Below are 549,742 nucleotides of genomic sequence, written 5' to 3'. Positions count from 1 at the left end.
CTCAGGACCTCTTGAGACTGTAACTCAGGCTCAGAATAAACATCTTTTTTTTTTTTTTTGAGACGGAGTCTTGCTCTGTTGCCCAGGCTGGAGTGCAGCGGCGCGATCTTGGCTCACTGCAAGCTCCGCCTCCCGGGTTCAAGCCATTCTCCCGCCTCAGCCTCCCGAGTAGCTGGGACTACAGGCACCCGCCACCATGCCCGGCTAATTTTTTGTATTTTTAGTAGAGATGGGGTTTCACCGTGTTAGCCAGGATGGTCTTGATCTCCTGACCTCATGATCCACCCACCTCTGCCTCCCAAAGTGCTGGGATTACAGGCGTGAGCCACCGCGCCCGGCCAGAATAAATATCTTTAAATATTTTACAGAGTTTGACTTTTTTTTTTTCAGTGACAATCCCAGGTTAGCCTGCCCGAGAGCTCCGGGAGGTGGGTCATCCCAGGGCCCCCAGAGGCCTGGAGGGTGGCCATGCATTGGCCTAAGGGGGCCCAGGTGCAGACCAGCCTGGAGAGGCTGGAAGTCAAACTATGATGTGTCCACATGGTGGAGCGCCCCTCCATCCCTCATTCCCTTATGAGTCCTGTGAATCCTTTAAACACTGGATAGAATCACAGAGATTAAAGACGGAGTGTGCCTGCAAAAACCTGTATCATTCTATTTGAGAGACAAGTCACTCTCCTGTTTTCATGCGCGTCCGTGTGAAGAGACCACCAAACAGGCTTTGTGTGAGCGATAACAGCTTTTAATCACCTGGGTGCAGGCGGGCTGAGTCCGAAAAGAGAGTCATCGAAGGGAGATAGGGGTGGGGCCGTTTTATAGGATTTGGGTAGGTACAGGAAAATTACAGTCAAAGGGGGGTTGTTCTCTGGCGGGCAGGGTGGGGGTCACAAGGTACTCAGTGGGGGAGCTTTTGAGCCAGGATGAGCCAGGAGAAGGAATTTCACAAGACAATGTCATCAGTTAAGGCACAAACCGGCCTTCTGGATGTGTATGTGCAGGTCACATGGGATATGATGGCTTAGCTTGGGCTCAGAGGCCTGACACCTGTCATCACAACACAGCCCATGGTCAAATGGATGTTCCCAGAAGCATGTGGATCCCCAGGAGCTGGGATGTTGTCAAGACCTACAGGCAAGTCCAGCAGAGGCCAAACCATGGGGTTGTGTTGGGGGTGCCAGGCTCTGTCCTGAGGCTCTCCAGCTCTCTCCCAGGCCCAGGAGAGATTGGCTAGTCATCTGCGTCCCGGGGGTAGAGCCCAAGCCATCCTTACTCCTCCTTCTTGTAGCTCTCAGTCCTCTGCAGGGAGCCAGCTCTCCTCCCCTGGGGCACCCAAGGGCTCTGCCTCCAGGCCGGCACCTGCAGATGGTCCATGGCTCTCAGGGCACACCTCACGGCTGCTTCCTCCAATCCTCCCTGCACCTGCCCTCACCAGGGCCCTGGTCCCCACAATGCAGAGCAGGTGGAGAGAGGGGTTCTTCCACCTTAGCCAGCTTTCCTTGGGGCTGCTAGCTAAGGGAGAGTTACTCTGAGCCTCAGCGCTAAACCTGTGGTTTTTAGCCTCTTTGAGTCAGGAGGGAATGATTTGGGGAAGCCCCCTCCACGGAAAAATGTGCTAGCATGGACTCTCTGAGCTCACCTCTAAGAACTGGATGATCTGTGTTTATTTGCATTGCAGGAACCTGCAGAACCCTGGAGCCCACCCTCTGTGTGGCTTGTAGGCAAACAGGGCTATGGACAGGTGTGGGGAGGATGGAGTGGGGTGCCAGCCAGGCGGAGCAGCACCAAGACAGACAGAGGTGGGACCCTGGGGGGAAGCTGCAGGAACACACTCCCTAAATCCTGGAAGGCTAACTCTGGAAGGAGGAGCAGGAGGTCTTACTTCCTCCTGGAGGCCCTGGGAGTAGTGAAGGGTTCTGGGCAGGAGAGCAGCATGCAGGAAGGGGGCTGTGGGAGGAAGTCTCCAGGAGGGCCCTGTGGGAGCCTGCCTACCGTGCTGCCACCAGGTGAGCATTGCTTTTTTGCAAATGTTTCCCAGAAAGACAGGCCTTGTCTTCCAGGACAAAACAGGAAGGGCAGGGTCAGGAAGTCAAGTCACATTTAGAAGGAATAGAGCAATAGGCCCCACCTGGTGCAAACCGAAAGGTGTTGGTGGGGGCTGGTCAGCAGAGTTTAGGAAATGAGGACTTGGCAGCCAGCACTGTTAGGCGGAGAGGGTGTTCTCCCCAGCAAGTCCCCTGGAGGGGATGGACCCTCAGCTTGCAGACACCAGCCTGGGGGCGGGGCCCTCACCCCCAGCGCTGTGTCCACACTCAGCGGCTACCTTGGTTGTTCTTTAGCTTCTGCAGTGGATTGAACTGTGCCCCTCAATAGACATGTGTGCCTGGACCCTGTGAATGTGACCTTATTTGGAATAGGGGTCTTTGCAGATGTAATAAGTTAAGGATCTTGAGATGACATCATCTTGGATTTAGGGTGGGCCCTAAACCCAATGACTGGACTCCTGATGAGAGAAAGGGGATTGAGAATGAGATCCAGGCTGGGCACGGTGGCTTGCGCCTGTAATCCCAGCACTTTGGGAGGGTGAGGCGGGTGGATCACTTGAGTCCAGGAGTTCAAGATCAGCCTGGGCAACAAAGTGAGACCCCGTTCCTACAAAAAATTAAAAAATTAGCTGGGTATGGTAGTGAGCGCCGTGCTTGTAGTCCCAGCTACTCTGGAGGCTGAGGCAGGAGAATGGCGCGAACCCGGGAGGTGGAGCTTGCAGTGAGCCGAGATCACGCCACTGCACTCCAGCCTGGGCAACAGAGCGAGACTCCATCTCAAAAAAAAAAAAAAAAAAGAGAGAAAAGATCTAATGTTCAAATACATTTGAGAAACACTGTGTGAAACTAGAAATTTCTTTGCTGAGGAACTTCTCTGAGCCTTTAAGAGGCTAAAGAGCTTTGTGAATCACCAGGGGAGTGGGGGAAGGCCAGTACTGCACACAGCTTTTCCCAGACTTATTTAACCCGGGAACCCTTATGTATTATTCAGCTTGGGCTACCATAACAAAAACCACAGACAGGGTGGCTTAAACAACACAAATTTATATTCTCACAGTTCTGGAAGCTGGAAGTCCAAGATCAAGGTGCCAGCAGGGTTGGTTCTGGTGAGGCCTCTCCTGGCTTGCAGACGACTTCCTTCTCCCTGTGGCCTCACATGTGGCCTTTTTTTCTGAGCACGTGCACTCCTGATGTCTCTTCTTATGAGGACACCAGTCCTACTGAATTAAGGTCTCACCCTTATGACTTCATTTAACCTTAATTACCTCCTTAAAGGTCCTATCTCTAAATACAGTCGCATTGAGGGTTAAGGCTTCAATATATAAATTTGGAGGTGGGGACAAATTGTAGCCCATAGCATCTTACTTCATGGGACTGGTGTCCCCAGATACATCTGGGAAAATGCACATTTAATCACCTTGAACTCTATCCCAGGAGTATGGGATTACTGTTAGTTGGCAAGTGCCTGCCATCCATTCCTGCCTATTTGTAAGGATATCCTTGGTGGTAGAAACAGAGGAGACAGCATGTGGAAGACATACTTTTATCATCTATTTTTTTTGAGACAGGGTCTTGCTCTGTTGCCCAGGCTGGAATGCAGTGGCACCATCTTGTCTCACTGCAAACTCCACCTCCCAGGCTCAAGTGATCCTCCCCCCTCAGCCTCCCAAGTAGCTGGGACTACAGTCATGAGCCACAGTACCTGGCTAATTTTTAAATTTTTCTGTAGAGATCAGGTCTCACTATGTTGCCCAGGCTGGTCTCAGACTCCAAGCTCAAGTGATCCTCCCGTCTTGGCCTCCCAACTTGCTGGGATTATAAGGGTGAGCTGCAGCAACCCGGCCAGATACTTTTTTATAGTCCACGACATTTTGCAGCTCCTTTTTCAAAAGATAGAGTCTATTTTCTCCACTACCTGAATCAGGGCTTGGCCTTATGAGTTGCTTTTGTCAAGGGGACAGTAAGGAGCATGACACAAGCAGAGGCATAGAAAGCATTTGTGTTCATCCCTGAGAGGTCTGAGAATAAAAATAATAGGAAAAGCATTTGTGTGCTGGGGCTTGGCCTCTCTTTCTTCTTTTGGAGCCCAGCTGCCGTGTGAAGTCTGGTCTGCTTGATGAGGAGATTAACCTGGCTCTGGTTGCCCCCACCATCCCAGCCAAATGCAGACATGTGAGTGAGGCCATCTGGGACCCAGACCAACCAGCTGCAGCCCACCTGCCAGCTATGGCCACATAGTGAACCAGGTGAGACCAGCAGAAAAACTGAGGAGGAGGTAGGAGTTGACTCTGGAAGCAGGGCTCAAACACCTGACCAAATTGAGGACTAGCTAAAACAGGTTGGGGGCAGAAGCAGCTTTCCATAAGACCCTCCCACCAGCGTGCCCATGTTAGTTTACCATTGCCATGGCAACATCTGGAATTTACCATCCCTTTCCATGGCAACAAGCCAACAACCCAGAAGTTACCACCCTCATCCTAGAAATTTCTGCATAAACTTTGTTTGTTTGTTTGTTTTGAGATGCAATCTTGCTCTGTCGCCAGGCTGGAGTGCAGTGGTGTAATCTTGGCTCATTGCAACCTCTGCCTCCTGGGTTCAAGTGATTCTCCCACCTCAGCCTCCCAAGTAGCTAGGACTACAGGCGCACACCACCATGCCCAGCTAATTTTTGTATTTTTAGTAGAGATGGGGTTTCACCATGTTGGACAGGATGATGTTGATCTCTTGACCTCGTGATCTGCCCACCTCGGCCTCCCAAAGTGCTGGGATTACAGGCGTGAGCCACCATGCCCAGCCAACTGTTTTTTAATTTGCATGTAATTAAAAGTGGGTATAAATATGAGTGCAGAACAGCCTCTGAGCTGTTATTCTGGGCACCCTGTCTATGGGGCAGCCCCACTCCACTAGGAGCAGTACCTCTGCTGCTGCTGTGCACGGCTGTGTCAATAGAAGTTGCTGTTTAACACCACTGGCTTACCTTTGAATTGTTTCCTGGGCAAAGCCAAGAACCCTCTCAGGCTAAGCCCCAGTTTTTTTTTTTTTTTTTTTTTTTTTGAGACAGAGTCTTGCTCTGTCACCCAGGCTGGAGTGCAGTGGCGCCATCTTGGCTCACTGCAAGCTCTGCCTCCTGGGTTTACGCCATTCTCCTGCCTCAGCCTCCCAAGTAGCTGGGACTACAGGTGCCTGCCACCATGCCTGGCTAATTTTTTGTATTTTTAGTAGAGATGGGGTTTCACCGTGTTAGACAGGATGGTCTCGATCTCCTGACCTCGTGATCCGCCCGCCTCGGCCTCCCAAAGTGCTGGGATCACAGGCATGAGCCACCATGCCTGGCCCTAAGCCCCAATTTTGGGGCTTGCCTATCCTGCATCAGAAACACTCAGCTGAGCCCAACCCAAATATAATAATAATAATAACAATAATAATAATAATAGTAGTTGCTTTTTTTTTGAGACAGAGTCTCACTCTATCACCCAGGCTGGAGTGCAGTGGTACAACCTCAGCTCACTGCAACCTCTGCTTCCTGGGTTCAAGCGATTCTCCTGCCTCAGCCTCCCCAGTAGCTTGGATTACAGGCACCCACCACCACACTTGTCTAATTGTCTAATTTTTGTATTTTTAGTGGAGACAGTTTTCACCCTGTTGGCCAGGCTGGTCTTGAACTCCTGACCTCAAGTGATCTGCCGGCCTTGGACTCCCAAAATGCAGGGATTACAGGCGTGAGCCACAGCCCAGCCGTTGCTTTAAGTTACTCAGTTGTGAGGTGGTTTGTTACATAGTAAGGGCCAACTGATACCAAGCATCTTAGAAGAGACCTGTGACTATCATTGCTTTCTTTTTTTTCTTTTGAGATGGAGTCTTGCTCTATCACCCAGGCTGGAGTGCAGTGGTACGATCTTGGCTCACTGCAACCTCCGTCTCCCAGGTTCAAGTGATTCTCGTGCCTCAGCCTCCCTGAGTAGCTGGGATTACAGGCACCTGCTGCCATGCCTGGCTAATTTTTGTATTTTTAGTACAGATGGGATTTCGCCATGTTGGCCAGGCTGCTTTCGAACTTCTGACCTCAGGTGATCCTCCCACCTGGGCCTCCCAAAGTGCTGGGATTACAGGTGTGAGCCACCGCACCCAGCCGACTATCACTGCTTTCTATGAATGGTTTTCTCTGGCTGCTCCCATCTGCACCAAGTTAACCTTTTCAGTATTATAAAGAAACATTCTTGGATGGGCGTGGTGGCTCACACCTATAATCCCAGCACTTTGGGAGGCTGAGGCAGGCAGATCACCCGACATCGGGAGTTCGAGACCAGCCTGGACAACGTGGTGAAACCCCATCTCTACTGAAAATACAAAAATTAGCTGGGTGTGGTAGCATGCACTTGTAGTCCCAGCTACTCGGGAGGCTGAGGCAGGAGAATCTCTTGAACCGGGGAGGCGAAGGTTGCAGTGAGCCAAGATCGTGTCATTGCCCTCCAGCCTAGGAAACGAGCAAAACTACGTCTCCAAAAAAAAAAGAAAGAAACATTCGTCGTTGCCACCAGTCTTGCTATTAAAGTTTCCTAGCATTTTAAAGACATCAGCATAATGAGTATCAGGTGAAAAGTCTTAAAATTAATACCCCACAAAAATAGGATGTGAGCTTTATTAGGCCAACTCCTGAAATTACCCATATGGATTGTCTCAGAGGAAATTCAAAACATGTTTTAAATTATGGAATGTGTTTAACATGTAAAAACTGGTCTTGCTTGAATACTCTTGAATATCCCACTGGAAGGAGCTGGTGGAACACTCAGGTTTTACTTGCAAAAAATTTTCCTGAAAGAAATGGCATCATCTTCTGAAAACCAAACTGATAAGACTGTCTTGGTAGGGTTGGGCAGGGGCAAGAGAGTGGGGGTGGGTGGGAGGAGCCCTGGATATGGGGAGAAACCCAGATGTCCTCCCCAGCCAGATCCAGCTCTCTGCTGCCTCCAAGTGCTGGTTCGATGGCATCTCAGGAGAGCGCAGCCTGTGATTCTATGGGATGGCTGATCCCTCAGACTTGAGTCTGAACCCCAGACCCCAAGTGGCAAGGTGAATAGGAGGTCTGTGCTCTGTACCTCACTCCCACCCTTACCCCAAAAGCTGCCCATTCACTGTCATGCCACAAGGTGTCCGGTGACAGGAGATCAGGAATCATTAGCAACCACTGCCTCTTCCAGAGCAATTTAATTTTGGGGTCCGGTTAGCATTGTATTCAATACACAGAAGGTCATCCAAACCCCCCACTAAGTGTGAGTTCCATCTGCAGTAATTATATAACAGTTGAATTGCACTGAAATTGAACTTTTTGTTTTTGTTTTGTTTTGGTGGTCAAATACACATAAAACGTACCATTTTAAAGTGCAGAATTCAGTGGTATTAAGACCATTCACAATATTGTGCGACCATCACCACTACTTAGTCCCAGAGCTTTTTCATCACCGGATGGCAACCCATACCCATTAAGCAGCCACTGTATTTGACTTTTGACATAAGGTTACAATTCCTAGACACTTAAACATCTATTAACTTTGAAATGGCATTTTAATTTTTATATTTGGAGTCAATTAATTTTTTTTTATATGGAGATTCACTCTTGTTGCCCAGGCTGGAGTGCAGTGGTTCGATATCAGCTCATTGCAACCTCCACCTCCTGGGTTCAGTGATTCTCCCGCCTCAGCCTCCCGAGCAGCTGAGATTACAAGCACATGCCACCACATCCTGCTAATTTTTGTATTTTTAGTAGAGATGGGGTTTCACCATGTTGGCCAGGCTGGCCTTGAACTCCTGACCTCAGGTGATCCACCTGCCTCGGCCTCCCAAAGTGCTGGGATTACAGGTGTGAGCCACTGCACCCGGCCAAGAGTCAATTAATTTTTTAAAAGTCACACACATTTTCACAGGACCTTCAAAGCTGTAGGCTTAGGTCTATGCCTGGAGGGTCTGGGTCGGAGGAGGCCAGAAGAGCCCCTCTCTACTCCCACCTCCCCATCCCACCATGGGCTTCTGGGACTTGGGCCCTACTGTCTTCCCCACAGTAGCCCTGCCTCCCTACATCACACTGCCATTGGCCAGTGATTCTTCTCAATATCCCCATGCAGTATAATGATTTTTCCAAAATATGAAAGTATTACATGGCATTATAGATAAGCTGGAACGTGTAGATGAGCATAAAGGGGAATAGCCACCCTCCCCAATTCTACCCCCTTGAGAGAACCACTGTTAACATGTGGGCATGCTTTTCCCTCAATCCCTTTTTCTAGAGAAAATCGCCACTCAATTCTGGGCTTTCTGCATTTTATTTTTTAAAAAGTGCCCAAGTGCCGGGCATGGTGGCTCACGCCTGTAATCCCAGCAATTTTGCAGGCTGAGTTGGGCGGATCATCTGAGGTCAGGAGTTCGAGACCAGCCTGGCCAACATGGTGAAACCCCATCGCTACTAAAAATACAAAAATTAACTGAGTGTGGTGGTGTGTGCCTGTAATCTCAGCCACTCAGGAGGCTGAGGCAGGAGAAATGGGCAGCAGAGTGAGACTCCATCTAAAAAAAAAAAAAAAAAGCCAAAAGTAACCATTCAAATGACCATACTTCAGCCAATATATATACAAGTCATATTTGCATTTACAATATTGAGATCCTGATGTACTTTCACTTTTAAACTTTGCTTTTGTTCACTTATGAAAATGATATTTTGAGCAATTTTTATCTTTAAACAATTTTAATAGCTGTATAAACTTAAATATAAATTTAATACAGTTTAAGATATAACTTTAATAGCTGCAGGCTGGGCACAGTGGATCATGCCCGTAATCTCAACACTTTGGGAGGCCAAGGCAGGTGAATCACCTGAGGTCAAGAGTTCGAGACCAGCCTGGCCAACATGGTGAAACCCTGTCTCTACTGAAAATACAAAAATTAGCCGGGCGTGGTGGTGGGTGCCTGTAATCCCGGCTACTCGGGAGGCTAAGGCAGGAGAATCGCTTGAACCCAGGAGGCGGAGGTTGTAGTGACTCAAGATCGCGCCATTGCACTCCAGCCTGGGCAACAAGAGCAAGACTCTGTCTCAAAAAAATAAAAATATGTAATCCCAGCACTTTGGGAGGCCGAGGTGGGTAGATCACGAGGTTAGGAGATTGAGACCATCCTGGCTAACATGGTGAAACCCCGTCTCTACTAAAAACACAAAAAATTAGCCGGGTGTGGTGGCTCGCGCCTGTAATCCCAGCTACTCAAGAGGCTGAGGCAGGAGAATCCCTGGAACCCGGGAGGTGGAAGTTTCAGCGAACTGAGATGGCACCACTGCACTCCAGCCTGGGCAACAGAAAGAGACCCCATCTCAAAAAATAAAAATAAAATTAAAATATAAAAAATAAAAATAAAAATAAAAAAATAAAAAAAATTACTAGCTACATTCTCATCATATAGGCACATCATACTTTATTTAACCAATTTATCATAGGATGTTTTTTAGTCAGTTTTCACAGGGTTAAGCTGTGATAACAAACCATCCCAACATCTCAGTGGCTCACAATGATAAAGGCTTATTTCTTGCCTGTTTTTCATTTTTTAAATTTTATTTATTTTTTCAAGACAGAGTCTCACTCTGTCACCCAGGCTGGAGTGCAGTGGCGTGATTTCGCCTCACTGGAACCTCTGCCTCCTGGGTTCAAGTGATCCTCCTGCCTCAGCCTCCCAAGTAGCTGGGATTACAGGTGCCCGCTGCCACACCCGGCTCATTTTTGTATTTTTATTTTATTTATTTATTTATTTATTTTTTTATTTTTTGGAGATGGAGTCTCGCTCTGTCACTCAGGCTGGAGTGCAGAGGCATGAACTCGGCTCACTGCAAACTCCGCCTTCCAGGTTCAAGCAATTCTCCTACCTCAGCCTCCCAAGTAGCTGGGATTACAGATGTGTGCCACCATGCCCGGCTAATTTTTGTATTTCACTTGAGACGGTGTTTCACCATGTTGGCCAGGCTGGTCTCGAACTCCTGACCTCAGGTGATCCGCCTGCTTCAGCCTCCCAAAGTGCTGGGATTATAGGCGTGAGCCACTGTGCCTGGCCCATTATTATTATTATTATTATTATTATTATTATTATTATTATTATTTTTACAGTCCAGAGGTCTGTTATTTTTTTTAACACCTATTATGCCATGAATTCATAAGGAAGAGGTTCCAGCAGCTCAGGGTCCTTCCCACTGGTTCTCACAAAGTGAGCAGGCTGGCGCTTCGGTTGAACCCAGGTATCTTTCTCTGGCTTCTTTCTTTTTCTGATAATTTTCATTCATGTGTTTCAGGAAGCTATCTCGGCTCTTAGAGTGCTTAACGTGCTCAATACGCACATTAATTGTCTTGGCAAGAATGTTGCCCTGAACTTGTTTGTTTACAATGCCAACAGCATGCTGGGGAACACTGTAGACTCTTCCAGTTTTGCCATGGTGACACTTGTGGGGCATTCCTTTTTGAACAGTACCGTTCCCTTGGTGTCCACAATATCACCTTTCTTATAGATTCGCATATACATGGCCAAAGGAACAACTCCAGGTTTTCTAAAAGGCCTGGAGAACCTATATCGGGTACCTCTCCTCTTTCCCTTTGTGTTCGTAATTTTGGCGAATTACAGGAAGATGGCTACAGGAAGATGGCGGTTCTGGCCAAAAGGAGTCATTTTTGTATTTTTAGTAGAGATGGGGTTTCTCCATGTTGGCCAGGCTGGTCTCAAACTCCTGGCCTCAGGTGATCTGCCTGCCTTGGCTTCCCAAAGTGCTGGGATTACAGGCGTGAGCCCCCGCTCCAGGCCTGTTTTCTTTCTTTCTTCTTCTTTTTTTTTTTTTTTTGAGACGGAGTTTTGCTCTTATTGCCCAGGCTGGAGTGCAATGGCACTCTCTCGGCTCATCGCAACCTTCACTTCCCAGGTTCAAATGATTCTCCTGCCTCAGCCTCCCGGGTAGCTGGGGCATGTGCCACCATACCTGGCTAATTTTTGTATTTTTAGTAGAGACGGGGTTTCTCCATGTTGGTCAGGCTGGTCTCGAACTCTCAACCTCAGGTGATCCGCCCGCCTCGGCCTCCCAAAGTGCTGGGATTACAGGTGTGAGCCACCGCGCCCAGCCTGTTTTTCATTTCTTTTGTAGGCTAGTTGTGGCTGGGCTCTTCTTGGCTGTGTGTCAGGTGTGGTTGTAATTCTTCTTCATTCTAGACTGCAAGCCAAAGCAACAGCCCCCATGTGGGATACAGTCTTGTGGCCAAGGACAAGAGCAAGTGAGCAATGGCACTCAGTTTCTGCTCTGAAGGGGCACGGCTCATGTCCACACATGTGCCCTTGGCAAAGGCCATCATGGGATCAGTGGGGCTGGATGAATACTCCTTCCCCATAAGAGAGAAGGTGGACTCAGCTTTCAGGAAGGGGGAGTGAATGATTGGGAACAATAATACAATCTTCCACAGATGTTTCCATGTTTAAACGATCAGGGAAGAGCTGTTGATTTCTCATTTTCAATGTCATTAGAGCATATATATACTTTTTTTTTTCAGACAGGGTCTCCCTCTGTTGCCAGGCTAGATGGTGTGCGGTGGCACAATCTCAGCTCACCGCAACTTCTGCCTCCCAGGCTTAAGCGACCCTTCTGCTTCAGTCTCCCAAGAAGTTGAGACTACAGGCATGCACCACCATGCCCAGCTAATTTTTGTATTTTTTTTTTTTAGTAAAGTTAGGGTTTCACCATGTTGGCTAGGCTGGTCTCAAACTCCTGGGCTCGAGATCCGCCTGCCTCAGCCTCTCAAAGTGTTGGGATTATAGGCATGAGCCACTGTGCCCCGCCACATCTTATATAATTTTATGTATTTATTTATTATGTATTTATTTATCTTTACTTTTCTTTCTTTTTCTTGTTTTTTTTTTTTTTGAGACGGAGTCTTGCTCTGTCGCCCAGGCTGGAGTGCAGTGGCGCGATCTCAGCTTACTGCAAGCTTCGCCTCCTAGGTTCAAGCAATTCTCCTGCCTCAGCCTCCCATGTAGCTGGGAATACAGGCGCTGGCTGCCACACGCGGCTAATTTTTTTTTGTATTTTTAGTAGAGACAGGGTTTCACCATGTTGGTCAGGCTAGTCTCAAACTCCCAACCTCAGGTGATCCTCCCGCCTCAGCCTCCCAGAGTGTTGGGATTACAGGCGTGAGCCACCGTGCCCGGCTCAGGTAATGTTTTTTAAAGCCAAATAATTCTATAGGGCTTATTAAAAAAACAAAAACAAACAAAAAACCCAGCAGCTTCCTCCACCCAAATTACCACACCTCAACCAGTTGATAAGGAATTTTTTTCAGTCTTACTGTGTGCCAGGAATTGTGCTAATTTTCCCAAGTATATCACTTAATCTTTACACCTACCCCAGGAGGTAAATTATGAAATTTGGCTGAAGAAGCAACTTCTTACCATCAGGGGGCAGACTTGGGACAGGAACCCAGGACGCTGACTCCAGATGCAGAGAGCAAAACTTGAGCCTCAGCAGTTCTCAAGGCATGGTCCTAACCTAGCAGTAGAGTGTCGCTGGAGACTTCCTAGGCATGCGTGTTCTTGGGCCTGCCGCTGCCTGGCTGACTTGGGAACTCGGGCTGGGCCCAGCTGTCTGAGTTGCAATCAGCAGTGAGGAGACTCTGGGAGACACCAACGATTGACCACTGGGCTCTCCTTGACAGCCGGCTTTCCTTCCTGCCCAGGAAGGCACCCTGAGCCCCTTCCGTTTCCCCCTTTCCCTGACTTCAGTGACAGCCCCATCTGCCTGCTGGACGCAGATGAGAGCCACTGGAGATGCTGCCCTGCCCCTCCCAGCTTCAGGGACTACTCCAACTGCCCCAGCGCCTGTCTGCAGCATGGCCTCAGGGTGCTTGTGTGAGGGCCAGAGCCCCTCCCTCACAGTGAGTGGGGGTTCCTGGTCCGCAGTTGGGGTCTGTGTATTGGAGAATCCGGCGTCGGGCGGAGGTGGAATGTGATTCCGAGGGGAAGGTCTCAAGTCATGGGCGCTTCTGGACTAGAACGGGGAAAGCCTAGGGTGAGAGAGTTAGGAAAGGGGTCCCAGGCCAGGAGAGGAAGGAGCACCCACGGTCAGGTGGGAAACCCTCGGGACTGTCCTCCTGAGGGGTTTTTCTGAACAGACTGTGTGTGCCTCAATGGAGTGTCTTGGAAACAGCAGGAGAGGTGCCCACTCTCCTCCCTGCCTGAAGCCTGGTGGCCCCTCTGCCCTGGGACACTTGCTCTGGACTTTGAAGTTGGCTGGGCCCTCTTGGGTCTGTGTTCCCGGGAGACCATGAAGGACCTGGCCTGCTGGGTGGTCTAAGACCCGTTAAGACACAGGCCCAGGGCCTGGGGAATCCACCCAGCAACTGGGTTTGGAGCCGGGCCCTTCAGGGGCTTGCCGAGGAGGAGCAAAACCAGGACACCAGAGCCTGGGCTGATGGTCGAATTCATCCGGTCTAGATATCAGCTGTTTCAGATCGAGTCACTTCATTTGGTAACTGTACCCATTTCATTTGGTTCTCTCATGGGCATTCATTTAAAACATCACTTTCAGCCGGTTGCAGTGGCGCACACCTGTAATCCCAGCACTTTGGGAGGCCGAGGTGGGCGGATCACTTGAGGTCAGGAGTTTGAGACCAGCCTGGCCAAAATGGTGAAACCCTGTCTCTACTAAAATATGAAAAATTAGCTGGGCATGGTGGCACGTGCCTGTAATCCCAGCTACTCGGGAGGCTGAGGGAGGAGAATTGCTTGAACCCAGGAGGCAGAGATTGCAGTGACCCGAGATCGCACCGCTGCACTCCAGCCTGGAAGACAGAGCGAGACTCGGTCTCAAAAAAACAAAAACAAAAACAAAAAACAACATCACTTTTGAGCCAGACCTCTGGACCCTTGACCTTCCATGACCCCCTGGCCTGACCAAGCAGTGCCCCTGGTGTGTCTCTCATCTCTACCTCCAGCTAAGCTGGGTATTTATATTTTCCATCTAGGAAACAAGTGGAATAAATACCAAGCCTATGAATGTTAGAAATTTCCAAATTAAGTTCATTGCTGAGCTTTAGAGGGCTTACTTTTGGCCCCCAATTTCCACTCTTGGTGGGTTTAATCTCAGCCCTTGAGGGCTCTCTCCTTCCAGGTCATTCCCGTGCTGAGGCCAGGGTGGGTGGGCAGCAGGTCCCCAGTCAGTAACCCACACCATGGCTGCAAGATTCTCTTTGGCTGTTTTTTTTTTTGTTTTTTGTTTTTTGTTTTTTGTTTTTGAGACAGAGTTTCACTCTTGGTGCCCGGGCTGGAGCGCAATGGCATGATCTTGGCTCACTGCAACCTCTGCCTCCAGGGTTCAAGTGATTCTCCTGCCTCAGCCTCCTGAGTAGCTGGGATTACAGGCGTGTGTCACCACGCCTGGCTAATTTTTGTATTATTATTATTTTTTGAGACAGAGTTTTGCTCTTTGTTGCCCAGTCTAGAGTGCAGTGGTGCAATCTCAGCTCACTGCAACCTCTGCCTCCCGGGTTCAAGCAATTCTCCTGTCTCAGCCTCCCGAGTAGCTGGGATTACAGGCGCCCACCACCATACCTGGCTAATTTTTGTATTTTCAGTAGAGACAGGGTTTCACCATGTTGGCCAGGCTGGTCTCAAACTCCTGACCTCATGATCCACCTGCCTCGGCCTCCCAAAGTATTGGGATTATAGGCGTGAGCCACGACACCCAGCCTTTTATTTATTTATTTATTTATTTTGAGACAGTATCTCACTCTGTTACCCAGGCTGGCAGGCTGGAGTACAGTGGCAGATCTCTGCTCACAGAAGCCTTGACCTCCCAGACTCAAGCAATTCTCCCACCTTACCCTCCCAAGTAGCTGGGACTACAGGTGCACAACACCATGCTCAGCTAATTTTTGTACTTTCTGTAGGTTTTGCTGTGTTGCCCAGGCTAGTCTTGAACTCCTGACCTCAAGTGAGCGGCCTACCTCATCCTCCCAGAGTGTTGGGATTGGAGGCATGAGCCACTGTGCCCAGCCTCTCTTTGTCTTTCTGCCAGATTCTTGAAGGTCAGCTGCTCCCCACAGCTTGGGGCTGCCCTTGGGCCTCAGGACTTCTTTGACGTGGCCCTGGGTCCTCTTCCTGGATGTCTCAGGGCAACAGCATCCCTCTCTTCGTCTCGCCTCATGTCCAGGAGCAGGACCCAGGAAACAGGCCCCCTGCCCTCCTACTCTCGCTGCTCCTTACCTCCCCCCTGCCCATCTTTCCCTCCTGTCCTCTAACTGGGGGGAGAGGACCAGAGGACCTTGTCCCCTGCTTCCAGTCAGACACTCTGCCCTTCTTTCCTTCTACTTGCTCAGTAAACCCTCCAAGTTCTCCTGAGACCTTCAGCTTTAAGAAAACAAAAGCCAGAAGGACCTTCAGGGAGGAAGAGGCCCTGCAGAGTGGGTGGCCTGGGGTGGCGTGGGAGGGCAGAGGCGGAGACAGCTGGGAGGCTGAATCAACAGGACTTACTGTCTGTGGATGGTGAGGAGAGGAAGACGTCAAAGCCGAGCCAGAGAGTCCAGGAGGTCCAAACTGGAGACGTGAAGAAGCTGTCCTCTTCATGGGGAAAGTGAAAGCTGCGGCCTCGCCTGTGGGCGTGTCCAGAGGACCATGGAAAGGACAGTGGTGGGAAGAAGCAGGGCCAGGGGAAGAGCTGAGCCTGGATGCTGGGCCTGGAGGGAGGGCAGGGGCAGCCTTGGTAAGGACCACCCTGCGGAGTGAGAAGGGAGCCTGCAGAGGGAGGGCAGAGGGCCAGGCCTCGCATGAAGACTGCTTTATTTAGGGGATGGAGGCAGAGGAGCGGGAGAAAGGGCTGGGAAGGCTTACAAATAGTGGACAGGGACCAGCCTGGCCCACAGCCCCACGCGGGCAGTGGGTGGGAAAAGGAATCGAGATGTCAGTGTGTCTCCAGTGAGCCCTGTGTGCAGTTGGTGCTGGGCATGGGTGTGTTGGCTCAGTATGAGGGCTGAGTATGTGCTGGCTGAGTACACAGACGAAGGAAGGAAATGTGTGAGTCTGGTGAGGCTGCTGCAACAAACTGCCACAGACTGGGGGGCTCAAAACATAGCAATGAATTTTTTCACGGTTCTGGAGGCTTGAAGTCCAAGATCAAGGTGTCAGCCGGACTGGCTTCTTTGGAAGCCTCTCTCTGGCTTGTAGATGGCCACCTTCTCTGCTTCTTCACGTGGACTTCCCTCTATGAGTGTCTGTGTCCTGATCTTGGTTTTGTTTTTTTTTTTTTTTTGAGATGGAGTCTTGCTCTTGTCACCCAGGCTGGAGTGCAATGATGCGATCTCTGCTCACTGCAACCTCTGCCTCCCAGTCTCAAGCAATTCTTCTGCCTCAGCCTCTTGAGTAGCTGGGACTACAAGTGCACGCCACCACACCCAGCTAATTTTTGTATTTTTAGTAGAGATGGGGTTGTGCCATGTTGACCAGGCTGGTCTCAAACTCCTGACCTCAGGTGATCCGTGCACCTTGGCCTCCCAAAGTGCTGGGACTATAGGCATGAGCCACCATGCCTAGTCCTGATCTTGTCTTCTTATAAGGACTCCAGTCATATTGGATAGAGCCCGCTCCCATGACCTCATTTAACTCTACTTCTTCAAAGATCCTATGTCCAAATACAGTCATACTAATTGAGGGTTAGGACTTCAGCTTATGAATTTTGGGATGACAATTCTGCCCATAACGAGGAGCATCTACATATTGTCAGGGAGAGAAAATATACACACTTAAGTAATGGACAAGATAGTGTACAGTTATTTGCTAAACTGTGTGCTATAAACAAATGAGAAAATAAGAAAGTATATAAGAAATGACTACACATGGAGACACTGAAGAAAATATAGTTCAATAATGCTTTGAACCCTCAACCAGCTTTAAATAAGAGCAGAAAATCTCTGGGTGCTGGGAATACAAAGGGAACATAAAATGAGAGAGTTAGTGGGAGGAGAAGTTGAAATGGCTCATGGAGTTTTGGAGCCAGATGTTGGCCTTCAATGCTTTGGGCAGGGGTTTTGAAATTACAAAGGGGACCAAGAAATTAGCATAACTGGCACATCTCGGCAGCTTGAGAGAGGCAAATGCAAAGCCTCTCTGTAGGATTGTTTCTACAATTTAGGAATGAGAGACTCCCATGGAAAGCATCCCCCACTGAGTTGAGCTCACAAGGGGTCAAAAATTAGAAAAGCAACAGTCAGAAGGAAATAGGAAGAATAGCCTCCCAAGGAATATAATTAATAGAAAAATCTAAAATGTACTCTAATGCAAAGTGTTTAAAGTGTTCACAGGAAAAAAAAAAGAGCTATAAACCATAATGTAAGGACTGAATAAAATGAAAACAGGATAGGCAGATTTGAAAAATAATTAAACAAAAGTTATAGCTATAAAAATACAACTACAGAACAGGAAAAAACATCATTGGATGAGTGAAATGGTATTTTAGACACAGCCAAAGAAAGAATTAGTGAATTAGAAAACAAAGCTGAAGAAATTTTCCAGAATGCATCACAATGAGGTAAAGAAATGGAGTTGGGAGGAGAGAATGAAATGATGCAGCAGCCATTAAACAAGAGTTCCAGAGGAAGAGAATAACAGAATGAGAGAGTTCATACTTGAGGAGCTAGAAATGGCCAAACCTGTGCTAAATAATGTAAATAAGTGTTACATAATTAAAACAAGAAAAGAAAAAGACCAATTTCACTTTAATGCAACCACTTATAATAGAAGACCCATATAGTGCTTGCTACATGCCAGGCATTGTTTTAAGCACTTTACATATATTAACTTGTTTTCTAGAAAATAATACTTCAGGGCTGGGCATAGTAGCTCACACCTGTAATCCCAGGGCTTTGGGAGTCTGAGGCAGGAAGATTGCTTGAGGCCAGGAGTTTGAGATCAGCCTAGGCAACATAGTGAGAACCTGTCTCTACAATTTTTTTTTTTTTTTTTAATTAGCCAGGCATGGTAGTACTTGCCTGTAGTCCTAGCCACTCGGAGGCTGAGGTGGGAACCCAGGAGCTTGAGGCTGCAGTGAGCTATGATCATGCCACTGCACTCTAGCCTGGGTGACAGAGAGCAAAACCCTGTCTTTAAAAAAGTTTTTTAAAATAAAAAAAGAAGATAATACCACAAAGATGAGAGGAGATTGGCATTAAAATATTCTAAGTTCATTATATTATTTGAGAAAAATATGGAGATTTTAATATGTTTAAATATCGGTTCCTTCTGTATGAAGAGGAATAAATATTGAACTCAACTTGATTTCTTTTTTCTTTTTTTTTTTTTTTTTTTTTGAGATGGAATTTCACTCTTGTTGCCCAGGCTGGGGAGCAATGGTGTGATCTTGGCTCACTGCAATCTCCATCTTCCAGGTTCAAGTGATTCTCCTGCGTCAGCCTCCCCAGTATCTGGGATCACGGGCATGAGCCACCACACCCGGGTAATTTTGTATTTTTAGTGGAGATGCCGTTTCACCATGTCAGCCAGGCTGGTCTTGAACTCCTGACCTCAGGTGATCCACCTGCCTTGGCCTCCCAAAGTGCTGGGATTATAGGCGTGAGCCACTGCTCCTGGACAACTTGATTTCTTTCTTTTCTTTCTTTTTTTTTTTTTAGATGGAGTTTTGCTCTTGTTGCCTAGGCTGGCGTGCAATGGTGCGATCTCAGCTCACCGCAACCTCTAGCTCCCGGGTTCAAGCAATTCTCCTGCCTCAGCCTCCTGAGTAGCTGGGATTACAGGCATGCACCATCATGCCCAGCTAATTTTGTATTTTTAGTAGACACGGGGTTTCTCCATGTTGTTCAGGCTGGTCTTGAACTCCCGACCTCAGGTGATACACCCGCCTTGGCCTCTCACAGTGGTGGGATTACAAGCGTGAGCCACCACGCCCAGCCCCAACTTGATTTCTTAATGATGATCACTGGACCTCCTTCTGCTCCCTGCCTTCTGGGTACTTGGCAGGATGACATTTCCTGGCTGTCTTACCATTGATTAGACGGAGCCATGGGGCTAGTTCTGGCCAATGAGTAGAAGTGATTTGACATCCAGGCTAAATATTTAGTTACCAGTACCCTCCAGGGCTCTAATAGAGTGATGTTCAACATGGTGGTTACTCCATCAGCATCAGCCCATCGGTGACATAGATAAGAAGAATACCCCTCTTGTCTCCCTGTAGAGACCCTGAGAAAGAAAAACTTTTATTGTGTTCAGGGCTGGACTAGAAGCTTCATAGTATCACCAGAGACTCATGTTTCCTCTGCCTTTCAGCTCTGCCATTCTTAGGGTGTGATGTCTAGCCTCCAGATCACTTCAGGGTCCATGATAGCTGCTGGACCTCCAGCCATCACATCTGTATTCTAGAAAGGAATTAGGAGATGGAGGCTAAGGAGAAGGTATAAAAATAGCTTTCATCAGCTGTCTGTCCCCAACCCTCTCTTTATTTTTTATTTTTTTGTAGCAACGGGGTCTCATCATGTTGCCCAGGCTGGCCTGAGCTCAAGTGATTTGCCTGCCGCACCCTTCCAAAGTGCTGGGATTACAGATGTGAGCCACTGTGCCCGGCTAGCCTCTTTTTTTTTTTTTTTTTTTTTTTTTGAGACGGAGTTTCACTCTTGTTGCTCAGGCTGGAGTGCAATGGCACGATCTCCCCGCTCACTGCAACCTCTGCCTCCCAGGTTCAAGTGATTCTCCTGCCTTAGCCTCCCGAGTAGCTGGGATTACAGGCATGCACCACCACGCCTGGCTAATTTTGTATTTTTAGTAGAGACAGGATTTCTCCATGTTGGTCAGGCTGGTCTCGAACTCCTGGCCTCAGGTGATCTGCCTGCCTCGGCCTCCCAAAGTGCTGGAATTACAGGTGTGAGCCACCGCGCCTGGCCTTTTTTTTTCTTTTGAGATGGAGTTTTGCTCTTGTTGCCCAGGCTGGAGTGCAAAGGCACGATCTTGGCTCACTGCACCCTCCGCCTCCCAGGTTCAAGCGATTCTCCTGCCTCAGCCTCCCGAGTAGCTGGGATTACAGGTGCCCGCCACCATGCTTGGCAAATTTTTGTATTTTTAGTACAGGCAAGATTTTACCATGTTGGCCAGGCTAGTCTTGAACTCCTGACCTCAGGTGATCCACCTGCCTTGGCCTCCCAAAGTGCTAGGATTATAGGCATGAGCCACTGTGCCCAGCCTCCCTCTCTCTCTCTCTCTTTTTTTTTTTTTTTAGAGACATAGTCTCCTTCTGTTGCCCAGGCTGGAGTGCAGCGGCTATTCACAAGCATGATCTAGCTTACTACAGCCCAGAACTCCTAGGTTCAAGCAATCCTCCAAGCAACTGTGTATGTCTCTCTTAAACCGTTTCCTCATAAGTCCCACTCTACAACCTCTGAATGGCCTCCTGTAGTTGGGAAATGTAGTCATTTAGCTGAGACATGCAGTGTAAATGGTCACTTGGAAAAACAAACAGTCTAGGATCTGTCAGTCAGGAAATAGGGAGAGAGGAAATGACATTGGGTGGGCAGCCTGCAGCCTCTGCCACAGGTCCCAGCCCAAATCTCCTCTCATCTCTCGCAGTCCAGGTTCCACTGAGAAGCCACGGTGATTGTTTAATTTTAAGGCAATACGTGTACATGGTTAAAAAAATCTAGCAGTGTAGCTGATATGATGGTAAAATCCATCCCCTTTTCACCCCATTCCCCACCCTCCCACCCCAGAAACAATCTCTTAAATTTTCTACATGAGGATGAGACCACATCCCTTCCGTGACTCTCGGAGTTGGCCCCTGGGCCCTGCCTTCCTGTCTGCCTTCAGCTCAGGCAGTCCAAACTGGCTTACTTCAGTTCCACCTTGTTCAGTGGCGAGGTTTTCTCCTCGGGCTCCAACCTGTATGTGTCTGAGTCTGCCTCCCACCAGTCAGGAGCTTAAAACTCTCGGACAGCTGCGTGCCAATGCCATCAACCACTAAGGGACAAAATGGGGCCAGCCTAGGGCACCGTGGGAAAATGGGGAGGGACTCTGACCCAAACGTGAGTGAACTTAGGAGCTGAGGAGCCATTCATTCATTCAGGGTACATCAGGTGCTACCTCCTGTGGGCCTGGTACTAGGGAGACACAAGAGAGTAAGTTGGGCCTGTTCTCCTGGAACTTACAGACCAGAGGGGGAAGACAGACAATAAATAGGAAAATAAGCAAACAGAAAAAGATAGTTAGTTTCACATTGTCATTCCTCTGCTTTTCAGTTCTGCCATTCTTAGGGTGTGATATCTAGCCTCCAGAGCACTTTAGGGTCCATGATAACTGCTGGACCTCCAGCCATCACATCTGTATTCCAGAAAGGAAGTAGGAGATGGATGCTCATCTCTCCTACTGTTGTAGGAGAACAGGCTCATCTCATTCTCTTGTGTTCATTGTTCCAAAAGGACATACACAGAAGATGTTATAGAAGGTTTGGGGGCAAGATGTCAGGACACGTGGTCAGAGCCCTAATGGATGAGAAGGTGCTGGGCAAAGAGCCAGGGAAAGGGAATCTCAGCAGGGCAAACAGCACATGCAAACGCCCTGAGGTGTCAGAGAGTGACCTGGCAGGGGCACAAGAAAGGAGAAGGGGAGTAGAGGTGGGCAGGGCTGGGCCACAGGCTGTGTTGGGCACTGGGTTTATTCTGAGGGTCCTCAGGAGGATTTTCAGCAGACAGTGGCGTGATCTGGTCTGATTTATGGGAGAGCTGGACTTTGCAAGTCCTTCAAGTGGTTTCTGTAATTTTCCATTTACAGTGTGGACTTGGGATAGCTTTGTGGGGATTATTTTTGGTTCTCTGGCCATTTTGGTCAAACCAACAGCAGAATGCGTTTTCCAAGCATGGAGCAGCAGGGCAACTTTCAGCAAATGCCCCACCTGCTCCTCCATGACCTCGAGGGCCGTCTCCCCTGGAGACACCCACACCCTCCGAATGGTGGACTCCATGCTCTTGGCACACGGACACCCAGCACCTCGCATGCCTGCCTTCCATGAAGGGTAGATGTATCCCTGTGGGCTCTGCAGAGAGACAGAACCAACAGGACATGCACACATGCATGTGTATGTATACATATGTGTATATCTACATATATTATTTATTTCAAGGTGTTGGCTCATGTGATTGTGGGGCTGGCAGGCTGGAGTCTCAGGCAGGAGTTGATGCTGCAGCCTTTTTTTTTTTTTTTTTTTTGAGATGGAGTCTCACTCTATTGTCCAGGCTGAAGTGCAGAGGTGTGATCTCAGCTCACTGTAACCTCTGCCTTCCAGGTTCAAGCAATTCTGACACCTCAGCCTGCTGAGCAGCTGGGATTACAGGCACGCACTACCACACCCAGCTAATTTTTGTATTTTTAGTAGAGACAGATTTTCACTATGTTGCCCAGGCTGGTCTCAAACTCCTGAGCTCAAGTGATCTGTCCACCTCGGCCTCCCGAAGTACTGGGATTATAGGTGCGAGCCACTGCACCTGGCCAGTGCTGCAGTCTCGAGGCAGAATTTCTTCTCTGGGAAAAGCCTCAGTTTTTGCTCTTCAAACCTTCAACTGATTGGATGAGGCCCACCCACATTTTTGCAAGTCATCTTCTTTACTTAAAGCCAACTCATTATAACACCTACTCTCTACCCACAAAATTTAAAATTAATAAATAGGCCAGGTGTGGTGGCTCGCACCTGTAATCCAAGCACTTTGAGAGGCCGAGGTGGGCAGATCGCTTGAGCTCAGGAGTTTGAGACCAACCCGGGCAACATGGTGAGACCCTGTCTCTACCAAAGAAAATACAAAAATTAGCTGGGCATGGTGGGATGTGCCTGTAATTCCAGCTCCTCGGGAGGCTAATGTGGGAGGATTGCTTGAGCCCAGGAGGTCAAGTTTGCAGTGAGCCATGATTGTGCTGCTGCACTTCATCCTGAGTGACAGAGTGACAGCCTGTCTCAAAATAAATAAATAAATAAATAAAGTAATTAATTAATTAAATGCAAAAAGAAAGTCAACTTATGGTAGATGGTAGTTACATTTACAAAATACCTTCACAGCAGCACCTAGATTAGTGTTTGAATTAATAACTGGGTACCGGCAGCCACAGAGGCTCACGCCTCTAATCTCAGCATTTTGGGAGGCCAAGGCGAGCAGATCACTTGAGTTCAGGGATTTGAGACCAACCTGGCCAACATGGTGAAACCTCATCTCTACTAAAAAAATAAAAATCAGCTGGGTGCGATGGCTCACGCCTGTAATCCCATCACTTTGGGCGGCTGAGGCGGGTGGATCACGAGGTCAGGAGATTGAGACCATCCTGACTAACACGGTGAAACCCCATCTCTACTAAAAATACAAAAAAAAAATTAGCTGGACGTGGTGGCGGGCACCTGTAGTCCCAGCTACTCGGGAAGCTGAGGCAGGAGAATGGCGTGAACCCGGGAGGCAGAGCTTGCAGTGAGCCGAGATCGCGCCACTGCACTCCAGCCTGGGCGACAGAGTGAGACTTTATCTCAAAAAAATAAAAAATAAATAAATAAACGAATAAAAAATTAAAAAAATAAAAATTAACTGGATGTAGTGGTGCGCACCTGTAGCCCCAGCTACTTGGGAGGCTGAGGCAGGAGAATTGCTTGAAGCTGGGAGGTGGAGGTTGCAGTGAGCCAAGATTGTGCCATTGCACTCTAGCCTGGGCAACAAAGTGAGACTCTGTTTCAAAACAACAACAACAAAAACAAACAAACAAAAACTGGGTACTAGTTATTAGCTTGGCCTAGCCAAGTTGGCATGTAAAACTAACATCTCAGTAAAATATATAAAACATAAAATCAAAATCCTTATTATATGATCAACTCCTGCAATCTTTGAGCCAGCCTGAGGCTCTCTGGTGTTGTTGCTCTGAGCAACCCTGTATGTGAGTGTTGGGAACATTAACATTGACCAACTGTCTTTGGGTTGAAGATGAGGGCGTTTGACGGAGGCTGAACAGGGCTGAATTTGTGAAAGAATAAAATTCCGGGCATTCATTTCCCAATCTCTGCCTGGAGGCCAGTGGCGGAGGCCGTGTTGAGCCCATAGCTCTCCTCTCTGCCTTTTGACTCTTGGCCTGTGCTTAGGGTGGCGGTCAGTGAGTTCACAGCCAAAATGACAGGGGCCTCGCTGGGCAGAGGACGCCTCATTGCACTGGTCCCTGTGCCTCCTTTCCCCTTGTTATGGGCTGAGCTACATCACCCCCAAATTCCTGTGTTGAAGTGTTAACCTTCAGTACCTTGGAATATGACTGTATTGGGAGATAGGGCCTGAAAAGAGGTAATTACGGTAAAATAAGTTTACAGGGGTGGGCCTTAGTGCAATATGGCTCACGTCCTTATGAGAAGAGATTAGGACACAGATATGTGTGTGCACAGAAAGACCCTAAGAAGACCCGGGAGAGAGAAGATGGTCGCCTGCAAGCCAAGGAGAGAGGCCTCCGGAGAAACCAAATCTACCGATATCTTGATCTTGGACTTCAGTCTCTAGAACTAGGAGAAGATAAATGTCTGTTGTTTATCCACCCAGCCTGTGATATTTTGTTGTGGCAGCCCTGGCAAATGAATACACCTCTTCTGTGAGGGGCCAGAAGGGTGTTCCTGGTTCCCTAATTTCAAGTCTTGGCTGTGCAATCTTTGCCTTCTCTTAATCGGAGAGTTGAAGATCACAGTCAAGGAGTCTGACCCTTCCCACAGACTCTGCTGAACTCTGCCCCACACCCTTCCGTAAACTCATTTGTCTCAGTCTTGGTGGTTTGTGTGGTCAGATACAGCCCAGCCACAGGAAGAGGCAAAATAAGCTTCAGGGGAAGTGAACACGTCCCACACAGCTTGCCTCTGGGGTAAGGGGCAGTGACAGGGCCTGACTGTTTAACGGTCCCTGCTACTGTTCCCAGGCCTGAAAATGTGTGTCAGCCTGTGTGCAAATCACATCAGGTGGATGCCTGATGGCTGAGGACAGCTCTGTGGCTGTTCTTGACTTTGCTCCACGCCTTGGGCAGTCAGCCAGGGGGACAGCACTCCTGGCCAGTTTCCCTACAGACAGGGCTCAGGGTCAGCTCTACCCCAAGGGGTTTCTTGATTTCCAGCCCAACAAGGGGGATTGCTGTGGCTTGGGTTTCTTCAAAAGGAAGACCTGGAAGCATGAACTTGATGAAATCGTTTATTTGATACGTAAGCCCAGAAAGCATGGTGAGGGGGTGGAGGAAGAGAGATAACGAAGAGAAGAAAGAAAATGAAGTGTGCATTCTGGCTGGGCCCGGTGGCTCACGCCTGTAATCCCCGCACTTTGGGAGGCCGAGGTGGGCGGATCACGAGGTCAGGAGATCCAGACCACCCTGGCTAACACAGTGAAACCTCATCTCTACTAAAAATACAAAAAAAAAAAAAAAAAAAAAATTGCAGTGGCCGGGAGCGGTGGCTTACGCCTGTAATCCCAGCACTTTGGGAGGCCTCGACGGGCGGATCACGAGGTCAGGAGATCGAGACCATCCTGGCTAACATGGTGAAACCCTGTCTCTACTAAAAATAGAAAAAATTAGACAGGCGTGGTGGTGGGTACTTGTAGTCCCAGCTACTTGGGAGGCTGAGGCAGGAGAATGGCGTGAACCTGGGAGACGGAGCTTGCAGTGAGCCAAGATCACGCCACTGCACTCCAGCCTGGGCGACAGAGCAAGACTCCATCTCAAAAAAAAAAAAAAAATCGCCAGGCATGGTGGTGTGCACCTGTGGTCCCAGCTGCTTGGGAGGCTGAGACAGGAGAATGGCGTGAACCTGGGAGGCGGAGCTTGCAGTGAGCCGAGATCGCGCCACTGCACTCCAGCCTGGGTGACGGAGCGAGACTCCGTGTCAAAAAAAAAACAACAGAAAATGAAGTGTGTATTCATTCCCAGGCCAGTCAGGACTATGGGCAGGCAACACGGTGGGGACCCCCTGAGATACCCTGTGGAACATGGCTTAGAATTGTCCCGCCCAGGGACAAGGAAGCTGTGGTGCATTTGTTACCTATTTTTATTTTTATTTATTATTTATTTTTTGAGACAGGGTCTGGCTCTCTTGCCCAGGCTGGAGTGCAGTGGCGTGATCTCAGCTCACTGTAACCTCTTGCCTCAGCTGCCAGAGTAGCTGGGATTATAGGCATGTGCCACCACACCCTGCTAATTTTTGTATTTTTGGTAGAGACAGGGTTTCACCATGTTGGCCAGGTTGGTCTCAAACTCCTGGCCTCAAGTGATCCACCCGCCTTGGCTTCCCAAAGTGCTGGGATCATAGGCATGAGCCACTGTGCCTGGTGTATTTTTAAAAACAGTTTTATTGATACATAATTCACATACCCATCGAAAGTGTACAGTACAGTGTTGTGTTTGTTGTTGTTGTTTTGTTTTGAGACAGAGTTTCGCTCTTGTTGCCCAGGTTGGAGTGCAGTGGTACGATTTTGGCTCACCACAACCTCCACCTCCCGGGTTCAAGCGATTCTCCTGCCTCAGCCTCCCCAGTAGCTGGGATTACAGGCATGCACCACCATGCCTGGCTAATTTTGTATTTTTAGTAGAGACGGGGTTTCTCCATGTTGGTCAGGCTGGTCTCAAACTCCCAACCTTAGGTGACCCACCCACCTGGGCCTCCCAAAGTGCTGGGATTACAGGCGTGAGCCACGGCACCCGGCCAAGTGCAGTGGTTTTTATTGCCACCATCTATGTACAATCATCATCATAGTCAATTTTAGAACATTTTTATCACCTCGAAGAAACTCCATTCTTTTTAGTGATCACGTCTATTCGTCCCTCCCTCAGCCCTAGGCAACCACTAATCTGTTTTCTGTCGCTATAGATTTTCCTGTTCTGGACTTTGCTATGAATGGAGTCATATAATATGTGGACTTATGTGACTGGCTTCTTTCACTTTTCAAGTTTCATTCAAGTGATAGCATATATTACTACTTTGTTCCTTTTTATGCTTAAATAATATTCCATTGTATGGATATACCACATTTGTTTGTTCATTAATCCATTGTTGGACATTTGCATTATTTCTACTTCTTGGCTATCATGAATAAAGCTGCTGTAAACATTCATGTCTATGTATAGGCACATGTTTTCATCTCTCTTGGGTATATCCAGGAGTAGAAGTGCTGGATCATCTGGCAACTCTATAATCATTTTAGGAACTGCCAGCCTGTTTTCCTAAGTGGCTACACCATTTTACTTTCCCACCAATAGTGTATGAGGGTGTTAGTTATCCATTGCTCTATAACAAATAAGCCCAAAATATAGCAGCTTAAAACAATTAACATTTACTATCTCACACCATTTCTGTGGTAAGCTGATGGTTCTGGCTCAGGGTCTCTTAAGAGGCTGCAATCATCTTGAAGACTTGACTAGGGCTGTAGGATACTCTTCCAGCATTGCTGGGTGGCTCACTTGCTTGGCAAATTAGTGCTGGCTGTTGGTAGGAGGCCTTGGTTGCCTGCTGTGTGAACCTGTCCACGAGGCTGCTTGAGCATCCTCACAACATGGCAGCTTGGTTCCCCCAAAGCAGTGATCCAAAAGATTGTAAGGTAGAAGCTGCAATGCTTTTGTTTTTAAATATTTTTAAATTGTCATAAAATACACATAAATTTTATCAACTGAACATTTTCAAGTGTACAGTCAGTGGCATTTAGTACATTCACATTGTTGTGTTACCATCACCACTATCCATCCACAGAATTATTTTTATCTTGCACAATGGAAGCTCCATACCCATTAAATAACAACCCCCCATTTCTCTCCCCCAGGCCCAGGCCACTACCATTCTACTTTCTGTCTCTATGAATCTGATTACTCTAGGTATCTCTTACTGTATTTGTCCTTTTGTGACTTATTTCACTTACCATAATATCCTCAGGCTTCATTTGCTTTGCAGCATATGTCATAATCTCCTTCCTTTTTAAGGCAGAATAATATTCCATTTTATGTATATACTACATTTTGTTTATCCATTCATCTGCCAATGGACAGATGAATGGGTTGTTTCCACCTTTTGGCTTTTGCTAATGATGCTGCTATGAACATGGGTGTATAAATATCTCTTCAAATTCCTGCTTTCAAATGTTTTGGGTATATGCCCAGAAGTGGAATTGCTGGATCATATGATAATTCTATTTTTAATTTTTGGAGGAACTGCTGTGCTGTTTTCCATTCTAGTGATGCCATTTTGCATTCCCGATGACAGCGCACAAGTGCATAAGGGTTCCAATTGCTCCACATCCTCAGCAACTCTTGTTGTTTTCTGGTTTTTAAAAAATAATAGTCAACCTAATGAATGCGAGGTGGTATTTTGTTTTTCATTGTGGTTTTGATTTGCATTTCCCTAATGATGAGTGATAATGAGCACCCTCTCACGTGTTTACTGGCCGTTTGTATAACCTCTTCAGAGGAATGTCTATTCAAGTCCTTTGCTCAATTTAGTTTTCACAATGCTTTTATGATCTAGCCTTGGATGGCATATGCTGTCATTTCCTCAATATCCCGTAGAACAGTTCAGCCCTGTTCAATGTGGGAGGCAACTACACCAGGGTGTGCACACCAGGACGCGGGGATCGCTGGGGCCATCGTGGATGCTGGCTGCTCATGGCGCATTTCTCTACTAGTGCCACCCCTAGAAGGAGCGTGTTCCTGGGTGTTAACTCCCTGGCACTCTGGCCTAAATCAGCACATACAGAAGACACTCCACTGTGCTAACTAGCGCCCCCAGGCGGAGAGAGGAGCTGTCAGCACGTTCAAGCCATGTCTGCAAATGTCTAAGGGAAGCCAGTGATCACATCGAGTCCCACAGTGGGTCTCCTGTGTCCTCCATCCTCACTGAGAGGCCACCACAGCTCAATACTTGCTCTGATGCCAATATCCATCCCCTCCTGTGCATGAATATGCCGTGCCCTTGATCTGTTCCCAATCTTGTGGTCGAAACTAATTCTTATCTGCTCCTCCTGTAGTTGGTCCACAGTTATTTCTGCAGATGCCCCAGGACTTCTTTTTTTGAGTCGGAGTCTCGCTCTGTCGCCCAGGCTGGAATGCAGTGGCATGATCTTGGCTCACTACAAGCTCTGCCTCCCGGGTTCACGCCATTCTCCTGCCTCAGCCTCCCTCCAGGACTTCTTGAATTACAGTTGACTTTTGAACAAAGTGGGGGTTAGGGATGATGACCCCATGTGCAGTTGAATATCCGTGTATAACTTTTGACTCCCCTCAAACTTAACTACTAATAGCCTACTGTTGACTGGAAGCCTTATAGATAACACATACAGTTGATTAACATGAATTTTGTATATTATGTGTATTATGTACTATATTTTTACAGTAAAGCTAGCTAGAGAAAAGAAAACGTGACTAAGGGCCAGGTGAATGCCTGTAATCCCAGCACTCTGGGAGGCTGAGGTGGGAGGATTACTTGAGCCCAGGAATTCGAGACCAGTTTGGGCAACATAGCGAGACCCCATCTCTATGAAAAATAAAAAATAGGAGGCCGAGGCAGGTGGATCACGAGGTCAGGAGATCGAGACCATCCTCACTAACATGGTGAAACCCCGTTTCTACTAAAAATACAAAAAATTAGCTGGGCATGGTGGCGGGCGCCTGTAGTCCCAGCTACTCGGGAGGCTGAGGCAGGAGAATGGCGTGAACCCGGGAGGCGGAGCTTGCAGTGAGCTGAGATCGCGCCACTGCACTCCAGCCTGGGCGACACAGCGAGACTCTGTCTCAAAAATAAATAAATACATAAATAAATAAATAAAATAAAGTAAAATAAAAAATTATCTGGGTGTGGTGGTGCACCTGTAGTCCCAGCTACTTAGGAGGCTGAGGCAGGAGGATGGCTTGAGCCTGGGCGGTCAAGGCTCCAACGAGCCGTGATCATTCCATTGCACTCCAGCCTAGGTGACAGAGTTAGACTTTGTCTCAAAAAAAAAAAAAAAAAAGGCAGCCTGGCCAACATGGCAAAACCCCATCACTACTAAAAATACAAAAACTATCTGGGCATGGTGGTACATGCCTAGAATCCAGGCTACTCAGGAGGCTGAGGCAGGAGAATCACTTGAACCCGAGAGGGTTGCAGTGAGCTGAGATCACATCACTGCACTCCAGCCTGCGCAACAGAGCGAGACTCTGTCTCAAAACAAAACAAAACAAAATGAAAAAAAAAAAAAAAGAAAAAGCCCACCCTGTAATTTACATATCTGAAATCCAACCCTCCATGTCATTACATTCTTTACAGGTTTCTCTTGGCAACATACCTTGCCTGGATGCCTTTCCAGGACAGCCTGTGTGGCCTGACCTCCCTCCTTCAAACGCCTGCACACCATTCCACAGCACTGGTGTCCCATTATTGTCTGTTCTCTATTGATAAAGATAGCAGGTGCCTTTGGGGTCCCTGTCTCCTCCCCTTGGTGGGACTTTGATTCCAGCTGCATCTACAGAAAAAGAGTCCCAACTCAGCTTGGCGCCTTGCATCTTTGCTTTCTGCCCCAGGACCTTCTCTGATACCCAGGAGCCCTCTGGACCCTTGTACAAACACAGCCAGAAAGGGCTGCAAAGTTAACATCTCTGGAGGAAGTCAGTTATCCACAAACTATCTGATCTTTCAGGGAGACGGTTCTAGCAGGCATGCGGGACACTCTGCTTTCAGAAGCTAAGACAAAGACAAGTCTCTAGGGGGCTAAGACAAGGAAAATTCATGTGGTCTCCAATTTTTCCCTATCACAACAAGGTTATAACTAGTACCACTTATCTCTCTATATTTGAGCTACTATTTATTTATTTTTGAGTTGGGAGTCTTGCTGTGTCACCCAGGCTGGAGTGCAGTGGCATGATCTGGTTCAAGTGATCCTCCTGTCTCAGCCTCCTCAGCAGCTGGGACTACAGGCACGCACCACCAGGCTCAGCTAATTTTTGTACTTTTTGAAGTAGAGTTGGGGTTTTACCACGTTGGCCAGGCTTGTCTCGAACTCCTGACCTCAAGTGATCCGCCCGCCTCAGCCTCCCAAAGTGCTGGGATTACTGGTGTAAGCCATTGTGCCTGGCCTGAGCTACTATTTTTTTCTGTAAATTTCTACAGGTAAAGTTTCAGAGCCAAAAGGATAGACTTCTATATATTGGTAGCTGTTGCTAAACTTGTCCTCTAGAAATGCTGTCATTCCCATGTACAGTGATGGAGCGTGTTTCCTTCTACCTGGGAGCCTGGGTGCTATGAGAAGTGTGTCTATGCAGTGAGTGGGCAACAGCTCAGAGTGAGGATTCAGATTAGGTTAGGAGGGGTCTGGTAGGGGCAGTGATGGTAGCAACGGAAGGTGAATTACACACTGAGGAGGTTGGCCCAAAGAGGAAATATGGCGAAAATAACAGAAGACGAGTTTCTTCCTCTCAGGGAGGTGTCGTAGGGATGAATGCTGTGGTGTCAAATTGGAATTACAGGTACTGATGTCAGTGCATGCTTTTCAACATTTATAGATAGATATAAAAATAAGTATCAGGCTGGGTGCAGTGGCTCACGTCTGTAATCCCAGCATTTTGGGAGGCCAAGGCGGGCAGATAGCCTGAGGTCAGGAGTTTGAGACCAGCCTGGCCAACATGCTGAAACCCTGTCTCTACTAAAAATACAAAAATTAGCCGGGCGTCGGCTGCCCCGTCTGGGAAGTGAGGAGCGCCTCTGCCTGGCTGCTGTGCAATCTTCCAAGTGTGAAGTGACAGCCTTTCTGCAGGTGTACCCAACAGCTCCGAAGAGACAGCGACCATCGAGAACGGGCCATGATGACGATGGCGGTTTTGTCGAAAAGAAAAGGGGGAAATGTGGGGAAAAGAAAGAGAGATCAGATTGTTACTGTGTCTGTGTAGAAAGAAGTAGACATAGGAGACTCCATTTTGTTCTGTACTAAGAAAAATTCTTCTGCCTTGGGATGCTGTTAATCTATAACCTTACCCTCAACCCCGTGCTCTCTGAAACATGTGCTGTGTCAACTCAGGATTAAATGGATTAAGGGCGGTGCAAGATGTGCTTTGTTAAACAGATGCTTGAAGGCAGCATGCTCGTTAAGAGTCATCACCACTCCCTAATCTCAAGTACCCAGGGACACAAACACTGTGGAAGGCCGCAGGGACCTCTGCCTAGGAAAACCAGAGACCTTTGTTCATGTGTTTATCTGTTGACCTTCTCTCCACTATTATCCTATGACCCTGCCACATCCCCCTCTCTGAGAAACACCCAAGAATGATCAATAAATACTAAAAAAACAAACAAACAAACAAAAAAAAACCCAAAAAAACAAAACAAAATTAGCCGGATGTGGTGGTAGGTGCCTGTGATCCCAGCTACTTGGGAGGCTGAGGCAGGAGAATCGCTTGAACCCGGGAGATGACGTTGCAGTGAGCTGAGATCATGCCACTGCACTCCAGCCTGGGTGACAGAGCAAAACTCCATCTCAAAAAAAAAAAAAAGTATCAATATATATGTGTGTATACATACAGTATATATAGTATGTGTGTATATATCTATATATTTATACATACATATATTCCCTAGCTCTGCCCACTGGAGGGTCTGGGAGCAGCAACAACCCAACAGTAATGAGCACACTCAGCACCCAGATCTTGAGCACTGATTTCATTACCACCAGATCTGACCCAGATCTCATGACTATTATTACATATATATATATTTTTTTAAGCAGAGTTTCGCTCTTGTTGCCCAGGCTGGAGTGCAATGGTGTGATCTCAGCTCACTGTAACCTCTGCCTCCTGGGGTTCAAGTGATTCTCCTGCCTCAGCCTCCCAAGTGGCTGGGATTACAGGCAAGCGCCACCATGCCCTGCTAATTTTGTATTTTTAGTAGAGTCGGGGTTTCACCATGTTGGTCAGGCTGATCTTGAACTCCTGACCTCAGGTGATCCACCTACCTCGGCCTCCCAAAGTGCTGGGATTACAGGTGTGAGCCACCATGCCTGTCCTTTATTTATTTATTTATTTATTTATTTTTTGAGACAGGGTCTTGCTCTGTCCCCTACACTTGTGTGCAGTGGTACAAGCATAGTTCACTACAGCCTTGACTTCCTGGGCTTGGGTGATCCTTCCATCTTAGACTCCCAGGTAGCTTGGGCTACAGGCATGCACCACCACACCTGGCTAGTTTTCGTATTTTTGGTAGAGATGGGGTTTCACCAAGTTGCCCATGCTGGTCTTGAACTCCTGGGCTCAAGCAATCTGCCCGCCTCGGCCTCCCAAAGTGCTGGGATTACAGGCGTGATTACAGGCGTGATTACGGGCGTGAGTCACTGTGCCCGGCTGATCTTGGTTTCCATCATTCTCCACTAAAGGAGCCAGAGCTCCTTGGAAAATGGCTTATTCCAGGATAGCCCAGAGAAATAGGAGATGAGCCTAGAACATTGTATTGTGCCAGAAAATACAAAATATTCATAATGACACATCAAAAGGATATACGATCCAACTTGAAGGGGCTCCCACTGGTCAAATCTGGGACAAATCTGAACATCAACACAAATAATGATAATGAATTAGTATCCTTTGAATAGAATAAGAAATCATGGGTCCACATGGATATAAATAAAAGTGATAAGAGGAAGTTTCTCCTTCTAGTCACAGTCAGCTCGGAAATGAAGGGATGATGGGGTTTAGAATCACCATTTGGCAGACCATCATAGTAATAATTTATGCATACAAGAATCATACACAGGCCAAGCACGATGGCTCCCGCATGTAATCCCAGCATTTTGGGAGGCCGAGGTGGGTAGATCCCTTGAGCACAGGAGTTCGAGACCAGTCTGGGCAACATGGTGAAACCTCATCTCTACGAAAAAAATAGAAACATTAGTGGACATGGTGGTGTGTGCCTGTAGTCTCAGCTACGCAGGAGGCTGAGGTGGGAGGATCAGCTGAGCTTGGGAAGTCAGAGCTGCAGTGAGCCGTGATCGCACCACTGCACTCCAGCGCCTGGGTGACAAGCAAGACCCTGTCTTAAAAAAAAAAAAAGTCATAAACAGATGCTAAAGTTCTCCTGGGCATCTTTTTGCAAAATGGTTTTGCCAACCTTATAAGCCTGCTGGGACAAGCTGTCCCCCAACCCTGGGTCTCACAATGCCTTGTGACTCCATTGTGCTCACACTAGCCGTCTGCCACCCTCTCTGAGGCTGGGTGCCTTTGACAAGGGCTTGAATCCCTGAGTGGCAGGGTCATCTGTGGTTTGTTCTGGCTGCTTGGCACCTGGGCTGTCTGCCAGGGGCTGTGGATGACCCACTGGGTGGGGAATCTGCCCCTCCTCCCCTCCAGAAGGCTGCAAGACCCATGCTCACCCCACCCATGCAGCGAGAGTGCAGCAGCAGGACCTGACTTTGTAGCATCCTGTCTCTCACCCCGGGGCAGGGGGTCCAGGGCAAGTGCTTCAAAAGGCGGGGACATGGTCCCAGCCTGGGGCCAGTGTCCACGGGATGCCGGGTCACAGTGCCAACCCTTCTAGCTGCAGCCCCACCGTCTCCCTGCCCCTCCAGCCTTCTTGTTGATTCTGTGAGCTGCCGGATGTTTTTCAGGAAATCCGGCCTAAATCAGCTGGAGCCAGTTTTGATTTTTGAAAACCAAGATCCTTACCTGTTGCAGTAGCTTACACCTGTAATCCCAACACTTTGGGAGACCGAGGTGGGTGGATCACTTAAGGCCGGGAGTTCAAGACCAGCCTAGACAACATAGTGTAACCCCGTCTCTACAAGAAATACAAAAATTAGCCAGGCATGGTGGTGCATGCCTGTAGTTCCAGCTACTTGAGGGGCTGAGGTGGGAGGATCGATTGAGCCAGGCAGGTTGAGGCTGCAGTGAGCCGAGATCGCACCACTGCACCAGCCTGGGTGACAGAGTGAGACCCTGTCTCAAAAAAACAAACAAAAACAAACAAACAAACAAAAAAACAATTCAACAGGAGGATCTTCTGGCACCCTGTCTTTCAGTCTTCACATACCTGGCCTTCTCTTAGCTTTAGGCCAACTGTGCCCATGCTGGTGCCCGCTCCTCCATCACACACCCTCAGTGCACCTGCCTTTGGTCCCCTTTCCCTGTGTCCAGCAGTTGCTGTTGATAGGCCCAGCACTGTGTACTTACCTCCTGATTCAGTCTTTGTTCCTAAGAACACCCCAACCCTAGAAAGACGCATTCCGTATGCATGCACCACTGTCATTTCATCACCACTTTCCGGTTCTTTGATATATTTCCTCCAATTTAATGTTATTCCCTTTGTAATGCTGACCTTCCTCGCACTCTGAATATTTACTGCTTTAGTATCTATTGGCTGTGGCAGCAGCCTGCCTTGGGAACAGGCAATAATGGAGAAGGTTTGGAAAAGAGTTGTTGAACTGACTAAAAGTGGCCTGCTTTTTAAAAAGTGGCACGATGTGCCAGTGATTCTAAACAATGTTGGTGATAAAATATTACTCCTGCCAGGCGGACTGCCTCCTTAACACCTACTCCCTGGTAGGCTACTGCCTATTGGACAGGGGGAACTAATGGTATTCATAGAACACTTCTAAACTCAACCAGAACAGAAGCATTTAGTGGTAAAGAAGCATTATGTCTGCAACTGACTCTCATAGTCCCCCAAAAATATAGGAATCCTTTGTATTATTCTTTCAACTTTCCTGTAGGTATGAAATAATGCTAATATAAAAGGTTAAAAAGGTCAGGGCTGGGCGCGGTGGCTCACACCTGTAATCCCAGCACTTTGGGAGGCCAAGGTGGATGCATCGCCTGAGGTCAGGAGTTCAAAACCAGCCTGACCAACATAGTGAAACCATGTCTCTACTAATTAGCCTAGTGTGGTGTCACGCACCTGTAATAGCAGCTACTTGGGAGGTTGAGGCAGGAGAATTGCTTGAACCGGGGAGGTGGAGGTTGCAGTGAGCTGAGATCACACACACCATTGCACTCCAGCCTGGGCAACAAGAGTGAAATTCTGTCTCAGAAAAAAAAAAAAAAGTTAAAAGGGAAAAGAAAAAAAACTACTAAATCAAACACAGCAAACTGCTGCAGACTAACAAGTTCCTGAGTCCTGATGCTGGTCACCTGTTGCAGGGGGAGAAACTTTTGTTCTGAAACCTCCCTCTGATCATGACTATGAGAATTTATAAATGGGAAGACCCCAAGAGGAGCTTCTGTAACACACCCAAGTGTGGTGTGTTAGCTGGGAAGGCTGGTGGACTTGAGGGTGGCCTTTATTGCTTGGAGGAGTAGGTGCCAGGAGCACCCTGTGGGCACACAATAAGATCTGGCCCCAGTCCAGGGTGGCATGAGGGACACACAGGCCCTAGACATGAGAGACACAGGCTTTTTCTGGCCTTCTCACTGTGTGACTTGAACATGTCCTCCCTTTGGCCACAAGCGGAGGTTGGGGCCTGGTACACAGGCTGAGCCCCTGTGAGGAGGTGACCGGCTCCCTGTGCCCAGCACCCTGCCTGAAGCCTGTGAGCTGGCTGTCTCTGGGAGAGCTCAGGAACAGGCCTCACAGCCCTCAGGGGGCAAGGGGCTAGACAGTCCCCAGTGGTCCCCTCTAGGAGCAGGAGAGGCAGGGGCGATGCTCCCCGGAGGTCTCCTCCGCTGCTGGTCCCCACCGGGCTGCAGGGCCCCGACTGCCTGCACTGTGGCTGGGCTCCCTGCAAGCCTGTGTGCTCCTTTCCACTGGGACTCAGCTCTCCTTCCCGGGGTGCTGGGGACCTTGCCCTTCCAAACCCTACTAAGGACAGCTCCCACCCCAGCCCTGCCTCCCAGCAGCTTTCTGGTATCTTCCAGAGAATTCCAGGCTCTTCAACCCTGCACTGAGTGCTTAAACCCACATTATCACTCTTAATCCTCATGGCATCCCTGAAGGACAGGGGCTATGTTTGTGTTTTACAGGCAAAGAAGCTGAGGCCTGAAGCGCAAAGTGGCTTATCTGAGGCCACGCTGGCAGAATGCGGAGTCTCACTCTGGCCTCACAGCCTCCAAAGCCTGTACTCACCATGTTCCCTGCCTGGCTTGACCATCTCTCCCACCAGTTTCTGTGAGCAGACCAGGGCTGGTGGCTCAGGGAGCATGGGTGCATGATCACACAAAAGCCACGTGGCTCCCTGAGGTGCAATCCCAGCCCCCAAGTTCGGAACCCCATCACCTGAGGGGCCCAGACCATCCTCCTCTAGCTCCTGGCCATGGCCAGGCTGGGACCCCACAGAGCAGAGCTGGGTAGGGAGCTCTCTGACCTTGGGAGGTGCCCAGATGGGTACAGCGACTCTCCCTTGCTTCGGATATTTACTGTTCTTGTTCTCCATGTTTGCCCAATGAAGCCTAGTGATGGGGGTCCTGGGTGATCCCCATTGCCCAGGCTGCAGAACAGTGCCTCCCTCCTGTCCAGAGCTACAGTGTCCCCAAGCTCATCTCATCCTCCCTGCCTCCCCTCTGTAGGCAGTAAGTGGGGTGGGGTTGGGGCGTTTCTGGGGGAACCATGGGCTTGCCAGGAGCTGCGGGTCAGCCCAAGGCTGAGAAGGTTCTGGTTTAAGCCTGGCCTGAGTTTAAGCAGCCCCTCTTGGCTCTCAGGGACTCAGCAGGATGAGGAGGGGATACGGAGCTACTCACATGCCTCTGGCCCCATGAGTCCTGCACACGCCTGGGACTTGGGTGGTATCTCAGCAGCTCCTGGAGGTCCCAGTGGCCCTCCCTGAATGCATTTGCTGTTGTGCAGAGTTGGGTCCTTGGCCCCCTCATCTGGGCAGACGCCCACCAGCCAAGCTTAGATGGATGTGTACACCCAGAAAACTGGGGGGTGCCACCTCAGGACGGAGCAGGAGCAGCAGGATGTCATACGTTTCTGATGGGACACTACCGTGGTGGCCTTGAGCTCAGGCCCGGAGGCCAGGGCCCCTAGGGCCCTCTGCACAGTGCGGAAGTGAGGGCCACAGCCATTGTGGCCACTGAGCCTCTCCTTTTTGGGGGCTGCTCTTTAGCCTTTGATGGCTGCTAATGTTATGTGAATGATGCAACCCGCTGTAGGAATTCCTGACTGGCAAGAGTCATTCTGCCTCTGCAAGGCTAGGTGGGTCCTTCCCCATCCCCTCCAGGGCTGTGTGAACCAAAGGGTCCACGGGGACTTTCGGACTGCTCAGAGTCTGTGCAGAGTGGTATGTGTGTGCGCGTGTGTGTGGTGTGGTATGTGCAGAGTGATGTGTGCATGCATGTGTGTGTATGTGTGTGTACATGCATGTGCGTGTGTGTGTGTGTTCCAGTGAAGGGCTGGGGTCCAAATGCTCCTCACTTGCTAAGAGCAGCCTGTGATGCCACAGTGGTCTCTGATGCTGAGTGATGTCATCCCTCCTTGCCCGTCTGTTGTGCTGGCAGCCCTGTTACTGAGGATTTCTCCTGGACTAGCTCATCAGGGGCTGAGTAGTTAATTCCCAGGGCACCACAGAATCCTTTCTCCCAAGGCCCTGAGGACCACGTGCCCCTGCACTTCCCACAACCGTCCCCTGCCTGGGACTCTGTTTACATGTGGAGTTCCTGGGAAGGCCGGCCTGGTGCAGGCTCCTTGAGGGCCTAACTCCCATCCCCAAGCCCAGACAGTGACTTATGGAATTGGGGGGCAGTGGGGAGGAGGAGGGTGCAGGAAAGCGGGGGGAAGGAGGAGCCTCCAGTTGCCACTAAATGGTGACAATCCCACCCCACATTTCTTGAGTGTTGGCCATGTGCCAGCCCCTGTGCTGAATCTTGACGCTCAGTGTCTCATGTCACCTTCACAATAGTGGCGATGGTGGTTAGCCCATTCTACAGGAAGGGGAACTGAGGCACACAGAGCTTCTGAGCTCACGGTGGCCTCTCGGGGTCCTGTGGCTTTGTAACCTCTCCTGGTGCTCCTCAGTGTGATTCTGGGGCATGGGGCTCTCCAGAGGGCGTTTGTCAAACATGAGGATTTCTGGGCCTTGCCCAGGCTAAGGAGACAAAACTCTGGGCAAAGGCCCCGGAACCAGCATTTTACTCTGTGTGATCCGTCATTTCTAGGGTCCCTAGAAGTTTCTGATGAAACAGCTTCCAGCTAAGGAGCTGATTGCAGGACTAGGGAGTGGGAGCAGGTGAGGCACTGGGATTTGCATGTGGGCAGTGTGGGGGAGCAGGAGGCTGTGGCTGGGCATTCTTAACCCTTCCCTAAATTCCCTCCATCCTTGTCTATACCCCCACCCTTGGTACAGTGATGGGGGCAGAAGAACATTTGAACGGATAAGGGGGACAGTATTTGGGGCTGAGGACAATGGTGAGGAGAGGGTGGCCCAGGGAGGCAGGTGAGGAGTGGGGAGGTCCACCCCCAGGCTAGACTTTGGTGTGCTCTTTTTCAGAAGGCAGTGGGGGGGCCCCAAGGAAGGGTTTCGAGGGGGTGATGGTCGTTGGTGGCTGTGGGAGGATGGACTGGAGGGAGAATAGGGGGCTCTTGCCCAGTCCTGCAGGGCCGAGCGCCTGGACTCAGGGACTGGAGGCCCCGAAGGGAGCAGCGGGTGAGAGGGGCTGCGGAGGCTGCAATCATGGGCCTTGGGACAGAAGAAGAGGCCTGGAGCCTGGGAGGATGAACCGCACCGGGGCATGTCGACTTCAAGGGGCTGGTGGGCCGTCCCTGTCCTTGGAGGTGGGTCTGAATGGGGGGCAGGAGGAGCTGGAGGCCGCAGGGACACCGTGACGGCGTTAAGCTAAACTCAGCACGCTGGAGGGCGGGAATCACATGTGAGCCCCAGGTCTCTCGGGCTCCTCCTCTGCGGCTCTCTGAGGCTCAGTTTTCTCATCTGTAAAACGGGTTGTTGTGAGGGTTCCGTCAGATAACGCTGCTTGTGGAGGTGTCGCCTCCACGCTGCTTGTGGAGGTGTCGCCTCCAACGGCCGCGTCCTCCGCCAGTGCGGGAGGGGGCGCCGCCCGGGCTGCGGGGACTGCACTGCCCCCTGGCGGCGTTCCCGGCCGGACAGGCGGGGCGTCGGGGCGCGGGCTGGGGCCGCTGTCAGTCAGTCCACTGGCTCCCGCGCCGCGTCTGTGTCCGTCGCTCGGAGGGTGGAAGCCGGGGTCTCGCGGGCCGCGGGCCGCATGGTAGGTGCGCAGGCGCCGGCGTGGGCTAGGGCGCGGCAGCTGGGCCGGGGCTCGGTGCGGGCAGGGTCGTCCTAGGGCGGGAAGGGTCCGAGGGCTCCGTCGGGGTGCCCCCCGTCCCCGCCACCGGGGAGCCTCGCAACTTCTCGGGTCATTTGTGTCTTCCGGCCAGGGGCGCCGGGGGGCTGCGGGCTTGCGACCCTTCCTCGAGGACCAGGGCGCCTCCCTTGAACCCGGGCTGGCGCCTGCGCGTTCCCAACTGGTTCCCGAGGCTCCCGCGCTGCTGTGCAGCGGGGGTGAGGGCGGGCGGGAGGAAGGGTGTGGGGCTCAATAGAGGAGAGGGAACCCCAGAACTGGCAGTGCCAAGGGCGTCAAATATGGAGACTGAACAGTTCAGGTGACAGAAAACAGAAAAAAGAATCAACTTGTGGATGAAGCATTTGTAGTGTGTAGCCTTGACACTCCCTCACTTGACTCTCATAGTGACTGGGTCCCCAGAGCAAGGGGGTGATCCCCGTGCCCTTCCGTATGCCAGGCAGGCCCTGTGTTAATGTCTTTAATGGATTAAACTCCCTGGATCCTCCTAATAGGGAAACAGCCTCAGAGAGGTTACCTCGCTAAAGGTCACACAGCCTGGAACTGGGGAGGCTGGATTCGAATCCAGGCAGTTGCTTCCTGAGCGCTTGCTCTTGAAGACCCTGCAATACCAGGCATTGTGCCCATTTTACAGATGCCCAAACGAGTGCCTCATCTAGCATCATTGCTTGAAAGAGGAGACACCCAAGATCTGTCATTTACTCAAAGGTTCCAATAGATCATGAAATTTAAAATCAAAACCCCACGTGTTTTTTTTTTTTTAAATGTAGATTTTTACTTTTTCGTTGTTTGCTTTTTGTTTTTTTGAGACAAGGTCTTTCTCTGTTGCCCAGGCTGGAGTCCGGTGGCACAATCTCCGCTCACTGCAACCTCTGTCTCCTGGGTTCAAACAATTCTCCCGCCTCAGCCTCCCAAGTAGCTGGAATTACAGGCGTGTGCTACCACGCCCGGCTACTTTTTGTATTGTTAGTAGAGACGGGGTTTCACCATATTGGCCAGGCTGGTCTTGAACTCCTGATCTCAAGTGATCCGCCTGCCTCGACCAAAGTGTTGGGATTACAGGTGTGAGCCACTGCACCAAGCTTATTTTTACATCTCTGACTTGTGGATGGAAGAGTTTTTTCTTTCTCAGTGGTGCCTAAAATAATGGTCATCATAGCGCTAATGTCACCTTTGGCTTGATGAGTGAGGACAGAGCCAGCATTCCCTGAATGATCTTTCTGGGCATCTCTCCCCTCTGTTCCACAGACTCCTCTCTGCCTCAATTGCTCTGTCCTCCCTGGAGACCTGTACCCAGGGGGTGCAAGGAACCCCATGGCTTGCAATGGCAGTGCGGCCAGGGGGCACTTTGACCCTGAGGACTTGAACCTGACTGACGAGGCACTGAGACTCAAGTACCTGGGGCCCCAGCAGACAGAGCTGTTCATGCCCATCTGTGCCACATACCTGCTGATCTTCGTGGTGGGCGCTGTGGGCAATGGGCTGACCTGTCTGGTCATCCTGCGCCACAAGGCCATGCGCACGCCTACCAACTACTACCTCTTCAGCCTGGCCGTGTCGGACCTGCTGGTGCTGCTGGTGGGCCTGCCCCTGGAGCTCTATGAGATGTGGCACAACTACCCCTTCCTGCTGGGCGTTGGTGGCTGCTATTTCCGCACGCTACTGTTTGAGATGGTCTGCCTGGCCTCAGTGCTCAACGTCACTGCCCTGAGCGTGGAACGCTATGTGGCCGTGGTGCACCCACTCCAGGCCAGGTCCATGGTGACGCGGGCCCATGTGCGCCGAGTGCTTGGGGCCGTCTGGGGTCTTGCCATGCTCTGCTCCCTGCCCAACACCAGCCTGCACGGCATCCGGCAGCTGCACGTGCCCTGCCGGGGCCCAGTGCCAGACTCAGCTGTTTGCATGCTGGTCCGCCCACGGGCCCTCTACAACATGGTAGTGCAGACCACCGCGCTGCTCTTCTTCTGCCTGCCCATGGCCATCATGAGCGTGCTCTACCTGCTCATTGGGCTGCGACTGCGGCGGGAGAGGCTGCTGCTCATGCAGGAGGCCAAGGGCAGGGGCTCTGCAGCAGCCAGGTCCAGATACACCTGCAGGCTCCAGCAGCACGATCGGGGCCGGAGACAAGTGACCAAGATGCTGTGTAAGTGTCACGGCTGGGAAGAGGGGCTGAGCCAGGCACTGGGTATGAGTTTGGGGCTCCTGGGGCCTGGGAGAAGGGGCTGAGTATCTGGGTTTATGGGGGACGAGGAACTCCTCTAGTCTCGTGTGTGTGTGTGTGTGTGTGTGTGTCTGAGTTGCACTCCTGTGTACTCTTTTAGATTACCCTACTAGAATCTTACACCAAAAATACCTGTTAATGGCTAACGGTAAGATTGTGTAATTTGTGGAGTCCAGTGCAACATGAAAATTCAGGGTCCCTTTTTCAAAAATGAATAAGAATGTCAAGACAGCAACAACAGAGCATTAAACCAAGCCCAGGACCCTGCTAAACTTGGGGCCCTGGCTCTGGAACCAAAACACAGAAAGGGCAGGGCATGTGGTTGGGCTCCAGGATGACAGAAAATGGGATCTGGACCCTCCAGGTCTCAGGTCTCTCCTCTTCTTTTTTTTTTTTTTTTTTTTTTTGAGACAGGGTCTTGCTCTGTCACTCAGGCTGTGGTGTGACCACGGCTCACTGCAGCCTCAACCTCCCAGGCTCAAGCGATCCTCCTACCTCACTCAGCCTCCTAAGTAGCTGGGGCTACAGGCAGGTGCCACCATGCCCAGCTAATTTTTTCATTTTTGTAGAGACGGGGTCTCACTATGTTGCCAGAGCGGATCTTGAACTCCTGGTCTCAAGTGATCCTCCCACCTCAGCCTCCCAAAGTGCTGGGATTACAGGCATAAGCCATTGCACCCGGCTCTCTTTGGTTATTAACGTGTCTTGGCCTTGTTCTTCTCGGCAGCAGCCTGTGAGGCATGGCCACCGGCACGCCATCTTCTTTCCTGAGGAACTGCTGTCTTTCCTTAGAGATGAGTGAAAAATCCCAAGAAGGATTCTGATGGGCGTGGCCTAGGTCATGCCCCACCTCCTGAGCCAGAGTGGCAGGATGCCGAGGTGCACAGCCCCCAGTGGAACTACACAGTGAGATCTGGGGGGAGCAAAGTCCCCCAGAGAAGGGGAGGAGGGTGTTGGAGAGGCCAGGTGCTGAATTTCCCCCATGCCATGTCTGCGGTTCCCTGGGAACCGCAGGAGAGACCATTTGTCTAAACAGCCCCATCCCGAGGCGTGTCTGTGAAGGCCGGGCTCAAGGCACAGGGGATCAGGCCAGAGGCCTGCGGATTAGGGCAGGCTAAGGTACTGGGATGAGGCTCTGGATCTCTGTGGCCTGGACCTGGCTCTTTTTCAAAAGCTGTGGCCCTGGGGAAGCAAGACAAACTGATACTAAGCCGATCAAAGATCCGCCCCATCCACCTACCTGCATCCCAGCTCAGCCCCACCTCAGCAGAGCCTGAATCAGGCCAGTGGGGTGAGCCAGGTCAGCAGAGGGCCACTGAGACTTTGGACAGAGCCAGCTAACTGGGGGCCGCCCCATCTCCAGAGTGACTCGCTCCTCTCACCCCTCAGACACCGTCCCAGAGCTCAGTCTCTTGTGCAGCTCCTGAAACGAGGCTGACCCCAGAGCTATGTGCATGCCTCCCAGCTCTGCACGGTGAAGCCTGTGCTCAGGACCAGCTGCCCACTGCCGCCCTGCCTCCTGCCTACTACCCCGTCCCCTCCCTGAAAACATGGGTGGGCAGAGTCTGCAGTAGGTGCTTAGCTGGGGTGGCTCACCCCTGGAAGGTGGGCTTCCTGCTTGCTGGCCTTCTCTCTTCCCTCCCTCCCTCCCTTGTCCACTTTCCGCTGGCCCTCTGTGCACCAGGCCAGGGGCCAGGGAGGTTGTGAGCAACGTCCTTTTTGAAATCTGGGATTATGAGGAAAACCATGCTAGGGTATGATGGGGAAGACACTGCCCAGGAAAGCTAGTGAGTTGCAGCAGCAAACCCAAGAAACAAGGAACAAAAATCACAGCTGACCCTGTGGCAGAGACCCAGGGAAGGGCATAGTTGGGTAAGAACAAGGCAGGAGGGATTTGGGGAGAAAGTGAAGGTTTGCCAAACTCTCCTACCTTTTGTTAGGGAGGGGGTGGGCAAGGGCCTGGCAAGTAAGATGGGGGGCAGGTTAGTGCAGGGCAAGACATTCAGATGGGCCTTGGGGAGCTGGGGGCTGGAGCTGAAAAGGCCGGGGCCAAGGCAGGCAGTGTGTGTGTGTGTGCATGTGTGTGTCTGTGTGTGTGCATGCATGTGTGTGTGTGTGCATGCGTGTGTGTGTCTCACTCTCCCTGGCCCCATGACCTCCGGTCTGCCGCTCTCTGAGCACGTGCCCCATTCTTCTTTTCTGTACTTATGCATCAGCAAGCATGGCCCCCAAGTGGGCATCCAGAGTGGCCCTAGCCCCACAGCTTGTATCACCCCAGAAGCTCAACAGCCACAGCTAAGTGTCACCCAATTTCATATTCCAGGGTGAGAGAATCTGATTGGGCCGGCTGGGCTTAGGTGTCCACACCTGGTCCAGTTGGCTGTGGTCAGAGGCAGGGATATGCCCCATTGCCCACAGTCAGTGACCATGGTGAGGGCAGCCTCTCTGAGAGAGGCATGGCCAGAACAGGCAAATTTCCAGAAACTTCCACCTGGGTGATAGGTGAGGGTGGCCTGTGGGATAGGAGAGGATGTGAAAATGGGTGACCCAAACTGAAGCCCGGGAAGGCAGCTGAGGGGCCTCGGGCGGGCACTCGGCCTCCCTTCTCTGTCCCTGCAGTTGTCCTGGTCGTGGTGTTTGGCATCTGCTGGGCCCCGTTCCACGCCGACCGCGTCATGTGGAGCGTCGTGTCACAGTGGACAGATGGCCTGCACCTGGCCTTCCAGCACGTGCACGTCATCTCCGGCATCTTCTTCTACCTGGGCTCGGCGGCCAACCCCGTGCTCTATAGCCTCATGTCCAGCCGCTTCCGAGAGACCTTCCAGGAGGCCCTGTGCCTCGGGGCCTGCTGCCATCGCCTCAGACCCCGCCACAGCTCCCACAGCCTCAGCAGGATGACCACAGGCAGCACCCTGTGTGATGTGGGCTCCCTGGGCAGCTGGGTCCACCCCCTGGCTGGGAACGATGGCCCAGAGGCGCAGCAAGAGACCGATCCATCCTGAGTGGAGCCTTAAAGTGGCTTCACCTGGAGGGGCCAGAGGGTCACCTGGAGCTGGGGAGACACATCTGCCTTCCTCTGCAGGGATGCCTTCACGTACTGTCCCTAGTTCAGCCTAGAAATTCTGACCAGCACCTCAGTTTCCCTCAGAGGGAAACAGCAGGAGGAGGGATCCCTGACTGCTGAGGACTCACACTGACCAGACGCCACACCTTGTGCTTCTTATCTGTCCACTGCCACTCCCCCAGTTCAAATCCTTACCCTGCAGAAATATCACAGTTAGCTGGGGCTCAGCAGTCCTCCCTCTGGGGACTCCCTGCCACCACTGCCAGTTTCTGAAACGGTCCCACTGGGTCCTCACTGTCCTTCCCAGTTCCTGTTCAGGTTCTGGCAGGGGCCCAGGGATCCAGGGGACCTGGTTCCAATCTCAGCCCTGCTGTCACCACCTTGTCATGCACCATCAAGCATATCAGTCTACCTTTCTTTTTTTCTGAGACAGAGTCTCACTCTGTCGCCCAGGCTAGAGTGCAGTGGCGCGATTTTGGCTCACTGCAACCTCCGCCTCCGGGGTTCAAGCGATTCTCCTGCCTCAGCCTCCCGAGTAGCTGGGACTACAGGTGAGCCCCAGCATGCCCAGCTAATTTTTTTTAATTTTTAGTAGAGACGGGGTTTCACCATGTTGGCCAGGCTGGTCTCAAACTCTTGACCTCAGGTGATCCGCCGACCTCGGCCTCCCAAAGTCCTCGGATTACAGGCATGAGCCACCACACCCGGCCAATCAGTCCACCTTTCTAGGCCTTGGTTCCTTGCCTGAAAAATGAAAGAGGCGCTGGCTTTCCACAGTGTCATGCTTTGGCACTTTAGCTATGGTTTTCTTTCTGTGTGTGTGTAAGCCACTGCTTATAATAAAACCAACAATACCCTCAGACTGAAAGGGCGGAAGTTATTATCTGCATCTTTATCAACCCCAAGCCCCACTTCCTCCCTGACCTCCCCATGCCCTCCCCAGCCTCTCCCAGCACAAGTGGGGCAAAGCCAGCATGCAAGCAGACCCCACCACCACAGCCCACCTCCGTCCTCACATACGTGCAGGCTGGCTCGGGAGTCCAGTGAGCAGAGCATTGGACTTGGCTGGCCAGAGGGTCTCTGAGGGCAAGAGACATGGCCAACCAAGGGCAAGGAGTGACCCTGTGGAGGGTTCTGCCGAACTCAATGCAGTGAGAAGAGGGACAGGGACAAGTAGTCCTTGAAACTGAGCCCCATTCTGAATCCCTGCAGGCCAAGTCATTGCTCAGCCAGGACTCAGTTCATGGAGGAAACTTGTCCTGCTGCAGTCCCTGAGTCTTGTCCTCCTGAGAGGAAGCCCTGGCTTCCAAGGCTGGGAGCTGGAGGATGACCTTCGGTCGGTCTGTCTGGGTTCTCCCTGCAGACAGCTTCCTAGCTCATGCCCATAGCTCATGCTCCCTGCCGAGAAAGTGGAGGACGTGGTACAGGGTTGCAGATGTTTAGTTTTAAAAATTCAATTATAAAAATAATAAATGCTCATGATAGAAAATTTGGAAAGTGCAAATAAGCAAAAATGAAAACAATTTTAAAAATGTAAAACCTCTCTTGCCAGGGAATGGGGGAAGGGCAAGTGAGGAGTTCTTTAATGGGTGAAGAGTTTCAGTTTTGCAAAATGAAAAAGTTCTGGAGATCAGTTGTGCAACAATATGAATATACATAACAATACTGAACTATACACTGAAATGGTTAAGATGGTACATTTTATGTTATGTGTATTTTACCACAATTTTTATAAAAAGAGGATTAAATCTAAAGGAAAGAAAAAATTAAAACCACCCATAACTTTACTCTGAAGCAGTAACAGTGGCATGTTTCCTCCTAGTGATGTGTCATATGGTGGTTTTATTTTATATACACAATACACATAGACAATTTTGTATCTGGCCTTTTGTCCAGTGGATGTTCTATCCAAGCTCACGCTTGCACTCATTTGACTCATGGGATCCACTCTGATGGGCCTTGGCCAGCCCTGGGGGAGTAGGACTTGCATAAACCATCTGGGTGAATTCCCAGATGCTGGCCAGGAAGGCCTGGATGCCCCCTGCCTACTAAGTCCCTGGCTCGGGGGAGGAAGAGCCGTCCTGCCTGTCAGTCCTGCCCAGTGGACAAGTTCTGGGAGAAGCACAGGGGCTCCCGGACAGAGAGCAACAGAGGCTGGGGGTGGGGAGTGGGGACACTGAGGACAATGGGAGAAAATGGGAGAAGTGGGGACCTCGTGGAGGCCAGAGAGTGGATGAGGGAGCTGAGGGGAGGCTGGTTGGCGGAGGTGGTTTCCTCAGTGGGGGGCCCTGAGCCTGCCCTGACTTGAATGCACAGTCAAGCCCTGAGTGGGGACAGCTCCTAAGAAGTGGGCCTTGGGGGAGGGTGGGGGATAGGGGAGGGGAGTGACTGCAGGGACAGGGAGATTCTGCAGAGAAAGGAGCCTGTGAAAAGCTGTGCAGAGCCGTGAGCACCTGAGTGCTGCCCCTGAGCTCCCAGGGAAGTAGCCTTGGGGTGGGAGGGGGAGATGCCGGATCCCAAACTGCAGGCTGGACCCTGAAGTTGTTTCTCAAGACCAGCTCTGGACTCCCAGAGGCCTGCTTCAACCACAGTCAGAGGCACCTCATGCTCGAGGCACCCTGGACAGCATTATGAAGGGCCTCCATGTGCAGGCAGCAAGCAGACGGGCAGTGGGGTTGTTAGAAGGGTGCCCTCTGGGCCGGGCATGGTGGCTCATGCCTGTAATCCCAGCTCTTCGGGAAGCCAAGGCAGGTGGATCACCTGAGCTCAGGAGTTCAAGACCAGTCTAGGCAACATGGTGAAACCCCCGTCTCTACAATACACACACACAAAAAGTAGCCAGGTGTGGTGGCATACACCTGTGGTCCCAGCTACTTGGAAGGCTGAGGTGGGAAAATCACCTGAGCCCAGGAGGTCGAGGCTGCAGTAAGCCAAAATTGTGCTACTGTACTCCAGCCTGGGCAAATTGGAGTGAGGCCCTGTCTCAAAAAAAAAAAAAAAAAAAAAAGAGAAAAAAAAAGAAGGGTGCCCCTTTGTGAGCACCATGTATGTCTCCGCAGCACGTCAGCAACAGGTCCTGTCAGTCACTGGTTCCCATGGAAAACGGGAATAGCAGATCTGAACTCACCCCTTGAGAAACAGGGATGGCAATGGAAAGGGCAGAAGCAAGACCTGGCAAAAACACCGGTCATGCTGGGGCTGCATTCTCCTTGGTCCCCAGTGCTACTCCCAGGTCAGGAGGCCTCCATGCTTCTCAAAGTATCTAGCTCATCTGGGGCTCAAGTCACCTCCCCTTCCGACTGAGGTCACCATATCCCTCCTCCTCCTGTGGAGTTCAGGCCCTTTCTACTTCCCCTCTTCTCCACTCCTGCTGCTTTCCTGGGTGACGTCAGAGTCCATGGGTGACCCCACTGCTGCTCTGGGTGCCAGCTACTGATGGTTCCTGCAGCTCTGGAGACCCCACCCCAGTCTCCTAGCCCCTTGGTCACATCCTCACTCCCTGTGCCTCCAGGTGCTCTCCCATTTCAGAAAGTGTGAGCTCTTGACTGCTACTGCCTCTATCCTGCTCTCTGCTCCTATGACACATTTATTCTTTTATTTTTGTTTGAGATGGGGTCTTGCTTGGTCACCCAGACAGGAGTGCAGTGGCACAAACATGACTCACTGCAGCAGTCAACCTGCTGGCCTCAAGCAATCCTCCCACCTCAGCCTCTCAAGTAGGACCACAGGTACACATCACCATGCCTGGCTAATTGTTTTTCTTGTGTTGTAGAGGCACCGTCTCGCCATGTTGCCCAGGCTGGTTTGAAACTCCTGGGCTCAAGCAATCTGCCCACCGTTGGCCTCTTAAAGTACTGGGATTACAGGCGGGAGCCACTGCATCCGGCCATATTTATTCTTTAACCTCATCTAGACTTCCAGGTTCTAGACGGCTTTCTCCCAATCCATCAGCCTCCTCTGAGCTTCACTTCTTTTCTGATCCCACCATCAGTTCATCTACCCTACTCTGCCAGCGTTCCTGAGGGTGAGTACACTGGAATAATTCTTCCCTTCTCAGAAAAAGGCTTAATTTCCTTGAAAATTGAAAGTCCAAGATTAGTCTCATCAACAAACAAAGCTGCATATGCCTACCCTTCCTTCTGTTAGGCATCTACTCAGCAAAGGTAAAGTGTGTAGCACTACACATCTGTTCTCTTCATTACCAGGTGGCATTTCCAGATCATTCCTGGCATCTGGGAGCCTATCTCATTTTTGTACACTTCTCCAAGTCTTCCCCTTTCCCTATTCTTGTCTTCTAATGGATCCATCAGGTTCTTGTTCCAAATTTCTTTGTAGCGTGCTGGCTTCAGCAGCACATATACCAAATTTCCTTGTAGAGAGGAGTTGCCTTGTGGGGGAGAGGGGGCACACCCTAGCATTTGAACTCCTTTCTTATTGGGGGGAATCTCTCATTGTGTGACTCAGTGGAAGACTAAGCCCAGTCTCCCACTTACAGGGGTGAAAGAGTTCTGGACACTCTCCACTGCTGACATCTATTGGTACATGATGGACCAAGCCAGCTGGGTGACCCAACGTGGGACCTGTATCTGGAGCAAGTGACACTAAGACGCACAACAACAGGGGCAGGCGTGTCCAGGGGCAGCAGCACTGACAGCAGTATCCTGCCCAGTCTGTCTTGGGTTCCGCCCTTTTTCTCAGCCAGTTTTTCCTGCCTTCCTGTTGATATTTGAGCTACTGAGAGCATTTCAATAAGTTCTTTTTCTGCTGAAGTTGGCTGGAGTCATTTGCAACCAAGAACCTTAACTGATCTATCCACTGGCTTGAAGGTTACACATTCTGTTTGTTCTACTAGCAGTTATCTTTACAGTTTCTAAGATTAGCAAATATTATTGATTTCTTTTAAACTGCAAACTATAGTCTGTAATATTCTGTAATTATTCTAATCCCCCTCCTCCTCCTGGCAGGAAAAATGAGGACAGATTTCAGAATTTGATCCTAGAAACATACGTACACTATTTTATTTTATTTTATCTTATCTTCTTATCTTATTTTATAGAGACAGGGTCTCACTATGTTGCCCAGGCTGGTCTTGAATTCCTGGGCTCAAATGATCCTCCTGCCTTGGCCTCCCAAAGTGCTGGGATTACAGGCAAGAGCCACTGCGCCTGACTCATACTTACATTTTTCTAACAGTCTAAACCTCTTCAGCACAAGAAAAGAACCCCAGTGTGCTTCTAACACACTGTGAGTTAGTAGAGTGGAGTGTGGAGGTGGTGAGCAAGGACTCTCTGGTTGGGCTGCCCAGCTGTGACTCCTGGTTCTGCTGCTAATTATCCTTACATGTCAGAATGACCTAAGGCCAAAGTCAGACTGGACTGAGAGGTACTGACATTTCTAAAGAAAGAATGTACAATCTGCCTGCACACAAATGAGACTCAGAGGCAAACACTGACAGTCTGCAACATCGTTCCAAATGGTGTCCAGGTTTCTAAATCTACAAGGTGTAGTCTGAGGATGGTGGTGACTCTCTAAAGTAAATGTTCTTTCTGTGGCCCCTTCAAGGCAATACCCCAACCTAACATTCAAGTTTCTGCACAAGGCAGGGCAGGAAAACTGGGGACTGGGCAGGATCAAAGGCCTGACGCATAGGTGCGGGACAGTGGGGACTCAGGGAAGGCGAACTTGGGTAAGTGCGCCCTGGTCAATAAGAAGAGGCCATGGGCTGGAATTAGACTGGAGAGCCTGGAAGCTGCAGCCACATCCTATGGAACATCCACAAGAGTTTCTGGAATCTTTTAATCTAACATTCAAGCCCCTTCTTCAGCTCTAAGCAACACAGGCATCATTCATCCAACATTTATTGAGCACCAACCATGTGCCAGGCACTTTTCAAGGCTGAGGCGGGGTGAAGGAGAGGGCAGATAAACATACTGGCATATAAGTGCTTTGACAGCTGGAACTCAGGCATCGAAGAGAGGCACCTGCCCCAGCCGAGGGAAGGCTTCCAGGAGGAGGTGATGCGCCCAAGTCCTGGGGAGAAGGGTCTGACTGGCCCCTGAGCTTTGGCCAGGGAAGCAGTTCCACCAAAACTGAATCAGGGGAGGAGGTGGAGAGCCTAAAGGGAATGAGGGATGTCAGGAGGCAGAATGAACACTGGACAGGCACACACAAAAGCAAAGCAACTGAGGTCCACTATCATCACTGCTGGCGCGTGGACTTCCCTGGCCACCCTTCCTGGAACTTGGACTTGGAACCTTCCCTCCAGTCTTTCTCCCTGTTCGTCTCACCTCCTTTAGATGTGTTCAGGCAGGATTTCTTTTATTTGCATTTCAGGAAATTTGAAAAAAGTACAAAAAACCACCAAAAAAAATTACTTCCATTCCCAACACCCAAATTAACTGCTGTTAACATTCTGGCAATTTGATTCCATCATTTTCCTGCATATTACCCCCCTTCAATTTAATGAGTAGGCTGGGCGCGGTGGCTCATGCCTATAATCCCAGCACTTTGGGAGGCTGAGGCAGGCGGATCGCCTGAGGTCAAGAGTTCAAGACCAGCATGGCCGACGTGGCAAAACCCTGTCTCTACTAAAAATACAAAAATTAGCTGTGCGTGGTGGCACGCGCCTGTAATCCCAACTACTCAGGAGGCTGAGACAGGAGAATCACTTGAACCGAGGAGGCAGAGGTTGCAGTAAGCTGAGATCGTGCCACTGCACTCCAGCCTGGGTAACAGAGCAAGATTCCGTCTCAAAAAAAAAAAAAAAATTTAATGAGTAACAGATTATCCCCAATCATTTGCTTTGTAAAACAACACTGCTGGCCAGGCATGGTGGCTCATGCCTGTAATCCCAGCACTTTGGGAGGCCAAGGTGGGCAGATCATCTGAGGTCAGGAGTTCAAGACCAGCCTGGCCAACACGGTGAAACCCCATCTCTACTAAAAATACAAAAAGTTAGCTGGGTGTGGTGGCAGATGCCTGTAATCCCAGCTACTCGGGAGGCTGAAGCAGGAGAATCGCTTGAACCTGGGAGGTGGAGGTTGCAGTGGGCCGAGATCGTGCCATTGCACTCCAGCCTGGGCAACAAGAGGGAAACTCTGTCTCAAAAAACCAAAAAACCAAAAACCAAAACCAAAAACAAAAAAAAAATGGCCTAAAACCATCTAGTGGAAGGTTGATGGTTATCCTGGATGGATCAAGCTGGCAACACTCAAATTGTCTGATCAATTTTAACACCACTGAATGTGGAACAACCAGATCTGAAGTGGTTAAGTGCCCCCTAGAGGGACATTACAGAAGTACACAGCACCAAAAAGAATTCTTGCAAAACAGCTGAACCTGAATCTAACCAAGCCTCTAGTTTACAAAAACACTGATGAAGGAATATGGTAAAGAACCACAAGATTGTCAACCAAGTCCAGATTAGAGACAATTCTACAGGACAACTGACAGTTTCTCCAACAAATAAAAGGCATTTTTAAAGGGGAGGTTCTCGATTATAGGTTTTCAAAAGATTTAACGGCCAGGCGTGGTGGCTCATGCCTGTAATCCCAGCACTTTGGGAGGCTAAGGTGGGAGGATCACTTGGGCCCAGGAGTTTGAGACCAGCCTGGGTAACAGAAGGCAATCTCTTCTCTACAAAAAATGAAAAATAAAGAAACTTGGCGTGGTGTGGTGGTGCACCAGCTACTTGGGAGGCTGAGGTGGGAGGACTGCTTGAGTCCAGGAGGTCGAAGTGAGCCACGATTCAGCCACTGCACAGCCTGGTGACAGAGGGAGACTCCAGCTCAAAATTTTTTTTTAAAAAAGAGACATATCAACTAAATGTAATGTGTAGATATTTTAAAATCCTAATTCAAAACAAACCAACAATTAAAAGACACTTTTTATTTTTGTTTTTTAAAGACAGGGTCTCACTTTGTTACCTAGGTTGGAGCACAGTGGTGGGATCACTGTAGTCTCAACCTCCTGGTGGGCTCAAGTGATCCTCCTGTCTCAGCCTCCTGTGTAGCTGGGACTACTGGCACACACCCAGCTAATTTTTTTTTTTTTTTTTTGGTAGAAATGAGATCTCGCTGTGTTGCCCAGGCTGGTCTCAAACTCCTGGCTTCAAGCAGGAGGATCCCTTGACCCCAGGAGTTCAAGACCAGGCTGGGCAACATGGCAAAAGTCCATCTCTACAGAAACAACAACAACACCCCCCCCAAAAAAAACCCCAAAAATTAACCAATGCATGCCTGTGGTCCCAGCTACTCAGGAGGCTGAGGCGGGAGGATTGCTTGAGCCTGGGAGGTCAAGGCTGCAGTGAGCCATGATGGCACCACTGCACTCCAGCCTGGGTGAGAGCAAGTTCTTGTCTCAAACAACAACAACAACAACAAAAAACTCCCAAAATTTGCAATAAAGATTAACGTATATGTCTCTCCAGCAGTTTGAATGCTCTCTATGTTAGACACATGCAAGTGGATTTGCTAAAGGAAGGAATGAGTATTTTTACCTTTACTAAAACTGCCAAATTTCTCTCCAAGTGTTTGTAACAATTTGCCCTTTTACCAGTTTCTCCACAATCCCCAAACACTCGTAATTTCTGTCACTCTGACAGATAAAGTATCTTATTAAGTTGCATTTCCCTAATGGTTGTATAGTTGAGCATGTCTTCATTCTTTGCCACTCAAATTTCTCCTGAAAATGGCTTTTCATATCCTTCAGCCATTTTTGTTTTTTTCTTGATTTGTATTTCATTCATATTACAATATTAAATTTGTTTTGTATATGTTACAAATATTTCTAATTTGTTCCTTATGTTTTAAACTGGTTTATAGAAACTCCTGCATCCAGCAGTTGTAAATTGTAATGTGGTCAAATCTGTCATCATTTCGTTGGTAGGGGAGAAAATATTTTCCTCTCCCATCTTAAGGGTTATGGCTGACACCCCTATAACAAGGTTAATGAGAGAAAGGCATAACAAATTTAAAGTCTTATGTGACACAGGAACCTTAAGAAACGAAGACCCCATGACCTAAAGAAAACTGTATTTTTATGCTAAGTCTGATGAAAGAAGTAGATAGTTGTGCAGAAACATGATTGGACAAAAGGGGCATCATCTAATGGTCATACATAGGGGTGGGAGGAGACTTCGGCATGGCCCGTTTGCTCAGATTCTTTCTTGCGTCTCTGCATGACACTTCTCCTCCCCAGGTATGGCACAAGACTCCTCTGGAATGAGGGTCTTACAACCTACTTCACATGAGGTAGGCCAGTGAATTCCTTTATGACCCTGCTTTATGGGAGGGAGCAGATTACTTACAGAGACCTTGCTTCTGTGGTTTTCTCAACTGCCAAGGTGCCATATTTTGGCACATTTATGGATTTTGCTTGTGACTTATCCTGTCCTTGTTATTGATTTTAATAATACTTCCTGGCAGGGAGTGGTGATTCAATTTGCTAATACTTTATTTGAACCCTGCATCTGTTCTTAAATGAAATGGGCTTTTGCCTTTTCTTCAGTTGTTCTTGATCAGATATATATAATATTTTCTTAAAATATTTGGGCTAATCTCATAAAGTTAGCTAGGTAACAAGAGTTTGGTGAGGTACCAAATCTAAAACAGGTAGGCAGATTGTTTTTTCTATTCTCATTCTTTCCCAGTTTGGGTCTTTCTGAAGCTAGGATAAGGCCAGGGCTCCTTACTCAAGATCACCCTTCCCTATCCCCTAAAAACACACACAATATCCCCAAAGTGTCACTGTTCAAGTTCCAACATGGGGCTAACTCCGAGGAGCTTGATCCTCCTACTGGGGCTACTGGTGTTAATGGCCATGAGGCCTTGTGAGAGCACATGTTCATGACAGTCCAACTCAAAAAACTACGAGAGTATTAAGTGATGGAGAATTAAACCTTAACTACCGAGCCTCAACTTCTTTAAATGAAAAATGAAACTTTTACCATCTAAGTCACACGTGTGTTTTGAGACGTCCATGATAAAATTTTGAAAAAGCACCCAGTACGCTGGGTGGCACAAACACGCAGCGGGCGAGGGCCCCTACAGCAGCGACAGCCTTAACGGAGAGACCCTCAGCTGTCGTCTCAGTGCCTCCTTCACGGCTGGAAACGGCGAGGACGCTAACATAGCCCTCACTGGGCGGGACGCGACTTAAACGGTTTAACGACCCCGAGCGCTGGGGTCCGTAACGGCGCCGACACACGCGCCCTTACGGACTGGTCGCTTTTAACGAGTGCTATTCACTTTCCGACTGCCCCTCCGCCATGGAGCGTCGCACCGCGTGACCGTCACCAACTCCTCGAACTCTGGGGCACCTCGGCCTTCTCCCGCGCCAACCTGGCGCGAAGACCTGGGACACCGCGCGCACCTGGACCAGCGAACCCAAAACCCCGCCTCCCGCGCTAGACCGCAGCAAAATGTCCGCTCCACGCGCAGGCGCAGCACGTGCGGCCCCCCCTCCACCCCGGCTCAAGACTCACGCCCCCAGGCTCCCGCACCGCCCGCCCCTCCCAGGGTCGCGGCTCAGGATTGGTTCAGGGGTTGCGCGGGCTCTGATTGGGCGAGGCGGAGTCACCAGGGCGCCGTATCTTTACGTGGCCGTCTTCCCCGCGCGCCTTGGATCTGGGGCAATAGCTGAGAGGGCGTCACCAGCGTGTCGGCGCCTGCGGTTTTCTTCGGGCTGTCCCCAGGCGTCGTGCCCGCGTCCGTCACGCGCGGTGGCTTGCAGGGGCGCACCGCGACAGCCTTAAAGGAAAACCTGTTAGGGACAAGGGCTGCTGTGGGCAGCGAGGGTTATAGACTCATGTGTGTTCTGAATTCTGGTGGGGGTAGTGATGGACGCTGACCCAGTTCACAGAATTATCTGACTGGCGAAGTAAAGGTACTTGAATTGCAGGTACTGTTTTTGGCCCTTTGTCCCCTGTATTTTGGCCCAATGTGCTTCCATTTGAGTAGTCTGTAGTGGAACTATATATATATTTTTTAAACAGTTACTTGAAAACACGTGACGGATCAGAATGAGAGGAATAGGAAGGAATTCCTGGGAATTTGTCTTTTTTTTTTTTTTTTTTTTTCTTAAGGAGTTTCCACTTATCGATTGTGGCAAAAGAAGAGGTATGGGAGACCTCACCTACAACATCAAAAATCACCTTTTGTATTTGTTTTTCTGTTCGCTGGTGTGAGTAAAAGATACCAAATGAAAATTAAAAGTTAAGATGAGGCCTAACATAAGTTTATTCCAAATGCCAGTTTACTGTTGGAAATACCAGAGACAAAACGTGCCTGGCTTGGAATGTGTGAAGGCCTTGTCATGTGCCTAATAATAATCTTGTCTATTTTGAGCAGGAAAAAAGGTCAAGGTGAACTGAAGAAAATAAGTCTTTCCCCAAAGGAGGTAGAAGATGGGGAAGATGAGATGTCAGAAGCTAAGGACAATGGCAGTAGAGATGAGGTAATTATATGTACAGAGTTGAGCAGAGTAGAATTTATTATTAATGCCAACAATTAAAATCCAGAGTAAAGCAGTTAAACTGCATTGTTTAATCTCAAAAGTTGGCCGGGCTGGGTGGCCGTCGCCTGTAATCCCAGCACTCTGGGAGGCAGAGGAGGGTGGGTCGCTTAAGCTCAGGAGTTTGAGACCAGCCTGGGCAACATCGTGAAACCCGTCTCTACTAAAAATACAGAAATTAGCCGAACGTGGTGTCTCCCACCTGTAGTCCCAGCCACTCGGGAGGCTGAGGCAGGAGAATTGCTTGAACCCGGGAGGCGGAGGTTGTAGTGAGCGTGCCACTGCACTGCAGCCTGGGAGACAGAGTCGGTCTCAAAGCAAAAAAACAAAAACAAAAACAAAAAACACAAACCTCAAAAGTGCTATTGCAAACACTTTTCAACTAGTATTACAAGTCCACACTAAACTGGATACCAAAACCTGACCAGGTCATTTTGAGAAATCACAGACCACTCTCTCTTTAATGAGCATAGATACAAAAATTCCAGAAATATTAGCAAATTGAATATCAATGTTATGCAAAGAGTAATACATCATAATGTATCGTGACCAAGTGTGGGTTATTTTGGGAATGCCAAGGTGTTCTTTGTTTGTAAAGTGATACTGGTTTTCTGGTAATACTGGTTTAAATCTCTTCATTCTTTAAATTGATTCATTAAAATCCATTCATTTATGGCCCAGGAGGGCGGTGCTTTCCCTCAGCCCTGCCTGGCTGTTTTAAATTAAAAAATAAAAAAGAAAAAAAAAGTCTATTACTTTGTGTACCTGCCAAACATGTTTTCATATTTCTTCTTTTGACATAGTCCTCACTATGTTCTTCTGAGAGTCTCTCCTTTGGAATTTGAAAATAGATAGGTTTAAGTTGAGTCCTGAAAGAATTAAGGTGGGTTAGTGGGTACACAGCTAATGAATATGGAATGTTTCACATGTGCAGCCATTGTACAAGGGCTTTATGCCAGGGGTCCCCAAGCCCTGGGCCACAGACTGGTCTATGGCCTGTTATGAACCAGGCCGCACAGCAGGAGGTGAGTGGTGGGCAAGTGAGGGAAGCTTCATCTGAATTTACAGCTGCCTCCCCATTGCTTGCATTACTGCCTGAGCTCCGCCTCCTGTCAGATCAGCTGCAGCAATAGCGTCTCATAGGAACACAGACCCTATTGTGAACTGCGCATGTGAGGAATCTAGGTTGTACGCTCCTTATGAGAATCTAATGCCTGATGATTTGTCACTGTCTCCCATCACCCCCAGATGGGACTGTCTAGTTGCAGGAAAACAAGCTCAGGGCACCCACTGATTCTACATTATGTTGAGTTGTATTTCATTATATATTACAATGTAATAACAGAAATAAAGTGCACAATCAATGTAATGTACTTGAATCATCCCTCTCCCCTCCCACCGGATGCATGAAAAATTGTCATCCACAAAACCGGTCCCTGGTGCCAAAAAGGTTTGGGACCACTGCTTTATACATTGGTTCATTTCATCCTCACTGTGACCGGGTTAGGTAGGCATCATATAGCTCCATTTTTTAGACAAGAAAGTGTGCTCGCTTCGGCAGCACATATACTAAAATTAGACAAGAAAGCAGATTTAGCCATTAACCAGCTTGCTCATGTTTCCAGAACTAGTAAGTGACAGCCAGGGTTATACATAGGTCTGCTGAATCCAAACCCCCTATACCTTCCCCATTCATTTCTCAGTCTTCTCCTAAGCAGCTTGTTCTGAGAGGCAGATAGCATTTATTTGTTGTCCATTTTGAGCAGCTGGTTGTGTGATAGAAACTTTCTTCAACCCTCTTCAGTCTAATTGTTTTAATTAATCAAATGTAAAAGTGGGTTTTGGGTGCCCTTGTCACACACACTTATTAGGGATGATGGACTTGTTAATTTACTTGACTGTAGTAACCATTTTGCCATAAGTATATTAAAACAGTTATACACTTTATACAATTTTTTAAAAAGTAAAAGTAGGGAAATCATGAAAATTATCCATCCATACCTTTTGATTTTAATTTAAGACATTATGTATTCTTTTGGCAATATTTTGATACAGGACCAAGGCCTTATCTTTGAGTCCACTGCTGGAGTAGCTTATCTTCCCTGCATAAAATACACACATAATGCATCTTCTGCAATTTAAAGTTTGTTTCTTTAAAGCAAAGGAAAACTCTAACATCCTAGTAAGTAAAGCAGTTTGAATACAGATTCCCACAGTTTTACAGCTTTTCCCATTCTTTTATGGTTGCTCATGCACCCTTAACTTGATTGCAGTTTTTTAAGCTTTATCAAGTACCTCCAAAGCACTGAAGTTTGTTTTCATAGACTCAATAACTTTTTGCACTTATTTTATTTTATTTTTTGAGATGGAGTCTCACTTTTGTTGCCCAGGCTTGAGTGCAATGGCTCAGTCTTGGCTCACTGCAACTTCCAGCTCCTGAGTTCAGGTAATTCTTTTGCCTCACCCTCCCAAGTAGCTGGGATTACAGGCATGTGCCACCACGCCCGGCTAATTTTTTATTTTTAGTAGAGATGGGGTTTCATCATGTTGGTCAATCTGGTCTCGAACTCCTCACCTCATGTGATCTGCCCGCCTCGGCCTCCCAAAGTGTTGGGATTATAGGTGTGAGCCACTGCACCCCACCCTTTTTGCGTTGATGGTATTGGTTTATGTGATGTTTAGTTAATTTTGCAGTTGAAACTGCAAATACAGGTTAGCAAACAACACAGCGGGTTTTTATTAAAGATACAGTTCAGCTCACAGGCATAGAGACATCACATTAGTAGGAGTACCACAGAGTGGCCCACTCATGCTTGGGATTTCATAAGCATCAAGTTATTATAGTAAGACCTGTTTGGAATTGAGACAGTCATTTAATCCAGCCAGTTGGTTACGTTGACATAGATAAGAGAGCATGTACTGTATCGGTTGAGTATCCCTTATTCGAAATGCTTGGGACTGGAAATGTTTTAGACTTCAGATTTTTTGGATTTTGGCATACTTGCAGATACATAAAGAGATATCTTGGGGATGGCACCCAAGTCTAAACACAAAATTCATTTATGTTTCATATATACCTTATATACATAGCCTAAAGGTAGTTTTAGTTTTCCCTCTGGTACACTGAATAAACTGTTTTGCACCTGCATTTTGACACTGACCCGTCACACAGAGTCAGAATTGGGGCTCTAATGACATGAATAATTGATGTATATTCTCCTGGGTCAGTAGCGTCCCTACTTGTAGAAATCTGGATGCTTCCCTGTGGATATTCTGGTTTGTTAGTGCTAAGTGAAGTCTGAGAATTTTTCTTTGTTTTTTTTTTTTTTTGAGATAGAGTCTCACTCTGTCACCCAGGCTGGAGTGCAGTGGTGCGATCTCAGCTCACTGCAACCTCCACCTCCTGGGTTCAAGCAATTCTCATGTCTCATCTGCCCAGGTAGCTGGGACTACAGTGTCCACCACCATACCCGGCCAGTTTTTGTATTTTTTTTTTTAGTAGAGACAGGGTTTCACCATGTTGACCAGGCTGGTCTTGAACTCCTGGCCTCAGGTGATCTGCCCACCTTGGCCTCCCAAAGTGTTGGGATTACAGACATGAGCCACCATGCCCAGCATTCTGTTTTTTAATTTTCTTTCTTGAGACAGAATTTCACTCTTGTTGTCCAGGCTGGAGTGCAATGGCATGATCTCGGCTCACCACAACCTCCGCCTCCTGGGTGCAAGCAATTCCCCTGCCTCAGCCTCCTGAGTAGATAGGATTACAGGCATGCGCCACCACGCCCAGCTAATTTTGTATTTTTAGTAGAGACGGGGTTTCTCTATGTTGGTCAGGCTGGTCTCAAACTCTCGACCTCAGGTGATCCACCCACCTCCACCTCCCAAAGTGTTGGGATTATAGGCGTGAGCCACCGGGCCTGGCCTTGTTTTTTTTCTTTAGACAAGCATGTCAGGTGATTCTGGTGCTGGAAGCTTTTTACTACATTTCTCTAGGAGAAATTCATCCTAGAGAGTTGAAATAGTTGTTGACTTACATGCACGACCCGAATCTTGCACTTAGTGACTGTGCAGTGTGATGGTAGCTTCATGAAGAGGCATCTTTTCATTGTTGCTGTTTCTCCTCCAGGTTCTTGTCCCTCATAAGAATTGCAGGAAGAATACCACTGTCCCGGGAAAGAAAGGGGAGGAAAAGTCTCTGGCTCCTGTGTTTGCTGAGAAGTTAATATCACCAAGCAGGAGGGGAGCCAAGCTCAAGGACCGTGAGAGCCACCAGGAGAATGAAGACAGGAACAGTGAGTTGGACCAGGATGAGGAAGATAAAGAATCCTTCTGTAGGGGGTTCCCGATGAGTGGCTGTGAGTTAGAGACAAGCTGCTGTGTGTGCCATTCTACAGCACTTGGGGAGAGGTTCTGTTAAAAATCCATCCCTCTGAAAACTGCCTTGGCAATTCCCGGCTGATTCTTCGGGATGGGCCTCATTGATGGGGAGTCTCAGTGGATGTTTGACTTTTGCTTTCTACCTGACCCTAGTCAGAGATTTTTTCTTTTTCCTTTTTTTTTTTTTTTTTTTTCTGAGACAGAGTCTTGCTCTGTCACCCAGGTTGGAGTGCATTGGTGTGGTCTTGGCTCACTGCAGCCTCTGCCTCCTGAGTAGCTGGGACTACAGGCGCACACCACCACACTGGCTAATTTTTGTATTTTTAGTAGAGATGGGGTTTCGCCATGTTGGCCAGGCCATCTTGAACTCCTGACCTGAAGTGACCTTCCCACCTTGGCCCCCCAAAGTGCTGGGATTACAGGCATGAGCCACCATGCCTAGCCCAGAAATTTTCTCTTTGAATACTATACATTGATGAGTTCTGTCTTTATGCTTATGATCCACGCAGGTAGGTCGTCTCAGATTTAATTTTCAGTGGTTTTTTTCTGTCTTGATGGAGTCTGTGTAACATTTAAAATATTGCTACCAAAGCAGTAATTCTTACTATAGTTATTAAAATGCAAGAACAATATATTTAAAATTATTTCATAATAAAGTTAAAATGAGGCTGGGTGTTGTGGCTCATACCCTGTAATCCCAGCACTTTGGGAGGCTGAAGCAGGAGAATCGCTTGAGGCCAGGAGTTCAAGACCAGCTTGGGCAACAGGGCGAGACCCTATCTCTACAAGAAATTAATAAATTAGCCAGGTATGTGGGCATGGTGGCTCACACCTGTAATCCCAGCACTCTGGGAGGCTGAGGTGGGCGGATCACGAGGTCAGGAGTTCAAGACCAGCCTGGCCAATGTGGCGAAACCCCTCTCTACTAAAAATACAAAAATTAGCTGGGCATGGTGGTGCGTGCCTGTAATCCCAGCTACTTGGGAGGCTGAGGCAGGAGAATCGCTTGAACCCAGGAGGTGGAGGTTGCAGTGAGCCGAGACTGCACCACTGCACTCCAGCCTGGCAACAGAGTGAGACTCCGCCTCAAAAATAAATAAATAAATAAATAATAAATTAGCCAGGTATGGTGGCACACACCTGTAATCCCAGCTACTAGGTAGGCCGAGGTGAGAGGATGGATTGAGCCAGGGAGATCAAGGCCTCAGTGAGTCGTAGTCTCACCACTGCATTCCAGCCTGTGCAACATAAGTGAGACCCTATCTCAAAATAAAATAAAAGTTAAAGTGGCTGTGAATTTTTTTCTTAGATATTTGTATACAGCCAGATATAAAAGAACAATTGTTCTCTGAGAGGAGAATTTGTCATTCTTAACTAGTCTATGTAATAATTGATTAGGTGGCTTCCCTTGCGATTCTAGGGGTGGGGGAAAAGATAAAGCTGGGATGAAAGTTAGAGAAGACCTTCCCATGAGGGCTGAAGATGATGAACAGGATGACGACAGTGGCAGTGGCAAAGGCAGTGAGGAAGAGGAGGAGGGGGAAGGTCGGATGATCTGAATCAGCCCTGTTAAGCAGTATGGCTGGCATCATGGAATGCTAGTTGTAAGTGAAGCCCATCAGAAGGGGCTGTTGTATTTATTTTATTAATTTTAATAACTTTCTTATTAATGTAGAAATGCTTTTAAAAGTACCCTGACCAGACTCAACTCATGAGTCTTGTGACAATTAAGTGTAGCTTAGGAATGATGTTTGTGGATAGCATAAAAGTTTCCAGTTTACTCATTAGTGGCCCAAGCAGTTGATTACAAATGCAATATTCTGGCTTTCACCCACAGAACCTATCAAAGAAACACCTGATAAACAAAAGAAGGAAATGGCCAATCAGAAAGAGTCCCCTGGAGCCAAAAAGCAGAAATTAGAAGGTAACAGGCCGGGCACGGTGGCTTACGCCTGTAATTCCAGCACTTTGGGAGGCCGAGGCGGGCGGATCACGAGGTCAGGAGATCAAGACCATCCTGGCTAACACAGTGAAACCCTGTCTCTACTAAAAGTACAAAAAATTAGCCGGGCGTGGTGGCGGGTGCCTGTAGCCTCAGCTACTCGGGAGGCTGAGGCAGGGGAATGGCGTGAACCCAGGAGGTGGAGCTTGCAGTGAGCCGAGATTGCGCCACTGCACTCCAGCCTGGGCAACAGTGCCAGACTCTGTCTCAAAAAAAAAAAAAGAAAAAGAAAAAGAAAAGAAATTAGAAGGTAGCGTGTTGGCCGTGGTTTAAGGCACAGGAGATGCATGGAGAATGTCACATTGGCAAAAACTTAGTCTCCATTAGCCCAAATGAGCAACAATGGGATTTGCTACAGAAGCTTGGTGTTACAATTTTCAGTGGATTTTCTTTTAGTGCTACTTTTTCTGAACTGAGTTCTTTTTTTTTTTTTTTACCTTTTTGTGTAGCAACTGAACCACGTGTAGCATTCCAACTGTTTGTTGGAAACCTGAATTTCAGCAAAACTGCTGCTGAACTAAAAGTTGGCCTCAGTGAATTTTTTGCTAAAAATGATCTTGAAGTTGTTGGTGTCAAAGTTGGCTTGTCCAGGTAAATACCAATCAACTAAGAAGGTTTTTAAGAGCATATCAGCCCAGCACTTACTATTCCTGGAGAATTTAGATGTTCCAGTAGCTTTGTAGTACTTCATGATGGTTCATAGGCTGCTGTCTTCTCAGGTCCTTTTGTTACCTGCTCTTCACCCTTTGGTGGGATTTTACCTCAGTCACTCGCAGTTTAAAATGAATATGTAAAATCCTTCAGTGGCTCATGTTTAGTAAATCTGTTATATTAAACTTTGCTACCCCATTTTCCCAACCAAAATATTAAAATAATCCCAAGATCTTCCAAGTCTTAGAGACAGGGTCTTGCTATTTTACTCAGGCTGGTCTCAAACTCCTGGGCTCAAGTGATCCTTCCACCTCAGCTTCCCAAAGTGCTGGGATTACAGGTGTGAGCCACTGTGCCCTGCCTATTTCTTAAAAATTAAAAAAAAAAATTTTTTTTTTTGAGACAGTCTCCGTCTGTCGCTCAGGCTAGAGTGCAGTGGTGCGATCTCACTGTGGCCTGCCTGTTTCTTAAAAATTCCAAAAAAAAATTTTTTTGAGACAGTCTCCCTCTGTCGCTAGAGTGCAGTGGCGCGATCTCAGCTTACTGTAGTCTCTACCTTCCAGGTTCAAGCAATTCTCCTGCCTCAGCCTCCCGAGTAGCTAAGATTACAAGCGCCTGCCACCATGCCCAGCTAATTTTTGTATTTTTAGTAGAGACGGGGTTTTGCCATGTTGCGCAGACTGGTCCTGAACTCCTGGTCTCAAGTGATCCGTCAGTCTCAGCCTCCCAGAGTGCTGGGATTACAGGTGTGAACCCCTGCACCGAGCCAAAAATAAATACATAAATAAATAACTTTTTTTGAAACAGGGTCTCACTCCGTTGCCCAGGCTGGAGTGCAGTGGTGTGATCATGGCTCACTGCAACCTCTGCCACCTGGACTCAAACAATCCTCCCACCTCAGCCTCCTGAATAGCTGGGACTACAGGCACACATCACCATGCCTTTTTTGTACATGAGGTTTCGCCATGTTGCCCAGGCTGATCTCAAACTCCTGAGCTCAAGTAATCCTCCCACCTCAGCCTCCCAAAGTGCCGGGATTACAGGTGTGAACCATTGCGCCCAGCCAAAATTTGTAATTTCAAGCCACACTTTCTATAGCTCTTGGTTAAATTTTGTCAGTTGTTAAGCAGAAAACCAATAGAGATGTCAATAGGCAAACTCTGCACTGATTCTCAGTCCTTGCTCTAGAACGAGGTCTCTTGACTTCAGCATTACTGACATTCTGGGCTGGACAATTTTTTTTTGGAGACAGGGCCTCTGGCTCTTTCATCCAGGCTGGAATGCAATGGTGCGATCTCGGCTCACTGCAACCCCTGCCCTCCAGCTCAAGCCATCTTCCCACGTCAGCCTCCTGACTAGCTGGGACCACAGGCATGTACCACTATGCCTGGCTAATTTTTGTGTGTGTGTATTTTCTGTAGAGACAGGAAATACATGTTGACCAGGCTGGTCTCAAACTCCTGAGCTCAAGCAGTCTGCATGCCTTGGCCTCGCAAAGTGCTGGGATTGCAGGCATGAGCCACTGCACCGGGTCTGGGCTGGGCAGTTCTATGTTATGGTGGCTGTCCAGTTCATTGTGGGATGTTTAGCAACCTCCCTGGATTCTACCCATTAGACACTAGATGATTCCCTGTTTGTAACAGCCAAAAATGTCTCTAGAGATTGTCAAGCTTGCCCCCTGGGTAAGAACTAGTTCTCCATAGTTACTTCATAGTACTGACTGCCAGTTTGTGGAGCCTTGCTTTTAAACTGTAAATTAGGCAGCTGCTCGTGACTTAGTGCTAATTTCTATTCCAACAGCTAGCGTGATTAGCTAACCAGAGGCATATGCTTTTCATCTTACCTGTGTGTGCTTTTTCCCTTTTCTTCTACATCTCTGTAGGAGATTTGGTTATGTGAATTTTTTTTTTTTTTTTTGAGACAGTCTTGCTCTGTCGCCCAAGCTGGAGTGCAGTGGTGCGATCTTGGCTCACTGCAAGCTCCGCCTCCCAGGTTCCCGCCATTCTCCTGCCTCAGCCTCCCAAGTAGCTAGGACTACAGGCGCCCACCACCACACCCGGCTAATTTTTTTGTATTTTTTTAGTAGAGACGGGGTTTCACTGTGTTAGCCAGGATGTTCTCGATCTCCTGACCTCGTGATCCACCTACCTCAGCCTCCCAAAGTGCTGGGATTACAGGCGTGAGCCACCGCGCCCGGCTGGTTATGTGAATTTTAAATCTGCTGATCAAGAAAAAGCCTTGGAACTAAGTGATACAAAAGTCCTTGGGTATGAAATTAAAGAAACCAAAGGGAAAGGAAACAAAGGTATGCAAACAAGGTAATTTGTTCAAAGGTATCCATGTGTCTAGAAGATTCTGGGTCAGGCAGGAATATCACATTCTTTCTAATTTGATGCAAGTAGTCCTCAGTTTCCGACAGGCCACCTGCCTCCGTGGCACCTTGCCCTCTCTCCTGTGCTTGAGCTGCATGGCTCACCTTTCTCTGTCATAACATTCTTTCCAGGACTCAGTCTCTGGCTACTTGAAACCCATCCATCCAGTTTTAGCTTAAATATCACTTCCTCAGATCAGAAAACTCTTTCCTTACCCCCACACTAGGGTAAACTTCTCTACTAGACTTCCTCATTGCCCCTTTTACTTGTCCATCCTGGCACTTATCGAAGTTTATAACTACATGACCCTCATTTACCAGTCTTCTCCAACAAGAACACATTCCTGAGAGCAGAGGCCAAGTTCGTGTTTTCACAGCGAGCATGTAGCACAGGCCCTACCCCAGAGTATGTGTTCAAATATTTGTTAAACTAATGAAGATGTATTGTTTCCACTTTGCAACTCTTTGAGGGGTATTTTTTCTTTTTTCTTTTTTTTTTAAAACAGAGTCTCGTTCTGTCGCCCAGGCTGGAGTGCAGTGGTGCGATCTTGGCTCACTGCAACCTCCACCTCCCGTGTTCAAGCCATTCTCCTGCCTCAGCCTCCCGAGTAGCTGGGATTACAGGCACGTGCTACCACACTCGGCTAATTTTTTGTATTTTTAGTAGAGACGGGGTTTCACTGTGTTAGCCAGGATGGTCTTCATCTCCTGACCTCGTGATCTGCCCACCTCGGCCTCCCAAGGTGCTGGGATTATAGGCATGAGCCACTGCGCCCCACCCGAGGGGTATTTTTTCTATCTTAGGGGACTTTTGATGCTTACTAAATCTAAACTCACCAAAAATATTCTTTTGTTTTTATGTAGATCAAAATGCCAAAACACTTTTGATCAAGAACCTGCCTGACAAAGTCACTCCACATGAATTAAAAGAAGTGTTTGAGGATGCTTTTCAAATCAGATTAGTGAGCAAAGATGGGATGAGTAAAAAGTATGTTTTGCACCTCGTACTGAATAAGAATGTATGTCTACTGGATACAAACATAATGGAATTTCCTTACATTCTCTCAAATCTTTTATGCCTGATTTTAGAGAAGGAAAGAGTAGTTATCCAGATTTCTGCCAGTAGGCATAAAAAGCCAAAGGGGACATCATAAAGGGACAGCCAAAACTCCTAGAAAACTGTAGTGGTGCTATAGAGAAATAGAGACTTCATCTGCTACCAAGTACAAGATTGAAGATTGGAATTTATTCATAGATTATGTACATTCTGTCTTCTCTCTCCAGGGCTGACTCCACTAGAATAATGTACTTAGTAACTTGCTTGGACAGGTACCAAAATAGCACATAGAATTGAATTGTTAGGTTTATGTTGTAACCAATTAATGAAACACTGTCCTTAGATATCTAGGCTTTGGTAGAGTAAGAGAGTGAATATGGTGAAATTAGAGAGGGTGGAGTATAATATATTTTGAAGGGATTGTCATTGAGGTGAAAATTGAGTATTGGGTTTACAGATACATTTGAGCTAAATATGTTGGTGTAGGTGAACTCTAAAATAATCTGTAGCAGTATGTTCTGATGAACATAATCTCTAGAAAGAATACTACAGATCTTCAAGCATAAGATAGAACTGTATGTATTGACCTGGAAAGCCATGATAAATATGAGGAAACAAATCTGAAAGAATAAATTCCAAATTGTTAGCAGTGTTTACTAGGAGGAGATTTGGGAGCACTCTGCCTATAGTCTCCAGAAAACCAGCAAACAAGTTCCTGCCAAAAGCTATATAATTTCTCGAAGTTTAATTAGGTTTTAATTAAATATACTTAAATCTTTGTAATCATTTCTCTACCTGAAGAATTACTGTATCACTTCTCAGCCTTTTGGCTAAGATCAAGTGTAGTATCTGTTTTTTCAGTTTAATATCTGATATGTCCTAAATTAAAAATAATAAAAAATAAATAAAGGGGAGATAAGAGAAACCAGAGACTCCATGGCCATGTGAAATAAAGCATAGTACCTATGCCAGAAAAGAGTGTGGTGCAGGCTGGGCATGGTGGCTCATGCCTGTAATCCCAGCACTTTGGGAAGCTGAGGCTGGCGGATCATGAGGTCAGGAGATTGAGACCATCCTGGCCAACATGGTGAAACCCCGTCTGTACTAAAATACAAAAAATTAGCTGGGCGTTGTGGCACGCTCCTGTAGTCCCAGCTACTCGGGAGGCTGAGGTAGGGGAATTGCTTGAACCCGGGAGGCAGAGGTTGCAGTGAGCCAAGATTGGGCCACTGCACTCCAGTCTGGTGACAGAATGGGACTCCATCTCAAAAACAAAACAAAACAAAAACAACAACAGAATGTGGTGCATTATGTTTAAGAATCTGACTCAGACCAGGCACGGTGGCTCATGCCTATAATCCCAGCACTTTGGGAGGCCGAGGCGGGGGGATCACCTGAGCTCAGAAGTTTGAGACCAGCCTGGCCAACGTGGTAAAACTCCGTCTCTATTAAAAATACAGAAGATTAGCCAGTCATGGTGGTACACACCTGTAATCCCAGCTACTCAGGAGGCTGAGACAGGAGAATCATTTCAAGCCAGGAGGTAGAGGTTGCAGCGAGCAGAGATCGTGCCACTTCACTCCAGCCTGGGCAATGAGCAAAACTCTGTCTCAAGAAGAAAGAATCTGACTCGATATGTCCTTATTCATACCTTTCACCAAATTAAATTACAGGTTCATTAGAGATTTCATGTAAAATATGAAACCATAAAGTATTAGAGGAAGACATAGAGAATATTTTTGGGTTTTATTTGTTTTAATAATCTTCAGGAGAGGAAGGCCTTTTGAAGTATGACACAATCCTGGAAGTCCCAAAAGAAAAGTTATATAAATTTGGCTAGGCACAATGACTCACACCTGTAATTCCAGCACTTTGGGAGGCCGAGGCGGGTGGATCACCTGAGGTTAGGAGTTCCACACCAGCCTGGCCAACATGGTGAAACCCTGTCTCTACTAAAAATACAAAAAAATTAGCTGAGCATGATGGTGGGCGCCTGTAATCCCAGCTACTCGGGAGGCTGAGGCAGGAGAATCGCTTGAACCCAGGAGGTGGAGGTTGCAGTGTGCTGAGATCATGCCATTGCACAACAGCCTGGGTGACAAGAGCGAGGGAAACTCTGTCTCAAAGAAAAAAAAAAAAGATATATAAATTTGACTGCAGAAATATATTTTTACATGGAGGAAAAAAAAATCCCCATAAGCAAAGTCAAAAGACAAGTGACACACCAGGGAAAAATATTGGTAACTCATCAAAACTGAAGACTGGTTTTACTGATATAAAAGTGCACCAGAGGCCAGGTGCAGTGGCTCACGCCTGTAATCCCAGCGCTTTGGGAGGCCGAGGCAGGCGGATCACCTGAAGTCGGGAGTTTGAGACCATCCTGGCTAACATGGTGAAACCCCGTCTCTACTAAAAATAGAAAAAATTAGCCAGGCATGGTGGTATGCGCCTGTAATCCCAGCTACTCAGGAGGCTGAGGCAGAAGAATCGCTTGATCCCGGGAGGCAGAGGTTGTAGTGAGCCGAGATCGCGCCACTGCACTCCAGCCTGGGCGACAAAGCAAGACTGCCTCTCAAAAAAAAGTGCACCAGGCCAGGCATGGTGGCTCACGCCTGTAATCCCAGCACTTTGGGAGGCTGAGGCAGGTGGATCACCTGAGGTCAGGAGTTCGAGACCAGCCTGGTCAACATGGTAAAACCCTGTCTCTACTAAAAATACAAAAAATTAGCCAGGCATGGTGGCAGGCACCTGTAGTCCCAGCTACTTGGGAGGCTGAGGCACGAGAATCACTTGAACCCGGGAGGCGGAGGTTAGTGAGCCGAGATTGCACCATTGCACTCCAACCTGAGCAACAAGAGTGAAACTCCATCTTAAAAAATAATAATAAATAAAAATAAAGCATGTCCCCACGATGAAACCTTCTGAAGGCCAGGTGTGGTGGCTCACGCCTGTAATCCAAGCACTTTGGGAGGCCAAGGTGGGCAGATCACCTAAGGTCAGGAGTTCCAGACCAGCCTGGCCAGCATGGTGAAACCTGTCTCTACTAAAAACAGAAAAAATTAGCCAGGCGTGGTGGCGGGCACCTGTAATCCCAGCTACTCGGGAAGCTGAGGCAGGAGAATCGCTTGAACCTGGGAGGCGGAGGTTGCAGTGAGCCGAGATCGCGCCATTGCACTCCAGCCTGGGCAACAGAGCAAGACTCCGTCTCAAAAATAAATAAATAAATAAAATAAAAGTGCACCTAACAAATGAGTAAGAAAAATACCAACAATTTAGGGGAAATACAGGCAGGCTACAGACAGACAGGAACGGAGTTTTAAGCATAGGAAAAGATACTCATCCTCACTCATAGTAAAACAATTTAAAATAAAATCTACACTGAGATACAACTTTTTACCTATCAAGTAGTCACAGATCGAAAGGTTTGTTAGCACAGTGGAGAAGAGAGTAAAGAAACTGGCATGCTCATAGTTTGTTATTGGAAGTGAAATTGGAGAAATCTCTATGGAGATTAGGTACTTAGCCATAGCTACCAAAGTTACGGTTGCAGTTACCATTTTATCTTGCAGTTCCACTCCTAAGAATTTATCCTACAGATAGTCTCAGACAAGTGTGAAATAATGTATTGCAAAGTTGTTTGATGCAAAATTAGAATTAACCTGAATATCAAGCAACAGGTGGTTAAAATTGTCTGGCAGATCCATAAGATATTTTTCTATATAGCTGTAAAAAGGACTGAAATCGCATTTTGTGTACTGAAGGGAAATAATCTCCAGTATACATTATTAAGTGAAAAAAGACAAAGTGTATATTAAGTGAAAAAAGACAGTGTGTACAGTATTCTGCCTTTTATGTAAAAACATAATGGAGAACACACTGTACACAAAAAATAACATGGATCAAAGACCTAAATGTAAGAGCTAAAACATAAAATCCTTAGAAGAAAACACACTTTGTGCACGACGATTAAAGAAAATTGAGAAGTTGGGCTTAATCAAAATAAAAAATGTTTGTGTTTCAAAGGCCATATTTAAAAAGTCAAAAGAAAATCTGTAGACTGGGCCGGGCGTGGTGGCTCACGCCTGTAATCCCAGCACTTTGGGAGGCCGAGGCGGGCGGATCACGAGGTCAGGAGATCGAGACCATCATGGCTAAGATGGTGAAACCCCGTCTCTACTAAAAATACAAAAAAAGTTAGCCGGGCAAGGTGGTGGGCGCCTGTAGTCCCAGCTACTCGGAAGGCTGAGGCAGGAGAATGGCGTGAACCTGGGAGGCGGAGCTTGCAGTGAGCCGAGATAGTGCCACTGCACTCCAGCCTGGGCGATAGAGCGAGACTCCTCAAAAAAAAAAAAAAAAGAAAAAGAAAATCTATAGACTTGCCGGGCACAGTGGCTCACGCCTGTAATCCCAGCACTTTGGGAGGCCAAAGTGGGTGGATCACCCGAGGTCAGGAGTTAGAGACCAGCCTGGCCAACATGGCAAAACCCCGTCTCTACTAAAAATACAAAATTAGCCAGGCGCGGCGGTGAGCGCCTGTAATCCCAGCTACTTGGGAGACTGAGGCAGGAGAATCGCTTGAACCTGGGAGGTGGAGATTGCAGTGAGCCGAGATTGTGCCATTGCACTCCAGCCTGGGCAACAAGTGAAACTCCGTCTCAAAAAAAAAGAAAAAAAAAAATCTATAGACTGGAAGAAAATATTTGCAAATCATATATCTGATAAGGGACTTGTGTCCAGATATATAAAGAACTCATATTACAATTCAACAATAAAAAGGCAACCCAATTAAAAAATGGGCAAAGGATTTGAATGGACGTTTCTCCAAACGAGGCATATGAATGGCTGATAAGCATGCAAAAAGATGCTCAACATTAGTTGTTAGGGAAATGCAAATCAAAACCATGATGTGATACACTTCACATTCATTAGAATGGCTAGAATAAAGAAGGCAAACCGTAACAAATGTTGACAAGGATGTGGAAAAGGTGGAGCCCTCATATGTTGCTGGTGGGAATGTAAAATAATGCAGTTGCTTTGGAGAAGTTTGATAGTTTCTCAAAATGTTAAACATAGAATTGCCATATGGTCTAGAAATTCTCTTAAGTATCTACCTCAAAGAAAAGAAAACATATGTTCACACTCTCCTGCAAATGTTCATGTCAGCATTATTTAATAGTCAAAAAGTAGAAATGACCCAAAATGTCTGTCAGTTGATGGATTGATAAAGTATGGTATGTCATTCTGTATATGACATGTCCAGTATAGCCAAATCTATATAAACAGAAACTAGAGCAGTAGTTGCTTGTGGCTTGGAGTGAGAATGGGTTGGGAGGAATGAGGAGTGACTGCCGATGGGTACTTTCGGGGACAATACAAATGTTCCAAAGTTAGTTTACAATGATGATTGTACAGTTGTGTAAACGTATTAGAAACCGTTGTAAAGTTTAAATGGGTGGATTTTATGATATGTAAATTATATCTCAAGCTTTTTAAGAAAAATTGTGTGTGCATATACATTTGCTTTTATATACACAGAATGTTCCCTCTGTGGTTAGAAATTGGGTGGCCTGGAATAGGAATATAAGGAAGACTACACCATATCCTTTTTTTTTTTCCTTTTTCTACATGTTCTAAACCATATCCTTTTCTACTTTTTGGATTTTGAATCTTGTATATTACTGATTCAGAAGACAAATAACTGTCTGTGGCCCTAAATGCTGACTGTTCTTCTCTCCCTCACCTCATCCCCACAATTGCAGGATTGCATATATTGAATTCAAGTCACAAGCTGAGACAGAGAGAGCCTTGGAAGAAAAGCAGGGAACAGAGATTGATGGGCTTGCCGTAGTTCTCGACCATATTGGAGAGAAAAGCCAGGGCCAAGAAACTAGAGATAGAAAGAACAGCACCTGGAGAGGTGAGGGGTCCCAGAGCTCTGAGGATTGAGATTTACCAGGGTTGTCACAGGTGGATCCCAAGGGATCCTCTGGTATGAGGTTAGGGGCACTCGGCACTTTATTTTTTTATTATTATTTTGAGACAGGGTCTCACTCCCTTCGCCCAGGCAGGAGCGCAGTGGCACAATCATGGCTCGCGGCAGTCTCGATTTCCTGGGCTCAGGTGATCCTCCTACCTCAGCCTCCCGAGTAGCCAGACTACAGATGGGAAGGCCACTCAGCACTTTATTTTTTATTTTATTTTATTTTATTTTTATTTATTTATTTTTTTAGAGGGAGTCTCTCTCTGTCGCCCAGGCTGGAGTGCAGTGGCACAGTCTCGGCTCACTGCAACCTCTGCCTCCCAGGTTCAAGCGATTCTCCTGCCTCAGCTTCCCGAGTAGCTGGGATTACAGGTGCCCGCCACCACACCTGGCCGAGATCACACCACTGCACTCCAGCCTGGGTAACAGAGCCAGACCTCTTGTCTCAAAACAAAAAAAAGGAAACCCATCAGTTTATTTTTTCTTTTTTGGGCACCCTCTAGGATTTTGTTTGAACAAGCTCTTATATCTGTGGTTTCAGAATTAGATATTTAATTCTCTTCAGATATTAATTTTCTTCAAGTAGTGTTTTTGCAGGTTTAAACAAGTGACCCCAAACCAGTGTCCCTAATTTGCCTTATCTGATTGGCAAACATGTTGGCTTATTCTGTAAGAGACCATTGAATTTGTTATGAGTATTTCAAAAAATTTCACATAAACCCCTGGATTTCCAGCTTCTTTTGATACAACAGAAAATCTGCCCAGGTGCAGTGGTTCACACTTGTAATCCCAGCACTTTGGGAGGCTGAGGTGGGTGGATCGCTTGAGCCCTGGAGTTCAAGACCAGCGGGGCAACATGGAGAGACCCCATCTGTAAAAAAAAAAAAAAAAAAAAAAAAATTAGCTGGGCGTGGTGTTGCATACCTGTAGTCCTAGCTAACTCAGGAGACTGAGGTAGGAGGATTGCCTGAGCCTGGGAGGTCGAGGCTACAGTGAGCCATGATGGTGCCACTGCACTCCAGCCGAGGGGACAGAGTGAGACCCTGTCTGTCTCAAAGAAAAAGGAAAGAAAATGCAGCCATGGTGGCACCGTGGCTGCATTCCCACATGGCAGCAGTTGGCTGGCGATGAGAAGTAGCTGCTTCCTTTTAGGTGTGGCCTTTGCTCTTGTTTGCTGGTAACCCCCACAGTTCCTGAGGGTCTCCCCACCAACAGCGGTGGGAACAGCACAACACTTGCACTTTTAAACATAGAGTTAGTACTTTTTTCTTAGAAAATAGCCCTTTTTTTTATAGTAAAGATGACATGGCTGGGCATGGTGGCTCATGCCTGTAATCCCAACACTGGGAGGCTGAGGAGGGCAGATGATGAGGTCAGGAGTTCGAAACCAGCCTGGCCGGCATGGTGAAACCCCGTCTCTAACAAAAATTAGCCGGGTATGATGGCACATACCTGTAATCCCAGCTACTCAGGAGGCTGAGGCAGGAGAATTCCTTGAACTCGGGAGGTGGAGGTTGCAGTGAGCCAAGATCGCACCACTGCACTCCAGCCCGGGCGACAGAGCGAAACTCTGTCTTGGGGAAAAAAAAAAAAAAGGATGACATTTTAATATTTCTTATGCATTTGTCTCTTCCACAAGTGGAAAGACAAAGTATAGAACAAGACATCCACACTTTTCAAGAAAAATGGGAGAGAGCCTATTTTTTTTTGTGGAAGTAAAGAATGTTCCTACATGTTGAATATGCAAAGTCTGTCTGTGTTGAAAGAGCATACCCTAAGACACTATTATGAAACAAACCATAGCAAGAACCACGATGGATATACAGAAAAGATGCGTGACAAAAAACTTAACAAACTGAAAAAAAGACTGAGATTTCAACATGACTTGCTTTTGAATGTGAATAAAATAGGTGATGCTGCTATGGAGTGTAGTTATATATTAAGTGAGAAAATTGCCCGGGCATCAAAACCTTTTACAGATGGGGAGTTTATAAAAGAATGCTTGTTGAATGCAGCAGAAATTATGTGCCCTGAACAGAGACAAGCATTTGCAAATATAAGACTAACTGGTAACATTATTGCTCAGCATGTTGATGATATGGCTGAAAACTTACAGGACAGGTTTCAAGAAAAAGTGAAATCATTTGTGGCTTTCTCTATCGCAGCTCATGGGAACACTGATATAAATAATGCTCCCCAGTTGGCTGTGTTCATTCGTGGTGTTGATGAAACTTTTGATGTGACCGAAGAACTTTTAGATATGGTACCCATAACAGGCACAGCATCAGGAAATGACATATTTTTATGTGTTGAGAAAAGTCTTAAAAAATTTAATGTAGACTGGTCAAAATTAGTAAGTGTTAGCACAGATGGTAATTCTGCAATGGTTGGTGTTAAACAACTTGTTACAAAACTAAATCTAAGGTGGCAGGGCTTTGCAAAGGCACAGAACTTAAGTGTGTGCATGGCCTCATTCTCCAGGAATCACTTTGTGCTAAAAAGTTAAAAATGGATCACGTCATGGACATAGTAATTTACAGCATAACCTGGATACATTCCCATGGCTCAAACCACAGAAAGTTCAACACTTTGTTCAGTGAGTTAGATGCACAATATGGAAGCCTGTTCTGTGACATGGAAGTGAAGTGGCTGAGTCGTGGTATGGTGCTAAAGTAGTTTTTTGAACTGTTGGAAGAAATTGACTTTTTCATGTCCTCTAAAGGAAAATCTGTGCCTCAGCTCACTAGCAAAAATTGGGTCAAAGACTTAGCCTTTTTGATTAACATTACAACACATCTAAATACATTGGATATTTCTCTGCAAAGACATTCACAAGTGGTTACACAAATGTATGATTCAATTCACTAATTCCTAGCAAAATTGTGTCTTTGGGAAACTCATTTGACAAGGAACAATCTGGCCCACTTCCCTACACTGAAATTAGTTTCTGAAAATGAAAGCGATGGCCTGAACTATATTCCAAAAATTAAAGAATTGAAGACTGAATTCCAAAAAAGATTATCTGATTGCAAACTTTATGAAAATGAACTGATATTGTTCAGTTCACCTTTCTTGATGAATATTAATCATGTGAATGCAGAGCTGCAAATGGAAGTTATTGAATTGCAGTGCAACACTATACTGAAAACTAAATATGATGATGTGCGAATCCCAGAATTCTACAAATTCCTAGGTAGTGGTTACCCTAAATATAAAAAACATTGTGCAAAGATTCTGTGCATGTTTGGAAATACCTATGTTTATGAGCAGCTATTTTCTCTTATGAAACTAAGTAAAACTAAATATTGCTCCCAGTTAAAGGAAAGGTGAATTCTCTGCTGCACGTTGCTATGCAAGATTCACAACCTGATGCTGATTGATATCTTGGGCCCTAAGAAAGGAATGTTAGATTTCGGATTTCAAATCTGAGAAGTAATAAATTACGAAACTTGGGATAATTATTTCTATTTTCAAATTATATTTTTTCAATATGAAGTTTAGAGTACAATCTCTGGCATTATATATGTTTGTTAAATCTTATACCATATAAAATAAAGTTGGATTATACTTTTGGTGGTTTTTTACACCTCACCTTTCTGGCCTTTTTTCAAGTTTATAAACCTCTGCCCTAAAAGAAGCCACATTTTTCTTAAAGGCACTTGTGAGCCTGGGATGTGAACAAAGGAGTCAGGTGGATGAACTGAATGTTTGGACACCTTGTGCGACCCTATCCCTAAGCACGACAGACCTGCCACAGTCATCTTGGGGTTCAGGCCAGGGTAACTAACCTCCTTCCCTGTACAGGCTGGGTGTCAGAGCCATTGGACTTTTTTGTGGTGCTTCCATTTGGATTTACACACTTCTTTCGAAGTTCCAACATTGTTGGTCAGCTTACAGTTAGTGTGGCTGGCCCAGAAACATTCTGCCTCTTACAGGCAGGGATGCTTGTTCCTTTGGCATTGGGGCACCCAGGGGAGTGCACAATGGGGTGTCGATGTGTGAAAGAGCAGATGAGCATTTTTCCAGGGAGAAGGCCTGTAGCTGCCAGCAGAGTCTTAGGTCTGTGACTCAAACAGTGTTTTTCCACTGACATAGCGAGATGTCTACTCACTACTGTAGAAGCCATATCTTAAAAAATTAGTCTAGCCAGGCGTGGTGGCTCACACCTGTAATCCCAGCACTTTGGGAGGCCGAGACAGGCAGATCACCTGAGGTCAGGAGTTTGAGACCAGCCTGGCCAACATGGTGAAATCCGGTCTCTACTAAAAATACGAAAATCAGCTGGGCGTGGTGGCAGGCACCTGTAGTCCCAGCTACTCAGGAGGCTGAGGCAGGAGAATCTCTTGAACCCAGGGGGCAGAAGTTGCAGTGAGCTGAGATCACACCATTGCACTCCAGCCTGGGTGACAAGAGCAAAACTCTGTCTCAAAAAAAAATTAATTATAAAAGTAATATATACTTATTGTAGAATATTTGGATATTATAAAGAAATTTGGGCCAGGCACGGTGGCTCACACCTGTAATCCCAGCACTTTGGGAGGCCGAGGCGGGTGGATCATGAGGTCAAGAGATCGTGACCATCCTGGCTAACACAGTGAAACCCCGTCTCTACTAAAAATACAAAAAATTAGCTGGGCGTGGTGGCAGGCGCCTGTACTCCCCGCTACTTGGGAGACTGAGGCAGGAGAATCGCTTGAACCCGGGAGGTGGAGGTTGCAATGAGTGGAGATTGCGCCACTGCACTCCAGCCTGGTGACAGAGCAAGACTCTGTCTCAAAAAAAAAAAAAAAAGAAAAATTTTGGGAAAATACTTGTAATCTCAGCAGAGGTAAGTCCTGTAAATATTTGGGCATGCTTTCCTTCAATTTTCTTTCTTTTTTTTTTTTTTTGAGATGGACTTTTGCTCTTGTTGCCAGGCTAGAGTGCAATGGCACGATCTTGGTTCACCACAACCTCCGCCTCCTGGGTTCAAGCGATTCTCCTGTGTCAGCCTCCCGAGTAGCTGGGAGTACAGGCACCTGCCACCACGCCTGGATAATTTTGTATTTTTAATAGAGACAGGGTTTCTCCATGTTGGCTAGGCTGGTCTCGAACTCCTGACCTCAGGTAATCCGCCTGCCTCGGCCACTCAAAGTGCTGGGATTACAGGCGTGAGCCACCATGCCTGGCCTTTCAGTTTTCATTGTGCGATTTTATGTGGTTGAACACATTATGGATGGACCATAGTGTATCCTGCTCTCTGCCCTCCCTCCCCCACTCAACAGTAAGCCCTAAACAGCTCTCAGTCTTAAGGCTCAGGTTGTGTTTATTTGATTCCTCAGGAGCGCACTGATGGGCTTTGCTAGCTGGTGAGTTCTCTCAGCAACATGTGAGCATGGCTGAGTTGATTTCTCAATGTAGGGTCCCTCTTCCTTTCTGCCAGGCTCATAGAAGGCTGGAAAAAAACCCTGCCTATTCCAGGAAGGAAAGGCAGATCTCACCTCTGGAGATCCTCAGGACAGCCTCAGTGCAGAGGTCTTGGGACTGCTAATGAGTGTGAAGCTGAGCTCCAACAGCCACAGCAGAGCAAAGAGATTAAGACGGAGTGGCTTTAGGGCAGGGTGGTGAGGTCTTGGGGCTCTGGTAGCCTCTGAGAAAGCCAACTTAGACGGCAAACCCAGATTCAGATTCCCTTCTTTAATAAGAGAGACTTGACTATAAATGTGGGTGACAGTGCGGTGGTGAGGACCAAGTGGGCGCTCACAGCAGGCCTCTGGAGGATGAGTGAGATGGCAGGGCAGGGCCAGGCTCTTCTGCAGAGGAAACTTGGGGACCATTTCGGAAAGGATGAGTGACTAAAGGTACAGAGTGACTTTGAGGATGACAGTGCAGCCGATGACAAGGCAGGGCAGTGGGAAGAGGGCCCAGGCATGGAGATCAATGTTGGGGTTAAGGATGGGGAGACTGGCTAGGCAAGGGGCCTCTGAACGTCAGGTCATTATGGTTGAGCCTTTTGGCTCTGGGTGAGCGAGGCACAGGCCCAAGCTCTGCTTTCAGCTGCGTTCCCCTGTAGGAGTGGAAGCAGTCAGTCTCACAGCTGCACTCTTACGCGTCTGACTCCTGGCTCCTCGGAGGCTCATGCCATCTGGCCTTACCCTTCCCCACTCAGCTGTGGTCATCTAGAACCCTATCTGGCTTTTTTGTTGTTGTTTTTTGTTTTTGTTTTTGTTTTTAGACAGGATCTCACTCTTGCCCAGGCTGGAGTTCAATGGTGCAGTCACAGCTCACTGCAGCCTCGACCTTACAGGTTCAAGCTGTCTTCCCACCTCAGCCTCCCAAGGAGCTGGAACCACAAGTATGTGCCTCCATAGCTAGTTTTTTAAAATTTTTGTAGAAATGGGGTCTTGCTATGTTGCCAGGCTGGTCTCGAACTCCTGGGCTCAAGTGATCCTCCTGCCTTGGCCTCACAAAGCGATAGGATTACAGGCATGAGCCACTGCACCTGGCTCCCTATCTGTGGGCAGCAAGCCACACAGGTGCTGAGGCAAGAGACCGAGGGCATGAGCTGTTGCAGTATTACAAAATATATAAAATAAGAATAGTTATACTAGCTATAGATCATAGATATGATTATATATGAATATCATTAATCATTAGTTTGTAGCAATGACTCTTTATTCCAATATTATAATAATCCTTGCTCTGCAATCATAACCTAGGAAAAACCAGGCCTTACAGAGATAGGAGCTGAGGGGACATAGTGAGAAGTGACCAAAAGACAAGAGTGCGAGCCTTCTGTTATGCCCGGACAGGGCCACCAGAGGGCTCCTTGGTCTAGCGGTAACGCCAGTGTCTGGGAAGACGCCGGATGCCAAGTGGACCGTGGTCTAGTGGTAGCATCAGTGTCAAGGAAAAACACCCGCTACTTAGCCGACTGGGAAAGTGTGGGGGGGGGGTGGTCTCCCGTTCCCCGGGGGAGTTTAGAGAAGACTCTACTCCACCTCTTCAGGCCCGCCTACAGTTATCCGGAGGCCTAACCGTCTGTCTCCCTGTGATGCTGTGCTTCAGTGGTCACGCTCCTAGTCCGCCTTCATGTTCCATCCTGTACACCTGACTGCCTTTTAGATAGCAGTAGCAAATTAGTGAAAGTACTAAAAGTCTCTGATATGCAGAAATAATGGTGTAAGCTGTCTCTTTCCTCTCTCTCTCTGCCTTGGCTGCCAGGCAGGGAAGGGCCCCCTGTCCAGTGGACACGTGACCCATATGACCTTACCTATCATTGGAGATGGCTCACACTCCTTACCCTGCCCCTTTGTCTTGTATCCAATAAATGTCAGTGCAGCCTGGCATTCGGGGCCACCACTGGTCTCCGTGTCTTGGTGGTAGTGGTCCCCCGGGCCCACCTGTCTTTTATCTCTTTTTCTAGTGTCTTTATTTCTACAATTTCTCATCTCCGCACATGGGGAGAAAAACCCACCGACCCTGTGGGGCTGGTCCCTACACCTATCTGGTATTTGTTAAAGAGCCTAGACCCCTGGCTCATGGGCTTCTTTCCATCCCTACTTCTGGGACCTCAGCCTCCCAGCTGGTCCTGGATATTCAGGTCCCAGGTGTTTACCTGCCTTAAGAAGTCCATAGGTGGGGCCTAGCGTGGTAGCTCATGCCTATAATCCCAGCACTTTGGGAGGCCAAGGCGGGTGGATTACCTGAGGTCAGGAGTTCGAGACCAGCCTGGCCAACATGCAGAAACCCCATCTTTACTAAAAACACAAAATTAGCCGGGCATGGTGGCGCATGCCTGCAATCCCAGCTACTCGGGAGGCTGAGGTAAGAGAATCACTTGAATCTGGGAGGTGGAGGTTGTGGTGAGCTGAGATCGTGCCATTGCACTCCAGCCTGGGCAACAAGAGCGAAACTCTCTCAAGAAAAAAAAAAGTCTGTAAGCGTTCCTTCACCCGTGAAAATGTGAATGGGACTCCTCACTCTCAGTTGCTTGCACTATTCTTAGGTTCTTTTCCCCTCAATAACATCTCCAGCTCTCTGATTTCTCTTTCTCCCAAGTCTGTCAGTCCCCTTCAAAATCTCCTTTCGGATGCATCCTGTCCCACATGGACCAACTTACCACTCTTGCCAATATCCCTAAATCTCTGGTCTTCCCAGCCCCTCTGTCACCTGCTCCATAGAAATTTCTATCCTGAGTCAATTAATACATGTCCCATGCTCCTCCCCTATTTTGGGGTGCTAGCAGAAATCCTACCTCGGGCTGGTTGGTTTCATTCTAAGCTTGTGGCTCCAGTCTCATCTGGGCCAGCAGTGCTCCCCTACAAGCTTTTATTTCCTTTGTCCTCCTGTTCTTCCCTGGAGTCAGAGCCACCATCTCATTTTTATTAGGTAACTTCATCTCCTGATAAAAGCCATTTGAGAGAAATCTCCCCACCACCTTCCTGCTCCCGCATACTCACCCTACATGCTTGCCTGCTCTGACGTCTCCAGCATCCTACCTCCTGTCCTCAGTGGCCTTCCTCCCAGCCGTGGCAGCTCCCTCTCCCTACGCTCCACTCTCCATCCCCTGCCTTCAAGGGCTCAAGGACTTCCCTCTATCCGCTGTCTGCTTTCTCTCTGTCTTTTTAGAAATTTTGTTTCTACTGGCTTTTGTAACAATATGCCCACATCTCTGGCACACTCCCTTTACATGTCTATTTTAAAAAATGTATAAAATTGACACTACTCAAAATTCAATAGGTACAAGTGGAAGTCTCCCACTCATCCTCTAGCTACCCAGCTCCTTTGTATAGAAGGAGCCAATATTATTGGCTTCTTCTTGTCTTCCACTGTTCAAGACAAGGAATTATGTATTCTTTTCCTACCGATTTTGTTTTGTTTTGTTTTGAGACAGAGTCTTGCTCTGTCACCCAGGTTGGAGTGCAGTGGTGCAATCTCCGCTTGCTGCAACCTCCGCCTCCCGGGTTCAAGCAAGTGTCCTCCCTCAGCCTCCCAAGTAGCTGGGGCTACAGGTGCGTGCCACCACGCCCGGCTAATTTTTTGTATTTTTAGTAGAGACGGGGTTTCACCATGTTAGCCAGGATGGTCTCGATCTCCTGACCTCGTGATCCGCCTGGCCCAGCCTCCCAAAATGCTGGGATTACAGGCGTGAGCCACCACGCCTGGCTTCCTACCGATTTTTGACACATAGCAACAAGCTATAACACATTTTCCTATACCTTGCCTTTTTGTCGTTGAAAGTATTTTGGAGATCATTTCATATCTGTAATGAACAGCTGCTCCCTTTGTTTTTATAGCTGTAGTGCTCCATTGCATGGAGGTACAAGAATGTCCTTAACCAGTTTATTAGGTTAACTCTACCTGCTATAGTGGATGGACCCCAGTTCTTAGCAGTGCAACACAGTTAAGTGTTTGTTTCTCACTCATGCTACATTCAGAGTGGGGTATTCCTGGGCAGGTGGCCTTCTGTGTGGTCATCTGGGGACCCAGGCTTCCTCTGTTTTGTTCCTCTGTCCTGTTCTGGGTCATTGGAAAGATCTTCATTCAGCAAGTAGATAGGAGAGAACAAGGAGGATCCAGTGGGAGCACTTGGTGCAGGCCAGGCCTAGATATGTTTTCACCACTCATGGTCCTGTGCCACACCTCTAGTCCCAAGGAGGCTGGGCAGGTGCTGCAGCTACACATCAGGAAGAAGAGGGAATGGGTTGGCTGAGCAGCTAGCCTGTCTCTACTGCCCTTGGCTCCTGTTGAGGCTGCCATGTTCTCAAGAGAATCCAGAACCAAGCCTCTCCCTAAGCGTGTGCCCCCTTCCAATCCTGCCCTCTCCTTCTGTTCACAGCCAAAGGTCTTGGAATAGTCCCCCAATTCCCTGACTGCTGTTCTTCATCTACAACTCCTCTGTGCACCTGTGACACCTGTTACGTCTCCTCAGCCCCCCATCAAAACTCTTTTCTCAAGGACACCAGGGACATCTGCAGCAAAGGCTTCTAGAAAGATGGTTTTTAGATCTGATCTTAATCTCGGCAACATCTGACACCGCCACCCTTTCCTCGCCCTTGAAGTCTCCTTCTTCTCATTTCCCTCCTCTCTGAAGGCTTCGCAGGCTGTCCCCTCCCTCTACTGTCCACTCCATGCTGATGTTCCTCTGATGACTTTCCCCACAGCTTGTCAGAGGCTTTGCCTTTTGGCTCCACAAGATGTTGAAAGCTCAGCTTGTACTTTCCTTGCCATAGCCCTGGAAATATTCGTTTCTTCCAGAGTCTTGGTGCCTTTTATTGAGAACAGCATTCAAAACCAAGATCTGGCCAGGCACAGTGGCTCATGCCTGTAATCCCAGTACTTTGATAGGCCGAGGCAGGTGTATCACCTGAGGTCAGGAGTTTGAGACCAGCCTGGCCAACATGGCGAAACCCTGTCTCTACTAAAAATACAAAAATTAGCTGGGCGTGGTGGTGGGCACCTGTAATCCCAGCTACTCAGGAGCCTGAGTCAAGAGAATTGTTTGAACCCAGGGGGTGGAGGTTGCAGTGAGCCGAGATTGGGCCACTTCACTCCAGCCTGGGTGAAAGAGCGAAATTCCATCTCAAACAAAACCAAACCAAACCAAACAACAACAACAACAAAAAAAACAAGATCTGGGTGTTGGGTGAGTTCAGTGGTATTGGGTGTTAGTACTTTTAGGCCCTTCCAGTGGATAGAGTTAGGAAATACATGTCCACACATGTGCATCTCTAAAGCTCTTTCTATATCTGTATGTATTTTAAAAACCAGGAGTTCACAGTGATGTCTCCAATGCCAGTCCAACACCATAATGTTCATTCTAGCCTACTCTTCTTATTAATTTTTTAGAGACATGGTCTCACTATGTTGTTCAGGCTGGACTGCAGTGGTGCGATCATAGCTCACTGTGGCCTTGAATTCCTGGGCTCAAGTGATCCTCTGCCTCAGCCTCCCAAGTAGCTGGGACTACAGGTGTGCACCACCACACCTGGCTAAATTTTTTATGTTTTATCTTTTTTGTAGCGATAGGGGTCTTGCTATGTTGCCCTAGCTGGTCTTGGACTCCTGACCTCAAGCAGTTCTTCTGCCACAGCTTCTCAAAGGGCTGGGATTACAGGCATGAGCCACTGCATCCATCCCCTTTCCTTATTTTTAGCCATTTTCCTGATGGTGAGAAATCTGGCTCTTGCTAGCTGCAGTATATATACTTGCTCAGTGCCAGAATCCACATCAAGTAGTTCATGGATTTCTAACTCACACCTCTGTGAAAAAGAAAGATGTGAGTTAGATGTGAGATGTGTGCTCCTCTACCAACGGCAAAATATTGTGCAGTTTTTCTCCCCTTTAGTCATAGAGCATATAGTCAAAACACTGTTTCTAAAGCTACATAGGTCACTGCTCCCCTAGGATGCCCGAGTGCACGTTATTCATTTGTAAAACAGCAAGTTCACTTGTTTCTGTTCGTATTCCATTTTGGGCCATCTCTACCACCCTTCTCCAATTCCTTGTTGATTTAAATTTTTTTTTCTATGAAACACAAATAGTTCTATAAGTCAGAATTATACAAAGATGTACCGTTGACTCTTGAACAATGCAGGAGTTAGAGGTGCCAACCCCCTGTGTAGTTGAAAATCCACATATAACTTTTGATTCCCCAAAAACATAAGTACTGATAGGCTGCTGTTGACTGGGAACCTTACCAATAACAGGAACAGTTGATTAACACATATTTTGTATGTTATATGTATTACATACTGTATCTTACAATACAGAAAATGTTATTAAGAAAGGCCGGGCACAGTGGCTCATGCCTGTAATCCCAACACTTTGCGAGGCTGAGGTGGGCAGATCACCTGAGGTCAGGAGTTCAAGACCAGCCTGGGCAACATGGCGAAACCCTGTTTCTACTAACAATACAAAGAAAAAAAAAATTAGCCAGCCATGGTGGTGGGTGCCTGTAGTCCCAGCTACTCAGGAGTCTGAGGCAGAGAGAATTGCTTGAACCCAGGAGGTGGAAGTTGCAGTGAGCCAAGATCATGCCACTGCACTCCAGCCTGGGCAACAGAGCAGACTCCATCTCAAAAAAAAAAAAAGAAAATCATAAGAAAAAATTTACTATTCATTACGTGTAAGTGAATTATTATAAAGGTTTTCATCCTCATCTTCACATTGAGTAGGCTGAGGAAGAGGAGGAGGAGGGGTTGATCATGCTGCCTCAGGGGTGGTCAAGGCACAGACATGGACCCACAGTTCAAACCTGTGTTGTTCAAGGGTGAGTTGGACTCAGAGAAGTGTTACCTCTCCTGTCCCTTCTCCCCTCTCCCACCTTTCACAAGAGGGAATCCCAAGTAGCTGGGATTACAGGTGCGTGCCACCATGCCCGGATAATTTTTTTTTTTTTTTTTTGTATTTTTAGTAGAGATGAGGTTTCGCCATGTTGGCCAGGCTGGTCTGGAACTCCTGACCTCAGGTGATCCACCCGCCTCGGCCTCCCAAAGTGCTGGGATTACAGGCGTAAGCCACCGCGCCTAGCCATGATTCTGTTATTTCTAAGGGCAGGGGAAATCGTAAACATTTTGATAATCAATTTTAATACAAGGATAGAGGCTATAAAATCTAGGCAGAAAAGCATCCCTCTCTTACGGAAGGTCTTTCATATGGTCTGTATATCAAGAATCCCCACAGATACCCTGCAAAGTCGATCCTATTCTTCCATTTTACAGATGAGGGAAGCCTGAGCCTCAAAGAGGTGAGGTAACTTCCCAGGGTCGCACAGCTGGGAAGTCGCAGAGCAGGCGCAGACCACCTGATTGCTCTTGCCCCACCCCCCACCCCCACGTGCTTTTGAGTCCACACTGCAGCCGCCTCTGCTCCACCACCTTCTGTCACCCACAGCGCCCCCACGCTGGGTCCGCGGGCCCCCACGTCCAGACCGCAGGAAGGGACACTGGGAGGGCGGGAACCTGCGCACCCGCTGAAAAGACACAGCCTGGGAAACCGCACCCCAGAGGCAGCCTCCGCGGCCAGCCCAGGGGCAGAGGGGCTCCGGGTCTCAGCGTCTGCGGGTGGCAGGTGGCGTCAGGTCTGCACGACGGATGCTGGGAGGCCTGCAGACGCCCCGAGGAGCCACGGCTTCCTGAGCACACTCGAGAGGCCCGCGCCCCGGGCAAACTGCATGGACTGTGCTCTGCAGGCGCCGCGGCCTTTCCCCGTTCGCTCTCGAGGCCCCTGCGGCCCCCGTCCTACCCTGCCCCAGCTCCTCCAGCAAAGGTCCCCGAACCCGAGGCTTCTGTGCCGCCTTGACAATGGCAGCCCCCTCCTCTGCCACCGCGGGGAAGTCCCGGAACTCCTAGACTTTGTTCTCTTCTTTTCCCGCCGGGGCTGCTAGGGAAGCACTCTTAGGGCCGGCCTCCAGCCTTGGGTTCCCGCCCGGGCCTCGCCGCGCGCCTTCCGCTCTCCACGGGGCCTGCAGCCCGGGACCTGCTGCCCGCCACCCGCTACCCAGGGCTTCCTGCCGGCCGCCAGCGCCACCTGACCCTCCGACGAGAGCCCAGCACTGCCCAACCCAGGCCTTCTGTAGGGTCCCCTCCTCTCCACGTATGGCCCCATTATCCCCACGTGGTCCCCCTCCTCCCCATGGCTGCCCCATGCCCATGTAGGGTCCCCGTTTTCCTTGCGTGGGTTCTTCGTCCTCCCCATGTGGGGTCCCGGCCCTCTCCAGGCTTCTGGAAGGCCGGTGAGCTGGAGACAAGCATGGTCAGGGAGCCCCGGGAAGGCTGAGCAACGGCAGGAAAGGGACGGGCTCAGCGCATTTCTGGGAAGTAAAGTGGCGGGATCCCGAGGCAGCAGGAGTCCTGGCACCCAGGACCACAGTTTGAGAGGCCTGGCGCAAAATGAAAATGCAGGGCTCCTGCTCAGCAGTAACTCAGACGTCAAGATGGCGACAGCAGAGCTTCCACCCAAGCCCGGAGCCCCGCCAGGTGCAGGCCGCACACCCGCGAACCCGCCCTGCTGCATCTGCGAGTGGGGCGCCCAGGGAGGCGAGGGGCTCTGGGGGCTGCCTGGAGAGGCCTGACCCCTTCCTTTCCCGGAGGCCGCTCCCGAGCTATGCCAAACCCGGGCTGCCGCGGCGCTGCCACCTGCTGGCCACCTCGGGCCCCTGCCGCGTCCCTCGGAGAGAAGGACCTTGTGTGGAGTGGGCAAGCGGCTTGGTGGCCCGGACCTCACCTTCACAGAAGAGAAGCTAGCCGGGGAGGGAGTTCACATCGGCTACAGCACCCCAGTGACGGTGGCAGCACGTTACTGTCGCTCTTGAACTGTCCTGTGCCTTACATCAGTAAGGTAGAGATGATGACCCCCCACTACAGGTAAGGAATTAAGAATTGGAGTTTTCTGGCCGGGTGCGGTGGCTCACGCCAGTAATCCCAGCACTCTGGGAGGCTGAGGAGGGTGGATCACCTGAGGTCAGGAGTTCGAGACCAGCCTGGCTAACATGGTGAAAGCCCGACTCTACTAAAAACAAAACAAAAATTAGCCAGGCGTGATGGCGGGCACCTGTAATCCCAGCTACTCAGGAGGCTGAGGCAGGAGAATTGCTTGAACTCGGGAGGCAGAGGTTGCAGTGAGCCGAGATCTCACTGCACTCCAGCCTGGGTGACAGAGTGAGACTCTGTCTTAAAAAAAAAAAATTGGAGTTTTCTGGCTGCCAGAGGCAACGGAGCGGCCTCCCATGACCCTTCTCTGTTCTCCATTTCTCCCCTGATCATTCTCTGGGTACCCGTCTCCCCCGCCACAAACCCCAGTGCTGACTCCCTGGGCTGGGGTGGGGCAGGTGGCCCAGGATCACACTGACATTACCATAACTACTACCTTGCCTGGGCACAGGGGTGAGGCTGTAATCCAGGGACAGTCTGGGGTACTCCTTTGTGGGAGATGGCTTCTGGGAAAGATGTTTTCTAGCTCCCTCTGGACTCTAAGATGTGTAGAGATGAGATTCATTGCTTGAACCACAGCAAGAGACATTCTGCCACCATGATGAAAGCTGGCCTGAGATGACGCTGACACAGAAGTGGAAAGAAAGACAGGAAGATGGCTGCAGGGTGACACCTGTGAGCTGCTGGATCAAGCCGGGCCTGCAGGGCTGAACTTTGCAGTGAATCCCCTGGACTGTTTAAGTCATGCTGACCAGCCACTTGTGATGAAAGGTGTCATAACTGACACTCTGCCCAAAGCCTCCCAAGTTAGACCCAGGACCGAAGACTTCAGAGGCCACAGTTTATCCCACGGATAATGTGCTGCTTGGAAGATTAATTACTGTCTGAGAAGAACAGCAGGGGAACAGGTGGAGAATAGGGCAGGGACTTGCCTTGGGTTCAGATGCAGCTCCATACAGAACAGTGACACGGGCAGTTTGTCTTCACCCCTCCCCTACACTGGGGTCCTTTGCCCACTTGCACCTACCTCCCCTAGCTCCAACCTTTCCCCTGCCTCTGTGTCATCCTCTCTCCACCTGAGGGAGGGAACGAGCTGTGTGTTCGTGGCAGCTTCTTCGTGAGACCAGCAGCTCTAAGCTGGGCGTTGAAGAGGTTGGTGAGTGAGCAGGGCGCGGTGGCTCACGCCTGTAATCCCAACACTTTGGGAGGCTGAGGTGGGCGGATCACTTGAGCTCAGGAGCTCACGAGCAGCCTGGCCAACATGGTGAAACTGTCTCTACTAAAAATACAAAAATTAGCCAGGTGTGGTGGCAGGCACCTATAACCCCAGCTACTTGGGAGTCTGAGGCAGAAGAATCACTTGAGCCCAGGAGGTGGAGGTTGCAGTGAGCTAAGATTCTGCCACTGCACTCCAGCCTGGGTGACAGAGGGAGACTCCGTCCCCTCCCCCCACCCATAAAAAAGGCTGGTGAGTGAAACTTGGGCCCCTGCAGGAAAAGCACTGTGGTCCCAGCTGGCTGATGGGTACAGGGACACAGCCCAACCATCAGATGCTGAGCCCCCTGCCCACTTGGAACCCAGCCCAAGAGCTTTTCTTCAGCCCTGGACCCCTGGCGCTGGTGAGCTCTGGTTTCTTCCTGACCTCCACTGGCCACCGGGCTGGAGATCCCCTGTGGGATCCCACCCCAGCCCTGGGGAGGGGCCAGAGGGAAGCTGGAGGCAGAGTGGGCAGCTGCTGAACTCTGAGCTGCCAGAGGTAGTGAACAGGGTTGTCAGACTGTTTCAACTCAAATTCCAACACAGACACAAAAAACCAACAACAATTATAATCCCCAATAAATAAATTTAACATTTCGATCTTTCCCTTTTGTTTTAGAGATAGGGTCTTGCCCTGTTGCCCAGGCTGGAGTGCAGTGGCACAATCACAGCTCACTGCAGCTTTGATCTCCTAGGCTCAAGAGATCTTCCCTGCTCAGCTCCTGAGTAGCTGGGACTATAGGCGTGCACCACCACACCCAGCTAATTTTTTTTAAAAATGTATTTGTAGAGACCAGGTCTTGCTTTGTTGGCCAGGCTGGTCTTGAACTCCTGGGCTCAAGTGATCTGCCCACCTCAGCTCCACAAAGTGATGCTATTACAGGTGTGATCCACTGCACTTGATCCAAAATGTTTAAATTACATAAATCACAAATGCAGGCCTGGCACAATGGCTCACACCTGTAATCCCAAGACTTTGGGAAGCTGAGGCAGGCGGATCACTTGAGGTCAGGAGTTGAAGACCAGCATGATGAAACCACATCTTTACTAAAAACACAAAAGTTAGGCCGGGTGCTATGGCTCATGCCTGTAATCCTAGCACTTTAGGAAGCCGAGGCAGCAGATCACATGAGGTCAGGAGTTCAGGACCAGCCTGGCCAACATAGTGAAACCCCATCTCTACTAAAAATACAAAAATTAGCCAGGTGTGGTGGCACATGCCTGTAGTCCCAGCTACTTGGGAGTCTGAGGTAGGAGAATTGCTTGAACCCAGGAGGTTACAGTGAGACGAGATAGCACTACTGTACTCCAGCCAGAGGGTGACTCTGTCTCCAAAAAAAAAAAAAAACAAACAAAAAAAAAACCAAAGGCAAACCCTAACCCTATTAAGAAGAAAATGAGTCTGTTTCATCTCCCCAGCCTCCTCACTGCCCCATCAATTTCCAGTTACATTTTGTCACACATTATATGGGAAATTTCCCAGTAATCCACATTATAGCCAAGAGTTTCAATTATGTTGCATGACCTCTTGATTTTATTATTATTTTGTGATTTTTTTTTTTTTTTGAGATGGACTCTCTCGCTCTGTCACCCAGGCAGAGTGCAGTGGCGCGATATCTACTCACTGCAGCCTCCCCCTCCCAAAGTGCTGGGATTACAAGCCTGAGCCACCATGCCTGGCCTATTACCTCATCTTTTAAAGCTCACGTCTTACTATCTAACCAAATCTGCTGTTACCATCAGTTTACTTACGCATCTTTTCACGGTGGTGATTGACACAGGAGGTAAAAGGGAATATTGAAGTGGATTTAACAATGTGCAATGGCGGGAGGTGTTTCCTCGGGGGAGCCTGCTGACTCCTGTAACAGGAGGATCTGAAGGGAGCTTTTTCTTTCTAGACTCCCCGTGTCCCCTGGGCAGTGGCCACAGCCACTTCATTTTTCCGAAGCTCACCCTCTAATCCAGCTTCCATGAAGCACCCAGAGGGATCTTCTCAAAATATTATATAAGATCGTGTCACTCTCTGGCCTAAAACTGTTCAGTGGCTTCCACTGGACTTCAGTCCCTCAAACCCCTACCTGCCTCTCCAGCCCCATTTGCCACCTCTTCCTATCCCGTGGATAAGATTGAGTTCCTTAGTCTTCAAGCCCCTCAGTCTCCCTTGAGGCTCCGAAGGTCCCAGTCCTCTCTCTCAGGCTGCCTACAGCGCTTTCCTCTCCCCTACCAGGCTGACAGATCCCACGGCCCTTCCAGGCCCACCTGAAATGGCATTTCCTCTACAAGCCTCTCCCTAATTCTCAAGTTCACTCCAGAAATGCTTGTGGAGCTCCTGCCCTGTGCCAGGCATCGGACTAGGCCCGAACCCTTCGTGGAGAGCATTGTAGATGCTGGTGATGGGGGCGGAGAGGTGGTGGGAGTCAAATACTCACACTCATGTTCTTAGAGGGAGAATTGAGACTTGGCGCTGGCCGTGAGTGTGGCTAGGTGAATCGGAAGATTTAAAAGACAGCCAGTGAGGCTGGAGGGCAGAGAGTCAGGGGGCAGTTGGGAGTGGCTGGAATTACCCTGGTAGTGCAAAGGTGTTGAGACCGGTTAAAATTCTGGAGCTCCTGTGGAGGTAGAATCGACTGGCATTACATGTTTGCCAAGCTACCTTCTCATTCAGCCTCTGCTGTAGGTCTGCAAATAATCCAGTCCTGGTCCAGTGAGAGCTGTATTTCTCCTTGAAGTTAATACATTTTTTATATGAAAATTTTTATTGTAATATAATTCATAACAGTAATAGCCACCCTCTTAAGGGTACAGTTAAGTGGGGCTTTTTGGTATATTCACAAAGTTGCACAACCATCACAACTACCTAGAACGTTTTCATCGCCTCAAAAAGAGACCCCATACCCATTAGCAGCCACTGCCTATTCCCCTCTGCCCCTGGCAACCACTAATCTGCCCTCTGTCTACAGACTTGCTGATTCTGGATATGTCATATAAATGGAATCATAAAATATTTGGTATTTGCATCTGGCTTCTTTCACTTAGCATGTTTTCAAAGTTCATCTACGTTGCAGATCAGTACTTTTTTTTATTGCTAAGTAACATTCCACTGTATGGATATATCACAATTTGTTTATCCATTCATCAGCTGATAGACATTTAGGTTGTTTTGCTTTTTCTTTATTATAAATAATGCTGCAGGGCTGGGTGTGGTGGCTTAACGCCTGTAATCCCAACACTTTGGGAGGCAGAGGTGGGAGGATCGCTGGAGCTCAGGAGTTTTGAGACCAGTGTGGGTAGAATAGTGAGACCTCAATTCTACAAAAAATTAGCGCAGTGTGGTGGCAAGTGCCTGTAGTCCTAGCTACTTAGGAGGCTGAGGTGGGAAGATCGCTTGAGCCCAGAAGGCAGAGATTGCAGTGAGCTGAGATCACGCCACTGCACTCTAGCCTGGGGAACAGAGCAAGACTGTCTCATGAAAAAAAAAAAAAGTTGCTATGAACATTTGTGGACAAGTTTTGTTATGGACATGTGCTTTCATTTCTCTTGGCTATATACCTAGGAGGAGATTTGCTGGATTGTAAGGCTACTCTGTGTTTAACCATTTGAGGAACTGCCACACTGTTTTCCAAAGCAGTTGCACTATTTAACATTGCCATCAGCAGCGTACGAAAGTTCCAATTTCGGCTGGGTGCAGTGGCTCACGCCTGTAATCCCAGCACTTTGGGAGGCCAAGGTGGGTGGATCACGAGGTCAGGAGATCAAGACCATTCTGGCTAACACAGTGAAACCCTGTCTCTATTAAAAATACAAAAAATTAGCCGGGCATGGTGGCACGTGCCTGTAGTGCCAGCTACTCGGGAGGCTGAGGCAGGAGAATCGCTTGAACCCAGGAGGCAGAGGTTGCAGTGAGCCAAGATCGTGCCACTGCACTCCAGCCTGGGTGACAGAGCGAGACTCCATCTCAAAAAAAAAAAAAAAAAAAAAGAAAAAGTTCCAATTTCACTACATCCTCACCAATACCTGCTTTTCACTGACTCTTTTCTTTTTGCAGAGATGGGGTCTCATTATGTTGCCCGAGCTGGTCTCAAACTCTTCAGTTCAAGCGATCCTCCCATCTCAGCCTCCTGAAGTGCTAGGATTACAGATGTGAGCCACTATGCCCAGCCTTAGCTGACTTTTTAATTATAGCCATTATACTGGGTGTGAAGATGTAGCTTTTTTTTTTCTGAGATAGGGGTCTTGCTATGTTGCCCAGGCTAGTCTTGAACTCCTAGCCTCAAGCAATCCTCCTGCCTTAGCCTCCAGAGTAGCTGAGATAGATGTAGTTTATTGTGGTTTTGATTTGTATTTCCCTGATGGCTAATAACGTTGAGCATCTTTTCATGTTCTTATTCACTATTTGTATATATTTGGAAAAATGCCCTTTGCCCATTTTACAATTGGCTTGTTTTTTTGTCATCAGATAGTAGGTCTTTATATTCTGGATATTAACTCTTTATCAGATATATGATTTGCAAGTATTTTCTCCTATTCTGTAGATTATCTTTTCATTTTTTTCTTGGCCATTTATTCTTAAACTTTTATATAAATTTTAGGATCAGCTTGTTGATTTTTAGGATCAGCTTGTTGATTTCCACAAAAATCAATTCCTGAAATTTTGACAGGAATTGTATAGAATCTGTTTATTAATTTGGGGAGTATTGTCATCCTAACAAAATTAAATCTTCTGATCCATGAACATAGGAAGTGTTTCCATTTATTAGGTCTTTATTTCTATGTTGTTTTGCAGTTTTGAATGTTTGTCTTGCACTTCTTTTGTTAACTTTATTTATAAGTATAATGTTTCTTTTTGATGCGGTTGTAAATTGAATTTTTTTTAATTCAATTTTTGATTGTTCATTGCTATTGATAGAAACACCCTTGATTTTTACATATTGATTTTGTATCTTTTGTATCTTGCTGAACTTTTTATTAGCTCTAATAGTTTTTTTTGTGTTTGTGTATCCCGTTGGATTTTCTATACACAAGATCATGTTATCTGCAAATAGAGATAGTTTTATTTCTTTTTTTTTTCTTGCCTAATTGCCCTGGATGGCACCCCCAGTACAATTTGAATAGAAGTGATGAGAGCAGATACCTTTGCATTGTTCCTGATCTTAAAGCTTTCAGTCTTTCACACTGGGTTAGATGTTTTTGTAGATGCCCTTTATCAGATTGAGGAAGTACCCGTCTACTGTTTTGTTCAGTGTTTTGCTTTTTATTAAACATGAAAGGGTGTCAGTTTTTGTGAGCTCTTCCTGCATCTGTTGAGATAATTATATGCCTTTTGTCCTTTATGGTTAACACATTTTTATTTATTTATTTGTTTTGACACGGAGTCTCATTCTGTCACCCAGGCTGGAGTGCAGTGGCACAATCTCAGCTCACTGCAATCTCCGTCTCCCGGGTTCAAGTGAATCTCCTGCCTTAGCCTGCCATGTAGCTGGGACTACAGTTGCAGGCCACCATGCCCGGCTAATTTTTGTATTTTTGATGGAGATGGGGTTTCACCATGTTGACCAGGCTGGTCTCGAACTCCTGGCCTCAAGTGATCCGCCCACCTCGGCCTCCCAAAGTGCTGAGATTACAGGCATGAGCCACCATGCCCAGCCGGTTAACACATTTTTAAAAGCAGTTACCTAGACAGGGTAGAGAAGTAGGAACGAGGAAAATGGAAGACAAGCGCAAGAGAGACTTTTAACTGTCTTTTATTTATTTTATTTTATTTTATTTTGAGATGAGGTCTCTCTATATGCAGTGGCTATTCGCAGGCATGATCTGGCTTGGCTGGAAGTGGTAGCTCACACCTGTAATCCCAACACTTTGGGAGGCCAAGGCAGGCAAATCATGTGAGGTCAGGAGTTCGAGACCAGCCTGACCAATATAGTGAAACCTTGTCTCTACTAAAAATACAAAAATTAGCGAGGTGTGGTGGCGCATGCCTGTAATCCCAGCTACTTGGGAGGCTGAGGCAGGGAATTGCTTGAACCCAGGAGGCGGAGTTTGCAGTGAGCCAAGGTCACGCTAGTACACTCCAGCCTGGGTGACAGAGTGAGACTCTGTCTCAAAAAAAAAAAAAAAAAAAAAAAAAAATGATCTAGCTCACTATAGCCTTGAACTCCTGGTCTCAAGCTAGTCTCCTGCCTCAGCATCCTGAGCAGCTGGGACTATAGGCACACCACAGCACCTGGCACCTTTTATAATTTTTGGTTTCTTGGATGTATTTATTACACAAAAAATTAAATAATAATAATTATTATTATTTTGAGATGGAATCTCGTTCTGTCGCCCAGGCTGGAGTGCAGTGGTGCCATCTCAGCTCACTACAATCTCTGCCTCCCAGGTTGAAGCAGCTCTCCTGCCTCAGCCTCCTGAGTAGCTAGGATTACAGCCACCACACACAGCTAATTTTTCTATTTGTAGTAGAGACGGAGTTTCATCATGTTAGTCAGGCTGGTCTTGAACTCCTGACCTCAAGTGATCTGCCTGCCTTGGCCTCTCAAAGTCCTGGGATTACAGGAGCGAGCCACCACTAAATTATCTTTAAAAATTTTTATATATGGTACTAGATGTATCCATGAAATAAATATTTTGATAAAATTAAATAAAATGTACTATCTTAACCATTTTTAAGTGTATAGTTCAGTATAGTCACATTGTTGTGCAACCTATTTCTAGAACTTTTTCATCTTGCAAAACTGCAACTCTTGGGCTGGACACAGTGGCTTATGCCTGTAATCTCAGCATTTTGGGATGCCAAGGTGAGAGGATTTCTTTTTTTTTTTCTCTGTTGCCAAGGCTGGAGTGCAGTGGCCCCATCTCAGCTCACTGCAACCTCCGTCTCCTGGGCTCAAGCTGTCCTCCCACCTCAGCCTCCCAAGTAGCTGGGACTCCAGGAATGCGCCACCACATCTGGCTAATTTTTGCGTTTTGTTTGTTTGTTTTTCGAGATGGAGTTTTGCTCTTGTTGCCCAGGCTGGAGTGCAATGGCGCGATCTCAGCTCACTGCAACCTCTGCTTCCCAGGTTCAAATGATTCTCCTGCCTCAGCTTCCCGAGTAGCTGGGATTACAGGTGCCCGCCACCATGCCCGGCTAAGTTTTGTATTTTTAGTAGAGACAGGGTTTCACCATGTTAGGCTGGTCTCGAACTGCTGACCTCAGGTGATCCACCTGCCTCAGCCTCCCAAAGTGCTGGGATTACAGGTGTGAGCAACTGCACCCGGCAAAATTTTTGTATTTTTTTGTAGAGAAGGGGTTTTGCTATGTTGCCTAGGCTGGTCTCAAACTCCTGAGCTGAAGTGATCTGTCCGCCTTGGCCTCCCAAAGTGTTGGGATTACAAGCGTGAGTCACTGCGCCCAGCCCAGGAGTATTTCTTGAGTCCCCAGTAGTTCAAGACCAGCCTAGGCAACATACAGAGACCTTGTCTCTACTAAAAAAAAAAAAAAAGAAAAAAAAAAAGAAAAATTAGGTGAGCGTAGTGGTGCAGACCTGTAGTCCCAGCTACATGGGAGGCTGAGAGGGGAGGATCACTTGAGCCTGGGAGATAAAGGCTGCAGTGAGCCAGGACTGCACCATTGCACTCCAGCTTGGGTGACAGAGTGAGACGCTGTCTCAAAAAAAAACAAAAACAGAAAACAAAAAAATACCCCTGAAAATGTGTACCCATTAAACACCTCCCATCTCCCCAGCCCTTGGCAACCACTATTCTACTTTCTGTTTCTTTGAGTTTGACTACTCTAGATATCTTCTATAAGTGAAATCATACAGTATTTTTTTGTATGTGACTGTCTTATTTCACTTAGCACAATGTCTTCAAAGTTCATCCATGTTGTAGCGTGTGTCGGATTGGATTTCCTTTCTTTCTTCTCTCTCTCTCTCTCTTTCTTTCTTTCGGAGTCTCGTTCTGTTGCCCAGGCTGGAGTGCAGTGGCACAATCTCTGTTCACAGCAACCTCCACCTCCTGGGTTCCAGCGATTCTCCTGCCTCAGCCTCCAGAGTAGCTGGGTTTACAGGCGTCCACCACCACCCACGGCTAATTTTTGCATTTTTAGTAGAGATGGGGTTTCACCATGTTGGCCAGGCTGGTCTCAAACTCCTGACCTCAAGTGATCCACCCACATCGGCTTCCCAAAGTGCTGGGATTACAGGAGTGAGCCACTGTGCCTGGCCTTCTATTTTTAATTTTTGAGGAACTGCCTTACTGTTTTCTCTGGCAGCTGCACCATTTTACATTCCCACCATCAATGCATAAGGATTCCAATTTCTCCACATCCTCACCAACAACTGTTATTTTCCTCTTCCTCCTCTTCCTCTTCTTCCTCCTCCTCTTCCTCTTCTTCCTCCTCCTCTTCCTCTTCTTCCTTCTCCTCTTCCTCTTCTTCCTCCTCCTCTTCCTCCTCCTCTTCTTACTCCTCTTCCTCTTCTCTTCGACAGAGTTTCAGTCTTCTTGCCCAGGCTGGAGTGCAATGGTGCGATCTTGGCTTACCTCAACCTCTGCCTCCCAGGTTCAAGTGATTCTTCTGCCTCAGCCTCCTGAGTAGCTGGGATTACAGGTGCATGTCACAACGCCCACCTAATTTTTGTATTTTTGGTAGAGACGGGGTTTCACCATGTTGGTCAGGCTGGTCTCGAACTCCTGACCTCAGGTGATCCACCCACCTCAGCCTCCCAAAGTGCTGGGATTACAGACATGAGCCACTGCGCCTGGCCCCATCTCTCTTGACAAAAAAAAAAAAGCAGCAGCTCACAGTGGAGTGGGGAGACATGCATGAGCATGCTCACCCATGAGTGTTGTGCAGCTGGTGCAGTAGCACAAGGAGGAGGACCTGACCCAGCCTGGGGATTACAGGGAGGACCCCAGGAAGGTGGTTTAGTCCTGAAGGACGATCAGGAGGCCAGAGATGGAGGGGGTCATCTCAGGCAGGGGAAGGAGCACAAGAAGTGGTGGAGGTGGGACAGAGGCCAGCGGGCCCCCTGGAAGAAGATGGATAGTCCAGTTGGCTTGGAGTCTGGGCACAGGACCAGGACTAGGGTGAGATAAGTGAGGCAGTTGTCTTGCACACAGAATTTAAGGTCCCAAAGTCAGTGATCAATATAATATTTTAGTGCAATATTTAAAAATAAAAATGCAAGAAAATCCATGATGAACAAAATATCAAATTTTAAATGACACAATCAGTGACAGTGCTGTGCAAGCCACAGTGCATCCTGAGGCAAAAGAAATGTCAGTGATAGTGATCTGTGTTCATTTAAAAATCTGATTTTAAGCAGGACATGGTGGTTCATGCCTGTAATCCCAGCACTTTGGGAGGCTGAGGTGGGTAGATCACCTGAGGTCAGGAGTTCGAGACCAGCCTGGACAACATGGTGAAACCCTGTCTCTATTAAAAATACAAAAATTAGCCAAGCGTGGTGGCGGGCGCAGTGGCAGGCGCCTGTAATTCCAGCTACTCAGGAAGCTCCCGCTTCAACCTGGGAGGCGGAGGTTGCAGTGAGCTATGATTGTGCCACTGCACTCCAGCCTAGGTGACAAAGCGAGACTCCATCTCAAAAAAAAAAAAAAAAAAATTAGCTGGGCATGGTGGTGGGCGCCTGTAGTCCCAGCTACTTGGGAAGCTGAGGCAGGATAATTGCTTGAGCCGGGGAGACGGAGGTTGCAGTGAGCTGAGATCGTGCCACTGCACTCCAGCCTGGGCGACAGAGTGAGACTCCGTCTCAGGGAAAAACAAAAACAAAATTTAAAAAACACATAAAATAAAATTCTGATTTTGACTGGGCGCGGTGGCTCATGCCTGTAATCCCAGCACTTTGGGAGGCTGAGGAGGGAGGATGACTTGAGCCCAGGAGTTTGAAACCAGCCTGGGCAACATGGCAAGACCCCATCTCTACAAAAAATTAAAAGATTAGCCTGGCATAGTGGAACATGCCTGTAGTCCCAGCTACTTGGGAGGCTGAGGTTGGAGGATCCCTTGAGTTTGGGAGGCAGAGATTGCAGTGAGCCAAAGTGACAACACTGCACTCCAGCCTGGGTAACAGAGTGAGACTCTGCCTCAAAAATAATAAAATAAATAAAATTCTGACTTTTTTGTTCATCATGGATTTTCCCCAGTAATTAAAAAATATTGCATTGAAATATTATTTATCTTGATGATTGAGTTTTTTGGCATCCCTTAAGTGTTGTGCCTGAGGCAAGTGCCTTACCTCACCCTAGACCCCCTCTCTGCAGCAGGAAGGGGTTTTCTTTGAGACAGAGTCTTGCTCTGTCACCCAGGCTGGTGTGCAGTGGTCTCGGCTCACTGCAACCTCCACCTCCCAGGTTCAAGCAATTCTCCTGCCTTGGCCTCCCGAGTAGCTGGGACTACAGGCACACGCCACCAGCCCTGGCTAATTTTTGTATTTTTAGTAGAGACGAGGTTTCACTATATGTTGACCAGGCTGGCCTCGAACTCCTGACCTCGTGATCCACCTGCCTTGGCCTTCCAAAATGCTGGGATTACAGGAGTGAGCCACTGGCCTCAGGAAGGGGTTTTCAATGTGGGTTGAGGCACTTGGATTTTCTCCTGCTGGCAGTCAGAAGTCACTGAAATCCCTTAATTAGAAGAATGTGTTTTTATCTGCTGCTGAGGAAAACTGATGTGGCTGCCACATGGTAGGTTAAGATACAGGGCAAGACAGGTCAGGGTGGCTGACTTGGAATGGCTGGGTTAATCCAGGCAGGAACTTGAGCAGGGGCAGTAAGAGAAGGGCGGTGGAAAGCAGAGTGGACCCACTCCAAAGACACTCGAAGCCCAGGCTGGGGTGACTGGGAGCTGAGGGAGAGGTCAGGGTCTAGACAATGCTATGATCTGAATGCTGGTGTCCCTCCAAATTCATATGTTGAAAGCTAATCCCCAAGGCAAGAGTATGAAGAGGTGGTGCCTGTAGGAGGTGATTAGCTCCGGAGGCTCCACCCTTGAGAATGGGATTAATGTCCTTTTAAAAGGGGCTCACAGGAGCCTGTGGACTCCTTCTGCCTCTGAAGAAGCAGCAAAAAGGGCACCGTCTAGGAGAGAGGTCTTCACAGACACCAAATCTGCCAGTGCTCTGATCTTGGATATCCAGCCTCCAGAACTGTAACACATTTCTTTTTTTTTTTTTTTTTTTTTTTTTAATTTTTTTTCTTTTTTTAAAATTTATTATTATTATACTTTAAGTTTTAGGGTACATGTGCACAATGTGCAGGTAACACATTTCTGTTGTTTATAAAGGACCCCGTCTAAAGTTATAGCAGCTCCAGCAGACTAAGATAACGTACTGGCTCTTGGCTAGGTAAGCTGGGAGCTGTCTCTCCTTTATTGAGGTAGGAAAGACAGCAGTTCAGGGGTGGAGGAAGAGGCTGAATTCACAGTGGGACACTCTACTTGGAGTCTGAAGTTTTATAGGGCACCAAAGGGAGATGTCTGCTAAGCCACTGGGTTAATGAGGAAGAAAGTTGCTCCTGAAGAAACCCTGATTTGGGAACCTTCAGATGGCACTGCCCACGGGAAGGTGGAGCCGCTGTGGAGGAGTGGCCCCAAGTAGGTGGGGTACACACAGATGGTAGCTGAGGCCACCGGATAAGGGTGTCACCAGTGAGAGAAAGTCAAGGGGAGAGAAAGGTGCAAACACTCTTCTTTGAGAAAGGAAGAAGGTAGGCAAAGAGGAAAGAGGCCAGGAGAGAGAAGTGTCAGGGAGGCAGAGGGGAAGCTCCAAGGAGGATGTGGTCAAGAGACAGAAGCTGCAGAAGGGTCAAGAGACATGAGAGAGAAGGTCTGCAAGGGGTCCTTCTGGCTAGCAACAAAGAGCGTGTTGTAGGGCACCTACAGGGGCAGGGTTGTAGGGCACCTACAGGGGCAGGGTTGTAGGGCACCTGCAGGGGCTGGGAGCCTGGGGGACCTGGTGGAGCTGGGAGCAACTGTTGTCAACTCTTCCCAAGAGCTTGTTCCTGAAAAAGGCAATGGAAGGGAAGGAGGTATTGAAATGGCAGGTGGCAGGCCAGGCGTGGTGGCTCACGCCTGTAATCCCAGCACTTTGGGAGGCTGAGGCAGGCGAATCAGGAGATCAGGAGATGGAGACCATCCTGGCTAACACAGTGAAACCCTGTCTCTACTAAAAATACAAAAAATTAGCCAGGCGTGGTGGTGGGTGCCTGGAGTCCCAGCTACTCGGGAGGGAGGCTGAGGCAGGGGAATCGCTTGAACACAGGAGGCGGAGCTTGCAGTGAGCCGAGATTACGCCACTGCACTCCAGCCTGGGCAACAGAGCAAGACTCTGTCTCAAAAACAAACAAATAAAAAATACAAAAAGTAGCTGGGCGTGGTAGCAAACGCCTGTAGTCTTAGCTACTTAAGGGACTGAGGTGGGAGGATCACCTGAGCCTGGGATGTCGAGGCTGCAGTGAGCTGTGTTAACACCACTGGACTCCAGCCTGGCCAACAGAGTGAGTCCAAAAACACACACCCACACCCCCACACACCCACACACCAAAAAACACAAAAAAGTGGCGAGTGACAGCTGAGGAGATCACTGTAGTGGGAACCCCAGGAGGGGGTGAGGAGGGGCTCGCTGGCACAGGGGAAGGGGTGCTATAGAGAAAGACTCTGGTTTCCTTGGGGCTTTGGAGTGGCAGAGAGAGCTCAGGATGTCTGCAAATGTATAGAAATCAGAGGGTGGGAATCCCTCTGGGAGGTTTGTCCTTCCCTATGAAGGAGAAGATAGAGTAACTCTGTTGACAGGGAGGGCAGAGAAGGAGAGGTGAGGGGCCTGAGGGAAGAGGCTTGGCATAGAGGCTGGGGAGAGGGAAATGAGAGCGTTCAGGAGCTCCTGGAAGATGATCTGGGCTAGCAGCTGGGGCTGCTACCAGGGCAGCTGCTGGGAGGGCAGGGCATTTGGAGGCCCCAAATCTGCATCATCACAGATTTCTCTCCAGCAGGGCCCAACCTCCTGGATGGAGAGGCCTGGGAGGTGCAGCAGGGAAGTTGGGGATGACGTTGATCTGGGGCCCACAACACCCTCCTCCAGCAGGCTCAGGGGCCTGCAGTTGTTGGCAACGGGCTGACTCTACCTCTGGGTGAACAGGTGAAGCTTCTCGGGCTGCCTCGGGAAGACAAAGGCTGGGTTCTCTGGCTCCGGCTCCTGGGACCCTGAGACACAGATGCCTCCTCTGGGAAAGGCTCGCTAACACACTAAGCAAGGCCTGGCAAGGGAGGAAGAGCTTAGGGTCCCCCTTTGACATCTGGGGGAAAGTGTTGGGGAAGATCTGGGCAGTATCCAAAGGCCTCAGTGAACCCAAAGACAGAAGGAAGACAGAAGGAGGCTGGACTGGTAAAGGGAACTTCATAGCAGACACCCCAGGCCTTCACACTCAGCAGACCTGGAGCTCTGGAAGCTGAGGCTGTGAACTCCCTCCCGGCCAGCTGGGGTGCCCAGCCCTGCCCTGCTCGGCCTACATGGCAGGGACTCACCCTGCAGGCTTTGTGGGCTGGGTGCTGGCTGGGTCTGGCCAGCCCTACCTGCAACTCAGGGGGAGGAGCAGGGGAGACACAGGATGTCCCCAACCTCCTGACCTTCTGAAGCTTCCCTGGCATCAGCCCGGGCCCTCATCATAGCCTTCAGTGGAAGAGCCTGGAAGGGGGGCAGCTGCTTCCTGCTCAGTCCCCTCGGCTTCTCAGCAATTCTATCCCTCATGTCACCACGTCCCTGCGCTAAGCTCCCTCTTTTTTAAATACTCAATGTGATTTTTCTTGGCTAGTTGGAGCCTAACTGAGACACTTATTTCCTAGAAGCCCAGTCCTGGGAAGTGGAGTTAATCCTTGGAAGCCTGCAGACCCCCTCCAGTGGGCTGTCAGATCCTAGCATGAGTATGAGGCCCACTATGGCCTACTGGGTCTCAGGGGTCAGAAGTGCCCATGGGTGTCCCAAGTGGGTGCCTCACTACACAGGTTTCATGGGGGGCAGCCAGACCACAGCAGCAGACAGAGTTGGGCCGGGTCCATGCAGGCCCAAAGAAGCAGCCAGTGGCCACTCAAGGCAGTGGTATCCCTGCAGCTTCTTGGCTGGTGTCTGAGACTAGTCACACTCCCCACAATAATTAGAGCCATGCTCACACCTCTCACCACCATCTAGTTCTTCCTCTGCTAAAACGTGGAGCACTGTCTCCCAGCCTTGGAGCTCAGGGGCAGCAGATAATCTGAGCCAGCTGGAGCAGGTGGGGTCGCTCTTGGCTGGAACGGCCATGGAAAACCCCAACCAAAGACAGCACTTGGGAGAACATCTATGAAAATGTGAAAGTCCATACCCTTGACCCAGCTGTTCTACAGATATGATTTGTGTAAAATAACGTAAGTGAGAATATTTGCTATAGCAGTTTGTAATGGCCAAACATAGCAAAAAACCCTAACTATCCAGCAATGGTGACTAGATAAATTGTGATCCTTCCACACAAGGAATGCCATGTAGCTATTAAAAAGAATGAGGCAGCTCTACATGTGCTGATGTAGGATGAGTTACAAGATACATATAGTTAACACAAAAGAAGAGCTCAGAACAGTGTATATGATAGCGTTTGTATTAAATATAACAAATATACTTGTCTATTTGCACGTACGGCTGAATCTGGAAGGATATACAAGAGACTGCCACTGCCTTGAGACTGGGAGGCCTAGGGGACAGGAACGGGAGGGAGACCTTTTATTGTGCATCTGTTTGAATCTTTTGAATTTTGCACTATGTGTATACTTTACAATTCAATAAATACTCATGTTTTCAAAAGAAAACAAAAAAGCATTTAGAAACAAACAGGCCAGACGTGGTGGCTCACCTTTGGGAGGCTGAGGAGGGAGGATTGATATAGCTGGGGATGTCAAGGCTGCAGTGAGCCATGATCCTGCCACTGCACTCCAGCCTGGGTGACAGAGTGAGATTCTGTCTCAAAAAAAAGAAACTGGGATGACACAGCAGTGTCTTCACTTATATCCTACGCCTCCACTGCTAGCTATGCGACCCTGGACAAGTTAATTTACCTCTATGTCCCAGTTTCTGTAAAACAGTGGTAACTTTTTGGAAAGGTTATTTTGAAGAGTAAGTTAATTAATATGTAAAGAGCTGGAAGAGCGCCTGGCACTGAATCAGCATTATGAAGTGTTAGATATTGCTATTTTGCTGCCCCAGACCAACTCCAAAGCAACGCCACTTGAGCCATGCCGGCTCTCCCTGCTGCTGCTTCTACCTAAATACTTCATTCATTTAACAAATAATTTTATTTTCTTTCTTTTTTTTTTTTTTGAGATGGGGTTTCGCTCTTGTTCCTCAGGCTGGAGTTCAATGACGCGATCTCGGCTCACTGCAACCTCCGCCTCCTGGGCTCAAGCGATCCTCTCACCTCAGCCTCCCGAGTAGCTGGGACTCCAGGCGAGCGCCACCATGCCCGCTAATTATTTTTTGTGTGGAGACAGGGTCGCATTATATTACCCAGGCCGGTCTCAAGTTCCTGGACTCAAGCGATCCTCCTGCATCAGCCTCCCAAAGTACTGGGATTACAGGCATGAGCCATCGCACCCGGCCTTAACAAATGCTTTTCTTTCTGAGACGGAGTCTCGCTCTGTCGCCCAGGCTGGAGTGCAGTGGGCGATCTCGGCTCACTGCAACCTCCGCCTCCCCGGTTCATGCGCCTCGGCCTCCCAAAATGCTGGGATTGCGGATCTGAGCCACCGCGCCCGGCCTGAGGTGATTTTTAACAAGTACAGCCGTAGCTGCAGATATCCTGGTTCTGTAGGAACAATGAGGTATGGATGGATCCATAGCTGGACCTATGGATGGGATGGATCCCCGGCAGGCCCTGGACGGAGGGAAATGCTCTGGTTTGCTAAGCCCGGCATCGAGTGAGACCCACCCACAAAGCTAACCGTGGAAGTCACTGGCGGCCTCCTTCGCCCTGCCGCCGGGGAACCCTGCCGGTGGCTCTCGACCTGCTCCCGGGCCATCTGGTGACACTGACTTCGCAGCCACCACCTTAATTGGCGCATTCGACCCAAATAATAACCAGGGAACCTGTGGGCGGTCAAAGGCCCGGCTCTGCGGTCGGCCCTCCCAGGCCCCTCTCCCTGCCCTGTGAGGCCAGAAAGTTACTTCTCCGAGGCCGTTCCCCATGTCGAGAAATATCTCCCGCTTGAGGTTCTGTGGGGTAGGGGAGGTTCGTGCATTTCTCACAGAAAACCTCGCACAGACCCGCGACTGCCTTTATTAACAGCTCTCAGGAGACTGCCTGCAGCCGGGGGGTGCCTCCGGCCCCATGCTCGCGGGCAAGCAGGGATAAGCTGTGCCTCCAAAAGGGCCAACGGGAACTCCGCGGTCCCTGAACTTCCGGTGCTGGCGGACTCCTCGCTCCAGGGCCACCAGGAGCCGCGGCGTGAGTGCGTGCCGGGACCGAGCGCGGGGTCTCTGAGGAACTCCAAGGCTGCCCAAGCCTACGGACCCAGCCACATTGGCGAACCGGAGACCGCCCGATTCCACCACCCCCGCGCTCCCCTCACAGCCGGCGCCAAAAACGCCAGTCCCACGACGCAGGCCGGGACCCGCGCGCCCACGGCCCAATCAGCGCGGACCTTGCACAAAGCGAGCCCCGCCCCCACGGCGCCGTTGCCAGCCCCTCCCCCTCCCGTGGCCGCCTCGGCCCGCCTACTCCCCGCCCCGCGCCGTTCACGGTTAGAGGCTCGCGATTGGCTCATGGGGACGGCCGCGAGCTTTGGTTGGTCGGCGCGGAGTCACGAGGGCGCCGTCGTCGCCTTTCCACAGGCGATTACTGGGCAGGCTCAGTCTTTCGCCTCAGTCTCGAGCTCTCGCTGGCCTTCGGGTGTACGTGCTCCGGGATCTTCAGCACCCGCGGCCGCCATCGCCGTCGCTTGGCTTCTTCTGGACTCATCTGCGCCACTTGTCCGCTTCACACTCCGCCGCCATCATGGTGAAGCTCGCGAAGGTAAACGGCCTTGAGCGCGAGCGCAGACGTGTAGGCCTGCTTTCCGAGGGGCGAGCGCGGCGCCGCGGGGAGGAGGGCCTGCGCGCAGTCCCGGGCGCGTTCTAGGGCGCCATGCTGCGGGAAGTCTCGCGCGATTAGTGGGGAGGTCTCGCGGCTTCTGGCTACTTGGTGGCGAGGTGAAGAGCTTCTGCAGGTGCTGGGGGCGGCGAACGCGGCGGGAAAGACAGAGTCACTGAGCGCGGGGAGGGGGCGCTGGGCCTCGGGGTGGAGAGATGAGACCAAACTTTTGCGACGCGTACGAGCTGGGACTCGACTCCTGACGCACGTGCCCGGGAGCGCGGCCTGCCACGTGGGCCGCGCCGCGTGGGTCCTGGAATCTCCAGAGGGACCGGGTGCCTTGGGCCGGGAAATGGCGGTATCGGCCCTAGTCGGAGTCCCGGCTGCGCTCGGATGTCTCCGCCCCGGCCTGGCAAGCCGACACGTGGTGGGCCCCGGAAGGTGGCTCTGCCGCGTGCCTTTTGCGCTGTGTTTCGGGCACGTGGTGGCCTACCAGGTACCCCCACGTGGCCGCGCCGCCTCTTTAAGGGGCGGGGTTGTCTCGCTGGGAAAGGCATAAGCTTCATGAGAAAATCAAGGTAGTCATTTTTTTAAGTGCCTTAATGATCTTCACCGTTAATTTGGATTCAGATGAGGGTGGTAGAATAAAGTACCGGGATTTGTAGTATTAAAACACGGTTGTGCTTAACTAAGGTAACGGGAGGAGAAATCATTTCCTCAGGTTGACTTTTTACCTTAGGGCAGGTTTTCTGTTGGTAAAGCCTGGGAGGAAAAATGTGGGCGGTTGAGAGTAGTCCCTCTTGCATTGCCATCAGGAGTAGTTTCTATGTTAGTTGTGGTGTTTGGCACTATGAGAAATGGATCTGAGGACGGAGATGATGGCGTATGAACACTAATGGCAAAATATGAATGGCCTGAAATGTCGAGGTGGAGGTGTAATGATCTATTTGTGTCCATTTTAGGCAGGTAAAAATCAAGGTGACCCCAAGAAAATGGCTCCTCCTCCAAAGGAGGTAGAAGAAGATAGTGAAGATGAGGAAATGTCAGAAGATGAAGAAGATGATAGCAGTGGAGAAGAGGTAATTTTATCCAACTTAATGCAGAATTATGTTAAAACTACAAAATGGAGAGTTAAGACATGAAATTGGATATCTGTGGCAAAAATAAGATTTTATTCAGGTATGTCTTATTGTAGTGGTTGAGTGTTTCACAAGCTCTTCATTGACATGTCAAGATGTCATTTGGCTAAGTATTTGAATGTGAGTGTAAGACGAGATCTGGGAATTTCTTTTACATGTTCCTCTGCAGGGCTTGGAGTGTGATTTGTTGTGTTAAATCATTACATTTTTCCAGTTTCAACATGTTAGCCTCACCCCCACATGTAGAGCTGGGCATTGTATTCAGAGCTGAGGATAACCTTACCAGATTCCTTTCCTAGCCTCCAATTAAAATTAATTGGTCTCCATTCCATTATATATAAACTTTGTAATACTACTCACTGTGTTTTATAGTTATCTCTGGTGTAGACTGAGGGCTGCCACCTCTCTTTGTGTTACCATTGACCCTCTTTAGCACTCCTGGCCTTTTATTTGCTCACTATAAAGACAGCTGAGCACTGAATTGTGCTCAGGTTTCTCGTTGAGAACTGAATGAAAGTTTTACTCTTCCACACATTGCCTGATAAAACTACGGGATTTTAATGTAGCTAAATGATGACTTTTATCAAACTACCATGCACACTCTTTGATGTGTGATAGTTTTGTAAGGAATATTTATATTTAGCCTATTCATTTTTTGTCTCAGGTCCTAAGAATTGAGCTTCACTGGGCTTGGTACCGCCACCCACTGTAGGAGCCCCAAATGATTTAATAAGTTAATGCTTGGAGCCTCCTATGTGTAAGGTTCTGAATAATTTACACATAGCAATTCATGATCCTTAAACATGTAAGGATGATACTATTACCATTTTCAGATGAGAAAGTTGGGGCTTGGGAAAGTATGAGGTGTAAGAATTCAGAGGGTCTGGTTCAGAGGTATTTTTAAGTGTTCAAAAGAGTTCCTTATGTCTGGGTATTCACCTTATGATAGGGGCTCTGACTTAAGACAACATAACAGAAGCCTGGAGTTTAACATGCTAATGTGTCTAGTGCATGTGGTCTTGAACCAGAGGCATTGCCAGAGTCTAACATCTCATTGGGACCATGGTTATCTTTTTGGGTGTGGGGCTGGACTTACTGGTTTGGTTTTCATTTATTCTCAAGGTCGTCATACCTCAGAAGAAAGGCAAGAAGGCTGCTGCAACCTCAGCAAAGAAGGTGGTCGTTTCCCCAACAAAAAAGGTTGCAGTTGCCACACCAGCCAAGAAAGCAGCTGTCACTCCAGGCAAAAAGGCAGCAGCAACACCTGCCAAGAAGACAGTTACACCAGCCAAAGCAGTTACCACACCTGGCAAGAAGGGAGCCACACCAGGCAAAGCATTGGTAGCAACTCCTGGTAAGAAGGGTGCTGCCATCCCAGCCAAGGGGGCAAAGAATGGCAAGAATGCCAAGAAGGAAGACAGTGATGAAGAGGAGGATGATGACAGTGAGGAGGATGAGGAGGATGACGAGGACGAGGATGAGGATGAAGATGAAATTGAACCAGCAGCGATGAAAGCAGCAGCTGCTGCCCCTGCCTCAGAGGATGAGGACGATGAGGATGACGAAGATGATGAGGATGACGATGACGATGAGGAAGATGGTAAGGAGTTGTCTTGGTAGTTACTGGGCTTCTGATTACAAGGTATCTTGAGATTCTGGGATCAACATATTCCTTCCACGACAACCTGGAGATGAGATTAGAATCCTTGTGGGAATTCTCTGGGTTGTTGTGGTGTGCTAGACTTAATTACCCATGAATGATTTTTGTGCCTCTTGAGAAAATTTCAATAGCACATTCTATTAGTGTTTTTTATAATGTAGGATTTTGTTTCTAAGTGATTTTTTTTTTTTTTAAATTTTTTTGAGATGGAGCTTTTGCTGTTTCCCAGGCTGGAGTGCAATGGCGCGCTATCTCGGCTCACTGCAGCCTCCATCTCCTGGGTTCAAGCAGTTCTGCCTCAGCCTCCCGAGTAGCTGGGATTACAGGTGCCCACCACCACACCCTACTAATTTTTGTATTTTTAGTAGAGACGACATTTCACCATGTTGGCCAGGCTGGTCTCGAACTTTTGACCTCAGGTGATCCACCCACCTTGGTCTCCCAAAGTGCTAGGATTACAGGCGTGAGCCACTGCGCCCGGCCCCAAGTGATCTATTCTTGCCATGACTGTTAACTAAACATGGTGACAGGATTGCATTTTCTTTACATTAGATTTGAAAACCGATGTTGGTTTTGGGAGATTGCTGCAATTTTTAGGTGACTTCTCTTTCAGACTCTGAAGAAGAAGCTATGGAGACTACACCAGCCAAAGGAAAGAAAGCTGCAAAAGTTGTTCCTGTGAAAGCCAAGAACGTGGCTGAGGATGAAGATGAAGAAGAGGATGATGAGGACGAGGATGACGACGACGACGAAGATGATGAAGATGATGATGATGAAGATGATGAGGAGGAGGAAGAAGAGGAGGAGGAAGGTACTTAAATTAGATTCTGACATACGACATGAGTTATGTTTAAAGGAGGCACTTAAGTGTTTGTGGCTACTGATGTGTGATACATTGTTTGACATCTTGTCCAGAGCCTGTCAAAGAAGCACCTGGAAAACGAAAGAAGGAAATGGCCAAACAGAAAGCAGCTCCTGAAGCCAAGAAACAGAAAGTGGAAGGTAACTTGCAGAATTAGGGGATATGGGGGAGATAAACAGCACAAATGATGAATAACAAAGGGACTTAATACTGAAACCTGATGTTACATTGTAGTGTGCTGATGTGCTGTGTATAGAAATTTTGCTTTGGAAACTAACTTTTTACCACACTACAAGTAGACTGAGTTGAGCTTTTTTTGTGCAGGCACAGAACCGACTACGGCTTTCAATCTCTTTGTTGGAAACCTAAACTTTAACAAATCTGCTCCTGAATTAAAAACTGGTATCAGCGATGTTTTTGCTAAAAATGATCTTGCTGTTGTGGATGTCAGAATTGGTATGACTAGGTAAGTGCTTCACTGCACGTTACATACACGTGGGTCTGTTAATGCTTTTCCTTCCCCTGTTAGCACAGTTACTTTAGCCTGCTACTGTTAAACATGAATACTGTAAACATCTTCAAGGATTAGCATTAGTGAACTAAGTTAGAATTAAACTGTAGATCCCCTAAGTTGCAATTTCCATAATCAGTCGTAACTTGGTATAGCACAGAATAATTTTTAGTAAGTTTTTTTGTTGTTTTTGTTATGTATTGAGACGGACGCTGGCTTTTGCTCAGGCTGGAGTACAGTGGCGCAATCTTGGCTCACTGCAACCTCTGCCTCCCGGGTTCAAGCGATTCTCCTGCCTAAGCCTCCCAAGTAGCTGGGATTACGGGTGCACTTCACCATGCCTGGCTAATTTTTGTATTTTTAGTTGAGATGGCATTTCACCATGTTGGTCAGGCTGGTTTTGAACTCCTGACCTCAAGTGATCCACCCACCTCGGCCTCTCGAAGTGCTGGGATTACAGGCGTGAGCCACCCTGCCAGTAAGTTTTAATAATTTGGTGTTAGGTGGGAGAATCGCTTGAACCTGGGAGGCAGAGGTTGCAGTGAGCCAAGTTCGCGCCACTGTACTCCAGCCTGGGCAACAGATTGAGACACCGTCTCAATTTAAAATAATGTTTATTTTCTTGGAAGTACCTGAAACTATTAGACCTGTCTAGTCATCATAGTGAATACTTTTATCCAGACAGGATTCTCCTGTATTAGTGCTTATAGGTGTTCTTTTGTCAGCTGCTACTGTGAATTCTTATAAGCAATTTAGCTCCATGATGAAGACCTCAAACGTGAATGTGCATGTCATATCTTCATGCTGAGACCTTGTTCTGTAGCTGCAGTTTGCAGAGCCTTGACTTTGTTTTGCTAATACTAGGGGTGCTTTTTAAAATGTGATCTTTGTTTGCACCATCACATTTGTCTAGAATACATATTGTGGATTTTGATTTGTGTTTTCACCTGTTGTAATTTTGCCCTCCTCTCCACCTTGAAGGAAATTTGGTTATGTGGATTTTGAATCTGCTGAAGACCTGGAGAAAGCGTTGGAACTCACTGGTTTGAAAGTCTTTGGCAATGAAATTAAACTAGAGAAACCAAAAGGAAAAGACAGTAAGAAAGGTATGTAAGGCTTTATGAGATTATGCAATGAACTCAGGAGCTAGACTGCTAGGGAAAATGCTTTGTAACCCATTTCCCTTGGTTTCCTCTTATTTTTTTAAATCATTTTTTTCCTTTGGTTTCCTCTTAATGTGGGAATTAAATGAGCTACAGTGTTTACAAGAGTACTTGGCACTGCTTGTCAGTGTTATAGTGTAAATTCCTGAGTTAGGCAAGCAAGAGCACTTTTATACAGAACAAGAATTATTAGATGCACCTAAATTAACGTAAAGGGATCTTTCTTCACTGAAACTAGATTAGGTCCCTAATTACTCCCTATATACAGTTGTAATGTTTTGAATTGGTACATTCACTTTTTTTGTTATGCGCGTCTACTCTAGGTTGAACTCCAGTGTACCTAACAGAGAGTTTGACATCAGCTGTGACAACATGGAGGGACCACTTGTGTGTTGACACTGCTATATCTCCATATTTAGCACCGAGCCTTGTACATTATAGGATCTCAAATTATTTGTTGAATAGAGCTATGTGTGTTTTTCCCCTCTTTTTGTTGTTGCCCCCCACCTTTGGTTTTTCAGGCCACAGAGCTCATTTTTGTTTTTTTAATCTAGAGCGAGATGCGAGAACACTTTTGGCTAAAAATCTCCCTTACAAAGTCACTCAGGATGAATTGAAAGAAGTGTTTGAAGATGCTGCGGAGATCAGATTAGTCAGCAAGGATGGGAAAAGTAAAGGGTATGTTCTGTCTATTGAAATGTAAGGGTTTTATTAACATTAATGCACTTTCCTGCTTTATAAAAGAAATATTGGTTTGATTTCCTTAGGCGTGTAATCTTGGACAGTTTAACCTGTAAGTTTGTGCCTCAGTAACCCATCTGTACCATGGGGATAATGTACTCATAGGGTGATTTTAAAAGACAAGCTAATACTTACAAAGAAGCAAGAAATGTGCCTATCTTACAATAAATACTTTGTAAGTAGTAGCAGTTCTTTCAGTGAGGTGAGGTTACTATGAAAAAATTCCAAGTATTTGTAAAACTAGTGGGAAGTAAGAGGGAAGCTCGAGTTTTGATTGAAAAGTGGCATAAAACTAAGGGCATTTATTGTACTCAGATCTGAAGCAAGTTCTGTGTTGCTGAGGTAAAAGCATTTGTGTTAATATGGTTTTAAAAACCATGAGTTCTTCTCCCTCCATTGCAGGATTGCTTATATTGAATTTAAGACAGAAGCTGATGCAGAGAAAACCTTTGAAGAAAAGCAGGGAACAGAGATCGATGGGCGATCTATTTCCCTGTACTATACTGGAGAGAAAGGTCAAAATCAAGACTATAGAGGTGGAAAGAATAGCACTTGGAGTGGTAAGAAATTAGGCTTGTTACAAGGTTTCAGAATTGGTGGAGGGAACTCCTTTGTGTCTTTGTATTTCATAAGTTTATAAATACTTTTTAATCAAAGTTACTCAAATGTAGGTGAAGATCAAGGACATGATACCCCAAGTCATACTCTTATTTGGAATAGTAATTTCCAATCTTGAATGAGAGCTCTAAAATCATTTTGCATTGGAATACAGTAGGCAAATCAAGCTTCCTTTGTAGGCATGTTTTATACTTTAAATGACTTGACCATGTGCGTTTTGAACTCAGATGATTCTAGGAAAACAGACCAGTCATCAGCCTATGTAAGAACAACCAGCAGGACATTGCAACACGTACTAGGTACTTAATATGTTGAGTAACAGAAATGGATTTAGCTTACGTCATGAGTATTTGTATATTAACTCAAGCACTGAAATTCTTAGGAATAAGATATTACTGTTGTGACCGAAGCTGGGAACCACTGTTTCAGAGTCTTAGGAATGTGGCATCTCTATTTGCAGGTGAATCAAAAACTCTGGTTTTAAGCAACCTCTCCTACAGTGCAACAGAAGAAACTCTTCAGGAAGTATTTGAGAAAGCAACTTTTATCAAAGTACCCCAGAACCAAAATGGCAAATCTAAAGGGTAAGATAATACCTTTGTATCATCAGTTATAGGCTATATATGTCTTAGAGGTCTAAAGGAACGTAAGGTCATGTGATCCTGTCAGAAAAGCCAAATAATTTTAGCTACGTAAATGAGTGTAAAATAAAGATCATCATTTAGGTACCAACTTGAGAGAAGGGGCTTGGCAGCATCATGTGACAGTGAAGGAGCATGTGCCTGGTAACTTACTCTAAGCATTAACTGTTCATCCTCAGGTATGCATTTATAGAGTTTGCTTCATTCGAAGACGCTAAAGAAGCTTTAAATTCCTGTAATAAAAGGGAAATTGAGGGCAGAGCAATCAGGCTGGAGTTGCAAGGACCCAGGGGATCACCTAATGCCAGAAGCCGTAAGTTCACCTGGTTAGGGTGCTGTGGTTGGGGGTAGCACTCTCGGTGCTTTGTTTATTTTTTGCACAAATTCTGTGTTTCCTGTTGCTACTGAGTGAACAATAACTGGATATGATGACTGATTACCTGAGAAATAATTGATGAAATCTCAAGAAAATTCCTCTAGATAGTCAAGTTCTGATCCAGCTGTGTCAACTCAGAGTAGCAAGTTTGCCCATGATTTCCTGCCCCATCCACTGGGCCCCACCTGCTTGGGTTGCTTCTCCCACTTTCCATAGAAGATCTGGGGCAGGATATCAACTATGCAATGGCAATTAAAAAATGTAAACCCAGAATAGCCTTTACTTTAATTAAGGACTAGTTGGCTTAGTTGCTTTTAACTGCTTTTTCACTATAACAAGTATTCTTGGCTAGTAGTCATACTAGGCATTGTGCAAATTCAGTGTTACGAACTGTGACTTCACATAAAGTCACATTTTTTTTTCCTTCCCAGAGCCATCCAAAACTCTGTTTGTCAAAGGCCTGTCTGAGGATACCACTGAAGAGACATTAAAGGAGTCATTTGACGGCTCCGTTCGGGCAAGGATAGTTACTGACCGGGAAACTGGGTCCTCCAAAGGGTAAGGGAAGGAAGCGTGAGTGCTGCTTCCACTTGAAGGGGTTTTTGTTCTGTGCAGACCTTGAGTCTAATGTGTCTTCTCATTGAGCTCCTTTCTGTCTATCAGTGGCAGTTTATGGATTCGCACGAGAAGAAGAGAGAATTCACAGAACTAGCATTATTTTACCTTCTGTCTTTACAGAGGTATATTTAGCTGTATTGTGAGACATTCTGGGGTTCAAGCTGTCACACCAGTTAGTTTTCCATAGAGAGCTACTCTGTCACTGGTATCTTTTCCCAAATAAACAAGGCTACTTTCTGTGGGATGGCTCCCCAGCATGTACAGTTAACTTGGGACATGTGTAGTAGGTGCTTTTTATAATGGGCAATTTCATTTGGTGTTCTAGGTTTGGTTTTGTAGACTTCAACAGTGAGGAGGATGCCAAAGCTGCCAAGGAGGCCATGGAAGACGGTGAAATTGATGGAAATAAAGTTACCTTGGACTGGGCCAAACCTAAGGGTGAAGGTGGCTTCGGGGGTCGTGGTGGAGGCAGAGGCGGCTTTGGAGGACGAGGTGGTGGTAGAGGAGGCCGAGGAGGATTTGGTGGCAGAGGCCGGGGAGGCTTTGGAGGTAAGGCACGCAGAGATAATGACACCACATAGCATGTGCTCTTCAGACCCTGTGCCCTGTCACGGTTCCTAATCACTGGGGAGGAGGAGCTTTGTACCCATTCTTTTAACAGTGTCTTGCCTTCCTCCTGTAGGGCGAGGAGGCTTCCGAGGAGGCAGAGGAGGAGGAGGTGACCACAAGCCACAAGGAAAGAAGACGAAGTTTGAATAGCTTCTGTCCCTCTGCTTTCCCTTTTCCATTTGAAAGAAAGGACTCTGGGGTTTTTACTGTTACCTGATCAATGACAGAGCCTTCTGAGGACATTCCAAGACAGTATACAGTCCTGTGGTCTCCTTGGAAATCCGTCTAGTTAACATTTCAAGGGCAATACCGTGTTGGTTTTGACTGGATATTCATATAAACTTTTTAAAGAGTTGAGTGATAGAGCTAACCCTTATCTGTAAGTTTTGAATTTATATTGTTTCATCCCATGTACAAAACCATTTTTTCCTACAAATAGTTTGGGTTTTGTTGTTGTTTCTTTTTTTTGTTTTGTTTTTGTTTTTTTTTTTTTTGCGTTCGTGGGGTTGTAAAAGAAAAGAAAGCAGAATGTTTTATCATGGTTTTTGCTTCAGCGGCTTTAGGACAAATTAAAAGTCAACTCTGGTGCCAGACGTGTTACTTCCTAAAGAGTGTTTCCCCTGGAATGTCACTGGAGAGCATGGCAAAGCCAGCTCTGCCACTTGCTTCACCCATCCCAATGGAAATGGCTTAGTGCGTGTTTCCAGTATCCCAGCCCTAACTAACTTGGTTGAAATGCTGGTGAGGGGACCTGCTCCTGCAGCCCTGGTGCTGACTTGAAGGCTGCTGCAGCTTCTCCTACTTTTAGCAGGTCTGAGGATTATGTCCTGAAGACCACTCTGGAAAGAGGTGCAGGAACAGATTAGTCAGGTTTCCTAGGACAAGGAAGAGCTTCAGGGAAGAGCAGTGGCTAACTCCTGTAATCCCAACACTTGGGGAGGCCGAGGCAGGCAGATCAACTGAGGTCAGGAGTTGAAGACCAGCCTGGCCAACATGGTGAAAGCCCATCTCTACTAAAAATACAAAAATTAGCTGGGCATGGTGGTGTACTCCTGTAGTCCCAGCTACTCAGGAGGCTGAAGCGGGAGAGTCACGTGAACCCGGGAAGCAGAGTGAGCTGAGCACACACTACTATACTCCAGGCTGGGTAACAAAGCGAGACTCCCATCTCCCAAAAAGCAGTTCTGGAATAGAACTCACGCTAGATGGATAGACCAGTGGACACTTTGGAACCTTGGGGCTGGGGAGGAAACTGCCCATCCAGTAAACCCCCAAAAAGCCATTTGTTCTGCACTACGTATATTGCTTATTCTTTCTGGTCTTAAGTACTTGCCTCTCAACCTCCCTTTTTAGTAAAAGACAAGGCCACGTGAGAGGCGGGACTATCAACATTGTGATGAATTTACTTGAAACCCAGTGCCCAAAATCAATGTAGGTAGCCAAGTCCAAAAACCTGTTCTAGTCCAACTAGTGAAATCAAACTGTGATACTTGGATAAGCTTAGAAGGAAACGTGAAGAATACGTAGCTGCTTTGGGTTTACTCTGGTTCAGTTGGGCTGTTGAAATCTTAACATCCTTGGGCTTATCACCTACTGCTTGTCAGCCCTGTTCCATGTCCAGGGGATGGGGGTGGTGACAATCCAGTTCCAAGACCCTCATGCTCTAGAGAGGAAGGTGGCCAGCCAGGGTTGTAACTACGATGAAAAAGCAGTGGGAGGGTCTCCTATGAGGCAAGCCTAAGGACAAAAAGGAAGGCCTTGCAGCCTGTATTCTGGATAAGGAATTAAAAGCTCAGTTAATTGAAGCCCATCAGGCGTGTTGTGGATTAGGTCTGTTAGCTCTTAAATTGCAGCAAAACACATAGTATGAACATAAGTATGAATTTATCTCCAGTGGCTTTCAAGAAAGATCCCGTGAGGCCGGGCACCGTGGGTCATACCTGTAATCCCAACACCTTGGGAAGCCTGGGTGTGGAGATGGCTTGAGACCAGCCTAGACAACAGTGAGACTCCCATCTCTACAAGAAAAATTAGGTGGCCGTGATGGCATAAGCCTGCAGTTCTCAGGAAGCTGAGGTGGGAGGATTGCTTGAGCCCGACACTGCACTCCAGCCTGGGTGACAAACAGCTTGAAAAACCTTGTGACTTGGTGTCTAGGTCTTCTGGAATCTATGAAATGATGCCTCCAGGGCTCTCCTCGGTTCCCTGCAGCCTTCATCCAGGTGAGAATGTGCTGCAGCTGGTTTCTTTGGGAGGCCTGTGGGTTAAAGTAAGCGATAGTCTATATGCCGTGTGGCCATCTACGAATAAGGGCTGGGATTGCTGGTGGCTCTGGTGCAGCACAGTCACTGCTTTTTCCATACTTGGAGAGCCTATGGGAGTGCGATTTTGATAGGGCTTGAATTGCAGGAAGAGCCCATGGCTCCCAAGGTGGGGCTTGCATTTCTATCAAGTAGCTGTTAATAATGGGGCAGTTGCTGGGCAACTGTGTGCTCAGCAGCTGGGCTTTTCCCTCAGCCCCTCTACTAACCTGCTGTGAGGCAAGACAAGGGCAGGACACTAACGTTCCTGTCTCCTGATTCTTTTTCTTTACCATTCCTTAAGAGAAGGAAAGCAGAGACGGTCCAGTCCTGTGATTTCTCAGTGCTTGTTCTAATCATATGTGCTGATTTCCTGTTGAATGAAGATGAAGGCCGGGTGCGGTGGCTCAGGCCTGTAAGCCCAGCACTTTGGGAGGCCAAGGTGGGTGGATCACCTGAGGTTTGGAGTTTGAGACCAGCCTGGCCAACATGGTGAAACCCCATCTCTACTAAAAATACAAAAATTAGCTGGGCATGGTAAGTGGGCGCCTGTAATCCCAGCTACTTGAGAGGCTGAGGCAGGAGAATTGCTTGAACCCAGGAGGCAGAGGCTGCAGTGAGCCGAGATCGCGCCATCGCACTCCAGCCTGGGCGACAACACTGTCTCAAAAAAAAAAAAAAAAAAAAAGATGTAAGGTGGGTTACCCTGCAGGGCCAGAAAGAGACATTGAGGCTTGCGATTAGGGACTGAAGTCAAATTCCCAGTCTTCCCTAGTACCTGTCTCTAGTTTCTGATTTGGAGGTGTTTGGAGCCATTTTAGAAAAGTGATAGTTTTCTTCTGCAAATGGTTGTCGCCACATTTGTCATGTTTCCAGCAGGTGGCAGCATAAGTCCACAAGGATGTGGAAACCTCTGCCGGAGGGAGGCCTGGTGATGAGCTGATGGCAGGCCTTCTAACTCCAAACTCAGCCTCAGATTCCAGACCAGTGGATAGGCCCAGGGAGTCTCCCACCTTGAGTGATGCTGCACAACCCCTGCAAAAGGGGTTTCCAATTGGATCCTACAGCTAAGATTATTTGGAAGCATGTCCTGTGCCCTTTCTCTGAGAGTTACCCCGTTATCTTTGTGTGTCTCACTGTCTCTCATCAGGCTTAAAAAAAATACCAAAGCTTTTCTCACCCCAAAAGACTGTCTCCTGACCTGCCACCTCACACAGTTGTCTCTTCCCTTCATTGCCAAACTTTCAGGATGAGCATACTCTAGCCTTCTCGAAGTGTGGCTTCTGTCCCCCTTCCCCCAGGTGCCAAAGCCAGGAGTCAGCCTTCCCTAGGTTCACCTACTTCCCTGCAGCATCTAACAGACTATCCCTCCTTCCTGCCGAAACTACTCCTCCACCGCTAAGAATTTAGGCAGTAGGGCCAGGCATGGTGGCTCACGCCTGTAATCCCAGCACTTTGGGAGGCCAAGGTGGGTGGATGACCTGAAGTCAGGAGTTCGAGACCAGCCTGACCAACATGGCAAAACCCTGTCTCTACTAAAAATACAAAAATTAGCCAGGTGTGGTGGCAGGCGCCAATAATCTCAGCTACTCCAGAGGCTGAGGCATGAGAATCACTTGAACCTAGGAGGTTGAAGTAAGCCGAGATTGTGCCACTGCACTCCAGCCTGGGCAACAGAGCAAGACTCTGTCTCAAAAAAAAAAAAAAAAAAAAGGGGGCCGGGTGCAGTGGCTCACGCCTGTAATCCCAGCACTTTGGGAGTCCGAGGCGGGCGAATCACGAGGTCAGGAGATGGAGACCATCCTGGCTAACACGGTGAAACCCCATCTCTACTAAAAATACAAAAAATTAGCTGGGCGTGGTGGCGGGCGCCTGTAGTCCCAGCTGCTTGGGAGGCTAAGGCAGGAGAATGGCGTGAACCCAGGAGGCGGAGCTTGCAGTGAGCTGAGATCGCGCCACTGCACTCTAGCCTGGGAGGCAGACAGAGCGAGACTCTATTTCAAAAAAAAAAAAAAAAAAAAAAAAAGGGAATTTAGGCAGTGACCTAGCACTGTGGGAGGCTGAGGTGGGAAGACAGCATGAGCTCAGGAGTTAGAGACCAGTCTGAGCAACATAGCCGGACACGTGTCTCTACCAAAAAAAAAAAAAGAAAAAAAGAACTTAGACACACTAAGGGTTGAAGTGGAGAGGAAGGAAAAGAACAAATCCTCAAGGATTGCAGCCATTTAAAAGCCCAGTTCCATCCAATTCATAGATGGGAACAAATGGCTGTCCCCACTGATCAGGTCACCAACCCAGTAATGGGGGGAGTAAGAGGCCAGGAGGGTTACCCTATTTCTGATCCCCGTACATGGAAACATGAAAAGAAATGCATGCTCCCTCTGACAGGGGGGACTTTGTTTTGTTCACTGTGCTGTTCCGAGCCTAGAAGAGAGGCTAACACATAGTAGGTGCTCAGCAAGTTTCCCAGGGGAAACACCTTCCCCCCAACTTACTGTAAGGTCAGGTAGCAACAGGAAGGGATCATTAGGCCAGGAGTTTTATTTTTAAAGATACTTTTAGGCCGGGCGCGGTGGCTCACACCTGTAATCCCAGGACTTTGGGAGGCCGAGGCGGGTGGATCACGAGGTCAGGAGATCGAGACCATCCTGGCCAACACAGTGAAACCCCGTCTCTACTAAAAATACAAAAAATTAGCTGGGCGTGGTGGCGGGCGCCTGTAGTCCCAGCTGCTCGGGAGGCTGAGGCAGGAGAAATGGCATGAACCCAGGAGGCGGAGGTTGCAGTGAGCCGAGATCACGCCACTGCACTCCAGCCTGGGCAACAGAGCAAGACTCCGTCTCAAAAATAAATAAATAAATAAAGATAAAGATACTTTTATTTTTAAAATTTTTTATTTTTTTACATATAAGGTCTCACTCTGTGGCCCAGGCTGGAGTGCAGTGGCACAATCATGGCTCACTGCAGCCTTGGCCTCCCGAGCTCAAGCAATCCTCCTACCTCAGTCTCTCGAGTAGCTTAGTGGTGGGGATTACATATGTGCACCACCACGCCTGGCTAATTAAAAAAAAAAAAATGTTTTTATAGAGACAGTGTCTCACTGCATTACCCAGGCTGGTCTCAAACTTCTGGGCTCAAGCAGTCCTCCCGTCTTGGCCTCCCCAAGTGTTAGGATTACAGGTGTGAGCCACTGCACCTGGCCAACATATTTTTAAAGTTATTTTTACTTTATTATTTTTTAAAATGAGATGAGGTCTCACTTTGTTGCCCAGGCTAGAGTACAAAGATGTTATCATAGCACAGTACGGCCTTGAACTCCTGGGCTCAAGTGATCCCACTTTAGCCTCCCCAATAGCTGACTACAGGCACATACCACTGCATCCAGTTTAAATTCTTAATGTTTTTGTACCAAGGATTCTTTTGGGAGTCTGGTGAAGCCTTTGAACCCTTTTCAGAATAATATTTTCTAAATCACTTTAAAATATAAAAGGAATACAAGGGAGACCAATTATATTGAAATTAGTTATTAAAATATTTGAGCACAACTTATGTGATAGAATTATAGATATGTTCATTAATGGATTAGGTAAGATTTATTTACATTGAAAACACAGGTAGTTTGGTTCTGGTAGTGATGAAGTGGCTTATAACAGAGTAATCCTTCTGTTGATGACAATTATAAACTCTGGTTAGGCCAGACAGGTGGCTTATACCTGTAATCCTAGCACTTTGGGAGGCCAAGATCTGCGGATTGCTTGAGCCCCCGAGTTTGATACCAGCCTGGGTAACATGGTGAAACTCTGTCTCTACAAAAAATACAAAAATTAGCCAGGCGGGCCTGGCGCAGTGGCTCACACCTGTAATCCCAGCACTTTGGGAGGCCAAGGCGGGCGGATTACCTGAGGTCAGGAGTTCAAGACGAACCTGGTCAACATGGTGAAACCTCACCTCTACTAAAAATACAAAAATTAACCGGGCATGGTGGCGTATGCTTGTAGGCCCAGTTACTCGGGAAGCCGAGGCAGGAGAATCGCTGGAACCTGGGAGGCAGAGGTTGCAGTGAGCCTAGATTGCACCACTGTACTCCAGCCTGGGCAACAGAGCAAGACCTTATATATATAAAAAAAAAAAAAAAAAAAAAAATTAGCCAGGCATGGTGTCACGCTCTTATAGTCCCAGCTACTAGGGAGACTAAAGTGGGAGGATCACCTGAGCCACTGGGGAGGTTGAGGCTGCAGTGAGCTGTGATTGCACCACTACGCTCTAGCCTGGGCAACAGAGGGAGGCCTGTCTCAAAAAAAACAAAACAAAAAAACTCTGGGTAAACTATTTATTTATTTTATTTTTAGTTTTTTATTTTTTAATTTTTATTTTTGAAGATGGAGTCTCTCTCTGTCACCCAGGCTGAAGTGCAGTGGCACAATCTCAGCTCACGGCAACCTCTACCGCCCAGGTTCAAGCAATTCTCCTACCTCAGCCTCCTGAGTAGCTGGGACTACAGGCATGTGCCACCACGCCTGGCTAATTTTTTGTACTTTTAGTAGAGACAAGGTCTTATCATGCTGGCGAGTCTGTCTCAAACTCCTGACCTCAGGTGATTCGCCTGCCTCAGCCTCCCAAAGTGCTGGGATTACAGGCATTAACCATCGCACCAGGCCCTGGGCGAAATATTTAAAGATCAACTTCTAAAGTTGATTTGTCTTCCAATAATACCAGATAGAAAACTGGAGCAACCCAGGGAAGATGGTATCGATCCTGGAAAGAAGGGAAGCACACTGGATGAGACCCATGTTTAACCAGCTTTTCCCCTGAGGGCATCACCCAACTTGCGTGACTCCGGGGGAATAGAGCAGAAAGTGGATGTCTTACTGTGCTGAGGAATCAGGTTGGAGTGTGAGTCGGAAATTTTGGGAAATAATGAAAATGAGGGAGACACAGAGGAGGAAACCATAAAATCTGCATAGAAATTGCCTTCAAATTCCTTTTTTCTTTTAATTTTTTCTTTAATAGAGACAGGGTCTTGCTATGTTGCCCAGGCTGGTCTCAAACGCCTGGGCTCAAGTGATCTCCCGCCTCAGACTCCCAAAGTGCTGGGATTATTGGTGTGAGCCACCACACCTGGCCAGAGCAACCTTTCTTTCTGAGACGGAGTCTTGCTGTCACCCAGGCTGGAGTGCAGTGGCTCACTGCAACCTCCATCTCCTAGGTTCAAGCGATTCTCCTGTCTCAGCCTCCTGAGTAGCTGGGACTACAGGCGCCCGCCACCACACCCAGTTAATTTTTTGTATTTTTAGTACAGACGGGTTTTCACCATGTTAGCCAGGATGGTCTCAATCTCCTGACCTCGTGATCCGCCTGCCTCGGCTTCCCAAAGTGCTAGGATTACAGGCGTGAGCCACTGCGCCCGGCCCAGAGCAACATTTCATAATGAAAAAAAGGTAAATTTACTAGAAAGACATAGCAATCTTAAATGTGCATGCAAACAATAACAGAGTTTTATAACCTGTGAAGCAAAAAATTGATAAAGAGAAATGGACAAATTTTCAATCACAGTTGGAGATTTTAACACCCCTCATTTAGTAACAGATAAAGTAAATAGACAAACATCAATAATGATATAGAAGAATTGAAAACTGTTGGTCATTTAGGTCTAGCTATTGAAAAACACATCTTCTTTTCACGTGCACATAAAACATTCACCAAAATATTCTAGGCTCCAAAACAAATCTCAAGAAATTTCAAAGGATTGGAAAATATACAATCTGATATAACAGAAATAAATTAGAAATGAATAATAAGATACCTAGAATACTCCTAAACATTTGTATATTAATTACATTTCTGAAAAACACTTCTGAATGGATCAAAGTAGAAATCACGGGAGAAATTAGATACTATTTCAAAATGAATGACAATAAAAACACATTTTGGGATGCAGCTAAAGCAGTTCTTAGATGGAAATTTATAACTTAAAATACTTTAGAAAAGAAAAAGAGTTTTAAAGTTAACTGTCTGTTTCCAGCTTAAGCATGTAAAAAAGAAAGAAGAAATACATAGGAAAAGGAAATAATAAAAATAACAATTAATGATGTAAAAAAATCAAGACAAAAATCAGTTCACTGAAAGGATAAATAAGATAAAATTGATAGTCCTCTAGCAAGACTGATCAAGAAAAAAAGAAGACAAAACACAAATAGCCATTATCAGGAATGAAAGAAGGGGTATCATCACATTATAGATTGTACTGATTATTATTATTATTATTATTTTTTTAAGAGACAGGGTCTTGCTCTGTTGTCCACTGCCCAGGCTGGAGTGCAGTGGCATGACTGTAGCTCGCTGCAGCCTGGAACTCCAGGGCTCAAGCGATCCTCCTGCCTCAGCCTCTCAAGTGGCTGAAACCACAGGTGCATGCCACCATGCCTGGCTAATTAAAAAAAATTTTTTTTTTTTAATTTTTGTAGGAATGGAGTCTTGTTATGTTGCCCAGGCTGGTCTTGAACTTCTAGCCTCAAGTAATCCTCCCTCCTTATCCTCCCAAAGTACTGGGATTACAGGTGTGAGCCACCATACCCCATCCAGATATTCAATATAATGAAGGAATATTGTGAATAGCTTTACTTCACAAAATTTAACAACTTAGATAAAATGAGCAAATTCTTTGAAAACATAAGTTTCCAAAACGTACACAAGAAGAAATGGAAAATATGAATAATCCTACATGTACTGATGAAATTGAATTAATCATTTAAACTTTCCACAGAGAAAACTCCAGGCCCAGATGGCTTTATGAGTAAATTCTAAAAAATGTTGAAAGAAGAAATAATACCAATCTTACACAAACTATATTTCAGAAAGGAGAAGAAAAGAAAACTTTTTCCAATTTGTTTTATGAGTGCTGATACCAAAATATGACAAGGACATTACAAAAAAAGACCAATATTCCTCATGAAACATAAACATAAAAATTTAAAAAATATATTAGCAAGCTGGGGCCAGGCACGGTGGCTCACGCCTGTAATCCCAGTAGTTTGGGAGGCCAAGGTGGGCAGATCATGAAGCTAGGAGTTCAAGATCAGCCTGACCAATATGGTGAAACCACATCTCTACTAAATATACAAAAATTAGCAGGGTATGGTGGTACACACCTGCAATCCCAGCTACTCAGGAGGCTGAGGCAAGAGAATCGCTTGAACCCGGGAGGCAGAGGTTGCAGTGAGCCAAGATCGTGCCACTGAACTCCAGCCTGGGCCACAGAGCGAGACTCCATCTCAAAAAGTAAATACAATAAAATATTAGCAGGCTGGGCATGGTGGCAATAAATAAAATAAAATAAAATAAAATAAAATATTAGCAGGCTGGGCATGGTGGCAATAAATAAAATAAAATAAAATATTAGCAGGCTGGGCATGGTGGCTCATGCCCGTAATCCTAGCACTTTAGGAGGCCGAAGCAGGAGGATTGCTTAAGTCTAGCAGTTTGAGACCAGCCTTGGCAAAATAGCAAGACCCCCGTCTTTACAAAAAAATTTTAAAAAATTAGCCAGATGTGGTCGGGTGCAGTGGCTCATGTCTGTAATCCCAGCACTTTGGGAGGCTGAGGTGAGCGGATCACCTGAGGTCAGGAGTTCGAGGCCAGCCTGGCCAACATGGTGAAACCCCATCTCTACTTAAAATACAAAAATTAGCCGGGTGTGGTGGCAGGTGACTGTAATACCAACTACTTGGGAGGTTGAGGCAGGAAAATCACTTGAACCCAGGAGGTGGAGGTTGCAGTGAGCCGAGATTGCACCATTGCACTCCAGCCTGGGGGACAAGAGTGAGATGTCTCAAAAAAAAAAAAAAAAAGAAAAAAGAAAAAAAATTAGCCAGATGTGGTGATGCACCTGTAGTCCCGGCTACTCTGGAGGCTGAGGTGGGAGGATTGTTTGAGCCTAGCAGGTTGAGGCTGCACTAAGCGATGATCATGCCACTGCACTGCAGCCTGGGCAACAGAGCAAAACCCCATCTCTAAAAAAAAAAATTACTGGCTGGGTACAATGGCTCATGCCTGTAATCCCAGCACTTTGGGAGGCTGAGGTGGGCAGGTCGCCTAAGGTCAGTTTGAGACCAGCCTGGCCAACATGGTGAAACTCCATCTCTACTAAAAATACAAAAATTAGCCGGGTGTGGTGGCAGGCGCCTGTTAATCCCAGCTACTCAGGAGGCTGAGGCAAGAGAATTGCTTGAACCTGGGAGGCGGAGGTTGCAGTGAGCAGAGACTGTGCCATTGCACTCCAGCCTGGGCGACAAGAGCAAGACTTTGTCTCAAAAACAAAAAAAAATTAAACTGAATCAAGACATATATAAAAATGATGATCATCATGATCAAGTAGGGTATAGTCTCAATTCAAGTTTAGTTAACATTTGAAAAATCAATGTATTATGTAATTGCAGTTTTTGCCATTATTTCATTGGCAAAACAGCAATTACTTTTCCACCAACCTAATAATTCACCATATTATAGAATTAAAGGACAAAAATAATACAATTGTCCAAATAAAAGTAGAGAAAGCATTTGTCAAACTTCAACAATTAACAGTTGTGATAAACAAAACTCAACAAAATTTTAACAGACTGATAAAGAACACCTATGAAAAACCTAAGGCTAATATCACACTTACTAGTAAAATATTGAACAGTCTCCCACTAAGATCATGAACAAGGCAAGGGTGTCTGTTTTCACTATTTCCAAGTAACACTGTTGGAAGTCCAGTACAACAAGGCAAGGAAAAGAAATAAAAAGTGTAAAGATTGGGAAGAAAGAACTAAAACAGTCATTATTCATAGATAATATGATTACATATTTAGAAAAATCATTGAGAATCTACAAAAAACTGTCATAATAAGCAAAAGTACCAAGGTTTCAAGGACATAAAATCAATATGTAAAAATTGGTTTCACATATATACCAAACAGCAAATGACTGGAAAATAGAAAATTTTTAAATTATTGTAATTTCACTAAGAAAAACAAAATACTGAGGAATAGATTTAATACAAGGTGAGCAGGGCATTGTCGAGGGAAATTGACTAAATAACTGGAGAGATACACCATGTTTGTAAATTAAAAGACTTAATATTGTTAACGTGTCAGTTCTCTCCAAGCTTATTTACAGATTCAACCCAATCAACATAATCTCAGAAAAGCTTTGAATAGAAATTGACAAGATGGGCCGGGCACGGTGGCTCACACCTGTAATCCCAGCACTTTTGGAGGCCGAGGTGGGCGGATCACAAGGTCTGGAGTTCGAGACCAGCCTGGCCAACATGGTGAAACCCCATCTTTACTAAAAATACAAAAATTAGCCAGGCATGGTGGTGGGTGCCTGTAGTCCCAGCTATTCGGGAGCTGAGTCAGGAGAATTGCTTGAACCCAGGAGGGGGAGGTTGCAGTGAGCCGAGATCCTGCCACTGCACTCCAGTCTGGGCGACAGAGTGAGACTCCGTCTCAAAAAAACAAAAACAAAAACAAAAAGAACTTGACAAGATGATTTGAAAACTTATATAGAAATGCAAAACACTAGAATAGCCAAAACAATCTTTTTTTTTTTTTTTTTTTTGAGACAGGGCCTCGCTTGGTTGCCCAGGCTGGAGTGCAGTGGCATGATCTTGGCTCACTGCAACGTCGACCTCTTTAGACTCAAGTGATCCTCCTGCCTCAGCCTCCCAAGTTGCTGGGAATACAGGCACACACCACACCTGGCTGATTTTTGTATTTTTTTGTAGAGACAGGGTTTTGCCAAGTTGCCCCAGCTGGTCTCAAACTCCCGGGCTCAAGTGATCTGCTCGCCTCGGCCTCCCAAAATGCTGAGATTACAGGTGTGAGCCACTGTGCCTGGCTCAAAACAATCTTAAAAAGTAAAAGAAACAAAGTTGGAGGACTTATACTAAATGATTTTAAGGTTTAATATAAAGCTACAGTAATAAAAAATAGCGTGGTATTGTTATAGGGAAAATATATACATCAGTGACACAGACTAGAAAGTCAATAAACCATTCCTCATATATATAGTTAATTTATTTTTAATAAAGGTACGCAGGTATTCAATGGGAAAAGAGTCTTTTCATCAAATAGTGTTTTGAAAACTGGATATTCATATGGGCTGAGTGCAGTGGCTCCAACCTATAATCCTGGCACTTTGTTAGGCTTGAGCCCAGGGGTTTGAGACCAGCCTGTGCAACATAGGGAGACTCCATTTCTACAAAAAATAAAATTAGTGGGGCATAGTGGCGTGCACCTAAAGTCCTAGCTACTCGGGAAGCTGGGCAGGAGGACTGCTTGAGCCCAAGAAGTCGAGGCTGCAGTGAGCTAGGATCACACCACTGCACTCCAGCCTGGGCGACAGAGACCAAAAAAAAAAAAAAAAGGTATTCTTGGCCAGCCTCAGTGGCTCACACCTGTAATCCCAGCACTTTAGAAGGCCCAGGCAGGTGGATCAGTTGAGGTCAGGAGTTCGAGACCAGCCTAGCCAGTATGGTGAAACCCCATGTCTACCAAAAATACAAAAATTAGCTGGGCATGGTGGGGCATGCCTGTAATCCAAGCTACTCAGGAGGTTGAGGCAGGAGAATCGCTTGAACCTGGGAGGCAGAGGTTGCAGTGAGCAGAGATCGAGACATTGCACTCCAGCCTGGGTGACAGTGAGACTCTATCTCAAAAAAAAGAAAAGAAAAAAGAAAAAAAAAAGAGCTTTGTCTTTCACTTCATATTATATACAAGAATTAATTTGAGACAGGTTATAGATATAAATACAAAGCCTAAAATCATAAAGCTTTTAGAAGCAAAGAAGAATATCTTTATGATTAAGGGTAGGGAAAGATGTCTTAGAGAGGATACAAAAGGCATTAACCATAAATGAGACAAAAAAGATAAACTGGACTCATCAGAACTAAAATGTCTGCTCATTAGAAGACACTGTTGAGAAAATGAAGAGACAAGCCACAGGTTGGGAGAAAATCTTTACAATGCAATGCAATACTTTTTTTTCTTTTGAGACAGAGTCTTTTTCAGGATAGAGTGCAGTGGCATGATCTCACTACAACCTCCGCCTCCTGGGTTCAAGCGATTCTCCTGCCTCAGCCTCCCCAATAGCTGGGATTACAGGCGTGTGCCACCACGCCCGGCTAGTTTTTTTTGTATTTTTGGTAGAGACGGGGTTTTACTGTGTCTCAAACACAGTTTGAGGCCAGGCTGGTCTCAAACTCCTGAACTCAAGTGATCTGCCTGCCTCAGCCTCCCAAAGTGCTGGGATTACAGGCATGAGCCACCTCGGCTGGCCCAATACCTATTTTTGACAAAGCATTTGTATCATAATATATAAAGAATTACTAATCCATAATAAAAAGACAATTGATAACAAAATGGACTAAAGGCTTGAACAGATACTTTATAAAAGAAGATATCTGGACAGCAAAAAAAAGCACAGAAGGCCAGGTACAGTGGCCCACACCTGTAATCCCAGCACTTGGGGAGGAGGCCGAGGCAGGAGGATTGCTTGAGCCCAGGAGTTCAAGACCAGCTTGGACAACAGAGCAAGACCTCATCTCTTTTTAAAAAATTAATTAATCAATTAAAAAAGAGGCCAGGTATGGTGGCTCACACCTGTAATCCCAGCACTTTGGGAGGCTGAGGCAGATGGAACACGAGGTCAGGAGTTTGAGACCAGCCTGGCCAACACAGTGAAACCCCGTCTCTACTAAAAATACAAAAATTAGACCGGTCACGGTGGCTCATGCCTGTAATCCCAGCACTTTGGGAAGCCGAGGCAGGCAGATCACCTGAGGTCGGGAGTTGGAGATCAGCCTGACCAACACGGTAAAACCCCATCTCTACTAAAAATACAAAATAGGCCGGGTATGGTGGTGCATGCCTGTAATCCCAGCTACTTGGGAGGCTGAGGCAGGAAAATTGCTTGAACCTGGGAGGTGGAGGTTGCGGTGAGCTGAGATCGTGCCATTGCACTCCAGCCTGGGCCACAAGAGTGAAACTCCATCTCAATAAATAAAATAAAATAAAAATACCAGCTGGGTGTGGTGGCTCATGTCTGTAATCCCAGCACTTTGGGAGGCCAGGCGGGCAGATCACCTAAGGTTAGGAGTTTGAGACCAGCCTGGCCAACATGGTGAAATCCCATCTCTACTAAAAATACAAAAATTAGCCGGGCATGGTGGTGCATGCCTGTAATCTCAGCTACTTGGGAGGCTGAGGCAGGAGAATTGCTTGAACCTGGAAGGTGGAGGTTGTGGTGAGCTGAGATCACGCCACTTCACTCCAGTCTGGGCAACAGAGCGAGACTCAGTCAAAAAAAAAGAAAAAAGAAATAAAGGAAAGAAAGAAAAGAAAAAAGAAAAGAGCACATGAAAAGGCATTCAATGACCAGGAGTGGTGGCTCACGCCTGTAATTCCAGCACTTTGGGAGGCTGAGGTGGGCAGACTGCCTGAGGTCAGGAGTCTGAGACTAGCCTGGCTAACATGGCGAAACCCTGTCTGTACTAAAAATACAAAAAAATTAGCCTGGCGTGGTGGCGTGTGCCTGTAATCCCAGCTACTTGGGAGGCTGAGGCAGGGGAATTGCTTGAACCAGGGAGGTGGAGGTTGCAAGCAGCCAAGATGGCGCCACTGCACTCCAGCCTCGGTGACAGAGCGAGACTTCGTCTCAAAGAAGAAAAAAAGAAAAGGCATTCAACATCATTAGTCACCAGAGAAATACAAATTAAAGCCACAATGAGATACCAACATGCACCCACCAAATAGTTCAAATTAACAACACTGACAATGCCGAATGTTGACAAGGGTGTAAACAACGAGAACTCTCATATATTGCTGTTAGAATATGAAATGGCACTGTTAGTGGTGGTAGTTACCTGTATGAGTCTGCGGCGACCTCCGTTCTTGCCTTCTCAGAAGAAAGAATTCGACTGAGGGCCGTAAGGCATAAGGAGAGAGATCAAGGCAAGTTTTAGAACAGGAGTGAGTTACTAAAAAGCTTTAGAGCAGTAAGGAAAGGAAGGAAAGTACACTTGGAAGAGGGCCAAGCGGGCGACTCAAGAGACCCTAGTGCACAGCTCGACGTCTCGACTTGGGGTTTTGCACATTGGCCTACTTCCGGAGTCTTGTTCTCCCCATTCCTTGGATCTTATTGGAAAGCTGCTGGTCACCAATTTCAGGTGTTTTCCATCTATTAAGAGACGGCCTTTCCCTGCACTGGCTGTGATCAATTATTACTTTAGAGAGACAGTTAACAACCACCTGACCATCACCTGATGGTTGCCCGACACTCCTAGTGTGTGTGGGGAGCCTTCTCCTGGCCTGCTCATACCTGACTAGCTACCTACTGTAGCGGCTCAGCCATTTTGGAAAAGTGTTTGACCATTTGTTATAAAGTTAAACACACACCAACTCTGACAGTTTATAAGAGTATAAACTTAAATGTATACCTACTCTTATGACTCAATTCCACTCCTAAATATTTTCTCAAGAGAAGTGAAAACATATGTCCACAAAAAGACTTGTGTAACAATGTTTGTAGCAGCTTTATTCATAATAGCCCAAAACTGGAAAGAACTCAAATGTCCATCAGGAGGAGAATGGATAAACAAGCTGTAGTATATTAAGGCAATGGAACATCACTTAGCACATTTTTGTTTTTTTGAGACAGGGTCTCCCTCTGTTGCCAAGGCTGGAGTGCAGTGGTGTGATATCAGCTGACTGCAGCATCTACCTCCTGGGCTCAAGCAATCCTCCCACCTCAGCCTCCCAAGTAGCTGGGAACACAGGTGCACGCCACCACATCCAGCTAATTTTTAAGTTTTTTTAGAGACGGAGTCTCCCTATGTTGCCCAGGCTGGTTTCAAACTCCTGGTGCTCAAGTGATCCTCCTGCTTTGGCCTTCCAAAGTGCTGGAATTAAAGGCACGAGCCCCTGCACCCAGCCTACTTAACAATTTTTAAAAACCTACTTATTCATTCAACAACGTGGATGACTCAAAAATCTTATGTAGAGTGACAAAATCTAGAACTAACAAGAACACTAATCACTGGTCATAGAAATCAGAAAAGTGGTTGTCAGAGTAAACAGAAAACCTACAGAATGGGAGAAAATATTTGCAAACCATGCAGTCGACAAAGGTCTAATATCCGGAATCTATAAGGAACTTAAAGAATTCAACAAACAAAAAACAAATAACTCCATTAAAAAGTGGACAAATACACGAACAGACACTTCTCAAAATAAGACAAGAGTGGCTGGGTGCAGTGGCTCATGCCTGTAATCCCAGCACTTTGGGAGGCTGAGGCGGGTGGATCACCTGAGGTTGGGAGTTCGAGACCAGCCTGAGCAACATGGAGAAACCCGTCTCTACTAAAAATACAAAAATTAGCCAGGTGTGGTGGTGCATGCCTGTAATCCCAGCTACTTGGGAGGCTGAGGCAGGAGAATCGCTTGAATCCGGGAGGCAGAGGTTTCGGTGAGCCAAGGTCATGCCATTGTACTCCAGGCTAAGCAACAAGAACATAACTCCGTCTCAAAAAATAAAAAAACAAACAAACAAACAAACAAATAAATAAGACAAGAGTGGCCAAAAAACATGAAGAAATGCTCAACATCACTAGTCATCAGAGAAATGCAAATCAAAACCACAATCAGGGTCTGGGCCAGGTGCAGTGGGTCACACCTGTAATCCCAGCACTTTGGGAGGCCGAGATGGGTGGATCACTTGAGGTCAGGAGTTTGAGACCAGCCTGGCCAACATAGCAAAACGCCATCTCTACTAAAAATACAAAATTAGCCAGGTATGGTGGCTCATGCCTGTAATCCCAGCTACATGGGAGGCTGAGGTGTGAGAATCACTTGAACCTGGGAGGCAGAGGTTGCAGTGAGCTGAGATGGGACCACTGCACTCCAGCCTGGACAACAAAGCGGGACTCTCAAAACAAAAACAAAAACAAACCACAATGAGATAACATCTCACACCAGTCAAAATGGCTATTCCTAAAAAGTCAAAAAACAACAGATGCTGTCAAGGCTGCGGAGAAAAGAAAACACTTATATGCTGTTGGTGGGAATGTAAACTAGTCCAGCCACTGTGGAAAGCAGTTTGGAGATTTCTTTTTTTTTTTTTTGAGACGGAGTTTCACTCTTGTTGCCCAGGCTGGAGTGCAGTGGCTCGATCTCGGCTCATTGCAGCCTCTGCCTCCCGGGTTCAGGCAATTCTCCTGCCTCAGCCTCCCGAGTAGCTGGGATTACAGGTGCACACCACCACGTCCAGCTAATTTTTAGTAGAGATGGGGTTTTGCAATATTGCCCAGGCTGGTCTCGAACTCCTGACCTCAGGTGATCCACATGCCTCAGCCTCCCAAAGCGTTGGGTTTACAGGCATAAGCCACTGCGCCCGGCTGGTTTGGAGATTTCTAAAAGTACTTAAAGCAGAACTACCATTCGATCCAGCAATCCATTCCTGGGTATATATATTATTAAAAGAAATATATGTAAATATACATAAAATATATTTTTCTTTTTCTGACCTTCACCAGGAGGCAGAGCTCGGAGTCCCGATTTTCTCCTGTAGCTGTGGCCTGGACATGGCGGCTCCTGGCCCTGTGACTCCAGAGGTCCCCTTTGAACCATGGAAGCCCCCAGTCATTTAGGGGTTTAGCTCCACTGTTTACAGCAATCCAGAGAGTTTCAAGGAAAAATTCCTTCACAAGACCCGCGAGAACCACATGGTACCCAGGTTGCCTAGGCATGGCGACCGCCCTCACCTACGGCCTCTACTGCTTCCACCAGGGCCACAGTCAGCGCTCTCAGCTCATGACACGCACCCGGATCGCTGTCCAGGGCTTCACAGTCGCAGCCATCTTGCTGGGTCTAGTCACAACTGCTATGAAGTCTCAATCCTGAGCCCATGGTCTGGCCTTGAAAGCTCTGCAGAGATCATTCCAAAACCCAGGAGCAACCACTGGCCCTGCCGTGGGACTTAGTCCTTCCTCCCCTTTCAGAGGCCCCAGTGTCGTTGGGGGTGGAAGTGATCCTTTGTGTACCCGCAACTAAAATACTTTTTCAAAAATCCCAGATTCTGTTGTTTGAATGTTACATACCTCTATTTGTGCCACATCTCTTCCACTCCCCTGCTTAATAAACTCTAATCCACTTATAAAATATATATAAAGTTATTATTTTTGAGACAGAGTCACTCTGTCACCCAGGCTGGAGTGCAGTGGTGTGATCTCAGCTCACTGCAACCTCCACCTCCTGGGTTCAAGCTATTTTCATGCCTCAGCCTCCCAAGTATCTGGGATTACAGGCGGCCCCCACCATGCCCAGCTGATTTTTGTATTTTTAGTAGATATGGGGTTTCGCCATGTCGGCCAGGCTGGTCTCGAACTGCTGATCTCAAGTGATCCACCTGCCTTGGCCTCCCAAAGCACTGGGATGACAGGAATAAGCCACTTTGTCTGGCCTATATAAATATATATAATATATTAAATTATTATTATTATTTGAAATGGAGTCTCACTCTGTCACCCAGGCTGTAGTGCAATGGCGCGATCTTGGCTCACTGCAACCTCTGCCTTCCAGGTTCAAGCGATTCTCATGCTTCAGCCTCCCGAGTACCTGGGATTACAGGCCACCAAGTCTGGCTCACTTTTTTTGTATTTTTAGTAGAGACAGGGTTTCACCATGTTGGCCAGGCTGGTCTTGAACTCTTGGCCTCAAGTGATCTGCCCGCCTCGGCCTCTCAAAGTGCTGGGATAACAGGCGTGAGCCATTGTGCCCGGCCATGTTAAATTATATGTATGTGTGTGTGTGTGTGTGTGTGTGTTTATATATATATATATATATATATTTTTTTTTTTTTTTTTTTTTCCTGAGATGGAGTTTTGCTCTTGTTGCCCAGGCTGGAGTGCAATGGTGCCATCTCGGCTCACCGCAACCTCCACCTCCCGAATTCTAGCGATTCTCCTACCTCAGCCTCCCGAGTAGGTTGATTAGGCTGGTCTCGAACTCCTGACCTCAGGCGATCTGCCTGCCTCGGCCTCCCAAAATGTTAGGATTACAGGTGTGAGCCACTGTAAATTATATATTAAGTATATAATATATTATACATATTAAAATAAAATAAATCATTCTACCAAAAAGACACATACACTTGTATGTTTTTCACACCGCTATTTACAATAGCAAAGACATGGAATCAACCTCAGTGTCCATTAATGGTGGACTGGATAAAGAAAATGTGGTACATATACACCATGCAATACTATACAGCCATAAAAAAAAAATGAATGAAATCATGTCCTTTACAGCAACATGGATGCAGCTGGAGGCATTATTCTAAGCAAAGTAACTAAGGAACAGAAAACCAAATACCACATGTTCTTACTTGTAAGTGGGAACTAAACATTGGGTACTCAGGGACATAAAGACAGCAACAATAGACACTGGGGACTACTAGATGGGGAAGGAAGGAGGAAAAGGGTTGAAAAACCAACTATTGGCCGGGCACAGTGGCTCATGCTTGTAATCCCAGAACTTTGGGAGGCTGAGGCAGGCAGATCACAAGGTCAGGAGTTCCAGACCAGCCTGGCCAACATGGTGAAACCTTGTCTCTACTAAAAATACAAAAACTAGCCAGGTGCGGTGGCAGGCGCCTGTAATCCCAGCTACTTGGGAGGCTGAGGCAGGAGAATTGCTTGAACTCGGGAGGCGGAGGTTGCAGTGAGTCGAGATTGCACCACTGCACTACAGCCTGGATGACAGAGCAAGACTCTGTCTTGGGAAAAAAAAAAAAGAAAAACCAACTATTGGGTACTATGCTCACTACCTGGGTGATGGCATCAATTGTACCCCAAACCTCAGCATCACACAACATATCCATGTAACAAACCTGCACGTGTACCCCCAAATATAAAATAAAAGTTGAATTTTTAAAAAATTTATATTTATTTATTTTGAGATGGCGTCTCACCCTGTTGCCCAGGCTGGAGTGCAATGGGGCAATCTCGGCTCACTGCAACCTCCGCCTCTCAGGTTCAAGTGATTCTCCTGACTCAGCCTCCCGAGTAGCTGGGATTACAGGTGGGCGCCACCACACCCGGCTAATTTTTTGTATCTTTAGTAGAGACAGGGTTTCGCCATGTTGGTCAGGCTGGTCTCGAACTTCTGACCTCATGATCTGCACACCTTGGTCTCCCAAAGTGCTGGGATTACAGGCGTCAGCCAGGGTGCCCGGCCACTAAATTTTTTTTTTTTTTTTTTTTTTTTTTTTTGAGATGGAGTCTGCTCTGTTGCCCAGGCTGGAGTGCAGTGGTGCAATCTCGGCTCACTGCGACCCCGCCTCCTGGGTTCAAGCGATTCTCCTGCTCAGCCTCCTCAGTAGCTGGGGTTACAGGCGCCCATGACCACGCCTGGCTAATTTTTGTATTTTTGGTAGAGACAGGGTTTCACCATGTTGGCCAGGCTGGTCTGGAGCTCCTGACCTCAGGTGATCTGCCTGCCTCAGCCTCCCAAAGTGCTGGGTTTACAGGCATGAGCCGCCACACCCGGCCTAAAAGTTGAAATTATTAATAAAGAGTCATGGCGCAGGCAGAGGAAGATGTTAGAGATTACAATTTGACTGAGGAACAGAAGGCGATCAAGGCCAAGTATCCGCCAGTCAATAGGAAGTACGAGTATTTGGATCATACGGCGGATGTGCAGTTACACGCATGGGGAGATACTCTGGAGGAAGCATTCGAGCAATGTGCAATGGCCATGTTTGGTTACATGACAGATACTGGGACAGTGGAGCCCCTCCCAACAGTAGAAGTAGAAACCCAAGGAAATGACTTACAGACTCTTCTGTTTCACTTTTTGGATGAATGGCTTTATAAGTTCAGTGCTGATGAATTCTTCATACCCCGGAAAGTGAAAGTACTTAGTATTGATCAAAGAAATTTCAAATTATGATCAATTGGGTGGGGAGAAGAGTTTTCATTGTCCAAGCATCCTCAGGGAACAGAAGTCAAGGCAATAACATATTCAGCAATGCAGGTCTATAATGAAGAGAAGCTGGAAGTTTTTGTGATCATTGGCATTTAAGACACCAAAAAAGAAAAGACTCCTATGAAGAACTGTTTTTTTTTCCTCTTCCTTTTGAGAAGACAGTATGAATTAAATTCTACAGCATCTTTTGATATATGGAAATTTGTAGAACAGAAATGTTTTAAGTGTGACTTTCAGAAAGGGAAAATCAGGGCACAGCCTTGCTCTGTGTTCCCCAAATATTCAGACTTTAAAGAATTCTTCAACCCCCAAGGGAGAGTTATGGTCCTTTGATTCTCTGCTGTGGCAGTAGGTGCCTCATGCCCTTCCAGTGCAATGCAAGCCCTCCAGCCTCGCCCCAGAGAGGAGCACTGTTGTCAACAGCAGCCTGAGGCTGAATCCAGGTTGAAAAAAGAATAACCCCAAGTTGGTTAAGACATATATTTTCTTTCTTTCTTTCTTTTTTTTTTTTCTTTTTTTTTGAGACAGAGTCTCGCTCTGTAGCCCAGGCTGAAGCGCAGTGGCGTGAGCTCGGCTTACTGCAAGCTCCGCCTCCCGGGTTCACACCATTCTCCTGCCTCAGCCTCCTGAGTAGCTGGGACTATAGGCACCCACCACCACGCCCTGCTAATTTTTGTATTTTTAGTAGAGACGGGGTTTCACCGTGTTAGCTAGGATGGTCTCGATCTCCTGACCTTGTGATCTGCCCACCTTGGCCTCCCAAAGTACTGGGATTACAGGCATGAGCCACCACGCCCGGCCACAAGACATGTATTTTCTATATGTACATCAAGGGAGGTTGTGTTTTAGGTTGCTGTAGGACAGAGCTATCCTGTATTCCAGTTGGTTTTTGTAGAGAAACAATTAGACTTCTCTACATGGAGCCCTGATTTTTCTCTCATGCTTTCACTTTTTTAAAAGCACCAATGATATTTCCTGTTTTCTCATAAGAAAAAGTCAATATTATGCCTTACAAAGAGACCTTTCCTTCTAATATAGAATTTTATTTGAAAGTGAGTATGTGTGTATAACTAGAGAATAAAAGAATTTTTGAAAAATTAAAAAAAGAAATTATTAATAAATAATAATGAGAAAAAAATTTTGAAAGTGATAAAAGAGAAAAGTGGGTGTCTCCAGGGGTAGGGTAGAGATTGAATGGAAAGGCACCCAGGGAATTTTCTGGGGTGTTGAAAATATTCTATGTCTTGAAAGGGGTGGTGATTACACAAGATGTACACAATTGTCAAAACTAATCAAACTGTATGCTTAGGATTTGTGCATTTTTTTGGATGTAAATTATACATTAATTTAAAAAATATAGGCTGGGCATGGTGGCTCATGCCTGTAATCCCAACACTTTGGGGGGCCGAAGTGGGCATATCATTTGAGCTTAGGAGTTCAAGACCAGCCTGGGCAACATGGCAAAACCCCATTTCTATAAAAAATACAAAAAATGGCCCAATGTGGTGGTGCATGCCTATAATCCCAGCTATTAGGGAGGCTGAGGTGGGAGGATTGCTTGAGCCCAGGAAGCAGAGGCTGCAGTGAGCTGAGATCAGGCTACTGCACTCCAGCCTAGGCGACAAGACAACTTGACCTTACTGTTTTAGGCTGGCCCTCATGTCTGTGTGCGGCGGCTGCCACCACTCTAATCCTTTTATAAAGGACCTCAAAATCACAAACTCTGCTCAACTCACTCTCTACAGTTCTCATAACTTTCAAAATCTATTTTCTTCCGCACACCTGACACATCTACTTTCTGCTCCCCGGCTCCTTCAGCTATACTCACTCTTCGTTGAGTCTCCCACAATTACCACTGTTCCTGGCCCGGACTTCAATCCAGCCTCCCACAATATTCCTGATACCACACCTGACCCCCATGACCGTATCTCTCTGATCCACCTGACATTCACTTCATTTCCCCATATTTCCTTCTTTCCTGTTCCTCACCCTGATCACACTTTGGTTCATTGATGGCTGTTCCACCAGGCCTAATCGCCACTCACCAGCAAAGGCAGGCTGTGCTATAGTGTCTTCCACATCTATCATTGAGGACACCGTGCTGCCCACCTCCACTACCTCTCAGCAAGCTGAACTCATTGCCTTAAATGGGACCCTCAGTCTTGCAAAGGGACTGTGTGTCAATATTTATACTGACTCTAAATATGCCTTCCATATCCTGCTCCACCATGCTGTTATATGGGCAGAAAGAGGTTTCCTCACTACGCAAGGGTCCTCCATTATTAATGCCTCTTTAATACTCTTCTTAAGGCCGCTTTACTTCCAAAAGAAGCTGGAGTCATTCCCTGCAAAGGCCATCAAAGGACCTCAGACCCCACTGCTCAAGGTAACAATTATGCTGATAAGACAGCTAAATAAGCAGCCAGTATTCCTATTTCTGTCCCTCACAGCCAGTTTTTCTCCTTCTCATCAGTCACTCCTACTTACTCTCCCACTGAAGTTTCCACCTATCAATCCCTCCCCACTCAAGACAAATGGTTCTTAGACCAAGGAAAATATGCCCTTCCAGCCTCACAGGATTAGGTCTCTTCTTCCTTACTCTACTCTTTACAACAAGGCTTTATGCAGTCACCCCCTCCTTCCTGGCGTCACCCCCTCCTTCTTGGACTGCACCTCACAAACTTTTTCATCCCTGCTATTTTCCTCTTCACCATTCTCACCTACTCATAAATGCCCTGCTCTTGTTTACACTGACAGTTTACACCTTTTCTCCAAACCATCACAGCTGATATCTCCTGGTGCTATCCCCAAACCACCACTCTTGACTCCCTTTTGGAGTGGATGGAAGATCTTTGCTGGCAGGGCACACTCCAATACTTTCACCCTGATGAAATCCTATTCTTTACTTTTATACTCACTTTTAACCTCAATTCCCATTCTTATGCTGCCCTCTACCCTTAAATTTTCTTTAAGGTGTCCACACAGTCCTGGTCACGCTTGAAGCAGTCCTGAGAAACATCGCCCCTACGCCAATAATCCCCGGAAGAAACTTACATTTTCTTTATCTTTTCTTATAACTGTATATTTTATAAATAAAAAGACCGGAATGTCAAGCCTCTGAGCCAAAGCTCAGTGTCACGCGTGTCCATGTGAAAAGAGTCCACCAACAGGCTTTGTGTGAGCAACAAGGCTGTTTATTTCACCTGGGTGCAGGCGGGCTGAGTCCAAAAAAGGAGTCAGCAAAGGGTGGTGGGATTATCATTAGTTCTTATAGGTTTGGGATAGGTGGTGGAGTTAGGAGCAATTTTTTGTGGGCAGGAGGTGGATCTCACAAAGTACATTCTCAAGGGCAGGGAAAATATCACAAAGTACCTTCTTAAAGGTGGGGGAGGATATTACAAAGTACATGATCGCAAGGGCGGGGAGGGTGTATTGTCATAAGGTCAATTGATCAGTTAGGGTGGGGCAGGAACAGATCACAATGGTGGAATGTCATCTTCTGTGGTTCTTCAGTTGCTTCAGGCCATCTGGATGTATACGTGCAGGTCACAGGGGATATGATGGCTTAGCTTGGGCTCAGAGGCCTGACAGTCAGCCATTATAACCCCTGTGACCTGCACATATAAGTCCAGATGGCCTGCAGGAGCCAAGAAGTCTAGAGCAGACGAAAAATCACAAAGAAGTGAAACAGCCAGTTCCTGCCTTAACTAATTAATCCACCTTATGACATTCTACCATTATGACTTTTTCCTGCCCTGCCCCAGCTGATCAATTGACCCTGGGACATTCTTCTTCTGGACAATGAGTCCCATGATCTCTACACCATGCACCTTGGGACCCCCTCCTCTGCTAACAATAGATAACCACCTTTAACTGTAACTTTCCACTGCCTACCCAAACCCTATAAAGCTGCCCCTTTCTTATCTCCCTTCGCTGACTGCTTTTTCAGAGTCAGTCTGCCTGCACCCAGGTGATTAAAAAGCTTTATTCCTCGCACAAAGTCTGCTTGCTGGTCTCTTCACACAGATGTGCTTGACAAAAATCAAGTGCTCCAACTCTCTCTCTCTTTTTTTTAAAGAGATAGGGTCTTGCTATGTTGCCCAGGTAGGTCTCGAACTCCTGGCCTCGAGCTGTCCTCCCACTTTGGCACTCCAAAATGTTGTGATTACAGGTGTGAGCCCCTTACACCTGGCCCCAGCTATTTTTGAATTGAGCTTTCCTTACACAAAAAAACCCTTGCATCTTTAAATGCATTTTCAGAAGGGATCCTTTTCATTTTGCTGGTTTCCTTCTTCCATTCACAAGAATTTTTCAGCACAAAAAACATGGTGGCTTTTGTGGACTGTCATGTTCATTGCCAAAACTGAAACTGGATAATACGTATTTATCATATGTCTCTTTCTTCAATACTACAACTGTAATGTGGTATGATAGTGTTGTAGGAGTTAAGAAATTATTTTAGGCAGATAAGAGAGGAAAAGGGGTCCCTGGGAAGTTTTCGTTTTTAAAGCAGCTCTTAGAGCCAGGCCGGCAACCTTTGATATGCAAATGAAGGCCATTAGAAACTGGGTCCACCCAAACATGGCGATTCCTGCGAACTTCTTGCCCTTGCCCCACATGTTCCTGGCAACATGGCCACCCCTACATATCCCCATGTGTGTAGAACATCATGGCACCCTGCGTTTGCATATTAAAAGGCTAGGGTGGGAGGGCCAGCTTTTTCACGGGCTGCATGAATGACATGCCTGGTCAAACCAATCCCCTGAGCCCTATGCAAATCAAACACTGCTTCCTCCAGCCTCTACATATACCTGGCTGGTATCCACCACACTTGGGGTTCCCTCTTTGGACTTTGGAGCCCCCCTCCTTCTGTCTCTGTATGGGGGAGCTTCTTTCTGTCTTCTCCCTTTCTTCTTGCCTACTAAACTCTCCGCTCCTTAAAACTACTCCATATGTGTCCATGTCATTCTTTTTTTTTTTTTTTTTTGAGATGGAGTCTCACTCTGTCGCTCAGGCTGGAGTGCAGTGGCACGATCTCGACTCACTGCAACCTCTGCCTCCCTGGCTCAAGCGATTCTCCTGCCTCAGCCTCCCGAGTAGCTGGGATTATAGGCATGCGCCACCACACCCAGCTAATTTTTGTATTTTTAGTAGAGACGGAGTTTCACCATCTTGGCCAGGCTGGTCTGGAACTCCTGACCTCGTGATCCACCTGCCTCAAAGTGCTGGGATTACAGGCGTGGGCCACCATGCCCGGCTGAGCCTGCCTTCTTGTTTCAGCTCTCACACTGTAAACATGTGTCCTTTTGGTGGTCTATTTAGTGCCACTTTTTTTTTTTTTTTTGAGACAGAGTCTCGCTCTGTCGCCCAGAGCTAGAGTGCAATGGCGCGATCTCGGCTCACTGCAACCTCTGCCTCCCAGGTTCAAGCAATTCTCCTGCCTCAGCCTCCCGAGTAGCTGAGACTACAGGTGCGTGTCACCACACTCGGCTAATTTTTGTATTTTTAGTAGAGATGGGGTTTCACCATGTTGGCCAGGCTGGTCTTGAACTCCTAACCTTGTGATCTGCCTGCCTCAGCCTCCCAAAGTGCAGGGATTACAGGCGTGAGCCACCACGCCCAGCCAGTGCCACTTTTTTTGTATTTTGTGCTTTTTGTTGCTGGTTTTCTTGCTTCATGTGGCCCCCAAGTGAACTGCTGATGAGCTTTCTGGTGCTCCTAAGAGCAAGAAGGATGTGATGTGCTATAGGGAGAAAATCTGTGCGTTGGAGAAGCTTCATTCAGGTGTGAGTTATGGTGCCGTGAGTCCAATATTAATGAATCAGGCTGGGCGTGGTGGCTCATGTCTGTAATTCTGGCACTTTAGGAGGCCGAGGCAGGAGGATCACCTGAGGTCAGGAGTTAGACCAGCCTGGCCAACATGGTGAAACCCCATCTCTACTAAAAACTACAAAAAATTAGCTGGGCATGGTGGCACATGCCTGTAATCCCAGCTATTCAGCAGGCTGAGGCAGGAGAATGGCTTGAACCTGGGAGGCGGAGGTTGCAGTGAGCCAAGATCATGTCATTGTACTCCAACCTGGGCAACAAGAGTAAAACTGCATCTAAAAAAAAAAAATTAATGAATCAACTGTATATTAACTTCAGTGTCTTTAAACAGAAACAAACATAAAAAAAGGTTATGCGTTGGTCGACTGAGGAAAATATTGTGACTAGGCCGGGCATGGTGGCTCAAGCCTGTAATTCCAGCACTTTGGGAGGCCGAGGTGAGCGGATCACTTGAGGCCAGGAGTTTGAGACCAGCCTGGTCAACATGGTGAAACCCCATCTCTACTAAAAATAAAAAAAATTAGCCAGGCGTGGTGGCACACACCTGTAATCACAGCTACTTGGGAGGCTGAGGCACGAGAATCACTTGAATCCAGGCAGTGGAGGTTGCAGTTTGCTGAGAATGCACCACACACCACTGCACTCCAGCCTGGGCAATAGAGTGAGACTCGGTCCAAAAAAAAAAAAAGAAAGAAAGAAAATACTGTGACCAGACCCTCACAGGTACCTAAGGAGGAACCTAATTTCTCCCAGGAGCAAAGCTTCAACATTCACTAATCCAGTGTTTGTGGTGATTTTATAGAACATAACCACCACGAATCAGGAGCATGGGCTGTACCTCCTGCTGGTTGTGTTTCTCTGGTTGCGATCTGACTGATATAGTGACAAAGTCACAGAACTGCTAATACTATTGTGGTTTTTTGCCACTACCTTAACAAATTTTGAAGAAAAGTTAAGGGTTGGTGAAAACAAAGATGTCTATTTATTCCCATCCATGCATATGAGTCCCCTGAATGCTCTCTGTGGACCCTGTGGGCATTCGTGGACCCCAGGTTAAGACCACCTGCAGGTTAACAGAGGATAATGCAAAGGCCCACACCAATCATGGTGAAGGGTGGAGGTAGCAATGTTCCCACAGGCTCTGAGGAAGCAGTGAAGCTGGAAGGCCCCACCGGGGAACTGGAGGCTGAGGGCTCAGCAGGCCTGTGGGCTCTGCTCCCCAGCTGAAGACACGGTACCCCTAGTTCTTCCTTAAGCTGTGGTTGCCCCAAGCTAGATCCATCCGAAAAAACCATGGCTGCCTACGGGTGTTGAGGAAGCGTTGTTTGCAAGGGCTGGGGTTTGCCCCAGTGGCTCTGAGGCCTCTCCCTCTCCTTGCACTAAACTCAGACAATTCTGTTCTTCTCCTATTATTCTACCTGTGATTTTAAGTGCTCCTCGTATCTGCACAAACTTACCCCCATCTCTTTTTATTGAAAAAGCAAACAGATCCCCTGATTCTTTGGGTCTGGGATGATACTTTGGCTGACTATCTGTGCCCTCCACCCACTACACCCTCCCAGAAAATGAAATTAATCTACTTAGGTTCATCACAAAGGTGGGCTGGTCGACCCAGTGGCAGACCGTCCCGCCCATGTCACCATACCAAGCGCCCTTCTGCTTCAGGTCCTGGGAGGTCAGGACTTCCTGGTGTCATCCTCAGACGGCGGGACAAGGCTGGGGCTGGATTCTTCCTGTCTGGGTTCACCTCCAATTGCTGGTGCTTCCTTAAGCACAGCACTATTGCCCCCATGTTTATGAACGGGAAAGGATACTAATTAGAACCAGCCAAAGGAAGAGACACAGGGTAGAGTCCAGGGAGGGTCCTGATGAGGAGCTGGCAGCCACCGGTGTGGCATCACCTCCTTCTTGCTGTGATGTGTGACAATTCGCAGAGTACCGCCAACGGGTGTGGCATCACCTCCTCCTTGCTGTGATGTATGACAATTCGCAGAGTACCGCCAACCACGGAAGCTTCCCCGGGCTTTGATGTCAGAATTTGTGTTGCAGTTTCCCTCTGTGGGCAGGGTGATGGAATCATTGCCTGTGAGGTTGAACTGGGTCTCTAGCTTGTTTCTTCGCCCCGGGGGTTGCTCTGACAGCTCTCGCCCTCAGGGGCCCATCATGAGTCACCTCATTAGGGTAACGGTAAACCATCAGGTGTGGTCTTCCAGGAGCCAGGACAAAGGCACAAAGGCCAGATCTCTCTGGGGAGAGGGAGCGTGTGAATTGCTTAGTACACAGCTCCTGACTTTAGCCTCCTGCCCCTCAGGCTGGTGCTTCCCCAGCTCTGACTACACATTCTGCTTTGTGAGTGATTTTACGAGTCTCACCTGGCCTGGAACTGGCAATGGGGAAATTGCTGAGGCAGGTGGCTGGCTCCAGGGCCTGGCTTGAAGATGGGCAGGAAGGCACTTACACTGCCCTCTCATGAGCCCCCCGGTACCCCCTTACAGCCCCAGACCCCAGTGATGTTCAGGCTTTTGGAGCAAGCCCTGTTGCTTTCTGCAACCTCTGTGGGTGGACTCGGACTCCTGACTGGTCACTTGCGGAAGAGAAGACCAGCGGCTCCTCTCCCTCTCGCAGGAGACTGAAGGCTGCCACCTCTGAGACCTCCTACCCTTTGGCTCCCCTTCTGGGAACCATGTGAAAGTGGCTGTCATGAGCCACATCCTGTCCAGCTGAAGTCCTGCTTGATGTTGGCAGAGGATGTGGTCGTTCAGAGCTGGGAGGACAGACCAGACACCAAGCAAGACCAAGAACTCTCCACTATTTCTGACTCTGGATGAGCGGGGTGCAGGGTCTTGAGGAGTAACTGGGGAACGGGACTGCAGAGACTACAATTCCCTCAGGGAATGTGGCTGTGGGATGAGAGTAGGGACACAGCTGAAGAGGTTCATGGGGTTGAAGGAGTTTCTTGTTTTTGTTTGTTTTCAACACGTAAAAGTCTTGAGCCCATTTAAAAGGCCATGGAGCTAGGCGCGGTGGCTCAGGCCTGCAATCCCAGCACTTTGGGGGGCTGAGGTGGGCGGGTCACATAAGGTCAGGAGTTCGAGGCCAGCATGGTGAAACCCTGTCTCTACTAAAAATACAAAAATTAGCTGGGCGTGTTGGCAGGTGCCTGTAATCTCAGCTACTTGGGAGGCTGAGGTGTGAGAATCGCTTGAACCTGGGAGGCAAAGGTTGCAGTGAGCCGAGATGGCACCACTGCACTCCAGCCTGGGCAACAGAATGAGACCCCGTCTCAAAAAAAAAAAAAAAAAAGAAAAGAAAAGAAAAGAAAAGGCTATGGAGAAGGATTAGTGGAGCAATGGATGTTGACCACAGAAGAGAGACAGTGGTCCTAAGCGCTTGGGAAGGGTGGGCTCTGAGACTCAGGTGGAGGCAAGCAGGGGATGGGTCTTTTGTTTTTAAACTGGAGGTGCTCTTCCCACGAGTCCTTCCACGTGCTCTTTGAATTAAAAGGCAAGGTCATCTGATGAAAAGAGGGGAGATGTCAGAGTCAGAGGTTTGAGAAGTGCAGAGGTCTCAAATGTGCCCAGGAAACATGGAATTAGACCCAAGTCCACACGATAATTCAGTACGTAATAAATCTGCCACTTCCACTGGTGTTGGCGTAACTGGAATACCATCTGCCTAGAGGAAAAATTATATTAATATCTTTTTTTTTTGAGACAGGGTCTCACTCTGTCACCCAGGCTGGAGTGCAGTGGTGTGATCATGGCTCACTGCTCCCAGGTTCAGGTGATACTCCTGTCAGTCTCCTGAGTAGCTAGGACCACAGGCACACACCACCACTCCTGGCTAATATTTTTAGACTATTATTTGTAGAAATGGGGTGTCACTATGTTGCTCAGGCTGATCTTGTGCTCCTGGAATCAAGTGATCATCCTGCCTTGGCCTCCAAAAGTGCTGAGATTACAGGCATGAGCCACCACGCCCAGCAATACCTCATGTCTTATATTAAAATACATTTCAGGTGGATCAAATATGTTAATGTAAAAAGTGAAATATGACAGTACTAGAAGAAAATATGGAAAATTTATTTTATAACTTAAAGTTGGAAAGAGCTTTTTAAATTTAATTTTTATTTATTTATTTTTTCCAAGACAGAGTCTTGCTCTGTTGCCCAGAGCTGGAGTGCAATGGCGCGATCTCGGCTCACTGCAACCTCCGCCCCCCAGGATCAAGCAATTCTCCTGCCTCAGCCTCCCTAGTAGCTGGGATTACAGGCATGCGCCACCAGGCCCGGCTGATTTTTGTATTTTTAGTAGAGACGGGGTTTCATCATGCTGGCCAGGCTGGTCTCAAACTCCTGACCTCGTGACCCACCCGCCTCGGCCTCCCAAATTGCTGGGATTACGGGTGTGAGCCACCACGTCCAGTCTTGTTTTTAATTTTTAAATTTTCAGTGCTTTTTGGGTAGGAGAGGACTTTCTAAGAATAACGACATAGTACCTAGAAGCCATTAAGGAAAAGATGGAAAATTTACATTAAAATATCACTGTATCACAGAAAAATTATGAACAAAGTCAAAAGATAGATGACAAATGGAAAAATATTTTCAGTGCATATCAGATAAATGTCTTTAATGAACCCCTTCAACAAATAAGTAAAAGTCAATCCCATTTTAGTAGGTGTCGCAATGGAAAAAAAGACAAAGACAAAGACAAATAAGCCAATAGAAAAATAGGCAAAGGATATGAACCAACCGCGAAGCAGGCTCACCGTGCGCGGCTTACCAACTTGTCGGCATCTGGTGAGACGGAACACACTCACATGTACCCAGTTACACGATGAGGATTTATTACAGATTGGCAGCAAGGGGCAACAGAGGCCTAGGATTCATTCAGAGCCAGTTCCCCAGGCTCAGGCCAGCTGCCCAGGGCTGATGGAATCTTGACTTCATGCGTCCCACCTGCACCATGGCTGAAGAACCCTGAAAAGCAGCCTGCCCTGAGCTTTATGCTCTGTGAGTGGCTGAGCTACAGTGTTGAAGGACACCCTGTTTCTTTTCTTTTTTTTTTTTTTGAGACAGAGTCTCGCTCTTGTTGCCCAGGCTGGAGTACAGTGGTGCGATCTTGGCTCACCGCAACCTCCACCTCCCGGGTTTAAGCAATTCTTCTGCCTCAGCCTCCCGAGTAGCTGGGATTACAGGTGCCTGCCACCATGCCTGGCTAATTTTTTGTATTTTTGGTAGAGACGGGGTTTCACCATGTTGGCCAGGCTAGTCTTGAACTCCTGACCTCAGGTGATCTGCCTGCCTTGGCCTCCCAAAGTGCTGGGATTACAGGCATGAGCCACCCTGTTTCTAAGGCGGAACTGGAACAGAGCCTGAGCAGTTCTGGCCAGCTCCCCCTTATCTCAAGATGTTGCATTTCTAGCACATTCTACAGTTAATTTTCAGAACTACAAGCAAGAAAGATGGGAGAACCGGGCTGGTTTAAGGTCACCTAGAAAATTGTCCTGTACAAATCTTTCTCAGGAAAGGAAATATGAATGATTCAAACACATGAAAAGATGTTAATGTCACTCAGAGTAGGAGAAATGCAAATTAAAACAACACTATGTGCATTTTCTTACCTGTTAGATTGGTGATGATCACCAGGTTTGCTGACACATTTCATGTACCTGCTGTTTGGGACAATTGCCAGGGAGGGTGAGTTGGGAATAGCTAGTTATCTGTTATGGACTGAGTTGCATCCCCTCAAAATTCACACGCTGAAGTCCTAACCTCCAGTACCTCAGAATGTGACTGTATTTGGAGACAGGGTCTTTAAAGAGGGAATTAAGTTAAAATGAGATTGTTAGGGTGGGGCCCTAATCCAATATGACAGATGTCTTTATAAGAAGAGGAAATTTGGACACATACACCCATAGAGTGAAACTAACTCTGCCAACATCTTAATCTCAGACTTCAGCCTCAGACTGTGAGGAAATAAATTTTCCGTTGTTTAAGCCACCCAGTCTGTGGTTCTCTGTTATGGCAGCCCTAGCAAACTAATACACCAGCAACCTTGAAACTGACCTGAAAATTTGACTTCTAGTAACTTATACTACAGATAGACTGGCATGTGTTCCTGGCATGTGCAGGATATGCGAGGGTATTGTTTGTAGCAGTCAGGGTTCAATCAAGAAAACAGAAGCCACTCTAGGTATTTTGAGCAGAAAGAGAAGCATTGGAAGGGCTGGGAGAGGAAAGGCCAGGAAAGTTCTAGAAGTTAGGAGATGGCAGGGAAGTCATCACCAGTGATCCTCGGTGCTGGCAGGGCCAAAGCACATGATGCCCAGGGGGACACCTGGAGCTGCCGGAAGCTGTCACCAAGGATCTCAGGCTGGTCTCGAACTCCTGACCTCAAGTGATCCGCCAGCCTTGGCCTCCCAAAGTGCTGGGATTACAGGTGTGAGCCACTGTGTCTGGCTGGATCTCAGCTGCTTATAGCACTGCAGTGGGGGTCATGCAGGGTGATGCCCAGAAGCCGAGGAAAGGAGTCTGCCATGAGTTTTGCTGCCTAACCATAGTAGCTGCTGGAGACCAATGGCTTCTGCTTCCTTCATGGGCAGAATTCAGCCTAGGACATACTGGAAAGGGGCTCTGGAAATGCAGGGAGATGTAGAAGGGGATGGGAGTGATGTTACATTAACAAGGACTGATCTAGCACCGTCCATCCACAGAGGCTGGTTAAATACACCATGGTTTGTTCAGACGGAACACCAAGCAGCTTCAAATGGAATGCAGAAACTCCGCATTTTCTGCCCGGTGACCCTCAGCAGTGTGGGTGGCCAAATGGGTGGCCCACAGACTCTGAGAAGGCCCGGAAAGGTTGTGAGGACAGAGCCCTGACCGAGGGACAAAGCAGTCCCTGTCAACCTGGATAACAGCCTCAGCCCTCCTAGTCCCCAGAGTGAGAGGAGCGGGGCCAAGAAACAAGCACTTTTAGCAACACCAAGGGCTTCAAAAGTTCTGTCTGGAGCAAGAACAGGAGCCAGCCTGGGACTGGGGTCTCCGTAGGCCACTGCTTTTCCTCCAGCGCCAGTGAGGTGAGGCTGGCACTCAGGCTGGTCAAGGAATGCAGAGGAAGACAAGTCCCCCATTCATCCCCTGAAAAGGGGGCTGCACCTGGCGCAGGAGTGTGTCCAGGCTGCTGGGGTGCTGGGGCCCTGCCCTCTCCTTCACCCCCAGATTTCAGTCCAGATGACCCTTTATGAGCTCATGCTCTTTGTCTGCTACTTTTTTTTTTTTTTTTTTTTTTTGAGACAAGGTCTTGCTCTATTGCTCAGGCTGGAGTGTAGTGGCACGATCATAGCTCACTGTAACCTTGAACTCCTGGGCTCAAGCGATCCTTCTGCCTCAACCTGCTGAGTAGCTAGGGCTACAAGGGTGCACCACCGCGTTGGCTGATTTTTGAATTTTTTGTAGAGATGGAGTCTCACGATGTTGCCCAGGCTTGTCTGGAACTCCTGGGCTCAAGGGAGCTTCCCAAAGTGCTGGGATTACAGGGTGAGCCACTGCACCCAACTGCCTGCTACTTCTTGTTTTATGGAGGTCCTTTTGGTTTCTCTTTTTTCCTTTTTGAGACAGGGTCTTGCTCTGTCATCCAGGCTGGAGTGTAGTGGTGCAAACATGGCTCACTACAGCCTCGACTTCCTGGGCTCAAGCGATCCTCCTGCCTCAGCTTCCCTGATAGCTGGAACCACAGGTGTGCACCACCACGCAGGGCTCATCTTTTAAATTTTTTGTAGAGATGGGTCTCCCAGGCTGGTCTTGAACTCCCAGGTTCAAACAATCCTCCCACCTGGGCCTCCCAAAGTGTTGGGATTACAGGTGTGAGCCATTGTGCCCAGCTACTTCTTGTTTTTTAATTTTAAAACACATAGGTCGAAATTGTTTTGTTTGTGTGTGACTTTAGACACACATTGTTCAATCTAGCACACCTACCATTCTGAGTTACCTGGCTCCTCCTAGCTTTTCTGTTTAAGTTGGCTTATCTTTTCCTGGCTATCTCATTCCTTTACCTTTATTATTTCACTTCTGTATCTTTTTTTTTTTTTTTTTTTTTGAGACAGAGTCTCTCTCTGTCGCCCAGGCTGGAGTGCACTGGCGCGATCTCGGCTCACTGCAAGCTCCGCATCCCGGGTTCACGCCATTCTCCTGCCTCAGTCTCCCGAGTAGCTGGGACTACAGGCGCCCGGACCGCGCCCAGCTAATTTTTTTTTGTATTTTTTTTAGTAGAGACGTGGTTTCACCATGTTAGCCAGGATGGTCTCGATCTCCTGACCTCGTGATCCACCCGCCTCGGCCTCCCAAAGTGCTGGGATTACAGGTGTGAGCCACCGCGCCCGGCCCACTTTCGTATCTTTTTTTCCTTGAATTTTGCACGTCCTTTGGCAATTTCAACCCTTGGGTATTTTAGCTGAATTACGGTTTATCCTTTTAATTTTTGTGCATCTGGTTTCCTCTGTGTCAAATTACTTACTTCGGTGGAGGATCCTGGGGTGGAGGGAACACGAAGCTTCTCCCTCTGACTCCGCTGCAAGGTCCCCAACCCCAACATCAGAGGGAAGGGCCTGACCCCACAGGTCTTGGGGGACAGCCACAGTTAGCCCTACCATGCAGCACGTGCCCTAAGGGAGCCTTCTGGTCCACAGCTGGTCAGCAATGCCCCTGAGTTACTCAGGGGGAACCTAGATGGTCCTAGAAGGGTCAGAGGCACCAGTGGTGGGTGAGCAACAGTAACCTGTGTGCAGAGTCAATGACACTGACGAGAAGGTAGTGGGTGAGGTTCAGCCGTGGAGGGAATCACCCAGGAGACAAACCCAATGGGTATTATCACCCAGGATAATTTGAGAAGAGAAGGCCGGATCTGCCCCTGACAGGGAGACCACTGATCAATAGTGAAGCAGGATAGTTCCTTGAGCCCTTCTCAGGACTTTGGACAGGGGTGCCTAGTTTACTTAGCCCACTGCTCTCAACTGCTGGTGGGAGGGAGCACACAGCAAACGAGGCGGGAACTGGAGCGCAGGAGTGCTGGAACCAGCCAGCTGTTTCAGTGCGGGCGGGATCAGACTCCACTCTCTCAGATCCACCGCATTCCGACCCTCGTGAAAGGGAGCACACAGTTGAGCAGGTGCAGGAGCTGGAGCGAGCGCTTTTGGGCGCCGGCAGCAGTGAACTTCGTTCAGGCCCCACAACAGCGTCCAGGCAGGGTGCCTGCGACTCCCGGGGCCCCGGAGGCCATGTTAGAGTGCTCTTTTAGCTCTGCTGTCCACGGACGGCTTAAGTGTTAACAGCTCTCAGTGGGCCCATGGCTGCCCTCTGCTAGCGAGGGCGAAGGGCCAGTGTGACAGCCTTTCGTATCCACACTTGTGGCTCCTAAGCTCTTGTCCGGCATCCAGGAAAAATGAGGTCACACGAACGAATTGAAGGATAGTAAATGTGGGAGATTTTATTGCCAATGAAAATGGCTCGGTTTGGGCACCGTGGCTCACACCTGTAATCCCAGCACGTTGGGAGGCTGAGGCGGGCGGATCACGAGGTCAAGAGATGGAGACCATCCTGGCCAACATGGTGAAACCCCATCTCCACTAAAAATACAAAAATTAGCTGGGTGTGGTGGCGCGTGCCTGTAGTCCCCGCTACTCGGGAGGCTGAGGCAGGAGAATTGCTTGAACCTGGGAGGCAGAGGTTGCAGTGAGCCGAAAATACAAAAATTAGCTGGGCCTGGAGGGCATGTGTCACTGCACTCCAGCCTGGGCGACAGAGTGAAACTCCTTCTCAAAAAAAAAAAAAAAAAAAAAAAAAAGGCTTTCAGTGGGAAGGGGAGCTGTTAAGGGGGATGTGGGGTAGGTAATCTTCCCCTGAAGTCCGGCCATCTTTGGCAGATTCTTTTTTTTTTTTTTTTTCCCGCCTCATGTCCCTGTCAGTAGGATTTAGGAACAAATGAGGAGCCAAATACCTGAAAGCTATGAGACCAGGATAGCAAGGCGGCTTCTGGCTACAATGCAGTTTGTGGGATTCAGGGGTAATTTAACTGTGCTCTATTTGCTGGCTTTGGGATCAGTGTTATATTAATTTCATACAATGAATTGGAGAGCTTGTCATTTTTTGCCATGGCAAAAATGGGCTCATAGGCTAGAACTAGTTGTTTCTTGGGAGTTTGAAAGACCTTACTGCCTGAAAGAACTTACTGCCCAAATGGTCTCCAGAGACTCTGGGAAGGTGACTGATAACTCTTTCCAATTGTTCCTGGATTATGAGAGCATATGGGTTTTCTTTATTTTTAGAGACAGGGTCTGGCTCTGTCGCACAGGCTGGAGTGCAGTGCGATGGTCACAGCTCACTGCAGCTTTGAATTCCTGGGCTCAAGTGAGCCTCCTACCTTAGCCTCCCTAATAGATGGGAGTACAGGTGTGTGCCACACCTGGCTTCCTTTCTTTTTGACTCTATTCCTTTTGTTTATTTGAACCATACTTTTCTTTTTTTTTTGAGACAGAATCTCACTATGTCACCAAGGCTGGAGTACAGTGGCACAATCTCGGCTCACTGCAACCTCTGCCTCCCGGGTTTAAGCAATTCTCCTGCCTCAGCCTCCCAGGTAGCTGAGACTACAGGTGCATGCTACAATGCCTGGCCAATATTTGTATTTTTAGTAGAGATGGGGTTTTTCCATGTTGCTCAGGCCACATACTTTTCAACAAGATTTAAAATCTACTCATGGCAGGGTGTGGTACCACATGCCTGTAGTCCTAGCTACCCAGGAGGCTGAGGCAAGAGGATCGCTTGAGCCCAGGAGGTCAAGGCTACAGTGTGCTATGATCGCTCCACTGCCCTCCAGCCTGGTTCGACAGAGCAGGACTCTGTAAAAAAAAAAAATTAATTTTAAGAATAAAAAATTAAAAATCTATTCATATATGAATTATAATTCTTATACTTTTACACTTTAAACTGCATTTAATTAACTTGCTAATTACACTTGTCTTTCATTAAATTTGGCATAGGTTTAGCTATTTTAATGCTTTTTTAAAAAAATAACCGACAATTTATCTACTCCTTTCAAATTCATTAAATTTGACTCATCTCTCTTATGTCTTTATTATTTCTTTTTTCTGGTTTTGTTTTACTCTGCTTTAAAGTTCTTTTCTGGGCTGGTCGTGGTGGCTCACACCTGTAATCCCAGCACTTTGGGAGTCCGAGGCGGGCAGATCACCTGAGGTCAGGAGTTCAAGACCAGCCCGGCCAACATGGCGAAACCCTGTCTCTACTAAAAATACAAAAATTAGCTGGGTGTGGTGGCAGGTGCCTGTAATCCCAGCTACTCAGGAGGCTGAGACAGGGGAATCACTTGAACCCAGGAGGCGGAGGACGTTGCAGTGAGCCAAGATCACACCACTGCACTCCAGCTTGGGTGACAGAGCAAGACTCCGTCTCAAAAAAAAATAAATAAATAAAGTTCTTTTCTGGCCCAGCGTGCTGGCTCGTGCCTGTAGTCTCAGCACTTTGGGAGGCTGAGGTGGACAGATGAATTGAGCTCAGGAGACTGAGACCAGCCTGGGCAACATCGCAAAACCCTATCTCTACCGAAAATATAAAAATTAGCTAGGCCTGGAGGGCGTGCCTATAGTCCCAGCCACTGGGGAGGCTGAGGTGGGAGGAGCTCTTCAGCCTGGAAGGCAGAGGTTGCAGTGAGCCAAGATGGTGCCACTGCACTCCAGCCTGGGCAATGGAGTGAGACCCTGTTTCAAAAAAATAAATAAATAAAAATAAAATTCTTCTCGTGCAATGTTGAGTTGAAACATTAGTTCACTTGTTTTTATTTTTATTTTTACAATAATGAATGCATTTATAGTTGTTAAATTGGGCAATGTTCAGCAGCTACAGCCTTAAGCCCAAGGCCTGACACGTAACACCCCTTGAAGTCAAAATGAGGTAAACTGACATTATTCCCTTAAATATAATTATGTGGTCTTCCCGATTTCAAAACAATGAACCATTATAGTTTTTACTTTCTCTTTGACTCAACAGTTATTTAAGAAACAGGCTAGGATTTTTGTCATTGTTCTTGTTTGGTTTAATTTTGTGGGTAATTTCTGATTTACCGTATATTGTGGACATAGAGTTTGGCCTGTTTAATTTCTGCCTTGGGGGATAGTTGATGTTGTCTTTCCTTCTAATACACATACATGGTAAAGGTTTCATATGCAAAAAGAAGATACAAGCTGTGTGTGGTACAGAATTTGATACAGATCTTTGATTCAAACTACTCATGGTATTGTTTGGGTCTTTGATGTCTTTGGTTTATTTTCATTTTTATTTTTTTTGAGAGAGTCTTGCTCTGTTGTCCAGGCCAGGCTGGAGTGCAGTGGTGGAATCTAGGCTCACTGCAACCTCTGCCTCCCGGGTTCAAGAGATTCTTCTGCCTTAGCCTCCCAAGGAGCTGGGATTACAGGTGCATGCCACCACACCCGGATAACTTTTGTATTTTCAGTAGAGATGGGGTTTCACCACGTTGGTCAGGTTTGTCTTGAACTCCTGGCCTTAAGTGATCCACCCACTTGGCTTCCCAAAGTGCTGGGATTACAGGCGTGAGCCACCCTGTCTGGCCTGATGTCTCTGATTTTGGTAAGTTAAATCTCTTCTAGGTTGTTAAATAGTATGTTAAAGACTCACTATATTTGTGTTTCTGGCAATATCTCTTTGTACTGCCAACATTTTTCTTTTTTTCTGAGTGTTTAGGTTTTTTCTTTTTAACACAACATCCATTTATTTTGCCACAGTCCCACAGGTCAGGAGACCAGTACAGCATGGCTAGGTTCTCTGTCCAGCTGCATCCCTCCCCTGGAATTTAGGGTCCTCTTCCAAGCTCATTTCTATTACTGGCAGAATTCAGTATGAAGTTCCCATTTCCTTGCTGGCTGCCAGCCAGGGGCTGCTGTTAGCTTCTAGAATTTGCTATCATTCCTTGCCACCTTGTCCCTCAGTCTTCAGGTCAACAATGGCATGTGAATTCTGCTTCTAGTCTGACTTCTCCTTCTGCCACCAGTGGGAGAAAGCTCTCTGCTTTTAAGGTCTCATGGGATTAGATGAGGCTCACCCAGAATATTTCCCTATTTTAAGGCTAATTGTGCCATGTAACCTAAGCTAATTACAGAGGTGACATCTCATCATGTGCACAGACGGGTTCCAGGGAGCCAGGCAGGACATCTCTGGGGTGCTGGATTTACTGTGCTGCACACTAGAGAAGGTACATTTTTATCAGACACCCTCTATTTTCTTTTTCTTTTTTTTTTTTTTTTTTTGTTTTTGAGATGGAGTCTCACTCTGTGGCCCAGGCTGGAGTGCAGTGGCGTGATGCCGGCTCACTGCAACCTCTACCTCCCGGATTCAAGCAATTCTCATGCCTCAGCCTCCCGAGTAACTGGGATTACAGGGATGTGCCACCATGCTGGGCTCATTTTTTCTATTTTTAGTAGAGACAGGGTTTCACCAAGTTGGCCAGGTTGGTCTTGAATTCCTGACCTCAAGTGGTCCACCCACCTCGGCCTCCCAAAATGCTGCGATTATAGGCATGAGCCACCGCGCCCAGACCCACCTCTATTTTCTAAGTGCTAAACAACATGGCTCCAAAGCATAACTGAAAAGCAGGTTAGTTGCTCATCGCATGCAGAGTCCAATGAACAAGCGCGAGGTCTGGTGTAAGAAAAGTGAATGTATTCCAAAGGTAGCTTGGGGAAGGGACACAACGCGTCCTGCCTTTACATGTGCTGCTTCACCTTTGGAGCAGTAACATGGACACTTTTATAAGGTCGGGGGTGAGCAAGTATGCAAGGCAGGCGTTCCCCTGTTGCCCCGTATCTTATCTACTGGATAATTGAGTTGGTGCCTTCCCAGGCAGAAATAACTTGTAAAAGTGGCCAAGCGGGAATGCTTTCGACATACCCTCCTGGAGGATGAAGGTCACTTCCAGTTTGCAGAGCAGAAGTTCTAAGGTCACCCCATGGAGGTAAAAGTTCCGTGGCAGGTACGCTTCAGTCTGGAAATCAACTGTCAGCAAATCGACTGTCAGCTCTCAAGGAAAAGATCTGTCTTGGAGCCGTTGAAGAAATTGCCCTGAAGGGAATTACCCTGAAGGGAATGTCTAGGGGGAGGTGAACGGTTACATTTGCATTTCTGAAGGGCTGAGTAGGAAACGGGAAGGAGGGAAAGGGGAGAGAATAGAAAATAATAATTAAAAAAAAAGTAATTCATTCCGTTTTTCTTAGAAAAAATGGGAGCATTTGGTTACAAAAATACATAAAATCTAGCAAGAAACATTCGACTAGGTCTGCGGGAGCTGAGCTATCTGAGCTGAGCCTGGCCTCCCCATCAGCGCTTAGCAAATTGCAGGTGGTCTTAACAAATTGCAGGCAGTCATGGTGGACAGGCAGCTGTTTCCAGACTTGCCTCCATCCTCCAGACCCTAGCACGTGTCTGAGTGGTGGCTAACATGCAGCTTTTGCAGTCAGGCCACCTGAGAGCAATCTCAACCTGCCCCTTTCCAGCTAGGCAGCTCCAGTATGGGGAGTGGCTGTTTTATATTTCTGTCCTGCATCAGCCCCTGAGGCAGGCATCCCTGTACTTTCACTTCTGTGAGCCCACACATCTCCTTGCTGGTCGCAACCAGTTCGAGCAGACTTTCTTTTTTCCTTTTCTTTCCTTCTTTTTATTATTATTATTTTTTTTGAGACAGGGTCTCATTCTGTCACCCAGGCTGGAGTGCATGGGCACTGTAACCTCAACCTCCCAGGATCCTCCCATCTCAGCTCCCCTCCGCAACCCTCAGTGGCTGGGACTACAGGTGCTCATGCCACCATGCCTGGCTGATTTTTGTACTTTTTTGTAGAGGTGGTGTTTCACCATGTTGCCAGGCTGGTCTCAAACTCCTGAGCTCAAGCGATCTGCCCATCTAGGCCTCTTAAAGTGCTGGGGTTACAGGTGCGAGCCACCAAGCCCAACTGAGCAGAATCTCATGTCACTTGAAACCAAACATATCCTTACCATCGTTGGCTTTATATATTAAGATTTTATGAAAAAATGATTATTGTGTCATTTGTCTATGAGATCAGATACTAAACAATTAGAACAGCAAACTGTATCCTGCTATCCAAGGCCTTAGTTCTGACCTCACCAGGCCTCTGAGGGTGGGCCCCCAGTAGGGATTTTTGAGGTCCTGAAGGGGCTGCACTCACCTCCCTGGCCGGTGAAACAAGATCATTTCTCCTTCCCTGGTAGAGGCCCCTAAGGTGGCCCTGAGGGTCTCGAAGCCCCCTCACTCCCTCCGAGGCTGTCGGGATCTCGCACATTTCTCCTAAGCCTCAGGCCTGAGCTTGGTGGAAAGGCTCACGGAGGAAAGTCTTCCTTACACAGATGAGCCAGAGAAAGGAACGAGCAGCCCCTGGAATCTCAGTGCCAGGAAGCAGTTCCTGTTAACAGCTTGGTGTGGCGCTTTCCAGCTTAAATCCGCATAAAAAAGATGCCTTGGGGTACAAGTAATGGAGTTCCAGATTTCACACAACCTGCTCAAATCGTGCAGTCTCCCATCCACCTCAGCGTCACGATGCCCCCGGCGGTCAGTTGGGGGCGCTCCCTGCCCTCTTCTGGGATTGCCAGGGCGGGGACTCACCCAGCCCTCCAGCCCGGCCAGCCCCTTGCTCCTCGCGGGGCCCCGCCCCGACCCGCGGCCCTGCAGCCGGCACTGGGAGGTCTACGCCGCCTTACCCCACGCCTCGCGCAGCTCCGCGGGCTGGTCTCGAGGGGAGATGCCCTCGCTCGGGGCGCGCACCGGGTGGCGCCGAGATGCCCACCTCCTCCGCAGGCCCCCGGGATCCATCGGATGCCACCCCCACCACACACACAGGGCTCCCCCACCCTCGACAGCCGAACGCGTTGTCCCCTGCACAGCCCAGGCGGGTTCCGCGAGGGGCTCTGGGTCGCACCGCGCCCCGGGACGCCCGCGCCCACCCAGCAGCTCCTGGCTGCCCGGCGACGAGGAGCCGCGGGGGGCAGGCGGAGCCCGAGGGGGGCAGCTTCGCCATGGGTGAGGGCAGGGATTCCACGCATTCCTGTGGGATTCGGCCGCACCGAGGAAAAACAAAGCCAAGGTGATTTGTGATAGGTCACAGGCTGCACGGCAGGGTCAGTCAATCCCAGCCCAGGCCGGTAGTTCCCAACTTGAGTCACCTGGGAGCGATAAAAAATGCCTGGGCTCGCGCCCCACCCACTCACTCATTCGGATTCATTCTGTCTGGTTGCGATCTGGACTAGATATTTTCTCAAATTCCCGGGGGGCAAAACCCTCTAAAAGGATTGAGCTCTAAGCTTTGGCTCACTTTGGAAGGGTCTTCAGTGAGTATACAATGTATTCCAAGATTCAAGTTTTGTTTTAGAAATATAAGCAAAAATTGCATTCTGTTCGATAATGTATCTGTGTTCATTTTCACATAAAGGCAATTGGTAAAAGACAATTTTCAGAAAAAGGTAGATTCATGACCCTTGTTCAGAAATAAAAAATGAGCATGTATTAAAGATTTATTTTACTCATAAAAAGGACAAGGTAGATGTTATATCTGGTTCAAAGGAGACATCAAAAAGCACAAATTTATATGGAGTGAAGGAATTGAATTGCAAACAGCGGCAAACTGGTTTTTCCACCGTGGGGGTGTTGGTGGGGGGTGGAAGAGAAGTCAATGGAAGCTTCACCTGACAAGACAGTTTGCAAAGCCCTCAGTACTTGCAACTTAAAAAGAGGTGCAAAATAGCTCAAAGACCGTGAATGGGGCTGGAAGCAGACAGGTCTGGCTGTGCTTTAGATAATGTATAGTGTTTCACTGGAACAGAAAAGTTTTTCTTCACAATAGCTTAAATAACTCTCTGGAAACATTTATTTCTTACAGCCCTAATAACGCTGGGCTCCCCCAACCATCACAGTTTCAATCGCTCATTGGACATAACATTTTCCTCCTTTTAGACAGAAACAACAAACACAGATATTTGTGACTAAGTTACTGCTAAGGAAAAAGGATGGGAGGCTGGAGGCTCTTGGGAGACAGTAGAGTATGGGGGTTAGGTGTGCAGGGCACAGAGTTCAAATCGTGCCTGTCACACAATAGCCGTGGGATCCTTCTCTTAGAGCCCTCCATTTCTTACTTTGAACATGGTGTATAACAGGATTCCAGAAGCTTCCCCCTGCTCCTTCTCAGTTTAGGTGCACAGAATAAGTCACCTAGGAACAGCTTTCTTTGTTAAGAGTAGGATTCTTTGAGTGGTCTCCTTTAGTTATGTAAATGTGGCTGAGTAGGCACCCATTACCCTGGGGGAAGAGTGGAACTGGACTTTTTGAGGACTGACAAAGGCTACCCCTTTTCAAGGCCCCTTGGAATGCACAGCCAGTTGCCGGGGAGGAGGGAACCATTTTGCAAAGCCAGGGCCTTTGAGGAGGAAAGAGTTAAGACCCTGGGACCAACTAAAATCTACTGTCTAAAAAGTTGCTTCACCAGGCCAGAGAGAACCTGAGTCTGTGGGATTCCCCCACAGACTGTGTAGCTGACTGGGGGGCCACAGGACCCAGCACCCCTGGCATGCTGCTGCTCTCTGGGGAAAGGTCGTTGAGCTTGTGAGGGTGACTGAGAGAAGGGTAACTTTGTTTTGGAAGCATAGGCCCCACCGCAGCCTGTGCAGTGAAGGTAGCCAAGCCTCAGAAGCCACAGGACTGTGCAGGCCCGCTGTTCCACAGCGCCCCTGTGTGGAGAGAGAGGGAACAACTGGAGATGACTGCTCAGACTTTCCAGAGAACCCTCTCTTTGGAGGAGGGAAATCCCTGAGGTTCTTGGACAATTTGAGAGTGGGTTCCAAGAGGCTGATATTGGATTTTTCTGCCAATAATGGTACATGAGGGATTTGAGCAATCAATGAGAAAAATTAAAAAGTAACCATATTTGTACCCTGAGTTAAAGTCATATTGACTACACGTTAAATGTTTACCAGGGTGCCTGGCATATGAAATGTGCTCCATAAAATGTCAGTTGTTATCATTACCAGGAAGCAAAACTAAATGCCTGATTTTCCAGAGTGGGGCCCCACTGGAGCTGGCCAGAATGGGCCAAAGTGCGCCAGAGGGAGGGGTGGAGGTGCCTCAAAACTGCCCTCTGCTCCCTCAGGCTGCCGTGAACCCCTGCTCTTTGTCCCTTTGTGCTCAGGATAAAGTTAAAGTACTCCTGAACCTAGAAGACCTGAGAAACTGCCCTGCCTGCCTCCCAGCCTCCCACCCCTTCTCTCACCCCAGGTCCAGCCCCGAGAGGAGCTCCTTTCCGCTTCAGAATGCATCCACCCTGCTCCCAGCAGCCCTTGGTATATGTGGTTCCCTCTGCCTCATCCTTCAGGGGCAGCTGAACCCATAACCGTCTCTGGGCCTCCACCTGGGCCTGGGTCCTGTGGCCTGTACACCTCCATTTTCTGGGTGTCCCTGGGCTGCCCTCTCCCATGCTGAACTGTGAGCCCCAATCCCCTCTCTGCAGCCCAGAGCAGGACCTGGCTTCTGAGGATGAGGAGGGGCAAATAGGGCTGGCATCACAGTCGCAGGCCTCCCTCAGAAGCTCCCAGCACTTGGTTTAATGCTCAATGCTCTGCTGTGGCAATCTTAAATTCTTTTTTTTTTTTTTTTTTTTTTTGAGACAGTGTCTCGCTCTGTCACCCAGGCTGGAGTGCAGTGATGCGATCACAGCTCACTGCAGCCTCGACCTCCTGGGCTCAAGGGATCCTCCCACCTCAGCATCCCGAGGCAATCTCTGGCAACCTTGGCCCCAGACAGGTGCGTGCCACCACTCTGAGGTAATTTTAAAATTTTTTAAGAAAAAAATTAGCCAGGCGTGGTGGTGGGTGCCTGTAGTCCCAGCTACTCGGGAGGCTGAGGCAGCAGAATGGCGCGAACCTGGGAAGCAGAGCTTGCAGTGAGCTGAGATCGCACCACTGCACTCCAGCCTGGGCGACAGAATGAGACCTCTGTCTCAAAAAAAAAAAATTTTTTTTTTTGTAGAGACAGGGGTCTCTCTATGTTGCCCAGGCTGGTCCCAAATTCCTGGGCTCAAGCCATCCTCCCACCTCAGCCTCCCAAAGTGTTGGGATTACAGGCGTGAGCCTGACCTTTAAAATTCTTAATACCTTTTTAAAACCAGGGTCCTGTAATTTCATTTTGCACTGGGCTCTGCAAATTATGCAGCCGGCTGGCCAAGAGAGAACTGTGGGAAGACCTGTGCTGAGGAGGGAGAAATAGCAGTGTAGCAGGATGAGTCGCAGACAAAACTCCTCAGACACCAGATTAAAGAAGGAAGAGGTTTTTATTCGGCCGGGAGCGTCAGCAGACTCGCGTCTTAAGAGCCGAGCTCCCCGAGAAAGAAACTCCTAGCCCTTTTAAGAGCTTACAACTCTAAGGGGTCCACGTGAAAGGGTCATAATAGATCAAGTAAGCGTGAGGAACGTGACTGGGGGCTACACACATCAGCTAACAGGACAAAAAGTTTTACGGTGCTTTCTCACACAATGTCTGGAATTTACGGATAACACCAGTCGTTTTGGTCAGGGGTTAATATTATTATTATCATTCTAACCACCAGGGCCAGGTGGTGGCGCCAAGGTCGTCTAGCTATTTATCTTACTTCTGTTTCTTTCCAGCTTTTTGCTTTCTCCCTTTTCTCCCGTCTTATAAACTAGGGAAAAGGGGAGGTTGGGGAGAAGCTGGGAAGGACAACAGGAGAAGTGGTGGTCTCATTCCCTATTTCCCCCCTTTGAGAATTTTCACTTTTTAGTGGGAGTTCTCACTCTCATCCTCACTTTTTGAGTCTCTTTGCGAGATAGAGCGATAGTGATTCATATAATTCACGTGTGCTGAAGTTTTCTGATGAACCAAAGTAGCAACAATACCTTTTATCATTTGAAAAAGCAAGGGTAATACACAGGGGAGCAGCAAGCAAGTTCTTATTACTAGCAATACACCTACAATGAGGGTTTTAAATCCTCCTATAGCTGGAAACCATTTTCCAAATAAAGACTCAGGATCAAACTTGTGCCAAACCTGTATAGGCGTGTGTGCCAACTTTGTCATGTCCCTGACTATGTTTTCAATCACCTGTCCTTGATCATCTATTTGTAGGCAGCAATTGGTTAAGTTAAATTTTCCACAAACTCCTCCTTCAGCTGCCAGCAAGTAGTCCAAGGCCAGTCTATTCTGATAGATAGCATTCCTCATTTGGGTTTCCTGCCGAGCTAAAACAGTCAAAGCTCTGCCAGTTTCATTAGTAATTATTTCTAAGACGGTCTGCAACCGTATGATCTGATTGAGCATGTAGATGGGGGTTTGGTATCCCCATGAGCCGTCTTGTACCCATGTGGCAGGCCCATAATATTGTATGATCCTTTCAGGGGGCCACTCATTATCTTTCCAGTTTCCTATAACTATGCCTCTCTTTTCTCGGGAGGTATAGACACGGAAACCTAGGAGCTCACCCGTTTTTATGGGTAATAAGAAAAAGGACAGCTTAATAGTGCCAATAACACAACTGCCTGCCCATTTATTAGGTAACTGAATGTAGGCTGTGTGCCCACATATCCGGTATAGTCCGGTGGGAGCCGTCCAGTCCTGATGAGATTCTGGATGAGCCCAGGCAGTTTTTAATTTAGAAAATTTACTAAATGGGTTCTTTTCAGTGTGGTTTAGGCCCCACCAAGTAATTGTCTTTGTTGTGCTGTTGTACAACTTCTGTCCTATACAATTAAGCTTTTCTACAGGGACGATAAAGTCTTTCCCTTCTCTAGCTATACAGTATTGTCCAATAATTAGGATTTTAGGACCCAGAAGTTGCTAGCTTGGGCCTTCTGAACTGGAATTATATCAGGAGCTGGATCAGTAGGCACCAACTCTCGGGCTTCCCAAGGCCATCGGTCTCCGATAGTGGTTCCCCTGCATACATAACAGGAAGTAACATTAAGGGAAAGAGCTACATTTTCTGCTAATTGGAGAAACAAATTTTTTGTCTTTTTCGGAAGTTCTGGTGCTGGCAGATTCAGCTCCTCATAAAAGGTTTGAAACACTGGTTTGGGAGAGTGCTTGTGGACCTCCCCTCTAACTAAAATGGCAACTTGGGGGTTTATCCCTGTCCCATCGATCCCCAGGGTTACACGTTCTCCCTTTTTCCAACGGGGATCTAGGGGATTGGTAATTATTAGTTCTAGTGGGTTACAGTGACCGGCAGCACAGGAGGGGTTGGCGTCCCCCTTCTGAAGATGAACCAGGTCCTTTTTGTTCTTTTTCCAAGTAGCCCAAATAACACATGGCCAAAAGGCACAATTTTCACAAACCCCTGACTCATGACAAACATATTTATTTTCTACTCTGTAGCTCCTTTCCCAGTTAAGAGAACCACATCCTGTTCCTAGCTTGTTACTATTAATGGCTGCATAAGCATCAAATCTTAAAGTTACTTGTTTGGGGATTCCTTTTTCTTCTGTTCTAGTTATTATTTTACTTGTATCACCTGGGAAAAGGCCAGTTCTTAATCTTCTGTCAAAAACAGTGGTTACAGGGGGCTCAGATGGGTTATAACACACATCAGGTTGGTCATTTCCCGGGCTACATACCTTGTACTGAGTTGCATTATACAATCAAGTTTCTTTTAACGTGCCCATACATTCATAATAACTATAGAACAGAAAGATTGTTTTAATTTGCTGTCCTACGTCAGTGACCTGGTGAATACACTGGGAACAGTCCCCACTTTGAGTAAGGTCAGTTGAAGCCCTTACTGTGTAAGTCCAAAATGTAAGAAAAATGAATCCCACGATGAGCTTCCTCATGCTTTGGCCGTGCGTGGACCAGTCAGCTTCCGGGCGTGACTGGAGCAGGGCTTGTCGTTTTCTTCAGGGTCACTCTGCAAGGGTCCTCTGGGCTTGGTCTTACCTCTGAGGTTTCAGGCACTGCAGGTTTTACACGGCTGTGGTGGATCCAGGCTGGGACTCCTTCTACCTTCACAGCGGTGGGAGTGGTCAGGATGACAGTCTGGGGTCCTTTCCACCGTGGGCACAAAGAGGCTACGTTCCAGTCCTTGGGGAGAAAGGGTGAACTGGGGAGAATAAGCTAACAGGGCATCTCTCATTTACCCAGGCTGAGATTGTTTGTGTAATTTTTCCTAAAGCCTGTAGCTGTCGCTGTAACTCAATTTCACCTAACTCTCGGGGAGTGCCTGGAAGTCCCCGCAATATGGGAGGGGGCCTATAATATTTCATAAGGGGAATATCCTGTTCTTTTAGAAGGGGTACATCTAATTTTAAATAATACCATAGGGAGAGCCTGTATCCATTTTAATCCTGTTTCCTGACATACTTTCCCTTAACTATTTTTGATAGTCCAATTCATCTGCTCTACCTTTCCGGAACTCTGAGTCAGCACGGGAATTCCCCAAGCCCACCAAGGTGGAAGCTCGCTGGTGTCCTCTGCAATGCATAACTGCCACCTTGTGGGGTTTCCATACGGCTTCTAATAATTGCAAGATTTCTTGTTGATATTTTATGTCCTTTCCCCCAGAGTTCAATAGGCCCTTTTCTTTATATGATGCTTCATGCACTTGAAGGGTTAAAAAGGGATACCGAGAGTCAGTGTAAATGTTTACAGTCTCACCTTCACTGAGTTCTAAGGCCCGAATGAAAGCAATGAGTTCAGCTTTCTGGGTGAAGTGGCCTGGGGCAACGACCTGGCTTCAACAACAGTGTCCAGGGTTACCACTGCATACCCTGCACCTCTCTCTCCTTGTGGGTTGATGAAGCTGCCCCCATCCATGTATAGTTCCCAGTCTACTGGTGCCCAAGGCTGGTCCTGGAGGTCAGGTCTGCTAGAGTAGACTGAGTCCAACACTTCTACACAGTCATGCTCGACAGGGCCCTCTGATACCAGAAGCAAGGTAGTGGGGTTCAGGGTGTTACAAATTTCAATGGTTATACGGGGATTTTCACAGAGCAAACTTTGGTACTTGGTGAGTCTAGCATTTGTTAGCCAATGATGTCCTTTAGTATTTATTAAAGTCACCATAGCATGGGGGGCCTTTATGTTCAGGTTTTGCCCAAGAGTCAGCTTAACTGCTTCTTGTACTAGCAGGGCAGTTGCTGCCAAGGCCCTCAAACATGGGGGCCATCCTTTAGAAACCCCATCTAGTTGTTTAGAGAGGTAGGCCACTGGCCTCGGCCAGGGCCCCACAGTTTGGGTTAAAACTCTAACTGCCATCTTTTCTCTCTCTGACACATACAATGTAAAAGGCTTTGTCAGATTGGGTAGCCCCAGGGCTGGGGCTGACATAAGTTTTTCCTTTAACTCACGAAAGGCTTGCTGTTGTTGGGATCCCCATTCGAAAGGTTCCCGGTCCCCCTACTTTGTGACCTCATACAAAGGCTTGGCTAATACTGCAAAGTTTGGGATCCACAGTCTGCAAAACCCCGCAGCTCCTAAGAATTTTCTCACCTGCTTTCTGCTCTTAGGCTCCGGTAGAGTGCAAATGACCTGCTTTCTTTCTGATCCCAGGCTGCGCTCCCCCTGTCGGATAGTAAATCCCAAGTAACGTACCTGCGGTCGGCAGATCTGAGCTTTTTTCTTGGACACCTTATACCCACAGTCCTCCAGATGCCGGAGTAGAGCATCCGTTCCCTTGGCGCACCCGACTGCCGTGGGGTGTCCCAGCAAAAGGTCATCAACGTACTGGAGCAACACGCAGCCTAGGTTTCTGGTGGGACACTTCTGGAGGTCTCGAGCCAACTCCTCCCCGAAGATGGTGGGGGAGTTCTTGAACCCTTGAGGAAGCCAGGTCCAAGTGTACTGAGTAGTGACACCTGACTCCGGATCTTCCCACTGAAAGGCAAACAGCTTCTGGCTCTCAGGGGCGAATCTGATGCTAAAGAAAGCATCTTTCAGGTCCAAGCAGGTGAAGCAGCTGTCCTCAGCTGGCAGCAACCCCAGCAATGTGTACGGGTTAGGTACTGCTGGATGTAAAGTCACTGTAGCCTGCTTAACCAAGCGCAAATCCTGTCCCGGCCAGTAGTCCTTGGTCTTAGGCTCGGGAACAGGCAGGAGGGGAGTGTTCCATGGAGACTGACAAGGAACTATCATTCCAAAGGTTCTTAGGCACTTGAGAGGGACCTGAATACCTTCAAGAGCTTCTCTGGGGACCGGGTACTGTTTTTGCCTAACTGGCTGGGCCCCAGGCTTAACTTCTATAAGTATGGGGGCTTGGTTGACTGCCAACCCTGGAGGGTTGTCTTCCGCCCACACTCTTGGCCACCGCTTAGCCAGAGCTGGTCTTATCTCTTGGCCTGACTCAGTTAAGAAAAGTCTCCATTCCTCCTCTCAGGGGACCGTAAGGGTCATAATGACTCCCGTTCCAGGTAACTTTAGCAGCAAAGAGCCATGCTCTGTAAAAGAGATAGTGGCTCTCAGCTTGCAAAGCAAGTCCCTTCCCAACAAGGGCAAGGGACAGTCAGGCATATATAAAAACTGATGAATCACTTTACGTCCTCCTACAGTACAAGTCCGGGGCAAGCAGAAAGCTTGTTTTGCTGAAATTCCCATGGCTCTGATTATGTCAATAGTCTTTTTGGAGAAGGGGGCGACCGGGGCGGTTACTACTGAATGTTCAGCACCAGTATCTACAAGAAAATCAATGTCTTTACCCCCGACTGTCATCCTGGCCATAGGCTCTTTGGGGGCCCTTGAGCCCGGTCCCCCTCAGTCCAATAACTCTTCTGCCAGGTTGAGCAGGGCCCCTTCCTCCTTGTCTGGAACCTCCTGCTCCAAGTCACCTTGTTTTCCTTTTAGCTGGGGGCATTTGTTCTTCCAATATCCTATTTCTTTACAATAAGCACACTGGTTACACTGCAAGCTCTGACAGCCAGGCTGAGTCTCTTTCCCGGGTCCCCCCTTCCCTTGCCTCTTTGAGGAGACCCCTCCGACTGCTGCAGCTAACAGCTCGGCGTTTCGCCGGGCCTGACGTTCATTCTCTCTGCGGTTTTCCTTAGGGCTTACTGCATCCCTGTTTACAAACACCTGGTTAGCTACTTCTAATAACTGTGATGTGTTCGTCCCTGCAAACCCATCCTGTTTCTGCAGTTTTCTTCTAATGTCTTCTGCGCTTTGACTAACTAAAGCCATGTTAACCATTCGCTGATTTTCAGGGCTAACGGGATCAAAGGGAGTATACATACGATAGCCCTCACACAGTCTCTGGTAGAATTGTGCTGGACTTTCTTCTTTTTCCCCGAATGACCTCAGAGACCTTGTTAACGTTTGTGGCCTTCTGGGCTCCCCTCTTTAATCCTTCCAAGACAGCTTCCCTGTCTCGGTTTAGCCTTTGCATATCCTCTCTTTCATTTGGATCCCACTGGGGGTCAGTTCCTGGTAACTGGGTCCTTACACACTCTTGGGGGTTTTGGTAATCAGCCGGTGCATGTTCCTGTACCCACTTAGTTGCTGCTTGGAGCACTCTCTGCCTTTCATCTGTGTTAAAGAGGAACATGAGCAACTGGTGGCAATCAGCTCAAGTGGAGTTATGGGTCTGGATAATAGTTTGGAGCAAATCAATTAGAGCTTGTGGTTTTTCAGTATAGGACAGGGTATTGTTTTTCCAATTGAGAAGGTTGGCAGAGGTGAAGGGCTGGTACACAAAAACACGCTTCTCCACCATGTGACCATCCTCCTCTATCCCAGTATACCGCTGCTCTCTCAGGGGCATTTGTATCCCAGTTTTGGGTCTTAAACAAGCTGCCAAGGGAGGGGTTTCTCCTGAGGCTTCACCTCCTCTCTTGTCTACTCTGGGTGGCCTAGGGATATGTTTGTCTTACGGAGGCACAAGCACTGTGGGCTCAAAAGTAGGGAGCCTCTCTGCCTGGTAAGGGGAGGGCAGCACTGGGATCACTGGTGCCATCTCCTGCAATGGATCTTCTGATGTTGGGTCGAACAGAACTTCAGGAGTTGATTTCCCCCAGTGGGTAGAGCGGGATCCTTCCTTGGCTATCTGTCCCTTTGCTACTAGCACTGCTGCTGCCTGCCCTCTTAGCCACTGTGGGGGGTCTTGCACCAGCTGTAGTAACCAAGTGTCTATGTATGGGAACTGGTCTGAGTGTCCTGACTTACCAGTTACCTTGTGCCATACCTTAGAAATAAGGGACCTGTCCAGGCTTCCTTCTGATGGCCAACCCACTTCTAATGTTGGCCGATCTATTTCACACAAAATTCTGTTTCCCTGGTGTCATAGTAACCCCATAGTCTCCGTTAAATCCCTTCTTAAAATTTTTCAACATAGTTCCTAGCGGAGTAGGCTTACCTTGTGTCTGACCCGTGTTTCCTTGAGACAAAACACCAAGCTCACACCGCACGCACACCACAGAACAAAGAATGGGTAAAAAGGGCACACACACACTTTTTCAGTTTACACCAAACCAGAATCAAAACCAAACCCAGAGTATCCAGAAATCCAAGCCAGGTCAAAACCAAAACCAAAGTATCAAGCAATTCAAGTCAAGTCAAAAACAAAAACCAAAGTGCCGGTACAGGCACACCGTGGGTGATCAGGACATGCTTCCACTCAAATGGAGTGGGCAAGTTCCAAAGACCAGTCTTACCAAGTTTCAGATGTCCGGGCTCCAAGTGCCCGTTCCTTCAGCCACTGTGCTGATCCTCCACGGGGGCCTGCCACACACTGCTCTGACGAGGTGTTCCACCCGTCAAGAGCATTGCCTACCCGGGAGTGCTCTCAGGATCTGCGTAGCTCAAGCTGGCCACAGTCCCCCGCAGGGATGCTCCACAGGGCAGGCCTAAGCCGCCTAAGGGGCCGCCTCGACCGTCCGTCAATTACCTCGCTTCCCGGTCAGGGAACCAAGAAATGTAGCAGGATGAGTCCCAGACAAAACTCCTCAGACACCGGATTAAAGAAGGAAGAGGTTTTTATTCGGCCGGGAGCGTCGGCAGACTCGCGTCTTAAGAGCCGAGCTCCCCGAAAAAGAAATTCCTAGCCCTTTTAAGAGCTTACAACTCTAAGGGGTCCACGTGAAAGGGTCATAATAGATCAAGTAAGCGTGAGGAACGTGACTGGGGGCTACACACATCAGCTAATAGGACAAAAAGTTTTACGGTGCTTTCTCACACAATGTCTGGGATTTACAGATAACACCAGTCGTTTTGGTCAGGGGTTAATATTATTATCATTTTAACCACCAGGGCCAGGTGGTGGCGCCAAGGTCGTCTAGCTATTTATCTTACTTCTGTTTCTTTCCAGCTTTTTGCTTTCTCCCTTTTCTCCTGTCTTATAAACTAGGGAAAAGGGGAGGTTGGGGAGAAGCTGGGAAGGACAACAGGAGAAGTGGTGGTCTCATTCCATAGCAGTAGCGCTGTCCCCTTTTCCTTCCTGGGCATCTGAACCCCCTGGGATTCCCCTGAGCTGGGTGCAGGCACGGAGCTGCTGGCTGGCTTGCTCATACTGCTGTCTGAGTGACTCTTCTCCTGGGGGTAGCTCCCTCCCCACCCTGGAGGTCAGCAGCTTGGGCCAAGGTCCCTGGCACAGGGCCATAAGCTATTTCAGTGCTTTCAGGTTGCCTGGAAGGGATGTCAGGGAGCCCACCGGCCTCTGTACGGCCGACCTAATCTCACCCACTGAAACATTAGCCTCGGGGCCAACTCTGGCCTCACCCTTGGCAGGGACAGGAAGGCACTGGCTCACGCTAGAGCCACAGCTCGGCTGTCCACCAGGGCACAGTCAAGGGCTGGGTGCATTGCTAGCTCCCAGGTTTTTCTGTTGCCGTACTCCCATCCCCACTTTAATCCTAGCACTCAGCCCCGTCTAAATCCCTTCCAGAAGTCCTTGTGCACCCACCAGCCAAGAACAAGGAACAAGCTGTGTCTTCAGAAATCTCTGGCAACCTTGGCCCCAGACAGGCTCTCTGATGCAGCTGGGAACAGGAAGTTTCACACCAAAAAAAAAAAAAAAAAAAAAAAAAAGTCCCATTTTATTGAGAAAATAGTGTCAATCCCTCCATCTTTCCTAGGTGACTCCCGCTGAGGTAGGAGGTGGCAACCTTCTGCACCCACCCCCACAGCTGATCCATCCCTTCACCGGGGCAGATGCTGGTCTGCTAGGCCCTGGAGAAGCAGGGTGCGGTGGGGCAGGGCTCTGGAGGGGGCTGGGCTGTGAGGGGCCTGGGGGTGCTGAGGGCAGGCAGCTGGAATGAGGGGAGGGAAGGGAGGAGGGCCAGGGAGGACACCACCCCCTCCTGAAGCCTGGAGCCTTCTCCCTCCAAATTCTTCATAAATAAAACTTCACAGTAATAGAGGAATGTCCACTTCCAGGGCCAAACCGGCTGCTTTCCAGCCAGGGAGCCAGGCCTGGGGGTGTGGGGGCTGCGGGAGAGACTTGCCTGGGGTGGGGGTCAGCAGCTCTGGGACTTCGGGGGGCCAGGAGCGCTGCTCTTCTGCCCTGTGTCGGGGTGGGGTAGGGCTGCAGCCCCAGGGAGATTCTGAGGGGCGCTGAGGTAGTCAGAGCGGTCGCCCTTCCAGACCTTACAGGACACAGCCAGGAGTGGAGGCCCTGTGGCAGAGGCGGCCCGTCTCCAGGCAGGCCTGGGGCTGCGGAGAGCCGGCTGGGCCCTCTCTCCCAGGAGACCAGGGTGTGGACTGGGGGGTGCCTGTGAGCCCGCACAGGGTTGAGTTTCTCCTGCCAGGGCCGCCCGGCCTCTGGGGAGACTGAGGCATTTCACAGAAGACTCTTCCCTGTGAAGACGAGGGGCGGCCACAGACCCATCAGGCCAGGCCTAGCCCAGGTACCTGAGCACAGCGTTCCTCCAGAGGTCACCAGGACCTCCCACCACATCTGAGGGGGCCAGCAACGGACCCAGGTCAGGAGGGCTGCCAGGGCCTGGCGCCTCGCTCCTCAGAGAGGGCCTCCAGACTGGGCAGCTCCAACCGTTCCTGGGCCTCAGTTTCCTAGAATTATCCACACAGGGAGGTCCCTTTCTGGCTACCTGCACCCCACCACACCCAGTGGCACGTAGGCCTCAACCCTCCACCTCCCCTTGGGGACCAAAGGCTAGGCCTGGGCACTGTGGCTCCAGCCCCAATACCATGGGGGCTCAGGAGCAAGTGCCCTGGCCTGTCCTAGTAGCCCGGCTGGGGTCAGAGCACCTGGAGCTTGCGGGAGCAGGTGAGATTGCTGTGCACCAGCCCCCACATGGCGAGCAGCTCAGGGGGCAGCAGCTTGTGCACCACGAGCATGGCGCGGAAAAAGCACGGCTCCTTGTTCATGCGGCTGTTGCGGTTCCGGGAGATGCCGAAAGTCTTGAAGCCCTCGTGGGCCGTGGGCTGCACGCCCAGCACCTCCAGGCACATGCCCAGAAAGACGTCGTCGATCGGGTAGAGCTCCAGGGTGTCGCAGGCATGGTGCAGGCGCCGGGCCAGGCTGCCGGCCATGAGGAAGCCACCGCCGCCTGCATACGGCGGATAGCTGGCCTTGCCGTACAGGGCCCCCGGGATGTAGTATTTGTTGTCTTTCCTGCGAATGGGCCGAGCGTGCTGCAGGACATCGCCCACGAACAGGTTTTCCTGTGGCTGCCGGTCAGCCAGAAATTCTAGCAGGTTGGTGGGGTTGACGAAGACGTCATCGTCGCCTTTGAAAATGAAGGGGACGTGGGGGCAGTAGATGTCCAGCCACTTGAGGAAGTGGATCTCCTTGAGGGTCAGGTTGAAGAAGGTGTCGAGAAAGCCCCACTGCAGGATGTCGCCGTAGAGGCGGTCTTCGTAGGCCAGCAGCTGCTGGTAGTGCGTGCGCTCCTCCTGCTTGGAGGCCGTGCCCAGCAGGAAGAGGGTGCGCACGGCGCCTCGGCCCCCACCCGCGGACTGCCGCTCGCGGCCCCAGGTCTGGCGGATGGCCTCGCGGCGGTCGTGCTGCGTGATGACCGACTTGACAACCACCAGCAGGTAGACATCGCCCCTGCACTTCTCCGGGTGGTTCAGCAGCATGGGGAAGTAGCGGCAGTGGCGGTAGAAGAGAAACTGCCGGAACTGCGGCTCCAGGACCTGGAACCAGGGCTGGTGGGTCAAGTTGATATTGGCTGAGCAGTTAGTGGTGGTCACGTCCCAGGCCTGGGGCCCCTGAGAGGCCATGGGCGTGGGCGCAGCCACATCTTTCGGGTTCTTCCAGAAGTTGTTGGGGTTCACCAGCTGTCCATTTGGCTTCTGGGCCTTCTGTGGCTCCAGGGTGGGTGGCGGAGGCTCCTGCAGAAACTGACCAGGGGTGAGACTGCGTTGGAACACCGTCACGGCCACGAGCAGGGCCAGGGCCAGGCACAGACTCCGGTAGACGGTTTTCTTCCTGTGGGGGAGAGCGGACAGTACAGAGGAGAGAGAAAAGATGAGCCCAGGGCTCTCCTGGCGCCCCCCTTGGGAGGCTGGGTGGTCCCAGACGGGCAAGTGGACCTGGGCACAGGCTCAGTCCCGGAGTCCCTAAGCTGTCAGGGTAGGGTCCCGCTTCCTCTCCCACCCTGCCCTTTCTTTCTCCCACCCTGCCCTCTCCTCAAGGAGCACTGTGGAATCAGGCCCTGACGCTTACAAGCTGAATGAGTGGTTTACAACCACTCTGAGCCACGATTTCTTCTTCCCCCAAATGGGGCTAAAACACAGGATTGGAGTGCTATATAAAGTACCAGGCAGCGGGTGCACAGTTAGGGGAATGCTGTCACCTTAACAGGAGGGCCTCAGGTGGAAACCTCTGCCCTGTTCCCCACGCCTGGAACCCCAATGCCTTTCATTTCCCTGCGGTGTACCTACCCACAGCAGTAGGTATCGGTATCATTAGGTGACTCAGAGCCAGAGTCATTGAGAGGGCACCCTCTGATCCTCTGTGCCGCCCGGGAGCTCCATCACATGTGGGGCACATTGGAGAGTGGCTCGAGCTTGGGACCTGAGGAAGACTGGCCCTCCTCCCCCTTCTCCAGTCTGTCTCACCCAACAAAGAGCAGCCCTCATGGTTGATGGAGGCCCAAGGATGCAGTGAGCACCTCTAGCATGGCACTGCCCCTCACCCCTACCTTAACATCCCCAGCTCATAACACCCCATTAGAAGACATGAGGCTACAGCTCTACTCCCTGGGAGGGGGCACATTTGCAGCTCCAGCCCTTGAGGGACCCTTCTTGCCCAGAGACCCCCCCACCCCAACCCCGGTCCACACCCATTTCGGAAGCAGAAATTAGAGCTCTCTGCCAGGAGTGCTGGTCGTCCCAAGCCCTGGGGCCTGAGCCCCTGTCCTGAAGGACCTCCTCTCTTCATCTCACCCTCCGGGGGCTGCCAGGACACCTGCCCCACCCTCCCCAGTGGAGACCTGGGGGCTGAGAGCTCTGGGGACAGCAGAGTGGCCTTCCAGGGCCAGCCTAGCAGAGAGATGGCGCTGACCTCCAAGGGGGAGGAGCAGGGTGCCAGGAGAGACAGGCAGCCCGTGGAGACGCCTGGGTTGCCCTGAGGGCTGGTCCGGTTGCAGGTCCAGGCCCCAGGGTGAATGCAGGCTGAGCCCCATAGAGCGACATTTTCCCCATAGGGTCCCCAGGTTGCTGGGGCATGTGGTTGGAGGAAGACAGGGGCACCTTAGGTGCAGGCTGGGGGGTGTGACCCAAGGTCCAGCTCTCCGGGGAGGAAACGGAGGGCTCCGGATCCGGCCCTGCCAGCCCTAGGGGTTCCAGGGAAGCCGCCCACCGAGGCCGGGACGGGGGAGGTCGGGGGGTGCACCGGGAAGGCGGCGAGGCCCTGGGCTGCGGGCGCTCCACCTGCCGGGTCCGCTCCATTCGTAGGGAAAGCCCGGGAGGGGCGGAGAGGGGCCGGGCGGGCGGCGGTCCGAGGTCCCGCGGAAGGAAGCCCCGAGAGGAGGAGAGTGGCCCGGACGCAGGGGGCCCTCAGGGGTCTGGAAGGGAGAGGGGACCCAGCTGCCGGCAAGACCTGGGGTCCCAGCCGCCAGGGTCCTGGAGCGGTGTCCAGGGCCGCGGGGCCGGGGAGCTGAGCGCGGCGCCCCGAGACCCCTCGACGTCCCCCACGGGTCCGGGGCCGCGTACCGCGAACATCTCCCGCCGCCGCCGCCGCGCCCGCCCGCCCATCCGCCCCCGGGAAACTGAGGCCGGCGCGGCGCGCGCGGGGGCATCTCCTATCCCGGGAGTCCCGGCGCCCGTCTGTGGCCACGGAGGAGGGGGAGCCCCGGGCCCACGCCCCCGCCCAGGCCCCCGACGGCCCCCAGCCCCACTCACCACAGCGACATGGCGGCCCGGGCCGGAGCGGCGGAGGGGCGAGCGGCTCGCAGCTCTGGGCGCCACGGCTCGGGCCGGCGGGACGGCGGGCGGGTGGGGACGGAGACCGGGCCGCGCCCCCGCCGCGACTTTCCTCTTCCCGGCCGCGGGAGGAGGGGCCGGCAGGGGCGGTGGCCCAGGTGCCTTAACCCCTTCGGCGCCCAGGGCCCGCCCCGCCGCCGCCTGGCGGGGACCACCCCATTTCTCCGAGACGGCCCCTAGGCTCCCCAAGCGCGCCTAGTAGACAGTGCATGGCCGAGGCGGGGCTTCGGAACCCACGGGGGTCACCTCCAATCCCGGGGACGCCTGTCCCTGGCGGAGCCTCCCGGGGCGGGGGGAGGGCGGTCGCCGGTCCCTCCTGTACTTGTGCGAAACCTGAACACCCGGTCCCCTCCAAGACCCTGGGGCACCCCAAGGCCCAGCCATTTCCCTCTGGCCCCATTCGGACTTGTCTTTGGGGCCAGAGGCAGACAGGGTGTCCTTTTCTCCCTCTGCTACCTTCTGCCCCTGCACCTTTCCCCTGACCAGACGGACCCCTTGCCCAGCTGTTGGGCTACCTAGGGCCAGGAGCAAAGCCAGCCACTAGGGAAAGAGGCCGTATGAGACTGGGCTCCATGTCAGGACTCGCCCAGGCCTGTGGCTCTGGAAGCTTTTTTTGTGCCCCCACCATGTCCCTCTCTTCACCTCTGGGGTTCCTCCCACCTCTGAGGGCTCCCCACCACCAAGGGAAGGCCTGTTGGCCCAGCCCTATCTCCTTTCTTTTTTCACTTATCACTCAAAACCCTTTTTGTCCTCAAGCCTTTATTAGTCTGCTTGTGCACATCAGGCCTAGCGGCTCTGGGGAGTGGGCTGACAGAGAACACGGAGAGGGCTTGGTCCAGCCAGGTGACTTCCAGAATCCTCCAGCAGGGAGAGCCATCGCTGGTCCTGTTGTTGCTCAGGTTGTTCTGGTCTTGTTCCGGGTTGAGGTTTCGGTGCTTAGCATCCAGCAGGACCTCCAAAAGGCCCACAGAATTGAAACGGAAGCACGTTGTGGTCCAATCATAACAGCTAACGTCCACTGAGCAGCTACAATATGCCAAACCTGGTTCTCGGCCCATGCATGACTGGCTCACTTAATCCTAGAGACATACGCTATTATTCCCACCTTACAGGGGAGGAAACGGGGGTGCAGAGGGGAACTCCCAGCCAGCTCAGAGAACAGCGAGCCCAGAGTTAGTAAGCACATCCAGGAGGCCTGCATGGCCTGAAGGCTGGCTCTGAACCCTTCCTGCCTGGTCTGAAGGCTGGCTCTGAGCCCTTCCTCAACCTTTTTTCCTTTCCCAGGGACAGCAGTGACATGGAGCTACTTTCCTGCCCAGCACACAGGGAGGCTAGGAGTCCTCAGCTGGATCTTAAGCCCTCGAGGCCAGGGTGAGGAGCCCCTTCTGCCCTATCCTTAAGGTTCAAGGGCCCTTTGGAGGGGGAGGAGAAACTTAAGGTACCATAGAATGTTCTGGAATGTTGTAAGTGCCAATTAGGGAATGTGAAGGGCCTTTCAGGCAGAATTTCAGAGGAGTATCTTGGGGCTGATGTCCTTTGTAATGGCCCTCCAAAAGTTCCAGAGCAGGGGAGGGGCTGACCTGCAGCCCAAAGCCCCTGTTGGCCTGGCTGCCTGCCACTGAGGGCCACCCGCAGATTCTGCAGCTCCACGGCTCCCTTCATCCCAGTGTAGCCTTGGCCACCGGTTCCCGCAGGGCACCAAGCATTTTGCTCCACTGCCCAGCCTTCCGAGTTCCCCACTTCACCCTGCAAGTGTGGCCCTGGCTTCCCTGGCTCCACACAGGTGCCCTGCTGAGAGCTGCCTCCCTGGCTTCAGCACTGACCTCTCACCCGGTGCTGTGGGGTCTCCTCCTCCTGCTGAGGGGTGGACACAGCCGTCCCTGGGAAGGGGGTTTTGAGCCCATGTTTGGGGATGGCAGGCATGGGCGTTGGGTCAGAGTCTTGCACTTCCTGGTTGTCACTGGGGGCAGGTGGCTTTTCCCCTTGAGACCTCAATTTCCTGCCAGCTCAGGGCCTTGTGAGATGACGCCAATGAAGCACAGACATAGGCATCCCCTATGTAAAGAACTTGGTGGCAGGCCGGCTACTGTTAGTGTTATCATTGATGTCCAGCTACTCCACAAAGCCCCAGAAGCACAAGGGCCAGAGGAGGTGGGAGCAGAGGGAGCTGCCCAAGGTCAGCGGAGTGTTTGCCAGTGGAATCTGGTCAGTTGAGACAGGCAGTTTGTCATCATGGAATCATTTGATCTGTGCCTAGTTTGAATTCAGAGAGGGGAAATGAATGACAATTAAATGCGAGTCCCTGATGGTGGGGTGGGGGTGGGGAGTGTGGAGCCGGGCCAGGCTCGGGTCAGCCTCCCCTGTTACTCCAATGTGCTCCCCTGTGGGGCAGCTGGGCCAGTCCCTATGGCAAGCACAGTGGTCCCCCCACCGCCAATCTGGCCAGTTCCACCTGCCCCAGCCAGAGGGCAGAGCCCCAGCAGATTCCTGTGGATTTAAGCGAGGCCCTGAGGAAGGCAGGCCTGTCTGCGATGGGATCTGCCTACCTGCTGTCCCCAACCCTGGCTGAAGGCAGAGCCCAGAGGTAGAGGGAAGTTCCAGAGTGGCAGATACCAGGAGAAGAGGGTGGGTGACGGATGAGCTGGCTGCATAGGCTGCAGGAGTCCCAAGCCAAGGTGGAGGTGGGTTCTGTGTCCTTGTCACAAGGCCACTCTGTGCACCTCAGGTTGCTCCCTTGGAGGGGGAAGCTCGTGAGCCAGGACGTTGGAGGACCCCAAGAAATGCCCCCTTCCCCAGTACATCTTTTGGCCCCTCAGCCCATCCCTACCTCCACCTCCACTTTCTTTTATATCCCACCCCTTCAACCTTCCAGAATAGGTTGGAATCCGACCCTGCTGGTAACCCCAGCACAGGCCTTTGCCCAGAGGCGAGGGCTGCAGAGACCCAAGGGTGGGAGTATCTGACTGGCCAGAAAACACACTGGGTCAGTGGCTTGACTGGACAAGGTGGGGGCCAACTTGGGTCAGAGGGACCCCCAAAGCAGAAGGTGAGGAGTCTTGCGTGCCTTGCAGAGAGGTGGCCATCGTGGGGCGAGAGCGCGGAGCCCAGCAGGGGCCACGGGCAGGCAGCTATGCTGGCTGTAATCGCCTCAGTGCTGCTGTGATTTTGTGAGCGTGTGAGTTAAACTTAGTTGGTGTTTTTGAAAGACCCTGAGCAGCAGTCTACACTCCAGGGGCAGCCACAGCCAGCACTTCAAATGTGGTTGTCTACTGTCACAGCAGAGGGTCTGTACATTAACACGGGAGGGTCGGAAATCATTGTTCTGTAGTAAAAAGAGTGTTGCTGAAGATGTGTGCCTGGGAAGAGGCACCGCAAGTCCCCTCTGCCTGTGCCTGGGCAAGTCCAGCCACCAGCAGGGCAGTGCCCCGGGTCTAGAACTTTCTCTGAGTGGTTCTGGGCCCCCGCAGGTGGTGCTCTGACTGGAGGTTAGCTAGTCATGGTGAGCATGTCCTTGAATTCACCCTGACAAAAGCTGTTGTGACAGGACAGAGTGAGACTTCCCTGAGCTTGTGGGCAGGGGCAGGGTGTCTGTTTCTGTGCTTCGTGCTAACAGATGTTTCCAGTAGGGTAGCCGTTGGGTCTGAGAGTTGATTTCATTATAATATGCCACCCGATGGGGAAGGGTGGGGTGAGACCTACGCTTTCTCAACTACCTCTGGTCCTTGAAGGCCACCAATATCCTCTGCAGAGAACCTGACCCATCCTGCAGGGCAGTGCAGGAGGGACCTCAAGGCTGCTGAGTCAAGGGGCTCACTACCCAGACAAGCACTGGGGGAGTGCCCCCAGGTAAACTGATGTCTCCCAGAAATGGCTCCTGTGTGAAGCCAAGGCAGTGTGTGGATCTAGGGCAGGAAGGGAAGTAGGGATGGAAAATGAAAAGGGAGAACACATTTCCCTGGGGGACAGGTCTTCCTTTGAAGGGGTGGGAGGAGGAGAAGGCCAGGATGGAGCAAGCAGCGAGGTAGGAGGAGATGACCGTGTCTTCAAGGTGTGGGTGGTCTGGAGTCTGGGAACTCCCCTTGCCCAAGGGAAGACTGGGCCAGAAAGAAGCCCAGATCACAAGGCGTTGAACTGAAACAGGAAGAAGTTTAAAGAGGCTGCATGTGGCCGGGCATGGTGGCTCAGGCCTGTAATCCCAGCACTTTGGGAGGCTGAGGCGGGCAGATCACTTGAGGTCAGGAGTTCAAGACCAGCCTGATCAACATGGTGAAACTCCGTTTCTACTAAAATATAAAAATTAGCTGGGCGTGGTGGCGGGTGCCTGTAATCCCAACTACTTGGGAGGCTGAGGCAGGAGAATCACTTGAACCCAGGAGGCGGAGCTTGCAGTGAGCCGAGATTGTGCCACTGCACTCCAGCCTGGGCGACAGAGTGAGAGACTCCATCTTAAAAAAAAAAAAAAAAAAAAAAGGCTGCAAGCAGGGCTCTCATAGAAGCAGCATGCCAGGCAGCATCCTGCTGCGGGGAACCCTGAGGTGCCCTTCCATGGCCCAGTCCTGCCCAATAAAGCCAAGCCCAACAACCAGGAAGACACCTTGCCCTCCCAGAGGAGGTGCTTCTTACCAATTCCAGAGCCTGCATGCAAGGATGCTGCCTAGGAGACTGTAATTTCCCAGAGATTCCCAGTGATTCTCAAAGTGTAGGCAGGTTTGGGAACCACCGGTTTTCAGCCCTCCAATCCCTGCTCTCTTGGTGGGCCTTGAGCCAGGGCCAGAGGAGGGCCACTGCGTCATTGAACCTGGGCAGGAGGAGGACAGAATGGGGAAGCGGCAATGGAAGCAATTGGGGCCAGAAAGGAACGAGTTAAGGAAGTTAAAATTTCCCACTGAAATAGGTGGCAGTTGAGGAAGCAGAAGTGGGTTTAGAGCTTGAGGAATGGAAGAGGGTGTCCACAGCCTCTGTGCAGGATCTGAGAAGGCCAGGGAGGAACGATGAGGCATGTCGAGGGCCAGGCAAAGGTGCTCCCTGGAAACCCAGCTGTGTGGTTCCAGGCACGGATCGCTCAGGGCTCCTCTGGTTGTGAGAGACAGCAGCCCGACCCAAGGTGGCTCCAGCCAGAGGGATTTGTTGGCTCATATAACAGGATCCCCTCTCCCTCCACAGCCTCTCTCTCTGGACAGTTGCCCAGCCCCTAGCTCTTCCCTAAGGTCTGCGGACTTCTTCATGAAGAGCAGGAGAAACACAGGCTCGCAAATGGGCTGAGGCATTTGTCACCTCATCTCAGGGACCTCAGAGAAAAGAGAGGTTTTTCCCTGTCTCGGCCTCCATATACAGATGTCTAGGGAAGGACTCTCACTAGTCTCACTTCAGTCATGTCCCCAACCTAGGCCAATGATCACGTTGCGGGGGGGCGGGGGTACCACAGTGGGCCAGGCCTGGGTTATGCATTCCCTTCTGTGGTTGGGACAAGTCCTGAGATTTGCAGCCCCATGAGAACAGCCTGGAGTGGGCAGATCCGTCAAAGGAAGCTGCTGTTATCAAGAAAACCTGGTTCCAGAGGCTCACTCAGCAGCTGCAGAGATGCCTGGGCCTGGTCTCCCACTCATGCCAAGCCCCTGGGACTCTCAGATCATCCAAAACAGAGCCCTAGATGAGAGTCCCAGAAGGCTGGAGAATCAGGTGAGAGGTGCTGGGAAATGCCTCCACATGTGCTCCTGATCAGCCCTTCTTTCTGGGGTGGGGAGGAGCCGCAGGCTGGCCAGTGGAGGGAGGACGCAGCTCCTTCTGGGGCTGGGCAGCTCTCTGGACCCTTTCCTGTGCCCAGGCACCCATTGGCTGCTCTGAGCTTTTTGGGTTTGGGACCCAGGAAAGTCAGGGTGGAGCTGGGCAGCCAGAGAGAGAAGCTGGAGTTCAAAGATGCCCAGGAACTGGAAGCCCAGCAAAGAGGGCTCAGAAGGCAAAGAAGAAGTGGAGCAGCGCGCCCCGGACACAGGGCGGCGGGGCTGCACCTAGGCTGCTGTCGGCAGGGGCGTTGGTGGGCACACATAGACACACACTCTCACAAACACACGCACAGAAACACGCAGGCATACGTGTGAACCCAGACGCATGAACACACACACTCAGGGACATGCATACACATACAGACACACACGCATATTTGGAGAGACACAAACCATGCCTATACACATAGAGGTCAGATACACAGACATGCATGTAACCCTCACACACCTGAGATACATGCACACTTGGTAAAAAACACACACACACACACACACCCATCCACACACAGCCAGAGACGTACACACACACACACCATGTCCATGGCCTTTCCCAGGTGGAAGGGGCCTCCCTGAGCCAGCTCATCTGTTACCAGTGAAACTCTGCCTGGTAGGCCCTTGGGAAGGGGCTGAGGACCAGGCAGGGCCCTGTTACATCCGTGAGCAGCCCTTGTGATCTTTGCCCAAGTTCTCAAGTCTGTGCCTCCCATCACCTTCAGGGCCCTCTGGGCACTGTCCACAAACCCTTAACACCACCCGCATCTGCCCCCAACCTCAATCCAGCAACCCTGGTCTCCGTTCACTCAGATCCCAGCCTTCCTTCTGCTCAAATGTGCTCTCTCCACCCGCCTTTTAGAATCCAGTGAGTTCCTGCTCATCTTTCAAAACCCACCTCAAATGCCCCCTCCCTTGGAGCAGGCGCTCCCTCCTTGGCTGGCGTTCCCCTGCACGAGCCTCCTCTGTCTGTCCCTCCTCCACCTGTCCCACCACACGGGGCACCACTAAGAGCAGGGACCGGCCTTTCCGTTTTCCTGGTGGGCAGCACGCAGAAGGGCGGGGCTGATGCCCACTGGCTGAGCAACTACGGGACCACATCGCCAGCATGGCAGCCTGGAGACCTGGGCAGGGAGGAGGGGCAGCCATATTCAGAGGGCAATGGGGTGTGCCCACCCCAGGGAGCCTGGGGCGGCTTGGCCAGATGTGCAGAGCCTCAGCCCCACCCCCAGCACATACTGCCACATATTCACCCGCGGTGGGCATTGTGCCCCTCGCCCTGGACAGCTGGGCCCAGGCAGCACCCTCCCCCAGGCCACCATGACTCACATCCCGCCCACCGGGCGGCCAGCCTGGGTACACACAGCCTCCTTTCAGCCCCTCAGCCCCAAACACTAGCTTAGTCTTCCCTCTCGGGCGCCTCCCCTCCTGAGCTGGCAGCTCAGCCCCACGCTGAGGCCACACGGAGGCCTGCTTCCTCTCCGGAGCACAGGGCTCCCTGTCTCTCGTCACCCGGCTGCCGTCCAAGCTGGCCCTGAATGGCTGCCTTTTCATGGAGCAGAGCCTGACCAGGTGCAGGCTGGGCAGCCCTGCTCCCACTAGGCCCGCCAGATCTCTCTGCCCGTGGCTCTGCTGCCCTGGGAGAGAGGTGGGCTGGAGAGCTGGAGGGCTCCAGAAGTCCTTCCCAGGCTCTGGCCAAAGGCCTCCTCACACACGCGAAGCCTCCTCTTCACACACACCCTCCTCTCTGCTTCCCCAGCAGCCCTACAGCCTGGCCAGGCACAGATTCTTGTTAGTCCCATTTTACAGAGAAGGAAACTGAGGCAGGTGGGTGGTGGGGCTGGGACTTGGTGCCATTAGAGTAGCGTTAATAATGCAACCCGGCCAGGCGTGGCGGCTCACGCCTGTAATCCCAGCACTTTGGGAGACGGAGGCAGGAGGATCACTTGAGCTCAGGAGCTCAAGACCAGCCTGGGCAACACAGTGAGACCCCCGTCTCTACAAAAATTTAAAAATTAGCAGGGTGTGGTGGTGCGTGCCTGTGGTTTTGGAGGCTGAGGCTGAGGTGAGAGGAGGCTGAGGCTGAGGCGAGCCTGGGAAATTGAGGCTGCAGTGAGCCATGACTGCACCACTGCTTCCCAGCATAAATGATAATAAATAATATTATTATTATATATTTTCTAAAAAAAATAATAATAATAGTGTGACCTCCCAGGGTTGCAGTGAAGCACTAAGGCAGCAGCCTCCCTGAGCCCCACTAGCAGGGTCCACAGGTGGCCCCCTATGATGATAATCACAACATCATTTCTGGCTTTGTAGCTAGCACCTGTCTCCATCTTTTAGTAGAGACCTCACTCCTCTAGTCTCAGGGGTGGCCTCTTGGCCAGGTTGGACCAGTCATGGTACCTTATACCCCTTGCACCCCAACAATGTGCTTGGTCCAAGGGATGGGCCTGTGACCCGAGCTGGGTCAATCAAGGCCCTTCCCTGGGGATTTTCAAAGGGCACTGGTCTCTGATCATCAGGGTTTTTAAGGTGTGACTCTGAATATATTGGGGAAATATTGTGCTGTGCACCCCAGGCCCCTTCACTGCAGGGAAAAGACTAAAACAACACGCAAAGCAAAACAGAGAAACCAGAGTCTGAACAGGGCTGGAATCCTGGTTTCGAGGCCCTGCAGTGGGCAAATGAATGCTCTTTCCCCAAAGATATCCATACCCTTGTCCCTGGAACCTGGGACTATGTTAGGTCACAGGGAAAAAAGGGCCTTTGCAGATGTAATTAAGGTCATGGACCTTAAAACAGAAAAATTATCTTGGATTATCTGGGGTGGTCCAATCTAATCACACGAGTCCATAAAAGCAAGGAACTGTCGCTGGCTGCAAGCAGAGGTGATGCAGCAGAAGAGAAAGTTAGAGATTCTGCGCATGAGATGGCTTTGGCCTCCTTTACTGGACCCATATTTGGTCCAGAGACTCCAGAGGGGTCCTTGAGGAGCCAAGGACAGCCCTGGCTGACACCAGCCAGGAAACAGGAACCTCAGTCCCACACCCTTGAGGAACTGGATTCTGCCCATGCTCTGATGAGCCTAGACCCAAGAGCTTCCTGAGCCTCCCAGTAAAGCCCCGGTGGCTGACAGACACCTTGATTCCAACCTTATAAAATTCTGAGCTGAGAACTAACTGAGCCGGCCTGGACTTCTGACCTGCAGAAACTGTGAGATGGTCAGTGTGAGCTGTTTTAAGCCACTATGTTTGTGTGGCAATTTAGGTGCTACCCTGCCTCCCCTGGTTTGGTTACAGGAGCCAATAATTTTTCATTTGTGGTTTTGGTCACTCATGACTAAAGATTCCAGACTGATGCTGTTATTGTGATCTGTCTCCCACAAACGGCTTGCCCTAGCAGATGGGGAGGAGACAGGGGCACCAGAACATGGGGAAACTTTTGGTGGGGGGCAGCAAAGACTGTGAGAATGACAAGTCTTCTTGAGCATCAGAGCTTGCTTTCTTTTTTTTCTTTTTGAGACATGGTCTCACTCTGTTGCCCAGGCTGGAGTGCAGTGGCACAATCTTGGCTCACTGCAGCCTTGACCTCCTGGGCTCAAGTGATCCTCCCACCTCAGCCTCCCAAGTAGCTGGTACTACAGGCATGCGCCACCACCCCCGGCTACAGAGCTTTCAAAGGTTCTTCTAGAAGACCCAGATCTACCCCTTCCTCACCTAAATAGATGGACCCCTTCCTCCACCCCAGCAGGTCTGGGGTCACTGGGGAGAGAGAGCACACTTGGGAGCCTGAGAGAAGTGACTTGTCTGAGAATGTTCTATGGTGGTTTGGTCAAAGCCTGCAAAGGTTGGCAGGGTCAAAAGACAGAAAATCATGATTCCGAGGAAGATTGGGAGCAATAGGAAAGAAAAGGTTGGTGCCTTTACTACATGCAGAGGTCCCCTACATGGATAGACAAGAAGACCCCAGGAGAGAAATAGGGCAAAGAGTTCACAAAAGAGATGTAAAGCCAGCTTACAAACAAGCAAGCAAGAAATAAAAAGAAGGTAGAAATAAAGAAGGAAGGATGGACAGGAGGAGAGGAGGGAGAGGAAGGAAAGGAGAGAGATGCCACTTGCCACCAATGGCAGGAGAACACAGCATCCAAGCTCCCAAGTTGCACCTCCCTGCCCCAGGCCTGCCTTCGCAGCTGCAGCCTGTCCTGCTCACCTCCTGGGACATCTCAAGGTACTACCAGTGTTTCTTCAGCCCTCTGGAGCCATGTCTCCTCGCACCTCTAGTCTTCCTTCATCTATTGCCAAAGTCCCGTGGCCAGCCTGCCTCAACCTTTGCTCTGCCGGACACAAGCACTGATTGAGCAACAGGGGCATACATGCCTAGGGCCAGGCACTGAAATGGAAACAAACATTTCTTAGATACAACACCAAAAACGTGATTCCTAAAATAAAAAAATTGATAAATTGGACTTCATCAAAATTAAGAACTTCTGCTCTTTGAAAGACATTTGGAAAAGCATGAAAAGACAAACCACAGACTGGGAGAAACTGTTTGCAAAGTACATGTCTGATAAAGGGCTTGTATCAAGAATATGTAAAGAACTCTCAAATGTGATAAATAAGAAATAAACAACCCAATCGAAACATTAGCAAAAGATTTGAACAGACACCTCACCAAAGAAGTCATTTGGATGACAAATACTCCCATGAAAAGTTGCTCAACATCATTAGTCATTAGGGAGACATGAATTAAAACCATAGCGAGAAAGCACTACACACCCATTAGAATGTTTGAATTAGAAAGACTGACCATACCAAGTGTTGGTGAGGATGTGGAGCAACTGGAAGGAATTCTCATACACTTCTGGTGGGAATATAAATTGGTATAACTTTGGAAAACAGTTAGATGGTTTCTTTCTTTCTCTTTTCTTTTCTTTTTTGTAGAGACAGGGTGTCAGTATGTTGCCCAGGCTGGTCTCAAACTTCTGGCCTCAAACGATCCTCCCATCTTGGCCTCTCAAAGTGTTGGAATTACAGGCATGAGCAACTGCACCCTGCCAGGATGGCTTCTTAATAAGTTAAACGTATACTTTTATACGTTTTGAAGAGAAACAAAATGTGTGTCCATACCGAGATGTGTACATGAACGTTCACAGCAGCTTTATTTGTAGTAGGCACATATACCAATTGTGACATATCTGTACAATGGAATACTACTACTAATAAAAAGGTCTAGGCCAGGTGCGATGGTTCACACCTGTAATTCCAGCACTTTGGGAGGCCGAGACAGGTGGGTCACAAGGTCAGGAGATCGAGACTATCCTGGCTAACATGGTGAAACCCCGTCTCTACTAAAAATACAAAAAAATTAGCTGGGCGTGGTAGTGGGCGCCTGTAGTCCCAGCTACTCAGGAGGCTGAGGCAGTCAGAATGGCGTGAACCCAGAAGGCGGAGCTTGTAGTGAGCTGAGATCATGGCACTGCACTCCAGCCTGGGCGACAGAGTGAGACTCCATCTCAAAAAAATAAATAAATAAAAATAAAAATAAATAAATAAATAAAAAGGACTAAATTATTGGTACACACCACAACAGGGATGAATCTCAAAATAATTATTCTGAATGAAAGAAGCCAGTCAAAAAAAGAATATATCTTGTGTGATGAGGTGTCTTCACTGTGGGTGAGGGCAGAGGGGCAGGGGCAGGGGCAGGGCCAGGGCAGCGTGCTGCAGGGTCTTGGGTGTGGAGACAGGGCTGCCAGGCCAGAGCCCCCTGGGTGGGGTATGAACCTCAGCCAAGGCATTGCAGCGCCTGCCTGTCCCCACCCACCTATCTTGCCTTACCTTGTATGTATAAAATTCTAGAAAGTGCAAACTAATCTATCATGACAAGAAATGTCAATTGCCTAAACATGGGGTGAGGTGGGAGGAATTACAAGGGGCCCAGAGGAAACTGTTGGGAGTGACGTTGACTGTGTCGATCTTGATTATGGCGATGATTTTATGGTTGTTTACACACGTCAAAATTCACCACATTGTATACTTTAAACACATAGAGTTGACTGTTGTCAATTATACCTCAATAAAGCTGTTAAAAAGACGTCTGTGACACATGTGCTGCCCTGGGGAGTTTGTGGTTTTTGCAGAAGGCAGAAGCGAGGCCCAGTGGTAGCCACAGCCCGGAGTGACCCCAGCGTGTGGTGAGCTCAGGAAGGGACCCTTGCATTGCGACCAGAAGCTGAGCAACATCGACAGCACCTGGGCTCCTTAGAGTGCAAGCTCTCAGGCCCGCGAGCCCTGCCCAGTGACCCATATGCACATTTAAGTTTGAGCTTGTGCCTGGCCCCGACAGGACACCGTGGGAACAGTCCCAGGCCCTCCCTGCCCTCTCAAAGCAAGGGCCTCACAGTGTGTTCAGTGACAGGGAGGGGAAAGGTCTGAGAGCTGGAGGTGGAGAGGGGCAGGAAGCTGAGGAGTTGAGGTCCCACAAGAGCCTAAAGGTGGCATGCGGTGGCATTGGGAGGAGCAGGCAGGGACCAAGGCATGCAGGGGCTGTAGGCCAGGGGGACGGAGGCAGGAGCCAGGGCTAGGAAAACCCAACTCCGCATCCCATGGGGTCAAGACCTCCCAGAGGGTCCCTCACACACCTCAGCTTAGCACCTACCTTCAGGGCCCTCCCTGGCCCTAGTCCAATCCCCGTCTTGGCTCCCACACCCCCGACTCCCAGCCCGCTGCCTGGCCCTGGTCTTCCTTCCCTCCCCTCCATGCTGAGTTAGGGGAGAGTCTTGGCTTTGCTGCCACTGCGGCTGGAGCCCTTGGCCCCGGCCTAGGACAGGGACTCAGAAATGAGGATCCTCTGCCCAGGAAAGTGATAATGCCATTTTGGCCCAATCGCAGACTAAAATTCGGAACAGCAGTTTGGTCTTGCCCCTGAAATCATATTGGTTTAATGCCAGCTTTAGGCCCATGGCGCCATCTTGCTTCTGGGAATTTATGGAGCCAAAGGCACCAGGACAAGAGGAGGAGCAGAGGCTGGGCCCCTCCTCTCATCTCTGCTTAGACCCTCTCGTCGCTGGGTGGAACCCCTGTGCCCTCTTCTTCTTGGGCTGTCATCCCGCAGGAGTCAGGGCTGGAAGGTTAACGGGAGCCCTGGGTATACGAGCGGGTGGCTGGCAGGAAGAGGGTCACTGATGGGCTGAGATGAGGGTGGGAGAGATTCAGGGCATTTTCAGAGCCAGAGGACCCAGGATTCTGGAGAGTGGAACTGGGATCTATCCTTAACATGGGAGGGTGACATCAGGAGCGGGGGTGGCTACTGATGGTAGATGTTGGAGAACCAACAGAGCAGAAGAGAAAAGCTCAGTGCTGGGTTTGCTGCTGTAAGAGCAGAAGGCCGCTGTAACGGGGACTCAGGGCGTTTGGTGACAGGCCTCGGTGAGAGAACTGGAGCCTGATTCACAGGTGACAGGCGTCAGCTTTTGCTGTGTCTCCATCGCTTTGGAAGGCTATGAGGTTTGATGCCACGTCTGTCTGGCTTGGGGACCTGCTTTGCTCTCTGACCCCTGAGACCAGCCAGAGAGTGGGTGAGGGCAGAGGGGCAGGGCCAGTGCAGCGTGCTGCAGGGTCCTGGGCCTGGAGACAGTGCTGCGAGGCCAGAGCCCCTAGGTGGGGCACGAAGCCCAGTCAAAGCATTGCAGTGCCTGCCTGTCCCCACCCACGGCCACTGGTCATGGAGCCTCATAGTCCAGCAGTAAACTTTCCATTAGCCAAACCACTGTGTGGGAAAAAACTGTGGTGTATTTCACCCCTGGGCCAGATCGAGTTTCTGAGTTTTATTTAACTACAATTATGACCGTGAACTTTTCAGTCCAGTTTGCTGGGCCCACTGCTGCCTGTGCCTGATGGAGACCTTAAAATCCTCAGCACGAACCTTGGGCCTCATGGCCGAGGCTGTGGCCCAGGTATCATCCACCAAAAGAGCCCAGAGCTGAGTCTGGACCTCGAGCCGGGCACTGCCACTGTCACCATCTGTCCCACCTTTAATCTCTGTGCTGAATTCCTTAATCACAGGCCACATCATCCCCTCTTTTGTTCCTTCATCATCTTACATTTATACACGACACCAAGAGAACCCTCACGATTTTGAAATAAAAGTGAAGGTGGAAACTTGTTTTCCTGAGTGGAGCAGAGAGTGGAAGATGGAGTGGAGAAGAGTGGAGGAGACAGTGAAGGAGGGAGTGGAGGATGGAGTGGAGGAGAGAGTGGAGGATGGAGTGGAGGAGAGTGGAGGATGGAGTAAAGGAGGGAGTGGAGGATGGAATGGAAGATGGAGTGGAGGAGAGAGTGAAGGAGGGAGTAGAGGAGACAGTGGAGAATGGAGTGGAGGAGGAAGTGAAGGATGGAGTGGAAGATGGAATGGAGGATGGAGTGGAGGAGGGAGTGGAGGATGGAGGAGGGAGTGCAGCAGGGAGTAGAGACAGTGGAGTATGGAGTGGAGGAGAGAGTGGAGGAGGGAGTGGAGGATGGAGTGGAGGAGGGAGTGGAGGAGACAGTGGAGGAGGGAGTGGAGGAGGGAGTGGAGGAGACAGTGGAGGAGGGAGTGGAGGATGGGGTGGAGGATGGAATGGAGGATGGAGTGGAGGAGGGAGTGGAGGAGGGAGTGGAGGATGGAGTGGAGGAGGGAGTGGAGGATGGAGTGGAGGAGAGAGTGGAGGATGGAGTGGAGGAGACAGTGGAGGATGGAGTGGAGGATGGAGTGGAGGAGGGAGTGGAGGATGGGGTTCAGGATGGAGGATGGAGTGGAGGAGGGAGTGGAGGATTGAGTGGAGGAGACAGTAGAGGATGGAGTGGAGCAGGAGTGGAGGAGGGAGTGGAGGATGGAGTGGAGGAGGGAGTGGAGAGGACGACGGAGTGGAGGAAACAGTGGAGGATGTAGTGGAGGATGGAGTGGAGGAAGGAGTGGAGGAGGACGTGGAGGATGGAGTGGAGGAGAGATGGAGGATGGAGTGGAGAAGAGAGTGGTGGACGGAGTAGAGAGTGGAGGATGGAGTGGAGCCTGGAGTGGTTTTGAACTCAACGAAAGAGGAGTTTGCTCCTAAGCAAACCGAAGGGGCCCAGCCAAATGCTGATTTCCCTGGAAGCACCCGAGCCCTGGGCATCCATCGGCACCTCCCGATGGAAGGGTAAAGGGCCTGTGGAGCGTTGGAGGTGGTTTCATAGTTAAAAATTTAAGGACCGGAGTTACACTGGGCTTGAAGGTGGGTTTTGAAGGAAGATGGGAGCAATGTGGCACACAAAACTCAAGCAGCAATCCCAAGTCTGAGTGACCAGGGTCAGTGTTTAGGTTATAAACCTTTGGATTGCTAGCGACACCCAACCTGAAGCATCTTTTTTATTTTAAAGGCAGGGATTTATTGGCTCAGATAAGCTGAGCGGGGCCGGGTATTGCTGGAAACAACCAGATTCCACCGGGCGATCGGCCCCTCTGCCTCTTCCTGAATAGCGGCTCTCACTCTCCTCCTGTACCATGGCTTCCTCCAGAGATGGAGGCCCAGCCACCGGCAGCTCTCATCTCAGCTTTGTCTTTGAAAGGGAAAGTGGGGGGTCCCATCTGCTCCCGACCAGGGCAGTCGGGCAGTTCCCATGTGGACCACATGGCAAGAGTAGGGAGGGGAGGCCTCTGCCTGGAGGGAGGCCTGCTCAACCCTCACCCTGGCCAGGCAGTGCCGCAGCTGCTGATGGCTCTGGGATCCCAGGCCACACCAGGGGATCCCCACGGACGGGCTCAGCAGAGCACCAGGATGCCCTGAAGCCCAAGTTCCAGGTGTTGTGTGATGCCACTCTCCACCCACCCTCTCCACATCACGGCCTCGGCCTTGGTGGCCTCTGGAAGCGCCATTGTTGATCGTGGCCCCCCTTACTGGCTCTAGTCGGCCTGACTCATGGACTGATTCTCCTTGAGATCTTTGTATTGACAATGGCCACTCCCTCCATTCTTCCTCTCAGCCACGGGAACAACAAACATCCAGTTGCCTGGGCCTCGGCCTCACCCCAGAGGATGGCCTCACCCTGCCTGACTCTGCTTCCTTTCCTAGGATGGGGGTTATTGGTCCTGGGGTCTCCTAGTACCCCAGCAGCCTTGCCCACTCACGTGCACGCATGCGGCACAGTAATAGCCGTGAGTCAGAGAGCGAGGTCTCCTCCCTGTCACTATTTCCAGGGTCTCTGGGGGAGGGAGGTTTCACAAAATCTGAAACTTCTCTCCTCTTTGGCCTGGTTTTTGCATTTTTCCACCTGACCACTACTTCATGCCCTTTTTGGAGTCTTGGCTGCTGCTGGGGTCTCCCAGGGATGCTGATTCCCCGTCCCTGCCTCCCTCCCCCTCCCCCAGCCTCCCCTGTCTCTGCGGCAGCCTCCTGGGCCTTGTCCAGGGTGCTCAGCGCACAGCAGCCGCCTCCTTGCTGGTTTGCCACACAGCCCCAGGGTAGTCATCCCAACAGGGCCCAGGTGGGATGCCCGAGGCCAGGGAGGGCCATTGGCCTATCCTCAGACCCTGGGGCCAAGGGCCTCCCTGGAGGCTGTGCACACATGCTTTTTTCTCTCTGTCGCCTGGGCTGGGGTGCAGTGGCACAATCTCGGCTCACTGCAACCTCCACTTCCTGGGTTCAAGCAATTCTCCTGCCTCAAGCCTCCTAAGTAGCTGGGATTACAGGCGCATGCCACCATGCCCGGCTAATTTTTGTATTTTTGATAGAGACAGGGTTTCACCATGTTGGCCAGGCTGGTCTTGAATTCCTGACCTCGTGATCCGCCCACCTCGGCCTTCCAAAGTGCTGGGATTACAGGCGTGAGCCACCGTGCCCGGCCAGCTGTGCACACATTCTAATCATGCTGTTCCCCTTTGAGGCGCTGAAAGACTGGCCTTCGGCTGGGCTTGGTGGCACGTGCCTTTAATTCTAGCACTTTGGGAGGCCTCACAGGAGGATCAATTAAGGATAGCCTGGGCAACATAGCAAGACTGTCTCAAAAAAAAAAAAAAAAAAAAAGACTGGCATTTGGCTGAGAATGGCAATGGTAATGGCGTCCCAAATCCAGGCCCCAGCCCTTCAGCCCCACTCTTCTTGCCTTTGGCCGAGGTACTTTATCCAGCCTCTACCCCACCTTCCCTCAGTAAACCCAGGGTCCCTGGTCCTGCCCCTCAGGGCCTATAAGCCACTGGGACCCTCTGCCTGGCTTCTCCCTTGAAGACGGTGCTGCCTGAGTTGAGGCCTGACTTGGCATAACTTGGAAACTTGCTGGTCAGAGGGTGGCACCCTGTATGCCCCTCCCTTCCAGCCTGGTCAGTGATCCCTACTCCAGGCTGTTTGAGACCCAGGCCACACTATCATGTATCCAGTGAACTCTTCCCCCGCCGGGAACTGGTGACTCATCACTGAAGACTTGTGACAAAGAGCAGCTCCACACCTGTGCACACTTGGGGCAGGCGTGTTTCCAGAGGCCCAGAGGGACAGCGAGAGCGTGAGCAGCAACACTGTGCCAAGCAGGAAGGTGTCCAAGTGACACCCAGGACAACTGGAAGAAGCCCTCGGTGATCACAGAAATGGGGAGAGGCTCTGAGCCAGATGCTGGAAGGTGAGCTGACACAAGTGCTTTGGGCCAGTGCGATCCCTGAGGACCTGTAGAAAGAGATTTGGGCAGAGTCAGCCGCTACCTCTCCATCGTGCATGCCACACCCTTGGCTTTGCTATTTCAGGGATGCACACTGCCTTGCTTCCTCTAACTCTCCCTGACATAGTTCCTGATCCACCCAACATCCTGCCTCTGAGGCTGCACCGTCTTGCACGGCTTCTGCCAGTGGAGTGCTGGTAAACATTTAATAACCGGCTCTTGGGGGTGGGGGCTAAAGCTCTGGTTTGTGGTGCTTGCCAATTTCTGTGGTGTAAATACCCCCACCATGGCCAGTTTCAAGCTACCAAAATGATGTCACTGAACACAGAGCTGGGAAGAGATGTCCAGCAGCCTTTGTTAATTCTGTCATATTTCCACCATACAGATGCAACAGATGTGAATAACCTCCAGGACTGAGGACAGTGGATGCAGGAAAATCCTTAGGAAAGGATGTTTTGAGTATTTATTCCCTTTGTTCTTAATAGAATTTATTTTACTGTAAGTTTATATAACTTAAGTTTTGGTAATGGCTATGTTTAAAAGCAGCTCATAGAATTCCCCCAAACTGGGCCGGGCGCGGTGGCTCATGCCTGTAATCCCAGCACTTTGGAAGGCCAAGGTGGGCGGATTATCTGAGGTCAGGAGTTCGAGACCAGCCTGACGAACATGGTGAAACCTCGTCTCTCCTAAAAATCCAAAAATTAGCCAGGCATGGTGGCACGTGCCTGTAATCCCAGCTACTTGGGAGCCTGAGGCAGGAGAACTGCTTGAACCCGGGAGGCGGAGCTTGCAGTGAGCCGAGATCGCACCATTGCACTCCAGCCTGGGCAACAGAGCGAGACTCTGTCCTAAAAAAAAAAAAAAAAAGAATTCCCCCCAAACTTAGGAATCAGCTCTGTGAGCTGTCCCAAACTGGCCACACACCACTGCCTCCTGCCCAGGGGCCAGAGGAGAGCCTGGTGGACTCCTTGCTCCCCAGCACCCCTCAAGATCACAACTTTGAGGCCTTTGCTCCAGCCTCCCTTCTTAGAGCTCATGCCACCACTTCCCTGTCTTCTCTGGGTCTCCCCTCTGACCTCAATGCCTTTGGCATCCAGCTCACCGCCTTGACGGGCACTGGTGCAGGCTGACCTCTGGCCAGTGCTCTAAGGAAACTGCTCTCAAGCTGGCCTTAGCCTGTTATCTTCTTCCCCACCTCCTCTATAGCCCGACCATGGTGACCGCCCTCCATCCCCTGCTTTCCTCCCTGGGTTCCAGAGCTTGCATCCTTAGTCCTCCCCCTGCATTCCAAGTCCTCCTCCCTGCATCCCTAGTCCTCCTCCTCCTCCTTCCTTGAAACTCCTGCACCTGCCTATCGGGGAACCTGCCCCAGTAATCACATAGGTTCTTTTCTATTTTTCCTAAGCGTCGGCCGGCTTGAGAAATAAAGGGACAGAGTACAAAAGAGAGAAATTGTAAAGCTGGGTGTCCGGGGGAGACATCACACGTTGGTAGGATCCGTGATGCCCCACAAGCCACAAAAACCAGCAAGTTTTTATTAGGGATTTTCAAAAGGGGAGGGAGTGTGCGAATAGGTGTGGGTGACAGACATCAAGTACTTAACAGGGTAATAGAATATCACAAGGCAAGTGGAGGCAGGGCGAGATCACAGGACCACAGGACCAAGGCAAAATTAAAATTGCTAATGAAGTTTTGGGCACCATTGTCATTGATAACATCTTATCAGGAGACAGGGTTTGAGAGCAACCGGTCTGACCAAAATTTATTAGGCGGGAATTTCCTCCTCCTAATAAGCCTGGGAGCGCTATGGGAGACTGGAGTTTATTTCATCTCTGCAGCCTCGACCATAAGAGACGACCACGCCCCCGGGGGAGGGGGGCCAGTTCAGAGACCCACCCCCAGGTGTGCATTCTCTTTCTCAGGGGATGTTCCATGCTGAGAAAAAGAATTCAGCGATATTTCTCCCATTTGCTTTTGAAAGAAGAGAAATATGGCTCTGTTCCGCCCGACTCACCAGTGGTCAGAGTTTAAGGTTATCTCTCTTATTCCCTGAACAATTGCTGTTACCCTGTTCTTTTTTCAAGGTGCTCAGATTTCATATTGCGCAAACACACATGCTGTACAATTTGTGCAGTTAATGCAATTATTACAGGGTCCTGAGGCAACATACATCCCCCTCAGCTGACAGGATTAAGAGATTAAAGTAAAGACAGGCATAGGAAATCACAAGGGTATTGACTGGGGAAGTGATAAGTGTCCATGAAATATTCACAACTTATGTTTAGAGACTGTAGTAAAGACAGGCATAAGAAATTACAAAAGTATTAATTTGGGGGAACTAATAAATGTCCATGAAATCATCACAATCCACGTTCTTCTGTCATGGCTTCAGCCAGTCCCTCCGTTTGGGGTCCCTGACTTCCCACAACACCTGCTGTCTTCTTTCTCACCCCCGGGTTCTGTCCCCAGTTTCCTATTTCTCTAGTCCCCCTTCTGAGATCCCATCCACCCCCAGGCTTTAGTAGACACCTTAAGATGACGACTCTGGATAGGGCTCTGTAGCCCTGACTTTTTGCTAATTTTGCAACCATTTCCTAGAAACCTGCCTGATGTTTCAACCTGGGGCTGGTGCTCCGGCCTGGACCATGCCATCCGAAAAGGCCAGAAATTCTCCCTAGAAGATGGATGGCAACTTGAAAGCCAGTGGGACCATGTCTCCACATCTGACACACTGCAGCCCCAAAGAATATATTTGTTCAATTGAATCTAAATGGAGAGGGTATACCACAATGGAAAAACAGCCCTAAAAGATTTGGTCCTGCAAAGCTCTGAACAGCATCTATGTGGTAGCTTGCAGCAGTATTGCCTCTGGTTCATTCGGGGTCCCTGTATCCACATCCTTTCACACAGACTTGGGCCTTGGCCATGTGGTCTGCTTTGGACAATGGGAGAATAGTGAACGTGATATGAGACTTGGGCTTGATTTCTCTAACTGCCATGGGAGCCCCGAGGCCACCATGTGAACAAGCCTAAGCCAGAGGAGAACCAAGGGCTCAGCCAACAGCCAACTACCAGACATGAGCGAAGCCCCTGACTGCCCTCTGACCATAAGACATAGTTGAGTTCAGCCAAGCCCAGCAGAAGAATCGCCTGTCCGTGCCCAGCCCCCATCACTGATCCAAATCATTATAAAGCTAATACATTTGTTGGTTTAAGCCACTAAGTTTCAGAGGTAGTTTGTTAATATGCAAAAGCTAACCTAATCACTTCTTAGAACAGCACACCCCAAATAGTATCTGGAGAGATAAAGCTAGGCAAACAGGCACACCACCAGCCCCAGGCTGTGCTATCAGGCACTGTGGGAGGGACAGGAGGATCCCCCAGATTCTAGGCCAGGAGAGAGGGGTGAGGTATTCACCTTGCATACAAAATTTAAAGGGCTACCCCAAAACTCAGTAATGAAGACACATGATGTAATATTTTAATGTAATATTTAAAAAAAATCAAATTGGTATCTCTGGTCCACGTCCCAGCTGCCTATTTTGTAAATACAGTTTTATTAAAACTGGGGCTGGGATTAGGGTTAGACAAGCCAGGTGGGGTCATCCAAGTACAGGGCCAGACTTGTTTTTATTAAAAAGTTTGATATTTTATCATGGATTTCTTTTCTTTACCTTTTCTTTCTTTTCTTTTTTTTTCATGAACCTTATTTGTTCAACTATTTTATTTTTATTTTTATTTTATTATTTTTTTTTTAGCTCTTTTGATTTGGGCCAAATCTTTCCTCACCTATTGACTAATCTCTGGCATCTCACTGGATCTCAAACCTCCACCTGCCTATTAAAGTCCCCACCACAGGTCCTAATTTAAGCTCTTGCCAGACAGTTCCACCTTGCTGTGAATGCAGAAATGAGATCAAGTCCCACTCAGAAGAAACCAGAAGATGTGAGGTAACCAGAGGGGCGGCTCAGCCTCCAGGGCAGAGGAGCCATAATCTACCTGGGGCCTTACCATTTTCCAGAAGGTCCAAAGATCCCTCTCTGTGGCTTCCTTGGTAGTTTTCAAGGGCAAACCTTAGGCGCCATCTGCTTGGATCTCCATCTGGAGATCTGGCCTTTAAACAGGTTTACTTGTGTTTTAGATTCTTTCCCCTTAGACTGGGGTCATACCCATCCTCAGCAAGCTCATTGGAGCTGGTAGATAGTTGGAATATTTGTGAATAAGTTGTTGGTATTTTACAAAGTATATTTCTAGCTGTCAGCCTTGGAATGCAGAGGCGTGAGCCCAGGAGTGTACTCTCCCAGGGCGTGGCGCAGAGGCCTGGGTGATATTTTCAGCACTTTCCTGGAAGAACCACACATACCCCACCTGGTAATCTCAATGTATTTTTTTTTTTTTTTTGACGGAGTCTCTGTCGCCCAGGCTGGAGTGCAGGGGCGTGATCTTGGCTCACTGCATCTTCCATCTCCCGGTTCAAGCTATTCTTGTGCCTCAGCCTCCTTGAGTAGCTGAGATTACAGGCACCCACCACCACATCCAGCTAATTTTTTGTATTTTAGTAGAGACGGGGTTTCGCCATGTTGGCCAGGCTGGTCTCGAACTCCTGGAGGCCTCAAGTGATCCATCCGCCTCGGCCTCCCAAAGCACTGGGATTACAGGTGTGAGCCACTGTGCCCGGCCTAATCTCAGTGTATTTTGACCCTAAGTTGGATACTCCCCACTTCTCTAAAAGACTATCTTTTCTTCTCCTCAAACCATCAGACATCTACAGATCAGACTTTAGCTCTTTGGTAGGCTTGAGGGAAAAGTAGTGGTTGACTTCAGACGAGGGAGACACTGACCTGACCCCGATGATTCTCCCACCCCCGCTGGACTTCTGCTGCTCCCACACCAAGGGCGGGAAAGGCTGTGCCAGCCAGTGGCATCTGAGGAATCCGTAGGGGAGTGGACTTCTTGTGGGGAGCAAGAGAGATTTTTCCATTCCACTCCTTTGCTGTTTGTCTGCAACCACTCTACACCTTTTCAAAGTCTCACCACGGAGGAGTTGCATTTTGCGGACCCTCTGCTTTTCCTCTGTCTGCACCACTGACACCAGGGGCGAGCTTTGTGTTTGCTCCCAATGCCTCCGGGTCAAGTGAGGAGTTCAGAGAGGGCCTGGTGGCTGACAGGTCAGGACGGCAGCCTTCTTCCCTGAGCACAGAGTGGACACATTTCCAGAGAACCAAGAGGTGGCCACCAGGCCAGTCACATGACAGCATCTAATGTGCCCAGCCTGGAGCCGCTGCCAAGAATTCACGAGATGAACCAGGGTCCCGGCCCTGGATGAGCTTCTGGTCATCTCATGGGTAACCTGGCCTCCTGTTTACCTCCTCTGCCTGCGCTCCTGAGGAGTCAGGGGGCCATGGAAAAATCCAGCGCTTAGCCTTTATTTACGACCATTGGGACCAGAGATGTCCCCATTGAAGGGTCTGTGGGCAGATCAGGTGCCTGGGGGAGGGCACGCGACTTTTCTCTGCTTTCCATTTCCCTTCATACACTCATACACACACACACACACACACACACACACACACACACACACACACACACACACACACCACTAAATACTGATGGGTTTTATTTGATTTTAGAGCTTGGGTAACATCCAGGACACCTGTGACTTGCTGGTCCTGAAGGCAAACATCCTTCCTCTGTCCTAAGACTGGATTCTGATGACAGCCCTGGTGAGGGGCGTGCGCAGGCCTCCCCCGCGGGATGGGTCACTTTGCTGGTAGAGCTGTTTATGTTTATGGTCCCAGTGCAGGGAGGGAGGCAGAGGGTGCTCCCTGGTCACACTGGTGGCCTTTTTAAGGCCTTCAAAAAACGTGTGCAGAAGAGCAGAGCTTTGAAGAGGCTGGAACACACCATATTCTCAGAATTTTTTTTTTGGGGACGGAGTCTCGCTCTGTCACCCAGGCTAGAGTGCAGTGGCACGATCTCGGCTCACTGCAAGCTCCGCCTCCCGGGTTCACGCCATTCTCCTGCCTCAGCCTCCAGAGTAGCTGGGACTACAAGCGCCCGCCACCACGCCCGGCTAATTTTTTTGTATTTTTTTAGTAGAGACGGGGTTTCACCACGTTAGCCAGGATGGTCTCGATCTCCTGACCTCGTGATCTGCCCGCCTCAGCCTTCCAAAGTCCTGGAATTACAGGCGTGAGCCACCGCACCTGGCCTTCTTTCTCAGATTTTAACACAGGAAGAAAACACCAACTTTGCTGCTGAGACGCAGGCTTGAGAATAAAATGAGCTTCACCCTGAGTTCCTTCTGGGTCCTGGTAGTCAGCCCAAGTGAGGAGGGCTGGCTTCAGCAGCCTTGGAAAAGCCCTGCTCCAGGCTGGCCCTACACTGTCGCCCTGTTGGGGCCTGGAGGGCCAGGGCTGCAAATCCAGCACCTGCTGTTTCTGGGGCCAGAAGATCTCCTGCGGGCAAAAGCCACCCCTCTCCTCTGTGTGTGAAGGGTGAGCAGGAAATTCCCCTCTCCAGGAGGGCAATGCCAGGCTCTCCCCAGCCCTCCTTGGTGGCTCTGCCCTGGGAGAAAGTGACCCGGCTGGCGGGGCTGCGATGGCCTTGCTCTGGTGCTGCCTGGAGAGCCGGCCTCCCCTCAGCTCCCAGAGTCTTGTGGACAACTGTCCCTTCACATCCATCACCGGCAGCTGCTGCCAGCTGAGAGCGGGAAGCTGGCTGGTCCTCCGGCAACGTGATGGGGACACCCGGGGACATCCTTACTTCCTGTGAGACTGGCTGCCTGGAGAGAAAAGCCAGAGCAAGATGCCAGTGCTGTGTGGTCTCCGCACAGAATCCCCTCTGTCCCACTCAGTCCCTCTTTCAGCCGGCTCAGAAGCGAGGGAACCTTCCCTCTCCCAGGTCACCTGTTCTGTGGCCTGGGCTCGACTGGCGGGCCGGCTCTTTCCTCACAGGAAGCAGGCTGCTTGGTGCGGGTCACTCAGTCAGCTTTGCTGGCAACAGCTCACGTGTTTGTTGAGCCCACAGGACACACAACGCCCATGGCTGGCTGAGCTGTCCACACCGTGGCCACGCTATGCTGCTAGATGTGGGGCCAGGCCAGCCACCAGCTGCTGGTGTCACTGTTGCTATGACTGGGGATCCCTGCCCCAGTGGCACCTTCCTCCTGGCCGAGCCTCCCCTGGATTTGCTGCACCTCCTCTGCGCCTGACCTGGGCTGCGACTGGCTGGGCTGGGGTTTTGGGTGTGTTTCCCAGTGGGAAGTGGGAGGGGTCCCAACCTGGCTCCCCAGCCATGGCCATTACCCCCACTTCCAACCCAGCGTGTCCCCAGCTGACCAGAGCGCCCAGGGCCTGGCCAGGAAGGTAGTAGGGTGGGGCGGGCTGGGGGCGGCCAAAGAAATGCGCATATCCTAAGCGGGACTCCTTTCGTCCTGCCTGGCCTTTTGTTCTGTCCTTTTGTTTTCCCTGTGTTTTGGTAAAGCCCTCTAGAAAGGTTCAGCTCAGTTGGGGCGTGGAGGTGGAGGGGCTATCAATTGGCAGAGGCTGGAAGGGGACAGAGAAAGACAAAGAAGTGGTCCTTACAGTGAGCCTCAGGTGAGAGGGTGAGAGAGAGGCCCCAGGGAGAGAGTGGGGGCCCTTGGGCCCATCCCATCTTCAGGCCCTTCTGGCGGCCCCTCCATCCAGCCTGCGAGCAGACACCCGCTTCTGTTTGACCTGGGGGTGGCCTGACCGAGGCTGGGCCAGGCAGGGACACAGTGGCTGAACCAGGGGCTGGACCACCTCCCACCAGGGCAGGTCCGAGTTTCAGGGCCAACCCCGGGGCAGCAGGGCCAGCTCAGGGCCAACTCTGTGAGCTCCACAGAGGGAAGTGGGGAGGGGCTTCTCTCTCAGTGACCTGCCTGGAGGTCTCACTCCTCAGCTTGAGTTTGAGTCACTGAGGCCAAAGGGAATTTAATAGGAAGGAAGATTCATGCAGAACCGGTCCCTGGAGGAAAGGAAGCCACCTGCTGGGGCCTGGTTGTGTGGGGAAGGGAAGCAGGCCTTCTGCCCTTCTGGCCTGGCCTGGTACACACAGGAGCACGGGGCCAAATATAGCAGCAAAATGCCCTTCCCTGCAGGTTGGCGGGTGGCCAGGCTCCCACGCCAGTGGGGCCCAGGCTGACTTACTCGGCAGGCCCCTTGTGGAGGACGCTGTGGAGCCGGGGCGGCTGGCCTGCTGGGGGCCACACGAAGAGAACAGAGGGGCCAGAACTGACGCCTTTGCCTTGGGTGGGTTCCAGTCCAGCATCTCTGGAGTGCAGGGGGCCCGGGGCTTGCAGGTGAAGGCTGATGCACATTCCCTAGAACAAAACGTGCAACCTGGAGTCCCAGCTACTACAGCATTAGAAACCACAGGAGGGGCCGGGTGTGGTGGCTCCCGCCTATAATCCCAGCACTCTGAGAGGCCAAGGCGGACAAATCACCTGAAGTCAGGAGTTAGAGACCAGCCTGGCCAACATGGTGAAGCCCCGTCACTACTAAAAATTCAAAAATTAGCCGGGCGCGGTGGCGGGCACCTGTAATTCCAGCTCCTCAGGAGGCTGAGGCAGGAGAACCGCTTGAACCTGGGAGGAGGTTGCAGTGAGCCAAGACGGCACTGTTGCACTCCAGCCTGGGCGACAAGAGCAAAATTCTGTCTCAAAAAAAAAAAAAAAGAAACTGGCTGAGCATGGTGGCTCACGCCTGTAATCCAACACTTTGGGAGGCCGAGGCGGGCGGATCACCTGAGGTCAGGAGTTCGAGACCAGCCTGACCAATATGGTGAGACCCCCGTCTCTACTAAAAATACAAAAATTACCCAGGCATGGTGGCAGATGCCTGTAGTCCCAGCTAGTCAGGAGGCTGAGACAGGAGAATTGCTTGAACCTGGGAGGCAGAGGCTGCAGTGGGACAAGATCACGCCACTGCACTCCAGCCTGGGTGACAGAGTGAGACTCTGTCTCAAAAAAATAAAATAAAAAAAAAGAAAAAAAAGAAAGCACAGGAGGAAGGAGACGATGGGCATAAGGTGGGGAAATGCAGGCACCCATGGGCAAGAATCCCCATGCCATGGAGCCTTGGGTCCAGCCCCACCGCTCTCCAGATGGTGATTGCACGGGAGTTCCCTGACACCTTGGGAGCCTCAGTTTCCCTGCCTGTAAAATGTCTAAGGAACAGCTGTGAGAATTCAGTGAGGACATATCCTGGGCCCAGTTGTTAGCACCCCTTAGATGGAAGTATAGTTCTGGGAAGTAGGACTTGGGAGGAGACTGTGGGATTCTTTTGGTTTGATTTGTTTCTATATGCCTTTTTTTACATTGATAACATATCACTTTAATAATTAGAAAAATAGGCCGGGCGCGGTGGCTCATGCCTGTAATCCCAGCACTTTGGGAGGCCAAAGTGGGCAGATCACAAGGTCAGGAGTTCGCGACCAGCCTGGCCGGCATGGTGAAAACCCATCTCTACTAAAAATACAAAAAATTAGCGGGGCATGGTGGTATGTGCCTGTAATCCCAGCTACTTGGGAGGCTAGGCAGGAAGATCACTTGTGCCTGGGAGGTCAAGGCTGCAGTGAGCTTTGTTCACGCCAGGGCCCTCCAGCTTGGGCAACAAAGTGTGACCCTGTCTCAAAAAATAAAATTTTTGTATCACTCATAACACTATTCCCCCAAATATTTTCCATATTCTACCTTTTGCCTATGTGACATTGTTGCTTACTTGTGGGTACAGTTACAGGCTCCTGTTACCACTCTGCTTTTATGAGTCTCATCCCACCCTCTCCACACATCCATGCAGCCTGTCGTTAGCATTTACAAGAGTTGGGTATTATTTCTTCTGATTGATATACTCGGATTTAATAAATGGATGTTCTCCTTTTCTTTCATTCATTGATCAAGCTCACGCGTGCTGAGAATTCTGCTAGGGGCTGGGGATCAGAGATCAGGATGCATTTCCTGATGGGATGAGTTCACAGATACGCGGGGCTATCTGACCAGGGAACTGGGTTGTAAAATCATTACATGAAAGCTTTGCTGATGCTTTTTTCACACATACAAAGGAGCTTTGTACGTGGTCTAGTGAGGTGGTTTCTTTCTTTTTTAAACTGATAAATAATTGTACATATTTATGGGGTACAGTGTGATATTCTGATGCAGGTATAACGTGTGTAACCATCAAATGAGGTGTTTTAAAATTATTTGGTTCAAATTTTTATGTTTTACTATTCATATTTTGATATTTTGTGTCATTATTATAATAGTTAACTTATTTTAATTTATCTTTTTTTTTTTTTTGAAATGGAGTTTTGCTCGTTGCCCAGGCTGTAGTGCAATGGTGCGATCTCGGCTCATTGCAACCTCTGCCTCCTGGGTTCAAGTTCTCGTGACTCAGCCTCCCGAGTAGCTGCAATTACAGGCGCCCGCCACCACGCCCGGCTAATTTTTGTATTTTTAGAAGAGACAGGGTTTCACAATGTTGGCCAGGCTGGTCTCAAACTCCTGACCTCAGGTGATCCACCCACCTCTGCTTCCCAAAGTGCTGGGATTATAGGTATGAGCCACCGCGCCCGGCCAGTTAACTTATTTTAAATTGTAGTAAAATATCCATAATATTTACCATCTTTATCATTTTTAAGTGTAGCCCTGCCATATTTTAAGAAGGAACAACAGGAAACCTAGTAAAAACGACTCACATGAACAGCGGTACTATTCCCAGCACTGGTAAGGGCAGGGGTTAGTGCTGGGTTAGCCCTAGGACCATCGCATGGTCTTGGGGACAGGGCGGCCAGCACCAGCTAGCCTGGGAGGCAGCCCTCAAAGGCAGCCAGGGTCCCCCAGGGTTGGAGGAACTGGCAGTGCAATTCCAGGAGGGATAGCTGGCTTCCATATGGCGCCTTAAAGCCGGCAGGCAGCAAGGTCAAGTTGCAGGGTCAGGGTCAGCTGAGGTGAGTCAACAAGAAGCCCAAGGAGAGAAAGCCTGGGCGGCAGGGCCCAGGAATCCGTAACGTCCCACCTCAAGGATAACTGGAAGAGGACACCATCTTTTTGGAGAGCAATTTGCCACTGGGCATCAAAGCCCTTATGTGATGGTTATTAAAAATAATTTTTTAAAATTTGTTTTGTTGGCCGGGCATGGTGGCTCACGCCTGTAATCCCAGCACTTTGGGAGGCCGAGGCGGGGGGATCACGAGGTCATGAGATCGAGACCATCCTGGCTAACATGGTGAAACCCCATCTCTACTAAAAACACAAAAAATTAGCCAGGCGTGGTGGCGGGCGCCTGTAGTCCCAGCTACTCGGGAGGCTGAGGCAGGAGAATGGCGTGAACCCGGGAGGCAGAGGTTGCAGTGAGCCGAGATTGCGCCACTGCACTCTAGCCTGGGCGACAGAGCGAGACTCCGTCTCAAAAAAAAAAATTTGTTTGGTTTTGTTTTGAGACAGAGTCTCGCTCTATCACCAGGCTGGAGTGCAGTGGCATGATCTTGGGTCACTGCAACCTCCGCCTCATGGGTTCAAGCAATTCTCCTGCCTCAGCCTCCCGAGTAGCTGGGACTACAGGCACCCGCCACCATGCCCGGCTAATTTTTGTATTTTTAGTAGAGACGGGTTTTCACCATGTTGGCCAGGATGGTCTCGATCTCCTGACCTCGTGATCCACCCACCTCGGCCTCCCAAAGTGCTGGGATTACAGGCGTGAGCCACCGCAGCTGGCCCAATTTTTAAAATTTTATTATTTTTTTAGAGGTGGGGTTTTGCTAATGTTGCCCAGGCTGGCCTCACACTCCTGGCCTCAAGAGATCCTCCCACCTTGGCCTCCCACAGTGCCAGGATTATAAGCATAAGCCACCGTGCCTGGCCCGTAATGGTTATTTTTATGTGTCAATTTGGCTGGGCCATGGTGCCCAGATATTCGGTCAAATATTATTCTAGATGTTTCTGTGAAGTTCTTTTTTGGACAAGATGAACATTTAAATCAGTGGACTCTGAGTGAGGCAGATCACCCTCCGTAACATGAGTGCCCCCATCCAGTCAGCTGAAGGCCATAATAGAAAAAGACTGATATTCCCTGAGCAAGAAGGGGTTCTGCCAACTGATGGCCTTTGGACTTGAACGGCAACTCTCCCCTGACTCTCCAGCCTGCTGGTCTACCCCATCAGATTCTGCGCTTGCCAAGCCTCTCCAATCACATGAGCCAATTCCCTAAAATCAGCCTCTCTGTTTCCCTGGAGAGTCCTAACTAATACACCTTAAGCCTGTCCCCCTCTCCCTAGGACATGACTGTGAGGGGTGGGAATGAGCCTCCTCAGACCGGGGCTCCCTCTGCCTGGCCCCTCCCACTGGCACTGGAGAAAATAGCTGAGGCAGGAGAATCGCTTGAACCCGGGAGGCAGAGGTTGCAGTGAGCCAAGATCGTGCCACTGCACTCCAGCCTGGGTGACAGAGCGAGACTGTGTCTCAAAAAAAAAGAAAAAGAAACGACACATGAAGCCCCAGGAGGCCGAGGAGCTTGAGACGTGTCGCCAAGTGTGTGCCCATGGCATGGGAGCTGTGTGTGCGGCTGGGTCCTATCTGCTGTGTGTGCGGCTGGTTCCCATCTGCTGTGTGTGCGGCTGGTTCCTATCTGCCTTTATCTGCTGTATTCTGTTCTGGCCCGTTTCCCCACCTCTGCCCCTTTCTGGGTTTTCTTATAATCCAGATGAAATGTCCGCAGCAATAACTGAGAGCCGGTTATGAACCCTCTGGGCAGAGTCGCCTAGGGGCCCTGAATGCTTTTCTTTGGGCTTAATGCAAACAGAAGGGACACAGGATCCTCTGCTGGGTGATGCTTAGCAGCCGGATTATGACTCAGCAGCATTGCAAACACAGGGAAAGACTCAGCATCTCCCGAGGCATTTTATGGCTCTTCCCTCCCAACACAATGTTCCTATTGATACGCTGAGATCATATAAGGGCCAGGCTGCTCTAATAAACAATCGCCTACCTTGCAGAGCACCTCCCAACTTTCCCGTATATCACCCTTTACATTTTTTCCAGGACTCAGTCCCATGCGTTTCTGCGGCACGTGACTTCCCCTATGTCATAGGTGACTGCCGTCCTGGACTTCCTTTCCACATGGTTTCTCTGCTCTGCCCTAATCTGGCCTCATCTCAGGCCAGACCAGCGCCATTTCCTGGCCCTGGCTCCTGGCTGCCTCCAGGCTGCTGAGCTCACCATGCTGGGAGGATGGAGGGCCCTGAGGCCACCAGGGGCTCAGCTGACACTTACCAACAGCCGTCCACCCCACCTCCCACTGCATCCTTCCTAGAGCAGCTGGAGCATCCAATGATAGGGGCCCAGCCTCCTAGGTCAACACAGGCACTGCCTGAAGCAGCCCCCAAGGTGGTCAGGGTGCCTCACGGGGTGGGCTCTGCCAGGCCAAGGGGCAGCTCCCTGATGCTCTGCCGAGGGCCACTTTCTTTCTTTCTTTTTTTTTTTTGAAATGAAATCTTGCCCTGTTGTCCAGGCTGGAGTGCAATGGTGTGATCTCGGCTCACTGCAACCTCCACCTCCTGGGTTCAAATGATTCTCCTGCCTCAGCTTCCCGAGTAGCTGGGATTACAGGCATGCACCACCATGCCCGGCTAATTTTTGTATTTTTAGTAAAGACAGGGTTTCACCATGTTGGTCAGGCTGGTCTCAAACTCCTGGACCTCAGGTGATCCGCCCGCCTCGGCCTCCCAAAGTGCTGGGATTCCAGGCATGAGCATGTGTTGTTTCTTTAGCTGGATGCATGAATGTGCCATTGGGAGCTGCTGTCCATCCTCAGGGACAAACGTGAGGGGAAAGGCATACATGTAGACATATGTACAATCTCTTCTCATTTTAAAAAAGTCACAGCACTTGCAAAAGAATCACTTCTCATCTGTGGCAGGACAAGATTTTTGACATTTGCTTCTGATCCTGTCCTGGGCCTGAGTGCGAGGAGCTCCTCAGACAGAGCCACCTCCCTCACCTGTCCTCAGGCCACGTGGAGGTGAACTTCCAGGCACAAGCACCCCACACCTGGCTGGGGCTGCTCTTCTGGAGTGGCAGGGCCATGCTGAGAAGGACTGACAGGTGACAGTCAAGGCAGCCCTGCCATCACCTTCCTGCACATTCCGGGGTGCAACTCAGCCTCTGTGGTCTGGACTGACATACTTCTTGGGATGCACTTTGGCTCTTCGCAGGATAAATGCATTTGTTTCTTAATAAATACATCTTTAAAGCTGGTCAACATTCGTTTTATCCTGCTACTTAATCTAAGGAGTCTAAGAAGCTGACAAAGGAAAAGGAAAATTTCACCATGGGGGTTGGGGGAAGGCACCATGATTGTAGGGTCTGGGCTTTTTTTTTTTTTTTTTTTTTTTTTTTGAGACGGAGTCTTACTCTGTCGTCCAGGCTGGAGTGCAGTGGTGCGATCTCGGCTCACTGCAACCTCTGCTTCCCAGTTCAAGCGATTCTCCTGCCTCAGCCTCCCAAGTAGCTGGGACTACAAGCACGTGCCACCACGCCCAGCTAATTTTTGTATTTTTAGTAGAGACGGGGTTTCTCCATGTTGGCCAGGATGATCTTGATCTCTTGACCTCGTTGTCCGCCCGCCTTGGCCTCCCAAAGTGCTGGGATTACAGGCGTGAGCCACTGCGCCAGGCAGGTCTAGACTTTTATTCTCTAGCCTCCGAGAAAGTAATTTTACAGCAAGACAGTTGCTGGAAGTCACTGGCACAGAGCTTGAGTGGCCATTATCCTTAAAACACCTGAAAGCCGGGCTAAGTAAACAGTGCCATCATTCAGTCTACCACTGACCCAGACCTCTGCCCCAAGGGCTTCCTGGGCTAAGTAACAGTGCCATCATTCAGTCTACCACTGACCCCAGACCTCTGCCCCAAGGGCTTCCTGCCCATCCACCAATTCTTCTTCTGGGTATGAGACCTCACCTGAAAGAGCAAGAGAACAGAGCTCGGGGAAGTTGAGGGGACAAACGTTCCCCACCAAAGCCACATAGAGAACCACTCTTTCTCCCTTTCTCCTACTTGTTCATCAACAAGTACTCTAACCACCTAGGCCAGGTGCAGAAGCACAGCACAGATGCCCTGCACTCCTGGCACTCTGTGCACACTCCTGCATGCCCTGCATTCCCTGCACTCCTTGCACACTCCCTGCAGCCCTGCACTTCCTGAATACCTTGCACACTGTGCACACTCCCTGCAGCCCTGCATTCCCCGTATACCCAGCAGGCCCTGCACGCTCTCTGTGCCCTGCACACTGCGCTTGTCTCTGAGGCAGTGAGAGGCAGCCACATGACAACACAGTGGGGTCTCCGCCCCGTGGAGGGACTGTGGCTTCTGTGAGCCTGGCAGAAGGGCGTGACCCGCACTTTGGGGTCAGGCAGGAGGAAGGGATGCTTCAGTGAGACCTGAATTGGGGCTGAAGTCAGCCTGACAAGAGATGGCCACTTGTGATTTAGAATATTACAGCATTCTAGATGAGGTATACCATATACATATGAGGTATATATATATCTCTCATCTAGAATGCCGAAATATTCTAGATGACGTTGCCAGTGAGGGAGGAAGAGGAAGATGGAACAACTTGTACTTCTCCCTCCTTCCATCCTCTTCTTCCTCACACTGAACTCCCAGGCTTAAAATAAGAGCTGGCTTCAGTGACTGACACCAAGGGGAGGGCACCTCTGGGTTGGACCCTGAGGGGTCTTTGTGCTCAGTAGAATCTTGGGGGGCCAGCTAGGCAACGCTGCTTGATGTAATGAGGTCCCTCAGGGTCGGCTGCCTACCTACTGTGAAAACAGTTATTTCTGGGGAGAGAGGGCTGTCCCCAGTGGAGAGCCTCAGAAATGAACTCAGCATTTGCAGGAAGTAAAAAGAAGTGGCCTATACCGGAAGCGTAGGTTTGGCCTGGCTGAACCGCAGGGGAGGATCCAGTCTGGACTGGGGGCATGAGATAGCTCTAGCCCACTCCTCAGAGGTCTCTCATTTTGAGTCCCCATTTCAGGGGGATGCTGAGAGCCTGAGAACCCCTGGTCTAGCTGACAAGCTCCTCTTCAGCCACAGAAAGAGGGGAGGAGGCCCAGGTAGGGGAGGTAGGTCCCTGGGTCCCCAGGCAGGTTGGCAGTGGAACTGGAGGAGTCCAGAGGCTTGGCCCCTCCCCCAGTAATGCAGCCACCTTTGACCCCGTGCTTCTTAAAGATAGCTGGGACTGCCCCCACCCTTCCCTAGCCCAGGTCTTGAAGTCCTTCCCATCCTTCCCACAGTTCCGATTTCGGCTTCTAGCCCATCCCACCCAAGGAAGCTCAGCACACTTGTCTGCGCCCCCTTTCTCTTACATCCTCCTCCTGTCTGCCACTCCCCATTGATTTCTCTTCCTGCCTCTTTCTCTCTCCGATTTTCTCCACCAGTGGGTGCAGGTTCTGCTCAGTCTTCCTGCCTGTCCTCTCCGGGGGCCCCCAGAACTAAGCTGAGCCTGCTCCAGCCCCATATTTTACCGCAGGAGGTTGGCTTCCTTCATGGCCAGGAGGAAGTGGTGAGGGGCAGCTGGCATGCCTGGTGGTCAGGGACAGGCAGGGTCTGAGACCCAGGCCAGGCCCCTCTCCCTGAGCAGGTTTCTCCAGATCCAAAAGAAAGAGCTGGCGAGATTGGAAAGGTCCTTTCTAGACCCTAAAGAACCCCTAATAACCCACAGGGCCAGTCTGTGCTCACGTGGCACAGTGGAAGAGAGGACACTATTTTTTTTTTTCTTCTGCTCGGGGGTCCAGTTTTTTCTTTTCTTTTTTTTTTTTTAGTTTTTTGATTTTTTTTTTTTTTTTGAGACAGGGTCTCACTATGTTGCCCAGGCTAGTTTCAAACTCCTGGGCTCAAGCAATCCTCCTGCCTCAGCCTCCCAAAGTGTTGGGATTACAGGCGTGCGCCACCACGCCCCAGCCTGGAGGCCCAGTTTCTGTTTCAGGAAGTGACCTCTGAGCCAAACCATTTACTCACCTCCTTCTCCATCTTTCTGCCCTACAGCCCACTTCCTCCAAATGCAAAAAGCTGACAGGACACTGTCCCTAAGTCACCCCATCACCCAGCCCTGGACAAGTCCGCCTGGCAGTTTTGAAAACTAGTCCCATGGGCATGCTTCTGAGTGCTGTGTCCTTCCCGTCTGACTGATGGCTCTCAGGCAGCACAGCCCTCCGAGGTGGTCAGGAGTGGCGGCTGCACTCCGCTGGGAATCTTGACACTGCTCCTTAGCCTCCCCTGTCAGAGGCTGGGCCTCAGAGGAGCCTTCCAGGTCTCCTGGGTGCTCTGCATCCGGCGTGGGGCGCCCACTCCCAGAGCTCCGAGAGTCAGGTTCGAGGCCTTGTGATATCCCCCTTACCTGGTGGTCACTCCATTGCCTGGGTCCTGGGGCGCCTCCCTTGGCTGGCGGGGGGTCCCCGTGGGGGCTGGGCGAGGCTCTTCCTGGCGTCCTCTTGGGAGCCACTCTCCTGGCTTGGCGATGATGGCTGCTGGGGAGGAGGAGAGAAAGTTCAGTCCACATCTGCTCTGGAGCCCCTCTAAGGATGCCCTCTCGTGGGCTGGGTTGGAAAGCCAAGAAAAGCACGCACCCCAGGCCAGGCCCTGCGGGCTCCCTGGCGCCTGTGGCTTGGGATACTTGTTTACTCGTGCAGCCCGGGAACTTGCCAGGTAGCGGGGGATGGCAGGCACACTGCTGGTGGTGACAGGCACAGCCCAGGGAGGTTCAGATCACCCTGGCCGCTCAGCCTTCCTGGCACCCCTCAGCCTCTGGAAAGCCCTCAGAACAACAAATTGTCTCCCTGGGCCATGGCTAGGCGCCCCCAGACAGAATGTGGAGGCCCATTTGCTTATCTGAAACTCAAATGTAACTGGGTGGTGTGTAGTTTTATTTGCTAAAACCAACAACCTGAGAGGTAGGGTGCTCCTCACCGAGCAGCCCAAGGCTCCTTAATGCTGAACCACTCGGTACACCCAGGGTGGCCAGGAAGTGCCCTAACTCCCAGTGACTTGTGCTGTAGCTGATGCCCACCCAGAACCAGGCCACCCGGGACACGCAGGAGCCCTTCACGGGGAAGCAGACGGAGAATCCCAGATAGCATCATAGCATACGGAGGGCTCCCCAAGGGCCTGGGAACAGATGTTCCTGCATCTCAGATGCCACGCACCCCTTCCCCCACCCCGCCTCTCCTCTTCTCCTACAGCTGAAGGGGTCCATGTCACTGCTGCAGCGACACTGTGACAGAGGCTGCATCCGTGACTCCCTTAGGCCAAGCTCCTCTCAGCTCTTTCATTTTAGCAGCTCCTCTGTGGCTTTGCAATGTGATCTGTTTAATCTTAAATATAAAGGGATCTTCCCTGCAGGTTTCCCTGTAGCAAGGGGCTTTGACTTCCAGATAATTCTCTTTTGACCCAAACGAGAATCTATTTCTGATACCAGAACCCAGCGGGTGGCACTGGGCGGTCTCCACCTGGATCTGGGTCTAGAAATAGAGCTTCAGGACAGGAGGCACATGCTCAGTGTGCTTAGAATAAGGCCAGGAGAAAAAGCGTAGGTGTACAAGAGAATACTTGAGTGAAGTCACACCGAATTGCTGGGCTACACGCAGGGGAACCCCATTACAACGTGTGGAGTCACAAAGCTGTGCCCACGCCAGGCAAGTCCTCTAGGACCAGGACCAGGAGCTTCCCAGGGGGTGTGAGCGTAGGGGACGGGGTGGTCATAAAAAAGGAGGAACTGAGCTGGAGTGTCCCAAGACCATGAGGTGGTCTTGGTTCAACTGTCCCCTTCTCCTCTCCTACTTCCTCCAGCACAGGCCACACTGAAGACTTTCAGAGGTCCCACCAAGAACAAGAGACCAGCTGAGCACGGTGGCTCACGCCTGTAATCCCACCACTTTGGGAGGCTGGGGCAGGCAGATCACTTGAGGCCAGGAGTTTGAGACCAGCCTGGCCAACATGGTAAAACCCTGTCTCTACTAAAAATACAAAAATTAGCCGGGTATGGTAACACATGCCTGTAATCCCAGCTACTCAGGAGGCTGAGGCAGGGGAATCACTTGAACCCCGGGAGGCGGAGTTTGCAGTGAGCCAAGATCGCACCACTGCACTCCAGCCTGGGTGAGAGAGCGAGACTCCATCTCAAAAAAAAAAAAAAAAAAAAACAGGAGACCCCCCTAACTAAGACAGCCAGGAGCTAGGAGATGGGGCAGCCATGGGTGTGCACCGGGGTCTTCCTGGGACAGTAGTATCTCTTGCCTGCTGGTCCATTTCAGACAGGGCTGGGCATTTTAACTCCCAGGGCTATGAAGTCCCAAGGCATGTGATTTTGATATTGAAGATAGTCCTGGTTGGTGGGGAAATGAGAATAGCTTTCCTTAGGCCAACGTTCTGCAAAATGCTAAGCCATATTATTGGCCTTTTCCCTTGGGAACTATTTCCTGTTGGCATTTGGGGCTGTCTTTTGCCTAGAATGTACTTTCTGGGCCTGCACTCAACCGATCAAGCAGTTTGAGGGTCCAACAGGTTCCTCCTCATGAGTTTTCCCTGCGGTGCTGACTGAACGCAAAGCGCAAAGGCTCTTCCTCAAGAAACTCAGCGTGAAGGTGGGGGTTTCCACGGGGTCTCTGGGTGGGGCGTTAGTTCCCAGCACAGGCCAGACTCAGCAGCGAGCTGTGTGCAAGGAGACCTGTGGGGAGCGCTGCCTGGGGCCAGGATGGGCCTGGGGCAAGGTGAGTGAGAGAAGGGAAGTGGAGGGGGCCCCATGCCTGTAATCCCAGCACTTTGGGAGGCCGAGGCGGGAGGATCGCTTGAGCCCAAGGGTTCAAGACCAGCCTGGGCAGCACAGAGAGACACCTCTCTCTACAATCAATCAATCAATCAATCAATCAATCAATTGAAGTGGAGGGGAGGGATGGAGAAGCAGGACTGTCTGGAGGAAGTCAGAGCAAGCTCCTGAGCAGGGAAGGAATGAAGCAGAAGGCAACATGGCTCAGGGGTGCCCATGCCCAGCCCAGCACTGCCCACTCCCTGCTGTCCCTGCTGCTCATCCCCCTCCCCCTCATTCATACCCTGGCTTAATGGACTTAACCGCAGTCCCCCTATCTGCAAAGCCCAGATGGAGCACAGAAGCAGAGGGCTGTTTGCCATCCATCCCTTAGGCAGAGGCAGGTGACAGGACAGGGAGAGGGGCAGGGAGGCCAACTGGGGAGACGCAACAGGCCGTGGGCAGGCCTGTCTGAAAGAAGGTCAGAATGGAATCTACTCCAAGCGTGGCAAAGGCTTACTCATGACCCAGAGGAAACTGCACCTGGGGCTTGGTTTTTCCAAAGGAAGAACTTTTTGTCAAGTAAAAGGATTTTAAAGGAGACTAAGAGGGCCAGGCATGATGGCTCACGCCTGTAATCCCAGTGCTTTGGGAGGCTCAGGCAGGAGGATTACTTGAGACTAGGAGTTCAAGACCAGCCTAGGCAACAGCAAACTTCGTCTTTACAAAAAATAGAAAACCACTTTGCCTGGTATGGTGGTGCATCTGTAGTGCCAGCTACTCAGGAAGCTGATGCGGGAGGATCGCTTAGGAATGTGAGGCTGCAGTGAGCTATGACTGGCCACTGCACTCCAGCCTGGGGGACAGAGTGAGACCTTGTCTCAAAATAAAATAAAATAAAGTAAAATAAAATAAAATAAAAGGAGGACTAGGGGTGTTGGCCTGAGGCTCAGAGCGGGCCTGGCAGGGCCAGGGAGGGCAGTGACTATTCCTGGTCTCTGGCAGGTGGAGAAGGGCAGGGCTGCGTGGGTCCGTGTCCTGGGTCCCAGCCAGGCTGAGCCAATAGGAGCAGGCTTAAGGAAGGGACACTCAGAACACGGTCTCAGCATTTGGGGCAGGTTAATGGGGGCACTGACAGCGGGATTTGGGAAAAGCACTGCTCTGCCTCCAGCCGGTCCATCTGGGGGCTGGTGGGCAGCTGCTGCCTCCCTAGGAAGAAGCACTGGCAACCGCCCGTGACCACCAAGGCTGAGTGTCCTGGTGGGTGCCCACCCTGTTCATGCAAGAACCCGGAATGTGCCTGGGCCCAGACTTTGTCAGGGCTAAAGTAAACTGTTCTTGAAAACAACAATAACATCAACATTGCAGCAGCTGCTCCTTGGCCATTTCCATCCATGCCAACCTCAAGTGCCTCCGCCCTGCAGGTAACAGCATGACAGCTTCCCAAAGGCACGTCCAATCAGTGCAAAAATAAAGGGCCTCTCAGTGGTCATTTTGGTAAAGCAAGGATGTTACCGCTACGTTACCCTGAATGTACTGTGGAGCCTTTCAGGAAGTCCAGGCCTAAGAACTTGAAATGTTTTAACTCAATGGCATTCAGTCAAATTGGCAAAACTTTTCAGACGCCCCCTAAGACCTCCACCCTGGCAGCAGAAATCTCTGGATAAATTACTAAGCTGCTCACCTTTGGAGAGCATATTAATATTTACAGCTTTAGTAAAGCACATGTAAAATAACTGATGATCAACGCTGGCAAAACCTCTGAAACTGCTCATCACCAAGAGACCCAGGAGTTGCAAATAACCCAGCCAGTGCTGACTCGTCACTAGCTACCGCTCTGCACCTGGGCCTGGAAGCGTCTGAATCCAATTGTGAGCAGATGCAAGTTCTCAGATGTTTCTCAGACAGGAATCCAACCCGTTCCTCTGTTGTTTTTCCTACTCAAATGGAAATTAGAGTCTTATCTGAACTGCTCATAATCCTTTTAATTTCCTTTCAAAAATTAAAAAAAATACTTTGTACATTTCTGATTCAAAGTATATATATTTTTTCTGGCATCTAAAAAATACTTTTATCTCCCATCAGCCTCTGGTTAACTCAGCTGGAAGTTTCAAAGGCGTTTGGATCCCAGAGTTGTTTGTGCTCTTAGTTGCACATTTCTGCCTCCGTCCAGCCTTCCAGCAGGCGGCTGGCCTTCTCTGCACCAGAATCTGAGCTATCAGAATCAGGGTCACAGATCAACATCAGCCCGGCATTCCTCCTCCGAAATTTCACATTAAAGCCGGCTTTCACCAGTCAGAAATCTTGCCCCAGGAGCTCCCAGACGGGACAACAGGCAGTGCTCTGAGAAGGGGACGCAGAGGACCAGCCCAGCATGGGTCTGGCTGTGGGCTGGGAATCCCGTGAGCCTCTGTGACACGGGGCTGTTGCTGAGACCAGAGGGCTTCCCAGGAGCAGACGTGCGTCTGCCACTCCTGCTGCTGTTTTGCGTAGGTTCTAGACATCACAATCCCAGAACTGACCCAGTGTGCTGCCCACATTCTTACATGAAGAGGAGACGCAGGACTCCGGGGTGCTGGGCTTGCCCTCCCTGTAGACAGCCTCGTGAGCGGCTGGCAGGGCCTGCGGGTGGCCGTTTCTGGCGTGCTGGGCTGTCTGGGGAGGTGTGTGTTGGTCTTCCACCCTGGAGAAAAACATGAAAAACGGCAGTGAGTACAGCCAGCCAGGAGATTCGGACTGCCGACTGCCGACTGCAGCATCACAAATACAGGAGGGGGCGGTGCCTCAAAGTCTTGTTAAACCATCATTAGCATATCAGACCTTCTAAAGGGTCTTGGCAGGAGCCAGGAGGCTGACCCTGTGAGGCAGTAGCCTCCCCTTGTTCCTGTTAGCCCCCTTCTGTATTCACAGTGATACATGGCGTGGTGTATTCCTAACACACAATTACGTGTTACGACCCTGGGTGACATGGGACCATGACATTTCAAGCAAACAACGTAAGGCACGGATCTGCTGGTTTCTCCAAGGATGAAGCAGATGAATGAAGGGATGAATCCAACCAGAGAAGACATAACATGTCATGTCAGCCGTGGCAAGTGTTGGCCAAGAACGAGACTGCAGAACTTTCTTCTTTTTTTCTTAGAGACAGGGTCTCACTCTGTCGCCCAGGCTGGAGTGCCATGGTGCAACCACAGCTCACTTGTAGCCTTGACCTCCCAGGCTCAAGTGATCCTCCCATCTCAGCCTCTGGAGTAGCTGGGACTACAGATGGGCGCCTCCACACTCAACTGATTTTTTTATTTTTTGTAGAGACAAGGTCTCTCCATGTTGCTAGGACTGGTCTCGAACTCCTGGGCTCAAGCAATCCTCTCACCTTGGCCTCCCAAAGTGCTGGGATTACAGGTGTGAGCCACTGTGACTGGCCTAGAACTTACTTTCTTGTAACACTACCTAAAGGATGTGTGCAGAACAGCTCCTTTGCAGTGCCTAATGTTGGCACCCAAGCTGGGGGAGACACCTTCGCCCAGCAGACAAGTGCTGAGAGCTTCATTGCACCAGATCCAGCCAGTTGCAAGGGCCAGCTGGCTGGGACAGCCTCATTGGGTCAACCTTGACCACAGATCCCCGAGGAAGGCCCTCCAGTTATCTGTAAGGCAACGGAGCCCTCGCTCCCCCTTCAACAAGGAGATATGGGCCACCTAATCCAACAAGGGCTCAGTGGGGAACACACGACAAGCTCATGCCTGCCTAGGGCTGGACCCTGCAAATGGTTGTTTTTGAATGTCAATTTCATATGTCTGGCTAGGCGTGGTGGCTCATGCCTGTAATCCCAGCACTTTGGGAGGCCAAGGCGGGCAGATCACTTGAGGTCAGGAGTTTGAGACCAGCTTGGCCAACATGGTGAAACCCCGTCTCTACTAAAAATATAAAAATTAGTGGGACGTGGTGATGTATGCCTGTAGTCCCAGCTACTCAAGAGGCTGAGGCAGGAGAATCGCTTGAGCCAGGGAGGCGGAGGTTGTAGTGAGCCAAGATTGCGCCATTGCACTCCAGCCTGGGCAACAGAGTGAGACTCTGTCTCAAAAAAAAAAAAAAAAAAAAAAATTCACATGGCTCAACCCAAAGTCAAAGATAAGGAGACATGTAACCAGCCTGAGGGGGGCAGGAAAGTCTTCCCGAGGTGCGCAATCAGTCTTTTTTTTTTTTTTTTTTTTTTTAAATGGAGATGAGGTCTGTGTTGACTTGGCTGGTTTTGAACTGAGCTCAAGTGATCCTACCACCTTGGCCTCCCAAAGTCCTAGGATTACAGGCGTGAGCCACCACACTCCTAGCCAACTCAGTTTTGAACTCTTTTCTGAGTTTTGAACTCAGTTCTGCCAGGTGCCAGAAGAGGGAAGGTTTTCCAGCAGAAGTAACACCATGAGCAAGGTGAAGAGGGGAAAAAAATCTATATATCTATATATGGTGTGTGTGTGTGTGTGTGTGTGTGTGTGTGTGTGTATATATACATATATGCTGCATTGTTACAGAAAGATTTAAAACATCACAAAATATGGATGTCCCCTACCTCCCTCTCCTGAAAAGACCTGTGCGACAGTAGTGTGGAGGGGGCAGGGTGTCCTGGGGGGCTCTGATGCTTGTGGCAGGGGTGTCAATTGAGAAGCAGTCTGTAAGGCCTGGATTTAAACTTGATCCCCAAGTAATGGAGAACCAAAGGAATGACATTCCCTGCTAGAAACATCATTCCATCCACAGTCGTGGAAGGTGGCCGGTGGCAGGGAACACTGTTAGGAGGAACTCCCTGAGCCGTGAAGGCCAGTGGTGGGCAGGACGGGGTGGGAGGAGTGTGCAAACCTGCTGGACTCTGGCTTGGCTGTTTGCGGGCACTCATGCCATGCCCTGAAGCAGGGGACTTTGCTGCAGATCCAGGTTCTCTCTGCTGGGATTCCCTGGCCTTCCTGGTGTGGTTTTGCTTTTGTTCTTAGAATTGTCACTTTGTGGCCGGGTGCAGTGGCTCACACCTGTAATCCCAGCACTTTGGGAGGCCGAGACAGGCGGATCACGAGGTCAGGAGATCGAGACCATCCTAACACAGTGAAACCCCGTCTCTACTAAAAATACAAAAAAATAGCCGGGCGTGGTGGTAGGCGCCTGTAGTCCCAACTACTCGGGAAGCTGAGGCAGGAGAATGGCGTGAACTGGGAGATGGAGCTTGCAGTGAGCCGAGATCGTGCCACTGCACTCCAGCCTGGCTGACAGAGCGAGACTCTGTCTCAAAAAAAAAGAATTGTCACTTTGTGCAAATAGGATGGCTGCAGGACCTCCAAGCATAGCATCTCAAGCAACAGTCAAAGCCCAAAAGGGGAAAAGAAAGTACAGAGTTTCTCAAGCCCTTCATAAAAGTTGGAAAATCTTAGATCCCATGGCTGGAATGGATTGCATGCCCATTGAGATCATCATTGACAAGAGGAGTTAAATTTAAAGGTCTCTTGACCTTGTGATCTGCCCATCTTGGCCTCCCAAAGTGCTGGGATTACAGGCGTGAGCCATGGCGCCCGGCCAAATTTTTGTATTTTTAGTAGAGACGGGGATTCACCATCTTGGCCCAGGCTGGTGTGAGCCCCCGCGCCCGGCCTGGGAATGTAATTTCTAATTTTATGAATAATATTGCAACAAATAACCTTTTGTGTGTATATATGGTTATCTATTTATCTATATCTATGTCTACCTACCTACCTACCTATCTTCTATCCATCTATCTACCTACCTATCATCTATCTATCTATCTATCTATCTATCTATCTATCTATCTATCTATCCTGTGAACATCTGATTATTTCTCAGTATAAAATCCTAGCAGTGGGTGCGGTGGCTCACGCCTGTAATCCCAGCACTTTGGGAAGCCAAGGCGGGCGGATCACTTGAGGTCAGGAGTCCCAGATCAGCCTGGCCAACATGGTGAAAACCCGTCTCTACTAAAAAATAAATAAATAAAAAAATAAAATAAAATAAAATTAGCTGGGCGTGGTGGCAGGCGCCTGTAATCCCAGCTACTTGGGAGGCTGAGACAGGAGAAAGGAGAATCGCTTGAACCCAGGAGACCGAGGTTGCAAGAAGCTGAGATCGTACCATTGCACTCCAGCCTGGGCGACAGAGCAAGACTGTTAAAAAAAAAAATCCTAGCAGTGGAATTACTGGCTCCAAAAGTACTAGTGGCTGGGCTGGGCATAGTGGCTCACACCTGTAATCCCAGCACTTTGGAAGGCTGAGGTAGGAGGATTGCTTGAACTCAGGAGTTCAAGACTAGGCAACATAGTGAGACCCTATCTCTACAAAAAATTAAAAATTCAGCCAGATGTGGTGGCGCATGCCTGTGGTCCCAGCTGCTTGGGAGGCTGAGGTGGGAGGATGGTTTGAGCCCAGGAGGTCAAGCTGCAGTGAGCTGTGATTGTGCCGCTATACTCCAGCCGGGGTGACAGAGCGAGATGCTGTCTTAAAACAAAACCAAAAAAGTCCTGGTATTCTGAATGTGTGCAATACATACTGTCATTGTGTCCTCAAGAGGACTAAGATTCTAGATGTATCCACACTCCTGGCAACAGGATACCAGAGGGTGCTGGTGGTGAAGGGAGGGTCATAATTTTTTTTTGTTTTAGTTACGAATATTTATGTACTTACTGGTTCACCAAGCATATAATAACTCCAAATCAGTAAAAACGAATGTCAGAAATGGCAGCATGGCTATATAAATTATGGTATGTAAATATAATATAAATCATTAAATCATCTTTTACAGGATGTTCAACAATGCAAAAGAAAACAAACAAAAATCAAACTGCAAACAAACCATATATATATGTAGACACATACACAAACACTAAAAGGTTTCTCATTTGCTAAAAATATATGTAGGAAAAAACTATACTAAATGTAATACACTAAAATGATGATCATAATTCTCTCTGGCTGCTGGAATAAATAATTTTTATTTTCTTTATATTTACTTGTTCCATACATGTTTTGGACTACAAGTAACAAAAGTTCAACACCACTGGTTTAAACGGTAAGGGAAATGTAATATTCAACATAAACAGAATTCCAGAGGGAGCGAGTACAGGGTGGGGAATGCGAAGCTGAGTGACTTTGCTGCAGATCCAGGTTCTCTCTGCTGGGATTCCCTGGCCTTCCTGGTGTGGTTTTGCTTTTGTTCTTAGAATTGTCACTTTGTGGCCGGGTGCAGTGGCTCACACCTGTAATCCCAGCACTTTGGGAGGCCGAGACAGGCGGATCACGAGGTCAGGAGATCGAGACCATCCTAACACAGTGAAACCCCGTCTCTACTAAAAATACAAAAAAATAGCCGGGCGTGGTGGTAGGCGCCTGTAGTCCCAACTACTCGGGAAGCTGAGGCAGGAGAATGGCGTGAACTGGGAGATGGAGCTTGCAGTGAGCCGAGATCGTGCCACTGCACTCCAGCCTGGCTGACAGAGCGAGACTCTGTCTCAAAAAAAAAAAAAAAAAAAAAAAAAAAAAAGAATTGTCACTTTGTGCAAATAGGATGGCTGCAGGACCTCCAAGCATAGCATCTCAAGCAACAGTCAAAGCCCAAAAGGGGAAAAGAAAGTACAGAGTTTCTCAAGCCCTTCATAAAAGTTGGAAAATCTTAGATCCCATGGCTGGAATGGATTGCATGCCCATTGAGATCATCATTGACAAGAGGAGTTAAATTTAAAAAACTGGGCTAAATTAATCAAATCCAACCTCCAGGGCTGAGAAGGGTCCTGACCTTCCCTCAAGAACATGCCCACCATTGCCTTGAACATATGAAGTTTCTTTTTCTTTTTCTTTTTTTTTTTTTGAGACAAGGGTCTCACTTTGTTGCCCAGGCTGGAGAGCAGTGGCACAATCACAGCTCACTGCAGCCACGACCTCTGGGACTGAAGCAATGCTCCTGCCTCAACCTCCCAAAGTGCTAGGATTGCAGGTGTGAGCCACCATGCCTGGCCTCAGGTTTCTCCTAGCAAGGAAATGTATCAAACAAGACCTAAAGGACTGGAGAGTCATCCTGTACTTGCACACAGGATGGCTGTCTTCATTTTCTACTGCTGTTCTAACAAAGTACCGTAATATTTTTGTTTTAATTTTCAACTTTTAAGGCCAGGCACAGTGGCTCACACCTGTAATCCCAGCATTTTGGGAGGCTGAGGCAGGCAGATCGCCTGAGGTAAGGAGTTCAAGACCAGCCTGGCCAACATGGTGAAATCCCTTCTCTACAAAAAATTTAAAAATTAGCCAGGTGTGGTGGCGGGTGCCTGTAATCCCAGCTACTTGGGAGGCTGAGGCAGGAGAATCGCTTGAACCTGGGAGGCGGAGCTTGCAGTTGCCAAGACTGTGCCACTGCACTCCAGCCTGGGCAACAGAGCAAGACTTCCCCTCAATTTTTTTTTTTTTTTTAGATGTTTGTGGGTACAGTAGGTGTATATATGTATAGTATATGTGAATTGTTTTGATACAGGCATGCAATGTGTAAGAATCACATCATGGAGAATGGAGTACTCATCCCCTCAAGTATTCATCCTGTGTGTAAAAAAAATTCCAATCATACTCTTTTAGTTATTTTAAAATGTACAATTAAATTATTATTGACTATAGTCACTCTGTTGTGCTATCAAATACTAGGTCTTACTCATTTTTGTTTTAAGTTGGGGGTCTCACTCTGTTACCTAGGCTGGATTGCAGTGGTGTGATCTCAGCTCACTGCAACCTCCGTCTCCCAGGTTCAAGTGATTCTCCTGCCTCAGCCTCCCGAGGAGCTGGATTACAGGCACTCGCTACCGCACCTGGTTAATTTTTGTATTTTTAGTAGAGACAGGGTTTTACCACGTTGGCCAGGTTGGTCTCGAACTCCTGACCTTAAGTGATCTACCCGCCTCGGCCTCCCAAAGTGTTGAGATTACAGGCATGAGCCACCACGCCTGGCCCATTCTTTATGTGTTTTTTTGGCACCATTAACCTTCTCCAACTCCCCTAGCCACCACCCCCAACCAACCACCCTTCCCGGTCTCTAGTAACCATCCTTCTACTCTCTATCTCCATGAGCTCAATTGTTTAGATTGTTTAAGTAAGTGGGAACGTGTGATGTTTGACTTTCTGTGCCTGGCTTATTTCATGTAGCATAATGATCTCCAGTTCCATCCATGTTTTGCAAATGACTGGATCTCATTCTTTTGCACTGAATAGTACTCCATTGTGTATATGTACCACATTTTCTTTGTCCATTCATCTGCTGATGGACACTGAGGCTACTTCCAAATCTTGGCCCCTGTGAACGGTGCTGCAGCAAGCATGGGGTGCAGAGCTATCTTTGACACATGGACTTCCTTTCTGTTGGGTATATACCCAGCAGCGGGACTGCTGGATCATGTGGTAGCTCTATTTTTAGTTCTTTGAGGAATCTCCAAACTGTTCTCCATAGTGGCTGTACTAATTTACATTCTCACCAACAGTGTATGAGGGTTCCCTTTTCTCCACATCCTTGCCAGCATTTGTTATTGCCTGACTTTTGGAGATAAGCCGTTTTAACGGGGGTGAGAGGGTATCTCAGTGTAGTGTTGATTTGCATCTCTGATGATCAATGATGCTGAGCACCCTTTCATAAGCCTGTTTGTCATCTGTGTGTCTTCTTTTGAGAAATGTCTATTCAAATCTTTTGCCCATTTTTTAAATCCAACTATTAGACTTTTTCCTATAGAGTTGTTTGAGCTCCTTTTTAATTCTGATTATTAATCCTTTGTCAGATGGGTAGTTTGCAAATATTTTCTCCCATTCTGTGGGCTGTCTCTTCACTTTGTTGATTGTTTCCTTTGCTATAGAAGCTTTTTAACTTGATGTGATCCCATTTGTTCATTTTTGCTTTGGTTGCCTGTGCTTGTCAGGTATTACTCAAGAAATATTTGCCCAGAACAATGTCCTGGAGACATTCCCCAATGTTTTCCTGTAGTTGTTTCATAATTTGCAGTCTTACCACAAACTTAGTGACTGAAAACAACACAAACTTGTCTCATAATTATGGAGGTCAAGAGTTTACAATGGGTCAACAGGGGTGCATTCTTTCTGGAGGCTCCAGGAGAGAATTTATTTCCTTGCCTTTTCCAGTTTCTAGAGGGTGTCTGCATTCCTCGGCTCATGGCCTTGCGTCACTCAGACTTCTGACACAGTTGTCACACCTCCTTTTGTTTCTGACACTCCTGCTTCCCTTCAGTAAGGCCCCTTGTGATTACATTGGGTCCACCCAGATTATCCAGAATCATCCATCTCTAGATCCTTAACTTAATCACATCAGCAAAGTCCTTTTTGCCATGTAATGTCATTTAGTCACAGGTTGTGGGGATTGGGATGTGGACATCTTTGAGGGACCATTATTCTGTCTTAACATATAAAATTACTATGATGTAATGCTGCACAGTGACTTAACATTGCAAAGATTTCAATCATCTCCAAAACATTACATAAATTTAATGTGATACTAATCAAAATCCTAAAAGGATTTTTTAAGGAAGTTGCCAGACTTATTTTTAAATGCTTACAGAAAAATAAAGGTCTCTACATAGTTAAATCAACTCTGAAAGAGAAAGCCAAAGGCAGGCAGGGAGAGAGGATTTTTCTATGCAATATTTAGATATGCTAAGAACCTTTGCAATAAACACTGGTGTGGCAACAGGCAACTGGACAATGTGTCAAAATAGAGAGCTAGGGTGACTGGAGGGGATATAGAATTAAAGTGGCGCCTTGAATCAGTGGAGAAATAATGAGCTGTTTATAGGTGGTGTAGAGAAGAGTGGCTCTCTACATGGAGAAAAATAAGCTAGGATGCCTATCTTACATCACATATGGTAGTCTCTTATCTGTAGAGGATGATGTCTAAGACCCCCAGCATTCAAACTTTGTAGAGGTGAGCTCGAGATGCAAAGGACAGAACTACAAATTTTGCACATCAGCATCGTGTAGCCCGTCTGGAGTACCCAGTGTAGCTGGGGAGAGTGCCCACTGCATTCCATTGACCACCTCTTTCCCTACCACACAGCTTGGTCTGTGTGCTTCTGAGGGCAGGGAGTCACATCTTATTGATTTCTGCAACCCCAGCAATGAGAACACCATATGGCAGAGAAGTGATAAAAATGTTTGTTGAGACCTGATAAGGGAAGCTGGTGACGGGGCGACTGCATCATTATAGTGGGAAGGTCCATGGTTTCAGGAAAATGAGCTGCCCTCATTACCTGGCAGCTTGCCACAGTCAAAGATCTTGATGGGGCCACCCCCACATATCAGAGGGGAGATAGATGTGCTCCCAGGCATGGAAAACGTCCTCAAATTTCTCTTCAAAGAAGAACACCTGACCCAAGAATTAACTGTGCCCACTGGTTAGCCCCATATTTATTAGATTCCCTATCCTTATCTCTGATTAAAATAGCCTTATGTCATTGTTGCCTCTCATGAAAGCAGGGTTTTAATTATTTTAAAAAATAATTGAAAAATACTTTTAAGACAATGATTCAGTGTCCTCTTTCCCATGTCAAGCAAGAGGAATTTTATTAGTTCCTGTTGCTACTTCCATTTAAAAAGGTATTATATTTATCAACTAGATTTACTAGTAATTGGTAACTGACCGTATTCCTGGATGAAAACCAAATGACCCAAAACCACTCAGATGTAAAGAACCTTTAGGGGACAATTAAGGAATACTATAATACTATATCCATATTATTACTGTCAAATTTCTTAGCTGTGATAGTGGGGTTATGTGCAAAAGTCTGCAATCTTCTCTCAGATAGTTCAGCAAAAAAATGTATACGCATGTAAATTATGTATCATACACATAGAAGGAGAGCAAGAGAGAGAGATAGGGCACACAAATGTTAATTGAAAGCTCTTGAGTGTAATATTCTTTTTTTATATTTTTTGAGATAGAGTGTCACTCTATCGCCCAGGCTGAGTGCTAGTGGCGAGATCTCAGCTCACTGCAAGCTCCGCCTCCTGGGTTCACGGCATTCTCCTGCCTCAGCCTCCCGAGTAGCTGGGACTACAGGTGCCCGCCACCATGCTGGGCTAATTTTTTGTATTTTTAGTAGAGATGGGGTTTCACCACGTTAGCCAGGATGGTCTCGATCTCCTGACTTTGTGATTTGCCTGCCTCAGCCTCCCGAACTGCTGGGATTACAGGTGTGAGCCACCACGCCTGGCCATCTTCAGTGTAATATTCTTTAACTTTTCTGTAGGTTAAAAACACTGATTGTAAGTTTAAGAGAGAAAAGGGCATGTACTAGTTTATACATCAGTAACTAAAAATAAACACCTAGAAATATAAGCATATCATACCTAATTATGAAATCAAACCAAACAGATCTCAGAGCACTCATCTATGGCACGGGCCCTGAAACATTTATAGGACAAATCCCAGATGGGCAACAGAACTCATCAAGGAGCTGGGTCTGTCTTGCCTGGTGTCCCTGGTGTCCGTGGCAGCACAGAGCTCCATGAGGGCAGGCATTTCTGAGTTTTGTTGCTCAATTCCGTTGCCTGGTTGTTCATTACAAAATTGCAATAGAGTAAGACTGGAAAAAATAAAGTGCCCAGTTTCAGGGGATAACTAAGTAAAACACGGTATATTCTTTTAAAAATTACACGGCCATTATTTGTTGAATGAATATATGGAGGTTTTTAGCCTGCTCTCTGTAATATTTTGCTGTAATATTCTCTCTAGACAGGAAAAGAGAGGCCACCCAGACCACAGAAGTGGCTTCTCTACCGCCCACTGGACTGTCTGATCTGGGGCTCCTTAGCCCACAAGGGGTCTAGGCCCCCAGGGAGACCAGAGGCTCTACGTAACGAGACTAAAATTTCATTTCTATAAATGGGGTACGAGCAAGGCTATGGAAGATGAATAAGGCTCGGCAGCTAAAACAGCATCCAGTTGTTCCAAAAAGTCATCTAAAATAAATTGATTTCGAGTCTTAAACTGTAACATTCCAATCCCAACACAGGGCTTGGTGCTGTGACGAGAGGCCACAGAAAAGGCACGACAGGAGTCCTTCTGGAGAGAGCCCGATTCCTTTCAGGTCCCTTCTTTTGAAATTACTCTGGCCAACATTTGTCTTCTGAAGTGGCCCTGGAGATCCTGTAATCCAACCACTTCTCCTTCTGGAATAAAAAAATCCTGGGGGAAGGGAGAAGGACTCAACCTCTTTCCCTCCAAAAATCCCCCAAAAATAAAGAGATAAATGCTTTTCAAAATGAATGCTTTATTTTGAATTTTAAAAATACATACATCTTACACTGTAATCAAAACAAAGCTTAAGAAAGTCAATTCCCGCTTCCTTTAGCCCTGACTTACACTGGGTACCCGTTTCTGTGGCCGCCGGGGGTGACGGGCCTTTGCAGGGGCTCATCCCCGCTCCACTGCACATTAGCCAGCCCCTTCCGCCTTGTCTTCCCCGTGTTGGTCATGATCTGGTGGAAGGAAAGAGAAAAAAGGGCTGGAGAAATATCTATTAGAGAGCTGACCTAGAAGTCAAGCAGAATACACTGAATAAACTACTCTATAATGATAAGAAGCTTTGCAAATAAATGAGGAAGGATCATGTCACAAATTATTCAGGTAAACAGAAATTGTGGGGAAAAACCCTTTTTTTGCTAACGGTTTGTGTATCACACCATTTAGCAGTATAAATTAAAACAAAGTCAAACCCTAGGAAAAGGAAGAAAGCGGTTGATCTACTGGAACTCATCACATCTCTGAAAAGGACTGGGTTTGTAAAAATGAGAAGGGAAAAAAAGATGGACATTTGATTTCATAAAAATACGAACATTTCCACATGCGCAGTATGTTAAAAATAAACCAAATCAACAGGCAAACAACAAACTTGGAAGAAGTATTTGAAGCAAATTTAACAGATTAAAGGTTAACATTTTCATAGCTAAGGAGCTCCTACAAATCAGTAAGTAAAACACTAAATTGATAATCGGGCAAAGAATTCAAACCACCATGTCACAAAATAGAAAGTATTACTAGTAAGTAGAAGAAACAAAAAAGACCAACTTTACTAGAAATTAGAAACTACAACTTTACAAAACAAGGTGGCATTCTTCAACTATTATAAGAATGACAGAAAAACGATCCCGTCCACTGCTCCCAATAGTTTAAAACACTAGTTTAATGATTAACACTAATTAGAGAGATTGAAATTTGAGACAAGTCTTGGAAAACAATTTGGCATTTTATCAAGAGTTGTAAAAATGTTCACACATCCTTGAGTGTAAATACTAGTGAATGAATCCAAAACATGGAAAGCGTAAGATAAACAAGGTTGTTCATTATAAAGTTATTATAGAGTAAAACTGAAATGATCTAATGTCTAGTAACAGGGGAGTAAATAAGTAAAACATGGCATATTCACTTGATATATATATCATATAGCCATGTACAATGATAAAGAACAGGTTATGCAGAAATATATTTATTTAAAACATTAAATAAAAATCAGGTTATAATAATGTACATAAAGAATGCTTTTTTTTTTTTCCTCGAGACGAGGTCTTGCCATGTTGCCCAGGCTGGAGTGCAGTGGAGTGATCTTCCTGCCTTAGCCTCCCCAGTAGATGGGATTACAAGTGCACGCCACTCTGTCCAGCTAAACAATGCTTTCAATTGTGCTAAAAGTGCACAAAAAGACCTTGGAAAGAAATGAACCTTAACATGATTAGGGTGGCTCTACAGGACAGTAGAACTAAGAATATTTTTTTCTGCCACAATTTTTTGTAATATGGTTACTATTATGTTAATACTTAAGAAAAACTGTTTAAAAAGGAAATCACTGTCAAACTAGTGAAATGTGAATAAAGTCTGTGGATGATACCAATGTCAGCTTCCTGGTTTTGCTATTATTATGCTATAAATTACATAAGATATTAGCACCAGGGGAAATTATGTGAAGGGCGCCTGGGAACTGTCTGTGTTACTTTTGCAACTTCCTATCAATCTATAATTATTTCAAAACAAAAAGTAAATAAAATAAAAAACAAAAAACCAAACTTCTTGAACATTGGAATTTCATCTTTGATTTCTGCTGAAAATTCCTTTGTGTTTATCTAGTATCTTAGGCAGGGAGAGGAAGAAAAAAAGGGCCAGTGCCTACGGGATTCAGTGAGCCTCACTGGACCCTGGGACAGTTCTCAGCCAGGGAAGTGACAGGTGGGGTCAAAACCTGCCCTGGTCCGGGTACAGTGGCTCACACCTGTAATCCCAGCACTTTGGGAAGCCAAGGTGGGTGGATCACCTGAGGTTGGGAGTTCGAGACCAGCCTGACTAACATGGAGAAATCCCATCTCTACTAAAAATACAAAATTAGCTAGGCCTGGTGGTGCATGCCTGTAATCCCAGTGACTCAGGAGGCTGAGGCAGGAGAATCACTTGAACCAGGGAGGTGGAGGTTGCAGTGAGCCGAGATGGCACCATTGCACTCCAGCCTGGGCAACAAGAGCATCTCAAACAAAAACAAAAACAAAAAAACCCTGCCCTGACTAGGAGGTGGGGAGGGATGGAAAGAAGAGTGAAAGGGAAAAAGCCTGGGAGAGTGAGAAAGTGGGAGGCACCCAGCTTCTTGGGGGAAATGGAATGTAACTAAGCCACGTAAATAAAAACTAAAATGCAGTTGCGTCGCCTTTTCTGTCTCTAAAGAAATCTACCAAGGCAGGATATTTTCACTGCAACCACTTAACACTGCTGTCTGCTTCCACTGTAACTTCCCTTCCACCCCACTTCCCCGATCCAGGAGGATCTAGGGTCGGCTTTACACGCTCTCATCACGGTGCTCCAGGGTGACTCCTGCCTTCTCTTTTTCCTGTCCCTCATGCCAGAGGACCCCTGAGCCCTCCCACAGAGAAACACTAAGAAGGCAACTGGAAAAGGGGAAACAGTCAACATGCGGGTTTTCTCGAGCCTGTGACTAGTCCTCTGCCTCCACTTCCCCACTGTCAGCGGTCATCTGAGCTCGCTCCTCCCAATGTCTTCCTGGAAATGACAGAACATGTCACGTATTCGAGAATATTTTAGACTCTGCCAGTTATTTCATCTCCTTAAACTACAGAAACCTGGAAAATAATTTAAAGTGGGTGGCATTTTTCCTCTCCAGTGGATGGGGAAACTGCGTCTGGCCTGCGGGCCAGCACTGCCTGGTCTGTTGCAAAAATGCCTGAAGAAAGGCCCTCAGTGGAGCGGCTTCAGTGTGCAGGGCCTGGCAGTGCAGCTGCTTCCCAGCCTGTTCTTGCTGGCCTGGGCTTCCCCTCCCCTTGCTTGCAGTGTGAGCCACCCAGCCTACTCTCGGGCCCCTCAGTTGCAAAGAAGCCTTTGTGGGCTGAAGGATCTTAGAGGGTATCTTGTCCAACAACCTGCTGAGACAGAGCTGTTTATACTGAGTTCTGCAGAAATGCTTTGGGGTCTGGGGAGAGAGGAGAGCAAGGGCTCCTCACATCCACCTGTACTCATTCAGAGAACCCGGCTTTCATCAGTGTTACAGACGGAGATTATTTATTTGAAAGAAGGTTCTGCTACTAAAAAATGCAGCATATTTAAGCACAATAAAAAAAGAGCATATTATTTAGCTGAATGCAATTTACTCAGTAGTAAAAGTTGGTCAACATGTCAATTTAGGTAAAAAAAATTTCTTACTAATTGGTTTTGAGTATTTGTGAATCACTTAAAGACATTATAAAGCAGTATGAATTTCTGTAAAAAAATACAGGTATACTCTATCTATCTATCTATCTATCTATCTATCTATCTATCATCTATCTATCTATCAATCAATCATCTATATCTCTGTACACATAGAAAATAATCTGAAAGGGGAGGCAGACACTGTTAGCAGTCTACATAATATTCACCCTCTCCTTCCTGACCAACAGAACTGATTTTGTCGGCACGGCAATGTGTCTACTTAAAAATACTCACCTCCCAGACTCCCGTGCAGCTAGGGGCCATAGGACCCAGTTTTGACCAGTTAGTTAAGTGGAGGTCACCAAGTGGAGCTTCAGGAAAGCACTGTAGGGGCAGATTTGGCTGACCTGCACATTTGGCTTTCTTCCTGAGTTGATCACAGATTTGTGCCAGGAAGTGTACCCGTCATCATATGATCAAGAGGCAACAGGCATGTGAATGAAGACATCAAGGCAGAATTACCAGAGCTAATGAAACTTAATGTGTCACATGGTCATTTTATGTATGTGTAGGTTTTTTAGACAAGGTCTTGCTCTGCCACCTAGGCTGGAGTGCAGTGGTGCAATCATAGCTCACTGAAGCCTTGAACTCCTAGGCTCAAATGATCCTCCCGTCTCAGCCTCCCAAGTAGCTGAGACTACAGGCATGCGTCACCATAGCTAATTAATCTGTAGAGACGGGCCTTCCTATTGTTGCTGAGGCTGGTCTTGATCTCCTGGCCTCAAGTGATCCTCATTCCTCAGCCTCCCAAAGCACTGGGATTACACACGAGCCACCATGCCCAGCCCTACACTTGTTTTTTGTTTGTTTGTTTGTTTGTTTTGAGACGGAGCTTGCTCTGTTGCCCAGGCGGCAGTACAGTGGCGCGATCTTGGCTCACTGCAACCTCCGTCTCCCGGGTTCAAGCGATTCTCCTGCCTCAGCTTCCCGAGTAGCTGGGACTACAGGCATGTGCCACCATGCCTGGCTAATTTTTTGTGTTTTTAGTAGAGACGGGGTTTCACTATGCTGGCCAGGCTGGTCTCGAACTCCTGACCTCAGGTGATCCACTTGCCTCAGCCTCCCAAAGTGCTGGGATTACAGGAGTGAGCCACTCAGCCTGGCCTTAATTTAGATTTAGTGGGAAAAATTTCCATGATTCACAGTACCTTCCATGCATAGTCAAATGATTGCTATCTGTCCTGGTGTAGGAATGGTCTCTAGTAATTCTCTATGTTGTTAGAGTATTTGTGAATAATCAGTGTGCAAGAAAACTTCAAATGCCCCCAGTTACAGTTAAGGGGTGGCAGAATATGCCATTCCAAAATAAGCCACTTTGGCTTAGGATTATTTTGAGGTAAAGGCGCTTGATGCAAGAAGGACATTCTAATCTTCCTCTTTTCTTCCTGAAAACAAGCGATAAAAACTCCCATGTGAAAGATGCTCTCCGGGTACCAGAAGAAAAAAACCACATGTTGTCAGAGCTGAGAGAATTCTGTACAAACAGACCTGGGTAACATGATTCTTGTCTTCCTTTAGCCTCCCCATATAATTTGGTAACTTTTCCACCATTGCCTCTCTTTGTTCAACCTAGTTTAAAAGCATTTAGGTTCTGCCAGTTCTTTTCCCTTCGTTTCTGCAGGAGAGCTCCCATGTCACATAAAACTTATAGAATGTATATGCTTTTCTCCTGTGTATCTGTTTTACATCAATTTAATTCTCAGGCCCAGCCAAAAATGCTAAGGGAGAAAGGTAAAATTTTGCCTCCCCTATATAGTGTTTGCTGTTGTTGTGGTTGAGACAGAGTTTCACTCTTGTCACCCAGGCTGGAGTGCAATGTCGTGATTTTGGCCCGCTGCAACCTCTGCCTCCTGGGTTCAAGCGATTACTCCTGCCTTAGCCTTCCAAGTAGCTGGGATTACAGGCATGTGCTACCACGCCTGAATAATTTTTGTATTTTAAGTAGAGATACGGTTTCACCGTGTTGGCCAGGCTGGTCTTGAATTCAGGTGATCTGCCCACCTCGGCCTCCCAAGGTGTTGGGATTACAGGCGTGAGCCACTGCTCCCGGCCTAGTGTTTTTATGGAAGAAACTTGAGGATGGTTTTCTCAAATTTAATAACAAAACGGGTCATGCACAGTGGCTTACACCTGTTATCCCAGCACTCTGAGAGGCTGAGGCAGGAGGATTGCTTAATGCCACCCAGGAGTTTGAGGTGCAGTGAGCTATGATTGCACAACTGCACTCCAGCCTGGGTGACAGAGTGACATCATATCTCTAAAACAAAACAAAACAAAAATTTACATAAACATTTTCTTTTGTATTATTTTTTATTATTTTCTACAGGTGTTGATTTAAATTTTTGTCTTTTAAAAATACATATAATTTTTTTTTTTTTCACAAGACAGAGTCTTGCTCTGTCGCCCAGAGCTAGAGTGCAATGGCGCGATCTCGGCTCACTGCAACCTCTGCCTCCCAGGTTCAAGCAATTCTCCTGCCTCAGCCTCCTGAGTAGCTGGGATTACAGATGCACACCACCACGCCTGGCTAATTTTTGTATTTTTAGTAGAGACGGAGTTTCACCATGTTGGCCAGGCTGGTCTTGAACTCCTGACCTCGTGATCTGCCCGCCTTGGCCTCCCAAAGTGCTGGGATTACAGGCGTGAGCCACCACACCCAGCCTATACATATAATTTTTAAGTAAAAAGATTTACAGGGCATTACCATGAACTAAATGTGAGGCCAAAACAAAGTTTTTTAATCAATCAATATTAAGAAAATTTGATCAAATATGTTACAGGAAAGGCTAATCTTTTTTTCTTTCTCGGTAGAAAACATTAAAAACATCTTCATATATGTAGACAGAAACATTACATTTTTATGTTTATGCTTGTAAAACATTACTAATTTGCCATATACAGAAGCAATCAAAGGGCATAAAACAGAAGATATATGAAGAAAAACTATGAGGTGTTTGCCAAGCAGCTAGTTAATATAAACATTATTTTTCTAGATTTTATAATGTTTGTGTTATCTGCCAATTTTTAACATTTGAATTTGTACTTGGGGGGCTGAGGTGGGAAGATCGTTTAAGCCTAGGAGGTTGAAGCCACAGTGAGCCATGTTTGCTCTACCGCATTCCAGCCTGTGTGACAGAGCGAGACACTGTCGCAAAAAAAAAAAAAAAAAAAAAAGTGAATTGGGGCCGGGCGAGGTGGCTCATGCCTGTAATCCCAACACTTTGAGAGGCTGAGGCAGGTGGATCACTTGAGGCCAGGAGTTCGAGACCACCCTGGCCAACATGGTGAAACCCCATCTCTACCAATGATACCAAAATTAGCCAGGCGTAGTGGCACATACGCCTGTAGTCCCAGCTTCTTGGGAGGCTGAGGCTGAGGCACGAGAATTGCATGAACCTGGGAGGTGGAGGCTACAGTAAGCCGAGATTGCGCCACTGCACTCCAGCCTGGGCAGCAGAGCAAGACTGTTTTAAAAAAAAAAAAAAAAAGTGAACTTCACTATGATTTATGTTCTAATTCTCATTCCACAGAAGCACTCGCTTTGATACCTAATTTTGCATTCCATTATTTTAGAGGACGCCTCCCAAGCCCTTGTAAGCTGGAGGACCCACAAAGCCTAAATCTGCCCTTCTGGCAGGCAGGGCCACGCTAAGAGATGAAAAGAGCCTGGGCTCTGACAGCCCCCACCCGCCAGGAATTTTTAGCTGGATTGATAAGGTAGGACTCTCTGCTATTTGCAGCTCAGCCCAATCCTAACTGATAAGGAAAGACAACAAGAGATAGTGATTACCTCTGGTTGGGTAGACTTAGGGTTGGTCTTTACGTTCTGTTACTTTGACTTTTTAGAATAAGCATACATTTCTTTTGTAATTAGAAAAAAGAATAAGAAACAAATGGCAAACGAAAAGGATTCAAGATATTTTGGGGTTTGGGATTTTTCCCTGCTTACTTGGTTGTGTTTTCATGCACAAGAATATAGACATTGAGGCCGGGTGAGGTGGCTCACGAGGTCAGGAGTTCGAGACCAGCCTGATCAACATGGTGAAACCCTGTCTCTACTAAAAATACAAAAACTAGCCGGGCGTAGTGGCGGGCGCCTGTAGTCCCAGCTACTTGGGAGGCTGAGGCAGGAGAATGGCGTGAACCCGGGAGGTGGAGCTTGCAGTGAGCCGAGATCCCGCCACTGAACTCCAGCCTGGGCGACAGAGCGAGACTCTGTCTCAAAAAAAAAAAAAAAAAACAAAAATTAGCCGGGCGTGGTGGCGCGCGCCTGTAATTCCAGCTACTCAGGAGGCTGAGGCAGGAGAATCCTCGAACCTGGGAGGCGGAGGCTGCAATGAGCCAAGATTGTGCCACTGCACTCCAGCTGGGACAACAAAGTGAGACACTGTCTCAAAAAAAAAAAAAAAAAAAAAAAAATATATATATATATATATATACACACACACGTATAGACATTGAGTCAGTTCCAACAAATCCCCTAATAAGCAGAGGCAATGGCTCTTCAACCATTACAGTCACACAGGGCAGGAATAATAGACTGAAAAGGGATTAGGAAATGCCCCAAAGTGGAGACATATGTGAAAAAAAACCCGAAAAGTAATATTTGGAAACAGAGGCCTTTTCTCCTCTAGTTTTGGTTTTTGTTGTGAGCAGAGAGGGGCAGGAGCTCTCAGGGCCCGCTGCAAGCCACCTCATGCTTCTGCCCCTCTAGGCACAGCAGGACCGGGTACAGCAGGATCCCAGGGCCCTCTCCTGTCTCCAGGGGCTCGCCCAGGTCTGAGCCCAGCCTAGGAGGGCCTCAGCTCTGCACGGTGCCATGCTGCAGAAGACAGGCTGGGGGCAGCTCCATGAACACCCTGAGTTCTGTCCAAATGGGCCAAGTCTCCAGGGCCCAGACTCCTGCTTCAGAACCACTTTAGGGGAAAATAAAAACGCACACTCCTGGGGCACTGCCACAGCCTCAGATTCTCTGGATGTGGGGCCAGGAACCTGCACTTTAACCAGCCCTTTCGGGGATTCTTAGGAAAACTAAATGAATTTGGGTTCTCACTTGATGGAGGGGAAAGGAAGTGTGGAAAGGGAGCAATTAGCATTCACTATAGGCATTTCCCCCAAAACTGAGTCTGTGACGAAAACATAGATCATATAGTTATTACGAATATGTCACACGGGTCGCAGCTCTCTCAACTTGCAAGTACAGAATCCACTCACCTGACAACGGCCAGCGCTGCTGCAAGGCGGCCCGGCTGAGTGGTAAAAGGCAGGTGGGCTCAGGTGACGCCTGGAAGCGACTCAGCCTTTCTCAGCCTCAGCGCCCTCCTCTATAAAATGCAGATACTAGTGGAAGATGCCCCATAAGTTTGCTGGGAGGATTCAGTCAAATGGAGTTGTGTGAAGCAGTCAGCACAGGGCTTGGCCCATGGCATGAACTGAATTAATCTGAGATCTGCCTATTACTGTTAAAGGTCACTATGAAATTAAAAAAAAAAAAAAGCTGGGATTCTATGATTCTGTCATAAATGTTTATATCCTTTAACCCAGGTGATGGAGCTATTTAAGTCAGGGCATTCTTCTTAAGAAGAATTGTTTTCTATTTGTATTTGTATTTATTTATTTTTATAATAATAATTTATTTATTTATTTTTGCACTCCAAGGCTGGAATGTAGTGGTGCAATCACAGCTCCCTGAAGCCTCCATCTCCTGGGCTCAGGTGATCCTCCCACCTCAGCCTCCTGAATAGCTGGGACCACAGGTGCGTGCCACCATACCTGGCTAATTTTTAAAAAAATTTTAGGAAAGACAAGGTTTCCCTACATTGCCCAGGCTGGTCCTGAACTCCTGAGCTCAAGCGATCCTCCCACCTCGTCTCTCAAAGTCTTGGAATCACACGCGTCAGCCACCGCACCCGGCCAGAGGCATTGTTGATTACTCAGCACGGTATGCACGGTACTAAAAATTTCACAAATACTAGAGGCAGGAGAAGCAGGAGGAAAGTCAGCAGTCTTGAACTCTGACGTTCACAGCCTATAGCAGAACACAGCACATGGCTTCACTAGAATTACGAGTAAGCAACACATCTCATGGGGCCATCGCTACTCTCCCGCAAGCCTTGGAAGCATGACCTATTCTCTGTCCCTAGCTTTCTGAGATCGCCGTGCTCTTCAGCATTTTGCATAGCCTGTGCTCTGCAGAGCAGAGGAGCTGTGGGTAGACTTTGAGGGTGGGGACTAGCAGTGTGGCCCTGCAGGGAACAGGTGGGCTACTGGTCCAGGATCCTGGGAATAGCTTCCTCCCATCCCCGAACACTCTGGCGGACGCCCCAGTCGCACCTCCACCCTTACTCCCAAGCTGCTGGTTGGTTTTTAAATTACTGGCGTGCACCATGATTGGTTCCTGGGATTTGGTCAGGAGGTATAGGGTAGGGCCTAGACTCTATCCTTAACCCAGATTCAGTGGTCTGGGACTAGCTCTCACCCTGCAGGATCACACCTGCTGGCCACTGACCAGCTGTTATCTACCCCACTCAGCAAGAGCAGTTTTATCTGTTTGGTGCCTTCTGAAAACTTCTTGACGGTAACAGCTGTGTCTTAAGCCTCTTCGGCATTCCGCTGTGTTGGGCAGATGGCACAGGTTCACTCAAAGCTTTTTGAATACAATTTTCTGACAGAATGTTTCAAAACGCCAACATCTTTAGAGTCATCTTGAAAAATCTGCAATGTACCCAGTACATCGGAACAAGGGGCCTGGATCATGACTTTCAGGCACATATTTCCCAGTGAAACGTCTTCTATCTTGGTCAGAGCTCCTCAGCTTGGCACACACACAAAACGCGACAAAAATGTGAATTTAAAGGCTTTTCACGCACCACAAGAGCAAGGGCATGACAAGGTGGGAATCCCATCTTCTGAGATCCCCAACCCGGCACACAGAGGCTGGCAGGCTGGCAATGTCAGATCACAAGACCGGGTGACAGGGCGGTGGGGGATGACTCATGAACAGGGGCAGTGCTGGGAGTGCATCCGGCCTCAGCGCTTACTGCTCCACGTTAAATTTTCTAATCAAAATATTCATGAGATCCTATGGTGACCTGGTGTGGTCAGCTGAATGGTGGCCCCCAGAAGCTATGCCCATGTCCTGACCCCTGGAAACTGTGAATGAGTTTATTTGGAAAAAAGACCCTTGTAGATGTAATAAGGACCCTTGAGAGGAAGAACTCATCCTGGGTCACCCGGGGGAACAAGTGTCCTTACAAAAGACAGAAGAGGGGAAGGCCATGTGAAGGCAGGCCAGGGATTGGCATGTTGCAGCCACAAGCCAAGCATGGCCTGGGGCCACCAGAGGCTGGAAGAGGCAAGAAGGATCCTCCCATAGAGTCCTTCGGGGGAGCTGAGCCCTAAGGATACCTTGATTTTGGATTTCTGCCTTTCAAAACGAAGACAGAATACATTTCTGCTGTTTTAAGTCTGCAGTTAGTGGTGCTTTGTTACTGCAGCCACGGGAAATACCAAATTGTACTGGCTCTTCCCATCTTCACAGTGGATTCTTTCTGTGTTTCTCAGTACTCACATGTCCACCCATGGTTTCCTTCTAGTAAAAGGATCATCCATAAACATTTAGGAGGTTTAGAACTGCATATTATGGTAAGATGGTACCATTTCCAGATGCCATTAAACTGGGGTTACTGATTGATTTGAAAGCTCTGTGCCTTTGCGCCTCACCAATCTGCATGATTAAACTAGCAGTCTCACCACGTTCTGCACCTTGCTTTTTTGTTGTTACTGAAGATGTTTACCATATCAACAGAAGATCCTCCCCCATGGCATTTTGCCGGGGAGAGGTCCTCTAGATTATTAACTGAGCGCTGTATTCAAGCTTCTGTCTGACCTGGCTGCAAATGGCCATCCTTGCTCATGTTTACGTGCCTGCGTGTCTGTCTGTGCGGTAGTGTGGTCAGGGGTACATGCGTCGCGGTCTCAACAGGTATCAACACGTGCCCTCTGAGGAAGCCCCACCAATTTGCCTCCTCTGTTTTCCTCACCGCCTGCCTGTGAAACCAATCACACGGAGCCGCGTCTCTGACAAAACCAGCGCTCTTCCAAAGGGCGACAGAGGCCTAGTCAAGCCTTAGGCTTCCATCAACAACTTGGAACCTTGACGGCTGCACTTCTGACCTTTCCTGAGCACCTCCCTGCTCCACCTAATGTAAACAGCTCCACAGCCAATTAGACTACTTTAATCCTTGAGATGTTCTAAGGAATGGCAGGTACTGCCCAGCAACCCCTATCCCTGAAGGGGTTCGCGGTGGTTCCCCGCCCCCCAGCCTCCATCAGTCACCTCCCTGCCTTCACAAAGCAGCAGAGTGAAAATGTAGTGGATATGTTAGAACATGAGTCAAACCGAGTCACTTCCTTGCTCTCACCTCCAGTGGCGTCCTAGCTCTTGTAAATAAAATCCCAAACCCTTGCCATGACCTACAAAGCCACATGATCTGGACTGTGGCTCTCTCTCCAACCTGAAGTCCCACCACCAAGCACTGCACTCCAGCCTAGAATCCCTGAAGTTCCACAGATGATGAGGAAGAGATGAGGGCCAGGTGACCAGGGGGCCCAGTGTCCTGGGGAGGTGCCAAGGGTCTGGGTTGGGGGTGGCAACGGGACCTGGCAGGCACTTTCTGCTTCCACCTGCTCCCATAAAGCCTCAGGCCACCTGCATGCATCGTCTTTCTCCTTCCCAAGGCTCTGGCTGTGCCAGTCAACTGTTGAGACGCTGGCTCCACCCTTCTTCTCCAACACCAACCTGCTGGCCGTGAGGAAGACTTTGGGGTCCAAACAACTGACTGAAGCAACCACCAGCTTCAAAGTTCTAGGAGCCTCTTTTAGTGACTCTTCTACCCTATGTGCTCAGCTGTCCCACACAGGGTTTCAGTCTGAATTGGTCCTGGTTCCTGGCAATTGCTCCTCCCTTCCAGACCCTTACACTCCAGCATCCCACCAGGCCCCCCTACCTGCTCTCTGAGATATCTGCGGGCCCTGGCACTGCTATCCTCTCCTGAGGAGTGGCTGCTTCCTCCTGACTCACATCCTGCCCTATTTAGCTGGTGGGTCGTAAGCCAGTGGTTCTGGAGCTGGCTGAGCATCCGAGCCAACGGGAGCTCTCACAGGTCAGCTTAAGGACCCATCCCAGATGGTGACTCCACAGGCCTCTTGGATGCTTGCACTGACCACTGGCTCCATCCTGAAACACCTCTCCCTTCTGTTTCCATAACCCTCTTCAGTTCTCCTGAAGACGCAGTGACTACTCACTTTCTGGCCTTCTCGGGTCCTCTCCTTTCTCCCACTCCTGACTGCTGGAATGCCCCTCCTTGCTCAGCCCCCACTCTCTCTCCACACTGTGCTTCAGTGGGTAACCTCATGGGCTATGATGGTTTCAGCCAACACCTCTGCGCCAAGGACTTCCAAGTCTACCTCAGTATTCCCTTCCAATACATAAGGCATGCAGAAATTAAAAAGTGGGATGGTAGGCAATTGCTACTGGGGCCAGGCATATCTTCTGATGTTCCAAAGGCCCCTGGCATATGCCTTCTAGTTATATCTTTCCCCAATCCGTACACCTGTCTACTTGTGACAGGTAGCTAGGGCCACAGTGCATTTCAGGGCCACTGAGAGCAGACTGGCTAACATGGACCTTCTCATAAATACAGTATGGTAACAAACCAAACTAAACCCTCTGTGTCACTGAAAACACGAAATCCATCAATGTCCATCTGGCCTTTCTGTTTCAGGATCCCCACCCTTTGTGTGGCACTTACCCCCAGGTACTCCGTGGTCAGAAGCTTCTCTCCTGAGAGTTCTCCGAGCTGGGGCTGGATCAGTTCGTCTTTGTCCAGATCGGCTTCCATGATGTCATGGTCCTCCTGTTTCAGGAGACATGGGGTGAATGCCATGGACACCCTGACACAAGCTCCCAAGGCGTGGCTCCCCAGAATGTGTAGCTGTCATGAAACAAGAAGGCCTCGGCCAATCACAGCAACTTGCAGGCTTATATTCCAAGGGGGCTCAGGGGCAGTCTGCCTCTGCTCCCAACCTCTCCATGAAGACCAAAGGGACAAGGCCAACCAGCCTCTTCAGGAAGCTAGGGAGCTAGGGAGCCTCCACTGCTTAGTTGTGCGGAGGTTCCAGAAGGCTCTTTAAAGTCTCTCCTAATCACAGTTCTCAGAACTTCTCTCTCTGTGAGATCAAGGCACCATATAGAACAGCCAGTCAGTCATACACAGGCCTTATGGGGGATAGGGAACTCTAGAACAGGTCTGCTCATCTCAAGAACGTTTACAGCCAATAAGTAACAAGACTCAGCAAAAAGGGCAGCACCGTTCTGCTTCTGGGAAGACCCAGTGGATGTTCCTTTCCATATTCCTCCCACTACGTACAACCAAAAACACTGGACACTACCTATAAAAGAAACATAAAGTGACTCTGAAAGATGGAGAGATGAAAGCAGACTGCCTAGGGGCCTTGAGACCCAAGGATGACAGCTGGTGACTTCCCTGGGTTTTCTTTTCTTTTTTGAGATAGGGTCTCGCTCTGTCACCCAGGCTGCAGTGCAGTGGCATGATCACAGGTCATTGTGCCCTTGACCTCCTGGGCTCAAGTGATCCTCCCTTCTCAGCCTCCCAAGTAGCTGGAACTACAGGTGTATGCCACCACATCCGGCTACTTTTTGTATTTTTTTGTATAGACGAGGTTTTGCCAGGTTACCCAGGTTGCCTGGGTTTTCTTTTTGTTTCATATATGCCACACCTGGAGCCCAAGAAACCAACAACCCAGAAATGTCAATGGTGAAAACAAAAAAAGCCCCCCAAAGCCTGCTTCCTTTAGCCAAAGCCTGCTTCCTTTACCCAAAGCCTGCTTCCTTTAGCCAAAGGACCTGACAGGGGAAGGCTGGCATGACAGGAAGATTTTAGGAAATAAACACTGGAGAAAATATGGTAGCTCCACTCCCACCTGCGCCAGCAAGGGCCTCAGGAGCCCCAGCTGTACCCTCACCAGGCTGGGCCGCACACCCCAACACCCCTGGCGGTGGGTTCTCTATACCAGAGAAGGCTGGGTAGGCAGCAGTTTCATCCCTGCTGGGTGGTAAGGAGGCCCCCACCCCACAATGTAAGTGAAGACCAGGTGGGAGCCCAGACTTCTACCCACACTTGGCAGTGACCAGATGCCCCTCACACCCTTCCTGGGGTGGTGTTGGAGGAGCCATGTGGGGCGCAGTGAGTGACGGGGCACTCTCGTCCCTTCTAGGCAGGGAGGCATTAGTGGAGGCGTAGTGGGTTTCCGGGACCCCCCATCATCTGGTGTCAACCAGGCCAAGCATGGAACCTGGAATTCTACTCAAACCTGGCAGTAATTAGAAGACGAAATTGCGCCATCGTACTTCAGTCTGGGTGACAGAGCGAGATTCCGTCTCAAAAAAAAAAAAAAAAGAAAGAAAAAGAAAATTGAACACGCTAAGACAATTTTGAAAACAATATGGTAAGAATCGATCTACATGATTTCAAGCTATAGTAGTCCACATTGTATGCTACTGGCAGAGGGGCAGACACATAGATCAATGGAATGGAACACAGAACTCCAAAATGGACCTACACAAATATGTCCAGTGGGTTTAAGACTAAGGTACAAAAGAAATTCAATGAGAAAGGATAGTTATCTCATCAAATAGTGCTGGAGAAATTGAACATTTGTAGGAAAAGGAGTCCTGACAAGGCAAGAAAAGCAAATAAAAGCCATACAGATGAGAAAAGGAAGAAAAACTATCCCTATTTGCACATAATATGACTGTCTATGTAGAAATAAGGAATCTACAAAGAAACCACATACACACACAAAAAACCCTCCTAGAAGTAATGAATTCAAAAAGCTCACAGGATATAAGAAAGACATATAAAATCAATTTCTGTATACTAGTAAGGAACACACGAACATTGAAATTAAAAATACAATGCCATTTACAAGTGCTCAAAAAAAGAGAAATAGGCATAAATCTAACAAAACATATACAACATTTGTATGCTGAGAACTACAAAAATCTAGTGAAAGAAATCTGCCGGGCGCGGTGGCTCACACCTGTAATCTCAGTACTTTGGGAGGCTGAGATGGGCGGATCACCTGAGGTCAGTAGTTCAAGACCAGCCTGACCAACATGGTGAAAACCCATCTCTACTAAAAATACAAAATTAGCTGGGCGTGGTGGCGCATGCCTGTAATCCCAGCTACTCAGAGGCTGAGGCAGGAGGATCACTTGAACCCAGGAGGCGGAGGTTGAAGTGAGCCAAGATCACGCCACTGCACTCCAGCTTGGGCAAAAAGAGCAAAATTCTGTCTCAAAAAAGAAAAGAAAAAAGAAATCAAAAATTCAAATAAATACAGAACCACACCTCGTTCATGAATCAAGAAGACTCAACATAGTTCTCCCCATATTTATTTACAGGTGTAAAGGAATTTCTATCAAAATCCCAGCAAGATATTTTGTAGTCATAAGTAAGATTATTCTAAAATCTATATGGAAAGGGCAAAGAAAATTAAACACGTTGGCCGGGCGCGGTGGCTCACGCCTGTAATCCCAGCACTTTGGGAGGCCGAGGTGGGTGGACCATGAGGTCAGGAGATCAAGACCATTCTGGCTAACTAACATGGTGAAACCCTGTCTCTACTAAAAAATACAAAAAAAAGTAGCCCGCCGTGGTGGTGGGTTCCTGTAGTCCCAGCTACTTGGGAGGCTGAGGCAGGGGAATGGTGTGAACCCGGGAGGCGGAGCTTGCAGTGAGCCGAGATTGTCCCATTGCACTCCAGCCTGGGCGACAGAGCAAGACTCCGACTCAAAAAAAAAAAAAGAAAAGAAAAGAAAAGAAAATTGAACACGCTAAGACAACTTTGAAAAAGAAGAACAATATATGGGAAGAATCAATCTACATGATTTCAAGCTTAGTAGTCCAGATTGTATGCTACTGGTAGAGGGACAGACACATAGATCAATGGAATGGAACAGAGAACTCCAAAATGGACCTACACAAATATGTCCAGTGGGTTTTAGACTAAGGTACAAAAGAAATTCAATGAGAAAGGATAGTCCTTTCAACAAATAGTGCTGGAGAAATTGAACATTTGTAGGAAAAAAACTGAACCTCAATCTAATTCTCGTATCTTACATAAAAATCAACTCGAAATGAATCATGGACTTAAACGTAAAACTAACACATTTTTAGAACACCCATAAAAGGAAAAAATTGATAAAATGAATTTCATCAAAAAACTTAAAAACTTGTTCGGTGAAAAGACGCTGTTAAGAAGATAAAAAGGAAAGTTATAGACAGGGAGAAAGTATTTGGAAACCACATATTCAGCAGAAGACTAGTAACTAAAATAAAGAACTCTCAAAACTCAACATTCAAAATACCCAAACAATCTAATTAGAAAATGGGCAAAAGACATGAAGAGACATTTCACCAGGGAGAATATACAGATGGCAATAAGCACATGAAAAGATGTTCAATATCATTAGCCATTAAGGAAATGCAAATTAAAACCACAATGAGATATCACTACATGCCTATTAGAATGGCAAAAACAGGCCAGGAGCAGTGGGTTATGCCTGTAATCCCAGCACTTTGGAAAGCCGAGGCGAGCGAATCACTTGAATCAGGAGTTTGAGACCAGCCTGGGCAACATGGCGAAACACCGTCTCTACGAAAAAAACAAAAATTAGCCAGGCCTGGTGGCATGTGCCTGTAATCCCAACTACTTTGGAGGTTGAAGCATGAGAATCACTTGAGCCCGGGAGGCAGAGGTTGCAGTGAGCCGAGATCATGCCACCGCACTCCAGCCTGGGTGACAGAGCAAGACTCAGTGTCAAAAAAAACCAAAAAAACAAAAACAAAAAAAGCTAAACATGCAACTACATTTCGGCAATTTCTTAAAGAGGTAAACATGCAACTATACAGAACCAGCAATTATACTCCTGGGCATTTATCCCAGAGAAATAAAAACTTGTTGGCATACAAAAATCTGTATATGAATGTTTCATGGCAGCTTTATTCATAATAGCCCCAAACTGGAAACAGTAGATGCCCTTCAACAAGAGAACAGGTAAACAAATGTGGTACATACACACCACAGAATACTACTCAGAAAGAAAAGGAACTACTGATGTACACAAGCCTGGATGGATCTCCGGAGAATGATGTTGGTGAAAAAAGCCAGTCCTCAATGGTTGCATACTATATGATTCCATTTCTATAACATTCTGGAAATGATAAAATTATAGAAATGGAGAACAGATTAGTGGTTGCCAGGTGTTAAGGAGGAAATGGCGGTGGCTGTAAAAGGGATCCTTCTATGAGGGATCCTTGAGTGATGGAAACGTTCTGATCTTGAATTAAAAACAGAAGAGTTAAAAATTAAAAAACGAGCATATGTGAGATGTCACAAGGCTCTGTATACTCGAACGCCGACCGAACGGCACACACAATCATGGGGGAGCGTGCACTGCCCCTTCCTCGTCCCTGCCAAAGCTTCCGGCCAACCTTAGACTGTCCTTTGCAGGTTAAATTACAAAGAGCAATACAAATATTAACTCAGAAAGAGGGAAGCTGCTGGCTATGGAGGGAAAAATGGGAAGGAGGGGCCCTGGAGGAAGGTGGCAGCCAAGTGCTGGAGTGGTCTAAGGGTGCAGGGGGAGGGCAGGCCATCATCTCCTGGTGACAGTGTTCCCTAAGATCATCTAGCCAGTCCTTCCCTTTGACTCCTGGCCCACCCAACAATCTAATGACTATAATTGGCTCCTTGACACTTGCCAACAGGCAGAGAAAGCTCTATTCTGCAAAAATGAGTACCCTGTCTTCATTTCCGACTAATTTCTAGTTATTCAGGATGTTCTGGTCTTTGGTGAGTTTGATTTGCCCCAGTCAGTTTCCAAGGAATATGAAGGCTCAACCTCCTGGGCCTGGAAGGCAGGTTGTGGCTGGGAACTGGGCCTTGAAATGTGATGCTGCCTGTCCTAGGGCTGCGCTGGGGGAAGCTACCCCGCCTCTCCACTCTCTCAACCACATAGTCAGTGCCACCTGCCATCACTAGATGGTGTCACCTTGGGATGGGCTGTCCTAAGAAAAGGGGATTCGACTTACTCTAGGCTGTCCCCAAAGACAGGCCTGAACCAGCAGAATAAGAGGCAGGCCCCAGATCAATCCAGAGCCTTTTCCAACAATCAGCACCATCTTACTCAGGGAAGGGGCTACTGAGGAGATGCTGCTCCTGCTAGCTTGCATTTGGGGGCATTTATTTGATGTCCCTTGTCATAGAATAATTAAGGAACCCACCTTACATTTCCATAGCACTTTACATCTTAACTTTCACAATGGCTTGGTGTGGATTTTCCTGGTGTGGAAACAGAGGCCCAGAGAAGTGACAAATCCACAGCAGTAGCCCAGCTCTGAGTCTAGGAATCTGGACTTTAAGCTTGGGGCAGCCCCTTTCTGCCCAGGTCTTTGACTTGGCCTCTTGGGGCCCCACAGAAGAAGCCTGTTTCTGAGGAGGTACAGGCTGGACAGCTTGGGTCCCTGCTGCCTGGCTAAGACTGAGCTCAACAGGACACAGAGAGTAATGGGAGGGAGGGCTATAGTGGCATCTGAAGTTCAGGGTCTCGTCCCTCTCTCTCCCCTTCTCTTGTCTAATCACAAATGGAGAATCCACTCTTGCCCCACCCAGGGCCCAGGCTCACAGTTACCACTGCGATTTAAGCTCTAGTTGGGACTCATGCCCTATGGTGAGGGCAGCCACCTTCTTCTGCTGCTGCACCTGAGTTGCCAGCTCTGCCAAGTGCTAGCAGACCCGCTGTCCTGAAATTTCCTTAAAGGTAATCCTGTTGTGAGGCCCTACCCCAAGTCAACTCTGGGACGGTTACGGAAGATTGAGGTTGTTGCCTTGGCTTAGAGTACTTCACCAAAATAACAACATCTCAGTGATCAAAGGGTGTGTGTGCATTTTATGATGAATTTTAGGAAAATGAGTACTCCTTGTGAACCAAAGCAGCAGCTCTGTGGTCTGAGTGAGTGGCAGGGAGCTCTGGGCATGGAGTAGTGTTTCACCTCTTCTCCAGGGGACAGAGCCTCAGAGGCCCCAGCTGGAAATGGGCATTGGAATCACAGTTTCACCAAGGTATTGGTGAGACACTACTTCCCTGCCAGGAGGGAATACGAAACATTAAGAAACAAAATAAATGTCCATATTCCATTTCAACGAGAAACACATAGTCAATGGCTAACTTCAGTCAATGCCAGCAAAAGTGTTTCTTTATCCTGGACAAGTACATATGTAAGACCCATTTACTTGCAAATCAACTTACATAAACACAAACTAGCAAACAACACATCTCAATCACAAGTTAAAGTTATTTATTCCATTTTATTTTATTTATTGTTATTATTTTCTGAGACAGGGTCTCTTGCTCTGTCTCCCATGCTGGAAAGCAGTGGCGTAATCAAGGGCCCCATTGCAGCCTCAACTTCCCAGGCTCCAGTGATCCTCCTACCTCAGCCTCCCAAGTAGCTGGGACCACAGGCATGTACCAGTACGCCTGGCTAATTTTTGTATTTTTGGTAGAGACAGGGTTTTTCCATGTTGCCCAGGCTGGTCTCAAACTCTTGAGCTCAAGTGATCCACCCCTCTCGGACTCTCAAAGTGCTGGGATTACAGGCATGAGCCACTGCACCCAGCTCGTTTTGTTTTAATTAAACAAAATTTTTTTTTTTGAGATGGGGTTTTGCTATGTTGCTCAGGCTGGACTTGAACTCCTGGGCTCAAGCGATCTTCTGCCTCAGCCTCTGAATAGCTAGGGTTATAGGCGTGAGTCACTGTACCTGTCTTCATTTTGGTTTATTTTATTTATTTATTTATTTAGTTAGTTATCTATTTAGAGATGGAGTTTTGCTTTTGTTGCCCAGGCTGAGTGCAATGGTGTGATCTCCACTCACCACAACCTCCGCCTCCTCGGTTCAAGTGATTCTCTCGCCTCAGCCTCCCGAGTAGCTGGGATTATAGGCAGGCGCCACTACTAATTTTGTATTTTCAGTAGGGACGGGGTTTCTTCATGTTGGTCAGGCTGGTCTCGAACTCCCAACCTCAGGTGATCTGCCCACCTTGGCCTCCCGAAGTGCTGGGATTACAGGCGTGAGCCACTGTGCTTGGCCTTTTTTTTTTTTTTTAATTAAAACAAAGCTGTTTTTTAATTAAACGTACTTTATAGGCCGCGTGGCCTATAATCCCAGCACTTTGGGAGGCCGAGGTGGGCGGATTACGAGGTCAGGCGTTCAAGACCAGCCTGGCCAATATGGTGAAACCCCGTCTTTACTAAAAATACAAAAATTAGCTGGGCGTGGTGGCGTGTGCCTGTAGTCCCAGCTACTCAGGAGGCTGAGGCAGAAGAATCGCTTGAACCTGGGAGGCGGAGGTTGCAGTGAGCCGAGATTGCACCACTGCACTCCAGCCTGGGCAACAGAGCAAGACTACATCACAAAAAAAAAAAAAAAAAAAAAAGTACTTTACAATTAAATTTGCTGAGAATTGATAGGCCCTCCCTAACCTCCAGAAACACAGGACAGTTTCTGCATTTGTTCCTAATATTTGCTACCCATTAATAAAAGTTAACTTGAATTGCAGCTTAGCAGTGTGAGCAGGGGGCCTGGGGCAGAACCAGGGCCCCGCAGCTGACCTGCTCACAACAGGGACAGTTGGCTTCCGCTGCCTCAGTTTCTCTAGTGCAACATGCAGGCAAACGCTATTGTTATTTCAATGTCAAATGCATAGATGTAAGAAAACTGAGGTGAAAATCATCACCAAATTGATGGTTCTTGGTTTAAAAAGTTTTGTACCAAGGTTCTAATTCAGAAAGACATGATTCTTGTCAGCGCCTCATTTTCTCTAGCTAGTAAATGGGATCACTTGGCTGCCTCCTTTAAAATCATGACTTACTGATGGAAGAAATTTCTTAAATTCTCTGCTTTTGGAACGCCATGATACTGTGTAGATATAAACAAGTCACTGCCATGGTTTCTGAGAAACACTGAAACCGGCGAAAAGGGAACGGAGGCATCCTTAGGGCTTGGGAGGGGAGAGAGCGGAAGCAAACTGAGCTGCGCTAGTTGAGGTGGGAAGGGCAGCTTAACAAAGAAGCCAGAGCTTCATTCAACCGTTCCCAGTAACACCTGCAGGCAGAGGAGCCCACTACCTGCGGTGGGAAATGTAAGCAGAGAACCTCCCAGCAATGAAGCTTGCTGATAGCAGGCGCTTGCTCCACTTTCTCAATCAGTGCCAGGCAGATGAAAACAACTCTGAGGATGTATCTGGACTTTTAATAATGGGCAAACCCAGAGGTGAGGCCAAGAGGCACCCTCTGAGAATGCCAACTCAGGCCTTCCAGCTGGGAGGGGAGCCACTGCTGCCATCAGTTCTCCCCCCATTTTTTTTTTTAAGAGACAGGTTTTTGCTCTGTAGCTCACGTTGGAGTGCAGTGGTATGATCACAGCTCACTATAGCCTCTAACTCCTGGCCTCAAGCATTCCTCCCACCTTAGCCTCCTGAAGTGCTGGGATTACAGGCATGAGCCACCGTGCCCTGCTCGGGGAAAGAATTCTGCTAGCCTCTCTCAATGCAAGCCTGGCAAGGTGCTGGGTGCACTGGGCGACAAGGGCACCAGCCACTGTGCTAACTTGTCTGAGCTGCTTGTGAATTCCAAACGAAACGACATATTTTAAAATCTACTTTGTGAAGTAAGGGAGTGATGGATAAAGAAATACTCAAGAATAAATGCCTCGTTAGGGTGGGTCTTAAATACCATTGTTGGAGGAATTTGACTAAAATTACTGGTCTTTATGTACCAGAGCAGAATGCATCAGATTACTAATGTTAGAGCTCAGTGATAACTGATTACTTCAAGAAATTAAGAATGCCTCATAAAAAAGGCGCTCGAGCTGAGATGAATTTAGATGTCCTAATGCGAAGCTTCCCCATGGCAGCTTGGTGACCTTATGACATTACAAGATGCTTAACTGGAGGCTTTCGATACATAATACTCCAGACAAACCAGATTCTAAGCAACTGGCCTGAAAACAAAACTAAGGGTGACCACTAAATGCATTTGAAAACTCAGATTCTTACAGATAGAATGCAGAGCAGAATGTGTTCAGGCGGTTTTACACATGACAAGTGAAAGTATCCGGTGTGCTTTCCACTTGAAATAATTATAAGACTTCTATAAGTAGTTTAAATTTGAGACACCTTCTCAGAACGCTGAATTGTAAATCTCACTCTTTGTGAAAATAAGGGAAAAACACTCCACATGGGAGAGCGAGGGTGGACTGAGGTGACCAGGCCAGGCAGCGTGAGGCGCTGACTTCCCCAGTGGAATGGGCCCTGGCCACGTGTGCAGCTTTCCTCCTGAGCACGTGCCCACGACTGCAGATGGAAGCACGTCCGGGATCCTTGAGGGCTCCCCGCGACGCGGAGAAGTCTCCCTCTACATTCATTTCCCCATTCACAAAAATGCAGCCCAGGGTATGACAGTTGGTTTCACAACCAGACCAGTTCATTAAATAAGGATATGACAGAAACCGGAGAACCCAAACAACCTTTACTTCCCTAATTCTCCCAGTCTCTTGCTTTCGCCGCTCAGTTTACTTGCTTAAACTTTTTCTGTACTCTAAGCAAAAACAGCAAGAAATGTGGAGATGATGGCAAAGTCGCCCTAGGAAAAGCAGGGCTTATCGCAATATTTAATACACCCAATAAGAGAAGACCTGGAGGCTCAGTGGGACAGGAAGTGAAAGAGCAGAAAGCTTCCATGAGGTTAGAGGGAGAGGGACCCAGTGCCCCAGCAGTACCACAGACACCGCGCTTCACATGGAGAAGAGGAAGAGGGTAACCGAAATCAGGGCCCCTTCCAAACAGGATCCTAAGAGTGTGCTCAGGACACAACGGGCAAAGGGGAACAAAAGACCTAGGGACCAAGGCAGGGTATGTCCCCGCCCCAACCTGGAGCAAGTGAAGATGGGCTAGTTAAGAAGAAACCACCACTCCAGGACTGGACACACTCCTGACCCAATGAAGGGATTTTCTTACATGCCAGCAGGAATGTCATAAAGACAAAAAAAACTATTATTCAATATAATGTCTATGTTCTGAAATACTGTTTAGATGAATCTTAAAGTTTCACAGAAAAAACCTCAGGAAAAACTCCCAGGCTGCTGCTACCCAAAGTGTGGCCTGGGACCAGCCTCCTCCCACCCCTCCTTTCCCCACTGAGGGTGCTCTACTTCTCTGCCAGCTGCTTTCCATCCCCGCTCCATCCGGGCCAGCCCTGGCCTTGGCTCTCTCTAATTCTGGCCAGGCAGCACATGAGGAACCTCCACTCCAGCAGACTTCGGCTTGCCTCTAGACCAGTCAGGCCAGTCTGTCTCTAGATCGCAAGGGCGGCGTTAAAAACAGCTGACAGGCATTGAGTCTGCCTGGCACTTGACATGGATTGTTTCATTTGATCCTCACAAGCACCTGATGAAAAGGGTATTAATATTCTCGCTTTACAGATGAGAACACTGAGGCTTGGTGAGGTTCACCAGCTTGCCCAAAGCCACACACAGCTGGTAAGTTGTCAGGCAGGACTCAAACACAGGGAGTTAGCTTCTGAACCCTTTCTTGGTGTTCAGATTCTGCCAGTCACTGACTCGACATTCAGCAAGTATTAACCATGCATCTATCATTTTTGTGGGTCTCTGGCAGGTATAGAGAGGCTTCCATGCTTGGCCCCACCTGTTCCCTGTTGCCTTGGACTTGGAATAAGGACAGGAAGAGCATGCTGATCAAATGCACACATGATACAAGACAAGGATGTGATCCAATACCTCAGTGAGCTGTGACCATCAGCTCACCTGCCAATAAGATGCCTACCAGGGATTAAGACAGGTCCCAGCCTTGGCTTTAATGCCACCCCCTGCCACTGCCTTTTCTGGATTAGGCTTATTCTATATAGCTCCAGAAGAAAGACCAGCGAGTGGACACTATACGGAAGAAAAGGAAGGAAAGGACACTATCTTTTTTTTTTTTTTTTGTCCATGAGGGGCCACAGATGAACTTGCTGTTCACATCTCTGTCATGATGATTTATCCCTATTTTTACAGATGAAAAAACAAATATAAATAAAAATATAAAGGTAGACAGGGTCTTAATGAGTGAGGCTTTGAATACTACCGTTAGCAACTTGAGATTGTGCCAAGTGATGGGGAGCAAGAAAGTGTTTTAAAAGGCATCATGTGAATGTGCAAATGGGTCAGCCCTTTGGGGAGCAATTTGGCAGGATTTAGTAAAGATGAGACCCTCATCCCCCTGCATCAGCAATTCAACATCTAGGTGTGAGCTGCAGAGAAGCACTCAAGGGCATATAAGGACACGAGGATGAAGAAGCTCTTTGCTGCACTGTGGAAAACACAGGAAAGGAAGGAGAAACACACAGGGGCTTATTCTGACAATGAAATACTACATACAGCAGCTAAGTGGGTGAACTGGGTATTGGGATGAGTAAACCTCTAACACATAATGTTGAATGAAAAAAGCAAGCCAGTAAACAATTCATATAATACTAGCCACTTATGTAAAATTAAAAACCATAACAGTGTATATTATGAAAGTACAGAATCATCTGTGGAATTAATACACCAACTTCAAGATAGTGGTTAATTCTGGGGAGAGAAGGAGGGGAGGGAGAGGAAGGGATACAGCCACAGCTGTCTGTTATATTATTTTCTGTTCTTTCTGAAAAGTTTAAAATGTTCCCTAATTTAAAAATTAAGTGATCATGTCCCCGTGTGGTCCAAGCTCTGCTTTAAGAAGATGGTCTGGTGGCCACATGCAGGACAAGCTGGGAGGGCCAGAGACCGAAGGCTGGGAAGTTAGTACAGAGAGGGGTGTGAGGCTTAAGCCAGGATGTGGAGCAGAAAGGAAATGAAGGGGAAGATGAAAGTGACTTCCAGAACGATGAGCCACAGTGTGTAGACACCATCTGGAAGATGACAGCAAAGTGTAAGGGAGAGGAAGAGTCCCTGGTCACTTAGCAGTTTAAGGAGCATGGGCGCCTGGGACCGCCAGGTGATTTATGAGCCTCAGGTGTTTGTTATGCCCACATCTGGGTTAGAACCCCTTACTAGTGCCTAGCATGGGGGTGAGATGCTGGGCTGAGCATTGCTCAGGTTCGTGGCAGTTAGTTTTAGCCCATTTAGAGAAACTAAGGCTTGTACATGGCAGAATCAGGACCCGAACAGGGCTCCTGATCCTAGGATGGGGGACACTTGGCAGAGCCCAATGGCCACTTCCACCTGGATGTTCATGAGCTCTACAAGGCTACCTGGTCCCAGCGCCTTTGGGCTCAGTTCAAGTCCCAGGAATAGCCCAGCCCAGTCAGTGACTTACTGACCTCACTCAGGCAGTTTTATTTCTCACTGTAAATTAGTAAACTAGCACTTTGATCACTTAAAAATGAAAGTGACCTTCTAACAGCTTCCCTCCTCTCTCAGGATAGAAGCCAAGGTCCTTCCCCAGGCCCTAGGTGATCTGACCTCATATCCAACTCCCTCCCTGCTTCTTCCTGTTCCCGCAAGGCCCCCAATATGCTTCTGCCTCAGGACCTTGCCACTTGCTCTTCCCTCTGCCCCACTGCTCTTCAAAGCACTCATGGTCACCTGGCTATCATCTCTGCTTATTTGTTGAAGGCTTGCTTTCTCCAAATAGGATGTCTGCTTTGCTTTTACCGCTATATCCCTAGGATCTAACGACTTCTGGCCCTAGGCATATACTCCTGTTCCTGGAACAGGAGTAGGTCAGGCAATTCCTCTCTACAGTTATCAAGTGCAAAATGTGATACGTTTACTAAAAATAATCATTCCAGGACACTGGAAAATGACCAATGGCAGGCAACAACTTAAGCAGTACTTGCTCAGTGGGGAAGTGCTAGGGCACTGGGTGAGAACTGTGTGTTCATGGCCTTCCTGCCTGGAGGCGTTCCCATCGTAGGCAGTGACACCCCAGGGCCTGGAGGTGTGAACGTGGTAGAGGGCAAGTGGCAGGCACAGCTGCTAGAAATTGAAGGGGGACAGCTGGAAGCAAGAGGGCTACAGAGGTTAAGAGATGTTACAATCTCCCCACATCTCTGACTGCTAAACTACAGGTACATGCAGAAAACCCAAGGAACCCAGAGGAAGCTAACAGTGTGGGAAAACTTGCAGATAATTTTTTGTGCTTGCAAATGTATTCCTCAATCCACACACAGCTCAAGCAGCAGAAGGTGGAAACCTTACTGGCTTCAGGCATCTGAGCACAATTTCCATCCCAATCAACAGTTAAATTATGGAGGGGAGACCCTGGGATTGGAGAAAATGATAGACACACTCATGGCTGCCTTCTACAGGGGAGACACATTTCTCAGTTTAAGAGCAGGCAAGTTAACTGCTTACCAAACAAATGAAAGCAACAGCCCTCAGGAGAGCAAAACGTAATCTAGAATCACGACAACACGTTATCTATAACGTCTGGTTGTCAACCAAATGCATTACTAGATACAGCAGAAACAAAGCGTGACCTGTCCTTGGGGGAAAAATAGACAAGAGAAACTAACTTTGAGTGGGCCCAGATGTTAGATTTAGTAGAAAAACACTTCAAAGCAGCTATTATAAATATGCTCAAAGAATTAAAGGAAAATGTGCTCAGAAGTTTTAAAAAAAATACTGAAAATCAGTGAAAAACGGGAAATCTCAACAGAAAAATAGACACTATAAAAAGGAACCAAATGGGAATTCTAGAGCTGAAAAGTACAATAACTGAAATGAAGAATTCAATAGATGAGCTCAACAGCAGATACAAAAGGGTAAAAGAATCAGTTAACTGGAAGGACGATCAACAGAAAGTATCCAGCTCAAAGAAGAGAACAAACATTGGATAAAAATGAAGAAATCCTCAGAAATCTGTTAGACAATATCAGCATTCTAACATGTGTGCAACTGGATTTTCAGGAGGAGAGGAAAGGGGCAGAAAATAACACTTGAGTAAATAATGGTTATACACTACTCAAATTTGGTTTAAAAAAAAAAAAACCCCAAAACAAACACACACAAAAAAAACACTGTAACTTATAGATCCAAGAAGTTCCAGGCCGGGTGCAGTGGCTCACACCTGTAATCCTAGCACTTTGGGAGGCCAAGGCAGGAGGATTGCCTCAGGTCGGGTGTTCGAGACCAGTCTGGCCAGCATGGTGAAACCCTGCCTCGACTAAAAATATAAAAATCAGCCAGGCATGGTGGCAGGCGCCTGTAATCCCAGCCACTCAGGAAGCTGAGGCAGGAGAATCGCTTGAACCCAGGAGGCGGAGGTTGCAGTGAGCCACGATTGCGCCATTGAGCTCCAGCCTGGGCGACAGAATGAGACTCCGTCTCAAAAAAAAAAAAGTTCCATGAACCCTAAAAAAGATTAACACAGAAAAACCCACACCTAGGTACATCATAGACAAACCGCTAAGAACCAAAGAAAAAAAATATTCAAAAGTAAGGGGAAAACAACCCATTACATACAGGGGAGCAATGATAAAATATGCAATTAACAGCTGGCTTCTTATCATAAACAATGGGGCTGGGCGCAGTTTGAGACCAGCCTGGCCAACATGGTGAAACCCCATCTCTACCAAAAATACAAAAGTCAGCCAGGTGTGGTGGTGCATGCCTGTAATCCCAGATACTCAGGAGGCTGAGGCATGAGAATTGCTTGAACCTGGGAGGTAGAGGTTGCAGTGAGCCAAGGTCAAGCCACTGTACTCCAGCTTGGGTAACACAGTGAGACTCTGTCACAAACAAACAAAACAAAACAATGGAAGCCAGAAGACAAAAGAATGACCTATTAAAAGTGCTGGGGAAAAAACACCTGTTGACTAAGAATTCTTTTTTTTTCTTTCTTTTTTTTTTTTGAGATGGAGTCTTGCTCTGTCACCCAGGCTGGAGTGCAGTGGTATGATCTCGGCTCATTGCAACCTCCGCCTCAATTCAAGTGATTCTCCTGGGTTCAAGCGATTCTCCCACCTCAGCCTCCCAAGTAGCATGTGCCACCACGCTTGGCTAATTTTTTATATTTTTAGTAGAGATGGGGTTTCACCATGTTGGCCAGGCTGGTCTCGAACTCCTGACCTCAGGTGATCCACCTGCCTCGGCCTCTCAAGGTGCTGGGATTACAGGCATGAACCACTGCGCCCTGCCAACTAAGAATTCTATATGCAGTGAAACTATGCTTCAAAAATGAAGGTGTTTTGACCAAATCAAGTAGCAATTAAAAAGAAGGTGAACTAAAGAAAATTCCAGATTAAAAAAAAAACAAAACAGAATTTGTTGTTAAGAGACCAGCATTACAGAGCACTGGAAATGGTAAATATGTAGGTGGAGATACACACACACACACACACACACACACACACACATACATACACACATGTTCCTTCTTTAAATGATACATGACTATTTATAGCACCGGGTTGATAATAAACATAAATGTAGCAAATATGGCAACAAGAGCACAAAAGAGGAACAGAAATCGAGCCTACTGATGCAAAGTTCTTCTATTTGACCAGTAATAAATCAGTATTAACTCAAAGTAGTTTGTGACAAGTGAAAGATGCATACTGAATCCCTAGAACCAACTTACAAACAAAAAGGCAAATACGGCTAAAAAGTTAGTAGAGTTATTAAAATGGTTTACTAAAAAATATTTGCTTAATACAAAGGGCAGCAGTACATATATTACTTAATACAAAAGAAGGCAGGAAGGACAGAGTAACAAAGAGATAAATAGAACACTGATAGCAAATGGCAGAATTAAACCCAACCGTATCAATTATTACATTAATATGAATATTAAACAAAACAATTTTGAAAAAGAAAACAAAGTTGAAGAACTCGTGTTTTGAAACCTACTATAAAGCTATAGTAATTAACATCATGTGGTACTAGCATAGAGCTAGACATATGAATCAAGTGAACAAAATTGAGAGTCCAGAAATAAATTCTTACATTTGTGGTCAATTTATTTATTTATTTATTTATGAGATGGAGCCTTGCTCTGTTGCCCAGGCTGGAGTGCAGTGGCACAATCTCGGCTCACTGTAACCTCTGCCTGCAAGGTTCAAGCAGCTCTCCTGCCTCAGCCTCCTGAGTAGCTGGGACTACAGGTGTGCGCCACCACGCCTGGCTAATTTTTTTGTATTTTTAGTAGAGATGGGGTTTCACCATGCTGGCCAGGCTGGTCTTGAACTCTTGACTTCGTGATCTGCCCACCTTGGCCTCCCAAAGTGCCGGGATTACAAGCATGAGCTACTGCGTCCAGCATTTTTTTTTTTTTTTTTTGAGATAGAGTCTTGCTCTGTCACCCAGGCTGGAGTGCAGTGGCATGATCTTGGCTTACTGCAACTTCTGCCTCCCAGGTTCAAGTGATTCTCCTGCCTCAGCCTCCCAAGTAACTGGGACTACAGGCATGCACCACCACACCCGGCTAATTTTCGTATGTTTAATAGAGATGGGGTTTCACCATATTGGTCAGGCTGGTCTTGAACTCCTGACCTCATGATCCGCCTGCCTCGGCCTCCCAAAGTGCTGGGATTATGGCCACCGCACCCGGCCAATTTATTTTTTACAAAGGTGTTATTTGACAAAGCAATACAACGGGTTGAATAATAGTCTTTTCAACAAATGATACTGGGGCAACTGGATATTCATATGCAGGAGGGTGAATTTAGATCTTTATCTCACATCACACACAAAAATTAACTAAAAATGGTCCTATACCTAAACATAGGAGTTAAAACAACAAAGCCCTTAGAAGGAAACATAAAAGAAAATCTTTGCAATGTTGGCCTAGGCCAATGGTTTCCAACTAGGAGTAATTTTGCCTCCTAGGGGACATTTAGCAACGTCTAGAAACATTTTTGGTTGTGACAACTGGGAAGAGGGGTGGATTAATACTAGCATCTAATGGGCAGAGGCCATGGATGCCGCTAAACACCCAATAACGCATAGCACAGCCTCCCCAACAAAGAATTATCTGGCCCAAAATGTCAATAGTGCCAAGGTTGAGAAAGTCTGGGTTGGGCAAAAAGTTCTTAGATACAACAACAAAAGCAGAGACCATAAATGAAAAAATGAAAAAGATAAACTAGACCTCATCAAAATAAAAAACTTTTACAAATCAAAAGACACTATTAGGAAAATGACCTGGCGCAGTGGCTCACACCTGTAATCCCAGCACTTTGGGAGGCCAAGGCGGCGGATCAGCTGAGGTCGGGAGTTCGAGACCAGCCTGACCAACATGGTGAAACCCCATCTCTACTAAAAACACAAAATTAGCCGGGCATGGTGGCGCATGCCTGTAATCCCAGCTACTTGGGAGGGTGAGGCAGGAGAATCACTTGAACCTGTGAGGCGGAGGTTGTAGTGAGCTGAGATTGCGCCATCACACTCCAGCCTGGTCAATAAGAGTGAAACTCCGTCTCAAAAACAAAAAACAAAAAAAAAAAAAAAAAGAAAAGATGGCTGGTGTGGTGGCTCATGCCTGTAATCCCAGTACTTTGGGAGGTCAAGGTGGGAAGATCACTTGAGCCCAGAAGTTTAAGACCACCCTGGGCAACATAGTGGGATTCCGTCCTACCAAAAAAAAAAAAAAAAAATTAGGCAGAAGTGGTGGCACACACCTGCAGTTCCAGCTACTCAAGGAGGCTGAGGTGGTAGGATCCCTTGAGCCCAGGAGGTGGAGGTTGCAGTGAGCCGTGATTGCACCCCTGCACTCCAGCCTGCGTGACAAGAGTGACACCCTGTCTCAAACAAACAAAAAAAAGAAAATGAAAACACTAGCCACATGCATACGATATAAAATCTCCAGAAAAGGCAAATATCTAGAGACAGAAGCAGATTGATGGTTACCTGGGGTTTGTGGGGGTGGGGGACCCAGGCAAGGGCTGACTACAAATGTGCACAAGGGAGCTTTGCAGGGTGATGAAAATATTTTAAAATTGAATTGTGGGGATGGTAGCACAACTCTATAAATTTACTAAAATTCATGGAATTATACATTTACTTAAAACAGATGAATTTTATGGTATATAAATTATATCCTCAATAAAACTGTCAAAAATGTGAACACACTAAATAAATACTCCAATCAAAGGCAGATTGTCGGACTGGATTAAAAAAGCAAAAGCTAGCTATATCCTGTCTACAAGAGAAGTACTTTATATTAAAAGACACGAATAGGTTGAAAGTAAAAGAATAAAACATGTCATGCAAACAGCAAGCATGAGAGAGCTGAAGTGGCTATATTAATATTGGACAGACCAAATATTCTAGAGACATTATTAGAGACAAAGGACATTTCATGGTGATAAAGGGTCAACACTGTTGGATGATAGAATTACAAACATATATGCTTAAAGCAAATGAATTCCACAATAGATGAACCCAAAACTGACAGAATTGAAAGGGAAAATAGGCAAATTCACAATTTAGTTGGAGATTTCTATACTCCTCTCTTAGTAACTGGTAGAATGAGTAGACAGAAAAAAACACTAAGGATATAGAATAGACCTGGGCATATAACAGGTGCTTGATACATATTTGTTAAATAGATGAATTCTAGCCAAGTCAGTTTTTACAACATTCCCAGAGCTTGATCCACTCGGGAGAACTAGGAGGAAACAAAAAAGCAAGCCTGAACCGAATGTATACTATACACCCAAGGCACTCTGTTCAGGATAATATACAGATTAGTTCATTGAGTCCTTACAATACTACTTTTTTGTTAGAAAAAGAATGGTAACGTTTCTGAAATTAAGAACTGAGGATAGAGCGTGGTAAGGCCAGGGTAGTATAAGACTGAAATAGCCAGCTGGCTTTTCCCACCTAGTAAGGGCCAACATAAATGTCAGTTTTGATCACCAAAACTCTAACTTCAATTGGAAAAAAAAATCTTAGATTTTGCAAAAAAAAAAAAAAAAAGTGTGTGAAACTGTAAAAGGCTGTTTTGCACACAAAGACTATCTTCAAACGGTTTGTTCGGAGAAGAATCTCCCTGTAGCAGACTGTTTAACCGCCACAAACTCCTGCCATCCTGGCAAGGACATCCTTTTGCTATGTGGCTTTGCCACTCATCCCATGCAGGGAAGGGTCTATTTTTCTAATCCTTTGAGACTGGGCTGGCCTTGTGACTTTGACAGTAGAATTTGGCAGAAATGAGGCCCTGAGAATTCTGGAGCCTCAGCCTCAAGAGGACTGGAAGCTTCCAACTTCAACCTCTTGGAACTCAGAGATGCCCAGTTCCAGCTCACTGGAGGAGTGAAGTCACGTGGCGGAGAACTGAGGCACACTGCACTGGCAGCCTGCACCAACTGCCAAACCACCTCGAACCTTCCGGCCCAGCTGACATCCAGCCGAATGAAGCCACATGAGTAAGTCCAGGTGAAACCAGCAGAGGACCTGCCAAGCCAACCCACAGAATTGGGAGGAAAATATTATTGTTTTTTAAGCCACTAAGATTTGGGGTAGTTTTTTGGGGGTTAGCAAACATAACATTGATCAAATGAGCCAGACACATGAGTATATTATACTGAATAACTCCATTTATATAAATTTCAAGAAGAGGTCAAGAACTTGAGGGGGTGGGTGGTGTCTGAATTACATAGGTATATGCACTTTGTGAAAATTCTCCAGGCTGGGATTGGGTGAATCTGCCTTCTTACATTCCTCTGAAGGGATGAAGGGATTCTCTGCGGAAAGGAACCATCAGAACCCCTGCACAATATTTTTTTTTTTTTTTTTTTTTTTTTTGGCGATGGAGTCTTACTTTGTCACCCAGGCTAGAGTGTAGTGGCACGATCTCGGCTCACTGAGAACTCCACCTCCCGGATTCAAGCGATTCTCACTCCTCAGCCTCCAGGGTAGCTGAGATTACAGGCGCATGCCACCACACCTGGCTAATTTTTGTACTTTTAGTAGAGACGGTGTTTCACCATGTTGGCCAGGCTGGTCTCGAACTCCTGACCTCAAGTGATCCGCCTGCCTTGGCCTCCCAAAGTGCTGGGATTATAGGCGTGAGCAACTGCGCCCAGCAGAACCCCTGCACAGTGTTCTATACGGGGCACATGCTCAGTCAGCAAATACCTACCCCACCATTGGTATGTGCCAAGTGCTGTGCCGGTAGTGAGGAGCCTCTGGAGAACCACACTGATACGGCCCTGTCCCAGCAGCACTTACAATTCACTAACACAGAATAAAAGGTAGTGTGAATAGCAGCAAAAGAAAAAAAAATGACTCCACCAGGAAAGAGGATATGAAAATAAATGCCAGAAAGTAGCACACAGCCGGCTGCAAAGTGAGCTGCATAGCAAATTCTCTGCAGTGTCCCTCCCCACACAGCAACATTAACTTTCACTATGCTTCTGTCTTTTTCTATTTTTATTTTTATTTTTTTGAGACACAGTCTTGCTCTGTCACCCAGGCTGGGGTGCAATGGCACAAATTTCAGCTCTCTGAAGCCTCAACCTCTTGGGCTCAAGCGATCTTCCCATCTCAGCCTCCCAAGTAGCTGGGACTACAGTTACGCACAAGCACACTTAGCTAATTTTTAAATTTTTTGTAGAGATGAGGTCTCATCATGTTGCCCAGGCTGGTCTCAAACTCCTGGGCTCAAGCGATCCTCCCACCTCAGCCTCCCAAAGTGCTGGGATTACAAGCATGAGTCACTGTGCCTGGCCTGCTTTTCTGTCTTTCTATTTTAAGTGAACTTACTCTGCTTTTCCCCTTAAAGATTGGACTGCCCCTAGCAGCAGATCACAGCTTACCTTTTTTTTTTTTATCTTTTGAGACGGAGTTTCACTCGTTGCCCAGGCTGGAGTGCAATGGCACAATCTCGGCTCACTGCAACCTCCGTTCCCCCCTACCCCGGGTTCAAGCGATTCTCCTGCCTCAGCCTCCCAAGTAGCTGGGATTACAGGCATGCACCACCACACCTGGCTAATTTTTGTATTTTTAGTTGAGATGGGGTTTCTCCATGTTGGTCAGGCTGGTCGTGAACTCCCGACCTCAGGTGATCCGCCCACCTCGGCCTCCCAAAGTGCTGGGATTACAGGCGTGAGCCATTGCACCCGCCCATAGCTTAACTTTACCTTTTTTTTTTTTTTGAGATGGAGTTTCACTCTTGTTGCCCAGGCTGGAGTGCAATGGCGCGATCTCGGCTCACTGCAACCTTGCCTCCCGGGTTCAAGCAATTCAATTCTCCTGCCTCAGCCTCCTGGGTAGCTGGGATTACAGGCATGTGCCACCATGCCTGCCTAATTTTGTAGTTTTAGTTGAGACGGGGTTTCTCCATGTTGGTCAGGCTGGTCGCGAACTCCCGACCTCAGGTGATCCTCCCGCCTCAGCCTCCCAAAGTGCTGGGATTACAGGCGTGAGCCACCGCGCCCGGCCCCATAGCTGAACTTTAATACACCATGCCTAACAAATGCTTAATGAATGACTATCAGTTAGTTATGTAGTCCTCGTCACTCCACTAAACCGAGTATGGTGCATTGCTTACTTGCTCACGATTAACAGAAAATTGCTTCTATTTCTATGTTTTCTATAACAGACATGCTCCATATTTTACATAACATGGATGGCACACAGAATTTAGATATAAAATGGCTCAATTTGAGTAAACAGACCCTGAGCTCTTAAAACCAAGCAGCGATGCAAGCCAAGAACCTTGGTCAGGATAGTATAAGACTGAAATAATTAGTTGGATTTTCCCACTTGCTAAGGTTCAGCATAAACATCAGTTTTGATCACTTAAACTCTAACTTCAATTGGAAAAAACATCTTAGATTTTGCAAAAAAAAAAAATTGTAAAAAGTGGTATATGGCCTGTTGTCCTTCCAACTTCAGAATTCAAGACATCTATGCCCTAGATGCCTCGAATTCTGAAGTTGCAAGGAACAGCAGGCCATACACATTTTTTCTCCAGTCATATTTCTAGACCCAGACGCTAAGCATTTCATCTTTGAATACCAAGTGATAGTGATTTGATCAAATGGATAGAAACGTATTTATTTATTAAATAAATATTGTAAAATGAAATAATGTAGAATGCATTTATTTATCAAATAATGAAAAACTAGAAATATGCTTCACTACATAAAATGTACTATTATTCCCAAATTCCGTGATAACAGGAAAAACTCATCACTGCTTTGGTAAAATTTTTAAAAAATCAGATAAGAGAGAAAACCTTTTCTGCACCTGTTTCCAAGGCAACCGATGTTGGACAAATAGGGTTTATAAATGCCTAGGAATCATGAGGTGTCTACAAGCCCTCACCTTGTTTTGAGCCATCGGATGTCTATTTCCATAGAAACCAGAGTGGAAATGAGGGCAGGAGCCATGAGTCAGCCTGCTGGGTGGTGCATCCCAGCCAGGGTCTGAGAGCACACGAGCAGTGTTGCAGAAATAAACGAATTTAGAAGCTGAAAAGGTACCAGAAAGAAGCAAAAGCCTTAATTGGGAAACACTGGTTTCTTTATTGACTTGGTTAAATAATGGAAAGGTCCTGCAAGTAACACAGACATAAGACAGACACTTCTTTACTCATTAGGTAACGGGGATTAGAAGCGTAGCCTGTGCCACGCCAAGCGAGCTGGCCATGCCAAGCGAGCTGGCCACGATGGGTGACCCATCAGAGGTGACTGATTCATGGAGAGCAGCTAGCCTCTGGCTCTCTGGACATGCACCTAGAAGCAGCTTCAAGTGGGTCCACAATCTCACAGGTCACGTATGAAGGTGGCCGAAGAGAAAGGAGGCCCCAAACCCTCAACAGTATGTCTCTGCGTATGGAATGCAAAGTCACCTGGAGGAAGGCTGGTCAGGAACTGTCTGGTTCTATGCCCTATCATTTTCCGTTCTAGCCACATCATCTTGTTGTGCCTCCTGACACGTGCAAAATCTAGTTTCGCCCTACACATGATCTGCTCTTACCCCCAGCCTGTGTTCCCCGTATTGTTAATGGCATCGCTATCCTCCCAGCTACCTAGGGTCCAAGGTTACCAGCCTTTGGTTACTCATGTCATGCCTCCTGAGTTCCCAACTCCTGCAGGTCCCACCTCCAGGAGCACCCTCTGCCATCAGCCAAGCTCAGCCCCACTCCCGCTGCAGCCTGCAGGCTCTCACGCCAGCCTGGGCTTAAATCTCTGTCCCACCAGCTACTGCCTTGGGACCCTAGACAAGTTTCTGAACCTCTCTGAACTTTGGTTTTCTTATCCATAAAATGGGGCTAAGAATAGCACACACCTGGCAGAAGGGTGAGGGGAATACACGGGAGAAAGCCAGGGAAGCTCTTGGCCCATGCCTGCACACGGAAGCACTGGGAAAATACTGGCTGTGTTGCCGCACTAAGCTCTTCCGGTCCCCAGTGAACTTGAACACTGATGCCAGAGTAGTCCTCTGAAGGCATGGCTCTGCTCACGTCTCTTGGGCTCACAAATCTTCAGTGAGTGTCCACTCTTTACTGTCTGGCTCCAATTCATCCTTCCAGCTTTGTCTCCCACCCTTGCCCTCCATACTCCCTGAGCTGTGGCCAAAGTGAACCCCCCTTGGTTAGCATCAGGCTGGTGCCTTGGCTCCTGCTGCTCCTCAGCTGGGATGTCACCTGCTCTGCAGTTTCAATCTGGAACCTATGCTTGAACACCTCTCTTATTTGCTAAGTTTCTTCCTTTAGTTTTTAATAAAAGTTCCTTTTGAAAGACTTCAGTTTTTGTCAATTGGGCTGAATAACAAGGGGAGCAATGTCAACGTTATGGCCAGATGCCTGGTGGCAGTCAACTGTCCCTGCTCTGGAACCTGGTTGACAGCAATGATGGGATAAAGGAAGTGGGAAAACCAAGAAGGGGGGTTTGGGGCCATGTAAGGTCCCTGGAACTCCTTCAGGCCCAGAGTCCATTTCCGAGAGGAGAGGGAGATGAGACTAGATATTCAGTGAGGCCAGGCTGTGGAGGTTTCATGTTTTAGCCATGTCTTCCATTCCCTCTACGCTGATGCTTTGATTGGAGCTTGCCTGGCCCTGGAGGGACTGCCCCTTCCAGAACTAGTCAGCTCTTAGGAATATTAAAACATTTGCCCCCAAGTGTGCTTTCCAAATACAAATCAACCAATCCAGAGCTCACACCCCAACCATCTCCTTTATTGGGCTCTTACACGCCTGGCCATTATCCACCTGCCCTAATCACCCCAGGGCTAGGTGCCAGACAAGTAGGGAAAGCCCCTTTGCTCGAGAGCCCACTGAAATTCATCCAAACGAAACAGTCCTCAGCATGCTTATGCCACCTCACCTATACTTACCCCTCTCTCAGCCTCTTGCTCCACCCCAGTGCTTCCTTGTGTGACTCCCTGTGGTGTGGCACGCCCCTGCCCCTGGGGCACTGTGAGCAGCAAACTGTCTTTTCCATGGAGCAGAGCTGTTCCCAGGCAAAATTGAGATGGAGAGGGGAGAACACCAGGGCAAGGGAAAGGAAAACCAGGGGCACCTTGAGGTTTGCACTGGAGCCCTCTGGAGAGGCACTCTCAGAGGAACTCAATGATCCAGCCCTGAGCACCATCCTTGGGCCAGACACCCTAGAGCTCCACATCCGTGCTAAGGCCACCTGTGGCTCTGGTCAAGAAGGGAAGGAAGAATAAGATTATAAAACTCTTGCTTTGTGTTAAGCTTCACTGTCGCTTCCCCTGTTGTTCAAGACTCACTGCCCAGATCCTCTGTGTGGATTACAAGTCCCATGTTGTTTCTTATTGTCTCCTTGCCTGAGTTCTATTTTTTTTTTTTCCTCCTTGCCTGAGTTCTTAGGCCTCACTTGGAAGATCTTGTTACTCTTGACTGCTTGGACAATTAGCTTGTTCCTATCTTGTTCAGCCCATCTTCTTGAATTTAACTTCTTGCTCTCGAGATGTATACAAGTTCCATGCCCCGGTCTAGCTAGTTCTGATTGCACTTTGTTGGATCTGTCATGCTGTGTTTCATTACAATTCCATTATAGCACTAATGTGACCAACAGCCACATTTTTCTATTTCTTGTCTCAAATTCTAAGAAAAGTATCGATTTGGCCATTATACTGTTCTAACTCTACCAATTAGCTTCTTCAAATGATTCACATTTGAATTTATTCACATTGGATTATTCTCCAAATGATTCTGGATATTAAAAAAAGGTGGCAATGACTCAAGTCTTTATGTATCAGGTATTTAAATTAGATTTGAAGCACAGTATAAAAAGGCCTCAAAACAATGGAGACATACTATGCTCATGGTATAAAACACTCAAATTGATTTATAGATTTAATGTAGTCCCAATCAAAATCCCAACTAGTGGCAAGAAGGAGGGAAGTAATAAGGGAGGGAAAGTTCTCTGACTCATGGAAGGGAGGAATCTATTCCAAAGAAGCTGGATGAAACTGCCAGTAAAAAATAAATATGATGAAAGCTGTCTTTCCCTCAGTTTTACAGATGTCAATAATTTACCTTATTGTAACTTATGTAACAGAATATATTTAACTATGTCAGTTAAGTTGGAGTGTAAACGTCAGTTAAGTTGGAGTGCAATTTTGAGACCAATCATTCGGAGTTTAATGAAAAAGAATTTGACTATTTAAACAAGATGAGTTTGTTTAAATATTGATGAGTGATGAGTTTATTTAAATCGTGATGAGTTCTTTAAAAGTGAGAAATTGAACATTTGTTTTTTATCACTTTTCAAACTAGAAATTAAAAAGCCACTGCAGCTGTATGATGGGTAGACAGGAATCCTCTCTACTATTTTTTTTCTGTAAATCTAAAATTATTCTCCCCCCACCACCCAAAATTTTAAAACACGGCCAGTAAAGAACCTTGCAGGGTAGGTAAGTTATATTGCCTTCGCTAGAGAAACACACACGATAGCCTTGTACAGCTGCCACTGCTGAATGCCTGCTGGATGGAAAGTTACAAAAGAAATCACATTAGTGTCACTTTCCAATGAAACAATAGCCTGTCGAATTAAAGATGAAGCTGTAAACGTGAATGCTGAGTTAATATCTCATCTGCAGAACTACGCCTGGATTTGTTATTTTGCTTGTAATCTTCCAGTATCAACAGTCACTAATCACAAAGATCTCTTATGTAAATACTTGGCAACGAAGCACAAGTAATACTGGCTGAAATACTTAAAGTGTTGGATGCTTTACTGACTTTCATGGTTTATCCTGGAACAAATGCATTGACATTTCCACTCATGATACAAAAGCAATGATGGGTAAAACCACTGGTGCCTTAGCACAAACCAAGGCAGCGATCTCAAACTCTAGTAGCAGTCACTGTATTTCACCATAGATAAATACGGGGATGATGATAGATGATAGATGACAGGTAGATAGAGTTTCATTTAAGGCTGTCCTTGATGAACTGGTAGGAATTAATTTTATTAACTCTTAACCCTTATGGCCCATCTTTTGGAATGTACAGGCAGATAAAGCAGTACTGCTATACTAAAGCGGATGGTTATCTTCAGGAATGGGACTTGTGAGATAAAGTTGCAAGCCACTTTTTTCAAGGAACACCATTTTCATTTGAAAGAGTAACTGACAGACTATGGTTATTTAGACTTAAGTATACAGCAGATGTCTTCTCAAAAATTAATGAAGTGAGCCTGTCACTTTAAGGAAAACAACCAATAGTATTTGTCAGCAATAATACAATTTAAACTTTCAAGAAAAAATGAGAATTTTGAGAAACCTATATCTGCCATTGTGAGCTCAATAGCTTCCCAATACCTAAAGGCTTTTCTGATGCTATTGGTGTTGATAATACACAATTTCTTATGTTATATAATAAAATGTATCAACATTTGGGGCTGGGCACAGTGGCTCACACCTGTAATCCCAGCACTTTGGGAGGACGAGGTGGGCAGATCACCTGAGGTCAGGAGTTCAAGATCAGCCTGGCCAACATAGTGAAGCCCTGTCTCTACTAAAAATACAAAAAATTAGCCAGGCGTGGTGGCACATGCCTGTAACCCAGCTACTTGGGAGGCTGAGGCAAAAGAACCACTTGAACCCAGGAGGCGGAGGTTGCAGCTGGCCGAGAGATGGCACCATTGCACTCCAGCCTGGGCGATAGAGTGAGACTTCGTCTCAAACAAACAAAAAATTTGGAAAAACTGTAAAACTTGGTAAGCCAATATTTTCCAAATGATCAATGAATTATAATACAAAATCCTGCATGGGTAAAAGAGCTATTGAAAATATGAAACAGGCAGGATGCCAGTAGAAATTGGGAAGTAAGAAAAGCAATATGATAATAATAATGATTATTATTATTATTGAGATGCAGTCTCTGTTGCCAGGCTGGAGTGCAGTGGCGCGATCTCGGCTCACTGCAACCTCTGCCTCCTGGGCTCAAGCAATTCTCCTGCCTTTGTCTCCGGAGTAGCTGGGACTACAGGCGTGCGCCACCACACCCAGCTAACTTTTGTATTTTCAGTAGAGATGGGGTTTTACCATGTTGGCCAGGATGGTCTTGATCTCTTGACCCAGTGATCCATCCACCTTGGCCTCCCAAAGTGCTGAGATTACAGGCGTGAGCCACCACGCCTGGCCATAATTATTTTTTTGAGACTGAGTCTCGCTCTGTTGCCCAGTCTGGAGTGCAGTAGCGCAATCTCGGCTCACTGCAACCTCCACCTCCCAGGTTCAAGCAATTTTCATGCCTCAGCCTCTGAGTAGCTAGGATTACAAGCATGCACCATCACACCCGGCTAATTTTTGTATTTTAGTAGAAATGGGGTTTCATCATGTTGGCCAGGCTGGTCTTGAACTCCTGGCCTCAGGTGATCCACCGGCCTTAGCCTCCCAAAATGCTGGGATTACAGGCATGAGCCACCGCACCTGGTCTGAAAGTCAATATAAATAAATACACCATATCAGTAGTATGAAAGGGAAAAAATCAAAGAATGATCATCTCATATGATGAAGAAAAAGCATTTAACAAAACCCAACACTCAGCAAACTAGGAACAGAGGGAAACTTTCTTAATCTTATAATCAGATCTATGAAAAAATCCCAGCTAACGCTGTACTAGATGGAGAAGGACTGAAAACATTCACTGTAAGATCAGGAACAAGCAAAAGATGCCTGCTCTCTCCACTTCTATTTGGCATTGTACTAGAGTCTCTAGCCAGCACAATCAGGCAAGGCAAGAAAATAAAGGATAGCTAGATTGAAAAGGAAGTAAAATGATCTCTATTCACAGATGACACAATCTTGTTATACAGAAAATCCTAAGGAATTCAAAACAAAACAAAACAAAACAAAACAACCCAAACAAACCCAAAACCCACAACAAACAAAAAACTCTTTGAGCTAATAAATTCAGTAAGGTTGTAGGATACAAGTTCAATATTCTAAAATCAATTGTATTTCTATACATTAGCACATCTGATTGTTAGGGAACAATCAGAAAATCAAATTAACAAAATGCAAAATAGATCAATAGATTTTAATTAACAAGATAAAAATGACTATTTACTTATTTATTTATTTTTTTGAGACGGAGTCTCGCTCCGTCACCCAGGCTGGAGTGCAGTGGTGTGATCTTGGCTCACTGCAATCTCCGCATCCCGGGTTCAGGCGATTCTCCCACCTCAGCCTCCAGAGTAGCTGAGATTACAGGCGCACACCACGATGCCCAGCTAATTTTTGTATTTTTGGTAGAGACAGGGTTTCACCATGTTGGCCAGGCTGGTCTCAAAACTCCTGACCTCAGGTGATCCACCCACCTGGGGCTCCGAAAGTGCTGAGATTACAGGCGTGAGCCACTGCACCCAGCCAATAAAAATGATATTTAAAATTGGTTTCTAATTCCACATTGCAACTAACTTTTAATAAACTATTACCTGTCTGGTTTTAAAGTAATATTGAGCAAAAATATCTATCTGAAAAGGCTTTGAAAATACTTCACCCCTTTCCAAGTACACAGGTGTGTGAGGCTAGATTTTCTTTATGTCCTTCAATCAAAACAACATATGACAACAGATACAGCCCAGATCAAACTGTGTTTTTCTGATCCAGACATTAAAGAGATTGGCAAAAAAAAAAAAAAAAAAAAAAAAACAAACCCACAATGCTACACTTTTTCATAAAATTTTGTTTTGAAAAATAATTCTTTTTCATAAGAATATCTTATTTATATTAATGTAATGGATTTACTATTGCCATTTTAAGTTATTTAATATTTTAATATTTAACATTTTATCATATTTAAGTTCTCATTTAAAAAATTTTGATAGACAAAATACTCATTAACTCTTCAGAATCTTCAGTAATTTTTAAGAATGTAAATGGCTCCTGAAACCAAAAATTGGAGAATGGTTACTTCAAACCTTATATAAACATATATGTTTTTCTTTCCTATGCATAACATATTTAATGACTACAACTTAGATGAAAAAATTAAAATCTTAAAAGAAAACCTAGGAGACTACATGTAAAATTTAGGGTTAGGGAAGACCTTAACCAGGACAGGAGACCCAGGAACTATAAAATAAAAGCGAATATATTTAACTTTTTTTTTTTGAGATGGAGTCTTGCTCTGCCCAGGCTGGAGTGCAGCGGCGTGATGTTGGATCACTGCAACCTCCACCTCCCGGGTTCAAATGATTCTTGCGCCTCAGACTACCGAGTAGCTTGGATTACAGGTGTGCACCACCACGCCCAGCTGATTTTTGTATTTTTAGTAGAGACAGGGTTTCACCATGTTGGCCAGGGTGGTCTTGAACTCCTGGCCTCAGGTGATGTGCCTGTTTTGGCCTCTCAAATTGCTGGGATTCAGGCGTGAGCCACCACATCCCGCCTCAATCTTTAACTTAAAAAAAATTTTAAAAAAGATTTGTGGCAAAAGAGATTAGAAAAAATATATCTTTAAAACATTTGTAATGATGGTGAAAAGGGTTTGGAAAGAAGCACAACTGAAAAAAACAGAAAGGATATGAAATTGGAAATGTACAATGTAGCAAATCCAAATCCAGATTGGCAAAAACATTAAAAAAAAATAGAGTAACAGCACCTATTGCTAGTGGAGATGGAGGGAAGAGGCTCCTTCATGTTCTCCTAGTGAAATCTGAATTATTAACAGCCTTTGAAAAGAGCAATCTGGAAAAATCTATTATTAAAAAAATACTTTTTCATCCAGCAGCAAGAGCCCATATAAATAAAAGCCCTGGTAAATAAGGATATTTTTACAAAGATTTTACTACAGCATTGTTTGAAATAGCAAAAAATCTAGAAAATTATACATTCATAGCATTAAAAAGTATCAACTTGCTACACTGCCTAACTCAGAAGGACTTTCAAGAAACATTAACAAGAGAAAAAGGCAACATGGTGTAGAAGTATGTGTATTTCTATCTCTATGTTATCTCATTTTGAAAAACAAATACTGACAAAAGTATATATGGATCTGTGTGTAGTACATACCTCCGTGTACTCTGTGTGTGCATCTTTTAAGTATGAAAGCGCATGCACACACTAGATCACTAACATGGGTTTCTTGGGGGGGTTGATGTGAGTGCAGTGGAGAGGCAAAGGATAAAGCTTATGCTTGTGCTGTCTCCCCCAGAGGATGCCACCCCTGCTGGCCACACCCTTCCCTTCCTCAACTCATCTCACTTCCTCTTTACCCCACGCCAGCCATCTCCCAGTATTCCTGGAGTACTTGGAATTTCTGTGGCACTTCCTGTGTCTATCACCTTTATGAATCTGTGATCACATATTTATTTTCTGTTATTTGCTATTTTGCATTCATGTATGTCTCACAAGAAGGTAATATAGGGCAGTGGTTAGGAGCATGGACCACTGAGTCAGACCACCTGGATTTGAATCCCAGCCCCATCACAGTTACTTATTAGCTGTGTGAACTTGGCAAGTGACCTATTTTCTCTCTGTCTCTTCATCTGTGAAATGTGAATAAAAATAGCACCTACCACAGGGCTGCTAAGAAGAGGAGATGACTGAACACCCATAAGGCGCCTAGAACAGTGCCTGGCACCCGGCACTGCCAGCAGGCGGGAGCTGCTGTTGTCAGAATCACTGTGATCTTCCCTATCTAGGCTGGAAATTCTTGGAGGTATTTTAAACCACAGATACTCTTTTAGATTTCTTTTGCATCCCTTCCCCATTAGTTCCTACAATAGTGTTATTTCGAGGCCCTCAAATATTTGTTGAGTAAATATATGAGCAACTCTTAGATCTGAGCACTTTGTATAGAAGGAAATTGCTGAGCATACGATTGGCACTTACATGGCAACCAGCAAGTAAATGTCCACGGCTGACCTCACCTGGCACTTAAACCTATTTTGTCAAGAGGCGAGAATATTTGTCTTAAAATCAGTCTTCTAGAATAGCACAGGAAGGTCTTGCATTTCTACTTAAGGAAGCCATACAAGGAAACTGGCTGTGATATATAGTAAGGAAACCTGAGTCACTGGGGGTGAGAACAACGGAACCAGGCTCCTAAGCTTAGTGATTTACCAACAGCCCTTTTGTAACATATTACGTCTGTTTCATATAAAATAAATGCATCAGGTAACACATTTCTCTGAAGTGCTAAATGAGATGCATTTGAATCCTTAAATAACAGCTGTCATTGTCCATTCCCTGGGGTGTATTGTCCAAGCTGATCTAATGATGGTTTTGTTTCTCTGGAGGTTTAAATGGGTCTGGGGCTTTGTGGGCCAAGAAAGTATAAGTGGTTTAGAAAACAATGAAAACACCCATATTTTCAATGCCATCCTGTAGACTCTTCCTGCCTTGAATGTTCCAGCTCTCCCTCTCGGCTGGAGCTACTCCATCAGCATTTTAACATGCTCAGGTTTCTCTCATCTTAAAACAAACAAAAATGCCCCCTTCAGCCACTATTGCTCTTCTGTGCACAGCCAGACTGGGCGAGGAGCAGCATACACTTCTTAAGCCATTTTCTCACTTCCCACCTGGCCCTCAATCCATTCATTTCGCTTTTGCTCCATCAACCCACAAAAATGCACAGCAACTGACTTCCACGCCACTAAACCCCGTGTCCTAGTCTCACTTCTCTCTCTTGAGGAGCCTCAGGGCCTCTCTGCATTTTTCACCCAAACTTCCTTATTCCTATTCCCCCCTTGCAGTTTATAATGTCAGCAAAGAGGGCGTACATGTCCACACCTTTCCGCTACATAGGCACATACATAATCCATAGCCCTGTGTCTTTATACATTTGCTTTTTCCGAAATTATTGGTCAAATTACTTTATGATTTCCTTTTTCTATTTGACATTATATCCTAGACAGTCTATAAATCAGAAGATGCATTTCTAGCTCTACCTTTATTTTTTTTAAAATTTTAGTATATAAACGTATGTATATTCAGACATAACTTTGTTAGGTTAGCACATTAGATCAAGTCATTATAAATTACAGAGAAAAACGAGACTTTGCATCAGGGGTTCTCTTGAGAGTTTCCAGTGAAGCAGGGATAGCAGTGGTGGAAGTTGTGAGCGCACAGATTTCAGCTCAATGTGATTTAGAGTGAGCATAATTTACCCTGGTCTCAGGCCCCATCCCACTACAGCCCCCCACTTTTTTTGAGATGGGGTCTTGCTTTGTTGCCTAGGCTGGAGTGCACTGGCAGGATCTTAGCTCACTGCAGCCTCCGCCTCCCAGGTTCAGGTGATTCTCGTGCCTCAGCTTCCCTAGTAGCTGGGATTACAGGCGCACGCCACCATGAACCAGCTAATTTTTGTATTTTTAGTAGAGATGGGGTTTCACCATGTGGGCCAGGCTGGTCTCAAGTGATCCGCCCACCTCGGCCTCCCAAAGTGTTGAGATTGCAGGTGTGAGCCACCGTGCCTGGCCCCATTAGAACCATTTTATCTTTAGAGTTGCTAAGCAGCTAACTGAAAACAGTGGTTTCATTTTTCTGTGTTTTGGGTCTAAATATTAAATGAAAGAACATTTACACTGCTAAGCAAGATAAGGTATGACTCCAACACCTTGCAAATAATTTTGCTGTCTCCTTCAGAGCTGTCACCTTGGGAAGTGATAACCACATTCCAACAACAGTGCTACTTCTCAAAGGATTCTTAGAAATTTTCTTTAGCCTAAGATCTGTCACTCTCTTTTTTCCCTCCAACTTTGAAAGACAGTTATAAACGTAATGCTAGCCTCCGGTGAAAGCTGAGTAAAATCCAGGCAAGACCGGCTGTGCCCGGACTGCCCCGGCTGGCACCGGTGATGCGCAGTGAGGCTTACCTGGGAGAAGGAGCCCCCATCTGCTGCCCGGGGTTCATCACAGAGTCCCATTTGGCCCAAATGACAGATCTTTTCCTTATAATTTTCCAACTAAACCTCTTCTAGAAATCTTCTGAAAATTCTAGTTATCACAAGTATTTTCAAACATCAACCTCTTAAAAGAGTAGCAAAAGTCCAGAAAATTATAAGACTTCTGTATTTGTTCATTTACAGTAGACAATTGCTTTCAGAATGAAATTTCCAGAAATTGAGTTCTCATCATTAACTAGAACAGTTGAACAAAATGAATTTTCCCTTATAAGATAAAAACAGGATTTATAGCAAAAACAAAGCAAAATGAAAAACCAAAGCAAACCGAAAAACCCAAAGGGATGATACAAGAAGGGAAGAAAACAGATCTCGAGACAAACTTTAGGACACAATGAAAAAAAGTTGTTAAAAACAAATAATTAAATATTAATTTAAACTATCATTTAGAATGATATTGAAGGGCCAGGCACAAAGGTGGTGACTCATTATAATCAAGAGAAGGCTGCCCAAGTCCGGGAACTGCCTAGGGGCTGGCAAACAATGGCCCACGAGTCAGGTGCCTGCTTTCCTATGCTCGCCAGCTAAGAATGATTTTTGTGTTTTTAAGTATTTGAAAGAATATTTAATGACATGCAAAAATTGTATGAAATTCAAATTTTTAGCGTCCATAAATAGTTTTACAGGAACACAGCCACGTTCAGCCACTTATGTACTGCTGACAGCCACCGTGTTACAATGGCAGAATTGAGTGGTTGGAACAGAGACTGTGTGGCCTGCAAGCCCTAAAATAGTTCCTATCTTTTCCTTTACACAAAGTGTCTGCCGACTCCTGTTCTAAACCCAATTTTACCACCATCAACTCTCTGTGTGAGCTCAAGCTGGTGTTTTTCCCTCTGCCTCCACCTTTGTAAACAAAGGGGCCTGGAGAAGATGATAGGGGCCAGGACCCCTATCTGGAGGTCAAGCTCTGCACTGCTGGACAAGGCAGGAAGAGCCAGCAGGAGCACGTACCCGCTGATGCCACCTGCAGCCTGTGAAGAAAACGGCAGCCACAGAGGCCGCCTGCTGAGGAAGCATCTCCCAGCAGATCTTAGCAGATCCTCTCTGGCAGGGGCTCTTAAATACCTCTTTCCCAACTGATGCCATCAGTGATCAAAAACCTGGCTTTTACACATTTTACAAGCTGATAGGCCACGACTCCAAACAAAAAAACATCCTCTGACATCCACTTTTTCAGTGAATGCTCCCCCCAAAATAGATGAAAATGTTCCAGCATTCACTGCAGGAGTAACTGCTCCCTGCAAATGAAGGCAGGCAAATCAAGGATGACCAGAGGGGACAACAGGTCTTTTCTTCCTAGGTATCTGAAGGAAAACCATGTAAAATCTTGTCATCTGAAAATCCAACTACAGTCCCTGAGTCACCATTCTTTACATCATTTCAGAGACTCGCATACATTAACTTCTAAACCTTCATGCTCTAAAACACCAGGCAAGTAGATTTTTCACAGCTGAGGAAACACAAGTCAAAAGAATGCAAATAACAGAGAAAACTGGTCAGTTCCGTTAGCTCTGAACTAAACCCAGGACCCCTCACGCCAGAGACTCTCGCCAGGCGCCTACACGCCCAGCACTCCCACCGGTGAGGAAGACAGGCCGAGGCTCGTGCCCCTTCAGAGCAAAAGCTCACACAGAAGAATGGTCATTGTTCAGCTTCCCATGAAACTCGAATGACATGCAATGCTGCGTCTCTGCTGTGAACCCAATGAGTGTGGGAGTCTTCAAACATGGCCGCTGGGCTCCCCACATGAGACCCCAAGTGAGACCCGAACCACCACCCAGCTGAGCTTTAGCCAACCCTCAGAATTGTGAGAAATAGTGTAGCAGGAATGAAAAATCTCCATTTCTGGACTAACTTGTCAAGGCAGGAAAGAGAGAATAGTTTGGTATGGGTTTTCTATGTGGTGTCAAGAACCTCCAACTTACTTCATCATCTTCATCTTCATCATCATCAGATTCAAGAACACCATCTGGTAGCTCTTCTATAAAGAAAAAAAGAATCAATGAATAATGGATAAACAGTGGGAGCCTTGGTCCACAGAATCTGTCAGCCTCTGCAGAGACATAAACACCTTAATGAGAATGAGGTTACATCAAAGTCATCATGCTCCTAACCATCCTAATCACAACCATTTCAGTCACTGTCTGAGATCATCCTAAGCAATTTTAAATAGTAAATCTCTCCATTTTTACCAGAACATGATTATAGTAGCATGGGGAAAATTAAAAGCCAGCATATAATTTTAGGGGAATTTAGGGAAAAGTAAGTAAATATTTATTTCAAGGCATCATGCTAGATTCTGCCATACCCGTTATTTCACTTAATCCTTACAAATATGTTGTTGACTATTATCCCCCATTTTACAGAGAGGCACAGAGAGGAAAGAGAGACTTCTTGGTCTCACTTCCAGTAAGTGGCAGGCAGCTGAGATTCAAGCCGAGTCTATCTCTAAACTCCATGATTTTTCCACGGGCGGTATGGGTGGTGGTCATGGCAGGTAGGGTTCCTGAAGGCTCTGTGGTTCATCGCTAGGTCTTTTTAAGAATTTACAAAAGAGCAGTAAGTTGGTAGCACAAAGGAGTTACAGAAAGAAAGAGCCCCGGCTTCCTCCTCTGTAGAATGGGGGTTGTACCAGCCACTTCTCAGGGTTGTCGGTAGGACCTCACAATACACCACAAGGGAAGCGCCCGGCTTAGGGCCAGGTAAGAAGCAGGCACTGCAGAGGTGTTGGTACTTTCTCCTCCACGAAGTCTTCCCTGATCCCCTTGCTCAGCAGCCATCTCTTCCTCCCCGAACACACTCAGCGTTTTATCTAGAACTCCTGACAGTTCACGCCACTTCTGGAAGATTGCTGCTTACTAATGAATGAATGCTTACTGACTCGTCTCTCACCCACTGCACTGAACTGTGAGTCCCTGGGGACAGAGCAGCTGACTTACTCCTCCCTCTATCCCTACTACATCTTTCTTATTATCACTTGTTTCTTGAACAAATGACATGAAGGTAAAGAAAGCCTGAAAGAAGAAAGGAAGTCAAATGGGAAGTAGGAGAAAAGAAGGAACTAAAGCCATACTTGAGGAGAGCACCCAGCTTGTAAAGTGGCAGGCAGGGTGCACCCACATTTGATCAAACACCAAACCATTCCCAGGAGGGAAGATGTAGAAACCCATGTTCTCAACCCAACGCTCGTTCTAAAGGGAAGGACTCCACTGACTTCACTGGACCGAGGCCAGTGGGACACCAAAGTGTCCCCCTGCTCACTGAGGCTTGCATGCCCCACGGGTCGCAGCACTGTTGTGGAATGCCATTTAGTCTAGAAAGCTACTGTGCAGGCATGAAGATGTGATGCCACTCTGCTTTCTGGCTGAAGTTTAATGACTAACTTCCCTATCCACCAACAGCATACACCATTCCACCTTCAGGAAGTGCTGCTGTACTCATCAGTTATAAACCGCTCATTTTCGAATACAGAAATGCCTTTTTTAAGACTCTTGGCTATTTTGTAAGGCCACAGACAGCCCAGCCACGCTTCTCTTTCTCTGCCTCCTCCTGCCCAGCTCCCCTTCTCCTGACCCCATAACCTCAAGGCCTGCTGGCTCAGACTCATCCCACTACCCAGAATAATCCTGTCCTGAGAAGTGAAGTGCCTTGTAGACCTCAGCTCCTTTCTGGGATGACTATCTCCCATCCTGTTCCCTGAGTTGGTCCACACTCCATGAGGTGCCCGCACTCCGATATCTAACACACGTGGGGCTAGAATGGCCAGTATCATTCCTTTCCCGGGGGCTCTGCCTTGCTCCTGCCCAGTGACCTGGCTGGTGCCCCTGTTGTCTCTCTGGTGCTGGTTCCCCTCCCTGAGGGCTGGCATTGTGGTCCAGGCCCAAGCCAGGGGACAAATCTCTCTGCTGTTGCTGTTGGCAGCTCACCCGGCGTTGTCAATGTCACCAGCTGGAATTTTCCTTTAGGCTTTGCCAGAATAGTCCTTCCCCACCTGTGGGGTTAGGTCGCTAAAATATACTTGAATTTTAATACTTGAAGACCTTAAAACTTTACTGGAAAAATTGTGCTAGAAGACTGTGATTGGACTTGGACGTGTGAAAACCCACAGAGATGTTTTCAAGTTTACTGAAATAGAACAAGGAAACCAATAATCTAAATAAAGATGGTGGCAATGCCATTTCACACATCTTAAGAACTGATACACTAGCAACAATTTGTACTCTGCTATTAATTTCCACTTGAGGATGAAGACAGGATGGAGGCTCTCCTCCTGGGTTTCACTTTGATTTGATGCTGGTGATGGATGTCCCGAGGTACTTGTGTGTCTGGTCTTCCATCTGAATGTTCAATCACTGTAAAATTTTGTTTCAAAGTGGCGGGCTCCTGCCGCTGTCCTATGGATACAGAATAACTTAGGTGCTTGAGATAGAAAGATAAATACTTTAGGCCCTCTTTATTTAAACAGTAACTTACTGAACTAAGTAGGTATTTCCCAAGCCTTCCAGAATGCCCAGGGTTAGAAGGTTTAGCTCTGCCCAACACAATTTCTTCCAGAGACATCCCTTACAAAAGTGTAAATTGTCCCCTTATCCCACTCTAGCAGGCTGGTCCAAGGGCAAGGCTTATAAAAGAGAAAAAGATGTTTTTTGGGCCAGAGAGTAAAGGGGGCCTGCACCCTGCTTCTTGGCTGCCAGGAAGGAGGGAAGACAAGGAGACAGATGTATCTCAGTGGACTAAAACACACAGGTGGCCTTGAAGAAGATTCTCAGGCTGAATGCAGAGAACTCCTGGCCTGGGAGGGCTGGGCACAGCTGATGACTATGGCGCGGATGTGCAACAATCCTCCGCCCCCACACCGTGGCCTACCCAGAGAAGGCAGGAGAGCAACCTCAGGCAGCACTGAGGTTCAGGTCTTATTTTTATTTTTTTCAATATGCCAGAATGAGGGCTGAGAGTCAGAAATGAAGTTACTGCAAAAAATAAAGTTCTAATTTTTGCCCACCTGAATTTGGGATGAATTATAGCTGTTCCATACAACCCAAAGAAGAGATATTCAAGGCAAATGGGCACCCAGCCTAAAAAGGACAAAGGTTTCAAAGCTCCCTGGCTGCTCTCCTCAGCTGCCTCCTTTTGATCGGGAGCCCCTTGGACACCCTCGTTTCTGCGACCCAGGCAGTGAGGCTCTGCCCTTGGCTGCACATGAGACCCCAACTGGGAGCTTGAAATCCCCTCTCTGAGAGGTTCTGATTTAATTTGTGTGGGGTACAGTCTTAAAGATTTAAACATCTCCCCAGGTGACCGCCCTGTACAGCCAGACTGTGAACCCTGAGCTAGAAGAAAGGCCACCTGGGGGCTTCTGGCCTTGGCCAAGCAGCTCTCTTGAGACTCACTCTTCACTTTCTGCTCGTGTGCAGAAGGGATTCACGCATGTGACTTGCAGGGATGTGGACTGCTGGGTGTCAGGGAAGGGCATGGAGAGAGACTCAGTGACAAACCTGGCCCCGGATTCCAGCAGTGCTTGGTACCTCTGGCAGGTGAATGATGTCAGGAGTCCACAGAAACAGCCGAAGAGCTTTCCCTACCACCTCTGCCCCATCCCAGGCTTCCTGGCCTTCCTCTCTCCTGCTTACTATGGGATGTGGGTTGTTATGGTAATGGAGGAGGCTGGATAGAATGAGGACCACATTGCCTCCTTCCACACTGCAGTTGGCAACATCAGTTTTTCTGCAGTGAATGAATAAAAGTGGGAAAATGATGAAGTTTCTTACAGTGGCATTTGCTTTCATTATCTGACCCCAGGACCCTGGGGAAGCCACCTTAATAGTGGGGCAGGATTTAGGAGGGGAAAGGGAGAGGCCACATAAAGAGAACTTACAAGGTTAGGGGAGGGTTTCTGTAATTGCTTCTAAGTTCTTTTTGTTGACTATATGCCTAGAGTACGATAAGAGATTGTTAATCTTTGGACAATCTGGCCTTGACTACCTGGCGGAACTTTTTTTTTTTTTTTTTTTGAGAAGGAGTTTCGCTCTGTCGCCCAGGCTGGAGTGCAATGGCGCAATCTCGGCTCACTACAACCTCCGCCTCCCAGGTTCAAGCGATTCTCCTGCCTCAGCCTCCTGAGTAGCTGGGACTACAGGCATGCGCCACCACGCCTGGCTAATTTTGCATTTTTAGTAGAGACGGGGTTTCACCATGTTGGTAAGGCTGGTCTCGAACTCCTGACCTCAAGTGATCTGCCTGCCTCGGCCTCTCAAAGTGCTGGGATTACAGGTGTGAACCACCACGCTCAGCCTACCTGGCTGAACTTTTGTCTATGGGTTCACTTGGGTCTCCCCACCTTCCTAAAGGCCTCTTTTTTTTTTTTGAGATGGAGTCTCGCTCTGTCACCTAGGCTGGAGTGCAGTGGTGCAATCTCGGCTCACTGCAACTTCTGCCTCCTGGGTTCAAGCGATTCTCCTGTCTCAGCCTCCTGAGTAGCTGGGACTACAGGCCAAGCCACCACACCTGGCTAATTTTTGTATTTTTAGTAGAGACAGCGTTTCACCATATTGGCCAGGCTGGTCTCGAACTCCTGACCTCGTGATCCACCCACCTCGGCCTCCCAAAGTGCTGGGATTATAAGCACGAGCCACCGTGCCCGGCTTCCTAAAGGCCTCTTGAATGAAATGCCATGTGTCTTTCTGGCAAATGTGAATAATTCAAAAGATAGATCAAAGATTCTTGCATCAAACTGACCGGAATTTAGCTGCTTGATGATGAATTCTATCTGGCGGATCATTTCAGCATTGCCTTCTTTGATGAAGCAGCGTAGGATGTCTTCCATTCCCTAGAAGTATTGGCGAAAGTAATAGTTAACATTTCAGTGTCTGGAGGGAAACTACTTTTCAATGAGGTCATCTCATCTAATCCAAAAAATAATGTTTTGGGGAGAGGAAGAGGATACCTTGGGTGGGGGACAGAGAAGAGGAGACAGATATGTTTAAGAGATAGATACAAAAATTCAACTCTCCCAGCAGGGCAGGGCCAAGGCAGTCATTGGTTGGTAACTATCTCTTTGGCAAGACAAACCTGGCCAAGTGTCCAACTGGTCCCACAAGGGCAGAAGGAAAAATCCTTGGCTTATACTAAACATTCATTTTATCCTTTTCATAATTCATAGTGAAATAATTTTCTTTTTATTGACTCTCTGGCTGAATTATAACACATTTAGCAAAAAAAAAAAAAAAAACTATTGTAAAATTTTACTGCACAATATTGCCTTAAGTTTTGGCAATATGTTGGTCTGGGAGCTAGTTTTTTTTTTCCTGTGTTTTCCCTAAATTTATAAACTGTCTTCTGGATTTTAGGGCCAAATATGATCATTGAGAAGTGAAACCATATGCTTAGAGAAGTAAATGAATAGAACCTCTCTTTAAACAGATTTCATTCCTTTTCTATTAAAAGAATTATAAAGTCACTACACTATACATTGTTTATTATAATACCCTGATGCCAGAATTTTCAATATTGGGTAAAAGAATTCCAGGGAAAAGTAGGGATAATATACTGACTTAAGCACACTGTCTAATTCCTTTCCCTCCTCTTCCCTGGCAGGATTTGAATGAGTCCATACAGCTTGAGCTGACGAGGCCTCTAACCACTGTGAGGGGAAAGTGCTTCTAATAATGATCTCAAAACAGAGGAAGTGGAGTCCAGAAGTACTGCCAGAGAAACGGATCTAGTGGCATGTAAGCCCCTGATCAAACTGTGCCTGAACATTTTCCTGGACTTTTCAGTTACATGAGCCAACAAGTTCTCTTTTTATGTAGGCCAGTTTGGAATCAATAGCTCTAACTGAATTAAAGAAATGCCAAGTGCAGCTTTGAACATGCTGAGTTCTTATCATCCAAAACAGAGCACTACCTTCTAGAAAAGTTAAATCAGTATTGTAATTGCAATTAGCTCCCCCATGAATTTAATGTGTGACCTCACTCAAATCACTCAACTTCATCTAGCCTGTTTCTTCAACTATAAACATGAGGATAACAATTTGAGTTGACTTGAAATTTTTAAAAGACAAAGTGTATAACTGGTTGTTGGTATGCAGATATACACATTCGTCAAGATGTACTAAACTCCCCCATGTAAGGCCTGTGCTTTTCACTGTTTGTAAATTATACCTGAAGAAATAGCCTCTAGTCCAATGGCTGGCACAGAGTGGATGCTTGATAAATGGTCAAGATTGTGCTTGCTGTGTCCAGTAGGGGTTCGTGGCTCAGGAGAGAGATCTGGTAGCTGAAGCAAAGGGAAGAAACAAGGTTCCCCAGTGATGGCAGTGAGAGAAGAGCAGAGGGTTAGGATAGAACCTTAGGGAACAGTAACACTGAGCTGGGAGGCAGAGATGGGTAAGCTCACAGAGGAGGAGGTGACAATCTGGAAGGGAGGAAGAACTCTGGAAAGTTGTCCATGAGTTGAGGGACCAGCAGTGCCCAGGCTCCTGCGGGACCAGTTGGACACCTGGCCAGGCTTGTCGTACCAGAGAGACAGTTACCAACCAATGACTGCCTTGGCCCTGCACTGCTGGGAGAGCTGAATTTTATATCTATCTCACAAATGTGTCTCTCCTCTCTTCTCCATCCCCCACTCAATGTAAGGGCCACAGGAAGGAGAAAGTTATCAAGCAAAAAGCAGTGTGATAAGCCCCTTTTAAAAATTTTTACTTATTTATTTTTTGAGATGGAGTCTTGCTCTATCACTCAGGCTGGAGTGCAGTGGCACGATCTCTGATCACTGCAACCTCCAACTCCAAGACTCAAGTGACTCTCCTACCTTAGCCTCCCAAGTAGCTGGGACTACAGGCATGTGCCACCATGCCTGACTAATTTTTGTATTTTTTGTAGAGATGGGGTTTCACCATGTCACCCAGGCTGGTCTCGAACTCCTGGGCTCAAGTAGTCTTCCTACCTCAGCCTCCCAAAGTGGTGGGATTACAGGTGTGAGTTGTGTGCCCAGCCAAAATATCATGTATTTTTAAAAAATCACATATATTAGGTAATATTTGATCTAAATTATAGAAAGAAGTCATAGAACAACCACATCTTATCCTGAAAGTAATAACTTGTCATTTCAGATAATTTAGGTCAGGTAACAATGTCCAGGAAGACAGAAGGATAATAAAAGGTCCTAGTGAATAATCCAGATGCATAAAAATGGGAATACAAGCAGTGTGCAAAAAGTAAATAAGGAACTCCTGCTCCTTCCAGCTAGCTATCATTAAAGACTACCATAAAGATAATCATAGAGAAGCCTGTGTTTGTATATATAGTGTTAAAGAAAACAATTTGTCATGTGCAGATGTCTGACTAGGTGAAAGTCCCAAGTCTGGAGTGATACTGCAGCACAGGTGCAGAGGGCTCTGGAGTCAAACCACGGTGCGTAGCCCCTCGCCGGCCGTGTGGCCCTGGGCAGAGGATTTCACCTTTCAGCCTTGATGTTGTCAGCAGCAAAATGGGCACAACCGCAGTCACTCCTTCAGGGGACCTTTGAGGGATTAAATGAGAGAAAGCATCTCTTCCAGAGCCTGACAACACGCACTGAACACTACACAGAACAACTAACTTCGAACTCACTTCTACTTTTACTCAACAACTGAACTCTCTAGCGCATTCTATCGTTCCAGCTTCACAGTCTAATCCTCTATCACTAAAGGTCTTCAAGGGAAATTTTCCCCTGAGAAATTCAAATATCTATTTCAGGTAGATATAAATATTTTCCTCTAGTTATGAAAGTGACACAAGTTCTGTATAGAAAACTTGCAAACAACATAAAAGAAAGAATAAAAATTACTCACAGGCCCCCCACCCAGAGATAATTGGGAACATTCTGAAGTATTTCCTTCCTTTTATGTACATTGTTTTACGTAACTCAGAATATACTGATAATATGTTGCTTCTTATTTAACTTTATGATCATTTTCATGTTCAATAAAAATCTTATAAACTACATTTTCATAGCTATAATAATAATAATAGCAGCTAACATCTCAATGCTTACTGCACGCTAGGCAATCTTCTAAATATATTATGAGCTCCTTCAATGCTTTCAATCCTATGAGTTTGGTACTGCAATAATCCTCATCTTACAGATGGAAAAACGATCACACTGAGAGCTTCAGTTGTCACTAGCCAACTAGGAAGTGGTGGAACACGATTCGAAGCCAGCCTCAGGCTCAGGAGTACCCACTCTCAACTACTCTACCTTCCGGCCTCTGTTCTTAGTCACTCCCTCATGTTAGGTCTTGTCATTGTTTCCTGTCTTCTGCTATGATCAATAAAGCTGGAATGAACATTCTGATACATACATCTTTGCTCATGTCTTGTGTGGAGCTTCAGAAGTAGAATTATGGGGCCAAGAATATGAAAAATTTCTACACTAATTTTGAAAGGCCCATACTTAGGCCAGGCGTGGTGACTCATGTCTGTAATCTCATGATTACATGACATGATTACATGACATGATTGCATGACATGAGATTACATGACATGTAATCATGAGATTGGGAGGCTGAGGCAGGAGAATCGCTTGAGCCTAGGAGTTCGAGACCAGCCTGGTGACATAGTGAGACCCCGTCGAAAGGAAGGAGAGCAAAGCAAAGCAAAGCAAAGCAAAGCCCATACCTAGTGAGCATCACGGAATACAGTGACTAGGCTGACCACCTGTAATGGACAACTGTGACACCTGTGGCTGATGAATGCCTTATAACCAGGTTCTCTACACTGTTAATTTCCCAAGGCAACAGACAGAATACTCACATTCCAAGCCTCCCTTGCAGCTAGGGTGCAGGCACACCACCTAGATTCTGCCAAGCAAATGACTTTGATTCAGAAGTGGGCAATGTGGAGGATCAGGTGCGTGGGGAATACACATCATTCTGTTGGGTGGGGAGCAGCAGCACCCAGCCCTCTGGAGAGAGCGGAGGCAGTTTCTGGCATCATGGGCCTGTGCTGTGGGCCCCAGGGTCACTGGAGCAGAGCAGCCCCATGGTGTGCTTGGACATTCCTCTGGGCTGAGTGGCTTCTAAGCCCAGCTCCCTGGCCTTCCCAGATTCTGGGAGCTTTTATAACCTGCAGAGCCTCTGATCGGCTCCAGCCCTGGGCAGGATGTTTGTTGGGGTCCCCAGGGCAGAGGCCCATGGCTGACTATGACTCCAGCCCTAGTCGCAGGAGGCCTGGGGAGTGGGTATTAGGGCAGCTCCACTTATCTGATCTCTTCTCCAGCCCCAGGCCTTGGCAGGCTCTTAAAGTTCAAATGGGCCTCAGGGGATTCATTTATTTTGTTCTCCTTTTTCCCTTTAGGTATTCTTGTAAGATTACTATAATAGCATTTGGTACTAATGTAATTTTTATGTATATTGTGTCATTTTCCATGAGCACATACATTCTTAGATACTGTGCTTTTATCTCTCATTATACAGTAAAATAAATTTTTCCATACTGCTTCGTACTGCTTTTCCTAATTATCATCTTCAATAGATATTAATATTTTGAGCAAAAGAATCATAATTTCATTAGCAATTCCTGTATTACTAGATATTTATGTTGCTTCCAGCTTTTCCCTCATAAAAATGTTGAAATGAGCATTGTCATGCATAGAGCTCTTCTTCTGTGCATCAACAACCAGAAGAAAATGAATGAGTCCAAAAGATAGATCCTTTAGTGATTTTTCATGTAACTGCCAAACTGCTTTCCAGAAGGACTGTGCTGACACACATACAAATACCAGCAGGCACCGGGCGCGGTGGCTCACGCCTGTAATCCCAGCACTTTGGGAGGCTGAGGTGGGTGGATCACCTGAGGTAGAAGTTTGAGACCAGCCTGGCCAACACGGTGAAACCCCGTCTCTACTAAAAATACAAACATTAGCCGGGCATGGTGGTGGGCACCTGTAATCCCAGCTACTCTGGAGGCTGAGGTAGGAGAATTGCTTGAACTCGGGAGGCGGAGGTTACAGTAAGCCGAGATCCCACCACTGCACTCCAGCCTGGGCGACAGAGCAAGACGCTGTCTCAAAAAAATAAACAAATAAAAACCAAATACCAGCAGGGCTGAGGACATCAATTCTGCCTCCACTTCCCTAGCACCGTGCACGATCAGATGTCAAGGTGGAGGAATTGTGGGAAACGTTTTCCTTGTTGTCTTATTTCCTTCATTATTCAGCATTTCTAGCCTCCCTTTCAGCTAGGGTGCAGGCATACAACCTAAACTCTGCCAAGCAAATGCACCCATGTGAGACCTACATGCAAAGAGAATATAATGGCTTTATCAATCTAAAAACTTCCTCAAGGATAAACACGAAAGGAGGGAAATCTCAGGGTTTTAGAAAAACCTTATTGTGGGCATGATCATCCCTTAGAGGTCACTCTCACAAATAATTAAGTAGGCAACTGCCTAGCTGATGCGTTCTCAGGCTAAAAGGGGGTTCCTCCCTGGCTTATATCTTTAATCTCTGTTAAATGCCAGAGGGAAGCTTATTCTACTTACGTCTTTTTTTTTTTTGAGACGGAGTCTCACCCTGTTGCACAGGGTGGAGTCCAGTGGCATGATCTCAGCTCACTACAACCTCTGTCTCCTGGGTTCAAGCGATTCTCCTGCCTCAGCCTCCCGAGTAGCTGGGATTATCGGCGCCCACCACCACACCTGGCTAATTATTGTATTTTTAGTAGAGACAGGGTTTCTCCATGTTGGCCAGGCTGGTCTCGAACTCCTGACCTCAGGTGATCCACCCACCTCAGCCTCCCAAAGTGCTAGGATTACAGGCATGAGCCACCGTGCCCCATCATCTACTTACATCTTTATGTAAGTAATCCACATTTCCTTTTCAAAGTCCAAAACTCACAGCCTATCTAGAAACCTATGTAGAAGCCATTAAGGAAAATATTAACAGATCTGGCTATCATTAAAGCTGATGTTTGACCAAGACCGCTATAATTTTTTTTTTCCTTTTGAGACAGAGTCTTGCTCTGTTACCCAGGCTGGAGTGCAATGGCATGATCTTGGCTCACTGCAACCTCTGCCTCCTGGGTTCAAGTAATTTTCCTGCCTCAGCCTCCTGAGTAGCTGGAATTACAGGCACGTGCCACCACACGCGGCTAATTTTTGTATTTTTAGTAGAGACGGGGTTTCACCAAGTTGGCCAGGCTGGTCTCAAACTCCTGACCTCGTGATCTGCCCACATCGGCTTCCAACAGTGCTGAGATTACAGGCGTGAGCCACCGCTTCTGGCTAACTACCATAATTTAAAAAGACAAACCAAAATTGAGAAAATATTTGTAATATTTTTCAAAAGAATAGCCCCTCACTTCTCTTGTGCTTTTTTCTTTGACCCACAGTTACTTAGGAGTGTGTGGCAGCCAGCCCCAAGGTGGCCCCAGTGATTCCACCTCCTGGTAGTCACATCCTTGGTTCCATCCCCTCCACACTGTACCAGGGTGGGTCTGTGTAACCAAGACAATAAATGCGATGGTATCTCATTTCTGAGAGTAGGTTTTTCTAAAAGACACTGGGGCTTCTGTCTTGCTTACTTTCTCTCTCAAATCATTCATTCTAGGGGAAGCCAACTGCCATGTCAAGAGAAGCCTTATGGAGAGGCCCAAGGGGGAAGAAAATGAGGTCCCCAGTCAATAGCCAGAAGAAAACTGAGGCCTCCTGCTGACAGCCAGGTGAGTGAGCTTGGAAGCAGAGGCTGAAGTCTCAACTATAAACTGAGCAACTCTTAGTTAGGACTACGCTGCTATTGCTCTTGAATGTTTGTCCCACAGAAACAGTCATTGGTAGCTTAGTGATAGGGATATGTTCTGAGAAATGTGTTGTGAGATGATGTCATTATTGTATAAATATCATAGAGTAAGTGACAAACCTAGATGGTGTAGCCTACTACACACCTAGGCTATATGGCATAGCTAATAAGATCCTAGTGTACAAACCTGTTCAGCACGTGACTGTGTTGAATACTGTAGGCAACTGTAACAAGGTGGTATTTGTGTATCTAAGCATCTCTAAACATAGGTAAGGTACAGTAAAAATGGGGTATTATAATCTTATTGGACCATTATCACATATGCAGTCTTTTGTTGACCAAAATGTTGTTACATGGGACATGACTGTAATTTAAAAATTCAATGGCCAGGCTCAGCGGCTCATGCATGTAATCCCTGCATGGAGGCCAAGATGGGAGGATCACGTGAGCCTAGTAGTTTGAGACCAGCTTGGGCAACATGGTAAGACCCTGTCTCTTAAAAAAAATTAGCTAGGTGTGATGGCGCACACCTATAGTCCCAGCTACTGGATAAGCTGAGGCAGGAGGATGGCTTGAGCCTAGGAGATGGAGGCTGCAGTGTGCACTACTATCAGGCCACTGCACTCCAGCCTGGGCAAAAGAGCAAGACCCTGTCTCAAAAACTAAAACAAAAATTGGCTGGGCATGGTGGCTCACATCTGTAATCTCGGCGCTTTGGGAGGCTGAGGCAGGTGGATCACTTGAGGTTAGGAGCTTGAGACCAGCCTGGCCAAGATGGTGAAACCCCATCTCTACTAAAAATACAAAAATCAGCTAGGTGTGGTGGTGCACACCTGTAGTTCCAGCTACTTGGGAGGCTGAGACAGGAGAATCGCCTGAACCCAGGAGGCAGAGGTTGCAGTGAGTCAAGATGGTGCCACTGTACTCCAGTCTGGGTGACAGAGCCAGACTCTGTCTCAAAAACAAAAACAAAAACTTGTTTAAGCCACTAAGCTTTGGGGTAAATTGTTATGCAGTAATAGATAACTAATACCAGTGTGCTGTTTATTTTCCAAACATTTAGGGGTTTCCTAGACACCTTACTGTTACGTTTGTATTTTTCACCATGTCTTCATTATTTATTCAATCATTTTTCCGCCCCATTTGCTCACATTCGTCTCCTTCTGGAACTCCTATTGGGTATCTGTCAGACCTGATGTTGTCACATAGGTTTCGGAAGTTGTCCCTCTCTTCCGTCTTTTTTCTCCCTGCTCTGGGATCTCTAAGGGCAGTCCTGCTCTCACAACCTGCAACTGTGACTCTTCCTCACATGGCCCCATCCTCAGCTTCACTCCCCACCCCCTCCATCCCTTTGCCCTGGTGCCTTTCCTCCATGCTGCATCTCACACTTTGACTGAATGTTACCTCCATTCTTTCTCTTCAGCCTACATGTTTTTTCCTCTTCTTTGCCTTGGTTGACAACCCCTTTCTTTCACCTAAATGACCATAACGCAGAATTTAAGCAAGTTTATTTTCCCCTGTTCTGTAGTGAAATTTAAAAGCAGTAGGCAATTAAGGTCCACTGTTTAGTGTGATCACATAGAATGGTTCTTAAATAAGTTTGGTCTCTGGTGTAACTGTTGATGTAATTTTAAATGATCAATGAGAAGATTTAGCAATTCTTTAAGTAAGCAAAACCAATTAGAAGAATGTTTTGTTGGTCTCAATGAGAATTTTGCCTGTGTTTTGAAGGTGGAAATATATTTAATCCTTTCACCACAGCATTTAATACACTGTTAATCTGGTTTCACATGGTAGAAAGAAAAAAGACAAAACTCTAGTTGTTTTCCTGATTAGATCTAGAAACACTTGTCCTTTCAAAATAATATACTAATCACCTGAGGTTTGCTTTTTACTTCACATACAAGCGTTAACGTACACATTAAACACTGAGTTTACTATTTACCAACCAAACCAAGTCCTAGACAGTTTTATAATCTTTTCCATTTGGTTGCCATCAGAATGTCTATAACTTTGCAAAAGTCAGCCTGCTGGGAACTTTCTAACACTTTAATTTTTAACCATTTAGGAGTTAGGGATCCCCTTGAGGATCTGATAAAAGCTACAGACTCTCTCCCCAGGAAATGGCAAATATACATTTTACATACAATTTCAAGGAGTTTGGAACGGATCTGAGCCTTTCTATGGAGCCCAATCAAGGAGGTCTTGCTCTAAAAGCTCTGAACTGTGGCACTAAAGGAAGCTCACATGTTTCTCAGGCACGCTTTCTTACCATTGCTCTTGCTTCCTCACGAATGGATGGAACAGAAAGGATGCTGTACAGAGCTCCATTCACATACGGCTGTATCTTTAAGGGGAGGAAAAAAACCAGTTATTTGCAAGTTTTCAAATACTGCACAACTCTATATCAAACACCACACCTCAGAACAATCTGGCAAATGGGGAGAGTGGGTGTTCCCGTCCTCGCAGCTCTCCTGTGCTCCAGGATGTATGTTTCCAAGTGACAGACATCTCCATCTGCATGCCCAGGTGACAGCTACCACTGAGTCTAAAACCAAATTCGTCACTCCCTCCCAAAGCTTACTCCTGCGCATTTCATTGCTTAATTAAAGTTACCTTTAACTTCCTAATCACTCAGGCTAGAAACTCTGGAGTCATCGTTGATTTTGTTGTTGTTGTTGTTCAGTCTCCAATACTGTCTTCAAGCCTCTTCGATAGGAACCCCTCTTTTTCCATATCCACTGCTACTGTCCTTGTTCAGACATCATCGTCCATGAACCAGGCTACATCAAATCTCCAAACCAGTCTCTCTACCCTCAATATTCACCCTTTAATGTAACCATCGATCACTACCAACATTCTATAGCGTGGGCCAAATCATCCCTCTCTCCATCTCCGAAACCTTCCATAGAGCCCAGTTGGAAAGGTGGAACTCCTTGGTGTGGCACACAGGATCTTCAAGGGGTGGCCTCTATCTCATGACCTCTGCTTCTTCCTCCCTGCCACCACAAAGTGTCCATACTACCTAAGGGATGCCCCCCACCAGGCTGTTCCATGTCTCAGCCAGGTTCTGGCAGTTCACCTTGCCAGGAATGGTCTTCACACATACAATGAACCTTGAAAACTAAGCCCAGACATGTCTCCTGGGAAGGCTCTCCTGAACCCACCCCCGCCCCACTGCCCCCATACAGGCCACTCACTTCCGCTTCTTGTACATCCCTCCACTACAGCACTGGAGGCAGTATCCTTTTAAATTCACACTATGTCCCCTTTATTATGAGCTTTTTGAAGACAGGACCCATGTTTTACTTGCACACATGGGACATGGAGCATGGCAGGTGCTGATAAGCAAGTTCCCTTTTCAGCAGGCTGTACGCTGTGCCTGCCACAGCAATGGAGGAGGGCTCGTTTCCCACCGCCCTCCTTCGGCACTGGACTTCATTAGCACTTTCAATGCTTGCCAAGCTGATGGGTAAAAAAAGGCATCCTACGGTTGTTTTTATTTTCAGTTCCCGATTGAACTAGCACGACTGAACATCTTTTCATGTTTCTGGGGCAGCACGATTCTGTGAACTGTCTAGTCATATCCTTTATCCTTCTTTTCGATTGGATTGCTTGACTTTTACTTACCAATTTATACCAGCTCTTCATCTATTAGGAATATTAAACTTTTGTCACATGTGATGCAACTTTTCCTCGGGGTTTCATTCATCTTTTGACTTTGATTATGGCATCTTTTTCCAATCAAAAAATGTAATGTTCATATAGTCAGTTATGTGCATCTTTTTCTTTATTTTGGTTTTGTCTTTCAAGATCATGACTACTACAGTGTAGCAAACATATTACTTGGCTCTAAAGTATATATGTATGTATGTATGTATATATGTATATATATATGTCATTTTTCAAGCTCATTTTCTTTTTCTTACTTTATTTATTTATTTTTTTGAGACAGAGTCTCGCTCTGTCACCCATGCTGGAGTGCAACGGCACAATCTCAGCTCACTACAACCTCCACCTCCCAGGTTCAAGTGATTCTCATGCCTCAGCCTCCTGAGTAGCTAGGATTACAGGCACAAGCCACCATGCCTGGCTAATTTTTGTATTTTCAGTGGGAGAGAAGGGGTTTCACCATGTTGGCCAGGCTGGTCTCGAACTCCTGACTTCAAGTGATCCTCCTGCCTCGGTCTCCCAAAATTGCTGGGATTACAGGCGTAAGCCACCGTGCCCGGCCCATCCAGCTCATTTTCAAAGCCAATGCATTGGTAGCAGGTAATGATATGATGAATCCTTTGGTCTATTAAGTTTTCAGAGCAGACATATTGGTTCCAGTACTTGAAACCAACCTTTATTATGAGATGGAAGAATATGTTTCCCACTGGTTTCACCTGCCTGAGTTGAATAAAGTGAGGAACAGAGTTCATTCAGGCCTGGAAGTAGTTCAGAGCTCACTAGCTTTAAAATATAAAATGAATGTCACAAAGACACCAAACATCCACTTGCTAAAGAAGTCACACCAATCAGTGGATAGGGCTGGTGTAAAATGTGAATGGAATGACCAGAATGGGAGCTGTCTGCTTGAAATGGGAACAGACGGGCCAGGCATGGTGGCTCAGGCTTGTAATCCCAGCATTTTGGGAGGCCGAGGTGGGTGAATCACAAGGTCAGGAGTTCAAGACCAGCCTGGCCAACATGGTGAAACACCGTCTCTACTAAAAATACAAAAAATTAGCCAGACGTAGTGGCGGGCACCTGTAATCCCAGCTACTTGGGAGGCTGAGGCAGGAGAATCGCTTGAACCCGGGAGGTGGAGGTTGCAGTGAGCCAAGATCACACCACTGCACTCCAGCCTGGATGATAGAGTGAGACTCTGTCTCAAAAAAAAAAAAAAAAAGAAAAAAGAAAAAAAAGAAAAGAAAGAAAGAAATGGGAACAGATGTGTGGAAACCAAGTGGTACTCAATCGTATCCTGCTCAGATATACCCCTGGGTCTCATCTGTCTAAAGTGGTTAGATTTTTGTTGAAGCTTTGCCGTGGTTTCTGCAATGGCACTTGTAGAAGGCAAGTGAGAGAATAATCATATTTGATTATTTGTTTTTGTTAATTTGTTTACCCATACATACCTCTACTTTATTTAAAAAGTGCTTGGGGCCCATAGGTTAAAAACTTAGAAAATAACACCAGGTGTTGGGGCAACACTGGTGAGAGCAAACGCTAGTATAGCCATTCTGGAGGACAATTTGGCAGGACTCAGTGACCTGAAACTGATGTATGCTGGCAGCCAGTAGTGATGAGTGTCTACACATCCCTGGAAGCTCTGGCACAGGCTCCCATGGGGCAGGTGCAGCCATGCCCACTGAGGACTGCTGTGGCAACAGAGAGTGGATGGCACTCGAAGTGTACAGGCTGGATAAGTAAAATGTCAGGGGCACAAACAAGGGGCTATTTTGCAGTAGTGACACTTAATGAACTAGACATATGTAAAGCAACATAGAAAGGTCCTAAAAACACAAGGGAAAAGCCATAAACAGAATGAGACTTAAAGGGCAATCTATTTCTGTAAATTCAATACACACATACACAGTATCATATCTCTTTTAAGGCTCCATCCACATCCACAGAGATACATTAAACATACCAAGGGAATGGCATGTGGGGGAGGAATGTTGGGGGCTAGATGATGAGAAACAGCAATGCCGGAGGGGCCCGGCACAGGCCAGTGGGCCAAGCAGACAGGGACGGAAAGAACATCCTGCTTCTGACTTCCAAAATTCTAAAAATTATAAAAGATTTCCAGTTGCTTATGAAAATCCCAGAAGGACAGAGAACATGTACAGTTTTCAAATACAGCAACCATCCTGGGCCAGCTGTGTGCCTGTGGGGTCACAGGCATTGGGTCCCCAGTGTAGCCTCCCCGAGCCCAGGGCCAGCAGTGCTGAATGAGTACCTCATGGTTTTCATGGCCAAGAAGATCCGAAAGGACTTTGAGCACGAGGCCTGCCACCTTGGCACACATGTTCTTCCCTATGGGAAACAAATCAAAGCTAAACATGACATGTCTAAACCCAGAAGCACAATTTTAGGTCAGGTAGACTTGGAGACAAATCTTGGCTCCTCTGCTCATGAGCTGTATGACCTCGGGTGAGCTGTATGACCTCGGGTGAGTCATGTAACCAATCTGGGCCTCAGTTTCCTCTTCTTTACTACAGGGATTACTATTCATACCTACCTCAAAAGGTGATGCAAAATTAAGTAGACTAATGTATGTAAAGGACTCAGTGTAGCATAGAACCTCGGTGCTCAGTAAACCATCCCAAGTGGTGGCTATTACTCCGGTCAGAGCACAGAGCGAGTCATTACAGTGAAAGCACAATACATTATAGAGCAACGTTCTCCCTCCCACGCACGGACACCACCATCAGGAAGACCATATAGGCATTTTAGTAGTTATAAACATCATCATAAAAATCACTGCAAATATGGTGATGATGATGAAGAAAAGCTAATTCTAATCTGATAAACATATTAGAAGTTAGGACTTTTGGCTGGGTGCGGTGCTTTACGCCTGTAATCCCAGCACTTTGGGAGGGCGAAGTGGGTGGATCACTTGAAGTTAGGAGTTCAAGATCAGCCTTGCCAACATGGTAAAACCCCCTCCCTACTAAAAATACAAAAATTCGCCAGGTGTGGTGGTGGGCACCTGTAATCCCAGCTACTCGGGAGGCTGAGGCAGGAGAATCGCTTGAACCCGGGAGGCAGAGGTTGCACCACTGAGCCAAGATCATGCCACTGCCTCTAGCCTGGGCAATGGAGCGTGACTTCATCTCAAAAAAAAAAAAAAAAGGCTAGGACTTTTTGCATGCTATTTTTTTAAATGACTGAAATAACAGTCATTTACTCAGTCAACAACACACAGTTACATGGTTCAGTCTACAAAGTATATAGAGGGGAAGATGCTCCAACAAGTCCTCCTGAGCCAGCTGTTTACCCAGGGAGCCTTTCTCTCCTAACACTGGATGCTCAGGCTGGGGAAAGCCACAGCCTGGAGGTGGCACCTCTTCTAAAGAAGCTTCTTTCATCCCAGGTAACAATTTAAATGAGATAGTACCTGTACCTGGAAAAGCTCAAATCACTACCTTCAGCGATCAAGTATATAAATGACTGATCAAGTATATAAATGACTTGTGCCCACAGGAGAACCTCCACCTCCAGGGCTGGGGCAGGGAAAAGAGTGTGATTCAGGGCAGGAAGTGTGGTTTAGTGTCACTGCTACTGCGGCCAGCTTAATCCTATAGTATCTTGGGAACACACTTCTTTGTCTTCAGAAAAGGGGATCATATTCTTAATTTCCTACCTCTGAATAATGCAATAAAGAAAAAGGTAAATGAACTTAGTCTCCTCTTAATGCAGGCACTACATATATACAAGACATTTTTTCCAGGGCAAGAATGGATTTTGCCTTCAGGGATTCAACAGCTTGATACCTAGTTGGAAATGCTTTCTACTCCTTTTTCTGTTTTTAGTTTTCTATGAGACTAAAAGCAAACCATATCAGGCTCACTAGAAACCCAGCTTCAAGAGTCAAGATCTCTTCCCCTTCTTGCACTAGAATGAGGGTCGGGGCTGAGACCTGTGCTGCGGAGGCAGAGGTTCATGAGCAAAGCCACCGAGTACTCCAGCGTGTAGTCAGACAGGCAGTCAGGGTCCTTCAGAACATCAACCAGCCAGAAGATGAGGCCGTCTTGAATCATCGCTGTCTGCAGCGGGCGCCTGGGAAGAAAGAGCCTACGGTAAATACAAACTGCCAAGAAACTTTTCATATAAGAGGAAACAGTAGGCTGGAAGCAGTGGCTCATGCCTGTAATCCCAGCACTTTGGGAGGCCAAGGCGGACGGATCACCTGAGGTCAGGAGTTGGAGACAAGCCTGGCCAACATGGTGAAACCCCGTCTCTACTAAAAATACAAAAATTAGCCAGGCGTGGTGACGGCGCCTGTAATCCCAGCTACTTGGGAGGCTGAGGCACGAGAATTGCTTGAACCCGGGAGGCAGAGGTTGCAGTGAGCCGAGATCGTACCACTGCACTCCAGCCTGGGCGATGGAGCAAGACTCTGTCTCAAAAAAAAAAAAAAGAAGAAACAGTAATGTGAATGCATATCAGAAAAGACAAACTTACAGAAGACATAGACTCTGAGGAATATTTTTGTTAAACCCATACAATTGAAATAACAAAAATTCTTTACATTTCAGGGATATTTATTAAGGGTTTAAATAAAGATAAGGTGGTAAGGAGGCCTCCTACTTTGAAAGTTTCCTTTTCAATATTTAAAATTAGCAGAGCATTGCTTCAAATATCTAATAAATATTTATTTGTAGCTTTTGGTTTACTTAACCCAGGAAACAGGACCATAGAAATACTTCTTTGACAAATAGGTTTTTTGTTTTTTTTTCCTGAGACGGAGTTTTGCTCTTATTGCCCAGGCTGGAGTGCAATGGCACGATCTCGGCTCACCGCAACCTCCGCCTCCTGGGTTCAAGTGATTCTCTTGCCTCAGCCTCCCAAGTAGCTGGGATTACAGGCATGCGCCACCACACCCAGCTAATTTTGTATTTTTAGTAGAGCTAGGGTTTCTTCATGTTGGCCAGGCTGGTCTCGAACTCCCAACCTCAGCTGATCTGCCTGCCTCAACCTTCCAAAGTGCTGGGATTACAGGCGTGAGCCACCGTGCCCAGCTGACAAATAGATTTTTACCTAAACGCTCTATAATCCAGCTCTAGGCACTCTGAGCTGTATAAAAATAAAGAAAACAAGGAGGAGCAAAAGCCTAGCTTAACATCACTTTGATTCACATTTCTATAGAGTAAGGGTAGTTTAATGACCTGGTTAATGCAAATTATAAGGAATGATTTTCCACCCAAAGTCCAGGTGTAGAATCTTACAAAATCCAATACCCCATCAAAATGTGTGATGGTGAATGTCATCAGGTTAGCTTTAAGAATTGCTGAGACTAAGTGTGGTATCATTATGAGATGCCATCTGGATTAGTAGAAAACTGACATGCCACAGAGAAGCCAGCTCTGCACATCTCCGGATGCGCAGGTTATGGTGAAACCACCACTCAGGACAGAACAGCAGAACCAGTTATCCGTTCATCCTGTTCTTAAACACTACACTGACCCAATCAGGGTGGCTTATTAGAATACAGTGAAGACTGCGCTCTCTTGGTAACTAGCTACCTTCTTCATTTATTGCAGAGACTCTGGAAAACTGCAAAAAGGTTAAGCACATTTACAGAACAAAAAAGCTTAAATTAACACTTAGAGGAAAAGATAAACAGGCAGTAAACATTTGCATTACCAGGAGGAAGTATTTTTTTCACCATATCTTGTATCTGTTACTTAACTATAGTTATTGAATTTCTAAAAACTTCCCCAAAGCGATCAACATGGAGCAAAGTTCTCTCTATAAACAAAAAGAAATGAAGTGTTTGTATGCTCTGAGGAAGTAATGACTCTGCAGCACTTACAGTTCTTTTCGATTCATATAGTTAGAACAAAGAATTTTCATTGGCAGGGAGCTGGCAAATGGTAGATACAAATACCTATCCCTTCCCCCACTAAAAACACACATGCTTAGACCATTTCACTTTGTAGGCTTCTGGTTATTTGTGAGTCAGTCAAATGTAAACCACATTTGATGGGAAGAAAGTGTGTTCAGAAGAGGACCGACAGAAAAAAGTTGAAGACTCCAGGGACTAGAGTTCTCAAGAAAGTCAAAGAGAACTTGAGGTGATCATGAGAGAATAAAAACTCTGAAAAAATTACCATATGTCCCAACAGTTCCTCTCCTAGATGCCGATCCACGAGAAAAAGAAACATATGTCCACACGAAGACTTGTGCTGAAGCATTCATGGCAGCATTATGCATATTGGCCAAAAATGCAAACAACTCAAATGCCAATCAACTGAAGGACAAACAAAATGTGGTGTAGGCCGGGCGCGGTGGCTCACACCTGTAATCCCAGCACTTTGGGAGGCCGAGGCGGGTGGATCACAAGGTTAGGAGTTCGAGACCAGACTCACCAGCATGGTGAAACCCCATCTCTACTAAAAATACAAAAATTAGCCGGGTGTGGTGGTGTGCGCCTGTAATCCCAGCTACCCAGGAGTTTGAGGCAGGAGAATTGGTTGAACCCGGGAGGCGGAGGTTGCAGTGAGCCAAGATTGCGCCACTGCACTCCAGTCTGGGTGACAGAGTGAGACTCCATCTCAAAAACAAACAAACAATATGATGTAGCCATAATGGAGTACATATTCAGCCACAAAAGGAATGAGGCCCTGACACATGCTGCTACATGGACAAACCTTGCAAACGCGATGCTAAGTGAGAGAAGCCAGTCACAAAAGAGTGCACACTACATGATTCCATTTATATGAAACGTCCAGTACAAGTCAATCGACAGAAAGCAGATTTGTGGCTACCGGGGACTGGGGGTAGGAATGAGGAGTGACTGTAAATGGGTATGAGGTTTCTTTTTGTGGTGATGGAAATGTGCTAAACCTGGATTGTGGTGATGACTGCACAACTCTGTAAATACACTAAAAATCCTTCAATTGTATGCTTAATATGGGGGAATATTATGGTGTGTAAATACATCTCAACAAAACTGTAAACTAAAAAGGAACCTACGGGGCCGGGTGCGGTGACTCACGCCTGTAATTCCAGCACTTTGGGGGGCTGAGGTGGGCGGATCACCTGAGGTCAGGAGTTCGAGACCAGACTGGCCAACATGGTAAAATCCTGTCTCTACTAGAAATACAGAAATTAGCCTGGCCCCATTGGTTCCAAGTCATGACGGTCTAGGCTGATCCCATGGGGTGGGCTGCTGGGATCATGGACAAGGTCAGGAGGCCCTAACCCTGACTTCCACAGAACTGCCCTTGACACTCTGCTGGGATGTGCATTCATGTGTGCAGCTCCCACAGGGGACTGGAAGTAACTTGAGGGCTGAGGCTCTATCAGGTCTGATTCATGTGTCTGTCTCTAAGCCCTGCACATGCCCTGAGACACAATCCTGCATGGCTGGCACTCGATAATGTCCATTAGGAAAATCCAATGATGCTTTGAAAATGTCTTCCTCCATCCCCAGCAGCCTTGCGCAGGATAGTTTAGTGGATTACAGATAAGCTTTCTAGCTCTGTCTTAGAAAGTCATCCAACCTCTCCAAAGTGTAGTGGAAAAATACCATCTGCCTCCTGGGTTGCCATGGGAATTTTAACTCAATCTGATCTCACAGGAGACACCGTGACCTATTGCACAGTCGTTACCTGAGACTGAACTTCTGCAGGGCCCCAAGAACATTCTCCCTGGTGATGATATCCTTGTCCTCCTCCTTCAGCCTTCCCTCCAGCATCTGCAGCACCTTTGTGTTCTGGGCAAGGTAGAGGCGACCTGATAATACACCAGAGATGAAACAGGTGAAAGACAGAAATAATTTATCTGGTATGCTACAAAACCACTTTCCACGAAAACTTACTTTGCATATAACACAGTAGAGTTTGGGTAATTTTATGTTCTAAAAAACTTACTGGGCAGGGCGCGGTGGCTCACGCCTGTAATCCTAGCAGTTTGGGAAGCCAAGGCAGGCAGATCACCTGAGGCCAGGAGTTTGAGACCAGCCTGGCCAACATGGTGAAACCCCGTCTCTATTAAAAATACAAAAATTAGCTGGGTGTGGTGGCAGATGCCTGTAATCCCAGCTACTCGGGAGGCTGAGGCAGGAGAATTGCTAGACCCCAGGAGGCAGGTTGCAGTGAGCCTGAGATCGTGCCACCACACTCTAGCCTGAATGACGGAGCGAGACTCCATCTCAAAACAAACAAACAAACAAACAAACAAACAAACACTTACTGGTTGTGCAAGGTGGCTCACGCCTGTAACCCTAGCACTTTGGGAGGCTGAGGCAGGTAGACTGTTTGAGCCGAGGCGTTGGAGACCAGCCTGGGCAACAGGGCGTAACCTCATCTCTATAAAAACTAAGGAACATTAGCCAGGTATGATGATGCACACCTGTTGATCCCGCTAATTGGGGGGCTGAGGCGCGAGGAGTATTCCTTGAGCCCAGGTGGTTGAGGCTACAGTGAGCCGAGATCATGCCACTGTACTCCAGTCTGGTTGACAAAGTGAGACTCTCTCAAAAAAAAAAAAAAAAAAAAAAACCAAACACACACACACACACAAAACCCCCACAAAACTTATTAAAACTTATTAAAAGATATTTCTTCTAAACGTTAAACGTTGGTTTTATTCAATGAAATATCTGGTGACTAGAAAAACCACTCTTCTTGTGAGCTAAACATAATTCATTGCTGTGTTCTTGTGGGGAGCATTGTCCTTTTTTTTCCATGAAATCCTGAACCCAACAGTCAGATCTACAAAGAGAAATGAGGGGTAATGTGTGTGTTATGAGCCCTTAAGTCTTCACAACAGAGGCAGCCAAGGAATGCTTCCATACACACTCTCTGTACAAGGCCTGGAGAAGAAGCAGGAAGCCACACCTGGGACCCTGTAATAAGCCCAGAATGGTCCCTAGCCTGTTGTGGACTTCTGAATGGATATGGAAGATGTTAATTTCAGACATAAGTTTCAACAGTATTATTATATGAATGGTCCTCAGTAACACATCCTGGCTTATCATAAATGTCTGCCAAATGGATGGAAGAACGAATGAACAAATGAACAAAGTTTTGGAGTATCATATATTCATAATTTGAAAACTCCCTTTATTCACATTATAAAGAGCTCAAATAAATAAGAACTTACGGAAGATAATGGCACTTTGCAAAATCATTTTAAATTCAGTTATGGGGGCATGTTATTTTCAGAGTTTTCAAATCCTTTGATTTAAGAGGTCATAGTCTTCTGAAGGAAATGGTGCAGTGTTTATTGGAGTCTGCTTTGTTTCGCTAAGCTTATTTTGCCGTAATTGTTTCACTTATTTTGCCTTAAGTAGAAAATTATAGAAGATGCATTCATTACCTGTGATATACTTGAAAGCAATATAAAATGTTACTATGTTACAAAACCAGAAAGCTTTATAAAATAAAACCGGGAGGTTTACAAAATAAACCCCAAAAACTGTCCAAATGTGCTCTGATATAAACTAAAGCAATATGACAACAATTAATTTTCACAAAAGACCTTAGATGAATTAAACGGTAACAAACTGAGGAAGCGTCATCTCTAAGAAACTTGGGAGGAACGCTCATTTTCAAAGGAAAAAGCACATCAATATGACCTAGCTCTTATCTTTGAAGCAAAGCTGATGTCTCACCTTCTGCCAGTGACGCAAAAGCATTGATGAGCCTGGCCATGTACTGCCGCACCACGTCGCTCGTGGAGTGCAGCAACTGAAGCACACTCCTCTGGGGGAAAACGTCAAGAGGAAAAACAAGGTTAAGAACACGGAGAGATAAACACACGCCTCCTCTTCGGGTCTGGTAGTTCTCTTCCTCTGCCTGAATTTATTAGAGGTGAAATAAACAGACTAAAGCCAAACATTTCATCTGGAATCCTTGTTTTCCAACTGAAATTTGATGAGACTTGGCAAAAATAAGTTAGTCAGACTTCCAAATTAAATGAATTAATTACACGAAGCCCTCAGAACAGTGACTGGCGCGAGGGAAGCAGTCCTGTTTGCTGTTACCGTTGCGGCTGTTTTCCAGGTTAGAATGGCAGATCCAAGACACATGACTAATTTGGCTCCCTCTAAGCCACAGTAAAACTACAATAAATGGACTGTTAAAAAAGATAATTCCCAAGGACAGAGAGAACAGCACGAGAAACGATAACGCCACAATTCTGGAAGTGGGACTGCAGCATGGCAAGAGGCTTAGCAGGCTCAAGAAGGCCAAATCTCAAGGCAGCAACGGGCACTGTGGAATTACCCAATTTCCATTACTCACTCCTCAAAGCACTTAAGAGCTGAAGAAAAATAAAGACGAATGAATTAAAGTTGTTCAAGAAGCACTTGGATCCCACTCATGTGACTCCTGCACACCTCTCAGCACAGGGCTGGGGAGAGGGTGTTCCCTTGTGAGGGAGACACAAAGGGTCTGTGGATCTGGGACACCAGGCAGAGGAGAGCAAGGCTTGCCGGGGTTCTAGAACAAAATGGAGAGGGGGGTTAGTGTCTAAATGCAGAATGAATGTGGAACAGAGGGCCACCCCAAAACTTGGCTCCCAGGACCCTGGCAACCAGACCTTTGCCCTCTAGGCCTGAGATTAGAAGACTATTCTCACAGTGAAATGACCAGCCCACGGGGAAAGAATTAGAGACCGTGAAATCAGAGGTTCCCAGCAAACGGCCCACCCAGATCCCCCTGGGTGGAACTATCCATCGACAGGCCCCACCATCACACTCAATGGCTTTGTGGTCCCCTTCACTCCAAATCTCTCATTAGGAGATCACCAAGGACTAGCAGACATCTGAGAAAAGTTTCTACCAGGAGGCCAAAACAAATAGGGGGGGAGGGTGGGGGCGGGGCTTGGAGTAAATGAGACCGTGCAGGGAGAAGAAAACTAAAAATTAAATAAAAATTCATCAATAATATCCTCAAAGATATAAGAAACTGTATTATATCCATGAAACAAGAGAATGCTATCAAAAAGGAAATAAAAGTGTCAACAGAAGGGTCAGAAAATAAAGATGAAGACATCTGCTAGGGAGGCTGGGCAGGGTGGCTCATGCCTATAATCCCAGGACTTTGGGAGGCCAAGGTGGGCAGAGAGGTCAGGGGTTTGAGACCAGCCTGGCCAACATGGTGAAACCCCGTCTCTACAAAAATACAAAAATTAGCCAGGCGTGGTGGCACACACCTGTAATCCCAGCTACTCGGGAGGCTGAGGCAGGAGGATTGCTTGAACCCAGGAGGCAGAGGCTGCAGTGAGCTGAGATCATGCCAGGGCAGCAGAGTGAGACTGTCTCAAAAAAAAAAAAAAAAAAAAAGAAGAAGAAAAGAAATCTCCTAAAGAGTGGAACAAAAAGTAGAAAAGATGAGAGAAAACTATAATAGAAAACCAGTTCAGGAGGTTCAACATTCAGAGAGAGAACACAGAAAACAGAGGGAAGAAACCATCAACAAAATAACTCAAGACCAGAATGAAAGTTGTCAGACTGAAAGGGCCCACAAAGTGCTCAATAAAAGGGATTAAAATATACCTCATGAAGGACGTCAATGGGAAATTGGGAAGATTCAATATGCTTCTAGGGAGAGAAACACAGGTCACATACAAAAGATAAAGAATTGGAATGGCTTTGGATTTCTTTTTTTAAATTTTTTGAGTCAAGCTCTCACTTTGTTGCCCAGGATGAAGTGCAGTGGTGTGATCACAGCTCACAGCCTCAACCTCTTGGGCTCAAGCAATCCTCTCGCCTCAGCCTTCTGAGTTAGCTGGGACTACAGGTGCACGCCAACATGCCTGGTTAATTTAAAAGAATTTTTTTTTTTCTTAGAGAATGGGGTCTATGTTGCTCAGGCTGCTCACAAACTCCTGGGCTCAAGCGATCCTCCTGCCTTGGCCTCCCAAAGTGCTAGAATTATGGGCATGAGCCACTGTGCCCAGCTGGCTTTGGATTTCTGTACAGCAAAACTGGAACCTAAAAGACAATGGAGCAATGTCTTCAAAATTCTGAAGGAAAATTATTTACAATCCAGGATTCTATACGAAGAATGAAGACATTTCTTGACCATACATGATCTCAAAAAAATTTACTTCCTGTGTACTTTTTCTCTAGACGTTATTAACTAAAGGATGTGTTCCACCAACCGAGAGAACAAGTCAAGAAATAAGATAATATGGGACACTGGAAACAGAGATCCAATTCAGGAGAGAGGTGAAAGGAATCAATAAAAGTTTGGTGAAGAGACTCCTGGACAGCAGCTATGCACCAGAATGTTTTCCAGACTAAACCCAGCTAATTCAAGAGGGCAACATGTCAAAGGCTGTCGTCCCCAAGATGCCTATTACCATTACACCCATTTAGGTTGATTTTTTGCTGAAGTATAGCATCTACACAGGGCATTGCACAGATCACATGTACAGCCTGATGAGTGTTCACAAAGCGAACATGTGGCTAACTAGTAACCAGATAAAGAAACAGAACATGACCATAGTCCCAGATGCCCTTCCAGAACCCCATTCCAAACCAAGGGTGACTTCTCTCCTGGCTTCTAACATCATAGATTCATGTTACTTGGCTCCTCCTTAAATTTTTTAATAAATGAAACCATATATTATATATTCTCTTATGTTTGACTTTTTCATTCAACAATATGTCTGTGATATTCACCCAGGGTCTCTGCTGTGTTCCTTCTCATTGCTCAAGGTATCCCATTTTACAAATACATCACAGGTATTCATTCTACTGCTGATGGACATTTGGGTTGCAGCCAGTGTTTTGGTTCTAGAACTGCAGCTATGAATATTCTTGCATGTTTTTTAGTGAACATATGGGCACGTTTTGGTTGGGGCTTATCTAGGAGTGGTTTTGCTAGGACATAAGGTATTCAGTTTTAGTAAACGCTGCCCGTGTTCCAAAGTAGTGCACGAGGTCCCAATTTTTAAACAGAGCACAAAATGACTGGTGAAACGAGCCCAGACTCTTATCTGCATTTGGATAACCCTAAACAGTGCTAGTGAAGTTCTAGCTCCCCCTTCCATGCCCTGCTGTGTGGATTAGCTGCGAACAGTTTTTTACTCCCACAGAAGTGTTCTCAAGTGATCAACCCCTGAGAACTAGAAGTAGATCAAGTGAGCGTAAAGCCAAAATACACAGCAGCTCACCATTGCCCTTAGGCATAAATATTGCTGCCGGGCCGGGTGCAGTGGTTCACACCTGTAATCCCAGCACTTTGGGAGGCTGAGGCAGGCGGATTACCTGAGGTCAGGAGTTTGAGACCAGCCTGGCCAACATGGCGAAACCCCATCTCCAATAAAAATACAACAATTAGCTGGGCATGGTGACGCGCACCTGTAGTCCCAGCCACTCAGGAGGCTGAGGCGGGAGAACTGCTTGAACCCAGGAGACGGAGGTTGAAGTGAGCCGAGATCACGCCACTGCACCCCAGCCTGGGTGACAGAGCGAGACTGTCTCAAAAAATTAAAAAAAAAATAAATATTGCTGTTGGACAACTGGTACCTGGCCCACCTTTCAATTCCGCCAGACGCTCTGTGTTTCCCAGGACTCTCTCCCACTTTTGATTACCAATGTCCCCAGAGGGGATCAATAAGTGCTCAGGGAGGCTATGTCTAACTGTCATCCCAAACTTTGGTTTATGCCATCTTCTCCTAGCTAACTTCATCTAACATGGGCACAGTCCTGTTTCCTTGCAGAGCAAGGCTGATGCTTGCTACTCAGCACAAAAGCAAACACTGTATTATGCGGGATATACATAGATGGGAAAACTATAAAGAAAAGCAAGGAGCGGATTAACACAACAGTCAGGATGTGCATGCACACTTCACAGCAGCACTATCCACAGTAGCTTCTACTGACGGAGGAAGAGATAGATACGCAAAATATGGTCCACCCATATGATGAAATGTTAGCCTTAAAAAGGAAAGAAATTCTGACATATGCTACGTGGATGAACCTGAGGACATTAGCTAAGTGAAATAAGCCAGTCACAAAAAGAAAAATACTGTACAATTCTACTTATATGAGGTATTTGGAGTAGTCACAATCATAGAGACAGATAGTAGAATGGGAATTTGCCAGGGGCCTGGAGTAGGGGGAAATGGAGAATTATTGCTTAATGGGTACAGAGTTTCAGTTTTACTAGATGAAAAAAGTTATTTATGGAGATGGATGGCACATGATGGTTGCACATTATGAATGTGTTTAATACCACTGAACTGTACACCTAAAAATGGGTAAGATGCTTAGAGATATGAAGAGAGATATTTATGAAGTCTAGAAACTAAGAATTCAGCTAAAAATGAAAAATTCAGTTCTCTACAATTTCATTAAATTTGGCTCCATTCAAGTTTTTGGTCTCAAGCTGTAATTCTCAACGCATCCTGGACCAGCAGTATTAGCATCACTGGAAAACTTGTTGGAAATGCAAATCCTTGGGCCCCACCATAGACCTATTGAATGGAAACTGTTGGTGGGACCCAGTGATCTGTTTTAATGAGACCTCCAGGAGATAACGATGCATGTTAAACTTTGAGAACCACTATGGGAGAGGAATGAACCAACGAATTCAATTTCCTGTCTGTACAGGTCAGTTTACCTTGGTGCCATAGTGACACAGCATCCATGTTGGACAAGGAGTCTTTCTGCCCTGCAGATTCTCTGACATCTTAAGAGAACTTCAACTCATTTCTTCTTTTTTTTTTTTTTTTTAGATGGCGTCTCAGTCTGCTGCCCAGGCTAGAGTCCAGTGGCGCAATCTCAGCTTACTGCAACCCCAGTCTCCCGGGTTCAAGCACTCAGCTTCCCAAGTAGCTGGGATTACAGGTGCACACCACCATACATGGCTAATTTTTGCATCTTTAGTAGAGACAGGGTTTCACCATGTTGGCCAGGCTGGTCTCAAACACCTGACCTCAAGTGATCTGCCCACCTCAGGCCTCCCAAAGTGCTGGGATTACAGGCATGAACCACCACACCTGGCCTATTTCTTCTTTTTTTTTTTTAGAAAAAAAGTTTTATTTCAAGTTTCTGGGTTATAGGTGGTTCTTAATTACAGGGATAAGTTATTTAGTGGTGACTTCTGAGACTTCAGTGCACCCAGTGGATACAGTGAACACTGTCACCTGTGCAAGGTCCATTATAAAATTTTTGTTTGCATCCTCATATCTTAGCTCCTACTTACAAGTGAGAACATATGATATTTGATTTTCCATTCCTGAGTTACCCCACTTAGAATAAGGCCTCCAGCTCCATCCAAATTGCAGCAAAAGACATTATTTCATTCCTTTTTATGGCTGAGTGGTATCTCATGTTGTATATATATTACATTTTCTTTATCCACTCTTTGGTTGATGGGCACTTAGGTTGGTTCCAAATCTTTGTAACTGCAAACTGAAAACGTGTGTGTGCATGTGTCTTTTTCATATAATGACTTCTTTTCCTTTGGGTGGATGGCCACTAGTGGGACTGTTGGACCAAATGGTAGTTCTACATTGAGTTCTTTAAGGAATCTCCGTACTGTTTTCCATAGTGGTTGTACTAATTTACATTGCCACCAGCAGTGTAAAAGGGTTCAAGCGTTCAGCTCATTTCTTCTTCTTTTTTTTTTTTGAGACGCAGTCTCACTCTGTCGCCAGGCTAGAATGCAGTGGTGCCATCTCTGCTCACTGCAACCTCCGTCTCCCGGGTTCAAGCGATTCTCCTGCCTCAGCCTCCTGGGTAGCTGGGATTACAGGTGCGTGCCACCACGTCTGGCTAATTTTTTAGCAGAGACAGGGTTTCACCATGTTGGCCAGGCTGGTCTTGATCTCCTAACCTCCTGATCCACCCGCCTCGGCCTACCAAAGTGCTGCAATTATAGGCATGAGCCACTGTGCCCAGCAGCTCATTTCTTCTTAAAAAAATAAACCAGGCTGGGCACAGTGGCTCAGGCCTGTAATCCCAGCACTTCGGGAGGCTGAGGCGGGCGGATCACCCGAGGTCAGGAGTTCGAGACCAGCCTGACCAACATGGAGAAATCCCATCTCTACTAAAAATACAAAATTAGCTGGGCGTGATGGCGCATGCCTGTAATCCCAGCTACTTGGGAGGCTGAAGCAAGAGAATCGCTCGAACCCAGGAGGTGGAGGTCGCAGTGAGCCGAGATCGTGCCACTGCACTCCAGCCTGGGCGACTAGAGTGAAACCCCATCTCAAAATAAATAAATGAATAAATAAATAAATAAACCACAGCTGGGCACAGTGGCTCACGCCTGTAATCCCAGCACTTTGGGAGGCTGAGGTAGGTGGATCATTTGAGGTCAGGAGTTCGAGACTAGCCTGGCCAACACAGTGAAATCCCGTCTCTACTAAAAATAAAAAAATTAGCTGGGTGTGGTGGCGGGCGCCTGTAATCCCAGCTACTTGGGAGGCTGAGGCAGGAGAATTGCTTGAACCCAGGAGGTAGAGGTTGCAGTGAGCTGAGATTGCACCACTGCACTCCAACCTGGGCGACAAGAGAGACTCCATCTCAAAAAATATATATAAGTAAACCATAGCAACTACATATAATGACTTGAGGAAGAAATTACTCTCTTCAATGGCTATAGAGGTCACTGCCTTTTTGACAAAAATCACAGATGACAAAACCCAACACACCTTTCATCAGAGGACACATTTTCATTTTATACATAATCAAGAAAGAAAAAAACCCCTGCCAATTAAACTGTAAAATGCCATTGACTGTCAGATACACCCTAATAGCAAAGATGTTAAAATGGGGGGAAAAAGTGTATCTTCGACTCAATGAAATAATGTTAGAAATAATCAGTATTGACTTTACTCTTTAATTTGAGTTTGGAAGTTATAACAATACATTATTCAGCTGCTTCATGCCTTGTAGGCTGGATTCAATGCCATTATAAATCCAAACAGGAAAAAAAAGCAAGAAAATAAGTCAAGAATATGAGAGACTATTTTCAAACTTAACTCATTCATGAGAACATTAAGACTACATTCACAGAGTAAACTGGCAACTCAAAACTCAGATTGTATTGCCTGTATGCACAACAGATGAATGTGTAACTCACTTTCCCACGGTCTGTTGCTATGGTTTCAATGTCCCCACCAAAACTCATATCGACATTTAATTGCCAATGTAGTAGTACAGGGAGGTGGGACCTTTAAGAGGATATTAGGCATTAATGGATTAATGCCATTATTGCCGGAGTGGGTTAGTTATTGTGCGAGTAGGCTCCTGATAAAAAGACAGCTTCGACCCCCATTCTCTGACTTGCACGCTCACTTCTGCCTTCTGCCTTTTGCTTTGGGATGACTCTTGCCAGATGCTGGCGCCATGCTCTTGGACTTCCTAGACTCCAGAACTATGAGCACAATACCCTTGGATTGTTTATAAATTACCCTATCTGTGGTATTCTGTTACAGCAGCAGGAAATGGCCTAAGACAGCTGTTTAATCGGTGAGTGTCCAGAGCATTTGATACTCCACTCAGTGCACACGTTGTGAAGTTTAACAATAGCTTTACATTTTTACAGCACTCTGGATAAAAATTCAACTGAAATAATAAAATGTAGTACACTCTTAACACGTGCCAAATTCAAAATCCTGATCCTCCTCCTGTCCAGTGAAGTTTGGTGCAGATACAGGTAGGAGGGGCAAGGACAGAAGAGAAAGACCATGTAGTGACTACTTGGTACCAGGCCTGGGGCTTAAGGACTTCCCCCACCTGACTGTATGTAATCATCCCAACGACCTCCCGAGGCAGGCGCGGCTCCTTGCCCAGATGAGGAGGTGCCTGAGACTGAGTAACTTGCTTACGGTGACCTGGCTAATGAGTGGTAGAGCAGAGGTTTGAAAGCCAGTTTATTTTACCCCAAGTCTCATACTTTTCCCACAGGATCAGTAGACCTATCTGGCCCAAAACTATAAGTAAAGTACTGTGTTAAAGAAATTTTTAGTCAGGCCCAGATGTAAACAACCTGAATTTGCTTACCTACCTTGTCCCTCTGAAGTCATACTCAGTTTTCAGGACTCATGGTAAGCAGTGAGGTGAGGTAAAGAGTAGGGAATTTGAGAAAAGGAAAAACGGCAGAAAAGAGCTCCAGAGATGATGAATCAGGCAGTTCTAACTTGTTTAGAACTCTTCACTAGAAGCAAAAAGTAAGCCAATGCCCAGAACCTCATGAGCTCAAGGCTGACATACAGTTACGAAGCTGAAAATGTGCAGAGAAATTATAAGCTTCCCCCATCTGCTAAGATCATTCCCTAGAATTGAAGGCCCTGGCTGGGATCTGGCCCCACCTCTTACCAACCTGGTTGTGGCTATAACAGTCCAAGAGGTCATTGCTGATGTAGGCTTGCAGAACGGTCTCCCTCTGCTCTCCAGGATGGGATGTGGTCAAGCGCTGGAGCAAAGAAAAACAAAAGTAGTGAGACCTAAGTCTTATCATGGAGAAAAGTTTCTCATAGCAGGTGTGTTTTAGATGGCAGTATCAGTACCTACACATTTAACCAAACAAAATAAGTAATATCCAGCTTGGGGAGTGGTGGCAAGTTAACCAGCCAACCAAAACGAGAACCTATGATGCGGGCCGGGCACGGTGGCTCACACCTGTAATCCCAGCAATTTGGGAGGCCGAGGCAGGTGGATCACGAGGTCAAGAGATCAAGACCATCCTGGCTAACATGGTGAAACCCTGTCTCTACTAAAAATACAAAAAAATTAGCCGGGTGTGGTGCGGGCGCCTGTAGACCCAGCTACTCGGGAGGCTGAGGCAGGAGAATGGCGTGAACCCAGGAGTCGGAGGTTGCAGTGAGCCGAGATCGCGCCACTGCACTCCAGCCTGGGCGACAGAGCAAGACTCGGTCTCAAAAAAAAAAAAAGAACCTGTGATGTCCTAATGGGTGACACAGGGAGCCAACTTATACATGTGAACTCTCCAGAGAAGTGAGGCAGCAAAATGCTCAGACTGTAAGTGTGCAGATAGGGAAGAGCTCATCCATGCCCAGAGAAGCATTTCTTATATAAAGGGGCTCAGGAGCTGGTCCCTGCAGGATGGGCAGCCTATTAACCAGCACAGGGGAGCATGAGCACAGTGGGGGATAGGGAAGTGAGGTCTAGCTCAGGAAAGTATAATACAGGGCACAGTGGAGTGGGCTCAGTGGGAGGGGCCCAGGGCTGACTGTAGAGCACTCTGAATGCATGCCCTGCCAACAAATTCACTCTATCCTATCCTATTGGGAATGACAGAGTGATACAGTGCATGTGCGCTTGTGTGCACGTGTGTGTGCGTGCATGCATGAGTGTAGAGGTAGCTGGCTAGAATTTTGTAGATTTTAGAAAGCCATAAGTCTGTCATGTTGCTACAAGTAAAAATTTACGCAATGTCCACAGGGCTAGAAGAAAATTTTCGTGTGGAGAGCATGTATAACGGGTATGTGCGTGTGCACATCGGTGTGTACAGGTGTGAGGTGGGATATGAAAAAGCATGTAACAGAGTGAGCAAATATCCTTGCTTTTTCAGGAAAATCCTACTAGATAAAAATCCTGAGGCTGCAAGCCCTGCTTCTAGCCAAAGAGAAGCTAGATGTGCAAGGAATATGCTAGTTCTTAGCGTGGGCAAGAGCGCAGGCCAGAGCATCAGACGCCCTGGGCTGGAAGGAGAGCCGGGGAGGCCTCCAGAGCAGGCACTGCCAACAGATGTGATGACCATGGCCAGGGTGTGCCTGGAATGTCACACTGGGGTGCTGCTACCCTTCCGTTGAGTTCACTGAGGTTGAAGCAGGGGCAAAAAGCCGGGTGGGGGCACTGGAGGGGGACACAGACAAAAACATTAGAAACCTGTTCACTTTTCCTGGTTATTCTGTGAAGATGTCACCCTCTCAGCAAAGGAATACCCTGTCTCAGCAAGAGGCTCAGGAGTAGCACGGACTGAGAGGAAGTGCAGCGTCAGTAAACCAAGAGCCGCATAAAAGATGAGTTTGAGAGCTTGAGCAGAGAGAGGCAATGGCCAGGGAGGAAACGGCCACCGTGGATGACTCATGCTGCCCCACCCACTCTAGTCCTGACCCAAACAAAACCAGAGCAGACACCACTGCTTGTCCACAGGACTCTTCCTGTGGATCCTGGATACGTCGTCCGAGTCCTCAAGACGTACTTCAGGAAGCACTACCATAGAAGCATGCAAGTGAGAACTGTTTCTATCCACAGATGGGAAATTGCTAAGGATCCTGATGCCAAGACACCTTGAAATTTGGGTGTCCATGAAGGTGTCTGATGCTAATGAATTAGAATGGACTGTTCAGTTAAAGAACTGCTGGCTCAACCACTGTTGGCTTGAGTCAGCAGTTCTCAGTGTGGTCCAGGGAACCCTAAGAGGTCCCCCAAACCCTTTAGCAGGTCTGCAAGGTCACAATTTTCATAATACTAAGATGTGACAATGCCTTTTTTATGATCAATCTCTGGGAGGCTATATGAAGTGTGACACTGACAATCAAACACAAAGCAGATATGAGAATCCAGCTGTCTTCCATCAAGCCAGACATTAAAGACAACTGCAGAACAATGCTGCTCTTCTCACAATTTTATTGTTGTTTGGAAAGTAGTATTTGTCGCAAAAATGTTATTTATGTTAACATGTCATTTATTATTGCTCATTTTAAATGAATTAATAAACATATATTTCAAATCTTCAGGGTTTTGTTTTGTTTTGTTTGAGATGGGGTCTCACTCTGTCACCGAGGCTGGAGTGCAGTGGTGTGATCTTGGCTCACTGCAACCTCTGCCTCCCAGGTTCAAGCAATTCTCCTGCCTCAGTCTCCTGAGTAGCTGGGACTACAGGCGCCTGCCCTCATGCCTGGCTAATTTTTTTTGTATTTTTAGTAGAGATGGGGTTTTGCCATGTTGGCCAGGATGGTCTTGAACTCCTGACCTCAGGTGATCCACCTGCCTCGGCCTGCCAGTGTGCTGGGATTACAGGCATGAGCCACCATGCCCAGCCAAATCCTCTCAGTTTTAATTTCAAATGCTGTAAATATTGGCAGGTAGAATTCACGTAAATGAAAGCTCTCTGAGGTCCTCAGTCATTGTTGAGAGTGGAAAGGGTCTGACACGAAAAAGCTTGAGAACCAGTTGTTGACTTCAACTGCACTCAGTCTGAAGACCAGGCAGAAAAGTAGCGATGGGGACCAGGACACTTTCCTTAGGCCCTGTGAACAGGAGTTCTTTCGTTGGTGCCTGTCCAGCGTGGCTGCATGGCAGTGGCTGAATACAGAACCTCTGTGGGACTGTGGGTAACCCTGACTCCACGCACTCACACAAGCAGAGTGGGGCTCATCACCAGGAAAGGGCTACACACAGGTGCAGTCTCTTGGGCCTTGAAATTCATTTATCTAACTCATTACATCACAATTGCCATAATATAGGAGTTTCTAAAAGGAGGCCCAGGCTATCTTCAGAAGTGGCTTTTGACTTCCGTTCTTGGTGTCAGCAGACAGCGGGGAAGAAAGATTTCTGGAAGATGGGTTAAAAGATATAAGCAAGGTAGCCAGCCAAGAAAACCAGCACTGGTTTGGTTTTGTTTTCTAACTTTAAGACAAAGGTACCTACCCAGCGCAGAGCCTGCAACAAGAAGGCTTTCAAGCGGTCACTCCCCAAAATCAAATCCTTCTTCAGTTTCTCATAATCCAAGGAGGGCAGTAATGGGACATCCTTCAATTTCCTACTCAGCAACACAAGTTCAAAGAGAAAGAAAAGGGCAAAAGGGCATGTTTATTACACCTCCTGAGCATTATGACACCCAAGCTAGAGCCTGCTGTTCCCATGGGCTCCCAGCATGACCTCCCGGCTTCCACTTGGAGGGCGGGCTGGGTTCTAGGCTCCTACCTCAGCTTCAACCAGCTCAGCTCTGCCTATTCTGTTGGATGGACTTAGGTTCTGTTTAACATTTTTCCTAAAACAAGGAGTCTTTGCCTGAACAGATTTAGAAACCCCTACATTCACCTTCAGCCAGACCTCCCTAGCATAGGGAAGAAATCACCTTGAGGGCATCATGACTTTCCACTGAAGTTCTGTTTAGAATTTTGGACATAATTCAAAGAAAATTAGCATCAGCAGGCCCCAAGAGTTCTACCTAAACACCTGAAGCCACTGTTCCTCTCAAGCCTGAGCTACTGGACCGGGGGAATATGAACAACAGTCAGGAAACAAGTGTGAAGAGTAAGCAGTCGGGGGCCGGGCGTGGTGGCTCAGGCCTGTAATCCCAGCACTTTGGGAGGCCTGTGCGGGTGGATCACCTAAGGTCAGGAGTTCGAGACCAGCCTGGCCAACATGGTGAAACCCCGTCTCTACTAAAAACACAAAATTAGCCGGGCATAGTGACACGCGCCTGTAGTCCCAGCTACTCGGGAGGCTGAGACAGGAGAATCGCTTGAACCCAGGAGGCAGAGGCTGCAGTGAGCCGAGATCGCACCACTCCGGTCTAGGCAAGACACAGCAAGACTCCGTCTCAAAGAAAAGAAAAAAAAGAAAAAAAGAGTAATTAGGTGGGTGGCTTAGCCCTCCAAGGAGGTAGAAGGTGTGGTCAGGAAGCAGCATGGGAACATAGGCAGGAGATGGGTTGTAGGACAATTTGCAGACCCTCCTCAGGGAGACTCCAAAGACCTCTGGGGAGCCAGGTTTCAGTGAGGAGAGACCTTGGATTGGAGATCCACACAGCTCAGACTGCCCTGCCACCCACCTTCGGTCAGCCAGAAACAAAAGGAATCACCTCAGCTTCCTTGTCGCTAAAACAAGCGTCTTCACGTTTTGTTTTATTGTTGTTTTATTGTAGAAAAGATTAGAGGGCATAGAAAAACTGGTGAGACTAAATGAGGTTTGCAGTCTAGTTCACAGTACTGTATCAATGATAGTTTCCTAATTTTGGTGTAATACTACAGTATTATGCCAAATGCTAAGTGTTGTATACGTATTAACTAATTTTGATCCTCACAATAATCCTATAATAGAATTACTATGATTCTCCTCATTTTGTAAGTGAGGAAACTGAGGCACAGAGAAATTAAACAAGTAATCCCCAGTCACAGGGAGGGTAGCAGGGGTGGGCTTTTAACCCTAGCAGTCTGTGCAGTGATACTGCTGCCAAAGTGGTAGGAGAGAATAAAGCGTGGGGTCAAGGTCAGACTCAGGCAGGGCTGAGGGAGGAGGAAGGCTGTGGGCATCTCAGGTGTGTGAGGAATCACACAGCACCCGTCTTCCCCTCCTCTCCCGCAAAGCTGGCTCAGAGGGTCCCAGAAGCCACCCTGGTCCTCATGCCCAAGTCAAAGGTTCTCAACTTCCTTGCCACCACAGCATCAGACACTCGTAAGGGGGACAGCCCAACTCATCAGGACAGGAGTGCTCAGGCATACACAGGGCTGCCCATGGCCTTGATCACAGTGTGAACCAGCAGACAACATAAATTCAGACAGTGCAACACTCTGTGGATTGCACTATGATAGCAGATTAGATTCACTTCTATACAATACCATATGAACAATTCAACAGGTTTTTTTGTTTGAGGCTTCCTTACCAAAAGAATAGAATTAACAATATAAGATGGCCAGGCGCGGTGGCTCACGCCTATATTCCCAGCACTCTGGGAGGCCAAAGGGGGTGGATCACTTGCGGTTGGGTGTTCAAGACCAGCCTGACCAACATGGAGAAAACCCGTCTTTATTAAAAATACAAAATTAGCCGGGCGTGGTGGCGTATGCCTGTAATCGGGAGACTGAGGCAGGACAATCGCTTGAACCCAGGAGGCGGAGGTTCTGGTGAGCTGAGATTGCACCACTGTACTCCAGCCTGGGCAACAAGAGCGAAACTCTGTCTCAAAAAAACAAACAAACAAAAAAACCACACAGGCAATAAAAAATAATTCTAGTTTAACAACATTACTTATAAGTACTCGTATTTCCTTTAATATTCACATGTAGCTCTAGCTCAAAGGCATTCCTCTAACCTAGGCTGCTAAGTGTTTATTAAAGACACTTTGAATTCCCGTTTTACACATTGCTGTTCTCCTTAATAAAAATTCCTAAGAGCAGTTACTTACACGGGTGCCAAGGAGGCTCGTAACATGGTGGATGCCTGGGGGGAAGAGGACAGAAGAAAACAGATGGTGTTAAACACTGATAGCAATGCACGGATCCCAAATCACCCTAATAGCATGGAATCAACAGATGTGCAAGTTAGGTTTTTTGGGTTTTTTTTTTTGGTTTTTTTTTTTAACTTGAAACACAAACGCTTTATTTAAAGGAGCATCTCAATTCCGTGTGGCGGACAAAAAAAAAGGAGCAGACTGTGACAGACCATTCCCATCGGCCAAGTGGTCGAACCCGACATCCAAGACCCAGCGAGCAAGCAAGCTCAGCGCAACCTCCGGGCTTCTCGCTCTGACTCCAAAAGGGTGAGCACGTCGCCCTCGCGCACGGGGCCTTTTACATTGCGGATGATGGATCGGCTCGTGTCGTCCATGAATTCCACGCGCACCTGCGTGCACTGTCCCTGAGAGCCGGTCCTGCCCAGGACCTTGGTGACCCTGGCCAGCTTGATAGGCTGCACACGGCTGGTGTCCATGATGGCGGCGCGGCGGCGGTCTGGCGGAGAGGCGGTTTTTTTGTTTTTGTTTTTTTTGAGACTGAGTCTTGCTCTGTCACCCAGGCTGGAGAGCAGTGGCGCAATCTTGGCTCACCGCAACCTCCGCCTACCGGGTTCACGCCATTCTCCTGCCTCAGCCTCCTGAGTAGCTGGGATTACAGGCACCTGCCACCATGCTCAGCTAATTTTGTTTAGTATTTTTAGTAGAAACGGGGTTTCACCGTGTTAGCCAGGATGGTCTCAATCTCCTGACCTCGTGATCCGCCCACCTCGGCCTCCCAAAGTGTTGGGATTACAGGCGTGAGCCACTGCGCCTGGCCCAGATGTGCAAAGTTTTAATCCACCAGGATTCACCAACCAAAGTCACATACGATGTAAAAATCAACCCAAACTAAAGTTACACACCACTAATCCAGCTCACAGCCTACCCAGCCCTGGTTTGATGTTACACCACTCCAAGAAAAACTCTAGAGGCTGCTCTGCCTACGGAGTAACCATTCTTTGATTCCTTTATTTTCTTTAGAAAAAAAACAAAAACAACCAAACAAAAAAAAATCCTCTATGGAAAACGATGGGTTCTCCCTGACCAAACTCCCAGGGGCATTTCAAACTGCCTAGTTAAATACATTGTGAAGAACAAAAGCAATATGAATCATTATATTATTCTGGTTTTTTTCTTTATTAAGATTTTCTCTTCAAGTATAAAAATGTGCACTTTGTACCAAGTCAAACATTTTCTACACGTGTTTAAAAAACATTAACAACCCCTCTTCCACCCCACTCTCTTTTAATCCTGATCCTGTCCATAGGCAAAATCATCACCTACTTTACGGAGATTCTTGTCCCATTTATTTTGTGTGTGTGTGTGTGTGTGTGTGTGTGTGTGTGTGTGTGTTTCTTTTTGCCACTACAGGTAGTGCTGTATTATGTACTAAAATACATCTGAGAAACATATAAGCAGATACAGTGTGTAGTGCTTGTTTGAACTGACTCAAATAAACCAACTGTAAAAAGATATTTTGAGAAAATAAGGAAAATCTTGAATATGGAGTGGACTGGTATTAGATACTAAGGAATTAGTGTTAACTGTATTTGGTGTTGTGGCTATGTGCTTGTATATTAAAGCCTCTGATCAGTTAGAAATGTATATTGAATGATTTACAGGTGACATGACATGTTTGGAATTGGCTTTTAAAGAACTCCAGGGTGGGGGCAGGGAATAAGTAGAGGAGAAGAAAGCAAGCAAGATTAGTGAAATGCCATTTATTGCTGAAGCTGGGTGATGGGCACTTGGGGATCCATTTTATGATTCTCCCCTGTGTGCATGAAATTACAGAAGCCTTGTTAAAAATCTTATTGTCAGTTAATGATACTTAAATTTTTTTCAATTTTTTTCAATTTTTTTCAATTTTTTTTTTTTTTATAGATAGGGTCTCACTATATTGCCCAGACTGGTCTTGAACTCCTGGGCTCAAGCAATCCTCCTGCCTCAGCCTCCAGAGTAGCTGGGATTACGGGTGTGCGCCACCATGCTTGTACTTACTGATATTTTGTTTTATGAGCTAAGCTAGACTTCCAAAATCTAGATCAAAGGGTATGTGATTTTCAATTCTGATAAACATTGCCAGACACCCCGCACTGAAGGAAAGCTTTCCTTTTTCGTTATCAGTACTGGAGCCTATCACTCTAAAACTTCCATCAATTCGAAGGGTAGAAAAGAGTTTACTTTCTTAAACTTTAGTGATATTGGCCATTATTTTTCATAGACATTACCTGCTTTTTGACTTTGCCTTCATGCCTTATGTGATACCAGATTGTTTTCATGGATTTCAGTCTTGCTTAAGAAGGTCTACCCTACCTCAAGATGATACACACATTCTCTCAATTCTTCTAACATTTTCATAGCTTTATTTTTTACATTTAGAGATTTCATCCTTCTGGAATTCATGCTACTGTATTTTCCTCTGTGGTGTGAATGAGGCATGCAACTTTGTTTTGTTGTTCCCCGAGAGCCAGCTGTGCTGCGTCATGTAAGTCCCACCCAGGCCATCCAACATCACCTCAAAATGCTTCCATCAGTAAGTCTTGCTTCCTCCCTATCTTTTTCTTCACCTCCTTTTTGTTCTTCCTTTTTAAATTAGAATGTGAACACTAAGGTGGAAGGAACATCATCTTCAGGCCCCAGAGCTCCCTACAGCCTGACACCAGCTGCTTTACACACTTCCTAGCCCTGACAGCATCTGACTCCGTGACCCATGAAATAAACCACCCCTTTCCTACCTCTGTTGTCTGCTAGGTATACATCTATCCTTAGGTTTGTTTCTGGACTCTGCAGCCCCCTGCTACTCAAAGTGTGCTCCTCAGACAAGCAGCATCATCCAGCTCTCATTGGAAATGCAGAATTTTGGGTCCCATCCCAGACTTCCTGAACCAGAACCTGCACTTCAGCCAGGTCCCCAGCGGACATGCCTGCACAATAAACTTGGAGAAGCCCAACTCTGGTCCATAACATTTTTTTTTCTTTTTTTTGAGACACAGTCTCACTCTGTCTCCCAGGCTGGAGTACAGTGGCATGACCTCAGCTCACTGCAACCTCCGCCTACTGGGTTCAACCCAGCCAAACCGCGCCCAGCCAAACACCACTTTTACATGGCTCAGATCAGCCAGGCACAGTGGCCCCGGCCTGTAAACCCAGCACTTTGGGAGGCCGAGGCAGGCAAATCACTTGAGGTCAGGAGTTCAAGACCAGCCTGGCCAACATGGTGACACTCCATCTCTACTAAAAATACAAAAAATTAGCTGGGCGTGGTGGCACAAACCTGTAGTCCCAGCTACTCAGGAGGCTGAGGCAGGAGAATCGCTTGAACACAGGAGACTGAGCTGCGATCACACCACTGCACTCCAGCCTGGGTGACAGACCAAGACTCCATCTCAAAACACAAAAACAAAAACAAAAACAAAAACAAAAAACAATGAAAATAAAAACTAAAATTAAAAAAGTGGCTCAGACCATGCATGTATGTTTTTATACTTTTTAACCCTTGATTGTTTTAATAAAGAAATTACCTATTCCTGTTGTTGGCTTAAATAGTGAGTTTAGAAAATAAGTTTGAAATGTCATCTAAATTATTCATCTAGCTGGGCATAGCCGTTCACGCCTGTACTCCCAACACTTTGGGAGGCTGAGGCAGGAGGATCACTTGAGCCCAGGAGTTTGAGACCAGCCAGAGCAACATGATGAAACCCTATCTCTACAAAAAAAAAAAAAAAAATTAGGGGGTTGTGATGGCACGTGCCTGTGGTCCCAGCTACTCAAGAGGCTGAGGTGGGAGGATTGCTTGAGCCTGGGAGGTTGAGGCTGCAGTGAGCTAAGATCACACCATTGCACTCCAGCCTGGGCAACAGAGTGAGACCCTGTATCAAAAAAGAAAAAAATTATTCACCTAACACCTTACAGAGACCAAGAAGCTAAGATAACAAGTCAGACGGGTCAAGTAAGGACATGGCCATACTAAAATATTAGCATGGCTGGGAGCGGTGGCTCATGCCTGTAATCCCAGTACTTTGGGAGGCCGAGGTGGGTGGATCACTTGAGGTCAGGAGTTCGAGACCAGCCTGACCAACATGGTGAAACCCCGTCTCCACTAAAAGTACAAAAATTAGCTGGGCATGGTGGCGGGCGCCTGTAATCCCAGCTACTTGGGAGGCTGCGGAAGGAGAATTGCTTGAATCAGTGAGGCAGAGGTTGCAGTGAGCCGAGATCGTGCCATTGCATTCCAGCCTGGGTGACAAGAGCAAAGCTCTGTCTCAAAAATAAATAAAATATTACCATAATATATAAAGAAAAATACTTGATAATTAGTGATATTGGCTGGTTATTTCCACAAATGAAATTTATCAACATTCTCCTTTTTCCGTAGCCAAAAAACGTTTTCTACCTTTTAAAACACTCTTTTGCTAAACTCTCTATCATTCTATTTGCCCTGTGAAGAAACTGGTTGAAAAGCAGTAATAATTGGCCCTTTCATGAGTACAGCCAGTCTGATAAACATTATTACAACTTTAGTATCTAATAAAATAAACAAAGCTGGAGATGGCTGTAGAAGGAGTGGCTCAGCATGCTCTCAATGAGAGAAGGCCAGCCAGGCAACACAGTGAGACTCATCTCAACAAAAAGTAAAAATTAGCCAGGTGTGGTGGTGCACACCTGTAGTCCCAGCTACTCGGGAGGCTGAGGTGGAAGGATCACCTGAGCCCAGGAGGTTGAGGCTGCAGTGAGCTATGATTGTACCACTGCGGTGCAGCCTTGGTGACAGAGCAAGACCCTGTCTCAAAAAAAAATAATAAAATAAGGAGAGAAGGCTGCAGTATTTCATGCATTTGGCAAGCAAAGCATACCTACTGACTGCCCCCATCAGCCAGGTCTCTGCTATGCGCTAGTGATACGCAGTGAAGAAAGCAAATGCCCTTCTCAGAGCACTCACAATCCAATGAGGAGGATAAATGACCGAATAACTCCCCACGCCTCAGTTTCCTCATCTGCATAATGGTGGCACCAGCAGTACCTACCTCACAGGATTGTTAAGGAATTAAATTAGTTAAGAGTGGCCAGGCCGGGTGCAGTGGCTCACATCTGTCATCCCAGCACTTTGGGAGGCTGAGGCAGGTGAATCACAAGGTCAGGTGTTTGAGACTAGCCTGGCGAATATGGTGAAACCCCATCTCTACTAAAAATACAAAAATTAGCCAGGTGTGGTGGCGGGCACCTGTAGTCCCAGCTACTTGGGAGGCCGAGGCAGGAGAATCGCTTGAATCCGGGAGGCGGAGGTTGCAGTGAGCCAAGATTGCACCACTGCACTCCAGCCTGGGTGACAGAGCCAGACTCCATCTCAAAAAAAAAGGAAAAGAAACAGAAAAAGAAAAGAAAAAAGTGGCCTCTTCACTCTCTACATCTCCCAAAGTATCAGGTCCTACTGATTCCATCCCACAGCTGCTACCTTCTCTCCAATCCCCATGCCAGGGGCTCCATTCAGGACTTCTTCTCTCCTCTGAACTACCACCTTAGCTTAATAAGGATGTACTCACTGACATTTACTGAGGGCTCACTAGTCACCAGGCATGCCACTGTAGGAACTTTACACATATTAACTCATTTCATGCACTGCCATTTCCACTTTCAGATCAGCAAACACAGGGACTGAGCAACTTCCCCTAGAACAAGAATCTAATCAGGCAGTCGGGTCCCAAAGTCCACATTTGCTCTGCCCACTCCCCTGCTTCAGGTCTCTCCTCCAGCCCTCCTTCCACACTCAACACAGGGGTCTTTGTAAAAATCGCATCTGCTCAGCCTCAACCCAGGCCCCCGCAAGGCTTTAGTCACCAGCTCCTCTCCCTGGCAGCCCCTCACTCTCTTCGGCCTCCTTCACCCCCCATCCTCCAAGATAGCTCCGATCTTCCCTGGCCTTCCATGCTCTCAGGGACCATTTCCAGCATCACCGTCTACCCTCCCCTCTGGGAGCATGGGCCGGCACTGATTTTCCTCAGCATCCCCTGCGTTCTCTGCAGTGTGAGTGGCAGCATTTTCCACACTGTGCACTAGCCATGTTTCCTTTCCCTCTAGTGCTTCTCAGCTGGGAGTGGTTTTGCCCATAGGGGATATGTGGCAATGTCTGGAGACATTTTGGGTTGTTAATAGCGGGAGTAGTGCTACTGGCATCTAATGGAGGACGGCCAAGAATGCTGCTAACCAACCTACAGTGCAACAGACAGCCCTACAACAAAGACATCAACAATCACAAGCCCCAAACCATCCAACACAGTCAGAATCACCAATCACCAGTCAGAAAAATTTCCCTCACTGAGCTAACAATGGGTTCTGAACACGGGGTGGACTCCACCTGCTACGGAGGCTCTGACTCCAGCCCACTCCAGCCCAAGTGAGTGCTGTCTCATTTCTAGGATTTCAGGCTGAGAGCTCAGGGAAAGGCCTGGCAGGCCTGGGGCATCAGAAAAAGGACTGTGCTCCCAATCACAGTGGACCTGCAAATGCACGTGGTGGTCTCCCTCCCGTGGAGGTGTGCACGGGTGGGCGGTGGTCTCCCTCCCGTGGAGGTGTGCACGGGTGGGCGGTGGTCTCCCTCCCGTGGAGGTGTGCACGGGTGGGCGGTGGTCTCCCTCCCGTGGAGGTGTGCACGGGTGGGCGGTGGTCTCCCTCCCGTGGAGGTGTGCACGGGTGGGCGGTGGTCTCCCTCCCGTGGAGGTGTGCACGGGTGGGTGGTATGCTCCCATCTGAAGATGTCTGGGTCAAATGCAGGCGCAACCCTTTTTAGGATGCAGGTGAAGAACAGTGGAACAACTAATGTAGTAACCCATCAATTATTCACTGAGCACTTGCCCCGTGCCAGGCTCCCTTCTAGGTTCTCTGGAACCTTTGGGTAGGAAAAATAAATGCCTACCTAAGCCAAGCTGAAACAGCTGCATTTCTGCCCCCATCCATCCCTTCTCAGCCCCAGGAAGACCTGGGGCCTGCCTCCCAGAGCAGCTGCTCTCCCTAGCTGGTGTCAGGATGTGGGGAGGTGGGCAGTGGGGCCACACCAAGCCTGGGACAGCTCTTGGTGACTAGCAGGATGGGGACTTTCTAAGACAAACCAGCAGGAGGTGTAAGGTAAGGAAAGTGTTCCTGGGTCCGATCTAACTGGAGACTGACTGGACTCAGCAGGGGTAGCAGTTCTCCCGCGGGACTTCTCGGGAGTCTCCTGTGTACTGCTGTGCTGGGAATCTCACTGGATGGCAGTTCACAAGCTTATTAACTCCCAGGCTGTTTGGCTGTGGGGCAGGGAAATCCTGCGGGATGGGCATTTGCGGGCACAGGCTTTGGAAAACGCTGCTCTAAGTAGAGACAGCAGCAGGATGGGGCAGGGGTGCGCGGGCCAGTGAGGGGCAGAAAGTAAGTTTGGGGGCCAGACCCCAGGAGAGGCTACCAGTGAGCCCCTGAAGATGAGGCCATTTCTGCCAACCCCTTCTTCTCTCCCTACTCACCTGGACTAACAGAGCACTGTGGCTGGGCAGGCTGTGCAGGATGCACGTGGGTAAGGAATGTAGGGCCCCTTGAACTCAACAGAGGTTCAAATGCCCACAATGGAACCCTTGAGGCAATATCTCAGCCAGGGGACTGGGCAGGCGATGGAGGCCCAAGCCAGAGGCACATCCCCATCAGATGCGGAAGGGGCTGCTATGGCCAGCTTTTTTTTTTTTTTTTTTTTTTTTTTTGAGACAGAACCTCGTTCTGTTGCCCAGGCTGGAATGCAGCAGCATGATCTCGGCTAACTGCAACCTCCGCCTCCCGGGTTCAAGCGATTCTTCTGCCTCAGCCTCCTGAGTAGCTAGGATTATAGGTGTGCGCCACCACGCCTGGCTAATTTTTGTATTTTTAGTAGAGACGGGGTTTCACCATGTTGGTCAGGCTGGTCTCGAACTCCTGACCTCATGATCCGCCCGCCTCGGCCTCCCAAAGGCTGGGATTACACGTGTAAGCCACCACGTCCGGCCCTGCCAGCTTTTTAACGAGAAGGGGCACTTGCACGTTAAAAGAGATGAAAACCACTTCACCCTAAGGTGATAACGGTGTTGAGCAAGATAGTAATATGATCGGATGCCTGTAAGACACCTGAGTCCTTCCTGGAACATGAAGGGTACAAATAAACAAGACACAACCAGAAAGGCCACTTCAGATCCCATGTGACAAATAATCAGTAAGGTAAGAGCTTTAAGACCAGTTAGGAAATGTGACATTAAGCCAAGAGGGAACTATGGAGAGCCTGAACAAACACAAAAACAACAGCAATGTGGGCAGGGAGGGAGGAAGCTCTTGCAGATCCCATTACCAGGCAAAGGACAGAGAAAAACCTCAGACGCTTCCCAGGTGTTCCCTGGAGTGTCTTTCACTGAGACAGGAAATTCAGGAGGGGAGACCACCTGTGTGGAGGAAAAGTTGAGCCCGATTTGGACACAAATCTGGTGAAGCTGTCAGGCATTCATGGGGAGGCCAGAAGTCTGGGTTTGGAGCTCGAGAAAGGTCTCAGCTGATGGCTGGTCACAGCTCTAACTCACTGGTTGAGATATTAATACAAAGGTGCTTTATTTTTTGAGACAGAGTCTTGCTCTGTTGCCCAGGCTGGAGTGCAATGGCGTGATCTCAGTTCACTGCAACCTCTGCCTCCCAGGTTCAAGTGATTCTCGTGCCTCAGTCTCCCAAGTAGCTGGGATTACAGGTGTGTGCCACCACGCTCGGCTAATTTTTGTATTTTTAGTAGAGACGGGGTTTTGTCATGCTGGCCAGGCTGGTCTCAAACTCCTGACCTCAAGTAATCTGCCTGCCTCGGCCTCCCAAAGTGCTGGGATTACAGGCGTGAGCCACTGCACCCGGCCTACAAAGGTGTTAAACCCTCTCATCACCAGGTTGGTCTGGGTATGCAACAGGCATTGGTATACGAGGTATAGCAGGGTCAGGGGTGCTGGTTGGGAGACTCCTCAATACACAGGGCATTGCACCAAGGAAGATGGCCTGGACACATGGCAGCAATGTGGGGAAAGCGTAGGCATTTGCCAAGATGTAAGAAAATCACACTGGGGAGAAGGCAAGGGCTGAAGATGCTGAGCTTCAAGCCAGAGCCACAAGCCACATAGCAGGAAGCTGCTGACAAAGATGGCTGAGGTGGAAGCAGGTGCCTTATAAGAGCCACATGTCCTGGGTCTTTTTACATTTAATGCTATAGTCTCTATCACAAAATCAAAACCATTTTAATGCAAATTAAAATCAAAAGGTTGGGCATGTTGGCTCACGCTTATAATCCCAGCACTTTGGGAGGCCGAGGCAGGTGGATCACGAGGTCAAGAGATCGAGACCATCCTGGCTAACACGGTGAAACCTCGTCTCTACTAAAAATACAAAAAATTAGCAGGGCATGGTGGCGGGAGCCTGTAGTCCCAGCTACTCGGGAGGCTGAGGCAGGAGAATGGCATGAACCCGGGAGGCGGAGCTGGCAGTGAGCCAAGACCGTGCCACTGCACTCCAGCCTGGTGATGGAGCGAGACTCGGTCTTAAAAAAAAAAAAAAATTAGCCAAGTGTGGTGACATGTATCTGTAGTCCCAGCTGCTTGGGAGACTGAGGTGGGAGGAGCACCTGAGCCCAGGAGGTCGAAGCTGCAGTGAGCCTGGGCGACAAAGCAAGGCCTTGTCTCAAAAACAAAAACAAAAAAAGCTCTGTATGTGTTCGTGGGAATGTAAATTAGCCACTGTGAAAAGCAGTTTGGAGGTTTCTCAAGAACTTCAAACAGAACTACCATTTGACCCAGCAATTCTATACTGAAAGGAAAATAAATCGTTCTACCAAAAAGACACACGTACTCATATGTTCATGGCAGCACTATTCACAATAGCAAAGACATGGAATCAATCCGGGTGCCCATCAGCAGTGAACTGGATAAGGAAAATGTGGTACACATATACAATGGAATACTACGAAACCATAAAAAAGAACAAAAGCATGTCCTTTGTAGCAACATGGATGCAGCTGGAGGCCATCATCCTAAGCAAATTAACACAGGAAAAGAAAACCTAACACCACACGCTCTTACTTCTAAGTGGAAGCTAAACACTGAGCACTCAAGGACACAAAGATCAGAATAACAGATACTGGGAACTATTGGCGGGGGAGGGTAGGAGGGGCAAGGTTTGAAAAACTAACTCTCAGGATTATGCTCACTACCTGGGTGATGAGATCATCTGTATGCCAAATCCCAGTGACATGTAATTTACTCATGTAACAAACCTGCACATGTACCTGCTGAGCCTAAAATAAAAGCCAAATAAATAAAGTGTTTTGACTTTTATTTCCAATGGGGCCTTATCTGGAGTTGTTGAAGAAAAAGAGCATTAATTCTCAAATGGGCATCTTTCTAAATAAGGATGCATTTAAATGGAAACCTCCCCATCCAAGGAATCCAGAAACCCAGAGGTGCCACTAGGTCAGACTTGGGACTCATCCAGGGGGCAGGAGCTCGAATTTCTACCTTAGGAGTTGGCACCAGATTCTGTCTCCTGGTCAGCCTGCCTTCTACCCACTCCTGCTCTTAGGGCAGAGGCTTGGTGTGGGTGGAACAGGCTTGGTGTGGGTGGAACAGCCCCCTCTCGTGGCATACCTTTTCTCCAGTGTCTCTGCATTCACATTTGCCCAGGGGGAACAGGGGGTGAAGAAGAGAAAGACCAACCAAGGCACTTTCAACTGCTCTTGGCAGGGAAAATGCATACTACACCATTACAAACAGCAGAAAACAGAAAAGCCACCTAAATGTCTGATAGAGGAATGCCGTTCTCAAATTAGAACTCTAGAAGATAAAGAAAATATACACACAAGTAAAAGTTAATGATATATACTTCAAGGCTCTAGAAGGACGCATATGAAACACAGGCAACAGGTTCCCACGGGAGGGCAGGATGCGCTGAGCGAAGGGAGGGGATGGGTTTTCCTTCATTTACAGATAAAATGGTATACTTTCTAGCTAACATATTTGTGTAACGCTAGCCCTAACCCTAACACTAACCCCTTCTGCCCAGGGCTGACTTTCAATAGATCACAGCCAGGGAGCTGCTCTGCCATGGGTGAAACCCCGACAGCAGACTGTCATCCAGGAACAGCCTAGCACTGCGTTCCCTGCAAACGAACACACCCGCGTGACTTGCGTAATCTTAGAAAACAAAAAACTCAGCCTCTTGTGCCCTGAGGGATAACTTTCTCCCTTACTTCTTATCACTAAGTTGATGATAATATAAAATCTGATTTCTCCCATATCCCAGCAAGCCACAGGCTCTGATAAGGTAAGGACTACAGAAAGACAAATGGGTGGGAGCAGCAATACGCGGAGTCAAACTAAAAAGGCCACCTGGGACAGCTCTCGCCTCAAAGAAATGAATACCGTCCTTATAAACCCTCTGGGAGTGCCTAGACACCTGTGCCAGCTTCGATAACACGGGCAGCTTTCTGAACACAGCTACCTGGGTGTGAACTAGGTGAGGGCAGAACCTCACTTCTTTCCTCTTGTGGTGTTTCTACCGTGAGCTGCTCTGTCAGTGGGAGACTTCCTCTCCAGAGAGGCGGTGACTAACAGGACTTGTGAGGCTGGGGGCAGACCTGGGCATCACTGCCCTGCCTGTCCTCTTCTGCTTTGGGCAGAGCCCACCAGAGAAGACGTGTCAACTCCGCTCCTCCATGCCGCCCTCATGGTGGCCACAGCAATGGCAGCGGGCTAGGCTTGGCCAGAGCTGTCCAGGGCTGTGCAAGAATGCTTCCGTAATTCCCAGGCACAAGAGTAGGACCCCACCTGCCTGCAAACAAAATCCACATTCTCAGCCAGGTGTGGTGGCTCACACCTGTAATCCCAGCATTTTGGGAGGCCAAAGTGGGAGGACTGCTTGAGCCCAGGAGTTTGAGACCAGCCTGGGCAACATAGTGAGACCTCATCTCTACAAAAATAAAAAATAAAAATTAGCTGGGCATGGTGGTGCAGGCCCATAGTCCCAGCTATTCAGGAAGCTGAGGTGGGAGGACCACTTGATCCCAGGAGGTCAAGGCAGCAGAGGCCCTGATCGTGCCAATGCACTCCAGCCTGGGTAACAGAGCGAGACCCTGTCTCAAAAAAAAAAAAAAAAAAAAGATCCACATTCTCCAATATAAGCTTTGTCAGTACCAACAGTGATATTTTCAGCTCCTTTTTCCTTTACTCTTTTGTCCTATTTTTCAACCAGTTCAGAACTCAGGGGGAAAGAAGGGCTCGATTTAATGGGCCCTTTTGAATTTTTAACAGTGAGTAAGTTGGTAGAAGCCCAGATTCTTGTTAACTGCCAGATATAAAAACCAGTATCAAGTGTACCAAACTTTATAGACATCAACGGTTTTGTGAAAGGGCCCAGCCCAAGCTCCTTTACAGAATGTAATTAGCAGTAACACTCAAGCTCAACAGAGCACCTGACGGCGAGCTGACCCAAGACCGCTCTATGAAGGACGCTGATCTGTGCCACGTACTTATTTTGAAATTGATGGCCTTCTGTTGGGCCCTAGAGTAGAATTTATCCCTTTAAAAAAATCAGCAAAAAAGCAAGCAATCTTCTTCTCCTTCCAAATCCTAAATCCTATCAGTCCAGTCACTGGACATTGCATCTAAACTGTTTCTTAATTTCCTTCTTCACACATTGTAAATCTGAACTCGAGACACATATCATAAATCAACTTTATATATGCATGTCTAGTCAACAACAATACTCTCTTATACTTTGACAATGACCCCCCATACGCTTTTTATCATCTTGTTAAAGAAATCGGCTAGAAACAGTAAAAGGCTTTTGCAGCTTTTATTGCGTGTTCCTAAGCCAATGATTCAGTAGAAGGAGAATGGTTATCACTAAGCTAAACATAACTCATCCTCCCTCCTCTGGTTTCCAGTGGTTAGACAAAGTCTGTATTTTGCTGCTAACATAACAGTCGGGGTGGTAGGACTGTCTCCTGACAGATGGTATTGATAACTTCTTGTGGGATAACCAGCTGTGTTGTACCCCTGCTCCTTTTTAAACCGTGCTTAATAACATGTCATCAGTTTTTTCTTTCTTTTGAGACAGGCTCTCACTCTGTCACCCAGGCTGGAGTGCAGTGGTGCGATCTCCTCTTGCTGTAGCCTCAACCTCCTGGGCTCAAGTGATCCTCCCACCTCAGGCTCCTGAGTAGCTGGGGCTACAGCCACGCACCACCAAGCCCAACTAATTTTTTTTTTTTTTTTTGAGACGGAGTCTTGCTCTGTCACCCAGGCTGGAGTGCAGTGGCGTGATCTCAGCTCACTGCAAGCTCCGCCTCCCGGGTTCATGCCATTCTTCTGCCTCAGCCTCCCAAGTAGCTGGGACTACAGGTGCCCGCAACCATGCCCAGCTAATTTTTTTGTATTTTTAGTAGAGACAGGGTTTCACCATGTTAGCCAGGATGGTCTCGATCTCCTGACCTTGTCATCTGCCCGCCTCGGCCTCCCAAAGTGCTGGGATTACAGGCGTGAGCCACCACGCCTGGCCTAATTTTTGTATTTTTTGTGGAGATGGGTTTTCACCATGTTGCCCAGACTGGCCTCGAACTCCTGGGCTCAAGCAATCTGCCTGCCTTGGACTACCAGTGTTGGGATTACAGGTGTGCGCCACCATGCCTGACCAACATCAGTTTTAAATAAACTGGATACATCACTCCTCCTATAGAAGATGGGAATGTAAGGATGGCTGGTATATATAAGATATAATGGGATTTTATAAACTGAACCTAGAAAACACTAAGTCTTTGATGAATTAACAAATAAATGGGAAGGAGGAAGAAAGGAGTGCTCCTAGTAGACAGACCCTGTCATGCTAATTGCTATGAGAAAGCCACAGTTTTGGTAAGCACACTCTGCTTCCTAACTGTCCGAATGTTAACTGGACAGTGGACAGAGGGTCAGCCATATTCTCGGGGATGTGGCTTCAAGTCCTTCTTCTGAGGGGCTCATGAGGAAGTTACTTTTCTAAGACTTGCATATCCAATGGTGACTTTACTGACCTTTTAAAAATGGCTGATTCTCTAAGATTTTGGCACACTAAAATCACTGTGGCCATGTCCCAAAGACTCCGCTTCTACCATCTGTCTGTCCACGTGTGTGGAACAGCTGACAGCCAGCCATTCTGAGATATTTGTTAGGCTGAGAGGAAGTGGTCAAGGCCGCCTGCTCTTCAGCACATGACTACGTGCCTTCTATGAAGATCCATACAAACTGCTGACCCAAGAGATTATCCCGGGTCTTAGCACCAGGAATAACTGTGTGAAGCAGTTGTCTGACCATCCAGTTTAAAAAAAAAAAAAAAAGCATTTGAACTTGTTTTTAAATTACATAAGTAACACACCTACTTGGAAGAAGCCTGAAGGGTAGAAAACTTTAGCAGCACTGAAATGGTCTATTTCAGCCACATGTGGCGGACTTGTGGGTGTTTGTTTTATTGTCATGGTTCCTAGCCTGCATATGCAGCACATATGTTGTTTTGGATGCAGGAAATATTACATAATAAAAGTTATGTAACTGCCCTCTCCTGCTTTATAAGCACTGGGAATCATGTAACTGCTCCTGTTTCCCTTTTTGCACAGACTGCTGGAAAGCTCAGAGCCCAGTCTGCAGCCTGCCTCTCCGGAGAGGCAGCTCACAGCATATGCATTTTTTGTACCAGCCTTAGCCCTTGCTGACTTTTATTTTTTCCACCCTTATTTTCCCTTAACCACAACTGCTTTACTTATTTTTATTTTCTACCTTCTCGTTTCTCATATTTATGTTTTCTCATATTATAATAAACTTCTTCAAATCTACTTGAGAATTAGGTAGGGTATAAATTTTCTTTTAAATACTAAAAGAAAGGCTTCTGTTTATTAAGACTCTAATACTATATTAATGTGCAAACCCTCACTTAAAAGCTGTGGCTCTGACCCACAGGGCTGTCTCAGGATCACACAGGAGCCTCATTCCAAATCTATACAGCTGGCTTCACAGGGCTTCACCCACGCAGCCTGTGAATGGGGCAGCAGGTTGGTGTGAGCTCCTGGCCCGTGGGTTCCTGTACTTTGAAGACTTTGAGAGACAACAGTGTCTCTCCTGGTTAAGAATGCCTGCCTCAAAACCATGGGCCTTCAGGTGTGCTAGTCTAAGGAGGACACACGATCACCGACGTCGTATTTGGCCTAGGTGATTCAGGGATGCATAACCCGAATCTAATTATAAGGAAATATCAAACACAAAAGGAGAAATGTTCTATTTTTTTTTTTTTTTTTTGAGACTAAGTCTTGCTCTTGTCCCCCAGGCTGGAGTGCAATGGCACAATCTCAGCTCACTGCAACCTCTGCCTCCCGGGTTCAAGCGATTCTCCTGCCTCAGCCTCCCAAGTAGCTGGGACTACAGGTGCCCACCACCACGCTTGGCTAATTTTTGTATGTTTAGTAGAGATGGGGTTTCACCATGTTGGCCAGGCTGGTCTGGAACTCCTGACCTCGTGATCCACCCGCCTTGGCCTCCCAAAGTGCTGGAATATTACAGGTGTGAGCCACCGCACCCAGCAAAATGTTCTATTTTTTTTAAAGGGGGAAAATTATATTCTTCTAACATGTTAATGTCATGTAACTCAAAGAAAGGCTGAGGAAATGTTCAAGATTAGAAGAGGCTAAGAGCTGTGCCAACTCAATGTGACAATTGACCCTAGATGACCAGAGGACGGGAAATGCAGTGAAGGACATTATTGACTCAACTACCAAAATTGGAAAATGGACGGTAGATAAGAAGGCTGTATCAATGTTAAATTTACTGAAGTTGGTAACTGTATAGTTATATGAGAGAATATTCCTAACCTTAAGAAATACACACTGAAGTATTTAGGAGTAAAGAGTCATAATATATATAATTTATCCTCAAATAGTTCAGAAAACAGATTTTGTGCATATGTGTGCGTGTTCACTTGTGTGTAGAGACACAACAAAGGAAGGGGCCAATGCTAGCAGCGGGTGACTCTGGGTGAAGGGTATACCAATGTCCTTTGTGCTACTTTTGCAGTTTTGCAATTATTCCAAGTAAAAAGTTAGGGGGAAAAAAAGTGTCCCTGCTTTAGACCACACAATTTCCACTATGGCAGTGCTTTTAAAAAAGGAGAATAAAGTTTCCATCCACTCCTACTGATCCCCAACCCTGGGAACCCCCACTGAGTGGCTGCAACTGGTAGGCAGAACACGCCTCTCTCCTCACCCTCCCTAGGAGGCCAGCTTTCAGCTGTACCCTCTTCAAAAACAGATTTATTTTCCTTCTAGGAGTTTCTAGACTTCAAAAGCCAGCTTAAATGCAGCCTCTTGCATGTTATTTTTTCATGCTATTTTTAAAGTTACATTCTTTTTAAATTTGGGGGGATAGACCACGGGCACCCTGCCCTGAGCGCAGAGCCTCACCGTCCCAGGCCTCGTGAAGTCCACACTATGCGCCAGGCTCTGCCGCATCTGGTTACTGAACAGGCGGACACAGACGCTCTGGAGGTACTCAGGGGTGATCTGCAAGGAGGATACAAAGACATCTGGTGATGGCATGAAACTCACTGAGGGACACCTGAGGCACGCTGGCAATTGTTAGAGTGGTCTCTCAACAGCTTTCTGTAAGGCATGATGATGAGGTATGTAAGCCAGAAAAATAATCATTTGCTTTAACATCAGAGCTCTTGGGAGGAGTGAAAGTACCGGCCCTGACAGAACAAGGTGCTAACACACTGCAGGTGTGCTCATGAGACATCAGACTGCAAATTAACTGACTCCACTTCAGCTATCTCCACTGTCATGTAGAATAAACAGATCCTAAACCACTTTGGTAAATTCATGTAACAAAGTCACTGGACAACCATAATGTGGGGGAAAGAGAGCCAAGCTTCAGAACTGAAGATCAGGGCTCAAGTCCTGGACTCGAGAAGACCAACAGCTCTGCCTCTCGCTTTCCACACCTTTATTGTAACAGCCACAGTGAGCAGGTAAATGAGGTCACAGATATGCCTAGCACATGACAGGTGGCTTGGCCAGTGCTTGCTGAATGAGTGATGGAAACGCTTTTAATCAACTATCCAGTGCTCGACAACGTGCGGCTGAGCTGCTGTCGCCATCAACGCTGCTGGATCCTGCATTCTCCTTTAGCATCTCTTGTGCCTCTCTCACCAGCTACGAGAATTCAGGATTGACATACAACATCGAAAGTGGTCATCTTGGAGTTTTTTTCATCTATTTTCTTTTTAAAAAAATAATGTATGCTCATTTCAATGTACAAGTACCACAACCTCTCCTGAATCCCACCCTTCCCCCACAAACCAATCCCTGCGGATAATGACTATTAAAAAGTGTACACCCTTCCACACTTTTTTCTAGGCATGATAATTGAAAATAGTCTCCTCTTCCGCAGCTTCATGATTCCACCTGGGGGAACTTCCATATGGCAGTAGAAGCGGCTGCTCTCCCACCCCTTGCTCATCCACTTGCATGGGAGGAAGGCCATCCCCCAGGACTGCGTGGGAAGCAGGGCTACTCCACCCCTGGGGAGCTGGAAAGGGCTGGGCCCTTTTCTCTCCTCCTGGGCCTCCTGCCTATCTGCTACAAACTTCTGGTCTGCTTCAGCCACATAAAAGGCTCTGTCCATCCTGTGGCAGAGGTCTGTCACCCTTTGTTACATAGCTACATGTGAAGTGACTCAGAGAAAAAGGAACCCCATCCCAGGGCTAGACCTCCTATATTATCCTGAGTCCATTCCTTCTGAATTCCTATAGTAAATTTCTATAGTATTAAAATTTCAACATTCATTTTTCAGGCCTGGCATAGTGGCTCATGCCTGTAATCCCAGCACTTTGGGAGACTGAGGCAGGCGGATCACTTGAGCTCAGGAGTTTGAGACTTGCCTGGGTAACATAGTGAAATACCATCTCTAATAAAAATAAAATAAAAATTAGCCAGGCATGGTGGCACACACCTGTAGTCCTAGCTACTCAGAAGGCTGAGGTGAAAGGATGGCTTGAGCCTGGGAGGCCGAGGCTGCAGTGAGCTGAGATTGCACCACTGCACTCCAGCTAGACAACAGAGTGAGACCCTGTCTCAAACAAACGAACAAAAAAACATACCTTTTTCATCTTGTATTTTTAACCTTTCTTTCTATACTTATTCCTTCCCTACAACTAGAAACATGTTCACATATATTTCATATTAAAAACATACCTTTCCCGTCTTCTACCCTAGATTTTCTTCTTCTTCTTTTTCACCCTAGATCCTTATCTATCAATCACCCTCTCAACAGCTTCTCTTTACAGCCAAGGTCCTTGAAAGAACCGCTTGCATTTACTGTCTCAACCCACCTTCAACTTTCAATACAATGTGACCAACTTTCCACCTGCGTTCCTCCATGGAAACTCGTGTGGCAAAGCTCACAACCAGTGAGCTTCTAAGTGTCAAAAACACTGGATACTTTTCAGGTCTCTTCTTCTGGAGTTTTCTGTGGCTTTTGAGACTTTGGATCAAACCCTCAGTTCTGAAACTGTTTCCTCCTTTAACTTCTGAAACTGCTAGCAGAACCATTTCTCTAACAAGCCAATCTGATCATGTCACTTTCTTGCTTAAAACAGGAGAATGAGGAAAGAAAATGGATGACTGACCAAAAAAAAAAAAAAAAAAAAAAAAAAAAAAAAAATATATATATATATATATATATATATATACATATAGCCAAGAACAATACATGAAAATATACTCAGCCTCATACATAATTAAAGAAATCTAAATTAAAATATGCAGAATGCCAAGTTTTACTTACCAAACTGACAAAGATTTCAAAGTTTAGTCCTATTTGGTGTTGCCGTGTGTGGAGAAATAGGCACTCTCATACACTACTGGGGGAGTAGACATTGTTGATATTTTAGGACGAATAATTTAGCAACCTCTATCAAAATGCTCATGCCCATACCTTTGCCCTAGCAATTCCACTTTTAGAATTTTATCAAGATGTACAGTATTCACAAGGATGTTCACTGCAACATTTTTTTGTTATAGCAAACAAAAAAACAAAAAATCTAAATGTTCATCACCAGAGATCTGATAATGATTCACCCTTATAATGCAATTGTGTATAAGAATTAAAAAGAATGAGGTGGATCTGGTCATATGGAAAGATCTCCAAGATATATCGAAAGAGAAATACCAAGTTTCAGAAGAGTAATGCATCATATGATCCCAACTAAGGGTACAAATGCTGTACGCATGTGTGTACACACACACACACACACACACACACACACACGCATACGCAGAGAAATGTTCTAAAATAATACACAAGACAATGTCAGTCTTGAACATCAATAAGGAAATGAATCTACAGCATTGTGGTGAAGGAGCTTTTGCTCCTTACTACACGCTTCTCTGAACTGTTTCAATCTTTTACCAAAACAACGCGGTTCTTTTACATTAGAAAGGCTAGTAAAGAGTCCAGCTTTCCTCCTCTGACCCATCTTTTTTTAAATTAAATTAAATTTATTTATTTGAGACACAGTTTCACGCTGTTGCCCAGGCTGGAGTACAATCTTGGCTCACTGCAACCTCTGCCAGCCGGGTTCAAGAGTTCCTCCCGCCTCAGCCTCCCGAGTAGCTGGGATTACAGATGTCCTCCACTACACCTGGCAAATTTCTGTATTTTTAGTAGAGACGGGGTTTCGCCATGTTGGCCGGGGCTCTGGTCTTGAACTCCTGACCTCAGATGATCTGCCCACCTCAGCCTCCCAAAGTGCTGAGATTACAGGTGTGAGACACCATGCCTGGCTAATTTTATTTTTAATTGTATATTTTTAGTGACAGAGGTCTCACCATATTGCCCAGAGTAGTTTCAAACTTCTGGCCTCAAGTGATCCTCCCGCCTTAGCCTTCCAAAGTGCTGGGATTACAGGCGTGAGCCACTGTGCCTGGCCTGAATTATTTTTTATAACTGCAGTGTGAATCTACAGTTACTTCAATTTTTAAAAAATCTGTATGTCCACAAATAGATTTTATTGTACTTTATAGAGTCAGGAATGAGATAAAGATGCCCATGATGACATTATTCAACACTATCCCATAGGCCATAGCCAATGTACTAAGAAAAAAAAGTTAAGATAAATTTTAAAAGCAAAACACAAATATTATTTGATGTAACATGACTGTCAATCTAGAACACAGAAGAATAAATCAAAAAACCCAAGATTAATGGGATTCAGAAAGGTAGCTGGATACAAAACCAATATTAGAAAATCAGTGGCTTCCCTATATGACAGCAGGGCACGTGCCCCTCATTTTTTTGCTAGCACATATTTTTCTGTTGCCAGACAATTTATCCTTTGCTAATATTAATAAGGTAGAGGCTGGGTGTGATGGCTCACACCTGTAATCCCCAGGACTTTGGGACGCCAAGGTGGGAGGATCACTTGAGCCCAGGTGTTCAAAATCAGCCTGGGCAACAAAGCAAGACCCCGTCTCAATATTTGAAAAATATATTTTTTAAAAAGGGCCAGGCGCAGTGGCTCACATTTGTAATACCAGCACTTTGGGAGGCCAAGGCTGGCGGATCACCTGAGGTCAGGAGTTCGAGACCAGCCTGACCAACATGGAGAAACCCTGTCTCTACTAAAAATGCAAAATTAACTGGGTGTGGTGGCACATGCCTGTAATCCCAGCTACTCGGGAGGCTGAGGCAGGAGAATCACTTGAATCTGGGAGGCGGAGGTTGCAGTGAGCCGAGATCACGCCATTGCACTCCAACCTGGGCAACAAGAGCAAAACTCCATCTCAAAAACAAACAAACAAAAAAGAATAAAGTAGAGAAATAAAGATATGGCAGACAGTATGTTAAGAAAAATGGGTAAAACACTGCAAGCAGCTTGATAAAAACAGTAAAAAATATCAGCTTTATCTCCTTCATGCATGTTGGCTTTTGGAAATAGAGCAGCAGGCGCCACTGGCTTGGAATGGAGAGAGGCAGGCTCCACCTGCCATATCAACATAGTCCATGCCTATAAGCCTTCTTCATTGCCAAACAGACATACACACAATTAGGGATCTTCCTTACCATCTTGCCGCTGACTGTGGCCTCTAGAGAATCCACCAGCTCTGCTGTGACTCCAATGAGATTGTGGTAGTCGGCCTGGATCTTATTGTACCGTTTGAGGTATGTCACTGACCTACGTTCAGCTTCAACCAGCTGCTGGTGGAGCTGCTGCAAGATTTCTAGGAAGACAGTTAAAACAAACAACATCAATAAAAATCCACAATATGAAAAATAATTGTATTCTTCTCAAAGAACTACCATACTTATTGCCAGAATGTTTTCTTGTAACAATAAACTGGACACTACTTGTGTTTCACACTTACTTCTATTTTATGCCACATTTATTTACATAGTGCTTTGTAACCACACTGACTTAAAATTTCCTTTTCAGGAAGTTCAACCCAATCCTCACTGGGCTTCCTAAGAAAATCTATTCCCTTGACTGAACCTCATGCAATTTCTTTTAGTTCTTCTAGGTCTAAGAAAATAAACATGTCTAGGGCTGGTGGTGGCTCACGCCTGTAATCCCAACACTTTGGGAGGCCGAGGCGGGCAGATCACTTGAGGCCAGGAGTTGGAGACCAGCCTGGGCAACATGGTAAAATCCCATCTCTACTAAAAAAATACAAAAATTTGCCAGGCATGGTGGTGCTCGCCTATAATCCCAGCTACTCAGGAGGCTGAGGCACAAGAATCGCTTGAACCTGGGAGGCAGCAGTTGCAGTGAGCCAAGATCGCGCCACTGTCCTCCAGCCTGGGCAACTGGGCAACAGAGTGAGACTCTGTCTCAAAAAAAAAGAATGTTTTATTCTATACTGAGCTCATAAAATGCCTGAATCAAACCTGTGTCTTTTTCTCTGTTTTTGTATTATGAAGTTGTCTGGGGGACAATTCATATCTGCAGGACACTTCTTTATTTTAAATAAAACTTTGGGCTGCTTGACTCCTGCTAGGAAAAACAAGAATCCAGAAGGAGAAGAGATTCCATCATTCTGCCAGTTTGATAAAGCATAAAACCACTCCCACCAGGCCTTACAGCAAGCAGCTTAGAAGGCTCTAGGATTCTTTGCTTGGAATCCCCCCGTGGGCAGCCCTAAAGACACTGAAGCCAAGCCACCCTGGTCTCGGCAGGAATAGGCAAATCCTCATCGGTGTTGGCACTTCTTTGCCCATACCACCTTCCCTCTTTCTTGAAAGTCACACTTTGGACGAAAGGAGGTAACAGTGCCCCCAAACCCAGAGTAACTCACTATTGTCCTGATCCAAGTACTGTACAATATTTGAAGTCTTCATTGTAGAACAGGTTTCAAGGATATGGAGAGATATTTTAAAATTATAAAGACCTGGGCTCAAATCCCTACTCTATTACCTTTTTGCTGGGTAACCACAGATAAAATATTTAACTCTGTAATTCTCATTTCCTAACCTATAAAATGGAGACAATAATTGCTTTGATGGGTTATTGTGAAGATTAAATTTAAAAAAAGACACTCAACATGCCTAGCACAATGGCTGACCTAGAGAAGGTTATATAGTGGTGGCTATTACTACTATTTCATTTCATGGAAAGGGGTGAAAGACTTTGTAAATACATTTCTATATAAGTGGATAACTTTTTTTTTTTTTGAGATGGAGTTTTGCTCTTGTTGCCCAGGCTGGAGTGCAATGGCGTGATCTCGGCTCACTGCAACCTCCGCCTCCCGGGTTCAAGCGATTCCCCTGACTCAGCTTCCCGAGTAGCTGGGATTACAGGCATGTGCCACCATGCCCGGCTAATTTTGTATTTTTAGTACAGACGGGGTTTCTTCATGTTGGTCAGGCTGGTCTTGAACTCCCGACCTCAGGTGATCCACCTGCCTCGGCCCCCCAAAGTGCTGGGATTACAGGTGTGAGCCACCGCACCCGGCCACAAGTAGATAACTTTTAAAAGTGGCAGAAAGGTTCCATCCTAAAGCAGTGGCATGCAAGCTCTGAAATACATCAGAATCACCCACAAATAAAGATGATCAGGCCTCACTCCCAGAGATTCTGATTTTATAGACACTGAGTGGGGTCTGAATGTCTATATAGTCAACAAACTCCTCAAATGGATCTGGTGCACACCACAGGTTTGAGATAACCTAAGTTAACCATTCTTCCTAATTTGTGTTCTAAAAACCTACATTCAAATTGTATTTCAAAAACCTTCATGTTTGATTACTGTTTATATACAGAAGTAAAATATTTTTACTATTAAAACCCAAAATATCTTCAGCTGGGTGCGGTGGCTCACGCCTGTAATCCCAGCACTTTGGGAGGCTAAGGCGGGTGGATCACCTGAGACCAGGAGTTCGAGACCAGCCTGGCCAACATGGTGAAACCCCGTCTCTACTAAAAATACAAAAACTAGCCAGGCGTGGAGGCACGCACCTGTAGTCCCAGCTACTCAGTAGGCTGAGGCAGGAGAATCGCTTGAACCCAGGAGGTGGAGGTTACAGTGAGCTGAGATCACGCCACTGCACTCCAGCCTGGGTGACAGAGTGAGACTCTGTCTCAAAAATAAATAAATAAATAATTAAAAACCCAAAATATCAATGATAATGAATTATTATTATTATTCAACATCCACAAATCTCAGTTTTGAAAGATAACTTTAAAAAGTCACCTGGCAAAGGCCGGGCGCAGTGGCTCATACCTGTAATCCCAACACTTTGGGAGGCCAAGGCAGGTGGATCACCTGAGGTCAGCAGTTCAAGACCAGTCTGGCCAACATGGTGAAACTCCATCTCCACTAAAAATATAAAATTAGCCAGGTGTGGTGGTGCATGCTTGTAATCCCAGCTACTTGGGAGGCTGACACAGGAGAATCGCTTGAACCTGGGAGGTGGAGGTTGCAGTGAGCTGAGATCATGCCATTGTACTCCAGCCAGGGCAACAAGAGCGAAACTCCGTCTCAAAAAAAAAAAAAGTCACCTGGCATGAATTTACATCCAGTACTTGACTCCCCTGAGAATGGCCCTGAAAATCATTTATCAAGATTCTCCTTAAACATTAGGGAAAGGGGGTCACTACCTTCTGCCTCTTAGAATGTGATAAATTTGGCCAGGTGCAGTGGCTCACTCCTGTAATCCCAGCACTTTGGGAGGCCGAGGCGGGTGGATCACGAGGTCAAGAGATCAAGACCACCCTGGCCAACATAGTGAAACCCCATCTCTACAAAAAATACAAAAATTAGCCGGGCGTGGTGGCGCACACCTGTAGTCCCAGCTACTCAGGAGGCTGAGGCAGCAGAATCGCTTGAACCAGGGAGGTGGAGGTTGTAGTGAGCCGAGATTGCACCACTGCACTCCAGCCTGGTGACAGAGCAAGACTCCGTCTCAAAAAAAAAAAAAAAAAAAGGAATGTGTTAAATTCGTGCTATTATTACAGTTTTTCAGCCGGGAACAGTGGCTCACGCCTGTAATCCCAGCATTTTGGGAGGCCAAGGCAGGCAGATCACCTGAGGTCGGGAGTTCGACACAAGCCTGGCCAACACGGGGAAACCCCGTCTCTACTAAACATACAAAAATTAGCAGGGCATGGTGGCGCACTCTTGTAATCCCAGCTACTTGGGAGGCTGAGGCAGGACAATTGCTTGAACCCGGGAGCAGGAGGTTGCAGTGAGCCAAGATCACGCCACTGCACTCCATGCTGGGCGACAAAGCCAGACTTCATCTCAAAAAAAAAAAATTTTTTTTTCAGGTGGGGCATGGTGGCTCACATCTATAATCCCAGCACTTTGGGAAGCCAAGGCGATTGAATTGCTTGAAGCCAGGAGTTCGAGACCAGCCTGGCCAACGTGGTGAAATCCCGTCTCTACTAAAAGTACAAAAATTAGCTGGGCATGGTGGCATGCGCCTGTAATCCCAGCTACTCAGGTGGCCGAGGCACTAGAATCGCATGAACCCAGGAGGCAGAGGTTGCAGTGAGCCAAGATCATGCCACGGCACTCCAGCCTGGGCAACAGCGCTGTCTCAAAAAAATAAATGAATACAAATAAAGTTTTTCATATATATATAGAGAGTTCAAAATTAGATAAGTTAAAACTTTCAAAGATGAAAATTCTACAGAATACTATTCATAATCCCATATTGCAGTCGTAAGTATTGGAGAACATCTATGCAAACTTTCTCAACACGGACCAAGTGGTACATGATGAATCAAGTACCAAAACCCATTAGCTAGGCTCAATGACCTCCCAAGTCACCAATGTGAATGTCCCCAAAGCAGTCCCTCCGGACTGCACAAAGGAACCCTTCCCCCCGGAAGTTCATTCTGCAATTTACTAAACATAAGAGATTATCTGTGGAACTTTTGCCTTGGGAACCCAGAATCAGAATTTATGACAATTTCAAAGTGTGGCACATCTCCGGGATAAAAGGCCTAACTGCCTGCAGCCTATTGGAAAGAGAGAAGCAGGCAATAGGGCTGAAATGTTTGTGACCATTTTCAAATACAGTCAGCACTCCATATCCATGGGTACTGCACCTGTGGATTCAACCACCTCAGGTTGAAAATATTCGGGAAAAGAAGCACCTGTACTGAACACATACAGACTTTTTTTCATATCATTTTCATGTCGTAAACAAAATGGTATAACAACAGTATACACACCATTTACACTGTATTAGGTATAGGTAATCCAGAGATGACTTAATGTATATGGGAAGATGTGTGTAGGTTGTATGCAAACACCATGCCATTTTACATAAAGGACTTGAGCATCTGTTGATTTTAGTTATCTGTGGGGGTCCTGGAAGCAATCCTTGTAGATACTGAGGGACAACTGTATACTCCTTAGGAGGAGAGGCTGCTACCCAGAGACATCACCTTGCAGATACCTTAACTAGCTACAAACAAGACCTGTCCATGACTAGAAGCTACGTGGGTGATAGCTCAAACACATCAGCTTTATTTCAGAGCATTAAACAGGACTTTCTATTTTCCCTGTCAAAAGTTTTATGAGACAAGAACAACTAAACCAAGATGCCTTGCCATGCAAGACCTCAATTTCCTCTTCTTTTTTTTTTTGAGACGGAGTCTGGCTTTGCCACCTAGACTAGTGCAGTGGTGCGATCATAGCTCGCTGCAACTCCTGGGCTCAAACCATCCTTCCATCTCAGCCTCCTGAGTAGCTGGGACTTCAGATGTACGTCGCCACGCTCGGTTAATTTTTTTTAGTTTTTATAGCAATAGGGTCTCACTATGTTGGCCAGGCTGGTCACAAACTCCTGGCCTCAAGCTATCCTCCCACTTCAGCCTCCCACAGTGCTGGGATTACGGGCATGAGCCACCACGCCTAGTGACAAGACCTCAACTTTTAATGGAGATGTCTTATTATAACCTCCATGTTATTTTAATAAAACCATCTTAGTCATGCCAGTGAAATTTATTGAGACTCTTCATATCCAAAATTACTGACATAACAGTGATGTAAATCTCTCCCCCGCCACTCAAGCTTTCTTTTTTAACTTTTCTACTTCACTTAGGGCACTGTACTTTTTTTTAAAGGGTAAATGAGATTTTAATTGGCTGCTCAAGACAAAATGATCAACTTTTAAATATGGAATTGTTTTTCTCACCCACTATGAAAAGCTAAAATTAACCTCTCTGTCTTTATAATGATATACTCTTTCCTGTTTGTATTCAGATAAAAATTACCTCCTTGCTACTTTGCTAATCCACAGATACTGGATGAAGAAAGTTATAATGTAACTTATGAATATGAGTCATTACTTTTTAAAATACTGTTTAGGGCTCCAAACTCCAGAAAAATGATCAACTGCTCATTCTGAAAGGGTTGAATCAATTCATGCTAGAAATGCCAAAAGATACTATTTCTATATCCTTTTTAAGTGACTAGGTGAAAATAATAATCCGATGTTACTACATTGTCAACCTGTTTTTATTCCACACAGCATTTCAAACGTAATTCCTTCTGAGAGAAGTTTCTGCTGCAAGTGCCTTTCCTGTCTTCTTTAAAAGCTTCTGGTAATCTCACTTAACCGTGAAAACTTCCTATCAAGATACACAGAACAATGATATCATGCAACCACTTCACTTAAAACAATGCCTGAGTCTAGAATTAAATTAAACTGGGGGCATGTCTGTGCCTTTGGTTATTACAGCCTTAGCTGCAGGATGAGGGGACAAGGGGGTGACAAATGACTGTCATGCCTGGGCCCAAAATGCGAATCTCCAATCTCCATAGCAACACCACATTACAGAGTTCACTCCGCCACAGATGCACTTTGCTTGCCAGACTCAAATCCACAGCCATTCTGCTTGGCTTCCAGAAAACTCAGTTAAAATTGACCCTAAAGAAGGCTTAAAAACTGGTCTCCTTACTGAAATTCCAACATTAAAAACCTGTAGAGAAAGACAATTCTTTTATTTGCATTCCCCTTCCCATGTTTATTTGATCTGCAAAACTGGGCCACTTATCAGATTTACATAATGCTCCCAGAAGAAAGCTATGCTCAAAAATGCAGTGTATGCTAGGGGGACATGAGCTGCAGAAACTCAGGAACCAGAGAGAGAAGTTTCTCACCACCTTCCTGCCCCCATTGCCTGGGGGTCCAAAGGCTAGTTCAGAACAGCGACCTGGCAGATTCAACTAACAACTAAGGCAGTTCTCTAGGGTCCAGAGATGCAGGGTATGGTGGTGGTTTTAAAATGCCTGTAGTCTTTGACACACCCTCCTTCCCATCAAGAAGAGGAATGTAATTTCCTTTCTCTGAAGGTGAGGGGGCCTTAGGAATTCACTTGCAAGAAACAGAATGCAGCAGAAATGACTGACTGACTTCAGAGGCTAGGTTAGAAAAAGTGATACAGCTTCCTCCTGGCTCTCTCTGGGGACATTCACCCTTGGAAACCAGGCAACATGCCTGGAGGAAGCCCAGACCACAAGGCCACGCAGGTGTTCTCGTCAAGGGCCTCTGCTGAGACCCCACGTGACAGCCAGCACCGACCACCACTCTGCGTGTGAGTGCCTTGGAGTTGGCCCCAGGCCGCTCCGCCTGACTGCACCTGAGAGACACGCTGAGGGAGAACAGCTTAACTGAGCCCACAGCTCCCAGACCATGCAGGCTCATCATCACCATTATAAGTGAATGTCATTGTTTTGTGCCACCAAGTCGGGATGGTCTGTCAGGCAGCAATGGAACAGTGGGCTGAGGTGTATTTCCAGGAGCTGCAGGGCAAGATCCAAAGTCCCAGTCCAGTTGAAGATGCCAGCTGTGTTGGATGTGAGCAAACTGGCCCGGGACGCACCGTGGCCAGGCCTGGGCCTAGGCTAGCACTGAGAGAGCGGGCCTGCAGAGCTGAGGATGCAGGCTGGGAGTCTTCCTCCACATACTGTACTGGGGGTAGGGCAACCTTGGGGAGCTCCAAGACTCAGGGTGCTCCTGCGACCCTTGGAGCAGTCCAGGTTGATCCCATGGGGCCGTATCTGTAGCCCTGCTCCTCCATGAAGGGCCAGCAGGGCCTGTCCCCTCTGAGCGACAGAAGGGTCAGCATGGCTGGCAGAACCAGTCACACACTTAGAACAGCTGAGCTGGGGATGCTTGAGGCTACCAAGAGCAAAACCAAGCATCCGAAGCCTTCTCAAAGGCTGACGCTGCCAAAGCCATCTTGAGTGACAAACCCAAACCCAAGCTCTCCCTGAGGTTGACAAACCCCATTGCTTATCTGCCAACTCCCTGGTGAGCAAACAGCTAAATAATTTACTAATTAATGCTTCCTTTCTTTAAAAGAGTTTCACTCCCTAAAAAGAAACAGGAAAAAGCAATGGCAGGGAGTTCTGAAATCCTCTCTGGCATGACTCTGCTTTGAAAGGGCAAATGTGCTGGCGCATGGAACAAGATCTCCTGTAGTCACACTCCACCTACTGGGAACTGAGGGTTATGCCATCAATACTCACCAGAGGGATGACATGCATCACAGGCCCTTTCCAGCATCATCATTTAAGCAGCTGTCAAAACGTAGTATCAAAGGCAAAACTGAGGTACAGCGCCCCAACTGGGGCCACCAACTTCATATTAACTACACTTTTTCTCACCTTACTCAAAAGTGAACAGTTCTGGTAAAAACAATTGACCATGGAAAAATAACACTTCATGCTACAAACTGAAGACTGGAATTCCTACTTGGGAATGGAAAATGCTTGATAAGAATGGGTACTCCATATGTCTTCGAAGACCCCAGTTGACTAGTTCAAGGTAAAAGTTAAATATTAAAATAATTAAAATAAATTAAATTAAAAGAACTCTATCCTTACCCATGCTGCCCTACACCTTCTAGGGAAAATGTGCTGCTGCTGCAGTTACCTCCCTTTGGGATGTTATTGGATTCTCTTCATTTCTCCAAGGCTTAGCTACCTGACATGCAAGACGAAGCTAACAATACCAGCCCTCCCGAAAATGGGCCTCAAGGAACTGCAGGTCACTATGACTGCAAAGCCTTTCATAAATATTTAGACTCTTAAAGCCAAAATCATGAATTCTCTCCATCTTTGCACCGATCTTACTACTTCAAACCTGAACTGGCAAAGTTGTTCTTAGACAAATTTAAATCTAGATGATTTACCTTTGTTACTTTGTCCATTCTCCTTCTGGGATGAAAAAGAAGTTCAGGAAAACAGGCATTCAGGGAACGGTACTTGGGGTATCGGACATCCTGTGGCCAATGTGAGAAAGCACCTCAGCATGATGAAACAGAATTCTCGGAGCCGGGAGGGCCAGCTCCAACTGTTGCTGTAAATAGCTAAGCAACTTCTCCATACTGGCCTGACCCACTCCCATTTCAGAAGAAGGCAAGTCCTCTTCTCCCCATTTCAATTATCACTGTCTGAATTCAAGTCTTGCACTATTTCAACAGCCTCCTATCCCCTTCCTATCCCCTTCCAAAGGCCTTCCCCACTGCTACCAAGCCAACTAAAAATGCAAATCTGATTTTATACATAATTCAACTCTAACTTCAATTCAAAGCTTTATCCTAAGGAAATTGATATTGAGGTGAAAACAGCATAGCACAGTATTGCTAAGACCACAGACTCTGGAGCCAGACTGCCTGGGTTCAAATCTCAGTTCCCACACGTCTGGCTGCATGACTGAAGACAGTTACTTAACATGTTTCTTTTCCCTTAATTTGTCTTAAACTTTTCCTTAGTATTTTGGTAATAGCTTTATTCACGTACTGTATAATTCACCTATTTAAAGTGTACCTTTCAGGCCAGTGTGGTGGCTCACGCCTGTAATCCCAGCAATTTGGGAGGCTGAGGCGGGTGGATTACCTGAGATCAGGAGTTTGAGACCAGCCTGGCCAACATGGCAAAACCCTGTCTCTGCTAAAAATGCAAAAATCAGCCAGGTTTGGTAGTGGGTGCCTGTAATCCCAGTTACTTGGGAGGCTGAGGCAGGAGAATCGCTTGAACCTGGGAGGCGGAGGTTGCAGTGAGCCAAGATCACGCCATTTCACTCCAGCATGGGTGACAAGAGCAAAATTCTGACTCAATCAATCAATCAATCATCAATCAATGTGTACATTTCAATGGTTTTCAGTATTTTCAGAGTTATGCAACCATCACTACAATCAATTTTAGAACATTTTCATCATCCTCCAAAAGAAACCCTGTATTCACTGGCAGTTACTCCCATTTTCCCTGCTCTCCCCAGCCCCTGGCAACCACTAATATACTTTCTGTCTCTCCAGATTTGCCTCTTTTGGACATTTTATGAATAGAGTCATATAATACCTGGTCCCTGCCACTGGCTTCTTTCAGTTAGCATAATGCTTTCAAGGATCATTCATGTTACAGCATGAATCAGTGCTTCATTCCTTTTTATGGCTGGATGATATCAAACGATATTCCATCATTTGGATAACACCACAGTTTGTTTATCCATTCATAAGATGATAGACATTTGAGTTGTTTGCATTTTTTTGGCTATTATGAATAATGTTACTATGAACATTTGTGTACAGGTTGTTTTGTGGACATATGTATGTTTCATTTCTCTTGGGTATATAGCTAGGGTATATAGCTCTTGGGTGTACAGCCTGGACCAATTCCTGGGTCATGTGGTAACTCTACGTTTAAACCTCTGAGGGAACTTAACCTGCTTTTGAAGGCTATTTAATGATATGGGAAGATGTTCTCTTCCTTTGATAAAAATGCATAGAAATATACACACACATACATGTACCTACCTTTATTACAATTTGGGTGTATGTCTGTATTAAAAACCTTTCTGTACTTTCCAAATTTTCTATAAGGAATATAGTTGATTTTATAATCAGGAAGTAAAAAGTTATTTTTTGCAAATACAACTGTTATTCTCTTACTTAAAATGCTTCAAAGGCTCCTTATTCCTTATAGGACTTGGCATAAACCTTTATGACCTAGGCCCTGCCTAGTCTCTGAGTTTGTCTATGCCAATACTCTGCTCCAGTAATATTAAATTATTTCAGTTTCCCAGGCACTGTCTCAGTGCCTTTGCACAGGCTGTTCCCTCTACCTGTAATTCCCATCCCTCCTCTGTTTGCCTCACAGACTCCTATTTTATTGTTCAAAGCTCCAGTTTGGCTAAGAGAATTACATCTTGGCCTTTTCTTTATATCCCTAAATCCTAGAACAATATTTGACTCATAGTAGAAGCTTAATGTATTGAACTGAACTACAAGTATTTTCATGTAACAAGGAAAATATTAGAATGTTATTTATAGTTACCTGCTATATTTCAGCATATGCTTCAAAGCATGTGGAACAGGATGAAAGGTGACAAGTACTTAAAAATTCTAATGCCAACAGCTAACAGTTATCAAGCACTTACTATATACTGGACTGTTTCATACAAGTTATATGTATTAACTCAATCTTCATACTCTTCCTATAAAATAGGTACTATGATCTTTTTTTATTCTTATTTTTTTGAGACAGGGTCTCACTATGTTGCCCAGGCTGAAGTTCAATGGCAGAATACACAGCTCAATGCAGCCTCAACTTCCTGGGCTCAGGTGATTCGCCCACCTGTCTCCCCCAGATAGCTGGGACTATAGTCATATGGATGCTACCATGCTCAGCTAACTTTTTGTACTTTTTGCAGAGATGGGGTTTCGCCATGTTGCCCACTCTGGGCTCAAACTCCTGGGCTCAAGTGATCCTCCCGCCTTAGCCTCCCAAAGTGCTGGGATTACAGGCGTGAGCCACGGGGCCCAGTCAGGTACTGTTTTGAGTATACTAATATATTTTTAATATAACTAATATAATTTACCATGTAAATCATTTTGATTAGATTCTTAACATATTGGCACCCATAATTATTAAGCTGAGCTACTCTGGGCACACTGCCTATGGGGTAGCCCTGTTCCACAAGGAGCAGTATCAAGAAAAAAAAAAATTAAGCTGAGAAATGCTTTTTTAAAGCGTATTCAAATAATTATAAGTCAAGTTGGAAAAGTTCTAGTTTCACTGAAAATCACTGTATATGGAACTCTAGGAAGGAAAAGGTTTGGATATGCAAACATCGTGGTATGTAGGCAAACAGAAGAATTTAAACAAAAGCCTTAAGGATATAAAGGCAGAGACGAGAGCTGTAGATCAGTCCGTTCGGCTCAGGCCAGGCTAAGGAATTTGAATACAGGCAACAGGGAAGGCTTAGGAAGCTCAAGTAGAAATGTGGCATGGAGTCCTAGTGACAAATAAAACCTCAATTAGGTCAAGAAAGTCAAATGCTTTGGAGTTAGAAAGGAAGCAGAAGGTATTACGCAGCAAAGTAGCCTAAATTTTTCATGAAATTAAACTAAACAGTGACCAATTTTACCATTCAAAACATTATGTTCTTGTTATGAAATAACTTTGGATACATTTTTATTCCAAGTAAAAGGAGATACTTGTCTTTAAAAACTAATAACCTTTGGGAAATTAGTCTTCCATGGGTTGGGTGACCTAACGTTCTGCTCTTTCTGAAACAGGCTCTATTTACACCTGTCACCCTGGTACTTTGTCCAGTTAGTGCCCCTTTTTACTTTCAAAAGTGTCCCAGTTTGAACTGGACTGTGGTGATACTGCACAGCTCTGTACGTTTGCCAAAAAGCATTAAATTGTACACTTACCATGGGTAGATTTTATGGTATGTAAATTTACACCTCAATAAAGTTATTTAAAAAGAAGTCCCAATTTGAATGACAAGTTAGATGGTCACCCGATCCATATGCCATGGCCTGAAGGGCTTAAAAGTGGTTAAGTGACATTCTGCAAAGGGACAATTATCCCAAGGAATTCTTTTACAAGAAGGTAAACTTTCTTTTCTACCAAGACAACTTCTAGCCACGTGACATCAAAATAAGACCTTGCCAAAAAGAAAGTCTCAGAGATCCAATGATATAGAAGTTGATCTCTATAGGCCCTGCCATTAATGATTCATTGACCTTGTAAATATGAAAGCAACACTATTAATTATCCCGATTTAATGAGGCAACCTCAATAAACCTAAGCCAGCGTGCAACTCTAAATAAAATCTGCTCTAAAACCATAGGTGGTCTCTATTTGCTTCAAAAGGATACATATATTGTTAAAAGCTTTGGCGTGTTGCTGGCTTTAGATATTAAAGCTAGAAACTTTATCAACTTCAACTTTAACTCTGGAGTCCAGGAATCCTAAAGAAAAAAGGGAACAAAAATACAAACATTAGATTACTAAGTACCAATAGCATCATCAAGTTGAGGTCATTAGGCTAAAAAACCCTGCACAGTGATTGAAACCAAAACCAAAATGCCAGTGACGTGAGGCTGTGAAAAACAGGTCTTAGGACATCTGACCAACTCATTTACAGAAGATTCAAGTGCCCACAGTAGGAAGAAAAAATAGAGTTCTTTCATAAACAGGGAAAAAATAACCCTGAACATGATTTGAGTATTTCATGTGATTTAAACACAGTCGTGACAAGGAACCTTATTAGGCTGCATACCAAAAATAGTTCAGTACAGTCTAGGCACGCACAGCACTGGGAGGCGTAACATAAACAATTATCACTAAGTTACTGAGAGTCTCCCCAAGAAAGGGACTCATTTCCACAAACCTCGTCTAGATAAGAAAAAAGGACAGAAGCTATTTTCTGCCACAAATACCCCACCATGTCAAGAATTATGATATAGTCTTAGCATGATTTGTCCTTTAAAAACAAATTATTTATCTCAAATAATGCTCATCAAGAAGAAAAAATTAATGACTTAAATAAGAAAAAACATAACAAGTAACAATCTTTGTCTCAGGACAATTTTCCTTATACTCTTTATACAGAAATATCTTCCACCCAAACCAAGAAGTTCCACAAAAATGCAGCGAAGCCACTAAAAATTCATACCCACCATCCTCTTAGATGCTGCCCCATGGCCCTCAGACCTTTCCATCCTTCCCCACTGTCTCTGCCTCTCCAGCTCTGTACCCTCCTCCATGCCTCCCACCCCCACCCAATCATTCTAGCCAGCATGTCATCTGATTTCTAGAAAAAATACTGCCAGATGAGCAGAAAGTTCTTTTTTTTTTTTTTTTTTGAGACAGAGTCTTGCTTTGTCACCCAGGCTGGAGTGCAGTGGCTCGATCTATGCTCACTACAACCACCGCCTCCCAGGTTCAAGCAACTCTCCTGCCTCAGCCTCTTGAGTAGCTGGGTCGAGGGTCACCAAGCCTGGCTAATTTTTGTATTTTTTTTTTTTTTGGTAGAGACGGGGTTTCACCATGTTGGCCAGGCTGGTCTCGAACTCCTGACCTCAAGTGATCTACCTGCCTTGGCCTTCCAAAGTGCTGGGATTACAGGCATGAGCCACCATGCCCGACCAGAGAGTTCTTATATTTTTAAAAAATTGTGTAATTCCCTGATACTGCATGATAACTTTGTTTATAAGGTGTGTGTTATTATGGATTGAACTGTGTTCCCTCAAAATACATGCTGAAGTCCTAACCCCTGGTACCTCAGAACATGAGGTCATTGGGAATGGGGTCGTTGCAGATGTAATTAAAGTTAAGATAAGGTCACACTGGAGTAGGGTGTGTCCTTAATCCAATATGACCTTAATCCAATATGTCCTTACAAGAAGAAGAAAATTTAGACACAGACACAGAAGGAAGACGGCCATGGGACAATGGAGACAGAGACTGGAATGATGCTGCCACAGTCACAGAACACCCGTGGCTACAAGAAGCTGGGAGGGGAAAGGAAGGATCCTCCCCTAGGATTCAGGGACAGCATAGCCCTGCCAACACCTTGATTTCAGATTTGCAGCCTCCAGAACTGTAAGACAACGAATGCCTGCTGTCTTAAGGCATCTGGCCTGTGGTACTTTGCTAGGGCAGCCCTAGGGAAATCACCCAGGTGCTACAACTCAAGGTGGTCTACGCTCAACCACACAGAGAAGAATCTCAGGAAAGGACTGCTATGTCTCAAAAAACAAACAAAACAAAATGCTTGGGACATACAGACTTCCAGTTAGATTGCTCTGTTGTTGATTACTATTTTGTATTACCAACAAATATGTGTTTTCAATGTAATTACTTACTTTATGATGCTCTGCTAATGACAGGGATGAGACTGAAATAAAGCCTCTTTGGACATGAGTCACCTATTTTTTTCTTGACCATTCTTATTTTTTCTGTGCTTTCAACTCTGAGAATAAGAACATTTCCAAGCTGGGCGTGGTGGGTCGATTTGTTAAATGAACAGGAGGTCAGAGACAGGAGGAAAATTAGAGCTAGGAAGCCAAGGAATTTTTTTTTTTTTTTTTTTTTTTTGAGATGGAGTCTCGCTCTGTTGCCCAAACTGGAGCGCAGTGGTGTGATCTCGACTTGCTCCAACCTCCGCCTCCCGGGTTCAAGAGATTTTCCTGCCTCAGCCTCCGGAGTAGCTGGGATTACAGGCATTAGCCACCATGCCCAGCTAATTTTTGTATTTTTAGTAGAGACAGGGTTTCACCATGTTGGCCAGGCTGGTCTGGAACTCCTGACCTCAGGTGATCCGCCCACCTTGGCCTCCCAAAGTGCTAGGATTAGAGCTGTAAGCCACTGCACCTGGCCTAAAGTTTTAATGTGTTAAAGAAATAAAAGACAGGAAGGAATGAGAGACTATAAAAATGTCCCAGCAATTTCAATAAACAACAAAAAAATAAACTTCTGAAAAAAAAAGAGTTAACTGAAATTACAAATTCAATGAAAAGGTTAAAGAACAGACTAAACATAGCTGGAGGGTGAGTTTGTGAACTGGAAGGCAGATGTGAAGAGATCACCCAGAATACAGCCAGAGAGATTAAGAGAAGGAAACATAAGATGTTAAAAGGTATGGCGAGCACAATGATTTGCACGTTCTTAGCACTACTCAGCTGAACCCTCAGAAATGGTCAAAATGGTGGTGGCGCACGCCTATAGTCTAGCTACTCGGGAGGCTGAAGTGGGAAGATCACTTGAGCCCAGGAGGTCAAGGCTGTAGTGAGCTATAATCATGCACTCCAGCCTGGGGGATAGAGTGAGACCCCATCTCTTTAATACTAAAAAGAAAAGTCAAAATGGTAAATTTTATGTTATGTGTATTTTACAATTTTTTTAATGAAAAAAAAAGACATGGAGAATATAATAGGTCTAATATACATTTAGTCAGATATCTAGGAGATAATAAAGAGAATGATACTATACAAAGAGATACTAATTGAGAATTTTTCAGAGTTGTTGAAAGACACAAAACTTCACATCCAGGAAACCCAACAAATCTCAAGTAAAAATAGAAATCTATCCCTAGAAACACTGTAGGGAAATGATACAAACCCAGAGGCCAGATAAAAGAGATTGATCACCTTCAAAGGAACGGCAATTAGACTGACAGCCAACTTCAAAATAGCAGCAATGCGAGCTAGGAAATGATGCAATCTAGCTAGGATTTGTATCTTCAATGTAGTAAGAGACAATAACTGTAAACCTAGTATTCTAATCCTATCTGAGAAAGCAATAAAGACACTGCAGTCAAACAAGAACTGAAAGAAGAGATCTTCAAGGAAAGGGGGTTTTAAAGACATGTACTTAAATAAGAGGAGACGACTATCCCAGATGGAAGAGGTCTTTAACACAAGATGGAATGATGAACAAAAATACTGGTAGCTATAAGGGAAAATCTACACACACTGATTGCATAAAATAGTAAAACTTCTTAATTTGTACATTTAAAATATATAACTAAGATACTTGACAAAAAAAAAAAGGACATAAATTGTGAAGGGGATGAATGAAGTTAATGCATTCTGAGTTCCTTGAATGTTCTGGAAGAAAATAAAGATTAAATTTAGACTTTATGGCTGGGCGTGATGGCTCATACGTGTAATCCTAGCACTTTGGGAGGCTGAGGCAGGCGGATCACCTGAGGTCAGGAGTTTGAGACCAGCCTGGCCAACATGGTGAAACCCCGTCTCTACTAAAAATACAAAAATTAGCCGGACATGGTGGCGTGTGCCTATAATCCCAGCTACTCAGGAGCCTGAGGCAGGAGAATCGCTTGAACCCGGGAGGTGGAGGTTGCAGTGAGCCAAGATTGAGCCATTGCACTCCAGCCTGGGTGACAAGAGTGAAACTCCATCTCAAAAAAAAAAACAAAAGACTGACTTGATTATGTATACATACTAAAATATCTGTGATTACCATTAAAAGAACATATGTAGACTAACAAAAGAAAAAAATGGAATAAAATGAATCTCCATGAATACGGAAGGTCATTAAATTCCTTAAACCACCAGAAGCTGAACTCCACCTTGGAACACCAAATCTGAGTGAGTCAAGCTGCCAGCTGCAGCCTCTGCTAGGCCCCATCCCCGATTCTGCCAGCTCTACTGCCACCTGGATCCAAGCTTTATCTATGCCACTATGCCAGAATATTCACGAACAGAATACTTAGGAACAGAAGTCTCACTGTGAGAAAATCTACCATCTCCTTCCAAGAATATTTATTTTTAGAAATTTTTTAATTTAATTTTTAATTTTTTAAAATTTATTTTTATTATTTTCTTTGTTTTATCCTCGAAGACATCTGAACCCTTCCAGATTTAATCACCTTCTTAACCACTTTTTTCTTCAACCTTCTGGGAGAGGAAGTAGGTAAAACTAAATCTAGAATGATCAAGAAAAAACAGCAAAAATTTCAACTTGGGCTACTCTACAAAAGGCCTGCTTTAATGAAAGCGGTCAACTAAGTAACCTTCAGTTTAGCAGTTACTATTCAGGAGGGATGAAAGTTGTTTTACAGAATTACAACTGAATGGGATGCTGAAATGTACTGGGATTTGGAAGAATTGCATCAGTTGCTGTTGAGTGAGAGTGACCTGGGTGACAGAATGAGACTCTGTCTCCAAAAAACAAACAAACAAGGCGCGGTGGCTCACGCCTGTAATCCTAGCACTTTGGGAGGCCGAGGCAGGTGGATCACCTGAGGTCAGGAGTTCAAGACCAGCCTGGCCAACATGGTGAAACCCCATCTCTACTAAAAATACAACAATTAGCCAGGTGTGCTGGTGCGCACCTGTAGCTCCAGCTAAACTCAGGAGGCTGAGGCAAGAGAATCGCTTCAACCCAGGAGGCAGAGGTTGCAGTGAGCCGAGATCGCGCCACTATACTCCAGCCTGGGCGACAAAACCAACCAAACAAACAAACAAAACATATGTGTGTTACAATTCATAGGACTATACATCCTGAAAAAGTCAATTCTGTGTGTGATAATGTAAAAATTGTTAGGTTGCCATTCGAGCAGGTGAGAATCCTTGCTTTCTGTAATTTTTTTTTTTTTTTTTGAGACAAGGTCTCACTCTGTTGCCCAGGATGGAGTGCAGTGGCACTCCTGGTTCACTGCAACCTTCACCTCCCGGGTTTGAGCAACTGTTCTGCCTCAGCCTCCTGAGTAGCTGGAATTACACACCCGGCTAATTTTTGTACTTTTAGTAGAGACGGGGTCTCCCCATGTTGGCCAGGCTGGTCTCAAACTCCTGGCCTCAAGTGATGCACCCACCTCGGCCTCCCAAAGTGCTGGGATTACACGTGTAAGCCACCGTGCTCAGCCAACTTTCTGTAACATTTTAACACTGGTACACATATGCCTAAAAACTACTTTTGTTTGCTTTGATGTATATACAAAGGGAATCACATAGCATGTCCTCTCTTGTATCTGGCTTAAGATTTCATCAATGTGTAATTTAGTTCATTCATTCTCATTGATGTATAATATTCCATTGTGTGAATATAATACAATGTATTTATGCATGCTCCTGTTGGTGTACAATTGGGTTGTTCCTAGTTTTTGCTATTACAAAGTGTTAATTACTATAACTCTTCCAGATTTAATGTATGTAGAAGTTGCAAACCACTGCTAGTATAGGATGGCAAAAACCAAACCTAACTAACCATCCAATAGGAGACTGACTAAACAAATTATGGTTATAACTAAAAATAATACTAATGTAAGCAAATTTTAGTTTTTTTAAAGCATCATTCAGAAGCCCCCAGCATACAGAAGGTAAAACCACAATGTCACCCAGGATCTGACACAAGAGTTAAAAGCTGACATTTACCTGGAAGAGTTCTTTAAATGAGGGGTGCACCATAGGGTTGGGAACAAAAGGAAGGGCATAGAAAGGAAGAAACTCTGTGGTCTGGCTCAAGGCTGCCCCTTTGGTCTCCAGGTAGGTTTTGAAGTAGGAAATCTTTTCATCCAGCTCCTCTTTGTCCTAGAAGAAGGGAAAACACTTGTTTGAGGTCTCCAGATCAATGCCCAGTCTATCTGCTCACCCCATCCTCTCTCTGAGGCTCCTTCTGTCCCAGTCGTGTCGCTGGCATCCCCTATCTAACCTGGCAGGTGCATTGTCTCTAGAATTCTACCATCCACCCTAAATTTCCCCCTTAATGAGACTATGTCAGGAAGATCAGACAACTATATATACAGTTCAATATGCTGCTTTTTAACTTTATTATTGCCATTTTCTCATGTCCTTAAAATTCTTCATAAACATTTTTAATGGCAGGACAAAACCTCATGTTGTCTATCACATTTATTTAACTAGCTTCCCCATTATTACCTAGACACATTGCTTCTACTTTTCAGATATAAATAAGTATCTGTCTGCATTACCATGCCTCCAGCAGGAGCGGTTTCTAAAGATTAACAGGCATTTCTTTATGGTGTTGGAAACAAAAGCTTCCAAGTCACTCCTTTCCTTTCTTGTGCTAAGGCCTGGGCTCGCTCTGTGTCACTACTCCATGTGGATCCCAGGCAAGTCAGTTCCCCTCTCGGGGCTTCTATCTCCTCTTGGCCCTCAATGAGAAAACCAGAGGAGGTGAATGTGGGGCTTTGCTCCCACACTGGCTCTACTAATCATGGCCTTCACAGTCTCGTACATAGACTAAGCCTGTTCTTACAAACACATCTCAGTTGACCTATACCATGAGCCCTCTTTTGACCCCCAGACTTAAACAGAAATACAAACAGAAAATGAAAATCTCCTGTGATCTTCCCTGCAAGAGTGATAACCTGAGGAAGAGCCTTCCAACAACGGCTACCACAATGTATGGTCCTGCTGCTCCCTCCACCACTGTCCCCACCGTTGGTGTTCTGACATTCTCATGTGTTCACCTTGGTCCATAGGGCAGTCATTAATGCACGGGGTCAAATGCCAGCTTGCCTCTGCTGCCCTTCTGTCATTTACTCTGCACTCAAAGCTCAGCCACCGCAGCAGCTTCACATTTCAGCCTTCTCCTCTCTTCCCATCTCCAGCCCCATCTGGGAAAGGACTACAGATGCTAAATTCAACCTATCACTCAAAAGGGCTTTCCACAAAGAGACGTACTCTTTTCCACTACCTAAGTTTAAATGTGTGTTCTGGCCAGACACAGTGGCTCACGCCTGTAATCCCAGCACTTTGGGAGGCCAAGGTGAGACGACTGTTTGAGCCCAGGAGTTCAAGACCAGCCTGGGCAACATAGCAAGACCCTTTCTCTACAATAAATAAGTAAATAAATTTATGTTCTAATATAGGGTCTAATATGCAGCTGAAATATATGTTCTCTTAGACATACACGCCTACATACTAAGTTGCCAAATAAACTTTATTTTGATGAGGTTTCAAAAACTTGAGGTATTTAGGAATATAGCTTTGATTACAGAAATTATTAAATCTCCATAGAAATTAGAATATAAACTGCTGGGAATACAGTAGAAAATCACTCACCAGGAGAGAGGATGCCTGTACCTCGTAAGCATTATGACAGCACAGCCACATATGAAATCCATGCCCATGTGGACAATGACAGCAAACACTGTTCCTTAACACACCACTCAGACCCACCCGCATCACCAGGTAAACCCACCGGTCTCCCCACAGAGTACTTCAAAAGATAGATGGCAAAATGGATGTGGAGATAGAATTCCAGCTTCTGGGCAAAGGAGTCCCCATCTCGGATGGAACTTGAAATGTGCTCCTCCCACAGATCGAAGAACACCTTCTGGTCTCCGTTGTCAAATGCAGCGACAAGATCCTTCTGTGGAGAAGACATCAGACTACATACCTCGTTGTAAATTTCAACACCCAAAATTCTCACAACCCACTCAACACCACAGATCTCCCATATACTCCTTTTCAGTGGTAAAGGATAGAAAAATAGAGATCCCACAGGATTCAAGCTCCTGAGCCTGCGATTCCTGCACACCAACCCTGGTTTCCCACACCTTTGCAATATCTAATCTGGGCACTATAAAGAACACACAAAACATTTAAGGTCTTTGAAATGGAAAGAATCAGGCACAGAACAAAGACTTGGGGCCAGAGAACTCTTGGACACGTAAATATACTGAAGTCACCCTTTGGACCTGCTGACCCACAGCGTGCAACTGACAAAAGCTATCCAGACCAAGTCTAGCCAGGCCTCCCAGGAACAAACCTCACAGGCATGGAAGGTTGCTGACAGCATGGCTCCACATCCTGGAGTGGCTGGGAGCCCACACACACTGACCCAGTCAATCCTGGGCCTAGGAGATAGAGCTGCCACTTGCCCCATTGCTAGAAGCACACCAGGCTGATATGGAGCTGAAGGAAGCCACCACAGACCCCATTATACCATAAGGTGACTGTCCACGCCTGCCAGCTGCAGCTGCAGCGACAGAGAAGGCTGGAGATGGAGGAAGGAGCACCGGCTCAGTGCCGTTTGACCACAGAGCTGTGTGAGTCCACCTGGGACAATGACAGCATCATGATTCAGCATGCACTAGTTCAAAGAATTCTGGAGAAAGGAGGTGGCAATTATCATGTCACCTGTCTCACAAGGAAGATAACTCACCTGTCACAAATATCTGTGGCATAATTTTGTGGATTTAAGTATCAGGCAGAAGTCAAAGAACTTCTTAAGAGTCCAAAACAATGCAGTTGCTACTGTTCTTTTTGTATCGAATGCCCAAGATATTTGTACTTACATTTTACGCTCAACTGCAACAGCGTTTCTGAGATTGGATTTTCTACAGAATCCCCACTTCCCCACCCAATACCATTGTTATTTACCACCATTATTGGCCATTGTTCTTTTATACTTCTAAAAATGAGTTTATGGGTGAGATGGCTCACACCTGTAATCCCAGCACTTCGGGAGGCCAAGGCAGGTGGATCACAAGGTCAGGAGTTCGAGACCAGCCTGATCAACATGATGAAACCCTGTCTCCACTAAAAATACAAAAATTAGCCGGGCATGGTGGTGCATGCCTATAATCTCAGCTACTCTGGAGGCTGAGGCAGGAGAATTGCTTGAACCCGGGAGGCGGAGGTTGGGGTGAGCCGAGATTGCGCCACTGCACTCCAGCCTGGGCAACAGAGCGAGACTCCATCTCAAAAAAAAAAAAACCAAAAAAGTGAGTTTACATGGCCGGGCGTGGTAGCTCACACCTGTAATCCCAGCACTTTGGAAGGCCAAAGTGGGCAGATCGTTTGCCCAGGAGCTCAAGACGAGCCTGGACAACATGGTGAAACCCTGTCTCTACAAAAAGTACAAAAATTAGCTGGGTGTGGTGACATGTGCCTGTAGTCCCAGCTACCCGGGAGGCTGAGGTGGGAGGACCATCTGAGCCTTGGAGGTAGAGGCTGCACTGAGCTGAGATCCCACCACTGGATTTCAGCCTAAGCAACAGAATGAGACCCTGTCTCAGAAAAAAAAAAAAAAAGAAAAAACGTTTACAGATAATTTTCCTGCATAATTGTCATTTTTAAAAATTACTTGTTTTATCTGTTTATAAGCAAATTTTCTAACATAAAATGGAAATGTATAGAGAACAAATAATGTAACAGTGTTTGGTTACACATAAGTCAAAGATGTTGATTGGTAAGGAATCCTCAAATCTGAATATTACAAAAATTTCACTATGTCATGTAATCAAGAACTGTCTCTGAATACTGCCTTACGCTGGAAGGTGCCAGTTACATTTCAAGTAAACTCAGAATTTTTCAAATAAGCCCTACAATGAGCATCTACCTCCTCAAGGCTGGCTCTTCTGTTCCTCCCGGACACAGGCGAGGGACAGTGTGTTAGCGCCTGTGGGTGAGGGTTGCCAAAACAAAGCACAAGCAGCTGAATGCAGGCACCCCTTGGAAGAATTTGGGGAAGCTGACCAGAGACCTGCATGCTTGTTAATGACTGCCACAAAGGTGAAGGGATCCTCCCAGGGGCAGTGCTGTGGGGCCAGGCTCAGCCCCATGCTTGCCTCTGCCAAGGTCCCAAGCAAACCCAGTGCCCATTCCTGAGGGGGCCTTGCCATGAGAAGTGCGGTGACCAAGAGCTCTCTGACTGTGTGGATGAGGTGAGCGCAGACTCTTGTGAAACGTTATGGCTTAAAGAAAAGTTATTTTATCAATGTGGCTTGGCAGAGTCCACAAGTCAAATGGCCCATCTACAGTTTGTTCTAAGGTCTATATTTGTAGACCTGAAACCACAAACCTTTGCTATGTCATTACAATCACATCTATCATTCTTCCTAACTCATGAATCACATTCTGTACCTGGAAATGGTCCCTGAGCTTAAAATAATACCCACACATAAAAGAATCTGCTATTATAACTTACAGTCACAAAATATTAGTGATGTTCTATAAACCATGATCAAAGCAGAATCAACAAGATGAGAAAATGTGTACACCATCAATAGTAACTTGTAGACACACACGCTTCTTATATCTCACAACAATGTAAACATACGTAACACTACTGAACTATACACATAAAACTGCTTGGGGAAACTCACTATTTTTTGAGTTCCACTAACAATTAGCATATTTTGCTGAACCTCAGTTCTACATATTTTTTTTATTTTTCTTTCTAAATTTTTTCCCCACTCTTCTTCATTCAACCCAGGCATTTTTCATTTGGGAAATCTACCATAGTGGGGGACACAGCTGTTGACTGGATGAGCAGAAAAGATATGCTTGTGACAATCAGAAAGTTTCAAGGTCTTTGAAGTTATATAAAAATAGACCTGAAGACATCAGAGAAATACAAATCAAAACTATGACAAGATATCACTTCAAACCCATCAAAATGGTGAATATTTTAAAAACACACAGAGAAAATAACAAGCATTGGCAAGGATGTAGAGAAACTGGAACGCTTATGTACTGCTGGTGGGAATGGAAAATAGTATAACCACTTTGTAAAACAGCTTGGCAATTCCTCAAAAAATTAAAAATAGAACTACCATATGATCCAGCAATACTTCTGGGTATACATCCAAAAGAACAGAAAGCAAGGCCTTAAAGAGATACTTGCACACCCACGTTCACTGCAGCACTATTTTTTTTTTTTTGAGACAAAGTCTCACTTTTTTACCCCAGGCTGGAGTGCAATGGTGTGATCTTGGCTCACTGCAACCTCTGCCTCCCAGGTTCAAGTGATTCTCCTGCCTCAGCCTCCCAAGTAGCTGGGATTACAGGTGCCTGCCACTATGCCCCGCTAATTTTTGTATTTTTTTTTTTTTTTTAGTAGAGGCGGGGTTTCACCATGTTGGTCAGGCTGGGCTTGAACTCCTGACCTCAGGTGATCTGCCCACCTCGGCCTCCCAAAGTGCTGGGATTACAGGCATGAGCCACCACGCCCAGCCCCAACAGCACTATTCTTAATAGCCAAGAGGTGGAAGCAACCCAAGTGTCCATCAACAGAAGAACAGATAAACTGTGGGGGTGTGTGTGTGTGTGTGTGTGTATGTGTTTGTGAATATATATCACAGATTATTATTCAGCCTTTAAAAGGAAAGGAAATCTTGTCATACATTGCAACATGAATGAACTTTGACGACATTATGCTGAGTGAAATAAGCCAATTACAGAAAGACGAATACTGCATAATTCCATTTATATGACATATCTAAAGTAGCCAATTCATAGACAGAAAGTAGAATAGTGGCTGCCAAGGCCTAGGGGGAGGATAAAGGCGGAGTTGTTAAATGGGGACAGAGTTTCAGGTTTGTAAGATGAAAAATTCTAGAGATCTGTTTCACAACAATGTGAACACATTTAACACTACTGAACTGTACACATAAGAATAGTTAACATGATACATTTTATGTTATCTTTAATCACAATTTTTTAAAAAGACCTAAAGAGACATTTGAGTGTTCTCAGATGCAGCTGGAGCTGAAATGCGATGGCAAACCAGTTGCGGAAAGTGTACAGCAGCCACCTCTGGAGGGACCGATATGCAAAGAAGCTTCAAGGCACAGGGCCTGTTGGCCTTACCCTGTATCATCACATCATCTGGTCATGTGTGAACTTCACAAAAGAGTCTCACTGTTCTGCTAGTTAGGTATTGAGGATTTGCTATATTCCTCTCAAATGGTAGCTTTAATTAAGAGATGCTCACCTATACTTCCAACGTGTAGGGTAAAGGTCTTTCTTCATCCAGAAAGAACCAGGGAAGCCAGGTGCTGGGGAGTGAAGCTGATTTCCTGAGGAACACACTTCACTCTAAGAACCTGTTTTCACCTCTACTAATGACTATATTCTTTTATGTTCTGAACATATCGTTCTAGGTGTGGGGGGTGCCAGGGAGGTCTGGCTGCTGTAGCATCCACAGAAGAGTCTGTGTTGACAGGAAGCAGCAGCAGCTCAGCATCCAGGGGCCAGAGGCCTGAAGCGGAGCAGGCAGAGGGTTCAGCCCTGCCTTGAGCTCCACGGGCCACTTCAAAAGTGCCCCTCTCTCAACAGCGCCCATGCCAGGCCACTGGGGAGTCAAGGACTAGGAGAAAACCAGCAGTGAATACCACTTGAACTCCAGCCACTCAAGGGGCTTGCAAGCCAAGCCTAAAATTATTTCTGGAAGTAGGTATGTTAAAATTTAAAAATCTGTTAAAATAATAAGGCCAGGTGCAGTGGCTCATGCCTATAATCCCAGTGCTTTGGGAGGTTGAGGCAGGAAGATCACTTGAGATTGGGAGTTTGAGACCAGCCTGGGAAACACAGCAAGACCCTGTCTCCACATAATTTTTTTTAATTATAAAAATAAAATAGACCAGGTGTGGTGGCCACATCTGTAATCCCAGCACTTTGGAAGGCTGAGGCGGGTGGATCACCAAAGGTCAGGAGTTTGAGACCAGCCTGGCCAACCTGGTGAAACCCTATCTCCAATAAAAATACTAAAACCAGCTGGGCATGATGGTGTGTGCCTGTAATCCCAGCTACTTGGGAGGCTGAGGCAGGAGAATCGCTTGAACCCAGGAGGCGGGGGTTGCAGTAAGCCAAGATCCTGCCACTGCACTCCAGCCTGGGCAACAGAGCGCAACTCCGTCTCAAATACATAAATAAATAATAAAATCATCCAAATGTGAAACATGCTGTCTCAGGAAATGGTACAGTCTCTAGTCAATGGAAATATTCTAGGTGAACTGATTACTTACCTGGCATATTACAAATGAGATTTAGACATCAAATAATGGTTAAAATAATGACTTTTTAATTTTTTTGGAGACAGGGTCTCACTCTGTCACTACAGCTGGAGTGCAGCAGTATGATCATGGCTCAATGCAGCCTTGATTTCCCAGGCTCAAGTGATCCTCCTACCTCAGCCACCTAAGTAGCTGGGACTACAGGTGCATGCCACCATGCTCGGCCAATTTTTTATTTTTTATAGAAACGAGGTTCTGGCTGGGCATGGTGGCTCACATCTGTAACCTCAGCACTTTTGGGAGGCCAAGGCGGGCGGATCACTTGAGGTCAGGAGTTCAAGACTAGCCTGGCCAATGTAGTGAAACCCCGTCTCTACTAAAAATACAAAAATTAGCCAGACGCAGTAGCACGTGCCTGTAATCCTAGCTACTAGGGAGGGTGAGGCAGGAGAATCGCTTGAATCCTGGAGGCAGAGGTGGTGATGAGCCGAGATCGTACCACCGCACTCCAGCCTGGGCGACAGAGCGAGAGACTCCATCTCAAAAAAAAAGAAAAAGAAACGAGGTCCTACTGTGTTGCACAGGCTGGTCTTGAACTCCTGGGTTTATGCGGTCCTCCTGCCTCAGCCTCCCAAAGTGCTGGGATTACAGGATTCAGCCACCATGCCTAGTCAAGGATTTTTAAGGTCCCTTCTAACCCTGAGAGTTGAGGTCTGTATAACCTCTGTGCCCCTGCAGCCCACTGGTATTCACAGAGCTATTCAGACTTCCTTTCACAGACCCGCCTTGTCAGTCTCACTCTTGCTCCCTGTTCCCTCCAACCTCCCCAAGCTAGAATGCAAATGCTGTGCTGGCAAGGGGCTGGATTTTGTTTGTTCACTGCTGGATCCCCAGTGCCTAGAATTAATAACCTGAAACTCCTCAGGAGGAAGGCTACAATTGTCTCAGTTCCTAAACACTGCATGGTTTCTTCTTTTCCTTCTTCCCAAGAAATGTTTGTGAAAGATCTTATATGGCCACACATTTCCTGGGGAGGGTACAGAGATTTAAAATGACATTATTAGTTCATCTATAAACACTTGTGCCATCTAAAGTAACTCTGAGCAAGTGCTCAAAAACTATTCTAGCACTATCCAACAGCAGCATTTTCCACAAGTTGGGAGCATCCTGAATTATCTACAGGGATGAAAAATAAGCAAAATGTTACCTGAATTGTCAATGATTTGGAGTCTCTGAAAGATCCGCCTACTGTTTTACACAATGGTTTTCCTTTTATTTTGCATTCTTTTGAAAATGTTTTCAAGGTGTCTTCAAATTCAGCAAAATCTAAATACTATAAAAAATAAATAATTCAATTCAACAGCAAAACAAACAAATAATCCAATTAAAAAACAGCCAAAGGATCTGAATAGATATTTATCCAAAGAAGACATTAAAAAGACCAACAGATACATGAAAAGGTGCTTAACATCACTAACAATCAGAGAAATGCAAATCAAAACCACAGAGACCTAATTACCTCACACCTGTCAGAATGGCTATTACAAAAAAGACGAAAGATAAAAAGTCTTGGCAAGGATGTGGAGAAAAGGAAACACTTGTGCACTCTTGGTGAGACTGTAAATTGGTACGGCCATTATAGAAAACTGTATGGAGGTTCCTCAAAAAAATAAAAATAGAACTACCGGCCAGGAGCCGTGACTCAAGCCTGTAATCCCAGCACTTTGGGAGGCCAAGGCGGGTGGATCACGAGGTCAGGAATTCGAGACCAGCCTGGCCAGCAAGGTGAAACCCCGTCTCTACTGAAAATACAAAAATTAGCCAGGCGCAGTGGCGCGTGCCTGTAGTCCCAGCTACTCGGGAGGCTGAGGCAGGAGAATCGCTTGAGCCCAGGAGGTGGAGGTTGCAGTGAGCAGAGAAAGCACCACTGTACTCCTGCCTGGGCGACAGAGTGAGACTCCATCTCAAAAAAAAAGAAAAAAAAAAGAAAAAATGGTATAGGCCAGGTGGCATGGCTCATGCCTGTAATCCCAACACTTTGGGAGGCTGAGGTAGGAGGATCGCTTGAGCCTAGGACTTTGAGACCAGCCTGGGCAACAAAGCGAGACCCCATCTCAAATAAATAAATTTTTAAAAGAAAATGTGTTATATAGGTAGGGTGCAGTGGCTCATGCCTGCAATCCCACAACTTTGGGAGGCTGAGGCAGGAGGATTGCTTGAAGCCAAGAGTTCAAGACCAGCTTGGACAACAGAGTGAGATCCTATCTCTACAAAAATTAGAATAAAACCTAGCTGAGCATGGTGGTGCACGTCTGTAGTCTCAGCTACCCAGGAGGCTGAGGCAGGCAGATTGCTTGAGCCCAGGAGTTCAAGGCTACAGTGAACCATGATGATGCCACTGCACTCCAGCCTAGGCGGCAGAACAAGACCTTGTCTCTAAAAAGATTTTTAAATGTAAATTTTTTAAAAAAGAATATATTCGCCATCACACCACCAAATTCCAAATCTGCAGTTGCACGGTGGGTGCCTCATCCCTGCTCCAGGCCCGTGGCTCTCGCAACCTGCAGGTGGTTACTCACACAGTTAAGCAGCAGCAAGCGCGAACCATTTCTTTAGCACCAGAAAGTTTAAGGCCTGGGCCCTACTTGTCAAAGCTTTTAGCGTAGGAAACCTAGGCCATTACCAGACAATGAGTTAAAAAAATTATGATGCAGCCACTCAATGAAATACTCTATGGCATTCAAATGTCTAGGGCCGATCATAGGCAGATGTTCATGCTATATTATTGTTGGCAGATAAAAAGCAAGCTACAGAACAATGTATCATCCCATTCTGTAAAACAAACTACAGGCATGTGAATATATTTTTACTATACATAGAAAAAAGTCTGGGAGGGAAATTTCCTTTTTATACTTCTGTAGTGCTTGAATCTTTTACCGTGGACGTGTATTGCTTTTATAATTTTCTTTCAAGGGACTTTTTAAGTGGCTTTAAGATTTGTTTAGTTATAAAACCAAAATGTAAATACATGGAATATTATATAATAGAAAAATAGCTCCAACATAACAATAGAAGAAACATTACAAGGCACTAAATAGTTTGTTGCATTTTAAAACACAAGTTTTCAAGATCTGTTTCTCTGTGACCTCTGCTTTGTATAATATACCTACCTCTTTCACTAGTCCAAGTAATTCAGATTCATGAGCCAGAATGTCCCCCATATTGAACTGTTACTGGTAATTAATTCTCACAGCAAAAATCTCTAGAAGGCAAAAATACAAGACAACAGCTTTCATTTCAACCACCTATGAAACTACAAAAAGGTGGTTGTGGTGAGCAGAATAATGGCCCCCAAAGACATCCATGCGCCAATCCCCAGAACCTGTGAATACGTGAGGTTACACGGCAAGGGGGAATTAAGGTGCAGATGGAATTAAGGTTGCTCATCAGCTGACCTTTAAATTGGGGGATGATCCTGGATTACCCAGGTGGGCCCAAGGCAGTCACAGCAGAGGGAGGGGGGCAGACGGAGGCAAGAGGGTCAGTGCCAGCATGATGAGATGTGAGAAAGACTCAACAGCCACTGCAGGCTTTAAAGGGGATAAAGTGGCATAAGACAAGGAGGGTAAGGAGCCTCTAAAAACTGCATAAGGCAAGGAATAGATCCTCCCACTGCATCCAGAAATGATCCAGCACTGCAGACACCTTGACTTCAGCTCAGTGAAAGCCATTTCAGACTTCTGACCTCCAGAACTAGAAGATATTAAATCTTTGTTGCTTGACACCACTCAGTTTATGGTCATTTGTTCAGCGGCACTAGGAAATACAATGGCTAAAGTCAAAAGAAACTCTTCCTACTCTTTCTACTAGCCCTCCCTCAAGGTGTACCCAAAGCAGTCATTCCCCATGGCCCACACCCCAGGCTCAGCCCAAAGCAGTTGCCCGTAACCCCAGAGGAATGAAAAGGTCTGGGCTCTAATGTTAACCATGCCATTCACTGGCACCTGATCTGAGACAACTCACTGAAGTGCAGAGCCTTTCTTCATCTATAAAATTCAGAATGTGTCAGAACTCATCGAATTTTTTTTTTGAGATGGGATCTCACTCCGTTGCCCAGGATGGAGTGCAATGGTGCAATCATAGCTCACTGCAAGCTAAAACTCCTGGGTTCAAGGGATCCTCCCTCCTCAGCCTCCCCAGTGGCTAGAACTATAGGTGCATGCCACCATACCCAGGTAATTTTTTTTTTTTTTTTTTTAAGTAGAGACAGGGAGACAGGGTCTTACTAAGCTGCCAAACTCCTGGGTAATGCAATCCTCCCGCCTTGGCCTCCCAAAATGCTGGGATTATAGGCGTGAGCCACCACACTCAGTCAGATCTCTTCTGAGTCTGTAACCTTACATTTTTCTGCCACTGCCTCCCCACCTCCTTTCTCTCCACTTCAATCCAATTTCTACACTTTTAACAAGTGAGCATTCCCCTCCTGCTTGGGACCCTCCTGTGGTTCCAGCGCCCTCCAGATGAAGGCCAGGCTCCTTAGGCTCAACTCCCAAAGCCCTAGACAACTTGGCCTCTGACACACTCCCATTTGTTCTGTAAACCTGAGCCACACTGGCCACTGTGTGGTTCCTGTGGACACCCACTGAACACCCAAAGCACACGCCTGCCCTCGTGAACTCTGGCTCACTGCCCTTCCTTCAGATACGTCTCATTCAGGTCTCTGCCTAACTGTCACCTCCTCAGAGAGTCTTGCCCTGACCACCCTTTCTAAGAGGTCGGCCCATCACTTCTCAGCCCTTTGTACTGCTTGATTTTTCTCAACAGCACCTGACAGGTGTTCCCCTGTGCCTAGACCAGTGCCTGGCACACAGTACAGGCTCAAAAACATGGACGGAGTGGAAATTGATTCCAGACATGAAGAAAACAGCGCAAGGAAAGGGACAGAACCTGAAGGAGACGGGTATGGGGTTATTTTAGATAGAGTGGTTGATGGCCTCACTGGGAATGTGACATTTCAGCAAAGATTGAGCACCTGGATCTGGGGAAGATGGCTTTGTTAGTGCACAGGCCTCAGGCTGAAGAGCTCTGCAGTCTTGGGGTATTGGGATGTAGCTAGGGGTGAGGCAGACAGCAGCAGGCAATGGGGGGCCGGGGCCAGGTCAGGTGGGCCTTACAGAGCTGGTAAGTGGCTTGGACATTAGGCTGACAGTAACAGGAGGCTCAGAGAGAGTATGGAGGAGGGGACTGACACCACTGATGTCCTTTTTTTTTTTTTTTTTTTTTCCTGAGACAGAGTTTCCCTCTGTTGCCCAGGCTAGAGTGCAGTGACATGATCATAGCTCACTGCAGCCTCAAACTCCTGGACTCAAGCAGTCCTCCCACCTCAGCCTCCTGAGTAGCTGGGCCTACAGAGTGTGCCACTATGCCCCAAGTCTTTTGTTTTCTGGTTTTTTCATTTGTTTGGTTTTTGGTGAGGTTTTTTTTTGTTTGTTTGTTTTTGAGACAGAGTCTCGCTGTTGTTGCTTGGGCTGGAGTAGAATGGCACAATCTTGGCTCACTGCAACCTCCACCTCCGGGGTTCCAGCAATTCTCCTGCTTCAGCCTCCCGAGTAGCTGGGATTACAGGCACCCGCCACCATGCCTAGCTAATTTTTGTATTTTTAGTAGAGACGGGGTTTTACCACGTTGGCCAGGCTGGTCTCGAACTCCTGACCTCAGGTGATCCACCTGCCTCGGCCTCCCAAAGTGCTGGGATTACAGGCATGAGCCACCACGCCCAGCCTTGGTTTTTTCAGAGACAGGATTTCACCATTGCTCAGGCTGGTCTTGAACTCCTGGGCTCAATCCTCCCTCCTCTGCCTCCCAAAGTGCTGGGATTACAGGGGTGAGCCACCACGCCCGGCTGCTGATGTCCATTTTTTAATATGCATGTTGCCTGCTCTACAGAGAAGACTGGAGGGGAGTGGGAAGAGGGAGATGAGTACTGCTCAGGCCACGCCAGCCATGAGCATCATTTGGATAAGCAAGAGGGGCCATGAGCGCTGTGAGTCCAGATGGAAAAGGCAGAAGAGGCACAATCTGCAGACCAGTTAGTTGTGGGACATGAGGGGAAGAAGGGAAGGAAGAACCCTGGGATCTGAGCAGCTGGCCGAAGAGTATGTGATTTGCTGAGTCAACGAAAACCTGGGGAAGGACTGTTTTGAGGTCAAACCAAGAGCTCTGTTTTGGCTATAAGTCTGAGCTGCCTGTTAGACATTCCAGTGGAGGTTCCGAAATGGTCAGTGGGTATTGTAAGAACCAAAGAAAGAGGAGAGAGGAGAGAAACACGAAGGGTGGCTCGACAGTCAACAGGTTTATTTCAAACCTGGGAGGGACTTCCGACCGAGTTAGGTCAGAGCCACACTCTCCTACAGACTAAGAGTTTTTAAGGATTCAGGGTGGGAGAGTTTATCAAAGGCTTGAACTGTTTCTGTGTCTCTCTGTTGTGCTTATCTGGGAGGGAGAGTTGTGTGTCTGTTCCTATACAACTTTCTGCAGCTGCAGGCATACCCCCCAAGTCTGCTTTTAGCTTCCCTTAGTGCACCTGAAGGGAACAGAATGTCCTTATTAAGGCCCACTGTTATACTGAGGCCCATTGTAAGAGGGTGAAGTTTGGCCGTTACCCAGGAAACAAACCTGTTGACTGTCAAGTCACCCTTCGTGTTTCTCTCCTCTTTCTTTAATTCTTACAGATATATGAGCCTGGAGTTTAAGGGAGAAGCAGGAACGGCATTCAGAGGGATAGCAGAGAATATGGGTGCTGAGCAAAGACACAGATTTAGTGATTAGAAGTGAAACAGGCTGGGTGCAGTGGCTCACACCTGTAATCTTGGCACTTTGGGACACCAAGGCAGGCAGATCACTTGAGCTCATGAGTTCGAGACCAGCCTGGGCAACGTGGTGAAACCTCATCTCTACAGAAATACAAAAATTAGCTGGGTGTGGTGGTGTGTGCCTGTAATCCCAGCTACTGGGGAGGATGAGACAGGAGGATCACTTGAACCAGGAAGGTCAAGGCTGTAGTGAGCCGGGATCACGCCATGGCACTCCAGCCTAGGTGACAAAGTAAGACCCTGTCTCAAAAAAAAAAAAAAAAAAAAAGTGAAACAAGAAACAAGATCAGCTGGGCACGGTGGCTCACGCCTGTAATCCCAGCACTTTGGGAGGCCAAGGCAGGCAGATCGCCTGATGCTGGGAGTTCAAGACCAGCCTGACCAGCATGGTAAAACCCCATCTCTACTAAAAATACAAAAATTAGCCGGGTGTGGTGGCAGGCACCTGTAATCCCAGCTACTCTGGAAGCTGAGGCAGGAGAATCGCTTGAACCCAGGAAGTGGAGGTTGCAATGAGCCGAGATCGTGCCATTGCACTCCATCCTGGGCAACAGAGTGAGACTCTGTCAAAAAAAAAAAAAAAAGAAAGAAAGAAAAAAGGTCATCGGCTGCAAGTAAGAAGCATGGTGACAGTTCGAAGAGAAGGGAGAGTGGGAACGGAAGGGAGGGTGGGAACCAAAGCGACTACAGCAACATGGCAGGGTTGCTGGTATTATAGTCCATTTAAGATCTCTGCACTTGAATCTAAAATGGAATCAGTCTGCACAGTTTTGCAGCTCTTCTCCAGGCACTTTCAGCTATCTGAGTTAGGTTAACCAATGTGAGAGGTTCTTCTAGAAGAGAGAGGAAAGGGAAAACAGTACAACCACGATGGGACACTGGAACTAATCAGGTTAAGAATGGGGGAGGGGAACACACATAAGGCGGCTGCAGAGCAGTGAGGAAGCAGTGGGGTCTGAGACCTGCTGAAGGAGGCACATTCCAGTGAGTGTGAAAGATGGAAAGGAGTGGGCAGAGAGTGGGACAGATGCCTGAAGGCAAGACTTTGAAGGTGACTAGTACTAAAAAGCTCCCGACCACGGGAGTGGGCAGATGAGGAGGATGGAGGAAAGAGACGCCTGCAAGTAAGGAGGATGAAGAAACTGGAGGGGCCAGGATGTGGAAACCCCCAAAAGTGAAGTAAAAGAGATGAAGGGATAGGCAGCCAGCCGGGTGCTGGAGGCTCCAAGGGAACTGGAGAGACTTGCCCTGGGAAGTGGCTACCTCAGGGAGGGCTGGCAAGGGGTATGGCATCTGCCATGTGCTTCAAAGGAGCTGGGGTTTGTGAAGGAGTGGGTAGTGATCTGGAAGCAGTAATGAGGAGCAGGGAGGACACCTCCCCATGCACCACACCAGCCCTGCCAGATGCAAAAGGGGAGAGAAGAAAGGCAGCTGCTCCTGGGGGACACCCACCTCTCCAGCCTTTTTCTGGACCATGCCTCCAATCCATCCACCTCCCCCTACCTGATCCCTCTCCTTGCTCCCTTCCACCAATCCCACACTGGACCCTGCCAACAGCGAACTCCTGGCCATTCCCCCATGCAACAAGCTCTTCCAGGATCCTAAGCCTGTGGTTGATGTATGCTCTGCCCCCCCAGGCAAACATGACTCATGATTCTAAGCCAAGCCAGATTTAATCTCTTTTCAAGAAGTCTTCCATGAAAAACCCCTCCCTTCTTTCCCTACCAAGGCTTTTTTTTTTTTTTCTTTTTCTGAGATGGAGTTTAGCTCTGTTGCCCAGGCTGGAGTGCAGTGGCGGGATCTCGGCTCACTGCAACCTCCACCTCCTGGGTTCAAGTGATTCTCCCACCTCAGCCTCCCAAGTAGCTGGGGTTATAGGCATGCGCCATGACGCCCAGCTAATTTTGTTGTTTTGAGATGGAGTTTCACTTTTGCCGCCCAGGCTGGAGTGCAAAGGTGCAATCTGGCTCACTGCAACCTCTGCCTCCCAGGTTCAAGTGATTCTCCTGCCTCAGCCTCCCAAGTATATGGGATTACAGGCGTCCGCCACCAACGCCCAGCTAATTTTTGTATTTTTAGTAGAGACAGGGTTTCACCAGGTTGGCCAGGCTGGTCTTGAACTCCTGACCTCAAGCGATTCACCCACCCAAAGTGCAGGGATTACAGGCATGAGCCACTGCACCTGGCACTTCTTATAACCCTGTTCACAAAGACAGGGAGCTGTATTTCAACTTCATATCCCCAGAACCTAACAGAGTGTCTAGTAAGCAAGAAAGGTACTCAAGGCATATAATGAATAAATGAAGCCGGAGCTGAGGGGATGTCATTTTAAAGGCCCTGGAACGGGAAAAGTGAGTTTCTGAGAATTTGAAACCTTGAGGCCAACCTCAAGGCCTTTGCGCATATTACTCTCTCCGCCTAGAACACTCTTCCCTCTCTTCACCTGGTTAACCACTGTGCCTAATAAACATCACCTCCTTAGAGTAGACCTCCCTAAGCCGTTTAAATAGTATCTGCTGTGATCAACTGTCATTGAATGTGAGTGCTGCTGGGTATCCTATTACTCAACATTCTTAGAAATTACAGAATTGGCCAGGCACAGTGGCTCACACCTGTAATCCCAACACTTTGGGAGGCTGAGGCAGGCGGATCACCTGAGGTCAGGAGTTCGAGACCAGCCTGATCAACATGGTGGAACCCCATCTCTACTAAAAATACAAAAATTAGCCGGGCGTGGTGGCGTCTGCACCTGTAATCCCAGCTACCAGGGAGGCTGAGGCAAGAGAATCGCTTGAACCCAGGAGGTGGAGGTTGCAGTGAGCCGAGATCATGCCACTCCACTCCAGCCTGAGCGACAGGGAAAGACTCCGTCTCAAAAAAAGGAAAAGAAAAAGAAATTACAGAATTTTCTCTAAACTTTTATATCATAATAGGTATCATTTATTGAAGGTATATGGTATGCCAGGCAATGTGCAAAATGTTTTACATTTAACCTTCATAGTAAACCTGACAGGTGAATATAGTTTATATTTTCCCATTCCAGATGAGGCAATTTGAGGCCCAGGAAGTCTGACACACTCCCAACAGCCACAGTAAGTGACTAAGCGGCTGAAAAGAACCACTACACAGTATTTCCCAAAGTCTGGACCACCTAAATCAGAATCAGCTGGCACGCTTGTGCAAATGAAAATTCCTGCCTCCACCCTGGTCTTACTGAACACCGTGGCAGGCACCATGCCCAGAAATCTGCCTTTTAAACAAGCTCCCTGAGTGACTTTTACACACTCTCAAGTTTGAGAACCAGTGCTCTCCTTTATGCGGAAACTAAGAAAAACTTTTCCAGTTACATTTGGGGATTGCAGCGGCAGCTTTTGAATTCCTATATAAGAAAGATTTAGGGCCCACAAACGGGTGGGATTATGGGATTTGTATGGAAGCCGAATCTGCATAGCACGCATCCTGTTTTTCCTAAGATTAGGTGAAGTCTGGACTTCAACTGGGTGCCTCAGGAACGCGGCTAGCAGATGGAGATTATCAGGGGGATCTAAATCCCGGATAACCCGCTCGCGCCGCCACCACCAGCTGGATGGCTTGAGGGACCCCCTCCAAGTATGGCCCACTGCAGCAAAGATCAGGGACTACTTGCGGGAAGCAGCTGGGCCTGTCCTTTCTTGGGATGTCCAGGCGGCCGCCTCGGCCCTTGCCGAAGAAAGATCCCTGGACCGCAGGCGAGAAGTGGTAGCATCCGGCGGCGGCGGAGCGGGCGCGTCGGGTTTTTCCTCGGAACAAGAGGTCCGCAGAGCCTCGGCCCTCCAAACGCACCGCTGCTCCTCCCAGCACCAGGACGGCGGGCGGAGGGTGGCCCGGCTGCATCCGGGGACGCGCTTACCTGCTGCTCGGCCGCGGACACTCGCGCTATCCCAGCCCGGCCGCCACCTCCGCAGCCGTCACCCGGGCAACCGCCGCCGCCACCCCGGCGTCACGTGGGGGCGGCGCAGCCAATCGCGCGGGGCGCCGCCGACGCGGAGCAGCCTGGGAGGGAAGGTGGGCGACCCCGAAACTTCCTGGCGGCGGAAGTGAGGGTCCACAGCCCAGCAGTGGTGAAGGTTCACGCGCTGGATGACCGCGTCTTCTGTGGTCCTCTCCACCACTCCACTTTCGTTCGTTCATTCATTCGTTCATTTCCCTTTCGTTGCGCCAGTCGCTGCGCCGGCTCTCGGGATGAGCCGGAGCAGGCTCAACCCCTTGTCTCAAGGAGCTCGTGGTCGCGTAGAGAACACAAACTAGGACAGTGTGGTGTCCGTGGGGAAAGAGTCAGGCATGGTTATTCCCATCTTAAAGGAGGGACCTGGGGCCACCTTAGAACCAAAAGTGACGCCCAAGATGTGCATTAAAGCTCCGGGGACCAGGGTCCCGCCCCACTGCAGCGGTTTCCAAGGATTTCAGAGAAACTTTTTGTTTTCCATGTCAAATGTGGGCTATTAAAAATAAATCAGGAGCACACGTCTTCCCTCTCTTTGCACCTGATGCTTTTGAACTGAAGTTCATCAGCACTGAATGAGCACTTGCTAGTCACCCAACTTTGTGCTGGAGGGTGAAGAGATGGCCATGGATAGAAAATCCCTCCCCTCCAGGCGTTGAGATTCCGTGGGAGTCTCTCGTTGCCACCTCAGTGTTTCCACCTCCATGCTTCCAAGAAGGAGGAGGCTACCAGGGCCAGAGACAGGGAATGGGGCACGGAGAAGGTAGGTCAGCTCGCCTTTGAAGAAGCCCTAAGATGGGCTGTGGCCACCACTTCCCCAGTCCCCAACCCTGCCAGTGGATTGTCTTCCAAAAGAAAAAAAGCTGTATTTAGTAGAAGAGAGCCCTATCTTCTGTCCAGGTAATATGGATTGAAAATAAATCTTCAATCCATGGCCATAATATTTATCGTCAACACAACTGTATGCCGGGAGATGCCAGACAAAATATAGAACACACAGTTAAATGTAAATTTTAGATAATGTTTTAGTGTAAGTAAATCCCAAAAACTGCTTCATTTTATTGTGCATGTAGGATGTTATATTGTTCTGTATTTTTGTTTGCAAAACGTGCAGCCTATATGTGTGCCCAGCATTGTGCTAAGTGAATCATATAGATTGTTTTCTTTAGTTCTCACACCAGGCCCGGCACGGTGGCTCACACCTGTAATCCCAGCACTTGGGAGGCCAAGGCAGATGGATCACCTAAGGTCACAAGTTTCAGACCAGCCTGGCCAACATGGTGAAACCTGTCTCTACTAAAAATACAAAAATTAGCTGGGCGTATTGGCATGTGCCTGTAGTCCCAGCCACTCGGGAAGCTGAGGCAGGAGAATCCTTGAACCCGGAAGATGGAGGTTTCAGTGAGCCGAGATCACGCCACTGTACTCCAGCCTGGGCAACAGAGTGAGACTCTGTCTCAAAAAAAAAAAAGTTTTTAATTCTCACACCACATCTATGAGATGAATAATATTTTCAGCATTTTACTGATTGACAATGTTGTAATTAACCTGAGCTGTGTGCTCTTAGAAAACAGCCACAGTTAAGAAATCTCACCCACGCACCCCCAAACCTTTTGTTTTCTAAAATCCTCCACACTTTTGTGTTCTGGGAAGTAGCTTATCAGAAAGAACTACCCTTCCACATATGACTTCATCAGACCCACAGTCCTGTCTTTCTCATGCCTCCCATATGATGCACGGATGACCCCCTTGTTTACCTGTGACAAGGACAAATGCAGACCTTTTCCCTTCTGCCTGAGTCTGCCGGCAAGGCCAAGGACAGACTTTTCAGCTTCTCATTCTTTGTCTCATGGTTGATTAGCTGAGATTAGAGCTGTCTGTTTTGTCTTTGGCAAGATGAACAACATGAGGCATACGGGATTAAGAAACTCCTCAAAGTTTACACCACTGAGGAGACCAGGACTAAACCCAGGTCTCCGTGTCTCTGGACCCTGGGCTCTGAGCTGCCGTGAACACCCCACCTGCTTTGCTTTCCCTCCTGAGTGCATTTGCCTGACTGCCGGGATTATGGTCATTGTGGTGGCTATTGTCTTTGTCTGTCTACCTCCCCTCTCCCTTCTGGTAACATACCCCATCCCTCACCACAGGATGGGCAGATGGTCCAAACTGGACCAATCTTACCCCATCCCTCTGGCCTCAGTGATGGGTCCAGGATGGGCATGTGAGCCAAGCAAAGCCAATGATAGTCCTTCCCTGGGATTTTGCTGTTGAAGTGTGGTCAGGTTATTGTAAAGTGAGACTCCAGGGCAGCCTACAGCATTCACTACATGGGAAAGACTGAGAAGATGAAGCCATTACCTAGAGAAATGCAAAGAAAGTGCTGGGGACATCAAATCCCTGGTCCCAGGATCTGAGTTCCCTGGAGCTGCACTTATTCTTACAGCTCCTCCAGCATCCTTCCAATCAACTGTCTTTTAAATTTTTTATTTTTTTGAGACAGGGTCTTACTCTGTCACCCAGGCTGGAGTGCAGTGGCGCAATCTCAGCTTGCTGCAACCTCTGCCTCCTGGGCTCAAACAATCCTCCCACCTCAGCCTCCCTCATAGCTGAGATTACAGGCATGTGCCACCACGCTCAGCTAATTTTTGTACTTTTTATAGAGACGGAGTTTTGCCATGTTGCCCAGGCTGGTCTCAAACTCCTGAGCTCAAGCCATCTGCCTGCCTCAGCCTCCCAAAGTGCTGGGATTATACATATTACTGCACCCGACTTCAACCATCTTTTTAATTTCAACTAGTTTGGACCTGCATGGTGGCTCATGCCTGTAATCCCAGCACTTTGGGAGGCCAAGGTGGGAGAATTGCTTGAGGCCAGGAGTTTCAGACCAGCCTACACAACATAGCAACATCCATCTGTACAAAAAAAAAAAATCCGTCTGTACAAAAAAAAAATTATTTTAATTAATAAACTGGTTCAAGTTGGGTTTCTGTCACTTGCAACCAAAAGAGACCAGACTAACATAGACACAATTTCTATATGTCTGTTTGAGATAGGAAAAACCAAACTGACTGCTTTTACTCTTCTCACACTCAACACATTTTTTTTTTTTTGAGACAGAGTCTAACTCTGTTGCCCAGGCTAGAGTGAAGTGGCACAGTCATAGCTTGCTGCAGCCTCAGCTTCCAGGCTCAAGTGATCCTCCTGCCTCAGCCTCCCAAGTAGCTGCTGGGACCACAAGCACGCACCACTATGCTCGGCTTTTTCTTTTTTTTTTTTTCCTTAGAGGTGGGGTCCCACTTTGTTGCCCAGGCTGGTCTCGAACGCCTAGGCTCAAGCGATCCTCCCGCTTTGGCCTCCCAAAGTGCTGGGATTATAGGTGTGAGCCACCATGCCCGTCCTCAACACAATGCTTCTGACAGCAGATGTGTGGAGGTTTTTCCTTACACACTAAGCAACTATCCAGCAGACACTAACTGGTTGTCCTACAATTCAATTCTGATACTAGCTAATGACTGGAGTTAGAATCAGATCCCATAGGTCAAAGGCTCAGTCCCACAAGACTGTCCCCCACCTCAGATGCCAGTCAAAAGTAGCAGTTGTCATCTGTACTTCTAACCAAATGGCTATAAATGAGGGTTCCATTAATTTACTAGGATGGCTCATAGAAGGAAACACTCACATGTACTGGCTCATTATAAAGAATGTGACAAAGGTTACAGATAAACAGCCAGATGAGATGGTACCCAGGGCAAAGGATGGGGGCGCAGACCTTCCATGCCCACTCCAGGTACCTCCATGGTTCAGCAGTCTAGAAGCTCTTCAAACGCTGTGGTTGAGGGATTTTTACAGAGGCTTCGTAATGCAGGCACAATCGATTGTTATTATTATTATTATTATTTTTGAGACGGAGTTTCACTCTTTGTTGCCCAGGCTGGAGTGCAATGGTGCAATCTCAGCTCACTGCAACCTCCGCCTCCGGGGTTCAAACGATTCTCCTGCCTCAGCCTCCCAAGTAGCTGGGATTACAGGCATGCGCCACCACGCCCAGCTGATTTTGTATTTTTAGTAGAGACAGGGTTTCTCCATGTTGGTCAGGCTGGTCTCGAACTTCCGATCTCAGGTGATCTGCCTGCCTTGGCCTCCCAAAGTGCTGGGATTACAGGCGTGAGCCACTGCGCCTGGTCGGCACAATCAATTATCAACTCAATCTCTGGCTTTTCTCCCCATCCCAGAAGATGGGGATGGGGCTGAAAGTTCCAAGCTTCTAACCTTGGCTTGGTTTTTCTGGTGACCAGCCCACCAAGAGTCATCTCATTAGAATACTAGATGTTCCCATCACCCATGAAATTCCAAGGGATTAGGACCCTTTATCAGGAGCAAGGGACAAAGACCAAATAGAACAAAAAGATCCACCTAGTGCCCCATCACTCAGGAAATGACAAGAATTTTAGGAGCTCTGTGCCAGGAGCCAGGGGCAGAGATCAATTATATATTTTTCCTTTCTTTTTCTTTCTTTCTTTTTTTTTTTTTTTTTGTTAGACAGAGTTTTGCTGTTGTCACCCAGGCTGGAGTGCAGTGGTGCAATCTCAGCTCACTGCAACCTCTGCTTCTTGGGTTCAAATGATTCTCCTGCCTCAGCCTCCCGAGTAGCTGTGATTACAGGTGCGTGCCCCCCACGCCCACCTAGTTTTTGTATTTTTAGTAGAGACAGGGTTTCACCATGTTGGCCAGGCTGGTCTCGAACTCCTGACCTCAGGTGATCTGCCCGCCTCAGCCTCTCAAAGTGCTAGGATTACAGGTGTGAGCCACCGTACCCGGCCTAATTATATATTTTTCTTATTTCACAATGTCATATCAACTAAAAGTGGCCTCAGCAATGGGGGTGGTGGTTCATTTTCTTATAATAAATACAGAAGTAGCTGGCTTCTTACCAGCAGCTCAAGTTGTCAAGGATCTGGGTTGGTTCTGAATTGTATCATCCCCGTGACTAGGTGTGATATGGAACAAATAGATACGGTTTGATACAGTTTAAAAATAATTAAACTACTATAATTCCTTAGTTATAATTTAAGACTTTCTTTGAATCCTGAACACTTGTGTAAGCATAATGCCAGTATTTAGGTGGAAAATCTCTGACTCAATCTCAGTCTGTTTAACTTATTCGATGTGTTCTCGTGGGAGTACAAAGGATACTTTTGTCACAAGAGGCAAAACTGCTTAGTTCTGAAGCTTCCTCCAGGCAGTCTCTAGGTTGGCTCTGCTGTGTATATTCCATGAGTTCATAGCAATACACTGAACCAGCTGCCTCAGCTTCCCCACTCTTAGGACCTGCCAAAGCATCCCATTTGCCCCAAATGTTCTTGTTTGACCACTCCAGTTTTCCCAAAATGGGATACATACTGCCAATGGGCCCAAGATGACTTTCTAAATTGTTTAATTATGAAAATTTCAAACATATGCAAAACCAGAGGATGGTTTAGTGAATCGCCATACACCCATCTCTCAGATTCTAGAATTATAATGACACTGGTGCTGGGAAAAACTTAACCTCAAATTAAATCCTTGGAATATGCTGAACACTTTAGCCAATATCTTCAGCCTTGCATAGGACATCGAAGGGACTGGTGGAGCTCTAGATTCTGGTGGGGGACACAGCTGATTCTTCTGCAGCCTAGAGCCCTCTGTGGGCCCTAGCCCTGAGTACTTTAGGGGCAGGAGGGTCACACTCCTCTGTGGCCTGCTACACACAGTTCATGAATGAAGTCATCTTTGCAGGCAAAGCAGGCATCTTTCTGGCTGCTGTCTTTGTTGGAAGGCAAAGAGCTGAGACCACAAGCAAAGAGGGAGAGTTGGTAAATGTTACTTTCCTGAGTTGCATAAAAGGGTGAAGCCACCTAAATTAAGCACACTGAGCCTGACCCACCCAGGCAGACCAGCGGCCAGCTAGACTAAACGCAGTTGCCTCATCCGGGAGCTCCTGCAGGGGGAGTTCAGACCAAGAGCATGTTTCTGGGCAGGCCCAGCGCCTGGATCTAATCAGTGGGATGGAGGAGGAACATACTGAAATGCCCGGCGTAAATCAAGAGATGAATTACAAGATGCTGCTTAAGCGAACATTTCCTTCCAGGAAAGTTGGATCTTGGTCGCTGCTCAAAACTCATGATGTGTGGGGTATGCAGGTCCATTCATCTTCCCAGCCCGGAGTCCATGTAGGGGTGGAGGAACAATTGTCTCCCAAAGGCTGCTTCTCCTCCCACTCCCCTTCCCAAAGCTGTTTATATCTGGAAGCTGAAGATTTCTTGGAAGGAGAGCACACCGGGTGGAAATATTCATCTCCCAAAAGAGCTCTCGGTGGGCGGTAAAGCAGGCGACCCCTGAAAGTCACTGAGCAGCCACTGTGGCCTCTAGTGTGTGTCCTTCCTCCCCTGTCCCAAGGATGTGAGCCGCATCACTGCCCCAATCGTTCTGTGGCCTGGAGGAGGTTGGCAGAAAAACTCAGGCCTCAAAATGAACATCTGGAAGAGCAAGCCTGGATTCCCAGGTGGTTTCCAAGCAGGCACACTTGGAGAGATTGCTAGGGCTTTCATCAGTGGTGTTCATAGACATACTCACTTAAGACTTTTCATGACGACTGTCACTTTCTTTTTTATTTTTTATTTTTTTTGAGATGGAGTCTGGCTCTGTCGCCCAGGCTAGAGTGCAGTGGCGCGATCTCGGCTCACTGCAAGCTCTGCCTCCCGGGTTCACGCCATTCTCCTGCCTCAGCCTCCCGAGTAGCTGGGACTACAGGCACACGCTGCCGTGCCGGCTAATTTTTTGTGTTTTTTCGTAGAGACGGGGTTTCACCATGTTAGCCAGGATGGTCTCGATCTCCTGACCTCGTGATCCGCCCGCCTCAGCCTCCCAAAGTACTGGGATTACAGGCATGAGCCACTGCGCCCGGCCGAGGACTGTCACTTTCTAAGCAAGTTTAAAAAAGCACATCACAGGGCACAGGATGTTAGCCCAGAGGGTGGCATGTTGGTTTAAGCTGGAGGAATAGATGCTAAAGTGACCACATTTGGGTAGTTTCCTGGCAGGTCAACACACCTGGGTGACCAGCAAGATGTGGCACACAGAGAACATCTTTTTTTTTTTTTTTTTTGAGATGGAGTTTCACTCTTGTCACCCAGGCTGGAGTGCAATGGTACAATCTCAGCTCACTGCAACCTCCGCCTCTCGGGGTCAAGAGATTCTCCTGCCTCAGCCTCCTGAGTAGCTGGGATTATAGGCACGTGCCACCACACCCAGCTAATTTTTGTATTTTTAGCAGAGAAGGGTTTTGACCATGTTGATCAGGCTGGTCTCGAACTCCTGACCTCGTGATCTGCCTGACTCTGTCTCAAAGAAAAAAAAAAAGAAAAGAAACGCAAATCTTCTGGCTCAGCAGTCTGGGTGCCTCTGCTGGAACTCAAGGGTCCTAGGCAGGGCCCCTGCAGCATCTGCGGCCAAGAAAGCCGAGCTGCGGGCCCACTGGGTACCCCAGCCAACTCCAAGGAGAGACCCGCGGCCAGTGCAGGCGGGGCAGCCCCCCCAGGGCCCTGCTCCGCGGAGGATAAATGTCTCAGCGGGAGCATCCGGCCGGCGGAGCAGCCCGGGAAGCGGCCCAGACGCAGCCAGACTGGCGTGGGGGCCAGTTCCCGATCTGGGTCCCGGCGGGGGGAGCGAGCCCGTCCCGCGGCCTCCAGCCAAGAGAAGCGAGCGAGGGGCTGCAGGGATTTTTACCCAGTGGCCTGACACTTAACGAAGGGTGGGTCACTGCAGTGATCTCCGGCGTGGGAAGGATTGGGGTTGGCTGCGGCGGGAGACTCAGGTAGAGTCTTGGGGAACAGCCAGCACAGCCCGACCTGGCCCCAGGTGCACCCCCACCTCCCTTAGGCCGTCATTTCCAGCAACACAGCGCCATCTCTGCCAGCCCAGCGGTCAGGACGGCGAGAGGCGCCCAGAAAACATACGCCCTGCAATGGAGAGTCAGTCCCCACCCGGGCGTCCTGGGTTCCCTGTTTTCCTCCCATCACCGACCCCCAAGCCGCCCCCTCTCAACACGCCCCGGCTTAGCCCCCAGCCCCTGACTGTGGAGCTGCCCTGGCCGGCCGGCAGCCCTGGCCCACCCGGGTCCCTTACTGCACGTTCTCTCTGGTCCGGCCCCTGGCCCTTTCCCTCCCTGCCTGAACTCCTTACAAAGGACAGATCAGAGCTGTCCGGTGTCTTAGGAAAGAAGAGATCCTTCACATTCAGTGATAGGAACTTGTCTCGAAACAGCTTAAGCCAAAAGGGCTTTCTTTGGCTCACATCCCTGAGAAGTCAGGGGTGGAGCTGGCCCCGCTGGGCAGGGCTGGAAGTAGGACTTTACAGTGCCCTCGGTCTTTGGGCTTCCGTCCCGCTCTCTCCCTCTCCGCTCCGCTTTCAGCCCTGTGTGGGACTGGGACTGCATGTCCGCTCTGCCTGGGTAACCTTGGGTCTGCTGAGAACCAGAGAGGAGCCACCAAGGCCTTCCAGGGTCTTCCCTGGAGGCTGGGAGCCTAGTCCTTACCCTGGCATGGCTGCACCCTCTTGACTTTCTAAAATGCCTCTGAGTGTATTGGATAAAGGATCCTTTTTGACTCGAGCTCTTCACACTGATCACTTGCAAGGCAGAGTCTGCACTCTTACAGGCTCCCTGGCAGAGCCAGCCTCCATCCCAGGCCTCCCTTCCTGCCCACGAAGCAGAGTTCTAAGCAGGAGGAAAGAACAAGTGGCTGAATCTCAGCTCCGGGGGCCCCCTCCTCCCTCCCTCCCTCCCTCTGTGAGCAGGGGCTCAGCCGTGTCCTCCTATTTCTCCAGGTCCTGGAAAGGGGCCCCGGGATCCTGGGGGAGGTGCTGAAGGAGGCAGTTGTGCTGAAGTTATGTGCAGTGTGGCGGCAGCTTGTCCAGGCTCAGACACTTCTAGTAAATGGAGTTAAGTCACCCACTCCCCTAGGTATTTGCGGCCCCTGCTTTGAATCAAGGCGTAGAAGCTATCCAGAAAAAGGTGACATGAGCCCTGCCCACCCTTTAGATTTAAGCAAACCCTATCTGAGGACTGGGGCTGTCCTGACAGAGGTTGGCCTGCAAGGGTCTGGGTGCATCTGGAGGCTGACACCTTGGGCACAGACCCAAGGGGCAGCATCATCAAATGGAGAGAGCTGAGGCTCAGAGAGCTGCTCCCTGGCCCGTCAGTGCCCAGCCGTCAGGATGAACGCATCGAGACAGTGCTCCCCATGTTGCGGGCGAAGACCTGGCAGCTGTCTTCCAGTCCCATAACTACAGGGGTGCAGCGGGTCCCAGCTCCCAGGAGGCGCACCAGAGTCCCATTTGGGAGCCAAAAATCTCTGGGATTCATCCTACTAGAGGCAAGAGAGTCCCTGGGACCAGCCAGGAAACATGTGGAGAGTGAGAGAAGTCTGTGGGAGGGGTTTTGGGGAGGCGGGGACCCCCTGCTTTCAAGAAAGCTTTCAACCCACCCCTTGAGAGCTCTGAGGCTGAGGAAGCCTGAGCCGCTTGGACCCCACAGTGTCATTTACTCCAGGCCTGTTAGCCGGTGGGGGTGGAGGGAAGAGATGCTCTGAGTTTGAGGGTTTTCTGGCTGTGGGTGGGGAAGCCCAACTGACCAATCAGGCTGGAAAGGTAATGGGGTCCCATGGTAGCAGATGAAGGACATTTCTTTCTCCAGATTTCCTCTTAGGAGGAGCAATGGATTCATCGGGAAGGAATACTTACATAAGTCCTCTAGGGTGAGGTGGCAAGAGGAGCAGGGTGAGACTCCGGGGTCTCAGAACTGCCTTCAAGGAGGTGGGGTGCTTGTGCCTGGGGGCCTTTTGGGTCTCAGTGCCGAAGTGGGTGGAGGGTGTGTGGTCCCATGGGGGCACTGGGGCTGACCTGGAGTGTCCTGGCCTAGAAGGGGCCTAGAAGGAGCTTTGGAGTTGGGGAGAAAGGGAGCTAGCAAGGTGGTGAGCTGCTCATGGAGGTGCTGAAGGCACTGGCTCCATCAGGGGATCTTGGGATTTAGGGTCCAGAAACATCTAATAGAGGAAGTTTGTTTATTGTGGAGTGTCAGTGTGCAGTATAGCGCCTCCATCTTTCTTCTCCCCTTTTCCCAGACGAATAAAAGGAATAAAACCAATTTTTTTTGCTTGTGTTTTATCTTTGTTTTTGAGACAGTCTCACTCTGTTGCCCAGGCTGGAGTGTAGTGGCACGATCCCGGTTCACTGCAACCTCCACTTCCCCGGTTCAAGCGATTCTCATGCCTCAGCCCTCGAGTAGCTGGGATTACAGGCACCTGCCACCACGCCCGGCCAATTTTGTATTTTTAGTAGAGATGGGGTTTCACCATGTTGGTCAGGCTGGTGTCGAACTCCTGACCTCAAGTGATCCGCCCACCTCAGCCTCTCAAAGTGCTGGGATTACAGGCATGAGCCACTGCGCCCAGCCAAACCAAACATTTTTAGCTGGGCACATACCACTAAGTGATTAATCTCTGGCCAAATGAAGGCAGAAATGATGTGTACAATTTCTGGGAAGTGTCCCTCAAGGGGAAGATTGTGCCTTCAGCATTCTCCCTCCTCCCTCTCCTGATGGCTGGAACGCAGATGTACCGTCTGAAGCCCAGGCGCCACGTTGGATCACGAGGTGGCCTTGGGAAAGGAACCATGCCTGGTAGCTTATCAGTCAGCTGGGGCTCTCATAACAAATGAGCACAGCTGGGCAGCTGAAAACAGCAGCAATTGATTCCTTCCCAGTTCCGGAGGCCAGAAGCCTGACATCAGACCAGTAGGGTTAACTCTTCCTGAAGGCTAGGAGGGAGACTCTGATCCCTGCCTATCTGCTGGCTTCTGGTGCTGGAGAACCACGCTACTCCAGTATGACCAGATCTTAACTAATTACGTCTGCAAGGGTTCTATTTCCAGATAAGGTTACCTTCTGAGCGCTGGGTGGAAATGAATTTTAGGGGGACATTTTCCAGCTCATATAGGAGCACAAGAGAGTGGGAGCATGTCCCCGACATTGAGGTGCATGAGTGTCCAGCCACCTGTGGGACCCCTCATGCCATCTGTGCATTTCCCCTGGGTGAGGGCACTTGCAGGGGCGTGGCATTCTCTTTATAGGTGGGCACAGGGTAAAAAGCTGAGAGAGTTCCTGGCAGAAGGACACACCTTGCACTTTGTCACTTATTTGTGGGATCTAAAAATCAAAATAGCTGGGCGCGGTGGCTCATGCCTGTAATCCCAGCACTTTGGGAGGCTAAAGCGGGACGATTGCTTGAGCTCAGGAGTTCGAGACCAGCCTGGGCAACATGGCGAAGCCCCGTCTCTACAAAAAATACAAAAATTAGCCGCGCATGGTGGCACTTGCCTGTAATCCCAGCTACTTGGGAGGCTGAGGCATGAGAATCGCTTGAACCCAGGAGGTGGAGGTTGCAGCGAGCCAAGATCACACCACTGCACTCCAGCCTGGGCGACAGAGTGAGACTCTGTCTCAAAATAAATACATAAATAAATGTAATTAATAAAAATCAAAGTGATTGATCTCATGGACATAGAGAGTACAAGGATGGTTACCAGAGGCTGGGAAGGGTAGCGGGGGCTTGGAAGGGGATGGGGATGCTTAATGGGTACAAAAAATAGAATGATTGAATAAGACCTGCTATTTGATGGCACAACGGGGTGGCTGTAGTCAATAACTGTACATTTTGGAATAACTTAGAGTGTAATTGGACTGTTGGCAACTCAAATTTGGATAAATGCTTGAGGGGATGGATGTCCCATTCTCCATGATGTGCTTATTTCACATTGCATGACTGTATCAAAACATCTCATGTACCCCATAAATTAAAAATAACAATAACAAAATAGCTCATGCCTGTTGGCCAGAGCCTGGGAGGATAGCTGACCCCCACCCAGGCCCACGGCGCTTCCTGTGCTGAGCACTTTGACCGGGGAGGTCCGGGCGAAGAACTTGAGCCTTCAGTGGCTGGGCCCAAGGGTCGCAGGACCTGGAAGTGGCTCAAGGACCTGGCTGCCCTGGAGGTGGTGGCCGCTCTGGGATCTCAGCTCTGTCTCTGCTGCTGGCCCTGGCACACTGGCCCCACATCATTCTCTGACCTTTTCCTGCACAGCCTGAACACTGCACCCCATCCAGAGCAGGTGCCATACCATCATCTCAGGCCAGTCCCACTCCTGAGCTGGAGGGACAGACTGGCAGCCTGACCCTACCTGTCCTTCTGTCCTGGCAGGTTGGTTAAGGCGGGTGGTCCCAGAGGCAGTCCAGCAAAGACACACAGATCCACAGGGCCGGCTGAAGGCAGCATCCTCTGGGGAATCCACCAGGGCCCTGAGAGAGGAGGTGGTCCCACTGACTGCTGGGACCCAGGCTCTCTGTGACATGATCTGGACCTGGGTTCCACACAGGCTAGGGCTGGGCAGGGAGGCACAGGATGACCCGGATGAGTTACCACCCTGTCCTGTGTCTCCATTTCCCCTTCAGCCTGCCTGTGAACGTCCCTCCCTGGAGGAGCTACCAAAAGGCTGGGAAATAAACATTTTTGGTTCCAAGAACAACTGTGGAAGGAAGGCCAGGCCCAGCTTCTTCCCAGCCTCCCTGGAACCAGCTTGGAAGTGCTGGTGGGGCTGGGGACTGGAGCAAGGCCCTGGCCCTCCAGCGAGGTGGGGGCATGGTTGAACCCCCACTGCATCCAGGGGTCTCTGCAGATGGTGGTACACTATGGGGGCCCCATCCCTGCAGCATCAAGGTCTTGGTCTGGAGCCCAAAGCCCCCCGAATCCAAGCTGTCTAGGCCTTCAGGTCTCAGGCCAGGCCAGCTGTGGCCTCACCCGCCCCTAGGCAGGCCATTCGCCATCTCCACCAGTGGCACCAAACCCAGAACACAGGTCTGGGGAAGGAGCCAAGACAAGGGACAGATTTCCCTCCCCACCCTCCATTCTGGCCCCAGGAGCCTTCAAGGCTCTGATCTGTCCTGACTCACATTTTCTAGACCCATCTGTCCCATGGGCATGTGTGTGCACCTGTCTAGAGGGAAGTAGCAGGGGTCACAGGGCATTTTCCTTGCTTGCACTTCAAAGTCTGGCTTGCCCAGCATTAGCTCTGGAGGCTACCTCCAATCGGGGGCTCCCGGGGCAGGGGTTGCTGTGGAGCTTCCTCTCCTGGGAGGCTGCTCAGTCCCAGTCTCCACAACCTTCCCCTCCCTCTGCTCCGGGGAGCCGTGAGAGCCACCGGCCAGGGAAGCCCATTCATTCTGTCTGCTGCTCAGCCCTCACATGGCCTTATAGGGTAGAGGCTGAGAAGGGTGCCAGGCCTGCGGGGAAGGACAGGCAGGGTGGCCTCAGAGGGGCTCCCCATCGAGCATGCCTGGCTGACCTGGGCGGTGAGTCTCCACCCTCCCAGACTCCCCCTTTAATAACATGTTTCGTAATATCCTCTTTCCTGTCCTAAAAGGAAATTCCCAGATATTTATCCACATGATTTAAAAATGACCCTTATAATGCCCTATCTCTAATGGAAAGAAGAAATAAAAGGCAAGCAATTTATTTTAATTAATTAATTAAGTAATTACTTTTTGAGGCAGGGTCTCTCTCTGTCACCCAGGCTGGAGTACAGCGGTGCGATCATGGCTCACTGCAGCCTCAACCTCCCGGGCTCAAGCAATCCTCCCACTTCAGCCTCTCAAGTAACTGGGACTACAGGCAGTTACCACCACACGCGGCTAATTTTTGTATTTTTTTTAGAGACAGGTTTTCGCCATGTTGCCCAGGCTGGGGAAAGCAATTATATATATATATATGTATATATATAAAATAATTTCCATGTATAAGCGCTTAGGCTGACTATACCAGAAAGCATAGAAAAATGCAGATCTTTCTAGAAAGAAGCAAAGTCTGATGCAGGTGACCTGAGGCAGAGTGGGTCATGCACACTCGCACTGGCATAGGTGTGTGCTGGTTTGGTGACTCAGCAGAACAAATGGTGTGGCTATCTTTGATGTGAGTTTTCAAAATGATGAACAGCTCTTGGTAAAGTTCTGAACCCACCCCAGGTCAGTCTCTGCCCACCCAGCGCTGCAGGACGTCCAGCATGCCAGCTCCCTCCAGGAACGCTGGTTGGATTCCCCCATCATTGTAGAAACCAAAAATGTCCCATCATTGTGTGCAATGCTTCCCAGGGGCAGTGGTGCCCTCCCTGAGAATCTAGGCCCTGGAAGTGGAGGGGATATGAAAATGAAGGGACCCAAGTCCAGCCCCAGAAGCTCATAATCCAGCGTGGGAAGAGGCACAGAGCGCAGTGAGGACAGATCCAGGGAAGTTCACAGTCACCACTCAGTGCCCCCGACCTCCCTCCTAGTGGAGCCGGCACCACCAGGCTCCAGGAAGAAGCCAATCTCCTCCCTACGCCGATGCAGTCAGCATCAGTGACCAAGTCTCAAGTCCATGTTCTCTTGATCACTCCCGCCTCCTCCTCAGCTCTCCAGTGATGACTGCAGTGATTTCCTCCAGCTGGCTCACCTCCTTCATGCCCCCTGCCCGCATTCAACCGCCCCACCTTTCTTCAGGTAAGCCCTCTGTGTTAGCCTGCTTGGGTGGCTGCAACAGCCACAGACTGGGTGGTTTTGACAACAGATGTTTATTTCTCGCAGTTCTGGAGGCTGGAGTCCAAGATCAAGGTGCTGGCAGGTTTGTTTCTCCTGAGGCTTCTCTCCTGGGCTTGCAGGTGGCCACCTTCTCCCTGTGTCCTCACAGTGTCCCTCCATCTGTGTGTGTCTGTGTCCCAATCTCTTCTTATAGGGACACTAGTCAGAGTGGATTAGGGCCTATCATAATGGCCTCATTTTATATTAATCATCTTTTTAAAGGCCACCTCCAAGTATAGTGACATTCCTTTTTCTCTTTTTTCTTTTTCTTTTTTTTTTTTTTTTTTGAGACAGGGTCTGGCCCTTTTGCCCAGGCTGGAGAGCTGTGGTGCCATCATGATTTATTGCAGCCTCAACCTCCCCAGCTCAAGCGATCCTCTAGCCTCAGCCTCCTGAGTAGCTGGTACTACAGGCATGTACTACCACACCTGGCTAATTTTTTCAAAATTTTTTGTAGAGACAAGGTCTCAGTATGTTGCCCAGGTTGGTCTCAAACTCCTAAGCTCAAGTAATCCTCCTGCCTTGGCCTCCCAAAGTGCTAGGATTATAGGCGTGAACCACCGTGCCCACCCAAATATAGTGACATTCTGAAGGTACTGGGGGTTAGGGCTTCAACATATGAATTTTGGGAGGACACAACTCAGTCCATAATACCCCCCATCACGGCTCCTCTTAAAGTGCTCTTTTGGTATCAAGTGCCAGAAATTCACCTCCAAGTAGCCTGTGTTTTGCTTAAGCAAATAAAACTTGCTGCCTGGAATGACACAGTCTGGAAGTAGAGGCACGGCTGGACGTAGGGCTTAGGAGAGCCCGTCTGGATCCGCTTCTTAGCTCAGCTTCCTCTTGGTTGGTGCCACATTCAGGATCTACATGGTGGAAGGAGCAGTTTCAGGCTACATCATCAGTGGAAGATAGATAGATAGATAGATAGATAGACAATAGATATAAGATAGATTAGGTAGAGAGGTAAGATAGGTAGGTAGTTAGGTAGGTAGATAGATAGATCCTGATTGATAGAGAGAGATGGGTTCCCAATAGCCAGAACAGATACCCCAGAATTGGGTCTTGTTAGCTCTGATTGGCCTGACTTGGTCACGTGCTCATCCCTGAACCAATCATTGTCACCTGGTGGATGGAATGTGTGGGCTGGCATCTGGGCTGAGCTAGGAGGTGGCCACTTCCCTTAAGAAGAAATGAAGGCACAGATACCCGTTACCAGGAGTGCCAGTGGTTGCTGGGCTGCAGACGTTGTGGAAGTTCACTATTGAATGTGCGAATGAATGAGTGAAGGAGGCTCTGCCATCGTCTGTAACCTGATACAGAAGTTTGAGCTAGGTCCGGTCTGCAGACTGGATTCCCCACCGTCTGGTCAGGTCAGTGGTCTTTGCCCTGCGATGTGCTCCTTCTCCACGTTCATTATCCTTGTCAGTATCAGCTCCACCGCCAGAGTATGACTTTATCTTGAACCAGTGGCTTGAGAATGTTGAGGGACCGAGCACAGATTATGTGTCCCTGTTCGGGTCTGGATTAAGACATTTAAAGACTCTAAGCACTAAAAAGATTACGGTGCCTTCTACTCACCCCCCTCCCTTTTTGTCCCCATTAAAAACAACAACAGCTGTAAGCCACAGAATGAATATAAGGAAGTCTGATGACTTGTTCCTTTTTCTGTTAAAGATTATTTCAATGACAAACAAATGTTGATCAAATTATTTTAAGAAAAATGAAATTATTTTTGTTGGGCCTCTGCTGTGCTGGCTCCAGCGTGTCCTTTGCCTGCTTATAGGAGTCTGGCCCTGCTGTCCTAATCTGACCCTGGAGCGTGGCCCTCTCACTTCCCCCTGCTGCTGGCTTCCCGCTGTTGCGTGACTAGTGTGACTCAACAGAGTTCCCCTTGGAGAACCGACAAGAGGCTGAAGCACCTGTGTCCAGGCCACCATGGGGCAGGCCCGAGGCCTGGAGATTCCAGGGCAAGGACTGACTCCATGGCACCCACTCATAGGCACTGTTTGCTTGGGTCATCGGATGTGTATTGATCTCCTTGGGTTGCTGCAAGCTGCAGAGTCTCAGGCCAGGGCACTTCCCAAGAGAAGTGGTGCGTTCTGGCTGCCCCTGCTGGCTCTTGTGGCCCCTGGGCTCCATGGTATGCCAAGCATGGGCTCCAGGAAAGACAGCCAGAAGCATTTCAAAATATGGGCTGCTGTTAGGGTCATATACACACAAAGCCTTTATTTTTTTTTTTTATTTTTTGAGACAGAGTCTCACTCTGTTGCCCAGGCTGGAGCACAGTGGCACAATTTCAGCTCACTGCAACCTCTGCCTCCAGGGTTCAAGCAATTCTTGTGCCTCAGCCTCCCGAGTAGCTGGGATTACAGGCGCCCGCCACCACGCCTGGCTATTTTTTGTATTTTTAGTAGAGAGGGATTTCACCATGTTGACCAGGCTGGTCTCAAACTCCTGGCCTCAAGTGATCCACCCACCTTGGCCTCCCAAAGCGCTGGGATTACAGGCATGAGCCACCGCACCTGGCCAATCCAACGCCTTTTTGATGATAAACAGCAATTGCCATGGCGAGTTTAGCAGAGCCTGGAGATGGGGAATCTGGCAGACCTGCTGCCATGTGTCTTGTGTCCTGCAGAGAGACCCGTCCAAGGGGACATAGACGGCACTCCCACCTGCTCCCACTTGGTCAATGGATTCTGTGGTTGGGGAACTCCCCTTTGGGAAGTATATTCCGTCTCTAGAAATATCTGTACTCTATTGATGGTAAGACAGACCCTGAGTACCCTCTGGAGAAATCTGTTTTTCAGGGAGGACTTTCGCTTATGTCTACTGTCATCCATGCTGGTAGAGCGTCCTGGGGTGTGCACTATTCCTGTATCCACGCTTCATTGAAATGGCCAGGAGACTCAGGTCTTCTGGAGGCACCTTTATATGGGAGAGTTTCTTAGTGTGGAGGCCTCAGGACCATCCGTCTCAGAATCATCTGAGTACCTGCTAAACTTGCTGGATTCCTGAGGTGGACTCCAAATCTGCCGAATCACTGCCATAGTGGTTAAGAAATAATCGAAAATAGCCAGGCACGGTGACTCACGCCTGTAATCCCAGCACTTTGGGAGGCTGAGGCAGAAAGATCGCTTGAGCTAAGGAGTTTGAGACCAGCCTGGGCAACACAGCGAGACCCCATCTCAAATTAAAAATAAAAATGAAAAAAGAAATTTAAAAAAGGGAAATAAGTAAAACAAAACCAAAAGAAACAGGTGTTATAGTTAGACAACGCTGTGTTTGAATTCCAGTCCTGTAAATTACCATGCACCTGTAATATCTCTAAGCTCTATTTCCTTTATCTGTAACATTTACCTCACCGTAGAATTGTGAGGATGAAGGGCAGCCAAGTGCTGAATGCAGTGCCTAGAGCACAGGAGCTAAATACATTTTCGCCACTATTGTCCTTCCAATAACTATTTACCAGGAGTCTACAATGAGCCAGAAACTGCTGCAGGCACTAGGAATACAGCAGTCATAAAAAACAAACTCCTTGTCCTCATTAGGTTTACGTGCTAATCCGGGGAGACAGACAATAAACAAATAAGCAGCTATGATGCCAGGTGGGTGTAAGTGCCATGAAGAAACTCAGTCAGGATCAAGGGCATCACTAGACTCCCAGAGCTAACTCAATGATTTAATCTGATACCAATAGGCCTCATGTATCAAGCGTTGTGATGGGGACTTTGGGGGACACTTTGGGACTTGCCGTTAAGGAGCTTATTTATAGACTGGTTAGGAAACAAAAATTGTACACACACAGGAAACCACAGGAGAACAAGTAATCACCTTGTGAACCATGTGTCATACATGCCTGAGAGCTGCTCAGAGAAGAGATTACTGGGGACTGACAGTGAGGTGTAAGTGAATCCCTCCATCAGGCTTCTAATCCTGGAACAAAGGAAGGAATTTCCTTACGACCCGTCCCTGTTGTTACTTTAGAGATGCTAGTTGATACTCTGCATACAGAAAAAGGCTTAGACACTTGCAAACCTCTGAAATCTTTGGAACATGTATCAGGGCTTCTGAGAGATGATAATGGCAGAAGAGTCAGATGCTGCCCAGCCTAGGTCATGGGAATAAGACTTAATGGAAAATTCCTTATCTCTGTCTAACTCTTTGCCAAGTCCCAGCTCTGCGTAATGCCCAAGATCTCTAAAGGTAATTATCTACCAGATATAATTTTTTTTTTTGAGACGGAGTCTCGCTCTTGTCGCCCAGGCTGAAGTGCAATGGCACGATCTCGGCTCACTGCAACCTCTGCCTCCCGGGTTCAAGCGATTCTCCTGCCTCAGCCTCCTGAGTAGCTAGGATTACAGGCACCCGCCACCATGCCCGGCTAATTTTTGTACTTTTAGTAGAGACGGGGTTTCACCATGTTGGCCAGGATGGTCTTGATCTCTTGACCTCGTGATTTGCCCACCTCGGCCTCCCAAAGAGGTGGGATTACAGGTGTGAGCCACTGTGCCTGGCCTGGGATATAATTTTATTAAAAATAAATAACTCGCTGATTGGGAAAACACTGAGTACATGCACCAAAGGTACTGCCCAGATCCCAGCGAACAAGTGGCAAATGCCCATCACCAATGGGCTACATTGTAGAGGGCAACTGGAAAGAATGCTTTTGTTAAAAATCCCTTTCTGAAAAGGCATACTGACTTAGGAGTATGGAGGCAGATAGAAATGTGGAGCAGAGTATGGTATAGGATGAAAGAGACACGGCTATTGGTGTGTCTGTTGATCCTTTGGATCAAACAATACCAGAAAATGAAGAGGCCAGAAACCAGGTTAACGGAAAGAGGAAGTAGAAACACAAATGTAAAAATGGCTTTTGATATTGAATAAAGCACTTCAGTCTGCATGTTCTCACCTGCATGAGGTGTTAGGCCGCATGATTCTCTCTCTCTCTTTTTTTTTTTTTTAGACAGAGTCTTGCTCTGTTGCCCAGGCTGCAGTACAGTGGCACGATCTTGGCTCACTTCAACCTCCGCCTCCTGGGTTCAAATGATTCTCCTGCCTCAGCCTCCTGAGTAGCTGGGATTACAGGCATGTGCCACCACACACAGCTAATTTTTTTGTATTATTATTATTATTTTTTGAGACGGAATCTTGCTCTGTCGCCAGGCTGGAGTGCAGTGGCACAATCTTGGCTCGGGGCAACCTCCGCCTCCCGGGTTCGAGCAATTCCCCTGCCTCAGCCTCCTGAGCAGCTGGGACTACAGGTGCGCACCACCATGCCCGGCTAATTTTTTTGTATTTTAGTAGAGATGGGGTTTCACCATGTTGGCCAGGATGGTCTTGATCTCCTGACCTTGTGATCTGCCTGCCGCAGCCTCCCAAAGTGCTGGGATTACAGGCATGAGCCACTGCACCCGGTCTTTTTTTTTTTTGTATTTTTAGTAGAGACGGGATTTCGCCCTGTTGGCCAGGCTAGTCTCGAACTCTTGACCTCAGGGGATCCGCCCGCCTTGGCCTCCCAAAGTGCTAGGATTACAAGCGTGAGCCACCATGCCTGGCACTTTTTTAAAATTTGAGATGGAGTTTCACTCGTCGCCCAGGCTGGAGTGCAATGGCAAAATCTCGGCTCACTGCAACCTCTGCCTCTCAGGTTCAAGTGATTCTCCTGCCTCAGCTTCCTGAGTAGCTGGGATTACAGGCACACCACACGCCTGGCTAATTTTTGTATGTTTAGTAGAGATGGGGTTTCACCATGTTGGCCAGGCTGGTCTTGGACTCCTGACCTCAAGTGATCTGCCATTCTCGGCCTCCCAAACTGCTGGGATTACAGGCGTGAGCCACTGCGTCTGGCCGGCCACACCATTCTGATTCAGGTAAAATTTAGTGAATGCCTACTTGAGTGCCGGTTTCTTAACGTAGATTTTCTCTATATAATAGCATCTACCTCTTCAAGTGGCTGTGAGGAATGAGGAACAATGCATGTGATTCTCATCAGTAGCACATAGCCATCGTGTAATAATCAGCCATTCTTAAATCCCTGTAACAACCTTGAGGTCAACATGACTCCCTCTGTGCAAATGAGGAACCCATGAAGGGATCCTCAGATGAGGATCTGGACTTAAATCTGAGGCCAAAGCCCATGATCTTCCCATTTACGTGGTTTGGCTTGGAAGGGCCCCTACAGCTTTAACAGTAAAGGATGGGAGGGTGGAACCAAAACTGGAACCCTAGAAACAGCAAAATGCACTTGCTAAGGAAGTGGAAGTGTTTCATTTATAATCGATACAAGAAGGCTGGGAGTTGTCTGGGACAAAGCCACAAAATCTTTGCCCATGCTCATGTCTTCTCATCATCTCACGCCAGCTGGAAATTCCAGAGACACTGTTTGCCTGTGCACATAAAGAAAAACAAGCGTTTTTCAAGAGCAAAACTAATGGAAAAAGTCCTTAGCGGGAGCATTTAGTCACTGGAGGAAGAGTGAGAAGAGACATTTAGGTACTTGGGGAAGGCAGCCACAGTTAGCAAATGAGTATGTGACCATAAATTATATGCTAGGGTTTATGATGGTGAGCAAATGTAGGACAGGTTAGGCAAATAAACCAGGCAATGAATGAAAATACGGTGGGGCGGCAATGCGGGGCAATGTTGGGTACTGGGGAAACAGAGAACCTAAGTCAGCCCTGGTGGGAGAAATCATGGAGGGCTTCTTGAAGGAGGTCTTTAAAAACCTCCTAAATAACAAGCAGATCTACCAGATCTAGGCAGAAAATGGCGGGAATCAAAAGAGGTGGGCATTTCAGGCAGAGGGAATGGTATGTGCAAAGGCCAGATGACAGAAAGCCTGGGTCTTTGGAGGAAGTAAAAAGCAGTTCTGAGTGTGAGGTGAGAGAAAAATGAAGAGACAGGAGGCTGGAGAGACAAGCAGCAGTTCAAGCCTTGGGCAGCCATGTGTACATATTGAAGAACTTGGGCTTTATTCGGTAACAAGAAAGCACAGGTTTTTAAGACTAACTTTTTTTTTTTTTGGTGGAGACAGGGTCTTGCTCTGTCATCCAAGCTGGAGCGCAGTGGCGTGATCACGGCTTACTGCAGCCTTGAATTCCTGGGCTCAAGCGATCCTCCTGCCTCAGCCTCTCGAGTAGTTGGGACTACAAGCACGCATCACCACACCCATCTAGTGTGTGTGTGTGTGTGTGTGTAGAAGCACGCATCACCACACCCGTCTAGTGTGTGTGTGTGTGTGTGTGTGTGTGTGTGTGTGTAGACGGTCTCACTTTGTTGCCCAGGCTGGTCTTGAATTCCTGAGCTCAAGCGATTCCTGCCTCGGCCTCCCAAAGTGCTGGAATTATAGGTGTGAGCCATTATACCAGGCCTGATTTGTGTTTTAGAGAGATCAGTTTGGAGAATGGATTAGAATGGGTCAATTCTGGAAGTACAGACCAGTTAAATGCTTCAGCTGAGGGTACTGAGCAGTGGGGAAGGGAAGTGGATGAACTGGAGAGATAATTGAGATGCCAAGCATTGAGTCAAGGTGAAGCTGGGGTTTCTGGTGTAGGAAACCACATGGAGGGCTTGGCATTAGCCCGAAGTAGAGCAGGATGGGTGTGGAGTGTGGTTGGACATGTTTTAAGTGCTTGTGCAGCAGCCCAGATAGGGACACCAGTGAGTTGCTGAAAGGTACATGTCAGAAGCTCAGAGGCTGGGTGTGGTGGCTCATGCCTGTAATCCCAACAGCTTGGTAAGTGGGTGTATCACTTGAGCTCAAGAGTTGGAGACCATCCTGGCCAACATGGTGAAACCCCATTTCTATTAAAAACACAAAAAATTAGCCGGGTGTAGTGACATGCGCCTGTAGTCCCAGCTACTCGGGAGGCTGAAGTGAGAGGACTGCTTGAGCCCAGAAGGCGGAGATTGCAGTGAGATGGGATTGTGCCACTGCACTCCCCCGCCTGGGTGACATGGGATGGACGAAGTTGCTTGGAGAAAGTAGACTGAGAAGAGGATCAAAGACCAAATTCTGAAGGTTGGCAGTTAAAGTGCAGTCAGAGGGAGTGGGACTTGCCAAAAAAACCAAAGAATCTCTGCACAAACAGATGCTCAAATAAAGAGAAATACTACTGATTTGTCAAATGAAGAGGTCAGAGACAGGAGGAAAATTAGAGCAAGAAAGCCAAAGATAATTTTTTTTTTTTGAGATGGAGTTTTGCTCTGTTGCCCAGGCTAGAGTGCAGTGGCGCGATCTTGGCTCACTGCAACCTCTGCCACCTGGGTTCAAATGATTCTCCTGCCTCAGCCTCCGGAGTAGCTGGGACTACAGGCACATGCCACCATGCTTGGCTAATTTTTTCATATTTTTAGTAGAGACGGGGTTTTACCATGTTGCCCAGGATGGTCTTGATCTCCTGATCTCGTGATCCACCTGCCTTGGCCTCCCAAAGTGCATGAGTCACCATGTCCAGCCCCAAGGAGAGTATTTTTAAAACGCAAGAGTCATTTACCTGCAGGCCAGTAGGAAAAGACTAGATTCTAGGATCGGTCCCATTTAAGAAACCAAACCATTTATCACTTGCAACTGGTTTCAATGTTGTGCATCCCACTTACCGTCAACCCTGACACTGTGTGCCACAATGACACCATCTGGGAGTAATTGCTGCCACCCTCCCTTCTGTTTCTTCTATTGGTTGTGTCAACTCTAGCTCCTAGCCTGTTTTCATATGACTTTCACTCTTATTTTACTGTAGACTTCCTTACTCCTTGGTTAGCTCTCAGTCCTAATGCATATCCCAGGACATCTAGGAAAAAAAAAAACCTAGCAGGAGGCCAGGCGCAGTGGCTCACGCCTGTAATCTCAGCATTTTGGGAGGCTGAGGTGGGCAGATCACCTGAGGTTGGGAGTTTGAGACCAGCCTGACCAACATGTAGAAACCCCGTCTCTACTAAAAATACAAAATTAGCTGGACATGGTGGCAAATACCTGTAATCCCAGCTACTCGGGAGGCTGAGGTAGGAGAATTGCTTGAACCCGGGAGGTGGAGGTTGCGGTGAGCTGAGACCATGCCATTGCACTCCAGCCTGGGCAACACGACCAAAACTCCATCTCAAAACAAATAAATAAATATTCATCAGGAAAGCAGATACCGACTGTCTCATCATAATCTGTTCCATGTAGATATGTTACTTTATAGCTTGCACTTTTTAATGCTATAACCTTTTCAAGATTTAAATTCTGAATTGCACTGCCTAATAGGAACTAGTGCTAATTGCTCCCTGAAGTTCAGTCTATTATTTTGGAAGGAGTGTGATAACATTGGCAGGATGCCAGCGAATGTACCACCCCTCCCAGACTACTCAATTTTGTACAGTGACATCCAGAGACTTCTGTTTTTTAAACATTTCATATACTAGGGGAAATGTAAGAGATAACTGTCTGAAATGCAAGCAACGTTAAAAGCTTGAACAGGAAGGACATAGCTAATGAGAGGCTAGGAAATGAGATAATCTCTTTTATAGAATCATCTGATATTGAGGAAACAAGGAATTTACAAAGGAGGGGATACAATGAAATTAACCAATGAGTGGTTGATCCTCTGGGATCAGTAACCTTTAGACCTGGACATAAAAACTAGCCTGTGGTAGATGAATGTACTAGGGCTAATCTACTCAGGAATTTGTTTCCTTTAAGAATAGTTTCCCCCTACAAGATTCAGAAAACTACATCCTAAGTTAAGAAGTGAAAGAATCAAGGTAGGGGCAAAATGCCATTCCTGTATAATTTTTTAAGCTACCTACTCATAAAACAACACAAAACCCTTGAAATCCAGCTCTTTTAAATTCCATGTCCCAGTAAATCAGAAACATCCATTTCATATGCCAGAACATGAGGAGATGGTGTAGTGGTCAGAATATCAACCCTGACTGCTTATTCTAAAAGCCTAGCATCCAAGAAAGGCTTGATAATCTAGAAACAAAAATTGTACTTGTCAAAATTCATTATCCTGTATATACCTCAAATGTCTGCATTTTATTGCTTTTAAATTATACTTTAATTTTTAAAAAACATGAAAAAAAGATTGGAAAATGAGAAAGGAATAAAGGTACGTTATCAGATCCTGTGGCTAAAGGAAACTAAATAAATTTTATCTATTAACAGGATCAAAAGCAAAAAACAATAAGCAAAGGTTTAACAAAAAAGCTTCTGAGCTGCCTAAACACACAATTCCCTTGGATTATGAAAGGGACTTCAGTAAGTGATGACACCCTCTATTCGATTAAAAAATTGTAGTTCAGGCGGCTAAAGTGGGAGGATTGCTTGAGCCCAGGAGTTTGAGACCAGCCTAAGCCTAAGCGACAGAGTGAGGCTCTTTTTTTTTTTTTTTTTCCAGACAGGGTCTTGCCCTGTTGCCTAGGCTGTTGTGCAGTGGTGCACACACAGCTCACTGCAGCCTCAACCTCCTGGGCTCAATTGATCTTCCTGCCTCAGCCTCCTGAATAGCTGTGACTACAGGTACATACCACCCTGCCTGGCTAATTTTTTTTTTTTCAGAAACTGTCTAACTCTGTCACCCAGGCTGGAGTACACTGGCACAATCAACCCTCACTGCAGCCTCGACCTCCAAGCTCAGGTGATCCTCCCACCTCAGCCTCCTGAGTAGCTAGGACTACAGGCACGTGCCACTGTGCATGTCTAATTTTTTTTTTTTTTTTGTAGAGGTGAGTTTTTGCCATGTTGCCCAGGCTGGTCTCAAACTCCTTGGCTCAAGCAATCTGCCCACCTTGGCCTTCCAAAGTGCTGGGATTATAGGCGTGAGCCACCCTGCCTGGCCTACCCAGCTAATTTTTCAATTTTTTTGTAGAGATGGGGGTCTCACCATGTTGCCCTGGCTGATTAGACCCCATATTAAACAACAACCCACAACCACAACAAAACTGTAGAGAATTCTTGGGGGTGATGAGCAAGGTTTGATTTTTTTCCCTTCCATTATTTTCATGGTCTATAATTTAAGAATAGTTTGACTTTTTCATCAATATGAAAGTCGTGCATACTCATCCTAGCAAATCAAGACTCTGGCTCTTGGGATTTAGGCATTTCATGGTGTGGGGAGGATTAGATACATTTATTAAAAACCCAGGCTGAAAAACAAATGTCTTGTCCATCTGGAGATCTTATATTTATTTGAAAACCAAGTTCTGTGAAAGAGCACACTCAACAGTCATATATCTTCTCTTCAACCAAAGACTTGGAGACAGGGTTCTTCAGGTCAGTGCAGAGGCAACGATACATGCATTGAATAGCAGGTCTCGGCATGAATTTCCTCATAAGCATTCCCAATATGAGCCTGGACAATCTTCTTCAGATAAGCAAGTGAGATCCTGGGAAAGGGAAGAAAGAACAGTAGTAGCTAGGGTCATTCTTAATTTCAAGACATTCTTTTTTTTCCTCTTTACTATTAACTGTTGAAATCTAAAACTAGGCCCCAACCCTGCCTCTGCAGTCCTAATATACCAGTTTGTGCCACGACAGATTATAGTTTCCAAACTCCTAATGGACTGAATATTTTACCCCTTTGAAAACTAACAAGATTCCAGTTTCCAGCTATAAACCTCTAAGTCATTTTGTAATTAACTGCCTTGAAAGCTGTAATCAAGGGTTTTCCATGAGGTATTGCCAAAGGCTTGATGGGAGCTAACGTGAGTCACCTCAATTCTCAGACAGACTGAGTGATCATGATAGCCTACGCTGTACTGTGCAAGTTGGGTAAAGCTTAGGAAACTATCAAGGCTGAAAGATAATTTTCAAAAGTAAGTTTAGAAAATAGGAAGGTTAGTATAAATCTGCCTTTCTCTAAGGCCCAAACTAATAGTCTTCCTGAGGTATAAATATATTTTCCTACTAATGGCAGGTTTCTACCTTAATATTTATCTGAGATTTCTGCAAATCTTTCCTAAATTGCTAGTCAGTATCTAACACACAGCATGCTAGATTTGCAACCAGACCTTTAAATATAACAAATGATACTGTCCTTATTTTTTTTAAAGAGTAGAATGAATTGGCCGGGCGTGGTGGCTCACACCTGTAATCCCAGCACTTTGGGAGGCCGAGGTTCGCGGATCAGCTGAGGTCCAGAACTTGAGACCGGCCTGACCAACATGGAGAAACCCTGTCACTACTAAAAATACAAAATCAGCCGGGTGTGGTGGCGCATGCCTGTAATCCCAGCTACTCGAAAGGCTGAGGCAGGAGAATCGCTTGAACCCAGGAGGCGGAGGTTGCGGTGAGCCAAGTTTGCGCCATTGCACTCCAGCCAAGAGCAACAAGAGCGAAACTCCGTCTCAAAAAAAAAAAAAAAAAAAAAAATTGTCTGAAAACGTGTTTGTGCTTGGGTGGAATTAGGAAACCTTGATTATGTCTCACAATGTCTTCAAATATGTGATGAACACTCAAAAGAAAATGGGGAAATGAAGAACGACAATTTCATGAAATTAGATTACTCCAAACTTTCCCATCTAAAGACCCCTTTCAACACTGTTAAGACACTGATATAGTAAATGATCTTTGTCAATGGACACAGCCTTGTGGTTAGTCTAACTGACCTCAAAGTCCCTATAAGCACTATGTCTTATACACAGTAGATATTCAATAGCACCATCATAGAATGAATGAATGTTAAGGCTTCTATGCCAAAAATACTGTCGAAGGAGATGGGGAGAGAGAAAAATCAGTGAGAAGCCTATATTTGTGCTACTCAAAAGTGTCACCTATGGGCCAGTGCCAGTCCACAACTATAACTGATCCACAACAAGAAGCTTACATCAGAATGTAAATCAGCTCTATCACTAAGCAAACTGCAGTTCAGCTGATGTTTTGGGGAAGACTTTCTTGATGAAAGAAGCGTTGAGCAGACAGATTCTGGAGTAAGCTTCCTATCTCCTTATGGACCTATAAAAATAGTTTGCAGACCAGCCACTTTGAATAACGTGAGTAGAGTACGAGTCAAAGAGGAAAGAAAAAGGAATTTGTGGTTATATATGCAGAAAAAGGTTGAAACGGGGAAGTTTTAATACTGTTTAGGTAAATAAGGATTAAACACAAAAGGAAGGAAAAACGTGAGATGATGTCCTTGCAAAAAACATTTGTGAAGTATTGACAAAGAAGTTTCCCTTCATAATTTTGTTGCACACGCACCTCTGGCCCTTAATCATCAATATACTCAAATGGTTCTGGGGGTTCTGGCTCTTGTTCCTCCTCCTCGATTTTTGGGCCATGTGCTGCCACAGGTTCCACCAGCTCCTCAATGTCTTCACTGGTATCCTTCAGAATGATGATGCCTCCAATAGAGAGCTGGAAACACAGGGGCGTGCAGAAGCGTACACTCATATTTCAAGCGTGCTCCACAATCTAGAGTAAATACTTGTTAAATGGTACTTTAAAACTACTTAAATGATTTGGAAGTGAAAAACTGGAGTAGAACTTTACTGGGATAAAGATAACTGTGATCTATACGAAGTATTTGCAAACTTAACCCAGTAGCTCTAGATGGTATAACATGTGATGCTGTTCTACTTGGATGATGCATCCCAATTTAAGAATAGTTATTTCCCAGCCATGGCCTTGACTACCAGCCTCAGTCTCACTGCAGGAAGAATGTTTACTGTCCAAATATAGTATCCTAATTCCTTCCTACTCAAGATATGGTCCTGGGCCAGAAGCATCATTATCATCTGGAGCTTGTTAAAAATGCAGAAAAGCTGGCCCCACCCTAGATCTGCAGAATCTGCATTCTAACAAGATCCCAGTCAATCTGATGCACACTGAAGTTTGAGAAGCAGTCTAATGCACACTGTATGATTTGTGAGATGATAATCATTTTGAACACGAGAGTGTATAAATTAAAAGCCAATTTTTTCTCCAGCAATTTCAGAATGATGGAGAGAATAACACAGATATCCCGGGTTTTTCACTTTAATCTATAAATCCACGTGATGCAAGCCGATGAAAAAATACATGGGAAACAAAAGGGAAGTAGACTGTAGCAGCAATTCTATTAAGCCCTCTCCCAAACATATTACAGAAGGTAAATTCAAACACTAAACTATTCACCCCTCTCTAGTGTGCTAATCTTATTCTATTTGCTTGCCTGTGTCAAAGGAAATGGAAAGCTGCTCTATGTAATTAAATCAGTCAACAGTGGCAGGGCACATCTGGAAAAAGCATATTTCTACCAAAGCACATTACTGGGAAGGAAAAGAAGCACAAGTACATTAGTTAAATGATTCACGTATGTATAAGCATCTCTGCAGTTCAACCTAATCCAATTTTTACTCATCAGAACTCTGCCCTGCCATGCTATAAAACTGGTGTGCTTCGTGAACTCCGAACTATTTCCCTTCTCCTGACACACACATATCTATACATTTTTCTACAACCCCTTCCCTTAAAAAGTTTGCTTTCCTTGAAGAGGATCCATTTTATGAATGGACCCTGCCCTTACTGCCAATACTCCCAGAATGGAGCATAGGGCCACTGTCCTAATCCTCCATAGCCTAAAAGTTTACTTGAACCTAATGGACCAAATGGAGATGAATCTCCTACCAAACAGAAGAAAATATCCACGTTCACATGAGGACTTTCTATTTTTTGGAAAATGTGGATCCAGGTTATGCTATTTCATGCTTAACTGGAATGAAATAATCCAACTTAATCAAAGGAAGGCCTCATCATACAAAAACAACAGTAACACACACACAAAAAAAAATCCCAAAACTAATAATCCAAATCAACACATGGAAAGGGCTGTTTATAGCTATACATGGTCTAGGTTTGTTAATGCTTTACATGTTGGTGGGAAAGTTCACACCCTCTATGCATAAGATATACGATTTTCTGTTCTCTGGGGAGGCTAATTACAACTGTAGATATAGGCAATGAAACACTTCCTCTTGCCTCATGGTGGACAGGAAGCAGGGTAGGAATGTTACTTGTTTCCAAAACTACAGCTGCCTCTTTCAAATGCAGTGTCTGAGGAAGGGTCCCATGACCTTGCCACTGAGGGTAGGGGAGTGAGTCACTGCACATACACAGAGGCAGTGTTTTCTTTTTTAAAATGAGATATATTAACATAAAATTCATTCTCTCAAAGCGTACAATTTAGTACATTCACAAACTTGTGCAGCTATTAATACTTCTGCTATCTAATTCAAAAATATCTGCATCAACCTAAAGAAACTGTGGGCCCAGTAGCAGCCACTCTCCATTCTCCCCTTCCCCTGTCCTTGGTAGCCACCAATCTAACTCGTCTCTATAGATTTGCCTTTTCTGAATGTTTCACATAAAGGGAACCAGACCATATGCAGTCTTTTACGTCTGGCTTCTTTTACTTAAAATAATGTTTTCAAGGTTCACACACACTGTAGCATATATCAGTAAGTCTTTCCTTTTTATGGTCAAATAATATTCCATTATTATCTCACATTATTCATTCATCAGTTGATAAGACATTTAAGTTGTTTCCGTTTTATGGCTATTATGAATCATGCTGATATGAGCGTTAGTGTGTAAGCTTTTGTGTGGGCACAGTTTTCTCTTCTCTTAGGTATGGAATGGAATTGCCGGGTCATATGATAAGACTACATTTAACTTTTTGAGGAACTGCCAAATTCTTTTTTTCCACTGTGGCTGTAACTTTACTTTCCCACTATTACTCTATGAGGGTTCCAATTTCTGCATATTCTTGTCTGTGCGGTCTTTTTGATTACAGCCATCCTGGTGGGTAGAATGTGATATCTTCTTATGGTTTTGTGTTTCTTTTTAAATTAAGAGATGGGATCTTGCTATGTTGCCTAAGCTGGTGTCCAGTGGCTGTTCATAGGCACAATCATATTGCACTACAGCCTCGAGCTACTGGGCTCAAGCAATCCTCCTGCCTTGGCCTCCCATGTAGCTGGGACTGTAAGTGGGAACCACTGCACCTGTTATGGTTTTGATTTGCATTTCCTAATGAGTAATGATGTTGAGCATCTTTTCATGTGCTTATTTGCCCATCTGTACATCTTCTTTGGAGAAATGTCTATTCAAATCATTTGCCTGTTTTAAAATTAGGTTGTCTTTTTATTGTTGAGTTGGAGGAGCTTTTCGTATGTTCTAGATGTAACTGTCTTATCAGATAAATGATTTGAAAATATTTTCTCCTATTCTATAAAGTTTGTATTCCCTGATTTGTGTGTCCACTAAAGTCAATGCTCATTTAACTTAGTAGTCAGCTAACAACTGGACAGGAATTTCCTTAAACACTTTGGAACACAAAGTCTCCCACTCTTTGAAGGAGTGTGTGTGTGTGTGTAGGGCTATACCTTCAACAGGATTCCTCATTTCTTCCTTGCACAGACATAGGCAGTCTTTTAATTCATAGGTGGACCAACTGTTATAGCTATCTCTGACTTAATTTGAGCAAAGGCTTAGCAATCATTTAGTTTTCTACTGTGGTGTACAGTGTGCTCATATGGCCTCATGGCATTGAGCACGTGCCTCACTGTCTTAGTTCATAATTATCAAAAACACTAGTTATTTCACGTGCTTAGAGTATGCTCTAGTTGTGTCCTAATACATCTGTTCTGGATTCCCATGCTACTGGTAAGATAAGTTTACAGACACAGTTAGAATACGTTCTCTGTAAAACCGCCACCGAGATGAACCAGGTTGCAGATCAGACAGTGACTGCATTAAAGGTATCCATTGATGATTCTGTCCATTCATTTAACACTACACAGCAACTACTACAGATCAGGCAGTGCTACAGATTAGCATTTACCATTGTTTTAGGTGCTTTACATGTAACAACCTATTTAATCTCCACAACATCAACAGGAGGTAGGTAGCATTACCATATCAATTTTACAGATGAGGAAACTGAAATACAAAGATTAAATGACTTGTCTTAGTCACACAGCTAACAGTAGAAATAAAAACCCAGTTATGCCAAATTCCAGCTCTAAACCACTACATACACTATCTTGCATCCCTTGGCTTTATCTCTTCTAGCTGATAAATTAGTCAGGTTAAGACCCCGACTCACAATTATAGATAGGAGTTGCCTTTGACCCACCATCAGGTTGATAAGAATAAGTTTACTCTTGTATAAGGATAAGGATCTAGAAATCGAATCTCTGACATTTTAGACAGATCTAGCATCTGGATGTCTTGGATGGGTCTACTGATGGCGCTCTAGTTATCTACAAGAACCTGGAAGATAAAGGCAGTATCACACTCATATTTCTGATAAGCATTTGTTTTTAACATGAAGCACTCTGTCTTGGAATAAATTAAATTCCATGAAGATCCTTTTCTAACTAAAATGCAATGCATTTATGACAATGGTGTAATGAAATAGAAAAAAAAAAAAGACAACGGTGTAATTACCATAGTAATCAATACTTATTGAGCAGTCCCAAGTCTTGTTCTCAGTGCTTGTTCAATCTGTGCCTCATTTCTGAGTCAGGGATGGTAATCTCTGTTTTATAATAAAGAAAACTGAGGCAGAGAGAGATTTAGTACCTGGCCTAAGGTCACTTAGCCTGAGCAGTATACTCAAGATTCAAATCCTGTATGCTTGGCTGTAGAGTCTATATTCCTAATCAAATTGTTGTATTAGGAACTCCTACGTCGTATGTCTGTGGTAGAAGACGGGAGTTTGTAGGGTTACACAGGGAAAAGAAAAATTCTCCCAAATCTATATGAAATGGAAAAGAACATTCTCTCTTTTGTTAAATAATTTCTTAGAACTAGTGAGCTTGCTCCAATGCTTTGGAGATTTATCATTCTCTATCAATATTCTATTGTCCTATGGATTAATATCCCACTGGTATATACAGCTAAGAGTCACTGGTAACTTACTGGTTTGAAAGGCTGGTATCTACAGGTCTCCGGCATGGTTAGGACCTTAAGCTGGGCAGGCATAACTCGGGCTGGGTTATCCAATAACTGGAAGTTTGGCTCAGGTTCTTTTTTCTTCTCTTTTTCCTCCTTTTTCTCTGCCTCATCCTATAAAATAAAATTTAAAAAAAGTTCAACAGAAGTTCATTTCTGTTCCACAGAACTGAGTAACATCTGAAGTTGACTGAGCAGCTATAAGGTACAAGAGGTAGTGGTCGGTAGTAATGGAAGTACAACTAAAGTGCTATCAGACTCAGAGGAGGGAAAAGTAACTCTGCTTAGGAATGAGAATGGTATTTGACTTGGTTTTAAAGGATTAAAAAGGTTTTTCTACCAGCAGAGATCAGAAAAAGGTCTACCTAAACAAGTGATAATCCCTTTGCTTGAAAGGGTTTTTCTTTCTCCTACCTCATCATCTTGTCTGTGAAAAACCTACTTTGCCCTTCAAAACCTATTTTAGTTGTCATTTGCTCCAGGAACTTTTTACTGATTTGTACCCTTCTATTCTTCCCACAAATGGATATATTTTCGAGTCTCTTTCAAGTACAGTTTGATGATTCTACATGCTGGCAACAGGATAATTGTTTGAAGGAAGCCAAGAGCAAGGTAGAATAATATTCAACTAAGGAAGAATCTCGACCATGACAGAGACAGAGATACTTCAATCCATATGACCACCAATTTATACCTACCACTTCCATTTTCTCCTCCTCCTTTTTTTCCTTTTCTTTTTCCTTCTTTTTAGCCTTGGCAGTTATAGATAATACAGCAGTAGAAACCTGGGGAAATGAGCAGGGTAAACTGTTGTAATCCCTTACTGACATACAAACATGCAAGCCCTAGAGAACTCAGTCCTACAACACTATTCTATTTCCTAGCTGTATTACATATATATATATATATATATATATATATATATATATATATATATATATATATATATAAATATATATAAATCAAAGAATAAATGGGAAAACTAAGCAGGACATTTACTGAAATAATTTACTACTCTTGTCATCAAGTGAATCTTTAGTTCTTGGAGGCTTGTGTCCAATATAACTCTTCCCTTTTTTTTGATCTGTAGCCTACCTTGGATATGAATTTGCTCTCATGTACTTCCAAGATTGAGATTTGGGTGCTATAGCCTTTTTGCTTTACAGGAAAGCAATGGAAAATAGAACAATTTCCTTCAGCGCTGGTTGTAGATATCCTCTCTGGACTATATGTCTTACAATGCTAATACACAGTGGGTGAGTGGTTAGCCTATATTATTCTCCTTCATGGGTCTTGCTGAAAACAAAGGTGAAAAGCTGGGCAATACTGGTGTAAAAGCTGACTTTGTTTCAGACCCAAAGGAGGGTCTGAAACATAGCTGATGAAACAAGATGCTGTCAAGGCTATTCCTTAACTGCTACCCTCAAATTTGGTTAATTATCCTTACTTATACACAAAATTTACAGCAAATAATCAACAACTGGCCAATATGAAAATTATGAGAGAAAGAGCCACTTTCCTATATATAAGGTATCAAAAAAAGTATAATTTTACTGAGTAAAACTTTATGGGCAAGTACAACTCTTTAATGTATTATTCTTTAATACAGGAGTGTCCTCATACACAGTTGGTAGGAGTATAAAGTGATTATGTCCATTTTGAAAGGCAAATTAGTTAATAACTATGAACATAATGTGCATTACTTTTGATCAAGTAACCTGACATCCAGGATTCTAACCTACAGATATACTCACACAGTGCACAAATACATGTGTATAAAGACTTTCAATTCCAGGCTCACTTGTGTAGGGCTAACAAATGAGAAATAACCTTAAATGAATATCAAAGAAAAAACTGGTAAAACAAACAGTACTACACATAGTAAAGGCATTGTTTTGCAGCTCTGGGAAAAAATGAGATCTGTATACATTGAAAGTTTTAAAAATAAAAAAAAATATAGTTAATGTGAAAACAAGATGCAGAAAAGTATGTAGAGAATAATTTTATTCGTGGTATAAAAAGTACTGACATGTGCAGAGAAAACCTTCAGAGGGATTCAGAAGTTGTGACTCCTGTGACATGAGACTTGGATGACCAAGAGACAAAAAGGACTTTCACTTCATATTCTTGTGTAATGTCAAATGTTAGCATAAGAAGTGTTACTTTTAAAACATAAAAGATAGTTAAAGAAAAAGTAAAATACTCAGTGGCTCCTATATTTAAGTACAAATGCTGCTAAAAGGAACAAAGAACCTACCTTTTCCTTTTCTTTTTCTTTTGGTACTTCCAGAGGGGCAGGATATGCAAATGTGGATGGTTTACAGTTCGATTTATACTGAACTTTCGGCATCTGAAGAAATTCCATTAAAATAACATTGGCTTTAAGTACTCTGTGCTCTCCACAGGCATACGGATACAAAAGGAGACCAAAGTTTTAATGCAGGCTGTATGTTCAACTATGTTATGACTCCTCTCTGAAAGCCATGTCTACTTTTACTGATTTAGTTTTTAGGTTCTTTACAGAATTACCTGCAGTTCTCTATACTTTTCTTAATCTCTGTGCCTTTGAATGGGCATCCCTTTATCTTTATGAACAAACCAACCTGCTTCAATGGGTAAGTCCTATTCATGGTGTGAGCATCAGATCAACTGTTCTCTCCTTTGTAAAGCATTTGATGGTCTATCCTGCATACAAACTGCCATTTCCCTTCTTTGTACCAGACTAGTAACTTACACTAGCCTGAATACAATTTCCACACCATATATAATCATGCCTTGTAAGAGTGTAACATGAGCCTAATAGAAAGTCAGCTTCACATTACCTAGTGACCAGTTTTAAAGTTCTTTGGTCTCAATTTTTCCTTTCTTTCTTTTTTTTTTTTTTGAGACGGAGTTTTGCTCTGTTGCCCAGGCTCTGGAGTGCAGTGGCGCAAACTCAGCTCACTGCAAGCTCTGCCTCCCGGGTTCAGGCCATTCTCCTGCCTCAGCCTCCCGAGTAGCTGGGACTACAGGTGCCCGCCACCATGCCCGGCTAATTTTTTTTGTATTTTTAGTAGAGACGGGGTTTCACTGTGTTAGCCAGGATGGTCTCAATCTCCTGACCTCGTGATCCACCCGCCTCGGCTTCCTTTCTTTCTTTCTTTCTTTTTTTTTTTTTTGAGACAGAGTTTCACCCTGTTGCTCAGACTGGAGTGCAGTGGTGCAATCTCAGCTCACTGCAACCTCTGACTCCTGGGTTCAAGCGATTCTCCTGCCTCAGCCTCCCAAGCAGCTGGGACTACAGATGTGCACAACCACACCCGGCCTGAATTTTTCTCTATTTACCCAATCTGCATTGATGGAGGATGATAATAAATACCACCATAAGGACAAAGAACCTTATCTTCTCCATCCCATTTTCATCACAAAGAGTAAAAACAGCAGTCATAAAATTGTTTGGCAGAGAATAAAATAGGTTATACAGGATGTTTAATTACAATGTTAAAAGTTGGGGATTGGGAAACCAAGGGATTCTTGTTCTGACAATAAAGCTGCTCAATATTTACAAATGTGAGCAGTTTTAATACCGAAACACTTAACGAAGGATAACTGGCTGTACAGCTATACTGAAAAATCAATACAAAGAAATATTCTATTTTTACCAGTCAGTTTTAAGCCTAAAACTTTTCCACTCTGAAAATTTAGTAGAACATTTCAACAGTGATGACCAGATGTAAGAGTTATTTAAAGGTCAAAAAGCCTTTTGACTTTTAAAGAACAAGAAGATGAATCATCAAGTCACAGGACTAAGAAAGACCTAAACACAAACTCCATTAAAAAAATATGACCACAAATGTGATGACAGGGCACGCAGTGCCTTAAATTTCTGACTTAAGTCAGCAGTTACATTCCATCAGATTCCCTAGCTCCTCACAGTTGGTCTTGTTTCCTGCTTCTACCAAAGGGTCATCCTCCTATTTTGCTTTTTCCCTTTAGTAATAATTCTTTCTTCCATCAACCACTCGAGTATCAGATAACTCTGGAAGATTTAGTTTAGGTTTGCATTCTTCCTTGCCCAGACTACTGCAATAGCATTGTAATGAGTTTCCACTGATACCAGAAAGATCTTTCTAAATGGAAATCTCATGTTCATTTATCATTTGAAATCCTTCGACAGTTCCCAGGCTTTAGTATTAAATAAAATTCATCAGAGTGGTATATAAAGCCTCTTCGTATGTTTATATTTAGCCCCCTCTCTCACCATTCTTTCTCAACTAATTACTTGAAGTTACACAGCTAGTAAGGAGATATGCTTTTCAAAACTTTCAATGACACACTCCATTCAAAAAGGTGACGATTCAACTTGAAGGGAAAATGTTATTATAAGATGTTAACTCATCTTTAAAATTTAATGGAAATCCTTGCAAGTGGGCGGTAAATATGAATAAGATACGGTGAACAGGAAATACTACAAAGCTGAGGTCTCACAGACATACCTTTAAGTCCTTGTTAAGGCCAATGACACAGGTAGGGGTATAAGCCAATGACAGGAAGTGTGAAAGAGGAAACCAGAACCAAAACTGGGTAAATACAAGGACGCCAACCACAGAAGGCATATGAGTATGCCCAGTCCTGGACTGCAAGGAGATTGTGACATTATGACCACCTGTAGAAAAAGAGAGAAACCATGAACAATAATAGTATTGTCCTATTATTATAGTAGGACAATAATAACGATATCTTTCTTTCTTTCTTTTTTTTTTTTTTAAAGAGATAGGGTCTCACTGTTACCCAAGCTCGGGTGACAGAGTGAAACACTGCACCCAAGTGCAGCAGCACGATCATGGCTCACTGCAGCCTCGACCTCCTGGCCTTAAGGGATCCTCCTCTTTTAGCCTCCCGAGTAGCTAGGACTACATGTGCGGGCCGCCACACCTGGCTGATTTTTAAATTTTTTGTAGAGACGAGGGTCTCACTATGTTGCCCAGGCTAGTCTCAAACTCCTAGCCTCATATGATCCTCCCGACTCAGCCTCCCAAAGTCTTGGGATTACAAGCATGTGAGGCACTACACCCAGGCAATAATAAAGATTTGTAAGTGCTGCAGTAGGGAAACATCTGGTGATGATTTTAAAAGCACAATTCATATGTGCAGTCTAATATGCAGTCCTTGGAATTAGTGAGTTATCCAGGCTCTCCAAAATTGGAAGTGTACTTTTAACTGGATTTAGCACACATCTAGACTTACTTTCTCTATAGGCAGGCGTTTTTCAAAAACTAGGCCTGAAGGGTATCAAAACTGTGATGCTAAATTAAGTATTAATCTGCATTATATATTGGCTTTTCATGTGTTAATAAAAAGCAAAGTTTTAGTATATACTTTTTGCACACCATAGCAGAGGCAAGCATAGATAGTTTGCTTAGTTTTACTCTTTCCGCTTCAATCATATGCAAATACATATTTATAATATACTTACACATTTATAAAAATTTATATAAAACAGTAAAGAATATGTTCTGACTCTTGGTCTTTTAGGTGCTAAGCAGCATAAACATTATTAGAATTTTGAGAAATATCCCTTACAAATTATGAAGATTTATATGCAGCTATATAAAAATCTACGAAAGCATTGAGCATTACCCTACGAATTATTAAGCCACTTAAATTGGTGGGAGGAGCTCTGACATTAACTAGCCCTGTAACCATGGACAAAACACTTTATTTCTAATTCCTTTTCTCCCATTAGCAAAATGAGGGGTTGAATTTGAACACTTGAACGAGAGCACTACCACTTACAAAAGAAAACTTAACCTCTAACCCTAACTGAAATTTTTCTAAGGAAACACAATATGTAAAGGAATGAAATCAGAGCTGCTTCTGTTTAATCAGAAGTTTGGACTGCTGGGAGAATATATGGCCTGGAACCAGGGGTCCCCAAATCCTGGGGCTGCAGACCTGTCCATGGCCTGTTAGGAACCTGGCTGCAGAGCAGGAGGTGAGCGGAGGGCAAGTGAGCATTACCACCTGAGCTCTGCCTCCTGTCAAATCAGCTGTGGCATTAGATTCTCATAGGAATGTGAACCTTATTGTGAACCGCGCACGCGAGGGATCTAGGCTGAACGTTCCTTATGAGAATCTAATGCCTACTGAACTGAGGTGGAAAAGTTTCATCCTGAAACCACCCCACCCCCGTCGTAGAAAAAAAAATTGTCTTCCATGAAACCTGTCCCTGGTGTCAAAAAGGTTGTGGACTGCTGCCCTAGACTATTCCTCTAGAGTGCAGATAAAGTTTGAAAGCCAGTGAACTAGAGCTAAGATCCAAGCCATCAGTTGGGGAGAGCTGGTGAGCCCTTGTAAGGCTGAGATTCTAGGAGGCTATGAGGGATTACCAACTCAAATGCCTTTAGGAACAAGTCAAGTAAACAAATAAGGAATAAGTGGGCTGGGAGCAGTGGGGACTGAAGCAAACTGTAAAGTACATGTACTATTTAAAGGGAGCTTGTTACTGGGGGTGTAGGTCCAGGATTACTAGGTCATTTTGTTTTTAAAACTGAAGCAAACTGGAAAACACATGTTCTATTTAAAGGGAACATCTTACTACAGTGTAGGTCCAGGGTCACTAGGTCATTTTGTTTTTAAAAGTAGACTATGGATTTTGTCCAAAATCTTGCAAATTTTGTTAGGCAGGCAAAACAAAATACACCATTATCAGATTTGGCCCATGCGCTAGATGGTAACAGAGTTAGTGCTGGATCACAGAACTTTGAAATGCAAGAATCTTCATTTAAATAATATATCCTATAAAAATGGGGCTTGTCTGTGCCTAATCAGGGTCTTAATTGGAATTCCAATGTGGATTCCTGTTGCTTACATTTCTCTTCTCTTGATCTCAGTGTTTTATAGGCATCTTCACATTTTGCTTGGAGTCAAGAACCAAACACTGACTTGACTTGACTAAACCAAGCAGCATTTTAATTTTTATAAGAATCAGGGTTCTACTGTTCAACCAAATAATCTAGATTTTCTTAATACTCCACTATAGGTATTTAAATTTTTCATCTGAAAAAAAGGCCAGGTATACTTTAATCTTGTTTTTCCAATAGAAATGAATTATATACATTTATTGTCTACTTGTACTCTTCCCTACGCTAACCCCCATTCACTGAATGCTAACTATATGTTGAGGATTGTGAATAACATACTGGAAAAGATCCTAAGGAGACTCCAGTCTCACAAAGAAGACAGATAATTTGATAATTAAAATAAGATATGAAAGTATTATGATAGCTATAAACCTGGGTGCTAGTGGGAACATTTCACTAAGACATAGTAACTAACCTGGGATGGAGACTGGGGAGGGGCAGAAGAGAGGAAAACGATGCCTAGCTAACGTGCTATTTGATCTAACTTTGAAGCTGAATTTCCTTTTAGTTCAATGAAATCTATCTTCTTCGGACTTCGAAGCTAAATTAGCCTTTTGTTCTAACATTCTGAGATTTAATAAATAAGGTAGAGTTTATCATATTGATAATTTGCAGTTTAACAAACTTCAATCAACTTCTTTATCTTCGGCTTTTCTCCCGGAAGAGACTGAATCACTGAGTGAGTTCTCATAAACTTCAACTTCATTCCTTCCCTTGAAGTTGCCCTCTCTAGATTTTTCTCTACTACCACTAATTTTCTTTTTTCTTTTTTTGAGATGGAGTCTCATTCTGTCGTCCAGGCTGCAGTGCGGTGGCACAATCTCAGCTCACTGCAACCTTCACCTCCAGGCTCAAGCAATTCTCGTGCCTCAGCCTCCTGAATACCTGGGAATACAGGCATGCACCACCACGCCCAGCTAAGTTTTGTATTTTTAGTAGAGACAGGGTCTCACCATGCTGATCAGGCTGGTCTCAAACTCCTGACCTCAAATGATCCACCCACCTCGGCCTCCCAAAATGCTGGGATTACAGGTGTTAGCCACTAAGCCAGGCCTACTACCACTAATTTTACTGAGAGAAGATCAAGACTGCAAATTTTTCTAACGCAGTTGCAGCACAGTGTTCTACGAGGATAGGATATTAAAAAGTGAAAAAGGACATGAGATTAATTCTATGCTCATAACAGTGAACACTACAGTATAGAACTTTTATGTAGGGCCAGGTGTGGTGGCTCACACCTGTAATCCCAGCACTTTGGGAGGCCGAGGTGGGTGGATTGCCTGAGATTAGGAGTTTGCGACCAGCCTAGGCAACACGGTGAAACCTAGTCTCCACTAAAATACAAAAAATTTGCCGGGCATGGCGGTGTGCACCTGTAGTCCCAGCTACAGGAGGGACTGAGGCAGGAGAATTGCTTGAACCCGGGAGGTGGAGGTTGCAGTGAGCCGAGATCATGCCACTGCACTCCAGGCTGGGTGACAGAATTGGCCCCCCCCAAAAAAAAGAACTTTTATGTAATAAATGTCTAAAGCAAAAATTGTTATAAATAAAGAGAAACAGAAAGAAGCACCAAAACTTGATTGGTCCACGAGACAAACAGATAAAGTAAAAAAGCCCCAAACAAAAAAAGAAGATATAAAAAAAAAAAAAAAGAAAAAGAAAAGACAAACAGAGGCTGAAAGAGGAAGGAAGAGAACACAGTGAGATGACTTGTAGTAAATCTGGCAGAGAAGAGGCGAAACATAGAATTATCCTCCCCTAATTCTTTTTTCTTAATATATAATTTTATATTTTTAATTAAAAATTTATTTTTCTTTTTTTGTATTGCTCCTTGCAGAGCAGGGCTACCCTACAGGTAGTGTGCCCAGAGCAGTCTCCCCCAATTCTTAACAAGTAACCCAAATATAGTAAAAACCAGCAAAAAACTGTGGTAGTGGTGAACAAGTGAAGGGGTGTAGTCTAAAATCATACACTTTAAAAAGTGGCAGCTAAAAGAGAAAAAAAAGATTACAGAGCAGTAAAATGTTATCCCTAAATGTTGTTTTAAATACTCACCACCAAAAGAAGTAATCTGAAAAGGCTACATAATGTATTATTCAAACTATATGAAAATCTGGAAAAGGCAAAACTAAAACTGTGGAGAGAGTTCAATTAGGATAAGTAGTAAGTTCAGGAGATCTATAGTACAGCATGATGACTACAGCTAATAATAATGTACTGTATATTTGAAAATTACTTAAGGAGATCTTAAATTTTCTCATAACAAAAAATGATAAGTATGTAAGGTGACAGATATGTTAATTAGCTTGATTTAACTATTTTACTATATATATATCTCAAAGCACCATGTACACTGTATGTATAATTTCTATTTATCAACCATACCTTAATAAAATAAATAAGTTTTTTAAAAAGAAAAAGAATGAAAAAGGGGATATCACTACAGATTCCACAGACATTGAAAAAGTAAGAGGATATTATAAAAAAACTTTCAATAAATTCAAAACTTTATCTATTAAAACAAAATAAAACTACAGAGACAGTAAAAAGGTCAGGGACTTGTGGGGAGGGCAAGGAGGGATAAATAGGTTAAGCACAGGGAATTTTTAGGGTAGTGAAACTATTTTGTATCATACTGTTATGGTAGACACATGTCATTAAAGATCTGTCAAAACCCATAAAATGTACAACATAAAGAGTGAACTCTAATGTAAACTAGGGACTTTAGTTAATAATAATGTGTCAATATTGGCTCATTGATTGTAAGCAAATATACCACACTAACACAAGATGCCAATAACAGGGGAAATTGGAGGGGCAAAGGGGACATATGGAAACTCTGCATTTCTTCCTCAATTTTTTCTGTAAATCTAAAAAATTTTAAAAGCCCAATTAATAAAACTTAATTACTGATAAAATCCAGCCAATTAAGTGTCTAGACTTAGTACAGATAACCTAAGAATGAAAAAGCTGCAATAAAAGAAATGGGCACTGAATCCATTTAAATATGAAACTAAGACCGTACAATTGTAAGAATTATGATTTCTGAAGACAATGTAAATATCACAAACTGTTGACAACATAAACATAATATAAAAATATTGGAAGGTAGTGAAGAGTGAGAAGGGAGAAACTATGGAAACCTACATATGTAGCTTGTAAATGGGAGGGAATCAATACCATCTAGAATTGAAACGGTTTACTTTACCTAAAATATTTATAGAATTTTTTTATCTATAAACAGCTGCAAGGAAATATTTTTTAAATTAAAAAGAAAGAGAAAAGTAAACTATGCCTCAATATTAAAATTTTAACCAGAAAACTCTCAACTTCTTGGAAAACAAAAACCAACCAAACAAAAAACTCCATTAGACAAATAAGTTAAAAGAGAGGAACATTTGCCTCAAAAATTTAGAAAAGAACACCAAAGTTATAAAACAGCAAATAATAAAGATAAGATCAAAAATAAAGAATTTACAAAAAAAGAACAAAGTACATAAATAGAGAAATTACTGGCAAACCTAATAAAGAAAAAAGGATTAATCAAATTAGAAAGGAGATATGGATTTTTTTTTAAAGAAAGAGGCCATATGAGGGAGATTATCTAAAATTATAAAAGGACTCTGAAAACTGTGGTATGATTAAAACACTCTCAGCAAGTAGAAAACCCAAAAAGATTAAAAACAAAAATTTATGACAGTTATCAAATTAATAGCAGCTTCTTTTCCTCATCTCCTTCACTACAAATATACACACATTCCTAGTTGACTGAGGAAACAATGACTGCAACAAATAAGGCTAACAGTGTTTTTCTTAGAATTCAATGGCTAATAAATGTGAAAAAAAATGCTCCCTTAATACTAGAACTGCTATAAAAACCTTGAGATGTTATTCCTCACCTTTCAAATTAGCAAAAATAAAAAGGATTATATTCACATGGATAGGGTACATCAAGAAAAAGAATCACATAGTTGAAGAATGAAGTATGTATCTGCTCTTCTCCTCTTATCCTATTGAGAGGTCACCAATAATAACGTTAAGGCATATGTCAAATGAACTCCAAGTCTAAGGAACTAAAGCCCACCACTCTATCTTTTGAAACAGACTATGGTATTATGGTGGATGGTGAGAATTCTGGAGCCAGATGGCACAGTGTGCTCTGTATGCATTTATTAGGTAAATATTCAACTTACCTTATTTTATAAGTGATCTGGCTGCTAGAATTTATTTAAAATATGTTTTCCTCAAAAATGATTCAATGTCAACTTGTTTAAAATTCATATAATACTAAGAAAATTAAAGGAAAAATAAATTGGCTGGGCACAGTGGTTCACAGCTATAATCCCAGCACTTCAGAAGGTCGAGGTGGGAACACTGCTCGAGTCCAGGAGTTCAAGACAAGCCTGAGCAACATAGTGAGATCCTATCTCTACAAGAAGTTTAAACAATTAGTTGGGTGTGGTGACATATGCTTGTAGTCTCAGCTACTTGGGAGGCTGAGGCAAGATGATTGCCTGAGCCCAGGAGGTTAAGGCTGCAGCAAGCCATGCTTGCGCCACTGCACTCCGGCTTGGGTGACAGAGTGAGACTCTGTCTTAAAAGAAAAATAACAAAAAACCAACCAACAGTCACTTTACTAAGTGACAGGCACTGTCACCACTGTCACTGTCACCCAGACTGGAGTGCAGTGGAGCAATCTCGGTTCACTGCAACCTCAGCCTCTCAGGTTCAAGTGATTCTCCTGCCTCAGCCTCCTGAGTAGCTGGGATTACAGGTGCATGCCACCACTCCTGGCTAATTTTTTTGTATTTTTAGTAGAGACAGGGTTTCACCTTGTTGGCCAGGCTGGTCTTGAACTCCTGACCTCAGGTGATCCACCTGCCTTGGCCTCCCAAAGTGCTGGGATTACAGACATGAGCCACTGTGCCTGGCCAACAGCCTGTACTTTTTTTTGGTTTTTTTGTTTTTGGAGACCGAGTTTTGCTCTTGTTGCCCCGGCTGGAGTGCAATGGCGCGATCTCGACTCACTGCAACCTCCACTTCCTGGGTTCAAGTGATACTCCTGCCTCAGCCTCCCAAGTAGCTAGGATTACAGGCATGTGCCACCACGCCCAGCTAATTTTATATTTTTAGTAGAGATGGGGTTTCTCCATGTTGGTCAGGCTGGTCTCGAACTCCCAACCTCAGGTGATCCACCCACCTCGGCCTCCCAAAGTGCTGGGATTATAGGCATGAACCATTGCGCCCGGCCTGTACTCTTAAATGTACATGATCTCTGTGAACTGCAGGCTCCAAATTTTCTCCAGGAATAATTTGCCTCAGACTCAATTTCCATTATGTCATATAGTTAGAGCAGATAGTTATTTTATTAGATTTAGTTTAAATAAATAAATCTTGAAGACTTAAAAACATTTACCTGCATCCAGTATGCCCTGGGCCAGAATAGCGCCAAACTTGGCCATGACATCATCATGCTTATCATTGATGACTTTGGAATACAGCTGTCTGAACTGATTCACCTGAAGGAGCAAGAGAAAGAATTATAGTCTAAGTCTACTCATTTGCGGTACCATTTTAGAACAGGGAATAATATTGCTCCAATGATAATGAGTTAGTTCTGAGTTTCGTAATGCTCAAGAGAGGGATATGGACCAGACTTGAAGGCAGAGCAGTTCCGTGGTTGCAATCACGGGTGTTATGACTTTTTAGTGTGGGAGCACCAGCTCTGTCTTGAATCCTCATTCCACAGTGGATGTTTCAAGGTCAAAGGAATGTTGAATGCGATTTCATACATTACCACTGTTAGTCAGCAGGCCTAAAAAGTCCAAGCAAACACTAAGGCTTTCATTGCATTTTGAATTATAGCTATTCTGTTTACCACCAACCTTGCGGGTTTCCTAAAAAGCATGGTCCTTCAGTTCCACCTTAAAGTAAATTACCCTTCACCAAAGCTGTGTGAGGTATCTTTTGCATGAAGTATATTCACATAAAGTAAAGATTTCCATTATCTACTCACATTAATTTTCTGAGGACTTGTCAGAATGTGTACTCGTACCAAAAGGAGAGTATCGGAATGGAAAATGTGCTGACTCACTTAAGGTGGGATTACTGGTAATTCTTTATCCTTTCTGCATTTTCTAAAATTAATATGTATTATTTTTATGATTAGAACATATATTTATAAAATATATTCTGTATGAATAATTAATATTCCTTTAAATCTGTTTGGGTGACAATAAGTAAACTATTTTATGCTTCTTCTATGTCTTACACTTCTCTGTTTTCCCAACAGTGCTTTTCAAATGGTAGGCACCCAGGAAGAAGTCGGCTTGTTCAAGAAGCACATAATCATGGAGCTCCCCAAATCTGCCAAAAGCAGAAAATATCAAATTTGAGTTTCCTAATATAATGACTTTATCTGCATTACATATTCTTTCAGAATCTTTTCCCCCTTTTCATTTGTCTTGGTCTGGGAGGCCACAATGTGATACAGTGGCAGAATAATAGAATCACACAACCCTGGCTTATAAGCTGTTCTTATAAGCTGTTTGGGTAAGTTACTACCTTTTATGAACCTCAGTATCTTCATCTCTACAGGGATGTTAGCACCTACCTTACATGGCTATTATAGGATTATATGAGGTAACATATACGTCGTGTAATGTATAAAGGGCATTTCATAGTTCAATAAGCATGACTGTTTCACCATATGGGGGAAGAATCCTACCAATCCCTCCTATTATCTCTGCAATCTAAATGCTACTAACAAAATAATATTCCTTGAACATGGTTCTCATTTTTTATTCACAGGCAGCAACAGAATATAGTGGGGAAACAATGAACTAACTCTGCCACTACCCAGCACACAACCACTTAAGTCACTTACTTCTCAGGATTTCTTTAACTATAAAACCTAGCATGATTAAATCATCACTAAATTCCCCTCTACTTAAAAAAATTCTCACGTGGCCGGGTGAGGTGGGTCATGACTGTAATCCCAGCACTTTGGGGGAGACCGAGGCAGGTGAATCACCTGAGGTCAGGAGTTTGAGACCGGCCTGCCCAATATGGCGAAGCCCTGTCTCTACTAAAAATACAAAAAATGAGCTGGGCATGGTGGCAGGCGCCTATAATCCCAGCTACTCAGGAGGCTGAGGCAGGAGAATCGCTTGAATCCAGGAGGCAAAGGTTGCAGTGAACCGAGATCGTGCCACTGCACTCCAGCCTGGGCGACAAGAGCAAAACTCCATCTCAAAAAAAAAAAAAAAAAAAAAAAAAATTCTCATGTTTGACGCTTTTATTCTGGTTCGACAAGTCAAGTTCCTTTGATTCTGAACTTATTTTAGATGAACATTTACATTACCTTATACAGTATGGAAATTTTATGTGCTAAAGGCTTAAGAAGTATTTCACAAAGTTATAAAAAGAAACATAGAACAAAGCACTGAATGTACATTATAGGGAAAATTTAAATTTAAAATTGTACCCAAAACAATAGAAAAGCATTCAGTAAAACTGACAAATGGATAAAAAAATCAGTCCAACTATACAATAGGCTTATCTAACTAATATTAAATAGAATGCTTTAAAAAGCTAGTTTTTATCATTTTAAATTTTTTTCTCACATTTTATTTCTTATGTATCAGTAACTTAATTTTCATTATTGTAATTCTTGGTAAAGAATTATTTTGATAGATTAGGACATACATTAAATTTCGAAGTCAGCTTTGAGACCATCTGGTCTACTCCCTCTATTCACATCTAGTTACAGATATGAAGACTAAAAAGACAAGCAAAACAATTGGTTTGCTTGCTATCACAAGCAATTAATGGTAATCAGGGTGAGGATTAAGATTTTCTAACTCAATTTCATTGTTATGAATAGTATGGTCTCCCCCCACCAAAAAAAACAAAAAGTAGAATTTCCAGGAGAAAAATCATATTAGCTTTCCATTTTATATCACAACAATCTCACAAAAAAAGACAATTAAAATTTTATGCAACGCTGTGATCCATGCATTGTACTATGTAGGAGTATTTAAAATCTACCTTCTCAAAAAGCTGCATTTTAAACATTCATCATGTTTTTACTTGTATACCCTATACTGCTGGAAAAAAGCCCACTCTTAGATATCAGGGAGAAAGCAATAAAGTTCCTTAGCGTTGTTTCTGTTGGTACTTATCATCTGAGTGTTACTCCTCCTTTCTATTTTTCTATCTTCCTGGTTATGGAAATGTAGCTGTACATCAAGGATCAGTTTTGGAGGTGTTTTTTTTGTCTGTGAAATTATATTTGTGCTTATGACTTCAAATATATGTCTGTAATTCCTTCCATGAAATCCTTGAGGTGAGATGTATTTTGGAATTCAGAATTTAGAAGGCTAACATGATACATATCCATATATTATACAATACTCCCAGTGTAGTACTGCTCTATATATTATGATATCCCATAATCAAATAAATTATTTCTGAAGTAGCACAATATATGAATATTTATACTAAGTAGGATAAATGATAATGAATTAATAATTGCATCCAAATGAGTCTTGAAAAACAAACAAACCTCTGAGTTTTCAGAGCTTTCTGGATTCTGTAATGGTAGATAAAGGGCTATAAACACACATACGCACATATATATATGTCTCTATATGTCTCTATATATATGTCTATATATGTGTATATATATCTGTATATATCTATATAGACATATATACTTTTTTTTTTTTCCCCTCCTTGAGACAGCCTCACTGTGTCGCCCAAGCTGGAGTGCAGTGGTGTGATCTCGGCTCACTGCAACCTCCGCCTCCCAGGTTCAAGTGATTCTCCTGCCTCAGCCTCCCAAGTAGCTGGAACTACAGGCGCCTGCCACCACACTCAGCTAATTTTTTTTGTATTTTTAGTAGAGACGGGGTTTCGCTATGTTGTCCATGCTGGTCTTGAACTCCTGACCGCGTGATCCACCCGCCTTGGCCTCCCAAAGTGCTGTGATTATAGGCGTGAGCCACTGCGCCTGGCCTATATAATTTTTTTTATGGCTAGTTCCCAAATCTCCGTATTTAGCGTCTAATTTTTTTCCTATGCTCCCATGTTGTTTCCAATGACATGCTGTCATGTCAAACTCAATATGCCTGAAATGAATATTATCTGTATTCTTCCTTCAAAATATTCTTGTTGATGCTATCATGACTTCCCCATTATCAGGATCCCAAATGAGTTTTCAGCTCCCTCCTCAATTTTATCAGCATTAATTTGCTTAGAGTAGTTTCTGTAGCCTTTTTCTTTTTTATTACCACTAACACTGTAAGAGTCCAAGTCCCTATCTTAAAATGACAGTGTGGTAATAGACTACTACTTACAAATGTGTTATGCTGTGAAATCATATATACAGTGATTTATTTTAGAACTGCAGGAGCTTAATTCTACTTCCAAAGAGGGTACTTGTCAATGATAGGAGAAGCTTTCCTGTACCAGGCCTTAGGCCAAGTAATACTGGTAATAGGAACACCAGATTCTATATTTACAGTGTAATATTTTGATGTGAGTTTATATATGATACTTAATATGTACATGTTCGAGTAACTGTTAATGGTGATTTTTTTGTTTGTTTTTTAGAGATAGGGTCTTGGGATGTTGTTCAGGCTGGCCTTGAACTCCCAGGCTCAAGCGAGTCTCCTGCCTCAGCCACTGTGCCCATCTTAATGGTGGATTTCATTTAACAAGAAAAACAAAAGATAGATAATTTAATAAAGAGGAGAGTTGGGTTTTTAGAGCAAAATAGCTCCAAGGACCTAAAAAAGAACATTACCCTTGTTAAATGTGAACCTTTGATCCAGGGATGTGTGCATGTTCCTGGGTTTATGTTTGTGAGCATGAGCTAGCGAGAAACTGAGAGAAGCAAAGCAAAGATGTACTGGAGATACTTCAACTAAGAGGGCAACGTGTGGAGCTAAGTGTTAGGGATGTGACATATATTAATGGTTACATAAGACATTTCCTTTGGGAATTTCCATTGTGAATTTCACAAAATACCTGAGAAATTTCTCTTTTGAATTCCTTTGAGAGGGGTTTATAACTCTTGATGAAATTCACATTTGATCTTTATTTTTGAGCCATTTCCACTTTATTTCATGGACTGGTTTTGCAATCTTGCAATTAAGACTCTGTAGCCTTGAGAATCTACTCCCCTTCAGAGTTTCTCAACAGATTTTTCTTTTTGGCAACATGCTGTATACCATCTCCAAAATGTCAATTTTGTCTTGTTGGCAATTATCAGATAAAGGAAAGATGATATAAACTGTAGTCTATGAAATTCTTTATCACTTGCTTAATAACAGAAAACAATGAAATTAACTTTAAGAATTCTTAAGCTGAGTAACAACTTTGCTCTAAAGAGTAGTGTTTCCTGAAAGAATTTTTGAGTTTCACATGTCAATTTTGCTTTTTTAGTCAGTGGTATATACACTTACATTTATCTACCCAGTTTATATTACTGGCAAAGGCTACTAGCTGTGACTTCACTTTGACATTTTAATCAGTGTCTAAGATTCCGATACAACCTGAAGATGGGAGTGTGCCCCATGTATCTGCACCAGGTAAGACTTGGTTCAATAACAGTTCCTGGAATGATTATCCAGCTCCTAAAGGACTCTGCCATTTTTGGAACAGAGATTATAATTGTAAAATCAATGAAATCCTACAGCAGAGGATGGGAAGACAGAACATTTGTCTTGCTGACAATACAAGTAACATGAAAGCAACATGTGGGGTCAAAGTGAATGTCTATGTATTACTGTTAGAGGAGGTGCATTCCATGACCAAAATTTGTTTCTTTAATGACACTACTCAGTTGGATAACCTCCAAAAGCTCAGTTGAAGATCAAAAGCAGAAATAAAATATGTAAAAGCTACTCATATGATAGCTGCTATATTTAAAAACAAAAAGAAATGTGGTGTTTGGAAAGATGTTTATGTTCTAGAAGATGTAGTATATTAAGTAATACGTTATAAAAACAGGATGAGAAGTCAGATTCTATCTTTGTAATAATACAATTTTTGAAAGTCCTGAAAATGATTTTGAGACAGAAATAGAAGCACTAAATAAATGAAGCAAAGATGACAGCAACTGTTTAGAACTTGAACTTTTTTAAACAAAGCTCCATAAAATTAGAATAATCAATGAGTTCCGGAAATTTTTCTTTTCTCTACCTCCTCAAATCTACTTTGCTGAAAATGAGGGTGGTGTGCTATTATTTGCTCGATGAGGCATAAGACACAATGCCAACAGTTTTTTCTGTTGTCAATTTTTTGACTACTTCCCATTATATGAGCAGGATTAATTAATACATGGATACTAAAGTCCCTAGCTTTAAGAATTAGAAGATCTGAAATTGTTGTGTAAGCTACACGTGTCTATTTAGTATATCAATGCTAATTTTAGTACATGTATTAAAAATAAGATACATGCATTTTCTGTTTCTTAGTAGAATGAGAAGTTTTGGCTGAAATGACAAGATACATGAGATATCAAACACTAACAACCTGAGGACTGAGAGATTATCATGAGATAATTTTATTTTATTTTTTGAGACAGGGTCTTGCTCTGTCACCCAGGCTGGAGTGCAGTGGCACAACCACAGCTCACTGCAGCCTTGGCCTCCTGGGCTTAAGTGATTCTCCCACCTCAGCTCCCAAATAGCTGGGACTACAGGCGCATGCCACCATGCCCAGCTAATTCCTTTTTAATTCTTTGTAGTGATGGGGCCTCCCCCTATGTTGCCCAGGCTAGCCTTGAACTCCTGGGCTCAAGTGATCCTCCCACCTCAGCCTCCGGGAGTACTGGGATTATAGGAATGAACCACCATGCTGGGCTCATCAGAGAATTTTAAAACAGGTGTCTCAAAACTATTATGGAGTCACCCACAAGGTGGGTGTGGATTGTGGAGGATATGTGAAGAGGATCTCTTTGGGGCAAGCTGGGTTGTGAGTCTTTCCCCCTCACTCCAAGTTTACAGAATAGGGGTTCAGAGGGTCCACTTGGAGTGTCCAATATGATCAGGGGCTGCTGTGCACTGAGACATTAGCTATTAGCTGAGGTACTAGCACTGACATCCTATTATATTCCTATGCAGAAGGGCAAAATGTACAAGAGTGTTTCTGTGGAGCAGATGTGGGTCAAGTGGAAAAGAAAGCTGTCTTGGAGCCATTTGGAACTCCACCCAAAAAGATCGCCTAGGAGGGCAATGACATTCCAAAAGAGAATGTGGATGTACTCATTTCTAAACTAAGATGGTATGTACGATACAAAGTGACTGCAGGCTTTTTAAAAATTACTTTAGAAGGACAGATCAAAAAAGGCATGGACTGCCTAAGTTTGCATCCTATATTATCAGAGGAAAAAGTTATCCCACTGAATACATTTTAAAAGGACAGTGAAAGGCAAAAAAAGAGTTCATTTTACGGTTTTAACACCCCAAGAGTTCTAATTTTTCAAGCATGGTTATATACTTAAATTAACAAAGGGACCATTAAGTCTAAAAAATACATTTAAAGAGCATTACATATTTAAAGTTTCCCCATTCTCTTATACTCTAAAATGCTCTCTTTACTTTTACTTTACTTTCAGTGTTTACCATATTTGAACTAAAAAACGTCCTCAAAAGACGATAAGTTACTAAAGAAAAGACCAAACCATCTCTCTTCCAGGGAATTTCTTTGTTTGCTCACCTTTGGACAAGTGATTTCAGTCTGCTGGATCATGATGAGAGCTGAAGCTATGAGTGCCCCTTGCCTCACGTAGTTCACGGGGTCGTTTGTCATTGGTTCTAGCAAATTAATGGCTTCCTGAAAGAATTTAAAAAAACACACAACTTTTAAATAAAGTTGATATGGCTGAACTTTCAATTTATAGTCACATGCCATGTAACGACATTCTGGGAAGTGACACACTGCATATATGATGGTAGTCCCATTATAATGGAGTTGAAAAATTACTATTGCCTAAGTGACTTATTGATGATACTGGCCCTGTGTAGGCCTAGTATAATGTATGTGTGTCTTAGTTTTTTACAAAAAAGTTTAAAAAATATAAATAAATCATTTTGAAAACAGAAAAAACCTTACAGAACATAAAGAAAAAATATTTTTGTACAATGGTACAATTTTTTTTTTTTTTTTTTTTTTTTTTTTGAGATGTAGCTTCAACTCTTGTCACCCAGACTGGAGTGCAATGGCGCGATCTTGGCTCACTGCAACCCCTGCCTCCTGGGTTTAAGAAATTCTCCTGACTCAGCCTCCAGAGTAGCTGGGATTACAAGTGCATGCTACCACCCCCGGCTAATTTTTGTATTTTTAGTAGAGATGGGTTTCACCACGTTGGCCAGGCTGGTCTCCACCTCCTGACCTCAGGTGATCCACCCACCTCAGCCTCCCAAAGTGCTGCGATTATAGGCGTGAGCCACTGTGTCCGCCCAGGTTTGTGTTTTAAACCAAGTGTTATTACAAGAGTCAAAAAATTAAAAATAATTAAAAATTTATTAAAAAAAGATAAGCTAAGATCAATTATTGAAGAAAAAATGTATACATTTAGTAGCCAAAGTGTACAGTGTTTATAAAGTCTATTATAGTGACAATAGTGTCGTACGCCCTCACATTCACTCAACACTCACTCACTGACTCACCCAGAGCAAGTTCCAGTCCTACAAGTTCCATTCAGGGTTAAGTGCCCTATATAGTTGTATGATTTTTTATCTTTTATACTGTATTTTTACCATAACTGCCTAGTCAGTACAGTAACATGACGTACAGGTATGTATTCTGGAAGCAACAGACCATAACTATCTATGTTTGTGTAAGTATACTCTATGATGTTTGTACATTCACGGAACTGCCATTTCTCAGAACGCATCCCTGTTCTTAAATGATGCACAACTATATCTACTGTCACTCTAAGTCAATAATTTCATCCAACAGTGTAGTAAGAAGTTAATTAACAACTACGTGAATGGAATAGTTTAGAACTGGTCATGCTTTACTTAAATTTCAATATAACTGAGGGTAAGTGAAAAGGAAGCTTTAGAACCTGAGCGCTCTCGTCTTGAGGTAAGAGGTCATAAAAAATTAAGAGAAAATGGGATTAACATTTGATAAACACCTATTACTTTTCAGACACAGTACTAGGTATTTTATGTATTATGCTATATAACCCTCTTACTCCTAAAACAAACAAAATCCAGCACAAAACAATCTTTATAAACAAAGAAACTGAGAGATAGAAAGGTTAAATAACTTGCCCAAAGTCGAGTAAGTACTGATAGCAAACCCAGGCCAGTCTGAATCCAAAATTTGTATAATTCAACCTCTGTCAGGCTGGGTGGGCGTGGTGGCTTGTGCCTGTAATCCCAGCACTTTGTGAGGCCAAAGTGGGTGGATTAATTGAGGCCAGGAGTTTGAGACCAGCCTGGCCAACATGGTAAAACCCCTTCTCTACTAAAAATACAAAAATTAGCTGGGCGTGGTGGCAGATGCCTGTAATCCCAGCACTTTGGGAGGCCAAGGAGGGTGGATCATCTGAGGTCAGGAGATCGTGATCAGCATGGCCAACATGGTGAAACCCTGTCTCTACCAAAAATACAAAAAAAAAAAAAAAAAAAAAAAAAAAAAAAATTAGCTGGGCGTGGTGGCGGGTGCCTGAAGTCCTGGCTACTCAGGAGGCTGAGGCTGGAGAATCGCTTGAACCAAGGAGGCAGAGGTTGCAGTGAGGCAGGATAGTGCCATTGCACTCCGGCCTGGGCAACAAGAGTGAAACTCTGTCTCCAAAAAAAAAAAAAAAGGAAACAAACCTCTTTCAAATATTAGCGTAAGGTTGGGTGCGATGGCTCACGCCTGTAATCCCAACACTCTGAGAGGCAAGGTGGGATGACTACTTGATCCCAAGAGTTCAAGACTAGCCTGCGCAACATAGTTGACCCTGTCTCTAATATAAAAAAGAAAAAAGAAAAATAGTAATAAACAAATATTAGAGTAAGGTAACATCTCAGATGATTTTATAAGACCTAATTTTAAAAGTTAAATCAAGACAAAAAAATAAACAAACAAAAAACCCAAAATTTTCCAAACAAAATATTTTACTAGCTAGTAGAATAGCAAAACAAATGAAATCATAGACTAGAATTGATTTCATGGTTGCACTTCCTAAGACCACAAGTGATGAAATTTTCCAAAATATTTATCAGTATTTCCCCAATATCCTATTCTTCAGAATATCAGTTCTATGAAAAAAGAAGTCCTTTAATAAATAAGTTTGGGAGTTCAGGCATACTGTATATATATCATCTCCTCTTGCAGATACAAAATATATGTATACACTGTATCAAAGGTTCTAGGAATATACATATCATAACAAAAGTTCTAGGATGCCTTATTATAAACCACTCAACTGTTGTTTATACCAGCATTTGTCCAATGTATTTGATCAAAAACTCTTTTGCCCCGTATAACTTCTATTCACACTCTGCAGGACTTTTGGGAAGAGCCACTTTAAAACACAATGTCCCTGGCCGGGCACGGTGGCTCACGCCTATAATCCCAGCACTTTGGGAGGCCGAGGCAGGTGGATCACGAGGTCAGGAGTCCGAGACCAGCCTGACCAACATGGTGAAACCCCGTCTCTACTAAAGATACAAAAATTAGCTGGGCGTGGTGGTGGGCACCTGTAATCCCAGCTACTGGGGAGGCTGAGGCAGGAGAATCACTTGAACCCAGGAGGTGGAGGTTCCAGTGAGCCGAGATAGCGCCACTGCACTCTAGCCTGGGCAACAGAGCAAGACTCTGTCTTAAACCAAACCAAACCAAACCAAACCAAACCAAACCAAACCAAACCAAACCAAACCAAACCCACAACGTTCCTTTAATCTGTCATTGAGATTAGAGTTAAAAAAAAAATACAAAACAACAAGAAAAACAACAAAAAACCCCACAACATCCCTTACAAGGTCCTTAGGTAGGTATAAATCTGGGACGAAAAGAGTAATAGGCTTGTAAGATTATCAGATATTTCTTAATTTGGTAGGATGTTTCTCAAGTATCCTTCATTCCAAGACCAAGGAAAAGAATGAACTGAATCCTTTGTTGGAAAGTGACTTTGGATTCCTCTACATGTAAACTTAACATATATATATTAAAATTAGAGCTATTAACAGATAATACACACAGCAGATATGGGTATCCTTTCTCCCTACATTACTGAAACATGTAATGACACTGTGCACAGGGAGTATGTTTTTCAAACATATTGTCAATATTCTTTATGAAGTAGTCATGATAAAAATATAACCAAATTTCCATTTTAGAAGGTAAAAGACAGTAACTCGGCCTTTGAGGTACATAATACAACCCCAATGGTATATTTTAGAATAAACAGATGTTTCAGGTTTTTAAGAAATAATTAAAAAAAAGTCCCAAACTAGTTACATAGGTACTGATACCTAGATCACATAAATTATCTAGAAATAAAGGCTTGTTTAGTATGAGTAATAAAAAAACTTTTCATTCAATTAACTTGTCAGATGCTGTGTTTCAAAGAACATTTGCTCCTAGATATCATATTAAGTTCAGAATAATCTGAAAAGAAAAAAGAATCTAATTTACATTTAACTTATGAGGCCTGACATAAATGTCAACTTAAGACTCGAGGGGGGAAATACTTAGTAAAACATACAACTATATTCTTCCTTTGTTTACAGAACAGATGTGTTGTAGAAAAAAAATAAGGCCAATTTCTATAACTACATTCGATATACCCAATGACATCTCTAGTAAAACTGAAGATACATTCTCATGTAAGAAATTCTCCCCCCAAATAAATTAAAACATAAGTAAATTAATTAAAAATAAAAAAACTGGCCGGGCACAGTGGCTCATGCCTATAATCCCAGCACTTTGGGAAGCTGAGGCGGGTGGACAACCTGAGGTCAGGAGTTCGAGACCAGCCTGGCCAACATGGTGAAACCCCGCCTCTACTAAAAATATAAAAATTAGCCGGGTGTGGTGGCACATGCCTGTAATCCCAGCTACTCAGGAAGCTGAGGCAGGAGAATCGTTTGAACCCAGGAGGCGGAGGTTGCAGTGAGCCGAGATTGCACCACTGCAGTCCAGCCTGGGTGACAGAGTGAGACTCCATCTCAAAATAAATAAATAAATAAACAAACAAATAAATAAATAAAAACAAAAATAAAAAACAAAACTCTGTAATGACAGAGATGATGTCCAACTTGGTCACCATCACATCCTTTAATGATCTTGCCATCCATCATTCATGCAACAAACAAAGCTTTAATTTTAGGTTCCAGCAGTGAACATTATATTCTCAGTGATCTTACATTTCGGCAAAGACAAACAATAAATAAGTGTAAAATATATCAGGTGGTGGTAAGTGCTGTGAAGAAAAATAAAGCCCAGGCAACACAGCAAGACCTAGTCTCTATTAAAAAAAAAAAAAAATTAGCCTGGCATGGTGGTATGCGTTTGCAGTCCCAGCTAATTGGGAGGCTTGCTTAAGACTGGGAGATTGAGGCTGCAGTGAGCTATCATAGCCCCATTGTACTCCAGCCTGGGTGACAGTGACAAGAGTGAGACACTGTCTCAAAAAAAAAAAAAAAAAAAGTATAGCAGGGTAAGCAGACAGAATAGGATGAAATACTGGAAAGGAGGGATGTCTCTTTACAAATTTTTACACAATTGTTGCCATGTGTAGTGAAAAATAGCTTTTTTTTTTTTTTCTTTTGAGACAGAGTCCCACTCTTGTCGCCCAGGCTGGAGTGCAGTGGACCATCTCCACTCACTGCAACCTCTGCCTCCTGGGTTCAAGCAATTCTGCCTCAGCCTCCCGAGTATCTGGGATTACAGGCACCTGCCACCACACTAATTTTTTGTATTTTTAGTAGAGACAGGCTCTTGCCATGTTAGGCAGGCTGGTCTTGAACTCCTGACTTCAGGTGATCCGCCCGCCTCGGCATCCCGAAGTGCTGGGATTACAGGTGTGAGCCACCGCGCCCAGCAGGTTAATTTTTGTATTTTTAGTAGAGAAGGGGTTTCACCAAGTTACCCAGGCTGGTCTCAAACTCCTGATCTCAGGTGATCCACCCGCCTTGGTTGCCCAAAGTGCTGGGATTACAGGTGTAAGCCACCACACCTGGCCTTTTTTTTGAGATGGAGTTTCACCCTTGTCCCCCAGGCTAAAGTGCAAGGGCATGATCTTGGCTTACTGGAACCTCCACCTCCTGGGTTCAAGCAATTCTCCTGCCTCAGCTGCCTGAGTAGCTGGCATTACAGGTGCATGCCACCACGCCTGGCTAATTTTTGTATTTTTAGTAGAGTTGGGGTTTTGCCATGTTGCCCAGGCTGGTCTTGAACTCCTGACCTCAGGTTATCCAACCGCCTGGGCCTCCCAAAGTGCTGTGATTACAGGTGTGAGCCACTGCACCTGGCCAAAAATAGCTATTTTTATTCCCAGCCTCAATAATCTTTCATGTGACTAGAAAAACTTATTTGTACACAATACCAACACTCTTTTTTTTTTTTTTTTTTTTGAGATGGAGTCTTGCTCTGTCACCCAGGCTGAAGTGCAATAGCGGGATTTTGGCTCACTGCAACTTCTGCCTCCTGGGTTCAAGCAATTCTCCTGCCTCAGCCTCCTGAGTGGCTGGGGTTACAGGCGTGTGCCACCATGCCTGTCTAATTTTTGTATTTTTAGTAGAGATGGGGTTTCACACCATGATGGTCAGGCTGATCTCAAACTCCTGACCTCGTGATCTGCCCACCTCAGCCTCCCAAAGTGCTGGGATTACAGGTGTGAGCCACAGTGCCTGGCCCACAATACCAATATTCTTTATTGGAAAAAAATTCAAGGAATCTAAAATTTTTAGATTCCTGGAATCAGTCCATAAACTTACAACTATGTTTTGTTTTGAGTTTGGACAACAGATGATAAAAAAAGTGACTCCTTTCTCTCTGATGCAAAGGCACTGGGAGCAAAGCCTTGCTCTCAGTCTTATACATACACACTTTGTTAAAAGGTTCACTTCTGGGAGGTGGCCAAGGTTTGTGCATATGTGCTATGAGAGTCAAAGTGTCATGATTATGTCACTGCTGTGAATTATGAATACTTGTTATTTATGCAATAGCACATTTCTTTATGAATCTCATGATGAATTATGTTTTCAAATCATCACCTTACCCCATTCAACTCTTTTTTTATAACTTTTGAGGGCTTAACAAATACCAGGTTACCTATTAAGGTTAGATATGAGAAAACAGGTAAATAGCACATCGGTGATTTGCTTAAAACAGAAATGTTATCAAATCAGCCGATTTTGGTGGCTTCGGATGAGAACCTTGTTTTCCAGAATACTAATTATACAAATTAAACATGTAACATAATCATATAAAATAACCTGAGTAGTTATTTAACAACAACAAAAACTATTTTATTTTCTTCTTCTTCTTCTTCTTTTTTTTTTTTTTTTTAAGAAATCAATGGGCCAGGCACAGTGGCTCATGCCTGTAATCTCAGCACTGTGGGAGGCTGAGGCAGGAGGATCACTTGATCCCAGGAATGTGAGACCAGCCTGGGCAACATAGTGAGACCCCTTCTCCACAAAAAATAAAAAAATTAGCTGAGTGTGTTGGCAGTGGGCAGTGTTCCTGCCACTGCACTTCAGCCCAAGCAACAGAGCAAGACTCAAAAGAAAAAAAAAAAAAAAAAAAAAAAGAAAGAAAAAAAGCCTGGTGCGGTGGCTCATGCCTGTAATCCCAGCACTGTGGGAGGCCAAGGCGGGTGGATCACCTGAGGTCAGGAGTTCGAGACCAGCCTGGCCAACATGGTGAGACTGCGCCACTGCACTCCAGCCTGGATGAAAGAGTGAAATTCCGTTTCAAAACAAATAAACAAACAAAAAAAACAAAAACAAAAAACCCAGAAATCAATGATTTCAAAAAGAAATTCAAAAGCACTGTTTCAGTTACAGCTATCCATGTAATGTGACGATTTATTCTTAAGCAGCTTTGGGCAATCCAGCATCGCAGAATGAGGGAGTACTGGGAAGCTTTGTATGGCAAGTTTACTCTTACAGATCACATTGCACTTGTATTTTTACAGCTGTTACATAAATTCTGCGGCGAGGGAAAACAGTCTGGCGCCAAGAAAGAACTGACCCCATTGGCTGTGGGCTTTACCTTGTTTCCTGTACCAGCACAGCATATCCCCAAGGCCATTGCAGCTCCGTAGCGCACATGAGGGTTGTAACTCTCTGACAACAAAGAGACAACACTTGGGCACTGTTCAGGGGTTCTGATAAGAAACAGAAAGCGAAGCCACTGTTATAGGTAATCTATTTTAAGTTAAGACAGAAGAGTTTTAACCAAGTTGTTTTTGAAAAAGTTATAGGAAACAATGAGCATTTAAAACATAAATTGCAGAATTAAAAATCTTTCATAGAGTTCTAATTATTGATAGAAGAAATCTGATCTTCAATATTCAGAGAATATATGTACAGAAAGGGGACTCCTTTCTCAGTATAAGTGAGTCCTCAGCCATAGGTCTGGATTCCAGTTATTCTCTGGTACCTCCTCCATGGCAGGAACAGCCATGTTGGGGGTAGCACACTGCTCTACATCTATTTTCCTATTTCTTGGTTACTTTGCATTTTGTTCCAGAAGACAAAAGTCATTTATAGTAATTCCTGGACATTTCCTAAGTTACATGAAAGATTTAAATCCCCCAGTATCACTTTAGTTGAATAATAAACTGATAAAGAAGCCTTGATAATGAAGAAATTCTGACTTCTGCATTTTTGCTTTAGCAATTATTTTTGTGTTGGTAAGAAGAGAAATTATTTTTCATTCTCTCCATATTTGCAACAAGATAAAAAATAGGACAAACTTGACTAATGGTATACCTGACCCCATCTTTTAAAAGATGATCCTGGCTGGCACAGTGGCTATCCTTGAAGAGCAGCAGGACTAGGGTAATAACTAGAAGAGAATGTAAGAAGAGCTTCTGGAAGGCTGGTAATGTTATGATCTTGAATTGGGTACTGGTTACACAGGTGTATGCAGTTGTGAAAATTCATCAAGCTGTGGGCTAATGATTTTGTGCATGTTTTTGAATGTATATTAAACTTCAATAAAAAGATTTTTTTGCAGCCATGAAGAATGAAATCATGTTTTTTGCAGCAACATGGATGCAGATGGAGGCCATTATCCTAAGTGAATTAAGGCAGGAACAGAAAACCAAATACTGCATGTTCTCACTTATAAGTGAGAGCTAAACACTGGGTATTCATGGACATAAAGAAGGCAACAATGAACACTGGGAACTGGAGGGAGGAGGGAAGGGTGCTGGGTTGAAAAACTATTGGGTACTATGCATAATACTTGGGTGACGGGATCTACCGTCCCACAAACTTTAGCATCACACTATATACACACATAACAAACCTGCACATGTACCCCCAGAATCTAAGATAAAAGTTGAAATTACAAAAAAAAGAAAGAAAAAAAAGAAACTAGGCTCTTTCCTAGACTTTGAAGCTGCATATACAGCTCTAGATTTTTCACCATCGCCAAACATTTACTGAGACAAAACCAACACACATAAGAATGTGTATTAAAGGCGGGCACAGTGGCTCATGCCTGTAATCCCAGCACTTTGGGAGGCTGAGGTGGACAGATCACTTGAGGTCAGGAGTTTGAGACCAGATGGCCAACATGGTGAAACCTCCTCTCTGCTAAAAATACAAAAATTAGCCAGGCATGGTGGTGGGCAACTGCAACTTGCTACTCGGGAGGCTGAAGCAGGAGAATCCCTTGAACCCGGGAGGCAGAGGTTGCAGTGAGACAAGATTGCACCACTGTACTCCAGCCTGGGTGAGACAGCGAGACTCCATCTCAAGGAAAAAAATAAATAAATAAAATATATAATATATAAAATATAATATATAAATATATATTATACATAAAAATATATATATTTATATATTATATAATTATATATGGTACATAAATATATAACACAATATATATTATTTATATATTATAATTATATAATATATATAATATATATATACTATATGTAAATATAATATATATTATATATATAAAAGTGGCAAAGCGGCATAAACTACCTAAGATATGAATGCTAAGGAGAAAAAAATATCACAGAAAGAGGTAACAGTGGTCAGGAGACGAATTCACAGAGAATGCAGACATAAAGTGACTTTGAAAGTATTGGAAGAATTGGACAAATGATGAAGAGGAATATAGGCATCAGGATAAGGAAAGTAAGTCAGCAAAGGTCTAGAGATGGGAATTCACCTGGCTTGTCTAATTTGAACACAGTCAGTGTTTTTGTAGCACATGTAATAAAAAATAAAAGTGGAAAGGCAATTAAGAGCAAAATGATACAGTGTCTTGAATGTCAGGTTTAGCAATTTGCATTTTATTTTGCAGATAAATGGAATGATGATTTAGAAAGATTAAGGAGATACCTGTGAACAAGACAGGTTAAAAGCATGAAGGTGGAAAAACCAGCAAGAAAACTATTTCAGTAATTCAAACCAATAAAATAAAATTCATAAACTATTGGCCCAAGGGCCCAATCTGGCCCGTAGCAGATTTTATTTGGCCTACATACTTTAAAAAAATTCAAAATAAGTTGTCACCATTTAAGATGGGAATATTTCACATTAAAACCCGAATTTCCAACTTCTCCAGAAAGGCTGTTTCAAGACCTTCATAGTTCCTAGGGCCCAGGCACTGAGTTTGGAGGTCCTGCCCTACTTTCTTTTAAAAATACTAAAGTGAACCGAAATCCTACACTGAATATAATTTATATGTAACTGTATAGAAGTTGACTTGCATTTAATTAATTGACATTTTAGGGTTTTCAGACATTTAATTAAAACATTTATTTATTAAAAAGGCATTTTAAAAAAAGACTATCCTGTTATGAATGAAAACAATTACCACAAACCAACTCAAATCTATAATTCTATGTTGGAACTGTCCTCCAGCCTCAAACTCCAGACAGTGGTGAATTCAAATTTCAAAGGAGTAGAACGAAGTTTATGAAAACTGTAACTGTTAAAATGAAATTTTGCAGTAAGGAAAGGTTAGATTATTTTTCCCTACAATAGAGTCCATCACTCTTTCTTGAGAATGTTCTCAGTTTGCCTAAACTTCCTTGTATGAATAATTTGGAAATAATACTAATTGTCACTAGTATTATTAGAAACAGTATGGGAAAAACAGTATGGTGGTGTGAAAAAAGCAATATATTAGAAAACTAAAGATCTAGGTCCTAGTTCTAGTTTTGCTAAATTTGTTAGTTATGTGACATTAGACAAATCACTTGGGTTTTCTCCTTTATAATTAGAGATAGATTTTCTTGACTGTTTTCCAGGAATAACAAAAACCAGATGAGCAAGTAACTGAAAATATAGTAATAACATATATGCTATCAGTTATTATGTACTGAGAAAAATAACAGTAAGTTATATAAGAGGGAACCATGAAGTCTAAAACTCATGTTCTAGTTCCTGTTTTGTCTCTAAATAGTTGGGCCAATTTAGACAATGTTCAATCAACCAAACATTCCAGGGTCCTTTCCTCATCTGAAAAGAGGAAGAATGGGACTAGAAGTTCTGTAAGTCTGTTCCAACTTTACAATTCTACAGCATTTAAAAATGAACCAATTATTATAGGTTTAAATCAATGCCTATTATTATAGGACAACTTTTCTTCAATGAGTAACATTCCAATGAAATAAAAATAAAATTTAAAATGATATTACACCAAAGAGGCTATTGAAAAGTTATTCTAAAACTTGTAGTTGAAACTACCATTTAACTTCTATTTTCACTCCTATAAGGCTAAGAACTTAAAGCTCTTTCCGTAATTTGATACCCAAATCATCTAACAAACTCACTCAAGTGTTTTGCCACCTAATTAATTACCAATAAAACCACTCTAGACTGCACAAGGGCTGAGACTATATTTTCTGTCTCCCATAATTTGTTAGCACAGTGCCAGGTACTATAGGTAAAATAATTTTTATTACTTAATAAGAGACAAAGAGAGTTAAACTAAATTTACATTTAGAGACTTAGACAGCAAGTATTTTCTACTAAGTTCAAGGCCTAATGGTTAAGCACTAGGAAATACACCAAGCTCTTTCCTGTTCCACTTTTGCTTTCTCCCTTAAATTTATAATTCAGCTAGATAATCAAAACCAGGGAAAACTGACATACCTGTGAGTATTTCTTTCTAAGGCTAATTGAGTCTTGAATGGGCACAATTCTGATAGCAGAGGGATAAATGTTGTTGGAAAGGAATGAACACTGGAATGTGAGAAACAAGCTTGAGGAAAAGTAGGTAGAAAAACCATATTGATTTTGTGTAGAGGAATAATGAAGATAACACTAGAAATAAAAAATCAGGACTACTAGCATAATAACCACTTGGGTGCATGGCAGGAATCAGAGCTTTCTGAAGAACCCTCTCTATCTTTCTTAAGACCTGGTGGCTGGGTCTAGTCAGTCATATTTATTGAGTGATTATTATACACGACACAGTAGGTTTAGACAATAACAAACATTTGGAAAAACTGGGTCTTGGTTTAGGCTCGCTCGGGACTTAGTTATGTGACTATCTGCCAATTGTCTGATACAGCGGTTCTAAATCTTTTTTGGATCAGAGTCTCCTTCCTCCTGCCCCTCTAAACACACAGATAACACAGAATTTTGGGAGTCGAATCTTTAAATGTAACATGAGGGAATGTATCCCAAGGCTTTAAAACCTAGTTTATACAATTATCATGTAAAGAAAATGAAAAACAACTTTGTTGCTCTTTAGTATTACTATACTTCTGGTTCATCATAAGGTATAATATAATAGGCAGCAGTAAGTAAAAACTTTGCTTTAATCCTAAGTATGTAATTCAATTTTTAATGAAAAAAAGTTGTAATTTTCTGCTTTAAAAAATGAAACGCACACCAAAATAAGCTAACTACATTCTAATTTGTTGTTTCAATAAAATTTCTTGGTTTGTAACTAACAGTCATCTTGCCAATGTTACTATTTGTACAAGCCTTCCACAGAGCAGGAATTGTGCAAGGGCATATGCATAAGTCACTGCCATATCATTGGACCATAAACTGCACATATGAATTCCTTTCTTTCAACACACTGGCTTTTAAATACTATTTCTTTATGAATATTTTGTGCAACCTCAACATTAAATCACTAATAAATCAAGATGCTTTCAAGAATATGGTGTCTTTCTTTTCCCCCTCTAATCCATCTTTACTAAAGGAGGAAAAACAGCAATATACATAGATAGGCAGAAACACTATTCTAAATGGGGCTATCACAGAGGGAATTCTTCCCCCCTGACCCCAGGGAACTACCTGAAAGCAGTCCCCCATCCCCCAATACCATAAATTATGCAATCAAATTTTCCACATTTAGACACATCAAGGGGTCAGCTCATCCAAAGTGCAATGGACAAACTGTGCCCTGGGAAAACCACCTTTGTGGCCATGTGCCTATAATGCTAGGTAAGAATTCAGAGGGAATTTTTCAGGCTTTAAGCCTCAGGATAGTCCCTTAGCAGAATTATGAATTTATAATTCTCATTAGGTAAGTGCCACAGTGTTAGAGGATTAACTCAATACACAGCAATTAAGAATATATCTGCCCCCGTTGCTTGAGTCCAGGATTTCGTGACTAGCCTGGCTAACATGGTGAAACCCCGTCTCTACAAAAACTACAAAAATTAGCCGGGTGTGGTGGCGCGCATCTGTGGTCTCAGCTACTCAGGAGGCTGGGCGACAGAGTGAGACACTGTCTCAAAAAAAGAATATATCTGTCTCTATTTAATTCCCTTGTACTCTCTAACAACAGATTCCAAATAATCTGAGTAGTAATCTGAAATTCTAAGTGCCTATTGGAAATCTTTAACCAAGTATACCACAAACCTCAATCAACATTTAAAAACCCACAAAGAAAGGAATAAAAAAGGGCATCCCTCTCCAAGTTGCTTCTCTTCCCACCATGACAATTCATTGACATACCTAGGAAACTCGTATCTTTAATCATTCTGTTCCCTCACTCTCCACATATAATCTGCCGCCAAGTCAAGAGAACCCCTTAAATCTTACTTCTGTTTCCAATTGCCTTGTTTCAGTTCCTATCACCTCTCACTGGAAATAACATAGTGATTCCTTAAAGGATCTCTTTTCTTGACCTCTCTTCCATTTGTTGTGGTAGACAGAACAGAGGCTTAGAATCAGAAAGACCTGGATTCCAATTCTAGTGCTGCCATTTATTAGCAGGGTGACAATCACTAAATTTCTCTGAGCCTTAATTGCCTTATCCATAAAACAATACCTGCTCCTCCTTATGTATGCTGGGGAGAGTCGGTGGAGTGGTAGAGGAAAATACCATACTACCATCACTGAAATCTAGATGCATAACCAGAAACTGGCTTTGGATCAGAACCAGAACTTTGGCTACTAACATTTGATGTCCAAAGGTTTATCAAAATATAAAACAAGCTGAATATTAAACCTAGAAAGCTGGTTATATTTAGGGTTCAGACCTCCAGAATTTCGTCATCAACTTGTTAGGGAACTAATGGCATGCAGGATACTTATCAAGTTACCCCTTGGCTGCAAGGGCAGGATATTCCAGGGAAAACTGACTCACAGGAAAGAGCTTATCCTAAAATCTGTCAACATTTCATTTATTTTGTCATTTTTACTTGTTATAAAAGAGTAAATAAAATATAACATATATACTATTCTTAAACCAACCACAAAACTCAAGTTCTTTTCTTTAGTAGAAAAGTTTTCTGAAAGGGGATAGAAGTTAGACTTAAGTTTTGCTTCCCAAAAGGCACTAACAATTCCATGAGGTTTAGAAAAAATTTTGCCTGAGAACATAAATACCAGGAGCCTAATGCAGAACTTTACCTAGTTAATTGCAATAAAGACTGAAATAGGCTGTGAAGGCTATAAACTCAAAAGCATATAAAAAACCTGACAGTGTCTCAATCTAACAACAGTTCCAACTCTGACACATTCTTTAGAAAAAACAAGTGTTAAGACAAGAAATGAGAAATTCTTTATTAAATTAGTTTAGACATTCAATCTTTTCAAGAGTACAGTAAAACCATAATATTCTTATATGTTTATTTCAATGTTTCAGCAGGCAACTCTAAAAGGGCAAAAAAACTTTCTTTTTTTTTTTTTTTTTTTTTTTTTTGAGACGGAGTCTCGCTCTGTCGCCCAGGCTGGAGTGCAGTGGCGGGACCTCGGCTCACTGCAAGCTCCGCCTCCCGGGTTCACGCCATTCTCCTGCCTCAGCCTCCCAAGTAGCTGGGACTACAGGCGCCCGCCACTACGCCCGGCTAATTTTTTGTATTTTTAGTAGAGACGGGGTTTCACCGTTTTAGCCGGGATGGTCTCGATCTCCTGACCTCGTGATCCGCCCGCCTCGGCCTCCCAAAGTGCTGGGATTACAGGCGTGAGCCACCGCGCCCGGCAAGGGCAAAAAAACTTTCTAAGCAATGATTGGAATGCAAACATTCACTGAAAGCAAAACTCCTGCACATTAATCTTTATATATACACACAGAGATATATGATATAAACTTTTAAAGGAACAGTTAATAAATGATAAAATTATATCACCATTTTGTAACATATAATGAATAGATCGCAGCATGATTATCAACGACTGCTAACATCATGAAAATGGAAATAACTGTGTGTACCGCCAGCCCCACCACCCTAAAAAAAATGTGAATGTGATCAAGCTTGTAGATTCAACTGTCAATTTACAGGAAATGTGAAGGACCAAACAACACATTAAACTACATGTAAAGATGCACTCAGCAAAATTCATACCATGGGAAACAAAACAGAGATAACTGGTTTCTTCAACAAATAAACTGCAAGGAGGAAGAAAACAAAGAAAAAGAGGGCAAGGCAAGAGATGAAGAGAGAACCTACAGGTTAAAAGAAAATACATTAAATCATTAGTAACAATCCACTAGGCTTTCTTTCAGTTATTTTCAATAATTCTGACACTCCCTAAATCTTTCTTCAGTATAAACATTTGCCTTCTAGATAACATCACGAAATAATTCCTCCAGTTTCTTATAATACCTTGGATCAGCATTTATAACAAAGTATTTAAATGACTAATCCTTAATCAGCAATAAAGCTTATTTCTATGTCTCCATAAACATATTTAGAAAAACTGGCCAAGCACAGTAACTCATGCCTGTAATCCCAGCATTCTGGGAAGTCGAGGCAGGAGGACTGATTGCATGAACCCTGGAGTTCAAGACCAGCCTTGGCATTCCCGCGAAACCCCATCTCTACAAAAAATACAAAAATTAGCCGGGGATGGAGGTGCATGCCTGTAGTCTCAGCTACTTGGGAGGATCACTTGAGCCCAGGAAGTCAAGTCTGCAGTGAGCTGAGATCACACCACTGCACTACAGCCTGGGCAACAGAGTGATGCCTTGTCTCAAAAAACAAAACAAAACAAAACAACGTATTTAGAAAACTAAATGTTGAGAAATGGTCAAGTCACAGGAAAAACACTGGACTTTATTTTAGGGAAGGGCAGTGGAGAGGAAAGAAATCAATACTTGGTAGACAATTTTATTAGCATAGAATGTGTTACCTATAACTTAGCTCTTTCACATGTTTTGATATGTTATTTAAAAGTATATTTACAGAAAAAAGTATATTTACTTAGACAATTATAAATTTGCCAGCTGCATGTGTACTCAACGACAGAGCTACATGTTGTGGGAATCTGAGGAACTTTTCTTGTTCTCCTTTATTTTATTCTTTGGCTAGTTCATACAACTTGTAATAATAATAAAAGAAACAACAGTGCCATTGGCCGGGTGTGGTGGCTCACCTGAGGTCAGGAGTTTGAGACCAGCCTGGCCAACACAGTGAAGCCCGTCTCTACTAAAAATATAAAAATTAGCTGGGCGTGCTGGTGGGCGCCTGTAATCCCAGCTGCTTGGGAGGCTGAGGCAGGAGAACTGTTTAAACCCGGGAGACAGAGGTTGCAGTGAGCTGACACAGTGCCACTGCACTCCAGCCTGGGTGACAGAGTGAGACTCCGTCTCGAAAACAAACAAACAGTGCCATTACAGGTAAAAAACAAAAAAGTAGGGGAAATATATTATGCTTTTTTGAATTTTGTGGCATAAAACATTTTCAGGGAAAAAGCTGAGAAAGAAAACAATTTTCTTTCCCAAACATACTTTTGTTCTTCGTACCTCCATATTCTAAGCTACTGCTATTTGTAGCTTTTAACTCTTATCAGTTTAGTATATAGTGAATACATATAACTTACCACAAGGAAAAGCAAAAAACAAAACCACACAGACTGTGCCATAAATGTTACAAATTCAGTGAAAGAGAATTTATTTGTTGTCATCTTCCTGGACTTCAGAAAACTAAAAATTAGTATACTTTTAGGCAAGCTTTTGGTACATTTCCAAAAAGACTAATACTTTTCAGGTGCTGCTAAAATGGGCGAGGGAGGGAATTTTAAAGATGTAAGAAGAGTCACAAGCCTTATACAAAGAAATTGCTGTGTCACCATAATAAATAGAGCTCTTAAAAATCTCAGATTGCATTCCTGGACCTACAGAAATCTGTAATATTCAAAGTTGCAGCATTATTAGCACACTTGTTTTCATTTCTAATCAGCAAACTAAGAAAAGTCTTGCAGTATGAGTGAGCTGCCATCAACTTACTGCTATTCATTGAGAACTGTATTGATATTTCTTTGATTTTTATAGTAATCAACATAAATGTACTTTGATTCTCAAAAAGTTTTAATCACTTCTGATATTTAAACAAGTATTCTAATGATAAAAGTCTATTTCTAATAGCTGATTACTGTGATTACTGAGGACATGCAGAGTTGAGCATATCTACTCCAAAAGATATTTGGGTTATGATCATCAACTATAATTCCAGGTATAGCAGTCTTTTGATTAAAGGACAACACCATTTTATGACATCAGGTTGTACTCTAGAGTTTCGATGACAAAAAAAAATCTTATTCTTTTGTTCTGGCAATAACCTGGCAAAAATTGTCTAGATCAACTTTTACACAGGAATCCAGTAAAAAACTTAACCTGGGGAGGGCTTAAAGAAGAAGGTGCTGTATTGTGGTAAGACAGCACTGTGGCATCTTAAACTGTCTGCCTACCACACCCCCACTCCTAGACTAGCTGTGACAGTAGAGATGGCAGCCTATCACACTCCTGGTATAGGCTGTTAATGCCAGAGGAAGCAACACAGACTTCATATACATATGAGATGGGATCAAGAACCTAAGTAGAAGTCAATTGTGGAAAGGAATGATAACATGATCCCAAAGAAGGATAGGATGGATGAAAAGAAAGACATTTTGAGAAGACAGTGAAGGAAGCTTGTTTTTGATTTGTCAAAGTCTTTCGTTAAAATAACAGGCAGTCAGAAGAGAATGAAGGAGTCTAACGAGAACAGATTAAGTTTGAAATAGCTATTCTTATAGTTTCAGCTCTTTCACTGATCTTGTCAAAGAGAATGAACATGAGAGGAATGAATAAAAAGAAAGCTGAGAAATATTTGAACTCCACTGTAGGTCCTGTTGAAGTGAGCTAGTCTTAGTTCTACCTTATCTGTACTATAGTTACCAATATACTTGTTTGCATCCTCCATAAAATTATAAATTACATGAGGACAGAAAATGTTTACCTTATTCATTAATATATCTCCATGAGCATATGGCACTTAGTAAATACTTCACAAATGAATATGTAGCAGATACAATCCCTGTCATGTTAAACATTCCTTTATGGTTACTGTTTAATAGGTATTATGACTGAGAGGTAAAAAAGTGTTCTTGGCTGATATTTAAGCTGTCTTCCTAGACCTATAAAGAATATTAGACTGCCCTTTTCGGTCAAAGACAGAATCTGCTCAATAAATTAAAAAGACATCAGGGAGAAAATTCAATTGTCTTAGAAAAAAATGTGCCAATTAGGTTTTTTTGGTTATTACTGGATTAGAGGCTGAGTCTGACCTTGAAGTTACTTTAGTAAGAGTTACTTTATCTGAAGCTTTTGGGAAAGGAAATATTCTACACAAATGAAGCTTCCAGATATTAAAAACTTCACTCTACCATTAAGAATCATACTTTTATATTTCTTATTATTTGCATAGAAATATTTAATAAATTCATTTCACATTTATTTGCTGAATGAACATGATCTAGCCTTTTCTTAAGTACACAGAAGTCATCACTGTGCTATCCATCATTATGCCACATAAAATGTTGTCAAAGGGCGTGGGGTGCGGTGGCTCATGCCCGTAATCCCAGCACTTTGGGAGGCTGAGGCAGGCGATCACTTGAGGTCAAGAGTTCGAGACCATCCTGGTCAACATGGCGAAACCCCGTCTCTGCTAAAAATACAAAAATTAGCCAGGCGTGGTGGCAGGCGCCTGTAATCCCAGCTACTTGGGAGGCTGAGACAGGAGAATTGCTTGAACCTGGGAGGCAGAGGTTGCAGTGAGCTGAGATTGTGCCACTGCACTCCAGCCTGGGTGACAGAGGAAGGCTCTGTCTCAAAAAACAAAACAAAAACAAACACAAAAAAAGGTACAAGTCTCTACTTTGAGTAGACCTACATGTTTATACATTTAAATTCTTGTTTTTTTTTTTTTTGTTGTTGTTGTTGCTGTTTCAGTTGACCCTATTTGCTATTATCAAAGTGCTTGTCCACCTTTTAACTTGTTACTCAAATCTGGAGTAGGCAGGGAAACATGTTTATTAAAATTGTCTCACATGAATTTATCACTCAACATTCTTTTGTACTATCTACATCTACCACCATGTACAAATGTTATTTTCACTAAAGAAGGGGGAGAGGCAAAGTTTTGTGTGTGTGTATACGTCTGTGCGTGTGTGTGCGTGTATGTGTGTAAAGAGTAAAAAGATATGGAGTGGGGACTTAGAGGCTACTTTCTACTTAAAGTGCTTAGGGTTTTAGAGCACAGGTTTAGTTATTTGCTGAGACTCAACTATCCTTTTATATAATTATTTATTTATTATTATTTTGCTTTTTTCTTGATTCTCAGCTATGCTTCCCATAACTTGAGATTGCCAAATAAGTAGCTGTTCTAACTAGTTACGTTCCTTAGACATTAAACAGACTTAAAAAAGCAAAAATAAAAAAAATCAGAGTACCAATCTTACTTTTTATAAGTTGAGGCAAAAAATGAGTGAATGTGAGTGAAAGGATTAATACAGGCAAAATACAACAATGACTGCATTTTTATAATATACTTAATATTTAAAAAATTTTATCTATAAACAAATCAATAAAGGCTTATTTCATACAAGTCTTTTCACTGGATATAAAATGGTGCTGCTATTTTCAATCTGACATTACTTGTTTTGCAGATCCCTACCTGCCTTCATAAGCACAGATGTCAAAGTGTAACTCACAACTAAGCAGTATTTAAAAATAATTTCTTTTCCTCTTTTTTTTTTAATCTTGGAGACAAGATCTCATTCTGTCACCCCAAGCTGGAGCGCAGTGGTGTGATCTCAGCTCACTGCAGCCTCGACCTCCCCCAGGTTCATGCAATCCTCCTGCCTCAGGTCTCCCCTGACCCCTAACCCTCAACCCCTCCGCCGCCGCCCAGTAGCTGGGACTACGGGTGTGAACCACCACCCTTGGCTAATTTATGTGGTTTTTTTTGTAGAGATGGGGTTTTGCCATGTTGCCCAAGCTGGTCTCTTCTAGACTCAAGCAATCCACCTGTCTTGGTCTACCAAAGTGCTGGAATTACAGGAATGAGCCACCGCACCTTGCCTTAAAATATTTTCATATTCCTGAATAGAAATTCTGGTACATTAAAAAACATCTGATTTCTCTTGAATATTATTTCATCTAGAATTCTTCACAAGTATTTTTTCTAATATAGTAAATTTTGAGTTTTTAAAAAAGCAGCAAATACTGAATAAAATCTGAAGTGCTCAGCAGAGCTAAAATGAACTAAGTATTTTCCAATAACATTCAACATGAGCAAAGGAATACAAATTTGAAACAAGAAAAGGGCACAAATGTCATCACTGATTTATAAGTAATTAATTTTAAAATATGCATCTATAATGATCTTTTAAAAGGAAACCTTGAGAATGCTGAGGTTCTAATACTAAGCTAGTCTTATGGTTACAGAAAACTTAAATAGCATAACTATTAAGATTTAAACACCAATTTTCTGAAATAAGGCAAAAACGTATTTTCATTACTTGTATTTTCTCCAACGTAAAGTCTATGGGGAAAAAAAGCTGTGAACCACTCCTAAACCCAGAGATCATCTGTTTAAAAATAAGCAGTAAAAAAGTTTCTGCTAAAACCTATGTATACATGTAGAATTCAGGCCTTTCTGTGCTCTTCTATATAAGGTTGCAACCAGAGCAAATTAATGGTGTTCCACAGCAAAGGCACAAAAGCTAGATAAGAATCTTGTTTCACTGCTAGAAATCAGAACTGTAGAAATCACTATAGGCTTTTAAAACGGCAGAATCTTCAAAGAATGAAACCTCTAAAATAGCTAGATTATATCTTATTTTTTCTCAAATGTGAAAAACAGCTCAGGCTTAACCCCAAACAAAACTATCTGAAGCTAAAATGATCAAGTTTATTACAGTCCCCCCAAATATTAAAGAGAGCTCTTAAAAATATAACTTGAATAAGGGCCATGAACTGGTTCAACATGCTTAACAGTGGTTTTATGAATTACAATGAATGCTGCTACTCTCTAAAAATGAATGTATCAAAGAGGAAATAACCTCCTTGGCATGCTTGCAGCTATACAACGTATTTGTTTCACTGCTTTCAACCGCCTGTGCTGGAGGCTCAGAATAAGTCAATGGGAGGAGGATTTCAGTCACAGCAGCAAGCAAGTCTAGTGAACAGATAAGATGACATGCTCAGCAAAATAACAACGAAACCAGAGGTAAGCATTTAATAAACACATATGGAATTAATCTAAAGGTTTTTTTTTTTAATCTTCAAGAATTCTGCTATCATAATCTTTCATTTCTATTCAGCGGTTTAAAAATCAAAATGAAAAATTTACTAATGCTAAAGGAGAGTTTTTAAAAACGTGATTTGTACATTTGATGAACAAATAAATGGTCTAATCTTCCTTTTGGTTTCCCTTTCTTCTCAAGGCAACTGGGAAGGTTAAAAAAATAAACACTACTTAAAACAAAAAAAGAACTGGTTTGAATTTGGCAAATTTAGTGATTAAATTTAGAACACAATTGTTGCAAAGACATACCATGAGAGATGAAATTACTAAACACAATTATTTGGATCCTAGTAATACCTTTTTTTTTCCTTCTCTCAAACTAAAGGAAATCTAAAATGACATTTATATCAGTACTCACAAACCTGATAAGACAAAGCTAATTACATATAAGGATCCCTAGCTGGTAAAACATTTATTTAGACCCTTGTTGGGCTTTGAGTGTTTCTAGGTGGGTGGCCAGCGCATACTAAAAGTTCTATTCTGAACTATTGTGTTTCGACTTTTCTATTCTTCTGTAAGTAAAGGTAAAAAGACATTCAAGGGTCAGGAAACACCTAACTTTTTATTATAACCATTGAAAAAATTAATGTGTCTTCTGTTTCATTAACTGAGCAACATCAGAAATACAGTATATTTGGAGAATTGGCTGCATTGTCACAAATGCACAACAGACTTACTAAGAAGGGAAGGGCTATGAAGTTCAAGTGTTTTTACCACTTTCAGAAATGAATAAAATAATGCAGTCTATGTATTTTGTATCTAGGGGGAACTCTCTGGCATGCAAGTTCAAACACGACTCTACAACTACGGCAGAAAAAGAGAGAGAGAGAAACTAAAAATATATATATATCCTATTTTTTTCACAGCTATCAGTTTCTTTCACTGAGCTTTCCTAAATTTAAGCCTCTAGAAAATAATAAATACTTGGATATCTTACCTACAAACATGGACAGATGTGTGTATGCGCTCATTTTAGAGAACTTGAATTTTTTTTTTTAAAGGAAGGTGTCAACTTTGGCTTTTGAGTGTTTGGCATGGTTACAATGCCTTAAAAAAACAGATGAGCAGCTTAGCTACTAACCATGCTGACCACTGTTCGGAACGGGATTGAATCACAGAAAAACAGCAAATGGCTCTCTCTTACAGAGTGTCTGAACTTCAAAGCACAATTCCTGAGCACATTTTGCAGAGCACCTTTGTTCACGTTATCTCTTCTAACTGGTCTGGATTACAGACAGAATCAATACCAGAGGAAATGAAACAGATTGTTGAGGAACAGGGAAATAAACTGCACTGGGCAGCTCTTCTGATACTCATGGTGATAATACCCACAATTGGTGGAAATACCCTTGTTATTCTGGCTGTTTCACTGGAGAAGAAGCTGCAGTATGCTACTAATTACTTTCTAATGTCCTTGGCGGTGGCTGATTTGCTGGTTGGATTGTTTGTGATGCCAATTGCCCTCTTGACAATAATGTTTGGTAAGTATTTCACTTTGTTTGTGCCATCAAACCACAGAACTATGATATACTATTAGAGAATGGACACTCATTTAATCTTTACTTTTCTTGAAATAAAAGATGAACTTGGACTATTTAAAGATACGGCAAGTAAACAGTCCCTTGTTTTATATCATTCTCTATGGTTGATCAGCAGTTTTAAAGAGCAAAAAATATTTTTTGTAAACTATTTTTCTCCCTCCTAAGCTATCTAATAAAATCATTTAAAAAGTCATTCAAGTTAGTGATATTTATAGATTCTGAATATATTATCTATAAATTATAGTAAATAGGCCTATACTTTAACTTTTCTACACTGATACTTTTTTTCCTCAAAGCAATAACTAGGACACTTCCGGGACAGATATGCGCTGGGTTAACGATAAGGTCTTTGAATTACTAAATCCCAATTTAAATCACTAAACCCCAGTTTAAAATTGGAACTGTCCAAAAATTCTTATTATAGCTCTTAATAGTTTGTATATTATAAACTTGAACACAATTCCTACATATGTGTCATGTTAAGAAAAATTATGTTTAGTTGCTGAAGGAAATGGTTTGGCTCAGAGTGTCCAAAGAGATGATCTATCGATTCAATTTTTTTATGATATATGGGCATCTGTGTTCCTGATAGGCCTCTAAGTTGGTAAGTGGATTAAAACCTAGTTATTGCGATAATAAAAGGTATAGTTTGACACTGAAATCTTAGTTTGCTATAATAAAAAAAAGATATAAGTAGTTCCAGATTTCTGCATATCATCTCTAGTTATAAAATTTGGATAAACACAAATAATTCTGCTGATGAATTATGAGGGCTCCTAGACCCTTGGAATCAGCATTAAAAGGATATTTAACTTATTCAATGCTTGGTATAAACTGATATTCCATTCATAAACTGCCTAAGCAAAATGATTACTTGTGGCAGATATAGTTTCTTAGAATTATATTTACTTATATGAAGATAAAAATATTTTAAGTTACAGAAGTAAAATTTATTAAACTAGAATCCATATTAGAAGGTAAAAAACCCCTGCTATTCCAACTATTATACCCAGGTTTTACACATTACAATTTTATAAGTAATAACAGAAAGATATCTAAAACTATTATCAGATAGTAACAGGTTTACACCTTCCATTTTAAATCAACATTTACCTGGGCTTTAAAATAAATCAAGAAAATTATGTGGCAGGACAAGCAGTAATGAGTAAAGTTCTACTGCTTTAATTAGACTTTCTAATAATTAACAGTCTTTCTATCTCCCTGTTTTATAAATTTGTAATCTTTTAAATAATCTAATGCTGCATGAAACCATGAAAAATAATTAAGAAATCTTACTATAATAGAGAACATAACCCTAATTCTGAATAAAGCTTAAAAGAAAGTATTATGTAGAAATATATATGCATATTTGATAAATACTGTACAGGCATATGATTCTAGCTCTCATCTCCATGTGCATAATAGTAGCTTAAGATGTAAAATCATACTCTTCAAACTGTGCTTTGCTAGGCACACAGAAAATGTCAAAATGCTTATTTCAGACTACCATAAAATTTAATACGTCATTCAATACATGATATTGAAAGAATTATGCAGAAGTGAATTTTAGCTTTAAAATCTTTGAGTCCATAAATATCAAACATCTATTATATGCAAAGTACCATGGTAGATACTTAAATTATCAGCTAAATAGTTAAGGAATCTTAAAAGGCAAAGTACCATAGAATTAAAGTGAGCTAACAAACAAAATACAAAAACAGGTAACAAAGATTTACCTGTTTAATAGATTCCATGTATTCTATAGAAAAATAGGTATCCAGCAGCTGAAAACTTTAAGTGTATATTTAAAATGCTGGTACCCAACATATCCTTAGCAATACAAGTTAGCAGAAAACCCAACATATGTTAACATAAAATATGTGAAATGTCTTCATATTTATGTCTTAAATAATTGATAGACATTTTAATATTATTTCATTCTTCCAAATGTTTATTAACTTTAAATTTATTTTTATTTATTTATTTTAATAGAGATGGAGTCTGGCAATGTTGCCTGGGCTGGCCTCAAACTCCTGGGTTCAAGTGATCCTCTGCCTTCAGCCTCTTAAGTAGCTAGGATTACAGGCACATTCCACCATGCCTGGCTCATGTTTGTTAATTTCTAATTACAAAATAAAATATTTTATAGCCCCAAACACTTTTACTATCAGAAATAAGTTGTATAGTGGGGTTTGTAGATTTTTAAAAAATGAACAAATCTGTGAACTACTATCTAATACATTATTGCATTATTTAAAGCATAATTCAATTTCTATGAAAAAATGTAGGAAAAAAACACATGTTGCCCTCTAACAAACTTCAAAGGATGAATTCATAAATTGGGAACTGCATGTATTACAAATGGAAACCTGACTTCAAATACCAAGATATTTTTATAACCTTTTGCAAGTTAATAAACACAAAGATTTTTCTAAACTAATGCATTTATAAGAACTTCTGATAACTTTAAAAGGCAGAATTAGACTTTACACTCTTATTGTAGTGTTAATCTTTAGGACTTCTAACGTTTGTACAAACAAGCGTTCTTGGTTCTATGATAAAAGATTAACTATCACTATGAGCAATAATTTTAGCTATCGCAGGGGAATTCAATGAAAGTAACACAAAAACTATACTAGCTCGTAGTCTAATAAAATGAAATTTTAAAAATAAGAGCAGTAAAATATAAAAGTGGACCTTCTGTCCTTATACTGAGAGATATTTTATTCAACCACTGATCTGTATAATATTTAACAATATACGGTTTGAATTCATATTTTCCCAAGATTATGACAACTCAGGCACAACATTGTCTTTCAAATGAGTTGTGCTAGGTCAATTTTTCTGCCACTTCTTCCTATCTGGGAGCACTGGACTTGATCTTTACAGTTGTAGTTTTTTATTGTCTTGTCCATAATTCCTAAAATCCATGATCACAAATCAACAGCTTATAACACAAGGCTTGAAAATACCTACGTTAGAAATACTTGAGCAAGAAAACAACACCTTATGCTGATATAAAAAAGACAGGATGTTCACCATTTAAGAGCTTCTCTGAATCTTTGTTTCATTTTATAAGTGATTTAAAAAGTAACAGGGGAGGCTGGGCACGGTGGCTCATGCCTGTAACCCCAGCACTTTAGGAGGCTGAAACGGATGGATCACCTGAGGTCAGGAGTTCGAGACCAGCCTGGCCAAGATGGCGAAACCCTGTCCCTACTAAAAATACAAAAATTAGCTGGGCATGGTGGTACGCGCCTGTAGTCCCAGCTACTCGGGAGACTGAGGCAGGAGAATAGCTTGAACCCGGAAGACAGAGTTGCAGTGAGCCGAGATGGTGCCACTGCACTCCAGCCTGGGTGACGGGGTGAGGCTCTGTCTCAGGGAAAAAAAAAAAAAAAAGTAACACGGGAAGATATGGCATCTGGCCATCCATTGGGTGTTATTGGTTTATTTATAAGTTTTTTTTTTTTTTTTTTTTTTGAGACGGAGTCTCGTTCTGTTGCCCAGACTGCAGGGCAGTGGCATGATCTCAGTTCACTGCAACCTCCACCCACAGGTTCAAACGATTCTCCTGCCTCAGCCTCCCGAGTAGCTGGGACTACAGGCGCAGGCCACCACACCTGGCTAAGTTTTGTATTTTTAGTAGAGATGGGGTTTTGCCACTTTGGCCAGGCTGGTCTTGAACTCCTGACCTCAGGTGATCCACCTGCCTCGGCCTCCCAAAGTGTTGGGATTACAGACATGAGCCACCAAACCTGGCTATAACTTAAGTTTCAATTGATGCCTCATGATCTATAAGTTCAAACAGTATCCGTGGTATAGCTGAAAGAGTATATAAAATGGCTGAAAGATGGCTGTTTGAAGCAAGACATCCCAGGGTCTGAATCCTGGTTCTCCCGTGTTGGATCAGGCAAGTCACTTATTATTTCAGAGTTCAATCACTTATTATTTCAGAGCTCAATCACCTTGTCAAGCAGGGCCCAGCATCTTATAAGCACTAATAGTAACTGGTAGAGTACTGCATGCAAATTAAATATGATTTAGTTGAGATGCAAGTCTAATCAGAGATGAAACAAATGTATAGCAGTAAGAGAAAAATGGCAGTTATTCATTTATGCAGTAAAATGTTAGCCTACCCAATTCTGAAATGGAGGAGAAAAGCAATGAATTAAAGGCACTTCTTTTTGTAAAGTGGAAATTTTAAAAACCAGGAAAAAATTCTGTAAGCATTAAAATGCTTAAAACATTTAAAACACTATCATATTAGACACTGAACCCCAGGATAACTCATATGCTCAAATGTAGTGAAAAAAGTAAAAAACAAAACAGAAACTTTTAAACAATAATTTGAACTGAACTATGTCTTTCTTTTCTGGAAGATAAAGACAGAAGCATTAGAATTTCTGAGATAAATGTATATTTGAAAATTATGTTCTTTTTGGACATAAGAAGTATTTATGATTTGTCCTGCTGCAATAAGTTCATGAACTGAGTACCTCTGTAAACTATAGGAACAGCCCACTTGGAATGCCTTTAAAAATAGTCTTTTACATCCTCCAAAGGGAAACATTTTATGTCCCAGATTTATGGACTGATGCTAATTATTTTCCGGACAAATAGTGTAACCTGACTTCCCAAACTAAAAAGCTGCCCAAAGGTTAAGCAGGTTTCAGATAAAATAAGTCTGCCTCATCAAGATACGGGGTTTCTAGTAAAACTCCTCAGGTTTTTGTACTAATTCAAAAGAAAGCAAAAACAAACAAAAAAATACCCAAACCAACAAAAAACCCAGGCATGCAATGCATACAGGTTATTTTCCTGTACCGTATATAAAATAAACAGCAGTTAAAATTCAACGTTAGTAAAAAACATACTTTTATGACAAATTCAATTGAAAGTTAAACAGAGTTAACTGTTCTCAGCCCATCCTCCCTCACCCCCGGAAAGTACAGCTTAAAGTTTTAAGCTGAATCAGATGCATGCACTTTTGCTACAGCAGGTAGAAAGACAAACACTCTTATTTCATACTGATGATTTGGCTTGTTTCTATGTAGGAGTGTTTTCATGGTTGAGTTAGTTGGCTAGTTTCTGTTAAACAATAGTAATAAGCACTAACATTTATTGAGTGTTTTCTTTATGCCAGGAACTGTTCTAAACACTTCACATGTATTTAATCATCATCCATATAAACTCTATTAAAGAAATCCTATAAAACAGGTACTATTATCCCCACTTTACAGAGGACAGAGAAGCAGAGGGATAAGTAATCTGTTCAAGATTACAAAGTAAGTGGCAGAGACATGATTTAAACCCAGGAGGACTGATTCTAGAATTCACACTCTTAACCTTTATTATTCCGCTTTCTCAAATGTCAATGAGAAATCTGACCAGCCAAAACTGTCATATTTGGCATACAGAACCAACATTTATACCTTAAATAACCCCATGTAACTGTTCAGAGGATCACAGAATTTTTTCCCCCCTAGGGACAAGTTAGAACTCAGTATTCTTTTCAGTTAAAGTTATATTTCATATTAAGTGGAAAAGAATACTTGTGCGTCAACCTATACTTGTACAAATCCTTCAGATGACTGCAAGATCTCTTTTCTGTGGAAGGTATTAGACCTAGGCCCATACCTATGAAGTTGTTGAACCTTGTCTGGGAGACAAATAAAAATTTATATAACTGAATGACAACTCCTACCATCCCTCATGCATGGCAGAATTTAAAGCAGTCTTCATTTTAAACAATAAAATATTTGTGCTACTGATATTCTTTAGATAATTAAACAATTGTCTATAAGACAAGACCCATCTAGGACTTGTTTTGTTGCTTTAATATTCAGTCTGTAATTATTTCAGGCATTGACAGAAATGCTATTATTCTTTCTTAATTTTAATGAAAGAGTCTAATTTAGAGCCCCAGAATAACAGTAATTTAGTTGAAGAACCTAGTAACTTGTTTCCCTCAGACTGACCCTTAGATACACATTTCTTTCTTTCCATTTAAGTATGTAACTGTTTCACTTCATTATTTCAAATTTTCAATGTCTTAAGTCTTTGTGGAAGTATATTGGACAGAATACATTATAACAAATAATGTAATTAGAAATTCTTAAAACCAAAACTCCTAAAATAAACGTTTTGAAATAAAGTATTTCACCATACCAACTTAACCTTTAATTTAGTTATTCTAAACAGAAATAAACTTTTCTGACTTTGAGCTAAATTAATACTAACTAAAAAATGATTTTAGAATGAAAGTCTCTAGACTAGGAAAAGCCCCTTTATAAAACAAGTGTGTCTAGAACTGTTTTTAATTTCTATAAATTCTTAGATTACCCAAATATATTAGGCATTTAAAAAAGCCTCTTTTTCTTTTTTGTGTTGTATATAAGGTTTCTATTAATTTAATGCAGTTATCTTTTTCTTTTATATTAGTTTCATTAAAACTATCCACCAGTGTTTCACGAAACTTGAAATGAGAAAGGCTTGGAATTGTAAAGATTCATCTCTCTTATAAATTTCAGTCTCATTCTTTCTTAAAGAAAATTCTGTATCACATCTCAATATTTCTGTTAACAATAAAGCACTAACTGTAATAAGAAAATTCTAGTGAATTTTAAGTGGGAATGAGTTTATAAATTCTGTTTAAAGTGAGGCTAACAGGGCTTCATAGGGTTACTTAAATCAGCACTAAAAAACTTTCCTTCTTAGCCCACAATTAGGAGTATGTGGATCAGATGGTCAAATTCCAAAGACACGTACTTTTTATATGAATTTTCTTATGGCTTCCTGCTTATGGCAACTAGATTTATGACTAGAATTTTCCAAACCTTAATCTTCAGAAGTATAATCCATAACTAGAATAGCTAAATAGACAGGTTTAAATAGTTGGCAAACTATTTTAAAAGATGTTACAGAGAGAGTAAGGACTTCAAGGAAGGAAATCTAAGATATAACACAATAATTACCTGCCTTTTAAATCCTTAACTGCAATCAATATCTCTGATTATAGCTCTAGACGAGTATTTTCCTACCACCCTACTTACAGTCCTAAATCTAGAACTTCAGCTCAAGATGTACCCTCATTTTTAGTAGTTTCCACTGCAAACTCTAAAATGATTCTTTTCACTATACTTAGACTGTTAGTTCGCTTTGAAGCTGCCTGTGTCCAAGGTCCTTTTCCACTAAATGACAAAAAATCTGAATGCTATGGCTAAGAGTGAGAAAATCCAATTGATTAGATTTTCTCCAAACACCAGTTTCTCTGACTTAATTTATTCTGAGAGGCCTCCCATTAGTTCCTTTCCATGAGACATTCCAAGTGCCTATAACCAACCCTACAACAGGAAACTTAGGTGCATCTTTTAAGACTCAGACACAAACCTTACCAGAAAGTCTTCCAAAGCACTGCTTCTCAAATGTTAATTTGCATACGAATCACCTGGAAACCTTATTTAACTGCAGAGTCTGATACAGTAGGTCTGAGATGAGACCCAAGAGCCTGCATATCTAAGTACCCAGGTGATGCCGATCCTCACTCTCCATCTTAAGAGCAAACTCTGAGTGGCAGTTCTAAATAACACTTTCAGATAACATTTACATTTCAATAAATAAATGCCTCCCCTCCTTACCTCTATATTCAGACTTAATTATACCTGAATTTACTCATCTGCAAGATCAATGGTAATCTCTAAGGTTCCTTCCAGCTCAATAAATCTAAAATTTACCACCTCTATCCCTTCCTACCCCCAATTCAACAAGCAGGCAAAGTTTATTTACAGTAATACACTGAAAAGTATGAATGACCCTTTCCACTTGATGCTTTAATCCCTTTTTAAGAAGCTGCTGAACATAGAACTAAGTCCCAATCATTTATTCTTTCTGAGTAAAAGTTTGTGCTGATTTTGTTATTTTGTTCCTAGGAAGAAATATTTTAATATTCTTATTCAGAATGCCACATACCAACTCTGGAAACAGAAGGCACCAAAAAGTAGATGTGTCAGCCTTGCTACCTTCTGGATACTTTGTCAAGTGCCCAGATATTTTTCACTGAAATCCTACCTGACTTTAAAAAAATCTCCTACTTGATGCTTGAAAATAACAGCCAAATCTATCTAAAAACTCTGCCCCTAAATTATGCTTTTTTTTTTTTTGGTCTGAGATTTTAATCTCTCTCCACCCCCAGGCTCCTTAAATTTTAAACAGTTAACAATAGAAGAGTCTCTTGTTGTTCTGTAATCCTGAGATGATTATTCTGGTTTTCCTTCAATTATGACAATCACTTTATACCTGTCAAAGTCAGATATACCTGCAATAGCCAGAAGAAAAGTAGATTACATTTTATCAGTGGACATATAACAATCAAATCCTAAAAGAGACTTAGATAATCTCACATGCATGACATCTGTTCTCTACAGGAGTTAAACTGGATTCTAATGGAAATATTCTAGGGGGAATTCTAAAATTTTAGTTGTTTTGAAACTGTAAACATGTTAAGTGGTGGGTGTAATATATAATGCATAATATATTAAATTCACATATGTATGAACATCTGTGTAAGTAAATTTATTAGAAAACTATGCAGAATATTCAATATCACATCCACACCTAAAATTTTTTTAAGGTTAATATTTCTAAAGTGCTTAAGACTATATGAAGTATGCAGTGTTTTATAAGAGTTTGTTAAATAAATTAAGTACTACGTCTAACCCTGAGATTTTCTTTTCAAATCAAAAGTCTGTACTAATTATTTTATCTCCAGTTTTTGGAGTGAATGATGAAATATAGAAGGGGAAACAATCTACTTTTCTTCCGGATAATCTGAAGCCATTCCTTTTGCAATCTTTATTTGAGAACTATTTCTGTCAAAAAAATCACTCCACTATTTCACCAAACTAGAGTATGCTATAAACAAGGATCTTGCTGCTAGTTATTGCTAGAAGTGAGCCCAAAACCCAGGTGTCACAGAGACTCCCATTCTAATACGCTTTTTGTCATACTGTTTCCTCTACATGGTAAAATGTTTTCTTTTTATACAACAGCTACTTAAAAATAAATTTTATTTAAATACCAAGGTTAAGTTCCAGTCACAATACTACATAAATTTTAAAAAGATCACAAATGGAATCGACAAAAGAGCAAAGGTCATAATAATGCTAAAAAGTTAAACTGCTGCTGACTTAGAAAAAAGGCACAATTATTATGCAAAATAGAAAATGTATTTAAAAGTTACCATCCACAGAAATATTGAATTTAATGTTGTCTCCATTATCTGAAGTTAAACATTATGTTGTTAAAGTTATAAAATTTCAGATGAGTAACAAAAAAGACAAAAGATGTATCACCTGAAAAACTGTAGACTGAAAGTTGCCATTTTATAGAATAAAATGTTTGTCTTGTTTTTGTTTCTTTCAGAGGCTATGTGGCCCCTCCCACTTGTTCTATGTCCTGCCTGGTTATTTCTTGACGTTCTCTTTTCAACCGCATCCATCATGCATCTCTGTGCCATTTCAGTGGATCGTTACATAGCCATCAAAAAGCCAATCCAGGCCAATCAATATAACTCACGGGCTACAGCATTCATCAAGATTACAGTGGTGTGGTTAATTTCAATAGGTATGTAGAGAATGCCAGAGTGTGGGTGGTATACAAAATCTTTGGTTCCACTTGGCTAGGAGAATACCAGGTCTGGTAGGCAATGAAACTCAGCATGAGAGGTCAAGCCAGCCTACTGATACATTAACATAAGCTCCTTATGTCACTGCATTTATCATACGCCTTCTAAAACATACTGTTGGTAAAAAGTGTGACAAGTAACAAAACTCATGTCCTCAGAAAGAACCATCTGCACAGTGTTTATTGAGATTTCTTTCTGCTTAGATTTCTATATGCAGAAAGGTTAAGTTTGAGAACAGTCTTCATATTTCCCAACAGATAATTATGGTCTAGCTAGCATTTGGAATCCTGTAATTACATTAAAATAACAAGAAATGCACCTTAAATCACATTTTAAAAGATTAATAAGAGAAAAAACAAAAATAACAACTCAAACATTTTGTGGGCAGGTATCAAAGAACACAAATTCATCTTGGAAGCCAACATTTCTGTACATATGTGTACAGATTAAAGGCAGTTAAGTGTCTGCTTCAGTGGGTTTTTTTGGTTTGTTTTTTCTTTTTTGGAGACAGGGTCTTGCTCTGTCACCCAGGCTAGAGTGCAATGGCACAATCATGGTTCACTGCTGCCTCGACTTCCCGGGCTCAAGCGATCCTCCCACCTCAGCCTCCCAGGTAGCTGGGACTACAGACACACCCCCCATGCCTGGCTAATTTTTGTATTTTTGGTAGAGGTGGGGTTTTGTCATGTTGCCCAGGCTGGTCTCAAACTCTTGAGCTCTGGCGATCCCCCTGCCCCAGCCTCCCAAAGTGCTGGGATTACAGGCGTGAGTCACTGCACTTAAGTGTTTTGAGTATGTTTAATTCAAAGTTTTAAGAGAGATGCAAAGAAAACATACCGATGTTCAGAAATTATGTATAAAAGAAATCCTTTTTCTTCTAAATCGTCTTACGGCCCTGTACTCATCTATAATACTCAAAGCTATACTTCTTATCATGAAGTATGCGTAAATCATTCAAAACTCTTATATGTTAGTATCAGAAAAACAAATAGATTTGCAAAAATTACAATGGTTTGACCAGCAGATTCTCTTCTTCCTTGTAAAAATATTTCAAAGAGGCAAAAAATTAAGAGACCTGGAATACTTAAATTACTCCTCCCTAATCTGAGTAGGGGCACTGGGGCAAAAACAGCAAGAAAGCAAAACAATGAGATTGACCTTCATATTCCTGAAATGATGATATAAGGGCTTGATCTCTTTGAAAAAGTTTGGAGGTAAAAGCAAGCTGTGTTACTCCTCTGGTATGGGAAGAAAACAGGGTCAAGAAAAAGTCTATTCAGAATGAAGAGATTTAAAAACAGTGAGAAAAGGCTAGATGAGGGGGCAGATGCCGACAGAGCAGAACCAGCCCCCCAAAAGCAGCTACAGAAAGGGAATGGGAGACAATGGGTGAAAATTAAAATTTGAAGTGCAGAGGAGGAAAACTATAATAAAGTCATTTATGCCAGATGACTCACATTTGGTAAGCTCACTGCAATGAGGGAGAGGGCAAGGGAGAGTGTGAGGTATGTGTATATTGGGGTGGGGTGGGAGAGTTGGACAGAGAAAGGGAAAAAAAGTTGAAGAAATGGATCCTTAAGAATAATTAAAATATTTGAAACTGTGAAATGTGATCAAGCTAATAAGGTAAGCAGCCTGCTGGTATAAATGGCATCTAGATTAAGGCTGGATACCATCAATTTATAAATTGACCACATTTTTATTGAGTGTTTATAATGTGCTAGGTACTAAGAATACACAGATGATCAAGAAAAAGAATCTTTGCATTCAAGAAAGGCGGACATATAAACAAATTACACTAACACAAAGTGATGAGTGATGCAGGAGAAAAAAGATTAAAAGGAAGACTCATGATATATAGATTTAGAAATCCACTTCTTCCTTTTGTAGGTAAGAAAAAAGAAACCTAGAGGTTTTAATCAGTTGGCTTAAGAACTCTTACAGCTTTTCAGCACCAAGGCCAAAATCAACGCTCTTTCACTTCATTGCACTTTGTCTTGTAGAACCGATCACAAATTAATAACTTTGAAAAAATGAAAATGCAGATGACAATAAGCTCAGTTCTGAAATTCTACAAAATGCTGAAGAGAGCTCACTCTCTTCTTTTGGATTTACAGTTATTCTAGGTAATACCTGGCAACAGAAAGTATAATAATATAACAGGGTAAGGGCATAAAAAGTACCAGTGAAAACTTTTACAGTTATTGACCAACAAGCTGGATAGGAAAGTAGTGTGAGTCCTGATATTAACAGAATGTAAAAACTGAGATGAATGAAGTCTCATTAATAGAATGAGTTAATAGAATGTGAAAACTGAGATGAATGAATGAACTAGAGATAAAAATAACAGGAAACAGAAGTTCTCTAGGAGTGAGGGGTAGCAGGACAAGGAAGGGAAGTATTAGAGTTCATAATCTTAGGGATTGTTCTAAGTAGACTTGTAGATGGCTTTAGTGCAAATAATAATAATTAGAGTCAAAGAGTTCAAGAAATATAAAATTAAGGTCTTAGAAGGGTCACGAATGGGATGAAGTAGAAAATGCTGGCACTGGAACAGTGGAGAGAAGACTATAGCAGGTACTGAAGCCATTGATGAAGATGAACAAATGTCATGGAGGTTAACAGAAAAGCAAGATGGAGAAGAAAGTATTAAGTAGATAAAATAAACTTCAAAAGGCAAGTGTTTTGGGGGAGAAATAAACAGTGGAATGGTGATCTGAAAGTAACAGGGTAAAGCAGGGGTCAGCAAACTTTTTCTATAAAGGGTAAGACAGCAAATATTTTGGGCTTGCAGGGCGTATATGGTTTCTGTCACAGCTCCTCCATTCTGCTGCAGTAGAACAAAAGCAGCCACAGACAATATGTTACTAACAAATGGGAGTGGCAGTATGCCAATAAAACTTTTACAAAAATAGAATGTGGGCCAATGGTCCTCAAACTGTAGTATAATGACCCCTGGTGTAGAACAAGTATACAGAATCCTCTTTCTGGTGGTGTACATGAGGAAAAGTAGAGAAAGTAATGACCTCTGTTAGAAAGGGTTTGAGGAACATATTCTTGTCAATGGCTCTTTAGCTACCATAAAAAGGGTGTGTAGATGAGGGGTGCTCTTGGATTCACAAAACAACACAAGGATTCCAGAGGTTTCTAAAGATCAATTAATTCAGACATTTAAAAAATATCTGCTGTTTCAAAGGAAAAAGATTCAGGTTAACCCCTGTATTATTTGTCTTTCTAATAAGCTACTTCACTAAGAAACATCATATTTAAATACTTCATGGTATTTAAAGATCAGAAAACTAACATGAGGTATATTTCTTTCCCAGGTCATAAAAGAACTTTTTTTTTGAGACAGAGTCTTACTTTGTCGCTGAGCGTGGAGGGCAGTGGTGTGATCTCGGCTCACTGCAACCTCGGCCTCCTGGGTTCAAGTGATTCTCCCACCTTAGCCTCCTGAGTAGCTGGGAGTACAGGCGCGTGCCACCATGCCTGGCTAATTTTCATATTTTTAGTAGAGATGGGGTTTCGCCATGTTGGCCAGGCTTGTCTCAAACTCCTGACCTCAAGTAATCCACCCCCACTTGGCCTCCCAAAGTGCTGGAATTACAGGCATGAGCGCCACTGTGCCCAGGCTTCTACAGAAGAAGAAAGATTAAGAACTCATAATCTTTCAACATCATGATTCACACACACTCAAATTTTAAGTAGCACTTTTTAATGAACTTTAGTTTTCCCTAAGAAGTTAGATGGAAAGGATTAAAAGACATTCACACATATCAAAAGGAAAAACTGTTAAATGAAACTGTAACCTCAAAGACAAAACTGAGTAAAGATATTGAATAAATGTACTCTGAAGTGCCTCTAGATCAACTACACTGGATAATAAGAAAAAAGCAGGTTCTCTTCTGAATTTCTCTTCCTTAATCTGAGATAGCTTAAAAAACAAAAATAGATTATGAGAAATGTAGAATAAATGAAGACATTCTCCACTGTATCATGGATATACTATAGCTTTAGGGGAGCTTTCATTATAAATCTGAAATTACTAACCAATCTCCGTTTAAAAACAGATTTGCTCACTTAGGTTCTGTTTGTCAAATCTTCACTGATGAATGCTTCGACAAATCCTGCATTGTGGGTCCCAGGAATTATAATGCACCAACAAGCATAAAGTTATAAGGATACAATCCAAAAGGATCTAATCGAAGAGTTACAGGTCATAAAATGACTCAATTTATCTTGTTTTCCTCTTCCTTAGGCATTGCCATTCCAGTCCCTATTAAAGGGATAGAGACTGATGTGGACAACCCAAACAATATCACTTGTGTGCTGACAAAGGAACGTTTTGGCGATTTCATGCTCTTTGGCTCACTGGCTGCCTTCTTCACACCTCTTGCAATTATGATTGTCACCTACTTTCTCACTATCCATGCTTTACAGAAGAAGGCTTACTTAGTCAAAAACAAGCCACCTCAACGCCTAACATGGTTGACTGTGTCTACAGTTTTCCAAAGGGATGAAACACCTTGCTCGTCACCGGAAAAGGTGGCAATGCTGGATGGTTCTCGAAAGGACAAGGCTCTGCCCAACTCAGGTGATGAAACACTTATGCGAAGAACATCCACAATTGGGAAAAAGTCAGTGCAGACCATTTCCAACGAACAGAGAGCCTCAAAGGTCCTAGGGATTGTGTTTTTCCTCTTTTTGCTTATGTGGTGTCCCTTCTTTATTACAAATATAACTTTAGTTTTATGTGATTCCTGTAACCAAACTACTCTCCAAATGCTCCTGGAGATATTTGTGTGGATAGGCTATGTTTCCTCAGGAGTGAATCCTTTGGTCTACACCCTCTTCAATAAGACATTTCGGGATGCATTTGGCCGATATATCACCTGCAATTACCGGGCCACAAAGTCAGTAAAAACTCTCAGAAAACGCTCCAGTAAGATCTACTTCCGGAATCCAATGGCAGAGAACTCTAAGTTTTTCAAGAAACATGGAATTCGAAATGGGATTAACCCTGCCATGTACCAGAGTCCAATGAGGCTCCGAAGTTCAACCATTCAGTCTTCATCAATCATTCTACTAGATACGCTTCTCCTCACTGAAAATGAAGGTGACAAAACTGAAGAGCAAGTTAGTTATGTATAGCAGAACTGGCAGTTGTCATCAAACATAATGATGAGTAAGATGATGAATGAGATGTAAATGTGCCAAGAATATATTATATAAAGAATTTTATGTCATATATCAAATCATCTCTTTAACCTAAGATGTAAGTATTAAGAATATCTAATTTTCCTAATTTGGACAAGATTATTCCATGAGGAAAATAATTTTATATAGCTACAAATGAAAACAATCCAGCACTCTGGTTAAATTTTAAGGTATTCGAATGAAATAAAGTCAAATCAATAAATTTCAGGCTTTAAAAAGAACCACTGTCATCATAAAATTTATTTGGTTTCTAATTATATGCAAAGTTGTGCTAAGAATGAAATAAAACAAAACAAACATTAGCCTTGCCTTCCAGGTCTTAAAAGCATAAGGCATGATACAGAACAAAAGGAACACAGAGCTAAAAATAAGTGCACAAAACAGTGATCACATCTGGAGGTGAGTTAAGATTGCCATTTATAGTCTGATTTAGTTGAATGCAGTCATAATTTTCCTCTGATCAGGAAACTGTTTTGATGGAAGGGATAGGGAGGATAGTAGCTGGATATCACACAAAATAACAAGAACTTGGAACTAGACCTGTTTGTTAAATGACTGATATTGAGCTTCTACTCAGCACAGGTAGGTCTATTGGAGAAGGAGGAAAAAGCAAATAAAATCGCTCTTGGGTACCTGAACCACATTAGGTTTCTTAGAGATATTAATTAACGTGCACAAGCATGGGATCTTAATCAGGGATACAAACTTTAAGTGAGATCATGCCTGCCTATGTATGCTTGTCCAGTGACTCAAGTGAACTTCCAGCACAAAATTTTTTATTCATCCTTTCAGTATATTATTTTGCACTGTTAGATCTCAGAATGAGTCCAACCTGTGCCACTTACCAGACAGCTGATTAAATTTAGGAAAAATACTTAATTTCTTCAAGCCCCAGTATTCTCATCTGCATTTTATACAATTCTTATGAGGATGAGTACATAGAAGGCACTAAGTAAATGGTAGACAATTCAATCTACTTTTGATATATATTTTAATGCTCCTGTTATAAGTGCAAATTTAGACTAAGGGGGTCTGCAGTGAAGATAACTCATACCTTAGCTTTTCCTTTTCAGGTTCACCCATATTTGTCCCTCGACCTATGACTCTATTGCTGTCCTTCTGCAGGCAACTCAGTTTAGGATAATTGCCTTAAGAAATGTATTGGCTACGGAGAATCTCAGTGTATAAGTGAACAAGGCATATATTTTCACAGTGGCAGAATCCTTTGCTAGAATGCGGCTCTAATACATAAATCCTGATCTGTTATGATTCCTTACTGGCTATATATAATCTGCTGGGAAGAGTATATCATACACATTTAATTCCTAAATCATCAAAGCTTTAGGTATGTTTCCCTACTACTAGTCTAAGATTTTTCAGCAGCATTAGGGATGGTTATCTCACATAAGAGGCAAAATAATTTACATTCCTTAAAAAAAAATCATTCTCTATTTTGGTTTTTGGTTCTGGTCTCTAATATGATGGATTTGGCATATGTTAAGATTTATATTCTTGCCAAGGTATGTTGAGATTAAGTTTTCAGTTATCACTATGACAGTATTCCAAATTCTGTATTTTATGCATCTGAAGGCATACATAATTGTTTCAGGAAATCTATACACCAGAGTTGGCAGGCAATCACATTGCCAAAACTCTACCCATAGATAACAATCTAGATCAAAAGAACTATCTTCTCACATGCTTTGTACTGCCTCCAAATTTGTGTGCTTAAATATACGCACACCTACAGAATTAGCCACAACACCTATAAACTGTTTCATGTCAAACCCTTAAGAAAAATTTCCTTGCTTACAATTTTTTTTTTCTTTTTTTGAGACAGATTCTCACTCTGTTACCCAGGCTGGAGTGCAGTGGCGCAATCTTGGCTCACTGCAACCTCCGCCTCCTGACTTCAAGTGATTCTCATGCCTCAGCCTCCTGAGTAGCTGGCATTACAGGTGCCCGCCCCCACACCTGGCTAACTTTTGTATTTTCAGTACAGATGGGGTTTCGCTGTGTTGGTCAGCCTGGTCTCCACTCCTGGCCCCAAGCTATCTGCCTGCCTTGGCCTCCCAAAGTGCTGGGATTACAGGTGTGAGTCACCATGTCTAGCTCTTGCTTACAATTAACCCAGAGATCTTTCTATAGTTAATGAGAGACCTTTCTACTATTTCCAGAATATTCTAGAAAGTGAAACATAACTCCACTATTGACTATTTCTGAAAAGTACAACCAAGCCACAAACTCTTACCACTTCGATGCAGAACTGGTATTTCCATTTTATGAATACTTTAAAGAGATGTATAATTTGAAAGCAAATCTCAGCAGTTAAACACCCTTACGTAACAAAAGAACTCCAGTTAATAGTCTTATCTTAGAAGAAAAGGAACAGATTATAACTATTTAGAATAATTTTGAAAAAAAAAAAAAAACCTTTTTATTCCATGTTACTGCCAATTAATGGAGAGAAGAAAACAAAGATGTAGAAAAAAAAAATGAAAATGACAAAAAGTAAGGAAAAGTCAAGCACCCAGACAGAAACACAAAGATACTGGGGCAAAAACAGAGAACAGTATACAGAGAATATGTATCAAATTGATATAGAATTGTGAATGGAGATGTAAAGATGATCATGAAGTTAGTGTTAGTGTTAGTGGTAACTGGTTCACTATGAGGGTTTCTTCAAATTATGAGGATCAATGATGATGTAACATTTTTATATTCAAGGAATCACTTTGTGTGGTCTAAAAAACAGTTGCACAAAGAATCTGTTGTTCATCTTGCAAGATCCGTATCTAAAAGCTTATGAATTTATACACTGAGAAACATTTAATGCCATATTATAACAGCCTAAGTCATAGCACCCTGCAAGGGACCACCAAGACTGTCTGATTTTAAGAAATGTCCATATCAGATTATCAATTTGTTCATTATAGAAACTTAATATCAACAGATATACAAAGACCAATTCTTTTGACTTTCTTCATTTTCCTTTCCAGTGTCAAGTTAAAATAATTCAGATTCTACTCACTTCCAAATGAGTTTTCAGAAGTCAATGACATGAACAGTACTGCATAAGTTGTTATAATAATAAAATCTGCCTTTGAAAGTACTAACAATGGGCCCAACAATCACTTATTTATTAGATGTTCCACTAGAGAACATTTATTTAGATAAAAATTAATGTACTATGTTCATTTCAATTAAGCAAGAATAGTTATCAAATTAATTTTTTACTTTTATTTACAAGCATTATGAACAAATAACAATCTACAAATATCAGAAGGAAGAAATAAAATACTGTAACACCCTGGACTATCCTAAGAATAAAGGAGATAATATACATAAGAATTTTACACAAAGACAATTTTATCTTAGTTGTTGAACTACAAATATGTGTTTACTAACATGTTTTTAGTATTCATATCCAATAAGTATACTTGAAAAGAAGTTTTTAAAAATTATGAAGAAATAAACTCTTAAAACATGGTATAAGACCAAATGTCCACAAATTCATTTTAAAAGGGAAATCTAAAGGGGGGAAAAAAGATGGAGAGCATGCTACGACAGTAAATGATGTCACTTCAGAAAACATGTACCAGTCTTAGGATATAGGACAGACACTTCTCAAATATTAAAGTTAATAAGGAAAATTAAGAATAAAGCTGTTTTATCACAGCCACTCAAAAAGATGGTGCTCTGACTGAAAGCAAGGTGGAGAAAGCACTGGTCTATCATGAAGCCTGTTTAGAATCTCAGTATTTAGCTTTATGACAGTGGGGAAATTTATTAAACATTTTGGAATTCAATTTCCTTATCTTTAAAAAAAATGTGAATACTGGTTTCTTCTACTTTAAAAAATTCTCACTCTAGGGAAATGGCAGTAAACTAAAACTTAGAGAACATAGAGAGGATTTTTAACTCCAGCTCTTTAAACAGGTCAATTATATTTAATTTTCATTTATAAAATAAATTTTAGACAAAATTTTTCCAGTTCCCACTTCTTAAAGATTCGTTTTATGAAAAGAGAACCAAGAATGGTCCCTTAGAAGTAGCAAGCACATAAATAACTTATTTGACTATACTATGTAGTGGAAAACTCAGCAAAACCTAAGCAGCTCACGGGAGACATCTGCTGCTGAAACTGGGAACTTAACCTGTGTTAGCTACAGGAAATAAAAGGGCAGACATGAATTTTGTTAACTAGAGAGCAAAGCACCATCAGATTAAAAATGGAAGAAAAACAGTTTTAAATGACCGTCAACTTCCTATGTGGCAGAATATAAACACCAAGCCACTGATTTATATTGTTATAAAATATAAAGTCACTGACAATACAAAACATTAACTGACAGGAAACAAAACAACTTAAGAGTCAAACATGAGTAGGATGCTTTACACAACCCAAGAGATACTAAGGGTATACCTGGAAGAATATACTTTCCATACTAAAATTATCTAGTTCTCTGATAATTCACACAAAGAACCCACTCTGGATGGCCATGACAGACCATTTTCTCATTTTTTAATTGTGTCTAATCTCTACAGCAAGAATAGGGAAAGGTTAGGGTCACAGCTTGGCTACATGATATGCTAAGATAACAGGAAGGAAATAGAAGTAATTAAATTTTATTTTGCTTCCATCTTTTCTCTCAAGGAGAATAATTTTTAGACAGAAAGACTGATCAAACACAAAACAGATAAAGAGTCTAGTTGCCTTAGATGAGTTCCAGTCACAAAGCTAAATGAATCACCTCCTAGAAATAGAACAAATTTGTGTATGTAATTATGAAACCAAATTTTGGAAGAAAAACAGAAAACTGCAAAGTACAAAAAGAATGTAAATGATGAAGTATTCCAATATTTTAAAAGAGAAAAGAAGAGATAGGGTTCAAGAAGTTCAAAGTGTGGAGTCTGTGGCAGATCTTTTGACAAAATGCAGAATAGCTTAATACACATAGGTTTTGCCAGATCTCAGAAGAGGCCTCGAAGAACACTGGACACTTCTATGAAAAGTGTAACTTAAGAAACAATCAGGCCCAATAAGTCACATAACCCGTTTAGAGGTGCCAGACTAGTAGACTTGGGTAAATATTATGTCATAAGGATTTTGTGAAAATTGTCTAGAGTCTTTATGAAAAAGTTGGCAAAATGAGAGTTAGAGGATAACACAGTGAAGACCAGTATTTGATTAACAATCATATTCAAGAAAACTGGTGTAAGAAGAAATACCATGCTATATGGGTCTGTGTTTTGTTCTGTTTTATTCAACATTTCCATCCACGATAGGAAAAAAATATTTTACAGTTTGTAGATGGATGACTTCCTATCTGGGATATTATGGAGAAGACTCTGTACCTAGTTCATAATGGATGTTCAAGAAATTATGTGTTGGATTTGCATACAATTTTTATAACAAAGATTCACTCCCAGGGAACCTGGGGTAGAAAATCTCTTCTAAAGTTTAAAAGGACATAAGACGTATGACTCATCTAACATGCACTTTAGCAACTTACTGTGTAATTTCATAACAAATAAGCTATAACAAATATAATAAATAAGCTATAACAAATATAACAAATATAACAAATAAGCTATAACAGGCAGTATCCATATAACAGTGAGCCTTGAACAATATGGGCTTGAACTGTGTGGGCCCACTAATATGCAATTTTTTTTTCACTAAAAATTACACTGAGTGTACCTACTTCTTCTGCCTCCCCTTCTACCTCCTCCACCTCTTCCACCACTGAGACAGCAAGACCAACCTCTCCTCTTCCTCCTCCACCAACCCAATGTGAGGACAATGGGGTAAAGACCTTTCTGATGATCCGCTTGCACTTCATAGTGAAGACGAGTGTTTTCTCTTCCTTATGATTTTCTTAATAACATTTTCTTTTCTCTAGCTTACCTTACTGTAAGAATATAGTATATAATACATATAACATAAAAATTATATGTTAATTGACTATGTATGTTATCCATAAGGCTTCTGATCAATAATAGGCTATGAGTAGCTAAGTTTTGGGGGAGTCAAAAGTTATACGTGAATTTTCGACAGTGTAAGAGTTGTGGGGTCAGTGATGCTAACTCCCGTATTGTTCAAGGGTCAACTGTATTTTAACTTTATTCTTTAATAAAATACCTCAAGGTATTGTGGGTTTGGTTCTAGACTACTACAATAAAGAGAGTATAGCAGTAAAGTGAGTCACACGAACTTTTTGGTTTCCCAGGGCATATAAAAGTTATGTTTACACTATACTATAGCCTATTAAGTGTGCAACATCATTATGTCCAAAAAAATGTATATACCTCAGTTAAAAAACATAGCCAGACCCAATGGGTGGCTCATGCCTGTAATCCCAGCACTTTGGGAGGTGGAAACAGGAGGATCTCCTAAGGCCAGAGGTCAAGATGAGCCTGGGCAACACAGTGAGACACTGTCTTTGCAAAACAAACAAACCAAAATTAGCCAGGCATGGTGGTGAGTGCCTGTAGTCTCTGCTATTCTACAGTTTTGCCTCAACCCAAGCTCCATAAGCTCAGGTTTGCCTCTGAGCAATGATCACACCACTGCACTCCAGCCTGGGCAGCAGAGGAAGACCCTCTGTATTTAAAAAACAAACAACCCAACAACCTTTATAGCTAAAAAGTGCCACCGACCATCTGAGCCCTCAGTGCATATTCATCTTTATGCTGGTAGAATGTCTTCTCCTGATGTTGGTGGCTTCTGACTGATCAGGGTGGTGGTTGCTGAAAGCTGGGGTGGGTGTGGCAATTTCTTTAAACAAGACAATGAAGTCTGCCACATTAGCTTTTCCTTTCACAAAAGATTTCTCTGTAGCATAAGATGCTGTTTGATGCTATTCTACCCACAACAGAATTTCTTTCAAAAGTGTAGTCAATCCTCTCTTAACTCTGCTGCTACTCTATCAACTAACTTTACTAAATATTCCCAATTCTTTGTTGTAATTTCAACTATGTTTCTTTTCATTAATTTTTTTCTACAGCCTAATCTTGGAAGTGATTGTAGGAGACCGGTCAGGGTGGTGGGAAAAGTTATAAAAATTATAGGGAAAGATGCAAACCTTTCTGGAAGGCCGGGAGGTTTTGCAAAAGCTTCAAAAGAGGATTTAGCTAAAGGCAGTTAAATTCTCTTAAGAGCAAGGGTTAGATAACAAGGGAATGTAAAGGAACTTATCTAGATAAATTTGTTTATTCCTGTCTCCAGACACTAACCTTTGATCACTCGTGTGCAGGACTGCTCTCTACTTGGGGGTGAACAATGTTAATTACCCACAAATTGTGTTTGCTCCAAGCCTTTCTCATTAAATCTGTGCTAAACAAATGCAAGCATCTCTGGTTTATCGGGGTGGCTAACTCTCTTCAGCCCCTAGTGCCGGCAACCCCCTAGCCTGCTCTTTCACTGGATATCCATGTCTGAGAACTTCTTTCATCCATTGCTTGGCCAGAATCTGCAGGACAGACTCGGCAGGTGGTGCCCCCGCGTGAGGAACGCTGCAACAGATTGCGAGGGAACCCTCGAAAATGAAGGTGAAGAAACTGCGCAGTCAGTAAGTCATTGGTGCCCACTGTGGATTTCCAAGTTCGAGGGGATTGTTCAGGCTAGGGTTTCATCATGGGACAACAGTTATCAGCTCAATGGCAACAGTATATAAAAGTATTGAAACAGCTGCTTAAAGCTAGCGGAGCCTTGGTTTTGCAGGCTCAATTAAGGGACCTAATGCAAACTGTTGTGTTAGATATGAGTTCTAAATTTCTTTCCAAATAATTAATATGTCAGTATGTTCAATTCTTTGCCTTCTACTTTTAAACTTAACTTCCTCATAAAGGAACCTTTTTTGATTACCTACTCCACCCTAACTCATTCCAATTACCTGCTCCATGCTGACTCATTCCAATGACCTGCTCCACCCTAACTCATTCTGATCACCTGGTCCACCCTAACTCATTCCAATTACCTGCTACCTGCTCTGCCCTGACTCCTGCCAAAGCACTCACCCCATCATTCTCTTTAAATTAGCCAATCAGAATTAGTTTAGCCTGTGCGTCTAACCCTTGCCAACAGGGGAATGACACAGCAGCAGGGGCCATGTGCGTCAGGGATAAGAACCCCTTCCCCTCCCTTGTCCAAGTGTGTGTTCACCATTGCACCATCTTTAAGGGCACACTCTTCTATAGAAGTAACTTGCCTTGCTGAGAATTAAAAAAAAATTTTATATTTGAGTGGTATTCCTTTTGTAGCATCGAAACTTTATATGTAACAATTTGGGGGCTCGCCCATGATTGCATTCCCCTCCCGGGATGGTCTCTGGTTCTCTCTCGTGAGGAGGCTTGCCCTGCCCCCTTGTGGTGGCCTCAGGGGTGAGAAATCAAGACCCACCCAGTGCGAGGAATAACCCGAGCTCTCAGCAACGCAGAAAAAAATAAAAAATAAAAAACTGGCCAGCAACCTAGCTTAAAGGATCTTCACATACTGCAGCGATGACTCTGTGCACAGACCAAGGAAGGAGAAGCCGTGGGAGCCGGTAAAGTATTTCCTTGGTGGTCAGGACCAAGGTAAGAAAGCCGCAAGGGGGAGGGGGGCAGTGAACTACTCCTTGGTCGGGGTGGCTTAGAGGTTAAAAAGAGGCGAGCCATCCCCATTTCGGGGGATTGAACCTCACACAAACCTCCAGTAGCAGAAAAGGCAGAGATTTCCAGTGGGGAAACTGAGCCTCACACCCCAAAAGGCAAGACATTTCCAGTGGGGAAATTGAGCCTCACCCCAAAAGGTGAGAAATTTCCAGTAAGGGAAATTGAACCTTGAACCTTACCCCAAAACCATCAAGATGGGAAATACCCCAAGCAAGACAGGGAGCAAGGGAGATAAAGATGGTAACAAAGACATCCCCCTGGATATCTCCCTAGGTCTCATGCTAAAACACTGGAAGGATAACGAAAGGACTAAACTTAGGAAAAAGCAACAAATGATAACAATATTGCTGTTTTATTTGGACTCAGGGACCCACCTTCAAACCCTCAATCTTCTGACCAAACTTTGGGTCGAATGAGGATGTAACGTGTCAGCTTCTAATCCGATATGTTAATGGTAAAAGTCCAGTGTCTCAGGAAGAACTAGGCTATGCCCTTTATTGGAGGCAAAGACCTGCCCTCCTTTTTCCTTTAAAAACAAATAGGGAAGAACCCAATCTGGTACCTCAAAATGAAAAGTCAGAGGAGCCAGCTCTCATGCCTAAAAATTCCAGCGCATGGGATCCCTTAGACTATCTAACCCCGTTCAGTGTCCCCAATCTTTCCGCTCAGACAGCCACTGCTGCCTCAGATCCCATTCCAAATTCCCTCTCTACTCAACGTTATCCTTCCTCGTTATAACCCTGACTCTTAGGAATTACCATCCCATCAGCCTGTTCCCTCCCAACCTAAATACCCCTCTCTAAAAGGACTCCAGTGTGAAGTAGAACAATGTAAAAAAGATATTCAGAATTTCCCATTTCCCTCTGTACCTAAGAGATCAGCCCCGACTTTCTTTCCTTTGAAAGAGGTACCACAAGGAAGGGGGGGCCATTGGCTTTGTAAATGCTCCCCTAACCAGTTCAGAAATCCAGAATTTTAAAAAGGTGCTTAAACTGCTACTGGATGACCTTTACGGAATGGCAGACCAAATTGACCAATTCTTAGGACCTCAGTTGTATACTTGGGTCGAGTTAATGTCCATCTTGGGCATCCTCTTTTCAGAGGAAGAAAGAGAAGCTCTACTCCCGCTGGTCCCTCCCCTAGAGGAAGTGGAAGGAGAGGGGAGAACAGCAGCATAAGTGGCTGGCAGAGGCAGGGAAAGAACAGCAGAGAGGGGAGAGAGAGAGAGAGAGAGAGAAGAGAAAGGGGAAAGAGAGGCAGAGAGAGAAAGAGAAGAAGAGACAGAAAAAGAGGGAGTCAGAGAGATAGAGACAGAGAGAGAGAGAAAGAGACAGAGAGAGAGAGAAAGAGACAGAGAGACAAAGAGGGAGTCAGAGACAGAGAAAGAGAGAGAACAGAAACTCAAAGAGAGAGAGAGATAGAAGTAGTAAAGAGAAAACAGTGTACCCTATTCCTTTAAAAGCCAGGATAAATTAAAAACCTATAATTGATAATTGAAGGTCTTCTCCGTGACCCTATAACACTCCAATACCACCTTGTTGTCAGTGTAAACAAGGGTGTAGCCAGAAAGCACTGAAGCCACTTACAACCTGTAGCTTTCCTATCAAAAATCCTTAACCCAGTAACCCGTGGATGGCCCAAATGCATTTAATCTGTAGTGGCAACTGCTTTGCTAGCAGAAGAAAGCAGTCCGGCACCCTGCGGGTCAGCCCCCGAGGGCCATCCAGCTTCCGTCTCCCAACACTAAGTTCAATTCATGTCTCTCACGACAGGGAGGAAACTTAGCATTCCTTGGAGACCTGAAGGGATGCAGTGAGCTTAAGAATTTTCAACAGGTTATCAATCAGTCAGCCCTTGTTCATCCCCAAGCAGATGTGTGGTGGTATTGTGGTGGACCTTTGCTGGACACTCTGCCAAATAACTGGAGTGCACTTGTGCTTTAGTCCAATTGGCTATCCCTTTCACCCTGGCATTTCATCAACCAGAGGAAGGAAAAATAAGACACTGTAAAGCAAGAGAAGCCCCCTATGGGTCTTTCGACTCTCACGTCTATTTAGACACAATTAGAGTCCCACAGGGAATACTAGATCAATTTAAAACCCAAAATCAAATAGCTGCAGGATTTGAGTCAATATTTTGGTGGGTGACAATAAAAATGTAGACTGTATAAACTACATCTATTACAACCAGCAGCGATTTATTAACTACACTAGAGATGCTGTTAAAGGAATAGCTGAACAATTAGGGGCTACTAGTCAGATGGCTTGGGAAAATAAGATAGCCTTAGGCTATCTTATTTATTAGCAGAAAGAGCAGGAGTTTGTGTCATGATTAAAACTCAATGTTGCACCTTTATCCCAAACAACACTGTTCCTAATGGAAGTATAACAAAGGCACTGCAAGGTCTGACTGCTCTATCCAATGAGTTAGCCAGCAACTCAAGGGTAAATGACCCCTTTACAGGATGGCTAGAAAAGTAGTTCAGTAAATGGAAAGGAATAATAGCCTCAATTCTTATTTCCCTCACTGCCGTAATAGGTAATTATTCTTGTTGGGTGCTGTGTCATACCATGCATCTGTAAGTTGATGCAGAGGCTCATAAAAACAGCACTTACTAAAACCTCCACCAACTATCCTCCATCTTATCCAGAGAAGCTTCTTCTTTTGGAAAATCAAGCAAAACAACTAAGCCAAGACTTGTAAAAAAGTTTGAAAAGAAAGCTGTAAGGAAATACAAGGGGAGGGATTGTTAGATATGAGTTCTAAATTTGTTTTCAAAGAATATGTCAGTATGTTCAATTCTTTGCCTTCTACTTTTAAACTTAACTTCCTCATAAAGCAACCTTTTTCGATTTCCTACTCCACCCTGACTCATTCCGATCATCTGCTCCACCCTAACTCATTCCAATTACCTGCTACCTGCTCTGCCCTGACTCCCGCCAAAGCGCTCACCCCGTCATTCTCTTTAAGTTAGCCAATCAGAATTAGTTTAGCCTGTGCGGTCTAACCCTAGCCAATAGGGAAATGACACAGCAGCAGGGGCCACGTGCATCAGGGATAAGAACGCTTTCCCCTCCCTTGTCCAAGTGTGCGCTCACCACTGCTCCATCTGTAAGGGCGCACCCTTCTATAGAAGTAACTTGCCTTGCTGAGAATTAAAAAGAAAATTTTATATTCAAGTGCTATTTCTTTTGTGGCACCGAAACTTTATATGTAACAGTTGTTTCCCATAACCCGTGGTTCCCCGAAGAAGGTACATTAGACATAGAGCTCTGGAAACCAGTTGGGAGAAATCTTAAACAACATCATGCAGAAGGGCAATGGGTCCCAGTAACATCTCTAATGTTATGGGCCTTAGTCAGGGCTGCTTTGGTCCTGCTATACACAGAAGTGCCTAAAAAGGGTAGGGAAGAGGAACCATCACCTACCTTACCGACTCCATCTCCCTCAGCCCCGCCATTAACAGAAAAAAATAACAAAAAGGAAATGGAGGTTTTGCCTGAGTCCCCTCCTCCAATAAATTGGAAAAAAGACAAGGGATATCCTACAGCTATGGGATTCTGTCTTAGGCAAGCAGCATTAGAAGGGGAGCTCTTAGCCTGCCTGGTAATGCAAGATCAACAAGGCAATCAGGTACATGAACCCATTTATTTTAAAGCTTATAAAGAGATAAGAAAAAGCATTAGAAAGAACGGAGCCGCTAGCCCATTTACAAGAGGTTTGAGGTCACTCTGCAGACCTCTTTCTAATAATGGCCACTGTTATTATTCCTCCCCTACCCTTAACATGGCTCTCTCAAGATCCAACTTGGGTAGAACAGTGGCCTTTAAAGGGAAAGAAATTACAAAGAGCCCATGAATTAGTTGAGGAGCAATTAAAAGCTGGCCATATAGAATTGTCAAACAGCCCTCGGAATTCACCCATTTTCGTCATTCCCAAAAGGTCTGGCAAATGGAGACTTCTGCATGACTTACAGGCTATTAATGCTAATTTGCAACCCATGGGGCCTCAACAGGGCCTCCCTTCCCCCGCAGCGATTCCTCAAGATTGGCCTTTAGCCGTTATTGACTTAAAAGACCGCTTTTATACTATTCCCCTTGCAGAACAGGACAGAGAAAAATTTGCATTTACCATACCAGCTATCAATAATGAAAGGTCAGCTAGCTGATTTCATTGGAAAGTGTTTCCTCAAGGGATGCTAAATAGTCCTACCATGTGTCAGTATCATGTCAATCAAGCTTTGCTCCCCAGTAGAAAAGAAGTTCCTACTTGCAAGATTATTCATTTTATGGATGATATTTACTAGCAGCCCCAACAAAGGCATTTAAGTTTATATGCCTCTGTCATAAAGAATACACAGCTAAGAGGTTTAAACATAGCACCTAAAAATGTGCAAATGTCCTCTCCTTGGAAATATCTTGGATACATGCTAATTTCCTGGTCAATAAGACTTCAAAAGGTTAAATTAAATACTAGCAACTTATACACCTTAAATGATTATCAAAAATTATTGGGCAATATTAATTGGCTTCGTCCCACCTTGGGCATGACTACTGATAAGCTGCAAAACCTGTTTTCCATCCTAAAGGGCAATACAGCCCCAGACTCTCCCAGGTATTTAACTCCTGCAGCAAAAAGGGGAATTGAGGAAATAGAGCAAGCTATTTCTCAGAGGCAACTAAATCGCATAGACCCAAATTATTCAGTTCAATTGTTTGTTTTTCCTACTAAACACTCCCGACAGGGTTAATAGGACAAATGGCCCCAGGGCTACGCTTCCTGGAATGGATTTTTTGCTCACATACCTGGACTAAAACACTATCTCCCTATATCCAGCTAGTTAATAAAGTCAACTATACAAGCTGCAGACAATGCAATCAGTCACTAGGTTATGACCCTGATGTCATAGAATTCCTTCAAGTAAAAAGCAATTCAAAGCAGTATTGCCCTTATCTCTAGACCTGCAAATAGCACTTTCTGATTATACAGGCCATATAGAGCATGCCCTTCCTGCTGACAAACTTAATTCAGTTCTTATCTCATACTTCTGTAGTTGTGCCTATAAAAGTAGTTCACTCCCCCATACCCAACGCTTTAATGCTTTTTACTGACGGTTCTGGTAAAAATGGAAAAGTGGCAATTTGGTAGAAACCACATAATTCCCTTACTCATTCTGGATTTACTAGCACTCAGACAGCTAAGGCTGGAGCCTTAATACTGGCACTGGAAACTTTTTCTGCTCAGCCCATCAATATTGTTAGTGACCCTGCTTACTCTGTTTATTTATTGCAGAACCTTGAAACAGCCCTCAAGTCCATTCTCGAGCCCACCCTGTGTGCACTTTTTCTTTGACTTCAGCAATTGCTGGATCAACGTACACATCCTATTTCTAATCACACATATTGGAGCCCACAGCTCACTGCCTGGCCCATTGGCTTATGGCAATGAACAAGCAGATATGCAAGTTATGACGTCACTGCTTGACCAAGCCACCCAATTGCATCAATTTTTCCACCAAAATTGGAGTAATTTAACTAAACAATTTAAACTCACCCAAAGGCTAGCTAAAGAAATTATCCTGCAATGCCCAGATTGCCAGCTCACAGGCACCTCCCCTCCTTCAACACGTGTTAACCCTAGAGGACGGCACCGCCCCTCCAACAGGTGTTAACCCTAGAGGACTAGAACCTAATCAGTTATGGCAAACAGATGTTACTCACATCCTAAATTTAGAAAACAAAGATATGTACATGTATCCATTGATGCCAATTCTCAGTTAATTAGTGCACATACTTTTCCTGGAGAGTCCACCCAATATATTATTAAACATCTACTCTTAACTTTTGCATTTATAGGGCGGCCCACAAAAATTAAAACTGATAATGGTCTGGCTTATGCCAGCTCACAATTTCAACAATTTTGTCACACGTGGAACATCCAACATTCCACAGGCATCTCGTATAACCCCCAAGGACAGTAGAACATACCCATTCCACTCTTAAAAATATGCTCAAAAAAACAAAAAAGGGGGAATATGGGTAAGAACCTGGCAACACTACTGGCACAAGCCTTATTTACCCTTAATTTTTAAAATTTAGATGATAAATTTCAGCCATAGAAAAGCACTTTGCTAAAACCTCTCAAGACATAAAACCTGCAGTTTAATGGAAAAATGTAAATAGTAATGTATGGTGTGGTCCAAATGATTTGCTTACATGGGAAAGAGGATATGCTTGTGTTCACACCCCCTCAGGTCCTCTCTGGATTCTAGCACGATACATCAAATCATACCATGGTGTGGCTAGGACCCAACCTGGTACCAGAAATGAAGGAAATGTCCCTGCAGGACCAGCAGCCCCGGACGACGCGGCTTCCTAGGATGACACAAGCCCCGGACTTTACCTGGGGGATGCTGAAGAAGACAACTCAGGAGGCTGAGCGAATCCTGCTCCAGACACAGACACCATTCACTCCACATAATTTGTTCCTTGCTATGCCTTCTGTTGTACACTGCAACTCTCATAGGGTATTAACCCTTCTTAATCTCTCACTCTGCCTGCAACCTGCACCTGCTACTCTCTATTGGGCTCATCTCTTAGATCTGCTTTTCTTTTGCCCTGTTACTTGAGCAGACACCCGCTTCCCAACCTCTAATAACATAATTGCTTGGCTTAGATCTGCTTTTCTTTTGCCCTGTTACTTGGGCAGACACCCCCTTCCCAACCTCTAATAACATAACTGCTTGGCTAGGAGGGATTGACTTACCCCCAGTGGGGTCCCTCATTAATGGCACACATTGGATTAAGATGCCAGGTAACACTATATATCACTCCACTATCCTCCCACTGTGCATTAGTTATAAAAGTTCCAATCCTTACTGTGTACCTGCCCAAACTCAAGTATGGCTATATCATGGCAAAGGAAATGCCTTAACATTCTTGGTTGCAGATAGCCTCAAACCGGGCAATGCAACCAACGCCACTTTCCCCAACATTCCTTCCTGTGCTAAAGAACATAGCCAGGAAAGTAATGGATTCCACTTTGGCTGGGAGGTCTGTCATGGAGGACAAGCCCGTAGACTCCATTTAGGCTATTATAACATCTTAGACTAGAGCCCCCACTGACACTTGCAGAGCAACCATACTGATGTCCTCATCCATCGTGGCATCAATCACAGTTTTGCAGCCACGTCTCATTCCCGTACAATTTGGGCCGATGGAGGGACGGGATATCCCAGATCCCAAGGAGAGTCCATGCCACCCCAAGACACTTTATGGTGCCTGGGACATCTTAGCATCTCCCTTTACACCTGGTATGGGACATACCATAATTCCAGTAACAACTATACTGTGACCTTTATTCATAATCACACAGATCAGTGCCTGATTTGCACTACCCATCCATATGTTTTCCTTATGGGAACCAATATTTCCATTACACCCCAAAACTCCACGTTTGTGACCCGAGTGCAGGGACAGGTTTGGTTTGCCTCATGCGTCACTAATTATATCTAATTTAAATATTACTAGTATCATGGTATTAAGGAGACAATCTGAAGCATTCCCACCAATTTGACACGTGATTGGCAAGGTTCCTCTGCTCTTGCCACCTGAGAACATGCCCCGTCCCAGGTCAGACCCAAAAGATTCATAGGCACACTTATAAAACCTTTATAGTCTCAGCCATAGTCATCTTAGCAACTGCTAGTATTGCTGTGGCCTCTATTACTGAATCTGTAAAAACAGCTACCTTTGTAGGTAACTTGGCCAAAAATGTGTCTAATGAACTTCTCTTAGAGCAGGGTACAGATCAAAAGATTCTTGCACGCCTGCAAGCCCCTGAGGCTGCCTTAGAATATACAGGGGAGCAGCAAGATGCGCTGGCATTCCGACAGCACTTAAACTGTGACTGGGAGCATAAGTGTATCTGTGTCACCTCCCTACCTTGGAATCAACCAATACATAGTTGGGATGAGGTGAAACAACACCCCTGGGGAACCTTATATGATAATTTAACAGCAGACTTAAGACAACTTAAAACTAAAATTCTAGAATCCCTAAACACCGTAGATCTACACGCCCAACAAACAGCCATATGGAAGGATGTGAGATAACATCTCTCCTGGATAGACCCCCACTCCTGGGGGTCAATTCTTGTTGGAAAAGAATGTTACTGATTATACTCATGTTTGTCTTATGCTATTTACTAATTCTAGGATGCAAAGCTGGAAAACGAGTTATAACCACTATGCCTAACAAATCTGCTGCTGCACACATCTGTACTCTTCAATTAACAAAACCTGATGTAAAAAGCAGAAAAGGAAGGAGGAGATGTAGGAGATCAGTCAGGGTGGTGGGAAAAGTTATAAAAATTATAGGGAAAGATGCAAACCTTATTGGAAGGCCGGGAGGTTTTGCAAAAGCTTCAAGAGGATTTAGCTGAAGGCAGTTAAATTCTCTTAAGAGCAAGGGTTACATAACAAGGGAATGTAAAGGAACTTATCTAGATAAACTTGTTTACTCTTGTCTCCAGAAACTAATCTGTGATCATTCGTGTGCAGGACTGCTCTCTATTTGGTGGGTCGACAATGTTAATTACCCACAAATTGTGTTTGCTCCAAGCCTTTCTCATTAAATCTGTACTAAATAAACACGAGCATCTCTGGCTTATAGAGGCGGCTAACTCTCTTCGGCCCTAGTGCCAGCAGCCCCCTAGCCCACTCCTTCACTGGATATCCATGTCTGAGAACTTCTTTCATCTATCACTCGGCCAGGGTCTGCAGGTCAGACCCAAAAAGTGATTACTTCTTTTTTATTTTTTCCTACACCTAACATTTCAACAATGTCGACAGCATCTTCAGGAGTAGATTCCAAATGAAGAAACTACTTTCTTTGCTCATCCCAAGAAACAACTCCTCAGCCATTGATGTTTTATCAGTCACATCTTCAGACTCCATTTCTAGTTCTAGTTCTCTTGTTATTTTCACCAATTCTGCAATTCCTTCTTCCACTAAAGCCTTGAACCCCTCAAAGTTATCCATGAGGGATGGAATCAACTTCTTCTAGACTGCTGCTAATGTTGATATTTTGACTTCCTCCTGTGAATCATGAATGTTCTTATGGCATCTGGAATGGTGACTGCTTTCCAGAAGGTATTCAATTTACTTTGCCCAGAGCCATCAGAGGAATCACGTTTTATGGCAGCTAGTCTTTTTTATTTATTATTTATTTTTTTGAGATGGAGTCTTGCTTTGTCGCCCAGGATGGAGTGCAATGGTGTGATCTCAGCTCACTGCAACCTCCGCCTCCCAGGTTCAAGTGATTTTCCTGCCTCAGCCTCCTGAGTAGCTGGGATTACAGGCACCTGCCACCATGTCCAGCTAATTTTTGTATTTTTAGTAGAGACAAGGTTTCACCGCAGACAGGGTTTCACCATGTCAGCCAGGCTGGTCTCAAACTCCTGATCTTGGGTGATCTGCCGCGTTGGCTTCCCAAAGTGCTGGGATTACAGGCGTGAGCCACCACGCCCAGCCTATGGCAGCTATAGTCTTAAGAAATGACTTAAATAATACGACTTGAAAGTAAAAAATTACTCCTCGATCCACAGGCTGCAGAATGGTTATTGTGTTAGCAGGCATAAAAATAACATTAATCTCCTTGTACAACTCCATCAGAACCCATGGGGGACCAAGTGCATTGTCTATGAGCAGTAATATTTTGAAAAGAATCTTTTTTCTGACCAGTAATTCTCAACAGTGGGCTTCAAATATTTAGCATACCACATAAACAGATGTGCTGTGTGATGGTTAATACTGAGTGTCAACTTGACTGGATTGAAGGATGAAAAGTATTGATCCTGGGTATGTCTGTGAGGGCGCTGCCAAAGGAGATTAACATTGGAGTCAGTGGGCTGGGGAAGGCAGATCCACCCTTAATCTGAGTGGGCATAATCTAATCAGCTCTCAGGGAATATAAAGCAGGCAGAAAAACGTGAAAAGGAGAGACTGGATTAGCCTCCAGCCTACATCCTTCTCCTGTGCTGGATGCTTCCTGCCTTCAAACATTGGACTCCAAGTTCTTCAGTTTTGAGACTCAAACTGGCTCTCCTTGCTCCTTAAGCTTGCAGACAGCCTATTGTGGGACCTTGTGATTGTTTAAGTTAATACTTAATAAACTCCCATATATATATATATATATATCCTATTAATTCTGTCCCTCTAGGGAACCCTGACTAATACATGCTGTCATCCAGGCTTTGTTGTTTCATTTCTAGAACACGTAGAACAGCTTTAGCATAATTCTTAAGGGCCCCAGCATTTTCAGAATGATACAAGAGCATTGGCTTCAACTTAAAGTCACCCACTGCATTAGCTTCTGACAAGAACAGCCTGTCCTCTGAAGCTGTGAAACCAGGAATTGACTTCTCCTCTCTAGGCTATGAAAGTCCTAGATGGCATCTTCTTCAAATAGAAGGCTATTCTGTCTACATGGAAAATCTGTTGTTTAGGATAGCCACCTTCATCAATGATCTTAGCTAGATCTTCTGGGTAACTTGCTGCAGCTTCTGCATCAGCACTTGTTGCCTCTCCTTGCACCTCCATGTTATGGAGACAGCTTCTTTCCCCAAACTTCATGAACCAAGCTCTCTGCTAGCTTCAAGCTTTTCTTCTGCAGCTTCCTCACCTCTCTCAGCCTTTCCAGAACTGAAGAGTTAACGTCTTGCTCTGTATTGGGCTTTGGCTTAAGGGAAGGTTGTGGCTGCTTTGATCTTCTCTCCGGAGCACTACAACTTTTTCCTTATCAGCAATAAGGCTGTTGCACTTCCTTATCATTTGCGTGTCCACTGGAGTAGCACTGTTAATTTTCTCCAAGAACTTTTTCTTTGCATTCACAACTTGGCTATCTGTGATGCAAGAGGCCTACCTTTGGTCTATCTTGGCTTTCGACATGTCTTCCTCACTAAGCTTTATCATTTCTAGTTTTTGATTTAAAGTGAGAAATGTGGGACTCTCTCTTTCACTTAAGCACTCAGAGGCCATGTAGGGTTATTAACTGGCCTAATTTCAATATTATTGTGTCTCAGGGAATAGGGAGTCCCAAGAAGAGGGAGAGAGATGGAGGAATGATCGGTGTGTGGAGCAGTCAGAACACACATTTATTGATTGAGTTTGCTGTTTTACATGGGTGTGGTTCGTGGTGTCCCAAAACAACTACGATGGTAACATCAAAAATCACTGATGACAGATTACCATAACAGATAAAATAACGAAAAAGTCTGGAATATTGTGAGGATTACCAAAATGTGACACAGAGAAATGAAATGAGCACACATTGTTAGAAAAATGGTTTTGGTAGACTTGCTTGATGCAGGCTTGTCACAAACCTTCAATTTTTAAACAAATGCAGTATCTGCAAAGCTTAATAAAGCAAAGTGCAGTAAAACAAGGTATGCTTGTATCTTAGCTAAGAGAAACACTGATGTCTGAGATTGAATCTAAGTAGACAGTAATGAATTACTGGAAGAACTACTATTACATCTATTAATACTACCACCAACTCCACAACTACAACTACTACAATTACCATTATTAATACACACTTAGTTCTTACTAGTACCAGACACCACTCTAAGGGCATTGCATATATATATTAATTCACTTGTCAAAAACATCTTCTCAGATGGGTATTATGATTATACTCATTTTAAAGACAAGGAAACTGAGGCGCAAAGAGGTTGAGCAACTTGCTGAAAGTCATTCAGCTAGTAAGAAGCTGAGTCAGGAGTCAACCCAGGCAGATGGGTTTAGAGTGTGACTTCTTTTTTTTTTTTTGAGAGGGAGTCTCACTCTGTCACCCCAGGCTGGAGTGCAGTGGCGCGATCTCGGCTCACTGCAACTTCTGCCTCCCAGATTCAAGCGATTCTCCTGCCTCAGCCTCCCGAGTAGCTGAGATTACAGGTGCGTGCCACCACACGTGGCTAATTTTTTGTATTTTTAGTAGAGACAGGGTTTCACCGTGTTAGTCAGGGTGATCTCGAACTCCTGACTTCGTGATCCGCCTTCCTCGGCCTCCCAAAGTGCTGGGATTACAGGCATGAGCTACCGCGCCCAGCCAAGAGTATGACTTCTTAAACACAACTATATCATACTGCCAAGGACATCTCCATGACTATAAGTAAAAGATAATCTTTAAAAATTTTCACTCTGGCATTTAAACAAAACCTATTACCTTTCACTTTCATTAAAGCCCTTCAAAAACTTTACAAACCTGTGTAAGAGATAATATCCATTTGAACTACCAATATACAAGAAGAGGAGTACTGGATGTGTTATTTGGATTTAAAAAGTTAAATGAATAAGCAGAATGCTACCAAAAAATGAACAGAAATAACTACTTCTAAAAGAGGTTCTCAGAATCCCATGATATGCTTTGTTCTTTTTCAGATGAACAGTACTAATCTCGCTATTAAATGGTCCTCACTCTGAACCCAGATATACTCCTCAGGTATTTAGTTTTTGTTTAGTGACTAAACTGTTTGGTAGTTTCGGTAGTGACTACTACATTTCCAAAAAAAATGAAATATAAATAGAATAAGAAGTTTGAAGTTATTACCTGAATAGAATGAACCCAAGTGATTCTACTGCTGCCCTCCTGACATCATCATTAACATCACTTACCTAGGGGGAAAAGTTTAAGATTATATTATACTATGTAGTCTACCACTAGACCAAACTGACATGAGAGGTCAGCATCATTCAACAGTGAGTGTATACCTCACTACTGATAGGTATATCAAAACATTATGTTGCACACCTCTAAACATATACAATAAATGAATACATTCAAAAAATAGACACATGTATTTTTATTTTTATTTTTATAGAGACAGGGTCTCCCTATGTTGCCCAGTCTGGTCTCAAACTTCTGGGGCTCAGGAGATCCTCCCACCTTGGCCTCACAAAGTGCTGGGATTACAGGCATAAGCCACTGCACCTGGCCACATGTATTTTTGAAGAATAAATTTCTGTCCCCAGTTTAGAAAAAGTTATTGAAAAATTTCAATTCAGGGGCTTAGAAGTCTTCACAGCTTGACAAAGTTTAAGATTCAGGGTTACTTTTCTCTCTCTTTTTCTTTTTAAGACAGAGTCTCACTCTGTCACCCAGGCTGGAGTGCAGTGGCACAATCTTGGCTCACTGCAACCTCTGCCTCCCGGGTTCAAGTGTTTCTCCTGCTGCAGGCTCCCAAGTAGCTGGGACTACAGGCGTGTGCCACCATGCCCAGCTAATTTTTCTATTTTTTGTGGAGATGGGGTTTCACCACGTTGGACATGCTAGTCTTAAACTCCTGACCAGAGGTGATCTGCCCACCACTGCCTCCCAAAGTGCTGGGATTACTGGTGTACGCCACCATGCCCGGCCCCAGGGCTACTTCTTAAGACCATTTCAACTGGCCAGACACAGTGGCTCACACCTGTAATCCTAGCACTTTTGAGAGGCCAAAACAGGAGGATTGCTTGAGCCCAGGAGTTCGAGATCTGCCTAGGCAACACAGCGAGACCCTGTCTACACAAAAAGTTAAAAAATTAGGCAGGCACGGTGGTGTGTGCCTGTAGTTCTAGCTACATGGGAAGCTGAGGTAGGAGGAGGATCACTTGAGCCCAGTAGTTTGAGGCTGCAATGAGCTGTGATTGTGCTACTGCGCTCCAGCCTGGATGATAGAGCGAAACCCTGTCTCAAAGTCGCTAAAAAAAAAAAAAGAAAAAGACTATTTCAGCTGCATTATGGCTTTTGCAAAATATGAACATTTAGAACATACTGCACTGCTAAAAAAATTATTTATTAATTATTAATAAATACTGTGGAAAATATTATCTCTGGGAAAAAGGAGTTAACAATAGTTCTAAGTCTTTCTGCATAGAAAGGTACCCTTGGTTTACCTTTTCCCAGCACCACGATGATAAAAACCTATTAAGACACGTGGAATGTCCACTGTGTGACCAGGCAATATTACTTATTGCTGATAACTACATTTGGATTAGGAGAACTATGAGTGGAAAGCCTTTTGGAAAACATGTGCATTGGCTTTCCTGTGCAGTGCATCTCTTGTAATAGATCATGTTCCTTAGGGGTCCCGGGGTGTGGGGGTGGGGGATTGTTTGCTTGTTTTTTAGAGATAGGGTCTTGCCCTGTCGCACAGGCTAGAGTGCGGTGGCATAATTATAGCTCACTGTCCACTTCACTTTCCAGAGTAGCTGGGATTACAGGCATGAGCCACTGCACCCATTAGGGGTATGTGGAAGCTAACTCTACCGGCTGTAAAAAGAAATAAATGGTTCCTGTTCTTCACTGAATTTCTCTATCCTAGGGTGGCCACACATACTCACAAGGTCTTATCCCTTACAAATGAGGGTGCTCCTTGCAGTAGGATTTTAGAAGTTGCACCTGAATGGCTTTAAGGACTTCCATTTATATGGGACTGTTATCCCATCCCATATCCTTCTGAAAAGCTAAGTGAATCTAGTGCTAGGTTATGGCCTGTTGGGTCCAGTAAATGAGAATCACAACCTAAGACCACTGGTGGTGGTCATGCGCTGTGGATGCTGGAGTCACCTAGACACTTATTGTCCATCTGCAAGCTTTTCCGTCCACCCCATTCCCAAGAAAGGTCAGAGTACTTACAGCAACATGTAGCAGGCGTCGAATTGCTTTGTTGTTACCAGAGCCACAATAAGCCATGGCTACAGTATACATTCCAGACCTTCGAAGAATTGGGTCCTAAGAAAAATAATTTAACATTAATCATCAACTTATTTCAAACAGTTAACTTCTACAGTCTAATAGGCATAGTGGCATCCACCAAGTAAGCTGGTCTCAGATAGGAAATGATGAGCTCAATAACTCTTTTGTGGTTGGTAGTTTTTGAAATAAATGGGGCAATAAAACACATAAATACAGAAGGAGGTAGCTGCTCTTAATTCCCAATACGCTATGCAATATGCCTGCCCTGCTTCATACTTTTTAGGAAGTATAAAGTCAAGTCAACAGCAACAGCCACTCCTATGGCAGTCCACTTCCTTTTAACAATCAAGCAAGGAAGTTGGCTTCTAATTCTACATTTTTACCTTATTTAAATTCCTGGGTACTGAGTGCTGAGTGGAAGAAAGATGGAGCCTGGTAACTGAACAAATTAATTAATAATTTTATCAATAAACTATAGCAGTGGTTCTTATTGATTATAGAGGACAGTATTACCTGCCACTAACTACCCACCATATACAACACCATTATAAAAACTAAACAAAAGGCAATGGAAAAAAAACCTCACCCAAATAAACAAGTATAGAGATTGGTACTGTTTTCTGATAAAAGAATAATGAAGTAAACTTTGTATCTTATTAAATGACTATCAAATCATTCCAAAAATATATATATATATATTTTTGAGATGGAGTCTTGCTCTGTCACCCAGGCTGGAGTGCAGTGGTTCAATCCCTGCTCACTATAACCTCTGTCTCCCAGGCTCAAGCAATTCTCATGCCTCAGGCTCCCAAGTAGCTGGGATTACAGGTGTCCGCCACCAAGCCTGGCTAATTTTTTTTCTACGTTTAGCAGAGACAGGGTTTCACCATGTTGGCCAGGCTAGTTTTGAACTCCTGACCTCAAGTGATCCACCTGCCTCGGCCTCCCAAAATGCTAGGATTACAGGCGTGAGCCACCACGCCTGGCCCAAAAATTATTATTTCTAAAAGAAATCAACTCGTGAATTCCTAAAGAACTATGCTGAATCTGCTTATGAGTATCACCGATCTGAAGCTATAGCAAAATTTAAAATCCTCAAATTACTCCCATGTACCTTTTCTAATCAGTGCTTTTATTTCTTAAATTCTATTAGGCTTCATATACATTGCCAGAAGTTTTATGAATAAGTGTACCTACATGTTCTGATGGGAACAGAGTTAATTTCCAGTGAAGTTAAGTGTTTTTTACATGCTGGAGATAAATGGACAGTGAGGGACGTATGTGATCTCACCTTGTCACGACAGAGAGATTCAATGAGAGCATCAGCCTCTTCCATCCTCCCATACATTACTAAAGCTATGCCAACTGCAAGACCACGCAGAATCTTCTCATGTTGAGTTTCTTGTGCATAACCAACCATGTCCTCAATAGCCTGAGCATTTTTAGAGCCCAACATAACCAAACCTAGGGCCAGGCCAGCTGCTTCCCCTGGCAAGTAACGAGTAAAATGTTAACAGAGAGTTATGTTTTTAAAGTCAGTAAAACATCCAACTGAAAGTAGCACTCTTTTTGCATAAACTATCAAAAAAATCATTAGCTTCTGATAGCATTTTTTTAAACCACCTGGTAAAAAGGATACTTTATGTGGAAGCACATTCATACATTTAGGGTTCGCACATTCATATTTAGGGTTGTTTTCCTTTTAAACTTTGACAGAATGTACCATCAAATCCTACAGTGATTTCAAAGGAGACATTTAGATAACATTTTTTCTATATTATCGCCAAGCAGTATGGAGTAAGCAGATCACCCTAATAAATTCCTGTTTGCAAAAGTCAGTTATGAAAGTGGACACACAGGATATACCATTTTAGAAAGCCTATATATCACAAAACTTGTTTTAAAAGATAACTTTGACAAATGGAGCAAAATTCACTTCCTCTTCAACTAGAGAAATCCATCGGAATTTTAAGAGGCTACAAAATATAGGTAGAAACTAATGTAATTACATTTACATTAATTAATACTTAAGCTTGTTAGCTTTAGAAAGAAATGCTTACCTGTTACTGCATCATCCTGATAAAGGTTTGTTTTTAGCAAATCATAAACATCTTGACGTGCAGTTCCCATGGCTGCCAAACCAAGGCCCAGACTGCCACCGTGTCTAACGATCTAAGGAAAAAACATAGATTCCATTGATTTGGTACACTGTACTTAACATACAAGTTTTTATTCTAATTTCAAAATACAGTTTCACATTAAATATGCAGAGGTTGGCTCAGTAAGAATGATCAAAGGATGTGATAATCAAAAGGTCAGTGATAAACTCAGCAATTGCAGTTTTTGTTTCAGACGTAGTTTCGCTCTTGTCGCCCAGGCTGGAGTGCAATGGCGTGATCTGGGCTCACTGCAAACTCCACCTCCTGGGTTCAAGTGATTCTCCTGCCTTAGCCTCTCAAGTAGCTGGGATTACAGGTGGCTGCCACCACGCCTGCCTAATTTTTGTATTTTTAGTAGAGATGGGGTTTCATCATGTTGGCCAGGCTGGTCTGTAACTTCCTGACCTCAGGTGATCCACCCACCTTGGCCTCCCAAAGTTCTGGGATTATAGGTGTGAGCCACCGTGTCCAGCCCAGCAATTTCATTTTTAATAGAATGATATTTGCTGATGCCAAAAAATAGTGAGCTGAGGCTGGACTGGTGGCTCATGCTTGTAATCCCGGCACTTTAGGAGGCTGAGGTGGGAAGATCACTTGAGCCCAGAAGTTTGAGACCAGCCTGGGCAACATAGGGAGACTCGGTCTGTACAAAAAAATAAACATAAATTAGCTGGGCGTGGTGGTGCATGCCTGTGATCCCAGCTACTCGGGAGGCTGAGGTGGGAGAACGGCCTGAGCCCAGGAAGCTGAAGCTGCAGTGAGCCATCATTGTGCCACTGCACTCCAGCCTGGGTAGCACAGCAAGAAACTGTCTCAAAAAATAATGATAATAAATTAAAAATAGTGAGTTGTGAAATGAACGTGAGAAAACAAAGTGGGCAGAGAGGACAACTCTCTTTCAGTAGGTTTACATGAGAAGGGGAGGAAAAAGACTGAACAACTAAGAGGGAGATGTCAAGAAAAGAATTTTGTTTAGGATAGATGAGAGTATGTTCATGGGTTGAGGGAAAGGAGGCAGTACAGAGTGAGAGGCTAAAGACAGAGGAGAAAAAGGTATCTAATGGAACATGGTTGTGAAGAAAGTGGTTGAAAATGAGGTCAGAGTACCTCTGAAATATACACATTTGAAAGAGGAAACTTTAGTGGTCATCTGTCATTTCTGAATGCACAGCATGCTTCTATTAGTGACAGCATCCCAACATTCCTTTGGTAATACTCCTCCCCACTGGTTAGAGTCCTGGTGGGACTGTCATTTAAGAATCTCCCACCTTCCCCTAGCCAAAGTGTGACCCAAGCCAGAGCAATACAATGCTCCTTCTTTGCGATTTTCATCTTTAAGTGGAATAACCCAATGGCCAAAAATGTTTCAAGTTCATTCATCCTGAAGGTAGGGTCCTGAAAAGGCTATTTCATTAGTTCCTGTTATCTAGCATCTGTGGTGTTGCTCTGGCTCTTTAACCTTTGTGAGAACTAGTTCATCAGCCTTTCTATTAATTATATAAGCTATTTCCAATAAACTTCTTATTCAAGTTAGTTAGAAATGGTTTTTAATGCTGTCTATTGCTGTTTTTGTTTTGTTTTGTTTTGTTTTTTTGTAACCATAAACCCTATCTGATAAGAAAGTTTTTACCTGAGACCAGGGGAAATAAGGTAAAAATGTGTGTACCTGCACACACGATTTGTGGCTAAGGGGCTTATTAATTGAGACATCATCCTATTGGCTTCAATCTTTTTTTTTTTTTTTTTTTTTTAGACAGAGTTTCTGTCTTGTCGCCCAGGCTGGAGTGCAGTGGCACCATCTTGGCCTCACTGCAACCTCTGCCTCCCGGGTTCAAGTGATTCTCCTGCCTCAGCCTCCAGAGTAGCTGGGATTACAGGTGCCCACCACCATGCCCGGCTAATTTTTTGTATTTTTAGTAGAGATGGGGTTTCACCATGTTGGCCAGGCTGGTCTCAAACTCCTCACTTCAGGTGATCCACCCGCCTCGGCCTTCCAAAGTGCTGGAATTACAGGCGTGAGCCACCGTGCCCAGCCCTGGCTTCAATCTTTTCACTTATGCATGAGGGCAAGGTTTTCTGGCTCACTTAACTACTCTCCTGATGGCCCTCACTCCAATATAGAAGTTAGTGTAAAATTACATTTTAAGGTTCCTTAAAATAAGAACAGGGCTACTTAGTAAGCTTTTCCAAAAGATTTACATTTTAAACAATTATCAAAGATCAAAACAAGCAAGGATTCTAACTTCTGAGAGACTGCAACTTCTTTAGGCCTTAATTTCCAGTAAAATGTTAGGGCCTAGACTAGATGATAACTAAGGTCACTTGTAGTTGTAACATTTTAAGATGAAAGTGTGGGAAAACAACATGTTTTACAAATACACGCAGGGTTTAAAGGAGTGAGAAACACAATTTTAGCTTATCAAGAAGGAAATGAAATTACCTAAAAAAAAAAAATCCAAGATGACAGTTGTTTTGGGTATTCGCAAATTCTACAAAATCTCCAGTCACTAAAATAATGTGGCAAATATGTTATCCTGGATTCTTGAGTTTTGGAAATTTAGTTTTCCATTTTAATACTTACATCATTGCTGGCGTTCTTAAGCTGATTAAGCAGATAGTCAATTATATCACCACCATGATTGGCATGAATAAGACCTAGTGCATAGAGACCTCCACCTTCCTGATAGGCTGATCCTGGAGAAGTATCCTTGGGAAGGTATGTTGCCATTAACTGTAATGCTTCTTTTTCATGACCCTGTAAAGGTAAGTCATAACAAAGACATCAAAAAGAGAAAGTAAGAAGAAAAAAGACAATGTTTTCTATGATTACTGCCTTTTCCCCAGAATGTTCACTTGCTAAGAGAGAAGGAGGTAGTGGGGCTCTCTCTCATATAATTGTATAACTCAAACAAGAGGACAAGCCTTTAAAGAGACCCAGTTACACTCTGGTTAGAAAAAAAAAAAATCACAAATGCTTCAATTTTTTCCCTTTGTTTTATAACATTTGCCCAAATCCATCTCAGACTATGCAAATAACATTTCAATTTATCCTTTCAATGGCTTACACAGTCTTTATAGAAACAAATTTCCACTTTTTATTAAAAACAAACACACATATAAATACTTCAGTATCTTATTTACTTTAGCCTTCTCCACAAAATGACTTATCTGACTTAACAAAGTGTACTTGTTAATGAATTATAATAAACTGTTATTTTTTCTTAACCCCAGAAAAATTACTTCTTTTCTGATGCCTGTATACACTGACCAATATATATTACCTTATGAATTACACCCAAACTGGCTGTAGCAGTAAATTTTGCCCAGTTAGTGGCTCTGGCTAACCATTCCAAATTATCTCTGTAAAAAAAGATGATGTATTTTAATTAGTGTTAAAACAAATGAATTCCTTAAAGCTTTTTAACTCTAAGGTTAAAAGCATTAAAATTTTACCTTGAACCCTTCCAAATTACTTTGTGGATCTCAAGTTACTACTGATTCTATTTTAACTCTTAAGTTGTTCTTAGTATTTTAAGGATTTTTAAAATGCACGATACGTAATTCTACTATAAATAAAAACAAAATTATATAAAATTTTAGAGCTTAATATATTTCCTTCAAGAGCCTATAATCAAGCCAAGTAATAAAAGGAATTAATTTTACCTTAAAACAAGTAGAAATACACAACAAAAAATACATAAAATAGCAAAAATATAATTTAGAATTAAGGACTGGTTAACAAGGAAAGTCCTCAACATCTCTACAACAATGTTAACACAGTGTCTGTTAAAAAGGATTTTAGGCCGGGTGCGGTGGCTCACGTCTGTAATCCTGGCACTTTGGGAGGCCGAGGTGGGCAGATCACCTGAAGTCAGGAGTTCAAGACCAGCCTGGCCAACATGGCAAAAGCCTGTCTCTACTAAAAATATAAAAATTAGCCAGGCATAGTGGCGTGCGCCTGTAATCCCAGCTACTTGGGAGGCTGAGGCAGGAGAATCGCCTGAACCCAGGAGATGGAAGTTGCAGTGAGCCGAGATCGCATCACTGCCCTCCGGCCTGGGCCACAGAGTAAGACTGCACAAAAAAAAAAAAAAAAAAAAAAAAGAAAAAGATTTTGAACCAAAGTGAAAATCAACAAGCATATTTACCTAAGAAACTGGTCACTGGTTGTCCCACAGTGCATAAAAGAGTTTGCTATAACGGTTGCAGTATGACATACAGAATTCCGTACTGCATCCTGCAACAACAAATACAGAATTGTTTCATCACTGGCAAAGTATTCATATATGCACACCCTCACACACACAGTCAGAGGTCCTATTTTGTGGTAAAAGCATGAACAAACTGAACTGAGATTTAAAATATGGATCTTGGGTATTTCTTTTATAAAGACTAAATAGCTAGTTTATACAAACAAGCAAGTCAAAGTTTTATTTGCAGTTTTAACAGAGCTCAACAACAGATTTTAAGTGGGGAATTTGGACAGCAGATTTTCTATTCTTTGGTTTAATTAAACTTGCTTTTTCTCTTCTCCATCTTGCCCAAGGTCTCCAAGGTGTTGAGATAACCTGAGGAGCAGTGCTGCACCTCTGACAGTTACCAGATAATTTTGTTTATTTTTGGTTTTTGAGACAGAGTGTTGCTTGGTTGCCCAGGCTGGAGTGCAGTGGTACGATCTCGGCTCACTGCAGCCTCCACCTCCTGGGTTCAAGCGATTCTCCTGCCTCAGTCTCGCGAGTAGCTGGGATTACAGGTATGTACCACCATGCCCGGCTAATTTTTGTATTTTAAGTAGAGACGGGGTTTCACCATGTTGGCCAAGCTGGTCTTGAACTCCTGACCTCAGGTGATCCGCCTGCCTCGGCCTCCCAGAGTGCTGGGATTATAGGCGTAAGCCATCGTGCCTGGTCAAATTTTGTTTATTTTTAATGAGACTATATTACAAAGACTAGCTTTAAATTGTCATGAATGGAGACTATATGATTCTCCATATTTTTTGCCATTTGCAAAAATTGTATTAAAAGTTTCAAAGAGCATTATTACACATGCTTTAATCAAACAACTGTTTAATCATTCAATAATATATGGCTATAAAAAAATGACTTTGCGAAGGGGTACTGGATAAATAAGAGAGCGAGAAGGAAGATTTTTCATGTTATATATCTTTTTATATTAAAATATTTTGAATCAAATATATTACTTGCTAAAAAATTAAAATCAGTATTAATAACTGTTAAGAGCAATATCTCAACAAACACTGCAACAAGGTAAGAATCGCTGCTCTCAAGGAGATCATAGTTCAATGGGAAATACAGACACAAAACCTATATTCTTTTTTTTTTGTAATAAAAGAAAAACACAGATTTATTGAAATGAAAGTACACTCCACAGAGTTTGGAGCAGGCTGAAGCAAGCGGCTCAAGAGCCTATCTTAATATTCTGATTGTGCTATTTGTCTAACTGCTCCATGTATACATTAAAAATGAAAAATGAGTTAACTAAGCTCCCCAATAAGAGATAAGCATAAAAACAAGAGCTCAATCATTGCTCATTTTCTTCCTTTCCAACAACTCCAAGAGGATAATTGATTGCTATTTTTTCAAAACTTAAATACTTTTTCCTTAATTGGAAATAAAATAAAGAAAGTATCCAACAAGAAATAAATATAATTACTTATATGCAACAAAGAACTAAATATTTTTTAAAATCCTCTATTATTGATGAATTTCTTACCTTTGTGTTTTTTAGAATCATGAGGTCTGTATTATTGTTTCGTATTAAGAACTGCAGATGTAACTCAATAGCCATTTCACCACTTAAAATTTTAATCATTTTCAAAGTCTGGTCCTTAGGCTCTGGACTCTGCCAAAACAAACAAAAAAAAAATGAAAACTCATAAACAGTATTACTATAATCCAGTAACCCAATTTTATTTCATCAGTCCTAAACCAGTGAAATTCAGTCCATTTTAAGAGAAAGGATAATTTATTTCTTTCTTTATTAGATGCTACTGAGATATGATACTAGCTTGATGGAAGAATACAATTCATCCCCAGCTAGCTTTCGATGTAAAATATTTAAATATTTTTTAAAAACTGGGAAAGAATAATTACTGATAACACGCAGGAAAATTACTTTTTATTAAATGAGTCAATTTATATTTTAATTGAGAAACTTCCTACTTGAAACTGAGAAAACTGAAAATACCTTTAATCAACATATATATATGATTTTTTTTTTTTGAGGCAGAGTTTCTCTCTGTTGCCCCAGCTGGGGTGCAGTGGTGCAATCTTGGCTCACTGCAACCTCCACTTCCCAAGCTCAAGCAATTCTCCCGAGTACCTGGGATTAAAGGCGTGTGCCACCACGCTCAGCTAATTTTTGTATTTTTAGTAGAGACGGGGTTTTGCCATGTTGGCCAGGCTAGTTTCGAACTCCTGACCTCAGGTGATCCACCCACCTTGGCCTCCCAAAGTGCTGGGATTACATGCATGAACCACAGTGCCCAGCCTTGATCTTATAAACTACCATGCCACCAACACAACTTTCCAACCAGGTGAAGAACAGCTGAAGTTTACACACCTGAGCATCAGGAACCAAAAGTCCAACAGACCACTGTTGTAATATTTACCCTACCCTTCCAATACGCTGCAAACATTAAAAACAACAAAAACAATTAGCCTCCCTCCCATATATGTTGCCATTTGCTAGAGACCATACCTTTTTTTCACCCTGTGATAGGTAATTTGAAGTTATTTCAGACAGAAATAACTTCTGCCTGAAGTAAGGATCTAAGGATTTGATTTCTTCTAAATGTTTTCTTCGGATCAATTTTTAAAACTTTAATCTTTACAGAAAATTCATTTTTATAAAATGACTTTGGTATCAAACTTAACAGTAAACTTTAATAAAAGCATGTATAGAATATATACTTGAAAGAATTTACAATATCCTGTGGAAATATTTATTAAGTAACAATCTCAACTTCAAAAAGCACACTCGCTGGGCATGGTGGCTTGGCTCGGTGGCTCATGCCTGTAATCCCAGCACTCTGGGAGGCCAAGGCAAACGGATTGCTTGAGCTCAGGAGTTCATGACCAGCCTGGGCAACACAGCGAACCCTGTCTCTACAAAAAATACAAAACTTAGCCAGGCGTGGTGGTACATGCCTGCAATCCCAGCCATTTACTTGGGAGGCTAAGGTGGGAGGAAAGCTTGAGCCTGGGAGGCAGAGGTTGTAGTGAGCCGAGACCGCGCCACTGCGTTCTAGCCTGGGTGACAGATCAGGACCCTGTCTCAAAGGAAAAAAAAAAAGCACACTCACGGCTTCTGGTGTCTTTCCTACAAATGCACTGCTTGTCTTTTCTTCTGTTTCCATCGAGTCACTGAAATGAAAAGAACCAATAATTTTTTCTGAAGAGAAGTACAATTTGTTTATACCACAGATCTGAACCATGTCCAAATTGAATATTTTGCAAGAAAATAATGTTTACTAAAGTATTACCATTAAGAAATAAAAAATTCTACACATCTCTAAGATGGAGGCAATCCAGTTATTAAATTTCCTCCAAATAATAAAAACAAAGCAACTAGGTTAGCAAAACCATGGACAACAAATACAACAAGAACAGGCGACAAAATATCTCCTTCATTCACAAAACACAGTCAGGTAAAGCAAAATCACCACCAGCTACAAAATGGGCTTGAAAAGAAGGGGCTGGGACCCCAACTACTCTTAAATCTAATCAGCCAACAGTCCCTTGTAGGTCAAAGCACCATATTGAGGAAAAAGTGCTGGGCAGAGAATCCAAATTAAAAAGGCAGGGACAAAGATAAAGAAGGTACCAATAAGCCTGGGCAACAAAATGAGACCCTTGTCTCCACAAAAAAATTTAAATAATGAACTAGGTATAGTGGTGCGTGCCTGTAGTCCCAGCTACTCCGGAGGCTGAAGTGGGAAGATTGCTTGAGCCTAGGAGTTTGAGGTTGCAGTGAGCTATGATCGCACCACTGCACCCTAGCCTGGGCAATGGAGAAAGGAAACAGAGTCAGGAGATCCCAAAACAAAAGCCATTATTTTGTATAGTACTACATAAATGCAACAGAAGAGGAAATACTGGAGGGCAGTAAAATTGGAAAAACTATCCTAAACAAGCCTCCTTTGGAAAAGTTTAGAAAAACTAATTTCAGTAAAAATAAGCTACAGAAAAGCATCAAAGTAAAATCTCATAAAATATTAGAAAAAAGTTATTTCAAAACAAGAGAAATTAGGAAAATTACATAAAATATACAAGACTATTACATATTAGAAGTACAAAAACTCAGAAATTAACATGATAGAACTAGAGAAAATCAGAAATAAAAGAGAAAAAATAATAATTTCAGAAATGAAGATTAACTCAGAAGGAACTTGTAACCACCACACATAAGCCTTAAGAAAAGGAGAAGGCAAGAAGAAAGAAAACTTGTTAAATCAAAAATAAATAAATAGGCCGGGTATGGTGGCTCACACCCGTAATCCCAGAAGTTTGGGAGGCTGAGGCAAGCGGATCACCTGAGGTCAGGAGTTCGAGACCAGCCTGGCCAATATGGTGAAACTCCGTCTCTACTAACAATATAAAAATTAGCCGGGCATGATAGCCTGCGCCTGTAGCCCCAGCTACTCAGGAGGCTGAGGCAGGAGAATTGCTTGAACCCAGGAAGGTGGAGGATGCAGTGAGCTGAGATCGTGCCACTGTACTACAGACTAGGTGACAAGACTGAGACTCTGTCTCGAAAATAAATAAAAAATTCTATCCCCCTAAGATTGAAAAAAATTAAAGATTTTTTTCACTGCCTCTTATCACTTCTGTAAGTATTGGGAATTCTAGCCAATATAGAAAAAAAAGAGAGGGAAAAGGTATAAAGATTACAAAAGAAGGAGTAAAATGCTCTCTAACTGCAGATGACCAAGATGCCAATAAACAGAATTCTGTAAAAGGATCTACTTTAAAAAATTTACTTAAAAAAATCATTTATAAAGCTATAAATGATTTTATCAAGGTCATAGGATTCAATGTTAGTATATAAAAATCAATTATATTTCTATATACTACCAACAAAAAAAATAGAAATTTAAAAATACCACTTCACAACAGCATCAAAAAACAAATTATACTTAGGGATATAAGAACATTAATTTAAGAAAAGATGTGTAAAACCTCTGCACTGAATCTACAAAACACTACTGAGAAAAAAATAAAAAACCTAAGTAAATGAAAAAGATCACCATATTCCTGGATTACAAGATTCAATATTATCGGGATTTCAATGTGCCCCAAATTGAAGATATTCAATACAATCCCAATCAGAACACCCACAGACTTATATAATGCAAAAAATCTACAATAGCCCAAAGAATCTTGAAAAAGAAAAAAGAATCAAAATTGTAGGTCTTACAATACCTGACTGCAAGACTTAGCATAGTTTTAGTAATAAGGAAAGAGGTAGTGATATAAAGAAAAATATAGGCATACCTTTGTTTTACTGCCCTTCAAGGAAGTCTATTGGAGCCACTTCTCCAATAGTATGTGATCACTTTGTCCTTGTGTTACATTTTAGTTATCCTTGCAATATTTAAAACTTTTTAATTATCGTTATATCTGTTATGGTAATCTGTCATCAGTGATCTTTGATGTTACCATTGTAGTTGTTTTGGGACACCACGAACCACACCCATATAAAACAGCAAACTCAATCAATAAATGTGTGTGTTCTGACTGCTCCACACACCGGTCATTCCCCCATCTCTCTCCTTCTCCTTGGGACTCCCTATTCCCTGAGACACAACAATATTGAAATTAGGCCAATTAATAACCCTACAATGGCCTCTGAGTGCTTAAGTGAAAGAGAGAGTCCCACATTTCTCAGACACAGATATCCAGTGAAAGAGCGGGCTAGGGGGCTGCCGGCATATACAGGCACAACTAAGACACACAAATGTTTTTAGTAAGTGATCTAAACGTGTAAAATACAGAAAAATAAAATTTTAATACCATATCAATTTGTACAGAATGCAAATTTCTAATACTATAGAAATTTGTGTATTTAGTTCTAATAAAAGCATAAAAAGCTGAGAATGTTCTTTACTTTCTAAATATCTAACCCAGATATATCTAACCCAAATATCTAAAAGGTAGCCCCAACCTATCCCCACCTGTTTTTTTAAATTTACTTGATTAAATAGTACACATGTTGTCTGGTAGGCCCTCCCTACGAGATAATCACTTCTATTTCTTTCCAGAAGGGTCAATTTCTTCGGTTTTCCTTACTACACCCAGCACAGTACAAAACAGAGCAACAGCCTAATAAGACTTTACAATCTATGAAAGCTAGTGGCAAAATTTATTCTTAGAATATGCTTCCTATAAATATTCTACCTGTCCCCAAAATGAAATAAAGATTATTCAATTAGTTTTGATGCAGAAAAAGGTACTTATACCTGTCTTTCTCTGATCCCGGAACAGTACCCGTATTAGTGGATCCAGGCACAGAAGCAATAGGGGTGCCAACAGTTCGAAGATTCTGGATTACAGATGACAAAAACTGCTGGCTAGCACTTTCATACAAATCAAAACAAATCTGATATGCCATCAGGAGGTTGTCTTCCTTTACCAGTTTCTCTAAGATATCACTCACAGCCTGAGGATCATCTAAGAAAATTAAGCACTGAAATGGAGATAAAGAACAATTATTCAATAATTAAAAACTTCATCTACAAGGTACTTAAGGAGACAAAATCAACATTATAGAAAACCTTAAAATATAAGCACAGGCAAACTAGGGCAGACTATCCAGTCTAGCACTCTATTTCTAAACCCAGCACTAGATGAAATTTTTCTAAACATGGCATCTGTCTTCCATAAAAAAATTCATACAAATTATATTTATAACTCTTAATGCTGTGCCTGGTAATCAGCAGTATTCAACATTGGTTGTTGAATGAATCTTGGCTTCTTTAAATCTTATCCATAAGTTATACCTAAGTGCTCCTTAATTTGTTATTTTCTCCCTTACCATATATTATGGAAGTTACTCATTCATTTAACATACATTGTGTTGTGTTGGGCCAGGACAAGAGACATTAAAATTACCATTTTGAAGCATTTCTCTTACTACTCTTATGATCTGCCATTGTTTTAACAAAATTATCCAACAAAGTTAGAATTTTTCTTTTAAAAACTCAATTTAAATTTTCTTGTTCCCTTAGGCAGCAAGTAACTCAACTTCAAAATAAACACATTAATCAAAGTTATTATAAATTAAGAACACGAAATAACACAAACAAAATAAGTGGTCAACAATAGGGGAATGATTAAGTAGGGCAAAGTACATACACTGAATGATTACAACAATCAAGTAAGAGGACTCTATGAAGAATTAGAACATGGAAAAATGTTAAAGACTGTATACAATTAACACTGTTTATCCACAGAGAAAAGAACTTGGTAGCTGGAGCCAAGTAATAGGAAGACTTCATTGTATACCCCATCATTCTTTTTGAATTTTAAATCACATGAACATATTATCTGCTCAAAAATATATTATTTTAAAAATGAGCAATAAAGTTTTTAAAAATAATAAAAAGATAAGGAATAAAACAGCTGAAAGAAATAAAATTGCCTCTAAGGAATAAAACTGAAATACAGACAGGAAGAGGGCAGGGAACTACTATTTTTCATGTCAGTTTTAAAAAAAACTATGAAAAATATTTACAAACAACAAAACTCCGAAAACCTATGTAGAGAAAACTGAAAGGAAATACACTATTAAATACTAAATTGACTTTGGGTGATGTAAAAAATCAAGTTAGAATAGTAAGTTGACTTTGGGTGATTTAAACATGGATATTTTTTCTTCTAGTATTTTGTTTCAAACTTGCTTTAAAAGGGATTGTAAAAAACAGTGTTTTAATCTAAATTTTCAAAGTCTAGAGGATTAAAATACACAGGAGCACATTTTAATGAAGAAACAATAAAATGTGCAATAAAATGCTATGCCCTGAGCAGAATACAAAAAATGTATACAACATAGCAATTGTTAAAAAGTAAACCCATGCACACCTCCAGTCAATAAAATACAATACAGTCATTAAAAGAATGCAGTAGATCCACATGTGTGAATAAGTAGGGAAAAACATCTATGTCTTACCTTTGGGAAAAAGCCCAAATGATGGGAAAGAGAAGCCTTACTTTTCATTTTATATATTTTCTGTACCATCTGAATTTTTTTTTATGTGCAAGCAAATTTATATATAGAAAGAGATAAAGAAAAGATACCCAAATGTTTTGGTGTGTATGGGTAATGAAACCATATATAATTTATACACTTTGAATTCTCTTTAGAATGATATAGTATAGCATAGGCACTGTTTTAATCTTCTAGCTTTTTAAAAAACCTTCGTTATTTCTAAAAATTTCCTTAAATTATTGGATTTTCAAAATGAAAAAAGAATACAAAGAAAGAATGTGTTACAACAAAATAGCTTTTTAGTGTTGTGAGATTTAGTTTCTTATTAATAAAAAGGAATATAAAGCACATACCTTATTTTCACAGGGCTGCTGTGAAGATCAGCTGAGATACATGTATAAAGCCATTATAGTAATATAAAGTAATAAAATGTGAAGTGGTATAGCATAGCACAGTACAGCGTGGAGCAATGTAATGAAACATAATTTAATGTCATTACCTGACAAACATTGATGAAATCAGGTTTCTCCAAGTTCATGTAGATTTTAACTAGAACTCTTAGTACTTTATTCCGAAACTGTTTATTCTGCATTAAAGACATGCAGAGCTTAAGGCTATAAGCTAACATTCCTGGGACATCATTCTGAAAGAGATAGTTTAAAGATATAACGTTATCTGGTTATTGCAGCATTATATTTATTTAGAAATTGAATTATTTTAATCTTGCTTCTTTAGCCAATCTAGGAAGCCAATTATTTAGACCTCTTAAGCAATACAAACTCAAGAATTTTAAACCATTTTAGATGAAAATCTTAAAAGAATTACATATTTCCACATCATCATAAAAAATGGATTAAAAATAATATTTAGTGGTACTCAGAATCACTATTACATGAACATAGTATACTATAATAAAGTGATGCTGTTAATTATTATAAAAGATATACAACTGTCCATACACTAAGTAGCTATGTTTTCCAAATGTGTCTGCTGAAGTCTTTCTGCTTCTTATCTTGCTACTAGACTCCCTCATGACTTACTGCCTACACTCACTTGCTGGCCAGGAAACACAACACAGCTCTCAGTGACTCAAGCATTGAGTACTGCCACATCTGTCTGGTGCTCTCCCTACAAGAAAACTTTGATCCAGGCTCTATGTGTTTACTTGGTGATTCTCAAAAGTATCCCCAATATTTGAGACTTCACCCTGTAAAAGGCCTTCAACATAAATTAGCACACTGAAAGCTACAGGAGTGTTTCTCAAAAAGTGAGTTGTGACTTTCCACTGCGTAATAAAATCAATTTAATGAAGTGTGACTAGCAAATTAAAAAAATAAAAAATACAATTTAAAAATAACAGAGTTATATCACAAGTAGTAAGAGTAGGTATTAGTTTCATAAAGCTTAAATTACATCTATATGTATATGTGCACTGGGATACAAAGAAAGATGCATTTGTTACTCTGCTTTTTTTTTTTTAAAACATTTTTCATTCTTTTACTTTATATATTTATTTGTTTGACTGCTTGTTCTCCTTCTAGATTCCCCAATGAAGTGTTTGCTTTGGGCAGGAACTTTGTTGGTCTTGTTTGCTACTATAGTAGGTGCTCCTTTATCTGAGAGGACTATGTTCCAGCACCCCCAGCAGATGCCTGAAACCACAAACAGTACCAAACTCTATATAAATTATGCACAAATTTCTGTTTTCTTCTTCACAATTTTATGGATGGAAGATTCATTCTTATGTACATCTCAGCGCAGCCTCAGCACAATTTTTTTTCTTTCCTTATTAAGTTGGGAATTTTCACTTTTTCAATTAAAGGAAGCAGTTTAAGGCTTCTCTTTAGCATATCTAAATTGCCAACATCACTATTTTTGTACTTTGAGGCCATTACTGAGTAGAATAAGGGTTATCTGAACACAAGCACTGTGATATTGCGACAGTCAATCTGATAAGCAAGGTGGCCACTAAAGTGACTAATAGGCAGTGTACACAGCATAGATCTACTAGGATGATTCACATCCCATGCGGGATGGAAAGAGATGGTGAGAGATTTCGTTGTGCTAGTCAGAATGGTGCACAATTTAAGACATGAATTGTTTATTTCCGGAATTTTCTATTTAATATTTTCAGTCTGTAGTTGACTGCAGGTAACTGAAACCACAGAGAGCAAAACCATGGATGAATGGGGACAATGCACATCTCCAATGCCTAGAACAGTATCTGGCAAACAGTAAGCACTGAAAAAATATTTGTTGAATAAATGAAAGCCAAAAATGTAATCTTACACACACGAAGACAAGGATGGGCTAAAACTGCACAAAAATGAAATTGAGAGGGAAACAAGGGCCATTATATCACATTAGGCCATTCATTCATTCACTCATTTAAACAAATCGTATTATCGACGCTAAACACTGTGTTAGGTTTTGGGGATACAGTGGTGAAAAAGGCACAAATACCTGTCCCGATATAGCTTATGATCTAGTGGGAAAGACAGCTATTAACTATCTACTAATACAATTATCAAGGGATAAACACCATGAAAAAATGTACAGGGCTCCATAAGATTAACAACAGAACTGGACCTAGTCTTTGCTTAGGGGCTGAGGAAGGCATGGGTATTGGGATCAAAGTTCTGCAAACAAGGGATAGTTGAGCTAAGTTTTGGATTGTGAGGAGAAATAAAGCAGGCAAAGAAAGGAATGGAGGGCAGGTGTGGTGGCTCATGCCTATAATCCCAGCACTTTGGGCGGCTGAGACGGGTGGATCACTTGAGGTCAGGAGTTTGAGACCAGCTTGGTCAACATGATGAAACCCCAACTCTACTAAAAATACAAAAATTAGCTGGGTGTGGTGGCACACGCCTGTAATCCCAGCTATTCAGGAAGCTGAGATGGGAGGATTGCTTGAACCCCGGAGGCAGAGGTTTCAGTGAGCCAAGATTGCGCCACCGCACTCCAGCCTGGTTGACAGAGCGAGACTCCATCTCAAAAAAAAAAGAAAGAAAAAAGAAATGTAAAAAATATTTTTGGAAGGGGGAACGAGGCAGGGTTCATCTAGATGAGAAGATACCAAAATGGCTAGTGTACAGAGAGCTAGCTCATGGAAAGAAATAGCTGGTGAGGCAAAGTAAGCCTGCAGATCAATGTCCATTTTACTCAGCTTTGTACCTTTCTGACCACTTCGGTTGGTGACTTAAATTGTCTTAATTATTGCAAACACCGCAAACCAGGAATCTAGCTGAGTAGTTTTAACCCTAATAAATGCATTAAAATATAGTTTATTGTCTTCTTAAAAAGGGCAGAGTAATTAATACAACTTCCCCATGCAAGACTTCAAAGGATTATGTGGTAAGATAAAAGCAGATATTTCATGAACACAAAACACAACCAAGGTTCATACATAAATATGAAAATAAAATATTTGGCAAAAGATCACCTGCTATTTCTAAACTAGATTTTCTTTTCACTGCCTATGAAAGTTTCAGTTTGAATAACTTGCTTTGCTGATTCCCTATCAACAATAATTTCTAAAATAACATCATCTACCTACCGACTCCAGTATGGTCTTTTCAAAGACGTCCAGTCTTCGTGTCTCCAGAGCAATGCCAATAGCCTGTTTATACTTGTGATCATCTAGACATCGCTGGAACATTTTATTTACGATGCCTTCCAATCTCTGGTCAATTGGTTTTTTTTCTCCTTCAGGCAAATCTGCATTTTCCACACATTGTTTGGTGTAGTGATCAATGCATTTTGCTGTTGAGGAAATAAAATAACTGATTATCTTGTAAATTGGGCTAAACTATCAGAAAGGGCAATGCCTATATTTATAATCATATATACTTATGGGATGACTATAAAGCAATAAGCAAATTTTGAAATGCTAGAACTTATGCATTTGAATACTGTTCTCCCATAATATTTACACCGGAGAACTACACATTAATTCCAATCCAGTTGACATTATTCAAAACATTTCTATCTGCCAGGTGTGGTAGTGCTCACCCACAGTCCCAGCTACTCGGCAGGCTGAGGCAGGAGGATCACATGAGCCCAGGAGTTCAACGCCAGCCTGAGCACCACAATGGGACCCTGTCTCTTATTTAATTTATTTTTAAAGTTTCTATCTTGTTACTCCATTTTGATCAAAATTTTATTACTCTACCCGATTAAGCTGCTTATTCAAAAGAACTGGCTACAAATAGCTGCTGCTTCACTTTCAAAAAACAAACATTTGCCATTACTGAAGATATTTTAAAAGGCCTATTATAGCAATTATCACATAGTAGTATATCGGACTTCTTTGCATTAATGAAACTATTAGCAACCTGAGAGTAAGAACTATGTCTAAATTGTCTCTGTAGGGTAATGGGGAAATGACTTGAAATGTGCCACAAGTTTAAAAGGCAGTTCCAAAGATTTCCAAAAACTTTTCCAGCAACTGTAGCAGATCCTTTGAAAAACAGTCCTGTGTCGCTTAATGACAGTAATACATTCTGGAAAACACATCTTTAGGTGATTTCATCATTGTGCAAACATCATGGAGTGAACTTACACAAACCTAGATGTTATATAACCTACTACATACCTAGGCTCTATGGTATGGCCTAGTGCTTCTAGGCTGCAAACCTGTATAGCATATTAGTGTATTGAATACTATAGGCAATAGCATTTGTGTCTAAACACAGAAAAGGTACAGTAAAAATATGGTATTGTACTCTTATGGGACATCTGTTGTCTATGCAGTCTGTCATTATGTGATTCCTGACTCTATTTATTGTCTCAATGTGAGGTAGGTGGAACCTATTTCTCCCAAGAAGGTGTCTGAAAATTCATGCAAAAGTGTTTGTGCCCAATTTAGCTTCCATATTTCACAATGATTTGGGTGCATGGAGGGGAGGGTGTGACATACTGAAGGATATCAATAGCACACCTGATAAGAAACATTTGTTTGCAATTTAGTTATATCTTTGCAATCACACCTTAAACTTTCTAAGTACAACCAAAAGAAGGACATTTCCCTAAGCCTTCCACCTTCATAAGGAAGATAAAACAGTCACCCTGGCCGGGCGCGGTGGCCCACGCCTGTAATCCCAGCACTTTGGGAGGCCGAGGCGGGTGGATCACGAGGTCAGGAGATCGAGATCATCCTGGCTAACACGGTGAAACCCCGTCTCTACTAAAAATACAAAAAAAAAAAAATTAGCCGGGTGTGGTGGCGGGCGCCTGTAGTCCCAGCTACTCGGGAGGCTGAGGCAGGAGAATGGCGTGAACCCGGGAGGTGGAGGTTCCAGTGAGCCGAGATCGCGCCACTGCACTCCAGCCTGGGAGACAGAGCGAGACTGTCTCAAAACAAAAAACAAAAAAACAAAAAAACAAAAAAAACAAAAAAACAAAAAACCCAGTCACCCAAGAGGAATGACATATACATTAATTATCCTCTCCATAATTCATTGGCTTGTTTCTTTCCCTTTCAAAGATAAGTAAGAAGACGAGGGCAAGATTTATTAGTTACAAACCATAGCCCCAAGAAATAAAAATAATTTTAACTAGCATAAATGATTGTTGGCCTACTAGATGACCCGGGTTAAATGGGTCTATATCTTGAAGGAAGCAGAGGACTTTTATAAATTGGAATATACTACATTCAAGATTCAGCTGGAACCATGAAGGTTCAGGTACAGTTAATAAGAACATAGTGGGTTGGGTCAGTGGCTCACATCTGTAATCCCAAAATCTTGGGAAGCCGAGGCAAGTGGATCACTTGAGGCCAGGAGTTTAAGACCAGCCTGGCCAACATGGCAAAACCCCATTTCTACAACACAAAAATTAGCCAGGTGTGGTAGTGTGCACCTGTCATCCCAGCTACTTGGGAGGCTGAGGCACGAGAATCACTTGAACCAGGGAGGTGGAGGTTGCAGCGAGCCAAGATCGTGCCATTGCACTCCAGCCCGGGCAACAGAGAAAAACTGCCAAAAAACAAACAGACAAACAAAAAAACACAGTGGATGTTATAATGCAAAATAGACCTTAAAGAATTCCAGTTGTTGAAAATGTCCACCAGGCCCTAATGTGAGCTTTTTGAACCAACTGTAGCTAAGTGAGGAAACATTACCCCTACCCCATCAGAGAGGAACCTCAAAATTAGAACATTTGGGGAATTTTCCTTAGATTATATAACTGAAGGGGAAAAATGTATGTCCCAGGTTTCAAATGAGATTCATGTTCTCATTCACCAGGTTTGCATATATGTCATAAATATATCCCAGGTTTATGTTATAACTAAAACTCAGCCTCATTTCCTGCTAAAGCCTTGTCATAACTTGGAGATTTATGAGTCCTGGATTTTCTGGAGGTACTGTTTACGATATTCATTAAGACGCTAGGAAGCCTTACCCAAATTCTGTTTTGTATACCCCCTCATGAATCTCACTGACATCTTAAAAAATGTGCCCTACAAAACTAGAGGAAGGGTGAACCCCACTTTTAAATAAATAAATGCAAACAGAACTGGTCTACTGATCAAAACTCACCTTCCAAAGGTAAAATGATACAGTGTTTAGAAGGCATCTACCATGCCATAGCACTTCATACCAACAGTCCAGTTTAAAAGCACAATTTGTACAATGGTGGCATTTTAAGCATTTGTAGATCACTGTTGTAAAAAACCATAAACCTTCATTAAAGAAAAAAAAAAGGCTGGCTGTGGTGGCTCACGCCTGTTAATTCCAACACTTTGGGAGGCCAAAGCAGGAGAACTGCTTGAGGCCAGGAGTTTGAGACCACCCTGGTCAACACAGTGAGATCCTGCCCTGTTTTCAAAAAAAAAAAAATCCATCAAATAAAAGAGATAAGTAAGGTATTTCACCCCCTGCTTCTAGCTTAAAGTGAAGAAAGTAGTCTAGTTTCAAATAATACGGTCCATCCTTTTAAGCCATCAGTTCTTCCCACTGGATTCACAGATGACAGCTCAATTCAATGAGCCTCCAACAGCAATAAAGTAACTTGCAAAATTTTCACATCATCATAGCAAAAACTTTAAAAACATGAACACAGAATCCCAAGGACAGTTGATGGTACCTCTATCAACCCCCTTGTGCAGGACTTCCCAATTTCTAAAAGAGAATACCAACTTCCTCCTTGTAAGTGTTCAAGTGAATAATACAGACCTTCTACTAATCAGCAATGTGAAATATCTGCACTGCACACTCCTGACAGAACATGCCCTTGAGCTCTCTGTACTATGAATCCAAAGTCTGATAAACACATGTCTGAAGGGTATGCAGTCCCTTCTTTCATTTACTACATCAACAGTTTTCAAGCATTTTTTTACACTATAAAATCTTTGTATCAAATCTTACATAACTAGTTGAATTTACAACTCTGGTTGAAATATGTGTCAGAAAATTCAAAGCCTTGCCTGTGTGTTATCCCCTTCCTTCAAAAATAAGGAAACAAGTAAGAAAACAACGGTTACAAATAGAAACAGTATGGGTTTTAGAGTGAGTAAAACCAGGTTTTAAATTTTATCCTTCTATTTAATAACCATGTCTTTATCATCTCAAAATCCAAGTTGTCTCATCTGTAAAACGGCTAGCTCCTTCCTCATGGGGTAGCTGTGGAATAAACCATGGTATGCAGAGTGACTAGCACGGTGCCTAGCACAATGCAGATACTAAATAATGGTTTCCTGTATTCGAAAAAACTACACAAACTGGTACCACTTGTTACTCATACTAATCTGATTTAATCTTTTCCTCTAACAGTAGGCTCACTGGACTGGTGATCATCATAACCACTGAGAACCAGCACTCAGTTGAAGGGCAGATCTAAAAACTCAGCCTGCATAAAATTATTATAGAAAGATTAGGAACTTCCAATTAAAATGAAATTTGGCAACATCAAATTCAGGAAAAAAGCTTCTATGTGCACTACAGCAAGAAAGAAGCCGACAAGATAAAGCCTTACCAGATAGACGATAATTACCTATAATAGTTTCCACATATTCAGAGTTATCATTGACATTGAAGAGGTCCCCTGCTCCAAGAGCATAATTCAGAGACTCCTCAAAAGCCCCCAGGTGATAAAATACTTTAGATGCCACTAAGGCTGCAAACTGCCGACTCCGGAAACCTTCATCTTCGTATAAAACCTCTCTGAAAGAAATTAGGAAGTACAGGTCTAGTTCAAACTGTGGTTTTCCCTAAAAATCCCAAATCTAAATATTCAAGCCACAATTCAGTTAACAGCAAATTTCTAAATGAATCAATAAGCCACAAGACCCACATTCACAATTAAATTTGATCCATCTTATTCTGATTTATAAAAATAATTTCTTACATTTTGTCTACGGACTCGGAAATTTCTGCCCAGAAGTCATTAACAACTGCATTCAATTTGTGTAGTGCAAATTCCTGTAAAAGATAACCAAAATCCTATTTTGAGATAGACTTATCATTACACTTCCTTAAAAAATTCTTTTCAGCAAATCAATGATCAAATCCTCAGTAATATTTACTCAAACTTTTACTCTATGACAAATATAAAAATTTACCAACTTACACTTTTTCTTGAGTTTACACATTTCTTTTCTGTTTTCAATCATCAACATTTTTCTTCTTTGAATATAAACAATTAACTCCAGGTTGCTGGTTTAGATGTAAAGGAATCAAGTATCTAGAGCCACCAGAAGGACATTCCAAATTTTCATCAAATAAAAAACTTTAAATATGTGAAACAGAAGCAACAACTTTTTGTGTTTTCTGTTGATAATGAAACTGGGGCGGGGGAAGCGGAAGGTGTGGTGGCTCAGACCCGTAATCCCAGTACTTTGGGAGGTCAAGGCGGGGGGATCACTTGAGCCCAGGAGCAGGAGTTTGAGATCAACCTGGACAACACAGTGAGACCCCATCACAACAAAAAATTTAAAAATTAGCTGAGTGTGGTGGTGCATGCCTACAGTCCTAGCTACTTGGGAGGCTGAGGTGGGAGGATCATTTGAGTGTAGGAGGTCAAGGCTGCAGTGAACCATGACCACACACTGCACTCTAGCCTGGGTGATAAAGCGAGACTCTGTCTCAAAAAAGAAAAAAGATTAAAAAAAGAAAAAAAAGAAAGAAATTAGGGGGCTATTCAAGTGTCGTAACGAGGTTTATTTGTCTTAGCTTTGTTAAACTCAAGGGAAACCAACTGCTGTGGCCAAAATACTGTCCTCTCTGGCTAGGTTACAGTAACTGGGTACAAGCCAGCTAGGACAGCAACTTTAAATGATGGAAGATTACAGATATCACTAAATTCAAAAGGCTTCACAGTATTCACACTAAGCCTAGTTACTTATTCTTCAATTCATACCTTAAGCTGTGGTTCATCTTCATCCAGAAGAGAAATAATTCCAGCTATGAGAAAAAAGATGTAACATGATTATGAAACACATTCTCACTAAAGTGGAAATTAACACCTGGTCAAAAATACATGATGGCTGAAAAACAATTTTTTTGAGGCGTAACTTCTCCAGGGGAATGATTATTTTTCTTTGAAAGTGTAAAGGTTTATATCTCAAGTTTAAGACTTAACTATATTATCAAACCCTCATGGCACCACATATATTACATCATTTGCCTAATTCAATGGTTTTCAGTGTGTTCCCTGGACTAACAGCATTGCCTGGGAACCTGTTAGAAATACACATTCTCGGCCCCATTCCAGACCTACTGAATCACAAATTATGAGGATGGGGCCCAGTACTGTGATTCTTTTGCTCTCTATAGTTTGAGAACCATTGGCCTAATTTACTGATTAAAATGGGAAACTTTCCTATACAATTTTAGAATAAAATTATTCATACAAAATAAATCAACAGTTATAAGATTATTTACAAAAATGGGAGCATTTAGTCATCAAATCAACAAGGTAAAATACTTCAATTATTTCAAGGTGTGTATATTATGGCACCTCTTTCCTATCACAAGTAACCTGGGTTTTACCAAATGATGAACAATCATACTCATTCTGAATTCAATTACCCAAGCACAGTGTTCTCCATATGGCTTCTCTTAGCCTCAAGGTATTACCACTAACATAGGAGAGTAAAAGGAATAATTGTCCTCTCCAAAAGAACACACCTTGAAATATAGTCAAAGGTCAAAGGGATTATTGGAAAAATGATATGGGAAATTATTGTACTAAGACCACAAAGGAAACCACTCTCAAATGCTTTCCATGTGGGTTTTAAAATCATTCCAGAACACCGAGTTGAAACTGTGGTTTGATTAAAAAGTGTCAAGGCAACTTAGTTAGATGTAGCCATTTCTAATTGACAAGTATAGGTTTGCCAAATAGCTTAAGCAATCTTTAGGAAGCCACACAGGAAAAGATACAAAATTTACCAAGCAAAACTAAAGTAGCATAAAAGCAGATATAAAGAACCTCTTGGTACTCTAGGTTGGTATGACAAGTCCAGAACAGAGATTCTGAATGGACAGCACAGGGAACAGATAAATTTCAAAATTCAATCAGTGAAAAAGAAAAAATTGCAAACTAGTGATGTGGAGTAAGATGACAGGCCAGAATGCTTTAAATGTAGAACAGATCTTAAATAACAGAACACTTAATACTAAAACTGCTACCTATCCTCAGTCAATGTATTTGAACGGCTTTTACCAAAAAGGGAGATGGATTTTTATATTCTCTGGTTTGGTTTCACTTATGACTAACTGGTTACATGGTTGTCCTGGCTTGGAAACTCAGCCTCTGGCCATGGACCAGAACTAAATCAAATACTCTACACTCCATACATTAGTATTTCCCATCTTAAAAACAAAACAGAACTCTCTTCTGGAGAGGGGAGAGAATGGGAAAGGCCTAAGGATGCTAAAAGCCTCTTATGCCGTTATAGGAACTGAGCAGATATTGGTCTAAAACTGTTGAATCAATTGACAGAAATATTTGGATATTTATTTACAAATACGGAGGTATGTTCCAGAAGACACAGCTTAAAAGTTGGGAATACCTGCCTCTGGGGATCAGGAAAGGGAAAGTGAGGTGGGGGACTATTGTTTTAAAGCTTTTTAGCACAACTTTCCTTTATGTGTCTGTATTATGTTTAAAAAAGAAAACACCAACCCACTCAATTTCACATCTCCCGCCTGGAAGCACCTCTCTCTCTCTCTCCATTCCCCTGCATAGTCAAACCTCTTGGAAAAAACTAATAGAACATGTTGACCTCTTATTCACCACTGTATGGTGATGCCTAGCAACTGCCTGGTCAATAAATGAATGAACAAACTGACTAATCCACACCAGAACCATGAGACTAGCCTGTTTAGCACCTGGGACAAATTCTAAGCCAACATGAGCCATAGGACAGAAAACAAAGTGACAAAAGATTTGGAACAGAAGTTGACAAGTAATCCAATAAACTTAAATGGCAGTAATAAATATACACTATATGATCATCACAGAATCTCAGGATAGGACCTCAAAAATTATTAGTTTTGCCACCTTAAAGAGGCTTAAAGTCTATTATATTGTCACCAAGTGCTTTTTCCGCCTCTACTTTAAAAACTCAAGGGACTGATTAATTGCTTTGACTGGCTGACTGAGCTCTTCAGTCAAGACATACTTTTGAATTTCTGCCATGCTCTCAGCAGTATTCTAGAATTGTGAAAACAAGCTTCCTGCTCAAAATTCTACCAGAGAGAGAGAGAGAGACAGTGATCAGGCAAGTAAACAAACAAGGCAATTACAGAGCTGTGGTGGAGGGAGAGTAAGCGTGTTTTAATAGAATGATCAGGGAAGGATAACATTTGAGTTGAGACAAAAGATTGAGAAGCTAAGGGAAAATCTGAGGAAGAGAAGACTAGAAAGGAACAGAATGTGCCAGGGCCCCGAGATAGGAGAGAAACTGACATATCCAAGGAACAAAAAGTCCAGTGTGATTAGGATGTATTGAGTGAAGACAGTACTACAAGACAAGGCGGGAATCAGATCATGTGGGTCCTTGGTTAAGAGTCTGGATTTTACTGTATGCCAGGGGTGTCCAACCTTTTGGCTCCCCTGGGCCACAATGGAAGAAGTATCTTGGGGCATACATAAAATACACTAACACTAATGATAGCTAATGAGCTTAAAAAAAAAAAAAAAGGTTTGTATATAATTTTCACGATGTCCGACCACCACAGTAAGAAAAAAAGTCCTCGAATTCAAAGGGTTGGACACGGCTGCTCTAAACACAATGTAAGCACTGGTGGATTGTAAGCAAAGAAGTATTATGTGATTAAAGTTTTAAAAAGCATAGTCCACAAGAAAAACGGGCTGTACGGAGGTAATGGTCGAAAACAAAGCCTTAAGGCTGATATAGTAACCCAGACAAGAGATGAAGGTGGTTTGGGCCGAGTTAGAAGAAACATTGGTAATGGATGGATTTGAAATAGAATGAGGCCTATAGGTGGCAAGAAACTGAGTGTTTATTTGATCTTTACAAAGCTCTGACTGGAAAAACTTCCTGATACTGAACTAAAATTCATCTCGCGATCACTTGTATCTCTTGGGGACAAAAAGTCTTATTTCAGGTACAAGTGACAGCTCTTCAAATGTTTGAAAGTAACTACGTCTCCCAGTATCTCCAACGATCTCCTTAACCAATCCTCATAAAAATAAAGTTTTGATCGCCTTACCATTCAGATTACTGTCTTCTGCTCACCAGTTTGTTTACAATAAAATGCTTTCTTTGTGGGTCAAACACAGAGTAAGAAAATGAGAAAAGGGTATGTAAATAGGCAACGGAAAAAAGCACCAAGGCTCTGGACAGCTATATGCAAGTCAATCTGTAACGGGGAGCTTAAGTCTCCAATTGAAACTTGATCTCTGTAACTTACTCCATTGCAAATGTCACTACGTGAATCTACCTATGCAATGGTTTGCGCGTATGAAACCTGCTCCGCAGATCCATCCATTCTTTCTTGAATGTACAGTCAACAGACTGAGCACATAACCTCGAAAGGGTATAAGTAGGCTCTCAGTATAAAGGTATCTCCAGGGCGTCTTTAGGGTCTTCGCCGAACCCAAAAGTTCTCTGGGTGTTTTGAATGAACACCCTTGGATCGGACCCAGAAATGACCCACCTCAAACCTAATTTCGGGTTTCATTCTAAGGCGAATGGAGCTCGGCCACGTCCAGAAACACTTCTGTAGCAGTTAGGCTGCCCGATCAGGGGGGTTTGCCTTACTGTTCAATGGCACAGGGGCCCATCCCACCCCGGCCCCCTGCGGGCAAGAACTGGGGCTGGACGACCTCACACGGCCAAGAATGGGAGGCACAGAAAAAAGGTAAGCCCTTCTGGGGTCAGGGGAAGGCCCAGGAAGCCCCTCGGGTCCTGGCGCTGGGGTGTGATTGGGGAGGGATGCCGAGGCGGTCGACCCGGCTCGATTCCCTCAAGCCAGAGAAGCACGCAGTGACCTGATCAGACTCCCAGCCCCCCGGCCCGGGGGTGGGCCCTGGGCAGCAAGAAGCTGCCCAGGCCGGCGTTCCGCCGGGAGGCGCCCAGTCACCGGCCCTGACTCAGCTAAAAGCCGGCGCGGCGGCGGCTCCTCCCTCCAGGCGCTGGCTACGGGCCGCACTCACCGGCCGAGGTGATCATGGCTGCGCCCCTCACTCGCCCGTCGGCTCGCTCGCCGTTCCAGCTGCGCAGTGTATCTGTCAGCTCAGGGGCCGCTCAGTTCACCGCGCCTCCTTGCTCCCCGGGTGCGCTGCTCAGTCAGTCGCCTCCTCAGGCCGCCGGCTCGCTTCTCGCCAGGACCCCGCCCGCCCAGGGGCTGCCCGCCACCCCGCCTGCCGCCCGGCGCGAATTCTCCCCTGGCCTGCGTCTTCTGCGCGGCGGTATACTCCCCAGCCCTCGCGGAAGGGTACACAGAGAACACCATTGTTTTCTCTAAACCTCCTCGAGGTCAGGAGTCCCGCGCAACGGAACACTGGTCTGCACCTGAGGTCAGGCATTAGAATGGCCAGCCCTGCAAAGAGAGGACCCCCACCATCACCCGCCATTGCTGAGAGAAAGGGTGTTGAGGGGAGGTGCGAGCATTGCGCGCAGTGCCACCTACTGGTGGGAGGTCTCGCTGCAACACATCTCCCACCAGATAATGCTTAGGGAATTGGGGCTGCCGCAAACAGCGTTTTTTTTTGTTTTTTGTTTTTTTTCCCAGAAAAGTGGCTTTCAATTGTTTTCTAAAGCAAAACCTATCATAAAAAAAAGAAAATCCCCATAGAAGTGCTTTATTATCATAATGAATCCACAAGTAATCATTGGCTTATTATAAAGTTGAACAATGAAGGTTTTTACTTACTTTTGGAAAAATGTCCAGTGTTGTCAATATATTAAAATGTGCAGTAGTTATATGGCGAAAGCCTTTCCAAGGGAGAAAAAATGTCTTCCATTCTTTCCTTCTATCTGCCCAGGTCCTCTTTCCCCCGACGGCAGTGGGTTCTTCGTTTCTAATACATCTTCAGAAATTTGAAATGGCAGTTGCAATGGCCATTTGCAGTCTTATGCTAGCTTCAAGAAGTCAATTTATTTCAAGAGTCAGTACTGAGAAAGTCTTGACAAGGAATAGGGCAAACGGTAGCATTTTTTTCAGCCACCGGCCTTGCACTATCAAGCTAAACTCTTCAATCGCACAGCGATGGCGAGTTCATTTCTACGGCCTTCTACGTAACCTAGGGGCACAATCAATGTCTTGTGGTTGCCAGTGAATTAAATGTGCTTGATAACACATTTTGTTGTATCTGTGACTTTTTTTGTTTAAATTAGAATTCTTAAACTGTGGTTGTTTAAAATATATTAAATATAATTATTGAACATTTTTGAAGAGCCTGTGGCTCAGATTGAAAGGCAGGGCTCGAGAAGATGTGCATGCAAAGTAAACAGATTACTTGGGGTGTCATTCTACAGAGGTACTTCTTTTTTTTTTTTTTTGAGATGGAGTGTCCCTCTGCCACCCAGGCTGTAGGGCAATGGCGCGATCTCGGCTCACTGCAACCTCCGCCTCCTGGGTTCAAGCGATTCTCCTGCTCAGTCTCCCAAGTAGCTGGGACTACAGGTGTATGCCACCACACCCGGCTAATTTTTGTATTTTTAGTAGAGACAGGGTTTCACCATGTTAGCTAGGATGGTCTCGATCTCCTGACCTCATGATCCGCCCGCCTCGGCCTCCCAAAATGCTGGGATTAAAGATGTGAGTCACTGCACCTGGCTCTACAGAGGCACTTCTACCAAGCCCTCACATGAAGACAGTTGTATTCCCCAAACCCCTAGAGGAGTCACAAACAAATGCCAACAGGTAATGAAAATGAGTAAAGCAGGACCAGCGAAAGAAAATACAAGCTCCACAGGATGGTGAATGGCAACTAACAGTGTCAAGGAGGCACTAGGGGGTGGTGGGGACAGTGATGAAGAGTGAATTCCTGGCCGGGCGCGGTGGCTTACACCTGTAATCCCAGCACTTTGGGAGGCCGAGGTGGGCGGATCACCTGAGGTCAGGAGTTCGAGACCAAAGCCTGGCCAACATGATGAAACCCCGTCTCTACTAAAAACAAAAATTAGCCAGGTGTGGTGGCGGGCACTCGTAGTCCCAGCTACTCAGAAGGCTGAGGCAGAAGAATCGCTTGAACCCAGGAGGTGGAGGTTGCAGTGAGCCAAGATCACACCATTGCACTCCAGCCTGGCGACAGAGTGAGACTCCGTCTAAAAAGAAAAAAAAAAAAAGTGAGTGCCCCATCTAAAGAGAGCAACTGCTAAACAGAGCAACTGCTACTCAGTTCCTGCCAAGAATGCAGGGTGACTGTTGGAAGACATGTTTTTTCTAAGAGAAGCCAGAAATCAGAATTTCATGCAACATCTCCAGAATTTTACATGTTGGCTACTAATTCAACATGTTTTAAAACAGAGAGGTGGTCAACATGCCACCTCTGCTCTTCAAGGAGAAGTCATTCTGTATGAGAGGACAATCCTGTCTTCCACTTGGATGCTGTGTGTGTCATTGCCACAACCCCATGTGAGCCTCACGTGAACCTGTGAGATGGGCAAAAGGTAAGTAGCTTGGACACAGACATCAGACTTCTCCCCCCGGGAGGATTCTGTTCTCCCTCCTGAGTGACTGGCCCATGCCTGTGGCTTCTCCCTCTCCAGTCCATTCTGCATTCTTTAGCCAGAGCAATCTTTTCGAAACTCAACTCTGATTACTTCTGCTCCTTCAAATCTTCAGTCCCCATCTTGGATTCTATTTTTTTTATGTGTCTTTCTTCTGTGTTTCTGTCCATGGCCTTCTTCTCACTCCCTGCAACCCCTGTAAGAGTGAAATGCCATTGGCTGCTGTGCACAAGGTGGTGGCTCATAAAATGTGTCTCTACTGCCCTGCGCTTTCTCCTGAGCACAGACTCACACACTTCCTGGGCATCTCTGCTTGGCAGAGTCATAGGCTCCTTCAACTCAGTGACCTCAAAGTTGTGCACGCTGTTGTCGTCCCACAGTTGTGTGTTTCCTTCCTTGACCTCAGTGTGGGTGAAGGACATCCATCAGCCACTGCAACGGAAATCTGACTGTTCTCTTCTCCCACAACAGTCAGCACCAGATCTCCTCTTTAATCTCTCACACCGACCTCTCCCATCCTCACTCCATTACCCAATAGTTGCCTCTCCTTCTTCTTTCCAGACCACGACAGCCTCCTACAGCCTTGACTTCCTGCTTACAGCCCCAGAAGGCTTCAGTCCACTCTTCACAGCCAGCCAGGAGCATGATCAGAACCAACAGGAGCACGACTTTCTCCTCCAGGATGGTGGGACTGTCTTCATGTGGCTGGAGTGTGGCTCTGGCGTGCCACACTCCAGCCATCCTGAACCCCTGAAGCTCCCAGAGTGGCCACGTGGCCATGTACCTTTTCACTGCCCTTTGTACCTGCTCGTGTCTCTGTCGTCAAGGCTCGCTCCCCTACACTCCAGGCTAACACCACTTGTTTTGAGTCTCAGGCGGCACCTCCTCCAGGAAGCCTTTCTTGGCCCAGCCCACCATGGGTTCCCTTAAAGCCTTTACCCTACCCAGCTGGCATCACATCTCCTTGCCCCAGTCCCAACTAGACAAGGAACTACTCAAGAGCAACGCCACATCTTGAGTAGTTCATCTCATTGTCCGCTAGAGTAACTAGCACAGTATTGGGCACGTAATAGGTGCTCAATAAACGTTTCTCAGATGATCGGATGAACACCCGGTCATTTAGTTATTGGCACAGGGCTAGAACTCAGACCTACGGTTCTGAAACCCCCGCCCTGTCCAAGACTCTAAAATGAGCTCTATTTTTTAGGACATAGTGAAATCACGGAAAAAATTCTTAGGATGTGCTCGGTTTAGAAACAACCTCCCTCCAGAGTTGAGTGACACAAAACTTCTCAAAGCCCAATCGAGGTCAGCTGTGGCCTCACACAGGTATCGGCTGGGCTGGGGGCCGTGTCAGGGTGAAGGAAATCGTGGCGGTGCCTGGCCCTGGGTTAGGCGCTCTCTTTCCCGGCGAGGCCACCGTGGTTTCCGAGCTGCCCAGAGCATCTCCCCGCGGCGCCCGCTAGTGGGCGCAAGGCCTTCTAGGAGGCGGGCGCTCCGGAGGAAGCTGTGACCGCCCCTAGCGCACCGCGCATCCTGCAGGCATTCAAATCCCCGGGTTTTAGAAGGGCTCCGTTCTCCCGTCAAGACTCGAGCTCGACTGCCTCTTGGGCTGCACGGAGATAAGGTGGAAAAGGCAGGCCCGTGGAGCCTGGGAGCCCGGGAATCAAATCTCTGCTCTGCCACTTCGCAGCGCAGCGCTGTGGCCGCGGGCGTCCCTCGAGCCCAGCCTCTCCCGCCAAAGGGAAAGGGATGGCTGGATCCACCTACCTGGCAGGGCCGCCGGGACACGCAGCGCAGCGCTCCGCTCAATACACCACAGATTTTACGGCTACTCAGCACGAGGCTGGTGGCTGTTTCACGTACAACACACGAGCCACACGTTTTTAGAGTAAATACATTTATTCATGGGAGCAGAGATGCGAAACGCAGCCGGGTGACACGGGCCTCCCATGGGTGGGTGCTTGGTCAGAGGGAAACGCCTCACCAAGGCTGGAATTGGTCTGGGTGGACTGAGGCACGAAAGGATCGGTAAGGAACTAGGTTCTCTTCCAAGGATGGTGTCCGGGAGGGCGCATATTTTGGGCAATTGGAAGGCTGCCCTGCACAAGCCGACTGCTGGACGCTGCTGTCTTGCCCTTGCCCAAGGGTCTGGGATGACCAGCAAGCTCTGGGTGTCTGGGGAGGCAACTGCCGCAGGAATCACAATGAATCCCCAAGACAGGCCTCTCACCTGTTTCCCCTGTTTTTTGTTTGTTTTTGATACGGAGTCTCGCTCTGTCGCCCAGGCTGGAGTGCAGTGGCGCAATCTTGGCTCACTGCAACCTCTGCCTCCCGGATTCAAGCGATTCTCTGCCTCAGCCTCCCAAGTAGCTGGGACTACAGGTGCCCGCTATCACGCCCGGCTAATTTTGGTATTTTTAGTAGAGATGGGGTTTCATCATCTTGGCCAAGCTGGTGTTGAACTCCTGACCTCAGGTGATCCACCCGTCTTGGCCTCCCAAAGTGCTGTGATTACAGGCATGAGCCACCGCGCGAGGCCTCCCCTGTTCTTGAGGGGTGCTGTCCAATACAGTAGCCACCAGCCATAAGTGCTATTGAGCAGCTGCAATGTGGCTAGTGCAACTGAGGAAATGCATTCTAAACTTTAACTTTAATTAATTGAAATTTAAAAATAGATAGAAATTCCATAACTGCAAAACCTTTCAGTATTTCTGAAACAATTTGAGGATGTGAATGTTTACGACTGTACATTTAATTAAATCTAAATACAGATCAAGTTTTTCTGATGAAAATGTAGTATCTGAATTGGGCTCTAAGTGTAAACTCATGGGATTCAAAGACAATATGCAAAACAGAATGCAGAATGTCTCGATAATTTACAGTTGAAATGATATTTTAGATATATTGGGCTAAATGAAATGTATGCTTAAAATTAATTTTATCTATTTCTTTTTACTTTTTTCTAATGTGGCCACCATAGAAAGCTACCTATGTGCCTGCGTTAGATTCCTCTTAGACAGGGCTGGCTTAGACCCTCTCCTGGGCCTTCTTCCCTCTGACCTCCCATTCAGGCCTGGCCCTTTGGCTTTGCTTCAAGGTTTTGTCCGCTCTTTGGAGCTGCCATGTGCTGGGTCAGACCAGAACCGGGGGCAGAGGCTAAAGGTGAGACCCACTCCCTCCTGTCCCAGAGCAAGGGGCTGGGGGCGGGGGTTGCCCTGGCAGCCAGGAGTTCTGGAGCCGGTGATATACCTGGGACAGTGGTGGTCAGGGTGAGCTTAGGCTGGGGTTATGGTAATGGTTCAGGACAACACCCTTCTTTGAGATATTGTTAACTGGTGAGGAAGAGGAGGAGCTCAGGGCTACAAGACACAGACTAAGTTTCTGTAACCACGACTCAAAATCAGGCTTGGTCACAGGACTAAGCGAGGCACCTAATTACTCTAAGTGCAGATGAGGACAGCAACTTAAGTGCAATTACTCTAAGTGCAGATGAGGACAGCAAATTCAGAGACCCTCAAGCCTTCCTTGAGGGTCTCTGAATTTCACTGGTCAAAGAACAGGCAGTCCCCGGTCTGCATTTGTGGCAGGAGCCCCAGCTGGGGCTGGGGAGCCCAGGAAGGACACCAGAGAGGGTTCTCACCCTTGCCAAAACCACAGCCCCACAGTGGCTTCAGCACCCAGCCCCGGTTTGGACCTGAGCTACCCCACATCCTGGCCCCCACTACAGTGTGAACCATGGCATGTCCCAGGAGGGCCGTCTCTGCCTCCAGTCCCAATTAGGCAGCCCCAATATAAGGGATCCAGAGGGCTCTGGCTCAGACCAAAGGCATCTGAAGGGTCCATGTGGGATCCTGGCTATCCACCCTCTCCCTTGCACCTCATTTTTTCCTGAGCTCCAAGGTTACACAAGTGGCAGGCTGCCCAGGCCAAATTCCACGTCTGTCCCAATCCTCGATCCACTAACACACAAAACCAGGTCAGAAGCGGTTATGCAGCCCTTGGGTACAAACAGCCAGCTTCCTGCACTCACTCACTGGGCTGGCTGTGTTTGCCATACAAACAGGACAAAGTCCAGGCCTCCTGACCCCAGGGAATAAAGCCTGCAGCTTTGCTTTGCTACACTTTAAAGTACAGGCTGCTTTCAAGTTAACCAGGCAGTCCTTCGTCTTCTCCAGCAAGGCTGAATCCACAGTTCTCTGCTAGGGTAAGGGGGGCTCGTTCAGTTCAAAGGTTTGGGGACTCAGCTCCTGGCCCCTTTGCAGGGTTGCCTTAAGTTTTGGGTTTGACAACCCAGGGACTCTTGTGCACTAAGGTTTGGAGACAAACACTAGGAGAGGAGAAAAAGTGTGACCCAAATAGTAGAAAGAATTCTCTGAGACTCAGTTAAGGTTATTTTAGCTCTGGTTAAACATGCATGTGCGTGCTCACACGCTCACACACACACCATTGTATCCTAAGCTGAATGCTGTCTTTTCAAAAATCTGGCCATTGGCTCATGCCTGTCACCTCAACACTTTGGGAGGCCGAGGTGGGAGGATCACTTGAGCCCAGGAGTTTGAAACCAGCCCGAGCAACATAGTGAGACCCTGTCTCTACAAAAATTTAAAAATCATTTTTTAAATATATACTTATGCTTTCTCGCTACAGGTTTTTTAATCCCAGCTGGTACGGCAGGGGAGATGTCACCCAGGGCAGAGGCTGGGAGGCTTTCAGGCCACAGATTTCCACCATTTGCCAAGCTTCCCTGCTCTCCAGGGTCTCTCTGCAAGGAGCCCCTTAGGAGAATGAAGAAGATCCATTTTGTTTTCTATAAGATATCAACGAGGTACTTCTTGGTTTTATTAGATATGAGAATTATCAATTCAAGTCAGAAGTGCCACAACCACTGCCATATTAGAAAGATTAGTACCCGAGAGCCCAGACTGTCACCCGGCTGGAGGCCTCTCGCCGATGGCTCCCAGGGACCACTGACCTAATCAAGGGCCTCCTCCTTCACACGCCACCCTCCACCCCAACCCCTTTATGCCTTCTTAAAGTCCTTCAGGGAGGGGACCCACCATCAAGATTGTCCTTTCTGGCACCTAACTCTTCTGTCTGCTAGAAGACAGCAATGAGACTGTCCCTACAACGATGATGCTTATGGTGGCCACATCTCAAAGAAGCTGAGAGGGATCTCAGCCCCGTATTGTCACTTGGGAGGCAGAACCCAAATCTTAGTAAATGAAGACTTTCTCTCTTGAACCATTCACAGGAATACTGAAGGTAATGAAAAAATAATGTGTAAACCATCCTTTGGAGCAGAGGCTACAAACTCACATGCCCGCCTGGACCAGCACCGGGCAGACGTCTTACATGAGTGAAGTGCAGTGGGGGATGGGAAGGGCGGGGGAGGGGGTAAAGGTGGTGGGGGTGAGCCGCAGCAGACTTGAGATGACAGCATGCCCCATCCTCCACCCAGAAAACTAGGTATTTTTTATACGTAATCTCCCAAGTTTCAAATATTGGCAATACATACAAAAGGTTATGAAGCCTTATAACTTCTGCCTTAGGCAAATTCCAAACTTAAACAAAGCTCCCTCTCCCACTAAATAAGAAAACTTTAATAAGATGATTACAAAGAAATTAATAAAGAAATAGAAAATGATAGCAGCTTCAAAAATACCAGTCTCCCTGTTTTAAAACAAAATCAATAAAATCAGTGAATCACAATTCATTGAACTCATTCTTGGCTACAAGGAAGCAGCTGGATAGATCCACTGGCAGGCAGCCCTGCAGGATTAAAATGAGGCCCACTGCCAAAAAGCCCCAAATGAGATGCCGTCCTCCTCATCCTCACACCATCCTCATCAGGCAGGGAAGGAATAGGATTAGACTCCCTATTATGGAGAATAGGTTGAGGCACAGAGCAGGAAGGGCCCCTTCTTAATATCATAGAGCCCCTCTGTTGGGTCAGACCAGAACTGGGGGCAGAGGCTAAAGGTGAGACCCACTGCTGTCCAGGAGCAAGGGGCTGGGGGTAGGGGCTACCCTGGCAGCCGGGAGTTCTGGAGCCAGTGATCTAGAGCCCCCCAGCAAAACAGGTTTCCCATTGCACCATTTGGCACTATCCTGGAGAGAGCTGAAATAACAAATCAAAGTTAGGCAGCACCTTGCAGGGCACCGAGCAAATAGTAGGCGCAGTTGTGTGTCTGCTGCGTAAACTGTGCATCATGAATGAAGGGAGCTACTTCCCTCAGCTAGTGCCTCCCCTCCAGGGAAATCCAGGAGCTGCCTTTGCCATTCCGAAGACTCTGGATTTCTCCAAGGCAGGCAAAGAAGACAAGGGAGGTAATGGTGAGTTCCCTCCGTGAATAAACACATGGATTTCCCAGCTCTAAGGGAACATCATCGATTCTGTCAGACTCACGGACACAGAGGAAGGGATTCCAGAACCTCACAGAAACAGAGAGCCCGGAGGGGCTGTGTTTGCATTGAGCTTGGGCTAGGACCTGAGAGCTAGAGCAAGTCCTATACCCAGTAGTCCAAGCCCCTAGCTTTCCTTCTGTTTGGTGCCTATAGGAATTCCCTAGCATCCTTATACCCAAAGGACTTGGCACAGAAAGTCGATGTCAACATGAGAAAGAAAGAGGCTCTTTGTTCTCACCGGCATGTGTGGCTATTTCTGTCCTGGCCCTGCAGCACGCAGACCGTCTTGGCCCTGGCCCGACAAGCCCCCAAGGCAACAGTGTAGTCTTTATTTTGGCTTGCTCTGGGAGCCAAGGTCCAGGGAAGCCTGACCCTCTCTGCTCTGGGGGACTCTGACAGGGAGAAGGCATTGGCTCAGCCAGAATGTCTCAAAGGTACTACAATTGGCATTGAATGGACCAATTCTTTGCTGTCAGAGACTGTTCTGCACATTGTGGGATGCCCACTAGATGCCAGGGGTGCCCCCACAGTCACTGTGACCCCCTCAACACACACACATTTCCAATGCTGCCTGGAGGGACAACCTGCCCCTGGTTTAAAGCCACTGGGCTGGTGGCCCCCTCATGCATTTGTGAAACAGAAGCCCCAGAGACTGAGTGACATGTTCAAGGCCATGCCTCAGCTCTGATGACTTCTGGTTCAGAGTTCTTCCCAGCTGCACTCTCAACGATGGGTGCCCATGCATGTGCCCAGAACACTGCAGACACACCATGGGGTGCCACAGCTCTGCAGAGCCTCAAAGCGGACAGCCATCTGTCTCAGTGGCTCAGAGAAACCGAGACAGAGAGACAAAATAACCTCCCTGTGATCAGACTTAGCAAATGCTGGGTGGGGAGTAGGTTCCCAGGGGAGACACTGTTTTAGGTCCTGCTTGTCTTAGTAAGCCCCACTGTCTAGCTGGTAACTGTGAGTGTGGCAGGCCTCCAGCAGGCGGGGGTTTCTGCAGTCTCCATGGAGACCTGGGGGCCAGTAAGACGGAGCCAGGCCCCAGTCTGTAGGTTAGAGCCAGGGACAGCGCAAGGGTCCAGCCTTCATCTTGAGTCTCCGGTGGGCTCAGCAGGAGTGTGTACGACTCCATCACAGGCTTTTGACCCCCTTCCAAGGTCATCACAGTCTCCATTGGGAAATATGGCTGTTAGTGGCAGCTCCTCCTCAGGTTCCTGGAAGTCTTCTGGAACACAGGAGAAGAAATCACTGAATCAGAAGAGAAAGGTTGTGAGTGAGTTATCTAGGAAGGAAAAGGAGAAAGTTGTCCCCAGCAAATACCTACTTAAAAAACAAAACAAAATACATATCAAAAACCTTAACGATGTACACACCCTTTGACCCACAAATTTCACTTCTAGGATTTTATCCTAAGAAAATAATTAGGAATAATTAGTGGAACTGCTGGAGCTATCTTGCTACCAGCCTAAGGATGAAACTGACACTGAAGATGGCCCAACAGAGAGAAAGAGCAAACCTGGGTGTTTGGTGGGGTCCCTGAGCCCCTGAATCAACCAACTCTGAAGCCGACTCCATCTCTGGACTGTCTTTTAGGTGAGATAATGATTTCTCTTACTGCTTGTGCTCATGTGTGTCATGGTATCTTTACTTGCAGTTGAAAGTGTCCCGATTCCATGTCCAACAATGGGACTGGTTGAGTGAACTATGGCTCACACATATAATGGGATTCAGGTATTAAAGACAATATATAAAATTCCACAGACCTAAACACACACACACACACACACACACACACACACACACACACACACACACTGCATAGAAGTAAAATTGGGGAAATCCGAATAAGATCTGTGGATTACGTCAGTGTCAATATCCCGTTTGTGCTATTGCACTATAGTTTTGCAAAATGTTACCATTGGGGGAAACTGGGCAAAGTATACACAGGATCTCTCTGGGTGATCTCCCTTTTTGTTTTTTGAGACAGGGTCTCACTATGTCACTCATGCTGGTCTTGAACTCCTGAGCTCAAGCTATCCCCCTGCCTCGGCCTCGCAAAGTGCTGGGATTTCTGTATGATTTCTTGCCACTGCATGTTAATTTAGAATTACCTCAAAAAAGAAAATATGTTGTTGACATATAATTATTGCTGTGGAAGGCAGTTATAGTATGTTATTGATGAAGAAAGCAGATTCCAAAACAGTAAGTACAGTCACGTGCAACATAATGACATTTTGGTCAATTACGAACCTTAATAAGAGAGTGGTCCCATAAGACTGAAACACAGCTGGCCGGGCGCCGTGGCTCACGCCTGTAATCCCAGCACTTTGGGAGGTCAAGGCGGACAGATCACGAGGTCAGGAGATCGAGACCATCCTGTCTAACATGGTGAAACCCCGTCTCTACTAAAAATACAAAAAATTAGCTGGGCGTGGTGGCGGGAGCCTGTAGTCCCAGCTACCTGGGAGGCTGAGGCAGGAGAATGGCGTGAACCTGGGAGGCGGGGCTTGCAGTGAGCCAAGACGTGCCACTGCACAGTGCAGCCTGGGTGACAGAGCTAGACTCTGTCTCAAAAAAAAAAAAAAAAAAAAAAAAAGATTGAAACACAGCTAAAAAATTCCTGTCACCTAGTAACCTTGTAGTTGTCCTGATGTTGCAGTGCAATGCATTACTCACATGTTTGTGGCAATGCTGGTGGAAACAACCTAACTCGCTGCCAGTCATGTAAAAGTCTAGTACATACAATTATATACAGTAGACAATACTTGATAATAATAAGAAATGACTATGTTACTGTACTGTCTCTCTCTCTCTCTATATATATAAAATTATTATTATTTTTTGAGATGGAGTCTTGCTCTGTTGCCCAGGCTGGAGTGCACTGGCGAAATCTCTGCCCACTGCAACCTCCGCCTCCCAGGTTCAAGCAGTTCTCCTGCCTCAGCCTCCCGAGTAGCTGAGATTACAGGCGTGTGCCACCACGCCCTGGCTAATTTTTGTATTTTTAGTAGAGATGGGGTTTCACCATGTGGGCCAGGCTGGTCTGGAACTCCTGACTTCAGGTGATCCGCCAGCCTCGGCCTACTATATGTTTTAACATTATTTTAGAGTGTACTCCCTCTACTTATATGTGTGTGTGTGTGTATATATATATATATATAAAGATATATATACACACACACGTATATAAAGTTTATATATATATATAGTTAATTGTAAAACTGCCTCAGGCAAGCCCTTCAAGAGGTATCCAGAAGAAGGCATTGTTTATCATAGGAGGTGACAGCTCCATGTGTGTTATTGTCCCTGAAGACCTTCCAGTGGGACAAGATGTGGAAGCAGAAGACAGTGATACTGATGATCCTGACCTTGTGTGTAGGTGTAGGCTAAGGCGCATGTTTGTGTCTTAGTTTTTAGCAAAAAAAAAAAAAAAAAAAAAATTAAAATAGGAAAAAGCCTACTAAATAAGGATATAAAGAAAGAAAATATTTTTGTACATTTCTACAATATTTTGTGTTTTAAGCCAAGTATTACTACAAAAGAGTGAAAAAGCTTTTAATAATTTAAAAAGGTGGTTTTTGTTTGTCTGTTTGTTTGTTTTGAGACAGTCTCACTATGGTGTGCAGGCTGCAGTGCAATGGCAGGAGTACGGATCACTGTAGCCTCGAACTCTTGGGCCCGAGCCATCCTCCTGCCTCAGCCTCTGGAGTAGCAGGGTCTACAGGCACGCGCCATCATGCCTGGCCAAAAAATCAAAAAGCTTATAAAGTAAAAAAGTTACAGTAAGCTAAGGTTAATTTATTATTGAAGAAAGAAATATTTTAAAATAAATGTAGTGTAGCCTAAGTGTACTGCGTTTATATAGTCGACAGTAGTGCACAGCAATGTCCTAGGTCTTCCCATTCACTCACCACTCACTCGCTGACTCACCCAGAGCAACTTCCAGCCTTGAAAACTTCATTCATGGTAAGTGTCCTATGCAGATGTACCATTTTTTGATCTTTTATAGCATATTTTTACTGCACCTTTACTATGTTTAGGTATGTTGAGACACACAGCTACTTACCATTGTGTTACAGTTGCCCACAATATTCAGGACAGTAACCTGCTGTACAGGTTTGTAGCCTAGGAACGATAGGCTATGCCGCATAGCATAGGCATGTAGTAGGTTATACCATCCAGGTTTCTAAGTACACTCTATCGTGTTCACACAACAAAAATCCCCTAAAGATGTATTTTTCAGAATGTATATCCCTGTCATTAAGCAACTCATGATTGTATAAATGCATGTAATTATGATATCCTATATTTATCATATGCTATCAATGTGTGTACATAGTCCATAAATGCCATTTGCATTTTAATACATTCACTTCTATATGAGATTTGTACATACCACAGAGAGAGAAATTATCCAAGATTTATGTAAAATGGTTAATGATTCTGTTGCTTCATCTTTTCTCCTTTAGTTTCCAAGTATATCCAAAATGATGGTGGAGAGGTTGAAGTTAGCATTTTTGCAATTAAACATTTTAAATATCTACTGCATTTTGAAGATGATATAGAAGTGAGTTTATTAAATTTTAAAGAGCACAAGGAGAGATAGGTAAATAGAATGGCGTACCCCAAAATATAATTGTAGTTATCTCTGAATGATGGAATTAAGTGAATGATGTTTCACATTTGTTTTCTTTCTTTTTTTTTTTTGTACTTTTTTTTGAGTTTTCAAACATGACAGGCAGAATTCTAAGACAGCCCCCAAGATTCTGGCCCCTTATAAAGCCCTTCCTTGAGTCTGGATGGGCTCTGTGAATGTGATAGCTTAGTCACTCTGGGGAGTAGGTTGTCTCTCTGACAAATGCAATGGCTAGTGACTACCTTGACTCCTTAGGTTATGTGGACTCCCTCCTAGCAGACTGGAGAGCGGGGTTCTCCTGCTGATTGAAGGAGGATCTCTTGTGAGAGGGCTTGTGAGAGCAAGGAATGGCAGGGGCCTCTTGGAGCTGAGAGCAGCCCCAGCTGACAGCCAGCAAGAAGTCAGACACCTAATCAATGCCTTTGAAGCTGCTAAGCTTGTGATTATTTATTTATTTATTTATTTTGAGACGGAGTTTCACTCTTGTTGCCTAGGCTGGAGTGCAATGGCACAACCTTGGCTCACTGCAACCTCCACCTCCGGGGTCCAAGCAGTTCTTCTGCCTCAGCCTCCCAAGTAGCTGGGATTACAGGCATGTGCCACCACACCCGGCTAATTTTGTATTTTTAGTAGAGATAGAGTTTCACCATGTTGGTCAGGCTGGGCTTGAACTCCTGACCTCAGGTCATCTGCCCACCTTGGCCTCCCAAAGTGCTGGGATTACAGGCATGAGTCACCATGCCCAACCTACTTGCGATCATTTCTTATGCAGCAATGAAGACTGACACATCAACTAATGGTTTTCTTTCTTAAATGAGAGACACAATGAAAGTTAATTTTGAACCACCATCCATTGTTTCTGTAACAAAGCTATACTTCTCAGTGCACTTTGGGATGGGCTGTGTGCATTCAGCAGGCTACACCATGCTTCCGAGTACTGTAGCCACCCCCATCCATGGCGTCACTATCCGCAGTTTCAGTTACCTGCGGTACAGTCCAATAAGATATTTTCAGAGAGATACCTCATTCCTGTAACTTTTGTTATATATTGTTAAATGTCTTAACTGTGCCTAGTTTATAAATTAAGCTTTATCGTAGGTATATATGTACAGTAAAAAACACAGTGTATACGTAGGGCTTGGTGCTACCCATGGTTTTAGGCATCCACAGGTGTCTTAAAGCATCTCACGTGGATAAGGGGGGGATCAGTGCGCTTCCTATCTCTCTAACATCAGCATTGACATGGAGGGGTGTCTTCCCCTTCCCCTTCTCCCTCATTTCCATTTAGTGGCCTGATGATTCCACCTAGGAGTGGCTCCGGGTGAGTTTTCTCCCCTCCATTCCCACTGCCCAGGTCGGGCCCAGGCCGCCTGTTATCCCTCCTGGGACACGACAGCCTCCTCCTAGGTGGGCTCTGCCGAGGTGTCTCCCTCTCCTAGAGTCCATCTCTCTAAACACACCCCAATCTCTCTGCTCAGAAATCGCTCATGGCACACTACTCCTGAAGGCTGCACATCTGGGACACTGATTTGGTCCAAACTCTTCCCTTCAGCCTTGGCCCTCACTGGTTTCCTTCTGCACCTCACTCCCAGGGCCTCTCGAAGGTGGTCCCTTTTCTGAGCATGACATCATGCTGTCACTCCTTAGCTCAGTGCTCCTTTTCCAAAACTTCCCATTTCTGCCTACGAAAATCCCTCCATCCCCGGATCAAATATCACTTGCTCTAGGATACTCCCTGGACCCTCCAGGGAGACTTGCTGTGTTTGGTCCCATGCACGTCCCATGCACCCCACCATGCTCCTGGAGACACCTTTGTTACAGCCCTCCCCATACTGCCTTCATTAGGTGGAGACTCCTGGGGAAAGAGCCCAGCCTGACCGAGCCCATGTGCCCACTGCCTGGCATATGGGCACCTCACATTGCTCATCCCCACACCTGGCACATGGCAAGCACTCCATAGATGTTGGTCCACTCTGTCCCTAAGGTCCCCAAGTTCACGTGACCACTCCCATAATTCCATGCACCTGGCCCTCAGGATGCAGGAGGTCGGGGAGCACTCACCCTGAGCTGAGCTTCTGCAGGCAGCAACATCCTGGTTCTTCCTCCGGCTCCAGGGACCCCAGGAAAAGCAGGCTAGCAGTCCGGGGAGGCCTGGCCTCTCCCAGGCTCCTTCCACTAGGAAGAACACAAAACCTGAGTCAGAGGGTCACATGGTTCCCACTTCACAAGACTGAGAGATTTCGTTTAGCAAATCAAGTGCCCCAACGGTCAACTGCCCTAGTTTCAACTGTCTGATTAAAAACACAGAGTCTGATTTGCAAAAGTGGGTGGGTTTTTAAAACCGAACTTTAAAAATGATTGCTTTACTTTTATCTATGTTATCTCATTTAATTCTTACAAAAGCCCTGTGATGTAGGTACCATGTTGAGGAAATAAAGCAATGAAAATGACATGAAATTAATTACAATTACATAGCACCAAACAAAATACTCAAAGAGCTGCACGTTCCCTCTGATTTTAGTTCAAACTATTTCTTGGCAGGAATAGATACATTTTTTAGTAATCTATAAAGTCAACAGGAACTAGGTTGTTTATTTTATTTATTTATTTATTTTTAAAAGACTTCAGGCAACCAAAACAAGGAAAATCCTTGTTCATAATCTTTATTCAGGACCAATTTACTCTTAACCCGCACCCAAAGGTAAAGAGACTGTATCCTTAGTTTTTCAACCCAAAGGCAGCTGGATTAGGTACCACGAACTGGGTAAAAGGGCACTGCCAAAAGGCAAGCAACCTAGAATAAGAATTATCATCAGACGGTGAGGAAAGAAATTGGAAAACTTTAAAAAAACAGATCCAACCACTAGCGAAATCTTAGTGACATGAATCCATTTGGTGTGAAGATAATAGTTCTGCCCACTGCAAAAGCTGCAAAGAAATCAGTGGGCTATAAGTTATAATTCCACTCACGACCTTTAGTCATTTGCGAGAGGTTTAATTTTGTTCAGTATGTTTTTATAAAAGTAGGAAAGCGCTTAACATAGAGAACAATTCCCTTGCAAAGTGTTAAAATCTCAAAAGTATTAGTGTTTATTTAAAAGGAAGGGAGGATTCATTCACTCTGTCTGCATGCCAGGCAGGGTATCAGGAAATGGGACTGCAGATGGTGTTTAAACCCACAAGGGAACAAAATCATGTTCACAAGGGAACGAAATCATGTGGTAAGAGCTCAGAGAGCAAAGGGATAAAGGGTTCTGGGATTTCGCCAGTGAACTTGCAAGTGGGAGCAGGGAAGGTCAAGGGAGGCTTCCCGGAGGAGGAAGTCCAGTTCTGAATGCACAAATGGGATTGGCCAGGTGAGGAGGAGGGAGGAGAAAAGGCTCTTCAGGCTCAGGCAACAGCAATGTGTCTACAAAAAGCTTAGGAGGGACAGGGCGTGGTAGTTCATGCCTGTAATCCCAGCACTTTGGGAGGCCAAAGTGGGTGGATCACTTGAGGTCAGGAGTTCGAGACTAGCCTGGTCAATATGGCGAAACCCCGTCTCTACCAAAAAAACAAAAATTAGCTGGGTGTGGTGGCAGACGCCTGTAGTCCTAGCTACTTGGGAGGCTGAGGCAGAAGAATTGCTTGAGACTGGGAGGCAGAGGTTGCAGTGAGCAGAGATCGCATCATTGCACTCCAGCCTGGGCAACAAAGAGAGACTTCATCTAAAAAAAAAAAAAATGCATGCACTCATTAGGGTATAGAAAATGTGTGTGAATTCCCTTCTTTCTATTGGAGGCCTGGTCAGCAAAGGGGTTGAAACAAAAATCAGAACAATCACAGCCTCAACAAAAAAATGGATTGCACCCTAAGGGAGGAGGGTTAGGGCAGGCGCGCTCGCCCAGGCAGGCCAGGCTGGCAGGTGAATGTGACATTGGCAGCATCACAGGTGACAGGTCTCCTTGCTGGGACCCTCCGCCCCCCAACCAACGCCAATACTCCAGGAGACACACAATACAGCCACTTTCTTCATTATCTACTTAAGAGGAAGGGGCTGGAGGGCTTGAAGGGCTGCCCAGCTGGGCAGGGAGAGAAAGCTGGGAGCTGGAGAGTGCAAAGATCTCCCGGGTTTGCCAGATGCAGCTACTCTTTTTTTTTTTTTTTTTTAATACTTTAAGTTTTAGGGTACATGTGCACAACGTGCGGGTTTGTTACATATGTATACATATGCCATGTTAGTGTGCTGCACCCATTAACTCGTCATTTAGCATTAGGTATATCTCCTAATGCTATCCCTCCTCCCTCCCCCTACGCCACAACAGTCCCTGGTGTGTGATGTTCCCCTTCCTGTGTCCATGTGTTCTCATTATTCAATTCCCACCTACGAGTGAGAACATGCTGTGTTTGGTTTTTTGTCCTTGCGATAGCCAGATGCAGCTACTCTTAATGTGCATATTTTCATCCTAGAACATTGGAGAGTTCCTGTAAAGCCTTGTGTTCCAGGAGGAAGGAGATCCTGACCCTTCTGCTGATGGCAGCAGTCACGGGGGCTGGGAAAAGACCCTTAAATCCCTTCCACCTTTCAGGAGAATGTGGAGGGAAAAGGTGGCCTCAGCAGACCTGGGGGAGGCTGAGGGACACAGCAGTTGGGTGCACAGCCTTGGTGGGTGGCCAGAAATCAATAGAAAATGTACTCTTAGTCCCTCTCACCTCCCCACACGTCAAGTCCCGAGCACCCATTCCTTGCCCTCTTCCTAAAACCAGGCAGGGCTTCCAGGACGAGCCTCCACCGCGCTGGAGATGCCCCTCCGCCCCTCCTAGAGCTCCCGACGCATCTCTGGCTGCGCAGCGCCCTAGAATTTAGCTTCTGGCACCGCCAATCTCCTTAGCACCCATCCACCCCCTTGAAACTTTCCCATCCCAAGGCTTTCCCATTTCCTTCCCCACTCCTCTTCTCTCCCCACCCCCACCCACCCCGTAACTCCTAGATCTCGGCCTTGCCCGATTCATCCCTTCTCTCTACCCACTCCCTCTGCCTTCTACTCGGCCCCTCAGCTTTCCCACGCCCCCTAGGCATCTCCCGTGCACTCCGGACCCTTCCGGGACAGACTCGATCCGCTACGCACGGCCCGCTCTCCGCTAGCTGCGAGGCCTGGCTCTAGGCACCTCCCTGCTCTGAGCCTCAGTTTACCTCGGTGCTCAATAAGGGAATGGCCAAAGGGGTCCAACTTGGGGGACGTGCCCGAGCCACCGCCCGCCCGCGCCCAGCCGGGCCCCGCGCAGTCTCACCTGGTTGCCCGGCTCCGGCGGCTTGCAGGGCCCTGCAGGCGGCCGCCTGGACGGCCAGGCAGGAGGCCGGGAGGCCGGGGCAGTAGGCGGCCGCCTGCACGGGCCCCCCCGCCTGGCGGCCGAACACGGCGCGCAACAGCGCCTCCAGCAGCCGCAGCCCCGGCGCCACCGCGTCCTCTGGCCCGGCCTCGGCCACCAGCACCCCGACCAGCGCCGCCCCGGCCCGCCGCCGGCCGCGCACGTCCCGCAGCATCTCCCGCAGGCGGCGCCGCGGCTCCCGGGCGGCCAGCGACGACGCGCGGCACAGCACGAAGACCAGCGGCGAGCGGATGGCGCGCGCCGCCGCCGCCGCCGCCCCCGCCGCCCCAGCCGCCCTCGCCGCCCTCTGCGCCCCGCGCGCCGCCCCGGGCCCCGCGCCCTCTGCCGCCGCGCCGCCCGGCTTGGCCGCGCCTGGCTCCGGCGGGAACACCGCCCGTGCGAAGTCCCGCAGCAGCGCGCGGCTCTGTTCGCGCTCCCACAGCTCGCCCACCAGCAGCACCTGCCCGCGGCCCCCCGCCGCTTCCACCAACGCCTGGAAGGGCGGCTCGGCAGGGCGCGCAAGCCGGGCCGCCAGCGCCTCCAGCTCGCGCTCCATGCTGGCCGCCGCCCGCCCTCTGCGGCCGCCGCGGCCCGGGCGCACCCGCTGCCCGCCTCTCGGGGCGGTGGCGCCCCGGCACAGAGGACACGCCCCCGAGGGCCGAGCCCAGCCGGACCCCCGGGCCCCCGGGCGGGGCCTCTGTGTGCACGCGCCCCTGGGCGCAGCCCGCATCGCGGGCCCGGGTGGGAGGAAGAGGGCTTTCTCCTCAGCCCTCCAAGGGTGGCTCCTCCCGAAGTCCCTGCGCAGACGCGGGGAAACAGAGAGTCATTCATTCATTCATTTGTTCGTCCATCCCACACATACTTACTGCGCACCTACTATGTGCAGGCGCTGGGCAGCCGAGGTTGGGAAGACAGACAATTATCCCCTCACTAGATAAGATCGTTTGGAGACCTGGAGCAGAGTCCTGCACAGTTTGGGGTCTTGCCGAGGTGGGGTGGGAGGTAGGGGGGTAGGGGGCGGAGGGCGCAGAAGTGGGTAGGAAGGTGAGATAAAAGAGAACACGCAGGGGTTATTTCTGCCACCCAGCTTTCCTTTTGGGCTTCAACATTTAGCAAAAACTGACCGAGGGTCCATTATTTCCACAAATACTTATTGTACCACCCCAGGCGCTGGGGTTGAAACCCAGACTGTTTCCGTAAAGCAGAAAGTCTAGGGGGCCAGATGCAGGACACGGATGGTGCTCTGATCTGCGTGGGGAGCAAGGGGCCAGCCAGGTCAGAAGCAGGAATGCATTTCCCTTCCTTCTAAGGATCTAGGTCAGCCTTGTCCAATAGAACATTCTGTGATGATGGAAAACTTTTTTATTGTCTGCACCATATGTGACTATTATTGAGTACCTGAAATCTGGCGAGTGCAACTGAAGAACTGAGTATTACATTTCACGTAATTTGTAATGAAATGTAAAATTAAAGCAGAAAGTGACAAGATGATAATGTACTTAAAGGGCTGGCACCTTTCTCTGAATAGTACCCTAAAGACGCCGCAGAAGCAAGAGGGGAGTTGGTAAGGACTCTGAGAAACCAATGTAAAACCAGGGAAGGCCTGTCGCCTCCTCCCCTCAGTGCCATAGAAGGGGGATAGGCTGAGTGAACGCTATACACTTGTGCTCTTTTCTTTGCTTGCATTGGCCTGAGTAGACCATTTCTCAACCCCATCTCCCCAGCACTGCTGGGAGGCAGAAAACAGCTGTGCTAGCCAGGGATGGCATATCAGGCTGGGGCTAGCAGCACAGAAAAACCAGACCCGGCAGCCTCTTCTTCCCACTTCATGGGTCAGGAATTCCAACCACGAGACCTGCCTCATGAAAGAGGATTGGCCAGGGGAGAGTGCCCAGAAGCTCCCTGAGTGGGGTGTCTGGTGTGTGTGAGGGTGGCACATGGGGAGTGGCTACATTCACATTTGATGCCAGAGGCAAGTCCCATCACACCCCCATTCCTTAAGCTCCCAGGTGGGATATATAGGAAGAGCCTAGGTTTTAGTCTCTTCCAGGTGTACCTATCGCCAACCAAAGTAGCTGATATCTAGGGAAACATGAATTCACTGGGAAAAATAATTAGACTTCTGGGGCCGGGCGCTGTGGCTTGTGTCTGTAATCCCAGCACTTTGGGAGGCCAAGGCAGGTGGATCACCTGAGGTCGGGGATTGGAGGCCAGCCTGACCAACATGGAGAAACCCAGTCTCTACTAAAAATACAAAATTAGCCAGGCATGGTGGTGCATGCCTGTAGTCCCAGCTACTTGGGAGGCTAAGGCAGGAGAATGGCTTGAACCCAGGAGGTGGAGGTTTTGGTGAGCTGAGATCGTGCCATTGCACTCCAGCCTGGGCATCAAGAGCGAAACTCTGTCTCAAAAAATAAATAAATGAATAAAATAAAATAAAAAATAAAAAACAGTTAGGCTTCTGGAAAGTATAAAACAAAGCAGGTTTAATGGATATATGAATTAAGATTCATTTCTTAATAACACAGACAACACTAATAACAATGAAAATTTCTTTTTCTCTTTTGTAGACGTTTGGGGATGGACAGTTTATGGCTGAAATAGTATAATAGTTCTGCTTTACTAGGTGTTTGAAGACTCAGATTTCATACCAAGTCACTATTGCCCTCTGACATCTTCATAATCCAAATTGGCTGCTAAAGCTTGGGCCATCACACCTGTATTCCCAGAAGCTGGGTAGTAGAAGGACTGAGGAAGGAACAAAAATCTGGTTGACTTCAGATTTCTTAGCAACAACATTGGGTTTAAGAAAAAATGGAAAAATTGTTTTAAAGTATCAAAGAAAAATAACTTTGACCCTAGATTTGGATTTCTAGCTAAATTATCAGGTATATAAAGAATCAGAAGGCGTATCACATATAGCCCCTCTTTGAAAACACTATTGGAGGAAGTGCCCTATCAAAAAGGGAACTAAATCTGGCTGGGCATGGTGGCTCACTCCTGTTACCCCAGCACTTTGTAGACTGAGGCTGGCAGATCATCTGAAGTCAGGAGTTCAAGACCAGCCTGGCCAAAATGGTGAAACCCCGTCTCCAATAAAAATACAAAAATTAGCTGGGCATGGTGGTGTGTGCCTGTAATCCCAGCTACTTGGGAGGCTGAGGCAGGAGACTCGCTTGAACCCAGGAGACGGAGGTTGCGGTGAGCCAAGATTATACCAGTGTACTCCAGCCTGGGTGACAGAGTGAGACTATCTTAAAAAAAAAAAAAAAAAAAGAGGAACTAAGAGTGCTCAATAATAGCAAGTAAGAGGGATTAAATCACTTGTCTAAATAACAGTGCAAGGCCATGCCAGCAAAGCACAGCCTAAGTGGGTATAATAAACTGGGAGGGTGGGTGGCAGAGCCAGGGTGAAACCTACAAGTTGACCAGAAAGGGAATTAACCCCATCCAGGTCACCTCTGAGGAAGAGAGAAAGACAAGTTCTAGAGAAGCACTGTCAGGTATACTGGGATTTTTAGCACATTCTTACAAGGCTTGTCTAAAACCAACATGCTCTGCCTCCTGAACTATATATTCTCAGCCTCTAAATCTCCACAACTAATTACAAATTTCCATAGGCGGGATGCGGGATGGATCAGAGGGGGGTGGAATGTTAAACGAAGGTTGGAGTCCAGGGCCAGTAAAGTTTATCTTTATCTGTGTTATTTACACAGCAAAGGTTCTGGTATTAAATTAACAGGAAACTGCAAAGATCTTTTTTTTTTTTTTAAAAAAAGGCAAGATGCCAAGAATATTTCTTCCTCCTCTCCCACCGCACCTTAGAAAAACATCATAAAATTAATGGACTTCTTCTTTCTCTGGTGTTCAATGAAGATATAAAGTAAACTGGGATTTTTGAAATACTTTACCTCTTCATGTTCATTTAAACAGAATTTGGTGGGAATCAAGTGATAAGAGACTGGTGTGGTGGCTCACACCTGTAATCCCGGTACTTTGGGAAACTGAGGTGGAAGGATTTCTTGAGCCCAGGAGTTTTAGACCAGCCTGGGCATCATAGCGAGACCCCATCCCTAAATAAACAAACAAACAAAAATCAAACAGCTAGTTGGGTATGGCAGTGTGTATCTAGTCACAGTTACTCCTTGGGAGGTTGGGGTGGGTGGATGGCTTGAGCCCGAGAGGTCGAGGCTGCAGTGAGCCGTGATTGTGCCACTGCACTCCAGCCTGGGTGAGAGATCAAGGACTTGTCTCAAAAAAAAAAAAAAAAAAAAAAAAGTGACCAGAAAGTGTTGGTTTGGAAAACAAGGAGTAATCTCCCTCTAGTTGCTTGCCAGCTCCTTTTCCCTCTTTACTCACACTCTGTCACCCTATTCTCCTCTCCTTCTTTCTTCCTTTCCCCGCTTCCCCTCTCCCCACCTCCCCCTTTCTCTCTTCTTTCCTTTCCTTCCTCTCTTCTCTCCCTGTACTTTTCCGCTTTTTCCCTAAGATGTTTGATTTGGGGGCTAAAAGGAAGGCTGGACCTGGGGAGACTTTCTGGCTTCCTGGGGAGCTGGGTGGAGGGAGGAAGATCTTTAACATGAGGAAGACCTCAGAGGGAAAGGAAATTGGAGGAGCCCCCAGGACCCACGGAGGAAAGAGGCTGAGGTGGGAAGAGGGGCTGGAAACTTGAAACTGGGTCTAACAAGTGCTGGGTGCCCCTGAGGTGGAGCAGGCCTGCTCGCTGGTGTGCTGGGACTTCGTTTCCTCCTCTGCCAGGCCCAGGCTGGTTCCCATGAGGGCACCAGGAATGCAGATCTCTGTGCCAGCTGGTGTTCTTATGGGGGTCAAATATCTCAATTTCGCCTGAACTTTAGGGGTCTGGTGAAGGTTTGTTAACCCACTTATGCAGGAGGTTGCAATTTTTTGAATTGCAGACATGTGTGAAAAATCAGACCTTGGCAATGACCTTGAGCAGCAGGAAATAAATAACTCCCACATGCTTAGCGTTCCAATAATGGAACACTAGGAATAAATGGGATTGAAGAAGCCTGCAGGAAATGCTGACGGGCAGAGACCAGGCTTCAGTGCCTATCATGCTCCTGCTGAGCCCTGGACTAGTCAGTGGTGCCAGGAGGAGGGGCAGGCAGGCCCCCAGGACACACCTGTACTGGCTGAGGGCATCACAGTGGGGGCAGTCCTCCGTCAGCCAACACCTGGCACATAACTGTGGGGAGAGTGTCTACACCTGTCACCTTGGTGGCCACAGCTGCAAGGTGACTTCGTGGGGATCTGTGAGCATCTGAGGCCCCAGTAGGGGTGAGGAGGAGAACAGCAGCTCATTTGTGCAGCAAGGACATATGGTGACTTCGAAGCCACTCAATTTGGGCCTCCTTTCAAATCTACTGGGCCAGATCAAGTTAGAGCTTCAGTGTAAGTCTCCCAAGGTCCCCTCCTGGGAGAATGGCACCAGCCAAAATTGGCCAGGAAGAAACCATGGTCTCTAAGAGTTGAATGGGACCCTGGTTGGCCTTTCCCTCCCCCAGGACAGGGCTGCACCAACTGCACCCAAGCTGGCACCTCAACTGTCAGGCCCATTGAGGTTAAAGTGGAGCAAAGAGCAGTTATTACTGGAGGCAACCTTATTCCTCCCCCAAGTCTCAGAGCAGGTGCCCTTTTATAGACTATCAAATACAATGTGAGCTGTATCTGTGGGGTGGGCATGAGGGCCGGTGCCCACCACAGACGCCCTGCCCCTGTACCTGTATGTCTCATTCTGTTCACTTTCTGCAGCTCCTCGGTCCCCGGCTGATGAAAAAATAGGAAGTGTGCAAGTGTTGGGGCAATGGGCAGTGGGTGACTTCATGATCATCGTTCATGAGGTGCCTGATATAGAACAAGGTGACCATTAAAATAATCTTATGATAACCTTAGTTGCCCAAGCCAGCTCCTGGCCAGTGCCTCTCTTTCCCAGAGGGGTGGATCAAGAACCCGGTCAGGAAGATGGGCTCAGTGAGTGCATGGAAACATGAGGTTCCTCTGCACCAGATCTTGTCAGAGCTCTGTGACTGACCCTGACGTGACTCTGCAGGACAGGGAGCTTCTGTGATCACTGGCTAGAGGATGTTCAGCTTACCAATTTCAGGTTGCACTGGACAAAGATGATGGCGGTGTTGCTAATGACACTAAGGTGGCACCACCTCACCACTTTAGAGAAACTCTCGCTTCACCACTTTAGAGAAGCCTCTTATCAGTGGTAGCGGCAGATGGACAGGCAGTGGTTGCCAGTAGAGCTTTCTGCAATGAAGAAATTGTTCTAAATCTGTGCTATCCAGTACAGTAGCCACTAGTCACATGAGGCTATTGAACAGCTGAGATGTGGCTTGTGTGACTGAGGAACTGCATTTAAAGTTTTGTTTAATTTTAAGTAATGTAAAGTTAAGTTTAAATGGCACGTGTGGCTAGTGGCTCCCATATTGGACAGCACAGGTCTAGAAGGTATGCTATCATCATTCTCTTCCAAGGTTGATTTATTTCCATGGCCTGATTAACAACTTAGTTTAGATTGGTTTTCAGGTTTAGACAGTGACAGGACAAAGGTACTGGCTGTGGCAGACACTGTTGGTTTTCTGCTCATTGGCCACTCATGCTTACTGAGCCCTGATTTTGGTGTAAAAGCAATGGACCCAGCCTCAGGGGTTGAAGCGTGAATAGATGAAGCCAACTGTTCTTCATTGCTAGTGATTGGTCTTGAGGTGGGCATGCTGCTCACTTCTAGCCAGTCCAAGACAAGGAGAGATTTCCAGGAAAGATTTCCTTCCCTGACTAGGGAAGTTGACAGGCCCTTTTGGGGCCATCACCTTCCTTGCTTCACAGAATGTTGTGTGAAGACTTGATATTTGGAGCTATGGCAGCCATCTTGCTACCATGAGGGAAAGGCCAAAAGAATTAGTATCTTTCTATGAATTGTTAACGATATTTGGAAAAGCTCAGTGAACACCTTACTTCTTTGGTGTTGTCAGTTTTCACTGCTTTGAGAGGAATTCTGCCCTTCAAATTGTATAACCCAACATCTTCCTTAAATTGTTTTATATTGAGATAGGACATAAATTATTAAATAAAATATTTAAAATAGGTCAAATAATAGATTGCCTTTAGAAGGAAATCCAAGCTACTGGTAACAGGATGGCTTCTGACAAAGGGAAATGACAGGTTAAGATTTATGGGTGGGAGGGACATTTAACACTGCCTATCCATTTGTTTGTTTTGAATTTTGTTCCACAGGAATGAACTGTCTACTCAAAAATAGGTTTATTAAAGTTAAGGCCAGGCGCAGTGGCTCATGCCTGTAGTCCCAGCACTTTGGGAGGCCGAGGCAGGCAGATCACTTGAGGTCAGAAATTCGAGACCAGCCTGGCCAACATGGTGAAACCCCATCTCTACTGAAACTACAAAAATTAGCTGGGCATAGTGGTGAGCTCCTGTAATCCCATCTACTCAGGAGGCTGAGGCAGGAGAATCACTTGAACCCGGGAGGCAGAGGTTGCAGTGAGCTGAGATAGTGCCACTGCCCTCCAACCTGGGCAACAGAGCAAGACCCTGTCTCAAAATAATAATGATGATAATAATAATAATACTACTAAAATAAATAAAGTAGTACATGAGGATCTTATTTTGCTGCATGGAAGTAACCACCCAAAAACTCAAACCTGAGTTGTTAAAAGTATGTGTTGTTTACATAGGTGTGTTCACTTTGTAAAAATGTATTGAGCTGGTCACTTATGATTTATGTCCTTAATAACAAGTTTACATTAAAAAAGCGGTGGCCTTTTTGGAGTGGAGCTCAGAGTTGGAAGGAAAACCAGGAGGCGGCTTTGTTTCCATTGTAAAAAGCTGTTCTACTTGCCCTAAAAAAAAATTTATGCATATTATTACATACTTTGATTAGAAAATATATTAAACAAAGTAGAAAAGAAAAAAGCTAAACAGCTTGCCGCTATTTGGGATTGCTGTCTTTAAGAGCCAAGCCTTGTCCAATCTATTTGTATAAAACACTGAGTAATTAATCTACCCGTTCACTTATTTCCTATTGGAAGCCATAAGGAGGCCATTGGTGAATATAAGTAACTTCTGGAGCATCTAAGGCACCTCACCAAGTCCTAGGCCTGATACGGTCAGTGCAGTGGACCAGCACGATGTCCTGCAGGATGGTGAGGTGGCTAAGGTCCACCCAGCACAGAGCCCACGAGCAAGATGCAGACAATGTGCTGCTGTCCACCCCTCCAGGAGCCACCATTCTGCACTGGCCAGAAGACGGGAGACTTACGTAGAGCTGTGAGGGGAATCACCCACTGCCTCCACATGCGCGCGTGCGCACACACACACACACACACACCCACCCCTTTTGACTCATTCACAGTGATATCAACATCTGTGTTCCCAGCAGGGACGCAGTGTTCCTCTAGATTTGCTATTTTGTTGAAGGGACTGGGGAGGGTCCAAGGGCTTCCCTTTGCTCCCTCTGTCATAATAGCCCTTACTTTTTGGGTCACAGAGCCAGTGTGGAGATTCCACCTGTAGCTTAGGGGATCTATTCCAACTCTACACCCAGGCACTGGAGAAGTGATGGGTTCAGGATTCCATCAGGCCTACCATGAACAGGAATCCCATCAAATTTGTCAGTAGTGTTCTGTTCCCCAGGGGGTCTGTGTCAGTTTACAGTTACTGTCCCAAACCCCCTCAAAGGTCTGGATCATCCCTTTCCCCACTGTAGTTTCCCTGGTCCATGGTCAGTTCCCCTGTGGGAAAGGAAGGGCTAAAACAGAGAATATTTTTTTGATGTTATCACATGGTCTTTTCTCAAGGGGACCTGGCAGCCACTTAATTCAAGGGACATATCAAAGAATCCCCACTGGGATGTTCTGCTGGAATCAGGGAGACCAAGAACAGTCAGCTTGGGATGCTGGCCCTGGCATTATTGCTGCTGGCCCCTCAGGACCATGGTATTGGACTCTTGACTCTGCTGCAGCCATTGTGAAAAATCTCTGGTTGACCACAGGGCCTTTGCATCACTTCCTCACAATCCAAAGCCCTTGGCAGGAGCATCTGATTGGCTAAGCTCAGATCACATGACTATGTACTAGTTATAAAGAGCCTGGAAGAGAGAATATTTGATTCCCTGTTGGCTTCCTTAGAGAGAAGTAGATAGACCCTGGCACCCCACCTGCCCAAAAGACCTCCCACTCCAATAGAATGATATCTATCTGGGCACCAGGTAAGCAAAATGGTGATTTAAAAAAAATCTTTGATTTTTGTGTGGTTGGGTTTTCTACAATGAGTATTTATTACATGCATAAATTTTAACAAGGAGTCTGTCATTGTGTACACTTTATTTTATTTTATTTTATTTTGAGATGAAGTCTCGCTGTGTCACCCAGGCTGGAGTGCAGTGGTGCGATCTTGGCTCACTGCAACCTCCGTCTCTTGGGTTCAAGTGATTCTCATGCCTCAGCCTCCCGAGTAGCTGGGATTACAGGCGCCCACCACCATGCCTGGCTAATTTTTGTATTTTTAGTAGAGATGGGGTTTCACCATGTTGACCGGGCTGGTCTCGAACTCCTGACCTCAAGTGATCTGTCCACCTCAGCCTCCCAAAGTGCTGGGATTACAGGCGTGAGCCACAACACCTGGCCATTGTGTATATTTTTCAGTCAACCAATTCCAACAGTACAATTACTATTATACACATGGGGAGCATTAAAAATATTTCCTGAACCTGAAAAGGTCAGGAACACTGATACAAGAATTTGGGGCCCAGTCATTTGTGTGTGAGTCTGAAGTTGAAACTGGAGTGGCCTGTCTGGGTCCTGCTTGGCCCCGCTCTGTGGGGGTTCTGGTGGCCTCTATTTGGGCCCCTTGAATTTCAGAAGAGGTTGTTAACCCTGCGCAGCTGTCTATTCAAACATTGAGATTTACACTTAACCAGCAATGTGGAATATTCTGGATCCTTGTTAGATCAGAGCCACAACCTCAAACTCACTGCTATTCAATACTTAGCAAACATTTGGTCGAATTGAAGAAACATTTAGGAAGACTTGTCTCCATGGCAGTACAAAGAAAAAGCGTGCTCTCTACTCACAGCACTTCTGGCACCAAATACGTGGCTTTTCCATATCACGAAATTCTCCAGTTCTCTGAGGATACCAGCTGGGTGTCCAGTGATTCAATTCTAGCATGAACAAACTAGAGTTCCATCAAAGCATGCAGGTTAAGGGCTCAGTCCCACAAGCCTGCCCCCCACTTCAGACGCCAATCTCAAATAGTGGGCCCCCAGGTTATTCACACTTCTGTCTGACTTGGCTACAAATTGGGGACTCCTATGAACCCTTCCTCAGGTCCGTAATTGGTTCTAACAGCTCACATAACTCAGGGAAGCACTTAATTTGTGTTTGCTGGTTATTATATGGGATACAATAAAGGGCACAGATGGAAGCCAGGTGAGGAGCAGGTACAAAGGGAAAGGTCCCACAGGCTCCCGAGCAGAGGAGTTTCTGTCCTTATGAAGTTGGAGTGCACCACTCTCCCAGAATGGATACTCACCCACCCAGAAGCTCTCCAAATGCCTTTTTTGTTTGTTTGTTTTTGACAGAGTCTCGCTCTGTCACCCAGGCTGGAGTGTAATGGCATGATCTCAGCTCACTGCAACCTCCATCCCACGAGTTCAAGTGATTCTCATGCCTCAACCTCCCAAGTAGCTGGGATTATAGGTGAAGGCTACCACGCTCAGCTAATTTTTGTATTTTTAGTAGAGACAGGGTTTTGCCACGTTGGCCAAGCTAGTCTCAAACTCCCGACCTCAAGTGATCCTCCCACCTCAGCCTTTCAAAATGCTGGGATTACAGGCATAAGCCACTGCACCTGGCCCGTTTGGGGTTTTTATAGAGGTTCTGATTATGTAGACATGATTGATTAAATCTTTGGTCATTAATGATTACCTCAATCTGTAGCCCTTCTCCACTCTCTGGAGGTGGGGGTGTTTGGGGAGTAGGGGTCAGGGGAATGGGGAATAAAGGAGCTGAAAGTTCCAACCCTTTAAAATACATGGTTATTTCCTCTGGCCATCAGCCCCAGCCTCCAAGTGTCAGCTTATTAGATAAACTCAGGTTTGGTTGAAGAAGGCTTATGATAAGTAACAAATACTCCTCACTCCTATCACTCAGAAATTCCAAGGGTTTTAGGAGCTCTGTGCCAGGAACGTGGGATGAAGACTAAATATATATTTTTTATTGTATCACAATATCATGGGCAGTCACATATTCATTCATGCACGAGAGAGCTCCATTCCTCATTAGCATTTATTTTGGGATTGAATATGGCAGCTTGGATGACCCCATGCTTTCCACCCCTGTAGGATTGCTTTATTTACATTCACATGGGTTAATGTGTTAACTTAAATAAGGGAGGTTAACAATCCTCGAGGTACTCATTGTTTTGTTTACTGTAAAGATGGTTTTAGGGCCTTGTTTACTACGTGACACAGGCCATTTGGATAGAAACACATGGAAGAAATACCTTTCTGGTCTTGGAATTTGTCTTCTTCTGAGCACTGGATTTGTTTTTATCCAATGGACATTGTGAGTAATACAGCTGGTCTTGTTTTTTCTTTGCATAGGCTGCTGGGAAGCTGAGTCAAATTGTGACCCATATCTAGCAAGTGTAAAGGACTTTCAAGGCAAACATTTTGTGTATTAATCTCATCCCTGGATTCACTTTATTTCTTTCGACCTAATTTTCTTTCCCTTCTTCCTAATGTCCTCCATGTCTTTTTTTAAAAAAAGTATTTTGTGAGTTAACTTAAATATTTTTCCTTTATTTTTTAGTCAGTCGAAAATAAAAAGAAAGGTACACATAAAATATTTAAAATCTTATATTTTCTCCTGGCCTCTTATACTGCTCTCTGTGCCATTCTCTGATCCTGGAAGCTCAGGGATTTTATTTGGTTTTAAGTTTTCATTTTAGTCTGAGAATAATCATTTTGTTACCACTCCTGTGTTTACTGTGGTAGAAAGAATTGTCATCGGCCAGGCTCAGTGGCTCACGTCTGTAATCCCAGCACTTTGGGAGTCTGAGGCTGGCAGATCACGAGGTCAATAGATTGAGAGCATCCCGGCCAACATGGTGCAACCCTGTCTCTACTAAAAATACAAAAATTAGCTGGAAGTGGTGGTGCACGCCTGTAGTCCCAGTTACTTGGGAGGCTGAGGCAGGAGAATTGCTTGAACCCGGGAGGTGGAGGTTGCAGTGAGCTGAGATCGCGCCACGGCACTCCAGCGTGGCCACAGAGCGAGACTCTGTCTCAAAAAATAAAAAAAAAGGAAAGAAAAAGAAAGAAAGAAAGAATTGTTATCTACTTGCATCCTTTAAAAAGTCTTTTTCTGGTATGTACTTGATACTGGACACCATAATTATGAACTTATCTTTATTCTCTGGATAGTGGAATGTGACTCAGAAATCTATTCAGAAATTCATATCCTTGTGCAGTTTTTTTTGTTTGTTTGTTTTCTTTTTGGAGACGGAGTCTCACTCTGTTGCCCAGGCTGGAGTGCAGTGGTACAATTTCAGTTCACTGCAACCTCCATCTCCTGGGTTCAAGTGATTCTCCTGCCTCAGCCTCCCGAGTATCTGGGACTACAGGCACACGCCACCATGCCCAGCTAATTTTTATATTTTTAGTAGAGATGGAGTTTCACCATGTTGGCCAGGCTGGTCTCAAATCCCTGACCTCAGGTCATCTGCCTGCCTCAGCCTCCCAAATTGCTGGGATTACAGGCATGAGCCACCACACCCAGCCCCTATGCAGTTTTATAATTCTCTAAGAATTCTAAGAATTTTGACTTTTTCAGCATTATTTTTTTCTCTTTGGCCATGGACTTGGGACAGATTGACATCATAAAGTCACTAATTTGTCCCTAGAAGCAAACTTGAGAAGACAACTCTGTGGTCCACAGAGCTCAGTAGAACCTCAGTTAACCGCTGGCTGCCTCCGCCACCAACAGATACAACAAAGGGCTTTTGATACAACAGTGGTCGCTTGCTTACACTACGTATGTATTTATTCTGGTGTTTTTTGAAAGCAGTCATTGCAGTCCTCTTCTCAGCACGTTTCTTGTAGAAAAAAATAAAACTTAAAGTCATTAAAAAAGAAAAAATTATCACCCATCTTCCTATTACTAGTAACTAGGGGGTTAGCAGTCCAGATTTTTAATTAAGTGTATATTCAACAAATATTTATTGATAAACTACTATGTGTTAATCTGTTAATCACTGTGTTATGTCCTGGAATATAGCAGGATTCAAAACTAGATGTCATCCATACTGTACGCCTTATACTGTGATCTCATTGCCCATAATACATTTATACAAACCGGATCACCCAGTATATAGTGTTCAGTGACCTGCTTTTCTCACTGGACATACACATTCTGGATATCCTTCCATGTAATCTGTAGGCCAACATCATTATTTCAAAAGGCTGAATAGTATTATGCATATGATTAACCATAGTTTATTCTAATCAGTGCCCTAATAAAATGAACTTTTATGCAATTATAAAAGGCACTTCTGTGCACATCCTTACAAATATAGATCTGTGCACTGGTCTTATTATTTCAAGATGCTGTTAAAGCATCCTCAGATGCACCGGTGTGGAATATTGGTTCCACATCACCCAGGATCTTTCCGGCTTTTCTAGTTCAATGACTGCAGCTGCACCCGGGTGATCTTTTTGTGCAGTAGCCCACAATGCTTACATTTAGGTCTATCTGACCAGGAATGCTTGTGAGACGGTGGAAGAGTGAAAGAGAGGGGCTGGCTTTATCCTTTTTTAAAAAAAATCGAGACAGAGTGAGACTCTGTCTCCCAGGCTGGAGTGCAGTGGTGCAATCTCGGCTCACTGCAACCTCCGCTTCCTGGTTCAAGTGATTCTCCTGCCTCAGCCTCCTGAGTAGCTGAGGTTACCAGTGTGTGCCCCTATGCCTGGATAATTTTTGTATTTTTAGTAGAGATGGGGTTTCACCACGTTGGCCAGGCTGGTCTTGAACTCCTGACCTCAAGCGATCCACCCGCCTCAGCCTCCCAAACTGCTGGGATTACAGGCGTGAGCCACGGCACCCGGCCTGGCTTTATCCTTATAATAATATTACATCAACAGCATCATCTCAAATTGGTCTTTTAGTTAATAGTTAATGATTAAATTGCCTTGTCACTTGTCACTTCTAGTGGTGGAAGGAGCCAACTCTCCTTCTATTTTTTGGTACATTCTTCCTGCGTTAGTGTGTTGCTCGATAAGTGTGTATCTGGTAGGCGAATGCATGCAGGAACAGATCCCAGGACTGGAGAAATGGTGTGGACGAGGGACAGACAATCCACAGTGGAGGTGACACATGGGAGGCAGAGGGGATATGCTGACGGGCAGGCTGGAGTTTAGTATCATGGACAAGTTAAAGATGCATGTTTCAATTTCTAGAGAAAACTCTAGAAGCAACACCAAGAGGCTGAGCTAAAATTTAATAAATGAAGTCAATGGCATACTACATGATATCCAATTCACCCAAAATAAGAGCAAGAAGGGCAAGCAAAGAAAAAAGAAACATGAGACAAATAGAAAACCAAACCAAGATGGTAAACCCGACCATACAGTAATAGTTATCTAATATCAATGACCTAAAATTTTTTTTTTTTTTTTGAGACGGAGTCTTGCTCTGTCACCCAGGTTGGAGTGCAGTGGCGCGATCTCAGCTCACTGCAAGCTCCGCCTCCCGGGTTCACACCATTATCCTGCCTCAGCCTCCCAAGTAGCTGGGACTACAGGTGCCCGCCACTGCGCCCGTCTAATTTTTTGTATTTTTATTAGAGATGGGGTTTCACCGTGTTAGCCAGGATGGTCTCGATCTCCTGACCTCATGATCTGCCCACCTCAGCCTCCCAAACTGCTGGGATTACAGGCATGAGCCACCACACCCGGCCTTAAATACTTTTATGTAAGAGACAGAGATTGACAGACTGTGTAAAAAAACATAGAACATTCACCAGTATAGATCATATGCACATTCACCAAGATAGACCATATGCGGGGTCCTCTTAATAAACAAACCTTAATAAATTTCAAAGGATTGAAAATACACAGAGTACATTTTCTGAGGTATTAAATTAGTAATCAATCACAGAGGTATTAAATTGATCATCAATAACAATATGATATCTAGAAATTCCTGAATATGTGGAAATTGAGCAACATATTTCTTTTCTCTTTTCTTTTTTTCTTTTTTTTTTTTTTTTTTTGAGACAAGGTCTCACTCTGTTGCCCAGGCTGGGGTGCAGTGGCTGTATCACTGCTCACTGCAGCATTGACCTTCCAGGCTCAAGTGATCCTCCTAACTCAGCCTCCGGAGTAGCTGAAATCACAGTTCCAGAACACTTAAAAAGGCCTTGCCACTTTTTAATTTGTCCCACAGGTTATTTAAAAGTGCACTGCTCAGGCCAGGCATGGTGGCTCATGCCTGTAACCCCAGCACTTTGGGAGGCCTAGGCAGGAAGTTCTCTTGAGCCCAGGAGATTAGGACCACCCGGGCAACATAGTGAGACTTTGTCTCTACTAAAAAAAAAAAAAAATTAGCCAGGTGTGGTGGCGTATGCCTGAAGTTCCAGCTACACAGGAGGCTGAGGTGCAGAAATCACTTGTGCTCGGAGGTCCAGGCTGCAGTGAGCTGTGATCGGGCCACTGCATTCCAGCCTGGGTGATAAGTGAAAGCCTCTGTCTCCAAAAAAATTTTTTTTTAATAGGCTAGGCACGGTGGTTCACTCCTGTAATCCCAGCACTTTTGGAGGCTGTGTTGGGAAGACTGCTTGAGCCCAGTAGTTCGAGACCAGCCTGGGCAACATAGTGAGACTTTGTCTCTACAAAAAAATTTAAAAAAATGAGCCAGTTGTGGTGGTGTGCACCTGTCGTTCCATCTACTCTGGAGTATAAGGCGTGAAGATCACTTGAGCCCAGGAGGTTGAGGCTGCAGTGAGCTGTGATTGAGCCACTGCACTCCAGCCTGGGCAACAGAGCAAGACCCTGTCTAAAAAACGGTCACAAGTGACATTATGGAATATGTTTAGTTGAATAAAAGTAAAAATAAAGGTCCAAAATTTGTGTGATGCAATTACATTAGTACACAAAAATATTTTTCTTAAAAATAGCTATGGACTGGTGATTATTATGTGCCTCCCTGTCTCCTCAACTTTTTGAATGAGAGTATTGCAGTTTTCCTGGCTCTACAGTATTTTTCAGGTGTTGGAGGAGTAGATAACTGGTCTTTTTAGTTCATAGGTCTCTGCTCCTAGGAACAACACTTGGGGAACCTTACCTGAATAGCATCGTCCCCCCTGGATCTGACTTTGATGGCGAAATCAGGGACTTCAAGCCTGAACCTAATGTTGTCACAGAAAGATACTTTGGAAGTTCTGTTTTTGCCTTTAGGGATGACCCTATTTTGCAAGCAGATATGAATTATTAAGAGTCAGAGGGCAGACAATGGTAGGTTGTTACATTAGTAGCCCCAGTGAACTATCCCTTCCGGTATATAATTCTGTGTTAACTCAGGGTGTGGCCAACAGGACATCAGCTAGAATGATGCAAGCAGAGATTTGATAAGTGCCCCCCAGTGGGGCTTGTCCTCTTGAAACACTCTTCAGAATTCAGCTGTGACACATAAAGCAGCCCATATTAGACTACTGAACAATGAAGGCAATGTAGAGAGAGACTCTAGAGGATGAGAGGCAATTAATCTTGGGTGCTGTAGTTCCCACCAAACTCCCAACTGAATGCATTTGCATGAGTAACTTCATCTCTACCGCTTAGAGCAGAAGACCCAGCCAGTTGAGCCCCATCAATCCATAGAATCATGAAAAATAACAAATCATTTTGTTTTAAGCCACTAAATTTTGGCGTGATTTGTTATGTGACGGTAGGTAACTGAAACACATAAAAAACATCATGGGATGATCTTTCAGAGTCTTCTCAAAATGAGACATGAATTTTGAGAAGACTTTTTCCAGGCCTTTTTACCCCTACATGGTCCTGTCATTGATTCATGTTGCCTCTGGGGAAGCGGTGTGATCTTGGGGTGAGGCAGCTTACTTTAGCCAAGGGCAATGCCCAGAGACAGGCATAACTACAAACAGCCAGCACTCTGGCATCTGGGGAAATGAGGGCCTTGATCTGGGTAGCACACTACAGCATTCACTACAGTCATATTTCTGGAGAC

At 45.5% G+C, this 549,742-nt stretch overlaps 7 protein-coding genes, 5 long non-coding RNA genes, 4 other non-coding genes and 6 pseudogenes across 43 annotated transcripts, besides 78 other annotated features; 12 read left to right on the top strand and 10 right to left on the bottom strand.

The window, feature by feature from the left end:
- RPL21P35 (ribosomal protein L21 pseudogene 35) lies at positions 10,179 to 10,728 on the bottom strand (annotated as a pseudogene).
- Positions 14,917 to 14,976: an enhancer, noted in NCBI's record as "active region_17292". NCBI's record gives its function as "activates an Ori minimal core promoter by ATAC-STARR-seq in GM12878 lymphoblastoid cells {active_cell/tissue: GM12878}" and the evidence as "EXISTENCE:reporter gene assay evidence [ECO:0000049][PMID:35858748]".
- On the bottom strand, positions 18,951 to 38,406 carry LOC105376787 (uncharacterized). The gene is made up of 4 exons (XR_001739928.2): positions 37,737 to 38,406; positions 35,962 to 36,084; positions 30,377 to 30,553; positions 18,951 to 19,462 (listed from the first exon to the last, which is right to left on the bottom strand). It is a non-coding gene; the product is annotated as an uncharacterized LOC105376787 (long non-coding RNA).
- Positions 24,476 to 24,675: an enhancer, noted in NCBI's record as "active region_17291". NCBI's record gives its function as "activates an Ori minimal core promoter by ATAC-STARR-seq in GM12878 lymphoblastoid cells {active_cell/tissue: GM12878}" and the evidence as "EXISTENCE:reporter gene assay evidence [ECO:0000049][PMID:35858748]".
- Positions 24,684 to 24,978: a silencer, noted in NCBI's record as "tiled region #7070; K562 Repressive DNase unmatched - State 8:EnhW". NCBI's record gives its function as "represses a minimal TATA promoter and a strong SV40 promoter by Sharpr-MPRA in K562 cells {active_cell/tissue: K562}" and the evidence as "EXISTENCE:reporter gene assay evidence [ECO:0000049][PMID:27701403]".
- Positions 24,684 to 25,005: a biological region, named in NCBI's record as "Sharpr-MPRA regulatory region 7070".
- Positions 24,776 to 25,005: a silencer, noted in NCBI's record as "silent region_12431". NCBI's record gives its function as "represses an Ori minimal core promoter by ATAC-STARR-seq in GM12878 lymphoblastoid cells {active_cell/tissue: GM12878}" and the evidence as "EXISTENCE:reporter gene assay evidence [ECO:0000049][PMID:35858748]".
- Positions 32,052 to 32,252: a silencer, noted in NCBI's record as "peak4079 fragment used in MPRA reporter construct". NCBI's record gives its function as "represses an SCP1 promoter by STARR-seq MPRAs in K562 erythroleukemia cells {active_cell/tissue: K562}" and the evidence as "EXISTENCE:reporter gene assay evidence [ECO:0000049][PMID:32103011]".
- Positions 34,401 to 34,902: an enhancer, noted in NCBI's record as "H3K4me1 hESC enhancer chr2:232400385-232400886 (GRCh37/hg19 assembly coordinates)". NCBI's record gives its function as "activates a minimal SCP1, AML or CMV promoter by ChIP-STARR-seq in naive H9 embryonic stem cells {active_cell/tissue: H9 hESC(naive)}" and the evidence as "EXISTENCE:reporter gene assay evidence [ECO:0000049][PMID:30033119]".
- Positions 38,445 to 39,179: an enhancer, noted in NCBI's record as "H3K4me1 hESC enhancer chr2:232396108-232396842 (GRCh37/hg19 assembly coordinates)". NCBI's record gives its function as "activates a minimal SCP1, AML or CMV promoter by ChIP-STARR-seq in primed H9 embryonic stem cells {active_cell/tissue: H9 hESC(primed)}" and the evidence as "EXISTENCE:reporter gene assay evidence [ECO:0000049][PMID:30033119]".
- Positions 39,874 to 40,303: a silencer, noted in NCBI's record as "silent region_12430". NCBI's record gives its function as "represses an Ori minimal core promoter by ATAC-STARR-seq in GM12878 lymphoblastoid cells {active_cell/tissue: GM12878}" and the evidence as "EXISTENCE:reporter gene assay evidence [ECO:0000049][PMID:35858748]".
- Positions 40,131 to 52,121, top strand: NMUR1 (neuromedin U receptor 1). 6 transcript variants are annotated; one of them, XM_006712195.4, is made up of 4 exons: positions 40,131 to 40,217; positions 41,559 to 42,453; positions 49,509 to 49,619; positions 50,091 to 52,121. In XM_006712195.4, the coding sequence occupies exons 1-4, from the start codon at positions 40,215 to 40,217 to the stop codon at positions 50,192 to 50,194; spliced, it is 1,113 nt and encodes a 370-aa protein (XP_006712258.1). In that variant the 5' UTR covers positions 40,131 to 40,214; the 3' UTR covers positions 50,195 to 52,121. The 6 variants fall into 6 exon arrangements, with proteins under 6 accessions (XP_006712258.1, XP_006712259.1, XP_011508790.1 ...); XM_006712196.4 differs by lacking the exon at positions 49,509 to 49,619 and having other exon boundaries at positions 50,091 to 50,672; XM_011510488.3 differs by lacking the exon at positions 50,091 to 52,121 and having other exon boundaries at positions 49,509 to 50,079.
- Positions 41,669 to 42,195: an enhancer, noted in NCBI's record as "H3K27ac-H3K4me1 hESC enhancer chr2:232393092-232393618 (GRCh37/hg19 assembly coordinates)". NCBI's record gives its function as "activates a minimal SCP1, AML or CMV promoter by ChIP-STARR-seq in naive H9 embryonic stem cells {active_cell/tissue: H9 hESC(naive)}" and the evidence as "EXISTENCE:reporter gene assay evidence [ECO:0000049][PMID:30033119]".
- Positions 42,196 to 42,723: an enhancer, noted in NCBI's record as "H3K27ac-H3K4me1 hESC enhancer chr2:232392564-232393091 (GRCh37/hg19 assembly coordinates)". NCBI's record gives its function as "activates a minimal SCP1, AML or CMV promoter by ChIP-STARR-seq in primed H9 embryonic stem cells {active_cell/tissue: H9 hESC(primed)}" and the evidence as "EXISTENCE:reporter gene assay evidence [ECO:0000049][PMID:30033119]".
- Positions 43,829 to 44,330: an enhancer, noted in NCBI's record as "H3K4me1 hESC enhancer chr2:232390957-232391458 (GRCh37/hg19 assembly coordinates)". NCBI's record gives its function as "activates a minimal SCP1, AML or CMV promoter by ChIP-STARR-seq in naive H9 embryonic stem cells {active_cell/tissue: H9 hESC(naive)}" and the evidence as "EXISTENCE:reporter gene assay evidence [ECO:0000049][PMID:30033119]".
- Positions 55,967 to 56,186: a silencer, noted in NCBI's record as "silent region_12429". NCBI's record gives its function as "represses an Ori minimal core promoter by ATAC-STARR-seq in GM12878 lymphoblastoid cells {active_cell/tissue: GM12878}" and the evidence as "EXISTENCE:reporter gene assay evidence [ECO:0000049][PMID:35858748]".
- Positions 55,967 to 56,856: a biological region, named in NCBI's record as "H3K27ac-H3K4me1 hESC enhancer GRCh37_chr2:232378431-232379240".
- Positions 56,047 to 56,856: an enhancer, noted in NCBI's record as "H3K27ac-H3K4me1 hESC enhancer chr2:232378431-232379240 (GRCh37/hg19 assembly coordinates)". NCBI's record gives its function as "activates a minimal SCP1, AML or CMV promoter by ChIP-STARR-seq in naive H9 embryonic stem cells {active_cell/tissue: H9 hESC(naive)}" and the evidence as "EXISTENCE:reporter gene assay evidence [ECO:0000049][PMID:30033119]".
- Positions 56,199 to 68,489, top strand: LINC00471 (long intergenic non-protein coding RNA 471). 5 transcript variants are annotated; one of them, NR_199860.1, is made up of 6 exons: positions 56,199 to 56,494; positions 56,944 to 57,049; positions 61,233 to 61,398; positions 63,321 to 63,407; positions 66,220 to 66,441; positions 67,372 to 68,489. It is a non-coding gene; the product is annotated as a long intergenic non-protein coding RNA 471 (long non-coding RNA). The 5 variants fall into 5 exon arrangements; NR_199863.1 differs by lacking the exon at positions 66,220 to 66,441 and having other exon boundaries at positions 56,199 to 56,479; NR_199862.1 differs by lacking the exon at positions 66,220 to 66,441.
- Positions 56,297 to 56,476: an enhancer, noted in NCBI's record as "active region_17290". NCBI's record gives its function as "activates an Ori minimal core promoter by ATAC-STARR-seq in GM12878 lymphoblastoid cells {active_cell/tissue: GM12878}" and the evidence as "EXISTENCE:reporter gene assay evidence [ECO:0000049][PMID:35858748]".
- Positions 68,375 to 68,586, top strand: RNU2-22P (RNA, U2 small nuclear 22, pseudogene; annotated as a pseudogene).
- Positions 80,253 to 80,412: an enhancer, noted in NCBI's record as "active region_17289". NCBI's record gives its function as "activates an Ori minimal core promoter by ATAC-STARR-seq in GM12878 lymphoblastoid cells {active_cell/tissue: GM12878}" and the evidence as "EXISTENCE:reporter gene assay evidence [ECO:0000049][PMID:35858748]".
- Positions 86,026 to 92,219, top strand: LOC107985998 (uncharacterized). 2 transcript variants are annotated; one of them, XR_001739927.3, is made up of 2 exons: positions 86,026 to 87,892; positions 91,443 to 92,219. It is a non-coding gene; the product is annotated as an uncharacterized LOC107985998 (long non-coding RNA). The 2 variants fall into 2 exon arrangements; XR_007088119.1 differs by lacking the exon at positions 91,443 to 92,219 and adding an exon at positions 88,538 to 89,812.
- Positions 87,413 to 87,742: a silencer, noted in NCBI's record as "silent region_12428". NCBI's record gives its function as "represses an Ori minimal core promoter by ATAC-STARR-seq in GM12878 lymphoblastoid cells {active_cell/tissue: GM12878}" and the evidence as "EXISTENCE:reporter gene assay evidence [ECO:0000049][PMID:35858748]".
- Positions 88,443 to 88,582: an enhancer, noted in NCBI's record as "active region_17288". NCBI's record gives its function as "activates an Ori minimal core promoter by ATAC-STARR-seq in GM12878 lymphoblastoid cells {active_cell/tissue: GM12878}" and the evidence as "EXISTENCE:reporter gene assay evidence [ECO:0000049][PMID:35858748]".
- Positions 88,966 to 89,476: an enhancer, noted in NCBI's record as "H3K4me1 hESC enhancer chr2:232345811-232346321 (GRCh37/hg19 assembly coordinates)". NCBI's record gives its function as "activates a minimal SCP1, AML or CMV promoter by ChIP-STARR-seq in naive H9 embryonic stem cells {active_cell/tissue: H9 hESC(naive)}" and the evidence as "EXISTENCE:reporter gene assay evidence [ECO:0000049][PMID:30033119]".
- Positions 89,477 to 89,989: an enhancer, noted in NCBI's record as "H3K4me1 hESC enhancer chr2:232345298-232345810 (GRCh37/hg19 assembly coordinates)". NCBI's record gives its function as "activates a minimal SCP1, AML or CMV promoter by ChIP-STARR-seq in naive and primed H9 embryonic stem cells {active_cell/tissue: H9 hESC(naive and primed)}" and the evidence as "EXISTENCE:reporter gene assay evidence [ECO:0000049][PMID:30033119]".
- Positions 94,124 to 94,629: an enhancer, noted in NCBI's record as "NANOG hESC enhancer chr2:232340658-232341163 (GRCh37/hg19 assembly coordinates)". NCBI's record gives its function as "activates a minimal SCP1, AML or CMV promoter by ChIP-STARR-seq in primed H9 embryonic stem cells {active_cell/tissue: H9 hESC(primed)}" and the evidence as "EXISTENCE:reporter gene assay evidence [ECO:0000049][PMID:30033119]".
- Positions 105,538 to 105,637: an enhancer, noted in NCBI's record as "active region_17287". NCBI's record gives its function as "activates an Ori minimal core promoter by ATAC-STARR-seq in GM12878 lymphoblastoid cells {active_cell/tissue: GM12878}" and the evidence as "EXISTENCE:reporter gene assay evidence [ECO:0000049][PMID:35858748]".
- Positions 105,683 to 106,352: an enhancer, noted in NCBI's record as "NANOG-H3K27ac-H3K4me1 hESC enhancer chr2:232328935-232329604 (GRCh37/hg19 assembly coordinates)". NCBI's record gives its function as "activates a minimal SCP1, AML or CMV promoter by ChIP-STARR-seq in primed H9 embryonic stem cells {active_cell/tissue: H9 hESC(primed)}" and the evidence as "EXISTENCE:reporter gene assay evidence [ECO:0000049][PMID:30033119]".
- Positions 105,768 to 106,117: a silencer, noted in NCBI's record as "silent region_12427". NCBI's record gives its function as "represses an Ori minimal core promoter by ATAC-STARR-seq in GM12878 lymphoblastoid cells {active_cell/tissue: GM12878}" and the evidence as "EXISTENCE:reporter gene assay evidence [ECO:0000049][PMID:35858748]".
- On the top strand, positions 106,092 to 117,045 carry NCL (nucleolin). Its single transcript, NM_005381.3, has 14 exons — positions 106,092 to 106,240; positions 107,260 to 107,376; positions 108,559 to 109,036; positions 109,710 to 109,907; positions 110,012 to 110,098; positions 110,283 to 110,424; positions 111,451 to 111,575; positions 112,187 to 112,310; positions 112,776 to 112,933; positions 113,452 to 113,575; positions 113,812 to 113,945; positions 114,440 to 114,566; positions 114,952 to 115,175; positions 115,309 to 117,045. The coding sequence occupies exons 1-14, from the start codon at positions 106,223 to 106,225 to the stop codon at positions 115,383 to 115,385; spliced, it is 2,133 nt and encodes a 710-aa protein (NP_005372.2). The 5' UTR covers positions 106,092 to 106,222; the 3' UTR covers positions 115,386 to 117,045.
- Positions 106,148 to 106,337: an enhancer, noted in NCBI's record as "active region_17286". NCBI's record gives its function as "activates an Ori minimal core promoter by ATAC-STARR-seq in GM12878 lymphoblastoid cells {active_cell/tissue: GM12878}" and the evidence as "EXISTENCE:reporter gene assay evidence [ECO:0000049][PMID:35858748]".
- Positions 106,353 to 107,024: an enhancer, noted in NCBI's record as "NANOG-H3K27ac-H3K4me1 hESC enhancer chr2:232328263-232328934 (GRCh37/hg19 assembly coordinates)". NCBI's record gives its function as "activates a minimal SCP1, AML or CMV promoter by ChIP-STARR-seq in primed H9 embryonic stem cells {active_cell/tissue: H9 hESC(primed)}" and the evidence as "EXISTENCE:reporter gene assay evidence [ECO:0000049][PMID:30033119]".
- Positions 106,398 to 106,447: an enhancer, noted in NCBI's record as "active region_17285". NCBI's record gives its function as "activates an Ori minimal core promoter by ATAC-STARR-seq in GM12878 lymphoblastoid cells {active_cell/tissue: GM12878}" and the evidence as "EXISTENCE:reporter gene assay evidence [ECO:0000049][PMID:35858748]".
- Positions 106,464 to 106,833: a silencer, noted in NCBI's record as "fragment chr2:232328454-232328823 (GRCh37/hg19 assembly coordinates)". NCBI's record gives its function as "represses an EF-1alpha promoter that drives an FKBP-Casp9 reporter gene in an ReSE screen in HepG2 liver carcinoma cells {active_cell/tissue: HepG2}" and the evidence as "EXISTENCE:reporter gene assay evidence [ECO:0000049][PMID:32094911]".
- SNORD82 (small nucleolar RNA, C/D box 82) lies at positions 110,134 to 110,208 on the top strand. The gene is given in 1 exon segment (NR_004398.1): positions 110,134 to 110,208. It is a non-coding gene; the product is annotated as a small nucleolar RNA, C/D box 82 (small nucleolar RNA).
- SNORD20 (small nucleolar RNA, C/D box 20) lies at positions 114,053 to 114,132 on the top strand. The gene has a single exon (NR_002908.1). It is a non-coding gene; the product is annotated as a small nucleolar RNA, C/D box 20 (small nucleolar RNA).
- SNORA75 (small nucleolar RNA, H/ACA box 75) lies at positions 114,640 to 114,776 on the top strand. The gene has a single exon (NR_002921.1). It is a non-coding gene; the product is annotated as a small nucleolar RNA, H/ACA box 75 (small nucleolar RNA).
- Positions 115,164 to 115,458: a silencer, noted in NCBI's record as "tiled region #11632; K562 Repressive non-DNase unmatched - State 17:Gen3'". NCBI's record gives its function as "represses a minimal TATA promoter and a strong SV40 promoter by Sharpr-MPRA in K562 cells {active_cell/tissue: K562}" and the evidence as "EXISTENCE:reporter gene assay evidence [ECO:0000049][PMID:27701403]".
- Positions 117,645 to 117,874: an enhancer, noted in NCBI's record as "active region_17284". NCBI's record gives its function as "activates an Ori minimal core promoter by ATAC-STARR-seq in GM12878 lymphoblastoid cells {active_cell/tissue: GM12878}" and the evidence as "EXISTENCE:reporter gene assay evidence [ECO:0000049][PMID:35858748]".
- Positions 118,284 to 118,578: an enhancer, noted in NCBI's record as "tiled region #5541; K562 Activating DNase matched - State 12:CtcfO". NCBI's record gives its function as "activates a minimal TATA promoter and a strong SV40 promoter by Sharpr-MPRA in K562 cells {active_cell/tissue: K562}" and the evidence as "EXISTENCE:reporter gene assay evidence [ECO:0000049][PMID:27701403]".
- HIGD2AP1 (HIGD2A pseudogene 1) lies at positions 133,155 to 133,467 on the top strand (annotated as a pseudogene).
- On the top strand, positions 136,247 to 137,104 carry ZBTB8OSP2 (zinc finger and BTB domain containing 8 opposite strand pseudogene 2; annotated as a pseudogene).
- Positions 149,673 to 150,173: an enhancer, noted in NCBI's record as "H3K27ac hESC enhancer chr2:232285114-232285614 (GRCh37/hg19 assembly coordinates)". NCBI's record gives its function as "activates a minimal SCP1, AML or CMV promoter by ChIP-STARR-seq in naive H9 embryonic stem cells {active_cell/tissue: H9 hESC(naive)}" and the evidence as "EXISTENCE:reporter gene assay evidence [ECO:0000049][PMID:30033119]".
- Positions 151,635 to 152,136: an enhancer, noted in NCBI's record as "H3K4me1 hESC enhancer chr2:232283151-232283652 (GRCh37/hg19 assembly coordinates)". NCBI's record gives its function as "activates a minimal SCP1, AML or CMV promoter by ChIP-STARR-seq in primed H9 embryonic stem cells {active_cell/tissue: H9 hESC(primed)}" and the evidence as "EXISTENCE:reporter gene assay evidence [ECO:0000049][PMID:30033119]".
- Positions 155,343 to 156,102: an enhancer, noted in NCBI's record as "H3K4me1 hESC enhancer chr2:232279185-232279944 (GRCh37/hg19 assembly coordinates)". NCBI's record gives its function as "activates a minimal SCP1, AML or CMV promoter by ChIP-STARR-seq in naive H9 embryonic stem cells {active_cell/tissue: H9 hESC(naive)}" and the evidence as "EXISTENCE:reporter gene assay evidence [ECO:0000049][PMID:30033119]".
- Positions 156,103 to 156,863: an enhancer, noted in NCBI's record as "NANOG-H3K4me1 hESC enhancer chr2:232278424-232279184 (GRCh37/hg19 assembly coordinates)". NCBI's record gives its function as "activates a minimal SCP1, AML or CMV promoter by ChIP-STARR-seq in primed H9 embryonic stem cells {active_cell/tissue: H9 hESC(primed)}" and the evidence as "EXISTENCE:reporter gene assay evidence [ECO:0000049][PMID:30033119]".
- On the bottom strand, positions 156,112 to 158,280 carry LOC124907997 (uncharacterized). Its single transcript, XR_007088118.1, has 2 exons — positions 157,651 to 158,280; positions 156,112 to 156,600 (listed from the first exon to the last, which is right to left on the bottom strand). It is a non-coding gene; the product is annotated as an uncharacterized LOC124907997 (long non-coding RNA).
- Positions 158,074 to 158,413: a silencer, noted in NCBI's record as "silent region_12426". NCBI's record gives its function as "represses an Ori minimal core promoter by ATAC-STARR-seq in GM12878 lymphoblastoid cells {active_cell/tissue: GM12878}" and the evidence as "EXISTENCE:reporter gene assay evidence [ECO:0000049][PMID:35858748]".
- Positions 158,958 to 159,562: an enhancer, noted in NCBI's record as "OCT4-NANOG-H3K27ac hESC enhancer chr2:232275725-232276329 (GRCh37/hg19 assembly coordinates)". NCBI's record gives its function as "activates a minimal SCP1, AML or CMV promoter by ChIP-STARR-seq in naive and primed H9 embryonic stem cells {active_cell/tissue: H9 hESC(naive and primed)}" and the evidence as "EXISTENCE:reporter gene assay evidence [ECO:0000049][PMID:30033119]".
- Positions 159,563 to 160,168: an enhancer, noted in NCBI's record as "OCT4-NANOG-H3K27ac hESC enhancer chr2:232275119-232275724 (GRCh37/hg19 assembly coordinates)". NCBI's record gives its function as "activates a minimal SCP1, AML or CMV promoter by ChIP-STARR-seq in naive and primed H9 embryonic stem cells {active_cell/tissue: H9 hESC(naive and primed)}" and the evidence as "EXISTENCE:reporter gene assay evidence [ECO:0000049][PMID:30033119]".
- Positions 168,734 to 169,279: an enhancer, noted in NCBI's record as "H3K4me1 hESC enhancer chr2:232266008-232266553 (GRCh37/hg19 assembly coordinates)". NCBI's record gives its function as "activates a minimal SCP1, AML or CMV promoter by ChIP-STARR-seq in naive H9 embryonic stem cells {active_cell/tissue: H9 hESC(naive)}" and the evidence as "EXISTENCE:reporter gene assay evidence [ECO:0000049][PMID:30033119]".
- On the bottom strand, positions 169,412 to 174,866 carry B3GNT7 (UDP-GlcNAc:betaGal beta-1,3-N-acetylglucosaminyltransferase 7). The gene is made up of 2 exons (NM_145236.3): positions 174,762 to 174,866; positions 169,412 to 172,845 (listed from the first exon to the last, which is right to left on the bottom strand). Exons 1-2 carry the CDS (start codon positions 174,770 to 174,772, stop codon positions 171,651 to 171,653), a joined length of 1,206 nt encoding a protein of 401 aa, NP_660279.1. The 5' UTR covers positions 174,773 to 174,866; the 3' UTR covers positions 169,412 to 171,650.
- Positions 170,921 to 171,466: an enhancer, noted in NCBI's record as "H3K4me1 hESC enhancer chr2:232263821-232264366 (GRCh37/hg19 assembly coordinates)". NCBI's record gives its function as "activates a minimal SCP1, AML or CMV promoter by ChIP-STARR-seq in naive H9 embryonic stem cells {active_cell/tissue: H9 hESC(naive)}" and the evidence as "EXISTENCE:reporter gene assay evidence [ECO:0000049][PMID:30033119]".
- Positions 171,467 to 172,014: an enhancer, noted in NCBI's record as "H3K4me1 hESC enhancer chr2:232263273-232263820 (GRCh37/hg19 assembly coordinates)". NCBI's record gives its function as "activates a minimal SCP1, AML or CMV promoter by ChIP-STARR-seq in naive H9 embryonic stem cells {active_cell/tissue: H9 hESC(naive)}" and the evidence as "EXISTENCE:reporter gene assay evidence [ECO:0000049][PMID:30033119]".
- Positions 172,267 to 173,466: an enhancer, noted in NCBI's record as "CDK7 strongly-dependent group 2 enhancer chr2:232261821-232263020 (GRCh37/hg19 assembly coordinates)". NCBI's record gives its function as "activates an origin of replication core promoter dependent on BRD2, BRD4, P300/CBP, MED14 and CDK7 cofactors, with strong dependence on CDK7, by STARR-seq in HCT116 cells {active_cell/tissue: HCT116}" and the evidence as "EXISTENCE:reporter gene assay evidence [ECO:0000049][PMID:35650434]".
- Positions 173,255 to 173,324: an enhancer, noted in NCBI's record as "active region_17283". NCBI's record gives its function as "activates an Ori minimal core promoter by ATAC-STARR-seq in GM12878 lymphoblastoid cells {active_cell/tissue: GM12878}" and the evidence as "EXISTENCE:reporter gene assay evidence [ECO:0000049][PMID:35858748]".
- Positions 174,715 to 175,184: a silencer, noted in NCBI's record as "silent region_12425". NCBI's record gives its function as "represses an Ori minimal core promoter by ATAC-STARR-seq in GM12878 lymphoblastoid cells {active_cell/tissue: GM12878}" and the evidence as "EXISTENCE:reporter gene assay evidence [ECO:0000049][PMID:35858748]".
- Positions 175,735 to 175,784: an enhancer, noted in NCBI's record as "active region_17282". NCBI's record gives its function as "activates an Ori minimal core promoter by ATAC-STARR-seq in GM12878 lymphoblastoid cells {active_cell/tissue: GM12878}" and the evidence as "EXISTENCE:reporter gene assay evidence [ECO:0000049][PMID:35858748]".
- Positions 176,080 to 176,661: an enhancer, noted in NCBI's record as "H3K4me1 hESC enhancer chr2:232258626-232259207 (GRCh37/hg19 assembly coordinates)". NCBI's record gives its function as "activates a minimal SCP1, AML or CMV promoter by ChIP-STARR-seq in primed H9 embryonic stem cells {active_cell/tissue: H9 hESC(primed)}" and the evidence as "EXISTENCE:reporter gene assay evidence [ECO:0000049][PMID:30033119]".
- Positions 176,662 to 177,244: an enhancer, noted in NCBI's record as "H3K4me1 hESC enhancer chr2:232258043-232258625 (GRCh37/hg19 assembly coordinates)". NCBI's record gives its function as "activates a minimal SCP1, AML or CMV promoter by ChIP-STARR-seq in primed H9 embryonic stem cells {active_cell/tissue: H9 hESC(primed)}" and the evidence as "EXISTENCE:reporter gene assay evidence [ECO:0000049][PMID:30033119]".
- Positions 177,828 to 178,411: an enhancer, noted in NCBI's record as "H3K4me1 hESC enhancer chr2:232256876-232257459 (GRCh37/hg19 assembly coordinates)". NCBI's record gives its function as "activates a minimal SCP1, AML or CMV promoter by ChIP-STARR-seq in primed H9 embryonic stem cells {active_cell/tissue: H9 hESC(primed)}" and the evidence as "EXISTENCE:reporter gene assay evidence [ECO:0000049][PMID:30033119]".
- Positions 178,895 to 179,054: an enhancer, noted in NCBI's record as "active region_17281". NCBI's record gives its function as "activates an Ori minimal core promoter by ATAC-STARR-seq in GM12878 lymphoblastoid cells {active_cell/tissue: GM12878}" and the evidence as "EXISTENCE:reporter gene assay evidence [ECO:0000049][PMID:35858748]".
- Positions 181,844 to 182,138: a silencer, noted in NCBI's record as "tiled region #14998; K562 Repressive non-DNase unmatched - State 7:EnhWF". NCBI's record gives its function as "represses a minimal TATA promoter and a strong SV40 promoter by Sharpr-MPRA in K562 cells {active_cell/tissue: K562}" and the evidence as "EXISTENCE:reporter gene assay evidence [ECO:0000049][PMID:27701403]".
- Positions 181,844 to 182,439: a biological region, named in NCBI's record as "Sharpr-MPRA regulatory region 14998".
- Positions 181,899 to 182,439: an enhancer, noted in NCBI's record as "H3K27ac-H3K4me1 hESC enhancer chr2:232252848-232253388 (GRCh37/hg19 assembly coordinates)". NCBI's record gives its function as "activates a minimal SCP1, AML or CMV promoter by ChIP-STARR-seq in naive H9 embryonic stem cells {active_cell/tissue: H9 hESC(naive)}" and the evidence as "EXISTENCE:reporter gene assay evidence [ECO:0000049][PMID:30033119]".
- On the bottom strand, positions 193,728 to 371,945 carry ARMC9 (armadillo repeat containing 9). 10 transcript variants are annotated; one of them, NM_001271466.4, is made up of 25 exons: positions 371,635 to 371,945; positions 364,287 to 364,378; positions 362,324 to 362,449; positions 355,575 to 355,745; positions 353,783 to 353,938; positions 347,756 to 347,848; positions 343,778 to 343,802; positions 335,195 to 335,352; positions 330,535 to 330,633; positions 313,956 to 313,990; positions 311,474 to 311,585; positions 308,178 to 308,270; positions 299,504 to 299,594; positions 297,498 to 297,621; positions 293,801 to 293,940; positions 292,118 to 292,194; positions 288,443 to 288,517; positions 279,133 to 279,223; positions 274,323 to 274,378; positions 238,679 to 238,783; positions 225,486 to 225,601; positions 214,642 to 214,778; positions 209,693 to 209,822; positions 200,451 to 200,623; positions 193,728 to 199,063 (listed from the first exon to the last, which is right to left on the bottom strand). In NM_001271466.4, exons 2-25 carry the CDS (start codon positions 364,335 to 364,337, stop codon positions 199,041 to 199,043), a joined length of 2,457 nt encoding a protein of 818 aa, NP_001258395.2. In that variant the 5' UTR covers positions 364,338 to 364,378; positions 371,635 to 371,945; the 3' UTR covers positions 193,728 to 199,040. The 10 variants fall into 10 exon arrangements, 9 of the variants coding, with proteins under 9 accessions (NP_001258395.2, NP_001339683.2, NP_001339684.2 ...); NM_001352754.2 differs by having other exon boundaries at positions 371,878 to 371,945; NR_148040.2 differs by lacking the exons at positions 193,728 to 199,063; positions 200,451 to 200,623; positions 209,693 to 209,822; positions 214,642 to 214,778 and adding an exon at positions 280,557 to 281,916 and having other exon boundaries at positions 225,374 to 225,601; positions 371,878 to 371,945.
- Positions 193,824 to 194,387: an enhancer, noted in NCBI's record as "OCT4-NANOG hESC enhancer chr2:232240900-232241463 (GRCh37/hg19 assembly coordinates)". NCBI's record gives its function as "activates a minimal SCP1, AML or CMV promoter by ChIP-STARR-seq in naive H9 embryonic stem cells {active_cell/tissue: H9 hESC(naive)}" and the evidence as "EXISTENCE:reporter gene assay evidence [ECO:0000049][PMID:30033119]".
- Positions 198,943 to 199,590: an enhancer, noted in NCBI's record as "NANOG-H3K27ac-H3K4me1 hESC enhancer chr2:232235697-232236344 (GRCh37/hg19 assembly coordinates)". NCBI's record gives its function as "activates a minimal SCP1, AML or CMV promoter by ChIP-STARR-seq in naive H9 embryonic stem cells {active_cell/tissue: H9 hESC(naive)}" and the evidence as "EXISTENCE:reporter gene assay evidence [ECO:0000049][PMID:30033119]".
- Positions 199,591 to 200,237: an enhancer, noted in NCBI's record as "NANOG-H3K27ac-H3K4me1 hESC enhancer chr2:232235050-232235696 (GRCh37/hg19 assembly coordinates)". NCBI's record gives its function as "activates a minimal SCP1, AML or CMV promoter by ChIP-STARR-seq in naive H9 embryonic stem cells {active_cell/tissue: H9 hESC(naive)}" and the evidence as "EXISTENCE:reporter gene assay evidence [ECO:0000049][PMID:30033119]".
- Positions 200,238 to 200,885: an enhancer, noted in NCBI's record as "NANOG-H3K27ac-H3K4me1 hESC enhancer chr2:232234402-232235049 (GRCh37/hg19 assembly coordinates)". NCBI's record gives its function as "activates a minimal SCP1, AML or CMV promoter by ChIP-STARR-seq in naive H9 embryonic stem cells {active_cell/tissue: H9 hESC(naive)}" and the evidence as "EXISTENCE:reporter gene assay evidence [ECO:0000049][PMID:30033119]".
- Positions 200,886 to 201,532: an enhancer, noted in NCBI's record as "H3K27ac-H3K4me1 hESC enhancer chr2:232233755-232234401 (GRCh37/hg19 assembly coordinates)". NCBI's record gives its function as "activates a minimal SCP1, AML or CMV promoter by ChIP-STARR-seq in naive H9 embryonic stem cells {active_cell/tissue: H9 hESC(naive)}" and the evidence as "EXISTENCE:reporter gene assay evidence [ECO:0000049][PMID:30033119]".
- On the bottom strand, positions 207,783 to 207,868 carry MIR4777 (microRNA 4777). The gene has a single exon (NR_039937.1). It is a non-coding gene; the product is annotated as a microRNA 4777 (primary transcript).
- Positions 209,264 to 209,907: an enhancer, noted in NCBI's record as "H3K4me1 hESC enhancer chr2:232225381-232226023 (GRCh37/hg19 assembly coordinates)". NCBI's record gives its function as "activates a minimal SCP1, AML or CMV promoter by ChIP-STARR-seq in primed H9 embryonic stem cells {active_cell/tissue: H9 hESC(primed)}" and the evidence as "EXISTENCE:reporter gene assay evidence [ECO:0000049][PMID:30033119]".
- Positions 209,264 to 210,079: a biological region, named in NCBI's record as "Sharpr-MPRA regulatory region 9410".
- Positions 209,785 to 210,079: a silencer, noted in NCBI's record as "tiled region #9410; K562 Repressive non-DNase unmatched - State 13:Ctcf". NCBI's record gives its function as "represses a minimal TATA promoter and a strong SV40 promoter by Sharpr-MPRA in K562 cells {active_cell/tissue: K562}" and the evidence as "EXISTENCE:reporter gene assay evidence [ECO:0000049][PMID:27701403]".
- Positions 233,704 to 234,204: an enhancer, noted in NCBI's record as "H3K4me1 hESC enhancer chr2:232201084-232201584 (GRCh37/hg19 assembly coordinates)". NCBI's record gives its function as "activates a minimal SCP1, AML or CMV promoter by ChIP-STARR-seq in naive H9 embryonic stem cells {active_cell/tissue: H9 hESC(naive)}" and the evidence as "EXISTENCE:reporter gene assay evidence [ECO:0000049][PMID:30033119]".
- Positions 237,354 to 238,311: an enhancer, noted in NCBI's record as "H3K27ac-H3K4me1 hESC enhancer chr2:232196977-232197934 (GRCh37/hg19 assembly coordinates)". NCBI's record gives its function as "activates a minimal SCP1, AML or CMV promoter by ChIP-STARR-seq in naive H9 embryonic stem cells {active_cell/tissue: H9 hESC(naive)}" and the evidence as "EXISTENCE:reporter gene assay evidence [ECO:0000049][PMID:30033119]".
- Positions 252,789 to 253,288: an enhancer, noted in NCBI's record as "H3K27ac hESC enhancer chr2:232182001-232182500 (GRCh37/hg19 assembly coordinates)". NCBI's record gives its function as "activates a minimal SCP1, AML or CMV promoter by ChIP-STARR-seq in naive H9 embryonic stem cells {active_cell/tissue: H9 hESC(naive)}" and the evidence as "EXISTENCE:reporter gene assay evidence [ECO:0000049][PMID:30033119]".
- Positions 253,289 to 253,790: an enhancer, noted in NCBI's record as "H3K27ac hESC enhancer chr2:232181499-232182000 (GRCh37/hg19 assembly coordinates)". NCBI's record gives its function as "activates a minimal SCP1, AML or CMV promoter by ChIP-STARR-seq in naive H9 embryonic stem cells {active_cell/tissue: H9 hESC(naive)}" and the evidence as "EXISTENCE:reporter gene assay evidence [ECO:0000049][PMID:30033119]".
- Positions 259,204 to 259,253: an enhancer, noted in NCBI's record as "active region_17280". NCBI's record gives its function as "activates an Ori minimal core promoter by ATAC-STARR-seq in GM12878 lymphoblastoid cells {active_cell/tissue: GM12878}" and the evidence as "EXISTENCE:reporter gene assay evidence [ECO:0000049][PMID:35858748]".
- Positions 314,128 to 314,511, bottom strand: RPS28P4 (ribosomal protein S28 pseudogene 4; annotated as a pseudogene).
- Positions 323,363 to 324,081: an enhancer, noted in NCBI's record as "H3K27ac-H3K4me1 hESC enhancer chr2:232111208-232111926 (GRCh37/hg19 assembly coordinates)". NCBI's record gives its function as "activates a minimal SCP1, AML or CMV promoter by ChIP-STARR-seq in primed H9 embryonic stem cells {active_cell/tissue: H9 hESC(primed)}" and the evidence as "EXISTENCE:reporter gene assay evidence [ECO:0000049][PMID:30033119]".
- Positions 342,123 to 342,192: an enhancer, noted in NCBI's record as "active region_17279". NCBI's record gives its function as "activates an Ori minimal core promoter by ATAC-STARR-seq in GM12878 lymphoblastoid cells {active_cell/tissue: GM12878}" and the evidence as "EXISTENCE:reporter gene assay evidence [ECO:0000049][PMID:35858748]".
- Positions 347,837 to 348,136: an enhancer, noted in NCBI's record as "active region_17278". NCBI's record gives its function as "activates an Ori minimal core promoter by ATAC-STARR-seq in GM12878 lymphoblastoid cells {active_cell/tissue: GM12878}" and the evidence as "EXISTENCE:reporter gene assay evidence [ECO:0000049][PMID:35858748]".
- Positions 371,800 to 372,139: a silencer, noted in NCBI's record as "silent region_12424". NCBI's record gives its function as "represses an Ori minimal core promoter by ATAC-STARR-seq in GM12878 lymphoblastoid cells {active_cell/tissue: GM12878}" and the evidence as "EXISTENCE:reporter gene assay evidence [ECO:0000049][PMID:35858748]".
- Positions 378,187 to 379,067: an enhancer, noted in NCBI's record as "H3K4me1 hESC enhancer chr2:232056223-232057103 (GRCh37/hg19 assembly coordinates)". NCBI's record gives its function as "activates a minimal SCP1, AML or CMV promoter by ChIP-STARR-seq in primed H9 embryonic stem cells {active_cell/tissue: H9 hESC(primed)}" and the evidence as "EXISTENCE:reporter gene assay evidence [ECO:0000049][PMID:30033119]".
- Positions 382,687 to 382,981: an enhancer, noted in NCBI's record as "tiled region #12701; K562 Activating DNase matched - State 7:EnhWF". NCBI's record gives its function as "activates a minimal TATA promoter and a strong SV40 promoter by Sharpr-MPRA in K562 cells {active_cell/tissue: K562}" and the evidence as "EXISTENCE:reporter gene assay evidence [ECO:0000049][PMID:27701403]".
- Positions 387,668 to 388,867: an enhancer, noted in NCBI's record as "BRD4-independent group 4 enhancer chr2:232046423-232047622 (GRCh37/hg19 assembly coordinates)". NCBI's record gives its function as "activates an origin of replication core promoter dependent on BRD2, P300/CBP, MED14 and CDK7 cofactors, and independent of BRD4, by STARR-seq in HCT116 cells {active_cell/tissue: HCT116}" and the evidence as "EXISTENCE:reporter gene assay evidence [ECO:0000049][PMID:35650434]".
- Positions 388,405 to 388,794: an enhancer, noted in NCBI's record as "active region_17277". NCBI's record gives its function as "activates an Ori minimal core promoter by ATAC-STARR-seq in GM12878 lymphoblastoid cells {active_cell/tissue: GM12878}" and the evidence as "EXISTENCE:reporter gene assay evidence [ECO:0000049][PMID:35858748]".
- Positions 390,167 to 390,266: an enhancer, noted in NCBI's record as "active region_17276". NCBI's record gives its function as "activates an Ori minimal core promoter by ATAC-STARR-seq in GM12878 lymphoblastoid cells {active_cell/tissue: GM12878}" and the evidence as "EXISTENCE:reporter gene assay evidence [ECO:0000049][PMID:35858748]".
- Positions 390,337 to 390,446: an enhancer, noted in NCBI's record as "active region_17275". NCBI's record gives its function as "activates an Ori minimal core promoter by ATAC-STARR-seq in GM12878 lymphoblastoid cells {active_cell/tissue: GM12878}" and the evidence as "EXISTENCE:reporter gene assay evidence [ECO:0000049][PMID:35858748]".
- On the bottom strand, positions 397,749 to 513,709 carry PSMD1 (proteasome 26S subunit, non-ATPase 1). 4 transcript variants are annotated; one of them, NM_002807.4, is made up of 25 exons: positions 513,535 to 513,709; positions 509,266 to 509,309; positions 508,255 to 508,328; positions 507,901 to 508,070; positions 503,465 to 503,670; positions 500,408 to 500,551; positions 498,161 to 498,387; positions 495,005 to 495,065; positions 493,414 to 493,542; positions 491,829 to 491,917; positions 490,962 to 491,040; positions 490,262 to 490,435; positions 487,582 to 487,693; positions 486,813 to 487,009; positions 485,462 to 485,557; positions 483,395 to 483,459; positions 431,726 to 431,840; positions 424,220 to 424,336; positions 416,910 to 417,012; positions 409,067 to 409,236; positions 406,849 to 406,941; positions 405,290 to 405,376; positions 404,559 to 404,705; positions 399,855 to 400,010; positions 397,749 to 398,041 (listed from the first exon to the last, which is right to left on the bottom strand). In NM_002807.4, the coding sequence occupies exons 1-24, from the start codon at positions 513,548 to 513,550 to the stop codon at positions 399,864 to 399,866; spliced, it is 2,862 nt and encodes a 953-aa protein (NP_002798.2). In that variant the 5' UTR covers positions 513,551 to 513,709; the 3' UTR covers positions 397,749 to 398,041; positions 399,855 to 399,863. The 4 variants fall into 4 exon arrangements, 3 of the variants coding, with proteins under 3 accessions (NP_002798.2, NP_001177966.1, XP_016860006.1); NR_034059.2 differs by lacking the exon at positions 507,901 to 508,070; NM_001191037.2 differs by lacking the exon at positions 406,849 to 406,941.
- RNU1-93P (RNA, U1 small nuclear 93, pseudogene) lies at positions 436,946 to 437,114 on the bottom strand (annotated as a pseudogene).
- On the top strand, positions 445,534 to 462,346 carry HTR2B (5-hydroxytryptamine receptor 2B). 5 transcript variants are annotated; one of them, XM_006712482.4, is made up of 4 exons: positions 445,534 to 445,604; positions 446,917 to 447,163; positions 456,647 to 456,847; positions 461,167 to 462,346. In XM_006712482.4, exons 1-4 carry the CDS (start codon positions 445,575 to 445,577, stop codon positions 462,057 to 462,059), a joined length of 1,371 nt encoding a protein of 456 aa, XP_006712545.1. In that variant the 5' UTR covers positions 445,534 to 445,574; the 3' UTR covers positions 462,060 to 462,346. The 5 variants fall into 5 exon arrangements, with proteins under 5 accessions (XP_006712545.1, NP_001307687.1, NP_000858.3 ...); NM_001320758.2 differs by having other exon boundaries at positions 446,829 to 447,163; NM_000867.5 differs by having other exon boundaries at positions 446,446 to 447,163.
- Positions 512,830 to 521,700, top strand: LOC112268432 (uncharacterized). Its single transcript, XR_002959456.2, has 2 exons — positions 512,830 to 513,239; positions 516,617 to 521,700. It is a non-coding gene; the product is annotated as an uncharacterized LOC112268432 (long non-coding RNA).
- Positions 513,619 to 513,808: a silencer, noted in NCBI's record as "silent region_12423". NCBI's record gives its function as "represses an Ori minimal core promoter by ATAC-STARR-seq in GM12878 lymphoblastoid cells {active_cell/tissue: GM12878}" and the evidence as "EXISTENCE:reporter gene assay evidence [ECO:0000049][PMID:35858748]".
- Positions 517,654 to 517,713: an enhancer, noted in NCBI's record as "active region_17274". NCBI's record gives its function as "activates an Ori minimal core promoter by ATAC-STARR-seq in GM12878 lymphoblastoid cells {active_cell/tissue: GM12878}" and the evidence as "EXISTENCE:reporter gene assay evidence [ECO:0000049][PMID:35858748]".
- C2orf72 (chromosome 2 open reading frame 72) lies at positions 520,857 to 533,053 on the bottom strand. 2 transcript variants are annotated; one of them, NM_001144994.2, is made up of 3 exons: positions 532,377 to 533,053; positions 529,167 to 529,280; positions 520,857 to 523,694 (listed from the first exon to the last, which is right to left on the bottom strand). In NM_001144994.2, exons 1-3 carry the CDS (start codon positions 533,008 to 533,010, stop codon positions 523,555 to 523,557), a joined length of 888 nt encoding a protein of 295 aa, NP_001138466.1. In that variant the 5' UTR covers positions 533,011 to 533,053; the 3' UTR covers positions 520,857 to 523,554. The 2 variants fall into 2 exon arrangements, with proteins under 2 accessions (NP_001138466.1, XP_047299832.1); XM_047443876.1 differs by having other exon boundaries at positions 521,638 to 523,717.
- Positions 533,054 to 549,742: the final 16,689 nt, after the last annotated feature.

The sequence above is a fragment of the Homo sapiens genome, chromosome 2 (assembly GCF_000001405.40).
Source record: "Homo sapiens chromosome 2, GRCh38.p14 Primary Assembly".
Taxonomy (NCBI): domain Eukaryota; kingdom Metazoa; phylum Chordata; class Mammalia; order Primates; family Hominidae; genus Homo; species Homo sapiens.
This window is presented reverse-complemented; position numbering and strand designations above follow the sequence as displayed.

What these genes read in the sequence shown, in the direction of transcription:
- NMUR1 (NM_006056.5), top strand. An exon ending in ACAAGTGACCAAGATGCTGT is followed by an intron (nt 42,454 to 45,150) that starts GTAAGTGTCACG and finishes CTGTCCCTGCAG; the next exon opens with TTGTCCTGGTCGTGGTGTTT.
- NCL (NM_005381.3), top strand. An exon ending in GAAACTGGGTCCTCCAAAGG is followed by an intron (nt 114,567 to 114,951) that starts GTAAGGGAAGGA and finishes TTGGTGTTCTAG; the next exon opens with GTTTGGTTTTGTAGACTTCA. An exon ending in AGGCCGGGGAGGCTTTGGAG is followed by an intron (nt 115,176 to 115,308) that starts GTAAGGCACGCA and finishes TTCCTCCTGTAG; the next exon opens with GGCGAGGAGGCTTCCGAGGA.
- ARMC9 (NM_001271466.4), bottom strand. Translation starts at nt 364,337, where the DNA reads ATGGGGGACATTCTGGCTCATGAATCTGAATTACTTGGACTAGTGAAA. An exon ending in CATTTAAAGAACTCTTCCAG is followed by an intron (nt 347,849 to 353,782) that starts GTAAATGTCAGC and finishes TTTTTTCTTTAG; the next exon opens with GATTCCTGGACTCCAGAGTT. An exon ending in TGACCACGGAGTACCTGGGG is followed by an intron (nt 225,602 to 238,678) that starts GTAAGTGCCACA and finishes TCCTTCCACCAG; the next exon opens with ATCATGACCAACACGGGGAA.
- HTR2B (NM_000867.5), top strand. Translation starts at nt 446,812, where the DNA reads ATGGCTCTCTCTTACAGAGTGTCTGAACTTCAAAGCACAATTCCTGAG. An exon ending in CCTCTTGACAATAATGTTTG is followed by an intron (nt 447,164 to 456,646) that starts GTAAGTATTTCA and finishes TGTTTCTTTCAG; the next exon opens with AGGCTATGTGGCCCCTCCCA. An exon ending in GGTGTGGTTAATTTCAATAG is followed by an intron (nt 456,848 to 461,166) that starts GTATGTAGAGAA and finishes CCTCTTCCTTAG; the next exon opens with GCATTGCCATTCCAGTCCCT.
- PSMD1 (NM_002807.4), bottom strand. An exon ending in ATTTCATCAATGTTTGTCAG is followed by an intron (nt 498,388 to 500,407) that starts GTAATGACATTA and finishes TCTCCATTTCAG; the next exon opens with TGCTTAATTTTCTTAGATGA. An exon ending in TGATTCTAAAAAACACAAAG is followed by an intron (nt 491,918 to 493,413) that starts GTAAGAAATTCA and finishes TTGTTGTTGCAG; the next exon opens with GATGCAGTACGGAATTCTGT.
- C2orf72 (NM_001144994.2), bottom strand. Translation starts at nt 533,010, where the DNA reads ATGGAGCGCGAGCTGGAGGCGCTGGCGGCCCGGCTTGCGCGCCCTGCC. An exon ending in CGCCGGAGCCGGGCAACCAG is followed by an intron (nt 529,281 to 532,376) that starts GTGAGACTGCGC and finishes TGTTCTTCCTAG; the next exon opens with TGGAAGGAGCCTGGGAGAGG. An exon ending in CTGCAGAAGCTCAGCTCAGG is followed by an intron (nt 523,695 to 529,166) that starts GTGAGTGCTCCC and finishes CCTGTGTTCCAG; the next exon opens with AAGACTTCCAGGAACCTGAG.